A 576,716-nucleotide genomic window follows, 5' to 3' on the forward strand; every position below is an offset into this window, starting at 1 on the left:
GTACAGGCATTGGGTAAACATTCCTATTCCAAAAGGGAGGAGTTGGCCAAAGGAAAGGGGTAATAGGCCCATGCAGGTCTGGAACCCAGGAGGGCAGGCATTAAATCTTAAAGTTCCAACATAATCCTTGATTCCAAGTCCTGCATCCTGATGTGAAGGATAGGCTTCCAAGGCCTTGAGCAGCCTTGCCCACATGGCTTTGCAGGATGCAGCCCATGTGATTGCTCTCACAGGTTGGAGTTGAGTACTTGCATGTTTTCCAGGCAGAAGGTGCAAGCTGCCAGTGAATCTATCATTCTGGAATATGGAGGATGGTGGGTGATGTGGTTTGGCTCTGTGTCCCCACCCAAATCTCATCTTGAATTGTAATAATCCCCATGTGTCAAGGGCAGGCCTAGGTGAAGATAATTGAATCATGAGGGCAGATCCCCCCATACTGTTCTCGTGATAGTGAGTGAGTTCTCACCAGATCTGATAGTTTTCTAAGGGGCTTCCTCCTTCACTTGGTTTTCACTTCTCTCACCTGCCACCATGTAAGACGTGCCTGTTTCACTTCTGCCATGATTGTAAGTTTCCTGAGGACGCCCCAGCCATGTTGAACTGTGAGTCAATTAAACCTCTTTCCTTTATAAATTACCCATTTTCAGGTATGTCTTTATTAGCAGTGTGAGAACAGACTAATACAGTGGGCCCCCACCAACAGCTCCACGAGGCAGTGCCCTGGTGGGGACACTGTGGTGGGGACTGGAATCCACATCTCCCCTAGGCATTGCCTTAGTAGAGTTTCTCTCTAGGGGCTCCACCCCTGTGGCAGGCTTCTGCCTGGACACCCAGGCTTTTCCACATATCTGGAATCTAGGAGGAAACCATCAAGCCTTCTTCACACTTGCATTCTGAGCACCTGCAGAATTAACACCACATGGAAACTGCCAAGACTTATGGATTATACCCTCTAGAACTTCAGCACAAGTTGTACCTGGGCCCCTTTGAGCCAAGGCTGGAGCCAGAACAGCCAGGATGTGGGGAGCAGTGTTCCACAGAGCAGTGATGTCCTGGATCTGGCCCCTGAAACTATTATTTCCTCCTAAGCCTCTGAGCCTGTGATGGGAGGGGCTTCCTAGAAGATCCCTGAAATGCCTCTGAGGCCTTTTTCCCATTGTCTTGGCTATTAGCACTTGGCTCCCATTTAGTCATGCTAATCTTTCTAGCAAGTGGTTATTCTGCAGCCTGCTTGTGTTTCTCTCCTGAAAGTGTTTTTCTTTCTCTGCCACATGGCAAGGCTACAAATTTTCCAAACTTTTACAGTGTGCTTCCCTTTTAAATGTAAGTTCCAACTTTAAGTCATTTCTTTGCTCCTGCATCTGGTTGTGGGTGATTAGAAGCAGCCAGGGCACATCTTGAATGCTTTGTTGCTTAGAAATTTCTTCTGCCAGATATTCTAGGTCATCATTCTTTTTTTTTTTTTTTTTTGAGATGGAGTTTCACTCTTGTTGCCCAGGCTGGAGTGCAATGGTGTGATCTTGGCTCACCACAACCTCTGCCTCCTCACTTCAAGTGATTCTCCTGCCTCAGCTTCCCGAGTAGCTGGGATTATAGGCATGTGCCACCATGCCCGGCTAATTTTGTATTTTTAGTAGAGACGGGGTTTCTCCATGTTGGTCAGGCTGGTCTTGAACTCCCAACCTCAGGTTATCTGCCTGCCTTGACCTCCCAAAGTGCTGGGATTACAGGCATGAGCCACCATGCTCAGCCAGTCATCACTCTTAAGTTCAAACTCCCACAGACCCCTAGGGCATGAACACAATAAAGCCAAGCTCTTTGTTAGGGCATAACATGGGTAACCTGTACTGCAGTTCCCAACAGTTTCCTCATTTCCATCTGAGACCTGATCAGCCTGGACTTTACTGTCAATATCTCTATCAGCATTTTGGTCACAACCATTTCACCAGCCTTGAAGCAGTTCCAAACCTTCTCTCATCTTCCTGTCTTCTTCTGAGCCCTCCAAACTCTTCCAACCTCTGCCTGTGACCCAGTTCCAAAGCCATTTCTACATCTTCAAATATCTTTATAGCTACACCCCACTCATCAGTACCAATTTTCTGTATCAGTCCACTTTCGCATTACTATAAAGGTATACCAGAGACTGGGCAATTTATAAAGAACAGAGGTTTAACTGGCTCACGGTTCTGCTGACTATACAAGTGTAGCACCAACATCTACTCAGCTTCTGGTGAGGGCTTCAGGAACTTTTGGTTATGGCAGAAGGCAAAGTGGGAGCAGGCACATCACATGGTGACAGTGGAAGCAGTAGCTTATCTATTTACTTTTTAAAACTTCTTCACTTGGCTGAGCAAGGTGTAATCCCAGCACTTTGGGATGCTGAGGTGGGAAGACTGCTTGAGCCCAGGAGTTCAAGACCAGCCTTGGGCAACACAATGAGATCCTATCCCTAATTAAAGAAAAAAAATTAATAAAAAAAAGAAAACCCCTCCACTAGACTGACAGGAAGGATCTATGTGTCTCATGATCCCATCCTCAAAGCCTAGCATGGTACCATTATAGTTATTCAGTGAGTACAGAAAGGGTGAATTAATCTTAGCTCCACTACTAATTAGTTATTTGCAAGTAGCTACTAAGCTCAATTTCAGAAACTGTAAAATAGGGTTAAAAATTGGAGCAAATATGCAGACTGAGTACATACACTAGCCTCCCTTTCCTGCCCTAAATCCTGAAAAAGACCAAAAAATTAAATTAAATTAAATTAAATTAAATTAAATTGGAGCAATAACCAGGAAACTTAACTGACATAATATATTTAAAGTTCCTGGCACTCTAGAAGTATTATGCAAAATTGGTAACAATAGATAACACTGGGAAGGGGGATCACAGGCTGGGGGCCATGTGTGGAAGAGTCTAACTTTAGCATCCTTCATAACCCTTGGACACGTATGGGCTTCTAAAGAAAACTACATAAATTAAAAAAGAAAGCTGTGCCCAATACACACTGGGCATTTAACAAAGGTGAGTTTTCTTCGTCGGTAACAAGCCCAATACAACTGGTTACCACCAACACCAGGACTGAAACACAGGACTCCAAGTCTTTGCAGTCTTTCTATGGAGCAGTGATTGTTTTAGATAAAATGACAGCCCAAGGTGCCATTGCAAGCTGCAGCTGCAATCGGTGCAGTAGGCCCAGAGTTTTTGTTCTTAATTTCATTTCATTTGGAGCTAAGAGGACTAATTTGATGATTTTCAATCTCTTCTCCCCTGTCCTGATTTTAAAAGCCTTTCTTTTTTTTTTTCTTTTCTTTTTTTAGGCATGTGAAGTAACATTATAATTTAAATCTAATTTAATTTGGGAAACGATGATTCTTAAAAGAGAAAGTAAAGCATGTGAATAAACTTTGAAGTGTTCACCTTAGTTTGGGACCAAACTGCCTGGATCTTTGTGAAAATCGGTTTTGTATGTCAAGGAGGAGTTTAAGGCCTTTCCGATCACCTGTGTTCCCCTTTTCTGCGCAGCCATGTATCACGTGGAGTTGCTCCTAACCACACCTCATGTGCCCCTGAGCCCTATTTCCTAATTTCTTCTGGGCTGGACTTCCCATTCTCCACCAGCAGCTCCAGTATCCCAAACTTTCTAGTCCTGCTGATCCTCCCAGCAATGGGGTGGAAACTGGAGGGCAGTGTCTGGTCTGTTTTCCAAGAAACGTATGAATTCTATTATCTTTACAAATATAACATGATAAAATATTTTTTTCAATGTTTTTTATTTATCTTTTTATAAAATGAAACTCCTATGATCGATTAAGGAAGGCAGTTATGGCTGGGTGGTTCATGGGGTTTTTTGGAGTTTCTTTGGTTAGTTTTGCTTTCTTTTTTGTCTTTTTAACCGTAAGCTGTTTAAGTTGAAGCATTCTCAGATGTTTGGGGGGAAACATCCTCTTAAAATGGGCCCTTGTGCTTGCCTTCTGGGGAGGCGGTCCTGAGCAGGTGAATCATAAGGCATTTGTGCATATGTTATACGCAGACTGCACCCACCCCTTCCCCCCAGCCTTTGCCTCTTGGGTTGTTGTGCTGCTTTCCCCTTACTTTGCTACATTTCTATAGTTAAGTTGGTTTTACTTGAATGATTCATGTTTAGGGGGAAAATGAAAATCTCCCTTAAAATTGGTTTCAACTCCTGCAAATAAAATAAACGAAGTGGCAGATGTAACAACAACAACAAAAAAAGACAGCCCAGGCAAGCAGCACCTTCAGCTGACTCCTTCCGTACTCTGTATTTGTCATCTGTGTACCTGTGATGAAAGGTGATTTGCTGGGCTGATGACAGCAGTCATCAGTCATATTTGTATTATAGAATGGACAAGTTTGCCATATACTAGCAAGAATAAGCATATGATTCCCCTTGGTATGTATGAAATGTGCCCTACATTAAAAAATGAACACTGTACAAACAATATGCAAGTGTTATGAACGTTGCCTGTCTCAGAATGGCAGGCTGGCTCAATGCAGAGATTCTGGGTTTTGGAGAAAAATTCTACAAATCTTGCTTTTAAATCCCAGTTCAGTCTTTACTAATTTGGTAACCTTAGGTAAGTTACTCAACCTCTCTAAGCCTTATTATTATTATTATTATTTTCAGATTCAACATGGTTGTAATAATATTATGGCAAAATTGTTTGGGAAGATTAAATGAGACCACGTATGTGAAGCATGTAGCAAATAGTAAGCACTAAGAAATAACAACTACTGTGATTCTTTGACTTTCAAAAAGCAGCTTTTCTTGACTTTACTCTTGAAACCAAAAAAAAAAGGAGTATCAGACACATCCTGATTGGCAAATGGATTTTTTCCATCTATGAAATAACAAGTAGGATCAGTTCTCCTTTGACCATAGAGGCAAAAAATCAGTTTAAGAAATTTTAGTTTTGACTATTGCTTACCAGAATGACCACTGCATTTCTGAGACTGCAAGGCTGTTGATTCTGTTTTGTTGTGAGACTGGCCACAGGCCCACACAGTCTAGGCCTACTCGAATATCTGCCTGAGTTGCCTTTCCTGAAGTCAGATCTGCCAGGAAGGTATCAGTTGTGGGGATTCTTTCTTTGGCACATAAAATTGGGGTTAAAGATGTAGAAAATGTTAACATTTACTATGGAGTTAATTCCTTGCTTATCTTGTTACTCTCCACCCCACATACAGCCCACCCTAAGTCCAAATCTCCACGTCTTACTCTACAGAAAGAAGGCTGAATATAAAGTCTCCTACCAAAATAGATACTGAATGTACATGTCTTCTCATTATGGAGATTTTAGTCACTCTGAGGTTTCTCTCTTGAGAGTCGCCAGGATGTGAGCTGAAATGAGTCAATATAAGGCCTTGTGTTTGGGAGTCTCTGGTGTTGTAGAGGAGTGTGTCATAAAGTGGGAGCCTGGATTTCAGAGTCCATCTGGAGCACACATGTTGTTTACATCTATAACGACATAAAAGGTGATGAACAACCCAAAAGGGTTTTGCCAACAAACAGAAATATTTACCACACAACAGTTATGACGGCCAAAATATTAAAACCCAGTTAGAAATTAAATGAACACGTTTACAAAGCTATTCTCAGGCACATTACTTTATCTTAGAGTTCTTAGATTTGGGATTCTGGCACAGAAAATCTAATTTTTCAGAAAAAAAGTATTACATTAAGAATATCTCCTCCCCACCCTCATTTTGGTTTGGATGTTTATACCCTCCAAGTCTCATGTTGAAATGTGACCTCCAGTGTTGGAGGTGGGCCTCTTGGGAGGTGTTTGCGTCATGGGGGTGGATCCTTCATAAGAGGGTTGGTGCTGTCCTCGACATAATGAGTGAGTTCTCACTCTGTGAGTTCACAAGAGATCTGGTTGTTTAAAACAAGCCTAGCAATTCCTCACTGTCTCTTTTGCTCCCTCTTTGCTATGTGACACATCAGCTCCCCTTCACCTTCTGCCATGATTGGAAGCTTCCTGAGTCCCCATCAGAAGCAGATGCTGGTGCATGCTTCTCATCCAGCCTGTGGAACCATGAGCCAAAATAAACCTCTTTACCTTATAAATCACCAAGCTTGAGTATTCCTTTATAGCAACACAAGAATGGACTGATAAACCTCTGAGATGGGCTTTCCTTCTGTCACCAAGGCTGGAGTGCAGTGGCATGATCATGGCTCATTGCAGCCTTGAACTTCTGAGCTCAAGCAATCCTCCCACCTCAGCCTCCCAAAATGCTGAGATCACAGGCATGAGCCACCGTGCTTGGCCAAGAATATCTTTTTAAAAATGCTGATTAAAGATGGCTGGTTGAACAAATGTGTTTACCCCCAAACCTCTATTAAATTAAAAATAAAAGGATTTTAACAAATTAAAAGGGGGAGAAAATAATGACAGCAACAAAATTTTAAGAGCTAAAAAATAGGATACTTTGCATATCACGTAACAAACTAAGAAGGCTAAATTCTAAATCAGCACAGGGGAAACCAAGAAGCAAGCCATTTCCCAGGGTAGGCTACCCCAAAAGCCTCCCTCCCAAATGCAGTTTAGTGACTGCTGCAGAAGATATAACAGAGGGTCTCTAAGCCAGAGCTAGGACACTAGGCACGATAAAGAGTGGGAATATTATGCTGAAAGCAGACAGATTTGAAAAAAGGTTTATATAATGAAGCACTATTCTCAGTCCAAATTCAACCTCCAGAACAGAGGCAGCCAGCATAAGGAACCATTCTAGGAAGGAGAGGAGACATTTACCTTCTAGAAAACTTGCTCAGACCAAGAAAAAAGACCTAAAGACAAGGACATCCCCCTCCCATAGAAATGGCCCAGACTGATCATTCTAAAGACAAAAGGTAACAAGCTTCATCCATGGCACAGAGGTGCCCATTAGCTCTAAAATACAAGTGAAGGGCCAGAATTATCAGACATCTGAAAAAAGCCTCTACCAAAGAAGAGAGAGACAGAACACACAAAAGTTAAAAACAACAACAACAACAACAACAAACAACGAAAAACAAAACAAAACAAAAACTAGAGAGGAAACAAAGTCTTGAGAATATGCAGGGAAATAAAAGCTTTTAAAAAAGCTAATAATATCTTCAGAGAAGTAAAAAGATGTTATAAGAATAGGATGAAATAAAAAGAACAAAAAATAACTCTTAGAAATTTGAAATATAATAATGGAATTTTAAAACTTAGTTTATATGATAAAGTTGAGAAACTAGGAAAATAAAGCTAAAAGACAAAGAAAAGGACAATAGGAAAGAAAAAACAATCAGAGGATCAGTCTACAAGGTACAATATTTCAATAAACAGGAGTTCCAGAAAGAAAGAGAACAGAAAAATTGATGGGGAGGAGCTCATAATAAATCAATAATTCAAGATTTCAAAAACCAAAGGATGTGAGCTGCCAGATTGATAGCGCCCTCAAAATACCTAGACAATGGATGAAAATAGACCATTGCGAAATGTCAGACCCTTAGAAATAGGAGAAAATCCAACAAGCTTTCAGAGGGAAAAAGCAGGTATCAAGACCAAGAATTCAAACGTCAGAAAACAATATGAGATAGTAATCATGAACTTGTAGTTGTACAAGAGACAAGATGCCATTTTCAGTTTCTACAAAATAAAGTGAAACAGTAGGTAGAACTTTAAAATAACACTTAGGGGGAGAAACCCTGATTCCAAAACATATATCTGTTGGACAGGAAATTGAAAGCAAATGCTCAGTGTTTTGGAGTTGGATTGCAAAATAGATTATAGCAGGGATTTCTTCTTAATCCTTATATATCAACAAAACCACAGTAAGAATAGCTAACCTGGACAACTAATCATTAAGCACTGCAAACATATATTAGCTTGTGCACTCCTCATGACAATTCCAACTGGCAAAAATAGTTATCATAATTTTCAAAATGAAGTTATGCTAATTAAGTAATTTTCTCAAAGTTTCATATAGTTGGGTAAGAGGAGGAGCTAGAATTCAAACTCTAAAATCTGTTTATTTAACTACTATGCCACACAGCCCTGAAAAATAATGTTGCAGTGCGGTGGCTCATTTCTGTAATCCCAGCACTGTGGGAGGCCAAGGCGGGTGGATTGCTTGAGTCCAGGAGTTTGAGACCAGCCTGGGCAATATTTGAAACTCCGTCTCTACAAAAAATACAAAAGTTAGCCAGGTGTGGTGGCATGTGCCTGTAGTCCCAGCTACTCAGGATAAGGGGCTGAGGCAGGAGGATTGCTTGTGCCTGGGAGGTGGAGGCTGCAGTGAGCTGAGATCACACAATATACCACTGCAGTCAAGCCTGGGTGACAGAGAGAGACTCTGTCTCAAAAGAAAAAATAGAAAAAGAATGTTCACATGTAAATTTTTCGTGCACATTCTATAATGTTCACATTTAAATATTTGTAAACCTTAATATTTCTACTAAAACTGACTTCTTTTATTTTTTGAGACAGAATTTCACTCCTGTTGCCCAGGCTGGAGTGCAATGGCGTGATCTCGGCTCACCACAACCTCCGTCTCCTGGGTTCAAGAGATTCTCCTGCCTCAGCCTCCCGAGTAGCTGGGATTATAGGCATGCACCACCACGCCCGGCCAATTTTGTATTTTTAGTAGAGACAGGGTTTCTCCATGTTGATCAGGCTGGTCCCGAACTCCTGACCTCAGGTGATCCACCCGCCTCAGCCTCCCAAAGTGCTGAGATTACAGGAGGTTGGCCACCATGCCCGGCCAACACTGACTTCTTAGAGATAGCAGAAAAAGGTGTATCAGAACTCTATTTTATATCCTTATATTTTGAGCAAGAGGGAACAAGGAGAAAGAAGGGAGATCATCTTAATATTATTATAAAGTAAAACACTATTTTATGAACTTTTTAGAATAGAATATCTTGCTGAGCTGGCAGGACTTCTAGGAAACCTTTTAAGAAAAGGAAGGTCTCAATGATACATATACAAAACAAAGCAGCAATATTTCAGTTTTAGCTGGCCTACCACTCAATTGCTCCGTGGTATTAGTGCCAAAACTACAATAAGGTTTTGCGCAAGACTTTTATAAGTTGGTGTGACAGCCATTTTTATTTACACAAGCCACCCCCCAACCCCAATACTGAATTTTCCATATTAATGTGTTTCCATTGTTCTCAGATGGGCCTACAGTAACTTTAGCCCTCTTCCAGATGTTTCCTGACATCAGCATCCAAGATGTGCTGGCCAGCTGTCTTTAAAATTGCGGGAACTCTGTGTTGTGTGCATTAGTTATGCAAATGGAAAAGCAAGGACAAGGAGCCAATGTAGAGGATAAAAAAGAACTAGGGGAGGGATTGGCCAGGCTTCACTAGCACATGCAGTGTAGGGAGAAAGCCAAGACAGCAAGCTGTCTTTGATCAAAACCCCCAGCAAACTTCACCACCGCTCCCCATGCAGATGGGTTAGTGTCCTCAGTTTCCAGGCCAGGCCTGGGTTTTTGGAAGCTTCCTCAGTCTGTTTTGGTGACTTAATAGGGACACATTGAATATTCACAGATTTATCAACTATCTAACCAGTTTCTCCTTTGCTTCCCTTTGTCAACTAAGAAATATCTTCACGAACCGGAGAACAATTCCCCAAAGTGTAGTCCTCATTAAATTAATAGATGTTTTATGAAAAAAAAGGCAGGGCAGTCACATGAGTTTAGGAAAACCTAGGTTTAACAAAATTAAGCAATTCCCTTTCCCAGAAGACTCTGAGGGCCTCTGATATATTCATGTGCACTGTGAATATCAGAGGGAATCATTTCTCAGAGGACTCAGAGCCTACCTAAGGAAATGCTGCACTAGAGGCAATGTAGGTTCTCAGCTCCAGTCACCCTTTCAGGAGGCAAACTGACTGCCAATTGAATATGTTTGCATGTCCCCAAACATATGTGTCTCTTACTGAACTTGCAATAGTCTCTACCGCCTGCTCAGGCTCCAGCTTCCCCTTTCTGGGGAAATGGTCATACCAATTGGCATGGCCAACAGTATGCTATGGCCATACCAATACTGTTCTCCTAAACTAGAATTATGGTAATGGTCCTCTGCCTGATTCCTTTGTCCTAACCAGTGCCCTCTCTCGTCTAATCAATCCTGCAGTAAAGGGCTACTGCTTTGTCTTCCTAGCCTCAGGCCTGTACCCCAGCTCATGACTGGACATTTCTACTTGGTGCACTGTAGAACACCGTACCTGGACATGTAAGTGACTGAGTTCACGTCTTCCTCACTCAACAGGCATTTTTCCCCAAACTCTCTATTTCTCTCAATAACGCAGACTCACTATGGTCTCAATATGACTGACAACATTTTTCTTCTTGTTGGTTTTTGTTTGTTTTGTTGGTTGGTTGGTTTTGTTTGCTTGTTGGCTTTTTAATTGTGGTAAAATATACCTAATATAACATTTATTATCTTAACCATTTTGAAGTGTACAGTTCAGTAGTACTAAGTACATTCACATTGTTGTACAACCAATCTTCAGATCTCTTTTCATCTTGCAAAACTGAAACTCTATGCCCATTAAACAACTCCCCATCTCCCCTCAACCCCCACTGCTGCCCTGCTTCTGGTAGCCACCATTCTACTTTCTCTTTCTATGAATTTGACCACTCTAGGTATCTCATATAAGTGGAACATACAGTATTTGTCTTTTTGTGACTGACTTACTTCACTTAATATGTCCTCAAGGTTCATCAATATTATAGTGTGTGTCAGAACTTTTTTCCTTTTTAAGGCAGAATAATATTCTAGCATATGCTATATTTTGTTTATCCATTTGTCTGTTGATGGACACTTAGGTTGATTTCATATCTTGACTATTGTGAATACTGCTTCAGTGAACATGAAGGTGCAGATATCTTTATGAGATCCTGATTTCAATTCTTTTGGAAATATACCCAGAAGAAGGATTTCTGTATTATACTGTAGTTCTATTTTTAATTTGTTGAAGAATCTCCATACTGTTTTCCATAGCTGTAGTACCATTTTACATTCTCACCAACATCATACTAGTGTTCCAGTTTCTTCACAACCTCACCAATACTTATCTTTTTATTTGGTTTTATTTATATTTATAATTATATTTTATTTTTCTTGAGACAGGTTCTCGCTCCGCTGCCCACTGCAACCTCTGCCTCCCAGGCTCAAGCGATCCTCCCACCCCAGCCTCCTGAGTACTGGGACTATGGGCACGTGCCACCATGCCCGGATAATTTTTGTATTTTTTGTAGAGAGGGGGCTTTGCCATGTTGCCCAGGCTGGCCTCAAATTCCTGGGCTCAAGCAGTCTGCCTGCCTCGACTTCCCAAAGTGCTGGGATTACAGGTGTGGGCCATCATGTCTGGCCTTTTTTTTTTTTTAAAACAATAACCATCCTAATTGGTGTAACGTGTTAACTCATTGTGGTTTTGATTTGTATTAATATCTCCCTGTTGATTAGTAATTTTGGGTATCTTTTTATATACTTTGTTGGCTATTTGTATGTCTTCTTTAGAGAAATGTATGTTCAAATTATTTGCCCATTTTTAAATAAGGTTGTTTTGTGGTTGCTGTTATTATTTTACAAGGAACAGAGAACCATCCATGCTAGGTTAAGTAAAGGATTTTTCTTTGCTATAACAGCTGCATTTTTTGTTTGTTGTTTTTTTGGAAGGATACACAGTGGACTCACTCAAAGAACTAAGGACTCGGCCAGGAGCGGTGGCTCACGCCCGTAATCCCAGCATTTTGGGAGGCTGAGGTGGGTGGATCACCTAAGGTTAGGAGTTTGAGACCAGCCTGATCAACTTGGTGAAACCCTGTCTCTACTAAAAATACAAAATTAGCCGGGTGTGGTAGAACATGCCTGTAATCCCAGCTACTCGAGAGGCTGAGGTGGGAGAACTGCTTGAACCTGGCAGGCGGAGGTTGCAGTGAGCTGAGATCACGCCATTGCACTCCAGCCTGGGCAACAAGAGCGAAACTCTATCTCAAAAAAGAAAAGAAAAGAAAAGAACTAAGGGCAGTTGGGCCTTCGGGAGACCAGACCTGAGAAAGTTTAGGAACGGAATGAGGCTGGCTGCTCCCTCAGAGGTCACAAGCCCTTCCAATTAGTTTTGTCATGGTGCATCTGCCCTATTTTTTTTCTCTTCTTCCCTCTGCTGATTCTCTTCACATAAGACTCCCAGTGGCCATCAAGGCCCCAACTGTACTGGACCTCTCAGTTGTAGTTCACACCATCATGTGGCAGCTTATTCCCATGTTTTCAGAACAAATTCCTCAGAGTGAAAAAATCTGACCAGTTCAGGTCATCTTTCTAGCTGGGCTATATAAGCATTGTATTGTTTTGGGTCCGGTGTTCACCCAGGTCCAACAAGACTTGGAGAAGGGCTTTCAGGCCTACACAGTACAGAGCATGACCCTTTAGGACAGGCAGGGAGACATCATTGCAGTTAAGGGCTCTAGGTTGTGAACCACACTGCCTAGGATCAAATTCTGGTTTGCTATTTACCAGTTTTGTGATCTAAGGCAGATAACATCTGTTCTTTGGTTTTCTCATGTGTAAAATAAGTTTAATTATACTACTTATAGGATTATTGTGAAATTAGATAAATTGATACCTACAAAACACTTATAAAACATTATCATTATCCCCGCCTCCCCCCTACTTTTTTTTTTTTTTTTTTTTTTTGAGATTGAGTCTCGCTCTGTCGCCCAGGCTAGAATGCAGTGGCGTGATCTTGGCACACTACAACCTCTGCCTCCCAGGTTCAAGTGATTCTCTTGCCTCAGTCTCCTGAGTAGCTAGGATTACAGGCGCATGCCACCAGGCCTGGCTAATTTTTGAAATTTTATTAGAGACGGGGTTTCACCTGTTGGTCAGGCTGGTCTGGAACTCCTGACCTCAAGTGATCCACCCACCTCAGCCTCCCAACGTGCTGGGATTACAGGCATGAGCCACTGCACCTGGCACGTTATCCCCTTTTAACAAAGGAAGAAATTGAAGCATAAAGAAGTTAAGTAACTTGTCCAAGTTCACATATGTAGTAAAGAGCAGAGCCAGCATATAAAGCCAGGTCACAGCCAAAATCTGCTCTCATAACCACTGTGCCAAACTGATTTACTCCCCAGTTTAGGAAGCTTTCAGTGATAAACTCCACCCAAATTGATTATATATTCATTCATGGGCACAGTTAGGAAAGAAGACGGGAAGGGGTGAAGAAGAGACAGAAGCGTAGGGTCTTACACACTTGCTAAAAAAAAAAAAGGAGGCTGGATGTGGTTGCTTGTGCCTGTAATCCCAGCAGGTTGGGAGGCCAAGGTGGCTTGAGCCCAGAAGTTCAGGACCAGCCTGCACACCACAGCGAGATCTTGTCTCTACAAAAGTAAAATTTTAAAAAATTATTAAGTTGAATTTAAAAAGGAAAATTCAGGATCTTGATATAATAGTCAAAAGTATATGAAATCAGTAGTAAAATAATAAATAATTCTACTATTATTATTAACACAACTTGTCAGAAGTGATACAAACCAAGTAGATGCATTTGTTTTGTGAGGTACTAGGGGTACTAGAGCTTACTTTATTTTATAAAGAACAATCTAGCCAGCTTCTGGGCATATACAACCTGATCACTAGTTTCTCCATTTGGCAGACTTCTTCCCTTAGCCTCAGCAGCTGAACTTGCATCCAGATCACACCACTGTCCCTGCTTTTGCCCAGGTCACCAAAGGCCAACTTTAATAATCACTTCTGGTTTTCATCTCACCTATTTTATCAGCAGATTCAATTGCCCAATCTCTCTTTCTTAAAACATTTTCTTCTCTTGGCTTCTGTGCATCACATTTTCCTGCCACATTTTCAAATGGCTCAGACCTATCAGCCAGGTCTTAGCTCAAGCTCTCTTTAGAAAGCCTTCTCTGACCACCCAATCTAAAGATGCTCCCTGGTTACTCTCTGTCATATTTACTTTATTTTCCTTAATATTTAGCATTCTCTGAAATCATCTTTTTTATTTATTGTTACTTACCTCTAGTTATCTGCCTTCCCAACCAATGTTAACTTCTTGAAATCAAAGACTGGCTGTTTCACTTATTATTGTATTCTACAAGTTTCTGACATGTAGTAAGGACTCAGTTTGTATTTCTTGATTGTATAAATGTCAAATGAAGTTTAAGTAATGGAAACAAAGAAAAGTGAAGAAAGGCAAAATTTTAATTTTACATTTTAAAATTTAAAATTGGTAATGTGTATCTGTAGTCCAACCTACTTCTGAGGCTGAGGTGGGAGGATTGAGGCCAGGAGTTCGAGGCTGTAGTACACTATGACCACACCTGTGAATAGCCACTGTACCCCAGCCTGGGCAACAAAGAAAGACCCTATCCTTGCTATAAAATAAAATTTTATTTTAAGTATCTTTGCTATAAAATAAAATTATTGGGAACTAAAGGGAGGGAAGGGGTAAGAGAAAACACAAAAAATTATCGTTTCTCTAAATCAGATTTTTTCTATAGCTGTGGCTCTCTCATGATCAGCCTACGATTTACCCAACATTCTCTTGTTCCTGAATTCTTCTTAGACAATTCCTGTGTTGTTATATATTGATCACACTTTTTCACTAACCTGGATGTTTTTAGTTGCTGACAAAAACTTATATCAAGAGGAAAAGTAAGTGTGACCTGCAAAATTAGGGTTGTGTAACCCATCTGCTTATTATTGAACCTTATGAATAGGAATTTTGAGGATTAGACATTAGTTAGTCTCAGGCCAAAACCAGGAGCTAATTCCTATGGAATAGTAACAATCCAAGCTTTCACACTACTCTAAACCACAACTGAAGTGCAAAGTAATTTATTGCTAAATATTACTCATTTTACTACTAACAAGGGTGGAAAGTATTTTGGAACCAATTACACTTCAGGACAATATAAATGATATCTCATTTAATCCTCAAAATAACTGCAAGATATAGATATTATGACATTTGCAAAAGTGGAAACTGAGACTCAGTCAGTTACAACATTTGCTCAAGGGCATGCTGTAAATTAAGTAAGGTAAGGATGTGTCTGATGCTCAAGGCTACACTTTTTCTCTCCACCCACACTGTCTCCCAAACATTTGGTTTCACATCTGCTGCATATGAGAGTGACTATCCTGGTTAGCAGGGAATGTAGGTGGAGAGAAAAGGTAATACTCAGAAAAGAAAAGGGTCTAAAACATATGATTTGCAGGTGAAGGTGGGGTTTGAGGAACTGAAGTCCAGAATATATTTTTCCATGCACTCAGTATTCATTTAAAAATATATTTAAGTTAAAATATTTGACTTTAAAAAAACATTTTCACACTTAAACCATTAGAAATTCAGGATTGTCTATGCCAATTCTGAAAAAAATAAAACCATGAATTCTCTTCCATAATAATGTACATCTTGAATTTTTATTTTATATTAGTTTTATTTTTTATTTTTTTGAGACAGAGTCTTGCTCTGCTGCCCAGGCTGGAGTGCAGTGGCACAATCTCAGCTCACTGCAACCTCTGCCTCCTGGGTTCAAGCGATTCTCCTGCCTCAGCCTCCCAAGTAGCTGGGATTACAGGTACCTGCCACCACGCCCGACTAATTTTTGTATTTTTAGTAGAGACAGAGTTTCGCCATGTTGGCCAGGCTGGTCTCGAACTCCTGACCTCAGGTGCTCCACCCGCCTCCACCTCCCAAAGTGCTGGAATTACAGGCATGAGCCACAGCGCCCGTCCTACGTCTTGAATTTTTAAATCTGTTTATTTAACTTCTCTGAGGCAGTTATAAGGATCACAGTGATAGCAGCAGCAGAGGGGCATGGGCAGTAATGGAGGGAGCGGCTGTGGGAGTGACAGTGGCAGCGGTGTGACCCCTGTGGCCCGCATCCCTGAGGCAGCGGACTTCAACTTTGTTGTCCAACCCTTGTGCAGTTGGGTGGGACTTGATCCCAGGCCCAGAGCCTCTGCTGCTCTGGACCCTGGCCCCACGTTGCTGCTTTTGCTGGCCACCACTGCGGGGAGGCTGCGGGGAGGAGGTGACAGTCTCTGGAGCCTGCCCTGGGAGCCCCCCAGATCCCACCGCTCTGGCAGCCGCCGTGATGGGGCCAGGCCGAGTTGCCTACTGGCAGAAGAGCAGTGCGGTCAGACATGAAGGGGTGGGCAGAGAGGGGACCCAAGGCGGAGCTGGGCCTGGGGCGGTGTCACCTTCATGAAGTCAGCGGGAGCCGGGAGCAGGCAGCAGCCTGGACCTTTCAGGTGCGGCTGCAGCCACCCAAGACACCGCTGTGGACATGGACCCCTGCCTCCCTGTGCTCTTAGGGGCTGGGAGCAGGCAGGAGCCCCGCCCTCCTGGACACAGCTGCAGACGCCGAGCTGCAACTGCAGAACCAGGCATCTCTGAACTCTCAGGGGCCCAGGAAGGCCACCCTTGCCCCGGTAGGCTCAGAGGTGTCTGCTCCCAGTGTCTAGCCTCTCCCCACTCCCAGCGCCCCCTCGGATCTCAGAGCAAGGATGGGGCCAAGCCCGGGCGCTGTTGCAGCCTGGCTGGGTGTGCGCAGGCTCAGGGCACCGCTGAGACACCTGGCCCCTGTCATCTCTGCCCTCTCTGGACTTTGGGAACTAATGAACATGGGAGGGAGACCAGGGGGTGCTGAGGACAGCCTGGCGCTGGCCTGCAGGTGCCCCTTGGCAAGAACAGCCTGGGCACCATGAACAGCAGCAGGAAGCAGATAGACTCCTGGGCAGAATGGGGTGGGTCCCCAGGAAACTCCTACCTTCAAGCCAAGGGGGGCCTGAAGCCTGGGGGCCGGGCTGCCAGTCCCACGGACCAGAGTGGGAACGTGTGGTGCTTTTCCCTGGGCCCATCCACGGCGACCCATGGACCAATCAGCACACACTTCCTACCCTCTGAGGCCCATTAAAAACCCCCAGAGTCAGTCAGACTCAGAAGAGAGGATGGAGAGAGGACAGGGAGACAAGGTGATGACCAGCTGCAGAGAGGAGCCGAGGAGATGGTGGGAGGACTAGCTGCAGAGAGGAGCTACCCTCTCTGCTGACAGCTGAAAACTCGTCGGGACACCCTGGCTATGGAAAGGAGCTGCCCACTGCAGGTCTCCTCTGAGCTATTCTGTTTCTCAATAAAGCTCCTCTTCGCCTTGCTCACCCTCCACTTGTCTGTGTACCCCATTCTTCTTGAAGGCAGAACAAGAACTCGGGACCCACCAAATGGCAAGGCTAAAAGAGTGACACAAACAGGGCTGAAACATGCCCCTTGCTCACCATGTTGTGGGTGAAGAGGAGAGAACACCTGAGGCCCTTCAGGGAGCCCAGACCTGGGAGCTCCCCAAGCCAGGGCTGTGACTCCCTCTTTGGGGGCCTGGAGTTGCAGGCATCTCCAAGCTTCTGGGCGTCAAGCTTCTGGGCGTCACTGCATTTTCCGGTGCCAGCTGGGGAAATTGCTTGCAGTGTGCCTGGTCCAGCATAGCCTCACAGAGCGCTGGCACCCGTGCCAGCACTCGCAACTGCCTGCCCCCTGGCAGCAGCCAGCGTGTTTGTGCACAGTGGCCAGATCCCACGCTCGCTTACACATCCCTTGCTGCTCCACACCTGACTCAGTCTCCCTTAGAGGCGTGTGATCAAGGGCCAGTAGCATGAGCTGAGCACAGCCTGCCAGGCCGAGTGGGCGGAACAAGCCCAGAGGGCCTGAGAAAACTTGGGCAAAGGCACCACCAGCCAAAGAGATTTCCGGCCAGAAAAGCGACATCCCAATCCCAAAGATCCCAGAACAACAGTACTTCATGCATATACCTCACATAGAGCTGGGAGACAAGTACAACTTAGTACATGTGGATAAAGTGCTCTGCAGATATTAATTTCTCTTTCTATTACTTATGCTAATCACAAAAATAGTAAAAATATGAATAGCAAAGAGTGGTGGGGATCTCAGAGGGGACTACAACATATTTAACTGGATAAAAAGTCTTGTTTGGTTTGGTTTGGGGTGGGGGTTAACTAGGGAGCCTCATCAACATTTATGGCATTGTCTTCCTAAGAAAATTGGTCTCAGGTTTGCCTACAATGAAAACATTGACAAAACATTGAACATGAATTCTCTATTCAGTGAATAGAGAATTTACTATTCAGGGCTATTTGTTTTGAATTCAGAAATTGTTCTGCGCCTGGCGTGGTGGCTCATGCCTGTAATCCCAGCACTTTGGGAGGCCAAGACGGGTGGATCACTTGAGGGCAGGAGTTTGTGACCAGCCTGGCCAACATGGTAAAACCCTGTCTCTACTAAAAATTCAAAAATTAGCCAGGCATGGTGGCATACAGCTGTAATCCCAGCTACTCGGAAGGCTGAGGCAGGAGAATTGCTGGAACCTGGAAGGCAGAGGGTGCAGTGAGCCGAGATCACACCACTGCACTACAGCCTGGGTGACAAAGGGAGACTCCATCTCAAAAAAAAATAATAAAATAAAATAAAGAAATTGTTCTGATGCTCTGTGGCCTACTTACCTTTTCAACTAAATCTACCCATACTTGATACTTGTCAAAGCCACAGAAAGATAAAAACAATCCTACAAAATTTAAAAACTACTCTGAATATACTGTGATTGAGGGATGGCCCAAAGGAAAATAAAAATATTCTCATCTGGTATTAGGGAAAAAAAAATTATATTTTGACATTTTCTCTTAGAATCATTTACTTATTGATTGTTGAGACCTGTTTTTTTAATAGTAAACAAACAAAAAGTCATATTTTATTTTTTAAATTTAATTTCTAGATTTCTTAATACTCATATTATTTCATAAGTGGATGGATGGCTACTTGGGTGGCTCTAAATGTGTAGTTTAGGATATGTCCAGAAGAATTAATAAGTTTAGAAAATAAAAATTTTTATAAAGAAAGATCTACAGAGAAATCATAAGAAAAAAAATGTGGGCATACAGTCACAAGAATCAAAAATTATGGGCCAAGCATAGCGGCTCATACCTCTAATCCTTGCACTTTGGGAAGCTGAGGTGGGCGGGTTACTTGAGCCCAGAGTTCGAGACCAGACTGGGCAACATAGGGTGAACCCTGTCTCTATAAAAAATAAAAAACTTAGGTGGCACATGCCTGTAGTCCCAGCTACCTGGGGGGCTGACGTGGGAGGATTGCTTGAGCTGGGGAGGTTGAGGCTGCAGCGAGCTGAGATTGTGCGACTCCCCAGTGGATGACAGACTGGCCTTCTCTGGTTAACATTTCTCCTAAAGGTAATTCTACTTTGCAGTTATATGGTGCTTCTTTCCCCTTCAAAAGCAGTTTCACTTCTGTTATCTCACTTTATAAGCTTCGAAGGCTAAAGTAATGAATACAATTTTAGGCTATCTTCAGCCTAAAAACAATGAAAAGTTAGCAAAAAACAAACAAACAAAAAAGATTATGAACTAATGGTTTACAAAGACTATTTTCAAGGACAATTCTTTTGATTGTGCAGATTGATAAAGGAAGCAGGTCTCCTGAGTAATCATTACCTTCCGTCTCTGGTGGGTGTGTTGAACCACACCATCAGGAAAGCCACTAATTATCAGGAAGAGCAAAGCTGAACTGTTCCCCTAAGCTTCTTCAAGGTGCCAGAGCAAATCCAGAGGAGAAAATCCTGCAGTGGAGGGAAAAAGGATTTGTGTCTCTGAGAAAGTGAGATTTAAGATGTATGCCCTCTGGTGCCCAAGAAGTGAAGGACAAGGGTGATGATCCAACATAAGCAATTTGTGAATATGAAATATGTTGAAAGACTTTGAAAATTTCCTGATTAGGTGTAGGGTGGGTATAGTGAAGAAGGATTTTCTTGGCTTAAGATATAGACATAAAAATTCATACATTTGGAAGGTCTCTCTTGTGGAAATTCAGGAACAAGACTATGGTAGCTTGTTAGTATTCACATGTTTTCTACTACTCACAAGTAGTAAATACTTGTGAGTATTCATTCATGTTTTTCTCCTAGATTTTATATCACCATTAATAAAACAGGTATTATTATTATTCTAATTTTAGAAAAAAATAGAAATGATCATATCATCAAGGCTGATTTATACTGAAAAATAAGTGAACAAGGGAAATTATACAAAATTATATCCCTAAACAAATAGATTATAAAATTGCTTACTCTTTTATAATAACTCAATGACATTACTAAGTTACCAGACCCCAGAGACTATTTTTTAAAGTCTATGTGACTATTAGAAAATTAAAGGGCCTTCCATAGTGTCCCATCTTCTCATTGTGACCTTACGTTCTTTTTTTCCCCATAATCACCACATCAAACTTGGAATTTTGTATCTCAAAGAAGCAGGATTGTTTTCTCAAGGAAGCAGATTAAGAAAAAAACTGAGGAAGAAAAGGAAACAGATAGTAGAAAGCAGGAGATCGTTACCAACCACTTATTCAGCCACATGATGCCACGAGGGCCACTAGTCTCTGTTCACACAGGATCAACAGCTCACAGGGTCCTCTGCTATCTCACTTTGGTTCTTTTCATTTTAATTTTTTACCCCAAGTTTATTATGGTAAAATATATGTAACAAAATTTACTATCTTAATCATTTTTAAGTGCACAGCTGAGTGGCATTCATATGGTTGTGCAAACATCACCAGCATCCATCTCCAGATCTCTTTTCATCTTGCAAAATTGAAACTCTATGCCCGTTAAACAACAACTCATTGCTCCCTTCCTGCTACCCCTGGCAACCATCATTCTACTTTCTGTCTCTATGATTTTGACTACTTTAAGTACTTCATAAAAGTGGGATCATATAGTATTTGTTGTTTTGTGACTGGCTTATTTCACTTAGCCTAATGTCCTCAAGGTTCATCCATGTTGTAGCATGCATCAGAATTTTCTTTCTTCTTCTTCATTTTTTTTTTTCTTGTGGCAGGGTCTCATTCTGTTGCCCAGGCTGGAGTGCAGCGGTATGATCTTGGTTCAGTGCAACATCTGCCTCCCAGGTTCAAGCGGTTCTCCTGCCTCAGCCTCCTGAGGAGCTGGGATTACAGGTGCTTGTCACCACGCCTGGCTAATTTTTGTATTTTTGGTAGAGATGGGGTTTCACTATGTTGGCCAGGCTGGTCTTGAACTCCTGACCTCAAGTGATCTGCCTGCCTTGGCCTCCCATAGGGCTGGGATTACAGATGTGAGGCACCATGACTGGCCTGAATTTTCTTCCTTTTTAAGGCTGAATAATATTCTTTTTCTTTTTTTTTTTTTCTTTTTTGAGACCGAGTCTCACTCTGTTGCCCAGGCTGGGGTGCAGTGGCATGATCTCGGGGCTCACTGCAACCTCTGCCTCCCGAGTTCAAGTGATTCTTGGGCCTCAGCCTCCTGAGTAGCTGGGACTACAGGCGTCAGCCACCAAGCCCAGCTAATTTTTTTATTTTTAGTAGAGACAGGGTTTCACCATGTTGGTCAGGCTGATCTTGAACTCCTGACCTCAGGTGATCCACCTGCCTCGGCTTCCCAAAGTGCTGGGATTACAGGCGTGGCCACTGTGCCCAGCCTTAAGGCTGAACAAAATTCTATTGTAAGTATATATCACATTTTGCTTTTTCATTCATCTGTCAATGGCCTCTTGGGTTGCTTCAATGGTTTAGCTATTGTAACTAATGCTGTATGAACACGAGCATACAAATATCTTTGATACTTTGCTTTTAATTCTTCTGGGTATGGCATTGCTGGATCATATGGTAAATCTATTTTTAATTTTTTGAGAAACCACCATACTGCTTTCCACAGTGGTTATACCATTCTGTATCCCCCAAACAGGCACAAAGATTCTATTTTCTCCACATACCCTGCAAACACATTTTATTTTCTATTGCTTTGATAGTAGCCATCCTAAGGGTGTCCAGGTGGCTCTCACTATAGTTTTGACTTGCATTTCCATAATGATTAGTAAGGCTGAGCATCTTTGCATGTGCTGATTGGCCATTTGTATATCTTCTTGGAGAAGTATCAAATATCTATTCAAGTCCTTCACCCGTTTTTGAATTGAGCTGTTTGTATTTTTGTTGTTGAGTTTTAGGAGTTCTCCATATATTCTGGATACTAATCCCTTATCAGATATATGACGTGTAAATATATTCTCAAATTCTGTAGGCTGTCTTTCTATTCTGTTGATAGTGTCTTTTGATATAAAATTTTTAAATTTTCATGAAGTCCAATTTGTCTATTTTTTTCTTTTGTTGCCTGTGCCTTTGGTGTCATCACACAAAATCACTGCCTAATCCCATGTTGTGAAGTTTTTGCCTTATGTTTTCTTCTAAGAGTTTTATAGATTTAGGGCTTACATTTAGGCCATGGATCTACTTTGAGCTAAATTGTGCATATGGTATTAGGTAAAGGTAAAAGTTCATTATTTTGCATGTAAATATCTAGTTTTCTCAGCACCATTTGTTGAAAAGACTGTCCTTTTCTTATTGAATAATCATGGTTCCCTTGCCAAAAATCATTTGACCATATATTTGAAGATTTATTTCTGGATTCTCTATTGTATTCATTGGTCTTTATGTGTGGTCTTTATGCCACTACCACACTGTCTTAATTACTATTACCTATTATAAATTTTTAAATCAGTAAGTGTGAGTCCTCCAGCTTTGTTCTTCTCTTTTAGGATTATTTTGACTATTTAGAGTTCCTTGAAATTTCATATGAATATTAAGATTTGTTTTCCTATTTTTGCAAAAAAAAAAAACCTCCTTGTTTGATAGGAACCGCACTAAATCTGTAAATCACTTTGGGTAGTGTTGAAATCTTAACAATATTAAGTCTTCCAATCCATGAACATGAAATAGCTCTCCATTTATTTATGTCTTCTTTAATTTCTCTCAGATATATTTTGTACTTTACAGTACATAGATTTTTTACATCCTTGGTAAAGTTAATTCCTAGGTACTTTATTATTTTTGATGCTATTATAAATGGAATTGTTTTCTTAATTTTTTTCAGATTGTTTATTGTTTGTGTATATAAATGCAACTGATTTTTGTGTGTTGACTTTGCATCCTGCTATTTTGCTGAATTTATTAATTGTAACTTTTTTGTGTGTGAAATCTTCAGGGTTTTCTACATATAAGATCATGTCATCTGCAAACAGGGATATTTTACCTCTTTTTTTCCATTTTAGATGCCTTTCATTTCTTTCTCTTGTCTCATTGCTGTGTCTAGCATTTCCAATGCTATACGGTGAAAGTGGAAATTTTTTCTTGTTTCTGATCTTAGAGAAAAAGCTTTCAGTCTTTCACCATTAAGTATGATGTTTGCTGTGGGTTATTCACAGACAGCTTTTGTTATGTTGAGTTAGTTTCCTTCTATTCAGAGTTTACTGAGCATTTTTACCATGAAAGGATGTTGAATTTTGTCAAATGCTTTTTCTGCACCACTTGGGATGATCATGTGGCTTTCTCCCTTCATTCTGTTAATGTGGTGTATTACATTGATCAGTTTTCATAGATTGAATCATCCTTGCATTCCAGGAATAAACCTCACTTAGCCATAGCGTATAATCTTTTAAATATGCTGTTGCACTCAGTTTACTCATATTTTGTTCAGAATATTTTTGCATCAGTGTTCATAAGGGATATTGGTCTATTAGTTTTCTTTTCTTGTAGAGTCTTTGTCTGGCTTTGGTATCAGGGTAATGCTGGCCTAATAGACTGGGTTAGGGTGTAATCTCTTCTCTTCAATTTTTTTGGAAAAGTTTGAGAAGGATTGGTGTTAGTTCTTTAAATGTTTGGTATAATTCACTGGTAAAACCATCAGATCCAGGGCTTTTCTTTTCTTTTAAGAGATGGGGTTTCTTATGTTGCCCAGGCTGGTCTTGAACTCCTGGGCTCAAATGATCCTGTCACTGCAGCTTCCTAAGTAGGTGAGACTACAGTTGCATGCCACTGTGCAGGGCTTTTATTTCATGGGATATTTTAAATCACTGTCTTTTATAAGAGATTCAACTTTCTTGTTAGCTACAGGTTTATTCAGATTTTCTATTTCTTTGTGGCTTAGTCTTGATAGGTTGTGTGTTTTTAGAAATTTGTCTATTTCATCTAGGTTATCCAATTTGTTGAAGTACAATTGCTCTCTTAAAATCCTTTTTATTTCTGTAGATTTGGTAATAATGTCCCCACTTTAATTTCTGATTTTAATAATTTGAGTCTTCTTTTTCTTTAGTCCTTTTAGCTAAAGGCTTGTCAATTTTGTTGATCTTTTGGAAGAACCATCTTTGGATTTCTCTATTATTCTTCTATTATTTTCCTCTATTATTCTTCTATTCTCTATTTCATTTATCTCTGCTCTAATCTTTATTATTTTCTTCCTCCTACTAGCTTTGGGTTTAGTTTCTTTTACCTTTTCTAGTTTCTTAAGTTTTAAGTTTAGGTTGTTGATTTAAGACATTTATTGTTTTTTAATGTAAGCTATTTAATGTAAATTTTGAATTTATTATAAATATTCCCCTTAGCATTACTTTCTCTGTGTTCCATAAGTTTGGGTATCACGTGTGTTCATTTTCATTTGTCTCTAGGTACATTGTAATTTCCATTATGATTTCTTTTATTAATTTGTTATTTAAGAGTGTGTTGGTTAATTTCCAGAAATCAGTGAATTTTCCAAATCCTTAGGGAGTTTTTGATCATCATTTCTTCAAATATTCTCTCTTCCCCTTTCTCTCTCTGTTCACCTTCTGGAATTCCCTCAAGGCATATGTTGATCTGCTTGATGGTACCCTACAGGTCCCTTAGGCTCTGTTCACGTTCCTCCAATCTTTTTTCTGTTCCTCAGACTTGATAATTTTCATTGTCCTATCAAGTTTGCTGATTCTTCTGCTTGCTCAAATTTGCCTTTGAATTTCTTAAAATTTTCACTTCAACTACTGTAATCTTCAGCTCCAGAATTTATTTTTGCTTTCTTTTTAGGTTTTCTATTTCTTTATTGATATTTCCATTTTCTTCACATATTGTTTTATTGACTTTCACCACATCCTCCTTTAGTTCTTTTAGCATCTTTAAGACAGTTGTTTGAAAGTCCTTGTCTATTACAACCATTTTTAGGTCTCTTTTAGGGACAATTTCTTGTTAGTTTTTTTTCCCCCTTTAACCAAGCCATACATTTCCATTTCTTTGCATGCCTTGTGAATTTTTTATTGGAAATTGGATATTTGAATCTAATAATGTGGTAACTCTGAAAATCAGTGTCCTTTCTTTTGGTTTGCTGGTTTTCTTTTCTTTTTTTCTTTTTCTTTTTTTTTTTTTTTTTTTTTTTTTGAGACAGAGTTTCGCTCTTGTTGCCCAAGCTGGAGTTCAATGGCACGATCTCGGCTCACCACAACCTCTGCCTCCCAGGTTCAAGTGATTCTCCTGCCTCAGCCTCCCAGGTAGCTGGGATTACAGGCATGTGCCACCACACCTGACTAATTTTGTATTTTTAGTAGAGACGGGGTTTCTCCGTGTTGGTCAGGCTGGTCTTAAACTCCCGACCTCAGGTGATCTGCCTGCCTCAGCCTCCCAAAGTGCTGGGATTACAGGTGTGAGCCACCTCACCCAGCCGGTTTGCTGGTTTTCTGTTTTTGTTGTTGTTGTTGTAGGCTGTCTTTGTGGTGTGGATCAGCCAGAAGTATAAAGTTAAGATCCTTTCATATATTTTTTGAGCCTTTGCCTTTCCCTAGGTATACATGATGATTTTCTAACTCCAATCACATACATGTGGTTCATTTTTAATGCTCTAGTCTTCAATATCTAGTTCCTAAAAGGGGGAAAAAATGTAGGAAGGGAAAAAGGTGTTTGCCCTTTATAGTCCCTGAGAGTCATTTCATCCAGAGATGGAGGGACTCGCAACAATGGGGTAAGGTGCAACAACAAAACCTGCTGCTTCTTTGCACCTCTGTGATGAGAAGCAGCAATCAGCAATGAGAGCATAGATCCTAAATATTTGGAGGACAGGGTCCTTTTCAGCTACCCTAGCTCCCACAGGCTGTGTACAGGTTGCTCCAGGAGCATGTGCACAGCTGCCTGACATGTGGCTGAAGGGTGGTTAGCTGCTACTGTGATTACAGCTGAAATTGATGAAAATTAACCACAATTATTGCTCAAGCCCTGGAAGTTATATGCCTTCAACAGACTCCACAGTTCCAAAATACTTACATTAGACAGATTCTACTGGTAAAAGTATTATCTAGGTGGGAAGATAGGTTCCTCTTTTTCCTCCTCTGCCATCTTCTAGGAATTCTCTCTGGGGCTCCTTATTTTCAAAAACTTTTTATAGTGAAAAATTTCAAACCTAAACAAAAGTAAAGAGAATGATATAATGAATCCCTGTGCACTCATCACACAGCTTCAACAATTACCAACTACCTGCTTCTTCACCTGAATTTCAGCCTGTAATTTCTTGCCCATCTCTTTCCTGACAATGCGTGGCTTCAAATGATGTGATTTTCTGCCTTCTCTCCAGCTCCAAGAATCAATGTGATCCCCCCTAATATTTGACTAAATTAACAGGCTCTCTTTTTAATATTCCTAACTTGAATAATTTTTATACCGTCCACCCTACCCCCCAGACTCCTTAAAAAGAAAAAAAAAGGCAGTTTTTAATCCTTTCCAATGGTTTGAGAATCTGATGAAAGCCATGGACCATAACCCTAGAAAAAAAGGTGCACACACCATTTTATATGTGATTTCAGGAGGTTCATGGACACCTTGAAACCTTCTAAAGACCCTATGTTAAGAACCCCTTCTAAAAGGTAGATTCTCCCTTTTCCTAGGCCATACCTGGTCCTTGTAGCCATGTTTCTCTTTCACATTTACATAGAAATGTAAGACTGGGAGAGCATCCAGTTCCATCACTTTTTTGTTCTTCTGTTGAGGCAACCAGACATGAAGGGCAATTTTATTTGTTTTTGTTCTTTTCATGAAGGCATTTTGAATTAATTGTCCAATTAATTCCAATTCCACATGAAGGAAACATGCCTGTTCCAAATCCTGGAGAGTCAGCAACAGAATCAGAGGTCCTGCCAACATTTTTCATACTAATCTCATGCTACCTCTGAATATTTTTCTGCTCCTTTGAAATGAATTAATGCTAACTCCAAAATATTCTGAAAACCCACTCTAAAAATACCTGCTTCAGCACATTTTCTTCTTTCTCCTCTCTTCTCTTTACTCACACAGCATTGCATTTACATGAAATGCAAGGAAGAAAAGTACTAAGGGAGTCAAAAGACAAATTGGAATGAAGTGGACAATTAATTTAAAACATCCTTTAACAAGTATATTTTAAACTACAAAGGTGTTCATGATTCCTTGACAGGGTTCAATTTAGGTTTTGCTCTGCTACTTGCTCATTCATGGAAAATCTCTGGGATGCACCCATCAACTAGCATAGAAGGTTGGTTGAGTACTCTAGCACTGTTCCCTGCAATATTCTCCCCAGTTCTTCTAATGCTGAACCTCAGCTCTGGCTCTACATCACAATCACCTGTGAAGCTTTTAAAGTTGAGAAAAGAGACGGGCTCAGGTGAGCCCAATTCAGGTTTACTTACTTTGGGTCCAGGCTCTAGGTGTGCAGGCCAGGCTCTGGGTGTGCAAGCCAGGGATGAGAACCCTGGTCTAATGCTATATGCAAGGAATTAATATTGTTAGTAATGGTGGAGGCCTGGGAGAATACTAAAATTGTTTTATAGCTTATAGCTCAGCAAGAAAGATATATTTAGTCTTTAAAAAAACCAGGAAAATTTCAGAAGGAAAATTTTGAAGGAATTTTACATGTAAACCACTGTGGGGTAATATTTTTAAAATGCTATTTTTCTCTACCATTTAATTCCTAATGTGGCATAAACTTTTCGGCTCAGTTGGGATATGCTGACACATTATATGTAAACACATTTGTATCTTATTTATTTGTATTATATAATAATAAATAAACTTTTTTAATGTATAGAAGAGTACAAAGTAAAAAGTAAAAATCTTGGCCACCCTCCCTGGCCCCATCTCAGAGGAAACCCTATTAAGAATTTCTTATGTATCCTTCTAGAAACTGGCTACCCACATCAAAAGTATATATATAATGTTAATATGTATTTATTACATTTATTTATTAGCTCAGGACTCAAAGGGGCTTGGAAATTATCATGACAGTAGATTTCTTTTACTTTCATCCTACCTATGGTGCAACAGGAAGTCTAGACTTTTACTAGGTTTCCCTCACAAGTAACTTTAGGACTCCTCGAGAACATTTAACTTTCCCACAGGATCATGATGGTTAGCTCCCAGGGGCGAGCCTCCAAGCAAATAACCTCCTGCAACCTCAGGACTGGCTTCTCAGCATATCAGAAGGTTCAGGCCTGATCCTGAACCCTCTCTGCCTAACTCCCATGGCAGGGTCCAGTTCTCCTTCCTCTTACAGGTGGCACCTGAGCCTGTTTTTCTTTTCTTTTTTTTTTTTTGAGATGGAGTTTCACTCTGGTTGCCCAGGCTGGAGTGCAATGGCGTGATCTCAGCTCACTGCAACCTCTGCCTCTCAGGTTCAAGCGATTCTCCTGTCTCAGCCTCCCGAGTAGCTGGAATTATAGGTATGTGCCACCAAGCCCAGCTAACATTGTATTTTTAGTAGAGATGGGGTTTTTCCATGTTGGTCAGGCTGGTCTCGAACTCCTGACCTCAGGTGATCCTCCTGCCTCAGCCTCCCAAAGTGCTGGGATTAGAGGCATAAGCAACTGTGCCCGGCCAGGGTTCTTCAGGTTTTTTGTATTAAAATAAATTTTTTTGAGACAGGAGTCTTGCTATGTTGCCCAGGCTAGAGTGCAGTGGCTTTTCTCAGGCCTGATCATAGATCACAACAATCTTGAACTCTTGGGTTCAAGTATTGCTCCTGCTTCAGCCTCTTGAGTAGCAAAAGGATTACTCTGATGTAACGGTATTTGCATGCCATGGCATGCACTTCTGGGTTCTTCAGTTTTAGAATAAAGGTCTCCTTATTCTGTGGTTGTAAGGGCCTCCCATGGCCCAGTATGGGTCATATCCAGCCAAATCCAGGCCAGCTCTCTAAAGTTTAAGGTGATAATCTGGCCTGCACACCTTTCCTGGGGTCTTCAGACTTGCTCTTATTCTCCTATAAACAATCCCTTAATTAACAGCAGATATCACATGCACCTAAGAACAAGTGAAATTGTACTGGGATAGTGCAGCCTAACCACAAGGGAACTGTAATCTGAAAAAATGCAAGTCTTTTACCACAGTGACCATTTTCATATTACCAGTCAGAATAAGATTGCTCTTCAACTAAACCAGCTCCATCTCAGAAATGATGCCTGAGATTTGACTCATAATTACATAGAAGTGGGGCACAGAGCAAAGTGGGTGGGGATTTTGAGGCAACAATATTTGACACTAGTTGATTATCATTGAAACTAAGTGATGTGTACCTGAGAGTTCATTATATTATTCTATGTAGTTTTGTATAAGTTTGAGATATTCTATAGTTAAAAACAAAACAACATCTCTGCAAAGGCTTTACTCTTTGGCCGGGCACAGTAGCTCATGCCTGTAATCCCAGTGCTTTGGAAGGCCCAGGTGGGGGGATCACTTGAGACCAGGAGTTCGACACCAGCCTGGGCAGCATAGCAAGCACTCATCTCTACAAAAAGTTAAAAAATTAGCCAGGCATGGTGGCACATGCCTGTAGTCCTAGCTTCTCGGGAGGCTGTGGTGGGAGGATCACTTGAGCCATGAGTTTGAGGCTACAGTGAGACATGATCACACCACTGTACTCTAGCCTGGGCAACACAGCATGACCCTGTCTAAAAAAATAAAAAGGCTTTATCCTTGATGTTTGCATCACTAAAAGATTCCTCTTTGTGGTTTTCTGGAATAAAGGAACTTACAGCCCTGTGGGTGAATTTAGTCTCTACTCTTGTAACAAGCTTCTTTCCTTCCTCCACATGTGATAACTGAGATTTTTAGGGCCAATATTTACTCAAAGTTCACATTCTAGCTACTGAGTTCTTCCTCACAAGCACTCGCTTCAAGGGAACTTCTCATAATCAGCCCTGGGATTACGGCAACCTAAAGGTCTTGTTCTCCTTTCAATGTTTGCCATCTTGCGTTTCTAGATGGTAAATTAAATTCTGCCTATGCTATTTTATGCCTGTTTTTTCTTTTTTAAAAATGATTTTACTAGTACAATTGGAGGAAAAGGAGTCTGGTGAGGGTGGCTTGGAGAATAACTGTTTGGTCACCAGGACGGGATAGCACCTCTGGTTCTAGTGAGATTTATGGAAGGGGCTTTGTTCTGGAATGTGGTACTCAGCTTTATTAACTCAGAAACTTAAATGTTAGCACACACAGACACAATGGGACTCTAAGGGCTGATGAATGCCAATTAATTAACTTGCAATGGGAAACATAACGTAGCAAGCCTCAAATCCAAGTTTGCTGGTTAGCACATTTTCTGTCTATGGGAAACTTAAGAAGCCAAATTATAACCAGAAGGGTAGTTGGTGACAGCCAGTTCTAGAACAGTGAGTTTTCAACTAGGGAGGGTTGCCCTTCTCTGGGGGATAGGCAGAAGGAAGGGGCCTTTTTTTTTTTTTTGAAACAGAGTCTTGCTCTGTCGCCCAGGCTGGAGTGCAGTGGTGCGATCTCGGCTCACTGCAACCTCTGCCTTCCAGGTTTAAGAGATTCTCCTGCCTCAGCCTCCTGAGTAGCTGGGACTACAGGCGCATGCCACACCAGCACACTTGGCTAATTTTTGTGTTTTTAGTAGAGATGGGGTTTCACCATGTTGGTCAGGCTCGTCTCGAACCCCTGACCTCATGATCTGCCCACCTCAGCCTCCCAAAATGCTGGAATTACAGGTGTGAGCCACCGCACCCAGCCTGGAAGGGGATTTTAGGGGAGTGTGTGTGTGTGTGGTATTTTTCTTTTAGCATATATAATTAGAAAAGGCATATCCAATGTTATAATTCAACAATATTTGGGGGGGAAATTTAAAACTCTTGCGTTCATAACAAAAATTGTAAAAAATAAACCTCAACAAAATGTTCCTGGCTGGTGACTCAGCTGGGGCAGGGGGCAGGGTGGGAATCTACAAATCAAACTCTCTCTGGAGAATCTAAGATTTTTCATTTTTCAAAATGAAGCAAGAAAACATTGTTTACTGAGGCACTAAACAAAAGCCGTACGTGGGGCAACTTAAGTTTGCAGGATCCAAATCAATTTTCCGTTCTCAAGTTCTTCTCACTAAACAGTGTTATCATTAATCTAATCATGCTTAGTTTTTTAGTAGTCATTAACTGTGGGAATTGATGTAGAAATCTGGGTTACTTATAAAGTATGTACTTTATAGTACTGTACTATGTACTATAAAGTAGTGCTACAGTTTTGTGACCAAATTCTCAGCCAGCCAAAACCACTGTATGGGTAAAGCAGACATTGATGGTCTCAGCATTGATTTATCTCCCTTCCTCCTTTCTAAAAGATCCCACTTTCATTTGGGGATTGCTGTGTTTCCTGGGAAGAGGACTCTACTCCTACTATATTCCAACCTCTTAAATGCAGCAATTGGTTGGTAACCTAAACCAGTCCAATCAAAGTGAATCTGAAAGACTTTTCTTATGATGTTAATGACAAAGACGGGCTCATTTTCCTGGTGCCTTTAGTAGCCACCTATGGCCACAAGAAGAGTCTAAATTAGGAGAAAGAAAACGAAGACAGGAAAGCAAAGCAGAGAGATACTGGGGCATTGGGGCCATCTCTAGGCCACTGGATCATGTTTGCCTGAACCAATACTACCTCTGGACTTGACAGTTATTTGTACCAACAAACTCTTTTTTAATTGTTCCAGCCATTTTTAGTTGTAATTGAAAGCACGTGGGTGGATCAGGGTTCTGCTGAATCTGGACTGTTTGATTTTCTTGTTCTTCGACCGGCTTGAATATCAGTCATTGAAGCAAGTCATAGAGAAATGGCTGTAGTAAAACTGTCATGTTCTTAATTTTTGCTGTACATCAGAATCACGTGGAGAGCTTTAACAGATGCCAGGCCAGTTAAACCAGAATCTATAAAGTTGGGACTCAGGAATCAGAATTTTAAAAAATTCTCAAGTAATTCCAGTGAGCAGCCTCGGCTGAGAACCACTGGTCTAAGTATCTTGTTCTGTCCATTCAGTGGGGTCTGCAGACAACATGTCCTAAATATGTCTTTCCATTAAAGAAAAAAAAAAAAAGCTGACATGTAACTTGTGAGGTTAATGCAAACCATACTGATGTGATAGAAAAGCAAAATGTGTGCAAATTTTGTACTCTATTCCATATTATAATCCTTTCTCTCTCGCTCCCTTTCACCCTTCAACATTTTATAGAAACTTACCATGTACCAGACACAGTGACAGATCTGGAATACAGAGGAAAACAAGAAAAACGCAGTTGTTATAGTCCACAAAAAATAGAAAATTAACCTAGTAATTACAGCAAAATCTAATGCACCTATGATAAGGCAGCATGGAGCACTATGTGCACAGAGCACGGACTCCTAACCTCCTGGAGCAAAGGAAGTTTAAGCTGAAACCAGAAGAATGCATGAGTTAACTTGGTAGATGATGGAGGAAGGTCCAGATGGCAGAAGCTTTGAGTTCAATGTCACAGAAGTGAGGGAACTAAAAGAACATAGTAGGGGAGGGGAGAATACTAGAGAAATGAGGCTGCACCTCACCAACATGGTAAAACCCCATCTCTACTAAAAATATAAAAATTAGCTGGGCGTGGTGGTGGGTGCCTGTAATCCCAGCTACTCAGGAGACTGAGACAGGAGAATTGCTTGAACCCAAGAGGCAGAGGTTGCAGTGAGCCGAGATCGTGATCGTGCCATTGCACTCCAGCCTGGGGGACAAAGCAAGATTCCATCTCAAAAAAAAAAAAAAAGAAGAAGAAATGAGGCTGGAGATAAAGTCAGGAGCCAGATTATGAAAGACTTTATAGGTCATATTAGAAGTTTGGATCTGAGGTCATTCTGACACCAAAGCTTACAGTCTTCCCATAACTCCATACCGCTTCCTCACTGGCACCACCCCAATCCTGCCCTCAAAGCAGGGGTGTAATCTGTATGGTCTTTCCAGTGCAAGGAGTACACAGCATGTCATCTGGGCCTTACAACAAATCTGTGAGGGATGAGAGGGTGGCATTTGATCCCTACTGTATAATCTTAGCTGATATCACCTTGGAAAAGTTTGTCTTTTGAACCAGTAAAAAAAAAAAAAAAAAAAAAAAGAAGTTTGGATCTTATCAAAAAGGCAATGTAAATCAATTGAAGAGTTTTCAGCATTCAAAGAATGTGATTTCTATGTTTGGAAGACAATTGTGACTCGGGGCAAGGAATGGGAATGCATTGTGGGGTATGGGGGGTTTGACAAGAGAAAATCAGGGAGACCAGTTAACTGCAGGCAGATACACTAGCTCTGGCAAGAGATAATGGTGGACCAATGAGCATGGGGGCAATGGATAGAAGTGAACGAATTCAAGATGTATTTAGGAAGGTAGATTTGATAGGACTTGGTAATTGACCAGCTGTGGTTAAGAAGCCACAGAGAAGCCAAGAGTGACACATGTCTCTGGTTTGAGCGAGTGTTTGGATGGTGATGCCATTTCATGAATAGAAAACACTGGAAGAAGAGTAAGTTTGTAAGAGAGGATGAATTTTATTTTGAGTATGAAGTACCTGTTAGACATCAAGTGTAGACATGTGGTAGGTACGTGTGTCTCAAAGGAGAGCAATATGGGCTAAACATCTATAGTTGATAGTTATCAGCAAACTGATGTTAATTAAAGCCTAGGGAATAAACCAAATTACCCAGTAAAATGTGTGGAGAAAAATGGCTTAGGATAAAGCTCTGGGGAACACTTATAACTAAGAGGAGCATAGAAAAGAGTCCTGCAAAAAGAGTAATAATGCAGTGCTAGAGATGTAGCATGCAAAACAGAAGAGTGACAAAAAAGAAAATAAGAAAACAAAGGATGGAGATAGGTATATTAAAATGAGGATTGAAAAGTATGCATTAGATTTAGCAACACGGAAGTTCCTGGAAATGTTATCAAGATGGGTTTGGGAAGGCAGGTAAATTTTTTCAAGGAGTTACTGAAATGGAGACGAGAAAGGGTGTATGGTAACTGAACAGGGATGTGGGTCAAGAGATATTGAGATGAAATAGACTTGAAAATGCTTACTTTCTAACATAAGATATCAGGAAGATGAATAAGAAAAAGTCACAAAAGTGTCAGAAAAGAATGGGATCCAGAAATGTGAAGAATGCCTCTTCTACTGGAATGGGAAGAGGAAGAGGACTATTAGTGCAGGGAACAGGGAGAATTGTATATTTGGTGGTCAGAAGAAGGGAGACAATTCCTGTCTGGTCACCTCTCTTTGTTCTGTAAAGAAGGGAGGAGTCAATCTACCAAGAATGAGAGGGGGTGCCGGGTGGATTGGAGGTTTAAGAGGAGTGGAGAAGTTTTGGAATAGCTGTTGAAAATGGGAGACAGCTAACTAGGGAAACAGTAAGACAGCCAGTCAGTGTTAAGGGTTTAATTGAGATTGATGACAACGAATGTATAAACTTGATCATCTGTGTGGTTTTGCTCATGTTCTCCTGTGGAGCTCAGTAGCCCATGCACAGAGTATATTGTACGTACTATCCACTCATCACTCTTATTTACTCATTCGCTTGTTCATTAATTTAACTACTCTGTGCCAGGTACTATTCTAGGCACTGTTTCATTTGATGATTAATATTTTATCTTCTTTTTCTTTGATACAGGGTCTCACTCTGTCACCCAGGCTGGAATGCAGTGGCACAATCACTGCTTACTGCAGTCTCAACCTCCTGGGCTCAAGAGATCCTCCACCTCAGCCTGCCAAGTAGCTGGTACTACAGGCACATGCCACCACACCTGGCTAATTTTTGATTTTTTGTAGAGATGGGGGCTCACTGTTGCCCAGGCTGGTCTCCAACTCCTGGCCTCAAACAATCCTCCTGCCTCGGCCTCCCAAAGCACTGGGATTACAGGCATGAGCCCTCATGCCCAACTTTTTTAAAAAATCATATTTCTACAAGCAGACCACAATATATTAATACTGAAAGAATTACAGTGAAACCACCAGATTATTGAGTTTTACAGAGACAAGAATTTACAGGTATGATAAAGTACAGAAAGCAAATAATAGGACATTAAAAGAAAAATGCTCTTTAAAGTTGTATATTTTGAATCTTGTCTCCCTAATCACACTGTGAGATCTTAACTATGAGTTTGTTGCAGCCAATGTATGTTTATCCTAAAAAAAAAAAGCCTAACTTGTAGATACGTGACAATTTGTGGAGCTGTTTTACAAAAATTCCATTTTGTATAATAAAGTATGCAATTTTGCAAAATTAATGTAATCGTATTGTTACACTCTACACCATTTAGGGTTAGACCCTAAAACTGTAACCTAAGCAGAGAATGATTTTTTTGGAAATGCATTAGGTACTCTGCAGAATCAAGGGACAGACCTAAGACCTGGTCCATAAAGGACAGGAACAGGAGCAGATTCATGAGGCTATGTATCAGGCCATCAAACATCTGGCCAGGCCACTAAAATGAATTTGTGTCAACCATTCTCTTTAAGTCTGAGGGTTTCAGAGTTCCAGGAGAGACTTACAGCCTCAGTGTGGATAGCAGAGAGCATGGTCCCATGTCTGACAGTCCCATCTAACTACAGCCAATTGGGAAGAGCATATTTCACACATGTAAATTGGGGTATAATCAAAACAGCAAAATGATCAGTAAAAATAGCACCTTCTTGATGCCCTTAGTGACAACTAATGTCTCCTCTCTTATAAATGCAGAGCTCCTTATTTGTTGTAGCTCTTCATCTGCCTAACACACTCTAACTGAACTGATGATGTTTATGTACCTTTCCATTTCCTCCAGTAGCTTATAAGCTTTGGAAGGCAGTGGCTGAAGCAGCTTCATAATCTGGGGAGCAGTGTCCTAAAGATCTCCCAATGTGGCTATTTCAAAATTTGTTTAGAATATTCTGAGGCATGAACTTATGGAAAAGCAAATGCCCTTTTCTCTATTCCACTATAGACAAAGAAATTTTTAATAGTTTTTACCTTTCTAATTTGAAAAACACAAGATGACTATAGGAAGACATAAATACTCAGTTGCTTTCCTATCTTTTCTAAATCTGCCAAATGCCCACAACATCTCTCACTTTAGTAGAAAATCTATTAAGTTAAAATTTAAAAGGATACACAGTTGTCCCTTGGTATCCACAGGGGATTGGTCCTAAGACTCCTGAGGATACAAAAATCTGTGGATGTTCAAGTCCCTTACATAAAATGGTGTAGTACAGAAAGTCCCCAACTTTTGATTGTTCAACTTGCGATTTTTTGACTTTAGGATGGTGATACACGCATTCAATATGCTCTTTATGACGGGACCACATCTGGATAAACCCATCGTAAACAGAAAATATCGAAAGGTAAATCCATCATAAGACAAGGAGCATCATGTTTGCATATAACCTATGCACATCCTTCCCTATACTTGAAGTCATTTCTAGACTACTTGTAATACCTAATGTAAATGACATGTAAATAATTGTTATACATTTTAAATTTTTTTGTACTATTCTTATTGTTATATTATTTTTATATTTCTGAATACCTTTGATCTGTGGTTGATCGAATACATAGATGTGAAACCTGAGATATGGGGACTGACTGTAATACTGGTCCAATTTTCTTTAGAGCTGATTTTAGCTAAGTCTCTTCGATAGTTCATCTAACTTCCTAGCTGGTATAACTTTTGAATAAGGCTAAAAATAAAACACAATCCACTGGAAAATAACTCTCCTAATAACTGGCTAAGAAGAAATTGCTCTCAGACTCTTCCAACTTGTATCTGGGAAGATTTTTTTTTTTTTTTTTTAATGGAGTTTTGCTCTTGCTGCCCAGGCTGGAGTGCAATGGCGTGATCTCGGCTCACTGCAATCTCCGCCTCCTGGGTTCAAACAATTCTCCTGCCTCAGCTTCCTGAGTAGCTGGGATTACAGGCGCCCACCACCATGCCTGGCTAATTTTTTGTATCTTCAGTAGGGACAGGGTTTCACTATTTGGCCAGGCTGGTCTTGAACTCCTGGCCTCAAGTGATCCGCCTGCCTCGGCCTTCCTAAGTGCTGGGATTAGAAGTGTGAGCCACCATTCTGGGAAGATAATTCTAAAAAGCCATAATTATAGAAAATATGTTACTAAATCAGTTAGAAGTTCTTTTATGAACATAAAATACACTGCAACGGATTATAATCCACAGTAAGACCAAGAATAAGGCTTGTTAAAATACTGTGAAAAGGAGTATCCATAGAATGGAATATTATTCAGTCATAAAGGGCATGAAATACTGATACATGCTAGAACATGGATGAACCTTGAAAACATTATGTTAAGTGAAAGAAGCCAGACACAAAAGGCCATATATTATATAATTCCACTTATATGAAATATCCAGAATAGGCAAATCTACAGAAAGTATAGATTAGTGGTTGCTAGAAGAAGGGAAAATGAAGAGTGATTGCTAATAATTACAGGTTTCTTTTGGGTATGATAAAAATGTTCTGTAATCAGATAGTGGTAATGGTTACACAATTTTGTGAACATCCTAAAGCCACTGAATTGTACATTTTGAAAGGGTAAATTTTATGTGAATTTTATCTCAATAAAAAATAAATTTTAAAAAGAAAGGGAGGAGGCTTAATGAGAGGTTTGGCATGAAAATAAATTGTTTTAAGGGCCCAAGAAAGGCATGGAATTTAGTATTTATCCCTTGGTAAAAACAAAGAGTAGATGAAACAAGCATAGAAAAGAATACCCAATAATTATATTCTTGAAAGCCTAAACATAAAAAAAGGTTTTAATTACATTGCTCATACCAAGAGATAAATAATTTTTGCCTTTTTGAAAAGTACATGGGGACTTGCTCATTTTTTCCCCCCAAATACTAAAAAAAAAAAAATGCCTGCAGCTTTTCTTAAGCTCTTCTTTTAGTCTATGAATTGTGCCAAGTCTCAGCTGCAAATCAAGCCATTTTATTATGGTGCAGCACTTAAACTCACTTGAGCTTTGTAAGAATTTTTTATTTATTTGGAATGAAAGAATATGGTTTTCAGACCATGCCAGGAAATCATATCCTAACCATCTATACTTGCTCCAATGAAACTCAGACTTCCCTGGATTTTCTTTTCCTCATTCTCTGAATTTTAATCTGTGTGCTTTTAGTCTTTGAGTTAACTGAGAAGCCTTTTCGTTCTGTGAACTAAGCACATTCCTTCAAAACCACAGGCATCCACTTCTCATTGGACTTATGACAATCACAACATTGGCACACAGGTAAAAAAATAACTTGATTTGCTTTTCCCATCACACCTCTGGTTACCTCAGGGGACCCCACTTCAATGGAAAAAGAGTAAGGATAATTTCTGTCAAAGTATTCCTCAGTATTCTATAATTTCACCTTTCCTCTGCACACTTCCACAGCTGTAGCCATTGAATCATGTTAGATTTCTGCCTTCCAGAAGAAGGCAGAGTTTCAAGGAAAAGCAATTCTAGTAGACACCAGACCAGAGGAACTTCCCTTCTTCAGAATAACTCCCTCAGGAGATTCCTTTCTGCAGCCTAATAAGCTTATGGATTAAACTATTTTAGAGGATGGAACAGCCTAAGAGCATTCTAAATTCTGAGACTAGAACTTTATCCTTTGTTCAACACACAATATGGGTCACTCTAAGCACCTACTATTTAACAAAACTGAATCTGTACCATGTAAAAAAGCCAGAAAAGGTTTCAAAATGTGCTTTGTTATCAATATAATGCCATGCATAAGTGGGTAGTTTATAGCTTAGTGTAACAGAGCAGAGTAAAAAAAAGTTAAAAAGTTAAAAGGCCTCATATGGTTGGTGAGATAAGGCACAAATCTTTTTTGTGTTATTTCCCTTTTTGGCTGCTGGGCAGACTCTTCTGCAACAGAGGATATGATAACTGCAAGAGAAGAAAATGAAAAGTGTAGTCTTTGCAACTAAAAAATGTCAACTTAGGCTCAAGCACAATAAAAAAACACAGTCTCTCACTCTGGTGGTCATATAATCAGTAATATTTCTAATGATAACAAACATAATTTACATTATAATTATAAAAAGGAGTTCATCTTATTCAAAAGTTGCTTGGGTTTAGAATGGCAACAACTCAAGTAAAAGCCCAGTTTTAGAGTATATTAACATAGATATTTGTATTATTGATACTGCCTTTTAACCCATTAAGGATATAAAATTACTTTTTCTATATTCGCCCATTATGGTATGTCAAAACTTTTGGACTCATGGCTGTTGTGCATACTTAAGTTATAGATGGAGTTCCTGGGTAGAGAGGAGCTGTAAAAATCTAGAACAAAGAGCCATTACTACTCTGTGATCAAATCATTAAATACACATTTTAGTGCCATATAGTATTTTTTCTCATCTTTATATAATTTTTTGAAAGCTGAAAAATAATGGGCTTATTCTGCTTTTATAATTCAAACATTACTTTCAAAATTTATAAAGCTTACTGAACTAATCACATTAATGGTGGAGTTAGGTTCATTTGTTCTAAGAAAAGTATTTGAGTTTGAATATAACAGTCATGATGGTTTTAAAAGTGAACATATTTAAGTTAGAGGCAATGTAGTATCATAACATTTCCACCAAAATATTTTCTCCTGTTGGTGGAAGAAAGATGTGAGAGTAATCTATGATTATGGAAACTCTGGAAAAGAAGGTACTTAATCAAATTCATATAAGTACAGAGAAGACTGAGTAAGTTATAGCAGGAGGACTTTAATATAGCAGCTGACAGAACTTCCTGACCATAAGGGATGTGAAAAACTTCAAAGAAATACTGTTTCCATTTGAGATGAAAAACAACACAAACAATTCTCCATTTAGAAGTAATATTACCTAGAAAAGGAGAAATGGCTTAATGTCTTAAGATTCCCATGTTTCTTTCACTAACATGGAGAAAAAAATGACAGAAAAAGGAAACTCTAGAGCACTCTATATATAAAACCCTCGGCCTGTTTACCTGAGTCCTTTGGGGACTGAGTAGTTTTGAACAGCTGAGTTTTCTGGTAAACTATTAAGTTTGGATAAAAATATCTACTAAAAATATATTTAAATTCCCTGATCTTTTTTCTTTCCCTTAATATTTTTTCCTAAATGTTATGAAAGTTATTCAAACTTACTATAGAAATTAAAAAAGAAAAGAAACAGCCATAATTCCGCCACCCAGAAACAACCAGTTGGCATTTTTTCCCCAGTTTCTTTAACAGAGTATACAGGACATAATTCAAGGCTGTAAAATAATGAGATCCTCAGTCTACAAAACTATTTCAATAATGGTAAACATTTATTGAGTTCTTTGTAAAGCCTGGTACTATGTTAAACATTCTATATACATGGTCTCATATAGTCCTTACGAGTCAATGTGGTAGGTAATCCTATATTCCTATTTTAGAGATGAACAAAAAAAAAAGGCTTTGAGAATTTATCAAGGACCCATAATAATCCACAGAACCTAAATTCAAATCCTTTTGTCCAACTCCAAAGACTTATCTCTTAACCTCTTCATAAGATTAAAACGCTGAAGGGGCACATACTGTTATGAATTTTAATGGCTCCTACACATGCATCCTTTATATATACCCTTCATGATTTTTCAAACCATGTCAGATTCTCATTTTTCAATTCTCAAGATACAGCATCTTCTTATAGCATCTTCACCACCTTTCCCGTTTACTGTCTTAAATGTGCCCAATCTCGGAAACATCAATAACAAAACAAGCTTGTTGACATTTTGTGAAACATTTAAGGAGACTTCCAAGGAATGTAACATATGTAGACTTTGTGACACATATATTGGCATGTGGTCACAGCTCTGTTCTGAGATGAGATGTTACTATTTTGGCTTTGAGACATGAAGGATATGACATTTAAGTCTAAACATGCACCAGCCAATCGTGAAAAGTCAGCATACTCATAATCCAAAAAGCTTCAGTAGAAATTTAGATAGTTATAGAAGGTGCATTACTCAGAGTCAAGAAACCTGGGTCATACTGGAGAGAACAGTGACTACCTCTAAAGAAAATTATGTTCATATACAAGCTACAACAAATATCAAATGTTATATAAAACAAACAATGCAGGGGAATCCACAAGGATGTGGAATGTTTGAGCAAAAAAAGGAAGAGGCTTATTCAATGGCTTGTACTAAAAGATAAGCCCCAGATTCTAAAAGAAGGTAGGCAAACTGCTCCCAACTCACCCTGGTCTCAAAAGGTGAAGAAGGTAGAACATCACAGAAGGAATAATGGAGTACAGTGAAAGGAGGCCAAGGCAGGTTGATAAAAATTAAAAAAGGATTAGCACATGCTTTCTTGTTTTAATTGGGGTAAGAACAGTGGACAAAGAGTTGGAGACAGGTTGTTCTGAGGAGACAAAGGGCTATTGTTTCAGTCTTGGCTGGGGTCAGCCATGTTTATCTTCCATCGAATGTGGACAAATAAAAACCCTTACAGAGGTATTTTTTATCATATAAGTTTTGCAGGCATGTTGCTTTTAAACCCAATGACATATGCTACCATTTCACGTAATAAAGTTTCTTTTTGTTTGTGAGGTTGTATATGAGAGCTTCATTAATCAAGTTGCCACTATAATTAAAAATTATTTCTGATTATAGTTTGCTGACATCTAATAATATAGTTGTTTTACAATGGCAGAATATATACCTACAGGAAAAGGGTGGCCCAGATGCCTGCAGGGACCAATGGGTAACCATCTCAAGTATGTTTTTCTTCCACTGGCCTATTCCCTGCTAGGCTCTCTTCTCTAAAGAGATTGCAACATGGTATTACTCTGATATGAAAATCCCTAATTCTTACGAAGCAAAGTATTGACAAAGTCTAGAGTGCAGTTTAGAGTTTGATTGCTTCTACAGCCCTTTCTAGATTATTCCATGAAGACTCTCAGGATAAGGTCTTGGATACATAGTTAAGACTGAACCCTCATTTCCACCCTTCCATACAATTCTTCTCCCTAAGCTGACCTCTGTATCTCTGCACTCTCTCAGGCTGACCTGACAAATCAGCACCTGAGTTTTTCAGACCAAAAGCTTTTGGTTCCCTACTAAAAAATAAAACAAAACATAAATCAAGTTTGTAAGGGAGAAGGGATAGTTGCCTATAATGTAATAAACATGGCCTTCCTTCCCTCATCATAGTTTATTCAAATTATAAAAAGTGACTATAATTTGTATCCAGGACAATCAAGAATTGATTATATTTCTCTGCATCCATTATTTATAAATGTAAATGACAGTGTGTCTCCTAGATGCTTTGGGTATGGTGGAAGAATTAGTCCTTGATAAAATACGATATATGACCACACAAATTTGAGTACTATTTAAGCCAATTAATTAACCATGATCACTCAAATTTAGGCAATATGATAAATACTTATCATCTTCACATACAAAGAAAAATGAATAAACTGCCTATAACAATATAGCATTAAAAATCCTATTGATGTTCAATATTCTGTGGCTATTAACATTGTGGGGTGTTTTTAAAAGTCAAAAATACTGAACTGTTTAGAAAATTCTGCATAGTAGTAGTATTACATTGTGAATTTTATTTTCAAATTTGATCAATAAAGAGGAAAATAATAAAATTAAGCAGTCAAAAGAAGTAGCAAAAACAAGATAGTCATTCATATATACAGAACATATAGATTCATTTCTAGTTGATTCAATCCTATTTATGTATTTAAAATACAAAATAATGGCCATCTGGCTAGTTCCAACGGTAGAGCATGAGACTCTTAAAATACAAAATACATCTTAATGTGTCAAGAAGACCACAGTTAGCACCAGGAAAGGAACTTTACTTTAGCTTCTGATTACTTTTTTATTTTTATTTTTACTTTATTATTATTATTATTTTTGAGATGGAGTCTCACTCTGTCACCCAGGCTGGAGTGCAGTGGCACAATCTCAGCTCACTGCAACCTCCACCTCCCAGGTTCAAGTGATTCTCCTGCCTCAGCCTCCTGAGTAGCTGGGACTCTGACAGATGCGTGCCACCACACCTGGCTAATTTTTTATATTTTTAGTAGAGATGGGGTTTCACCATGTTAGCCAGGAAGGTCTCAATCTCCTGACCTCATGATTTGCCCACCTCGGCCTCCCAAAGTGCTGGGATTACTGGCATGAGCCACTGCACCCAGCTTAGCTTCTGATTACGACCTCAGTATCGTGGAATAGATACTGAGGAATACTATGTATTTATTGTCATGAATTAATAAAAAATTAATTTTGAAAAGTAATTGCTGTATATCATCAATTCATAAGTGATTCAAATGAATTAAAACCTTAAAACTGGTACTACTTGATGTTGCGAACAACTCTCCTACAGTGGTTTGTCTTCATCTCTTCCAATGCTTGTTCCAGTTGTTGAACCAAATGGAGCAGGGTGGCTGGGTCTGTCTGTAGAACTTTGGTGTTGTGATCTCCATTTTGATTAAGGTGTAGCTTTATAGTCACTGCTGGTTTAATCTGTTGCCTGAGACTTCTACTTGCAAGCTTGATTTTAAATGAAATAAGAGCACAGTAACTACTTAATAACCATGCTGAATACATAATATTTATAATTATCTTAAACCATACACAAAAATTAAGTTTCAGATGAATTACAGACTTCAAAATGAAAAGTAAACTTTAAAACCTTTGAAAAGAAAATAATGAGAATATATACCAATTTTATGGTATAGAAGATTTCTTAAACATGATATAAAAGGCTCAAACCATAAAGACAAAACTGGTAAATTTAACTACATTAAAACTCAATTTTCTTCAAAGGATACCTAAAGATGGTGAAAAAACATGTCATAAACCGAGAGAAGGGATTTTGCAACAGACATATAACCAAAAAAAGATTAGTATCCAGAATGTGTGAACTCCTCTGATTTAATAAGAAAAAACCTCAAAACCCAATATAAAAATATACAGAAGGTCTAAATAAGCATTTTACAGAAGACAAATGAATATAGAAAAATATGTTCAACTTTATTAAACATCAGGATAATAGCCAGTAAAACTACATGAAATACCATTTTACAAATATCAGACTAGCAAAAATTAAAAACCTGTTCATACCAAGCATTGCAAGTGGCAGTAATGGGAACTCTCACCCACTCCTGGTAAGGGATGAGAAAATCACTTTGGAAAACAATGTGCATTACCAGCAACTCCACCCCCAGGCATATACCTTAACCTCTTACATATATACATTTATTCATGATAGTATGTTTCCAAGAACCAAAAATTAGAAATACCTCAAATATTCATTAACAGAATAGATAAACCAAGAATAATCACACAATGAATTGCTTACTAAATGGCAGAGAAAAGAAATGAACTACAGCAACATGGGTTATCATAGAAGAAATGAAAATGTTGAAAAAAAGCAAGTCACAGAATATGTTCAAGTTTAAAAAATATACAGTTTGGTGACAAAATTTATGTTTAAAAAAAACTATAAAGAAAAGATTAGGGGCTAGGCGCGGTGGCTCACGCCTGTAATCTCAGCACTTTGGGGGGCTGAGGTGGGTGGATCACAAGGTCAGGAGCTTGAGACCAGCCCGGCCAACATAGTGAAACCCTGTCTCTACTAAAAATACAAAAATTAGCTGGCATGGTGGCATGCGCCTGTAGTCCCAGCTACTTGGGAGGCTGAGGCAGGAGAATTGCTTGAACCTGGGAGGGAGAGGTTGTGGTGAGCCGAGATCGTGCCATTGCACTCCAGCCTGGGCAACAGAGTGAGACTCTATCTCAAAAAAAAAAAAAAGAAAAAGAAAAAGAAAAAAGATTGACAGAAAATTCAGGATAATGGTTTCCTTCAGGTGGCTGGGAGATGGTTACAATTGGGTACAGGTTCTTCAAAAGTACTGGTTTTATTTGTTAAGCTTGGTGGTGGGTGTACTGGTATTTGTTTTATCATTATTCTTTAAACTGGGTATCTATAACCTTTCATTTGTATAATATATTCCAAAATTTAAAAAATAATACTGACATATTTTTAAAAGAAGAAAACACAAAACTATAAACAATGACCAACTTCAAGGTCCTTTCAATCTTTAGATTCTCCATTAAAAGGAACCAGGACTATCCAAAGCAATAGCTGACTTGAAGTCTAGGAGAGAAACTGTACAAGATGAGCCTGAAACATCTTGTTACAGGAGAAAGCAAAAAAGTTATCAAAAATAGTGGAGTCATGTCAAGAAGACTAGATTCCAACTTGAAGGGATTTTCAAGTGAGTAACAAATCTAAACCTGAGATTTCAGGATTAATTTAATTCTGTAAAATAGAATATTCTGACTAATAACTTCTTCCAAATAATTATAGGTAACCTGGGCTTCCAAAAGAACCCAAGATGCTGATCCAAGGCTGAAATTTAATGTCCCCAACTAATCTGCAAACAATAAGTCAATCCCTTTGGGTGAGCTGGTCCCCAAACATAAAATAGGTACTTGCAGGCTAAAGTACCAGTTTAAGATCATCTCTGAAGTACAAATAATTATAGATGACACATATGCAAATTATATATATATTAATTGAAAACAGTACTTATTTATTCAATTATGCTCTGTTTATATTTGTTTTTCCTCTACACTGACAGAGAGAGACTGCACCAACAGACAGGAACTGAGTGTATTTGCTGTGTAATTAAGCCATGACTTTTTTGTTGAAAGACTTAAAGCCACTATCCTCCAATTTTTAGACAACGTATCTAAATTAAATACCTATACAAATATCTATACTATTCGTTAACAGTTCTAGAAAAGAGATTACATAATATCCCTAACAAACATCTAGTAAGACATTTTTCTCAGAAAGAAGTTGAATGACAGTACTACAGGACAAAGAACAGTAGCCCACAAAGTTCTTGATATGGACTTATTTTTTATTGGGGATGAGATTCTGTCCTCCTCCCTGTAAATATAACAACAATAAAAGCAACTTTAAAATAAAATGTCTTATGTCAATGCAAATTAGAAAAAAGAAAAAGAAAAAAATGTTTACTCTGAAGGGCCATATCTCAAGGCACTGAAAAGGGTATTCTGGCAAAAAACATCAAGTAGGAAACAGGATACATAAATTATGTTTCATGTAGCTACAGTTCCTAAAAGAATTCAGTTCTCTATTTAGCCTCAGAGCAAACAATATGTGGGCAAGACAGGAAAAGAATGCTTTGAAGTAGTTGTAAAGGGACCAGTCCTAAAAGGAACATCCTCCTGCATCAGTCTGATGGTGGTACATTCAGTTACTAATGCTATTAACAAGGACATCAATTGTGTTGGCAATTTATTAAGTCTGGGGAAATGTTCCTACTAGACACTAAGCTATGATGATTAATTTGATTCCCATAAACAACTGCATAATAATTAGGTGGTAATTGTCCATCACTACCAGTCTCCATGAGACAAGTCACTTACTTAAACATGAAAGGCGCCGTATGTAGTTACAAGTTTCCTAGCCATTTAGCTAGTCTTATCTGATATGCATTTCTCTATGAGCAGAAGAATCCACTCCAGTTAAAATCCTATGCAATGGTTTCAACAAATAAGCTGAGGAACTCAATGAGCTCTGAGTAGCTTTTCTAGCCCTTAAATGCACTTCTCCATAAGTGGCAACATTCATTCAGTATACCCTCAACCTTAAACTGTACTAGTCCTAGCAATAGCGCAGTGATTCAAACTCACTTCAGTGGGTAAATGAGCTCTCTTGAGTTTAATTTTAGAAAATTCAACTTCTTAACTTTCAAAAATGTCTTCATAATGGACAAACTCAAAGCAAATCAATAAAGCTAAAAAAAGAACTGTTAAAGCCTACTGGACCCCAAAAGTCAGGGGACATTCGCACACAAGAGAGACGTAAAGATCTGCAAGATAAATTACCGCTGAGCCACATACATGACCATCCCCACATCTCCACCGGGTTATTATTAAAGGACCTAAGTATAAAGGCTTATCCACAGTCATTTCCCCCACGAACCCTACAAGACTTGCTGCTTATGATGTCCCCCAGAGCATGAACTGTGTTTTGTTCTTTGCTGTATCTACAGCACCTGGCACATGTTAGGGGTACAAGAAATATATGATAAATAATTTAAGAAGTCACTTAACTCCCCCTGCCACCCACTCTTTCTATTCAGCACTGATTCATGCCTATTATATGCCAGGTATTGTGCTGGGCACATGGTAATGAACAAGACACAATACTTGCCCTCCTGGAGCCTACAGTCTGGTTTATACCATCTCCTGTGTTCATGCCTATTAAAACACTCATCACACTTGATTATAATTGCTGATTTCTAATTAAATTTTATTTTTTGCTCTCCCTCTTACTGTAAGACTGTGAGGACTTAAAGGCAGCACTGCTATGTCCACAAGGCCTAGCATGCACTAGACATTCAATAAATGGTTTGATAACTGAATAGACATAGAAACAAGGATGGATTAATGGGACATAAGAAATTATCTCTTTTATTGTTTATCTGCATGTACCTGAAGATGCTCATGACAATGGAATATTCTCTATGCCAGCCACTCTATCCCAAATGTAAAATTTGAAGATATAGTAAGACAGGTACATCTTTCTTCTGTCCAAATCCTAAGCCTTTTGTCTTAACTCTTACTCTCCTGATGATCCCTTTATTCTTAAATGTTGCTCTTACTTTCAGTGACATTGTGTTGTGTTAGTGGTTGTTTTTCCTAAAACCACTCTTACTCTAATTACTGGCTTTTATTTCTATTAGCCATGACCAACCAATGAGATTCAGTTCAGATGTCAGAGAAATCATTCTCATTTGTGAATTGAACTAATCTGGCATCCAAGTGTTAGGCCCACATCCTCACCTACCGTGGAGATTGCAACTTAAATAAGCTGTCATCACCTTAAATTCAATCTATCTTGAACTGATTAATGCCATGAGGGAGCGTGGCTCTAGTGCTGCCTGACTTCTAATTTTTCAAAAATTGCTAAAAATTATAATTTTGGTGTGAAATTTCCTACTTTTTTTTTTCAAACCATAGAAGGGAAGTGGTCAGACTGTGGATACCTTTTTAAGAAACTGACCTGCAGATGGACTAGATGAAGGGCAAGGAGAGGAGTCAAGGAAGAGGCCAAAAATACTTAGCCTGTGTGATTCAAAGAATGTACGTACCATCTGAGACGGGAGAGGCTATGGTAGGAGTAGTTTCAGTAGGGAGGGGGTGTATTAGTCCTTTCTCACACTGCTATGAAGAAATAACCGAGACTGGGTAATTTATAAAGAAAAGGCCGGGTGCGGTGGCTTACGCCTGTAATCACAGCACTTTGGGAGGCCAAGGCAGGCAGATCACAAGATCAGGAGATCGAGACCATTCTGGCTAACAGGGTGAAACCCTGTCTCTACTAAAAATACAAAAAAAGAATATTAGCCAGGTGTGCTGGCACACGCCTGTAATCCCAGCTACTCGGGAGGCTGAGGCAGGAGAATGGCATGACCCTGGGAGGCGGAGCTTGCAGTGAGCTGAGATTGCACCACTGCACTCCAGCCTGGCTACACAGCGAGACTCTGTCTCAAAAAATAAAAAAAAAAAGAAAGAAAAGAAGTGTAATTGTCTCACAGTTCCACATGGCTGGGGAGGCTTCAGGAAACTTAGAATCATGACAGAAGGCACCTCTTCACAGGGCGGCAGGAGAGAGAATGAATGCCAGATGAAGGAGGAAGCCCCTTATAAAACTATCAGATCTTGTGAGAACTCACTATCACAAGAACAGCATGGGGAAAACTGCTCCTATGACTCAATTATCTCCACCTGGTCCCACCCTTGACAAGAGGGATTATTACAATTCAAGATGAGATTTGGGTGGGGACATAGAACCAAACCGTATCAGTGGGTAAGAAAGGTGGGATTCAGTTTGGAACATATTGCCTTTGAATGCTTATCAAATTACCAAAGTGGAGATGTCAAATAGGCTTCCACTGTATGATTCTGAAGTTTAGAGGACAGCTCTAGGCTAAAGATATAAATTTGGGAATCCCAAGAATATGGGGATTATTTAAGACTTCAAATTGGATGAAACCAGCTTGAGAATGTAAGTGGAGAAGCTATGAAGACTCAGAACTGACCTTTGGGGCATCCCAATGTTTAAAGGGCAATTAGATAGAATCAGCAAAGGAGATTGAGAAAGAGGAGCCTGTGAAGTTGAATGAGAATCACAGGAAGTTATTTCCCAGAAGGCAACTAAAGAAAGTATTTCAAGTAGGAAGGCATGACTGTGACAAATGCTGTTAATAAACAGAATGGCATAAAAACTAAAAAGCCATGACCTTGAGTAAGTTACAAGAGTAGAGTGAAGATTATAAAGTCTGATTAGGAAGAGTTTAAGAGATGACGGGAAGAGAGAATATACAAACAGAGAGACAACTCTTTCAAGAAGTCTTAGTATAGGCTGGGCTTGCTGGCTCATGCCTGTAATCCCAGCACTTGGGGAGGCTGAGGCAGGTGGATCACTTCAGGTCAGGAGTTCGAGACCAGCCTGGCCAACGTGGTGAAACCCTGTCTCTACTAAAAATACAAAAATTAGCCAGGCATGGTGGCACATGCCTGGAATCCCACTGTAATCCCAATTACTCAGGAGGCTGAGGCAAGAGAATCACTTGAACCCGGGAGGCGGAGCTTGCAGTGAGCTGAGATCGCGCCACTGCACTCCAGTCTGGGCGACTGAGCAAGACTCCATCTCAAAAAAAAAAAAAAAAAAGGCTTAGTATAGAAAGGAGCAAAATAATGGAGCAGCAGTAGGAGGAGTACATGGAGTCAAGACTAGGTTTCTGACTGTGCACAGAAGGGAATAATCGATTCAGTAGAGGCAAACAAAGTATGATGCAGGTAAGAGAGGGAATAATTGCTAGAATTATGTCCTCATGGGGGAAAATGGGGATGGATTGAGGTATACAAGGGAAAAGGCTGCCTGTAGATAAGAGCATGGGTACTTCATCAAGAGGAACAGGAGAGAAGACAAGTGGAGCAAGTGGGTCCTCATACAGGCTGAAAGATGTGGTGACAGGTACATGTGGGAGTTCTTTCTGATTGCTTCTCTTTTCTTAGTCAAGCTGGAAGCAAGGTCAACACCTAAGCATGTGGAGCATAGAGGAGATGTTGAGGCTTTGAAGAAAGAGAATATATAAGACATGCATGGTCCCTGCTATCCCAGTGTTTACAGTTTAGTAAAACAAAAAACCAAAAAACCAGCTACATATAAGTGAGATGACTTGCCAAAAGAGGAAGCACAGGTGCCATGAAAAGTAAACACAAATGCCACCAAAATTTAACTGTGTCTAGTGGCAGGAGGCATTTCTCCCAAAGGGAGACATCATTTAGAACACAGATCAGCAAACCCTTTCTATAAAGAACCAGATAATATTTTAGGCTTTACAGACCATACAGTTTCTGGCACAACTACTCAACTCTGCCCTTGTACTTTGAAAGCAGCCATAAATAATACATAACAAAGGAGCGTGATTGTGTCCCAATAAAACTTTATTTACAGAAATAGGTAGCAAGCCAGATTTGGCCCACAGGCCATAGTTTGTTGAGCCCTGATTTAAACAGAGACTTACAAGGATAAGAAAGAGTAGAGTCAAGAGGTAGCAGCAAAGCAGAAAACGCATTTCACATAGAGGAAATATAATGTGTAAAGGCCTGATGCTCTTCATATTTTGAATTCCCACTTTCATTCTCTGCCCAAGGGTGCTAGACTAACTTTCCTACATGATTGTTTTTTAATGTTACTGTCTCTCTCTCTTTTTTTTTTTTTTTTTTTTTGAGACGAAGTCTCCCTCTGTTGCCCAGGCTGGAGTGCAGTGGCACAATCTCGGCTCACTGCAACCTCGACCTCCCGGGTTCAAGCGATTCTCCTGCCTCAGCCTCCCAAGTAGCTGGGACTACAGGCATATGCCACCATGCCCAGCTAATTTTTGTATTTTTGGTAAAGACAGGTTGGCTAGGCCGGTCTCGAACTCCTGACCTCAAGCTATCCGCCCGCCTTGGCCTCTCAAAGTGCTGAGCCACCGTGCATGGCCTTAATGTTACTCCCCCATCCAAATATCTACAAGGGCTTCCTATTATCTGCTATTTCAGGTCTAAACCCCTCTAACCAAATTTCTATAACCTATCTGGACATTACCTCCATTTGAATCAGAAGAAGCCACTACAACAGTGGTTTCCAAACTGTATTGCACATTAGAATTACCTGGGTGAAAAGAAGCTTTAAAAAATCCTGATGCTCAGGCCGAACTCTATACCAATAAATCAGAATCTCTGGGTATAACACACAAACATCAGAATTTCTGTAAAGCTCCCCAGGTTATTCCAACATGAAGTCAAATTTGAGAACAAGTGCACTATAATACATATTCATATGCTCATTTCCATATCCATGTGGGCTTTTACAACATATTCTGCCTTCTCTACTAAGAATATTTACCCTAATTTTCTGTATTCATTCATCCTTCTGAAATTTCATTTCCTTTTGCTGGAAGCTTTCTTGGATCACGCCAGCACATACACACAACTACACGTGTTGTTGTTGTTGCTGCTGTTGTTGTTTTAAACAGTTGTCATCTTCATTTATATAATTATATTCTTTATTCTCCATCAAGAACCTTATTTTATAACTACCTTTAATTACTAGTTATTTTGAGAATGCCTAATATCCCTAACCAAGGTGATACGATCTTTTCCAGCTGAGAAAGTATCTTACACTTCTTTTGTGTCTCAAAGCATTTAGCACAGCTCTAATCAGCAAATAGATGGCATTCAATACACATCTACTAACTCATCTCTCTCTGCTTAATAAAGGACTATAAGCAATGGTCTGAATACACCCTTTTGTTTATGTGACTTTAAAATCAACTGAAAGATGAATCTCACAAAAATAATATTGTGAGAGAAGCCAGGTACAAAAGAATATTTACTGAGTCATTCCATATATACAAAGTTAAAAGACAGGTAAATGTAATTAGCGTTAAAAGTCAGGATGCTGGTTACCTTTAGAAAGGAGTGTAGGGGCAGTAATTAGGAGGCAAGGAGGATGCTTCTGGGGTGTGAGTCACAGTTAAATGCACCATGTGATAATTCATTGAGCGGTACATTGACCTGTGCACTTTTCTACATCTGTTAAATTTAAACAGAAAAGTTTTTAAACATCTAGGCACCAACCTAAAAAATCTATATAACCATCTCCTTTTCCAAAATAACCAATTTCTTACAAACTTTGCAAATTAAACTGATTTGAACACACTGAAAATAAAAGAAAATGAATTATTTGTGAAATGGCTTAAAAATGAACATTAAAAAAACAAAGTTTCAAACCGGATCTTAGTTAAGGTGGTAAAGAATACAATAAACAGGACACAAACCTAAAATAATTCTTATATTCTATGTTAAGTTAATTTTAAAAATGCTATACCTGTACATCTAGTCGCCATTCAAGGTTATGATAACTGGGAAGGCTTGGTGCCAATTCACTCAGAATCGTTCTGATCTCTTTTCTGTTGTCCAGATAAAGCTGAAGCAACAATTTGTTTAATTCTTCAGAGAATCCCAGAACAAAAACAGAGTCTTGGAAATCCAGTTCAGAAATCTAAGTGAATTGAGTTTAAAAGAACATCAAAATTTATCTTTGTCTAGCTAAAATACTTGAAATACACAAAAGAATGTGATATCCTCTAATTTATTCTGTCTAGTAAAAGAAACAGCATTCCTTAAAGATAACCACTGACCACCATTCCAAAATCTGTGTTACCAATACATAAAAGTACTTTACTAAAGTATAAAATGGAAAAAATTGTTAAGATGCCCAGTTTCCCTTCCTATCCTTCATCAAGCCAGATACTGCTGATACGCAAACAAAATACTAATACAGTCTCCCTCCTCTTACGTATCCTCTTAGGATACATATATGGTTTAACAACATGCAGAATTAGAGATACTTCTATACTAGCTATTTATACTAGCAAGAGGTATTCATATCGGCAGATGATATGATTTTTATTTTTTAGGTATGTCTTCAAGAAATCAATTATAAACCATTAACAACATTATTAAAACACACAGGTACCTGCCAGGACTATGATGTAGAGTACACCAGACCGTTCTTAAGAATCCAGGCAACACAAAACAGTCCAGAAAAACCCTTACCATGAGCTTTGAGCTCTCAGTGAGGAGATACGTTAATCCTTCCACACCATGCTGGACAGTGTCACTACTCACATTGAGTTTTCCTGAGAAAGAAAAGTGAAAACGAGCAAATAAATTACTACTGTAGTATTTATCTTGTTCATATTTGTATTTAAAAATAAACACTATTCATTATTACATGTTTTCAAACACTGCATGAAAAATAGTAAGTTGGCCAGAGGCTCCTGCTCCTTCTCATTCCACTCCCAGCCAAATGCCTTTGGTATTTCCTACCACGTAACCTTAACAAAACGCAGAACTGTGGAGACTAGTATCAGGTGCGTAGCCCTTCTCTTGAATACGTAGCTCCTTCAAGTCTGGCAGAAGAGGAACTCGACAGGGATTGACTTAATCCCAGAGACTGCCTCTTACCCAGGGGGAAAACAACACTTTTTTTTAGCAAAAGCGGATATCTGAACAACTAATAATGATAACCAAATACTTGCAATTTACAGTTGACCCAGCTATTCCACAGACTTTGGTATATTTATACAAAACACTTTTCAGTATTTCTGAAAGTAAGGTGGTATTATGTACATTTTACCATGAGAAAACTGATTTAATAGAAGCTTTAACAATCTCACAGCTACTTAAGGGACGGGCAGGATTTGCACCCTGACTGAAGAGCTCTGCTGGTTTTATTCTACTACAATCGGAACAAGACCCTAGGACTCGCAATAATCCCTTTCTCTCCCGGGAGACAGGGAATGGCTCGCAACCGCCCTAGAAGCCTGCGGAGCCGTCCCCTTTCCCTTCTTACTGGCGGCGCCTTCGTAGATTTTTGGGTTTGCGCCGCGTCTCAGGAATTCCACAGCAATCCGCCCAAACTCGGCGACCACTGCAATGAAAGTCAGAAGGCTGTTCAGTGCCAGGCGCTGCCTTTGACCTCCTCCCCAGCCCACAGAACACCGCCCCCACGCCCGCTGACCTGCGCTGTCCACTTGAGGCAGGAAGGACAGGTGTTCCTTATGCTCCTCGGACAATTCCAGCAGCATCTTCACTGTCCTACGATTTCACCCGGCAGCACCGACCCCGCCTTCGCCACTTCCGGCGCCCGTGTCCCGGCGCCTAGAGACTCCGGCGTCGCAGCGTCCGGAGATTTGGGTTCCGGCCTACGAACTAACGCCTTACACTCGGACGTTCCCTGCAGCGCAGGCTGAGGTCAGAACTTTGAAATCATCCCGCAAAGATGTAGTGAGCGCCTGCTGGGTGCAAGGTGCTAGGCTCTGTGGGAGATGAAAAGGTGTTTCAAATCCGACACGCCCCCTCGTGGAGCATACATTAATAATATCAATAGTTCACATTTGGCAAGCACTAACCGTGTCAGGAAGTGTTCTTACATTTATTAAATGCATTTGGAGTTCAGAAGAACCCTATGAGGTAGGTTCCATTATAATTTCCATTAGAGATAAGGAAACTGATAGACAAGTCCAGCAACTGACACTTTTATAAAGCTAATAGTTTCCACAGAGCTTCTATGTTATCTTAAATGTATCTCAGTTAATATCCTCAACAAACATGGCTTTGTTTTTACAGATAAGACACAAAGCTCCAGAGATTATGTGACAAAGCCTGTGACAGAGCTAGATGGAGAGTGTTGGATCCCTCACTTACCTGCTGCAAAGCCCATCCTTCTACATAACAGCCTGAAAGCTGAAAGCTTCTGACAAGTTTTATGAGTGATTATAAATTAGGATAAAGATAATGATGACAATGACCAATGCTTACAGGATTCAGAGCAATGTTTTTGTTTGTTTTGTTTTGTTTTGTTTTTTACATGGAGTCTCACTCTGTCGCCCAGGCTGGAGTGCAGTGGCGCGATCTCGGCTCACTGCAACCTCTGCCTCCCGGGTTCAAGCGATTCTCCTGCCTCAGCCTCCCGAGTAGCTGGTATTACAAGCGCCCACCACCATGCCTGGCTAATGTTTGTATTTTTAGTAGAGACGGGTTTTCACCATGTTGGCCAGGCTGGTCTTGAACTCCTGACCTCAAGTCATCCAGCCAACTTGGCCTCCCAAAGTGCTGGGATTACAGGCGTGAACCACCATACCTGGCCCAGAACAATGTCTTTTAAAAAGTATTTAGGGCCTGTGATAATTTAGTTCCTTTTCCAACTCTCTTCTCACCTGCTGTGGTTCAAATATCAGAGATTATAAAGTTGCTAATTAATAGGAATATGATTCTTCAAATCTCAACCCCTTGAAAATGGAGGGCGTGGAGGAAGAGAGGGGAAGGGAAGAAGACTCTTCATATCTGTCTTTTCTATCTAAGGCTTGAGACAACTCTATATTCTGAGTGTCCCAGACAGACTAAAAATTGAAAGAGTTTTTCAATTCACTTCTCTGTGTCTACTTTGTCCTTCACATCTGACTGAAATTGTTTCTTCCACTGGGGCACAGAAAGACAGGTCCTTGAACTTATTAGTTAGTTCTTGAAGTAGCATTTGCAGAGAGAACACAACTTTTACTTAGACTGTGAATTGCAGATTAGCAAAAATTGCATTATTTCCTGAAGTTGCCTTTATTCACACATTATTGAGAAAACATCCATTATTAAAGAATAATTTTCAGAAAAGGTAAAATCATGATTCTTCTACAAGTGTACAATGAACACATGTCAAAAAATGTATTGAACTAGTTAATTAATGAGAGAATTACAGCATTCTGTAATTAATGAGAGATTACAGTAAAAACCAGTTTCAACTGATTCAAAAGAGGTATTCAAGAACTGTACATATACAGGGAGTAGGAATGCTGAAATGAATTTGCAAATAGACACAATATTATGCCAATACGAAATGGCCTTTCTTGTCTGTAATCTTAGGGAATGAAGTGAGGACAGGCGAGGTGAAGGTGAGACTAGGGAGTAGCACAATAGGCTGTCTAAAGAAGGTGGTCAAGGAACCAAGTTAGGCCAGGTGTGGTGGCTGATGCCTGTAAACCCAGCACTTTGGAAGGCCAAGGCGGGAGGATCACTTGAGGCCAGAAATTCAAGTCTAGCCTGACCAACATGGTGAAACCTCATCTCTACTAAAAATACAAAAATTAGCAAAGCTTGGTGGCATGTACCTGTGGTCCCAGCTACTTGGTAGCCCAAGGCATGAAAATTGCTTGAACCTGCGAGGCAGAGGTTGCAGTGAGCAAGATTTGAGTCACTGCACTCCAGCCTGGGTGACAGAGTCAGACACTGTCAAAAAAAAAAAAAAGAAAGAAAGAAACCAAGTTATATCCAAGAAAAACCAGCCTGGGAGTTAAAACACCCCAGGATAATTTATAGAGTGACTTCTGTTGCCATAAGTGATATAATTGTTTAGAAAAAATTACCTGAGTGAAAATTCAAAACTCTAGATTCCAGATCTGGCTCTGACACTACCTGTATGACTTCTAATAAGTTGTTTTTATGTTATAACCATAGCCTCTTCGTCTGTAAAACTGGTATTTTAATACTGCCCTCCTGTGCCATGCAGGGCTGTTATGATGCTCAGATGAACTAATAAATTCACATTAAAAATTGATTTTGATGATCAAATGAAACAATAAATTAGAATTAAGCAAACAGCAGCATTTACATTTTATAGGAGCAGATTTTATGCTCCTATAAATTCACAAATAATCATCTTAAAAGCCATTCATTTAATTTAACAAACTTTATTAAGCAATTCCTTAAAGGTTCAAAGATAGGCTATGCTTTGGCAATTTGTAGATGAATAAAACAATGTCCTTGCCCTCTAGGAGGTGTCAGAAAAGTGAGGGAGAAAGATAATGAAGTAATTTCCATACAGTGTGATGAGTAGCAATACTTGGAGAATGAACAAAATGACAAGGAAGCATAGAGAATGTACATTAACTCTAATTTAAAAGAATCAGGCTGAGAATAAATGTCCCAGCATATCCTGTGCATGTTAATACTAATGCTCTACAATTAGATTTACATTATAAATATATACAGTCTTAATGTCACTTCATGCTATCTTACTTCCAGGGTGAATGTGAACAAATAATAAATACTCAGTATTTTTTTCAATTGATGCTGGTAGAGAACAAGGCTTCATATCAATCATCCCCTCACATTCTCTCTGCATCTTTCTATCCCCCTCCAGCTCATACGTCTTTCTTTTCTCTTATATTTTCCCATTTTTTTTCTCCTTCTTAGGTATTCTAGCCCAGAATCCTTGCACAGGATATTTCCTTAGCTGTGTTTCAATGACACATAAAATATTATCACCCCCTTCAAGGAATTACAGCTCAATTCACTACACTGTCAAGAGGACAATAACGTGGTGACAAGCCTCACTCACACCAGCCACCTTCTCATGACTCTAAAGCTGGCACCAAATGCATGAATTAGCTCCTGACATTTTAAAAAATTATTTTAATTCATTAAAAAATGTATTATAAATGCAAACAGAAAAGGGTACAGATTTTTTAAATACTCATTGTTGAATCTTCTCAAATTAAACACACCTATTACTCCAGAACAAGAAATAGAATGTTACAACACCTCAGAATTTCTGCTGTGCCTCCTGCCAGTCACTATCATCTCTTGTTTTCTCTATAGTGAACTAATACCTATACACATGCTGCCTTACAACATCCCTGTAGAATCATCTATGTGTGTGAATGCGTGTGTGAGTGTCTGCACGTGCATGTGTGTGTGTGTTTGTATTAACCTTTGTGCCCCAACCCAGCAATATCTAATTGGGAACTCAAAGGCATTTTTTAGAATGAGCCTTAGATTTTAGGCGCCTCTGACTGTTTTACCAAAATCTATCTTATAATCATCTTAGTAAATTGCCTCTAAAATATAAAATATTTAGAAAAAAACTTTAACAGAAGATTTGCAAGACCTATACACTAAAATTTACAAAACTTTGCTGAGAGGAATTAAGACTTGAATAAATGGAGATATATACCACCGATACAGAAATATATGTCATGGATTATAAGATTTAATATTATTAAAATGTCAGTTGTGCCCTATCAGAATAATCCCAACAGGGTTTGTTTTTGTTTTTGTTTTTTGTTTTTGTTTTTTTTTTAGCAGTTGCAAGATTTAGTAGAGTGAAAACAGAGCTCCCATACAAAGGGAGGGGACCCAAAGAGGGTAGCCATTGCCAGCTCAAATGCCTGGGTTTATATCCTGATCATTGTCCCTCCCGTTGTGCTCTCAGGCAATAGATGATTGGCTATTTCTTTACCTCCTGTTTTTGCCTAATTAGTATTTTAGTGAGCTCTCTTTACTATCTGACTGGTCAGGTGTGAGCTAAATTGTAAGCCCCGTGTTTAAAGGTGGAAGCAGTCACCTTCCCAGCTAGGCTTAGGGATTTGTAGTTGGCCTAGGAAATCCAGCTAGTCCTGTCTCTTAGTCCCCCCTCTCAACAGGAAAACTCAAGTGCTGTTGGGGAGGTTGGCCAACGACCGCTCTAACTGCTTCCTGCTGAATTGGGGCATAGTAGGGGTTGTGCAGTTGAGATTTCCTTGGGAGGGGTGCCTTTGATGTCATTAACATCGGAGCACAGGCTAGCAGGCCAGTCCAGGGGTCTGCGGTAGATTTTAGTCATGGACTGCATCTGGGGCTCCATTTGAAGAATGATTTGTAGGTTTACAGCTTCAATTCTGGAAGAGACAAACTTAACAGGGAGGTTAAAGATACAGGGATTGAAATGTGTGGACTGCAGTGCACGGGATTATTTCTTTGGCACACTTCACAGGCCCTGACTATCTGCTTGATAGTTTTGAAAAGGCCTGGTCCCATAAATAATGATTTGGCCACCTGATGGGTGCTATCAATGCCTAAGTGAAAGGTTTGGTGAAGGGTTTTAAGTAATTTCCGTTGGCTAGCTGCAGGCTAAAGTATTTTCCCTTCGGTGGCTAGCCATCCTGAGGGGAGGAAACTATGTGCTCTTGAGGTTCCCCATTCTATTTCTCCTGCTGAGTACTGGGGCTTGGTTTCCTGGAGGGTATTACCCCATACTAGGGGTCCTTCTATAAGCATTTTTAGTGGAGGGTCCTGCCTTGCAGCTCTTTTGGCTTCAATATCCGCTTGGTGGTTCCCTTCTGTTTCCCTTTCCTTTTCTTTCTGATGACCCCGGCAGTGTAAGACTGTCACCTCTTTAGGTTTCTGTACAGCCAATGTTAATCTGTTAATGGCTTCCTGATGTTTGATAGGTGTTGCCTCAGAAGTTAGGAATTCCCTTTCTCTCCATATTGCTGCATGGGCATGGAGGACGAGGCAAGCATACTTAAGAGTCTGTATATATATTTACCCTTTTTTCTTCTCCTAATTCTAGTGCCCGAGTGAGGGCTATTAGTTCTGCCAGCTGAGCACTAGTTCCCAGAGTGAGGGGATTACTTTCAAGTATTCCATTATCACTGACCACTGCATACCCCACTTTTCAAAGTCCTTTTTCTACAAAGGAACTTCCATCAGTATACAAGTTGAGGTCGGGATCTGCCAAGGGAACCTCTAAAAGGTCCCCTTGAGCGGCATAGGTTTGAGCAATTACTTGTTGACAGTTATATTCTATCTTTTCTTCATTGTCTGGAAGAAATGTGGCTGGGTTAAGAGTTGCACAAGTGTGCAGTCACAGCACTGGCCTTTCAAGTAATAGAGCCCGATATTTAAGCAAACAGTTGTCTGACAGCCACAAGTCTCCTTTAGCAGTGAATATACTGTTCACAACATGAGATGTCCACACAGTAAGATCTCTTCCCTGTATTATTTTAACTGCTTCAGATACTAAGACTGCTACTGCCACCACTACCTGTAAACAATGAGGCCAACCCTTTGCCAGTGCATCAATTTCCTTACTCAGGTATGCCACAGGTTGCAAGCTTGTCCCTCGTACCTGTGTAAGGACTCCTAGAGCTATTCCTGTTTTTTCTGTGACATATAAAGAAAAGTCTTGCCCCGTTGGCAAGCTTAACATTGGTGATTGGGTTAGGGCCTTCTTTAGTGCCTGGAAAGCCACTTCTGCTTCAGGTGTCCATCTTACTAAACGGGTATTGGCTTTCTGAGTTTCCTTAATTAGTGTATATAACGGTCTGGCTATTTCGCCATACCTGGGAATCCATATTCGGCAGAAACCTGTTATGCCAAGGAACCCTCTTAGTTGCTTTAGGGTTTTGGGATGAGGATAAGCCAGTATAGTCTGGATATGTTCCTTGCTGAGGGCCCTGGTACCTTTGGATAATTTTAGCCCTAAGTATTTAACCTGCTGTGAGCAGAGCTGAGCCTTTGGTTTGGAAATCTTGTAGCCACAGGTAGCGAGGAAATTTAAGAGTGCTTGGGTGGCTTGATGGCACAAGGTTTCTGAATGGGCGGCTAAAAGTAAATCATCCATGTACTGAAGGACAAGAGTGTCCAGGTATGAGAATTGGCTCAAGTCTTGGGCTAACTCAACAGGCTTTTAAAATAGAGAATGACAAGTTTATTTTAAATTTTATATGGAAATGCAAAGGACTAAAAATAGCCAAAACAAACTTGAAAAACAATAACAAAGTTGGAGGATACATATTACCTGATTTCAAGGCTAATTAAGACATAGTAATTAAGACAGTGTAGTATTAGTATAAGGACAAGTAAATAAATCAATGGAACAAAATAGAAAGTCTGGAAATAGATCTGTACCTATATTGCCAATTGATTTTCAGCAGAGATGCTAAGCAGAGATTCAGCAGAGATTTTCAGCACAGATGCTAAGGTAATTCAGTGAGGAAAAGGAAAGTCTTTTCAAAAATTAATCCCAACCCTTACCACACATCACTCACACAAATTTGAGATAGATTATAAACCTAACATAAAATTATTGAACTTCTAGAAGAAAATATAAGAGAATATCTTCATTACATTTGAGTAGGCAGAGTTCTTTTTTTTAAGATAAGAGTCTCACTCTGTTGCCCAGGCTGGAGTGTAGGGGCACTATCTTGGGTCACTGCAACCTCTGCCTCCTGGTTCCAAGCGGTTCTCCTGCCTCAGCCTCCTGAGAAGCTGGGATTACAGGCATGCGCCACCATGCCTGGCTAATTTTGTATTTTTAGTAGAGACAGGTTTTCATCATGTTGGCAGGCTGGTATCAAACTCCTGACCTCAAGTGATCTGCTCACTTCAGCCTTCCAAAGTGCTGGGATTACAGGCATAAGCTACCACATCAGGCCAGGCAGAGTTCTTACAGAGGAAATAAAAAGCATGAACCATAAAAGAAAAAAATGATAACTTCTACTTCATCAAAGTTAAAACATTTTTGTTTATCAAAAAACATTATTAATATAATGAAAAGGTGATCCCACAGACTGGGAAAAATATGCACCATATATCTATATCTATATATATCTGATGAAGAACTTGTATCATAAATACAAAAACTCCAACAAGCCAATAATTAAAAGATAACCCAATTTTTTAAATAGGCAGAAATTTGCATTGATACTTCACAAAAGATACACAAATGGCCAATAAACACATGAAAAGGCATCCAGCATTATAGTCATCAGGAAAATGCAAATTAAACCACAATGATAGGCCATTTCAAACCCCCTAGAATGACTTAAAGGTAAAAAACACTGATGACACCAAGTGTGTGAAGCCACCAGAACTCTTGTACATTGCTAGTCAAAGTGTTAAAAATCATAAAGCCACTTTGGAGAACTCTTAGGTAGTTTCTCATAATGTTAAATGTACATTCACCCTATTATCCAACAATTCTACTCCTAGATACTTACCCAAAAGAAACGAAAGCATGTCCAGAAAAATACTTTTTACAATAATGTTCATAGAGCTTTTTTCATAATATGTCAAAACTGGAGGCAACCCAAACATCCATACAGTCCATACACCATGCATTATGGTGCATCCATATAATCGAATACTATTTAGTAATAAAAAGGAATGTATGGCTGGGTATGGTGGCTCATGCCTGTAATTCCAGCACTTTGGGAGGCCAAGGGAGGTGGATCAGTTGAGGTCAGGAGTTCGAGACCAGCCTGGCCAACATGGTAAAACCCTGTCTCTACTAAAAATACAAAAATTAGTTGGGTGTGGTGACATATGCTTGTAATCCCAGCTACTCAGGGTGTGGGGACACACCCTTGTAATCCCACCTACTCAGGAGGCTGAGGCCAGAGAATTGCTTAAACCTGGGAGGTGGAGGTTACAGTGAGCTGAGATCGTGTTGCTGCACTCCAGCCTGGATGACAGAGTAACACTCTGTCTCAAAAAAAAAAAAAAGAAAAGAAAAGAAAAAAAGAAAAAAAGGAATGTATTACTGATATGTGCAGTAATGCAAATGATTCTTAAAACATTAGGTTGAGCAAAATAACCCAGACACAAAAGTGAACAACTGCATGATACCAGTGATTTGAAAATCTCATCTATGGAGCTAGAAATCAGAATAGCGGTTACCTAAAGAAGTTGGGATTGACTTAGGAGCTTGAAGCAACTTCCTGGGGTAACAAAAATGTTCTGTGTTTTGACTGGGATATTTTTCAAACCCATTGAATCTTACATTTAAGATTCATGCAATTCACTGCATGTAAATTTTAACTCAATTTAAAAAATTAATTGGAAGCAATGTTTTAGCAGAAGTTCAAAAGATGTCTGAGATCAGCTTTAGACCTGGATGGTATTTGTTAACTTTCTTAAGAACTTTCCTTAAATAGAATTTAAAAATTTTATTTATTTTTAAATATGTTCTACATTCATATGGCTTAAAAAACCAAAACACATTTTTTTAGGGAAAAAAAAGAAAAACAAACAAAGAAACTGTAAAAATTTTCACTTCCTTGTTTTCCATTGTCTCAGCTCCCCTACCCTGTGGACAACTACTATTCTAAGTTTCTTCTGAATTCTTCCTCATATTCTTTATGCAAAAATAGCACTAAAATTTCACTTAGTGTGATGAAGTCCGAGAAAACATGGTGTTAAATATCATATTAAAAGTTATGTGGCATTATAACTGTTACTAGAGATGATAACATTAGAAGTGTTATTAGAAATGTTAACATTAGAACTGGACATTCTGTTTGATCAGGTCTTTGTCCAAACTGAGGTTGTCATGACTTTTCAAAGCACAATTTCTAGAGAGTTTTCACATGCTGTCAGACCTCCTCGGGTAGTCAAGTTAGAAATGCTCTTTTTGGCCAGGACTCTTGCTATTTCTAACTGCTGAAGCCATCGTTTCTCTTTAAAGGCACTGCAAGAAAACAAGATATAATTTGTAAGGAGGACTGATCTTGTCTGCATACATAGCTGAAAAAGGATGGAAATCTTCAGGTTGATTTTGTAGCTAAGGCTAGTTTGTCTTGTCACATAGGTAGATGTGAAATAGAAACAGTAATCTTTCTAAAACAAGTTCCCTGTGATGCAGTGGGAATGATATTTTCTCAAGGCAATACTAAAAACTTAGAATCCACAACTAGAAACAGAAAGCCACTCAATATCATGTAGAATTCTCTGGGTTGAAACTTTTTCTCTCTCCTCTCTAGATATTCCTATACATCACATATTCCCTGGCCTCTTCTCTTTTCTCCACTTTCTACCCCTACGAACACACATGAGGATTTTTTAATTGAAAAGATATTAGGTATTTTGATAGTCTTTAACTAAAATGCGAAGGAACTTAATGTTTTATGATAGTTATTCTCTGGCTATATACTAATAAAGACTTGCAAATTTGAATACTATTACTCTTTGTAGGATGCAAATGTGATTTAATACAGAGGTGTTTTACATCCCCTTAAATGTTGGGGTCCTCCAAGATTCTATCTTTGGTTCTCCTCTCTTTCTACACCCTCATCCTAGGAGTCCTCATTTACTCACTGTTTCAATTCTTTTATCCATGACTCTTTGACCTTTCTCAAAAGTGGCATATCTCCAATTAACAAATAAAAATATTTATCCCATAGACACTTCTAATTTAACATATCTTTATCTTCTTCCTAAACTTGTCCCACTTCTGTTTCCTTGTTCTAACACTTCGATTTTGCTATCCTCACCATCTCCAAAGCTAGAAACGAAACTAAAGTCCTTCTTTCTCTATTTCCACACCCAGTCAGTGACCAAATTTTGTAGATTATTCCCCAGAAATATCTCTCGTATTTGGCCTTTTCTCTTTTCCCTAACTACTGTTGTTCTAGTCCAGGTCTTTATTTTCTCTTATTTCTCTTTTTGCAGCTTCCTAACTTTACTATAGTCTTTCCACATCTTTCCAACGAGTCTTCCATACATCTCTATCACATTTGTCTTCAAAAACAAACAAAAACTGATTATGTAACTTACTTCATGAAAAAGAACTTCTATGAGCTTCCCACCTACCTTCTACCCCATGGAAGGGGGAATAAGAAGCAAACTCTTCATTTGGTCACACAAGATGCTTCTTAGTGTAGATGCGGTCTACTTTGCCAGTCTTATCTCCAGCCAGTTCTTCCCTATTGTCTAGGATGACTTTTGCAAATCCACGTACCTTCCTGAAAATTCAATTTCTTGCTTGCTCTTTCACAAAACAGTGGCTTTGACCATGTTACTAGCTCTGCCTGGATCCTTTACCTCACCTCTGCCCATGTTGTCTGGCAAAGTCTGGTATTTCTAAAAGGCTTTCACTCAGTCTATTAGGAGTAACCCTGTATAAAAGTACCATAGTGTTTCCAACATTTGAACCAGGTCCATGTCTGCCTGATTCAACTTCTTTGTTCTAGATTAACTTCTTGCTTTACCTCAATGGCTGTGTCTTTCTGTGCCCTCTAAACTGAGTTAACCCATCCATGCAGCCCATAAAATTAGGTGTTAAGTCTTAAAGAAATCATTCAGGCACTTTCAGCCTTTCCCTGTATCCCACCAGACTTAGTTTGAAGTCCTCTCCTGTTCTGATGCATATCCTTGCTCTTCCTAGGCTCAGAGCCTATCCTGATTTTCTCCCTGGCATTTGAAACCTGGCTTTTCTGCATTCATTCAAAAACTGTTTACCTTAAGAAAAAGATGCGTATTGAGCACTTACTCTATGGCAAGCACTATTCTATGTGCTGGAGATACAAAAGGTGATTAAAACATACAAGATATGCCTTTTTAAATAAAGAATAAAAACAAAGAGCTCTACTTGTATCCAGAGTACAAGAGCACATCAAAGCTCATAACATTTGAGATTATCATCTATTCTCAGTCCGCTCAAACTCTCAGCCTTCTGGATCAATCCCTTACATTTGAATCATTATTTAACTGGACTCCCAGGTCACATAAACCTCTCTGGAATTGGACAATGAGCAATAAGGAAGGCTATTTTCTAGACACACCTTACAGATATTCTTTGACCTGTGTAAAGCCTATACTGACTTCTAGGCTGAGGAATGAGACTCTATGTGACCTTCTGGCCTCAGTGACTGTCTACACCAGCCACATTTACTCACCAACCCAAACCCACATTAGCGCTTGATCTGTGTTAACTGCATAATGCCATCTTGGAGTCAACCCTGAGAGGTTTAGTTTTATGAATCTAAAGGTAGGAGTTCCTGAATGACATGTGGTCCAACAAGTACTTTCACATGATGCCAGATGACTTGTCTGCTTTGGGAGACTCCCCTTTCTGTAAAACAGGAACATCTGATGGTCACTTTACCCACCTGATCCCTGGGTCAGCATCATGAAGGATTACATTAGGTTCTTCCCCATTTCCTGGCTATGACACTAGCTTGGTGATGGTGCATGTAGCCATCAAGATAGTGTCCATCCATTCCTCATGTTTGTGTCTTTGTGGTACAAGAGCTGCACTGGTCATTTAGAGGGGTGCTCAGACCACCTGACTGCCTGCCTTGACTGTCTACTTCAGGTAGATGTAAGTGCTTTTGTGACTTCTATGAGGAACTTGAACTCGATCAAGAAGACTGCAGGGTCATGAGATTGTAGATCTCTCCTTCCTTTCCACAGCCCACCAACAAAGGAAGGTGGAACAGATCCTGGGAAAGATTCAGTGGAAAGGGGGCAGAAATGGATGGGAAGTGGAGGGTGTGAATACAGGAAAGAGAAAAATATTGGGAAAAGAGAAATGGAAAGAGGATTTGCTAGGAGTAACACTGCCAGAGTAAATGTGCAGTCAGACTGACCACCCCTCCCCCTATGGGTCTCCCTTCTGGATTAATCCCTTCCTTCCTTTCCCTTCCTTCCTTTCCCTTCCTTCCTTCCCTCCCTCCCTCCCTCTCTCCCTTCCTTCCATCCTTCCTTTCTTCCTTCCTTCCCTCCCCTTCCTTCCTTTCCCTTCCTTCCTTCCCTCCCTCCCTCCCTTCCCTCCTTCCTCCCTCCCTCCCTCCTTTCCTCCCTTCCTCTCTTTCCTTCCTCTTTCTTTCTTTCCTTCCTTCCTTCCTTCTTTCTTTTTCTTTCCTTCCTTCCTTCTTTCTTCCTCTCTCTCTCTCTTTCCTTCCTTCCTTATTTTCTTTCCTTCTTTCCTCTCTCTCTCTCCTTCACAGAGTAACACTTTCACAAAATGTTTTCTCTAGAAATTTCTTTCTTGACCTTGAAATTGCCACTCATTAATAATTCCAATCCTTATGAAATGTAGCTACAAAAAAAAAAGCACACTGGTAGTCTCTTTTAAAAAGTGTTTTGAAATGTTTACTAAAGCTAAACATAAATTTATCCTATGACCCGGCAATTCTATTCCTTGGTATAGAGTCAAGAGAAGTGAACACAGATGTCCACCAAAACTCATATGCAAGAACAATCATGCATTTTTATTCAAAGTAGCCCCTAAATTAGAAACAATTTAAATGTCCATCAATAGGAAAATAGATACATAAATTAGGATATGGAATACTGCATACAAATGGAATACTACATAGAAATAAGAACAATCAATACATGCAAAAACACTGATGAATCTTATAGGCAATGTGTTGAACAAAAAAAGCAAAATATCAAAGGTATATGCCATATGTGCCCTTTATATGAAGTTCAAGAACAGGCTAAAGTAATCTTCGGTGATAGAGATGAGAATAATAGTTACATCCGGGAAGGATCATGACTGGCAAGGGGCATGAAGGAAATTTTGGGGGGTGCTGGAAATAGTTTGCATCTGATCTGAGTAGTGCTTGTATGAAAACATAAAAATTCAACAAGCCATATATGTGAGATTAGTGGTCCTTATGGATTTTACTATATATTTCATAACTCATTTCCTCCCCAAGAAAGCACTGTATACAACAACAGACACTGTCAGCTTTTCTCATCTAAAACCACACACACACACACACACACACCTTAAAAACAGATGCTTTTTCATGCACATTTCCATTCTGCTGGGCACAGCACTGGGCTATAGTAAACACTTACTGAATGTTTGAAAAATAAACTCATTTTTAGCATGTATCTGTTGATAAAACAAATCAATATTTCCTTTCTTGTTTACAGCCTTATTTTAAGATGGACTATGTAGTTTTTTCAATTAATAATTTTCCTAGTATATTTCTAGAATTTTTGGTGATCTCTTTTTATACATTCTAGTCAGAGATATCTCACAAATTACAAAGATTGAGACTATTAAGCTATTAAGTGTCTTCCTCTATTGTCAACCTCACTCTGTTGGATATTGAATTTTGTGTTTTACAGCCCAAATTACTCTCACCACAAGGTGGCAACAACCTAACTGAAATAAAGTTGAGCTGAGCTAAAGACCAGTACAGAAAAGCAAGTAAAACAATCTAGCCTTGTTTTTTCTTTACTTCTCATTATATTGAGTAAAGGGAAAAGTCGCTTGTAAATCTATATTTCTAACTGTAAAATTTGCATCAAATAATACCTCATAAGTAATGGATGGGATCTGAGCTGTAATCAGAGAGTTGTGTACCTTAAACATCTAATTCCGATACACTTTCTTATCTCTTTAGATGTGCTAAGGATTACCTTTTAACTCACTGTAAATATTAATGTCAATTCTAGCACCCTGTCCAATACAGATCTCACCCCATATGTGTATCTTGCCTAGTAAGTCAATTCAAGTCTTTAATCATTCAATTTGTCATTAATGTGTTCCTTTCTTTCCTCCCATTTTCATTACCATTTAGTTTTCTATGACACTTTTGATGTCTCCCTCCCATATTTCAGTTTTCTCTCTTTCCCCTCTAATTACAATTAATGTTTTATTAGCTTTAGAAGAACAAGAGGAAGAGAAAGAAGTGGAAGAGGAGGAAGAAGAAGAAGCATTAGCAGGCTAGGCACAGTGGTTCATGCCTGTAATCCCAGCGCTTTGGGAGGCCAAGGTGGGAGGATCGCTTGAGCCCAGGAGTTTGAGACCAACCTGGGCAACATGGTGAGTCCTCATCTCTACAGAAAAAAAAAAAAATCAGTCAGATATAGTGGCATGTGCCTGTAGTCCCAGCTACTTGGCAGGCTGAGATGGGAGAATTGCTTGAGCCTAGGAATTCAAGAATGCAATGAGCTGTGATAGCACCACTGCACTCCAGCCTGGGCAACAGAACGAGACCCTGTCTCAAACAAAAAGAAAAAAGAAAAGCAGCAGCAGCAGCAGCAGTAAGGGACCTTGAGAATTGATACAATTCTTTCTACTGTGTTTCTTTCCCTCCTGAAAGTTTGAGGAGTAAAGTACTGCACAGATTGGATTGGCCAATAATATTAATTCATTGTGTCCTAGTCATGAGGCTAAGATGAGGTCCTTGAAGCTGAGTATTGATGCACTGGAACAACTTGTAATACTTTCAGTGGCATAGTAGGGCATTATGGACCATTCCTTATCCTGGACCTGCCTTATAAAAGGTTTGCTGTTTGTATGTTTAAGGGGAGAACATTACCTTGCCACAGCTAAGCAGTAGATTGCGTTCTCCCTTGGAGTCTTCCCACTGTGCTCTAAGAAAGATGAGAAGGAGGACTTCAGTAAAAAGTCAGCACTGGGTGTTGCATAGAAAAACGATGGATGTGAATATCCCACTCTTGAAACTGGAGGGAGGGGGACTTGGGGAAGATATGTGTTTTTTATGAGCTTTTCTTTTTTCCTAGCTGTGGCAGTAATTTTTTTCTGATTTTGTTGTTGATGTTTTTGTAATTCAGAGAATGTACTTGCATTCACCAGTGGATGAAATTTGAGGGCTTGTTTTCTTGTGTCCGGCTGTGAAATTGCCAAAGGATTGACAGGTTTGCTGCTTGCAGTTTGTTTGCTGAGAGATGGTAGCTTGAGCACGATGCTTTGTGAGTCGCTGTTCCCAGCCTTATGCCAGCTCTTGGAGGTCATTTTTGGTTTGGTGAAACCATCCACCATCACAGTGTCTCCAACTTTTGCCCCAAAGACCCTTGCTCCACAAAACTGGCTTTTATGAAGACTGTGACTCTGAGCTCTGAGGATCCATTGTTTTATTTTAATATAAATCCTCATTGGGACTGAAAATTTTGGAAAAGAAACTGTGGACCACATTTTACTGAGCAAATATAATACACAGTCTTTATGCTTGTGTTTGAACACAATGGTCAGGGGAGTTTGTCCTGCTGCATTTTTGCATTCCAGGCACAGCACACTGCAGTTGACAAAGGCCTTCAGAATCAACAGTTGGCCTGCTTCTGCGGCTGCATGAATGGGGCATTTAGAGACATCTGCATGAAGGGCTTCATGGCACCACGCTCGATAGGGGTGAACACCGACTGCCTCGTGGGGCCGCGCACCCTGCTTCAGGGCCCATTCAGTGAGTTCAATGTACCCACAAAAAGCAGCAATGTACAGGGCTACTCTTTTCTGATACCTAAATGAGTGAAACAAGTGGAGAGGGGGTGTTTAGAAAATCAGCAAACAGACAAATGTAGTTACACTAAATGCTCATGAAATATTCTAGTTGAATGTTTATTTCTTCTTAACTTTTACCTTAAAATATTTTTAGAAAAGGCATATAGTGACATACAGGTTAAACTGCACAAGTCCTGCTTATACACATTATCCTACTATGCACGTGTAAATAGTTTCCTTGAAGTGGTCATCTTTCTTATAAAAATTAAATCCTCAGGAAAAATATCATGCATGGGGAAATACAAGGAGCTTTTAAGTCTGACCATGTACATTCTCTGAGCTATTAGATTTTATTTAAAGATGAAGTCAAGTACAGATGGTCAAGCACATGAACACTAGAGTTAAATTGTTACAATTCAATACCCAGTTCTGCCCTTGCTATTTGTGTGACATGGGGCAGGTTTTCTTCCTCCATCCCCCCTCCCCAGACAGAGTCTTGCTCTGTTGCTCAGGCTGGAGTGCAGTGATGCAATCTTGGCTCACTGCAACCTCCACCTCCCGAGTTGAAGCAATTCTCCTGCCTCAGCCTCCTCAGTAGTTGGGATTACAGGCGCGAGCCACCACACCTGGCTAATTTTTGTATTTTTTGTAGAAACAGGAGTTTCACTACGTTGGCTAGGCTGGTGTCGAACTCCTGACCTCAAGTGATCTGCCCACCTTGGCCTCCCAAAGTAATGGGATTACAGGTGTAAACCACTGCGCCCAGCCAACATGGGGCAGGTTTTCTGATCTTAGTTTCCTCATGTGTAAAATAAGATTAAAAAGTGTCCGCCTCATCAAATTGTTACAAGCATAAAATGAGGTAATAAATATAACACAGTGTCTGCCGTAAAGTATTAAATAAATATACACTATTAAAAGTAACAAAGCAACACAGCTATTTCTTTGGATGCAGAACATGGAAAAAGAAATATCACTACCCCACAATAGAAATTAGTGTAAAATATTAGAATATTTTATAAAATTGTAAAAGCTGCTCTTCTAATCCATCACTTCACAGAGCCTCAGACCTCCTGGTGTTTTGGCTTCTGCAAAACATGATTAAATCACCCACGAGGGGGCACTTTTCTAAAGTACTATTAAACCTACAGATTAGTGCAATTTATGTATTTGAGAAGCTGATGGCTGTATTAACACATTAAAATGACCGCCTGCCTCTCTGAACCAACCCTCCTCCTGCCCCAGCTATACCCGTTACACTTTATGTATGGCAAAAGTGTGAATGCTGGTAATAAATGCAGTTTGAAAAATTACATGTGAGCTTAGGAAGACGTGGCCAATGTTTTCAGCCAATTAACAAGTGTTTTCTTAAAGAATAACTGAATGTGAAATTGGCAAGATACAGACGTCCTTTGACTTATTATAGGGTTACGTCTTGATAAAAACCATCACACGCTGAAAGTATCATGAGTCTAAAATGCATTTAATACACCTAATCTACTGAACATCAAATCTTAGTCTAGCCTACCTTAATTAGCATACAGTTGGGCAAAATCATCTAACACAAAGCCTATATTATAATGTACTGTTGAATATATCCTATAATTTATTGAATGCTGTACTGAAAATGAAAAAGAATGGTTTTATGGGCACTGGAAGTTTGGTTTCTACTGAATTAATATCACTTTTACACCATTGTAAGTTGAAAAATCTAAGTTGAACCATCGCAAGTTGTGGACTGTCTGTATTTATTCTGATAGTCTTTAAAAATGTTGCTGAAAGTCTCATATCTAAACCAAATCGAAGTCACCCATTTAATCACCATTTAATGACCTTTGGACAACATGAGTTTGAGCTGTCAGGGTTCAGTTTGGGGATTTTCTTCCACCTCTGCCACACCTGAGACAGCAAGACAAACCCCTTCTCCTCTTTCTCCCACTCAGCCTTATTCAACCTGAAGATTGAAGACCTTTATAATGATCCACATCCACTTAATGACTAGGAAACATATTTTCTTTTCCTTATGATTTTCTTAATATTTTCTTTTCTGTAGCTTACTTTATTGTAAGAATATGGTATATAATACATATACACAAGGTGTTAATTGACTGTGTTATCAGTAAGGCTTCCGGTCAATGGTAGGCTATTAGTATCTAAGTTTTGGGGAAATCAAAAGTTATATGGGAATTTTCAACTGTGTGGGGAGTTGGCATCCCTAACCCCTGCATTGTTCAAAGGTTAATTGTAGTTAGTATTTCCTGAGGAAAGTCTACCTGAATTGCAAGACTATCAGTCCTGGTGGCATCCCTGCTGTTCTGTTCCAACAAATATGTCAATAATAATATTTGGTTGAGACATACTAAGTGGAACTGGCATAGAGCAGCACCCCAGCTGTAGAGTGAGTGAATTGCAGGCTCAAGGTATGATGGAAGTTTAGTAAAAATCACAGCACTTGCTAAGTTAATTTAAAATTAATTTCTCATACTTGAGTACTGGTCCTTCTTTTGATAAGTAGCGTTGGACTTTAAGTTTTTGTCCAAGGAGACAACGCATCAGAAATTCCTTCCATCCATCCCAGACGTCCAAGCGAAGTGTTGTGCCTGTGGATCAAGAGAGGTGGTTTATGGTTCCAGTCCAGCAGTGTGGTTTGACAATCCATAAAACTTCTAATGATAGCTTTCCCCAAACAGAGGCTTAGCTAGATGCAAAATGAAAAATAACCTTGGAACAAGGAGACAGGGATGGTATTTTTAGCATAGGCCATTATTGGCTTGGAAAAGCTGTTTGGCATCTGTGTATTACCATTTTCTCATCTGCTCAATGATGGCGTATAGCACTGAAATATTTTTTTGCAGCTACCTTAAAACAGTCTTGTGGAGATTGACTCAATGCTGCTGTATATATTACCATGTAAACTGAAGCCGTTATATTGGAAGAGGAAACTAAGGAACCTGTGGCAGGACAAACAGTCTTCTGGGGCCTTTAGCTTATGAGTGGGCTGTGAGGGAGTGGAAAGATGCTCACCAGCTAATTTGCTTGTTCTATCCTTTATGAAACAGGAGCTGTTCTCCGTTACAAACATTAAAGTAATTCACTGCTGCTGGAGAACTTATCACTTGCTCCTCCAAAGTCTACCCTTTCTGTGATACCACATTCCTTTTATTCTTCAGGCTGGTGTTTCCCAGGGATCTTTCCTCAGCCTTCCGCTCTTCTCAATTTACGCAAGTTCCCCTGGGGATTAAACCCAGCCTTCTCCCTATGTGACCCAACCTAGCTCACTTACCTCTCTTCACTCTGCTTCATTCATTTATTATGGCCACCTTGACCTTTCACCTGTCCTCACACCAAGTCTACTCCCATCTCAGGACCTAACGACTTACAGTTTTTTGATTGAAAGGATCTTCATCAGATTTTCACAGGACTGTGTCCTTTTTATTCAGTTTTCACTTCAACCATAGCTAAAGCAATCTCTGCCATCACTACCTCCTCACCTTCATTACTTTGTATCCCATGACTTTATTTTAACCTCTTTATTGCCCCTGTCATCAGTATTTGAAATCATTTTATTTGCTTGAAGATTTTTTTTTCATGCTCCCATTAAGAAGAAAAATCCTTCACGACTTGCCGTATAGCCTGACACTTGGTAGGTGCTCACTAAATACTTGATGGCTGATTAATTGTCAATCTTAGTGGCGATGATAGCTTCATTGACCACCCAGGTGTCACTCATTCCCAAGTCCCAATCTCCAGCCCAGCCTCTGCTCCAGCTCCAGACTCCCCCTGCTGGCGATATTACCAAAGGAGGGATTGCACTACAACCCCATCATTCTAAAAGACCACTCATTATCTTTCACCCAACCTGCTTTTTCTCCTGCATTTTTTTTTCTCAGTGAGTGGTACATCTATTTTGCTACCTAAGCCATATATTAGAGAGTTTTCCTCCATCCTTCCTTTTTTTTTTTTTTTTTTTGAGATGGAGTCTTTCTCTGTCACCCAGGCTGGGGTGCAGTGGCACAATCTTGGCTCGCTGCAACCTCTGCCTCCCAGGCTCAAGTGATTCTCCTGCCTCACCCTCTCAAGTAGCTGGATTACAGGCCACCATGCTCAGCTAAATTTTTTTGTATGTTTAGTAGAGAAGGGGTTTCACCATGTTGGTCAGGCTAGTCTCGAACTCCTAACTTCAAACGATCCACCCGCCTTGGCCTCCCACAGTGCTGGGATTACAGGTATGAGCCATTGCGCCCGGCATCCTTCTCATTTTTTCATGTCCTACATCTAAACGGTTGCTTAGGCCTGACAGGTTTACCTGATCAATATTGAAGAACTCTGTTTCCTTGCCTCCATCTCAACCAGTCCTGCCCTATTTCAGGCCTAGGTAATCTTTCACCTAAATCTACTTTGAGAAGCTCCCAGCAGCCTTCCCTTTTTTATTCAGGTCTCTGCTCAATGTTGTCTTCTTTTCTGACCAGCTATCTAAATAGCCTCCCATCAGTTTACTGCATCATTCTTTATTCCATTATCCTGCCTTCTTTTACTTCGTAGCTCTTAACCTCTGCTTAAAATGAGATATTTTTCTGTTTGCTTGATGGTGTTTGCCTCCTCCACTGAGATCCAAGCTTCAGGAGGGTGGGGACACTGCCACTGTGCCTGCTTTCCACAGTGGTCCCTGGCTTATGGTGGACACTCAGTAAGTATTTGTTGAATGAAGTTCTGCTGGACTCCCAAACTTCTTCTGGCCATGCTCTGCCCTCCTAACCGAGCAGGTTGGCCTGCACTTCCCTGTGCACACCAGGCTGTTTCTGGCCTTGGTGGTGTCTAAACTGTGCTTATCTTTGTTGGCTGAGATTTCAGAACACCAGTAATCTTAGAATCACAGAAAGGTGAAGATAGATCTTAAAAGACCAGCCCACTCAGCAGCCCCCTTTTATAGACTAGGAAGCTGAGGTTCAGAGATACATGAATTGCCTGAGGCTTCTCAGCCAGCTGGGAATTTCCAGAATTCCCTGGAATGTGTCTTTAGGATTCTTTCTAATTCCTAGAGAGTCTCCCCCTTTCAGTTGCCTTTCTCTTTCTTTCCTTTCTGCTTCCCCTCTCTTTTCCTTCTTGCCTCCTCTCTACACGAACACGACAAAGGATATCTCCCTGCCAGTCCCTCCCTTATTGGACATTCTATGTTATAACCTGTAATCTTGAAATGGGGCTCTTCCTCTGTTACTCCTTACTCTGGTTTGGATTTCTTGACCTTGGACTTGCTATTCTTTGTGAGTTGATTCCTATTTGCATACTTGTTTACTCACAGGCCTGACCTGCGTTACTACCCTCATCCCCCTCACCTGCCTCGATCCTCATAACTCGGGCCTCAGCTAGGAGAGTTTACTCTCCTTGCTGGAGAATTCTGGAATTATTCTGTAGACATAAAGTAGTGGTCCTGCAGCTATTCTGTAGAAATACCTTGATAAACATTTTCCAAAATATGGACCATACTTGCTACACTAGATTAATTTTCTCTAAAGCTTCTTGCTGTACTTAAACTTTCTCATAAAATGTTTAATTCTCATGCACTGGAAACAAAGGACTTTAAACACTGCTCCAAGTGCATTTATTTTATCTCCTGCTGAAATGATCTATGTTTTTAGTTTATTGTGAAAATCACTCCCAAATGAGCAGTAGAAAGCTTTAGCCTGGCCCCATACCGCAGCCTCCTTAGTCCTCCACAGCTGAGGCTACACAGTCTCCATTTGAAGGACCAGCCAGCCCCAGGTCCAGAGAACAACCTTAATTCCCGTAGGAGGGAATTTATTAAGATTTAGGCCAGGGTCCCAGTGCAGTGGCTCACACCTGTATTCCCAGCACTTTGGGTGGGAGGATTGCTTGAGGCCAGGAGTTTACCAGCCTGAGCAACACAGCGAGACCCCATCTCTACAAAAACTGAAAAAGATGTAGGTCAGTAACTCAGAGGGTTGGTAGCAAGTCAGTGTTCCTCTTCATCCTGGTCAGATATTCTAGTCACTTCTGTTCCTCCTGAGCAAGTCCCCACTTTGTGCCCTATATTGTGAATCCCAATATTCTACCCCACTTTTTGGGTTTAAGACTAAGATTTCATTTCTGAATTTCCTACTCTAAATCCTAATCTCTGAGGTTAGATTTCTGTCACATGTTGTCAGAGCCTCGATGTCAACATCAGCTTATCTAGTTTCCTGCCTCTTTTGTCATTCATTCATTCATTCATTCACTACCTTGGTGCTGTGGTTCACTCACAAAGTCCCTGATGGATCTCCCTGAGGGTCACCCTCTGCCTTCCTCGGCCTTACCAACTGACAGCTGCAGACTGACCTGCCTATTCCAGGCCTTCCACCAGAAGGACTTATTTGAGGCTAAGCTTCCCCTGCTGGATGTCTATAGATGGGATTTTCCTGGCCTACCTGTTCTCCGGATGATTGCCTATCCTCAGAGTCTCAGCTCTCTCTAGCCCTCCTGCCTACTGCTGAATGAGACCTGATTCTGAAAACTACAGAGAGGACTGTACGATTTAAATCTCCTTAACATTGGTGGGGCACCTCCATCAGGCCCTGTATTTTGTTTCATTTTAATTCCCTGCCTAGTAGCAAATATTACGGGTGTTATAACCATCAATTCAGTTCCTTGCAATGAAACAGTCCTGATAATGCTCAGCTTTTGAATATCCAGAGAATTTCTAAGCAAGTCAGCCAGCACTGTTTATTAGATTATCCTTTCACCCCTGTTGCTTTGTAATGCCCTCTTTGTCAGATATTAAATTCCTTCATAAGCCTAGGAATTCTTTTGGGAAATAGAAATTTACTTGAAAAACGCTATATTGCTCCAGAAAATACAACTAAAACCTATTACTGAAGAGAGAGGAAAACTAATAAGCTTTAGGGCCCCTCACTACCTTCTATAGAGCCTTCTAATTTTCTTGTCTTAGTTTTGGATTTTTAAAAAGAGGGCCCACAAAATTGTATTAACTTTACAAAACCTGGATCTGTCCATTCTGTGCTTGCAAACGTATCTACTATGCCTAGGCCACACAGGACAGCAGATGGGAGCAACAGTGCCTATTTAGGCAATTATCTTCAACCTTGCCACATGTGGCCCCTGACTCCCAAGTTTCTGGATTCCTCGTTCATACCCCAGGAGTCAACATATGCCTATCTGATTTGGACTTTTTCTTCCTGAATATGGAAATTGTTTCTCTGGTTTGAGCTTCCTGTGGTGGAAGAAACAAAATAAAACATTGGTTAGAACTTAAAGGCCATCAATAAAAGCATACTGGTTTGGCAGTATAAATTGTTGGAAAGAACCCAGTCCTGGGTGTATGATTATCATTTATTAGCAGTGTAACCTTGATCAGATCACTTAACTTCTCTGAACTTCAGTTTTCTCATCAATAAAAGGAATTAAAATAGCACCATAGGTCTCCATGAGCCTAAAGGTTAGTAAAAGGACCCTGGAGCCAGCTCAGATTTCAGGATCTGAGCTGACACAACCCTGCTCCTGGAATGGTTTCTCAGGTGCAATGTGCCCAGGCAGCCATGAATATATCCTATGAGGTGTTTATAGTGAAGAGTATCAATTGGTATCATCTGTAAAGAAAGGCATTAATTCATTCACTCATTTGTTTAGGTACTCCTTGTTTCAGAAAGGATGAATGCCAGTTTATGAATGTATGTGAAATAAAAACAGAATAACAAGCAGATAAGCATGTGGATCAGAAAGAGGAAAGCAAAAGCCAGGGCAGTGATTTCAGAGCTAGAAGCAGGTCTAAAATGAACATCTGGTACCATATAGGTTGACGTAAGACTAGGTGTGTGTGTGCGTGTGTGTGTGTGTGCATGTATATGTATGTATTGGACCTGTGTGATATGTCACTAAGCCTCAAGTCACAAAATCACACATATTAAGATATACTTATCATGATAGATTTATGATAAGTTAGTCATTAGATATTCTACCACCAGAATTCCCTTATCCCTTCATTACTCATCTTCTTCTTAATCCCTAAAATCTTTCTTTCTCCATCTCCTTTATTAAAGCTGCTCTCTCTAAGCCCACCAAAGACCTTTAAAGCAAATCCAAAGCTTTTTTATCTCAGAATTGTCTTTGGACTTTTACCAGCATCTTGAAAACAGTCTCATCATCTGTTACAATACAAAGTTCCAGTTCTCCTCCTGACTCTGACAGCTTTCCATGTCTCATTTTTTGACTCTTCCGTGTGCTTGCCTTGACCTCAGCCTGTCCTGAGTGCCAGCCATTGGCCCTTAAGACGTTCCTCTCTATATTTACTCTCTGAGGAATGTACCCCTCATAGGGCTTGGTCTCCACCTACATGGGCAGGATCAGTATCTGCTAACCCAAACCATCACTCAAGCACTAGCACCATGTTTGCAGTAAAGGGAAATTAGCAGTTGTACTTACAGCTTTGCCACTAACTGACCAGCTGAGTAACTTTTTTTAAAAAAAGTACTCTCTGAGTTTCCTCATATCTAAAGCTTAAAACCCAGAAAATAGCTCCTTTCCTCAATTTCCCCACCACTGTCCTAGTGTGAGAGCTTTGATTCTTTTCTCTACTTAAATGTGATCTAGGGCCAGGTGCAGTAGCTCACTCCTGTAATCCCAGCACTTTGGGAGGCCAAGGTGGGTGGATCACTTGAGGTCAGGAGTTTGAGACCAGCCTGGCCAACATGGTGAAACCCTGTCTCTATAAAAAATACACACACACACACACACACACAAATTAGCCAGGCATGGTGGGATGCACCTGTAGTCCCAGCTACTCAGGAGGCTGAGGTGAGAGAATCACTCAAATCCAGGAGGCAGCGGTTGCAGTAAGCTGAGGTTGTGCCACTGCACTCCAGCCTGGGTGATGGAGTGAGACCCTGTCTCAAAAAAAAAAAGTGATCTAGCATGATGTTCTGTCCTGTTCTGCCTTCTGTGTTTCACAGATTTGTCTCTTCCACTGCGAATGGACCTAATTAATACTGGGATTATCAAACATGCCAGTTAGTGTATCACCCTGCCTGCAGGCTTTCCTCACTCCTTTCTATATTTCATATTGCTTGCTACCAGATTAAACCTCTCTTAAAACACTCCTGTTCTAGGCCGGGTGTGGTGGCTCACACCTGTAATCCCAGCACTTTGGGAGGCCAAGGCGGGCAGATCAGAAGGTCAGGAGATGGAGACCATCCTGGCCAACAGGGTGAAACCCCGTCTCTACTAAAATACAAAACATTAGCTGGGAGTGGTGGCGCGTGCCTGTAGTCCCAGCTACTCAGGAGGCTGAGGCAGGGGAATCGCTTGAACCTGGGAGGCGGAGGTTGCAGTAAGCTGAGATCGTGCCACTGCACTCTAACCTGGCAACAGGCAAGACTGCGACTCAAAAACAAACAACAACAACAAAAAAACAAAAAACACTCTTGTTCCAGAAGGTGCATGGCTCTAGCTGCAGCCACAGCAAGGCTGAGCTCTGTTCCCTCACCTTAAGACCCTCCTTCTTCTGCCCTTGGCTGTGTTTCCCAGTGCTCTCAGCAAGGTTCCTCCACTCTGCAGAACAGTCTCCTGCTTTCTGTCCCTCCCTGGAATGTCTTCCCTTCCTCCTCTCAGATGATCCATGGTTCCCACATCTTTGTGTGCTCCAGCCCCACTTTCTCCAGAATGCCTTCCCTACATGCCTTCAGCCTGCATTGAGCTGACTTACTGGATTTTAACTGAGTGTGTATTTATGTCTCATTTCTATCACTTTACTGTAAACACCCAGAGTGCAGAGGCAGCTTTGCAAATGTTTGTATGAGCTAGTATGTACAGTGATTAATTGAGCTACTTAAATCTTTGATTTTCAACCTGGACATGACTGCTTCTCCAAACTCTTCTGATTTTCCACTGCCTGTGGAAAAGGGGCCAAGGTTCAACTCCTGATAGCAGCAGGGATGATTCATTGGTTAGAAAGAGAGGTCCTGTAAGAGAAGCTGATCAAGGACTCTTTTTACCTTCTAGCTTTAAAAAAGGTGAGCTGGCTGCTTAAGGAATACTAGTTATGCTTTAGGTAAAGGTATGAAGCATATGAAGCAGGCCAAATGGCCCTTCCTCCCTTCCCTTTGAGGTTCTTCTTTCCTTGCCTCTCCTCTGATGCTCTGTGTCCTCATGGTGGCCAAAACAGCCTACTCAGGTCATGCTTAGACCCTTAACCTTATATCTGAACACCCTCATTTCCTAAAGTTCCTACTCCCAGAGGGTCGTTTTAAGGAGTAGGTATGTTGTCCTTGACACATGCTGAGCAAGTCATTTAATCATTAAGATGATTTGCTTTTTTTCAAGTCTGTAAAAGTTGGGGTTGGGTCAATTCAAATTATCTTCCAGCTTAAAACGTCACATTATAATCTGAACAGTATAAGCCTAAAGAATAGTCAACCAGAGTTTATCCTAGTTTTGTTTCATCCTCTGGTACTTCATTAAATAACTAAATTATCAGTTGGTTGGGGACAAATGCCACTGTGTGCCCTTCCTTATGTGAGCCCCCATCATGTTCTAGGCAGGGTTCAGCCTCCAGCAAGCATGCAGAGCAGGTATGTGCACTATAGCAAAGTACTCTGAGGAGAAATTGTAGAACTTCACTTCCCCTGATCAAAAACAAGGAAAAAAATTATGTCAAAGTTTTGAGAGCCTTAATTTAAAATAACAGGAAAGAATAATGCTAAGCAAATACTACAGTCAGGAGAAGTATCAATAAATGCAAATTTAGCAGTTATATAAAGCAAAACTACTTAACTAAGGATACCTACAAAGCCCTATGTATATGTTGGGAGAACTCAAATTTCATTGCAATGTTACAACACAATGTTACCTAAGGTTGTGCTGGTTGTCAGCAAGGATTCATTTACTTCAAGTAATTTCTATAAGGTTCTAACCATTTTTTAAAAGTGTGAAATGCTTCATGAACTTGTGTGTCATCGTCAGGTAGGGGCCATGTTAATCATCTCTGTATCGTCAAATCATTTTTTAGTATGCTTAAAACAAATCTGACAGCCTTTTTTGTTTGTCTTATTGATGTTTGGCTACTGCAGACATGACCTGGAAGTACAGATTTTTTTTTTTTTTTTTCGAGACAGGGTCTTGCTATCACCCAGGCTGGAGTGCAGTGGTGTGATCATAGCTCACTGTAGCCTTAACCTCTTGGTCCAAGTGATCCTCCTACCTCAGCCTCCCAAGCAGCTGGGCACCACCACATCCTGCTATTGTTTTTGTTTTTTGTTTTTTGTACAGATGAGCATCTCACTATGTTGCCTAGGCTGGTCTTGAACTACTGAGCTTAAGTGATCCCCCCTCTCTTGGCCTCCAAAAGTGCTAGCATTAGAGGTATGAATCACTAGTCACTATGCCCAGCCAAGGTATAGTATTTAGAGAGAGGTTGTAATTTCTATAACGGATAAACACTATTCCACTAACGCAGATTTTCAGCCAGTATAGCATTGGCGTCACATTGTTAAAAAGATTATTTTAATATAATCAGCAACATTTTAAGATGAAATTGCCCAAAGCAGGGTTCAGAATAGCATGTATCATATGCTACTTTGCATTAAAAACGGGAAAAAGAATATGTACTTGAACTTGCATTTATACATGCTTGAAGTACATTTTGAAAGAGAAGAGATGAAGTGGCCTGAGTTTTGCTCTTCCACCTTGAGGATATTAATGAATCTGCTTTGAGAACAAGACTTGACAGGGCTATGAGACCCTCCTTATTTCTTAGTCTGTAGACCCAGACCCAAGAATGAAATGTTGATAATTCATATCCATACTGAACTTACAGAGGTTTCCATTTAGAAATAATGCCTCCATTTGTTCAGATTTAATTTGGAAATGGTTTTGATTGTAAATCTTCAAAACAATAATGGTTGCCTGTGAGGAGGGAACTAAGTGCTTGTAGGGCCAGGAGAGGGAGGGCAACTTACCGCTACACATCCTTTTCACTTCTGATATTTAAACTATGTAAATGTGTTAACTGTTTTAAAGTGAATATGTAAATAAAGTTAACAGATAGTATATGAAAATCTAGATTTCTATTTTCTCTTGAAAAGCTGCAAAATCTGGTATCAAAGGACCCTAGTGCCAAATGGTAGCTGATACCAAATATACTGGGCAGTACCAATATCAGTCTGGTAGTCCTTGAGGGTGTTGCAATCATACATCTCCAGGCCCCTTGGGGTTCGGAGACAGTAGACACTCACGGGGAGGCCACATCTCAGAGTTACCAGTGTTCTCAGATCAGACACTGTTTTATCAAGAAGGGAAATGCTCTCCATTACTGGCATTGTGTCTTGAGTTACAGCATTGAACACGTATAGAGTAGGCTTGTCTTCTTCCTAAAGGGAAAGAAAAGGAGGGAACTTATTGTCTGGAGGTTCAGATGAGGGCCAAGCATTTCAGGGGGTAGCTTTGAGCACCTCTAGCTCCACGACATGGGTGTTAATGTGAAAGCAATAGTCAGTTGAGTTCTCTGCCTTCTGGTCTGAGTCTAGCTCTTATGTCCTGAGATATTAACAGGTCCCCCTGTTTGAGTGAAGTGAAAAAGACTTGGCAAGGCTTTGAGACCCTTTGACTTCTTAGTCTACAGACCCAGATGCATAAGAGTGTTGATAATTTATATCCATCCTGTGCTTATGGAGGTGTTAGTTTAGAAAACATTCCTCTGTTGTGCAGTACTTTAATTTGGAATACTGTGGATTTGAAATCTTCAGTCAATTATTATTATTTTTTTTCTGAGAGGTTATTCCTGGCAAGTGGAACTGAGTTGAGAGTGGGAGGGAATGTTTGCTTATCATTTTGTGCTTTTCATTGTCTGTATGGTTTGACTTTTTTAAAAGCCAAATATGTTTACTTTTATTATTTATCTTTCTTGTCTGTCTTCCTTTTTTTTTTTTTTTTTTTTTTTTGTCTCACTATGATGCCCAGGCTGGTCTCAAACTCCTGGGCTCAAGCGATCTTCCTACCTTGGCCTCCTATAGTGTTGGGATTACAGGCGCGAGCCACTGCACCTGGCCTACTTTTACTGTTTAAAAAGGGAAATACCAAACATAGGTTTAGAAAAGTTTCTTTTGTTTCTTTCATTTTGTAATCTAAGTAGGAAAGCAAGTAGAATTGAGATATCTGAAGCAGAGTTAAGATGGAAAGTTTGGGGAAAATATTAATCCTTCTGTTAACAACAGTTTAAGCCAAACCAAAACTCAAAATACAGCGAATAGGAAAAATGGGAAGCAAGTGGGGAGGAAAAGGTTATTATCATTTCCACTTTTCTCATGAAAAATGAAACTGACTTTACTTCCTCTTTAGCAGATTCAGGACAATAATATTTTTCTGCAACGGCCTGTTGTTGGGTTGGCAGATGTCAGTGCGTGGCACCGTCACGGAATGCCCATGAATGCGGGACTCTCTCAGAACCTGGTGGTTCTTCAGGGGGCTCCAACCTGTCAATGCTGTCTTGCCCCTCCTTTGTTTCCTTCCTCTATTTCTTCCATCAGAATCCCTCTCTGGTTCCTCCAGGGCCCCCCCAATCCTGCAGACTTATAATAAATTAAATGCTCCTCTCCCACGTAACACATTGCAGTAATATGGTCAACATGCGGACCTTTTTCAAAAAGCCTTTGAGGAGTGATGTTACTGATGAAATTTAAGGCTGCAATACTTTGATCTAGGGCCCATTTCAGTGACTGAAGTGATTAGGAACAGTTTCAGTCCCTCTGTGGCTGTGCATGAAGCCAGATCAGCAAGCTGAGCTGCCCACTGAGCCTAAAGTGCTTGGAACAATTTTTCATGATAGTTTCTCATAAACCCATGCAATACAAATTTAAAGGACATAGGATTGACTCTTTCACTTTTGCCATGCCGTGCTTTCCTATGGTTCCATAAGGGAAGTATCTGTTCAAGCTAATGTAGATAATATTTATGGGCAGGCAGAAATTCCTATGAAAACTGAATAAAAAGATAGTGGGAAAGAGAGAAAAATTATATTTTATGTAATAGCTCTTTTTTATTTCTTTAAAAATTCCTAATTTATATTTAGAATTAAATGCAAATAACAAATTAAATGCAAACAAATGACAAAATAAATCCAAATAGAATAACATGCAAACAAAATAACAGAGTCCCAAGTCACTCTTTAAAAAAAAATTTTTTTTTTAGAGTCTAGGGCTCACTATGTTGCCCAGGCTGGTCTTGAACTTCTGGGCTCAAGCAGTCTCCCACCTCCTGAGTAGCTGGGGAAAGAATTCTCCTCCATTCCCAGCTCTCAAGTCACTCTTAAGTTAACTAGGTATGTGAGGTTAGATAAGTTAAAAAGAAGCTTCTCAGAATATGAATAATCGTATACTTATATCTATAAAGATAAGCATGTATAACTTAGTATACATATAACTGACTCTGGAACAAGTAATAAGGGAGAACTGCAAAATATCTGGCAATTTTTTTGAGATAGGGTCTCACTCTGTTGCACTATCAGAGCTCACAGTAACCTCAAACTCCTCGACTCAAGCAATCCTCCCACCTCAGCCTCCCAAGTACAGGCACTCACCACCAAACCCAGCTACATTTTAAATTCTTATTTGTAGAGACAGGGCCTAGCTATGTTGTCCAGGCTGGTCTGGACCCCCTGGCCTCAAGCAATCCATCCACCTCAGCCTCCCAAAGTATTGGGATTACAGGAGTGAGCTTCTGTGCCCAGCTGATCTGACAATCTTTAGATGAAAATAAAAAGTGCAAGGAAGAAAATATTACTAATTATTAATGAAGCCAGGTTCTGAAGTCTCAAGAAAATTAACACCTGCCGAGTCTGTTCATTTTTTTTTTTTAAGCGCTCAGGAACTTTTTATCACATAAATAAATAATAAATGTTGAATGACATCCCAGGCCTTTTTAATCAATAATGTATCTGGATAATAGTTCTCATTGCACTTTTTAACTCTACGTACTCACCTTTGTATAAACCTTGTTTTTATGGGAAAACCCATTTTGAGTTCTAGTGAGGCACATTAGTTGTCGATATTTTCTAATTTGGTTGTATGACGAGGGAGTAGGTAGATGCCAATTAATAGCAACTTGCTAATCCACCTTATCCACATAACAGAAGGCATCTCTACCTCTCTGTCTATATGATACTCCTCCCCAAGTATTCTGAATCAGAGAAGGCTGGTCAGTCACAACCAAGGAAGTCAGACGCTATTAAATAATACCACACACAAATCATTGTTGGACATGTACAAAATTAGACTTTTTCCTTTATAAACAAACTGAGATGCAAACAAACCAACCCAAGAGATATACACAAAGTATCTTACTTTTCAATAAAAACAAATACGTTCTATCTCATGAGAATAATTCCATGCTTACCTTCAAAAAACAAATGCAAACTTACTGTAAATTCATACATGTACTTTAACAATAAGAAAGGAAAAGCTAAACAGAACTGACCGAAAGAAAACAAGTTAATGAAAGTTTTGAATGTACTGCTGTATTTTTTCTCAAGTTCTGCTTTTTTATATTTTGCTGTTTTGGAGTTACAGCCCTAAGTAAGCAGAAGCTTGCTGAACTATTCCAGAGTGAACAAAAGGGGAAGTAATATTTGTTTTTGTTGAACCAAATGAATTCCAGTGAGATGTCTCCATAAACTTCTCCTCTTGTGTGGTAGTCATTCTGGAGAGATTATCCGTGGAGTCTTGGACACTGAACTGGAACACCTTTCTTCACCAGATTCTTTTCATACCTTTTGTTATGACTCATCTTAGAAAAGAGGGCCATTTTTAAGAAACATGCTTTCATGTGTAAATTTTAAAGAAACATATTTATACATGTTTTTGTGTATAAAAATGCATAAATGTAAAACCACATATATTGGATTTTGGTGTTTATACATTAACAGTACCTCTCGAAAGCTAAAATGTTTATCATTTTGAATCAAATTTAGACTTGTCAAGATAGTACAAACTTCTCTAACTTATCTGATAGACATCTACTCAATGGTACTACAGTTAACTCAATCTCTCAGCATAAAACAGCTTTTCACAACATTCCAGGGATGTCAGGAGGGATTAACTATGTTTTGACCCCAGCACTTGGTTGGTACAAGTCTGGTTATAGAAGGAGGCAGGGAAACCAGAAGGAGTCCTAGGGAGGCTGAGCCCATTTCACACTCTGAAAAGCACAACCTGCTGGATAGTTGCCCCCTTTGCAGTAGAGCATGGACATGTGACAGGGTGCTCCCAATCAGACCTACCTATCCACCCCAACTTTGAATTACGAGCCAATAAGGCAGAGAAGCAACAGACACAGGAAAGTCTCTAGGCAATGGCATTTCTGAAGTTGCCGGCCTGGCAGCAGGGCTGGCAGCATGTCCAGGGCCTGTTTTGAGGGCTCAGTGTTGCCTGCAGTGGTGACCTTCCCAGATTAGTTCTGGGGCGTGCTTTAGATGTTGTTTCTGGCTGCATAATCTCTAAGACTGATTCTCCAATCTTCCGAAAACTACTCAATAGCTTTTCAATACTTATTTTCTGCTTAAATTATCTAGACTTTGTTTCTGCTGCTTCCAACTAAGAACCATGATGTTGGTCAGGGGAAAAGCCAAGAATACTGGGGAGTGCTTTGCCCTAAGAGTAGAGAAAAGTGGGATATGCCACAGTAAGGGAGAGAATGGATCCCTGAAATGCATCTCAGTACCTTGCTATGAATTGCAGACAATTATATACCATCTTGTTAATTTCCATACTTTACCTCTCAAACCTTTATCAATTCATTTATTTAATACCTATTTATGTACAGCCTACTATATATCTTATCTAGTACTATTCTAAGCACTGGGTGAAAACAGTGGACAAAACTTAAGCAATCGTTTCCATGATAACACAGGTTAAAATGAAGGGGGCAAAAGTGATAGTGCCTCTGCATGTTGTACAAAAACATACACTTTTGCAGTGCCTCATGCTATGGTTTATAGGAACACAGTGAACCGCAACAGCATCAGCAATAAATCGTCAGGACTGGCTCCTGTATTAATAGAAATTGGAGGTATATACCATAGAAAATATTGATTATGGCTTCCGTAAGAGTTCTTTTCCAAAGAAGGAAAAGTTAATACAATGTTCTTTATTATTATTATTATTTATTACACTTTAAGTTCTAGGGTACATGTGCACAACGTGCAGGTTCGTTACATATGTATACATGTGCCATGTTGGTGTGCTGCACCCATTAACTCGTCATTTACATTAGGTATATCTCCTAATGCTGTCCTTCCCCCTTCCCCCCACCCCACGACAGGCCGCAGTGTGTGATGTTCCCCACCCTGTGTCCAAGTGTTCTCATTGTTCAGTTCCTACCTATGAGTGAGAACATGTGGTGTTTGGTTTTCTATCCTTGCCATAGTTTGCTGAGAATGATGGTTTCCAGCTTCATCCATGTCCCTACAAAGGACATGAACTCATCATTTTTTATGGCTGCATAGTATTCCATGGTGTATATGTGCCACATTTCCTTAATCCAGTCTATCATTGTTGGACATTTGGGTTGGTTCCAAGTCTTTGCTATTGTGAATAGTGCCACAATAAACATACGTGTGCATGTGTCTTTATAGCAGCATGATTGATAATCCTTTGTGTATATACCCAGTAAAAAGATGGCTGGGTCAAATGGTATTTCCAGTTCTAGATCCTTGAGGAATCGCCATACTGTCTTCCACAATGACTGAACTAGTTTACAGTCCCACCAACAGTGTAAAAGTGTTCCTATTTCTCCACATCCTCTCCAGCACCTGTTGTTTCCTGACTTTTTAATGATCACCGTTCTAACTGGTGTGAGATGGTATCTCATTGTGATTTTGATTTGCATTTCTCTGATGGCCAGTGATGATGAACTTTTATTTATTTATTTATTTTTTGAGACAGAATCTCGCTTTTTCGCCCAGGCCAGAGTGCAGTGGTGCTATCTCAGCTCACTGCAAGCTCCACCTCCCGAGTTCACACCATTCTTCTGCCTCAGCCTCCCCAGTAGCTGGGACTACAGGCACCCGCCAACGCGCCTGGATGATTTTTTGTATTTTTAGTAGAAACGGGGTTTCACTGTGTTAGCCAGGATGGTCTCGAGCTCCTGACCTCATGATCCACCCACCTCGACCTCCCAAAGTGCTGGGATTACAGGCGTGAGCCACCGCTCCCAGCCTGATGAGCATTTTTTCATGTGTCTTTTGGCTGCATAAATGTCTTCTTTTGAGAAGCATCTGTTCATGTCCTTTGCCCACTTTTTGATGGGGTTGTTTGATTTTTTCTTGCAAATTTGTTTAAGTTCTTTGTAGATTCTGGATATTAGCCATTTGTCAGATGGGTAGATTGTAAAAATTTTCTCCAATTCTGTAGGTTGCCTCTTCACTCTGATGGTAGTTTCTTTCGCTGTGCAGAAACTCTTTAGTTTAATTAGATCCCATTTATCAATTTTGGCTTTTGTTGCCATTGCTTTTGGTGTTTTAGTCATGAAGTCCTTGCCCATGCCTATGTCCCAAATGGTATTGCCTAGGTTTTCTTCTAGTGTTTTTATGGTTTTAGGTCTAACATTTAAGTCTTTAATCCATCTTGAATTAATTTTTGTATAAGGTGTAAGGAAGTTTCAACTTTCTACTTTGGCTAGCCAGTTTTCCCAGCACCATTTATTAAATAGGGAATGCTTTCCCCATTTCTTGTTTTTGTCAGGTTTGTCAAAGATCAGATGGTTGTCAATGTGTGATATTATTTCTGAGGGCTCTGTGTTGTTCCATTGGTCTATATATCTGTTTTTGTACCAGTACCATGCTGTTTTGGTTACTTTAGCCTTGTAGTATAGTTTGAAGTCAGGTAGCATGATGCCTCCAGCTTTGTTCTTTTGACTTAGGATCATCTTGGCAATGTGGGCTCTTTTTTGGTTCCATATGAACTTTAAACTAGTTTTTTCCAATTCTGTGAAGAAAGTCACTGGTAGCTTGATGGGGATGGCATTGAATCTATAAATTACCTTGGGCAGTATGGCCATTTTCACAATATTGATTCTTCCTATCCATGAGCATGGAATGTTCTTCCATTTGTTTGTGTCCTCTTTTATTTCGTTGAGCAGTGGTTTGTAGTTCTCCTTGAAGAGGTCCTTCACATCCCTTGTAAGTTGGATTCCTAGGTATTTTATTCTCTTTGTAGCAATTGTGAATGGGAATTCACTCATGATTTGGCTCTCTGTCTGTTATAGGTGTATACGAATACTCGTGATTTTTGCACATTGATTTTGTATCCTGAGACTTTGCTGAAGTTGCTTATTAGCTTAAGGAGATTTTGGGCTGAGACAATGGGGTTTTCTAAATATACAATCATGTCATCTGCAAACAGGGACAATTTGACTTCCTCTTTTCCTAATTGAATACCCTTTATTTCTTTCTCTTGCCTGATTGCCCTGGCCAGAACTTCCAACACTATGTTGAATAGGAGTGGTGAGAATACAATGTTCTTTTCCCACTATTCTTGTATTACCCTTATTTCCATTTCTTTTCCAAATGCGTCTATATTACCATTAAAAGAAAAGCATAATATACAGGGAAGCTGGAAAAAGCATTGTCTAAAGAATGTATTTAACAGTAGATAATCTCTGTATTTATCCAGTGTCTTTCTCTGTTTTTCACACAAGCAGAAACTTGTAAGCACACAAAAATATGAGCACAATAAAGAAGCCAACTATTTTGGATTTATTTCATGAGACATAATATCTACTTGTATCTTTTTAGAAAGAAAAACCACTTACTTGCCAAGTTTTTGAACTTTACAAAAGTTTTGGGTTCACATTATGATATTTCTAAGTTGTACCAAAATTTAGAGATGCTAAAGAGACACACTTCAGGGATTCATTCCCTCCCTTACTGTGGCATCTTCCATCTCTCTCAAGGCAAACTAACTTTCACAAAGTAACATGATTAAACACAGTTAAGTAGGGAAGGTACTACTTAAATGTGTATATATTTAATTATTCAGTAAAGCAACTAACATGACTTGGAAATCAGCCTTGGTAACCTGAGATAGATCAAGCATGATAGAGCTGATATGACTGCATTCTTTGAGGCCTGGGATATTCTCTAAATGTGATTCTACTGGACAGCATGAAGAGTACAGTTAGTAAAATTTTAGGGAACTTGAGAGTTTTTAACTAAACTTTGTGTGTTGTCCAGTCCTGTGACTTCTGCCCTGGCTCTCTTGAATAAACTCCTCTTTTTTTTTTTTTGAGACAGGGTCTCAGTCTCTTGCACAGGCTGGGTTCAATTGATCCTCCCGCCTCCGCCTCACAAGTAGCTGGGATTATAGGTGTGCACCACCACACCCGAAAAATTTTTAAAATATTTTTGTAGAGATGGGGTCTCACCATCTTGCTCAGGTTGGTTTCACTGAATAACCTCTTTTACCCCTATTTTTTATTTATAGAATTAGCAGTTTAAAACTTCAGGTAAAAGAGTTCAGCGTGAAGCTTGCATCACTGTGATATATGATGCTTTATTGGCAGAATTTAGGAAATGTTTTTGTAAGTAAAACTGTGAACATAGGTTGCATCTGGGGAGGGAAACTGGGGGCCAGAGAAGGGAGAGTTTTTTCTTTTTCTTTTCTTTTCTTTTTCTTTTTTTGAGACAGAGTCTCACTCTATCACCTAGGCTGGAGTACAGTGGGGTGATCTCGGCTCACTGTAACCTCCACCTCCAGGGTTCAAGTGATTCTTTTCCTCAGCCTCCTGAGTAGATGGGATTACAGGTGTGCCCACCACACCCAGCTAATTTTTGTATTTTTATTAGAGATGGGGTTTCACCATGTTGGCCAGACTGGTCTTGAACTCCCAACCTCAGGTGATCCTCCCACCTCAGCCTCCTAAAGTGCTGGGTTACAGGTGTGAGCCACCACACCTGGCTAGGAGACTTTTTTACTGTGTATCTTTTTGTTCCTTTTGAATTGAGAACCATGTGAACATACTACCTAGTCAAAAATAAATTTTAAAATGTTATATAATAAAAATAAAATCAGTCCTTAGTTAAATAAAAGTATCCTATCCATACTGTTAAAAACCTTGTCTACATCCCTGAAAAGCCGTCAGATTCTTCCAGTCAGCTCAAATGTTAGTATTGAACTTACACTACCATCTCTAAGCAAGCAAACAATAAAAAGTCTTGAACCTTATGATTGGCATCACAGACTTCTGGGAAATTTTAGAGAGTTGATCCTGTACGGCACCAAAAACCTAGTATGGAAATATATTTAAATAGGTAAAGAGAAGACATTAAGAAGTGGCTGGAATTTGGTCTGCTTTGAAATGTAATGTTATACTTCCATTTTCTGAGTAAAAGAGGCAGAAAATAAAACATTAAAAACGTATGTAAATATGGTCTTTTGTTTACATAAATGCGATGATTCAATGATCATTATTCTGTGACTTGTCTTTCCTACTTAATAATAAATATTGAAGAATATTCTTTTTTTTTTTTTTTTCCGAGATGGGGTCTCACTCTGCTGCCCAGGCTGGAGTGCAGTGGCTCGAGCTCAGCTCACTGCAACCTCGCCCTCCTGGGTTCAAGTGATTCTCCTGCCTCAGCCTAATGAGTAGCTGGGACTACAGGCTCATGCCATCACGCGCAGCTAATTTTTGTGTTTTTAGTAGAGATGGGGTTTCACCACGTTGGCCAGGATGGTCTCTATCTCCTGACCTCATGATCTTCCCACCCAGGCATGAGCCACCGCACCCAGCCCAGAGTATTCCTTTTAAACATCCATTTAGTCAAGTACTAACATATATTAAAAGAAAGAGTTAACTTTGACTACCATAATTTTTAAAAATGTTAAATATGAGAAACTTGGTGCCCCATTTAGCGGAGAATGTATACTTTCCTAAGTTTCCTAAAGTTCATATTTTTATATACGGTAAAGCACTAACACAGGATAATACTTCTACCCTAGAGCAGCAGCATTTAAATTCTTTGGACCATCCGTTCCTTAAAAAAATTGTTGACCATAAAGGATCTTAGACTCAGAAAATCTCCAGGCACATTAATTTTGTTTATATTACAACTTTAGGGTTTTTTAAGGTTCTTAAAGCCCAACCGTGCATCTTAAGCACCATTGATTAAGGAACCTCTATAAATGAAAAAATATCTTTATTGCCTGTACACCTAATTGGAATGGCTACTTTGGCTGGATTTGGATGTAGAAAATTCCCTTTCATTCTTATTGTTACTGAGAATTTCTTCTCCTTCCTCATTCCACTGCCAGTAATCACTGTGGCCCCACCAAAGTGATCTAATGCTCTTCTTCCCACATCAAAATTCCAGATCTGCCCCTTGGCTTGGTTTTCATATCGGTTCTGAGATGACAGGACTGGGCAGGCAATAAAGGGTGTGGGGAGGCAAGAGGAAGAAGAGTAAAGAGGGGGCAACTTTATCCCTTCTCCATGTCTTACTTCCCCTTACAGCACAAAGCATGCGTAAGACCTGTTATACAAATGGAAGTGAGGAGAAGGCAAAAAGAGACAATTTCTTTTTAAGTTATGGAATTACTTTGGTTGACTTATCCCCAACTTTATTCAAAATGAGATAGATATGTTAGACGAATATTATCCTGACCATCATACCTTAACAAAGCATTTGAGAGTTGAACAGAAAGATATTCCAACATCAGCAAGACTCCAACTGTCCTTTAGAGCAGCTCCAGCATACATTAACTCCAGATACCGCCTGCCTTGTTTGTCTTCAGAGAGAGGAATGTGGAAATAATCCTTAAAAATCAATAGCATATTATGAAAACAGTACATCCTTACGTTACTAGACCAGAAATGTACTCTCTTTCCCTTTACATTTTTTTCCTCTGGGCATTATAATTGTTTGGGACAAAGGGAAGAAGTATTAAATAGGGGTTCTTAACTTAGAGAACTTCCAAAACATTTATGGGTAGAATTTAGATGGGAAGAAACTACATCTTTATTTTATTAACTCTAAATGAAATTGAGATTTTCTTTCAACTATACATGTAGGCAGCAAATTAAAGTAGGAGTAGTCGTTGTACCTGTGACTGACACCAATAGAAGTCACAGATGTTTTCATATCACATTACAGTTGTTGCAAGTATTTCAAAATATTATTTCTACTGATCTGTATTTTGAAAATAATAGTTATTAGATGAGCTGCTAGAACTTGTTAGTTAATGTGTTAATTAGGAAGTCCACATGTCACTATAACATACATTTGCTTTTTAATATTGGAAAATGTATTTCAATATAACAAATTTCATTTCTATCATATCTGTTTTATTTTATGCATTTAAAGACATTCTGAGAAGCAGTCTATAGACATCACCAGACTTCCAAAGGGGTTAATAAAACATACAGGTTAAGATCCCTTGTGTTACAAGATTTAGATTTCAGTCATCATAATAATCTACTGAATATCATGTAACTATGGTTCAGTAAATGCCGCTTAGCAAATAGGAATGACCATCTCCAAGTTAAATATTTGATGATCAGAAACTAAATATTTTGCTTAATTTTTTATTTTAGAGTGAACATTTATATGAAATTTATAAGGAAGATACTATACCCAAGTTATTTCTTATTCTGGCTCTGTGATCCTAGGTAAGATAGTCAACCTCTCAGAGCTTCAGTTTTTCCTGAATGCAAAATGAAGCCATAGCTCACAAGTTCTCTAAAGTCCTCTCTGCTTCCAAAATCTTCGGTTCTTTGTAGTTGTTTGCTCACCAAATAAGACATTTATCTGATGACTGGCATGTCCCACGTATATAGCCTGAAGTTGGTGTCTTGCTTTGGTCCTTTTATGAAGAATTGCAATAATATTATCTGGCCTATGCACAACCCACACATTCCCTAAAAAGAAGTCAGACTTTTTTTTTTCTTGATAATTGACTGGCTCTTTTTGCTTTCTTATCCAACACTACCAGAGTTACTATCTTCTTATAAATCTATTGTGTAAGCAAATAATAGTATTTTCAAATAGTTTTCGTTCCCTGTTTGCTGAAAATGTACCCAATAGCATCTCTACCCTTTGTACATTTTTAAATGCACTGCATTGTTAAAATTAATGTACATTTTGGTGGTTTGGGAACGAAGTACATACCTTTATCATCAGCTTGACAACCTCCACAGTTTCATCTGCTGAAACATCAAACGGTTCAAAAGATCCTTCAAAGGCGATGAAAATCCTCATTGTACAATTACCTTTTCAAACAAAAAATATCCAACTTTTTCAAAGATTCTCCTGGATGGCTAGAAAAATTCCCGTTCACAATTAAGGACAAAAATGATAGCCAGAGGCAGCTGTCACTGTCTAGCCTCAAAGGTAAGTTGTAGAATGTGAAGAGCCTAGTCCCACAGTGCCACAGTATCAGGCACACAGACACCAGCTACTTTGGAGGAAATATTTATCTGCGGAAGGCAGTAGTCAATAGCCACCTTATTCCTATATTACGGAAACCAGCAAACTTGACAATGGTTGAGGCAAGTATGGACAAGCTTCAAGCATGTGATACAAAAATGCTACTCATAAATTACACTTTTGTGATGTGGTCCCCATCAACTGACTCCTGAATTCTTATTTACATAAGTACAGCTGATTGAAGAACCCTTAGAAATAGATATTTAATTGGGATGCACTAGCACAGGGTGAAGCAAAACAAGAGTTGATTTTATTGAATGTGATAATCCTGAAAGTTCTCTGTAAATAACTCTTGAGCTGAAACATTCTGGTTTCCATAACAACTTTGTGTACTTGTTCTCTGGCAGTATTTATAATCCTGCCACAGGGTACAGAACAATACCCACTTGCACCAGGGAGATGAATGTGTAGGCAAATCATTCTGTGGCTTTCTTTTCTGATTTCTGTGTCATAGAATCTGCTGAGTAGCAACACAATATAGTTGGTATTTTCTTTAATCCTTGCCTTTATGTTATTTAGAACAATTTCCCATTGTTATCTCCTTCAACCCCCACTTAGTGTTGGTGGAAAATATTTCAAACCCGCTCAATAAGCGAGCAAATAAGCTGAACATGGTGGCACATGCCTGCTGTCCCACCTACTCAGGAGGCTGAGATGGGAGGATAGTTTGAGCCCAGAAGTTTGGGGGTGTAATACGCTGTGATTGCACCTGCGAATAGCCACTGCTTTGCAGCCCAGGGAACATAGCAAGAATCTGTCTCTTCAATATAATAGAAGAAAATACTCCATTTATAAAAGGAAAGATAATGTATTAAGAATAAACTTGGCTGGGTGCGGTGGCTCACGCCTGTAATCCCAGCACTTTGGGAGGCCAAGTTGGGCAGATCACTTGAGGTCAGGAGTTCGAGACCAGCCTGGCCAACATGGTGAAACCTTGTCTCTACTAAAAATACAAAAATTAGCCAGGTGTGGTGGCACATGCCTGTAATCCCAGCTACTCTGGTGGCTGAGGCACAAGAATCACTTGAACCCTGGAGGCAGAGGTTGCAGTGAGCTGAGATCACACCACTGCCCTCCAGCCTGGGCAACAGAGTGAGACTCTGTCTCAAAAAAAAAAAAGAAAAAAAGAAAGAAAGAGAAAGAAAGAAAGAAAGATCTTAACAAGAAATGTGTAAGAGCCGTATAACATAAACATAAAATACAATCAATAAACATAAAAAAGGGCTGAACAAGTGGCAGGTATATCATAACCTTGGATGGAAGGTTCAAAATTATTTAAAGTCATCAATTCTTCCTAAATTTATCTATAAATTAATATTATCTCAATAAAAATACAAGCAAGATTTTTTTTTTGTTTATGTAAGCAAGATGGTTCTAAAATTCATGTAGAGAAAACAGGCAAGGATAGCTGGAAAAACTCTGGAAAAGAAGAGTAATGAGGGGGCAGTCACCTACTAGATGTTAGAATTTAATATAAGGCTACAGTAATTAAAACAGGATGGTACAGGCACATGAAGAGTCAGAAAAATCAATGTAAAAATAGAAAGCATAGAAATGGATTCAAATACATAAAAGAATTTAGTGTATGGTAAAAGTGACATCTAACTAATCAGTGGAGGTGGAGTGGGAAAATAAGATAAATTATTAATAGTGTTGGATTAACCAGGTAGTCACCTGAAAAAAACACTGGAGCCTTACTTTTTACCTTACAGCAGGAGAAATTAAAAATGACTCTAAAACGAGTTTAAAAATTTAAATGGGAAAAATTGAATCATGAAAACTTTAGTCTTCTTACATTTCACGAGATTTTTCAATCATCTTGAGTAATAAGACCTTTCTAACTGTGACAAAAATTCCTAAAGCTGTAAAAGAAAACATTGATCAATTCAACTTTTTAAAAAAAAAAATCTACATGGAAAAGTAATTTGATATAAAGCCAGGGATAAATAAAGTTAGAAAAATATCTGCAGCTGGGCATGGTGGCTCACACCTGTAATCCCAGCACTTTGGGAGGCTGAGGTGGGCGGATCACAAAGTCAAGAGATAGAGACAATCCTGGCCAACATGGTGAAACCCTGTCTCTACTAAAAATGACAAAAATTAGCCGGGCGTGGTGGCGGGCGCCTGTAGTCCCAGCTACTTGGGAGGCTGAGGCAGGAGAATCACTTAAACCCGGGAGGTGGAGGTTGCAGTGAGCCGAGATCGCACCACTGCACTCCAGCCTGGTGACACAGCGAGACTCTGTGTCAAACAAAAAAAAAAGAAAAAAGAAAAAGAAAAATACCTGCAATTCTTGGTAGAGATAAAAGGTGCGTTTAATATATAAAGAGCACCCACAAACATTTTAAGGACATGATGCCATTTTTTACCGGGAAATTGGAAAAGATGCAAAAGTTTGATTACACATTCTTGCTGAGTTTGTTCCAATGATACTTTGCCATAGGGAATGTGATTTGGTACAACCCTGTATAAAGGAAAATTTGGAAATATATATTAAAATTACTAATGCACATATTCTTTGACCCAACGATTTAATTTCTAGAACTTTATTTTTACAAATATTTATATGCTTATTTGCAAAATGATATAGGTGTAACATTATTCATTGCAGAGTTGTTTGTAATAGCAAAAGATTAGAAACACCTTTCATGTCCATCAATAGGGAACTGATTAAACAAATTATTTTTCATTCATACAAGACTATACAGCTATTGAAAAGAACAAAGAAGTTTTTTCTGTACCACTATTTAAAAATCTTTAAGGTATATCATTTTGTGAAAAAAGCAAGGTATAAAATACAGTGTGCAGTACATTGCCATTTGTGGAAAAAAAGGGAAAAATCGTATCTATATCTATAGATATGGATATAAATCTGTTTTGTGCATATACCTCAAAATCTCTGGAAATACATTCAGAAAACTGGAAAATTTGGTGCCTGTGGAGAGGAGACTTAAGCGTCAAGGGTGAGGACAATATTTTTCATCGCATTATATTTTTCTTTTAAATAGATTTTATTTTTATTTTTATTTTATTTTTTAGAGTAGTGTTAGGTTCACAGCAAAATTGGGTGGAAAGTACAGAGAGTTCCCATATGCTCCCTCCCTCCACATATGACAGTATTCTTCACTATCAAAATCCTGAACCAGAATGGTTCATTTTTTTACAAATGGTGAACATAGATTGATACATCATTATCACCCAAAGTCTGTAGTTTACACTAGGGTGTTGTACAGCACTCTTGGTGCTGTATATTTTATGGGCTTTGACAAATGCATAATGACCTGTATCCACCATTATAGTATCAGAGAGGGTAGTTTCACTGCCCTAAAAATCCTCTGTGTTCTGTTTATTCATCCCCCATTTCCTTCACCTGTCCCCCAATCCTGGCAATGAAGAACATCTTGGTTGCTTCCAAGTTTTGGAAATTATAAATAAAACTGGCATAAATATCTGTATACAGGTTTTTGTTTGGATATAAGTTTTCAACTCCTTTGAAGAAACACCAAGGATCATGACTGGGGGATCATACGGTAAGAGTATGTTTAGTTTTGTAAGAAACTGCCAAACTGTCTTCTGGAGTGACTGTACCATTTTGCATTCCCACCAGTAATGAATGAGAGTTCAGTTCCTGTTTCTCCACATCCTCACCAGGGCTTAATACAGTTTTTGTTATTATCTTTTTATTCTTTTTAAATTTTGAACCATGTGAATGCATTAAATGAAATAAAATGAAAAAAAAATAAAGAGTCCAACTTGCAGCCCTTCCAAGAAGCCTTCTTGATGTCACCAGGGAAGTTGACTTGTTTTCTCTATTCCCCTGCTGCATCATACGTTCTTTAACTACAGGATCTTTTATACTGCATCAATTTATTGTGTCAGTGACAGCCTCCTCCACTAGACTGTGAGCTTCCTGATGGTGGGGCAGTGTCTTATTCTCCTTTGTATCCCCAGTGGCCTAGCCCAGAGCCTCACAATGAATGAATGGACAAGCTAGATTAATATCATTAAAAATTGCCTTGTAACAATAAAATGACAGGTAGACTTGAAAAACTCATAGCAGTTTAGAGACAGCTTAAAATGATAAGGATTACACTTGATTCTCTCAGTCGCAATTTAGGAACAGATTTCCTTAGCATCTAGAGGAAAAAATAAACTTTTTGAGTTATTTTTCTTTTTCCAAGAGTGGTAAAACTAAGTTAGTTAGCCTACTGGGGACCTCCTACATGCAATGGAACATGCTAGGTCTTTGGAAGATTTGGTCCTAGATGTGATCTTAAGGGATTTGCTATGAGTAGGAAAGATGACAGATGTCCAAAACACCTGGACCAGGGACTGTATTATAGGATGAAGTATAAGAAAGGTGTGAATAAAATAGAAGGTATGGAGGTGAAGACACATTTGATCTGAGATAAGATATATTGTTAATTCATTTATTCATTCAATACATGCACACTGTAGGAAAGTTGTGGTATCCTTCTTCATCCATCATAAGGGTCATGGCCAACACTCCTATAACAAAAGACAGATTAATAAGAGAAAAGCATAGCAAATGTATTTAATCAAAGTTTTAGTGACATGGGGAACTTCAGAAATGAAGATTCAAAGACCCAGGGAAAACTGACCATTTTAATGCTTAGATTTGATGAAGAATGAACAGCCATGTAGAAATGAAATTGGACAAAGGGGTATAATCTAATGGTAATTGACTGAGGGGGAAAACTCAGCAAGGCCTGCCTGTTCATAGTCTTCTTGGCCTGTCTGTCTAGCACCCCTTCCTCCCAGGTGTAGGACAGGACCCCTCTGGAATGAGGGTCTTTAAGGGAGAAAGGAGAGAGTCGCCTTTCTAGATTTTTTAGCTTACATTAGAGATGAGGAGTTCTAGTTTTTATGTCCTGCCTTGGAGAAGAGGAATTCTGGTTTCTTTGACTCCCTTCAGGGGAGGAGGAAGTGTGGGAAACCAGAGGGCAGGAGAAGGTCGAGAGAGACTTTGCTTCTGAGGCTGCTTCTGAGGCCTTCAGGTTTCTTTAGTTCAAAGTACTCAGTACGCCAAAGTGACATACTTTTGAGTATCATTTTCTAAGCTGAACAGCACTGAGCCCCTAATATGTGTCAGGCACTGTTCTGTGCTGAATTATTGCAGTGAACAAGACATGGAGCTTCCAGTGTAGTGTGTATATGTGTGTATGTGTCTTTGGGGTGGAGAGGAGAGTAAGACTAGGTAGGGAATCGGGGGAGGGCAAATACAATAATTAAGTAACTGATAAATAAGGAGGCTCTGTTTAAAGAGAATGGTCAAATAGTAGGGCTAAACATGGAAAAAGTAAATAATACAAAATAAATGTAATGAATTAGGAAAGGAATTGCTTACTGGGAATAACAGTAGGAAATAATTAGATTAAATGCAGGGAAAACAAATAAATAGCAAGATGACACATAACAAGAGAGAAAGAGAAGGAAAAATAGTGTTACAAGAAGATCTGGATGCACATGAAAAGAAACAGCCATGCCACAACCAGTGACTAATATTTTAGTCCACTGTCCTCTTCTACATTTCAAAAATGGAAATCAGTTTCTTGATTCTTATATCTGAGTTTAAAGCGTAGCATTCTACCTATTATAGTTTAACTCTTTAGGTTCCTTTAAAAAGCTTTGTCAAATTGTCCTTGTTTGCAGATGACATGATTGTATATTTAGAAAACCCCATCGTCTCAGACCAAAATCTCCTTAAGCTGATAAGCAACTTCAGCAAAGTCTCAGGATACAAAATCAATGTGCAAAAATCACAAGCATTCCTATACACCAATAATAGATGAACAGCCAAATCATGAGGAAGCTCCCATTCACAACTGCTACAAAGAGAATAAAATACCTAGGAATACCACTTACAAGGGATGTGAAGGAACTCTTCAAGGAGAACTACAAACCACTGTTCAAGGAAATAAGAGCGGATGCAAACAAATGGAAAAACATTCCATGATCATGGATAGGAAGAATCAATATCATGAAAATGGCCATACTGCCCAAAGTAATTTATAGATTCAATGCTATTCCCATCAAGTTTCCATTGACTTTCTTCACAGAATTAGAAAAAACTACTTTAAATTTCATATGGAACCAAAAAAGAGCCAGTATAGCCAAGACAATCCTAAGCAAAAAGAACAAAGCTGGAGGCATCACACTACCTGACTTCAAACTATACTACAAGGCTGCAGTAACCAAAACAGCATGGTACTGGTACCAAAACAGATATATAGACCAATGGAACAGAACAGAGGCCTTAGAAATAACACATCTACAACCATCTGATCTTTGACAAATCTGACAAAAACAAGCAATGAGCGAAAGGATTCCCTATTTAATAAACGGTGTTGGGAAAACTGTCTAGCCATATGTGGAAAACTGAAACTGGACCCCTTCCTTACACCTTATACAAAAATTAACTCAAGATGGATTAAAGACTTAAACGTAGCACCTAAAATCATAAAAACACTAGAAGAAAACCTAGGCAATACCATTCAGGACATAGACATGGGCAAAGACTTTATGACTAAAACACCAAAAGCAATGGCAACAAAAGCCAAAATTGACAAATGGGATCTAATTAAACCAAAGAACTTCTGCACAGCAAAAGAAAATATCATCAGAGTGAACAGGCAACCTACAGAATGGGAGAAAATTTTTGCAATCTATCCATCTGACGAAGGGCTAATATCCAGAATCTACAAGGAACTTAAACAAATTTACAAGAAAAAAACAAACAACCCCATCACAAAGTGGGCAAAGGATATGAACAGACACTTCTCAAAAGAAGACATTTATGTGGCCAACAAACATATGAAAAAAAGCTCATCACTGATGATTAGAGAAATGCAAATCAAAACCACAATAAGATACCATCTCATGACAGTTAGAATGGTGATCATTAAAAAGTCAGGAAGCAGCAGATGCTGGAGAGGATGTGAAGAAATAGGAACGCTTTTATACTGTTGGTGGGAGTGTAAATTAGTTCAACCATTGTGGAAGACAGTGTGGCAATTTTTCAAGGATCTAGAACCAGAAATACCATTTGACCCAGCAATTCCATTACTGGGTATATACCAAAAGGGTTATAAATCATTCTACTATAAAGACACATGCACACGTATGTTTATTGCAGCACTATTCACAATAGCAAGACTTGGAACCAACCCAAATGCCCATCAATGATAGACTGGATTAAGAAAATGTGGCACATATACACCATGGAATACAATGCAGCCATAAAAAAGGATAAGTTCATGTCCTTTGCAGGGAAATGGATGAAGCTGGAAACCATCATTCTCAGCAAACTAACACAGGAACAGAAAACCAAACACTGCATGTTCTCACTCATAAGTGGGAGTTGAACAATGAGAACACATGCACACAGGGAGGGGAACATTAGGAGATAGCTGGGGGAGGGATAGCACTAGGAGAAATACCTAATGCAGATGATGGGTTGATGGGTGCAGCAAACCACCATGGCACGTGTATACCTATGTAACAAACCTGAACATTCTGCACATGTATCCCAGAACTTAAAGTATATATATATATATATATATACATATATATATATATATATAAAGCTTTGAAATAATTACATGCTTATATTGATTTTAAAATATTTTCTGATTTATGACATATTGATACATGGCATACATGTTATTGATATGTACAGAATAACAAGAAGAATTTTATGTTACATGGTAAATAGTATTGTAAATCAATGCTGAATGATTGGTGGTCCTTTATGATACTATTTACCTTAGAAGTATCTGCTTTGGTATTAAAATGTCAATGCTAATGTGTTGAGAAAGAATTGATAGTATCTATTTTTAATATCTAACTATGCTTTTATTATTGTGACTTTTAAAATTTGTCATTGAGTTTTGTTCTTTCTTTCCATCTAAGAAAGCATAAATATGCATTTGAATCATCTGGTGATCCTTTTTATGTGTTGTTTCTCACTGAGAAGTTCTAGAGTGGGACCTGGGATTTTCAATTTAATAAACTCCCTGGACCATACTTTGTTTTTTTGTTTGTTTGTTTTTGTTGTTGTTTTTTGAGATGAAGTCTCGCTCTGTCGCACAGGCTGGAGTACAGTGGGACCATCTCAGCTTACTGCAACCTCCACCTCCTGGGTTCAAACAATTCTCCTGCCTCAGCCTCCCAAGTAGCTGGGAACGCAGATGCACACCACCATGCCTGGCTAATTTCTGTATTTTTAGTAGAGACGGAGTTTTGCCATGTTGGCCAGGCCGGTCTTGAATTCCTGACCTCAAGTGATCCGCCTGCTTTGGCTTCCCGAAGTGCTGGGGTTACAGGCTTGAGCCACCGTGCCAGGCCTCCCTGGACCGTACTTTGAGTAGCAAGGAACTAGAAGTTATATGGAGCTTTTAAAAAAAAGTAATTGTAAAGAGAAAGAATTTTTGTCCCAGCTGCCTCCCAATTTAATACAAAGAAAAGCAAAACAATATTGTCCTTTAAAATTCACCTAAAAATAGTTTCACAAAACAGTGGTTTTAATCTTGCATTATTTGGTTATTACTATTATTTGATATATCTAGTGTCTTTAATTGGATCATCTAAACACATGGCAAATGCAATTGAACAGTTCCCTCATGTCTTTATTTTCGGAAGTGAAAAAACTAGGGGCAGATGCATCTCATTAAATTGCTAAGATCAATAAAGACTTAACTATAACCAAGATGGAAGCTGGGATAATTTCCAGACATTAGAGCTCATCACTAGATGCAAAGACTCTTTCAAGGAAGTGAAATTGTGCAATTGATAGCCAGAATAAACTCATGCTTGATATAGGAAATAACAAGCAGTAAACAGGAAAGAAATCTACAATTAGGAAAATAAGCAGTATTTAGGAAAATAGCAGTTATAAAACAGTTTATTGTCAACTAAAATCAAACAAACAGTAGGCTAATTGAAGTACTATGTACCACTGTGTTAGTTGGAATGTTTTATATCAATACAGGACTTGTAAATTAAATTATAACTTTAACCACAGTCCCATTTAGTAGAATGAAACACATCATGCTTAGCAGTCTCCTTTCTGCTATCACATCCCCTATCTTGTGTTTAAATTGTAGAGAAAGCTCTTAAATATTCATCGAAGCCCCACAGATAAGGACGGTGCCTTCTCCGATCTTCTGTGTTCTCATTTTTGTTTAGTATTCCCCATTCTGTGGATTTTCCTTCTCTGCCTTAAGAATGTGTTTGGTCATGCAGTCTGCAGATGAGTGTTGGAGTCAGGGGTGAGAATTGATCAAATATGAGGTGGCAATAGCTGACAATTAAATCTTTGATGTCTTTCTTTTTTCTGGATCCAAACAAAAGAATTAACGTAGGCATTTCAGATACCATTGTAAGGGTTCCATGTGGAAAAAACTGTGAGGCAGGAGCCAAGGATTCTCAAAACCTGCTTGACGTATGCTAAAGGCTAGCTTTAAATATATTTTATTTAGTATAGTAGTTTTATTTGAAAGGTGCAAAGGAGGCTGCCTGTAAATGATCAAGCAGTCCTCCTACCTCAGCCTCTCAAAGCGATGGGATTACAGGCATGAGACACTGCGCTTAATCCCAGTGTACAGATCTTTTATTACCTCCTTGGTTAAATTCTTTTCTAAATATTTTATTCTTTTTGATACTATAATAAATTGAATTATTTTTAAATTTTTTTCTTGGATAGTTTATTGTTAATGTATACAAATCCTACAAAACGTTTAAATGTTCATGTTGTATTCTGCAACTTTACTGAATTCATTTATTAGTTCTAACAGTTTCTTGATGTAGTTTTTAGAGTTTTCTATATGTAAGATCATATCATCTGCAAACAAAGACAATTTTACTTTTCCCTTCCAATTTGTATGTCTTAGATTTCATTTTGTTGCCTAGTTATTCTGACTAGGACTTCCAGTATTATATATTGAAAATAATTGGTGAGAGTGGGTGCATTAGTCGGTTTACGTGCTGCTGATAAAGACATACCTGAGACTGGGAAGAAAAAGAGCTTTAATTGGACTTACAGTTCCGTATGGCTGGGTAGGCCTCAGAATCATGGAGGGAGGCAAAAGACACTTCTTACATGGCAGTGGCAAGAGAAAAATGGGAAAGATGCAAAAGCAGAAATCCCTGATAAAACCATCAGATTTCACGAGACTTATTTACTATCATGAGAGCAGTATGGGGGAAACTGCCCCCATTATTCAAATTGTCTCCCACCGGGTCCCTCCCACAACATGTGGCAATTATGGGAGTACACTTCAAGATGAGATTTGGGTGGGGACACAGAGCCAAACTGTATCAGTGGGCATCCTTGTCTTGTTCTTGTTTTAGAGGAAAAGCTTTCGGTTTTTCACCCTTGAGTTTGATGTTGCTGTGGGCTGGCCATATATGATCTTTATATTGTATTGAGGTATATTACTTCTATACCTAATTTGTCGAGAGTGGATTTTTTAATCATAAAAGGATATTGAATTTTGTTAAATGCTTTTTTCTGTATCAATTGGGATGATCATATGATTTTTGTCCTTCATTCTTTTTTTATTCTATTTTTTTTATGGTTTTCTTTTTTATTTTATTATTATTATCCTTTAAGTTTTAGGGTACATGTGCACATCGTGCAGGTTTGTTACATATGTATACATGTGCCATGTTAGTGTGCTGCACCCATTAACTCGTCATTTAGCATTAGGTATATCTCCTAATGCTATCCCTCCCCCCTCCCCCCACCCCACAATAGTCCCCGGTGTGTGATGTTCCCCTTCCTGTCTCCATGTGTTCTCATTGTTCAATTCCCACCTATGAGTGAGAACATGTGGTATTTGGTTTTTTGTCCTTGCGATAGTTTGCTGAGATTGATGGTTTCCAGCTTCATCGATGTCCCTACAAAGGACATGATCTCATCCTTTTTTATGGCTGCATAGTATTCCATGGTGTATATGTGCCACATTTTCTTAATCCAGTCTATCAATGTTGGACATTTGGGTTGGTTCCAAGTCTTTGCTATTGTGAATAGTGCCGCAATAAACATATGTGTGCATGTGTCTTTATAGCAGCATGATTTATAATCTTTTGGGTATATACCCAGTAATGGGATGGCTGGGTCAAATGGTATTTCTAGATCTAGATCCCTGAGGAATTGCCACACTGACTTCCACAATGGTTGAACTAGTTTACAGTCCCACCAACAGTGTAAAAGTGTTCCTATTTCTCCACATCCTCTCCAGCACCTGTTGTTTCCTGACTTTTTAATGATCGCCATTCTAACTGGTGTGAAATGGTATCTCACTGTGGTTTTGATTTGCATTTCTCTGACGGCCAGTGATGGTGAGCATTTTTTCATGTGTTTTTTGGCTGCATAAATGTCTTCTTTTGAGAAGTGTCTGTTCATATCCTTTGCCCACTTTGCGATGGGGTTTTTTGTTTTTTTCTTGTAAATTTGTTTGAGTTCATTGTAGATTCTGGATATTAGCCCTTTGTCAGATGAGTAGATTGCAAAAATTTTCTCCCATTCTGTAGGTTGCCTGTCACTCTGATGGTGGTTTCTTTTGCTGTGCAGAAGCTCTTTAGTTTAATTAGATTCCATTTGTCAATTTTGGCTCTTGTTGCCATTGCTTTTGGTGTTTTAGACATGAAGTCCTTGCCCATGCCTATGTCCTGAATGGTATTGCCTAGGTTTTCTTCTAGGGTTTTTATGGTTTTAGGTCTAACATGTAAGTCTTTAATCCATCTTGAATTAATTTTTGTGTAAGGTGTAAGGAAGGGATCCAGTTTCGGCTTTCTACACTTGGCTAGCCAGTTTTCCCAACACCATTTATTAAATAGGGAATCCTTTCCCCATTGCTTGTTTTTGTCAGGTTTGCCAAAGATCAGACAGTTGTAGATATGCAGCATTATTTCTGAGGGCTCTGTTCTGTTCCATTGGTCTATATCTCTGTTTTGGTACCAGTACCATGCTGTTTTGGTTACTCTGGCCAGGGCAATCAGGCAGGAGAAGGAAATAAAGGGCATTCAATTAGGAAAAGAGGAAGTCAAATTGTCCCTATTTGCAGATGACATGATTGTATATCTAGAAAACTCCATCGTCTCAGCCCAAAATCTCCTTAAGCTGATAAGCAACTTCAGCAAAGTCTCAGGATACAAAATCAATGTGCAAAAATCACAAGCATTCTTATACACCAATAACAGACAAACAGAGAGCCAAATCATGAGTGAACTCCCATTCACAATTGCTTCAAAGAGAATAAAATACCTAGGAATCCAACTTACAAGGGATGTGAAGGACCTCTTCAAGGAGAACTACAAACCACTGCTCAACGAAATAAAAGAGGACACAAACAAATGGAAGAACTTTCCATGCTCATGGGTAGGAAGAATCAACATCGTGAAAATGGCCATACTGCCCAAGGTAATTTATAGATTCAATGCCATCCCCATCAAGCTACCAATGACTTTCTTCACAGAATTGGAAAAAACTAGTTTAAAGTTCATATGGAACCAAAAAAGAGCCTGCATTGCCAAGTTAATCCTAAGCCAAAAGAACAAAGCTAGAGGCATCACGCTACCTGCCTTCATTCTTTTAATGTAGTGTGTCACATTTATTGATTTGCATATATTGAATCATCCTTGCATCTCTGGGATAAATCCCACTTGATTGTAGTGTATGGTTCTTTTAATATGCTGTTGAATTTGGTTTGCTAGTATTTTGTTGAGGATTTTTGCATCCATGTTAGTCAGGAATATTGTTCTGTAATTTTCTTTTCTTGTAATGTCTTTCTCTGGCTTTGATATCAAGGTGAGACTGGCCTCATAAAATAAGTTTGGAAGTATTCCCTGCCTTTCTGTTTTTTGGAAAAGTTTGAGAAGGATTGATATTTATTCTTCTTTAAATGTCCGGTAGAATTCACCAGTGAAGTCAGGTCCTCGGCTTTTCTTTGATGGGATTTTTTTCTTATTTGTGCAAATGTATAGGGTACGTGAGCTATTTTATTACATGTATGTAATGTGCAGTGATGAAGTCAGGGTATTCAGGGTGTCTGTCACCAAAGTATGATACATTTTTGTTAAGTATAGTCATCCTACTCTGCAATCAAACATTGAATTTATTTCTTCTATCTTACCATATGTTTGTACTCTTTAACCCACTTCTCTTTAACCTCCTCCTTTCCTACTCTACTTATCCTTCCCAGTCTCTTTGATCTGGTTTTACACTCTCCCTCCATGTGTCCAGATATTTCACCTCCTTCATATAAGTGAGAACTTGCGATATTTGTTCTTCTGTGCCTGGCTTATTTCACTTAAGATAATGACTTCCTGTTTCATCCACTTTGTTACAAATGATATGATTTCATTCTTTTGAATGGCTGAATAGTATTCCACTGTGTATACATATTTTCTTTATCCATTCATCCATTGTTGGGCACTTAGGTTGATTCCATATCTTTGGTATTGTGAATACTGTTACAATAAACATACAAGTTCAGGTATCCCTTTGTTATAATGATATATTTTCCTTTGGGTCGATACTCAGCAGTGAAATTGCTGGGTCAAACATTCAGTTTTTTTGAGAAATCTCCATACTGTTTTCTATAGGGGCTATACAAGTTTACATTCTCACCAAGAGTATATAAGAGTTCCCTCTTCTCCACATGCCCACTAACAATTGTTATTTTTTGTCTTTTTAACAATTGCCATTCTGACTGAGGTAAGATGATATCTCATTGTGGTTTTGATTTTCATTTCCCTGATGATTAGTGGTGTTGAGCATTTTTTTCATAAACCTTTTGGCTATTTTTATGTCTTCTTTTGAGAAGTATCTATTTGTGTCTCTTGCTCACTGTTTAACGGAGTTATTTGTTTCTTTCTTTTTTTCCTATTGAGTTCCTTGTATATTCTGGATATTAGTCCCCTGTTGGACAGTTTGCAAATACTTTCTCCCATTCAACAGGTTGTCTCTTCATTCTGTTGATTATTTCTTTTGCTGTGCAGTGGCTTTCTAGTTTAATTAAGTCATGAGAGATTTATGATTACTGATTCAATCTCCTTCCTCATTATTGGTCTGTTTAGATTTTCTGTTTCTTCATGATTCAGTCTTGGTAGGTTGTATATTTCTAGGAATTTATGCATTTCTTCTAGGTTATACAATTTGTTGACTTATAATTGTTCATAGTATTCTATTAGGCTGCTTTGTATTTCTGTGGTATCAATTATAATCTCTTCTCTTTCATGTCTGATTTTATCTTTTTTTTTTTCTTAGTCTAGCTAAGGTTTGTCAATTTTGTTATTTTTTCAGAAAAAAAATCTGAGTTTCATTGATCTTTTCTATTGCTTTTCTAGTGTCTATTTGATTTATTTTTGTTCTGATCTTTGTTATTTCTTTCTTTTTAATAACATTCGGCTTTGTTCTTTTTCTAGTTCCTTGAGGTATAATGTTAGGTTGTTTATTTGAGATCTTTATGTTTTCTTTATGTAGGTGTTTATCACTATAAAATTTACTTTTATATTTTATTTTGCTGCATTCCATGTGTTTTAGTATGTTGTTTCCATTTTTCGTTATCTTAAGATGTCTCCTTTTTTTCCTTTTGATTGATTTTTTTGACCCATTGCTTGTTCAGGAGTATGTTGTTTAATTTCCACAAGTTTTCCTCCTCATTGATTTCTAGTTTCGTGCCATTGTGTCAAGAAAAGATACTTGGTATGATTTCAATCCGTGGCCTAACATGATCAATTGTGGAGAATGTTCCATGTGTACTTAAGAAGAATGTATATTCTGTTGCTGTTGGATAAAATGTTCTATATATGTGTGTTAGGTCCAGTTGGCCCAAAGTGTAGTCCAAATCTACTATTTCCTTATTGATTTTTGGTCTGGATGATCTATCCATTGTTGAAAGTGGGGTATTGAAGTCTCCTCTTGTTGTTCTATTACTGTTTCTCGCCTGGGAACATATATTTACAATTCTTATAGCTTCTTTTTTTTTTTTTTTTTTTTTTTTTGAGACAAAGTCTCTGTTTCCCAGGCTGGAGAGCAGTGGTACAATCTCAGCTCACTGCAACCTCCACCTCCCGGGTTCAAGCAGTTCTCCTGCCTTAGCCTCCTGAGTAGCTGGGACTACAGATGCACACTACCTCACCGGGCTAATTTTTGTATTTTTGGTAGAGACGGGGTTTCACCATGTTGGTCAGGCTCATCTCAAACTGCTGACCTCAAGTGATCTGCCCACCTCGGCCTCCCAAAGTGCTTGGATTACAGGCGTGAGCCACCGCGCCCGGCCTCTTACAGCCTCTTAATGAATTGACTTTTTTTTTTTTAAACATTATATAATGCTTATTTGTTTCTTTTTACGGCTTTTCACTTAAAGTTTATTTTGTGTGATACAAGAGTAGCAATCCCTACTCTTTTTCTGTTTTTTATTTGCATGGAATATCTTTTTCCATCTCCACACTTTAAGCCTGTGTATGTCCCTAAAGCTGATGTGAGTTTATTATAGGGAGCATGTAACTGGGTCTCTGTTTTTTTTAAAATCCATTCAGCTACTCTATGTCTTGATTGGAGAATTAAATCCATTTCCCATTCAGAGTAATTATTGATAGGTAAGGACTTACTATTGCCATTTTGATAATTGTTTTCGGCTATGGGTCTCATGGACGGTGTTCCACATGGCTGGGAGAGACATGAGCTCACTCACTAAGCTCCCACTTTTCCTGTGGGAGAAATCGCTGGCCAGGGGAGGTCTCTCTTGGCACTGAGCTCTGCCACCTAGTGGAGGCAGTGATGCAGGAAAAGCAAAACTATTCTTAGCCACTTCAATTTATCTGTTATGAAAATTTTCATTTTTTATTTTATTTTTGAGACAGAGTCTTGCTGTGTCCCCCAGGCTGGAGTGCAGTGGTACTATCTTGGCCCACTGAAACCTCTGCCTCCTGGGTTCAAGCGATTCTCCTGCCTCAGCCTCCTGAACAGCTGGGATTACAGGTGTGCGTCACTACACCCAGTTAATTTTTTTGTGTTTTTAGTAGAGACAGGGTTTCACCATGTTGGCCAGTCTGGTCTCAAACTCCTGGCCTCAGAAAACTCCAACAGTTTGCTGGAACTTCTCCACTGGACTCCTGGACTTCCACAAATGTACTCTCATCTGGAGGTAGTTTTCAAAATGGATGCTTCTGCAGGGCAATGACAGTAAAGAGCTCCTATTTCACCATCTTGCTGATGTCACTTATTCCATCTCATTTTGAATTTGCCATTTAAAATACCTTTTATTTGCTTCTTCCCATTTCTCCTTTTCTGCTTTATATTGCATATTGTTTTCTTTATTCCTTTATTCCCTTTTTTATGTCTACTGGTTTGGAAATCATACTCAATATCTTTGGTCTCCATACTTTTTTTTGCATCTCTTTTTTCTGGCTTCGATTTTCATTTTTCTGAAGATATTCTTTACAAGTTCTGTTAGTAGAAGTCTGTTAGTGGTAAAAGCTGATTTTCCCTAAAAATGTCTTTATTTTGCCCTCACTCTTAAATGACAGCTTAACTAGGCATATAATTCTAAATTGACAGTTGTAACTATTTTATTTTAGCATTTGAAGATATTATTTAACTCACTTTTAGTTTCTTTTGTAGCTACTAAGAAGTCTGGGCCGGGTGCGGTGGCTCAGGCCTGTAATCCCAGCACTTTGGGAGGCTGAGGCAGGAGGATCACGAGGTCAGGAGATCGAGACCATCCTGGCTAACATGGTGAAACCCCGTCTCTACTAAAAATACAAAAAATTAGCCGGGCATGGTGGCGGGTGCCTGTAGTCCCAGCTACTCGGGAGGCTGAGGCAGGAGAATGGCATGAAGCCGGGAGGCGGAGCTTGCAGTGAGCCGAGATCGCACCACCGCACTCCAGCCTGGGCGACAGAGCAAGACTCCGTCTCGGGAAAAAAAAAAACAACTCAGCTATCAGCTGTCACTCCTTTGTAAGTATTTTATCTTTTTTTGTTTGTTTAAAACCTTTTATTTTTCTTTGATCCTCTTTAAATTTTATTACAATGTGCCTAAACATGAATTTATTTTGTGTTTCTTTAGGGTATATTCCTTGGATTGAATTGCTATGTCATAGAAAATTTTCTTTTTTACCCTTCCTAGACAATTTCAAATTGTTTGCTAATGTGATTATATCAGTTCACACCCCAATGACTTCTTCCATCTTTATATTGCATTATGTCATATGACTTTTTGCATGCTTATTTTGTAATTCCTTTGTTAGCAAACAGAGGAAAACTGGTTCTCAGTGTGCAAAGGAAAAGTTGAATTTGCATGTTGGTCATCTCAGATATACAGAGAAGTAACTCATCCCACATAAAACAATGACTAGATCATTTTTAAGGCATTGAACATTAAGCACACCTCTTTTTGCCTGATCTTTCTCAACTCCTTGAAAATAAATTGGTTAAACTTTGTTGAAAAACCCTCTGACTGATATGTATCGCCTTAGGTTCTGAACTTTTCACTTTTTATCTTACTTAATGAACCCATTCATTAATTTGGAACTTGGCAAAGAAATGAGAATCTTTTAGAATCTTTGGCTAAAAGTTCCCTGATGCTATTTGTAGAAATTCTGTTTGGTACTTTTCAAAATTGCTTATTTCATACATATATAAATTCTTTATGGATCTTATTCTTTCTTTTAATAGTAATAATTTTATTTTGTTTTCAAAATGAAAATACCTTTTTTCTGATTCTAAAATTACCTTTTTTTCTGTTTCTAAATATGATAATATATAGAATTGTTTAAGGTTTCTGATTAATCTCTGTGCTTAAGGAGACAGCCTGCATTCTTTCTGGTATTTAGGGAGAACTATTTCTAAGCCATTTCAGACAATTACATAATTGGGTATCTGTCTTTTTTTTTTGTTGTTGCCTTACAATATTTTGGAAGCAGGAGATTCTACAATTACTTTTACATGCTATCTGTTTGTACTTTTTAGGAAGGTTTAAAAAAAAAAACCTGTTAGATACAACACCCTAAAAGCACATTTTGATTTTTAAAAAGATAATTAGTGGTATATTAGTATCATGTGCCATATTAACCCTTCATGTTCTTGAAAATTGTAATTATGATATCTGTCAATCTTACTGTCTAATCTGCTTTAGAAAAATTAATACATTTTTCCAATTTTTTTTTTCCAATTTACCTTTTTCAGCACAGGTTGGGGGAGTAAATGTTTTTGCAGAGTGTAGCCTAAATGCAGTACAAATGACACATTACCTTGTTCATAGCTGAGAGAACTATACCTATTGTTATCTGAAGAGCAGGTTGAAACCAGAAGTAAAATATTCTGTACTCAAGGTGCCTTTAAGGAATAAGCAAAGCTCTTTGGCTGAGCGTGGTGACTCATGCCTGTAATCCTAGCACTTTGGGAGACTGAGGCAAGAGGATCCTTTGAGGCCAGGAGTTTGAGACCTGCCTGGGCAACATAGCCAGACTCTAAGGCTAAAAAAAATAAAAAAATTAGCCGGGCCTGGTGGCACATGCCTGTAATCCTAGCTACTCCAGAGGTTGAGGTGGGAGGATTACTTGAGCCCAGGAGTTCTGGGCTGCAGTGAGACATGATCTCACCACTGCACTCCAGCCTGGGCAACAGAGTGAGACCTTGTCTCTAAAATAAATAAAAATAAAACAAAACCCAAAGCTCCTCTCTGTGGACTTAATTTTTTTTTTTTTTTTTTGGAGACGGAATCTTGCTCTGTTGCCTATGCCGGAGTGCAGTGGTGGGATCTCAGCTCACTGTAACCTCTGCCTCCCATGTTCAAGCGATTCTCCTGCCTCAGCTTCCCAAGTAGCTGGGATTACAGGTGTGCACCGCAATGCCCGGGTAATTTTGTATTTTTAGTAGAGGCGAGGTTTCACCATGTTGGCCAGAGTGGTCTTGAACTCCTGACCTCAAGTGATCCGCCTGACTTGGCCTCCCAAAGTGCCGGGATTACAGGCATGGGCCACCGCACCCGGCCTAAAAAAATTTATTTTGATGTTACGCAAGAAATCTGATTTAATATACCAATTTGGGATAATTTAATGAAAAAAAATGCTTATAGAGATATTATAAATGTGTTTATACTAATTAGTCTTCTTAGTAATATTCCCAATGCTGACTTTTATTTATGACTTTCTTAAAGGCAGAATTGTGATTTAAGTATTGAATGTCTTCGCAACCAATGAAAAGTTAAGACTACATAGAATACTCATAGGATACACAGAAGAGGAAAGTACCTTTGATAGCTTTTATTTAATTTTTTAAAATTTGATCTTAAATTTCTTGTATTTGAATTTTATTTGAGTAGGTAATATTTACAAGGTTCAAAATTCAAAGGCACAAAAGGATACACAATAAGGAAAGAGTCTTTTCCCCATGGCTGTGTCCCACCTACTCAGGGCTCTCCAAGCAATCAAAATTACAAGTTACATCCAACGGTATTCTACTAATACTCTGTGTGATAGCCTCCTCGCCACCATTTTTAAAAGATGATGTTGAAGGAGTTGAAGCCTGTAAAGGCCTTATTAAGGGTGCCTTATTATTTGAAGCAGAAGTAGTGCCTGATTCTATGTCTCCTGACATTTCTTTCAGGACTCTGTAATATTTGCCTAAGTCACACTGCTTTTGTAAGGTGGCGAGTTGGCAATGATTAATCAATGTGGATGGTACAATCCGGTAATTTAAGTTTCGACTGGTTTAAGATTGAGACAACCAGAAAGGAAGGCTTATCAGAAGGGCGGCAGGGGAGGAGATTTTTGGTTCATCAAAAGGAGGCAAGGGTTTTAAAAGGCTGACCTAGGGCCTGAATCACATGGTTTGACTTTTGCTAAGCCCCGGGGATGGCGCGTGTCAGGCCCAGAGTGCTGATGCCAGCGCGGATCCGAGCCAGGCCTCAGGGGACTGGCGTTCAGACCTCGGGCCGCTCGCATCTCTAACAATTTGAGCCCTACTTTAAGGTGTGGCCACGGTCCCCACCCACTCTGATCTCAGACTGGGCACGGTACGGAAGGCGGGCGGATGAGGTCTCGCCCTCGCCTCTTTAGTAGGTCGGGTGAGTGTAGTGTGCAGGGAAGAGACGCGTCAGCGCCAGGGCCAGGCCCGCCCGGGGGCAGCCCGGCAGCCGGATCTTGGGCTACTCTGTCCCAACAGCCGGAGCGGATCAGACCGACCGGCCCTGCCCGCTCGGTCCCGCGCCCTCCAGACCCTACGGTCTCCGTTTCTAGGGGCACATGGTTAGCGGCAGGCGCCCACAGCCAATCCACTTTGCCAGCCTGCCCCTTCCTCTGCCAAGAGCAGCTTCTTCAGCCGCGCTCCAGTTCCGCAGACGACTGCCCCACCCTGCTCTTCCCTTCCAGGGAAGACGGATCACGCGGCCAAGAACGAGACTCGCAAACTGGGCATTTCTCCGAGCCGGGCTAGAGCAAGTATCTAGACTCCGCGTGAGAGTGGGAAAGAGCCTTAACAGGCAACCATGTTGCCCAGTGGGTTTTCTGTGCCTTTGGGTGCGGACCAATGAGGCGCGTGGGGCGGGACTTCCGCTTCGCTTAGGTGTTGTCGTCCCTGCTAGTACTCCGGGCTGTGGGGGTCGGTGCGGATATTCAGTCATGAAGTCAGGGTAGGGACTTCTCCCGCAGCGACGCGGCTGGCAAGACTGTTTGTGTTGCGGGGGCCGGACTTCAAGGTAAGACCCTGTCCGGCTTCGCGGCAGCCGGGCAGCGCGTTATCGAGCGGCCCAGAGAACATACCCCGCTTGTTGGCCCTCGAGCTCGGAGTCGGCCCTGCTGCTGAGGTCTTTGCTGCTCCTCTAGAGCTGGGCGAGAAGTGAATTAGGCTTTTTGCAAAAGGAATAAAATAGCCTTGCCCTCGGGGGACCGAGTCTCCCCTGCACTCTCATTCCGCGAGTTTGTGTGTGTACAAAGTTGAGTTACCGGTTTTGCTTCTCTCATTCCCTTCTTGAGGCTGCAAGAGCCTGTCTGGAAAACATGTTTGGAAGGCTTTTCTTGGTCAAGCACCTGCCGCAACGTCCTCGGGCAAATCGCTTGACTTTAGTTGAGGGGGCTGTTTTGTCTCTGAATAGAAGGAGGGCAGTCACTTCCTCTCTTTTACCCCCACCCCCTTTTTCTTTCCCTGGAAGCTCAGATTGCAGGTTTGGGACTTAACCCCTGCTAGGGCCAGATACTACGGTCAGTCAGCAGCTCTGCCTGTATGCTTGACTTGACTTGACTTGCACTTATTAAAGAACTTTGTCCCAGAAAGAGAGTGGGCAGACATCGAAGCCAAACAGCAGTATCCCGGAAGCACTCATGCAACTTTGGTGGCGGCCACTCAGTTTTCTCTGCCAGTGTCTGGTAAATTCCTCTATTTTGTCCTAATCTGACAATAGTAAATAGTAAATTTCCAAAACTGTCGTTTCATCATCAGTTTCAGCACCGTGGGCAGCTGCTCGGGTCCTCTCTTGTTGCCCCAAACCTGCCCGGCTATTACTGTTCGTCAGTGATGCAGCAGGAACAGTGAAAACTGATGCATTCCTTTCAACAATGATGTGTTGTTCTCCAAGGAGAACATCTGCAGTTTTTGATACAATATAAATAAGTAAGGTGGCTGTGCCTCCAAAGAGTTCATGTGGAGACACAGATCAATTCAAGATTTAAGGTAGGGCTTTCAAGAGTTTATTCTATTTAAGCACAGTTTTTAAATGGGTGGACATTAGCTCCATCTCGAAGTAACAAAACTGGACAGTGGTAGCAATTAAAAAGAACTTTAAACAGGAGGTAAGAAGTGTAGTGCAGTGCTGTAGTGCAGGGCCCATAAGGATTCATTAATAGATTTTAGAATCAATTTAGTACATTGACATAAGCATTAAAAAGAAAGAAAAAAATACCAGAGGACATTGTATGGAATAAAAGTAAATATTATGGCAAGAAGCTTTTGTTTCAGTTTTTAACAGTATGTGTGTGTCAAGAGGAAGATGGAAATGTAAAGTGTATTATGGATTATGGCAAAAACAAATGTTTCAAAATACTAGATTCCAAATTTGGGAGTCAAGCTGGGTTCAGCTCTGCCATTTACTAATTCTGTGACATTTTCCGTAAATAAGAAATGAGTTGTTATGAGGATTAAATGAAACAAAATTTGTCTATTACATAATTTTTTTTTGTTTTGTTGGAAACTGTTGGAGAGAAGCACAGTTATTTTTCTCTATGTAGGGAATGAGAACTGTTTTATTAGTTTTTTTTTTTTAAACCTCTGCCTTTGTTTGAAGCTAGGCAGCTTGACATCTTGTCTCTATGTGTAATGCAAATCATAGACAGAATCTTGGTTTGAGAGGTATAATACTGAAGGGTTTGGGATAAGTTCTCATCTATGCTTGTATAAAGCTAATTTTCTCAATAATTTTGGAGGGGCATAAATTGTTGCTAGCATTCAGCTTTCTTCCCTTGATATTTTTCTGCATTCCAGAATAACGTAGATTTATCAGAACTTTTACAGGCACTAACTTTAGCTAAGTGAGGGTAGGACTGAGGGTATGACTAAAGGGATAGATTTATGTCTTTGAGTTAAGTTGGCTAGGAAGGCATTTTATGCCTTATAGTTCTTGCCATAAGAGATGTATGAAATGAAATAGTTTGGTCAACTATCATGGTATGTTTTGCTTACTTCATGTAGGTGTGACCTAAAAATGGTTGGCATTTAAATAACAATATTTTTAAATCTGGGAATTGATGTTTAGCAGGAGGCAAATGAGTTTCAGTCAAAACAGTGTTTTGCACCATTTGTCATGTTTACCATATGGCATTGCATATGATAGTTTCACATGACATAAAAAGGGGAAGAAAGTTGGTAAGCATTGTTACTTTTCCCAAAAGAGGAAACAAAATTAGAAGCGAATTCCTTTTAATAAAGCATACTGGTGAGTCATTGTTCAAAAATGTATGTATTCTATAGATATTTATTGAGCATATATAAAAGTAAAATATTAAACTTTTATGAATCTTTTACATTACACAAAAGTTGATTTGGGAACAACACAGCATATGATTGGTATTGTCAAAGTTTATATAGCGTAGTATATCAACAACAACAAAACAGTAATGTAGCTAATATTGATTGGTTAATATGAGCCAAATACAATTCTAAGTGCTTTATAATATCTCAGGTGGTTCTTACAGTCATTGATGTGGTAGATAGTAAATTGTTTCCTTTTTATTTTTTTTTGGGACAGGGTCTTGCTCTGTTGCCCAGGCTGGAGCAATTATGGCTCACTGCACCCTCGACCTCCCATGCTCAAGGGATCCTCCTATCTTAGCCCGACAAGTAGCTGGGACTACAGTCATAAACCCCCATGCCTGGCTAATTAAATTTTTTTTTTTTTTTGTAGAGACAAGGTCTCATTATGTTGCTCAGTCTGGTATGAAACTTTAGGGTTCAAGTCATCCACCTGCTTCAGCCTTCCAAAATGCTGGGATTACAGGTGTGATACATCATGCCTGTCTTATCCCCATTTTCTAAGTGGGAAGTGGGGGAATTAAGGCATCACAGATACATAACTTGTGAGTTCACACAAGTAGCTGGTGGAGTAGCTGGAATTTGAGGACAGGTATTCTGACTACAGAACGTCTGTCTCTTTTGTGTCTTATTTCATTAAAAAATATGGAATGCTGTGGGGCTACTGTGGATTCTTACTTGCTGGTGACCTTGGGGAAGCTCCTCCTCAATTTCCTTAACTCCTTCCTTACTTGTTTTTGTGGGGATTCAGATAATTTGTGAAGCAATCAGATGGAGTATATGTTTAGTAAATTATATGCCTTAGCCTTTTTTTTTTTTTTTTTCATTGAGGATGAGGTCATTTGAAAGATTGTTAGCAGTTGAAGGAGGGTGGGAAAAAAAAAGTTCCACATAAGGACACTGCCCAAGCAAAGGTATAGAGATAGGAAAAGCAGAATACATTTGGTAAAGATATATGTTTAAGGACCAGACTGGTAAAGATAGATGGATACAGATTATGGAGATTCTTAAATGTCAGACTAAAGATTTTATATATGATTTTTAGTTAAGAAGAAACTCTCTTTATGGATAATAATTTGTGAACAGGTCCAATGGAAGAGTGGAAGCCTAGAAGTAGGAATACCATGCAATTTAATTATAGTAGTTGAGGCAAGAAGTGATGATCATGGTGAAGGTATAGATTTGAAAGATGTTGACATTATAATGACATTGACACTGGGAACTGACCAGAGTATAGGCCTAGGACAAATTTTTGGGAGGATAGTGATGTTATTAACAGAAATAAGGATATTATCATGAAGAGCAGGTTTTGGTGGAAGGAGATTTAGGAGGAGAGAGGATGATAGGGAGTTTACTTTTGGAGCTGAGGAGTTGTTCAGACATTTGGAAATGTAGAATGAAAACTGGAAGCTCTGTGTATTCTATGAAAAGGGAAGAGAACAAATGCTTATCTTGTAAGGAAATGACCTAAAAGTAACCACTCCTCTGTGGGTCAGAGTTTCACAAGAGGGATGTGACTCCTTAAATTACTCACAAGTACAGATTTCTCAATGAAGATGCACCCATTATTTTTCCCTTTAGTGTATTTTGATTCGTGTCCTGGGAGATCAGGAGGTAAGGTAGTGGGGAGGAAAAACTTTTAGACCTAGTAAGGCTCCCATTTATTCAAAAAATAGCTAGGGATTTTTTGAGGCTAGGGATAAATCGGAGGCTAGGGATTCTCACCGTAAGAATTTTGAGAGTCTGATTTTTGTGTGGTGCCAGGCATTTATAAACATATGTTGAATGTTGAATTGTTGAACATTTGAACATCTCCAGATTTGTTATTTTTATTATCCCGTCTTTGTTACCTTGAATTGGTTAATAGCAAAACCTTTAGAATCAGAGACTCTGTGTGCTTGTTATGGGGGGCAACAATGAAAGTCAGGGTGCAGCTGATGAGATTGTATTTTACTTATAGCCAGGATTGTGGAAGAAGAGACTCAAAGGATAAGAGGCTTACCATTTTTTCCATTCTGTAAAACCATGTTGATGACAATACCAATTCTGAGAGTTGTTTTGAAATACTGAGTTAATATATGAAAAGGGTCTGGTACATGATAGATAGTAATTGAGATGTTTTTGTTACCAGTATTATTATCTTCACAAGTGGGGGGCAAACACAGAGATCCCAGAACCTATTATAAGAAAAAAAGGAAAACATCTGGAGACCCTTTGTACTTGAAAAAGGGCTCAGGACTAAGTCCTAGAAGGACTGTAGGTTTCCTTTCTTGGAAGGTTTTCTAGGGTTTGGTACAATTGGGTAGAGCATGATGTTGAATTAAGTAGTAAAATATATCCATCTCAACTATTTTCAGTTTCCTTTCAAGTTCTCAGTAAACCAACAGAAAAATGTTATTGAGCATGAGAAGAAGGTTTACATGTCTTGTCATACCATTTTTGGAAACATTACTTGGATCCTACTACTTAGGGGTTTTTCTGTAGCATTTATTCACTCAAATATTTGTTGAGTACCTTCTATGTCAGGCACTGTTCTAAAGAGAAAAATCCTTGCCCGCATGGAGCTTATCTGCTAATGGGAGAAATAAGGTGCATTTTCATAATAGACGGTAATTAGATTTTTCTCGTACTATGTATTTGTACCTATTTAAGCAGATGGTAATAATGAATACTATAACAGATTGTAACTAATTTTGCAGAGCATTTGAAGGAAGGGACCATGTCTTTCTTATTCGCATTTGTCTCTCCCTTTTCCCCTTCCTCCCAGTGGAATGGCTTAGATGTGTTTAATGCTTAACAAACGTAGGTACTCATCAAATGTTTATTACAGGGAGAAGGTGTTAAGGCAGAGGCTAGATCTTAAAGATTAAAGGAGTCAGTTAAATGTGGCATGTATTAAGGACCCATGTACCCCCTAGATTGAGGGTGAGAAGAAGAGAATCCAGCTGGGCGCAGTGGCTCATGTCTGTAATCCCAGCACTTTGGGAAGCTGAGGTGGGCAGATCACTTGAGGCCAGAGTTCGAGGCCAGCCTTGGCAACATGGTAAAACCCCATTTGTACTAAAATACAGAAATTAGCCAGATGTGGTGGCGTGCTCATGTAATCCCAGTTACTTGAGAGGCTGAGGCAGGAGAATTGCTTGTACTTGGGAGGCGGAGGTTGCAGTGAGCCAAGATTGTGGCACTGTACTCCAGCCTGGGTGACAGAGCGCGACTCTGTCTCAAAAAAATAAAGTAAGATAAAAATAAAAATAAAAAGAGAATCCCCTGGCTTATCTATGAGGTTGGAATAGGAATAAAGTTATATTGTAGCTGAAAGCATCAACATTATGGTAGTCTGGGTGTCACCCAACATTCCCACTAATTAGCTGGGTGACTTTGCATAAATATCTTAACCTCTCAGTTCATTTCCTCACCTGTAAATGAAGTAGTTGGAATTGTCCAGTTAAAATCTGTTTTTACGACTTCTTGTAAAATATCTCTTGCACTAATATTTCACTTCACTAATGTAGATAATATAGAGCCAAGCATGAGCTTCCATTGAATAAGCATCAAGCTAAATATATACTCTTAGTTAATAAACTAATGTTTAAGAAAAGATGTCTACAAAATTTGTTGATGCTATTTACCGGTAAGATTACATTGTAATTTTTTAAAATAGAGCAAAATATTACCTAATATATAGTTTCCCCCTTTGCCATTATGTAAAGGAAAAATAAGCCATAGTATTTTAGACCTTAATAATGGATCATAATAGTTACTCACTTTCATACTTTAATTTATACAACAGTCACTTGCCTCTGATATTGTGCTAGATGCTAGGTATTGTATACATAATTAGAAAATGTATAGCTCCTAACTTTAAGGAGCTTAAGGAATAATGGGAGTGACAGACCATTTAGTTGTGTTGAATTTTGGTGGCATAGAGAAGCATATAATGAGAGTCTGGGAGAAGAGAAAGTGTTCATGGTTACAGAGAAAAAAGACTGGAGGAATGGCATACAGAGACGAGCCAGTTTATGAAGAACTTCGTGCTAAACCACAGTTTAGTTCTGAACTGTATTCTGAAAACTGCTTAATCTGTTAAGGAATTTTATGCAGGCAGTAACATAATCAGGCATTTTTATATCTACCTTTATATTCCTCTTAAGAGAAGGTGTTCCCTGAGGAAGGTATTTGTTATTTCTAGTTGTTTCAATGATGTAGATCTTCCTGAGGAAATCAGTCTTTTTAACTTTGAAATAAAGTCTGAGGAACATTGTCAATTTTGTGGTTATAGAGTTAATAATTATTAAATATTAATAATTATGAAATATTCAGGCATTAAAACATTTAAATGTTTATTGCCACATTAACGTAAACTGAAAAGAAAACTGAAATTTTGGGATGTTTTGCGCTTTGATGTTAGAGAGCTCTTGGCCAGCTACAAGAATTTGGCTTTGAATCATTTTTAAGGAGTTAGAAATACGTTGACCTTGAATTGATTGAAAGTGAATGTAGTTCAGGCTCAGTTTCTTTCTTTCTTTTTTTTTTTTTGTTTTTTTAAAGAGACCGTCTTTTTCTGTCACCTGGATTGGTCTCAAACTCCTGGCCCCAAGCAATCCTCCCTCCTCAGCTTCCCAAAGTGCTGGGATTACAGGCATGAGTCACCACTCCCTGCCCGGGCTCTGTTTCTAATGATAGAAATATCCAGGTAAACTTTATAGAGGGAATGAATTTCCACTGGGAAATAATCCTAGTGAGGAGCTGGTGATAAATGAATATTTCTGAATGAAGTCATGAGGGAGAAACATCTACTTTATTTAGATGTGAAACACCTCATTAAATGTTGAAGAATACTTTATTTGCATACTTACTATGCTTGTCATTTACTCTTTTGACCCTCAAAGAGGAAGAGCTGCTTATAATTTCCACATTTATCCAACATGGATTATAAATGTTAATTGCTTTTTTTGGAAAAAAAATTGAGGTAAAAATTCACGTAATTAACCATTTTAAAGCAATAGTTCAGTGGCATTTAGTACCTTTGCAGTGTTGTGCAACCATCACTTCTGTCTAGTTTCAAAACATTTTTATCACTTTAAAGTAAAATCTCATACCTATTAAGCAGTCATTCCCTGATGCCCCTAGCTCATGGCAACCAAATCTGTTTTCTGTTTTTATGGATTTACTTATTCTGGATATTTTATATAAATTGAATTTTCAATATTTGAATTTTTATCCCTGGCTTCTTTCACTTAGCAAAATGTTTTCAAGGTTTACCCACATGTAGCATATATCAGTACTTCTTTCCTTTTCATAGCAGAAGAATATTCCTTTCCATGTATATATATCAGTTTGTTTATCCATTTATCCATCGATGGATATTTGGGTTGTTTCCAACTTTTAGTTATTATGAATATGTTGCTGTGAATATTTGTGCCCAAGGATTTATTTGAGAACCTGTTTTCACTTTTTCGGGTATATACCAAGAATGGAATGCTGGGTCTTATGGTAATTTTGTTTAGCTTTTTGAGGACCTGCCAAACTGCTTTCCACAGTAGCTAAACCATTTTACATTCCCACTGGCAATGTGTGAGGGTTCCAATTTCCCTACATCCTTGCCTACACTTATTTTCTGTTTTTAAGAAATTATAATTGCCATCCTTATGGGTATGAAGTGGTATCTCACTGTGGTTTTGATTTGCGTTTCCCAGATAACTAATGATTTTAAGCATCTTTTCATGTGCTTGTTGGCCATGTGTGTATCTGCTTTAGAGAAATGTCTATTTACGTTCTTTGCCCTTTTAAAAAACTACATTGTTTGTGTTTTTGTATTGAGTTGTGTTTTTATATACTCCAGATACTAGACTGTTCATTATCAAATATATAATGTGCAAATGTTTTCTTCCATTCTGTGGATTTTTTTTTCAATTTTTTGATAATGTCCTTTGATAGTAAATATTTTGAATTTTGATGAAGTCCATTTTATTTATTTGACCCATGCTTTTGGTGTCATATCAAGAATCCATTTCCAAATCCCAGGCCATGAAGATTTACCCTATGTTTTCTTCCAAGAGTTTTATAATTTTACTCCTTATATTTAGGTCACTGATTCATTTTGTGTTAATTGTTGTATATGGTATAAATTCCAACTTCATTGTCTTGCATGTGAATAGTTGTCCCAGCACCACTTGTTGAAGACACTGTTCTTCCATTGAATGGTCTTTGGCATCTTTAAAATCAATTGGCTATAGATGTATCAGTTTATTTTTGGATGCTCAATTCTACTCCTTTGGTCTATATATCTATCACTATGCCAGTGCCATGTTGTTTTGATTACTGTAGCTTTGTGGTAAGGTTTTGAAATTGGGAAATGTGAGTTCTCCAGCTTTGTTCTTCTTTTTAGAAATTGTTTGGCCTGTTTAGGGCCCCTTGCAATTCCATATGAATTTGAGAATCAGCTTTTCCATTTCTGCATAAAAGGCCATAGAAATTTTGATAGGTAATATATTGAATCTGTAGATTGCTTTGGGTAGTATTGCCATCTTAATAATGTTAAGTCTTTGAGTACCTGCATGTGTTTTTGATATCCTTCAGCATTGTTTTTGTGTTTTATAGTTTTCGGTGTACAAGTCTCTCACCTCCTTTGTTATATTTATTCCTGGGTATTGTATTCATTTGGATACTATTATACATGGAAGTTTTTCTTAATTTAATTTTTGGGTAGTTCATTGCTGGTATGTAGAAACACAATGGATTTTGTGTGTAACATTTATTGCCTTTAACAGTCATTTACTTTCTTTTTTCCATGTGCAAGCTGAATCACGTGGGTAAATAAGAAAGTGGAAAGTGGAACACTAAAGAACTTGATCTGTAAGATGTCTGATTTCCCTGAATGTGAAAACTATGAAATATGTTTTTAGCATGGTGTTGAACTATTATCTTACTATACTTGGGCTATTCCATTTCTGGTATCACATTACATATATTTGGTCATTATTAAAGAAGGTAGATCATTTCATTTTCTTTAGGTTTGGAGAGAAGTGTCAATACGTAATTCATTTTCAAAGTTACAATTATTTTGCAACTTAATTTTGATGTTACACAGAAAGCCTCAGGGATAAACCATATTTATCGCAGAGTCTGGTACAGAGATCCATGAATAATAAAGATAAAATTAGAACAGAAGCTAATTTGAATATGTAAATTACCATTAATATACATTAGTTTTTCTGTTTTTTCTTGAAGTTTTCAAATAGCCTTAAAATTTCATTATGAATAGAAATGTGAACAATTTCAACCTCATAAGTAATTAAAGAAATGCAAATTTATGCAATACTTGGATGATTTGGGAAGGGCAATATTTCATGACACAGACTTTTAATTGAATCCTAGCTTCATTATTTAAGAGGTAAGTATTACTGGGCAAGTAACTGAACACTTAAAACACTTAAAAATAAGAGGAAATATTTATAAAGTGCTTGCTGTGTGTTAGGCACTGTTTTAAGCACTTTATGCTGTTGATCTAAGTTTTTATTCCTATATTTATGGAAAGACAGTGGAACCTACTATAGAGTTGTGAGGATTAAAATAAATAATGTATATTAAGGACTTAGCCAGATATGTAGTAAGCATTTGATAAATATTAGCTATTTTTGTCATTTATAATTTCACCTAACACCAACAAAAGACCAAAAAAGGAGAATCGATACAATGAAATGCACATTTATTTGGAAATATAAATAGGAATGTTCTTTTCTGGAAAGCAATTGGGCAATATGTATGAAGTCTTAAAATGTTTCTTTGGTGTAGTGATTCCATGTCAAGGAATCTATCCCAAGAAGATAATCAGAAGTATGGAAAGATTTATATTCATTGGAAAATTATTTATAATAGTAAGAGTTCAATTCAATGTTGTACAGCAAGAAAATAGACAAAGTCATGTGTCAGCCATATAAAGCAGTACAAAGTAGCTGTTAACATAGTGGTTATGAAGAGTTTGAACAACAAGGGAAAATCTTTGTTATAATTTCAAGTAAAAAAGCATACAAATCATAATACAATATGATACAAGTGATTACTTTGAACTTTGGAAGACATTATATTATTAAAATAAAATAACATGTTAAAATTTTGAAGTAGCTACGGAGTTAAAGTTGTAAAAACAGTACAAAGACCTTTATGTTTTTTGTTATTTGAGAGAAAGTTGTTTCTCTGATGCTGTATATTCCTATAAACAACAATATTCTCTTCAAAGAAATGGCTGATTTCAGGGCTGGGGCAGGAAAAGTACAAGACAGGACTGGAAAATCTTGTGCCAGAAAACAAGGAGGTGCTCAAGAATGTTGGGAACATATCAAAAAGACACAAAAGCTAGCTTGAATAAGCCTCCACTGGCCAAACAATTGGACATCAAAATGATAATACAATAGCAGATTATAACCCATTGAATAAAACAGTAATCTGTGATTCCACACTGATATAAATAAGTAAATGAATAAATTAGAATGTTGCCAAGAAATGTGATAATTACCGTAGTAGGCAGAATAATGACTGCCCAAAGATGTCCATATCATAATACTTGGAATCTGTGAATATGTTACCTTGTATGAGAAAAGGAACTTTGCAGATGTGATTAAGGACCTCGGGTTGGGAAGATTACCTGTGTGGGCCCAGTGTAATCACAAGTGTCCTTAAAAATGGAAGAGGGAGGCAGAAGAGGAGTTTGGAATAATGTGCTATAAGAAGGAATTAATCTGCCATTGCTGGCTTTGAAGATGGAAGAAGAGGCTACAAGCCAAGGATGTTGGCAGCCTCTAGAAGCTGATAAGTATAACAATCAAATTGTTGTATAATGTAAAACATTTTCATTTAAAAACATAGATGAATAATATCCTAGACTAGAAAAAATATGTTTTTTTTTGTGAAAGGAAATGACCTCTGTCCTAGTTTTCCTTTGGGGCTTTTTTTTTTTTTAAAGATATACACACAAATATAGTTAGGTAGATTGATAAACAGACACATACAGGATTATATGAGTATGTCTAGTTAATGTCCATTTGTAAGTATGTCTGTATCAAAAGCTCCAAAAGAACTAGGTCAGAGGTCATCCTCTTTTTTTTTTTTTTTTAATTTAACTTATTTTAAGTTCAGGAGTACATGTGCGGGTTTGTTATATAGGTAAACTTGTGTCATGGGAGTTTGCTGACTAGATTATTTCATCACCCACGTATTAAGCCTAGTACCTGTTATTTTTCCTGATTTTTTTTTTTTTTTAAGATACAAAGTCTTTCCGTGTTGCTCAGGCTGGAGTGCACTGGCGATCATAGCTCACTGCAGCCTCAAATCCTGGGCTCAAGCAATCCTTCTGCCTTAGCCTTCTCAGTAGCTGGGACTATAGGTGCATGCCACCACACCTGGCTAATTTTTGTATTTTTTGTAGAGACAGAGTCTAGCTATGTTGCCCAGGCTCCAGCAACCCTTTTTTTTTTTTTTTTTTTTTTTTTAAGGCTTAGTCTTGCTCTGTTGCCCAGGCTGGAGTGCAGTGGCACATTCTCTGCTCACTGTAACCTCTGCCTCCCGGGCTCAAGTGATTCAGCCTCCTAAGTAGCCGGGATTACAGGCACCACCACGCCTGGCTAATTTTTGTATTTTTAGTAGAGACAGGGTTTCACCATGTTGTCCAGGCTGGTCTCAAACTCCTGACCTCAGGTGATCCGCCTACCTCGGCCTCCCGGAGTGTTGGGATTACAGGTATGAGCCACCATGCCCTGCCTCCAGCAACCCTCTTGACACAGATGTTGTACATTCCAGGCCTGGTGCCTGCAGCTGTGCCCTGACTGCCTCTGCTTACCTACCCATCAGCACCCCAGTGGGCTGTTTATTGTTTGCCGGGCAACCTTGGACCAGCTCTGGTCTGGTCAACCCAGTGAGATTCTCTGTTACCTGGTGTGCTGCAACCACACCTACTCCAGTGAAAACTGAATTTCAGCTTCAGGCTCTCTTCCAAGTTTGTCCCTTTGTAATGTCTCCCTCAGTGTTACTCTCTTATAGTTTAATAATTCCTTTTCTCTAAAAAATTAAAAACAGCTTTACTGACTTATAATTCACATACAATAAATACATAAAAGTGTATACTTTGATAAGTTCTGATATATTTATATAATCATGAAACCACCTATATAATGAAGTTAATGAACATATTCATCACTCTTAGAAGTTTCCTGATCCCCTTTTGGAATCCCTCTCTCCTGCCCCTCCCTACCCCTTTGTATCTTTATATTTACTGTCCTATCATAGCTTAATAATCATTTATATTGAATACCTTTTGTTTAACTTACTGAATAGTTTCTCCTGTTTGAATCTCTACTGGTACACAATTGGTGTCTGGAGTGGCTCCAGCAGATAGATCTGAAATTCTGAGATTTTGGCATTTGGGTGGTTATGCCTTTGGGCCTGAGCACAGTGCTGAGCTCCTTGTCAGAGGGAAATGGAAGGCTGGTAATCCATGGCATCACAATTAATTAAGCTATCACCTGTGGTTGATTATAATGTGTTGCTAATGAATGCAGATGCCTCAGAGCCCAAGTGGCTGCTACATTTGACCTTTATGGCAATAATAACTGTAAGGACTATAGTGTAGGATAGAGTCTTTTGAGTATAATTAAAGGCTTACAGACAGAAAATGACTGCTCAGATTTGTTAACTCTGCTCAAGATCTGCCCTTTCTCTTTTTTGATTATATATTTTACTTCAAATCATTTCATCTCCTCCAAATTATGAATAAACTTGTGAATTAAAAGACTTGTTGCTTGCTCATTTAAGAAATATTTTGCTGTGTAAAAGTAATGCACACTTAGAAAACTTGAGCAAGTAGAACAGATTTCTCTTAATATTTTCGTGTATTTTCTTCTAGTCTCCTGTATATATTATGCAAAATGAAATAGTCTAGGGAGTTTTAGTTTTTTATTATGAAACATGCAGATAAATATAAAGAAGAATAAAAACAACAGAGTCCCACCATCCAGAGCTTACATGATTCAGCAAATTAATTTATTATTTCATAGTATTTATGTTTCGTTTTGAGATAGGGTCTTGCTCTGTCACCCAGGCTGGAGTGCAGAGGTACGATCTTGTCTCACTGCAACTTCTGCTTCCTGGCCTCAAACGATCCTCATGCCTCAGCCTCCTGAGTAGCTGGGACTACTTGTGCATGCCACTATGCCTAGCTAATTTTTGTATTTTTTGTAGAGACAGAGTTTTGCCATCTTGGCCAGGGTGGTCTTGAACTCCTGGGCTCAAGCAGTCCACTTACCTTAGCTTCCCAGAGTGCTGGGATTACAGGCATTAGCCACCATGCCTAGCCATATTTATATATTTTTAAATATTAACGTACAGTTGGCCCTCTGTATCCATGGCTCTGTATCTGTGGATTCAACCAGTATTCAAAATATTCAGGAAAAAAAATGGATGGTCGCATCTGTACTGAACATGTTAAACAATATGGTATAACAACTATTTACATAGCATTTACACTGTATTCAGTATTACAACTAATCTAGAGATGATTTAAAGTATATAGAAGGAGGTGCGTAGGTTATATGCAAATAGTATACCATCTGTGGTAAGGAACTTGACCATCCATAGATTTTAGTATGAGCGGGCAGTCCTGGCACCAGTCTCTCACAGATACCGAGGATGACTGTATATATAAACTATATATAAACTTTTAACATTTTTAATGTTACGGTCTTAAATTTTTTTTTGAGCATAGAGGCTCTGCAGAAGATATCAAGAGAGGCTATGTAGGCATTCAGTCTATAAATATTAATATTAAACACCTAATACATTATAGGCACTCTTTAGGTACTTGTGATACATCCATAAAATAAAGATTCCTGTCTTTGAGGAGCATATATTTTTGTGGCAAAGCTGAACACTAAACAATAAACATAACAAGTATTATAGTGTGATAGAAAGTCATATTATAATAAAAAAAGGAAAGATGATTATAAGAAGAGTGAGGCATGATAGGTGCATAGGCAGGCTGCAAACACTTGTCAAGGGAGAGTGTGGTGTCCAGAAAAGACCAAGAACAGGGCTGTGGGTGATGTTTTAAATAAACAGTTGTTATAGGCTGAGTGTGGTGGCTCATGCCTGTTATCCTAGCATTTTGGGAGGCCAAGGTGGGAGGATCGCTTGAGGCCAAGAGTTCAAGACCAGCCTGGGCAGCAAGGCAAGACCCTATCTCTCTATTTTGTTTTTTTTTTTTTTTAAAGAAACGGTTGTTATAATCAATGGGAATGGTGTAACTTGATCTGGTGCTCCACCATTAACGTGGTAAGCCATGTTAAGTTTCATGTTTAACACCTGAACTAAGTGTGAGTCATTGGACTTCTCAGCTTTTTGTTCAGAAATTGCAAAAATTAAAGGAGGAATTAGGATGAGGGAACTGGTTCGTTTAGTCAGTCAGTTAGACTCTAGCACTTAAACATAGAAATTGAATCCCCTAAAATAGGGAAAATGGAATGACAGTGCAAGTTACTATTTTCCTGTGTTGTTTTTGTTTTATTTTACAATGTTGTTTTGATGATTAGAAGGAAAAACATTCATGTCAGATGCTTAACACAGTGCCTAGCACAAAATTAAGTTTTCTATCAATGTTGGCTACAGTGATGGTGACATTTATGTGAGGAATCATGAAAATAAAACATTCTGGTTTGGGAGATAGATGACATTAATACCTTCAAGTACACTGTGCATGATATTTGATATTTTGATAATCAAGAAAACTAGAATTTCCTACCATCTTTCCCTAGTGTTTAATATTCTGCTATTCATGAAAGCAATTTCATTGTCAATTGTCTTTTTCTTGTTTGCTGTGTGGCTTATTGCTAGGGTTGGCAGCCTATGGTACTGGTGACAACAGTGGTATTTGAAAGAATTATGAAGTCTGTTTTTCTTAGCACTCCTATCACTCTCTCTCTCTCTTTTTTTTTCTTCTCTAGTTTGAACCTCTACCCACTGCCTATTGACTTGCAAGAAGTTTATGAATAATGACTTGGTATGCCACTTGCCAATCTTTGGTTCAAAACAGTGCTTTCCAAATTTGACTTAATTATATGGATTCAATAGGGAACTTTTTTAAAAGTCAAATTATAGGTTTTCTGTCTGCATCTCAAGGGGAGGGGCCTGGGAACATTTATTTTTGTCACAGGCGCTAAGAGATTTGTGATATACTGAACTAAAAATGTATTTTCCATTTATAAGAATCACCTGGAGTACATGTTAATACTGTGAATAGTATAGATGACCGGATCACATCTCATATATACTGAGTGAGAAACTATAACTTTGGGATTGAGAACAATTGGTATGAAGGCCCTGAGATTGGAAAGAATTTGATATTTTGGAAAAACCTATTTCTTTTTGAGATGGAGTCTTGTTTTGTCACCCAGGCTGGTGTGCAGTGGCTATCTTGGCTCACTGCAACCTCTTCCTCCCAGGTTCAAGCGATTCTCCTGCCTCAGCCTCCCAAGTAGCTGGGATTACAGACGTGAGCCACCAGGCTCAGCTAATTTTTGTATTTTTAGTAGAGACAGAGTTTTATCATGTTGGCCAGGCTTGTCTCGAACTCCTGACCTCGGGCGATCCTCCTGCCTCGGCCTCCCAAAGTGTTGGGATTACAGGTGTGAGCCACTGCGCCTGGCTGGAAAAACCTGTTTTTTCTTAATCTATTAAAAGTAAAAAATTGATCATTTTGTTTCATTTGTTGAAAAATAAAATTGTAAAACATTTATTGCATAGGTGAAAAAATTTTGCTTTGGTTGATTGTGGTAGTTAAAAATCTTAGATTATGCTTGCTTTTACTTTGGAAGGCTTTATGTTAGAGGAATTTGCTGGGCAAACTTCTGCTTTCTTGCAAAAAATATTGGACATCTTATTTTTGCTTAAAAAGAGAAGCCCTATTATTGTTGTTTTTGTTTTGTTTTGGTTTCTGATGTAACACTTTTGCTTATGACAACTTCTGATCCAGTGTTTTTAAAAGCATTAAAAAACTATGGGGATTTAAATATAGTATGTGATATGGTTTGGCTGTGTTCCCACCCAAATCACATTTCAAATTGTAGCTCCTATAAACCCCGTGTGTTGTGGGAGGGACCTGGTGGGAGGTAATTGAATCATGGGGGTGGTTTTTTCTGTGCTGTTCTCGTGATAGTGAGTAAGTCTCATGTGAACTGATGGTTTTATAAAAGGGAAGTTCTCCTGCACATGCTCTCTTGCTTGCTGCCATGTAAGACATGCCCTTGCTTCTCCTTTGCCTTCTGCCATGATTCTGAGGCCTCTCCAGCCATGTAGAGCTGTCAGTCCATTAGACCTCTTTTTCTTTATAAATTACCCAGTCTTGAGTATTTCATCATAGCAGTATGAAAATGGACTAACATAGTAAATTGGTACCAGTGGAGTGGGTACTGCTATTAAGATACCAGAAAACTTACGTTTAAAAGGGAAGTGACTTTGGAACTGGATAACAGGCAGAGGTTGGAACAGTTTGGAGGGCTCAGAAGAAGACAGGAAAATGTGGGAAAATGTGGAGCTTCCTAAAGACTTGTTGAATGTTTTGACCAAAATGCTGATAGTCATATGGACAATGAAGTTCAGGCTGAAGTGGTCTCAGAAGGAGATGAGGAACTTATTGGGAACTGGTGAAAAGGTGATTCTTGATATGCTTTAGCAAACAGACTAGTGGCATTTTGTCCCTGCCCTAGAGATTTGTGGAACTTTTAACTTGAGAGAGATGATTTAGGGTATCTGGCGGAAGAAATTTCTAAGCAGTAAACTGTTCAAGAGGTGATTTGAGTACTCTTAAAAGCATTCAGTTTTATTCATTCACAAAAATACGGTTTGGAATTGGAACTTATGTTTAAGGGAAGCAGAGCATAAAAGTTCAGAAAACTTGCAGCCTGATGATGCAATAGAAAAGAAAAACCCATTTTCTGAGGAGAAATTCAAGCCAGCTGTAGAAATTTGCTTAAGTAACGAGGAGCCAAATGTTAATTGCCAAGAAAATAGGGAAAATGTCTCCAGGGCATGTCAGAGGTCGTCATGGCAGCCCCTCCCATCACAGGCCCAGAGGCCTACGAGGAAAAAATGGTTTGCTGGGCTGGGCCCAGGGCCTTGCTGTTTTGTGAAGTCTTGGGACTTGGTGTCCTGCGTCCTAGCTGTGGCTAAAAGGGACCAAGGTACAGTTTGGGTCCCGGCTTCAGAGGGTGCAAACCCCAAGCATTGACAGCTTTCACATGGTGTTGAGCTGCAAGGTGCACAGAAGTCCAGAACTGAGGTTTGGGAATCTTCATTTAGAATTCAGAGAATGTATGGAAATGCCTGGATGTCCAGACAGAAGTTTGCTGTGGGGGTGAAGCCCTCAGGGAGAACCTTTGCTAGGGCAGTGTGGAAGGGAAACACAGTGTTGGAGCCCCCACACAGAGTCCCTACTGGGGACTGCCTAGTGGAGCTGTGAGAAGCAGGCCACTGTTCTCCAGACTCCAGAATGGTAGATCCACCAACGGCTTGCACCACATGCCTGGAAAAGCTTTACACACTCAATGCCAGCCCATGAAAGCAACCAGGAAGGGAGCTGTACCCTGCAAAGCTACAGGAGCAGATCTGCCCAAGTCTGCGAGAGCCCACCTCTTCCTCAGCATGAGCTGGATATGAGACATGGAGTCAAAGGAGATCATTTTGGAGCTTTAAGATTTGATTGCTCTGCTGTAAAATTTCAGTCTGCATGGACCCTGTACCCCCCTTGTTTCTGCCAGTTTCTCCCATTTGGAATGGGTGTATTTAACCAATGCCTGTCCCCTCATTGTATCTAGGAAATAATTAACTTGCTTTTGATTTTACAGGCTCATAGGCGGAATGGACTTACCTTGTTTCAGATGAGACTTTGGACTGTGGACTTTTGAGTTAATGCTGAAATGAGTTAAGACTTTGGGGGACTGTTGGGAAGGCATGATTGGTTTTGAAATATGAGGACATGAGATTTGGGAGGGTCCAGGGGCAGGTATTTCTTCATAGCAGTATGAAAATGGACTAATACAGTATGTGTTAGAAATTCTAGTTGCCAGAATTCCTGGAAATCTTGATGCTTTTTAAGGAACACTAGGAAGTTATTGATATATTTAGGTGGTGTGTGAGCTGAGAACACTATTTTGGAGGAAATTTTATAGTGCCATATATATGTTATAAACATATGTGACCATAATCACATTTGTAGGAAAAATAACCTATTAAATGATGTGTGACTGGCTATTATAAATTTTCCACTAAAATAATTAATTGTTCACTGATTTTTTTCTGTTAGTGCTTGGTACAGTATATATTCTTCTGATGCTTATTGTAGTATAAGGTACATTTCTTGAAAAAAACAAATTGAAATTACTCTGCCTATTCTGTTTGCAAATTAGGAAAAGATAACAATTCTTTTAGTAGTGGAATATTTTGGTCCAGTTCTTGAGATGCCAGTGAAGGTCAAGAATGTAGCTTCAGAACCAGTGGAATCTGAGCTTACTTGGTGGATTTCTTATGGAGATGGTTGGCTGTTTCATGAGTGTTATTTGGCAGTGAAGCAGTTGGTATCACACTGTTGACTCATCTTCAGAATTAAAATTTATTTGGAAGTGAATTTCCTGAAAGTAATACTGGTCTTAAAAATTCATTGTCACAGATTTAAATGTGAAGTTAGGATTTACTGTGATGCTTGGGAAATTTTCAAATTTTTCAGTGACCAGCATTAGACAAGTAACTGTCATTTATCCTCTAAAACCATACAGATAATCATGTGTACCAGCCAGTTTGCTCATTTTCTCAAAAAAGAGGCCAAGAGAAAACTCAGCCAAACCAACAATTGGTTTTAAAAAAAAATCTATGAAATTAACAAATCTTTCATTATAGTGATTAAAGAAAACAAGAGAGGAGACTCAACTAAAATCAGAAATGAAAGAGGGGACATAACTACCAATTTTATAGAAATAAAAAGGATTTGTAAAAGTACTATAAACAATTTTATGCCAAGAAATTGGATAACCTAGATGAAATGGATGAATACCTGGAAAGACACAACCTCCCAACACTGAATCATGAAAAAATAGAAAGCTTGCACAGACCTATGGGAGATTGAAGCAATAATCAAAAACATTCCAAGAAAGAAAAGCCTGGGATCAGATGGCTTCATTGGTGAATTCTACCAAATATTTAAGGAAGAATCAACATCAATTTTTCTCAAACTCTTCCCAAAAAACTGATAAAGAGGGAACACCTCCTAACTCATTCTAAGGGGCCAAAATTACCCTGGTACCAAAGTCAGATTAGGATACTAAAAAAAGAAAGAAAAGAAAACTACATAACTTATCTTTCTCTCTCTCTCTCTTTTTGTTTTTGTTTTTTGAGATGGAGCCTCGCTCTGTTGCCTAGGCTGGAGTGCAATGGTGTGATCTTGGCTTACTGCAACCTCTGCCTCCCAGGTTTAAGAGATTCTCCTGCCTCAGCCTCCCGAGTAGCTGGGATTACAGGTGCCTGTCACCACACCCAGCTAATTTTTGTATTTTTAGTAGAGGCAGGGTTTCACCATTTTGGCCAGGCAGGCCATTATCTCTTATGACTGCTGATGTAAAAATCCTCAACAAAATGCTAGCAAACTGAATTCAGCAGCATGTTAAAAGCATTATACACATGACCAAGTTGGACTTATTCTTGGAATGCAAGGATGGTTCTACATGTGAAAAGTGTTATAATCAATGTAATGTACCACATTAAGAGAATAAAAACACATAATCACTTCAATAGATGCAGAAAAAGCATTTCACAGAATTTAACACTCTTTCATGATAAAACACCCAACAAACTGAAAATAGAAGGAGACTACCTCAGAATAAAGGCCATGTGTAAAAAACCGACAACTAATATAATTGGTCGTAAAAGACTGAAAGCTTTTCCTCTAAGATCAGGAACAAGACAAGGATTCCTGCCTTTGCCATTTCTATTTATCTTGGCACCAGAAGTCCTAGCCAGAGCAATTAGGCAAGAAAGACAAATGAAAGGCATCGAAATTAGAAAGGAATAAGTAAAATTACCATTGTAAGCAGATGATATGACCTTACATGTAGACAATCTAAGATTCTACAAAAGAAAAAATATCTGATAGAACTATTAATAATAAATGAATTCAGCAAAGTTGCAGGATACAAAATCACACACAAAAATCAGTTGCATTCCTATAAAGTAACAGCGAACTATCCAAAAAGGAAATTAAGAAAACAATTCCATTTACAATATCAACAAAAATAAAATAGTAATAAATTAAACCAAGGAGTTGGAAGAATTGTACACTGAAAATTGTAAGACTTTGCTGAAATAAAGAGGACATAAATAAATGAATAGACATTCCATGTTTATGGATTGATAGACTTAATACTGTTAAGATGTCAGTACTACCCAAAGAAATCTATGGATTCAATGTAATATTATCAAAATTGCAATAACCTTCTTGCAAAAATAGGAAAATCTATCCTAAACCATATATGGAATCTCAAGGGACCCCAAATAGCCAAAACAAAGTTGTAGGTCATATACTTCCTGATTTCAAAACTTAACTACAAAATTACAGTAATTAAAATAGTGTGGTACTGGTGTAAAGATAGACATATAGAGCAATGGAATAGAATAAAGAGCTCAGGAATAAAGCCTCACATACATGCTCAAATAACTTTTGACAGAAGTCCTCCTATGGTTTGGAAATGGTTTGTCTGGCCCCACCAAGTCTCATATTGATATTTGATCCCCAGTATTGGAGGTAGGGTCTGATGGGAGCTATTTGGATTATGGGGGTAGATCCCTCATGAATGGCTTGATGCCGTTCTCATGGGAATGACTGAAATTTCACTCTTACTTCTTTTGAGAACTGGTGATTGAAAAGAGCTTGGCACTTTCTTCCCTCTCTCTCACTTGCTGCTCTTGCTGTGTGATGGGCTCCCTTTTGCCTTCTGCCATGAATGGAAGCAGCTTGAGGTCCTCACCAGATATAGATGTTGGCGCCATCCTTCTTGTACAGCTTACAGAACTGTGGGCCAAATAAACCTCTTTTCTTTATAAATTACCCAGCTTCAGATATTCCTTTATAGCAACACAAATGGACTAAGGTGTCAAGATCATTTGATGGAGAAAGGCATTGTACACAGTCTCTTCTACAAATGGTGTTGGGAAAACTGAATATCTGTATGCAAAAGAATGAATTTGACCTTTACCTTATACCATATGCAACAGTTAACTCAAAATGGATCAGAGATCTAAACATAAGAGCTACTATGTAAAACTCTTAGAGGAAAACATAAAGAAAGCTTCACAACATTGGAGTTGTCAATAATTTCTTGGGCAGGACACCAAAAGCACAGGCAAGAAAAGAAAAAAGTAGATGTTTGACTTCATGAAAATTAAAACTTTTTGTGCATTGAAGGACAGTACCAACAGGGTGAAAAAAATGAGAGAAAATACTTTTCAATCATATATTTTATAAGGAATTGCTGTCTAGAATATATAGAGAATTTAAAAATTTTTTTTTTATTTCCATAGGTTTTTGGGGAACAGGTGGTATTTGGTTACATGAGTAAGTTCTTTAGTGGTGATTTGTGAGATTTTGGTGCATCCATCACCTGAGCAGTATACACCTTCACCCCTCTCCTACCCTTTCCCCCGAGTCCCTAAAGTCCATTGTATCATTCTTATGCCGTTGCATTCTCGTAGCTTAGCTCCCACTAACGAGTGAGAACATACGATGTTTGGTTTTCCATTCCTGAGTTACTTCACTTGAAATAATAGTTTCCAGTTCTATCTAGGTTGCTGCAGATGCCATTAATTAATTCATTTTTATGGCTGCGTAGTATTCCATTGTGTGTGTGTGTGTGTGTGTGTGTGTGTACCACAATTTCTTTATCCAGTAGTTGATTGATGGGCATTTGGGCTGGTTCCATATTTTTGCAATTGTGAATTGTGTTGTTATAAACGTGTGTGCAAATATCTTTTTTTAATGACTTTTCTCCTGGGTTGGGATTGCTGGATCCCCAGTAGTGGGATTGCTGGATCCCCAGTACTGGGATTGCTGGATCAAATGGTAGTTCTACTTTTGGTTCTTTAAGGAATCTCCACATTGTTTTCCATAGTGGTTGTACTAGTTTACATTCCTGCCAGCAGTGTAGAAGTGTTCCCTTTCACCACATCTATGCCAACCTCCATTTTTTAAAATTTTTTTGATAATGGCCATTCTTGCAGGAGTAAGGTGTTATTGCATAGTGGTTTTGATTTGCATTTCTCTGATCACTAGTGATGTTGAGCATTTTTAATTTTGTTTGTTGGCTATTTGTGTATCTTCTTTTGAGAATTGCCTATTCATGTCCTTAGCCCACTTTTTGATGGGATTGTTAACTCAGTGGCAAAAAACCAAGCAACCCAATTAAAAAATGAACATAGGAGCTGAATAGACATTTTTCCAAAGAAGACATACAAATGGCCAAAAAGTACATGAAAAGATGCTCAACATCACTAATCATTGGGGAAGTGCAAGTCAAGACCACAATGAGATACCACTTTACATGTATTTTAGTATGGCTATATGTGTATTATATATATATATAGTATATATATGTCTATCATAAAATAGATTTAAAGTGGTATCTCATTCTGGTCTTGAAGGAAAACAACATAAAATAGCAAATGTTGGCAAGGATGTGAAGAAATAGTAACTGTGCATTATTTGTGGGAAAGTAAAATGGTGCAACCACTTTGGAAAATGGTATGGCAGTTCTTTAAAAAAAAAAATCAAACGTAGAATTACCATATGATACAGCAATACTTCTGGGTATATGCCACAAATAATTTAAAGCAGGAACTCAGTTATTTTTTTCACAATAGCTAAAAGATCTAAGCAACCCAAGTGTCAGTTGAGAGATGAATGGATCAGTAACATGGGGTATGTACATATAATGGAATATTACTCAGCCTGCTAAGGAAGGAAATTTTCACATGTGGTACAACACTTCAAGATATCATGCTAAGTGAAATAAGCTAGTCACAAAAGGACAGATATTGTATGATTCCACTTATATTAGGTACTTAGAGTAGTTGAATTCATAGAAACAGAAAATAAAATTGTGCTTGCCAATGGCCAGGGGATGGGGCATGGGTAATTAATGTGTACCAGGTTTCAGTTTGGGAAGATGAGAAAATTCTAGGGATGGATTGTGGTAATATTTGCACAACAATGTGAATATAGTTAATGTTACTGAACTGTATACTTTAAAATTTTTTATATGGTAAATTTTATGTCTATATGCCACATTAAGAAAAGAGGCTGAAGGCCTTCTGAAAAGATCACTGAAGAGTTAAAATAATTTTTCATGCATTTAGTAAACTTTTTATTATATAAATTCTCAAACATATAGAAAAGCAGAGAAATAGTATAATGAATCTCAATGTAATCTTCACCTAGATTTATAGTGTGTTTTTTCCTGAAGTGCTTTAAATGACAGATATCATGACATTTCTTTCCTAAGTATTTTACTATAATAGATAGCTCCCCAAATAAGGACTTTTTCATACAGCTATTGTATTAGTCCTTTTTCACACTGCTGATAAAGACACCTGAGACTGGGCAATTTTCAAAAGAAAGAGGTTTAATGGACTTACAGTTCCACGTCACTGGGGAGGCCTCACAATCATGGCAGAGGGTGAAAGGCACGTCTCACATGGCGGCAGACAAGAGAAGAGAGCTTGTGCAGGGCAACTCTCCTTTATAAATCCATCAGATCTCATGAGACTTATTCATTATCATGAGAATAACATGGGGAAGACCTGCCTCCATGATTGAATTACCTCCTGCCGGGTCCCTCCCACAACACGTGGGAATTCAAGATGAGATTTGGGTGAGGACACAGCCAAACCATGTCATTCTGCCCTGGCCCCTCCCAAATCTCATGTCCTCATATTTCAAAACCAATCATGCCTTCCAAAAGTCCCCCAAAGTCTTAATTCATTTCAGCATTAACTCAAAAGTCCACATTCCAATGTCTCATCTGAGACAAGGCAAGTTCCTTCTGCCTATGTGCCTGTAAAATCAAAAGCCAATCAGTCACTTTCTAGATACAATGGGGGTACAGGCATTGTGTAAATACAGCTGTTCCAAGTGGGAGAAATTGGCCAAATCAAAAGGGCTACAGGCCCCATGCAAGTCCAGAATCCAGCGGGGCAGTCAAATCTTAAAGCTCCAAAATGATCTCCTTTGACTCCTTGTCTCACATCCAGGTCACGCTGATGCAAGAGGTAGGTTCCTATGGTCTTGGGCAGCTCCTCTCCAGTGGCTTTACAGTGTACAGCCTTCCTCTTGGCTGCTTTCATGGGCTGGCGTTGAGTGTCTACGGCTTTTCCAGGTGCACGGTGCAAGTTGTTGGTGGATCTACTATTCTGGCATCTGGTGGACAGTGGTCCTCTTCTCACAGCTCCACCAGGTGGTGCCTCAGTAGGGACTCTGTGTGGGGGCTCCAACCCCATATTTCTCTTCCACACTGCCCTAGCAAAGGTTCTCCATGAGGGCTCTGCCCCTGCAGCAAACTTTTGCCTGGGGATCCAGGCATTTCCATACAGATTCTGTAATCTAGGCAGAGGTTCCCAAGCCTCAATTCTTGACTTTTGTGCACCTGCAGGCTCAATACCACGTGGAAACTGCCAAGGCTTGGGGCTTGCATCCTCTGAAGCCAGGGCCCGAACTGTACCTCGGTCCTGTTTAGCCACGGCTGGGATGCAGGGCACCAAGTCCCAAGACTTCACAAAGCAGCAAGGCCTTGGGCCCAGCCCAGCAACCATTTTTTCCTCCTAGGCCTCTGGGCCTGTGATGGGAGAGGCTGCCATGACGACCTCTGACATGCCCTGGAGACATTTTCCCTATTTTCTTGGCAATTAACATTTGGCTCCTCGTTACTTAAGCAAATTTCTACAGCTGGCTTGAATTTCTCCTCAGAAAATGGGTTTTTCTTTTCTATTGCATCATCAGGCTGCAAGTTTTCTGAACTTTTATGCTCTGCTTCCCTTAAACATAAGTTCCAATTCCAAACCGTATTTTTGTGAATGAATAAAACTGAATGCTTTTAAGAGTACTCAAATCACCTCTTGAACAGTTTACTGCTTAGAAATTTCTTCCGCCAGATACCCTAAATCATCTCTCTCAAGTTAAAAGTTCCACAAATCTCTAGGGCAGGGACAAAATGCCACTAGTCTGTTTGCTAAAGCATATCAAGAATCACCTTTTCACCAGTTCCCAATAAGTTCCTCATCTCCTTCTGAGACCACTTCAGCCTGAACTTCATTGTCCATATGACTATCAGCATTTTGGTCAAAACATTCAACAAGTCTTTAGGAAGCTCCACATTTTCCCACATTTTCCTGTCTTCTTCTGAGCCCTCCAAACTGTTCCAACCTCTGCCTGTTATCCAGTTCCAAAGTTGCTTCCACATTTTCAGGTATCTTTTCAGCAGCGCCCCACTCTACTGATACCAATTTACTGAATTAGTCCATTTTCATGTTGTTGTTAAAGACATACCTTAAACTGGGCAATTTACAAAAGAAAGAGGTTTAATGGACTTATAGTTCCATGTGGCTGGGGAAGCCTCACAATCATGGTGGAGGGTGAAAGGCACATCTCACTTGTTGGCAGAGAAGAGAAGAGCTTGTTCAGGGAAACTCCTATTTATAAACCTATCAGGTCTTGTGAGACTTACTCACTCTCATGAGAATAGCGTGGGAAAGACCTGCCCCCATGATTCAATTAACCTCCCACGAGGTTTCTCCCACAACACCTGGGAATTCAAGATGTGATTTGGTTGGGGACGCAGCCAAACCCATACCAGCCATAATACTATCATCATAGCTAAGGATTTTTTTAAAGGATATCTAATATCTGGGCCATATTTCCGTTGTCTCCATTATTTCGAAAATGTATTTTTATTGTTGGTTTAATGGAACTGTATGTTGCATTTGTCTTTACTGTTTCTCATCTCTTTTGATGTGTAACAATTTCATGCCATTTCCTCATTCTATCCTCTTGTACTGTCTCTGTTTATTGTGTTGAATTTTGTAGAAATTGGGGCATTACCCTCAAGCAAGACACCCATCTTGTGGTATTTTATTTATTTTTTTTCATTCCAGAAAATTCTTGTAAACTTGAAGTGAGAGCTAAAGGCTTGTTAGAACTGGTTTAAAACAGTTTTGCAAGAATACATCTTAAGTGTTATAATACAGACTGAACAGAAAGTAAAATTAGAATTTGACAGTTGGAAAAATCTTTAGAGTCACGAAGCTGATTTCAGTTAAAATGTCTGTTAATAACTAGTAGAATTATGTCAAATGGTAGGCCAAATTAGATGTGATCAAGGATCGTGGTAGTGTACACATCTCTAGAAGCCTTTTTGGTAGTTCTCAAGAGTTTCTTATATATTCTCTACTTTGAACTTTCTTCCTTTGAAGAAGTGTGACTTTTTTTATTATAGGCATACTCAAAATGAATACAGAGTTATATTCTGTCTTTGGTAATATGAGTGGGAGGAGGAGGGGCACAAGGAGGAGGAAAAGGATGAAGGGTAGATGTTTGTTATCAGCAAGATTTTACTAGATTTTTTTCTGTGTTCTCTGCTTCCCAGAATGGTTCTAAAATATCCTCAAGATGGATGTATTCTATTTGCTGGGGGATAAGAGTCTCGACAAACAGTACTTTATTGTGGTCCATGCAGAGACTCCAACAGTTGAATAAGTTCAAGCATGAGAGGCCAGTAAGAATTGTAATGGGGAAGAAAGATACCACACTCACTGTCCACCTGCGTGGTCAGGGGTTCTGATTGGCATCCACACTCTCAATAACTGATGGGCTATTACCTGGTACCAGGTTCACTAGCTTGGTAGGAGGTAGGAGGATAGAGACTGGGAGCACAACATATCAACATAAAATGCATCTTCATTGAGAAGCCTTATGTTCATTCAGATAAACCTTTCATACCTACCAAAGAGTACACTGGATTGTAACCAGTGAGATAAATATATGGATGTGTATCACCTCAGCATACAAAAGTGTGACGTATGAAAGGAACCACTTCTTTTAATAGTCCGTGAGTAGCTCCAGCTTCCCTCAAGCATCATGCTTTCTTTCAAGAAACAGACACTGCAGGGAATCAGAGACTTTTTTTGTTTATGTTTTTGTAATAAGCTTTTTTAGTTAACTTACAGTCTTTTCAGTTTAAATACTTTTCACCAATCAGGAGTCATTCTTACCATAAATAATATTGCCTAGTAATACAGCTGACAGCCTGCATTTATTTTAATCCAGTTGATTAAGTGCTAGAAGAAGATATCAGAGAATTTAAGCTTGCTAACCTTTTTCCTCAGGAGGCTTCCTGGAAAAGGGCAGATTTAAGTGAAAACAAAACAAAACAAAACCCAGCAGCAACAACAAAAAACCTATGTGCTTATTTGAGAACATGTTAATAAGTGTGGATCTTTTTCGCAGAAACTTTGTGTAGTTGAACATACACAAAATTTTGCATACAATTTAATAAGATTTGTAGTTTTCTCCCAAGTTCTCTTTTGAAGATAGAAGAGAGTGTATTTTAGTTCCTGGGTAACATGTGAATGAAGATATAACGCCAGCAAGGTGATTGCTGGAAACAGTGAGCTGATTGATCAGAGCAAGGGTGAGTGGTAGAGTATGAGGAAGTAAAATTGTTTAGGTTGAGCAGATTCTTTTTTTTATTTTTATTTTTTGAGACAGAGTCTTGCTCTGTTGCTCAGGCTGGAGTGCAGTGGTATGACCTCGGCTCACTGCAACCTCTGCCTCCCGGGTTCAAGTGATTCTTGTGCCTCAGCCTCCTGAGTAGCTGGGATTGCAGCTACTCAGCTACAAAAATTACCGTGCCTGGCTAATTTTTGTATTTTTAGTAGAGACGGGGTTTCCCCATGTTGGCCAGGCTAGTCTGGAACTCCAGACCTCAGGTGATCCACCTGCCTCGGCCTCCCAAAGTGTTAGGATTACAGGTGTGAGCTGCTACGCTCGGCCTGGGCAGATTCTTAAATGTGAAAATTTTAGACCCTCTTGCGCCTTCTCCAACATTTACTTCTGTTGACCAATGCCTTACTTCCCCCCACATTCATTTTAAAGTTCTTTTCTCTCTTGACTTTTGTGAAATCAGTCTCTCTCTCTTTTCTCTTTTTCCACCTGTCTTTGAAACTTAGATATCCCTCAGAGTTTTTTAGTCCTCTTTTCTTTTTGATTTTCACTTTTACATTAAGAGCACTTCAATTATTCCTATCTGCTGATGATTCCTAAGTCTCTTTTTGCCTTGTGTGGAGCTCGAGATCTTTATTTATTGTTGCCTGTGTACATGTCCACCAGACTGTTCCACAAATACTAAGTTCAGAAATTCTCAAATTGTACTTACTTTCTCACTGTGGTCTTCCTTCTGTGTTTCCTGTTTCATCTGTTGGCATCCCTGTCCAAAGTCCTTTCTTTCTATATTCCATTGCTATGTTAAGCCCTGCTGTGCATAATTGTATTTATTCTACAGAGTTGTCTTATAGGTCCTATGGTCCTTCTTTTAGAGATAAAGCAATTTTTGTAGTTTAAATATTTACCTCCAGATTACACTATTAGTATGAGACAGTGCTGGGATATAAACCTATATGTATAAATTCCATATTTTTTACTGCAATTATTATAATGCCAGCCACTTCTATCACTTTAATCTAAAAAATATTAAGGGTTTACCTATAGGTGTAATTAAAGGAATATTTATTGCAGTGTTTTTCTAAAAAGAAAAATTCCAACAGTAAGAATTTCTGTTCAGCCCATTAAAGAATATTCATAAGGAATGCCTTATGGCCATTTATACATCATATTTTTGACCAGTAGTTTTTATTTTGTATAAACAAATTACGTATGGAAACCCAATGTGTGAAATAGATTAAGAAAAAATAATGCTTGAAAGGGAGGGACGCTCCACAGTATTTCATGGACAGCTATCTGCAGTGGTTTTTGAGGAGAGTTAGGAAAATATTCATAATACCTTAAGTGAAAAAAATACAATTAGTAAAACAGTATGCACAGTGTGCCCCCAATTTTGCTAAAAATGTATTTGAATGTGCAGTTCGCCCTCCGTATCCATGGGTTCTACATCCATGGATTCAATCGACTGCAGAGTGAAAATATTTGGGGAAAAAAGTGTCTATACTGAACATGTACAGACTATTTTTCTTGTCATTATTCTTGAAACAATACAGCATAACCACTATTTACATAGCATTTACATTGCATTAGATATAAGCAATCTAGAGATGTTTTAAAGTATTTGGGTGGACATGTGTAGATTATATACAAATACTACATGATTTTACATAAGGAACTTAAGCATCCTCAGATTCTGGTATCCGCAGGGAGTCCTGGAACTGATCCCCCATGGATACCAAAGGACAACTCTATACATTGCTGAAAGACTAGGAAGTTATACATCAAAGTATGAACACTAGTTGTTCCTTAATTTGAGGATTATTTATAATTTTCATTTTCCCCACATTTTCCACAATGAGCAAGAATTAGTTTCGTAAATAGAGGCTATAAAGCAAAACTCCTGAAAATTATTTTTAAAAGGCAATAAATGCAAAAAACCCTCAAAACATGCCACATGTCATTGAATACACACAATATACACACATACACTGTCATATACAAAGTAAAAGAAAACTGGTGACTGTTGCTCCATGAGCATTGGCTTTTGAAGCCCTTGAATACATGTGTAGGCAAGAAGCTGTACTTTACTCTTCGAACATCAACCTTGGATGGATATTGATGCTGTTTTCAGTAGGGGTTTAGAATGTGGACTTCGGAAACTGACTGTTAGGTTTGAATCCTGGCTCTGCTATTATTTGTTGTTTTATCTTGGGCAAGTTGCTTAACAGTTCTTAAGTCTTCCCCATTTGTGAAATGATACCTACCTTACAGGGAGGTTAGGATTAAGTGAGTTAACTCAATAACATGCTTACAGCAATGCCTGGCACTTAGTAAGAGATCAGTATTAGTTGTTTTGGTTATTATTCCAATCTTTTATTTTCCCTCCAAACTCTGTCTCCCTTTCCCTCCCCCAAAGTTAGCTGGAAATTTAGATGGAAAGTCATAGTTTTTATTCAGATTCAGTTTCCCAAAGAGGTCACTGGTCAATTAGGTACATACTTCTTCTTCCTACTAAAATTTAATAACAACTGTACCTTATTTTGTAAATATTTGTATGCTTTTATGGTATGATTTCTAACCAGAAATTGTCCACATTCAGTGATTCACTAGGAGCATTTACAAGACTCAGCACATGGTTGTACTTATGGCTGTGATTTATTACAGCAAAAGGATACAAAACAAAATGAGTGAGAAGAAAAGGCACATGGGGTAAAGTCCAGAGTAAATCAGTGTAAGCGTCTAAGGGTCCTTTCCCAGTGGAGTTACATGGGATGCGTCTAATTCCTCAAGCAAGTTGTGACAACACATGTAAAATGTTTACCAGGGAAGCTTATTAGAGACTCAGTGCCCAGGGTTTATATTAGGGGTTGTTAATATGGACACTCTCTGTCTAGCATGTACCAAAATTCTAGATCCTAGAAGGAAAACAGGTATTCAGCACAAACCACATTGTTTGTAAAGTGTAGGCACACTGAGCTGTTCTTACTAGGAAATAGTGGGAACTGTCCTGAAATCTAAATTTCCAGATGCCAGCGAGGGGCCAACCTTGCAAGCAGACCTTTCTAGGGATAGCAATCTCAGGCCTGCTGTGTTAACTCTTTTCTGTACCATGGTATGTTATGAAATGTATTTTACTTAAGAAACGAATGTCAACAAATCTAGACATTTAAAAAAAGCTTTATTGAGATACAATTCTCACATTATAAAATTCAACCAATTAAAGTGTACAATGCCGTGATTTTTAGTATATTTATAGAGTTGTGCAACCATCACCAGAGTCTAATTTTAGAACATTTTCACCATCTCCCCTCCAAAACCCTTACTCATTAGCAGTCATTTCTCATTCCCACCTTTCCCCTCCCTCAAGCTTTCTCCCCACGCCCTGCCAATCCCTAGGCAACCACTAATTTACTTTTTGTCGTTAAGGAACAAATCTATACTTTAGCATGTTTTCATTTTTATTTCATCTCTGATATTAGTGGCTTTGTAAATGGTACCTTAAAAATTATTCACAGGCATTTTACTTCCAGTGTGTGAGTCAGAGATTCAGAGTTTGAGTCTGTATGGCAGCTTCTATATCTAGAGCACTTATCCAAACTAATCATCATCAAAACGGATATTACATGAGTTTGGGATATTTAATGAAATAATTCATTATAAAAGCCCTTGTTTTTGTAATGTTCGTTCTCACTTGTTTAAGAGTATATAATACAATTGATTGAGGCTTACCAATGAGAATTTTTATATTTATGGGTTGACATTTAGTCTTTTCACGGTATCTTTTTGCTAAAAGAGAGAAAGGGACTCATAGTGAACAGGATGAAGTTGGGAGAGGTAGTTATGCTGTTGCCATTCAGATGTAGAGAGGGGAAAAAAGCGTAGATTGTTAGGAGGTAATGGACAAAAAGTATTCCTTTATTATAAGTGGCTGTTAATTTTTTGGCATTCTCTGATGTTGGTACAATATACAATAGCAAATGAAAAGTAAATTTACATGTGAATTTATATTGAACGAGAAGTAAAAATTTTTTAAGTTGTAGAAAATTTTCAATTTTAAAGCAAAGATGCTTGTGTGTATGTTTTTAACCATTATTTTGGTTGAAATCTAGTTTCTCTGAAATTTGGGTTAGTAAGACAAGCTGTACTATAAACTCAGCACTATGGGAGGATGTTTGTTTTGTGATTAAAACAGAACTTTGTCATCATGAGTTATATAGGTATCGACTAAACATGGGTGTTTACCTAAATGTCCAAATCTGTGTAAGTTCTTATGCTTTTGAAATAAAAGCTTTACTTTTAATGTTAATACATGTTTATAATTAAAAGGGATATTTTTGGACATTGGGAATTAATATATCAAATGATCTATTCCCTGGGACAAAGCACCAGCTCTCAGTTACTCATATCCTTGTCTTCCAGGTGATTTTACAACGAGATGCTGCTCTCCATAGGGATGCTCATGCTGTCAGCCACACAAGTCTACACCATCTTGACTGTCCAGCTCTTTGCATTCTTAAACCTACTGCCTGTAGAAGCAGACATTTTAGCAGTAAGTACAGTAAAATTTATTCATGTCTAGAAACATCCCTTAAAGAAAAGCTTAAAAAAAGCCCGGAATGATATTTATAAGACATTGTTATAAGACATTTTTATCTAAAAACATACCCCAACACATATACACAGTTACTTGACATTGGGGTACCTTATTCATTTGTTTATTTATTTTTTGAGACGGAGTTTCATTCTCGTTGCCCAGGCTGGAGTACATTGTTGCGGTCCTGGCTCACTGAAACCTCCACCTCCCGGGTTCAAGCAGTTCTCCTGCCTCACCCTCCTGAGTAGCTGGAATTACAGGCGTGTGCCACCATGCCCGACTAATTTTTTTGTATTTTTAATAGAGACAGGGTTTCACCATGTTGGCCAGGCTGGTCTTGAACTCCTGAACCTAAGGTGATCTTCCCGCCTTGGCCTCCCAAAGTATTGGGATTACAGGTGTGAGCCACCACGCCCAGCCCTTTATTCATTTTTTATTGCTTCATATCTAATGTAAGATCTCATGAACAATCAGTACCTGATAAATAATGTTGCTCATGAGGGTATGTGTGCACATGTGGGTGCTTTGCACACATACCTACCTGCTGTGTACTTACATAGAATTTTACTGTTTTTCTTGGTACCTAGTACATCTCTTAATGACTGTAAGATCTCAGTAGTATCTCTATTGATAATAATATTTAAGAAATTCTATAAGATGTTCATAGAAAATTTCAACCCAAGATTAGCATTAATGAATCAGAAGAGAAGCACAGTGGTCCTATCTTTGATGGTGGATAGAAGAGTTTTTAGAGAAGAAGAGTGCTGCTCAAAACCTTAGCATAGCCTCTCTTAGCTACTATCTTACTTTCCTCCACACTGGGGAGTATACAGATGGTCTCCAGCTTAAGATAAGGCTTGACTAGTGAGCTTTCGACTTTATGATGGTATGAAAGTGATATGCATTCAGTACGCACCTCAACTTATGATGAGATTATGTTCCAACAACCCCATCATAAGTTGAAAATATCATAAGTAGAATTTGACTTATGAAACATTTTTGACTTAGATATTTTCAGTTTATGATGAATTTATCCAGATGTAGCCCCATTGTAAGTTGAGGATATATATTTTCTATTTCTCTTTTTCTGTGAAGGTAGAAAAAGAACATACATGCCTATACTCTAGGTCTGTGCTAAGGATTTGGTTTTACTTTCTGGGTGCAACTGATTTGCTTAATGATATCAGGTGAGAAATAAAAGGGCAAGAATTGTTGCTGACCAAAGCTTGATGTGGTCCCCAGCTGTGCTTCTGCACATTGCAGCAATTCTGGAAGATTCTGAGATCACTGTAGCACTTGAGAGAGCCAGGCTGGTTTCCATACCATAGCTTTTGAAGGCAGAGGATGCTAGTAATCCATACGAGATTTCTCACCCCCTGTTGTCCTCTGTAGTAGGGAACTGGTTGATTAGGTTTGTTTTGGGGAATAGTCTTGGTCTTTTTGAGGTGGAATGGAAATAGAGGCTTTAAAGACTGAGTCCATTGCTATCCAAATCTCCCTTCTAAATTGGTCCCTAAAATCCTTAGAATATTCTTGGCATGACTTTTGAAATGAGTTAGAGGATTTATGGACTGATCAGGGAATAAACTTCTCCTTGTCTCCTTTCTCTCCTTTGATTTCTTCCATTTTGTGTCTCTCTTTTTCCCTCTCTGTTGTTTTTAATACTTTTTGCCTTCTTTCTTTCATTTATACCCAAGATGGATTGCTATTCTGTGGTCGAGCTCCCTGATGGGTTAAATGATTTTCAGTGTTGTGCTCTGGGAACTTAAGCAGATATATAACCTTGATCAAATTACTCAGCTGCTATAAGTGCCACAGTTTCTTTATTTCTTTATGTAAACTGGAGTGTTGTGGTGGTGATTAAATAAGATAAACTGCTTAGAATAGTATCTGACACATAGTAAATGTTTTATATATGGTTTTAATCTTCATTATAATTATCATTCTGATTATACTTCATTCAGCCCCTTGAGAAGATACGAAACTACCTGAGCTGTATTTTCTAATGTAGAGACAAAAAAAAAAATGTTAGGTATGGAAGAATGGTCAATCCTTTTTGCCAGCAGCGTTCCCTGTGCTTTACACAGGTACTTGTGGAATGTATGTTGATGTCCTGTAGTGAAGGAACTGTAAGATGGGAGCTGCTTAAATCTGGTCTCTATGCTGTCCATAAGGATAGAAGGCTGACACGAATGCAAAGATGGCTGGAGGGGAGTGGCTTGTGAAGGCATATAACTGGTAAAACAGGGAACTAAAAATTGAGACAGAGGAACTGGATGTGTGACAATCATTCAAAGGAAGTGAGTTAAGAGGTAGAAAATAAGAGCACTTCCTTTTAATGCAATAAGAGCATCCCTGAAATCTGAGTTTGCAGTAATACAGATATAAATAAATTAGACATCTAGTTCCAGTCAACTAGGTTGATTCTAGTTCCATTTGCACAGGGCTTGGGATGCTGCTTTTGAAAAATTAAGTTTTAGTTATGCTATTTGTAATGCCAGATGCCTTTGATTTTTTGGTTGGTTGGTTGGTTGTTTTGTTTTGTGTTTTTTTTTTGTTTTTTGTTTTTTGTTTTTGGCAGTTGAATTCAATTCACAGACAACAGTGTTTGTCCAAGTAGTTGTTGAGTTCTAAGAGGCTATGGAGATGCTACTGTAGCATCTAGGCTATAGCTGACTAGACTAGCTGACTAGTCAGACAGACCTCTAGGCCATGAGTACTTGGAAGGCAGGACCGTGTCTTACTAAACTTTATTCCTGGTGCCTGGTGTCAGTTACACAGGAATTCAATAAACGTTTGAAGTAATTAAAAGCCTTCTCTTAGAGATTTTGTACCATCACATTTTCTTTTAATAGCATCTGTTCCTTAGTACTTTTAGATTACTGTTTTTATCTCTTATCATTTTTCTTTTACCCAAAAAGAAACGTAATACTATTAATTATGTAGGCTTATACTAGAAACATGGAATTTTAGAATTACACTTAAGAGATAACTACATCAGTGCTGTATATTCTGAGGCTCAGAGTCCACAAGTGACATGTTAGTTTTGAGTAGTGCCCATGATTTTACTGAGAAGTAACATCCATCTTATATGAGAGTCAAACAACCCGTGTAGCTTGATGCCCAATCTGCCTTTTGATTCTTTTGTCTGGATTTGTCAGAGAGAATTGGTTGCTGGGTAGTGATTATGAGGGCCAGTGTGCTGTGTAGCAAAGAAACACCCAATGGGTGGTGGTGTGAATGGACTGGATTATATAGCATGGGTAGTCCAGGCTCCAGAAATGGATTTATAATCAGAGTTGAAATCCAGCTCTACCACTCTATTTGCATGACCTTGGGCAGATTACTTAACATTTCTTAAGTCACAGTTAACTTTGTAAAAGTGAGAGTTTGTGAAGGACAGTGCAGGGTAGTGGGTTAAGGGCTGGGGCTCTGTGGCCAGACTGCCTCGGTTAGAATCCTGGTTCTTCTAATTTACCAGAGCTTGTTATTTTCAACATTCTGTTGTCAATCTGTAAAATGAGGATGATAGTAATAGTGGCCTACTTTGTAGAGTTGTTGTTAGGATTAAATAAATTATTACCTGTAAAGTGCTTAGCATGATGTCTGTACATAATGAGTGCTCAGTAATTGTTAGATATTTATTACTTTCTAAATTAAATTAAACCTTTTGTTAAGGAAGCTGTCAAGAAAAATAATTGGTTAAGGAAAAGACCTTTTCAAAATAAGTGGACTCAAACTTATGTGGTGATCACTAAGAATGGGATTCTAGTGAGGAGTAACTATTTTCTACTTCAGATTTTTTTTTTTTTTTTGAAATGGAGTCTTGCTGTGTTGCCCAAGCTGTTGTGCAGTGGCGCAATCTCGGCTCCCTGCAACATCTGTCTCCTGGATTCAAGCGACTCTCCTGCCTCAGCCTTGCAAGTAGCTGGGATTACAGGCATTTGCCATCAGGCCTGGCTAATTTTTGTATTTTTAGTAGAGATGGGGTTTCAACATGTTGGCCTGGCTGGTCTTGAACTCCTGACCTCAGGTGATCTGCCCACCTCGGCCTCCCAAAGTGCTAGGATTACAGGTGTGAGCCACTGCATCCGGCCTACTACTTCAGATTTTTAAACAGTGAACATGCTTTAATTTTATGAGCATCGCTCCCCTCCCTCCTTATACCAAAAACGTAAAGTACCTTTGTTAGTCTTGTTCACTGTAGGAACATTTTTTGTTTTAAACAATATGATTTTAAGAGACAATATGAAACAGTCCTTATTTTGCTGTTAAGGAAAGACAAAGCAGTTTCAAAAAGGGTTTCATTCAGTAACAAAACTTATTCCACATCTCAGTGTTACAAGTACTGTAGTTCAAGCTAGATATTTTATTTCTATAATTTTAGCTATAATAGTGAAACTCTTAAGTAATAGGAAGAGATAAAAGAATACTTTAGTATAGTTTGTAGATTCCCCATTTCCTAATTTCAAAAGTACATTAAAAAATACTGCTTACACACATTTGTATTTTGTCCTCATTCTATTTCCATTGATCTAGATAAGTTACTTTATTTTACAGTGTCATCTTTGGCTGGGAGGAATTAAATGTTTTTCTCAAGTTCAACATTAACCTGATCATAGGTGAATTAAATCAATTAAACAAACGTGTTTTAATTAAGAGATTAAACGATAGATTGTGATAATGGGTTTAAAAGCATTTTGTAACTCTGAAGTACTTTGTAAACTATGGAGTACTCTTCAAATATGAATTATTGTTGCAATGGGAAATCACGCTGAAGCAATTACCACATATACTTGATGGCCTCCAAGTACACTGCTAGGATGATTATCCCAGCAATGACAGAATGAATAGGTTTAGTGACTGCATTTAGATGCTTGAATCACACAGTTTCCTGAGCTAATTACAAGCATACAGTGAGAGGCAAAGGTATAAGATGGACATGCTAAGACACTCAAGATAGGGTTCTGGTGGGATGCAAGAACCACACTACCTGAATCCTGAGTCACTTGTTGTAGTTTGTCCAGTCTTCCTGTATGCTGCATCAACTTTTCCTGCTGACAGTGTGGTATGGTTACCAGGACCTGAGTTGACGGTGAGCCAAGGAGACTTGACAGATGAAAGGTGTCTAGATCCAACATTTGCTTGCTCTACTGGAGAGATGCAAGGCAACTGGTCACAGCTGTAATTGGCTGTTAAACTGTGGAGTTGCTTATCTGCATGCCTCTGGCAGATGACATAAGAGGCTAGGATAGCGTTAACCAATGGGTGTTTGATTCAGGGATGATGTAGCTAATCAATCTGGATGTGTGACTTAATCCATGCTTTGTGAATACTTAAGGTTTACTTGATCCTTCCATCTTTTCTTATCTATATATAACACTCTTGCTTTCTTCCTTTTTGTCTATCTTCAAACCATCCTTTGTATCTATATGCAAAACAAATGTGTTCTTTTTCTTTGTATTTATGTCCTACAGGTTGTGAACACTTCCCTTAATTTCTAGTACATCATTTTCACTTGTGTTTCAAAAGTTACTTGTTTACTATCTATGCTGAGTTTCATCCATTTCCCTTGTTTCTCTTGCTCTCTGTATAGCAAATTGAACATTATTAAATGATACAGCAAACTCATCTCACAATTATTATCATTACTGTTATCTTCTAAAAGCACAAAGAACTTTTGTTTTGATAAAGGACTAATAAATATTGTAGCTTTGGAATCTATATCTGTGTGGAAGGGGGAAAATTGTTAAAGAGTTTGAATACCTCCAGCTTTTTCCGTGTATGTATTTCATTGAATTTGGTCTTTTCAGTGTTCAACCCTGGATAAAAATGTTCAGCTTATACAAAATTGACATGCCTTAAAAATATGATATGATGCTGCTTCTTTCCAAAAAGAAAGTCATTTTTCATAGCTAGAGCCAGAAATGCTGTAAATTTCTTCCAGTAAATCAGACCTTTATAATACAGAGAAATTAAAATGGAACACTCCTCCTGGAAGATGATCTGTCTGGAAAATTCCTTGCTAGGAAATTGTCTATGGGAAAAACTCAGAAAACAGTAGGCTGAATTAGTGTTGCTGCTCGATAATATTTGAAATCATAATCCAATTTAAGCAGTTGTATATGTTGTAAATTGTATATATTCCTTCTATTTTAGTGGATGTACATTTACAAATTCAGTTTTATTTTGATAAGCTGTGATAGTAATCAGAATTGTCAAAATAATAATTATACATAATTAAATAAGTCTTTGTTTTTAATGTTATATATAAATTGGTCTTAACTTGAATATTTAAAATTTTATTTTTAGTATAACTTTGAAAATGCATCTCAGACATTTGATGACCTCCCTGCAAGATTTGGTTATAGACTTCCAGCTGAAGGTTTAAAGGTAAGACAGTTGGTAATACATTGTAAAGACACAAGGTATTTAATAAGGTGATTTTTATTGTTTATTATTTAAAGAATGAAATCATTTCTTACTATTTATTATTATAAAACCTATATATAGTCATTTGTAAAGGGTAAGATTATTCAAAAGATATCAGAAAGAAAGTGAAAATCACCTAGGATTGTATTATTCTGAACTAGCTGTGTTTAACATTTTGGTATATCACATTTCAGACCTGTTTTTTTAGGATATGTGCTATGCGTGTGTTTGTAGATGTATGTATGTGTGTGTACATATATATATGTACACACACATTTACATATATATGTAAATGCTTTCATATACAGTAAATCTATATTTAACACTAATAGAAACATGCTATTTGGTTACCTGCCTTTTTCTTTTAATTGTATGTTTTGATCATGTTTTTTCATGCTGATAGGTAAGGATTTACATTATTAATTGTAACAGCTGCATGGTTTTGCAATATCATGAAATAGTATGGATTTTGAACATTGCTTTAGTTTTTCATAGTGGATATTTAGGTTGTCTAGTTTTTACTATTACAGTGCTACAATGGATGTTTTTGTCTTTGTGTATTCATCCATTTATCTCCATAGGATACATTTCCAAATGTAGAATTGCTTTATGGCATGAATGTTTAAAATTTTGTTCTGTATTTTCAGTTCTTCCTCCAAAAAGTTTGGAACGATTTAGAATTCCATCAATAACATCTGAGACTGTCCTTTTCCCTATACCCTCTTAAATACTAGATATTATCAAACTTTTGCTAATTTGATTTTAAAAAATCTAATGAACTTAAACATATTTTTTGCTGTGTGTGAGAGAGAGAGAGAGGGGGAGAGAGAGAGAGAGAGAGAGAGAGAGAGAGAGAAAATGGACTATTAATGCTCTTTGCCCAATTTGAAAAGAAAGTGTCCTTGTGCTTTGTAAGAGTTCTTTATATATTGGAAGTATCAATTTATTGTTTGCCATATATGCTTCAGATTATCCGTTCTTCAGTTTTTCGTTTATCTTTTAATTTTTTTTAAGATTTCAAAAGTTTTGTTTAAGTAGTTAAAAATTCTTCTTTTTCCTCTACCTCTGGGGGTTAGAAAGTCCTTTCTCATTCCAAGATAATATTAGTTTTTTGTTATATGAATTCATGAAGTTGTGTGGATATGTACCACAGAATGTTTTCAGTTTATTCTAATTTTCTTAAAATTTCTCTCTTTTTTTTTTTTTTTTTTTTTTTAAGGTAGGGTTTCACTCTGTTGCCCAGACTGGAGCGCAGTGGCACAATCTTGGCTCACTGCAACGTCCGCCTTCTGGGCTCAAGTGATCCTCCCACCTCAACCTCCTGAGTGGCTGAGACTAAGTGGGCACCACCATGCCCGGCTAGTTTTTGTATTTTTATGTAGAGATGGGGTTTCGCCATGTTGCCCAGGCTGGTCTTGAACTCCTGAGCTCAAGTGATCTGCCCACCTTAGCCTCCCAAAGTACTGGTATTTCAGGCATGAGCCACCGTGCCTAGCCAGAATTTCTTAGTAAGATACCACAAACCTATTATTCTTTTTTTTTTTTTTAATTTATTTTTTTATTGATAATTCTTGGGTGTTTCTCACAGAGGGGGATTTGGCAGGGTCATGGGACAATAGTGGAGGGAAGGTCAGCAGATAAACAAGTGAACAAAGGTCTCTGGTTTTCCTAGGCAGAGGACCCTGCGGCCTTCCGCAGTGTTTGTGTCCCTGGTTACTTGAGATTAGGGAGTGGTGATGACTCTTAACGAGCATGCTGCCTTCAAGCATCTGTTTAACAAAGCACATCTTGCACCGCCCTTAATCCATTTAACCCTGAGTGGACACAGCACATGTTTCAGAGAGCACAGGGTTGGGGGTAAGGTCACAGATCAACAGGATCCCAAGGCAGAAGAATTTTTCTTAGTACAGAACAAAATGAAAAGTCTCCTATGTCTACTTCTTTCTACACAGACACGGCAACCATCCGATTTCTCAATCTTTTCCCCACCTTTCCCGCCTTTCTATTCCACAAAGCCGCCATTGTCATCCTGGCCCGTTCTCAATGAGCTGTTGGGCACACCTCCCAGACGGGGTGGTGGCTGGGCAGAGGGGCTCCTCACTTCCCAGTAGGGGCGGCCGGGCAGAGGCGCCCCTCACCTCCCGGACGGGGCGGCTGGCCGGGCAGGGGGCTGACCCCCCCACCTCCCTCCTGGACGGGGCGGCTGGCCGGGCAGAGGGGCTCTTCACTTCCCAGTAGGGGCGGCCGGGCAGAGGCGCCCCTCACCTCCCGGACGGGGTGGCTGGCCGGGCGGGGGGCTGACCCCCCCACCTCCCTCCCGGACGGGGTGGCTGGCCGGGCAGAGGGGCTCCTCACTACCCAGTAGGGGCAGCCGGGCAGAGGCGCCCCTCACCTCCCGGACGGGGCGGCTGGCCGGGCGGGGGGCTGACCCCCCCACCTCCCTCCCGGACAGGGCAGCTGGCCGGGCGGGGGGCTGACCCCCCCACCTCCCTACCGGACGGGGCGGCTGGCCGGGCGGGGGGCTGACCCCCCCACCTCCCTCCCGGACGGGGTGGCTGGCCGGGCAGAGGGGCTCCTCACTACCCAGTAGGGGCGGCCGGGCAGAGGCGCCTCTCACCTCCCGGACGGGGCGGCTGGCAGGGTTGGGGGCTGACCACCCCCACCTCCCTCCCGGACGGGGCGGCTGGCCGGGCAGGGGGCTGACCCCCCCACCTCCCTCCCGGACGGGGTGGCTGCCGGGCGGAGACGCTCCTCACTTCCCAGATGGGGTGGCTGCCGGGCGGAGAGGCTCCTCACTTCTCAGACGGGGTGGCTGCCGGGCGGAGGGGCTCCTCACTTCTCAGACGGGGTGGTTGCCAGGCAGAGGGTCTCCTCACTTCTCAGACGGGGCGGCCAGGCAGAGACGCTCCTCACCTCCCAGACGGGGTCGCGGCCGGGCAGAGGCGCTCCTCACATCCCAGATGGGGCGGCGGGGCAGAGGCGCTCCCCACATCTCAGACGATGGGCGGCCGGGCAGAGACGCTCCTCACTTCCTAGATGTGATGGCGGCCGGGAAGAGGCGCTCCTCACTTCCTAGATGGGATGGTGGCCGGGCGGAGACGCTCCTCACTTTCCAGACTGGGCAGCCAGGCAGAGGGGCTCCTCACATCCCAGACGATGGGCGGCCAGGCAGAGACACTCCTCACTTCCCAGACGGGGTGGCGGCCGGGCAGAGGCGGCAATCTCGGCACTTTGGGAGGCCAAGGCAGGCGACTGGGAGGTGGAGGTTGTAGCGAGCCGGGATCACGCCACTGCACTCCAGCCTGGGCACCATTGAGCACTGAGTGAACGAGACTCCGTTTGCAATCCCGGCACCTCGGGAGGCCGAGGCTGGCAGATCACTCGCGGTTAGGGGCTGGAGACCGGCCCGGCCAACACAGCGAAACCCCGTCTCCACCAAAACCAGTCAGGCGTGGCGGCGCGTGCCTCTCGGCAGGCTGAGGCAGGAGAATCAGGCAGGGAGGTTGCAGTGAGCCAAGATGGCAGCAGTACAGTCCAGCTTCGGGTCTGCATGAGAGGGAGACCATGGAAAGAGAGGGACACCGTGGGGAGAGGGAGAGGGAGAGCAAACCTATTATTCTTAATTAGGATGGCTAGACACCTCTGGGAGGGGCATTGAACTTTTAATTATTAAAAAAAAATTCATAGCATTGTATGACTATTTCTCATAAAAATATTTCAACCGAAAAGTAATATACATAAGAAAAAGGAAACACCTTCTTTTATTCTTTCCTTACCTATATGTAGCAGTCACACTTCCCTCTTCAGAGTTAAATATTATCAGTGATTTTACAGGCCTTCAGATCCTTTTCTGAACATGTAATGCTTTTTCATTCTTTTTTGTTCATAAACTTATGAACATGTATAGTTCATAAATGGTTATCATTTGTATATATGAAAAGTTTCTTAATTCTTACAATGGAATCCGCTCTAGCTAGTTTTACCCAGAAAGGGATTTATAAAGGGATAAAGATGTTCAGAGTATCATAGCCTGGACAGGCAGTTTCTAAACTGTTACAGGAATAAAACCCAGAATCACCTTGCAGGACTGGCTTTATAGATGAGTGGTGCAGCCAATGGACCCTCACACCACATTATTTTTTCCCTCATCAGGAAGCCTTTGTGGTTTTACCTCACAACATTTGGCCTCTTCTGCCACCCAAGCTAATCAAAGAGATACCCTTTTTCAGACTGTTTCCTTACATGTCTACTTCCAAATCCAACACTTGGATTTTTCTGAGTGATAGACTTTTGGCCACATAGTTACTTGCTACATATTTTGGTGAAATACCTAGCTATGAGGAAGGCTGGGAAATACAATGTAGGGTTTTTGTTGTTGTTGTTATTTTTGTTGTTTTAGCCTACTTTGGGAAGGTGGAATGCGTAGTGGGTTCAGAAAATTTGGAGCACCGTGAGTGACAGATGTCTACTGCAATAATTACCCTGCAAGGCTGGGCTGGGTGCAGTGGCTCACATCTGCAGTCCCAGCACTTTGGGAGGCCAAGGTGGGTAGATCACTTCAGGTCAAGAGACCAGCCTGAGCAACATGGTGAAACCCTGTCTCTACCAAAAAATATAAAAAGTAGCTGGGCATGGTGGCGCAAGCCTGTGGTCTCAGCTACTTGGGAAGCTGAGGTGGGAGAATCGCTTGAACCCAGGAAGGTGAGGTTGCAGTGAGCTGAGATCAAGCCATTGCACTCCAGCCTGGGCGACAGAGTGAGACCTTGTCTCAAAAATAAAAATAAATAAATAACTACTCTGCAGTTTGATTCCCCTACTTCTTCTGTTTTAGAGCTCTTTCCACAGCAGCATCTATAAATCTAGTATGTTCCTGTTAAGCACTTCATGGTATTCTGTAATATGAATGATCATAGTTTATTAGTAATTTCCTCTTAAAAAATACATATATATGTATTTTTACATTTATGCATTAAAAAATACATATGTATCTTTACATTTATATATTAAAATACATATATACGTATATATGTGTGCATATATACGTGTATATATGTGTGCATATATACGTGTATATATGTGTGCATATATACGTGTATATATGTGTGCATATATACGTGTATATATGTGTGCATATATACGTGTATATATGTGTGCATATATACGTGTATATATGTGTGCATATATATGTGTGTGTATATATATATGTATTTTTTTCCCCCAAAGTTGTTATTTCTCTAGGATAGAGGTCTGGAAGTAGAATTGATGAAACCAATGGGTGTGTACATCTAAAAGTTTCATAGATACTGCCAAATTACCTTTGCAAAGGCTGTGCTAATTTATTCCCATTAACACTGTAGGAGAATACTTATCTCCCTATACTCTTGCCAACACTGGATATTATCAGTCTTTCTAACTCTTGCCAATCTGATGGGCAAAAGTATTATCTTGTTTTAATTTGCATTTCTCTGATTACTAATGATGATCTGGCAACCTTTCTTTCATTCTATCATAAGGAGTCAGACTATTCCTTCTCACTGAAGAGCTTTTCTACTGAATAAGCTTATTTTAAAGAGCTCCATTAATTCTCGATAAGCATAATCTTACTGGTGCTCCTCAATTACTATGCTACTATAAATTTGGTTTACATTTAAAAGATATGTTGACGAATTTGTTTATTCACTGCCTGACCAAAAAAAAAAAAATGGTGTTAGATATCTGTCTGCTTTTTGCACTTGACAATATAGGGCAAGAAGAGAAGTGAAATATTCTAACAAAATTATTGGATTATTATGGGTAGCTTTTATACTTGCGTGACTGGTTTTGCCATTGCCCAGAATCAGAATTTAAAATGCCAGCCATGCAAAGATTTACATTTGTTTACAAGGACTTGACAATAATGAAGTGAGGTAGCTCACTATAGTATTATGTCTGTAAAACCAATTAAATAAATACGTTAAAATATAACTAATTTAAAGATATAATATGGTTATTAGGAGACTTAGCTGAAAAATACTTTTTTTTTTTTTTTTTGAGACAGAGTCTCGCCCTATTGCCCAGTCTGGAGTGCAGTGGCATGATCATAGCTCACTGAAACCACCAACTGCTGGGCTCAAGCCATCCTCCCACCTCAGGCTCCTGTGTAGCTAGTACTATGGGAGTGTGCTACTGTGCCCGGCTAATTTTTAAATTTTTTTAGGAATGGAATCTTGCTACATTTCCCAGGCTGGTTGCGAACCCCTGGCTTCAAGCAATCCTCCTGCTTCAGCCTCCTAAAGTGATGGGATTGTAGGCATGCGCTACTGCACCTGGCCAAAATATCTTACTTTTTTTTTTGAGACGGAGTCTCACTCTGTCGCCCAGGCTGGAGTGCAGTGGCGCGATCCCGGCTCACTGCAAGCTCCGGCCTCCTGGCTTCACGCCATTCTCCTGCCTCAGCCTCCCGAGTAGCTGGGACTACAGGCGCCCGCCACTACGCACGGCTAATTTTTTTGTATTTTTAGTAGAGATGGGGTTTCACCGTGTTAGCTAGAATGCTCTCAATCTTCTGACTTCATGATCCACCCACCTTGGCCTCCCAAAGTGCTGGGATACAGGCGTGAGCCACCATGCCCGGCCCAAAATATCTTACTTTTAAACTCTGCCCAGAAAGTTTAGGTGAGATAGTTTTTGTAGGTCTAATTTATGTTCTGTATTTTGTAGCTTTTATAACATCCCTGGATTCCATCAGAATCATTTATAAGACATCAGATATTTATAGTATAACATATCAGTTGAAATTCTGTTTACATTCTATTTATATATGCCCCAATATTAGGTTAATTGTATTTAAAGCCTTTTTCTGTCCTCTCCTGTATCTTAAAAAATACTATTATTCAAGTATAAGAAAATGAGAAAGCCAAGGAATTTTGACCTATTTGAACTTTAATGCAAAAATGTAAATCTTTTCATGGATTAAAATATGGCACATCAGTGTTACAGAAGTTTTAAAAGAAAGATTTTATTTTTGTATCTAGATAAGTCCTGTGTTTGTAGTTTTACTTTTAATTGGCTGTTTAGGAAGTTACCTTTTCCAGACAACCTTTTTAGACCTTGTAACCTTTGAGTACCATTAGTAATTAGTTTACAGTTCTTTTGAACAGTATATTTATATGTTTTGGCAAAATTCAGAACTATACAACTGTTCTTTTTGGAAAACATGTTTTGTCTTTGAAAAGATAAATAATGTTACTTAGCAGTATAAATATACTTTCCTACGTCCTCAAAAAATTGGTAAATATTACCTTTCCCCATCCCCTTCCCCCACTCTATGCTTAGGAGGCCAAGAATTATTATAGTATAATGTAACATATGACTCTATTTTTACTTTTTTCAAATGGATAACCAAGTATTAAAGAATCATTATTGAGTAGTTACTATGGTTTGGATATGGTTTTTTTGTCCCCACCAAATCACATGTTGAAATTTGATCCCCATTGTGGGGGTGTTGGAAGGTGGGGCCCAGTGGGAGGTGTTTGGGTCATGGGGGCAGATCCCTCATGAATTGCTTGATGCCATTCTCTCTCCGGCTAGATGGAATTAGTTCCGACGGAATAGATTAGTTCCCTCAAGAGTGGGTTGTTATAAAGCCAGGATACCGCTTAGGTTTGGTCCCTCTTCACATATGCCCACTTCTCCTTTGGCCTTCTCCATCATGTTTTGATGCAGCCCTCACCAGAAGCTGAGCAGGTGCCAGTGCCATGCTTCTTAAACAGCCTGCACAACCATGAGCTAAATAAAACTCCTTCCTTTATAAATAACCTGCCTGAGGTGTGCTGTTATAGAAACACAAAATAGACCAAGACAGTAGTCAAGACTTTACATGTAGATTTGTAATGCTAGCAAGCAAGGTCTCTTGCTATACTTTTTATTATCAGTATAATTGGAATAATTTAGTTACACATTGAGGGCCAGTCTCAGGAGAATCAAGCTTCTCCAGATTTCTTGTTTCTATATTTTTAGGAAGTGCCTTGATAGGTGGAGGAGATAATGATTGTTAAAAAATTGAAAACAAGATTTATCTCTGATAAGGAAGCTTTGATCAGTAAGCCAAGTGTCAGATTACCTGAGTATAATTATCAATGGCAAATCTCATTTTCAGCAACACAACTTTTGGGCTAGATTTGACATGATCCACATATACTGTGTTTTGTAACCTGGTAGTCAGGGTATATTCTTTATGTTGAAGAGGAAGAAGATAGAAGAGATGAAGATCATGGGATGCGGATTTGTCCTAGACTATGCTGTTCCTACTATCCAGAACAAAGTTGCAAATAAGCAGTTGTTCTTATATGATGTATAATTTATTTCCCCTCATCATTATTCATTAAATTAGTGCCTTATATCATCACCAATTAATTTTCCACAAACTAGGCTTGTTCTTTGAAAGTTAATTTACCAGTTAATTTCAAAATTCTTATTACAGGAAATGATTTTGTTTAATATAAAGTCTTGAGATTAGAAGAGAGTTTTTTTTCCCTGGTGAAGGAAAATGCAAACATTGCAAAGAAATGTGGTTGTTTGGATGTTTTATTTGTGTTACGTCCTTTGCCTGCTTTCTTTGCAGGAAAGAAGCTCAGTGCCACTTAGTGTATTTTTCCTCTCAGAACACTTACACAGTTTTGTGATGTGAAGAAAGCCCTGGTTAAGGCTCAATGTGCTGGACTTCCTCACCCTTATGTTACAGTATCACCCTCAGTTTATAAACTAAAACAAAGGTCAGAGTTCCTTTTTCAAAGGATAAATAAAGAAATAGCATTGTCAAAATAAAGAGTCAAACCATCTGGTTATACATGAAATAAGAATTCTAAGATCTAAGGACATTTTCACATGCACATAGTTAGATGGTATAAAAAGAATACTTTTGAAGTGAATTTTGAGCTTCTAAAATAAACCCTTTCCTCTTAATTTCAAAAAGTAATGGTTGCTTATTCATTTATTAAATGAAGCAGGAATATAGCATTTCATTTGATTTAGAAAATAATTGTTTCATCATGGCAAATTATCACTTAGAGAAGAGGGGAGATAAAGACACACACACACACAGAGGAAGTCAAAGGAGGCTCAGGTTTTTGATTTCATAAATCAACACACTCCCTTCATTTTCTCATTGCATTACTGGGCATCTTTTTTGTTCACTTAGTAGTTTTTATTAGATTTTCTTACTGGCTTTCTCAGTTCAATATAGCTAATTTTTTATTCTTCTGCTCATGAAAAAATATTTTTCTCATTAGAAGAGTGATACATGCTCACCATTAAAATTAAGATGATATAGATATGAAAAAGAATATGGCTCATGGAGTAGAATTGGTATAATTAAAATGACCATACTGCCTAAAGCAGTCTACAGATTCAGTGAAATTTCTTTCAAAATATCAATGTCATTTTTCACAGAAATAGAAAAAACTATCTTAAAATTTATATGGAACCAGAAAAGACCTCAAATAACCAAATAAATCCTGAACAAAAAGAACAAAGCTGGAGACATCACACTACCTGACATCAAAATATATTACAGGCAACCAGGTGTGGTGGCTCACACCTGTAATCCCAGCACTTGGGGAGCCCGAGGCGGGTGGAGCATTTGAGGTCAGGAGTTCGAGACCAGCCTGACCAACATGGTGAAACCCCATCTCTACTAAAAATACAAAATTAGCCAGGCATGGTGGTGGGCACCTGTAGTCCCAGCTACTCAAGAGGCTGAGGCAGGAGAATCATTGAACGGAGATGCAGGTTGCAGTGAGCTGAGATCATGCCACTGCACCCCAGCCTGGGCAACAGAGAGAGACTCCATCTACAAAAAAAAAAAAATATATATATATATATATATAATATATATATAAATATATATATATAAAATGTGTATAATGTATTTATACATAATATATACACACATATATACATATTATGCACACACATACATATAACAAGGCTGTAAAAACCAAAACAGTATGGTACTGATATAAAAACAGGCACATAGACCAATGCTACAGAGTAGAGGATCCAGAAGTAAATTCACATATTTATGGCCAAATGATTACTGACAAAGGTGCCAAGAACATACACTGGGGAAAGGGCAGTCTCTTCAATAAAGAATGCTGGGAAAATTGGATATCCATATGCAGAATAATGAAACTGAACCCTCATCTCTGACCATATACAAAAATCAACTCAAGATGGATTAAAGAATTAAAGCCCCAAAACTATAAAACTGTTGGAAGAAAACATACGGAAAACACTTCAGGGCATTGATCTAGGCAAAGATTTTACAGCTAAAATCACAAAAGCACAGACAACAAAAAGAAAAATAGACAAATGATGCTATATTGAACTAAAAAGCTTTTGCACAGCAAAGGAGTCAACAGAGTGAAGAGACAACCTGTTGAATGGGAGAAGATATTTGCAAACTCTCCATGTGACAGAGGACTAATATCCAGAATATATAAGGAATTTGAACATCTCAGCAGCAAAAAGACAGTCTGATTTAAAAAAGGGTAAATGATCTAAACAGATATTTTTCAAAAGAAGACATACAAATGGCCAACGGGCATATGAAAAAAATGTTTAACATCACTAATCATCAGGGAAATGTAAATCAAAACCACAGCGAGATAGCATCTTAATCCAGTTAGGATGACTATTATTAAAATGACAAAAAAAAGACAGATTTTGGCAAGGATTCAGAGAAGAGGGAACTCATACACTGTTGGTGGGAATGTAAATTAGTACAACTATTGTGGAAAACAATATGGAGATTTAAAAAAAAAAACTAAAAAGGGGGTGGGGGAGAACTAAATATAGCACTACCATAGGACCCAGCAGTCCCACCACTGGGTATTTATCCAAAGGAAAAGAAGTGTATCAAAGGGATACCTGCACTTGCATGTTTATTATGTCACTATTCACAATAGCCAAGATGTGGAATCAACCTACTGTCCATGAATAGATGAATGGATTAAAAAAGTGTATATATGGAATGTAATACTATTTGGCTGTAAAAAAGAATGAAACCATGTCATTTGTCACAACATGAATGGAATTAGAGATTATTATGTCAAGTGGAATTACACAGGCAGAGAAAGAACAAATATCCAATGTTCTCACTCATTTGTAGGAGCTAAAAAAGTTGATCTTATGGAGGTTGAGAGTAGATTGATAGATACCAGAGGGTGAGAAAAAGATGTGGTTGAGAGGGGGAGATGAAGAAAGGTTGGTCAGTGGGTACAAACATGCAGTTAGATAGAAGGTATAAGTTCTAATGTTTGATAACAGAGTAGGGTGACTATAGTTAGCAATAATGTATTAAGTATATTTTGAAGTTGCTGGAAGACAGAACTTGAAATGTTCTCAACACATAGAAATGATAAATACTCAAGGTAATAGGTTCCTCAAGTGTCCTGACTTGATCATTACACATTTTATGCACGTAACAAATTATCACACGCACCCCATAAATATATAAAATATTAAATGCCAATAAAGTTTTAAAAGAATATGAAAATCATACATAATTCTACAATTAAAGATTATAATGGTAGACGTTTGGGTACAACTGTGTGAACTTATGTAGACACATTCATGCCTTCATTTTATGCACTTATGTGTTATTTTGCAACTTAAAAAAATTGGCAATATGTTGGATGGCATATCCAATATCATGGATATCTTCCCATATAAAAATCTATACATTCATATCATTATTCAAAATTATACGATTTATTATAGTACTTAAATTACACCATAATGTAACCAATCCCTTGTGTCATTGGACATTTAGATTGCTTTCACTTTTTAAAAATTGAAATATTTCAAGCATAGACTAGAGTATGAGAATAACAGAGCATCCTGTATATCTGCTACCTAGAGGTTAATATTTTACTATTTTTTTGAAAGAAGAAATAAAATATTACAGATACTACTGAAACATCCTTTTTATCCTACCATATTCTGTTCCCTTACCTCGCTCCTTATAGATGATCATTATCCTGAAACTTATGTGTATCTTTCCTATTTATGTTATAAAACATACATATATATATTTTTTCTACCATATATACATCTATAAACGTTGTGCTTCCATTTAAATTTTCTTTGCTGTGGTTTTAAAACTTGCTTTTCCATCTAACACTGTATTTGAAATTTTTGTTATTACATATTCCTAATTCATTTTAACTGTTGCATACTGCATTTTATGAATATGCCACAATTTATTTTTTCATTCATTTGCTGGTAGATGCCAGTTTTTTACTTTCTTTTTTAGTGAACATCTTTTAAATATGTCTCTTTGTATACATTATAACTAGATGCCAATTCACACTCATCAAATTAGTAAAAGTAGGAGTCTAACAATATCCACAACTGGCAAGGATGTGAAACCAGGTACTTTTATATACTGCTGATATAAAAGAATGTCCAGCCACTTTGATGAGTTTAGTAATATCTCCCTTCTTCTGTAAGTGATAAGTAATAAAATAATTCATTATATTTTACATTTGATATATTCCCTGTTTCATGAAATAAATGAATGAGTAATCTTCACCTTTGAAATTAACAGAATAACTAATGGCAATGACAGTACCCTTATTAAGGTATTGTAATTCTTCTCCCTACTTTTGTTTGCCTGCACTATCCCTTCTTGCCAGTTGCCATTCTCTTTGAATTCTGAATACTGAAATAATTCCTCTAGTTAGGATCTGACCATGTCCATCATTATGATCCCTTTAATCAGATTGATAAGCAAATTGTATCAACTTTAATTAACCAGGTTGTGTTCAACTATAAACTGAGTTATAATGACAAATTGCAAATGGCAAGTGCTGTGGTAAGTAATGAATGAGTGAGGGTCTTTTTTGTTGTGGTTGTGTTTGTTATGTTTTGGAAAACAGTATGTTTTATGTTTCATTACCAAAGAATTCCTCTTAGTCTTGATTCTTTTTTTTATTTTTTTAAGATGGAGACTCGCTCTGTCATGCAGGCTGGAGTGCAATGGTGCAATCTCAGCTCACTGCAAGCTACGCCTCCTGGGTTCAAGCAATTGTCATGCCTCAGCTTCCTGTGTAGCTGGGATTACAGGCATGTACCACCACACCTGGCTAATTTTTGTATTTTTAGTAGAGACAGGGTTTCACCATATTGGCTAGGCTAGTCTTGAACTCCTGACCTCAGGTGATCTGCCTGCCTCGGCCTCCCAAAGTACTGGGATTACAGGTGTGAGCCACCACACCCGGGCTACATTTGTTCATAATACTAAAGGAGAATTTTTCTGATGCCTGTTAAGTTTTCATGGATTTACTTTTTGTATTTGTTTCTGAACTCTTGCTGTCAAATATTTTGTTAAGAATTCTGTAGTTATTACATTTAACCTCTTTATGTTTTTACAGGATTTGTCAAATACTATAGAATATGAATTATGCATAAATATTCATTACTGGGTTGTACTGATTATATGGCAATTGTAGAGGACATGGATTGCTAGTGTAAGCACAATCCACTTGGAATTCTTGTTTTTAGAGAAATTATTTTGTTGCATGTAGCTGGAATGGCAATGTTTGATTGGAATTTTTTTTTTTTTTTTTAGAATGATGATGTGATTGTAGTATTAGTATGAATGTAACTACCATAGTTTGGATATTTGATCCTTATGTTGAAATCTGATCCCTAGTGTTGGAGGTAAGGCACAATGGGAGGATGTTTGGGTCAGGGAAGTGGATCCCTCATGAATGGCTTGGTGACTTCTGCTGTAATGAATGAATTCTCACTCTTAGTTCCTGTACGAGCTAGTTGTTCAAGAGTCTGGCCCCTCTCTTCTCCTCTCTCATCATGTGATCTCTTCTCACGCAGGCTCCCCTTCACCTTCCACTATGCATGAGTGGAAGCAGGCCATCAGAAACAGATGCTGGTGCCATGCCTTTTGTGTGTGTGTGTATGTGTGCTTTCTTGTATAGCCTGCAGAACTATGAGCCAAATAAACCTCTTTACAAATTACCCAGCCTCAGGTATTCCTTTATAGCAGTATAAACGCACCAAGACAGTAACGTATCAATTAAAAGGCATTGTCCTCCAGAGCACACATTCATTTTGTTTTCTAAAATGTCAAGGTATCATATCCATTGAGTGAACACACATTATCTGTGTGTACCAAATGAGAGGCACACACCAGATGACCTTTTCTTCACAGAGCTGGAATATCATAAAATCAAAATCCTGACAAATCAGTACTGTGTTAAGTAAAAGAAAACTGAAGGTTATAGTCATTAAATGTTTGCCAATTATGCTATTGTTATTAAGAACTAAATTTGATAAAGACAAAAAGAATGTCAACTGGATCTTTTATGATTTCCCTTTGCTTAAATCTCTCCATATCAGCTCAAATAAAAAAGAAATTATTGATCATATTTCCTAGCTTTATTCTGGACACTATGATTTGTTGCCATCCCTCCCTCCTTTTTTCTTTTAATGTCGAGGTCACTAGCAAACTATTTATGTCTGCAGATTAATTTGAAGTAGTAAACTTTGGGAGAAGATATTTATTAATTTATATGTAAATGAAATTTTATTTGCAATCAGGTTATTCTGATGATATAAAGAAAGGTATAGTGGATGTTTAATAAGATATATTGTATTTAGATGAGACAACCAAAATTCCAAAACCAAGAGAAGAAAAATTAGGCATTTGGAGTATATTTCTCCTTAACCAGTGTGATCTAAGAAATAAAAAAAAAATAAAAACAAGCATCTCCATAAAAGTGTCTTTTCTGGCTGTCTGCACAAGTGGTACTTATCAATGGTTACAGTAGACTGGAGCCTGTGCAAAGGGGCTAACCCTTTCAACACATTCATGAAACTTCTTTCTAGATGTTTTGGTGATATATATATATATGTATGTATGTATAAAACAGACATTATATTTGTTGTAATAATCATCACCATTAATAGTAAAAGCAGGAATATTTAAGATATAACCTCAAAAGCTGTCTTGTTCATTGACCAGCCCTATACCCTCCTGTTTCGTTTTTTTGAGAGAGAGAGTCTCACTCTGTTTCCCAAGATGAAGTGCAGTGGTGTGATCATGGCTCACTGCAGCCTTCCACTCCTGGCCTCAAGCAATCCTCCTACTTTAGCCTCCCAAGTAGTTGGGACTACAGGCATGCACCACCACAGCCAGCTAATTTTTGTATTTTTTGTATTTTTGTAATTTTGTATTTTTCTGTATACAAAAAAATTGGAATAGATGAACTTTCTTTCTGTCTACTAATTTTGGGTTGCATTTGGTGTTGTTTTTCTAGTTCCTTGAGGTTAATTGTTAGGTGGTTTATTTGAAATCTTTATGCTTTTTTGATATAAGCGTTTGTTACAGGAAAGGGGTCCCAGTCTAGACCCCAAGAGAGAGTTCTTGGATCTCGTGCAAGAAAGAATTCAGGGTGAGTCTATAGAGTAAAGTGAAAGCAAGTTTATTAGGAAAATAAGGGAATAAAAAAATGGCTACCCCATAGACAGAGCAGCCCAGAGGGCTCCTGGTTGGCCATTTTTATGATTATTTCTTGATGATATGCTAAACAAGGGGTGGGATTATTTCTGCCTTCCGTTTTTAGACCATATAGGATAATTTCCTGACGTCATGACATCTGTAAACTGTCATGGCACTGGTAGTGTTACAGGAAAGGGATCCTGATCCAGACCCCAAGAGAGGGTCGTTGGATCTCACACAAGAAAGAATTCAGGACAAGTCTGCAGTGCAAAGTGAAAGCAAGTTTATTAAGAAAGTAAAGGAATAAAAGAATGACTACTCCATAGACAGAACAGCCTGGAGGGCTGCTGGTTGCCCATTTTTATGATTATTTCTTGATGATATGCTAAACAAGGGGTAGATTATTTATGCCTCCCCTTTTTAGACCATATAGGTAACTTCCTAAAGTTGCCGTGGCATTTGTAAAGTGTCATGGCGCTGGTGGGAGTGTAGCAGTGAGGAAGACCAGAGGTCACTCACGTCACCATCTTGGTTTTGGTGGATTTTAGCTGACTTCTTTATTGTAACCTATTTTATCAGCAAGGTCTTTATGACCTGTGTCTAGTGCTGACCTCTTATCTCATTCTGTGACTTAGAATGCTTTAACCATCTGGGAGTGCAGCCTAGTAGGTCTCAGTCTCATTTTACCCAGCTCCTATTCAAGATGGAGTTGATCTGGTTCAGACACCTCTGACACGTTTATTACTATAAACTTCCCTCTTAATACTGCTTTTGCTGTATCCCATATATTTTAGTATGTAGTAGTTTCATTTTCATTTGTTTCAGGAAATTTTACATTTCTTTTCTTAATTTCTTTATTCACCCATTGGTTATTCAGGAACATTTTGTTTACTTGCCATGTATTTGTGAAGTTTCCAAGGTTCTTCTTGTTATTGTAGTCTATTGTGGCCAGAAAAGATAGTGGTATGATTGCTACTTTTTGAATTTTTCAGACTTGTTTTGTGGCCTAAGATATGGTATATTCTGAAAATGTTCCATGTGCTGATAAAAATAATGTCTTTTCTATAACTGTTGGGTGAGATGTTCTGTAAATGTCAGGACTTTTCGGTTATTGATTCTTTGTTGATTTTCTGTCTGGATGATCTGTACATTTCTGAAAGTGGTATGCTAAAGTTCCCTACTATTATTGTATTGTGGTCTCTCTCTCCCTTTGGATCTGTTTATGTTTGCTGCATATACTGGGCTGCCCCATATTGGGTGCATAAATAGTTATAATTGTTATATCGTCTTGCAGAATTGACCCCTTTATCATATATAGTGACCTTCCTTGTCTCTTTTTTTTTTCTTTTTTTGAGACAGAGTCTTGCTCTGTCACCCAGGCTGGAGTGCAGTGGCCCTACCTTGGCTCACTGCAAGCTCCGCCTCCCGGGTTCACACCATTCTCCTGCCTCAGCCTCCCTAGTAGCTGGGACTACAGGCGCCCACCACCACGCCCGGCTAATTTTTTTGTATTTTTAGTAGAGATGGGGTTTCACGTGTTAGCCAGGATGGTGTTGATCTCTTGACCTTGTGATCCACCTGCCTCGGCCTCCCAAAGTGCTGGGATTATAGGCATGAGCGACCGCACCCGGCCTCTTGTCTCTTTTTACACTGTTTGATGATTTGTAGTCTGTTTTATCTGATATAAGTATAGCTACTACTGGAATTTCATTTTTCACTCTTCACTTTTGGACTATGTGTATCTTTATAGGTGAAGTGGTTTTTTTGTAAGCAGCATTGTATTGGGTCTTGTTTCTTTATCCATCCAGCCATTCTGTGCCTTTTAATTGGAGAATGGATTCCATTTACATTTAGTGTTATTGATGAGTTAGGACTTTTACTGCCATTTTGTTGATTGTTTTTTGTATTGTAATTTTTCTCTTCCTTTCTTACTGTCTTCCTTTGTGGTTATTTTCTCTGATAGTACTTTTTAATTCATTGCTTTTTATTTTTAGTGAATCTGTTACAGGTTTTTGCATTGTCATTACTATGAGGCTTACAAAGCCATCTTATAACAAGTAATTTAAAGGGTGACATTTTAAGTGACATAGAAAAGAATAGAAACAAAGGAAAATGAAAAAAAATCTTCTACACTCTAACTGTATCCCTCACATTTTGGCTTTTAGTTGTCTCAGTTCACATATTTTTATATTACCTATCTCTTACTATGTTGCTGTAGCTATAATTTTTTTTGTTTTTCTTTTTTTAAACAATTGTTTTAAATAGATTTGTCTTCTGGACATAGCTAGAGTTATGGGTGGATTGCACACCACAATTATGGTGTGAGTATTCTGGGTTTGTCTATGTACTTAATTGTACCAGTGCGTTTTAGACCTTCAACTATTTTTTTTTTAATTTTAGCACATTAGTCTTTTTTCTTTCAGATTAAATAATTTTCCTTAGCATTTCTTGTAAGACAGGCCTGGTGGTGGTAAACTCTCTCAACTTTTGTTTATCTGGGAAAAACTTTGTTTCTTATTATTTGAAGGATAACTTTACTGGATTTGGTATTCTTGGATGATAGGTTTCCTTTCTTCCTCCCTGCCTCCCTCCCTTCCCTTTTTCCTTTCTGCTCCTCTTTATTCCGATCCTCTCCACTCCTCTCCTCCCCTCCCCTTTCCTCCCAACCCTTCTCCTTCCCTCTCCTTTCCCTTTCTGTTCTTTCCTTTCTTTCTCTCTCTCTCTCTTTCTCTTGTTATTCCACTCCCTCCTGGCTTGTATTGTTTTTCAATGAAAAGTCTGTTGCCAGATAAATTGGAACTCCTTTGTATATCATTTCCTTCTTTTTTCTTGCTGCATTTAGGATCCTCTCTTTGTCCTTGACCTTTGAGAGTTTGATTAGTGTATGTCTTGGGGTAGTCTTATTTGGGTCAAATCTGTTTGTTCTCTGACCTTCCTGTAGCTGGTTATTTGTATCTTTCTCAAGTTTTGGAAAGTTTTTTATTATTTTTTTGAATAAGCTTTCTATACCTTACTTTTGCTCAGCTCCCTCTTGAACACAATAATTCTTAGAGTTAGTCTTTTGAGGTAATTTTCTTTATCTTGTAGGAGATCTTTATTGCTTTTCACTCTTTTCTTTTTTCTCTTCTGTGTACTTAAAAATAGGCTGTCTTTGACTTGGCTGATTCTTTCTTCTCCTTGATCCATTCTGATGTTGAGAGCCTTTAATGAATTTTTCAGGTCAGCAGATGTATTTCTCAGTTCCAAAATTTGTTTGATTTAAACAAAATTATTTCAATTTTCTGGTTAAAATTTTCTGATAAATTTCTGAATTTCTTTTCTGTGTTATCTTGGAGATCACTGAGTTTCCTTAAAACTACTATTTTGAATTCTTGGTTAAAAAGTTCACATATTGCCATCTTGTTAGGGTTGCTTGTTGGTTTCTTGCTTTGTCCATTTGGGGTTCATGGTTCCCTGCTTGCTCTTGTTTCTTGTGGATGTATGTCAGTGTCTTTGCATTGAAAGATTAGTTATTTATTCTGTTCTTCTCTGTCTGGCTTGTTTTGGTTTCTATTGGATGTATTTGGTTAGAGATTATTTACTGCTAGGTTACTGCCTCCTTTTTGGCTATAGGTGATGCCTTAAGCTTAGGTTCACCTTGGCTCTAGTAAATTATCAAAGTGCTGCCCTTCCCAAAGGGGCAGGTCCCAACGGGGATATCTTGGCACTGTGGGAAGGCTGACTATGGAGGTTCATGCCCAGTGGACCTGTGGGACAAACCTACTGTATGGTGCTACTGAATAGCTACTGTGATTTGGCATCTCCTTTGGTAGAGTTACAAAGGAGGGCTCTCCTTTCCAGGGCTAGGGATTGTAGTCCTGCTTCCCCTCTTAGTCTCTATCTACCTCATGGATATTTCTCCCTTCAGGTACTTGTGATGCTTTCTGTGGGTTAAGGAAGGGACAAATCTCCTCCTAGGGAACCCAAGATAGTGGGCAATCTGGTTCCACTTTGGTCTTACTTTTCCAGTGTAGAAACAGTGAGTTGGAGGGAAATTTTCCTTGCAGTTGGTGCTGGGCAAAATGGGGGGAGGGGCATAGTAGATGTGGAAGTCTGATTCTCTGTCCGCTGGGAGTTTTTTTTTACTTCTCTGTGGCCCTGGGAATGATCTCTCCTTATATTTGAGTTCTAGCTTATTTCTGGCCGTAATCTCATTGCTGTACATTTGTTTTTCTTTTTCTATGGGGGGAGTCAAACCAGCTTGCTTCTGCATCATCATTTTGGAGCTGGAAGCCAACCTATATGACTTGAGTTTAATTGCTGTAATAATCATGTTGAAAAATATTTCCTACACTATATGATTTAGCATTGGAGCAAAAACTTAGTGTTTGCAGAAAGGCACTCAGAGCAGGATGCAAATTTAACAAGAATAAAGCAAATATTCATCATTGGAAGGATGACCACAGTTGTACTTCATTGCAAAACAAAAACTGAGTGCTTTATGGGATTAAGAAGAGGAGCTATTATATGAGCAAATGAAAGAGTGATACATTTTATACCCAAGATATGTACAAACACTTTCCATATCACAAGCTGAGCAATATAATTTCAGGGAGGAGAAATTGCCAAATCCTGTGGAATAGATGATTGGTGTGACCAGTTCAGGACCATACAGAACTGTTGTTAAGGCATTGTCTCATAGCTTTAATTGCCTCCTTCCTTTATAAATGAAATCAGTGAATTTGATCATCTTTTTATGTGTTTATTCACTTTTTACAAAAGATAGACATTTGATTTTTCTGTTTTAATCTGTTACCAGATTTTTTTTTTTTTTTTTTTTCCGAGACGGAGTTTCGCTCTATCGCCCAGGCTGGAGTGCAGTGGCAGAATCTTGACTCACTGCAACCTCCACCTCCTGGGTTCAAGCCATCCTCCTGCCTCAGCCTCCCAAGTAGCTGGGACTACAGGTGTGTGCCACCATGCTCGGCTAATTTTTGTATTTTTAGTAGAGATGGGGTTTTGCCATGTTGGCCAGGCTGGTCTTGAACTCCTGACTTCAGGTGATCCATCTGCCTCAGCCTCCCAAAGTGCTGGGATTGCAAGTGTGAGTCACTGTGACCAGCCTGTTACTACATTTTCTTATGTCAAACCATCCTGCATTCCTGGGAAAGCAACTCGCTGTTTACTTTTTAAATTCATGGTTATCTCGTGGACGTCTTTTCAGTTTAGTGTATACAGGTCTTCCTTATTTTTTTAAATGGCTGCATTATTTTCCTATTCTATAAATATACTATAATTGTTTAAATAGTTACCTTGTGGATATGCATGATTTCCAGTTTTTGCTATTAAAAATAATGTACCAATGACTGTCTTTCTACATACACCTTACATACTCAGGCTAGCATTTCTGCAGAATAAATTTCTAGAAATTTATTTATTATGTGCATTTCATTGTCTGCTAACATGAAAGAAAGTTAATTTTTAAGACATATTTGCTTGGTTTGAAAATGTCAAATATTGTTAGAAAATATACCAGTGGTTGTCTTTGGGGTGATTGGCTTATGCCTGAGTTTGCTTATTATTTTTTTAACTTCAATACAAAAGATAGAACTTATTTTAGAAAACTAAATGCTTGTGAAAGCAAATGCTGCTTTAGAAGTTCCGTGATTGTGAGCAATTTTACATGCCCAATGATACATCTAGCATAATGCAAAACACATGACAAATTGAAAAGATATTTGTAGAAGTAAGTTGATTGATTTACTGAGTGAAACAGAGAGATAATTTTTACCAATTCTTTTTCAGGGTTTTTTGATTAACTCAAAACCAGAGAATGCCTGTGAACCCATAGTGCCTCCACCAGTAAAAGACAATTCATCTGGCACTTTCATCGTGTTAATTAGAAGACTTGATTGTAATTTTGATATAAAGGTATGATTATCTTTTTTCATTTTTTGTTTCCTATTTGTTCAGTTAGCTAATTTAAATCATTTACATCCTCCCTTGTTTCAGAAAACATTTAAAATTTAAAATCCAGTAAGATTGAAAATAAACTGGATTCATAGAATAGAAATAACGTTTACTGGTTCTAAGAATTTTCAGGCATTTGTTGGACATCTTGAACTGTGGTTTAACAGTGGAATGTTACTTGATCTCATCTAGGAATGAAAACTTAACTTCAGCCTTTAGTTTTATGCTTTTACCCTTCCAGTATCAATCTCAAACCTACATCTATACCTGTGTCTACATTGTCATTGAGGTTTCTCTTTTGTAATAAGTTAAATCTGCCCCTGTGTAAAGTTTTTTCTCTCTGACATGGGTTAAGCTAGCATTTCAGATAGTAAAACAAGGTTTACCCACCTCCGTCACCATATATCACCAGTGCTGCTCTAGGTGTATGGTTTTTTAAAGTCTGTTTTGGGATTGGCATTGGCAAAGGAGCCACATTGAGGCCTATGTAAAATAAACCTTGATGTAACTGTTACTGGACTACCTCAGAGCTGAGTGTCATATAGTGTCTTGCATGTATCTCCCAGAATAGGACATGGGCTATTATTTCATGTCACTTGGTCTTAGATAATTTGTCCGTTCAGCAAGAAAAACCGCCCTATCATGCTGTGCATGAATTTTCTCCGCAATTTTGATTGCATGGAAGAAATGATACCTCCATAGTAAACTTATGAGAGGAATAAAATAATATAAAGGGATTTGAAAATGTATAGTACTGTATAAATGATAGTTATTGTTACTACTTTATGTTAGTTCCAAATATAGACTCTCAATTGCCTTTAAATGGGAATAAATTAGAGCTTGAAGTCAAAGTAGTAGACTTCCTGCTCCTCAGAGTTGTTTATGATAGTTTAAATTTAACTGTTTTATCCAGAACTAAACTATAATAATTACAGGTTGCTTCAGTTAACATTAAATGTTATTGTAATGTTTCATTAATTTCTTGCTGCTAAGAAATTAAAAGTAAACTAATTCTATTGATCCCAAGGTTTACTACACTATTATGCTATGTAATTTCTGGACTTGGTACAGTCTGATAATTAGAAACTAGAATACTTTTTTGCTGTTGTTATAACTTTCCTTTATAGGCAGGGATGGCAGATGGTACACTTTGAAAATTAGGGAAATACTGTTATTGAATATCTGTTTTTGAAGATGAAACCACAGCTCAGGAATGAATACAGTAGGCTTGTTAGCCTTCTTTTCCCTTTAGTGGATCCTCATCATGAGTCTGAGTACTTCTAAAGGAGTTTAATGATTTAGTCATTACTCCAGCTCATCTCTTTTCACTGCTTGCCTTGAATTTTATGTTGCAGCCATACTGCCTACCTGAACTCTCTCAACTGGCTGTGCCATGCTGATCATACATTTGTGCCTTTACATGTACTATTTTCTCTGTCCAAGATCTCTGTCTCCAATGATCTTTACCACCCATTTATCTGTCTCATCGGTTATGTGCTAGCTGAGGATGTTACCTCCTCAGGGAGCCTTACTTTTCTTTCTACTTCCTCTGTTGCAGTGCAGACCATTCCAGCTCAATGTGCCACCCTTCCACTTTGTAAATCCTTCATTGCTTTTTATCACGTTGTTACTTTTTATTGAATATATATATCTCACTTATTTGTGAATTGATGGTGTTTAGAATTCATGTTTTAGTCATATTTATGTATCCAATTTGTATTATAGTATGTGGTAATCAATAAAGACTTATTAAATGAAGCTATGTAATAGCCTTTTGCTTATGTGTCTAATATATTCTTGAAAAACATGTACATATGAAAAACATGGAAGAAGTTTTCAGTTGAGCCATTCTAATGTTAGACAGGGAAATGTTAAAAAAATTCTCATTGTACTTTACCATGTAGGCACAGTTTTTATGAATAAGGGTCTAGTCTGTTGTACATGTTCTTTAACTTGGTTATTTTTTCCTCCACAAATATACAGTGGAGTATATTCTGGCCATTTAAGGCTAAAGATTCCTTACTTATATCATTCCTAATGATTTCTGTCTTTGTCAGAGTTGTATAAATTTCTGGAACATCAGTTTATAGGGGAGACACAATGATTATAATCAAGGTCTGGAAACAGACTGTATACATTTCAATCTCATCTTTATTATTTACTAGCAGTATGATCTTGGACAAGTTATTTTACCTCTGTGTGCCTCAATTTCCTTATCTGTAAAATAATAATTATAATGTTCCCTATATGATAGGATTGTTGGGAGGATCAAATGAACTAATCAATGTTAAATGCCTACCAAACAGCACCTTGCACACAGGAAGGAGGCAGTGGGTCTTAGCTGTTGATGTTTTATGCTTTTTACCATTAGAATTAAATAGAATAAGGGTAAAGATGGCAAAATTCCTGACTTTTCAGAAATTAAATTGTCTGGTAAGTCACATGTGATATAGCAACTCAGTGTCAGCTGATGTAAAATTTCTGACTTGGCTTATAAAGACAGTTTAGTCATGCCATTGTGGAAAGTATGTTTCATAAATTTGTAATAGTAAGAATTATGGATCACCTATCAAGGTAGTGTGACTGGGTAAGGATAAAGTCATTATGGGTACTGGAAAAACAACTGGAATCGCACCCTAAAGAAGATTTCCTTTCTAGAGTGGTTACTGATGGATAAGCTGTTAGCCTTATTAGCTGTAATTTTCATATCAGAAATCTCTGACTGCATTTAATGAGCTTCCAAAATGGTTATATACAGTTTTATATTGTGTGTTGTGGAATTCAGTCATCAGTGTTAATATATATCTCTTATAGATAATCAATAGTGGTTCATTCATGTATATCCACAATTTTGTATGATGCATTGACTTAAGATAGTTAGAAAAATGATATATTTCCTTATTTATTACATAGCTTACTAGGACTGAGTACTGAGGAAAACTTAATTCAACTCCATACATAATACTACAATTGATGGTAGTGCAGGGTTATATTTTGGCATGCCTCTTATCCAAAGTGACATACAAATTATCTCAGACAAAGGAGAATTGGCTCTATCTTTTAAAATTTTCCTTGGAGAAAGGAACTCTTTGTTGTAGACCACAAAGAGAAAAGAAACAAGGAATAAAAATTTATCGAGTTATTCCAGATGATTAATGTTGGTGAGTATTTCAGGATTTTTACAACTCTTTTAGTTTTGTTTTAAACAGATTAAAGAAACCTACACTTTTCTTACTTCTTTAAAAGGAAATGAATAAGTGGAATGTATGTTATAATTTTTAAAATGGCATATTTTCTTCATACAAACCATCCCAAGTGATTTGTGACTCAAAGATAGCCACGAAGGCAGCAGAAATGCAATTAACAATTCCTGGAGGAAAGGGAATTGCTTTCCAAATAAAGAGAGCCATTGTTTTAATTTTTTATCTTCTGTTGAGAGAAGCACATATGAACCTTTTAATCTGTCTTACCTTGAGGAGATGCAGCAAAACCCATGCTCAGAATGAATGTTTGAATATGTAGAATATCCGAAAAGCCAGTAAGAAGAACTATTGATTACATGTCAGGTACTTATTCTAAAAGTAATCACTTACACTGTTTTACAAAAACTGTATCCTCTGAAAAATACAGCTCTTTAGAGGAAAAGCGAAACAGTGCTATTTTGTCTTTGTATGATGCTGTTCTTTACTGTGACAAAATATAATTGTTTGGAAATGTTAGTTTTTGGTGAGCATTTGAGATTAAAAAACATTGTTGGCACTTTGGCAAATAAATTAAGGCTGTATTAAATCTTTTAATTAGAAAATTGACTTTGAAGCATTTTGAGGGAGATATTTCTCAAAAGGCTTGAATTGGCATCCCAGTGAGAAATACGACTTTAAAAAAAAAATCTGTAAAAATACCTAGTAATTGAAAGGCCATTAAAGTAATCACTTAACATTGAACTTTCAGAGCTATACAATTTTCTGTGTATATAACTGAATAAAGACAAGTTATAAAAAAATCTGTCCATTGTCATTTCCGTACCAGATGCTTTCATTACTTGGGTATAATGGTAAGTCACCAATTCCTTTGAGTAGCCAATTTACTGTATTTTAGCTGGACTTTAGGAAAGGCTGGTAAACAGAAATGGTGCAACATATGCACTTTATTCAGCAGCAGTGTGTGCTGAATCTTATTCTATCTTATGTGTGAATGAGTATTTTTGAAAAATGCAGCTGCAAAGCCATCTAGGCCAGTTACCAAGACTGAAAGGACTTAGATATTATTCTCCCTTCCCACACCCCCTTTTTTGTGGGCATGAATGGAGGTACATTTGGATTGTAGATGATAAGGAATATGTTGGGTCTCTTCAGAGCTATTTTCTGCTGTAATGTGGCTTTTATAAAACTTAACTGGGATATAGATACAAAACTTAACTGGGATACTTTACCTGACTTCTGCCTCTCTCTCAAGTCTCATCTCTACTTTGCCACTCCTCCCACCTCGTAAGAATTTACAAGTCCCCATATGTGCTGAGCAGTCTCTCCCACTCTGTCTTAGTTTCTATCATGTCCTCCATCTGGCATGTCCTCCTTCTACTTGTCTGTCTGGCCAATCTGACTTTATTTTAAATCTGAGATAAACTGTGTCCTGTCTGAAACCTTTCCTGATTTTCTTCAAGGTAGAAGTCATCATATCTTTTTTTTTTTTTTTTTTTTTTTTTTTTGAGATGGAGTTTTGCTCTTGTTGCCCAGGCTGGAGTGCAGTAGCACGGTCTTGGCTCACTGCAACCTCTGCCTCCCGGGTTCAAGCAATTTTCTTGCCTCAGCCTCCTGAGTAGCTGGGATTACAGGTGTGTGCCACCATGCCCAACTAATTTTTTGTGTTTTTAGTAGAGATGGGATTTCATCATGTTGGCCAGGCTAGTCTTGAACTCCTGGCCTCAGGTGATCCACCCGCCTCGGCCTCTCAAAGTGCAGGGATTACAGGCGTGAGCCACCACACCCGGCCCGTATCTTTTATATACTATTTAATCCCACATCAGTCTCTGTTTCTCTCTGTGAGAGAAAAAAATCATGTTTTAGATTCTGTAGTGCTAGTGCCTAATGCATTATATGGCATTGGTAGATGAATAATAAATATTTGCAAAGTGATTTACTTTAAAAACCTTAAGGGCTTATAATAAAATGTGAATAGATTAGAGCCTAAACAGTATCACTGGAACTTTCCATTTGCTTCATGTTCATTTCACTTAATGCTTTTGGCATTATTTCTAAGCCTAGATATTTATTTATCCCACAGATATTTTTCTCTAGTTCTCAATGTTTATAGAATTTTTTTAAATTACCATAAACATTTTTGGGATTATTTGATCATATCATAATAACTCTTTTTCTTTCTGTCTTTTTTTTTTTTTTTTTTTTTGGTGATTTTTTTGTTATCTCAGAAAGTAGCCCTCTAGTTTTCCTTTCTAGACTTACCTTTCATTACATTATCCCCTTTCAGGCCTTCAGGCAAACACATTACTTGTCCCCAGAACATACTCTGCACTACTATTTCAGTAGTAGTAAGCGAGTAGATACGACCTTAAGTAGAAATTAAACTCTGCAAATTACCTGAAAGTCATTTAATATCATTTAATTTTTCATAATGTATATATTTCTATAAAGTGATGTATAACATTTGTTATTAATCTACTTCAGAATCATGTTTAAAAGATTCCACTAAAGGAGCATATTCAAGGATATTCGATGGATGGAAACAGTTCTATCCATATATAGTGCAATCAAACAGCTTTGTGCTGCTAATTCATTCATTCATTTGTTCATTCATTCATTTCTTCCACCCTTTAATTGGTAAATATACTTGCATTTTCATGATTAGGTTTCTTTATACACAAATTTATTCAATATTAAAATAACAAAGCAAATTCCCTTCTTTTACCAGGAAGGTAATCTTTCATGAAAGAAAAAAGCTGAAAAATATTAATTTACATGTGCTTCATTCTAATCTGATGAAGCAGTGTAATGCCAGTAACTTTATTTATGTATCTATTCCCCAAACATTCTTTTGCTTCAGAATTTTTACATAGGTATCCTTTAATCACAGACATCAGAATGCTAGACCATATACTTTTCAAGAGACTTACTGCTTTATTTTGGACTCAAGCAATAAAATGTATTAAAATCAAGATATTCAGATTACTCAGATATACTATAAATGAACGATGTCTAGGTAAGGAGGAAAGATGGGATCGAAAGAAAGAGAGAAAGATAGTTTTTATCACTGAACTATAATATTAATGAGAGTTAAAATGTCATAAGAGCCTGATACTCTCTTCTGAGGAGTAGCTCTTCTCAACATGGCCTGCAGTAGTCCTAAAATAATGTGCAGGAAAGAACAATGTTGAAATGGAATGTAATATTGGCAGGATTGCTTGCTATAATTCTGGATCTTATTTCAATAATTGATTATTCGATACTGCAAAGTTCCCAGGAATTTTTATCCAATAGATAAAATTAATGATTTACATTCACAATCTGAATCCTCAGATCTATTGCTTCATTCTCATCTGCATTGTTTTGATCACTTGAGAAAGAGATTCTACTTCTTAATTTCTTCTTATTTCTTTGGACTCAAAAAGATGATCATAGCTAGGTTTTGAGAATTATCTCTATTCTCTATGTCTCTCATTAATTTATTTCATTTTCTTCCCTTATAGAATAAGTACTTTTTCTCCTCTATTAGACATCTGGGTGGGGAGAAAGGGTATTTTGTGTCCAGGCTGATGGTTAATTTACTGTTCCTTTGTGGCTATGCTGAAGGAAGAGAAAATCAGTTCTCCAGAGAACTTTTCCATTTTGCACTTGGAAAGATTTAGAAGCAGAGTTAGAGTGTGTTTTCTTTAGGGAATCTTTAGAAGGTAGACATTAAAGTGAAGGTCTAGTTGTGTCACATTTCTAGAACTGCAAAAACCCAATTTATAACTAGATAGTTTGAAGAGGCCAGGCTCCAGAACCATCCAGTATCTGTATTATGTTGTTTTCTTTTTCGTTTTGACTTTTCACCTTTTTGTGTTTTGAAAGATGGAAGACACAGTAAAAGTATCCATAATGTGTATATGTGCAATTTAAATAATAGTAAAATGAATTTCTGTGTACTCAATACTTAGTTTAACAGAGACCTGTTACTTTCTAATGTATCACTTTAATCAGACTTCATTAAAGACCTTGTTATCAGGTAATTTTTTTTTTTTTTTTTTTTTTTTGAGACAGGGTCTTATACTGTTGCCTGGGCTGGAGTGCAGTGGCATGAACATGGCTCACTGCAGCCTTGACCTCCTGGGCTCAGGCGATCCTTCCACCTCAGCCTCCCAAGAAGCTAGGACTATATGCACGCTCCACCATGCCTGGCTAATTTGTTTTGTTTTGTTGAGAGGGGGTCTTGTTATGTTGCTCAGACTGGTCTCAAACTCCTGGGCTCAAGTGATCCTTTTACCTTGGCCTTCCAAAGTGCTGAGATTACAGATGTGAACCATTGCATCTGGCCTGGTAATTCTTTATCTTCAAGATTTTATTCCATCTACAGATTATATTAAATGAGCTGATCTTCATAATGCGAAAGCTCTATATTTGCACTAATTTTACATTGATTTCAAATGTTTTAAATAAAGTGATGTTAAGTATACCATAAAGTGACTGCTCATTAAAGTTACTCATTTTTTATCTTGTGTTTATAATAGCTTGCAATGGGAAAGTCTCTTTGTAAGGCCAGAACAAATTCTAGCAATACTGTGTATTTTCTAATTCTTTCTTTTTGCTACATTATACTGTTTTCATTACCTCTAGCCTGATCCTAACCTAAAAAACCCATGGATATGTCTTTTCTAATTTCAGATTCTTGGGAGTAGAGCTTATGTTTTATGCAGTTCTGTGTACTGAGCTTTTAGTACAGTGCCTACAATACCAGAAACAATTAACAGGCAGTAATGGAGGAGTATACTCAGAGATCTGTCGCTGGGTGGCGCTGAACATCAAAATTCTTACTGTAATTGCTCCATCACAGTTACTTTTCAAGTGCAATGGAAGTTCCTGTGTTACTTGTGAAATTCCTAGTAAGCTGATTTTAAGTACAGAAAGTTATCCTCTTGTTGCACAGAAAGTTATTCTAAAGCCTTTATTTTCAGTGGTGGGTGGGCTGAAATGGGGCCTCTGCTATGTTAGGATGAGAAATCATTAAGATTTGATTGGAATATGAATCCTATCAGTGTCTAAAAAATATGAACTTAGATCAGATCCTTTATATTAAATATCTACTTTAATATACATAGGTAACTAGAGAATATTTATGAATAGCTTTTTTAGATTTAAATTGCAATTCTGACAAATATTTAGGCAGCTTTTAACTAGTATAGTTTATTTTAACTGGTGTGGTTCATTACAAAGTAAAGATTTTTTTAAAGCAGTTTTAACTTAAGCATAACTTACAAGTTTTAACTTATAGCAAGCATAACTACACATAAAGGTTATTCAGATTTTCTTAATGTCACTGGGAAAAAAAGACGAATGTAATTTAACTTTTAAATTAATTTTAATTTTATGTTATTCATTTTATTATCTTTAGTACTAATCATGTTCCAGCTACAGTATTAAGCTTCATAATACTGGAAATAGCCACATTCAAAGACCTATAAGCTAATGACTTTGATTTTTTGATGGGATGTTGCAGAACATGATTGTTGCAACATGGAACAATCATGTTGAAAGGCATCAGTCTTTTTTCTGATTGCCAACAACCTATGGAATATTAAAAACTATCTATATGAGTGAGTTTCAAACTTTTTTGACTGCAACCCACCCACAGTAAGAAGTTTATTTTTACTTGTTCCCTAGTTTGTATACAGCACACAGTCTGACAATAAAATTTCATGGAATAGTACTTACCTATACTACCTATACGATAATAACTTGATATATGAAATTTCTTTTTATTAAAAAATAAAATTCACTTGGGTTCACTAAATGACTTTACTGCCTGGTAATGGATCATGACCTATAGTTTGAAAAATGCAGATTTAGGCCAATCTTTTCTGTGTAGCAGTGAAAACTGGCAGGGACACTAAGAAGTATGCTTTTTGCCTAAGCACTTCTAAGTTCAAAAATTGCTTTTTATTTGTAATTTTAGTAGTAAATTATGTCTCCCAGTATTTAAAATTGCTTGTCCATATGCCATAGATTGACTTTAAAATGATGCCATTGGAAAAAATAACAAAAGATCTTTGTTTTTTTTTGAGATGGAGTCTTGCTCTGTTGCCCAGGCTGGAATACAGTGGCTTGCTCGCAGCTCACTGCAACCTCCACCTTCCAGGTTCAAATGATTCTCCTGCCCTAGCCTCCTGAGTAGCTGATATTACAGGCACCCGCCACCACGCCTGGCTAATTTTCATATTTTTAGTAGAGATGGGGTTTCACCACGTTGTCCAGGCTGGCCTCGAACCCCTGACCTCAAGTGATCCACCCACCTCGGCCTTCCAAAGTGTTGGGATTACAGGTGTGAGCTACTGCACCCGGCCAACATAAGATCTTTAATAATTTAAGTTCCAAGCGTTTTGGCTTCTGTTTTTTGGTATACTGTACTTGAAACAAGTAAGAATGGCTTTTTGTATAACACAAGATTTTACTAGCCCTACCAAAAATGTTTTCTAATGAAATAAATAAATTCAGCTTACCTCTAAGCTTAACATGTACGGTGGTAATATGCCACTTAGCAAAAGGTCAACTTTCCCAGAACATAGCCTCAGAGAAGAGAAGGAAACATGCCTTTGTACCACCATTATGAATGTTGCTAAGCTTCAGCGTTAAAACCATGTACTTTTCCTGGCAGTTTTTCTCAGAATTCTTATGCACTTAATTTTTTTTAAAGAATAGAATTCTTCTCGGGTTTAGTTCTTTTTTTTTCTCTGCCACAGAGAAGGATATACGGATGGAGGAAGTCCAGAATAACTATTAGTAGAGTACCAGTGGTAAGCACAGAGAGAGGAAGTAACATATGACACTTAACATTAAGGAGAAAAACTATAGTCTGTTGAAGCATGTTCATGATGATCCCGAGTAACTGGAAAAGGTCAAGTCACATTTGGTGAAAAGGTGGGGAAAATGCAACATATCACAAAAATTTTTATCCAAAATGACTAAAGTAAAATTTCCTGTGTGCTTTCGTGGAGGGTGGGTGGGGGAGGGGGTGGGAAGGAACTAACCAACAGATACGAGGAAATTTTATTTTTTTGACTTATATATTGCTGGATAGGGCTGGATAATCAGTTACCTTAGTTGCAGTTTACTTTAAACAGCTATTTATATGAGAGATATTTTTCTAGGCTTGAGATATACATAAACAAAAAAGATTGTTCTTAAGGAACATTAAAGCCTGGTACTTAAAATGCTCTAAATGTTATTTTGTCAGATCTCTGTTTTTCAAGGTGAAAACAGGCTTAGTTTTCTAGTAATTAATGTTTATACCAAGAAGCATGAAAACAGATCTTTTGTTAATTTTTAAAGTAATACTCTGAAACATGAATTTTCACAAATTTTGCTTACTAGTATTGTGCTATGCACTTATCTTTACTAAGTGCAGGATGATTTTGTTTTTATTTTCAATTTGAGACCATGATGAAATTAGTCCATATTTATATCATGTTTTTAATGAGCCCTGGTAGTTGAAAATTAATCTATTTAAAGTTAAGTATGTGAAGCTGGCCTGATTAAAATGTATCAGGTTGTCACAGTACTCAGCTGGATATTTAAAAAATAATGCCCTCAAGACAAAAGCTTGTGGTTCATGTTATAACAAAGATGAAAATACAGGTATACTTCTGAAGTTAATCCATTGTTAGTAACTACCAAGTGTTTTTTCTTAAACAGTTTTAAAATAAGCCCCATATTTTATGTCTTATACATTCTCTGTCTGTACAACAGCAGCATTCTCCTACATGTAGTTACCACACTTAAGAAATTTAATATTGATAAATATTATCTAATAATATAAACTACATGTTTAAATTTCCTAATTGTGTCCAAAATATCTCTTATAGTTGTTTTCTTTTTAACCATTTCAGGATCCAATCATGAATCCCAGACTAAACATATTCAGCTTAGTTGTCATGTCTCCTTTAATCTACAACAGCTCTTGATTCTTTTTTTCCTACTTTGTGCATTTCTGTGTTTCAGTTTAATAATTTCTATTCCTTTGTCTTCACATTTGCTGATCCTTTATTCTACAATGTCTATAATCTTTTAAGCCCACCTAGTGAACTTTTCATATTGTATCTCTTTTATCTAGAAGTTTCACTTGGATCTTTAAAATGTGTGTGTGTGTGTGTGTGTGTGTGTATGTATCATCCATTTCTCTGAGCCTTATGTTTATATTCTCCTTCAAATCCTTGAACGTAATTTATAATTTTATGTCTTTATATTACATGTAAATGTATTCTTATAATAATAAATTATAATTTATAGCTGTTTTAAAATCCTTGTCTGCTATTCATAATTCCATATCCATGTAATTTCTGGGTCTGTTTCTGTTGAATGGTTTTTCTCATGGTTATGGGTCACATTTTCTTGCTTCTTGGCGTGTCTACCATTTTTTTTTTTCAACTTTCATTTTTTAAGTTCTGGGGTACATGTACAGGATGTGCAGGTTTGGTACATAGGTAAACGTGTGCCATGGTGGTTTGCTGCACAGATCAACCCATCACCCAATAATTAAGCCCAGCATCCATTAGCTATTCTTCTGATGCTCTCTCTCCCCCGACCCTCCCTGAGAAGTACCAGTGTATGTTCTCCACCCTGTGTCCATGTGTTCTCATTGTTTAGCTCCCACTTATAAGTGAGAACACGTGGTGTTTGGTTTTCTGTTTCTGTGTTAGTTTGCCAAGGATAATGGCATCCAGCTCCATTCATGTCCCTGCAAAGGACATGATCTCGTTCCTTTTTATGGCTGCATAGTATTCCATGGTGTATATGTACCACATTTGCTTTATCTAGTCTATGATTGATGGACATTTGGGTCAATTCCGTATCTTTGTTGTGAATAGTGCATGTCTAGTAACTTTTGATTAGATGTTGGACATAGTGTTGTATTGTCATATGTCTTGGTCTTTAAAGACCTTTTAATTTTGTTGTGGCTGGCAGTAAGTTACTTGCAGATGAGCTTGGTTATTTTCAGGCTTGTTTTTAAAGTTTGTTAAGTTGATGAAGAGTTGCCTTTACTGTAGCACTACTATTTTAGCTGTACTAATAAGGTATAACCCTTCTAGGGTGTCCTCTGAATTATCTAGTATTCAAGGAAGTCTCCTCTCTCTGGCTGGTCAGAGCTTGAACTCTTCCTGACCCTGTTTGAATTCTGGAAATTGTTAATCTTTTTTCCAGTAATTGTTTTTTTTTCCCTAGTGAGCTTGTTTGTCCAGGCTTATAAGGTCTCACTGTATGCATGCATATGCCATTCTTATATTTAGCCAAAGACCTAAAGGGAACCCATCTACATTTTTTTTTAGTTTTTTATTTAAAATTTTTGTGGGTACATAGTAGGTGTATGTATTTATAGGATACATGACATTTTTTGATACAAACATGTAATGTATAATAATCACATCATAGAAAATGGAGTATCTATGACCTCGAGCATTTATCCTTTGTGTTACATACAATTCAGTTTTACTTTTTAGTTCCTTTAGAATGTACAATTAAATTATTAACTATAGTAATCCTGTTGTGCTATCAAGTACTAGGTCTTACTTATTCTGTGTGTGTGTGTGTGGTTTTTTTTTGTACCCATTAACCATCCCCATCTCCCCCCACTACACTACTCTCTTATCTCCATGAGTTCAATTGTTTTGATTTTTAGATCCCACAAATAAGTGAGAACATGTGATGTTTGTCTTTCTGTGCCTGGCTCATTTCACTTAACATAGTGGCTTTCAGTTTCATTCATGTTGCAAATGACAGGATCTCATTTTTTCTAATGGCTGAATAGTACTCCATTGTGTCTAAGTACCACATTTTCTTTATTCATTCACCTGTGGATGGACACTTAGGTTGTTTCCAAGTCTTGGCTATTGTGAACAGTGCTGCAACAAACATGGGAGCTTGGGTATCTCTTTCATATAGTGATTTTCTTTCTTTGGGGAATATACCCAGCACTGAGGTTGCTGGATCATATGGCAGCTCTATTTTTAGTTTTTTTGAGGAATCTCCAAGCCGTTCTCCATAGTGATTGTGCTAATTTACATTCCTACCAACCGTGTACAGGGTTCCCTTTTCTCCACATACTCTCCAGCATTTCTTGTTGCCTGTTTTTTTTGGATAAAAGCATTTCAACTGGGGTGAGATGATATCTCATTGTAGTTTTGACTTGCATTTCTCTGATGATCAGTGATGTTGAGCACATTTTTATTTGCCTATTTCCCATTTCTATGTCTTCTTTTGAGAAATGTCTATTCAAATCTTTTGCCCATTTATTAATTGGATTATCAGACTTTTTTCCTATAGCATTGTTTGAACTCCTTATATATTCTGGTTATTGATTCCTTTTCAGATGGGTAGTTTGCAGATATTTTCTCCTAGTCTGTAGGTTGTCTCTTTACTTTGTTGATTGTTTCCTTTGCTGCGTGCAAGGCTTTTATCTTGATGTGAGTCCATTTGTCCCTTTTGCTTTGGTTGCCTGTGCTTATGGGGTATTACTCAAGAAATTTTTGCCCAGACAAATGTCCTGGAGATTTTCCCCAATGTTTTCTTGTAGTAATTTCATAATTTGAGATGTTAAATTTAAGTATTTCATCCATTTTGGTTTGATATTTTTATATGGCAAGAAATAGGGGTCTAGTTTCATTCCTCTGGATATGTACCTCCAGTTTTCTCAGCGCCTTTCATTGAAGAGACTGTCTTTTCCCCAGTGTATGTTCTTGACATTATTGTCAAAAATGAGTTCACTGTAGGTGTGTGGATTTGTTTCTGTGTTTTCTATTCTGTTCCATTGTTCTGTGTATCTTTTTATGCCAGCATCATGCTGTTTTGGTTACTATAGCTGTGTAGTATAATTTGAAGTCAGGTAATGTGATTCCTTCAGTTTTGTTCTTTTTGCTGAGGATACCTTTGTCTCTTCTTGGTCTTTTGTGGTTTCATATAAATTTTACAATTGTTTTTCTCTATTTCTGTGAAGAATGTCATTGGTTTTGATAGAGATTGCATTGAATCTGTAGATTGCTTTGGGTAGTGTGGGCATTTTAACAATATTGATTCTTCCAATCTATGAACATGGATTTTTTTCTCTTAATTTTATTTTGGATTCTTCATTGCTAGTGTATAGAGAAACAGTGGATTTATGTATATTGATCTTGTATCCTGTCACATTGCTAAACTGGTTTATTAGTTTTAGTAGTTTATTTGTGGATTCTTTCATATGATTGATTGATTGATTGATCGAGATATCATTTGCACATACATATAGTTTTACTTCTTCTTTTCCAATCTGGAAGCATTTTATTTCAATTTCTTGCCTAATTTTCCTGGCTAGAACTGCCTGTACAATACTAAATAGAAGGGCCAAGAGTGGAATTCTTGTCTTTCTGATCCTAGAGAGAAGGCATTAAGTCTTTTAACCTGAAGTATGATGTTAGCTGTGATTTCTCATAGATGCTCTTTATCAGGTTGAGTTCACTTCTATTTCTGTTCGTTGAGTACTTTTATCATGAAAGGATATGATTTTTTCAAATGTATAGTGTTAGTAGTATCCAAATAAGTTTTGGTATGTTTTGTTTTTGCTTTCATTCATCTCAAAGTATTGTAAAATTTCCTTTGTGATTTTTTGACCCATTGATTAGGAGTGTGTTATTTAATTTTGAAATATTTGTGAATTTCCCAAATTTCCTTCTGATGTTAATCTTTAATTTCATTCCACTATGATTGGAGAATATACTTTGTGTGATTTCAGTACTTTTAAAGTTATCCAGGGACGTCGAAGAGGACAGGAGAGACAGACTTGAATCGCTGACACCACCCTTCTTCATTCCCCGCCCGCTTCCCGGCAGCAACCACGCAATGCAGAGTCTGTGCACTAGGGGTAGCGAGAGCACAGTGACTAGAGGACTTTACATGGAACTCAGTGCTGCCCTGTCACACAGTTCAACAATGATAGTTGGAGACTGCAATGCCCCAATTTCAATAATGAATAGAACAGCTAGTCAGAAAATCAGTAAGGAAACACAAGACTTGAGCAACAGTATAAATCATCTAGACCAAACAGATATCTATAGAATGTTCCATCCAACAACAGATGTTGATCTCCAGGGCTCAGGTGATCCTCCCACCTCAGCCTCCTGAGTAGCTGGGACTACAGGCGTGTGCCATCACACCCAGCTTATTTTTAAATTTTTTGTAGAGATGGGGTCTCTTTACATTGCCAGGCTGGTCTTCAATTCCTGGAATCAAACAATCCTACTGTCTCAGCCTCCCAAAGTGCTGGGATTACAGGCATGAGCCACCATGCCCTGTCTTCTAGAAGTCTTTTTGCAGATTCATTTAAGTAGATGATTATGTGAACTGCAGATAAAGACTGTTTTAGTTTTTCATTTCTTCATCCATATGCACTTTTACACACTCTCTCTTCTCTCCTCTCCCTTTGCCCTACTCCCACCACCTTATTGCATTGGCTAAGAGCTTCAGTACAATGTTGAATAGAAGCAGTAAGAGTGAATATCTTCATTTTGTTGCTGTTACTAAGGAGAAAGCATTCAGTCTTTTACCAGCAAATAGAATGTTAATTGTAAGAGTTTTGTAAGTAACACTATTAACAGAAGATATTTTAAAATAATATGAAGCCAAGTTCATACTTGAACATGAAAGTTGATTGGGAGCAAAAAGAAAAGAAAGACGCTTTAAAGCTACTGAAGACATCATGAGTAAATTGGAATTCAAGAAAATTTAGTCATTCTCTTCCTAGTGAGTAAGCACTTAAAATACACCTTGAGAGAGGTGTATTTTTATATTTATTCCTAAACCATGGTAGATGAATTTTCCCAGTATTTATTACTTTTTTCTACTTCTATTCTTATTAGTTTACTTGTTTTAGTAATAAAATTATGACTTGTCACTGAAATTTTCCTCTACCTCACATATATTTTTATTCTGCATGCATTACTCTGTTTGACATATTTCAGTATATCCTCTTTTAACTTCCCAATTAAAATAAATGATCTATTTGTACTTATAAAAATGTTGAAATAGTGAACTAAAATTTATGTTATTAAAATTAGAAGAGAGTAGATTTGTAAAAGCTACTATTTATCATCAGATATCTTTTGCCCATTATCTGAAGACAGATGTTCTCAGAAACACTGGGCATTTGCAGGAAATGAATGTATGCTGTTGCTGGAATATCCTCTGTCTGTCTGAAGTAGTCCTGCTTTTGGGCTTGCCTTTTCTCTGTTCTTCAAACATTATAAATTACTCTTCGTGCAAAACAGCACTATAATTCAGATAAAAGTTTTAGAACTTGAAATGCAGATTTGTATTTCAAGTAAATAATGTTCTAGTTCTAAGTATGTATCATTTTACATGAATATCCAGACTCCTGTCTAATATAATAACTGGATTCTTTTCAAGGTTATTGTTCACCAGGGAAAGTCACCTCTCTTACATTTTTACCATTCTTGCAGGTGTGTAGCCTGGACATATACACATGTCTGCTTATTTGCAACATCTCTTCCCAGAGAAACAATGAAGTACACTTAACTTCGTTCATATATAGAAGTTAAAGAGGATTGAAGATTATAGGAAATGTAACAATGTGAATAGATTGCATTTTATTAGAAGTTTGTTTTAAACAACGAGGTAGCCAGATTTGTCTTTTTTTGAGATGGAGTCTTGCTCTGTCACCCAGGCCGAAGTCCAGTGGCGCGATCTCAGCTCATTGCAACCTCTGCCTCCTGGGTTCAAGCGATTCTCCTGCCTCACCCTCCCGAGTAGCTGGGACTACAGGTGTGTGCCACCACGCCCAGCCAATTTTTGTACTTTTAGTAGAGATGGGGTTTCACCATGTTGGCCAGGATGGTCTTTATCTCTTGACCTCATGATCCCCCCGACTCAGCCTCCCAAAGTGCTGGGATTACAGGCGTGAGCCACTGCACCTGGCCCCAGATATTTATTGAATGAATAGATTAATGTGCTGAAAATCTGAATTTGAGTGTGCGTGTGTGTGTGTGTGTGTGTGTGTCGGAGTCTCGCTCTGTTGCCCAGGCTGTAGTGCAGTGGCGTGATCTCGGCTCACTGCAACCTCCACCTCCTGGGTTCAAACGATTCTCCTGCCTCAACCTCCCAAGTAACTAGGACTACAGGCGTGTGCCACCATGCCCAGCTAATTTTTGTATTTTTAGTAGAGACGGGGTTTCACCTTGTTGGCCAGGATGGTCTTTATCTCTTGACCTCGTGATCTGCCCGACTCAGCCTCCCAAAGTGCTGGGATTAAAGGCGTGAGCCACTGCACCTGGCCCCAAATATTTATTGAATGAATAAATAGATTAACTTGCTGAAAATCTGACAATTTTTTTTTTTTTTTTTTTTTTTTTTTGAGATGGAGTCTCGCTCTGTCGCCCAGGCTGGAGTGTAGTGGTACGATCTCGGCTCACTGCAACCTCTGACTTCCGGGTTCAAGCAATTCTCCTGCCTCAACCTCCTGAGTAGCTAGGACTACAGGCGTGCACCACTGTGCCCAGCTGATTTTTGTATTTTTAGTAGAGATGGGATTTCACCATGTTGGCCAGACTAGTCCCGAATTTCTTGGCCAGACTGGTCTCGAACTCCTGACCTCGTGATCTGCCCGCCTCAGCCTCCCAAAGTCCTGGGATTACAGGCATGAGCTATCGCGCCCGGCCTGAACATTTTTGTCTTAAGTTCTAACCTGTTGTGTTCTACCTACCTAGGAAAACTTGCTACCTCTCAAATTTAGTATGTTTAAAGCCAGTCTCTGCTACTTTCCTATCAAAACAAAGTTTCTCAGCTTTCCTATTTTGGCCAAAGGCATTCTCCAAGTTCCCTAAGTTCAAAAATTGGTTATGAAGTGTAAGAGATAGTATTCTTTCACGTCATTGCTGTCATCCTGCATTGTCATAAAAGCTTCTAAATCTTCAGTCTCTCCTTTCCAAGTCAATGTAATCATTACCAGATTGTTCCAAAGCAGTGTTTTAGCCATGTCAACCCCTTATTCAAGTGCCTACTGTGAACTCTTGACTGAGGAGACCACAAGTCTACTTTTCTAAAGAGCCTGCAGGGTACTGCACAGTCTGTCCTTTTTTTTCTCTCTCTTCTCACTTCTGACTGTCCAACAATAAACACTAGTAGCAATGGCAATAAACATAACTCTTAGTATGTGCCAGGTAATGTTTAAGCACTGTTTTAAGTGTTTTTCATATATTAAATTATTTAATCCTCAGATTAAACAATAATAAATGTGTATATTGTAATACTAGTAATGTAGACATTAAATCACTTGCATGTCTAATAGAAGTAGGATTTGAGCCCAGGTAGTCTAGTTCCCAGGGTCTGTACTTTTAACTAATCTGCCATTCTGCCTTTCAGTAACACTCTTCTTTAAGTCAAGTCACTATGTTTTTTGTTTTGTTTTGTTTTAAATGTGTCTTTTAACATACCATTTGCCCTGTTGTAGCTCTCTTCTTCCCATATGAAAAAATATCCCCACCTTTTCCCACTGTTAACCAGAATTTCCTGTTTTTATTGAGGTGTAATTCAAGTCTTATAAAATCTGTCATAGGTATTTCATCCCACAGCCTTTTTCCCTCTAAGTTTCTATCAGCTCTTCCCACAATATTTTAACACATTTCTTCTTGGCTTGTGTTGTTTTGTTTATAGGTTTTATTTTGCCCACAAGATTTTAAGATTAATGTTATCTGCATCTTGATGCTTTCTCAGTTCAATTCCTCTTTCTAGACATTTGTAAAATGTTACATAAGGTTAATGATCCTGATCCATTGGGCAACCCCATGCTTCTCTATCTAACCTGACAAAGCAGTGTTTAAATCTCAGCTCTGCCTAAGTGTGACCTTAGGGTAGTTACACTTACCCATCTTTCCTCATTTCTAAACTATAGAAAAGAATATCTACATTGTGGAGTTGTATTGAATATTAGAGATAACATGTATAAAGCACTAGCACACAGAGGTTTCTTTTTAAAAGGTCTCTATTCATGATCATCTCAAAAGCATAATCATCTCTATTATAAGGCATGTTTTATTAGTGTCAGTATTATAAATTTGTTCAGGCTAGAAATAAGATGAATTATTGTGTTGTTCCCAGGGTTCCTTTTAGAACCTATCTTATTGAAGACTTTTCTATTAGCAGTCTGCTATCTTCTGACAGACTGGCTATTTATAATAACAAGCCAACAGTTCCATTATTTCTTTAAACCTCTTGGTTAGGTGCCACCTGGTCTATATAATTTAGTTGCATGTAATTTGTTTATTGGATGTAAAATACTCAGTGCATTTACCACAATTTGGGCTAATAGCTCTGATCAGTCTCCATAAAAAGGCAGATTGCCAATACAATTTAGAAGGCTTTATAATGTAGTTTTCAGTTTTGGTGGCTGTTTTGGATTTAGATTTGTTCACTGTGCATGCTTTGTTTCATGAATCTTTAAGTTCTTTGCTTCCATCTGACACCATGTGTTTGAGGTTGCATTTTATGAATGGGAAACTTTGCAAATGCTTACTAAATGATCTAACATTTATTTCTGCCTCATGTGTTCTTAAAAATACCAGCTGCTGCTTAGTTGAAAATGTAATTTAATTTGACTGACACATGAGTTTTATAGTTCATAAACATGGATGTATTTTCCTTGTTTGTATTCATAAGCCTGTTAGTCCATATGTTAATGTGTTCTTTGATTTAATTTCATTTCTTTATTTTAAAAATCAATAAAAACAACAACAAAAACCTTGGGAAAGCCTTCATACTTGCTACATTTTTGAAAACATGCATCTATTTTTTGGAGATCACACTTATGCCTGCAGAATTTCTTCCCATTTTAGTGGTTTCCTAAGGTTTCTATTTTAGGAGTTTTATTATTATGTTAACAGAGAACAGCTTTTGATATTGATATAATTTTGTAGTGTATTTATAGAAACAAGTGCATTTTGGATGTGTGAAAGACATATTTCTCCTAAGTTGCTTGGTACAGTTTTAAAAGCCTAATGGCTAGATTTAGTTAAACATGGTGGACTGTTATAAATCCATTCATGTATATAGATGATTCTTAATAATTTGAGAGTGAGAAAGCCTCTTGAAAGATTATTACTTTGTCTCTTCTCTCCAGAAAAGTTTATATGTAGACAACCGCAGATTTAAGGACCCCCTGGAGACCTGTTGGGGAATTGGGATAGTACAGGGGTCCCCAAGCCCCCAGCCGTGGTCCCGTACCTGTTAGGAAATGGGCCGCATGGCAGGAGGTGAGCGGTGGGCCGGCAAGCATTACTGCCTGAACTCTGCCTCCTGTCAGATCAGTGGTGCATTAGATTCTCGTAGGAGCGTGAACCCTATTGTGAACTGTGCATGCAAGGGACCTAGGTTGCACACTTCTTACGAGAATCTAACTAATGCTTGATGATCTGAGGTGGAACAGTTTCATTCTGAAACTATTCCCCCGGTGGAAAAGTTGTCTTCCACAAAAGTAGTGCCTGGTACCAAAAAGGTTGGGGACCCCTGGGATATGACATGTATATTTGTAAGTATAAGACACTATATAAGATCTTGAAGAAAAATATAAATAGATTAATATAAATACTCTAAGCAGGGAGCAATTAATATAGGTACATGTGGCATAGGGGTACAGGACAGGGCAAGCTTCATGGAGATGATGGAATTTGAAGTACTGATAGGCATTCAGAAGACAAAGCCAGTTCTACACAGGGTCAAGAAAGCAACTGACCTGTTTGGCTACCCATGAGTACTGAAATTTCCTTAAGGATAATGACTTTCTGATTGATCCTGAAGTTCCACATTGTGCCTGGTATGGATACAGTTATCTTACTCATTATGTAAGCTCAGCAAACTACTTGCTGAATTCAGCCACAGTTTTTACTCGTTGTGCTTTCTGAGACCACTTTTCTCTGTGTTCTAACATGTTGCATGTTTGCCTTCACACACATTTTTATTCAGGGAAAAAAGTTAAATTATGTAATTTCAATGACTATGTGCTTTGGTTGGCTTTAAAAAGAAATTTAAAACTTAAGTTTTGTATTAGCAGGAAACAGCTTTTGATATTGGTCTATTATATTTCTTAAATTGTGTCTTTGGCAACAGTTACTTTTTGGGTGTGGAAAGAAACATTTCTCCTCAGTTCCTTGGTTAGCTTTTAGGGAAAAGTTAAAATGGTCATGAAAGCATCAGATAAACTAATAGTAACCCCAACTGAGTATACTTTTGCTTAAATAAAAGCCAAGTGAAGTCTGTACTGCCATGGTAATATAATGCAGAAATAATAAGTTAATGTATGTAACAAATAATCAAAGTTTATAGACTACATTCTTAAGAGATTATTTTTTTCCTCCCTTTGGAAAGTAGTGATATCTAAGGGGAAGAGGGTGTGGGGGACTGGCATTTTCTCAACATTCATAGTTGGATAACAAAATCCACCTAAAAATAAAACATGTACTCATATGCAAAAATGCTAAACTTACTTTTTTGATTATTGACCTTTCTTTGCACAACTCTAAAACATACTTGTCACAGTTTTGTTGACTGGTGATTTCTTGCCATTCCTACAGTAGAGCAGTAAGTCCTGTGCCAACAAACAATTTATATTATTTTAATTAGTTTTTTAAAAAATCACTTTCTGCCTGATTTTATCTCCTGTGTTTATAATGTTATAATATGAGCTATTAATTTAAGCACATTTAAAAAGTACGTTTGATTGATTCAAGTAATATTTAATACTGGCCTACCCTGTGTCAGGCTATTTCATAGGTGCTATGGAGGCTATAAGATAAACAAAGTATTAATTTCTTGGGGCAGTCATATCTCCTACAGATTTAGTTTTTTTTAGTAATAGGATAATATTATTCTGATTTATCCACACTGTTGTCTCTTTCAGAAATCTAACTTGAATTGGTGGGATAGTTTTAGAGAAGTCAAGAATAATGTAGAAGAGAATTTTTCTCTGTGCCAAGTCAACTGACCTGACTGGGATTGAATATGTAGACCTCATTTCTCTTACCTAGCTTTCAGATCCAGTCTGAATAATTGCACATCCTTTTTACATTTGGGAACTTGACTCTTTGGGCTTTCCCTGGCCCTTTGGAACATGACTCAGGTTTTATTTTTATTGAATTATAGCAGAGTGTTGAATCATTATAATGCTGATAACTAAAACAGAACTAATATTAGACTTGGAAATTCTTCTAAAAAATTAATATGCCTGTTTCTTAAAAACACTTAACACTCAAACACTCTGAGACATACCATTGTGGAATGCTCATAAGGTAATGTATTTCAAGAGTTTCTTACTATCATTAGTATCCAGAACTATATATACTCAAAAGTATTTCAAGTATTCAAAACTATGTATATATATGTTTGCCCTCCTAATTTTTATTTTATTCAACCAATATGCAAATAATGATCTATCTGATCCTTCATTTTTGCTAATAGTCTAAAGGTCATACAATAAGTAGTTTAGGTCTGGGTTTATTTTTACTTATAACAGAATATTATTTTTAAAGTGAGACGTAATAACATGTTTTGACACTTTCCAGATCTTTCATGTAAAAAAATTCTGCCACACATCCAACTATATTCTTATGGTACAAAGGTTACTATTTTGGAGGCTAGCTTTAGGAAAGATCAAATAGCTAGATAGAACCAGAGTAAGCAACTTCAGCCTGCAGGTATTTTTAAGTTTTTAAAAAGCTTTGTAAAGGAATTTTACAGAATATTTTGGATGATCAAGCTAGTGATATGAATTGGTTTTATCTGACTCATTTCTGTGTGTTAGGCATGGTATTAAGCATTTTTAAAATATTATTTTACATATGACAAGAATATTGTCATTCTCATTTCAGAGGTTAGGAAACTGAGGGTTACAAAAGAAGTAATTTGCTCAAGTTCATCCCACTAATTCATGGCAGAGGTGGGAATTAGAATGCTCAAGGTCTGGTAACTCCTAAGCCTGATTACAGCAAGTTTCTACCTCTTTAGAGCAAAACAGATTAATGCTTTGAGTCCTTTTAATGTTTTAGCTTGTATCCTCATCTTTTATTTACTTCAGTAAGTTTTTATAATCAATTGTAAAACATCTATATGTCTCAAGAGCATACCTGAGATTTATTTCTATGTATGTTCATAATCTAGTCCTAGGTATATAGTATAGACTTGCTGATTTATAGAGTTGAGGGACACTGTGACAAACCACTGTCTTCCTTATAACATGATTTTTTTTTTTTTGCTTTGCAGGTTTTAAATGCACAGAGAGCAGGATACAAGGCAGCCATAGTTCACAATGTTGATTCTGATGACCTCATTAGCATGGGATCCAACGACAGTAAGTACAGGTATCACTTTTCTTCTCTCCTGTTTGACAGATCATTTGTAACTAAAAATTAACAGGATTTTCCTTCTCTCATTTTCTTTTTAAAAAGCAAAATTTCTTCTCTGTCAGATAATCCCTCATTCTTAACTCTGGATGATTTTATTCATAGTAGAGATGAAAATGACTTTCTTTTCTGAACAGTTTTTTTTTAAACATATATGTTTTATTTATTGATATTTTGTTAAAAACCAAAATGGGGGAAACAGCTTTAATAGGGATAAACATGCTGAGTTAAGAATGCCATAGAGGGTGTTTTGTAATTTATTTAGAGATTCACAGCATTATTTTAGGGTATGCACATATACTAAGTAGCTGCTATAATCTGCTGGAATTCCAAAGCCACATACTTGTGCTTCCTTATACCAGTTGGTTATTAGCCCTTCGTCATACATTGGTATGTTCATAGTTTTTCATTTCAGATGGGAATGTCTTTCTTTACTCTCTACTAATTATTAGCTTGTAGGGAAAAACGAGCCAATTTTAGTGGCATAACTGGCTGTAATAAGACACTGACTTTTAAGCTGTATGCCTCACTTAATGTAGTTTCTATTACTCAGGGCACTATGGGGTTTTATCAAAACCTTTCTAATTGATACTAAGATGATTTACTGTCAACACTCATGATTAGAATTTATTTTATTCTTTTGAGTGCATAACCATAATATATTTTGTTATTAAATCCTATTGATTCATATTTTCAGGGTAGAGCAAAGTATAGACATAAAGCTATAGACTGATAGAAAACACTGGAATGTATTTAGGAGTTTAAATAACTGCATCCTGAAAAGGAAATATTTTATATTCCTTAACCAAAAAGTCTTCTTTTAGCCTATGACAGTGTTTTCTGTTGTTTTTGTTTTTGCCCTTCTTCTTTTTTTTTTTTTTTTTTGAGATGGAGTTTCACTCTTGTTGCCCGGGCTGGAGTGCAATGGTGCGATCTTGGCTCACCGCAACCTCTGCCTCCTGGGTTCAAGCGATTCTCCTGCCTCAGCCTCCTGAGTAGCTGGGATGACAGGCACCTGCCACCACGCCTGGCTAATTTTGTATTTTAAGTAGAGATGGAGTTTCTCCATGTTGGTCAGGTTGGTCTTGAACTCCCGACCTCAGGTGATCCGCCCACCTCAGCCTCCCAAAGTGCTGGGATTACATTCGTGGGCCACCGCGCCTGGGCATTTTTGTCCTTCTTAACCCTAATAGAGTGAGGCAAAATTATAATATGTAAAAAGTAAAATTTATTAATACATTTCTTAGTTAATTTCTTTATATTTTAAATTATTATTTTAACCTCCTAGCTAATTAAATCTTCATGACTGTAGAATCCATTAAGTACCCATAAGAAGTTTTAGCATTTCAGGAATAGTTTGACAGCTACTACATGGGAATTACAGGACTTACTTAAGTGAGTTTACTTATCAAATAAACTGGTAATGTTAGTACTGCCAATTTGACACATTTTACTTCTCCTTTAACTATTTCCCTCTTAAAAAAAATTATCCCAGTTGATACATCCCATGGTCAGTAACTTTTGTGATCTGTATACATTTACTGGCAAAATGGAAAGCATGCGTAGTCTGGAAATGGATAGGCCTGAATTCGAAATCAAATCCTACTTGTATCAGTTGTATAACTTTGAGCAAGTTACTTACTCTTTGTGTGTTTTGCTAAAGGCCCAAGCCCAGGATTTAGCAAACCTTCAGGACCTTCTCAAGGGCTGAATACGTTTTGGATTGAACAAATTGATTATTATTTGTAAACTATTTACTCTTTTGACATGTTTTCAGTAAAAATTTTGCAGGCTGAAATTGTCAGTTCCCTTTATCACTTATTTTTTCTTTGTAATACTGTAAAACCTTTTTGTGATAATCATGTCAGCTCCTAAAGAAAATATGTTCAATATTAAAAGTAGCACACAACCATATAAGCCTGCTGTTGCCATGGAAATGTTTCAACTGAGTTGTTATTCAAAGACTGCTCAGAATTTTGGTTCTTGACTTTGTTGCTTAGATTATTTTCTATGATATTTTGCTCCATCTTTGCGCATGTGTTTAAACGTTTTATATGTACAGAGACAAATGTTGTAAAGATCTTTACCATTTTCATCTTTGCTATTACTTGGTAGAGGTAAGAAAAGCATAGATTTATCAGAAGAGGCTTGTATCTGTCCCTCTTTTCAAGGCCTTTCCTAGGAATACTGGTATCTTATACCAAGCAGAGATACTAACGCCTGGAAACAAAAGGAAGTTGTAAAAGCCCCTTCCTGTTGACACTTCACGTAAGGAATATACCAATTTTTATTTCAGCCAGGAACAGAATGGATTAATTCAGTGAGCCAATAACATTCTTTATCTTTAGGAGACAGCAGAAAGTGGTAGGAAGGACACCAACTTCAGAACCAGGAAATATGTGTTTATTCTAAGCCAGGCTAGTTGTTATGTGAACCAGATACCTGCGCCCTCAGGAAAGTTACTTAATCTTTATAAGCACATTATTTTCATCTATAATAGTGTGAATAATTTTAATAATTATTTGACCTGACAAATTTGTGAAAACCTTATGAGAGAAGGTATATGAGAAAACCCATGCAATGGCAGAGTGAGAGGATCCTAGATAAGGAGTCAGAAGCCTCCAGTTTGAGTCCAGACTGTGCAAATATCTAACTGTATAACCAGGTCAAGTTGTTAATATCTCTGGGTCATTTTTTTTTTCCTTTTTTTCTTTGATTTCTTTCTTCAACAAATGCATTTTGACAGCCTACTCTGCACTGTTTTAGGCACTGTGACTATAGCAAGTAATGATGCAGTCAGAGGCTCTGCCTTCATATCTTTCATTGAGGTAGTAGAGTGCAGTACTTAAGAGAGTACTTTCGGGGTACTGCTTGTTAGGGTTTGAATCCCAGCTTTACCACCTAGTAACTGTATGACCTTGGGTATATTACCTAATATCTACATGCTTCAGTTTTTCTGATCTGTGAAATTAGGATAATAATAGTACCTAAGTTATTTAGTTGCTATGAAGATTGAATGAATTAAGGCCTGTTAAGCGTCTAGAAGACTTCCTGGTTCTTAGCAATCATTTAATGATTGTTCAGATATTATTATTGTGATTATTATCATTTTATTGCATTCTAGAGTAGGAGAGAAGAAATGAACACATAATCAAATAGATGTGCTATAATGTCAAGTAGTGATAAATGCTATGAAGAAAAATATCAGCATAAGGGGATATAGAATGACAGAGATGAAAGGAAGGCAGCTATTTTAGATAGGGTGGTCAGAGAAAGCTTCTGTGAGGCATTGCAATTTGAGCACCGATCTAAAGTTAGAGGCTGAGTCATGCAGATTTCTGAAGGAGGGTATTCCAAGGAGACGGAACAACAAGTACAACAATTCAAAGATAAATCATGCTTGGTGTTTCCAAAGTGTGGCATAAAGCCACAATGGCTAGAGTGGTGAACAAGGGAGGGAGTGGGGGGATAAGGTTAGAGAAGGAGCCAGGGGTCAAATATGATGGGCCTTGTCAGCCATGATAAGGACTTTGGAATTTATTCTAAATAAGTTTTAGGCTGGGCGCAGTGGCTCAGGCCTGTAATCCTAGCACTTTGGGAGGCCAAGGCGGGAGGATTGCCTGAGCTTAGGAGTTCAAGACCAACCTTGGCAACATTGTGAAACCCCATCTCTACTAAATATATAAAAAATTAGCCAGGTGTGGTGGCGTGCATGCCTGTAGTCCCAGCTACTCAAGAGGCTGAACCACAAGAATCACTTGAACCTGGGAGGCGGAGGGTGCAGTGAGCCGAGATCGTGCCACTGCACTCCAGCCTGGGCAACAGAGCAAGACTCCGTCTCCAAATGATTGAATGAATGAATGAATAAATTAAAAAAAATAAGTTTTAAACAGCTGTGTAAGGCAATATGACATATTTCATAAAAGGAGCACTTTGCTGTTCTTTGGAGAGAACACTGAAGGTGAAAGGTGAGCAAAAGTGCCAACAGAGAGAACATTTAGAAAGCTGCTGCAGCAGCCAGGCAAGAGTAATGGTGGTTTGGAGTATTAGTAGTTAAAGTCATGAGAAGTGGTAGGAATATGGCTATATTTTGAAGCTGACAGGATTTGGTATAGGGAGTAAGGGAAAGGGAGGAGTCAAGGATGATTCCAAGATGTTTAGTCTGACAAACTAAGTGAATGGCTATGCTGTTTACAGAGATGAGAAATAGAGTTGATCGACTGAGAGAAAAGAGACATTCAGAGTTCAGTTGAGAAACTTTGTTTGAAACATGTATTAGGCAATCAAATGGAGATATTGAATGGACAATTGGATATACGAATCTGGAGAGTTTGGGGCTGGATCATTCAAATTGTAATCTATCTTTGTCGATATGTACTTCACAGAGTTGTTTTACAGCTCAAAATAGAGTGTTTTAAAAGTATTTTGTGAAGTAAAACATATTTAGTTTTGTTTTCAGTAGATAATGTTGCCATTTTCAAGATGGCTACTCATATTTGCTTACAATATTTTCTCCCTTTTTCTTAATCATTTTATTAAAGGAGCTTTCTACATCTCTTTAGATGTCATAATTCAAAGAAGCTAGGTTACTTCCAATATTATTAGCCAGTAGTTACAAACCAAAAGTTATTCCTTGAGTTTGTCATAGTATCTTCATGAAAGAAGAAAGCATCATACAATTCCAAGTTTTAAGTATCAAATAAAATAAGCTTTAAACTCATATGTGGTAGAGAAAATATCTTAGCAAAATAGAAAATATCTCCCAAATATAAAAAAAAATATAGTCCTATAACAATACCTCTGCATCTATTTAAAAAAATGCAATAATGCCTGTAGCCCCAGCTACTTGGGAGGCTGAGACAGGAGGGGCACTTGAGCCCAGGAGTTACAGGCTGTAGTACACAATGGTGCCATCTGTGAATAGCCACTGCACTGCATCCTGAGCAACATAGCGAGACTCTGTCTCTAAAAAAATAAAAATAAAAATAAATGATGAGGTAGATCTGTATTTATTGACATAACAGGATATCTGAGCTGTATCATTGTGTAGAAAAAAAGCTTACACTTTAAAAATTATATGATCCCATTGATATAAAAAATAAAATTTTATTGATCACGTTGATATAAAAATAGTGATTAAATATTTCTTGACTAATATTTTTTGTTTCTGCCCTCTTTGGGGCTTACGTGTTTTTTTCTGGTGTGTATGTGTGCGCGTGTGTGCGTGTGTGTGTGTGTGTGAGAGAGAGAGAATGTGTGAGAGTTGAACGTTTATATTTGCATAAAACAATCTAGAAGTGAAAAAAACTTACTCTACCAAGGATATCAAGATTTTAAACCTTGTCTTTATAAGGATGAAAACAATAACAGCAAAATAGATCAGTAATTTGTAAGTTTAGGGGGTAGGGGTTGACTGTATGAGGGAATTTTGGTGGGTGATGGAACATTCTATATCCAACTGTAGTTGTGGTTATAATTGTATGTATTTGTCACAACTTACAGAACTGCTTATTACTTTAAATAAAACATTTGTCCTTGGATGGGAAAGATTATGGTTTTGTTTTGTTTTCTTTTTCTTTACTTGCCTCCTCCCCTTTTAAATGCATAATGAATATGCATTGTTTTTAAAATGCAGAACAAAGTTATTTTGAAAACTATAAAAAGAAAACAAATGGGCCTTCTCTAAAGCCAAATGTGTTAAACTAACTGACAGCTAATAATGAGGCTGCTTTTTCTATTAGCAACATTAAGAGGATTGTTTTTCTTTCTATTCCTGAGTAATGGGTAATTTTGACGAAATTCTTTTTGGGTGGCATTTGATTTTGGTTTTGAATATGGGTAGAAGAGTCAAATATCTTAAGATACCAATCAAACACAAAACTTTGCCATGAGCGCCAGGCTTACAAGGAAATAGAAACCAGCTTTCCTACCCTATTCCCTTTCTCAACCCCTGTCAGCCTTTCAGTCTGGAAAGCCAGAGATGTGTGGTATTACTTTTTAGATTGTTGTGAAGTTGTCTTTTCTTATATTCTCTGGCTTATACGTCTCCTGGAAATGGGTATGTAAAAGAAGCTTTTTCTCTTTTTCATTTAGGAATTAAGTTATGTGTGGGAAGAAAACCTAAAATTTCTTCATCTTTCTTCTCTAATAAGTTATGTCTAGAGAGGAAGAAATCAAATGGAAATATTAAAAATAAAAATTACATCTCAATCTTATAGACTATTGAGAGAATTCAGGTAATGTGTATATGCAAAATGTTAGCTTTGTTACTGTAAATGTTATGTTTCTCAACCATTTTGATGATGAATAAAATCTGCAATCTGGAAAATCAAGCAATAGACAATTAAAGTTGATTGTAATTGTTTCCAGTTGCATTTGCTGCTATTATGAAGAAAGTTAAGTTGATTATACACTAAATATGGGCTTTTAAGAATAATTTCATTATTCTTTTATACAGTTGAGGTACTAAAGAAAATTGACATTCCATCTGTCTTTATTGGTGAATCATCAGCTAATTCTCTGAAAGATGAATTCACATATGAAAAAGGGTAAGTAATGGATATAAAAAATCATGTTGCTTAAAATTCTTCTTTATATTAAGGTAGAATTATATAATATTGTAATCAAGATTATGTTTCAGAATGAACTCTGTAGTGCTAAATTATCCCTTTTTAAATCATTATGCTTTTAAGACGTAGTATTTTAAAGTATTTTACTACTTTTTCTTTGTATGATTATGTTGAAAATATATTCATGCTAGTGAGAGTAAGTCACCCTTGTTGCTAAAAAGATAACTTTTCATTTTGAAGTTTAATCAAACTACTGGTATTTTAAAACAATGCAATTTATGTTTATATGACATTTTCTATTACGAAATGTTTGTATATTACTAAAAAGATATTTTATATATTATAAACACAGAATCCAAAACATTGTGTTAAGTGACTAACATTTACAAAGGCAAAAAGTCAGTTTTCAAGTTTTAGAAGCTTGATTTGAATGAGAACTTTTATATGAAACGCTTCTCCCCTACCCCCACAAAATAATCTCATTACAAAGATAACATACAGACTGAAATTAACTTAAGGCACAGCTGTCTCAGCTAATATAGAAAACAGAGAGAAAACGGTACAATGAACACTTCAGAACTTCTTCCATGACACACAGATCCCCAAAACGTAGTTGACCAGAACAGACTTTGGTCTAAGAGGAACAACAACAAAAATAATAATAAAAGCAGCTAATATTTATTGAGCATTTAGCAAAGCTGGGCACTCATGAAAGCAAGACTTCTACATTTTGTTATCCATTTAATCCTCACAACAACCCTCTAGTGGTTGTTATTATTATCACCTATTATCTACATTTGCCAGAAGAGGTAACTGGCACAATGAAATCCAATTCTAATTATTTAGGGGGAAAAGAAATCCACGAATATTTCTGTTTGAAAATGCATAAAAAGAAGAGGGCAAGGTTTTCTGTTTACTGTTATTGTTAGTTCCCCACTACAGTGTTGATATTTAAAATACTGTTCACATATTATATGCTCAGAACATTTTTTTTTAAGTTAAGGAATGTAATTTTGGAAGTTGTATCAAAAAACAGTTATGCAAAGTGGTGTTTTGTCAGCCGTGTTTGCTTGGTTAAAAGAGAGGAGAGTTAGTACTTGCTTTTACCTCAATATTGCTCCCTCGTTTAGAATACTTCTATATATTTTAATATGTATTTTAAAGAGTATTTTTTGTTTTTAATTATAAAACCATACTTTTTTAAATTAAGAAGTAATATATAGATACTAGCAAAATATGGAAAAATTGAAATATAAAATATTTAAAGTGAAAGTCTCTATGTGACACTATTGTTTACCAACTACTGTTTTTTAAAAAGCCCTTTGTTTTTCCCCATATTTGATTATTCACCTTAATTAGTGATCACATGCTCATAAAACGGAACCATACGGTGCCTAATAATTTGTAACTTGCTTTATTTACTTAATGTTTTGACCCTTTCCAGGTGAATACAAGTTTACAAACTCTCTTATCCCACCTCTTGGCTACAGATATATTGTGGCATTGAAAAATGTTTGAATTTTAAAAAGTTAAATAACATTCCAAATAGAATTTGAGGCAACACCCCATAATCAAACAAATTAATGTATCTGCAATAAATATATGGCTATTTTTTCATGTCAGTTCACTTCAAGTTGACTGTCAAATGAATTGCAAACATTATTTTTTAAAGCTTTTTAGGTTTTAGAATTGGTCATAAGGAATTGTAGACCCGTACATAAAGATCTACTCTATCTATCTATCTATATATCTGTCTATCTCTCTATCTGTGTCTGTCTGTCTGTCTGTCTATCTATCTACCTACCTACCTACCTATACCTATCATCTATCTATTTATCTGTCTGTCTATTTAGTATCTATCTACCACCTACTTTACCCTCAAGCCCCCTCTCTTTCAGTGGGCAGAACTAGGAAATATATATGGCTTTTAAAGATACAATAAATCATGAGTGTATACTGTTGCTTCCAATTTAAATACAAAGGTCTAGAATTTTTACTTTATTGATCTTAAATGGGTATTTTATTTTTCTATGCTGAAAGACACCAACATAATAATATATTGTCTTTTCTAAATGTAAAGTATGTACACAACAGACTCAGAAGAAGAATATCAATGCTATTACCAACATTTCTTAAAAAACAGTTCTTTCTCTGCTTAGAGTATGTCATAATAGATAAGATAAAGCTAAATTATTATCATTATTATTATTATTTTTGAGACAGGCTGTTACTCTGTTGCCCAGGCTGGAGTGCAGTGGCATGGTCTCAACTCACTGCAACCTCTGCCTCCTGATCTCAAGCGATCCTCCTACCTTAGCCTCCCCAGCAGCTGGGGGCTACAGGCGAATTCTTTTTTTAAAAGAAAGTGAAATAGTCTGTGTGCTGGTGTTATAAATTGAAAACACAGGTTTATTTGATTCATTTGCTTTCAGAGTTTGTAGATTGCTCCCCTTACCCCCAACTGTGATTTTAAAAATTATATATAAACTCTAAGTCAAAATCAGTGAAACAATGTATATTCAGAGAAGTTCAGATTCTAAGTATCATCCATCTTGTCCATCTTGTTCCTCTCCTTACCTTATAAGTAACAATTAAAAAAAGATTTTAATTTATTCTTTAGTTCATTAAATTTAAAAATATGTAGGAAAATATATATCTCCTCTCCCCTATCTTCTACCCTTAGTGCATAAACAATATTCCCCATCCTGCTTTTGACTTGATCGTTTATCCTTGAGTAGATAGAGATATTCTTCATTCTTTTGTACAGCTGCATAGAACTCTTATTTTGTGGATGTTCCAGTTTAATCAGCCAGTCCCCTGTTGATCAGCATTTGAATCGGTTACGTTATTTTGTAATTATAAATACTGCTGTAATGCATAACCTTATGCCTAAGTGTTTTCATGTTTTTGCCAGTATACTTTTGGAATAGGTTTCTAGAAGTGGGATTGCTAGTTCAGAGGTTTAATGTGTATGTATTTTTGCTAGATATTGTCAATTCCCATCCGTAAGGGTCATGCCAACAGTTTATGAGGGTGTCTCCTTTATTGTACCCTCACCAACAAAGTTGTTGTCAGATTTTCTTATTTTTACTAATCAGATAGGTGAGAAATGGTATTCTATTATAGTTTTCATGTGTATTTCTCTTATTACAAGCACATTTAAGCATTTTTTTCTTATGCTTAAGCGCTACTTATATTTTATCTTTTATGAGCTGTTTATCTCTAGGCCAGTTTTTTGTATTAGATTATTGGTCATTTTCTTCCCTATTTTTAGAAGTTCTGTATTTTATTAGTTATGTTGGTCCTTTATTTTTTAATATTACAATTTTTTTTGTATTTTGAAATTTTTATTTCACTATGATGTTGGTTTTTTTTAATGTAAACAAAAATCAAATATCTCTTCCCTTGGGCTGTTGGTCTTGAGTCTTAATAAAGTTTTCCCTACTCCTGTGTTATAGAGGAATTCACCCACATTTATACTTGTATGGTTTTGTTTTTAACATTAAATCTTTTGTTCATTTGTAATTTATCCTATATATAGCTTGAAGAATGGATCCAATCATATCTTTTTCCAAATAGCCATCAGTTATTCCAATGGGGGTTTTTTTTGTCCTTCCCAATGAAATTTTTAAAACAATTTTATTAAGATATATCTCACATACCATAAGGTTTACCCATTTAAGGTGTAAAATTCAGTGATTTGAGTATATTTATAGAATTCTGCAATCATCATCACATTCTAATTTTAGAACTTTTTCAATATTCCAAGTAGAAACCCCGTACACATTTGCAGTCACTTCCTATTCCCCAGTCCTTCTTCGTCCACTCCAGCCCCAGGCAATCACTAATCTACTTTCTGTCTTTATGGATTTGTCTATTCTGGTTATTTCACATGAATGGAATCATATAATATTTTATGATTTTTTTTCATTTAGTGTAATGTTTTCAAGATTCATCATATTGTAACATGTATTGGTACTTTATTCTTTTTATTGCTGAATAGCTTTCCATTGTATGGATATACCATGTTTTGTTTATCTATTCATCAGTTGATGGATGGACATTTAGCTTGTTTCCACAACTTGGCTATTGTGAATAATGCTTTTTTCACTGTTTGTGTACAAATTTTTACATGTGCATATGTTTTTATTTCTCTTTGGTATATACCTAGAATGGAATTGTTGCATTATGTGGTAACTCTATGTTTAACACTTTGAGGAACTGCCAGACTTTTTCCCAAAGTGCCTTCACCAATTTATATTCACACCAGCAATGTATGAGGGTTCCAGTTTTTCCTTCCAAAGGAATTTAATAATCAACTGGTCTAGCTTCAGAAAAACCTGATAAGATTTTTATTGAGATTACATTATATTCATAAATTAATTTAGGAAGAATTGACATTTTTAGGATAAGTCTCCTTATTCAAGAGTGTGGTATGTCCTTTCATTTGTTCAATTCTGCCTTTTTTTTTTTTTTTTTTTTTAATTTAGAAAGGGTCTCACTCCAGTTGCGCAGGCTGGAGTGCAGTGGTGCCAGCTCACTGCAGCCTTGATCTCCGAGGCTCAGGTGATCCTCCCACTGCAGCCTCCTGAGTAGCTAGGACCACAGGCATGCACCACCTTGCCCAGCTAATTTTTTGTATTTTTAGTAGAGCTGGGGTTTTGCCATGTTGCCAAGGCTGGTCTTGAACTCCTGGACTCAAGCAATCTGCCCGCCTCAGCTCCACAAAGTGTTGGGATTACAGGTGTGAGTGAGCAGCCAATTCTGTTTTTATGTATTCAGCTTTGTTTAGTTTTTTTAGCCCAAAATCTATGTGAGATAAACATTTCTTGTTAAATTTATGCCAAGGTATTTTATTGTTTGCTATCATAAGTGGAGTCTCCTCTTTCATTACATCTACTAACTGGTTTTTATTTGTACAGCTGAAAGCTCATTTTTGAGTGTGGATATAATAACCTGCAATTTGACTAAATTCTCTTACTGTTGGTGGCAGTTTTTTCATATAAATAGAAATAGTTTTATCTTTTCCTTTCCAATTCTTATGCTTCTAATTGCTTTCCCTTATCTAATTGCATTGGTAATAACTTTAACACCATGTTAAATAGTAGTAGAGATAGGCATCTTTCCCTTGTTATTCCCTTTAGTAAGAAAGCTTCTCGTTTCTTTAAGTAAGATTCTGGTTTTTCATCATATTAATGAAGTATTCATCAATTATTGTTTTATTGTACTTTATTCTTTTTAGCTACTGTTCACTCTTTTAACTACTTTTAAAAAGGATGGTATATTCTGGATTTAACAATAGTCCATTGTTTAGATATATCCTAATTTACTTAGCCAGTAAGCCACCGACTATAAGCATGACCTCTGGAATAAGAGCTGTATGGATTCAAATCCTGGCTTCCATCACTTGTTAGCTGTGTGATCTTCAACAAAAAATTTATTATCTCTGGGCCGTAGCCTCTCTCCTCATTAAAATGTGAACAATAATAGAACCTACAGCATATAGCATTGCTGGAAGGATTAAACACATTAATAAAATTCTTAGAAGAATACCTGGGACATAGTAAATGCTTCATAAATGTTAATGCTTACCTTCCAATTCTTGTCTATTACAGAAAGTGCTATAATGATATCCTTGACCATATACTATGTGCAATTGCACAAATGTTTCTTTAGCAAAAGCACCTAAAAGTGGAATTTTTTTGATTAAGGAGAAACAGTTTTAAATTTCAGTAAACAATTGTCATATTGCCCTTTAAAAAGCAGTTATGTTTCCACCAACATTTTAGGAAAGCCAATGTTTTCCCCTACTCTTGCCAGAAATACATATTATCAGTCTTTTTATGACCTCCCAATCTGACAAGAAGAAAATGAGTTGGTCCGATTAGCATTTCTTTATTCACAGGGAATAGTTTTATAAACTGTTTGGTGTCCTTTGTCAATTTTGGTCTTTTAAAAACTTAAATTCTAGAAGCATTTGTAACTTTTATTAGGGAAGGCAAATTATTGGATAACATACAACTTTTACAGGTTGTGGGCAGAGACAAAGCTTGTTTTTGATCAGAGTGAGTAGTGCAGTTCACTGGAGGGATTGCTGGGGTGTGGCCTTTGGGAGGGTATTTAATCTTCATGGACAATTTCTCTTGAAAATGAAGAGTTAGAACAAAGAATATTGAGGTTCCTTTAGGATTTCTATATTCTCTCTGATGGTTAGGGATTCTATTTTTTCACATTTAATCCCTAGCACCAGGCCCATTGACTATATCACAGTAGATATTTAGTAAATTCTAATGAAATTAAACTGCTTTTATGTTACCTCAGAATTCCTCAAGAAGACAGAGCAGTGCACTGGCAGTAAATGGGGACACAGGGCTGAGCACAGAGCCTGTTTATTAAGTGATGTAAGATGTTTAATGAGGCAGCTGTGAGCTTTGTCTGAAAGGAGCAAGTTCAAGGAAGTAGTCAGATGAAATAGTGGGGATATCCAGCAGTTGGGCTGAATACAGGTTATTGCCTGGAAAGCTGATCTATAGGACAGAAGGCTCTGCTGTGTGGCTGTAAATCCACTGAGGCTCAGTAGTTTGATTGGTGGGGGCTGGATGTCAGAAAAGAACAGACAAGACTTCATGTGTCAACAGAAGGATGGGGAAATTAGACAGGTTATTATTATCAAGCTTAAGCCTAGGCAGCTGGTTTGAAATTAGCCTGGGAAGTCACACAAAGGAAAATAAGACCCTATTTTCTGGGTTGCTTAGGACTCTGCTTCAGTGATCAAATCTTAGCTGCAGAGCTCATAAGATGTGCTGTATTTAGGCATGGACATGGAGGCAGTGTGGTAGGATAATTACCTGTTTAAATACCTTCTTCCTCAAATACAGATTAATCTGGGACTAGGGCAAGGATGAATCTGCAAGTTCAGCTGTGGGAGACCTGGGCTGACAGAAGAAATAGAAATGGAGCCAGAGGACTGAAATTCCATTGTAGTTCTGTTGTAGTTCCCTGTATCATCACTATCACCACATCCACTGTTAGCAATTTGGTTAAGAAAAAAACAGTATCTTGAGTGTACATTGAGCTTTTGATTCAAGATGCTCAAAACCTTTTTTTTTTTTTTTTTTTGAGACAAAGCCTCACTATGTCACCCAGGCTGGAGTGCAGTGGTGCGATCTCAGCTCACTGCAACCTCCGCCTCCCGGGTTCAAGCTAAGTTTCCAGCCTTAGCCCCTGGGGTAGCTGGGACTACAGGTGCTGGCCACCATGCCTGGTTAATTTTTTTTTTTTTTTTTTTTTGTATTTTTAGTAGAGATGGGGTTTTGCCATGTTGGCCAGGCTGGTCTCAAACTCCTGTGGCCTCACGTGATCCACCCACCGTGGCCTCCCAAAGTGCTGGGATTACAGGCAAGATGCTCAAAATCTTTTATCAATTGTTGACCCTTTAAAATCCCCACAATATATCTTGATGGTAAACTAAAATGGTATTTAGTTTATAATGGAAAGCATTAATAGGATATGTAGAATATTAGATTTAGAACCCGGGCGTATGAATCTTAGCATAATGCTTCCTGGGAAATTCTGAAATTGATTCCATTTCTGCCGTTACAAACACACACGAAGTTCCTAGTTCACTGGGACTTCCTGATTTGTTCTTTTAGCTTGCTTCTTCTCACCTAGAAGCTCTGTTTATTTCTGAGCAACCCTGGGGCTTGTCTCATAGGACAGGATTTATTTATCTCATCAAGGCTGAATGTGCCTTAGGAAGTCATAAACATAAAAAGAGAAGAAAAAAAAAAAACAGAATATGAGAGTTGTAAGCCTTCCTACTGCTGAGATACTAAGTTACAATGGGTTGAATTTAGGATATGCAATAGTCTGGCTTCTAAACCCTGATAGTGTTTATTTATAGCAGGTTAGTGGCTGTGGGGTAGGGAGGTTATAGAGGATTAGCGTCTCATGGAAAGGCTCTTATACTTAAAAGTGGTACCACTGGCTCAGGGCAGTTTCAGAGGGTATGTGCCGGGAACAGGGATATTAATTGCGGAGCTGGCTGGCCTCGTGCTGGAAGAGATGGTATCAAATAGAGCAGCTTAGGCCCTGCTGCTGCTGATTTTCTTTTTTACACTGATGATATATTAGTTACTTTAGTATTTTGTGCAAAGCTATACAAATGTGTGTGAAATCCTTTGTCATCCCCCATTCTGCTGGAAAGTGAAGTAAAAAGCTACTTGTATTCTAGCAATCGTAGCAATTTTTGGAAAGTTTAAATTATTGGGGTAAATTCCTGGTATTTTTTGTTTGTTGAAGCTTGATAGAGCCCCTTGTGTGTGTGTATAAGAAATAATAGCATGAAGATTTAAAAATAGTCTCGGAAAAAAATAAGTTGCATACATGTTATTTGTCTTAAGTGCTATGGTGTCCTAAGCACCTCTGTATGAGGAAAGGAGTAAATCTGTTATTTTCCTTTATACTGAGAACGATTGTTTTGCATTGAACCTTTCGGTTATGAAATACCTGGCTTCACTACTTAAAAAATTAACTAGCAGTGGATAACAGAGTAGCTTTGCTGGCACCGTACTAGTCTAGTAGCACAGTGGACCCAATGGATTCATCTGTCATATCTGTCATATTACTGAACATTATACAAACTCTTCCCTAAACTAAGGGTATTTTTAATGCAGAGCTTTGATGCCATGTAAAATTTCCTCATGTAACACAAATGATGTGCTTATTCTGATTACAGTTTTATTTCATGGGTCCCTGTCAATTTTTGTAATGATAATGTCACAGTAATAACATGGTTAATGATAAATGAGAATTAAGGCATGTAGCATTTCCTATTACCCACCTTACAACATACACATTTCTGTAGTTTTTTTCAGTCCAGTGGTGGAGAAGGTGGGGGATATACAGGAAGCCATAACTCTTATGAATTATTTGACCAGTTTTTCATTCCATATCTCATAGATAATTGTAGAGTATAGGACCTGTATCCATTGTACCTGATACAACAGATACATGTAAAGCGGATAGGGAGGAAACAGTATAATTTTTATCAATACTGACGCTAGAGTTTTTCCATAGGAAGAACTTATGAACAGTAATTTGATTGAGGTGGAGGTTCTTTTTGGTACCCAAGGTACTACCATGATTTTACATATAAAATATAACTTTTGCCCCAGCTACTAAATTCAATAAACAACATCTCTAGACCTGCCGTGGTGGCTCACGCCTGTAATCCCAGCACTTTGGGAGGCCAAGGCAGGCGAATCACCTGAGGTCAAGAATTCAAGACCACCCTGGCCAACATGGCAAAACCCTCTCTACTAATAAAAATACAAAAATTAGCAGGGTATGGTGGCAGGCACCTGTAATCCCAGCTACTCAGGAGGCTGAGGTAGGAGAATCACTTGAACCCCGGAGGTGGAGGTTGCAGTGAGCTGAGATTGCACCACTGTACTCCAGCCTGGGCAACAGAACAAGGCTCCATCTCAAAAAAATAAAGTAAAATAAAATAAATAAATAAATAACATATCTCCAGGATAGACACAGTAAGAATTGATTGGCTAGTTTTCTTTACCCAGTTTAATCATATAGGCATGCTATTAGGAAAAATATGTAAAATAGACTTAAAGATGTAGAAAGCATTCCTTAAATTATTGAAAGTCATATTTTAGAAAATGAAATGTATGTAGTGGATTTAATTGTAATGTCTATATGTCTGTTTTTAAAAATATTTTTTCCTGTTTTTAATTAACATCAGAATTTAACAACTCTTCATTTCTCAATTATTGATTTTTGTTTTCTTCTAGGGGCCACCTTATCTTAGTTCCAGAATTTAGTCTTCCTTTGGAATACTACCTAATTCCCTTCCTTATCATAGTGGGCATCTGTCTCATCTTGATAGTCATTTTCATGGTAGGTACATTAACTTTTAATAATTTTTAAAAAATAGTATGGATGAATCTAAAAACATTGTATTGAGTGAGAGAATTTAAACAATGTGTACATAAAAGAGTACATATTATATAAATTCATTTATGTGAAGTTCTAGAAAAAACAAAGATAATGTGAATAGGAAAAAGTAAGAATGGTGATTTCCTCCGCCGGGGGGGGTTAGAGAGAAGTGATCGATTTACTGAAAAGAGTATAAGGGAACTTTTGGGGGATGACAGTCGTGTTCTGTATCTTGTTAGAGATGTGGGGTGCAAAAATGCATGGCATTTGTCTGGATTCACAAAATTAATTGTGTTGTACATTTCATTATATGTAAATTTTACCTCAAAATGAATTGCAAAAAAAATTTACTAAACCTAGTAATGACATGCATGCCAAAGTATTTTAGGGAAAGTACACTGATATCTGCAACTTACTTTAAAATACAATGTAAAAAAATAAGAGGAAAAAGTAAGATGTATTGATGGGTAAATAGGGTTGTGACAAAAAGCACAGTAAAATGTTAATTATAGAATCCAGGTGGATATATGGGTATTTATTATAAAATTCAACTCTTCTGTATGTTTGAAATTTTTTATATTAAAGTATGAAAAAAATAATGTGAGAGCTTAAGGTTAAGGGGGAATGACATATTATTTCTCCATAACGGTGGTTATCAAAATATGGTTACAAGACTATTAGTAGGTCTGCAAGCTCAAAATTATTATGTAATAATATTAAGGTAGTATTTCCTTTGGTCACTCTCATTCTCTTAGAGGTGTACAGTAAAAATTTCTAGAGGCTACATGATGTGCAATATCAAAATATTTGAAAACAGAAGCAGTTTGAAAATCCCTCTGTATTCTATTTGGACAGATATTAAAATAGATTTGCAAAGATATAAAACAGTCCCACTCTTCTTGCCAACTTCTTTGTCATAAAGAATACATATTTTCATATTCAGTACATTTATTATTGTATTGAATTCATAGATTAGTTTAAAGATTAAATGCTATCTTTAAAATGTTCAGTCTTCCTATGATGCTATGGTATTTTTAAATTTACTTATTTAGGTCTTTCCATCAGTTAAATAATTTTTTTCCTATAAATGTTTTGCATGTCTTTTTTTAGACTTATTACACATATAGTAAGTTTTTCTTGCTACCAAAAAAAGGATTTTTGAAATTATATTTTTTAATTGGTTATTCTTATAATTGAGTATTAGAGTATTGCTTTTTATTAAACATTTAATTTTGGAATAATGTTAAGATTTACAGAAAGTTTGCAAAGAAGAGAATTCCTGTTCATCCGTCATCTACTTTCCCGCATTGTTAACATTTTACATTGCCAGGAGATTTTTGTCAAAACTAAGAAACTGACATTGGTACATTACTGTTAACTAAACTCCACATTTTGGATTTTACCAGGTTTTTCATTAATGTACTCTTTCTGTTCCAGGATCAAATCCAGGATACCACATTGTATTTCATTATCCTGTCTTCCCTCTGGTCTATGACAATTTTGCTGTTCTTGTTTTTCATGGCCTTGATAATTTTGAGTACTAGCCAGGTATCCTGTAGAATGTCTCTCAACCTGATTTTTTTCTCATGATTAGACAAGGCTACAGGTTTTTCAAAAGAGTATCACAGACGTGAAGTGCCCTTCTCATCACATCATATTTGAGGGTATATGGTATCTGTAGAACATCACTGATGATGCTAACGTTCATCCCTTGGTTAAGGTAGTGTTTGCTGAATTTCTCCACTTATAAAGTTAATATTTTTTCCTTTTTCTACTCTTTTCTTTCTTTAGAAGTGAGGCACTAAGTATAGCCCACCCTTAAGGTGGGAAGGGGAGGGCATATCTGCATTATTTGAAATTCTTCTACAAGGAAGATTTTTCTCTTCTCAGCATTTATTTATTCAACCACTTTCATTAGTATACACTCATGTATATTTATTTTACACTTAGGTTATAATCCAGTAATATTCATACATTATTTTTGTTTTTTGATTGTTTTTAAATTGTTTAACTTTGGCTCTTGTCATGCTGGATCTTGTGTTCCTTTGATTCAACGCTATCCCTTTTTTTTATTATTAAGCACTTCTTGACTACTATCTTGTACTATAAGATGCTTCAGGTTCATCTTATATTTTTTATATTTTTCTTGTCCCAGCCCTAGCATCAGACCTTTTCCCAGGGAGTCATGTTTTTTTTAATTAGAGAGCTATATTTAGAAAGCAAGGTTTGGTCAGGGGGCATTATAGATTTTTATATATTAATCATGTAATCATGTCATTAATCATGTAATCATGTAACAAATTCCATTATGGTAATTTGTTTGTTGATTCCCTTGGGGTTTCAGCATAGAAGCAAGAAAGTAGAGAGTAAGTTAGAAAACCAAAAAACAAACAAACAAAAATACCCTTGGAAAACCAGGAGTACAAGTAAATAACCTTATACAGATAAAGAATATAGACTAAAAACTTAAAATAAACATTATTAAATGGTGAAATGCTAGAAGCCTTCCCTTGAAACTCAAGAACAGCGGGGCCGGGTGCGGTGGCTCACACCTGTAATCCCAGCACTTTGGGAGGCCAAGGCGGGTGGATCACCTGAGGTCAGGAGTTCAAGATCAGCCTGGCCAACATGGTGAAACCCCGTCTCTACTAAAAATACAAAATTTAGCTGGGTGTGGTGGCAGGCGTCTATAATCCCAGCTACTCGGGAGGCTGAGGCAGGAGAATCATTTGCACCCAGGAGGCAGAGGTTGCAGTGAGCCAAGATCACACCATTGCACTCCAGCCTGGGCAACAAGATCGAAACTCCATCTCAAAAAAAAAAAGTCAAGAACAGGAAATGGATGTCTATTGTTGTACCTCCTTTAACATTGTGCTATATTTTTTGGGAAAATAAAGGGGAAAAAGCAGTATAAGTCGTGGACATAAATCAGATTTTTATTTGCTTGACTTTTTTAAATGGGTACTGGATTATATGTTTTTTATCTGTTGTAATAATAATTGGTTTTTCTCTCTTTTATCATGTTTGTGTTGGGTTACATTAATATGCTTTGTAAATTTTGAAATTCCTTATATTCTGGGGATAAATCCTGTTTATGATGTATAAATTTTGTCCTTACATCTCTGGATTATTCAGATTTCTAATATAGATTAATTTTTTATACTTGGATATCGATGTAAAAATTCTAGAATATTAGCAATCTGAATATTCAGGTAAAAGAAAACTTTGGTTTTATGGGGCCACCTTGACATCAAAACTAGACAATCCCTTGAGCACTGTTGGTAGGAAGGTAGAATGGAACAACCACTAAAGAATACAGTATGGCAACTCCTCAAAAAATAAAACATGGATCTGGTAATTCCACTTCTGGGTATATACCAAAAAGAATTCAAAGCAAAGACTCGAATAGATATTTGTACACCATGTTTATAGCAATATTATTTGCAATAGCCAATGATGAAAGCAACGCAAGTGTACATTGACGGATGAATGGATAAACAAGATGTGGAATATGCATACAATGGAATATTATTCAGTGTTATTAAGGAAGGAAATTCTGACACATGCTACCACATAGATGAAACTTGACTTTATGCTACGTGAAATAAGCCAGTCACAAAAGGACAAATACTGATTCTACTTATACGAGGTACCTGGAGTAGCCAAATTCATAGAGACAGAAACTAGAATGGTGGTTGCCAGGGACTGAGGGGACTGAGGAACGGGGAGTTATTGTTTAATGGATACAGAGTTTCAGCTTAATAAGATGAAGGCTGTGAATGGATGGTAGTGATGGTAGCACAACTGTATGAATGTACTTAAGCCATCGAACTGTACACTTAAACGTGGTTGAGATAGTAAGGTTTATGTTGTGTATATTTTACTGTAATTTTAAAATTAACTAGGCAATCAAAATTATAGCCTCATAAAACTAAGCTTTCTCTTACTTTCTAAAATAGTTTTTTTTTTTTTAAAGAAAATTGGGGTTATCTGTTACTTGACATTTTTGTAGAGGATGCCTATAAAATCATCCATGTCTAGTGACCTTCTCATAGTTATATAGACATTCAGATGGTTTTCCAGTTCCTACTAAAGTGTATTTCTAAGAAATTTCCTGTTTTCAAGTGTAGTGGAATAAAGTGATTTATAATATTCGTATACTCAAATAACAATTTAAAGAGAATTTCTACTATTTGTGGAATAAGTTATCTTTATTCATATCCATCTGTGCCTTTCACAATGTTGTCAGAAATTATTGCCTTATTAGTCTTTCAAAGAAGTAGGCTTTCATTCAATAAATATTTATTCTGTACCTATGGTGAACTAGGCACCGTTCAAGGGTCTGCAGATTCATCAGTAAACAAAATCGGTAAAAATCCCTGATGTTAAGTAGCTTACATTTTAGTAGAACTTAATGCTAAATTCTTTACTTTCTTTATTTTTATCATGAATTTTTGTTCTTATCATTTTCTTTCTTCTACCTTGTCTGGTTGTATATCTGGTTGTTGATTCCCTTGGGGTTTCAGCATAGAAGCAAGAAAGTAGAGAGTAAGTTAGAAAACCAAAAAACAAACAAACAAAAATACCCTTGGAAAACCAGGAGTACAAGTAAATAACCTTATACAGATAAAGAATATAGACTAAAAACTTAAAATAAACATTATTAAATGGTGAAATGCTAGAAGCCTTCCCTTGAAACTCAAGAACAGCGGGTTGTATGGCTTTTCTTTTTCTAGTTTATTCAGCCAAATGCTTATTTTTTTCTTTCTAGTATATGCATTTAGGTTATAAATTTTTCTACAACAATAACTTTAGCTGAAACCCACAACTTTTGATAAGGAAAATTCTTATTTTCATTTGACTTAAATTTAAAAGTTTTTCATTTTAATATAGGATGTTTCTTTATCACTCTTAATGTTTCAATCCATATGAAGGGGGAACTCTAGTTACTATGACTCTTAGCCCTTCTCTGCCCATTTGCTCTTTCCACCTTAGAGGAGATAAAGTGTCTTATCTGACACTTTAGGAAGGGCAAATTGGGCACACTTGGTTCAGCTCCACCATCTTTGTTTTGTTATTAACCTGACTTTGGGACATAGATGTTCATTCAGCTCCTCCAGGGTTAGGGCTGGTTCTGCAATTCTGCGGCAGGGTGAAGGGAAGGCCTACTTCATTCCAAAGTTGTCTTTGTCTATATCTAAGTGGCTAAGGCAACCTAATTCTATTGCTCAATAAAAAATTCTGTTTCTTGCACTGCACAGGGGTCATGCTAATCTTCTCTGTATCATTCCAATTTTAGTATATGTGTTGCTGAAACGAGTACAGAAAGTTCTGTTTCTGTCTCCAGTGAGAAACACTTCCTCCTTCTGGCCAGTTCATGGTCTTATTTCTCAAGTTATTTAGAATCCAGGTGGCAAAGGGGCGCATGCTGATTATAACACCCCCTCAGAAACGTAGATATTCATTATGATTTGTTCTGTGACTTATGAATTACTTCAGTACAGTTTTACATTTCCAAAATATGTATTTTTTTCTATTGATTTCTAATTCAGTTGTGTTGAGGTAAGAAAACATTGTATGTTATGGATTCTTTGGTTATTTTCAAAAACCTCCTTTGTGGCATGGTTTTCTGATTAAATTTTGTAAACATTCCATGTGTGTGAAAAGCTGTGAAGTGCAGTTCTATGTCCATTAGTTCGAACTTGTGAATTTGTTTTGTCTAGTCTTTTAACAGCTTTATTGAGACATAATTAATGTAACTTAAAATTAACTCATTTAAAGTACACAATTCAATAATTTTAAGTATCTTCACAGAATTATGCAACCATCACCACAATCGTTAATAATTTTCTGCGTTCTTTTTCTATTTTCTGAAGCAGTGCTAAGAATAGAACAATATTATGAGCCACATTTTATTGTAATTTTAAATTTTCTGGTAGCCAAATTTAAAAGGTTAAAAAAAGGAAACAGATGAGATTAATTTTAATACTATATTTATTTAACTCAATAAATCTAAAATATATAACAACATTCAGTTAATACAAATATATGATATTTTTATATTCTTTTTGTATAGTGTCTTTGTAATCTGGTGTCTATTTTATACTTACAGCACATCCCAGTTCAGACTATCTATGTTTCAAGTGCTCAGTAGTCACATGTACTTGGTGGCTACCATATTGGACAGCACAGGTCTATAGTCTTCTAAATTTTTTGTGTGCTTAAGCTATAAGTTGCTGAGCTTGTGAATGTATGTATTTCACTATTTTGTTTCTAGATGAGGTGTTGTTTTTATTGTTGTCATGACTCTCCTAATGATGCTTTTTGCCTTAAATTCTATTTTGCTTGATATTCTAGCTTTTCTTTTGCTTAATATTTTCATGGTAGATCTTTATCCCTTTATTTTATTTTGTATGTTAATTTGGTTATTTTATGCAGGGTCTTGCTCTATCACCCAGGGGGGAGTGCAGTGGCACAATCATAGCTCACTATAACCTCAAGTGATCCTCCCACCTCAGCCTCCCAAGTAGCTGGGACTAGAGGCGCACATCACCATGCCCAGCTAATTGTTTTTTTTTTTTTTTTTTTGTAGAGATGGGGCCTCTCTGTGTTGCTTAGGCTAGTCTCAAACTCCTGGGCTCAAGCAGTCCTTCAGCCTTGGCCTCCCAAAGCACTGGAATTACAGGTGTGAGCCACTGCACCTGGTCCTATCCCTTTATTTTTTACTTTTATTTTTGTCCTAATGTATCATTCAGTTTTAATCTTGTGTCTTGTAAATAGCATATGATCGGAATTTTTTTCTTATACAATGTGATACACTCCTTTTGAAAACGGTGAATTTAATCCATTTAACATATATTGTGATCACACATGTATTTGGATTAATTTCTGTTGTTTACTTTTTATTCTGTATTTTCTTCTGTGTAAATTTGCAATAATAACTTTTACTTTCTTTTTCCTATTGATATGAAAATTTGCATTATATTGCTGTTCTTTTAGTGGTTACCATTAAACTTTAAAAAAATTTATGGAGGTATGATTTGACATAATAAATTACACATATTTAAATTGTACACTTTGGTAAGTTTTGACGTAGGTTTATAAGCATATATATCACTTATGCATATGTATATCACATATATCATCCATATGTAACAGATATGTATGTATATACCTGCGAAACCACCACCACCACAATCAAGATAATGAAATATTAACCACCCTAAAAAGTTTGGCAATGCCTTCCTTCTACCCCTTCCAACTTTTCCTTCATCCTCCCCTCCCTACCCTTCTCCATGCCCAGACAACTACAAATCTGATTTTAGTCACTATAGATTACTTTGCATTTTCTACAGCTTTATATAAATGGAATCATAAAGTCTGTACTCTTTTGTGTCTGTCTTCTTTCTGTCACCGTAATTATTTTGAGATTTGTATATGTTATTGAGTGCATGGATTGTTCATTCCTTTTTATTGCTGAGATATATTCCATTGTGTGAATATACCATGATTTGTTTACCCATTTACCTATTGATCAACATTTGGGTTGTTTCTAGTTTTTGGCTATTACAAATAAAGCTGACATGGACATTTGTTGTATGGAAATATGCTTTCATTTCTATTGGGTAAGTATATCTAGGAGCAGGACAGTTGGGTCACAGGATAAATGTGTGTTTAGATTCATAAGAAATTGCCAAGCTCTTTTCCAAAGTGGTTGTACCATTTTACAATCCCACCAGAAAGTGTATGAGAGTGCCAGTCCCTCCACTTCCGTGCCAACGCTTGGTATAGTCAGTCTTTTACATTTTAGTCACCCTAATAGGTATATTGTATTATAGTATTTATGATTTGAATTTTTGTTTTCCTATTGACTACTAGTAGACATTGCACATCTCTTCAAGAGCTTATTTGCTGTTTGTCTTGTATGGTGAAGTATCTTCAAATATTTTGTCCATTTTCTGTTGGGTAACTTGTTTTCTTATTATTGAGTTTTGAGAGGTTTTTATATATATTCTGGATACAAATCCCTTATCTTGTATACAATTTGCAAATATTTTATTTCAGTCTGTGGCTCATCTGTATTTTTCATTTTTAAATTTTATTTATGTATTCATTTACTTATTTATATTTTGGAGACAGGCCCTCACTCTGTTGTGCAGGCTGGAGTACAGTGGCACAAACATGAGTCACTGCAGCCTTGACATCCTGGGCTCAAATGATTCTCACACTTCAGCCACCCAAGTAGCTGGAACTACAGGCACACGGCAATGCGCCAGGCTAATTTTTTTCTTTTTAGAGATGGGGTCTCACTATGTTGCCCAGGCTGGTCTTGATTTCCTGGCCTCAAACAGTCCTCCCACTTCAGTTGTCTTTTATTTTTTTAACAGTGCCTTTTTAACAGTGCCTTTTAAGCAGAGAAGTTCTTAACTTTGACATAGTCAAATTTTTCCTTTACAGAGGGTGTTTTTGGTATTTGGTTTTTGGCCCTGTGTACTTTCTTTTTATTCTTGCAAGCATAGCAATTTATAGTTTAAAATATTTTGTACATTTTATCCGGCATTTCTGAATATTTGTAGTGAAGGTGTTCTGCATTATTTCTGCCTGTTATTCTGCAGTAACTAATAAGTGTATGTTTGAAATTTTTATCAGTTTGTAATATATAGGAATATCAACCTTCCCATTCTTTTTTTTTACCCATTGGAGTCTTTATAAAATCTATAGTTTACCATTTGTATTTTTGCAAGCAAACAGTTATATGATTTTTATAATGTCTCCGTAGGTAATTCAAAGATAATCAAGATCAATTAATAAAAAATTCAAGGGGTAATTCATGGGTTAACTAATCACTAATGTAATTTAATGCTTTAATTAACAGTACTATTGCAATTAGAATTTAAATGAATTGAATTGATTTGCAGTAGCTATCCAGAAACTTAAAAGATATTTGTTATTTTAATGGTCACTTTCTCTTTGCACATTTAATATCTGACTCCTTTTTTTACTCTTTTATTTTTAGATCACAAAATTTGTCCAGGATAGACATAGAGCTAGAAGAAACAGACTTCGTAAAGATCAACTTAAGAAACTTCCTGTACATAAATTCAAGAAAGGTAAGTATTTGTTTTCTAAATAATTATCCTTAGTTTATTTAAGACTGCAGGGTGACTATACTCTTTAAAAAAATTTTTTTTATTATTATTATACTTAAAGTTCTAGGGTACATGTGCACAACGTGCAGGTTTGTTACATAGGTATACATGTGCCATGTTGGTTTGCTGCACCCATCAACTCGTCATTTACATTAGGTATTTCTCCTAATGCTATCCCTCCCCCAGCCCTCCACCCCCCAACAGGCCCTGTTGTGTGATGTTCCCCTCCCTGTGTCCATGTGTTCTCATTGTTCACCTTCCACTTATGAGTGAGAACACGCAGTGTTTGGTTTTCTGTCCTTGTGATATTTTGCTGAGAATGATGGTTTCTAGCTTCATCCATGTCCCTGCAAAGGACACGACCTCATCTTTTTTTCTGGCTGCATAGTATTCCATGGTGTATATGTGCCACATTTTCTTTATCCAGTCTATTATTGATGGACATTTGGGTTGGTTCCAAGTCTTTGCTCTTGTGAATAGTGCCACAATACACATATGTGTGCATGTGTCTTTATAGTAGCATGATTTATAATCATTTGGGTATATACCCTGTAATGGGATTGCTGGATCAAATGGTATTTCTAGTTCTAGATCCCTGAGGAATCGCCACACTGTCTTCCACAATGGTTGAACTAATTTACATACCCACCAACAGTGTAAAAGTGTTCCTATTTCTCCACATCCTCTCCAGCATCTGTTGTTTCCTGACTTGTTTTTTTTTTCTTTTGAGACGGAGTCTCACTCTGTCACCCAGGCTGGAGTGCAGTGGTGCGATCTTGGCTCACTGCAGCCTCCGCCCCCCAGGTTCAAGCGATTCTCCTGCCTCAGCCTCCCGAGTAGCTGGGATTACAGATGCCTGCCACTGCACCCAGCTAATTTTTGTATTCTTAGTAGAGACGGGGTTTCACCATCTTGGCCAGGCTGGTCTTGGACTCCTGACCTTGTGATCCATCCACCTCGGCCTCCCAGAGTGCTGGGACTACAGGTGTGAGCCACTGTGCCTGGCCTGTTTCCTGACTTTTTAAGACTATACTCTTATACTACCTTCTGTGTCCCTACCATAAACTATGCCTAACGCTAAGTAGACTTTCAGTTAAGAATGAATGAATAAATAAATGAATGAATGAATGTGAGAGATGATGTTTTGCTGTGATGACCTGGTGAAAGCAGGAGAAGGATGCACAGTCTGCAGAGAATTTAAAAACAATAATTAAACTAACCAAAATGCTTGTAAATATTGTCACCATGTGCCATTAGTTCTAAACAATGTCAGTAGATAAAATATTTTTCTGTACCAGGTGAACTACTCTCACTTACCTTCCTCCTATTCTGTCTCCCACAATATAACACTGTATAGTGTTGTATTAACTAAACACATAGGTAGGTAGCTGTTATATATCATCACTTATATATATCATCTTAATTTTCATACTTCTATGAACTGTATACTCTTATTATTTTCCCTTTATAGATGAGGAAAAATCGGGTCAGGGACATTAGGAATTTTAATATCACATAGCCAGTATTGACAGAACTAGAGGAGAGGTGTGACTATAATACCATAGCCAATGTAAGTTTCCCCTATAGTATAGTTTCTCTGTGATTTAGTGACCTTTTAGTGCAGATACCTACTTGATAAATCCTTTTGGCTGGCACTTCCCAGACTTCATTTTCATATACCAGTAAAAATATTCTGTTTTTTAATTCAGCAGTGAAAAAGTGTAGGGAGTGGAGGGAGAAAATAGAGAAAAAGGCAATAAAACATAGTTCTGCCACATTTTTATTTTTCAAATAATAAAATGTTTTATAAACCTGCCATTTACCATTAACATTAAAAAATAGAACACTTAACAAAAAAAAGTAGGAAAAAGAACATCATGTTAAAATAAAGAAATGAATAGACATTTCTAAAAATGCACTGCATTTTACATTTACATTATTATTATACAGTGATTTACATTATCATTATATAGTGTGGATTAGTTAATAGTTTTTTTTGTTTTGTTTTTAAGAGATGGGGTCTCACTGTGTTGCTCAGGCTGAGCTTGAACTCCTGAGCTCAAGTGATCATCCCACCTCAGCTTCTCATGTAGCTAAGACTATAGGCATGTGCCACTGGGCCCAGCTTGGATTAAAGATTTCCACATAGACCAGAACTAGTTTGAAGATTAGGCATTACTTTTTTAGGCTTCATTTTGTGTGTTTAAAAATATGTTTAAAATGGCCAGGCACGGTGGCTCACACCTGTAATCCCAGCACTTAGGGAGGCCAAGGCAGACAGATCACTAGGTCAGGAGATCGAGACCATCCTGGCCAACATGGTGAAACCCCGTCTCTACTAAAATACAAAAAAATTAGCCGGGTGTGGTGGTGCGTGCCTGTAGTACCAGCTACTCGGGAGGCTGAGGCAGGGGAATCACTTGAACCCGGGAGGCAGAGGTTGCAGTGAGCCGAGATCACATGACTGCAATCCAGCCTGGTGGCAGAGCAAGACTCCATCTCAAAAAAAAAAAAAAAAAAAAGAAAAGTTTAAAAAATGGTGATACTGTCCTGGGTTTAAAGGGAAAACATGTCATTGGCTTTTCCTCTGAGTAAGATGGGTAGCTATAGTAGGATTTTGAACAGAGGAGAGAGAGAATGTCTCAGTTAACTGTTAAAAGGATCCTTCTGCTGACATTAAGAATAGGTTATTAGATGGCAAAGGGTATAAACAGAGAGAACAGACAGGAAAGTTACTGTAGTAATTCAGGTGTGATATAAATGTGGCTTGGGGTGATATCAGTGGAGGAGAAGAAATCTTTAAATACTGGCTGTATCTGGAGATGGAATACACAGAATTTACTGATGGACTAGATATTGGAAGAGGAGACAAGGATGACTCCAGATTTTTTGGTCTGAACAACAAAATGGATGGTCTATTTAAGGACAGTCCTTAAATAGAAATAAGGATGGTTAATGTATGAGAGAGCAGGTTTTAGGAGGGAAATTGGAAGATTGGTATTGAACATATGGAATTTCAGATGTCTATTAGATGTTAGAAGTTTAAGAGAGAGGTCTGAACTGGAAATACCAGCATGAAAATGTATTTATATCATTAGACTGGATGAGATTACCAAGAGAGTGAGTACAAAGAGAGAGAATACCAAAGACACTGTGGGGCATTCCATCATTCAGTAGAAGAGGAATCAGAAGTGGCAGCAGTGGAGACTGAGAAGGTGTGACCAATTACATAGGAAGAAAATCAGAAGAGTGTGATTTACCAGAAACCCAGTGATGCAAATCTATCAGGGAGCAAGGAATGATAACCTGTGTCAGTGCTGCTGAACATAAGTAAGATGAGAGCTCAGTATTGACCACTAGAGACTATTGATGATCTTGATGAGCAGTTGACAGAGTGGTCAGGCCAAAAATCTGATTGTAGTTGATTTAAGAGAGAATGGTGGAAAGAGAGGAATTAGAGATAGTTTTTGTAAGAAGTTTAACTAAAAAAGGGAGCAAAGAAATGGGGTCATAGCTGCTGGGGGAAGTTGAGTCAAGAAATAACAGCATGTTTGTTTGCTAAAGGAAATTGATGATGTAGGTGACAGATGGGAGAGTCCCTGTAATGTTCTTGAGAAGGCAAGAGGAGATTGGATATCTTGCACAAAAAGGTGAACTGGCCTTAGGTAGTATCATAGAGACTTGAGCTAAGGGAAAGTAGAATATGTGGGTGAAAAATCACAGTAGGTGGGTATTTGTAGTGGTGAGTCTGTGGAAATGTTCTTTGCTTTCATTTCTCTCAGGTAGGAAATCACCAACTGAGGGTGAGGACAGAGAGGAGGTATTGGAGCTTTTAAGAACAGAGGTATAAAATACTATTATTCCAGGAGAGTAGGAGGAGGAATGGACTAGGGAAATATAATATGGTTGCTTGGCAGCCTGAACCCATTTTGAATCCATCAGCATAACTGTTTTTCTCTATGGAGTGGTGTTTATCATCACTTTTTTCAAAATGTGAAGTATAACATTTATACAGAAGAGTATGTAGAATACATATTTCTAGAATCATCCAGTTCAAGAGATAGAACATTACTGCCACCCCAGGAGCTGTTATGTTCCCTTCTAGATAAATAATCCTTTCTTGTCCTCTGGAGGTAATCACTATCCTGGCTTATGATAATTTCACTGCCTTTCTCAAGTTGTACCACATACGAATGCATACCTAAACAGTTGGCTTAATTTTGCCTATTTTTGAATTGTATTTTTCTTACCTCTGATTAATTTTTTAATGAAATTTATACACTTAGTTGCATTTAGGTATAGTTCATTTACTTTCATTCTGTCTTTTAAAGATTTTACTTACCCACTTTACTGTTAATTGACATTCTTTTTTTTCAGTTTAGGGCTATTATAAATCATACTTTTGAGAATATACTTGTACATATATCCTGGTGCATATGTCCATGAATTTCTTTAGCATATATACCTAGAAGTAGATTAATTTGATCATAGTATATAGCTATTTTCAATTTTATTGGATAATGCAAAATCACTTCCAAAGTGATTGATGGTACCAATTTCTACTCTCACCAACAGTCTATAGGAGTTCCTGTTGTTCTATGTATTTATCCAATACTTTGTACTGATGGACTTTTAAATTTTAGCATTCTGGTGGGTTTATAACTCATTGTTGTTTTACTTTTTATTTCCCTTCTTGCAATGAGGTTAAATATCTGTTCACATTATTTGCCAGTTGGATTTTCACTTTCACGAAGTACCTTTCATGATATATGCCCATGTGTCTGTTTCATATATGGGAGGAATTCTTTATATGTTCCTACAAGCCTCCAGAGGGAGGCGTAGTGTATGGCAATTTAGTTCTTCAATAATTCTTGTGTTTTAACTGTCTTTTTCTAGTTTATGGACCAGAATTCTTGCCTTTCATGGTAGTATTCTTCTATTTTTGTTTTGTTTAGTTTTGTCTTGATTTGTTTTTTTGAGGCGGAGTCTCGCTCTGTCCCCTAGGCTGGAGTGAAGTGGCGTGATCTCAGCTCACTGCAAGCTCCGCCTCCCGAGTTCACACTATTCTCTTGCCTCATCCTGCCGAGTAGCTGGGACTACAGGCGCCCGCCACCATGCCTGGCTCGTTTTTGTATTTTTAGTAGAGATGGGGTTTCACCATGTTAGCCAGGATGATCTCGATCTCCTGACCTCATGATCTGCCCACCTTGGCCTCCCAAAGTCCTGGGATTACAGGCGTGAGCTACCATGCCCAGCCTCTTCTGTGTTTTTAGAGTACGTTTTCTATCCCAAGATCATACAGATGTTATTTTATATTACCTTCTGAAAGCTTTATATTTTTGTCTTTTGTGTTTAATCCACATGAATTGATTGTGTAAAACTGGAGTCCAATTTAAGTTTTTTTTCCAGTTTGATATTTTATATAAGGGTATCCAGTTGTTCCAGAGCTAATTATTGAAAATACACTGTTCTGCAGTGTCACCTCTGATGTAAATTAAGGTCCAGATATGTGTGGGTTTGTTTCTGGATTTCTCTTGGTTTTATTGTTTAACCGTGTATCAGTATCACACTGTTTCAATTACAGTAGGTTCATGGTAAGACCTGATAGAGCTAGTCTTCCCACTTTGTTTTTTTTCAATAGTGTTTACCTATGTTTAACACTTTGCCTTTCCACTTAAAGGTAAAAATCGAATTGTCAAGGCCACCCCACCTCCAAATATATGCACAAGTGATTGTATTTTTATTGTAGCAGAATACACATAGCATAAAATTTACCATTTTAATCATTTTAAAGTATCTTCATATTGTTATGCAACCATCACCACCATCCATCTCCAGACTTCTTTATCTTCCCAAACTGAAACTCTTTACCTGTTAAACAGTAACTCCCCATTTCCACTTCCCCCCAGCCACTGGCATCCACCATTCTACTTACTGTCTCTGAATTTGACTACTGTAGGTACCTCACGTAAGTGGAATTACCTGATATTTGTCCTGTTTCTGACTTATTTCACTTCCCATAATGTTTTCAAGGATTATCCATGTTGTAGCATATATCAGAATGTCTTTACTTTCTCTGGCTGAATAATAGTCTGTTGTGTATTTTTACCACATTTTGATTATTCATTCATCTATTAGCGAATACGAGTTGGTTACACCTTTTGGCTATTGTAAATAATACTGCAATGAACATTGATAAAAAAGTATCTGTTTAAGTCCATGGATTCAATTATTTTGGGTATATACCAAGGAGTGATATTGTTTAACTTTATGAGGAACCTGGATACTGTCTTCCACAGTTACTGTACCATTTTACATTCCCAGCAGCAATGCTCAAGGGTTCATATTTCTCCACATCCTTGTCAATACTTGTATTCTGTTGTTTTGTTTTAATATAGCTATCCTAATGGGTATGAAGTGGTACCTTAATGTGGTTTTATTTGCATTTCCCTACTGACTAATGATGTTGAGCATCTTTTCTTGTGCTTATTGTCCACTGGGATATTTCCTTTGGCAAATTATCTGTTCAAGTACTTTGCTTATTTTCAATTGGGTGGTTTATCATTTTGTTCTTGAGTTATAGGAGTTCTTTGTATATTCTAGATAACATGATTTGCAAATATTTTTTCCCATTCTGTCAGTTATCACTTTCTTGATAATATCCTTTTATGTACAGAAGTTTCAAATTTTGATGTAGTCCAATTTACCTTTTTTTCTTTTTTTGCTTATGATATGAAGCATAAGCAAAAAACTTTTTTTTTTTTTTTGCTTGTGAAGGAAATTAAAGAAGACCTCAATAAATGGAAAAGCATCCCACATTCATGGATTGGAAGACTTAATATTGTTAAGATATCAAGACTACCCAAAGCAGTCTACAAATTCAGCACAATTCCTATCAAAATTCCAAGAACTTTTTTTGCAGAAATGAAAAGTTTAAAAATTTTGATTAAGTCCAGTTTTTACCTTATGTCATATCTAAGAATACATTGTCAAATCTAAGGTCATAAAGATTTATCCTATGTTTTCTTCAAAGTTTTATGGTTTTAGCTTATATTTAGGTCTTTTATCAATTTAGAGTTGATTTTCATATATAGTAAATATGAGGTAGGGCTCCCAGCTTATTTTTTTGTATGTGGAAATCCAGTTATCCCAGCACCATTTGTTGAAGAGACTGTTTTCTCATTGAATATCTTGGCACTCTCATCAAAAATAAGTTGGCCATAGATGTATGGTTTTATTTATGGACTCTCAGGTACATTCCTTTGGTCTATATGATTATCCTTATGCCAGTCCCACACTATTTTGATTACTCTAGTTTTGTAGTAAATTTTGAAACTGAGAATTGTGAGTCTTCCATATTTGTTGTTGTTCTTCAGTATTTTAGCTATTCAGGGTCCTTTGCAATTCCATAATAACTTGAGAATAATTTGAGGATAGAACTTTCTATTTTTGCAAAAAAGTTATGGAATTTTGATAGGGATTGTGCTAAATTTGTAGGTTGCTTTGGGTAGTCTTGACATCTTAACAATATTAAGTCTTCCAATCCATGAATATGGGATGCTTTTCCATTTATTGAGGTCTTCTTTAATTTCCTTCAGCAATGCCATGTAATTTTCAGTCTATAAGTCTTTCATCTCCTTAGATTTATTTCTAGGCATTTTATTGTTTTAGATACTATTATAAATAGAATTCCTTTCTAAATTTCTTTTATGGATTGTTCATTGCTGGTGTGGAGAAACACAACTGATTTTTATGCATTGATCTTATAACCTACAACTTTGATGGATTTGTATATAGCTCTGGTAGCTTTCTTGTGGATTCTTGGGGATTTCCTATATAGCAGATTGTATTAGCCTGTTCTCACACTACTATAAGAAATACCCAAGACTGGGTAATTTATAAAGGAAAGGTTTTAATTGACTCACAGTTCCACATTGCTGGAGAAGCCTCAGGAAACTTCTAATCACGGTGGAAGGCAAAGGAGAAGCAGACATCTTCTTCATAGGGCATCAGGACAGAGTAAGTGCAAGCAGGGGAAATGCCAGATGCTTATAAAACCATCAGATCTCATGAGACTCACTATCATGAGAACAGCGTGGGGGAAACTGCCCCCATGATCCAATTACCTCCACCTGGTCCTGCCCCTGACACGTGGGGATTATGTGTATTATAATTCACAATGAGATTTTGGGTGGAGACACAGCCAAACCATATCACAGATCATGTCATCTGTGAATAGGTGTAGTTTTACTTCTTTCTTTCCAACATGGATTTATTTCATTTTCTTGTGTAACTGCTTATAGAACTTACAGTACAATATTGAATAACAGTGGTGAAAGTGGCCATTCTACTTTCTTTCTGATTTTAAGGCAAAAACTTGCAGTACTTCACCAGTGAGTATTTTAGCTGTGAGTTGTTGTTGTTGTTTTTAATAAATGCCCTTTATCAAGTTGATGAAGTCCCCTACTATATAGGTTCATTTTTTTGGCATGTTGAAATCTACTTGTTCCAGCATTATTTGTTGAAAAGACTGTCCTTTCTCCCTTGAATCACCTTTGCTCCACTGTTAGAGAGCAGTTGACTATATTTGTGTGAGTCTTTTTCTGGAATCTCTGTTCTGTCCCATTTATCTATTCTTTCACCAGTACCACACCGCCTTGATTACTGTACTTTTGTTTTGTTTTGTCTTGAAATGGAGTCTTGCTCTGTCGCCCAGGCTGGAGTGCAGTGGCGCAATCTTGGCTCACTGCAACCTCCGCCTCCCAGGTTCAAGCAATTCTTCTGCCTCAGCCTCCCATGTAGCTGGAAGTACAGGCATGTGCCACCATGCCTGTCTAATTTTTTTTGTATTTTTAGTAGAGACAGGGTTTCACCATGTTGGCTAGGCTGGTCTTGAACTCCTGACCTCAAGTGATCTGACTGCCTCGGCCTCCCAAAGTGCTGGGATTACAGGCGTGAGCCACTGCACCAGCTGATTACTTTATAGTAAGTCTTAACACTGGGTAGTGTCAGTTCATTGACTTTGTTACTTCAGTATGGTGTTGGCTGTTTTGGTGTTTTGCCATTCCGTATATACTTGTGAACTAGTTTGTTGGTATCCAAAAAAATAAATTGCTGAGATTTTGATTGGGATTGCATTGAATTTATAAATCAAGTTGGGCATCCCACTTGGTCATGGTGTATAATTTTTTATATACGGATATTCAATTTTCTAATATTTTGTTTAGGATTTATCATCTATGTTCATGGTAGTTACTAGTCAGTAGTTTTCCTTTCTTGTGATGTCTTTGCCTAGTTGTGAGATTTGGATAATAACTGGCTTCACAGAATGAGTTATGATATACCCTCTGCTGTTTTCTGGAAGAAATTGTAAAGAATTCAGGTAATTTCTTTCCTGAGCGTTTGGTAGAATTCACCAGTGAACCTATCTGGATATGGTGCCTGCTGTTTTGGAAGGTTATTATTTATCGGTTCAGGTTCTTTAATAGACCTAGGCCTATTCAGATTGTACATTTCTTTTTGTGTGGCTTTTGGCAGATTGTGCCTTTCTGAGTAATTGGTACATTTCATCTGTTACCAGATTTGTAGGCATAGAATTGTTTAGTATTCCTTTATTATTGTTTTTATATTCATAGGATTAATAGTGATGACTCCTTTTCTAAAATTTTTGATATTAATAATTTGTATCTTTTGTCTCTTTTTCTTGGTTCACCTAGCTAGATATCGATTTCATTTATCTTTTCAAAGAACAATATTTTGGTTTTGTTGATTTTCTGTATTGATTTTCTGGTGTTTTTTTGGTTGTGTGTGTGTGTTTTTGTTTTTTTGGTTTTTTTTCTGGGGGGACAAGGTCTCACTCTGTCATCCAGGCTGGAGTGCAGTGGCACAACCATGGCTGACTGCAGCCTCGACTTCCCAGGCTCAACCAACCCTTCCACCTCAGCCTTCCAAGTAACTGGAACTACAGGTGTGCACCACTGTGACCGGCTAATTTTTTTATTTTTATTTTTTTAGAGACAGGGTCTCACTATGTTGCCAGGTCTGAACTGCTGGCCTCAAGTGATCCTCCCACTTTGGCCTCCCAAAGTGCTGGGATTACAGGCATGAGCCACCACACCGAGCCTGATTTTCTGCTTTTACTTGCATTGATTTGTTCAATTTTTATTTCTTTTTTTCTGCTACTTTGAATTTAATTTGCTCTGTTTCTAGTTTCCTAAAGGTAAAGCTTAGATTATTGATTTTAGCTCTTTTTTCTTTTCTAACATATATATATTCAGTGCTATAAATTTCCCTGTACTGCTTTCATTGCATTTTACAATTTTTTATTGATATATAATAGTTGTACATATTTATGGGGTACATGTTATATTTTGATACATGCATACAATATGTAAGGATCAAATTAGGATAATTGGGATATTTATCACCCCAAGCAATGATCATTTTTGTGTGTGTGTTGGGAATAATTCAAAGCTTCTCATCTAGCTATTTGAAATACATAACTTTATTGTTAACTATAGTTGCCGTACCATACTATCAAAAACTAGAACTTATTCCTTCTAACTGTTTTTGTAGCCAGTAGCCAGCCTCCCTTCACTGCTCCCTTCCACCCTTCCCAGCATCTGGTAACCACCAGTTTGCTCTCTACCTCCATGAGATCAGTTTTCTTAGTTCCCACATATAAGTGAGAACATGGGATATTTGTCTTTCTGGGTTTGGCTTATGTCACTTAGTATCATGTCCTCTAGTTCCATCCATGTTGCTGCAAATAACAGGGTTTTTTTAATGGCTGAATAGTATTCCATTGTGTATATATGCCACATTTTCTTTATCCAGTCATCCATTGATAGACACTTAGGTTGATTCCATATCTTGGCTATTGTGAATAGTGCTGCAGTAAACATGGGAGTGCAGATATCTCTTCAATATACTGATTTTCCTTTCTTTTGGACACATATCCAGCAATGGGATTGCTGGATCATATGGTGGTTTCATTTTTACTTTTTTGAGGAACCTCAATACTGTTTTCCTTAGTAGCCATACTAATTTATATTCCCACCAGCAGTGTACGAGTGGTCCCCTTTCTCCCGCCACATCACATGTTCCTCTTGCGTTGTACAATACAATCATCTCTTCCCAGTAGTATCCAAAGTCTTAACTCATTCCAGCATCAACTCAAAAATCCAAAGTCTAAAGTCTTATCTGAGACTCAAGACACATTTCTTTCCACCTATTAGCCCGTAAAATCAAAAACAAATTCTTAACTTCCAAGATACAATAGTGGTGCAGGTATTAGGTAAACATTCCCATTCCAAAAGGGAGGAATTGGCCAAAAGAAAGGGAAATAGGCCCCACACAAATCTGAAACCTAGCAGGGCAGACATTAAACTTTAAAGCTCCAACATAATCTTTGACTCTGTGTCCTGCATCCAAGGCACACTGGTGCAAGGGGTGGGCTCCCAATGCCTTGGGAAGCTCCATCCCTGTGGCTCTCACAGGTTGGAGTCTGGTGTCTGTGCCTTTTCAATGCTGAGGGTGCAAGCTGCTGGTGGCTCTACCCTTCTTGGGTCTGGAGGGTAGCAGTCCTGTTCCCATAGCTTCACTAGACTGCCCTGGTAGGGAGTCTGTGTTGGGGATCCAACCTTACATTTCCCCTCAATACTGCACTAGCAGAGTTTCTGTGTGGGGGCTATGTCCTGGGACAGACTTCTGCCTGGGACCCAGGCTTTCTAATACATCCTCTGAAATCTAGGTTGGAACCTGGCAAGCCTTCTTTCCTTTTGAATGCTGCACACCTACAGCCTTAATACCACATGGAAACCAGCAAGGATTACAGCTTGTGCTCTCAGAGCAGTGCCCCAAACTGTACCAGGGGCCCTTTTGAGCTGAGGCTGGAGCAGCCAGGATGCAGGGAGCAGCCTCTTAAGATGGTGCAGGGCAGAGGCTCCGCAGGCCTGACGCACTAAACCATTCTTTCCTCCTAGGCCTCTGGGCTTGTGATGGGAGGAGCTGCCTTTTGAGGCTTTTTTTTTTTTTAATTGTCTTGGATATTAGCACTTGGCTCTCTTTTAGTAATGCTAATCTATCTAGCAAGTGGTTGGTTCACAGCCTACTTGTATTCTTTTGAATGCTGCACACTTACAGCCTTAATACCACATGGAAGCCACCAAGGATTACAGCTTGCGCTCTCCAGAGTAGCTATTGTAAATGAGATTACTTTCTTATTTTTCAGATTGTTTGCTGTTGGCATATACAAATGATACTGATTTTTGTATGTTGATTTTATATCCTGCAACTGTACTGAATTTGCTATATTAGTTCTAACAGTTTCTTTTCTTTCTTCTTCTTTTTTTTTTTTGAGATGGAGTCTAGCTTTGTCACCCAGGCTGGAGTGCAGTGGTGTGATCTCGGCTCACTGTAACCTCTGCCTGCCAGGTTCAAGCAATTCTCCTGCCTCAGCCTCCCAAGTAGCTGGGACTATAGGTACCCACGACCACGCCTGGCTAATTTTTGTATTCTTAGTAGAGACGGGGTTTCACCATGTTGGACAGGCTGGTCTCGAACTCCTGACCTCAAGTGATCCACCCGCCTCAGCCTCCCAAAGTGTTAGGATTACAGGTGTGAGCCACCATGCCCAGCCTCTAACAGTTTCTTGATGGAGTTTTCTTTGGTTTTTAAAATATACAATCATGTCATCTGTGAACAAGGTTAATTTGACTTCTTCCTTTCCAGTTTGGTAGTTTTCAGCAGTGAAGCCATCCAGTCCTGGGCTTTTCTTTGATGGGAGACTTTTAATTACTGTTTCAGTTTCATTACTTGCTATTGGTCTGTTCAGGCTTTTTCTTTCTTTATGGTTCAGTCTTGACAGGTGTACATGTCTATGAATTTGCCCATTTTTTCTAGGTTATCTAATTTGTTGGCATATAATTATTCATAAAATCTCTGATGATCATTATATTCTAGGGTATTGATTGTAATTTTTTTCATTTATACTTTGAGTGTTTTTTTTTTGTTAGTCTAGCAAAAGGTATGTGGACTTTATCTTTTCAAAAAACAATTTTTTCTTTCAGTTATCTTTTGTATTTTTCAGTCTGAATTTTATTTCTGCTCTGATCTGTATTATTTCTTTCTACTAATTTTAGATTTTGTTTATTCTTGTTTTTCTAGTTCCTTGAGGTGGATTGTTCAGTTGTTTATATGAAGTTTTTCTCCTTTTTGATGGAGGATTATTGCTATGAACTTCCTACTTAGTATTGCTTTTGCTTGTCCCATAGATTTTGATATGCTGTGTTTCCATTTTCATTTGCTCAAAAAAATTTTTAGATTTCCTTTTTAATTTCTTTATTGACCCATTTTTAATTTAGGAGCATGTTGTTTAATTTTCACATATTTATAGTTTTCCATGTTCCTTTTTTTTTTTTTTTTCCTGAGGCAGTGTCTCACTCTTTGGCCCAAGGCTGGAGTGCAGTTGCACAATCTCAGCTCAGTGCAGTATCCACCTCCCAAGTAGCTGGGAGTACAGGCATGCACTACTACACCCAGCTAATTTTTTTGTAGAGATGAGGTTTTACCATGTTGCCCAAGGCTGGTCTCAAACTCCTAGACTCAAGTGATCTGCCTGCCTCAGCCTCCCAGATTGCTGGGATTACAGGCATGAGCCACCACACCTGGCCCAAAGTTCCCCTTTAAAAAAGAATAAAAATCTAGTTTTATTCTGCTGTGGTCAGAAAAGATACTTGATACAATTTTGACTTTTTTGAGTTTGCTGAGACTTGTTTTTTCTCCTAACGTGATCTGTCCTGGGGAATGTTCCATGTGCTGATGAGAAGAATGTATATTCCACAGAGCTGGATGAAGTGTTCTGTAAATATCAGTTATCATTATATAGTGATTTTTTTGGTCTCTTTTTATAGTGTTTGTTGTTTATTTTATCTGATATAAATATAGCTATTCTTGCTCTTTTTTGTTTTCCAATTGCATGGAATATCTTTTTCCACCCCTTTACTTTCAGTCTATGTGTCTTTATAGGTAAAGTGAGTTTCTTATCGGCAGCAGATCATTGGGTTCTGTTTTTCTATTCATTTAATCACTCTATGTCTTTTAATTAGAACATTTAGTTCATTTACATTGTTATTATTGATAGGTAAGAACTTCCCTCCTGTCATTTTGTTGTGTGTTTTCTGGTTGTTTTATAACTCCTCTTTTACTTTCTTTTCTTTCTTTCTCTTTCACCTTTCTTTATGATTGTGCAAATTTCTCTGGTAGTATGTTTTAATTCCTTGCTGTTTATTTTTAGTGTTACCTATTATAGGTGTTTTGCTTTGTGGTTACTATGAGGCTTACAAAAAACATCTTATAAGTTATTCTGAATATATGAGAACTCAATGTTGATCACAAAGAAAACGACAAAAAACTTTACATCGTAATTTCATCCCCGACACACATTTTGACCTCTTGTTGACACAATTTACATCTTTTTATATTGCCTGACTTTTAACAGATTGTTGTAGTTTTTACTTTGGTAGATTTAGTCTTCATACTAGAGATACCACAGTTACAGTATTAGAGTATTCTAAATTTGTCTGTATATTTTTACCAATGACTTTTATAACTTCAGATATTTTCTTGTTGCATGTTAGTGTCCTTTTGTTCCAGATTGAAGAACTACCTTTGACATTTTTTATAAGATGAATTCCTTCAGCTTTCGTTTGTCTTCAGAAGTCATTATCTCTCATTTATGGTTGAAGGATAGCTTTGCTGGGGACACTGTTCTCAGTTGGCAGTTTTTTTTTTTCCTTTAGCTTTTTAATATGTCATCCCACTCCATTCAGGCATGTATGGTTTCTACTAGATGTCCATTAACAGATGAATTAGAGCTCTTTATATGTTATGCTTCTTTTTTTTCTGCTTTTATGCTGCTCTTTTTGTTTTTGACCTTTGAGAATTTGATTATTGTATGCCTTGGGATAGTCTTATTGGAGTTTAATCTGTTTGGTAATCTTTGACCTTCCTATGCCTGGATATTTATCTTTCTATAGATCTGGAAAGTTTTCTGTTATTATTTCTTTGAATAAGCTCTGTACCCCTTGCTCTTTCTTAACTATGTCTTGAAGGCCAATGACTCTTAAATTTGCTCTTTTTAGGCTATTTTCTAGATCTTATATGTGTTCTTCCTTTTTACTCTCCTATGTCTCCTCTCTTTATATATTTTCAAATTGTCTTTGAGCTCACTGATTCTTTCTTCTGCTTGATTAGTTCTGTCAAAACCCTCTCATGCATTTTCAGTTCAGCCAATGTATTTCACAGTTCCAAGATTTCTATTTTTTTAATTTTTTAATCTGTTTGTTAAATTTTTCTGGTAAGTTTCTAAAGTGTTTTACTCTGCTATCTTGGAGTTCCCCAGGTTTCTCCAAAATTGCTATTTTGAATTCTTGATCAGAGAACTTACACATCTTCATCTCAGGTTGGTAGGGTGTCACTGGCTCCTTGCTTTGTAAATTTGGGAAGGTCGTGGTTCCCTGTTTGATGTTGTTTCTTACAGATGTACATTTATGTCTTCACATTGATTTGTTATTTATTCTAGTTTTTGCTATCTGCCTTTGCTTGGTCTTTCAGGTGTCGTTTGTTGCATTCTCTTAGACTTAGATCACTGCCTTCTTTTCAGCACTAGATGGCACCCTAAGCCCAGGTTTGCCTGGCTTTCACAAACGTTCGGCGCACTGACCATGTTGGGTTAGGGGATGTTCCAAAGGGGATACCCTGGCTGGGGTTGGCGGGGAAGGGAATTAGCTAGGAGTTTGTGCGCAGAGGACCCGTGGAATGTGCCTCCTACTGCTGCTGATCCATTGTCCCTCTGATTTGGCATCTCCTTTGGCTGAGATGAAGAGCAGCCCCAAGTTTCCTTTGCTGGAGTTGCTAGCCCTACTTCCACGTTTGTCCATAGCTGTCTTCAGATTTTCTCCCAACAGGCACTAGCAATGCTTCCTGTGGGTTGAGGCAGGAACAGCTTTCCTGCATAGTAACCCTAGACGGTAGGGAAACTGGCTGTCTACCTTAGTCTCAGTTTCTCCAGGATAGGAACCATAAGTCTTGGGAGACTTTTTTATCCAGTGCCTAATAACTTAAGGGAGGGGCATCATGGATAGAGAAGTCGAGGGGCATCATGGATAGAAAAGTCCATTCTCTCTTCTCATAATTTTTCACTTTTTTTTGACACCAAGGATTGTCACAGCCTCAGTTTTGAGTTCTGGAATATTGATGGTGATAATGTTGTCACTGTATAGTTGTTTTTCATTTTCTGTACGGGAAAATCAACTCAGATTGCTTCTACTCTGCCATTTTGGTAACATCACTGCATTTTACAAATTTTGATATGTTGTATTTTTATTTTCACTTAGCTCAAAATATTTTAAAATTTCTCTTGAGATATCTTCTTTGACCTACTTGTTACTCAGAAGTGTGTTTTTTAATCTTCACATGTTTGGGAATTTTCCAGCTATCTGTATTTATATATTATTATATATTTCTAGTTTAACTCCATTGTGCTCTGCATGGTAATATTGTAAGACTTATTTTTAAAAAATAAAGTATACTTTATGTCCCAGAATGTGGTCTCTCCGTGGATGAATGTTCCATGTGAGCTGGAAAGGAATGTATATTCTATTTCTTGTTGGATGATGAAGTAGTGTGTATATCAATTAAATCCAGTTGACTGGTGCTGCTGTTGAGTTCAACTGTGTCCTTACTGATTTTCTGCCTGCTGGATCTGTCCATTTCAGATAGAGGGGTGTTGATGTCTCCAACTATAATAGCAGATTCATCTGTTTCTCCTTGCAGTTCTATCAGTTTTTGCCTTATGTATTTTGGCACTCTGTTATTAGGTACATACACATTAAATATTGTTATATATATAGTTATGTATATATATAATTTAAAAAATTTTTTTATTTATTTATTTTGAGACAGAGTCTCGCTCTGTTGCCCAGGCTGGAGTGCAGTGGTGCGATCTCAGCTCACTGCAGCCTCTGCCTCCCAGGTTCAAGCAATTCTCCTCCTTCAGCCTCCCAAGTAGCTGGGACTATAGGTGCAGACCACCATGCCCGGCTAATTTTTGTATTTTTTAGTAGAGATGGGGTTTCACTATGTTGGGCCAGGCTGGTCTCGAACTCCTGACCTCAAGTGATCCACCAGCTCCAAAAGTCCTGGAATTACAGGCATGAGCCACCGTGCCTGGCCATATTGTTGTTATTATTTTTTTTTTTTTGGAGAATTGATCCCTTTATTATTATGTAATGCCTCTCTATCTGTGATGATTTTTCTTGCACTGATGTCTGCTCTGTCTGAAAATATGCTTACTCTCACATTTTTTGGATTAGGGTTAGCATGATATTTTTGTCAATCTCTTTACTTTTAATCTATGTGTCTTAATTTTTTTTTACTTTATTAAAATACTGAGTTTTATTTTACATGTATATTTTTGCCTCCCCACCATTTCCATGTCTGACCACCACTACTACTATGTCCTATCATAACATTCCATACATACTTAAAACCAAGCAAAGGGTGGAGTTCCATCTTTAAAAACTAAACAGGCATTTTGGACAACACATTCTTGGCAATAGAGCCTGGACAACATTTATCAAACACAGTAGGGAAAGTTCTCACTGCATTATAAAAAGGACAGCCAGATATCAACTGTTACAGAAATGAAATAAAATGGAAAATTTTTAACAAATTGTTTAAACTATTTTCCTAAAGAGACTTCCTCCACTGCCAGAGATTTTGAATAACCTCCTGGTCAGTCATCCGGAAGCACTCCTCACATAATTGATGAACTGCTTGCATTTTAATGTCTTCTACAGAACTAGGTCCTTTTCGTGTTTTAGGAGTTTTTTCCTGTTTTTTGAAAGATTCTTGTCCTTTTGATCTTGGTGTTGATGGTTTTCAGTCTTTTCCATTCTGACTTGACTTCTGTGCATTTTTGGCTGGAGTATCTCGTATGGATTTCCTCACTGGTGCTTTTTATCCAGTTTCCTCATCATCAAAATCATCATCATCGTCATTTTCATCATCATCTTCCGCATCAGCAGCAAGTTTTACTTTTTTCTGTGGAACTTTTCTACCACCTCCGGGGGCAGATCGCTTTCCAGATAAACTTGAGTTTCACATACTCCTCTTCTTCATCTTCTGACTCTGCATCTTCCTCCACAGCTACTGAGTGCTGTCCACTAATATGCACTGGCTCTGAAGCACACTTCAACCGTAAGATCACCAGTGGTGTTATTTCAAGGCCCCCAGAAACCACTGGCTGTACAGACATTTTCAAAGTTGCCAGTGTTACTTTAATCGGACTGCCTTCATAATTCATTGCCTCTGCTTCAACAATATGCAATTTATCCTTTGCACCAGTCCCTGAAATGACCGTTCTTAAAGATAACTGGTGCTCATTTTCATCATTATTCACCTTAAAGTGATCATCTTTGTCGGCCTTTTGTTGACAACTGAAAAGATAGTTCTGGGGCCTCAGAGGGCTCATGTCCATGTCCATCAAATCTTCCATGGGGTGGTGACACGCACTTAGGTGGGAGAGAAGGTGGACAGAGATAAACGACTGCTGCTCCAGAGAACAGCCGCGCAGGATGGAATCACACCAGGGTATGTGTCTTCATATTTAAAGTGGGTTTCTTTTCAACAAAATATAGCTGGTCTTATTTTTTTTATCTGATCCATTCTGACAATCTTTTGATTAGCATATTTAGGACATAGATATTTAAAGTGATTATGAATGTAGTTGGGTTAATATCTATTATATTTATCATTGTTCTGTATTTGTTGCCCCTGTTTCTGTTTTTCTCTTTCAATCTTTTTTCATCATTTGTGGTTTTAATTAAGTATTTCATAATGATTCCACTTTCCTTTCTTAGCATATTAATGTTATTTATATGTGTGTATGTATTTTCTTTTTTAGTGGTTGCCCTAGAGTTTGCATTGTACATTTACAACTAATCCAATGTGACTTTCAAATAACACTATACTTCTTTGTGGGTAGTGCAAGTTCCCAATAATAACAAAATATTCCTAATTTCTACCCTCCATCCCTTATATCATTGCTGTTATTCATTTCACTTATATATGTTATACATTAATAGCATACATAATTGAATATATTATTGCTGTTACTATTTTGAACAAACTGCTATTTGTTTGTTCACAAGTAAAATCAAGTAAGAATAAGAAAAGTAGAAGTTTTTATTTTACTTTTACTTATTTCTCTCCAGGATGTTTACTTTCTTTATGTAGATCTAAGATTCTGACCTATATCATTTTTCTTCTCTTTAAAGAACTTATTTTAACATTTCTCACAAGTCAGTTCTGTGGGCAAAAATTACCTCAAATTGTGTTTATGAAAGTTTTTATTTTTTCTTCACCTTTTTTGCTTGCATTTTTTATTGTAAAAAAACACATAACAATAAATTTACAATCTTAACCATTTTTAAGTGTACAGTTCAATAGTGTTAAGTATATTTACATTATTGTGCAACCAATCTCTAGAATTTTTTCATCTTATAACACTAAGACTCTGTACCCACTAAACACTAATAATTCCCTCTTTCTCTTCTCTCCAGCCCTTGCTAACCACATTTCTGCTGTTTCTTTTCTACAATTTGACTACTTTAGATACTTCATATGAGTGGACTGATACAGTATTTGTCCTTTTGCAACTGGCATATTTTGCTTAGCATAATGCCCTCACGGTTCACCTATGTTGTGGCATGTGACAGAATATTCTTTTATTTTTAAAGATTTCATAATACTACATTTTATGTATATACCATTTTCCTTTTCCATTCGTTGTCAATAGACATTTGGATTGTTTCCACTCTACCCCTTGTCTATTATAAATAATGCTTCCATGAACATGGGTGAAAATTTATCTTTAAGATCCTGCTTTGAATTCTTTTTGGATATATATCCAGAAGTGGGATTGCTGAATCATATTCTAATTGTCTTTTTAATTTTAGGAGTATCTCCTTACTGCTTGCTCTCTGTACTACCTGCACCATTTTACATTCCCATCACCAGTGCACAAGGGCTCTCCACATGCTCAACTTACATTCTGCTCTTTTGTTAGTGGCCATTCTAGTGAGTATGAGTCGATATCTCATTGTTTTGATTTGCATTTCCCTGATGATTAGTGATGATGAGCATCTTTTCAAGTATTTATTGGCTATTCGTATATCTTCTTTGGAGAATTTTCTATCCAAGTCATTTTCTCATTTTTAAATTAGGTTTTTTGTTTTTTTTTTTTTTAACTGTTGAGTTGTAGAAGTTCCTTATATAGTCTGGATATTAACCCCAAATCAGATACATGTGTTGCAGTTATTTTTGCCCAGTCCATAAGCTGCCCCTTCACTCTGTCAATCATGTCTGTTTATGCACAAAAGTTTCTCGTAGTCCCATTTGTCTATTTTTTTCTTTTGTTGCCTGTGCTTATGGTGTCACTTCCAAGACATAATTCTCAAATCCAATATCCTGAAGTTTTTCCCCTATATTTTTTTCTAGGAGTTTAATAGTTTTAGGCCTTACATTTAGGTCTTTAATCCCTTTTGAGTTAATTTTATGTAAGGTGTAAGTTAAGGTCCAGCTTAATATTTATTTATTTATTTATTTAGGCATGTGGATATCCCAATTTTCCCAGTACCATTTGTTAAGGAGACTGTCCTTTATTCACTGTGTCATCTTGGCATCCTTGTCAAAAGTCATTTGGCCATATATACAAGGGTTTATTCCTAGGCTCTAAATTCTGTTCCATTGGTGTATATATATCTGTCTTTATTCTAGTACCATACCATCTTAATTACTGTTGCTGTGTAGAATGTTTTGAAATCAGGGAGTATGAGTCTTCCAATTTTGTTCTTTTCAAGATTGTTTTGGCTATTCATAGTCCCTTGAGAATTTTACGATGCTTTTTTCTGTTTCTGCAAAAAATGTCATTGGTATTTTGATAAGAATTACATTGAATCTGTAGATCACTGTGGGTAGCATGGACAGTTTGACAATGTTAAGTCTTTCAATCTATGAGCCTGGAATATCTTTCCATTTATTTCTATCTTCTTTGATTTCTTGTGGCAGTGTTTAGTTTGTAGTGTAGAAACCTTTTAATAAGCTCAAGCTTATTCCAAAGTATTTATCCTTTTTGTTGCTATAGTAAATGGAATTGTTTTCTTAATTTCCTGTTTTGTTTTTTTTTACAGGTTCTTTGGTTGAAGGATAATTTCCTTTGTGAATTGATTGTTAGTGTATAGAAATGCAATTTTTGAATTTTGATTTTTCATCCTGTAAGTTTGCTGAATTTGCTAATTTTAACAGTTTGTATGGAATATGTCATCTGTGAAGGGAATTAATTTTACTGATTTTCCAATCTATATGTTTTCTATTTCATTTTCTTGTCTAATTGCTCTGGATAGACCTCCTAGTACTGTGTTGAATAGTAGTGGTGAGTGTGGGCATCCTTGCCTTATTCCTGCTCTTAGAGGGAAAGTTTCAGTCTTCTTTTGTTGACTATGATGTTAAATGTAGCCATCTCATATATGACTTTTATTATGCTGGGATAGTTTTTTTCTATTCCTAGTTTATTGAGTATTTGTGTCATGAGATTGTTGAATTTTGTCTGCATCAATTGAAATGATCACCTGGTTTTGTCCTTCATCTTGTTAATGTGGTGTATTAAATAGATTTATTTTCATATGTTAAACCATCCTTTCATTCCACGAATAAGTCCCACTGGTCATGGTGTATAATCCTTTTAATGTACTGTTGAATTCAGTTTACTAGTATTTTGTTGAGGATTTTCACATCAGTATACTTAAGGGATATTTGCCTGCAGTTTTCTTTTTTTGTATCTGTCTCTCATTTTGGTGTTAAGGTAATTCTGACCTCATAGAATGAGTTTGGAAGTGTTGCAGTTCTTTTTTTTTTTTTTTTTTTTAAGACTTTATTTTTTAGAGCAGTTTTAGGTTCACAGCAAAATTGAGTAGAATGTACTGAGATATCCCAATATCCCCTGCCCTCACACAGGCAAAGCCTTACCAATTATCAACATCCTGCACTAGAGTGGTCCATCTGTTGCAACTGATGAATGTACATGAACATATCATTATCCTCCAAAGCCTATAGTTTACATTAGGGTTTACTCTTGGTGTTGTATGCCTCCCCTATTATCAACATCCTGCACCAGAGTGGTACATCTGTTGCAACTGATGAACCTACATGGACACATCGTTATCCTCCAAAGCCCATAGTTTACCTTAGTGTTTATTCTTGGTGTTGTACATTCTATGGGTTTAGACAAATTTATAGTGACATGTGTCCATCATTATAGTATCACATGGAGTAGGTTCACTGCCTTAGCAATCCTCTGTGTTCTGCCTGTTTATCTCTCCCTTCCCCCATCCCCTAGCAACCACTGACCTTACTGTTTCCACAGTCACTTTTTCAAGGATGTCATGTAGTTGGAATCATATAGTATATTGCCTCTTCAGGCTAGCATACTGTGTTCTTTTGTCTTTTTTTTTATATATATACTTTAAGTTCTAGGGTACATGCACACAACGTGCAGGTTTGTTACATATGTATACATGTGCCATGTTGGTGTGCTGCACCCATTAACTTGTTATTTAGCATTAGGTATATCTCCTAATGCTATCCCTCCCCCTCCCCCAACCCCACGACATGCCCCGGTGTGTGATGTTCCCCTTCCTACGTCCCAGTGTTCTCATCATTCAGTTCCCACCTATGAGTGAGAAGATGCGGTGTTTGGTTTTTTGTCCTTGTGATAGTTTGCTGAGAATGATGGTTTCCAGCTTCATCCGTGTCCCTACAAAGGACATGAACTTATCCTTTTTTATGGCTGCATAGTATTCCATGGTGTATATGTGCCACATTTTCTTAATCCAGTCTATCATTGATGGACATTTGGGTTGGCTCCAAGTCTTTGCTATTGTGAATAGTGCCTCAATAAACATACATGTACATGTGTCTTTATAGCAGCATTATTTATAATCCTTTAGCTATATACCCAGTAATGGGATTGCTGGGTCAAATGGTATTTCTAGTTCTAGATCCTTGAGGAATCACCACACTGTCTTCCACAATGGTTGAACTAGTTTACAGTCCCACCAACAGTGTAAAAGTGTTCCTATTTCTCCACATCCTCTCCAGCACCTGTTGTTTCCTGACTTTTTAATGATCGCCATTCTAACTGGTGTGAGTTGGTATCTCATTGTGGTTTTGATTTGCATTTCTCTGATGGCCAGTGATGATGAGCATTTTTTCATGTGTCTGTTGGCTGCATCAATGTCTTCTTTTGAAAAGTGTCTGTTCATATCCTTCGCCCACTTTTTGATGGGGTTGTTTTTTTTCTTGTAAATTTGTTGGAGTTCTTTGTGGATTCTGGATATTAGCCCTTTGTCAGATGGGTAGATTGCAATAATTTTCTCCCATTCTCTAGGTTGCCTGTTCACTCTGATGGTAGTTTCTTTTGCTGTGCAGAAGCTCTTTTGTTTAGTTAGATCCCATTTGTCAATTTTGGCTTTTGTTGCCATTGCTTTTGGTGTTTTAGACATGAAGTCCTTGCCCATGCCTATGTCCTGAATGGTATTGCCTAGGTTTTCTTCTAGGGTTTTTATGGTTTTAGGTCTAACATGTAAGTCTTTAATCCATCTTGAATTAATTTTTGTATAAGGTATAAGGAAGGGATCCAGTTTCAGCTTTCCACATATGGCTAGCCAGTTTTCCCAGCACCATTTATTAAATAGGGAATCCTTTCCTCATTTCTTGTTTTTGTCAGGTTTGTCAAAGATCAGATGGTTGTAGATGTGTGATATTATTTCTGAGGGCTCTGTTCTGTTCCATTGGTCTATATCTCTGTCTTGGTAGCAGTACCATGCTGTTTTGGTTACTGTAGCCTTGTAGTATAGTTTGAAGTCAGGTAGTGTAATGCCTCCAGCTTTGTTCTTTTGGCTTAGGATTGTCTGGCAGTGCGGGCTCTTTTTTGAGCCTTGGTCATTGCTAGCACAGCAGTCTGAGATCGAACTGCAAGGCGGCAGCAAGGCTGGGGGGTGGGGGGTGCCCACCATTGCTGAGGCTTGTGTAGGTACACAAAGTGGTTGGGAAGCTTGAACTGGGTGGAGCCCACCACAGCTCAAGGAGGCCTGCCTGCCTCTGTAGTCTCCACCTCTGGGGGCAGGGTATAGCCAAACAAAAGGCAGCAGAAATCTCTGCAGACTTAAATGTCCCTGTCTGACAGCTTTGAAGAGAGTAGTGGTTCTCCCAGCACGCAGCTTGAGATCTGAGAACAGACAGACTGCCTCCTTAAGTGGGCCCCTGACCCCCGAGTAGCCTAACTGGGAGGCACCCCCCAGTAGGGGCAGACTGACACCCCACACGGCCAGGTACCCCTCTGAGATGAAGCTTCCGGAGGAACGATCTGGCAGCACCATTTGCTGTTCAGCCATATTCGCTGTTCTGCAGCCTCCGCTGCTCATACCCAGGCAAAAAGGGTCTGGAGTGGACCTCCAGCAAACTCCAACAGACCTGCAGCTGAGGGTCCTGACTGTTAGAAGGAAAATTATCAAACAAAAAGGACATCCACACCAAAACCCCATCTGTACTTCACCATCATCAAAGACCAAAGGTAGATAAAACCACAAAGATGGGGAAAAAACAGAGCAGAAAAGCTGAAAATTCTAAAAATCAGAGCGCCTCTCCCCCTCCAAAGGAATGCAGCTCCTCACCAGCAACGGAACAAAGCTGGATGGAGAATGACTTTGACAAGTTGAGAGAAGAAGGCTTCAGACGATCAAATTTCTCCGAGCTAAAGGAGGAAGTTCGAACCCATCCCAAAGAATCTAAAAACCTTGAGAAAAGATTAGACAAATGGCTAACTAGAATAACCAGTGTAGCGAAGTCCTTAAATGACCTGATGGAGCTGAAAACCATGGCATGAGAACTACATGACGGATGCACAAGCTTCAGTAGCCAATTCAATCAACTGGAAGAAAGGGTATCAGTGATTGCAGTTCTTTCAAAGAGTTTCTGTTTTGATTCTTTCAAAGAGTTTGAGAAGGATTAGTGTTAGTTCTTATTTAAATATTTGTGGACTTCTCCAGTGAGGACTTCTCCAGTGAATCTATCTGGTCCTGGCCTTTTTTGTTGGGAGGCTTTTAATTACTATTTCAATTCTTTACTAGTTATAGGTATGTTCACATAGATTTCTTATTTCTTCATGATTTAGTACTGGTAGGCTGTATGTTTCTAGGAATTTATCCATTTCTTCTAGATTATCTGGTTTGGTTGTAATTTAATACTAGCCTCATAATTCTTTTTATTTCTATGACATCAGTTGAATGTCTTCTCTTTTATTTCTAATTTTAGCTATTTCAGTCTTCTCTCCATTTTAGTTATTGCAGCTAAAGATTTGCTAATTTTGTTCATCTTCTCAGAATACCAACTGTTGGTTTTGTTGTATTTTTTCTATCTTTTTTCCCATTTGTTTCATTTGTCTCTGCTGTAAGCTAGTTGTGGATTTAGCTTATTTTTCGTTATTCCTTTAAGTGTCAGGTTAAGTTGTTGATTTGAGGTCTTTCTTCCTTTTTAATAAGACTTTCCTCTTAATACTGTTTTTGTTGCATTCCATCAGTTTTGGTATGCTGTGTTTTCATTTTCATTTATCTCCAGATATTTTCTAAATTCCCTTGTGATTTCTTATTTGACCCATTGGTTGTTAAAAACTGCATTAATTCCTATACATTTGTGGATTTGCCTGTTTTTTGTTTTTTTTGCTATTGATTTGTAGTTTCATTGTGCTGAGGTTGGAGAATATATTTGTATGACTTCAATCTTCTTACATTTAAGGCTTTTTTCGTGGTCTAATATGTAGTCTGTCTTGGAGAATATTACATGTGCGTTTGAGAATGTGTATCCCCTGTTGTTGGGTGGAGTGTTCTGTATATGTTTGTTAGTTCCAATTGGTCTAAAGAGTTATTCAAGTCATCTGTGTCTTCTGTTTGATCTTCTGTCTGGTTGTTCTATTCTTACTGAAAGTGGGGTATTGAAGTCACCTGTTAGTATTGTGTTGCTGCTCATTTCTTCTTTCAGTTCTTTTTTTTTTTAAAGGCGGAGTTTCGCTCTTTTGCCCAAGCTTGAGTGAAGTGGTGCAATCTTGGCTCACTGCAACCTCCTCCCGCTGGGCTTAAGTGATTCTTCTGCCTCAATCTCCTGAATAGCTGGGATTATAGGCGCCTGCCACTACACCCAGGTACTTTTTTGTATTTTTAGTTGAGATGAGGTTTCACTATATTGGCCAGACTGGTCTCCTGACCTCTGGTGATCCGACCGCCTGGGCCTCCCAAAGTGCTGGAATTACAGGCGTGAGCCACCGCACCTGGCCATCTTCCTTCAGTTCTGTCAATGTTGCTTCACGTATTTGACTGCTTTGATGTTAGATGTGTATATATTTATTGTTATATCTTTTTGGTGAATTTACCATTATGTCATTATATAATGCCCCCGTTTTTCTCTTATGATAGTTTTTTTTCTTAAAGTCTATTCTGTTTGATATATGTATGGCCGCTCCTGCTCCCCAGTTTCTCATTTGCATAGGATATCTTTTCCACCTTTTCACTTTTAGCCCATGTGTGCTTTTTGTTTGTTTGTTTGAGAAGGAGTCTTGCTCTGTCACCCAGGCAGGAGTGCAGTGGCGCGATCTCGGCTCACTGCAACCTCCACCTCCTGGGTTCAAGCAATTCTCCTGCCTCAGCCTCCCGAGTAGCTGGGATTACAGGCACACGCCACCATGTCCAGCTAATTTTTTGTATTTTTAGTAGAGACGGGGTTTCACCATGCTGGCCAGGCTGGTCTCGAACTCCTAACCTCATGATCTGCCCACCTCGGCCTCCCAAAGTGCTGGCATTACAGGTGTGAGCCACCGTGCCTGGTCCCCACGTGTTTTTCGATATAAAATGATTTTCTTGTAAGCACTTTATTGTTGGATCTCATATTTTTTAGCCATTCAATCAATGTCTTGGTATGTTTGATCTTTTTACATTTAAAATAATTACTGACAGGAAGGGACTTAGTATTACTTTTGTTCATTGTTTTTTGTCTGTCTTACCACTTTGTCTTTCCTCTCACTGTGTTTTTTGTTGATTTTTTCTAGTGACGTTTTGATTCCCTTATTTCCCTTTGTATATATTCTACAGATATCTTCCTTATGGTTACCCTTGCAATTCCATAAAACATCTTAAAAGTTCTAACAATCTGTTTTAAACTGACCTTTTAAATATTTCAAACTGACAAATTAACTTCAATCACATATAAAAACCATGCTCCTTGTCTCTCTGCCTCCCATTTTATGTTATTGATGACTCAAATTGCCTGTTTTTACATTGCTTATCATTTAATGTAATTATTACTTTTTATGCTTTTAGAAAAATTCTGGGCCACGTGCAGTGACTCATGGCTGTAATCGCAGCACTTTGGAAGGCCAAGGTGGGCGGATCACTTGAGTTCAGTTTGAGACCAGCCTGGGCAAAATGGTGAAACCTCATCTCTACAAAAAAACACAAAAATTAGCCAGGCATGGTGGCAAGTGCCTGTGATCCCAACTACTTGGGGGACTGAGGCAAGAGGATGGCTTGAGCCTGGGAGGCGAAGGTTGCCGAGAGTCGAGATCATGCCACTGCACTCCAGCCTGGGTGACAGAGCCAGACCCTGTCTAGAAAAAAAAAAAAATTATATACCAGATTTATAAGTGATTTACTCACCTACATTACAATAATACAGGATTCTATATTTGTCTATATATTTAACTTTACCTGGGACTTATGTTTTTATTAATACATGGATTTATGTTCCTGTTTATCAGCTTTTCACTTACTTGTAGGTGCTCTTTTAGAATTTCCTGTAGAATAAGTCTAGTGGTGATAAACTCCCTCAATTTTTATCTGAGAAAGTCTTAATTTCTGTTTTTGTTTGTTTTGAAAGGGCACTTTTGCTAAACATAGCATTCTTGATTGGCACCGCTTTTCTTTCGAATACATCATCCCACTTCCTAGCCTGCAGGGTTTCTGCTAAGTCTGCTGAGAATCTAATATGAGCTCCTTTGTATGTACTGGGTTGCTTTTTTTTTTTTTGCTGCTTTCAAGATCTCTGTCACTAGACAGTTTAATTATAATATGATGATATGTCTCAGTGTAGATCCCTTAGATCCCTTTAGATTTATTCTGGTTGGAATTATCTGAGATTCTTGAATTTGTATATCCATTTCTCTCAGACTTGGGAAGTTTCCAACCATTATTTCTTCACATAGGTCCTCTACCGCTTTCTTTCTTCTCCTTCTGAGGTTCCCATAATGCATGTTTTCTTCTATTTGATGCTATCTCAGAAGTCCCTCAGATTCTCTTCATTTTCCTTCATTCTTTTTTTTTTTTCTTCTCTTCATTTCTTCTCTTTTTCTTCTTTTTTTGGGGATTTATCCTGCTTAGTGTTCTCTTAACTTCCTGGATCTGTGGTGGGGTGTCTGAAACTAATTTCAGGAAATCCCTAGTCATTATAACTTTATTTATTGCTTCTATTCTTTTCTCTTTTAATTTTCTTGATGTTTCCATTATGCATATGCTACATTTTCTGTAGTTGTTCCATATTCTTGCATATTATTCCATTTTTTCCGTCTTTTTTCTCTTTGCTTTTCAGTTTTGTAAGTTTCTAGTGACATGTCCTTAAGCTCAAAGATACTTTGCTCAAGATGTGTCCAGTATACTAATGAGCTAATCAAATGCATTCTTCATTTTTGTTAGTGTTTTTGATCTCTAGCACTTCTTTTTAATTCTTTCTCAGAATTTCCATCTCTTTGCCTACATTAACCAACCATTGTTGCATGTTGCCTAATTTTTCCACTAGCACCCTCAGAATATTAACGGTGGTTGTTTTAAATTCCTGATCCGATAATTCCAACATTCCTGCCATATCTGAGTCTGTTTGTGATGCCTGCTCTGTCTCTTCAAGCTGTGTTTTTGCCTTTTAGTATGCTTTGTAATTTTTTATTGAAAGCTGGACATGATATACTGGGTGAAAAGAATTGCAGTAAATAGGCCGTTAGTCATGTTAGTAGTGAGGTACAGGGAAGGGGAAGCATTCTATAGTTTTATAATTATATCTGAACCTTTTTTTAAAATTAGGACAGAGCAAAGCTCTCACTCTGGTACCTAAGCTGGAATGCAGTGGCATAATCTTGACTCACTGCAGCCTCTACCTCCTGAGTTCAAGCCATCCTCCTGCCTCAGCCTCCCGAATAGCTGGGACTACTGGCACACACCACCATGCTCAGCTAATTTTTTTTTTTTTGGTAGAAATGGGGTCTTTCTATGTTGCCCAGGCTGGTCTTCAACATCTGGAATCAAGCACTCCTCCCACCCCAGCCTCCCAAAGTGCTGGGATTACAGATGTGAGCCACCACACTTGGCCTGTCTCAGTCTTTAAGTGAGCCTGTGGCCCAAGGGTCTGAACTTCACAAGTGCCCGTCACTTCTTTTCCCAGAATTAGGTGGGACAAGATGGCTGGCGGGAGCTGGAGTTGGGTATCTTCTGTTCCATGTAGGTTAGAGCTGATGGGAGTTGGGTATTTTTGCCCTTTCCCCAGGTCAGTTAGATTCTAAAACCACAGTAGATTATGATCTGGTAAAATAGTTTTTCTTGGGGAAAGGCCTTGTTCAGAACATAATGCTTCTCCCGACCACCCCCAATACCTGAGGGGATTTTTCCTGGTAGAGCTTCAGGAGGTAAAACTCAAAAAAGCACTGGGTCCCCTGGAAGTGTTTTAACTCTCAGACTTGTCCACACTGAGTCTCTGGCAATTTATCACAGTTCAGGCTTGGCTACCAGTACTGGTTCTTATGGTGGTTTTCTACTCAGGGTTTCTGCTAAGTTGTGACTCTTTGTATTTGCTGTCTGTCAGAAAAGGGAATGTTTCTCAGCTCTTCTAAAGGAATACTTTTCAGAAGGCCCACAAAGCAGTGAAATAACTGAGGATGCAAGTTGGGTGAGGAATTACTACCATGGCTATGGTTCCTAAGAAATCAGTGCATTCATGAGTTATTTGAAAAGGAACTGTTTTATTACCTCATGTCCAGAGATAAAGATCCTAAGGTCTGTACTGTAATAGCTTTGACTGAAGGAAACTGAGAGAGTTGGTGCTATAGGTTGATTTGTATCATGGCACTCTTTTATCATTTGCCTGTAGCTGTATTTGCTTAGGAGAACCATGCTTCAGTCCACCCCTGCCTCTTTCTACTTTAGTCGGGGTTGTTTGTACCAAATGGGTTATTTAGAATTAAGTTGGATTGGGATGGGCATTGCACCAAATCAAAATTTGATAATTTCACATTTTAGGTCTTATAAGCATGTAACACATACTATTATGTAGTATGAAAGCAAACTGTGTACTTTGCATACATGAATTCAGTTAGTTTTCAGAGCAGCCTAATTAGGAAAAACTGTCATGTCTACTTTATGGATAAGGAATATGAGACTTAGAAAGGTCAAGTAAATTACCTGAGGATACACGAGCAGCTAAAGGGAAGTGGCAGGGCTGCAATTCAACCTCCTGACTCCAAACACTAGTAAATACTACCCTACTCTTTTCAGTCACTACCATTTCATGGCTTTCATTCTTCCCATTCTCCTTCTCTTGTCATTCCCTCCACCCTACTCCTACTTTTCCTTCTCCTCTTCAACTCACTATGTCAAAGAGAAAAGGAAAGACCATTTTTGAGACAAACTAATTTGCTGAAAGTTCAAGTCTACTAGCAGTATATAATACTCATCATATTCTACATTAACAAGGTAAAATATCCATTTATATTTCTGCTTTAAAACCTGGCATGCCCTTTGTTCACATTTCTGTTAGGATCATTACTATTTTATTATTGATTTGTATGCACTATTTAGAAGGAAATTTTATGTATTACTTCCTGTAGTCACCTTTGCCACTCAGAGCCACAACAAATATTAGACTAATCTAATCAACAAGCAGAAGTCATCTAGAAGCAATTGGGCTTTATGCAAAAATAATGTAGGCCCACTGCCCCAAGCGTAACTGAAACGGACAGGTTTTTTATTTAATTTCCTTTATATGTAGGAAAAGAAAAATTTTAGATTAGGATGTACATAAATTTGAGTTTGTTGAAGTTGGCTCTGGAAGGGTGTTGTACACCCTCATTTCCTAGTGGCCTGAAAAAGAATAATAAAAGAAGAATAATGAACCTTCTGTACTTAGTAAAAGGAAATGCTTTTTTTTTTTTTTTGAGATGGAGTTTCGCTCTTGTCGCCCAGGCTGGCGTGCAATGGTGTGATCTTGGCTCATCACAACCTCTGCCTCCCGGGTTCAAGCGATTCTCCTGCCTCAGCCTCCTGAGTAGCTGGGATTACAGGCATGCGTTACAACGCCCAGCTAATTTTGTATTTTTAGTAGAGACAGAGTTTCTCCATGTCAATCAGGCTATTCTTGAACTCCCGACCTCAGGTGATCCGCCTGCCTCGACCTCCCAAAGTGCTGGGATTACAGGCATGAGCCACCATGCCTGGCCTAGGAAATGCTTTTTAAGTACTTGAGGTCTGGCACAATATTTACCATTCCAAAACTCCCATTACCTTTGGTTTTTCTCCTCAGGATGATAAATCTTCATTCAGAAAGGCTTTGGGTACAGTTGTAGTTTATCTGCATAGATAATATCAACCAAGTTAGACCCAATAAAGAGTAATATATAGAATGACTATTTAAAATACTACAGGGAAAAGTTGGATTTTTTTTTTTTTAAGCTAGATTACCCAAAGTTAAATTTGGCCAAAGCGGATATCAATTCCTAGACTTGGGTTTTAACTTAAATGGATTTATTTATGGCCTCTAAGACAATCATTTTATTCTCACTGCATTCATGAAATAATTCACTAACACATTTCTCCCAAAGAGTTGCTAATGCAATGCTCTTTCCCTCAGTGGAGTCATCTGATTGTTTTAGCGCAGGCACTATCATCTCACCATCAGAATATATAAGAAATGTTTGACCTTTAATTAAAGTTGCAGAATATTATCTGCTATTGTGTAGCATTCTAGAAATGTTTATAAAAATATGAAACCATGGGAGATGGGAATAAAAAATGGTCTTCTTCCCTTCTTTGTGTTAAATATCTGAAGAAAAAAGTGTTCTGGCTTATGAATTGGAAACATTTTCATCCCTAGTAAATACATAGCTGCTTAAGTATATTTCTTAACACTGTGAATCGAAGGGGAATATTTAAATGTGGCCAAAAATTCTACATACATAACCTAGGAGGCAATATAATACAACATAACAGCTAAGACTGTGCAAAGGCTTTAGAGCCCAACAGACCTGGGCTGGAATTCTGGATCCCCCATTTATTGGCTGTGTGACCTTGTGCAAGTTTCTTAACCTTGCCAAGCACCCATTCATGTGTAAATGTACCTAATAGTACTTAATTCACAAGGTGTGTGGTGGGAGGGATTTAAATCAGTTTATGAAAAATGCCTACAATAGTGCTTGGCACATAGAACTCAACAAGTGGTAGCAATTATTATTATAAAAGCAAAACAACCTCTTAAATAAAAATCATAAAATATTAGTGTCATCAAAATTCAGTTATTAAACATATTTTATGATTAAAAAGAAGACTGCCAAAATCGTGAAGCAGTTGGAAAATAAAAACATTACACTTGAAATTTCAATAACAGTAAGTTTGAGCTAGTTGTATGTTTGTTTTAGAATTTTTTGGTTATCATGAGATTTGACATCTTAAGTAAAAGGTCTGTTTGTTATACCATGTTCTGGTGTACTCTAGTGGTTTTGACAAGGTATATACACACAGATGTTAGAAAAAAAAAAACCCTTTGGTTGTTGCAATTTTCTCCTTATTGCATCTAATTGAAAACATAGAGGAAAGTGTAGAACACATCTGTGGGTACTTTTCATACCAGTGATAGTACCATGGAAGCCATGGAAGTCTTTAAGAGAACTCCTATAGGCTTAGAATGTAGTGAAAATGTTAGGGGACTCTATAACGTTTGTATTACCACCCTTACCCTTACTCCTTACCCACCCACCTGCAAAAAAACAAAAAAGAAAAAAAGAAACTATCATAGTAATCAGCTGCTTCACTGTGCTAAAACGTATTTCTGTTTTGGAAATATTTGCCAATGAACCAAAAAGAATTTGGCATTTGGAAATATCTTCCATTGGCATAGCTTGTAATACAATTCACAGAAACTTTTAAAAACAACTTGAATATAGTATCTGTAAACTTTCCTATTTACCACACTTTGGGGACAGGATCTTAAATCTTCCTATCTTATTCATCTTCACTTTTGAAGTTCTTTCAGAAATGTTCATGCTGATTAATAGTTAAATGATTTAAGTATTAACTTACCCATTTCTAGCATATATAATATAGTAGTAGCCTTTTAGTTGTTTTCTTGCTTCTGAAGCAGCCAGCATCCTTACACATTTTTTCATTACTCGTTATTGTCCTCAAAAATTGCTCTTCAAGCAAAATGTGGTTTCCTGTATTTCCTGTGTCATTCAATTAATGCATTTCTCCAAGTCTAACCATAAGAACTAGATACCACACACTGTTTCCTAACAGATGGAAAATCCTTATGTTTTCACTTAACATCCCTCTATTAAGCAGCTCTCTCTGGGAGCTGTCTCCCTTGCCCCATTAGTATGTTAAAGCAGCCAGATCCCTGAAATATAAATGATAAAAGCGGATTTCATATCTGACATTTTAAGTTACCAGGCATTTTTCCTTTATGGCTTAATCATTGAGATTTTTGAAGATTATATGTACAGGAGGGGAAAGATTTTTATTTGAGAGACTGGAAAAAAGCAACATAGCATTTTAGTAGATTGCATAAAAATGGAGCAATAGTTAATTTTTATAATTTTTTTAAATTTTATAATTTTTTACTTATAAAATTTTACTCTAGCTATTAAAGACTTCTTTTTTTATAACTACATTTTAACAGCTTTTAATCTAACCTTAATAATAAATATTAGTTCCTTTGCCCAGGGCTTGGAAATAATCAGAAAGAGTTCTCAGGCAAATCTGGCTTTTTAAAATATTTTATCCTGTTGTATTTTGTTGAGATTTCTTGGGAACTGGTACAGGGAAAAGAAGAATAAAAAATAAGATTCATTTATTTCTTATTTGCTAGAAAAAAAGCTGCTATTCATACCAAACACACTTTTGGACTACAGGGCAATTAAAAAGAATTCAATACTAAGAAAAAAAAGCTGCTATTGTTTTCTTCACTGGCAGAAGCAGCGAGTAAGTGGCAACTCATGACTCTAATGAGGCATCATCCCTAGGCAGATTATTTATAATGCATATGTAAAGTCAGTATCACTAGTGAAATCTATATGTATTTAACCCTGAATCTTCAATCTCTTTTATCTTTTACTTTGAGGAAACCTATTCTTGGTTTACTTGATACCCGAACTAGTTTGGTATAGAATTGAACAATTAACTTCTACATCAATTTGTCTGCACTGTGACTATTTTAACTAGCTCAGTTTCAAGCCTTGTTTAAAAATGGTAATTCCTCTTTCTAAATTTAATTTTATGTCCAAATGTTTTTGTTACAGCCTGGCCAAATTCAGGTCCCCATCTAACTTACTATCATATTTATTCAAAGACTGAAAGAAGGCCACAAGGATGAAGCATGAATGAAGGGTGGATTGGTATGAGATGAGACAGGATGTGGGGGTAGAGGGATCAAATCATATATAGCTATATGAAGGCCATAATAAGGAGGTCAAATTTTATTCTCAGGGAAGCCATTTAAATTAGAATGGCATGATGTGATATTTCATTTTTAAAAGATCACTCTAAGTGCTAAAAACTACATGGGGCAGGACTAGATGGGAGACCAGAGAGGAGGCTCTTAGCATAATCTAGAAGATTAGACCAGAGTAATCAAAGTGATGGAGAGAAGGGGAAAGATTCAGGACATGTTTTGCAGATAAAAGGTTCCAGGATCTGGTGACAGATTGTATGAAGGCTCTAAGCAAAAGAAGCATCAAAGATAGGCCTAGGCCTGATATTTAGTTCATGCCACTGCCTTGGCTTTGTGTGAGTCTTGTTATGAAGGGCCAATACTTTTCTGTATCTGATGAGCCAAAGTTTTGGGCTTGAAATGGGGAAAAATCATGGATGAACAAGTTTAAAGAGGAGACAATCTAAGTTCTGTCCAGCTACATGTTTTAACATTCCCAGATTGATGAGATTTACTTTAAAAGTACCTTCATGAAATTTTTCTGAAACTTTATTCTACAGCAGTGCCAAAAACATTCCAGACAAAAGTGTGTCTTATTGTTTCATATAACAGACATGAATCTGATTTCTTCCACAACTTCTGACATCTTATCCACTAGTGAATTAGCAAAGTTTTGTTAGCCTGCAGGGGTTTCTATGAGGGTTTCTCACCCTCAGCACTACTGACATTTAGATGGGGTACTTTGGTTTAGGGGGCTGTTCAGTACATTATAGGATGTTTAGCACCATCTCTGGTCCACAAGATGCCAGCCGCAACTCTCAGTTATGAAAACCAAAAATGTTTCCAGATATCACCAAATGTCCTTTGGGAGCAAAATCATCCCCAGTTTAGAACCCAACTCATGGTGCTAATAGTAACAAAACTAACACTTATAAAGCACTTGTTATAGCCCTTTTATCTTATACTACCAGAGCCAGTAGGTAATGTTTAAAATCTTATAAATCATAAAAATAGATAAATGCCTTTAATTTCTATTTTAAATGTAACTGTAAATCCACTCAACAATTGATGTTGGACCACAGCCTTTTGAGTATGAATCCACTGGCTGGATTTCCAAATTGCCATGGTACATGAAGCATTTTCTACCATTTTTAGTTTCAAGTATTTTAGTGGGGGAAAAACTGGATTCTGCTTTCATCCTTGCTTTCTACATTTGTCCAGTCTTTTAGTTTTTTTACCCATACCCAATTTAACCACTTTTTGACTGGGGATGGGTTGAGGGGAGCAACTAGCTTTTTTTTTTAAGTATTTCTAATGCATTCAACCTAGCTTTCAAATAAAACCAGAAGTCTTTTACACTTACAGTTTATGGACTGCTGAATATTTCACTAAATTACATAATTACCCTAAGTAAAACAAACAGGTTCAATGACCACTGCCACTAGCCTTTTGTAAGCATGCAGCTGATCATCTGTTGGGACAAAAGCATAAGGTTGGTTAGAGAATAGCCTCCTAGCCAGTCTTCTACCATGTGATAAGTGAGTATGCCTATCGGCTAGTTTTACTAGGTAAAAATTGGTTAAGAAGTATTGTATGTGCGAAACACCATGTAAATTACTCTACTTGCATTATCTCTTTTAATCTTCACAACAACCCTAATACATAATTATGTTAATGTTTGTGTTTTGCCTTTGAGAAAACAAACATAAAGATAAGTGTTTTACATAAAGTTACATAGCTAATAAAAGGACCAGGATGGGAACCTCAGGCATTCTAATATGTGCTTTACCATTTCATCACAAGTCCAAGGCCATAAAGGTTAATTTTCTACAGAGCACTAAGCTCCAGTTTGGTCCATGATCACAAACTGTACCTTGGAATCTTGACCTGTCATCTTCAAACTAAGTGCTATGGCAATAAAATATGGGATATTAATATAAATCTACTACTTGGAACAATTCAAAGGATTGATAAGAAAGCTCAGTGACTCCAAATCATCAAGTCTATACATTTAAAGATAACCCAAATATACCTGTATTAGTTTCCTATTTATTTGATAACAAATCACCAAAAGCTTAATGCCCTAAAACAACAAAAATATATTATCTATAGGTTAGAAGTTTGACACAGGTCTCACAGGGCCAAAACCAAGGTGTCAGCAGGACTGTGTTCCTTTCTGGAGGTTCCAGGGAAGAATCCATTTCCTTACCTTTTCTGGCTTCTGAAGGGCACTCAATTCCTTGACTTGTGACCCTTCTTCCCCCTATCTTCAAAGCCAGTAGTTGCATCTCCCTGACCATTCATCTGTAGCCACATCGCCCCCTGACTCTGAATTTTCCTGCTTCCTTCTTCTACTTTTCAAAACCCTTGTGATCACATTGAGCTCACATGGATAATACAGGCTGATCTCCCTACCTCAATAAAATGAGCCTTAGAGCCTTGGCACAGCTTTGAGCCACAGTCAGTTCCTGTTCAGCTACATTAACTGTTTTGTTTTTAGTAGGCGTTTTCAAAAGGTGATGTGACTCAAAGGTTGATTTGTATGAGAAATCAGTCATGATTGAATTGCATAACTATCTGTCCTCAAAGTCCATGTAAATAGATCTATGTAATTATAATTAAAAACAATAATTGCAGATATATCAGAGGTCCTTTAGTCTTCTAATAGTTGAGTCTAGTAAGTCTCACCAAATTCCACACACAAGATTCTAACACATGTACATATGCATTTGTTACAGAATGTAATTTAGATACTATAGTAACCAAATTCAAGGTAATGGACAAAACTTAGTAATTTTCATTAAAGCTTTCTATTTCGGGCTTCTCCTGAATGTGCATTTTAAATGACTAGGACATTAAAGGGATTGTTTCAGAAGAACTATCAGCACCTTTTTTATGTGTCATGTTCATCCAGACTATCCATCCAGATAATTGCTTTATTTCTGATATGTCTTCCAAGGTTGTTACCCCGTGTGGGATAGGCAATGAATTTAACTGTCTTTTGTCCCTAAAAGTTTTATAAGTTTTTATCTAACATATTCATGTAGTGGAAAAAAACTCACAAAAGTGCTTTCAAGCACTCACAGTGGTGTCTAAGCCACTATTAATTGAAAAAGCTGCTGTATTTAAAAAAACTGCTAGTTCCTGTGAACCAAGATCATGCCACTGCACTCCAGCCTGGGCCAAAAGTGCGAGACTCCGTCTCCAAAAACAAACAAACAAACAAACAAAAACTGCTAGTTCCTTTAAAAACTTAAAAAACTACACTGGAACTCCAAAAAGAGCTATGAATTAATAAATTTCTATGATTATAAAACTGATAAATTCCACAGTAAGACAATTAAAGTGGCAATATTAATAGTATACCCTTTATTGAATACCTATGTGTCTGGCCCTTTGCTCATTTCATCCTTATAACCTGCAAGGTAAGTTAATCTTTTTACTGATAAAGAACTGGATGGCAAAGGCTAAGCAACTTGCCAAGCACCACAGAATTTGGTAAATGCTGGAGATTTGAAGTCCAGTGTGACTCATTTCAATTCTGTTTTTATTTGCTAATATAGTTAAACATTTGAGTATATTCTCATGTTTCCATTTTTATTTAAAAAATGACTCAGAGTTTGAACATTTTAGTAGTGAAATTTTGTTCTCTGGCATTAAATATTTCAAAACTAGCATTTGGTTAGGTAGAACACTGATGTAATTATGAGTCTTACTAAAATATTTTGCAAAGATAATCAAGGTAAACAAATTTGTCATCAATTTTTAACTAGTTTAGGTGAAATGTTAATTACTTAAATTGAAACTTCAGGTCCTAGGACTTAGATAAGCAGATCCTTGAGTCCGATGCAAAAGGCATCATTCAAAGATAAATACATCAAAAGGCAGTAACTGAGGACTAACTTGAAAAGTTTGAAAGGTGAAAAAATAGTTCTCTACATATTTTCTGTTTTCAGGAGATGAGTATGATGTATGTGCCATTTGTTTGGATGAGTATGAAGATGGAGACAAACTCAGAATCCTTCCCTGTTCCCATGGTATGAGTAATTACATACTGCTTTGAATTTACATATAGTAATTTATATTTAGGTTCCATATTCCAGGGGAAGAGATGGAAAATAGTTATTAGCACACCAGAAGCCAGGCCCTGTACTAATTAGTGGTCTCATTCAAGGATGGAGGTGTATTTATAAAAATTTATAAACTTTCAGGCCGGGCATGGTGGCTCAGGCCTGTGATCCCAGCACTTTGGGAGGCCGAGGCAGGCAGATCATGAGGTCAGGAGATCGAGACCATCCTGGCTAACACAGTGAAACCCCGTCTCTACTAAAAATACAAAAAATTAGCTGGGCGTGGTGGCGGGCGCCTGTAGTCCCCAGCTACTAGGGAGGCTGAGGCAGGACAATGGTGTGAACCCAGGAGGCAGAGGTTACAGTGAGCTGAGATCGTGCCACTGCACTCCAGCCTGGGTGACAGAGCAAGACTCCATCTCCAAAAAAATAAAAATAAAAATAAAAAATAAACTTTCTTCCCGTCCCTACATGATACATACAGAACACTGAATAAATATGTCAAGAGATTAAATATAAAAGTATCAACCGCAGCATACTAACTAAAGATGTATATTTTGCTTCAACAGCTTATCACTGCAAGTGTGTAGACCCTTGGCTAACTAAAACCAAAAAAACCTGTCCAGTGTGCAAGCAAAAAGTTGTTCCTTCTCAAGGCGATTCAGACTCTGACACAGACAGTAGTCAAGAAGAAAATGAAGTGACAGAACATACCCCTTTACTGAGACCTTTAGCTTCTGTCAGTGCCCAGTCATTTGGGGCTTTATCGGAATCCCGCTCACATCAGAACATGACAGAATCTTCAGACTATGAGGAAGACGACAATGAAGATACTGACAGTAGTGATGCAGAAAATGAAATTAATGAACATGATGTCGTGGTCCAGTTGCAGCCTAATGGTGAACGGGATTACAACATAGCAAATACTGTTTGACTTTCAGAAGATGATTGGTTTATTTCCCTTTAAAATGTTTAGGTATATACTGTAATTTGATTTTTTGCTCCCTTCAAAGATTTCTGTAGAAATAACTTATTTTTTAGTATTCTACAGTTTAATCAAATTACTGAAACAGGACTTTTGATCTGGTATTTATCTGCAAGAATATACTTCATTCACTAATAATAGACTGGTGCTGTAACTCAAGCATCAATTCAGCTCTTCTTTTGGAATGAAAGTATAGCCAAAACATAAAAAAAAAAAAAAAATCCTCAGTATAGCTTGCAATTAAGACCTAGATCACAGTATTTAAGTGTTTTGCGTTTTATACATGAGGTCAGTGCTACAGCCACCTAGCATGAACTAACCCAGCTTCCACCTCCATAAAGTTACCTAGAGTTGTTGAGTTGGAATATGTTCTGGCATTTACCTGACCTGCCAATCATTAGGGAGAGGCAACAAGGTAATTCAGCCTTTCCTCCTATCAGCACAAAGAAACTCAAAGCTGTTTTTTCCCTTTCTGTTCCAAAGCAGTCTTATCCTGACAGGAGCGGTCTATACTAGTGCAGATTTCAACACTTTTTTTTAACGTTTTAATTACTATAGTGTTATGTAGAGATCTGATTGAGCAGCTAATGTTTCTGAACTTTACTTACTAATTTTCAGTGTCCTTAAGGGTTCTGTAGTGTTATCAAAGCAAAAAGAAAATGCTGCATAAAAATACCAAACTTCAGCAACTGTTAATACTCAGATCATATACCTCTTAATAAATAGCATCTTATGCTAATTAGCCCTGCTAAACTATGTACAGAGGAAACTGTTCAAGTATTGGATTTGAAAGTGACTTACGTTTAACAGAACTAATGATGTATTGAAACACTGTATTATGAAAAGCTAAATTATACATCATTGTAACTATGTAGAAAGTGTAGACTAATGTATAATCAAAATGCTAAGGATTTTTATATGGCCTTGTATGAGGGGAGTTTGAATGTTAATAAACATGTTTTCCACTTTAAGATCCAGTAAATGTCTGTTCTACTGTAGTATTACTTACCGTATTAGCCTTATTTTTATATATCCTATAAAGTGATAATGACTGAGGTCAGAGAAATCACATCACCTTAGGACTTTATACAAGGTAACTGACCATTCACATGCAGTTAGGTAATATCCCAAAAAGTTTAGACTGCTGCCAAAATTATTCCAAAAATAAACAGTGTACATTTTGGTACCCTGTTGTAAATTATGGTATATCGAGGGAAAATTTCACTTTCCAAATTGCCTTTTAAAAAATAATGTTCATAATCAGGAAAAAAATAAATAGGTATTTCTACTTTGGAAAATAAATGGTTGAATTCAACATCAGCTATCTGATACCTCATCCCTCTTCCCCTTTTTTATAAAAAATTAAAGAACCACAGGCCTGAGAAACAGGACATCAAAGGTTACCACGGTAGTTAAGCAGAGTTTGGAATTTGACATAATTGTATGGCCCTAACCTTTTTAAACCTGCTTGGTCATTTGCATAATTTTCATTTAACCTAAGTGAGGGTGTGAGGACAAAACACTGAGCTCAGTATCTGGCACATCAATGCGCAATAAGTAATAGCCTTCAAAACAATTATTAAATAAAAACAAACCTAAAACAATATTTTAAAATAGGAAAAGGGAAAAAAGTAAAAAGTCACGGTAATGGTTAAGTATGTATTAGATGTTATATTCCCTCAGTCTTTAATCCAAAGTTTAGAATAAGGACCTGGTCCCTTTATGTTACGAGTTTTATGGAAAAAAATTTTTTTTTTTGAAATTCCAAATAATTACTTTAACTGTAAAAAAAATCTACGAAGTGTCTTATTTAGCAGCACTGGCTAGGGCTGTTACTAGGTTCTGTGAATGTTCACTTGAAATGTTCTGTAATTTCATGGTATAGCTTTTCAAACAGGACAGTAGGTACAATTAAAATCCAATTTCTATTTAAAAAACATTTAAAACCTTCTTGATTACAAAAGTAATATTAACACTAGAAATCAAAATATAGTCACCTGGAAACTTTCACTCCAGAGATAAATTTATCTTAATATATTGCCTTCACAAATACATGTATATTAATACTGTATGTATGTGCACTGTCATGTGACATGTTTATATCCTTATATTATTAACATTCATTGGTAAGCATTCTTATGTCATTCTTCAATGACTATTTTGTCCTATGGACTTAAAATCATTTATTCAAACCATACCCCTTAAAAAGCTGAACTTTGTAGATATTTTCCAAGTTTGGATGTCATAAGTAATGCAGCATGATGGACATTCTGGTATACAAATTTGTATAGCTTCATTTCCATATGCTAAATTCCTAGAACTAAGTACAAAGCAAAGTACGCATGTATATATTTCCCTAAGTATTTTTCTAATGAAATTGTGGGTAGAAAGCCAATGAATAGTTTCATTATATACTATTTTAGTGATACACTCACCCTTTACCACCTTCTCTACCCCCAACCTCCTCTCTGAACACACACATACACACTGCCCCCTCACCTACTTACAGATTAATTGTTTCAGAATTTTGGTCACTGCCTTCTATAATTGGTTACCCTAATAGTTCTTTACATGTAAAGTGTGAATGTGTATTATTGTAAAATCTCAAATCATCACAACTCAACCACCAAATTTTCATTTGCCCCGTCTTTTGGCCTTAACAGGTCAAGAAACTGATACCAGGTTTTTATTATAGTTTTACAATTTCTAGGTTATGTCCAACTACCAAAATAGCCCCAAATCCTTTATCTCCCATATTTGTACATCCCTGTGTATGTACAACCATATTCACAACCAGTGCCTGACAACTAGTCAAAGAAAAAAAAACTTTCATTATGCATAGTATATTTTAAGACAGGTTAATTCCTATTCCCTAACCCATTGTTTCTCAAAAGGTAGCATATACACCACTTAAAATGAATCAGACTGACTCAGTGATTGTTTCTGAAAAGGGATTCCTGGGCTTATGGACTCTCCATCTCCAGAGTGGAACCCCAGAGTCCATAGTCTGCCTTACAACCAGCTCCCCAGTTTTACTGAGACCCCCTGACTTTTGAGCACCCCTGGCTCTAAGCGTCCGCTTGACAGTTGTTGGTAATAATGATTTATGTAAATAGCCCTAAATTTACATATTTATCAAACTTCAATATATATCAGGGATTTTATGGCCTCTGGATTTAAACCTATTACATAGCCATGGTCAACATGTCACTACAAAGCCAAAAAATGCAAAAGCATCCCAATTATCTTATATGCTGCCTAAGGAATGTCTTCTGCTCTTATGTGGGAGGGCCCCAGCTGGCTGACTTCAGCCTGCCAACACAGCTTCCAAATCTAAAGTCATATGACATTTCAACACAGAAAAATCCACAATAGTGCAGAAACCCTTCTTGGTACTCCCTTTACTGTTTATTAGATTTCACATCTAGAAACCAGCAAGAAGAGGAAAATACTTATTTTCTAGCAGATAAGTCAGTTGCTTCTCACATACTCGTGAAGATGAGCCTGAAATGACTAAAAGCTATGTGTAACAGATCAAAGCCCATTAAAAAGAAATTCCCAGGCACTAATTTTATCTGTAATATTACTTGAAGTAGGCCATCACCTAATATTGCTAAAGTTTTATGCTTGCAGCAGACTTTGGCCTATTCTGTGTATTCCCACTTTGTCAAAAATCAACTTTTAACAGTTTATATAAACAATGTATATAAACAACAGGAGCCTAGAGTATTTGGTTGGAATAAATTTATTTCATCTGTCTGTAAACAAGGTGTTTAATAGTTACGGCATTTTTTTAAATGCATATTAAATCAGATGAGTTAGACTGTATCCCAGATGTAACAAAGTGCAGGGAAAGAAATGGACAAATCAGCAACGAGATTTGTTTTTAAATCTGTACATTATCCACAAGGCCCAAACAATAGAAGCAAATACTAGAATGTCCCTAAAGTAGTGCCATTCGAAAGAAACCCTTAATAGGTCAGTTAAAATCCATCTCACAATAGCAACAGTTCATTTTAACAATAGTATGGCACAGAATACATATGAAAAAAATTCATCACAAGACAGCCAAGTCCACAATAATGCAACTTCATATAAAAACTCAAGCTGCAAATAAAAATTGGTCCTATGAAGAACAAACTGGACACACTCCAGATGGTTATGTTGGGATACCTAATGTCCATAATGGCAGCCTTTTACAATTTTACTAAAGAGTAGAGCTGGTGTGCAAAGAAAAAGGAAGAAAAATCTGAGCTATTGCAATGATGGAATGTCCCTGGGGATTCAATCAGTATGGTTACTGTAAGGTCATGGGAGGAAGTGCTTTTTGCTCTTGTTTTGCCATTGCACTCTTCATATGTCCTGTAGACACTATGAATAAAGGTTTGTCTCTACTCAAGTGCAACAACAATACTAAAAGCAAACTACTGCAGCTCTCAATAGCTCATTAACAAAAGGGATTTTAATTGGTTAAAAAAAACAGGCACTGCATAAAAAAAGATGGAAGCAAACCAAATGCCTATGTGCGAAGGGAGGGGGGGGCGGGAAAAAGAGAAGAGTGAAGGAATGATGCATGCACTTTTTCCTCCCAACCATGCGCTACAAAAGGAAGACTAAATGAGCCAAGTAAATGCTCAAAGTGCTGAAAAGACACTGATCAGAGATTGTACAACTGGCACCTTGCTTAATATTAACTTATTTTAGTAATCAATATCCCATTAATTGCTAAGACAAAGTGATGCCCAACTTGGCATGCCCCCTCCCCCCAATTTCAAGGTATCATGCAAATCATTATTGTGCTGCAATTATGTTGCCAGATAAGGGTTGGTTACATACAGTGGTTAACATACAAATGATCCATTGGGCAAACAGGAATCATGACATTAGAAAATAGGTAAAGAAAAATTAGCTACCATCTATAGTTTGGTAGCATTGTGACCATAATTAGGGTTGTTGATGAAGACAGTTGCTAGGTAGATGGGGAGAGGCTGCTTACACATCAGACCTCCTCAGGTATAAAGCGAGTTCATATGCTTTCTTGTTAAGTGTGCCTCCGTGGACACCTTCCTTTCCCATGACTATAACCAATGCTGGAGTACACAAGGAAACAAAACAAAAGTGAACAGAATTATTTTGGGGGGGGAGGGCAGAAAGAAAGACACCTTTCCCCACCAACAGAGGGATACAAAGGAGACACAGGTTCATACCCCATCACCCTGCATTGCTAATAAAATTTCCAGAATTAAGACTTAAGCTTACAGCTAGGAAAGTTTAAGAGCAATTTTCCCCTAATACTTAACAGTCTGCCTAGCAGCTAGAACCCAGAGTCTCTCAAGTATTTTGCCATTGAGTATGCCTTCTTATTCAATCCGCCTCCATGGACCCCTTCTTTTCCCATTACAAAGACCAAGACTGAAAGAGAAAGAAGAAAAGTGTTTCAAAAGAAGTGTTAATCAAGAAAGTCACATAAGTTTTAGCAGACAGAACCCGGATTAATAAGTTAACATTAAGTTAGTTTTCCATGAACTGCCAAGCACTGAAGTCAAGTAGGTTTCCAAAAAGAACTTTCAAACTAGTAATATACTAAACAGAAAATAGTAAACTTGACTGCATCTTGGAAGCCAATCAATGCAAGCAAAAGTTCTATACAACTATCTTTACACTAGCTACAGAAAAAAAAAAGTGATCATTTGTCTTCTATTTTAGGGCAAAAAAATTCTGGCTGATGTCAAGTACATGTTATTACTTGCCCCCAAAATATAAACTTAATAAACATGGGGAGTTACTTACTTACAAACTCTCCCCAAATTTTAACATGCTTGATAAGTTTAAACTATTAAGTTTTACCAGTGAGGCTAAATGTATCTATTATTTCCAGAGGAAAATGAAGATCAAATTTTAAGTAGCATACTCAGTATCATTCAGAAAAGGCCAAATTAAATTATTTAAGGTGTTTGCTTACTGATAACTTCACCGTAGTAGCCTTGTTTTTAATTGCGTCTAAAAAAATAGGTTTACGATTTCTAATTGCTCTTCTATGATGCAATTCAAAGGTGTATAACCCAAAACATATGTATATGTCAAATTTTATATTCACTACCACTAGATGTCAGTAGTGCTGTATCGTATAAAATATTCTGGTTTTTTGTCTTGTGTTTGACGCTTCTTTTCAGCGTATAGTGCAGCTAAGGTTTAAAGAGATTTGTCACTATTTCAAAGTCATCTAATTTTCTTATAAATACTTATAAACATCAACTCACACCAGAATACGAGTAACTTTTAGGATAATCACAGGGAGCTGGTAGAGCCATAGCATTAATTATAACTCACAGCAGCTTCAACTCCCCTCACATGGTAGAGCTGTTATTAAAATTAGATGTGCCAAGTCAGCTATGTGAGGCTACAGAAGCACTCTCTATTTACAAAATATTCGTATGCGTTAACACATTAAAATGTATTTGTAAATCAATTAGATGTCATAATAAAACTCAATTTCAAAAGTTTATTTTGAAAAAGTAGGGAGACTTCTTTAGTGCAATTAAGAGTTTCTATAATGCTGACAACAGTCTGGAGACACCTGAATTTCTGGACCAAGTATACAAACTAAATGTAATTTCCTACTTTTCAAATCTAAGTCTCAGACACAATCTTTGAAAATATTTCAGTGAATGGACAACTTACTCCAAAATCCTCATCTAATTATCTTTTCCCCAGCAAAGTTCCTAACTGAAAAATGAACGGATGTTAATTTTTCCTTCTTTATGCTGAGTAGTGAAATGGTTAGAATACAAGCAAGAAAAAAAAGAAAAGAGATCCAAAAGTCAAACACACACCAAAAGGGACTAAAATAACCAAGTGATTCGAACAATTTAACAATCTGAAACACCACAGGATTATGATTTGACATGTCAAGCAGTTTAAGAGACTTTTAAGTTTAATAAAGCTGAAAGTGAGTTCATACGAATATTCTATCTTAGAAACAAAATCAGGATCTAAGAGGCCAGGTTGTAGATGCTGTAGAGTAGGTAAAACTAAAGCAGTGCTTCTCCATACTGCTGGGCAGTTCACAAAAACCACCTTAATAGCCATTATGGACTAACTTTTATTCAAAATGTTAAAAGAAACTGCTTAATAAGTTGTAATGTGGCATGCAACTTTAACCAAAAGAATGCCTTACTCACCTCTACCAGCTCTGCCGACAGCCACATTGTATGTTGGCTCCCCACCTTGACTCTTTGTCCGGATGTCCATTGTGCAGTCACCATCGACGTATAGACTATCTCTGATCACTGAGCACTTCTTCGCGCCAAGAGTCAAACCGTTGGTAAAGAAACCTTCCCGGTCTTTTCCTACAATCATATCTATTTCTATTGGCTGCCCCCCACCAAAAAGAAAAAAAAAACAAACACACATTAAGTTGTAGTTAATTCCTTTTAGGGCTTGATGTAACAGGAAAGGCTGTATGCTAGGCTTATACTACCACTGCCAGATAGCCACATTTCACTAATGTAAAACCAAGATACAGTCTTTTCTAAATAATTACTTAATCCTATATAATCACATATTTTACATGAGTTGATTTGACTTCAGTTAATGGTGTCGTCTCTTAACCAAGACCAGCCTATACAAAGAAACTGTAAAGAGTTGACAGTTGACACTAGACAAAGTGCAAACTTAAAGAGTTATTTATAAACTGTATTAAGTCAGCTGGTGCCTGAAAGTGTTCACGTAATGGTAAAAATTCAGCTATCAACTCTGAACAAAGCTGGTCTATCATATTCAGTCCCATTACAGTAAATCATGTTTCATCAAATTTAAAGTTGCTTCAAAGTCTCCCAAAATAAAGCCTGTTCTTTGATGTGTTCACTTCTCTGCTTAGAATAACTAGAAATATACGTGATGAGATGGACTTCAACCCCTGGACATCAGTGCTTTTCCAAATTCATATTTCCCTCCTATTTTTCTAGCCACGACTCCCATTTCTTTCCAACTTCCCTTCCCCTCCCATCTCAGTAATCAGTTTTCTTTCTGGGCAAACGCAAAGTGGATTCTGTCTACAGCACTGCGGTAGGCAATAGTAAAACAGAAAAAATGGAGGGAGATTGGGAAAGAAACTGAGGTAGCCACCAGAACCGGAAAGGAGAAAACGTGCATTCTAACATTCCATGAATAAGAAGGAAGGCGTCGCCCCCATCAGAACTGCAGAGTCATAGCAGGCCCCAGCCATTTCCAAGCACACTCCCGCAATCTTCCTAGTCAGACAGCGGGAACTCACACACAAAGACAAGAGGACTGCAGGAAAAAAGTTGATGACCAGATGCCAATTCCCTACAAGAATTGTAGTCCACTGCGGGTATACGAGACCTTAAAGTACTACTATCAAGGACTGAGTTCTAAAGTTAGACTTTAAACCATGTTAAGTGGTAAAAGAATAATTAGCACCCTTAATAGGGGACCTGAATTTTGGTGTTTAATGGAAAGGGAGCGTGGTGCTAAGAAATAAAGAGAATGGTCTCGTATTTAATACAATTATCATAATTTTAGAAACAGCCTTGGGCAGAAACAGGCAAAACAATAAGCTGGAGGTTTTGTGGCAAATATTCGCCAAACATATTGCAACCAACTCAAAACCATCAAGTCTCAAGAAAATCAGGCAATGTGAAGCATAAAACTGCATTAGTTCCTTTACTGCCACCACTAAAGAGGGAGGGACTTAGAGAAGTGAAGTGTGCTCCTGGTCTTCGCAGATAATTGAAAGCCCCCGAAAAGCACCCCTTTTTTGAGCTATGTTGCATAACTGGGGATAACCGTATATCGATGAATCTCCATATGAGGAGAGAAATCAATGGCAGTTCGCCATCTTGGAGAATTTAAAAAAAAAAAAAAAACCTATAGAGCTAGAGCTGAAGTCGAGATTCACGAATCCACCTACGCGGTCGGCGTACATCTCTTGCAAGCCCCAGAGGCCTGGACATCGGTAAACCTACGCAAAGTCGCTTCGAGAATCCCGGGGGCCGGGCCGGGGCCGCCGCCTCCCACAGCCGGAGGCGCGCTGTCCGCGGAGCAAGAGCCGGCCAGAGAGCCTAGGGACCTCCACCCGGGGCCCGCGCGCCCCAGCCCGGATCCCCGACCCCCGCTTCCACCCCAGGACGTGCATAGCAAACCTCAGGGCTTCAAGAGAACCTAGGGGAACCGCACTAGGAGGAAAAAAGGAACCCCTCCCCTTGCCCTGGCCGGTGCGTGCCCCCTCCCCCAACCCGGGAACCTGGATCGACGCTGGGAACGCCCGGCCAGGGCCAGCGAGGAGTCCGGCCGCCGCCCCCAGCCTGTCAGCGCAGCCCCGGGTGAGGGGGCGTCCCCGGGGCTCGGCCTCCCCGCCCTCCCGGCAGCCGCATCCTCGGCGCCCGCTGCCTAGCACACCTGCGGGCTCGGCCCTCAGTGTTCCAGCCCCGCGCTGCGGTGCCCCCGCGGCCGGCCAACCCCGCTCCGGTGCAGGGACCAGGGTACCGGCCGCCACTGGTCCTCACCGTAATGCTCTGAAAGACGCCCCCGGCCGTGGCTGCCCAGACGTATTTGGCGTCGCAGTAGCCGACAATGGCGGCCTCCTGGCAGCAGCCATCGCACATCAGGTTATCCACGTAGCTCTGCCAACCGGCCATCTTCGAGCCCTTCGCACTGCAGCGCGGACGGCGAGGAGCAGCAGGCGCAGCGGCGGCGGCGGCGGTAGCGGGCGGCGGCGGCGGCGCGGGGGGAGGCGGGGCGGGGGCGGGGAGGAGGCGGCTCTGCGCAGGCACCGACCGCCCCCCTCCCCGAGGAGCTGCGGAGGGAGGACGCGGGTTCAGCGATGAGGGACGAACCTCAGAGCGCGCTCAGCCGCCCGGCCGCCCGCAGCCGCGGGGCTGACAAACCAGCGGCGGGAGGCTGCGAAGCGGCTGTGCCTGTGGCGGCTGCTCCTTACCGCAGCGCCCTCCGTTTTCCGCGGACACGGCTGGGCGTGCGCGCGCGCGTGCGTGCGATCCTTCCGCGGCGCCCGGGCACGGAGGGTCCCGGGAAGGGCGGGGGGAGACTGAGGCGGGGGCGCGGAGGGATACCGCCCCGGGACAATCACGGCCGCCACGTGCGGGAGGCGCCGGCCGGGCGCGGTGGCGTTGCGGTGGAGGGCCGAGCTTCCGACCTCGGGCCGGCGGAGAGGGTGGACCCCGCGTCGCTCTCGGCACCCCAGGAACAGCGGCGGCACGGACGCCTTGGAGCCCCGCGGCCGGGCCGCGATGTGCTTTTCTCCTGTGTCCGCTGCCCGGGATGCGGAATCTTGAGCCTCGGTGTCGGGTTACAGAGTTGTCCTGGTGACGGGATGCGGAGCGTTTCCTCCTCTTTGTGGTGGGGGCGGCTGGTGGCAGGGGCAGCTGGTGGCAGGGTTGCCCACGCTAATCTCCGAGTCTCTAAGGGCACCGTCTTTCCTGGATCCCTCTTGCGCCTCGTCCATAAAGGCAGACCCGCGGGCGCGCGCCGGCAACCTGAAATCAGAGCAGGCGTCCGTGGCGCTCAGGAACCTTGCTGAGCTTCGCCGATCTTTCATTGTTGCTTCATTTGGGTACCAAGGGCCTCTCATTCTGTGGATTCTTTGCCTGGAGGAGCCCCCTTAATGTTGCTAATCACGTGTGGTTAAATTGCTCGTGAATTCCGAACAAAACAAATAGCGACCTGTGTTACACTGTTTCTTGGTAACTGGGAAAGTTACTGGTGGCTTGAAGTATACGCAGAAAATACAAAGATTAAAAACTAGGGAAGAGTTCACTGAATGAACACCGTAACATTTCTGCTCTGCAGGGTAAAATAATTTCGGGACCCAGGTCTGGGAAAGATTTGTATTAACAAGGTAAACGGTGGGTAGAGTGCCTGAGAAGCTATTCGTATCGTCTTTGGTAGCCTCTGGGCACTAGGACTAGACATGGAATTAGGGGTCCCCCAACAATGACTTCAATTTTAGGTTAACAGAAACCATCTGCCACTTAAGGGAAAGAAAGCACCAAAATGTAGATAAGTTGATGTTCACCCTTAAAGTTATCGTGTAAGGTCATGATTTGTAGGAGGATTAAGGAATGTATCTCTGGAAAGGGCAAGAACGTTGCTTTTAAAAGTCTAATTGGTTCTGAAGTTTTATATTTTTTCTGCTGATTGCTTTAAAATGTTCAGCTACTAGAGAGAAAAAAAGTACAGTAAAAGAAACCCCCAAGTCAGAGACCTATCAGACTGAGAATATGTATTTTCTCATGTTCTAAAGATACAGAATACCTGTGTGGTGTAAAATGTGAGCCAAAAATTGTTTCATTTTTGTAAGTGTGCCTCCCACCTGATTTAATTACACTTAATTGTTCTTGTTTATGACTCTGCCTTTTATGGTGATGTTGATCATTTTAGTCCTTCGATCATAGCACTGTATCATCTTAAAAGTTAATAATAGATTACTTGTAACACAGGCTATGTGAGAATTCATCAAGCTGTATGTACATTTATTGTGCTCTTCATTGTATGTATAATTCAATAAATTGAAACAGTAAACAAAAAGGTAATTATAGAAAAAATACAGTGATAACTTGAAGTATGTTGAATTTTTATTAATTTACTCTGAAGGTTTTAAGATATAATTTCTAGACGTTACTATCTTATTGTTATAGCACAGAGTTGGAAATAACTACATTCTTTTCCTATTCTTTTATTGTTGGCTTTAAACAGTGAAAGAATTTGACCAACAATATTTTCTAATTCAAATCTCAAAAGATTCTAAAACACATTTCTTGGGTAAAATATTCACAAAAATTTAGAATTCTTGACATTTTTCTATATTTTTCAAAATATAATTCATTTTAAATTACTGCTTACTTTTCCAACATGATGTTATTTTTCTAGAATTGCAAACAGTAAAATTTAAACAACTATGAAAAAAATTCTGTATAATAGATTAAATTTTACAGTTTCAATTTTTAGGTTATATATTCAAAGAGAGTCCATGTGCTGTCTTGGTTTTCAGTACTGTAATAAAGTAACCTGTGCTTTTTTGTTTGTTTATTGAGACTCCGTCACCAGGGCTGGAGTGCAGTGGCATGATCTCGGCTCACTGCAACCTCTGCTTCCTGGGTTCAAGCAATTCTCCTGCCTCAGCCTCCCAAAAGTAGCTGGGATTACAGACACCCGCCACTACGCCCAGCTAATTTTTTGTATTTTTTGTAGAGACGGGGTTTCACCATGTTGGCCAGGCTGGTCTCAAACTCCTGACCTCGTTATTCGCCTGCCTCGGCCTCCCAAAGTGCTGGGATTACAGGCATGAGCCACCATGCCCGGCCACCTGTGCTTGTTTTCTTTAGAACCAGCTTCCTTGCATGCTGCTTTATTTTCCATTTGTGTACAGTGATCTCTTCCTATTTCATCTAAGTGTTGCTTATACGTTTCAGAAAGTATAAATAGAGGTGGAATACTGAGCTTTAGTAATAACAATATTGGTTCACTTAAGTCCAAAGGAGTATCAGTGTGAGAAAAAGAATTGCCAATTTGTATCTTCCTCTACTTTTCTGAGAGTAAGTAATCCCTAGGATAATAATTGTAATATCTGGGCAGAAGTTTAGAAAAGTTGTGGCTGTGTTGTTGATACAAATAGCCAGAATAATGTAGCCATTAACAATCAGTAGCATATTTAAGTTTGGAGTGCATTATTATGCATTCTTTCCAGAATTATTTTACTCTTATTGAGTAAAGCAGAAACTGTGTAGTAAGCCACATTTAATGTGTAAGTCAAGTGGTGTCTGAACCACTTGAGTCCATGTAAAAATCATTTGAAATTTTAGCAAAACACAACAAATTATCTTTAAAATGTACACAACCTGATAATCATTGGGGGCAGGATCTAAAACTATACACAGTAATTACCCCCAAATTTAGTAAAACCATAATTAACCATCGGTTATTTAAAAATTTCACCGCATAGTTCATTTCTGAAAACAGTATATGAATTATAAAATCAATATCACAGCAATAAAGTTTAGAAAATGGAGAAAAATCCTTAATCCCACAAGCTAATACAAATATCTTTTGAATGTATTCACTATTTATGATTTTTACAGTAAAGAACAAGGAGAACTTATAATTCTGCATTTGGCCATTTTACCCTGAAATTCTATGAATTTTTGCTTTTTATATTTTGAGGCTATTAGGAAAATGGAAATTTAAATTGTTATATTTTTCCTTTCTGATGAATTTATTCTTTATTATTTAGTAGTTGCCCTCTTGATCACCAATACTGCTTTTTGTCTTAAAATTTTTGTCAAATATTAAGGTAACATCCCAGCTCTCTTTTTATTGGTGTTTACCTTATATATCTTTTCGCTCCCCACCTCTCTTTCAACCTTTCTCTGTCCTTTTTATTTTGTGTCTCATAAACTTCACGCAGCTGGATTTTGTTTTTTTATCCAATATGGCAGTATAACCTTTAATTGGCAAGTTTATTCCATTTACATTCATTGTAATTATTGACATACATTTGGACTTGTTTGAACTAATTTTATTAGTCTCTTTTTTTTCCGATGCTTCTTTTTTCTTCCTTGCCTTTAAAAAAAATGTCGGGCATGTGCGTTTTATTCTTCCTTTTTTTTTTTTCAAATTTATGCTACCAATTTTTCTTAGTGTTACCCTTAAATTTTTGCCTTGCATATTTAATACAATAAAGTTTTAAGTTAAATATCTTAAACACTACCCCTAGACAATCCAAAAACCTTAGAATGTTTTAAGTCTGGACACCTCTCTCCAGACTCTTACACAGATGTTTATGTATGTGTGTATATATATGTACTTACATGTTTGTATTTTATTTACTTACTATTCCTTTTCATATCTCAGATCATTCTATGATCATTTTTCTTTCTAAAGTACATCTTTTAGAAGTTCCTTTAATAGCAGTCTGTTGGTGAGAAACTATGTTTATCTGAAAATATATTTATATCACTTTCATCCTCTGACAATGGGTTGGATCTACAATGCAAAATGGACACTTTGAAGATGTTATTCCATTTCATTTTGGTTTTTGTCACTGCTGTTGTATCATATGGATGATTTGTCTCTTTTCCTCTGGCTACTTTGGAACCTTTTTGTGTTTGCTCTTCTACAGTTTAACTATGATGTGTCTACATTTGGGTTTCTTTTATTCTACTTAGGAAAATAGATTTATATTTATCATCACTTCTGTAAAATTCTCAATCACTATCTCTTCAATTAATTCCTTTTTCTCAGTTCTCTTTACTGTCTTAGAGTTCAGAATACATATGTTTCTGTTTCCTCTTCTGTTCTCCGTATCTCTTAACTTCTTTCATCTTTTTCATCTTCTTACTACTCTCTGTGCTCTATTCTGGGTAATTTCCTCAGATGTGTATTCCATATCACTGTTCAGCTATGTTTCATCTGTTGATAAACCCATACATTGAGACTTTTTTAATTTCTAAAAGTCTATTTTTCATTTTAGAAGTTCCATTTTATTGTTATGTGTATCTTCCCAGTTATTCCTGATACTCTTGTATTCCTTCCCGATCTTTGTGGTTCCATACTTCATTTCTTTAAATGTTTCTTACCTACTTATTCTGTACTCTGTATCTGTATCTCAGTAGTCAGTATTAAACGAGGCTTTTAAAATCTTTTGTTTTTGCCCAATGAAACCATTCCAATACATAAACAAGTTGTATGTTGTTTTTCATCTACCTCACCCATAGTGGCTTGCCTCCTTGTATGCTTGGTGATCTTAAAGATTGTGAATGATATTTCATTGATCTTAATATGTAGGAAATTTAATGGCCTAAAGTGTGGAGACTTTTCTTCAAAAACAGTTTGTATCTGCTTCTACTATATGTCCAGGGTGCTAGCAACCTGGGGGCACTTTAACCCTTTCTGTGGTGCCCCCTAAAGGCAGGAGTATCTGATTCAGCTCCTCACATAGCTGCCATTGGCATCTGCACTCAGACTAGCCCCATTTTTCCTGGTTACATACAGACTTCAGCTCTGCTTTCTGCTCAAGATTTGTTTCCCGTTATTTGGCAGGAAAAGGGTATTTTGAAGATTTCTCTAATAATTTCTGTATGAGGATTTCAGTTTCTCCACATATGCACCAACAGTTGATATTGTGTGTCTTTTTAATTTTAAACATTTTGCTAGTTGTATTATGGTATTTAATTATGGCTTTAATGTGCATATTTCCAATGACAAAGGTGAGCATCTTTTTCTTGTTAGTCATTTAGATACTTTTTTGTGAAGTGCTTGTGCAAATCTTTTGCTACATATTTTTCATTGTTAATGACTGTGCAGTAGTCCATCAAGTGGCTGTATCATAAGTTATCATTTCTTATTGAAATATCAGGTAAGTTGAGAAACAATAACCAAAAGAAAACTTCTTTATGATCTGTGTGGTGGTGAACTTTGAATTGTGTGGAAATGGATGAAATACATTCTTTTAAATGTCTGATGGCAAGATTTAAAATATGAAGTGTGGCACTTAATTCAGTTAATCAAATGTGATAGACATTGCTGGTTTGCCTATCCAGTATGTACTCTTCTTCCTTGCTAACAGAATCTTGAATTTGCTTGAGATAATAGTAAATAATTTAAAATACCTCCATAAATGCCCTTCCAGCTAGGGTGGTCATCTAGTCCATTGGCCAATAAACTAGATCAAAAGCTACTTCATGGAAAGCTATTTTTTCCTTGATACCTATATCTTTCTGTAAAGAACTGCTCAGCTGGCATAAGCTTTCTACTTTTAACCTGTCTTTTCTCTTGTCCAGATTGTGATTCAGTGTCAAAGTGGGGCAGTCATTCGTAAGTGCTGAGCATTGTGGAGCAGGAGGGGAAAGGGGCCTGTTCTCTCAAGGACCTTCACTATCCATACATTTCCTACCCCCAGACTCTTGTTAGATTGGGTAAATAAACTCCTTACTTGGTTAAAGTACTGGAATCAGCCTGTGTTAAGTGCAACCAGACCCTGCTCTAACCAGAATATCCATTTTGCTATCCCACCTCAGGTCTCTAAGCATTCTAGTTTATCCAGTTTTGCTTTTCCATAATGAGTTAAGCTCTTGAGGAAATGCTTTACATCTATTGCATCCCTATTGTAATAATGTCTGAATTAGCCATATCATAGAAAATTGCTCTACTGTTTGTTTTTTTTTTTTTTTGGCAATAATACATTAAATAGTGCCCTAGAGGCTTCAACGATTTCGTGTACCTCCCTAAATATCACATTAGCTGACAGAAAATTCCTTATGAGTTATGACTCATTTTTTCTGATTTGATGCAGAAAAGAGAATTCTGGAAGCACATGTAGAGCATTTCATTCCAAGTTATACGTGAACTTGAGAGATGTTTTTTGTAGAATTCCAAGGGTAAAGGCACAAAGCCTACAAAAACATTGGCCATCTTGTTATCTGATATGAGAGAAATGCAGGCAGTCCATCAAAACACCCCCCAAAGAGATTACATGTCTAATTTTTCTTCATCTCAGTCCCAGAGGACAAATAATAAAATTTAATTAAGTAGCTGTTTCCCCCAAAAAAGTATTAAATGAGGCTTTTAAAATCTTTTATTTTTACCCAATGAAACTCAGATATCACTTCTGGGAAAAATTCTTTCTGGGTTCACAAACATACTGACAGAGAACTAAAAGGAAAGTGTAAATTGAGCAATGGCTGTGTTCCATTTACAAGCATTTTAAAAGTGAATGTCAAATATATAGATGTCTAAATCATTTGATTTTCAAAGAATGTAAACTTCACCACCACCAGCTACAGCACCCGCATTCTTATTGAGAAATTTATATTAGGTAGCTAATTATGCACATAATAAGACTGTCAAAGATCATGTTGACACCTTATCCCACTTTACCATTTCAGGCTGATCCAAACTCATAATATGAATAGATGGACATTGACCAAAGAGACCAGCAGCAGAACAAAAGCATAAACAAACATGAGAGTAGGCTAATTTTACCAACCTGAGGTCAAAAGTAAGTATTTTTAGAAGTAAGTGAGTAACTAGATGAAGTAGATGATGAAGGTAGTATGCAGGACTGTTAATAACTGAAATTCCAAATAGAATCCAGGGAGGTTAAAGTGAAACACTTTCAATACGATGCCTTTATGTTGCAGAGGTTAGACTCACTTGATGACTTACGTGGCTCTGTTTTAAAGACCTCTTGAACAAAATATTTAATTGGAACAATTTATTTGCTATCAGTTCTTTTAGTGGATAGTAGATATTCCTGGTAATATTTACATTTTTCAAGTCATATAACAAGTATTGAGCTCTTGCTCTTGTTACATATAACAAGTATTACATATAACAAGTATTGTAGCTCTTGTTACAGGTAACAAGTGTTGCAGCTCTTGCTACCGCTGTACTTGTTGGTATGTATTAAGGGTAACATTTGTTAAAAAGGCCCTTGCCCTCTGATTTAAAGTCAGGCAGGAAAGTAATGCATGCAAAGCACGTGAGCAATGTGGTCTGGCTGTAGAGTATGTGAGAGGCAAACAAGGATATGAACTAATTATATTACCATTAGATCACAAAATCAGGTGGTAAACACTCTAGAAGGGCAGAGATGGTGAAAATTAATGGAGGCTGGAGTTATAAGAAACTAATAAAACAATGTTTCATAGAAAAGACCCAAGTACTGTTAGACCTTAAGGAATGGGTAGAACTGAAGTTTGGTTTTCAAAATCATAGAGACAGCATAAGCCACTGATTCCCCCTTCCACTAGAAAAAGCAGCCCACAGAATGAGAGAAGATATTTGCGACACATACATCTGACAAAGTACTTCATATGGTTTGGCTCTGTGTCCCCACCCAAATCTCATGTTGAATTGTAATCCTCACATGTCAGGGGCAGGGCCTTGTGGAAGATGACTGAATCATGGGGTGGACTCCCTGCCTTGCTTTTCTTGTGATAGAGTTCTCATGAGATCTGGTCGTTTGAAAGCGTGTACCACTTCCCTCTTCGCTCGCTCACTCCCTCCCGCTCCACCATGTGAAGATTGTGCCTGCTTCTCCTTCACCTTCTGCCATGATTGTAAATTTCCTGAGGCCTCCCCAGCCATGCCTCCTGTACAGAGACTGTGGAACGGTGAGTCAATTTAACCTCTTTTCTTTATGAACTACTGAGTGTCAGGTAGTTCTTTATAGCAGTGTGAGAACAGACTAATACAGTACTCATTCAAAATATGTAAATAAACTATAGGACAACAGAAAAAGGGTGACAATTTGTAAGAAAAGTGGGCAAAGGCTTGAATGGAAAATCTACAAAAGAGATTACAGGCCAATAACCACAGGAGAAGATGTTCAACTGCATTATTCACCAGGAAAAAGCAAATTATCTTTTGCACCATCTTATACCCATTAGGATGGCTATTATAATAAAAAAAAAACAGAAAATACTAAGTGTTGGTAAGGATGTGGAGAAACTGGAATCCTTGTGCACTCTTGGTGGGAACGTAAAATGGTACAACCAATATAGAAAATAGTAAGGTAGTTCCTCAAAAAATTAAAAATACAATTGCCATATGATCCAGAAGTTTCATTTCTGGGTATAAAAACAAAAGAAGTGAAAGTAATAACTCAAACAGATGTGGCACACCCATGTTCATAGCAGCATTATTTCCAATAGCCAAAAGGTAGAAGTAACCCAAGTGTCCATGACAGATGGATAAACAAGTGGTGGTATATACATACAATGGAATGTTATTTAGCCTTAAAAAGGAAGAAAATTCTGACACATGCTAAGACACGGATAAATCTTGAGGACATTATGCTTAGTGAAATAAGTCAGTCGCTAAGCGACAAATATTGTATGATTCCACTTATATGAGATACTTAGATCAGTTAAAATCATAGAGATAGTAAATAGAATGGAGGTACCAGGCCTGGAGGGAGGAGGAAGTGAATTATTGTTTAATGGGTACAGAGTTTCAGTTTAAGAAGATGAAAAGAGTTCTATATGTGGACGATGGTAATGGTAGCACAATAATGTGAATAGAATTCATTCTACTGATCTGTACACTTTAAAATTGTTAAGATAGTAAGTTTTGTTATGTGTATTTTACCACAATTGAAGTTTAACCACAATGCAATATCACTATTTGCCTATTAGAATGGCAAAAATGAAAAAGAGAGAAAATACCATGTGTTACCAATCAGAACAACACATACACTGACTGCTATTAGAAGCGTAAAATAGTACAATAATTTTGGATGATGCTTGCAGTGTCTACTATAACTGAACATACACAAACCTAAGACTTCACAGTTCCACTCCTAGATATATATCCAAGTAAAAATGCTTCCATGTCTTCCCTAAAAGACTGCAAGAATGTTCACAGCACAATTCATAGTAACTCCAAACTGGAAACACCCAAATGCCTATCAAAAATAGGATGGATAATAAATGTTATATTCATGCAATGGAATATTATACAGCAGTGAGAATAAACATAATGGTAACTATTTTCAACATATGAATGAAACTCACAAACATACAGTTAAAAAATGCCAGATAAAGTGTATCCTTTGGGTAGATTATTTGAAGGGTGCCCTGGAGTAGTGTTATAGTACTGTTTCTTGATCTCAGGGCTATTTATATGGATGTGTTAACTCTGTGGAAATTCATCAAGCTATATACCTATAACTGGTGCAATTTTCTGTATTTTTGTCATAATTAAAATGAGAAATTTTGAAATCCCAACAGTTATGTGTGTGTGCATGTGTGTGTGTCTGTATGAGAGACAGTGAGTGAGAGAGAGAGACAGAGAGAGAGAAAAAATTGGCAAACTGTTAATAAAATTCATACATAAATGCAAAGGACCAAGAATAACCAAGAAAATGTTTCTTGAAGAACAACAGAATTGGAGGACATTCACTATTGGCTATCAAGTCTACAGTATATGTAATATTGGCACAAGGATAAACATATAGGTCAGTAGGCCAGAATAGAGACTCCAGAAATAGATCTATGTATGGTCAATCACTTTTTCAAATAGATGTCAAGGTAATGGGAGAAGATAATTTTTTCAAAAAATAGTGCTGGAATAACTGGACATCTGTGCAAAAAAATGAACCTCTACCCTTACATCTCACTCTCTGCAAAAAATGAAAGGGGATCCTAACCTAAATTTAAGAGCTAAAATTATAATATTTCTAGAAGAAAATGAAGTCTTTGTGACCTTGAATTAGGCAAACAATTCTTAATTAGGACACAGAAAAGCATGAATCACAAAAGAAAAAAATGATAAATTGGACCTTATCAAAAAGTTTGTAATTTCTTTCTTTATACTACAAACTCATACACTGATAATGGGAATGTAAAATATGGTACAGCCTTTTGGAAAACAACTTGGCAGTTTCTTAAAATTTTAAACACAAACCCACCATATGACTGAGCTATTGTACTCTTAAGTATTTATCATGGAACTTTAAATCACATGTTTACACAAACACTTGGACAAAAATAGTTTTAGCAGCTTTATTTGTAATAACCCCAAACTGGTAAAAAACTAAATGTCCATCAGCAGAGGTATGGATTAGAAAATTGTGATGTATTCATATAATGGAATATTATTCAACAATAAAAAATAACACATCTGATACATCCAACAACAGTGAGTCATGTTTAATGAAAGAAGCCAGACCACTCCCCACCACAAAAGAGCACTTACTGATAAAGCTGACCTTAGAAGCTTTGAAATGCAATATTTTGACTTGATACTACAAGGCAGACAAAACTGTACACAAACACTACACTCTGGTTGGTAAATCTGTTTGTTTCTCATAGGAGCTTGGTTAGCAATTCTGAAACTCTTTTACATGTTGTGTTTTCTAAGGCTGCTGTAACAAACTACCACAGACTTGGTGGCATAAAGCAGGAGAAATTTAATCTTTCATAGTTCTGAAAACCGGAAGTCCAAAATCAAGGTGTCAGAGCTGCGGTATCTCTGAAGTCTCTAGGGGAGAATCCTTCTTTGTGTCTTCCAGCTCCTGGTGACTTCAGGTGTTCGTTGACTTGTGGCTGCTTCACTACAGTCTCTGCCTCTGTCTTTACCTGGTCTTCTCCTCTTGCCTCTATGTTTCTCTTCTCTGCGTGTCTCTTATAAGGATACTTGTCATTGGATTTAGGGCCCACTGGGATAATCTAATGTAAATGAATCTTAAGATCCTTGATTATGTCTGTGAAGACCCCTTTTCTAAATAAGGTTACATTCACAGCTTCCAGTGGTTAAGACATAGGCATATATTTTTGAGGATCACCAATCAACCTAATACACATGTATATAAAATGAATAAGTGCTTTGCAAACACTGTCACTGCCCAGAGCCCCTGACACCAGCCATAGTTGACCCCACCATGCTCTTTGACATCACTGTCAGTGGTGAGTCCTTGGGCCACATTTCCTTAGATCCATTTGCAGACAAAGCTATTAATACAAAGACAGCAGAAAATTTTCATGCTCTGAGCACTGGAGAGAAAGAATTTGGTTATTAAGAGTTCTTGCTTTCACAGTATTATTCCAGGATTTATGTGTCTGGGTGGTGATTTCACATGCCATAATGGCACTGGTGGAAAGTCCATCTATGCGGAGAAATTTGATGATGAGAGCGTCATCCTGAAGTATACAGGTTCTGGCATCTTGTCCATGGCAAATGCTGTACTCAACACAAATGGTTCCCATTTTTTCATCTGCACTGCAAAGACTGAGTGATTGGTAGGCAAGCATGTGGTCTTCGGCAAGGTGAAAGTGGGCACTAATAAGGTGGAAGCCATGGAATGCTTTGGGTCCAGGAATGGCAAGACCAGCAAGAAGATCATTGCTGACTGTGGAAAACGCTAATAAATTTGAATCGTGTTTTATGTTAACCACAAGAGAATTGCTTCTGTAGCTCAGGAGAGCACCCCTCCAACCCATTTGCTCACAGTATCCTATAATCTTTGTGCTATCTCTGCTATTCTTTAGGTTCTATATTTTCCTTATTCCCTTCCATGTCTAGCTGGATTACACAGTTACATTTATGATCATGAAATAAAAACTAAATAACAAAAAATAAAAAATAAAAATTGAATAAGAAAATATATTGTAAATAATGAGAGCCAGGTTTCTCACTGACGTGAGAAAGAAGTTACAAATAAGCAAGAGTGAAAGGTTAGAATGACCTCTGTGGTGCTGGATTAGAGTCACATTTATCAGCATGAATTTATATTAATATGTATACAGATATATGAGCATAAATACAGGTATTGTAGATACATGCGTTAGTATACGTACATATATCTCCTACCTCTGTTCACTAACAGAAGCTGAAGCAATGACACTCAAGTAGTAACAAGTAGACATACTACTTAGATCTTTATTTCTAAATACCTTTTTTTTGTTTGTTTGTTTGAGATGGAGTCTCACTCTGTCACCCAGGCTGTAGTGCAGTGGCATGATCTTGGGTCACTGCAACCTCTGCCTCCCAGGTTCAAGCAATTCTGCCTCAGCCTCCCGAGTAGCTGGGATTACAGCCACGCACCACCATGCCCAGCTAACTTTTGTATTTTTAGTAGAGATGGGGTTTCACCATGTTGGCCAGGGTCTCAAACTTGTGACTTCAGGTGATACACCCGCTTCGGCCTCCCAAATCTAAATACCTTTTTCCAACAAACAGAACCAGTGCTCCTTAAAGAAATACTTGTTTCTAGATCTAGAGCAGAGTAAATACAATATGAGCCTGGAGCATCTTACAGTGCCAGAAAGGAAGTGTCCAGAAAAAAACTCTATAGAGATGGAAATTAGATTAGTGAATGCCTATGGCTGAGATTGAGAATGGGAAAATGACTGCAAATGAAGATAGGCTTCCTTTCGGGATGGTGGAAGTATTCTACAATTAGCTTGTCCTATTAGTTTTACAACTCTGTAAATATACTAAAATTCATATTGATATCATGTACCTCCTGATGTGATGAGTATGAAAGTTGAATATGTGCATACACGTCAATAAATTTTATGGTATATAAATTATACCTCAACAAAGCTGATTAAGAAGAAAGTGCTCTATAAAACAAACAAACAAAAAGGCCAGGCACAGTGGCTCACACCTGTAATCCCAGCACTTTGGGAGGCCGAGGCGGGGGGATCACGATGTCAGGAGATCAAGACCATCCTGGCTAACACGGTGAAACCCCCATCTCTACCAAAAATACAAAAAATTAGCCAGGTGTGGTGGCACACACCTGTAGTCCCAGCTACTTGGGAGGCTGAGGCAAGAGAATCGCTTGAACCTGGGAGGCGGAGGTTGCAGTGAGCCAAGATCGCGCCACTGCACTCCAGCCTGGGAAACAAAGCGAGCTTCCATCTCAAAAAAAAAAAGAAAGAAAGAAAAAAAAAAAGGATGGTGTATATTGAAGACACACAAGAACCAACTGAAAGTGCTACCAATGGCCAAAGTTGGAACAATTTGAGCAACAAATTAAGTAATGGTATACTGGATTAAAGCCCCAAAATAGAATCTTCGTGATATTCATGACTCCATAGTGACATACATACATACATAAATGGGTAAGAAGGGACAAATCTTCCTTACAGAAGAATTGTAAGTACTAAATATAGAAGGAATGAGAGAAATAGAAAATCACCATTAGAACACCACAGTAATAGCTACTATGAGCAAGATCCACTGATGAATGCTAAAATTAGTGAGTGAAACTTTTAGGATGAGTGAGATATTTGCATAACCTCAAAGTATTTCCTTCTAAATATTTATTAATTACTGTGGTCATTTAACATAAGCCTATAAAGTCTTTCATATACCCTCCTCCAGAGGTAGAGTTTAACTCCTTTTCCCTTGAGTGTAGGCTGGACTTAGTGACTTGCTGCTAATGAACAGAATATGAAAAGGGAAAAATAGCAAGAGAAGAGTGGCAAGCATGACCCTAAGTGGGTCAAAGTTAGCATCAACAATAATAAGTCATGTTGATATAATGTGCCTGCTGATATGTGATAAATATGTATCTTTGGGGTTTATTCGTTTGTTTGTTTGTTTTGAGACACAGTCTTGTTCTGTTGCCCAGACTGGAATCCAGTGGCGTGATCTCAGCTCACTGCAACTTCTGCCTCCTAGGTTCAAGCAATTCTCATGCCTCAGCCTCCTGAGTAGCTGGGACTACAGGCACTCGCCACCACGCCTGGCTAATTTTTTTTTTGTATATTTAGTAGAGACAGGGTTTCACCATGTTGCCCAGGCTAGTCTTGAGCTCCTATGATGTGATATATATCAAATCTCCCAAAGCTGATCGTACCCATACCCTAGGACCTATTCATTCCAACCATAGGTATACATGCAACAAAAACGTGTTCACATTTTTTGCACCAAAAAACCTTTAAAGGAGGCTGAAAAACAGCATTATTTATAATAGCCCAATAAGTAATACCTAGCTCAAAAGACTATTTTGAGGACTATATAATATATATATAAAATATACAAAGTAGGACCACAGGCTCTGGTACAATAGACAATAAAAAGCTGTCATCATCATCATCATCATCATTATAATAAACAAGGGGGGCTGGGTGAGGTGCCTCACACGTGTAATCCCAGCACTTTGGGAGGCCAAGGATCACCTGAGGTCAGGAGTTCAAGACTAGATTGGCCAACATGGTGAAGCCCCATCTCTACTAAAAATAAAAAATTACCTAGGTGTGGTGGCAGACGCCTGTAATCCCAGCTACTTGGGAGGCTGAGGCATGAGAATCGCTTGAACCTGGGAGGCAGAGGTGGCAGTGAGCTGAGATTATGCCACTGTACTCCAGCCTGGGGGATAGAGCAAGACTCTGTCTCCAAAAATACAAGGAGAACCTTCCTTTTAACTCTGGGCCATTCTTTGTTGCACATGCCTCCAAAGCAGCTCAGCTTGGGTAAATCTCACAAAGTCCCACTTGACTGTGTCTGCTTTTAGCCTCTCCAAACAGGTTCAAAATCAGCCAAAAAAGAAGACATGCCATCCTATCTCTATTCATCAGCTCAACACAAAAGATCCCATTTGTGTGTGTGGCCAAAACTGCCCTTCTCCCTGCTCCCCTAAGTGAAGTAAGGATGTGAAGAAGCCATGGATTGGGTAGGAAGCTTTGAAAATGGCATCTTCCAAGGTTAACTAATTAGAAGATATTTTGCTTGTCATGTCACTCAAGCTCAAGCAGAAGATAGGCTCTAGTCATTATGTGGTGATATAAGCATAAAAATAGAATAAGTTTAAATTGAAACAAGTGGTGTTTATGAAGGGTTATGAGCTTCTAACTAATGAGTTAACAAAAAGTATAGAATAATTGGATTGTTAATTAGCACCAGGGGTCAGTTGCATCACCAAATAAAAAAGAGGTCCATTCATGTATTCCAAAACGATAAATTTCCTAAATGTCCTACAGAGGTTTGCTAAGCACACAGACTGAGGTAATGAAACTCTGGTGGTTCCAGCAAAGGCAATAAAGTACCAATAAGAACATATATGTTGTTTAAAACCCTAATATGACAGATCAATCTACCCCAATATAGGGTAATGTATTATATCATCTTGACCAAGTGAGACTTTAAAATACATTATTTCAGAAAACAAACACCAAGTTCTGGGGGCAAACTAAAATCTAGAGAAAGGAGTTGACTTTAAAAAGTTTAAGCAACCTAACAACAAAGTTTAATAATAAGAAAGAGAGGCTATTGTCTTAGGCTTAAGTCACTTTAGAAGAAAAAACTGAATTTTGTGTAATCCCAGCACTTTGGGAGGCTGAGGTGGGAGAATCACGAGGTCAGGAGTTTGAGACCAGCCTGGCCAACATGGTGAAACCCCGTCTCTACTAAAAATACAAAAAATTAGCTGGATGTAGTGGTGGGTGCCTGTAATCCCAGCTACTCAGGAGGCTGAGGCAGAAGAATCACTTGAACCTGGGAGGCGGAGGTTGCAGTGAGCCGAGATCATGCCACTGCACTCCAGCCTGGGCGAGAGAGTGAGACTCCATCTAAAAAAAAAAAAGAAAAAAAATCCAGGACCCCAGGGAATTTGGGGTTGAGTAAAAATTACTACCCAGAAGGTATCCAACTAATAGTACTGAAACATTAGGAAGAAATCAAAATATGTTTATCTCTAATCCTAGAAAGGTATAAAAACAACTTTAAGGAAGAAATAAATTCACCACATGGTACTTGATGTTTGGAATAGCTTAAGGTTAAATGTTGTAATAAGTTTTGTTGTTTTATCTACAAAATGCATTTTGTGTATTTTGTATTTTAGGGTGTTGAAATGTTCAAAAGAATCAGACATACTAAATTTGCAATTGCTGTTTAAAGGAATTTAATCAAATTTTGTATCAATACCTAAATGCTCACTCCACTGACATTAAGGTTCATATAATTGTGAGTGTTCCTCTCTATGCAAAAACTCTCTCAGATATTAAAGGCTAATCTACATGCCAGCAAACTCAGTCTCTGCAGAGAGAAGGACCGTGACTCAAAATGCACCCTGTGTGCTGGGAAGATTTCTGTCTTAGTGTGCTTGGGCTGCTATATCAAGTACCACAGACTGGGGGATTTAAACAACAGAAATTTACTTGCTCACAATTATAGCAGCTAGAAGTCTGACATCAAGGTGTCGACAAGATTACTTTCTTCTGAAGTTTTTCTCCTTGGCTTGTAGATGGCCATCTTCTCTCTGTAGTAATACATGGTTTTTCCTCTGTGCCTATCTGTCTCCTAATGTGCTCCTCTTGTAAGGACACCTGTTATATTGGATTAGGGCCCACCCATATGAGCTCATTTTACCTTAGTTACCTCTTTACAGGCCCTGGCTCTATAGTCACATCTTTAAGGTACTGGATGGGTGTTAGGATTTCAACATACGTGTGAATTTTGGGGAGCACAATTCAGCTCATAATGATTTCCAAGAACCAAGAGACTGAGGGCTCAAACATGGTGGGCAGAAGAACCCAGCCTTGGAAAGGATCTGCGATGGAAACTCTGGGGGTATAGAAAAGGAATTGAATGATATGAGGAGCAGAAATCAGAGAGGAGGGTGTATTCTGAGGAAGCGAGAGAGGAGCCCCAAGGGTTGTGGTACAGAGGCCCCTGTCTGCACATTGGTCATCATAATCTCAATGCCCAGATTGTACTCAAGAACAATTCAATCAGAATGTCTGGGGGTGAAACCTGGGCATCAGTAACTTTTAAAGCTCCCCAAGTGATTCCAACTGTGCAGCCAAGGTTGAAAACCTAAAGGTTTGATCACAAGCCCTTCAGCTCCAGTACCCTACACAAAGAAAGTTAGACTAGAGGATGGAACTTTCTGACCTCTTGCTCTGCAAAAGGTGGGGATGAATGGCCCCCACAGCCACACCATAGTAAATGGCAGGTGTCTTGATCATCTTCACTCTGACCCAGAGGGTCGTCTGAAAGAGCCTCTGGTTGTAATGACTCCTACTAAGGAATACTAAATCTGACATTCCTGTCTCCCTTGACTCTAGGCACTTTACCCCTGATCTTGAGCTTCAGGGTTTTTCCATAGCTGTGTCCAACCCCCACCCACACTCTCCCCACCCTCTATCCCCAAAAAGAAAGAAAAAGAGGAAGTGGGAAAGTGTGTTTAATATATTTGCAGATGTACATATTCACAAATATGTTGGGAATGTTTGAGCCATGTTAATTGGGTGAATACTTTGACCCAATCCTTCAGGAATATTGAATCATGGGAATACTGTACTTAGAACAACACAATATTACCATGGGCCTCTCTGCCCTGCGCAAATATTAGTCTTTAACTGGAATGACCAAAAACAGATGTTTCATATCTAGAATGTTTTCTCACAGAGAGTTTCAATAGAAATATTTTAGCCCCTCAGATACATCCAAATAAAATATTTGGTCTTGAAACATTCTATTTTAAAAGTCAGTGAGTTGTGGCTTCATTATAGCAGAAGAAGCATGAATCAGAGACCTGTTTTCATTTGTCACCTTCAGGATAAGCAAGAGTGAACAGTGAAAAGTGATAAAATTCTGAACTCTTGTGATTCGGAGATGATTTTTTTAAAAACATGCATCCCTCATGTAATGAACCTGAGAAATGCCAGTGACATTTGCTATAAAACATGCATGGTGCCTCCTTTCATGCTTATTTGCATTATAAAACCAGAAGTGACTTTTGATTAGAAAAAATTGTCCCTGGGATATACTAAAACCATTGCATGTAGCCAAATTTTAGTCACACCTTCAAAGAAACATGTATCACTTTTAAAAAGACCTAATATGGCCAAAATGTTAGTATTATTGATATGGCATATTCAAAATAAACTACAGGAAAAAAACATGGAAAGTAAAAATATTATACAACAATGCCTCTCAAATTTTAATTTGCATAAGAACCACCTGGGGGATCTTGCTAATTCTGATTCTGGGAGGGCCCAATATTCTGCATTTCTAACAAGCTCCCAGGGAATGCTGTTGCTGCCAGTCTCTGGCAAAGGCTCTGAAAGCTTGATTTCTTCCGTATTAATTATGCCCACTCTAAAGGTAAAGCCTTGGTTCTTCGCTAACATTTTCATCAGCTTTGAACAGTCCTGACAGTTACAACTTTATATTACCAACCCTCTTTTTTTTTTCCCAAACTCCTGCGGGATCTCTTCTTGAACAAATTTCCCCTTACCATCACTGTTTTACTTGATTATATGGCCTATAAGGACAAAAACTGCATAAGGTTTATGAACTCTCATTATTAATGAGCAAACAGACTTCTCCCCAGTGTAGGATTGAAAGTCTACTAGTAAGGAAATGTTTAGCAATGATCACCACATCACCTCCTGTAATGGTAATGGCAACTCCTGCTGACTACTTACTACTATTTGTCAGACATAATGGTGATTTATTTAAGTCATCTTAATTAAATGTTAAAATAAATCAATGAAGTATTTATTTTATTTAGCAAACACTTATATAATGCTTTCTACATACAGGCATTATTTTGAGTGCTTTACAAATATTCACTCAATTAATCCACATAAATCATATAAGGTGTTACTCATCTTACAGATAAGAAAGTTAAGGCATGGAGAAGGTGAGTACTTGCCTAAAGTTATTTAGTTAGGAGATGGTTTGACTGAACCTACGTAGTTTGGCACTTAATCATCTTCCTAAACAGAGGAAGGAGCGGGTCGCTCTGTCGCTCAGGCTGGAGTGCAGTGGCACTATCTCGGCTCACTGCAAGCTCCGCCTCCCGGGTTCACGTCATTCTCCTGCCACAGCCTCCCGAGTAGCTGGGACTACAGGCACCCGCCACCACGCTTGGCTAATTTTTTGTATTTTTAGTAGAGACGGGGTTTCACCATGTTAGCCAGGATGGTCTCAATCTCCTGACCTCGTGATCCGCCCGCCTCGGCCTCCCAAAGTGCTGGGATTACACGCATGAGCCACCGCGCCCGGCCAATAATCACATTTCTAACAGATCACCTAAGAACACTGGAATTCAACAAAGAAATGACAGTAGACACCTAAGACAAAGGAGAGGGGAGTGAGGTAGTCAGCTCAGGGATGACAGGATCAGTTGGGAGTCTGCAGAGGCTCCTCAATGTGGGGAAAGAGTAAGTGACTCCCAGTGATCTACATTCTCACTGCAGACTCTCCCAATCCTAGCCATGGGAGAGCCCCTCAACTCATGAGGGCCCTGAGACTAACATAGGGATCTGCCTGGAGACTGCATAACAGGATTGCTTCAGAGAGGGGTCCCACAGATGCCTGGAGTCCTAAGCAGCTACAGCAAAGTGCCATTTTGAGAGTCCAGCTCCCACCAGCCTGCATCCTGCCCTGGGGCTCAGTAGCCCTTTCATCTCCATATCCATAGAGCCCCACTGACATACCTTGCATGCAGCCAGGTGCTGCTGCTAGTTGCTGCCACCAGGGCTGAAGTGCAAACTATTGGGAGCAACCCTGCCACTCCCAGTAGCATGGCTGCTTTGAAAGCACCCTGAGGACAGGCTATCCTCCTTAAATCTGCCACCAAGGGCCCAAGTTTGTATGCCCCCCTGCCACACATTTAAGACTGCAGCCACTGAAAGCAACCCTGCTCTTCACAGGAGCAGAGTTGCAGCATAGCCGCAGCTTCCCCCTACTTGAGCATTTCAGCCAGAGGCCTGGTGATCATCTCACCCCTGCCTACCACAGCTAGCACCTGCATGCATCTCTAAGGGGCCTGAGGACAGGTCTACATGGCCCAGCTCGTATCCACCAGTGCCCAGGCACGCCATTCAGGAACCTGGGGATCTCCCTTCCCCGTCTACCACCATTGGCATGTGAGGACTCCTCTTGGAGGCCAGAGAACAGACCACCCAACCTGCTGCTAGTATCATAGCTGGCACTCACCCATGTGTATCACCTTCAGGCCTGGGGACTGGCTCACCCAGCCTATCACAGCCACCGTCAACATCACTTGGGAACCAGAGAATTGTCCCACTACTGCTACTGTCATTGGCCACACTACACCCACTGCCTAGAGGCCCAAGGACCCACCCACCTGCCTGACCCACCACTGCCACTACTGGCTCCCAAGTAAGCAGCCTGGAGGCCCAAGAATTGGCTCACCTGTACCTGCTAAAAACAATGCCAGTATATACTTCCCTGGGAGCGAAGGACAGGCATGCTTGGCATGCTGCCGCCACCATTGGGACCCAATGGCTGGCCCACCTGATGTCCCTGTCTCCAACAAAACTTCACCACTCCCTCCGTTAATGATTACACCCTAAGCCACTGAGGGAATTACAGACACTCTTGACACTGTTTATAGGCAAAGAAATCAAAAAGAGACTACACTATTGCATACACCCTAATTCAAAGTCAAAGTACCCTACCAACCAATGCGACAGGGACATCATCAGGAAAAAGTCCTCTGCTATGAAAGCAAATTCAAAGAATTGGAAGAAGTGACCATTATACCAGATGCACAGATATCAACATGAGAACACAGGAAACATGAAAAGGCAAGGAAATATGACACCTCCAGAGGAACACAATAATTCTCCAGCAACAGATTCCAATGAAAAAGAAATTTATGAAATCTCAGAAAAATAATTCAAAATGGTTCAAAATAATATTTAAAAAGCTCAGTGAGACATAAGAGAACTCAGAAAAACAATACAAAGAAATCAGAAAATTCAGGACATAAATGAGAAATTTACTAAAGACATAGATATCATAAAAAGAACCAAACATAAATTTAGTAATGCAAGAATTTATTGAATAAAATACAAAATACATATGAAAGCTTTAACAATAGATTAGACCAAACAGAAGAAATTATTTCAGAACTTGAAAAAGGTTTTTTGTTTGTTTGTTTGTTTGTTTTTGAGATGGAGTTTTGCTCTTGTTGCCCAGGCTGAAGTGCAATGGTGTGATCTCGGCTCACTGCAACCTCTAACTCCCGGGTTCAAGTCATTCTCCTGTCTCAGCCTCCCAAGTAGCTGGGATTACAGGCACATGCCACCACGCCCAGCTAATTTTTGTATTTTTAGTAGAGACAGGGTTTCATCATATTGGTCAGGCTGGTCTCGAACTCCTAACCTCAGGTGATACAACCACCTTGGCCTCCCAAAGTGCTGGGATTACAGGCGTGAGCCACCATGCCCAGCCAAAAAAGGGTCTTTTAAAATCACCTAGTCAGACAAAAATAAAGAAAAAAGAATGAACAAAGCCTATGTGACATATGGAACACCATAAGGCAACCAAATTATTTGGATTTTTGATGTCCCACAAGGTGAAGAGAAAATAAAAGGGATAGTAAACCTACTTAATGAAATTTAGCTAAAAACTTCCCAAATCTAGCAAGAAATTTAGATACCTAGACACAGAAAGCTCAGAGATTTCCAAACAGATAAAATTCAAAAAGGTCTTCTCCACAGCACATTATAGTCAAACTGTCAAAAGTCAAGGATGAAGAGAGAATTGTAAAAATAGCAGGAGAAAAGTATATAGTTACTTATGAGGGAAGCCTCATCAGACCAATGGCAGATTTCTTAGCAGAAACTTTATAGCTCAGGAGAGAATGAGATTATATATTCAAAATTCTGAAAGGAAAAAAAAATTGTCGGCCAAAGATATTATACCCGGCAAAGTTATCCTTCATAAGTGAAGGAGAAATAAAGTCTTTCCTATAGAAGCAAAAGCTAAAGGAAGTCTTCACCATTAGACTGGTCCTACAAGAAATACTTGACCAGATGTGGTGGTGCATACCAATAGTCATAACTACCAGGGAGGCTGAGCCAAGAGGATCACTTGTGCCCAGGAGTTCAAGGCCAGCCTGGGCAACATAGCAAGACACTTATCTCTTAAAAAACAAAAACAGAAAGAAAATTTTAAAAGAAAGAAAAAGAAATGCGTAAGGAAATCCCACATGTGGAAGCAAAAGATGATATCTATCCTCATTAAAACATACAAAAGTATAAAATGCACTGGAGAGCAAACACATAAATAAGTAAGAAAAAGAATTCAAATGTTCTTACTACACAAAACCACCAAACCACAATGATAAATAGTAAGAGAGAGCGAAAAGAACAAAGGATATACACAACAACCAGAAATCAATTAATAAAATGACAGGAATAGCCCTCACATAGCAATAAAAAGTTTGAATGTAAGTGAATTAAACTGTCCATTTAAAAGATATAGAGTGGCTGAATGAATTAAAAAACATGACTCAACTACATGCCACCAAGAAACTCATCTCTCCTGTAAAGACACATATAGACTGAAAATAAAGGGATAGAAAAAGATATCCCATGCAAACAGAAACCAAAAATAAGCAGGAATAGCTATAGTTATCTCAGACAAAACAGACTTTAAAGTGAAAAACAGTAAAAAGAGACAAAGAAGGTCATTATATAATGATGAGATCAACTCAGCAAGAGGATATAATTATACTAAACATATATGCACCCAGTACCAGAACACCCAGACAGATAGCAAATATTAGATCTAAAGGGAGAGATAAACTCCAACACAATAATAGTTGGGGACTTCAACATCCCATTCTCAGTATTAGACAGATCATCTAGACAGAAAATTAACAAAGAAACATTGAGTTTAAGCTGCACATTAGACCAGATGGACCAAACAGACAGAGAACACTTCATCCAACAGCTATAGAATACACATTCTTCTCATCAACACATGGAATATTCTCCAGGATAAGCCATATATTAGGACACAAAACAAGTCTCAACAGATTTTTAAAAATTGTAATCATATCAAGTATCTTCTCAGACCACAATGGAATAAAACTAGAAATCAGTAAGAAGAGGAACTTTGGAAACTGTACAATTATATGGAAATTTAAAAACATGCTCCTAAATGACCACTGGGTCAAGGAAGAAATTAGGAAGAAGTTCAAAAAAATTGAAACAAATGAAAATCAAAGCACAATATGCCAAAACCTATGGGATAAAACCAAAGCAGTGATAAGAATGAATTTTATAACAATAAATCTGACATCAAAAAAGTCGAAGGATCCCCAGTAAGTTCTAATAATTCACCTTAAGAAACTAGAAGAGCAAGAAAAGAAGGAAAGAAATAATAAAGATCAGAGCAGAACTAAATGAAATAGACTACAAAACCATACAAAGGATCAACACACTGAAAAGTCTGTTTTTTGAAAGGATAAACAAAATCAACAAACCACTAGTTAGACTAAGAAAAAAAAAAGACACAAATAGAATCAGAAATGAAAAAGGAGACATTACGACTGTTGTCACAGAAATGCATAAGATAATCAGAGATTGCTATGAACAACCATACACTAACAAACTAGGTAATTGTGAGGAAATAGATGAATTCATGGACACATATGACCTATCAAGACTGAATCATAAAGAGAGAAACTGAACAGACCAATTACAAGTAATGAGATTGATTCAGTATCAAAAGTCTCCCCACAAAGGAAAGTCCAGGACTGGATATCTTCACTGCCAAATTTTGCCATAATTACAAGGAAGAACTAACACCTCAAACAATTCCAAAAATTGAAGAGGAAGGACTTCTCCATAGCTTATTCTATGAAGCTGGCATTGCCCTGATATCAAAACCAGACAAGTTTGCAATAAAAAAGAAAATTACAGACCAATATCCTTGATGAATTTAAATGCAAAATTCCTCAACAAATATGACCCCCAAAAATCCAGCAGTACACCATGATCAAGTGGTATTTATCTCATGGATACAAGTACAGTTCAACATACACACATCAACAGAATAAAGGACAAAAACTATGTGATCATCTCAATAAAAGCAGAAAAAGCATTTGATAAAATTTAACATCTCTTCATGATAAAAAAAGAAAAACCTCCTCAAATTGGGTATAGAAGGAACATACCTCAAAATAATAAAGGCCAAATATGACAGGTAACACCATACTAAATGGAAAATTGAAGGCCTTTAGATCTGGAACAAGACAAGGGTGACCACTTTCACCACTCCTATTGAACATAGTACTGGAAGTCCTAGACAGAACAATCAGGCATGAAAAAGAAATAAAAGGCATCCAACTTGGAAAAGTGGAAGTCAAACTGCTCCTCTTTTCGGATGACATGATCTTATATCTAGAAAAGCCGAAAGCCTCCACCAAAAAACTCTTAGATCTGATGAATAAATTTGGTAATACTGCAGGATACAAAATCGACATACAAAAATTAGTAGCATTAATATACAACAATATCGAGCCAGCTGAAAAAGAAATAAAAAAGTGATCCCATTTATAATAGCTATAAAATAATGAAATATGTGGGAATAAATTTAACTAAGGAAGTGAAAGACCTCTATAATGGAAACTAGTGAACTACGATGAAATAAATTAAAGAGGACACAAACAAATGGACAGACATCATATGCTCATGAATTGGAAGAATTAATATCATTAAAATGGCCATGCTGCCCAAAGCAATCTACAGGTTCCATGCAATTCTTATGAAAATACCAATGCTATTTTCAGAAATAGAAAAAACAATCCTAAAATTCATATGGAACCAAAAAAGAACCCAAAAAACCAAAGCAATCCTAAGCAAAAAGAACAAATCTGGAGGCATCATTATAAGGCTATAGTAACAAAAATAACATGGTATTGGTGACACATAGACCAATGGAACATAATAAGAAATCTAGAAATTAATTTATGTATTTACAGCCAACTGATTTTCAACAAAGATGCCAAGAACAGACATTGGAGAAGGAACATCTTCTTCAATCATAGTGCTTGGATATCTATATGCAAATAATGAAACTGGACCCCTATCTCTCACCATAGATGAAAAATAAACTTGAAATGGATTAAACACTTAAAATATAAGACCTGCAACTATAAAACTACTAACAGATAATATAGGGGAAACACTTCAGGACACTGGTTTAGGCAAGATTTTATGAGTAAGACTTCAAAAGCATAAGCAATGAAAACAACAAATAGACAAATGGAACTTAACTAAACTAAAAAGCTTCTGCAGAGAAAAAATAACAGAGTGATCAGACAACCTTCAGAAAAAGAGAAAATATTTGGAAACTATGCATGCAACAGGAGACTGATATTCAGAATTTACAAAGAACTCAAACAACTCATCAATAACAAGAAAAACCCCAAATAATCTCATTAAATAGTGGGCAAAGGATATTAACAGATATTTTTCAAAATAAGACATACAAATGGCCAAGAGGCATATACAAAATGCTCAACATCACTAATCATCAGGGAAATTAAAACCATGATGAGCTATCATCTTGTACCAGTCAGAATGGCTATTATTAAAAAGACAAAAAATAACAGATGACAAGGATATAGAGAAAAGGGAATGCCAGTCACTGTTGGTGGGAATTTAAATTAGTACAACCTCTTTGGAAAACTGTATGGAAATGTATCAAAGAACTAAAAATAGAACAGCCATTTGATCCAGCAATTCCACTACTGGGTATCTACCCAAAAGAAAATAAATCATTGTATCAAAAAGATACCTACACTTGCATGTTTATCACAGCACAAAATTACAATCACTATAGCATAGATGTGGAATCACTTAAGTGTCCATCAATGGATGAATGGATAAAGAAAATGTGGTATATATACACAATGGAATACTATACAGCCATAAAAAAGAAATCATGTCTTTTTTAGCAACATGGATAGAACTGGAGGCCATTGTCTTAAGTGAAATAAGTCAGACACAGAAAGACAAATACTGCATGTTCTCACTTACAAATGGAAGCTAAATAATGTATATACGTGGACTGAGAGACAATGGAACCTGGGAAGGGTGGAAGAGTGTGAGAGGGTAGATGATGAGAATTTACTTAACAGGTACAATATACATTATTTGGGTGACGGATACACTAAAAGCCCTGACTTCACCACTTCACAATATATCCATGTAACAATATTGCACTTGTATTTCTTAAATGTATAAAAACAAACAAATAATAAATGAGATATATGTTTGTTAGCTTACTCTTTTCTGTCTGTGGAAAAAGTATCATTAAGTATCTTCCCACTGCCATCTGTCTAATTCTGCCATCTGCCATCTGCCACTCTAAGTCAGGGTCTCCTAAAGAGACCAAACAGCTGTGGAAGGCCTTCATCAAAGGCTTGGTGAAACAACCAACGGGAGTCTGAGGAGCCACTGTGAGCAATGGGAAACACTCACAGAATGTGTGGTAACGAGAGATCCAAACACCTAGCGCTCCAGGAGCTTTGGGTTTGTCACCTATGCCAATTTAGAGGAGGGGAATGCAGCCATGAATCAAGGCCACACAAAGTAGATGGAAGAGTTGTGGAAACAAAGGGAGTTGTCTCAAGCGAAGATTCCCAAAGACTAGGTGCCCACTTAACTGTGAGAAAGATATTTGTTGGTGCTATTAAAGGAGACATTGAAGAGCATCACCTAAGAGATTATTTTGAACAGAATAGGAAAATTTAAATGATTGAAATCATGGCTGTCTGAGGCAGTGGCAAGAAAAAGGGCTTTGCTTTTGTAACCTTTGACAACCGTGACTCTGTGGATAAGACTGTCATTCAGAAACACCATACTGTGAATGGATATAATGGGGAAGTAAGGAAAGCGCTTTTAAAGCAAGAGATGGCTTCACGAAGCCAAAGAGGTCACAGTGGTTTTGGAAACTTTGGTAGTAGCTGTGAAGGTGGTTTTGGTGGAAATGACAATTTTGGTCATGGAGGAAACTTTAATGGTTGTGTAGGCTTTAGTGGCAGCTGTGGTGGTGGTGGATATGGTGGCAGTGGGCATAGTTATAATGAATGCTGTAATGTTGGTGCTTATGGAGGAGGAAGCCCTGGTTACTCTGGAGGAGGAAGCAGAGGCTACAGAAGTGGTGAACAGGGTTATGGAAACCAGGGCAGTGGCTATGGCAGGATTGGCACCTATGACTGCTATAACAATGGAGGAGGCAGAGGCAGCATTAGTGCTAGCAGTGGAAGCAATTTTGGAGGTGGCAGAAGCTACAATGATTTTGGCAATTACAACTGTCAGTCTTCAAATTTTGAATCCATGAAGGGAGAAAACTTTGGAGGCAGAAGTTCTGGTTCCTATGGTGGTGGAGGCCAATACTTTGCCAAACCATAAAACCAAGGCAGCTATGGTGGTTCCAGTAGCAGCAATAGCTACAGCAGTAGCAGAAGATTTTAGTTACTGCCAGGAAACAAAGCTTAGCAGTAGAGGAAAGCTAGAGAAGTGATAAGGAAGCTATAGGTTACAAGAGATTTGTGAACTGGGCCAAGCACAGTGGTGGCAGGGCCTAGCTACCACACACACAAAAAAAGGGACATGTTTTAGACAATACTCATCTGTATTAGAAAAAAACTTGAGGACTGTAGTTGTGACTAATTGTATAACAGCTTAATGTTTCTGTTCTGTGGAAAGTGTAAAGCATCCCAACAAAAGGGGTTTAATGTAGATTTTTTCCACTCATGCTGTTGATTGCCAGATGTAATAGTCTGTCTGAACATGATGCTGAATAAATATGTCTTTTTTAAAAAGTGAATGGTGCTGGGAAAACTGGATATCCATATGCAAAAGAATGTTCCCCTATTTCTCACCATACACAAAAATCAACTCAAAATATGTTAAAGACGCAAGTGTAAGTCCCAAAACTATAAAGCTACTAGCAGAAAATATAGGGGAATCACTTCAGGACATTGGTCTAGGGAAATATTTTATGCCTAAGACCCCAAAAGCACAAGTATCAAAAACAAAAACAAAAACAGACAAGTGGAACTTGATTAAACTAAAAAGTTTCTGCACAGCAAAAGAAACAATCAATAAAGAGAAAATCTCTTGAATGGGAGAAAATATTTGCAAACTATTCATTCAGTCAGAGACTAATATCCAGAATATACAAGGAACTCAAACAACTCAACAATAAACCAAACAATCCCATTAAAAAGTGGGCAAAAGACATGAATAGATATTTTTAAAAATAAGACACAGAAAAGGTCAACAGGTATATGAAAAAATACTCAATATTCCTAATCATCAAGGAAATGCAAATTAAAATCACAATGAGATATCATCTTACCCCAGTTAAATAGGCTGTTATTAAAAAGACAGAAAATAACAGATGCTGGTGAGGATATGGAGAAAAGGGAATTCTTATGCACTGTTGATAGGAATAAAAACTAGTACAACCACTATGAAAAACAGTATGGAGATTTATCAGAAAAACTAAAAATAGAACTATAATATGATCCAGCAATCCCACTACTGGGTATTTATCCAAAGGAAAAGAAATCAGTGTATCAGAAAGATACCTGTACCGTCATGTTTACAGCAGAACTATTCACAATAGTCAATATATGGAATATATGGAATCAACCTAAGTGTCTCTCAACAGGTGAATGGATAAAGAAAGTGTGCTATATTTACATAATGGAATGCTATTTGGCCATAAAAATAATAAACACATGTTATTTGCAGCAACATGGATAGAACTGGAGGTTACTATGTTAAGTGAAATTAAGCTTGGCACAGAAAAACAAATATCACATAATCACATGTTCTCACTCATCTATGAGAGCTACAGAAGTTGATCTCATGGAGATTGAGAGTTGAATGATAGTTACGAGAAGCTGGGAAGGGTGTTGGGGGTTGGAAGAATGAATAGAGTTTGGTCAGTGAGTAAAAACATGCAGTTAGATGAAGAAATAAGTTCTAATGTTTGATAACAGAGTAGGGTGATTATAGTTAACAACAATATATTGTATCTTTCAAAACAGCTAGAGGAAAGGACTTGAAATATTCCCAACACATAAAAATGATAAATACTTGAGGTGATAGGTACCCTAAATACCCTGACTTGATCATTACACATTCTGTGCACGTAACAAAATATCACATGTACCCCATAAATGTGTACAGGTATTACGTATCAATTAAAAATAAAGTGGCAAGTTAATTTTTGACTAGGCTGTTTCCTAGAGAAAATAACTAATTTTGATAATGATAGACCACACTATGGTCTGAATTTTGGGTTTGCCCTCCTGGCGGCCTACTGAACAACTGACAAATTATGTGAGTTATATAAAGTATTAATTGCTTCAAAAATAAGATTTCAACTAGGAAAAAGAAGGATTAACGCTATTTGATAAAAATATTTTTCTTTCCAAAATCTGACAGATTATGACATGTGATATTTTATTTTGATGAACAGTGTATAAAACTATGATGGTTCAGACTAGATTTTTAAGTACAAATGTTTCATATTCATGACTATATTTCGCTGTTTGTGTTCCATTACATTATCAATAATGAGGTCAGTTTGGGGAATCAGTAAGGATGTAAAACTAGAGAAAAACTTTTCAGAAGAATTTTGAAAATGTTTAAGAAGCATTGGTAATTTTTAATTTGTTTCTTCTCCAGTTGTTGTAGAAACCAGAATAACTACATGACAAAATGCAGGGTTTCATTTTACCTTCTTCTTTCTGGCTTTTTATTGTGATATTCTGTGGTTCAGAATTTTTTTAAATAGGCAAGAGTTCACATGTATACTGCATTTTAATAAAACAGGGAGAGTCCAAAATTGACTGTAGAAATTCTTTGTTTCAAGGGCTACCTGCAACCTACTCTCCTAAAGTAAGATTTTTCCTGGTTTCTTGGGTCCCTAATGTATTAAAAGTGCCCTATCTAGGGCAGTCTCTCTAGGTGATAGCTAACATTCCACAATTCTGAAAAGGGCCAAGAAGGTCTTCTCTAAAAGATACAAGCCTGAGATTTACAACCTTTTGTCCTATCTCTCCTCTCACAAACACCTCACTGCACATTTGGCATGCATAGAAAGCTCATGACCACAGACTGTTATTTCCAGATACAGAAATAATTAGAAATAAATTAGAAATAATTCTAGTTCTAGAGTATTTTATTTAGTATAGATAATTACAAGATTAGAGAGTCACATTACATAATTATTTTTGACATGGGCTAAAAGCTTTGTCTTTTTCAAGCTCTGCCAGTTTTATGGCCCCTTTACCTTGATGCAAGCCTCAAATATGACTGGTTGCTCTTGTTTTAACTAAGCATTAGCTCAATTTCAGGCTCTGTCCTGTAGGACCCATTTAGAGCCTGGAAATGGCAGTGCTCTTTTCACTTTGGGCTCCCAGTGAGCTCCATGGGCTTTAGGTCAAACCTGGTCTTGCAGACACCTTGATCCATTGTCCCTGAGCTTTGATTGTCCAGAAATGCTTTGGATCCTCCTCTGAGAACACTGGCTGATGCTGTGACACAATATCTACACCAAGTTTAAATAAATTGTTTGTCAATATGTGAAATGTTATTGATAAAATTGTACCAGTTCTAAAAAGCCCAGTAAGCAAGCCCCTTTTTGTGGAATTATGACCACCTGAAGAATGTGTGACATTGTCACATTCTCTAGCCTTTCAGCAAGCCCGGAGTTTGTGCATTCTAGATAATGTAATCCAGCTGACTTCTGTATGTGAATTATGAACATTAATACCTAATTACTATTTTTCTCTTTATGTCTTATCTAATGAAGAGTAATAAGGAAGATGAATTAGTAATTCTAGTTCATCTCTGTCTCATGGAGACTGACTATAAGTCAATCTCATAGTCAATCATAGGGTAGGGTGGGTGGGGAATCTCCACTCACAAAATACATGAGAGGTTGAGCTATAGAGTAAAGCCTAAAGTCAGCAAATGAGACCCACCCTGGGGTACATTCCTTGTCAATGGAAGTGTCTGATGACAGGGAGAGGTTACAGGAAGAAATGCCAAAGAAAGCTGTTTCTTCAGGTCTGTGCTGAGTCCAGTCTCAGACTATTAATGAGACATGGAAATTACTAAGTGATTTCCATATAAGCAAATTACTTGCTTATATGGAAAGCAAGATAATAAGTAGAACACAGGTTCCAAAAGTTTGGGTTGGCTATTATATTAAGACATTATGCTAAATGAGTTATGCTAAATGAAATATGCTAAATGAGTTTACCTTTGAACTTAGCTGGCACCATTTTGTCCTTGGCTAAGGTTGACCCTACAACATGGAAGGAGATCTGAGCGGTACCGTGATGATCTCAGTGGCTTTAGTGTCTACCAGTAACCATACTGCACAATTTTAGCATAATCATTGTCATCATGATCATCATCATCATTACTACTACTATTCAGAAGAGATGAGATATAGTAGAGTCACATAATATCACATAATATGTGCATATTGTGAGTCCAGTTCAACTACCTTCATGGAAATAAAACACTGTAAACATATTTGGCATGTGTATTCTTTATTATATTCTGTCCATCCTGCACACATAGCAAGAAGTTGTAAGTCCAAAGCCATGAATACTGTGTTTGATTCTTTTTAAGAGAAGATTGGATTATACGTAATCTTCTTATTACAGATTGATTTTAGAGTCTATGTTCTGGGTAAGACATGATTCTACTCTATAGTATAGATTCCTGTTAAGCAAATAAAATGTATTCTGTTTGTATTTTGTTTATCTTCACACATGGATTTATTATATTCATTTACTATAATAGTTATAAAAATAAGTTCTAAAGCAATATCCTAATTAATTATTCATTCTTCACGATTTATACTTATTCCTTGGAGGCAGAAGGGGTCCACTCTTCTTTCTGCCGTGAGGTGTTGGGAACCTGGGAGAACTCAGGACAGTGTGATGTTCACCTTGGTTGAGGAAAGGTGCCCAGTACAGTCAACAGGGATACCACACACTTGGTTTCCCTTATCACAAAAGTATTTTTCTTGGCTTCTAAACTTAATTTTATAAAAAAAAAAAAACCACATATAGAATGGGAAATGTGTTAAATAGTGAGAGTGGGTGAAATTTTTATTAGGTTTTCTAAAAAGAGACTGGAAAAGTTAGTACAAAAGGAACTAGCTGACTAGACAGAATAAACATGAATAGCATAGAGGGGAGAGGTCATGAAAAACACTGAAGACTTTGAAAAAGTTGCATGAATGTCCAGAAAGAGCCTCATCAATAGAATCTTTCATTGTGGAGATGAATTGCTAGGCAGGAATTACAGTCTTTCTCAGCCAGGTTGATGAATGGCATCATCTCAAATTATACAGCCCGTGAGACTGATTACCTTAGAGAGCCTAGACATGTACTGTTAGGAGCTGTGTCAGGGTCAACCCCCCACCACCAACTGGCAATTACACTGAAGCTTACATCCAAATTTACCTATAAACCTGTCAGAAATATATGTTTTGCAAAAATATATTTAAGAAGACAGGCATAAGATATATTGAATCAAAATATTGTTTCTACTTCTTTGGAAGACATAGAAGCCTTTAAAAAGATCTGCTTTATCTGCATTGCTCAGGTGATAGATACTCTCATCCATGTTAAGATAAAGCTTGATTGTTACAAGATGTATCTAGAGTCATGAGTCATAGGAACAGAGTCTGTCAGAGATTAGATCATATCTGTTACTCTTGGGAAAATGTGGAAGTTCTGCTTCTTTTAAAGAAATATAGGTTTTTCCTGCCTCACTGGTCAGCCTTTCCCAGTGCAGGGACACACACTCACGCTATTTGTACTGTGCCTTTCTCTCTAGAATAAGAACCAAAAACCTTTAACTCTGCAGAAAAATGATATTTAAACTATTCAGAGAAAACTAATGTGAGCAATATAATAAGATGATTGTCTCTGAGCAAAGTTATACTCCAGGAATATGACTGGGAAATTGTAAGCTGAAAACATTTACCTATTTTGCTTCTGTAGCCCCAAGAAGATGAACTAAAACAACAGTGAAATGCTATGAATCATTAAGAAGACATGGGAAATGAAAATAACCATTATCCTGCCAGTTTATTGAACCTAGAAATATCATGTGTTATTCTGGTCATTGCATTCAAAGAAATCAAATCATAGCAGGCTTGAAGAAGAGCAGGGGGGACTTCCATATACAGAAAGCACAGACCCTCCATTTCCCCTGAAAAAAGGCCTAGAGGGGGATAAGATTAAAATACATATAGCAGAGAAAGCTGTGACTAGATAAACACAAACTCACCAGGAGTAAGTCTCATGGGAAGTTTGAAAGTTGCAAATTTAAGACAAATAAAAGGAAGAATTACTTTGCACAGTAGTTAGTAAGTGCAATGTACTGAATATTTGTATTCCTATAAAATTTATATGTTGAAGCTTAGATCCTCAGTGTGACGGTATTTGGAGATGGGGCCTTTGAGAGATAACTAGGTCATGAAGATGGAGCTCTCATGATGGGGTTGGTGCCCTTATAAAAGACAGGGGAGAGCTTGCTCCCTCTTTCTCCACCAGGACACAGCCCCTCACCAAACACTGGGTCTGCCAATGCCTGGATTTTGTATCTCCCAAAATTCTGCCTGCACAATTTTTGAGAAATTTCTGTTGTTAGAGTCACCCAGTCCATGGCATAGCAGCCCAAACAGACTAAGATAGTAAGTTTCATGCAGTCTTTTCTCAGAGGGGAAGTACTAGTGACAAACATCCTTAATGCCAAGAAAGGCTTGAGTCATTATGATAACATAGCTCAGGGCATAAACTTTGACATTAGATGGTCTTGGGTTTGAATCCCAGGTAGGCCATTTGCTGAGAGTGACTTTGGGCAAGTTAGGTAATCTCCTTGGAACTTCATTTTTCTAACCTATAAAATAGAGATGTTGACATTATCTACCTCATTAGGTTGTGAAGATTAAATGAGATAATGAATGGAAACATCTAACATGGGGCCCAGTACATAGTAAAAGATCAACACAGGTGAACTAGCAATATGATTTATGCATTATTCATGGATAAGAGTTCCTGTAATGGGGCTGGGTGCGGTGGCTCATGCCTGTAATCCCAGCACTTTGGGAGGCTGAGGCGGGAGGATCACCTGAGGTCAGGAGTTTGAGACTAGGCTGGCCAAAATGGTGAAACCTCATCTCTACTAAAAATACAAAAAATTAGCTGGGAATACCACTATTCCCAGCTACGCAGGAGGCTGAGGCAGGAGAAATGCTTGAACCCAGGAGGTGGAGGTTGCAGTGAGCTGAGATTGTGCACTGTACTCCAGCCTGGGTGACAGGAGCAAGACTCCATCTGAAAGAAAAAAAAAAAAGAGTTCCCATAATGGGATTACTAAAAGAAACTTGGTGCTTCAGATCTTGTTCAGGAATTTCTGTGCTCCAAGACAGGGGTCAAGTGTTTTCTGTAAAGAGCCAGGTAGTAAATATTTCAGGCTTAGTGGGCCATATTATCTCTGTTGCAAATACTCAACTTTGCTGTTTGGCATGAAAGCTGCCATAATCCATAAATAAATTGACATAGTTATGTTCCAAATTAAACTTTATTTATGTATGCTGGAATCTGAATTTCACATAATTTTTTATGTCACTAAATATTATTCTTCCATTGGAATTTGAATTTTATATAATTTTCATGTTACTAAATATTATTTTTCTTTAGGCTTTTTTTTCCAACCATTGAAAAAATGTAGAAACCATTTTATCTCCTGGTCTAATCAAAAACAGGTGGTGGGCCAGATTTGGCTCACAGGTTGTAGTTTGCCTACTGCTGCTCTAAGATAATAACTCAGTTAACTTAGTTCTGACAATATTAAGAGCCATTTTCAAACTCTCTAGTGTGCCACTCCATCCTTGCTTGAGGACACACACAGTCTACTGCTAAATGCGCCACTTGGCATCTCTGTGTTAGGTTAAAGGGAACTCAAAATGTATTTTGAAAAGCATAGGATTTTCAGGATTCCATCTTAGATTCTCACCATTGTAGACCTGTAGAACAGTGGGGAAAAGCAAATTAGGGCCACATCAACAAAAAATACTATAATAAATTTTCTCTTGTTGATATGTTCTGAAAATAACAAATATGAAATATTGTAGAAGCCATTGCCAATCTTATGTCTTTCTATTTGTGACTCAGTGGATCATAAGACTAGATATTCAATTAATCAACAGCTGAAAAATATTATGATAATAAGGCCCAAGATTCTGAAGGTAGTTTTCTAAACATCTTTTAGAATAGTCTTTCTAATGACATCTGCAGTGATGTTTGTAGTCAAAGACAAAATTTATTCTTGATATTTCTGTCAGTGTGCTTAAATTAACTTTATTTTAAATTTGAAAACTATAATCTTGTATTAGTGTTGTGGTGACTTATATGTGGGAAATGAAGCTTCACATCAATGCTTCACATCAATGCGCCCATCCTTCAAAGTGAATTGGAGATCCAGACATCATGGCTGAGAACAGGGAGCTCAGGGCAGTGTGAACAGATAGAAGGAAGCACAGTAAATGATTTCCTCATACCTCCATCGCTCTTCTATGTCATGTTCTTACCCCTAAAGTTAACTTTTTTATAACATTCATCCATCCACCCATCCATCAACAGATACTTAATGGGCATATCTTAACAGGCACAGTAGGTACAACAACTAAGATCCACACTATTTTCAGAGGTCTGTGAAAATGTTTTAATTTCTTTTAAAATTAGAAGAAAAAATAACTTTTAGGTTGAAGAAAATGTTTTCATACTAATATTATTTGTCTTTACAGCAATGCAGTGACAAAATATAATTTCAAATATTTTTAATGAAGGAAGAAGCCCAGGGAAGTAAAAGTGCTAAGGGCCCTTGAAATTCATAATATGTATTGAAGGAACATACCTCAAAATAATAAAGAGCCATCTATGACAGACCCACAGCCAACATCATACTCAATGGGCAAAAGCTGGAAGCATTCCCCCTGAAAACTGGCACAAGACAAGGAAGTCCTCTCCCACCACTCCTGCTTAAACACAGTACTAAATATAGTCCTGGTCAGAGCAATCAAGCAAGAGAAAGAAATAAAGGGCATCCAAATACGAAGAAAGGTAGTCAAACTATCCTTGTTTGCAGGTGAAATAATTCTACATGGAGAAAAACCACACAATCTCAACTCAAAAAGCTCCTTCAGCTGATAAACAACTTCGGCAAAGTTTCAGGATACAAAATCAATGTACAAAAATCACTAGCATTCCTATACACCAAACAACAGCCAAGCTGAGAGCCAAATCAGGAACATAATCCCTTTCACAATTGCCACAAAAAGAATAAAATACCTAGGAATACAGCTAACCAGAGAAGTGAAAGTTCTCTAAAATGAGATTTACAAAACACTTGCCAAAGAAATCAGAGATGACACAAACAAATGGAAAAACAGTCCATGCTCATGGATAAAAAGAATCAATATCATTAAAATGGCCACACAGCCCAAAGCAATTTACAGATTCAATGCTATTTCTATCAAACTACCAATGACATTCTTCACAGAACTAGAAAAAAAAATTTTTTTAATTCATATGGAACCAAAAAAAGAGCTCGAATAGCCAAGGCAATTCTAAGCAAAAAGAACAAAGCTGGAGGCATCACACTACCCAACTTCAAAATATACTACAGGGCTACAGTAACCAAAACACCATGGTACTAATACAAGAAAAAACACATAGACTAATGGAACAGAATAGAAAATCCAGAAATAAGGTCTCACACCTACAACCACCTGATCTTTGACAAATTTGACAAAAGCAAGCAATGGGGAAAGGATTCCTTCTTATTCAATAAATGATGCTGGGATAACTGGCTAGCCATATGTAGAAGACTGAAACTGGACTCCTTCCTTATACCATATACAAAAATCAACTCAAGATGGATTAAAGACTTAAATGTAAAACCCAAAACTATAAAAACTGTGGAAGACAAGCTAGGCAATACCATTCAAGATATAGGAACTGGAAAATATTTCATAATGAAGATGCTGAAAGCAATTGCAACAAAAGCAAAAATTGACAAATGGGCTTTAACTGAACTTAAGAGCTTCCGCAGAGCAAAAGAAACTATCATTAGAATACACAGACAACCTACAGAATGGGAGAAAATATTTGCAAACTATGCATCTGACAAAGGGTCTAATAATACCCAGCATCTATAAGGAATTTAAACAAATTGACCAGAAAAAAACAAACAGCCTCATTAAAAAGTGGGCAAGGGACACGAACAGACACTCTTCAAAAGAAGATACATATGTGGCTCGGATGGTTAATACTGAGTGTAAACTTGATTGGATTGAAGGATGCAAAGTATTGATCCTGGCTGTGTCTGTAAGCGTGTTGCCAAGGAGATTAACAATGGAGTCAGTGGGCTGGGAAAGGCAGATTCACCCTTAATCTTCGTAGGCACCATCTAGTCAGCGGCCAGTTCAGCTAGAATATAAAGCAGGCAGAAAAACGTGAAAAGGTCAGACTGGCTTAGCCTCCCAGCCTACATCTTTCTCCCATGCTGGATGCTTCCTTCCCTTGAACATCAGACTTCAAGTTCTTCAGCTTTGAGACTTGGACTGGCTTCCTTGCTCCTCAGCTTGCAGGTGGCCTATTGTGGGACCTTGTGATCGTGTGAATTTAATACTCCTTAATAAACTCCCCTTTATATTTATCTATCTATCCTACTAGTTCTGTTCCTCTAGAGAACCCTGATTAATACAGTGGCCAAGAAGCATATGAAAAAAAGCTTAATAGCACTATCATTAGAGAAGTGCAATTAGAGAAACCACAATGAGGTACCATCTCACACCAGTCAGAATGGCTATTATTAAAAAGTCAAAAAATAACAGATGCTGGCAAGGTTGTGGAGAAAAGGGAATGCTTATACACTGCTGGTGGGAGTGTAAATTAGTTCAACCATTGTGGAAAGCAGTGTAGCAATTCCTCAAAGAGCTAAAAGCAGAATTACCATTCACTTCAACAATCCCATTACATATACCCAAAGGAATATAAATCATTGTGTCATAAAGAGACACACACGCATATGTTCATTGCAGTGCTATTAGAAATAGCAAAGACAAAGAATCAATCTACATGTCCATCAATGACAGACTGGATAAAGAAAATGTACATATACACCATGAAATATCATGCAGCCATAAAAAAGAATGAGATCACGTCTTTTGCAGGAACATGGATGGGGCTGGAAGCTATTATCCTTAGCTAACTAACACAGAAACAGAAAAACAAATACCACATGTTCTCACTTGTAAGTGGGAGCTAAATGATGAGAACACAAGGACACAAAGAGGGGAATAACACACACTGGGGCCTACTTGAGGGTGGAGGGTGGGAGGAGGGAGAGGATCAGAGAAAAAACTATTGGGTACTAGGCTTAGTACCTGGGGGACTAAATAATCTGTACAACAAACCCCTGTGACATGAGTTCACCTACATAACAAACCTACACATATACCTCTGAACCTAAAATAAAACTTAAAAGTTTTTAATAATACTTTAAAAAAAGAAGAAGAAGGCCGGGCGTGGTAGCTCACGCCTGTAATCCCAGCACTTTGGGAGGCCAAGGCACGCAGATCACGAGGTCAGGAGTTCCAGACCAGCCTGGCCAATATGGTGAAACCCTGTCTCTAGTAAAAAATACAAAAATTAGCCGGGCATGGTGGCACACGCCTATAGTCCCAGCTACTCGGGAGGCTGATGCAGGAGAATCACTAGAACCCGGGAGGTGGAGGTTGCAGTGAGCCAAGATCGCGCCACTGCACTCCAGCCTGGATGATAGAGTGAGACTCCATCTCAAAAAAAAATAAATAAATAAATAAAAGAAATAAATTCATAAAGTGACCCTGCCTCTTACTTAAGTCTCAACTCTCTGCCACGAGCTGCAAAGGGAATCAAGAAAACATAAGTTACAATCTCTTATCCTTTCCCAGCCTTTCTCTTTGGTTTTAGTTCCTGTGTGTTGCCTACAAGGCAAAATTGAGAGAAGGTGTCCTGGACCTTGGCCCTGAAGTAGCAGCAACTCACCACTATCTCAGTTCCAGATAAACATACATATTTATTTGTAAATATAGTTAAATGTCCCCCCAGAACTGAACTTCATGGTCACCTTCAGCAAGAGGGTCTGCCAGCAAACTGATGTGCAAAGCAAATGATGTGCATGCAGTCTCAGCAGATCTCCTCATGGAGCAGCACCTTGGAATCATCAGGAAGTGATGGAACCCACTCTAAAACTGCAGAACCAATCTTTGTTAAGAATGTCTGACCCAGAGTTGGGTGAATGGATATCGAGTCACACTTGCACGGGGACTTTGAGACAGCTTTAGATTGAGACTATCCACTCCCTCGTCAGCTTATAGGCTAAATACAGTTTGTTTGTTTTTTATTAAAAAATTTTTATTTGAGCCTCCATAAAGATAAGTTTTTTTCAGGAAATGTGAATCCATTTCAGAAAAGAAAAGGAAGTCAGGGGCACACATCATGGGGTAGGTAGTGTAAGGAGTGTAAGGAGTGCCAGTGGGTTCCTGAGTCTCACCACTCAGACTGCTGTTCCTCTGACACTGTGTGGTCATCCAGCAACACCGTCTGGCAACACCATTGTCTGCTGTAGTGATGAAAGACTCTGACAGCGGGGCTTCCTGATACCAAGGGACTGTACTGTGGCCTAGTCCTAGACCAGACCTTGTCCCCATCTCTGGTGGCTAGAGACCCCAGAAAAGCTGGACTAGTGTGCATTTTAGAAGCAGCAGCATCACCATGTCATGGCTTATAGAAGCATCTTTTTGAGTGGGTATTTTTTTTTTTTTTTTTTTAACCAGGGTTCAGAGTCTTACTCCTCAGAGTCACTGTGAATGGGTCAGTTTTCTCAGCCAATTGGAGGAACTGAGGCTTCATGAGGGCTTCGCAACCAGGGAGTCTCCGAGAGAGCTGTTGATAGCAACCCAAAGGCAGGATGAGAAATAGGTTCCAGTAGAGAATTACAGTAAATAAAATAAAGTTCACTGTCATCCCGCCATGGTAGACTGCCACATTTTCCAATGTGGTAAGGAAGGTTACCACTGGAATCAGCTATTTATGTATGCAGGTTATTAAGAAGGATGTTAGCAACCTTTTAATAGTACATTTGATGGAAATTGGGATTGCTTTTAATTTCTTCCAGGAGGTCCATACTTTTATAAGTTAGCAGTATCTTTCTGCAGTGTTGTTTATGTAATCTTAGAATTCAGTAGTGCATTTAGGGGCCTCCTTCTCCATGTTTCTGTTTAGGAGTCAGAGGACTCGGGCTTGGGTTTTCTTGCTGATGGTTTCCAGGAAAGATGTTGATGCGGTTTTATGCCAGTCCCCACTCAGAAGATCTGACAGGTCAATGGGTGTTGCAGGTACAATGTCAGGAGCCCCATAACCAGAGTCCTCACGAGACAGGTCTATCACTACCCGGTAGATACCTTTCAGGAAAGCTGGGATGGTGGAGTCAGCCTCAGAATGAGCTTTATAGCCTTCTGGTCTAAATAGTATATGGGATCACATTCTCTGTTACAGGCAATAGGTGATGCCCATCCTTCCTCAACTGGGAGCTTGCCTTTTTTCATAAACATAACCTCAACTATGGAGATCATATCCCAGGTGGCTGGCAACTTGACATCAAATATAAACTTTATCAAGCATTCCTGGAGGGTTGGCAGATGAACACAACTGGAAATACTTCCAGTAAATCTCACTGTCATGTCTAGATGGAATGCAATGATTACCTCCTTTTTTTCCCCCACTTAAAACAGACACCAGACAGAACTGCCTTGACTGTCTTTACCATCTTTTCATTGTGTTTTTCCTCCCTCAACCATATTCATTTTTATCCATACAGACGATAATAGTGTTGGGATCCACTGGGAATTGGGCCACTGTGGTATTTCAATTGATAAGGGTTTAGAAACCACAAGTAGGAATTATTTGCTTTCAGAAACTACCGAAACTGTGGGCCAGATGGGAGAAGGGAACCTTGAGTTATGAAGGTGACAGGCCTCAGGTGGGGAAATGATTGGGTTTGCCAAGTCAGCATTGTGAACTCAAAATTCGCGGGTCCTTTGTTTTTGTGACAGAGTTGCTTTAGCTATGGAAAGACTTTTTTTTTTAACCAAAGTGGGATTTCTAGGTAGAGTTCATAGCTACCTAGCAAAGGGAATAGAGAAATGGTCCATGTGTGCTTTCAGACACAAGAGGCGGCTGAGGCATCCACTCAGCACAATGGAGAGCTCTGGAGAAGCAGAGTTGAGGCTTGTTCAGGAAAACCTCATGACCAAGAGATACCAAACAACCTTATATTTGGCCACAAACTAAAGGGCTGCCTGAGCTCTTACTTCCGTGAAACTAATTAAAAAATAAGAAGAGCATGGGGTGATCATGGAGGTCATCAGAGAACACCAGGAAAGCAACAGGGAGCAGCTGATGAGCCAGAAGTGGTGAACAGCTTGGCTGTGGAGGAGAGACTGAGCAGCCTTTCTTGCCCAGCCCAGGATCCTACCAGATCCTTTCCAGGACTTTGGTCACAGACAATATCCCTTAGTTTGCTTCCAACATGACTGGGTTGCTCACAGATAGAATCTCCCAGGTGGCTGGCCCTGTGGCCCCCAGGGACAAATCCCCTGATGTCTAGGAAACTGCAGTTCATGAGAAACTGGCTTGAATCTTGGTGGGTGGAGATCACCTCTTTGTTTCAGTTTTGGCAAATAATGACATCTGATATGAAACCGTACTCTGAGGGTGGCAGAAAACTCAGTAAATATCCTACCTCCTAACCCTGGAAGAAGAAATAGACTTCATTAGGGGGTGGGGTAGAAAGAGAGCGTTAGATTAAATTTAGCTGTAGATTTGTTTCCCTGCCATCTAATTTTAAACTTCCCAACTCCTAGATTTTTCTAGAAGGTACTTTACAAACTAGTTCTTGGCCTATTAGTGGGTTCTGAAATCAATTTAGTGGGGCATGACCAATAATTTTCTTTTGTTTTAAATTTATTATTATTAAAGATATCAAATATATAAAATATTGGAATAGTATAACAAACTCCCACGTGCCTATCACCCAGTTTGATATGATCAACTCATGACCAATCTTGTTTCACTAGTCGTCTGTCTCAAAGATTTTGAAGCAAGCTCCAGACCTCACATCATTTCATCAGTAAATATTTTGGTATGTATCACTAAAAGATGATTAGTACCATTTTGAAATGACATACAGAGAATAGAAAATATCAGAGTGAAGGTTAAGTAATATTAACCTTTTGCTTCAGATGTGTGTGTGTACACATATGTGCACTTGGCTGAGATGTGAAATGTATTTCTTACAGTGAGTCGCAAAAGAAAAGTGTGAAAGCCACTTTTCTAGGAGAAAGTCTAGAGGACTTGGTCCTCACCAGCAACCTCAGTAGTGCCCTCTACCCCACCCCCACAAGGCCTATGTCAGAGCAGAACCTGGCTGAATCCAATAGGAGAAAAGGATTGGGGGAAGTACGCTGGGGTGTCTGGAAGGTGACCCAGAGAGTATGATGTCCTCATTTCAGAGAACAGAAAAGTTTTCCCTAGAGAGAATTTGTGACTGGGTGAAAAAGAAACAGAATAATATAACAAATGTTTGCAACCTCCCCCTTTCTTTCTAAGGAGGTCTTACAGCCTGGCTTTGTGTTGCTGCTTGGAATAAAAAATGAATTGAAGGAGACCTAGAAAGCTAATTGGGTCTCCTTAGTGAAGAGCTGAGCAGAAGTGGGGAGGGGAGAGGGAAATAGCCAACGCTGGAGGAGTTTAGCGGGAGAGTTAGCAAAGAAAGGGTGGGGAAAGGAGCCAGGAGAGATTTCTGAGTGGCTGCCCTGGAAACAGGCATGGATGGCTAGAGAGGGATTTTAGAGTAATTTGCTATGAGTCATGCAGTGTATCTCACTTTAGGCCTGTTCTTAAAACCTAGTAGAATGTTAACATCCTTTTCAGTGCCCTTTGGATGTTTCCAGTCAGCCACCCATATGAAGAGGAGGCTCAGATTGTGTGGGTCAGAGTGAAATGGGGCAGGCAAGTTAGGAGGCTTGAAATTTCAGCAATTCAGTGAGAGGATGGTGGCTTGGACCAGGATAGAAATGCTGAAGCTGAAGAGGAGTGGGTGGATTCAGGATATGTTTTGAAGGTAGAGTCAATAGGACTGCCTACTGGGTTGGATGTGGGGGGAATGGGGAGAAAGAAAATAAGGATAACTTATCTATTTTAGAAATAGAATTGGTGAAGAGGCCATTTATGGGGGTAGGGAAGAATGTGAGAGGGGGTAGGTTGCAGGTGAAACATCTGGCGTTCTATTTGGGTCATGCTAAGTTTGAGATAGATCAGATATCTAAGCTGAGGGGCCAAGTAGAAGGCTGAATATATAAAAGTCTGTGGTTCTGCAGATAGATCAAGGCTGGAGACATGGGTTCCAGGACCATCAGCCCAAAGATGGTAAGCTGGGATCCTGGTTGAGATCATCTGGAGCATGTTTGCTTTCTGATGAAAGTGATAGAGAAGTCATTGTTAAGGGGATGGGATCCAGAGCTCAAGTGGACGGGGAATCTCTGGAGACACTTCATCCAGAGAAAAGAAAAGGTGGAGAATTTTACATAGATGCTGGTAGGTTAGGAGTCTACATTCTAGGTTGATGAAGGAGTTCCTTTCTGATTATTTCTAAAGTCTCAATGAAAAATGAGAAAAGTCACCAGCTTAGAGTGAGCACAGGGGAACAGGTATTAGAAGTTGAAATGATCAATCAACCAATTTTTCAATGCCTTTCCAAAAGACTGTCAACCCCATAAAAGTAGTAGGGGTTGGGCCTGTCTTATTCATTCTTGTTCCTAGTGCCTTGCAAGTTGCTGCACATAAAGTGTTCAATAAACAATTGCTGAATGAAAGAGTCAGTGATTGAATGAAAGTTAGACACCTCTGGTAGTTATTTATTCCATATAACCATCTACTCCTGAACTTTGTGGCTTAAAACAACCATTTATGATTACCTCTCACCATTCTGTGGCCTTGATGAGCTCAGAGATGTAGTTCTTACTTAGGGTTCCTCATATGATTCCAGTCAAATAACTGGGGTTGGCTTACAGCTTCTTTACTAATGTGTCTGATGCCTGTGATGTCTGAGACATTTGGGTACTGGTGGGGCATCTCTGTCTCCATATGGTTTCTTCTTTTTTTTTTTTTTCACTCTGTTGCCAGGCTGGAGTGCAGTGGTGCAATCTTGGCTCACTACAACCTCCGCCCCCCAGGTTCAAAGCGGTTCTCCTGCCTCAGCCTCCCGAGTAGCTGGGACTACAGGCACGTGCCACCACGCCCAGCTAATTTTTGTATTTTTAGTAGAGATGGGGTTTCACCATGTTGGCCAGGATGGTCTCTTTCTCTTGACCTCATGATCCGCCCACCTCGGCCTCCCAAAGTGCTGGGATTACAGGCGTGAGCCACCGCACCCGGACATGGTTTCTTCTTGTTTGCTGGCTTGGTCTTCCTTACAGCATAGTGGTCTCAGGGTCGTTGGATTTCTTCCATAATGGCTGGCTTTCTTCAGGGATTGCTTCTCCCACAATTTGTGTTCCAAGGGACCCTGGTGGACTCTGCAAGGCTTCTTAAATCCTAGCCTTAGAAGTGTCACAGCATCACTATTTCTGTTGGTTAAAACAGTCACACATTAGCCCAGATTCAAGGGGGTGAAGGGATAGAATTCACTAACAGGAGAAGAAATTGAGGCAGCATTCTTGGAGACAAGCTACAACATTCATGCAAATGTGTCATGCAGACCTGGAATTTAGATGAAAGAATAGAACTAGAGACCAAAAATAGAAATCACAGACAGAGATAAGAGAGGTGGATTCACAAGAATGGACTGGACCCTTCAAAGGAGAAATGGTAAAAAGCCTGAGCCTTGGAGGACATTCCCCCACCAGCAACCAAAGGCAAAGGAGAGAGAAGAGGGAGGACAGGGGAGGGAGAGATAAAAAGGAGGTGGGAGGACCAAGGTAAAGGAGGTGAGGAGACAGAGCTGGGGGAAAAGAGAGAGAGAGAGAATACTAGATTTAGAGTCTAACTTTAGCTTATGGAATAAATAAGAACCCAAATTATCTGAAGAGTAAAATCAAATTCTCAAATCTGTTTTTAGAGACTACTCAGCCTAATTGATAAAATTAATTGCAGTTGCTACTTTAACCCTCAACGGAGCAGAAGCTTAAAATTTGCTGTTTAGATTTCAGTTTCTAGTTACACCTGAGGTTGTTCCAGCTTGGTTAGGTTCAAGCCGGTGAAAGGCAGGCTGGTACTAATGATTCTTGTAAAGATTGCCATTCACATACCCTGCTGTATGCTTGATTGAGTTTCATGAAGCCTTCAAAAAGTAGTGATTTGGTTATGCTCTGAGTTTGAAAAAGGACCATTATTATACCAGATTTAAAATTGGATTTGGGTTAGCTCAGTTATCTGACTCATCACTAATTTTCTTTGACAATTAAGTCAATTCTTGGGTATACCTTGTATCCGAGTCTCAGTTTTCATTGAGAAATAAGATTTTATCTTTGCAAAGTTAGAAAAGGGAAAAGATAAAGCAGCAGGTCCTGTCAAAAGGAAAGGTGAATTCAATGTCAAATGGTGGGACTGTGAAATTAGAGAGCCAGAGGCTCTAATGAGGAGGAGTTCAAAGGACAGAGAACAAAGGGGTGAAGAAAATGACGGAAGGAAGAGGAAGTCAAATTGGCCTAGCTGAGCTGGTATGTTTTCTCGATTTCTTGACCTCGTGTACCGCCCGCCCTGGTCTCCCAAAGTGCTGGGATTACAGGCGTGAGCCACTGCGCCTTGATGTGTTTTCTCTTAGAAACCTTTTGAGGATCTAGCAGTACTCTACTTTGCACAAAAAAAGAAATACTTCAATTAATCATTTTATTTAAGGTAGAGTCATACAATGTACGTGATTTTTTAAAAAATGATAGCCTAGTTAAAATGTAGCTAGAATCCTTTATATCAGCTGGTGTCTGTAAATATGCTCACATTCTTACACAGACGCTTCATGACTTCTGCTCCAAGCTCAGAGTTAAGACGAGCGAGAAGCTTGATTTGTCCCTAAGTCTTGAACTGTTTGTAATAAGCAATTACTCCTACTTTAAGTTAAATTTCCCATGTTGAGCCAGCCTAGAATGTTGATGCTGGAAGGTACTTCCCGGCTCATTCATCTCTACCCCTCATTTAGCAGATGAGAACACACCATTCAGCAGATGAGAACAAAGGCATCAGAATCCAAATGATAAGCCTATTCATTTTATTTTAAAGACTGTGAATTTCACAAGAGATTTTTTAGATGAAATTGTATAGATGCCTTCAAAAAATCATTAATAGAATATTATTCCCTCTCATATCATCCGAATAAACTCATCATTGCCATAAATGTTTTGAATAAAGCCACAACAAAATATGAGCTGTCCTTTGAACCTCACTTTCAACGTCTTCAAAGCTACTCTTCTGGGCTTTGCAAACTCCTTGGCAAAATTAGTCTTTTAAGTCTGAATAGAAAATATCTTCACAGTGAAACTGTATTAGTTAGGGTAACCTCACTGCTGTTAATGAATAAAACTCTTAATCAATAGCCTTGTAAGATACTTGTAAGTAGCAGTGACATGGAAGAAAACCTCTCAGGAAGAATACTATGTCTTTCACACACGGGCCATTCTTCCTGTTACATAAACACTGTGGTCCTTGTTGCTGTTTACCTTTTTTGGGATTAGAAGGGCAAAAGTAAGATAGATGTCCTTCTGGGATGTGCACTGGCTCCCAAGCTAAGCCTTTCACTATGGTGCCATGAATTTATGTAACCTTGGGTCAAGGCCTGCTGTCAGGCAAAAATTAAGCTTTATCAGGTCACTCAAAGTTGATGGACAGCAAAGCACTGATTTGTTTCAACTGATTAATGAAGGACCAATTGTCTAAACCAGAATCCTAGACTCAGGATAGCTCAGGGATTATGACCACGGGCTTTGGACTCAGAACTATGTCCTTATCTTCACTCTGCCATGTGGAGCAATGTGATCTTGGACAACTGACCTAATCTTGCTGAGCCTCAGTTTCCTCATCTAGAAAACGGAGATACTACGTACCTCAGAGAATAACTGCAAAGACTAAATTAGATTGTAAAGTGTTTAGTGGCTGTCAGGTGCAAAGTAAACACTGATGTTGCTATTATGATTCTGAAAGTGGTTGTTTTATTGGGAGACATTCTTTGAAATGCCTGAAAGATTCATGTATAATGTGCAGGATCAGGACATAAACCTGAAGTTGCTCAGTGAAGATGAAATCTGATCAAGGCCACAGACAGGGGCAATAGATTAGCAGTACCTCCTCAGAGAGAGAATCTTTCTAGGGCTGAATTCCTGTTTGTCTGAGTCAGTGTCTCACTCCTTTGCATGTGCCTGCTCTATCATAGATATTCAATAAATATTTTCACACTGACTGAGCATGCTGGACAACAATGTATACTTTTTGCTCACTGGGTTTTCTTTTTCTATGCTTCATTCTCACGATCTCATGATAAAATTGATTCAGTTTTTATTCACTAAATTCAATCAATTTCAAATCTGCTTCCCAGAAATTAAACTTAGGTGACCTTGATTGCAGTCCTGGGTATTCTAAAACATTCTCATTCTTTTTTTTATTTTTTAGATGGGGTCTCACTCTCATCCGGGCTGGAGTAGAATGGCGTGATCTCGGCTCACTGCAATGTCTGTCTCCCAGGTTCGAGCGATTCTTGTGCCTCAGCCTTCTGAGTAGCTGGAATTACAAACATGCACCACCATAACCGGCTAATTTTTGTATTTTTAGTAGAGATGGGGCTTCACCATGTTGACCAGGCTGGTCTCAAACCCCTGACCTCAAGTGATTCATCTGCTTTGGCCTCCGAAAGTGCTGGGATTACAGGCGTGAGCCACCATGCCTGGCCACGTTCTCATTCGTAATTGCACTTAAAAAATTTGCAACTCATAGGCTGGCGGTGGCTCACACCTGTAATCCCAGTACTTTGGGAGGCCAAGGTGGGTGGATCACGAGGTCAGGAGATGGAGACCACCCTGGCTAATATGGTGAAACCCCATCTCCACTAAAAATACAAAAAATTAGCCAGGCGTGGTGGCGGGCACCTGTAGTCCCAGCTACTCGGGAGGCTGAGGCAGGAGAATGGCATGAACCTGGGAGACGGAGCTTGCAGTGAGCCGAGATCGTGCCACTGCACTCCAGCCTGGGCCACAGAGCGAGACTCTGTCTCAAAAAAAAAAAAAAATTACAACTCATAAATACTTACACAAAGACATATGACTTAAATGTAAAACCTAAAACTATAAAAAACCTAGAAGAAAACCTAGGAAATACCATTCTGGACACAGGCCCTGGAAAGAGTTCGTGATAAAGACTCCAGAAGCAATTGCAACAAACAAAAAAATTGATAAGTGGGACCTAATTAAACCAAGAGCATCTGCACAGCAAAAGAAACTATCAACAGAGTAAACAGACAACCTACAGAATGGGAGAAAATATTTGCAAACTATGCAGCTGACAAAGGTCTAATATCCAGAATCTGTAAGGAACTTAAGCAAATCAATAAGCAAAAAATAAATAACCCCATTAAAAAATGGGCAAAGGACATGAACAGATACTCTCAAAAGAACACATACACATGGGCAAGCATGTGAAAAAATTCTCAACATCACTAATCATTAGAGAAATACAAATCAAAGCCACAATAAGACACCATCTCACACCAGTCATAATGGCAATTAATAAAAAGTCAAAAAATAACATGCTGGCAAGGTTGCAGAGAAAAGGGAACACTTAGACACTGCTGGTGGGAGTGTAAATTAGTTCAGCCACTGTGGAAAGCAATCTGGAGATTTCTCAAAGAACTTAAAACAGAACTACCACTTGACCCAGCAATCCCATTATTGGGTATGTACCCAACGGAATATAAATTGTTCTACCATAAAGACACATGCACACGTATGTTCATCACAGCACTATTCACAATAGCAAAGATATGGAATCAGCCCAAACCAGGATTAAGATGGCGAATAGGAGGCAGGACTAGCTTGCAGCTCCTGCTTATATGGAGAGAGCAGCATGTGGAGACTCACATCATGAGCTTTTTTGCTACAATTCTTGTAGCACAGGAACATACCAGGAAAGCCGAGGGAATCCACAGACAGTTTGAAGCAACTGGATCACTGCTGCAGGCTCCCTGAGATGCTGAAAAACTGAGTCGACTTGCTTTCTCAGGCACATACCAGGAAAGCCGAGAGAATCCACAGACAGTTTGAAGGAACTGGATCACTGCTGCAGGCTCCCTGAGATGCTGAAAAACTGTGAGTTAACTTGCTTTCTCAGCAGGGAGGCTCATGGTCTGGGGCAAGTTCTCAGCCCTGGTCATGGGCTGCCTAGAAATAGACTTGGTGCTGTTGCAGGGCCTCGGTGGGAGTGAGACCAGCCTTTAGGACTGTGGGCTGAGTGGGAGTGAAGTGAGGCCTGTGACTGCCAGCTTTCCCCCACTTCCCTGGCAACCTGTATGACTCAGCAGAAGCAGCCATAATCCTCCAGGGAATATAGCTCCCTTGGACTGGGAGCCACACACCCATTCCCCACAGCAGCTGCAGCAAACTCCGCCCAAGGAGAGGCTCAGTTCAGACACACCTATCCCTATCCCCACTAGGTGGTCTTTCTCTACCTGCCCTGGTAGCGGAAGATAAAGGTCATAATCTCTTGGGAGGTCTATGGCCCTGCCCACTGCCTGAGAAACCTGAATACTTAACCAGGTCTCCCTAGGGTAAATTTGCATCCTCCTTACAGGGCCGCAGCTGATAAACTCTTGAAAGTGGCACCTCCTGCCTGGAGGTTAACCAACACAAAACCAGTGCACTAAACAAAAACACAACCAAAGATCCTCACAGAGTCCACTTCACTCTCCTGCTACCTCCACTGGAGCAGGTGCTGGTATCCATGCCTGCAAGGCCTGAAAACGGATCACATCACAGGACTCTTTGCAGACACTCCTCAGTACCAGCCCAGAGCCTGGTAGCTCTGCTGGGTGGTAAGACCCAGAAAAGCAAAAACAACCATTACAGTTCAGCTCTCAGGAAGCCACATTCCTATGGGAAGGGGGAGAACACCACATCAAGGGAGCACCCCATGGGACAAAAGAATCTGAAGAGCAGCCCTTGAATCCCAGGTCTTCCCTCTGACATAGTCTACCCAAATGCGAAGGAACCAGAAACACACTTCTGGTAGTATGACAAAACACAGTTCTTTAACACGCCCAAAAGATCATACCAGCTCACCAGCAATGGATCCAAACCAAGACAGAATCTCTGAATTGCCAAAAAAAGAATTCAGAATTAAGCTAATACAGGAGGCACCAGAGAAAGGTAAAATCCAACTTAAAGAAATGAAAAACATGATACAGGATATGAAAGGAAAATTCTTCAGTGAAACAGATAGCATAAATAAAAAACAATCGCAACTTATGCAAATCAAGGACACATTTAGAGAAATGCAAAGTGCACTGGAAAGTCTCCGCAATACAATCGAACAAGCAGAAGAAACAACTCCAGAGCTTGGAGACAAGGCTTTTGAATTAACACAATCCATCAAAGACAAAGAGAAAGGAATTTTTTAAAATAAACAAAGCCTCCAAGAAGTTTGGGACTATGTTAAACGTTTCAAATAATTGGTGAGTAATTGGTGTTCCAGAGGAAGAAGAGAAATCTAAAAGTCTGGAAAACATATTTGAGCTAATAATCGATGAAAATTTCCCTGGCTTTGCTAGAGATCTAGACATCCAAATACAAGAAGCTCAAAGAACACCTGGGAAATTCATCACAAAAAGAACACCCTCTAGGCACATAATCATCAGGTTATCTAAAGTCAAGACAAAGGAAAGAATCTTAAGAGTTGTGAGGCAAAAGCATCAGGTAACCTGCAAAGGAAAACTTAACAGATTAGCAGCAGATTTCTCAGCAGAAACCCTATGAGCTAGAAGGGATTGGGGACTTATTTTTTAGCCTCCTTAAACAAAACAATTATCAGCCAAGAATTTTGTATCCAGCAAAACTGAGCTTCATAAATGAAGGAAAGATACAGTCTTTTCCAAACAAACAAATGCCGAGAGAATCTGCCACTACCAAGACAGCACTACAAGAACTGCTAAAAGGAGCTCTAAATCTTGAAGCAAATCCTTGAAATACACCAAAACAGAACCTCCTTGGAGCATAAATCTCACAGGACCTATATAACAATAACACAATGAAAAAAGCCAAGGTATTCAGGCAATAAATGCACAATGAATAGAATAGTAACTCACATCTCAGCACTAACATTCAATGTAAATGTCCTAAATGCTCCACTTAAAAGATACAGAATAGTAGAATGAATAAGAATTCACCAGCCAAGTTTCTGTGTCTTCAGGAGACTCACCTAACACATAAGGACTCATATAAACACACATAAGGACTCATATAAACTTAAGGTAAAGGGGTGGAAAAAGATATTCCACGCAAATGGACACCAAAAGCAAGCGGGAATAGCTATTCTTATATCAGACAAAACAAACTTTAAAGCAACAACAGTTTAAAAAGACAAAGTGGGACATTATATAATGATAAAAGGACTAGCCCAACAGGAGAATATCACAATTCTAAATATATATGCACTTAACACTGGAGCTCCCAAATTTATAAAGCAATTACTATGACCTAATAAATGAGATAGATGGTAACACAATAATAATGGGGGACTATACTCCACTGACAGCACTAGACAGGTCATCAAGACAGAAAGTCAACAAAGAAACAGTGAACCTAAATCTAAATGTACCCTACGACAAATGGACTTAACAGATATTTACAGAACAGTCTACCAAGCAACTGAAGAATATACTTTTTTTTTTTTTTTTGAGACAGAGTCTCCTTCTGTCACCAGGTTGGAGTGCAATGGCATGATCTTGGCTCCGGCTCACTGCTGCAACCTCCACCTCTTGGGTTCAAGCAATTCTCCTGCCTCAGCCTCCCAAGTAGCTGGGATTACAGGTGCCTGCCACCACACCCGGCTAATTTTTATTTTTTATTTTTTTGTATTTTTAGTAGAGATGGGGTTCCAATCGCTTCTTGGCCTTTTGGCTAAGATCAAGTGAAGATGGGTTTTCGACATGTTGGCCAGGATGGTCTTGAACTCCTGAACTCAGGTGATCCACCTGCCTTGGCCTTCCAAAGTGCTGGGATTATAGGTGTGAGCCACTGTGCCTGGCCCTAGAATATACATTCTATTCATCAGCACATGGATCATTCTCCAAGAGAGATCATATGATAGGCCAACACACAAGTCTCAGTAAATTTAAGAAAACTGAAATTATATCAAGTACTCTCTCAGACCACAGTGGAATAAAATTGGAAAACAACTTCAAAAGGAACTCTCAAAACCATGCAAATATGTGGAAATTAAATAACTTGCTCCTGAACGTTGGGTCAACAATGAAATCAGGATGGAAATTAAAAAATTCTTTGAACTGAATGATAATAGTGACATAACCTATCAAAACCTCTGGGATACAGCAAAAGCATTGCTAAGAGGAAAGTTCATTAAATGCCCACACCAAAAAGACTGAAAGAGCACAAATAAATAATCTAAGGTCAGACCTCATGGAACTGGAGAAACAAGAATAATTCAAACCCAAATCCAGCAGAAGGAAAGAAAGAACTAAGATCAGAGCAGAACTAAATAAAATTGGGAAAAAATACAAAAGATAAATGAAACAAAAAGCTGGTTCTTTGAAAAGATAAATAAAATTGATAGACCATTAGTGAGATTAACCAAGAAAAGAAGAGAGACAATCCAAATAAGCTCAATTAGAAACGAAATGGGAGATATTAGTACTGATAGCACAGAAATACAAAAGATTATTCAAGGCTATCATGAACACCTTTATGCACATAAACTAGAAAACCTAGAGGGGATAGATAAATTCCTGGAAATATACAATCCCCTTGATTAAACCAGGAAAATATAGAATGTCTGAACAGACCAATAACAAGCAGCAAGATTGAAAGGGTAATAAAAAACTGCCAACAAAAAATGTCCAGGACCAGAGAGATTCAAAGCTGAATTCTATCAGATATTCAAAGAATTGGTACCAAACCTATTGACACTATTACAAAAGATAGAGAAAAGAGACTCCTCCCTAAATCATTCTATGAAGGCAGTATCACCCTAATATTAAAATGAAGGAAGGACGTAACAAAAAAGAAAACTACAGACCAATATCCCAGATGAACATAGATGCAAAAATCCTCAACAAAATGCTAGTGAACCAAATCCAACAGCATATCAAAAAGATAATCCACCATGATCAAACGGGTTTTATACTAGGGATGCAGGGATGGTTTAACATGTGTAAGTCAATAAATGTGATACACCACTTAAACAGAATTAAAAACAAAAATCACTTGATCATCTCAATATATGCAGAAAAAACATTTGACAAAATCCAGTACCCATTATGATTAAAAACCTCAGCAAAATTGACATCAAGGGACATACCTTAACATAGTAAAATCCATCTATCACAAACCCACAGTCAATATTATACCAAATGGGGAAAAGTTGAAAGCATTCCCCCTGAGAACTAGAACAAGACAAGGATGCCCACTTTCACCACTTCTGTTCAACATAGTATTGGAAGTCCTAGCCAGAGAAATCAGACAAGAGAAAGAAATAAAAGGCATCCACATCAGTAAAGAGAATTGCTGTTTGCTGATGATATGATTGTATACCTAAAAAACTCTAAAGACTCATCCAAAAAAAAGTTTCTAGAACTGGTAAATGAGTTCAGCAAAGTTTCAGGATACAAATTTAATGTACATAAGTCAGTAGCTCTACTATACACCAACAGTGACCAAGATGAGAATCAAATCAAGAACTCAGCACCTTTCACAATAGCTGCAAAAAAACAAAATACTTAGGGATATACCTAACCAAGGACATGAAGGACCTCTACAAGGAAAACTACAAAACACTGCTGAAAGAAATCATAGATGATACAAGCAAATAGAAACACATCCCATGTTCATGGATGGGTAGAATCAATACTGTGAAAATGACGATACTGCCAAAAGCAATGCACAAATTCAATGCAATTCCCATCAATATACCATGATCATTCTTCTCAGAATTAGAAAAAAAAAGTCTTAAAATTCATATGGAACCAAAAAAGAGCCCACATAGCAAAAGCAGGACTAAGAAAAAAGAACAAATCTGGAGGCATCACATTACCTAACTTCAAACTATACTATAAGGCCATAGTCACCAAAACAGCATGGTATTGGTATAAAAATAGGCACATAGACCAATGGAACAGAATAGAGAACCGAGAAATAAACTCTAATACAGCCAACTAATCTTTGACAAAGCAAACAAAAACATAAAGTGGGGAAAGGACACCCTGTTCAACAAATGGTGCTGGGATAATTGGCAAGCCACATGCAGAAGAATGAAACTGGATCCTCATCTCTCACCTTATAAAAAAAATCAACTTGAGATGGATCAAAGACTTAAATCTAAGACCTGAAACCATAAAGATTCTAGAAGATAACATTGGAAAAACCCTTCTAGACATTGGCTTAGGCAAAGACTTCATGACTAAGAACTCAAAAGTAAATGCAACAAAAACAAAAATAAATAGATGGGATTTAATTAAACTAAAAAGCTTCTACACAGAAATAATCAGCAGAGTTAACAGACAACCCACAGAGTGGGAGAAAATCTTCACAATCTATACATCCAACAAAGAACTAATATCCAGAATCTACAAAGAATTCAAACAAATCAGCAAGAAAAAACAAACAATCCCATCAAAAAGTGGGCTAAGGACATGAACAGACAATTCTCAAAATAAGATGTACAAACGGCCCACAAGCATATGGAAAAATGCTCAACATCACTAATTATCAGGGAAATGCAAATCAAAACCACAATTCCATACCATCTCACTCCTGCAAGAATGGCCATAATGAAAAAATTAAAAAAAATAGATGTTGGCATGGATATGGTGAAAACAGAACACTTCTACACTGCTGGTGGGAATATAAACTAGTACAACCACTATGGAAAACAGTGTGGAGATTCCTTAAAGAACTAAAAGTAGATCTAGTGTTTGATCCAGCAATCCTATTACTAGGTACCTACCCAGAGGAAAATAAGTCATTATGCGGAAAAGATACTTGCACAGTGATATATATCACATGTATCTATATATATCTATATATATATATACACACACACACACACATATATATATACACACACACACCATGGAATACTACTCAGCCATAAAAAGGAATGAAATAATGGCATTCACAGCAACCTGGGTGGAATTGGAGACTATTATTTTAAGTGAAGTAACTCAGGAATGAAAAACCAAACATTGTTATGTTCTCACTCACATGTGGGAGCTAAGCTATGACGAAGTAAAGGTATAAGAATAATACATTGGACTTTGGAGGCTCAGGGAAAGGGTGGGGGGTGGCAAGGGATAAAAGACTACACATTGAGTACAGCATACACTGCTTGGGTGATGGGTGCACCAAAATCCCAGAAATTACCACTAAAGAGCTTATTCATGTAACCAAACACCACCTGCTCCCCCAAAACCTATTGAAATAAAAAAATTTTTTAAATGTAAAGCAAAAATTAAAAAATAAATTAATAAAACAACTCCTTCCCCCCACCAAAAAAAGACATGGAATCAACCTAGATGCCCATCAACAGTGGGCTAGATAAAGAAAATGTGGTACATATACATCCTGGAATACTATGCAGCCATAATAAAGAATGAGATCATGTTCTTTGTAGCAACATGGATGGAGCTGAAGGCCATTATCCTAAGAATATTAATGCAGGAATCCAAAAATCAAATACTGCATGTTCTCATTTATAAGTGGGAGTTAAATGTTAAGTACACATGTACACAAAGGAGACAACAAAAGATTCTGGAGCCGCTTGCGGGTGAAGGGTGGGAGGAGAGTGAGGATTGAAAAACTACCTATCAAGTGCTGTACTCATTACCTTTACCTGGGTGACAAAATTCTTTGTGTATCAAATCCCCACAACATGTAATTTACCCATGTAACAAACCTGCACATGTATCCCTGAACCTAAAGTAAAAGTTGGGAAGGAAAAAAAGATATATGCATACAAATAAATATTCATGTAATAACAAAAACTAAACCAAAACATGAAGTTTACGAGAGTTATTCACATTGGAAATATAAATTTGGGTGTCATCAGCATACAGATGGTGTTTAAAGCCAAGAGACTTGCGGAGATCACTAAGGGAGTAAGTGCACATAGAGCAGGAAAGGGCTTGGAGGACTGGGGGTTGGGGGGAAGGTGTCTAAATTTAGAGATCAGAGAGAGGATTAAAGAAAAAAACTGCAGAGGAGACTGAGAAGGAGTAGTTGGAGGTGGGAGGAAAACCAGATGTGTGTGGTGTCAGGAGTGAGCCACTGTGACAACAAGAGATTTGCCATAGGATTTACCACTGTGGGAGCTTTGCTGAAGTTGCCTGTGATAAAGTTAACTGGGATAAAGGAAAACCTCACTAGAGTAGATTTAAGTGAGAATGGTGGGGAAGACTTGGAAACAGGATGCAAAGAGAAGAAAAAGTTATATACACACATACACACGAGCATGCATTTGTACACGCGCAGAGGAGCTCTGGAAGGAAATGAGCTAAACTCAATGAAAACTCTCTTTGAGGAAGGAGCAGCTGGGAGCAGGGGGCGATGGGGAGTTAGAGAGGGTGCAGAAATGGAAACTTTACATTCTTACCTCGTATAACTCTTTCCAAAGTAATTTATTTTTAGAAAGATATTATTTCAATAATAAAAGTATTCTATTTAAAAGCCAAAGAAAACCTTATAATCACATATTTACAATCATTTGGTTGCTTAATTTTATCCATTATGTGTGGACTGTATTATTTTCAGCCTCAAGTAAAACATTATTCTTCCTATTTCCGGGTGCTTGGGGAAGTAGCACCTCATGGTCAGGATTCATGCCACTTATACCAGACCTTTCGCAGCATCTAGCACTTCCCCCTGAAAAGCAGTTCTAATGTATTCACATTATAAAGTACAGAAAATTAAATTAAAACTACTTTATTTGAAAAATTTGCAGTGCTTCTAAGATGACTAGAGACACCTTTGCCTTAATGTGTTGGAGAATGATAGAAGAAGTCAATGCCTAACAACTTCTCACTTACCACAATGACAGCGCAGCTGATAAGCTAATGCCATCTCCTCTTTAGGCATAGAGGAATATTGTTCATGTGTTGCCCAAGCTAACTATAGCAGACTCTCTAGAAGTGAGACCCAGGCATATGAATGTTTTCATACAAGCTCCCAATTCTAATGTGACCTCAGGTTTGAGAACCACTGGGGTAGACAATTATAATTCTGCCTAAATTCACACAAGGGCTATATGATTACTTTATTTTTCTAGCAGTAGAGTTAACTGCCTGTTAATTTATATACATGAAGGCACATGGAGGTAGGATGCCCTGAGCCAACAGAAGCTAGAAACTAAGTCTTCTGCCTAGGTTAGAAGTCCCCATTGTGTTTTTAAGGCCAACTATGATTCACTTCTCTTAAGCCTGAGATTGCCTGAGAGGGGATCCACGCAGCCGTTGAGGAATGAGGTTGGGCAATGCTGCTGGTGTTAGTCCTGCTGAGAGTCCTGCAATGGGGGCATCAACAGGGGGGACCATAACCACTGTAAGTGGCATAGTTTTTACATCCTAACTGACTGTGTTTTCCCATTATTGAACTACCTCCCATCTTCCCTCACCCTCTTAATAAGCTCTCATTTAACTACGTCATTATGATAAGCAAGCCCTATTGTGTCCCCACCCAAATCAGGTCCTCTGCATTACTACATATACATTGTGGAAATAAAAGACACGTATTGGAGGAGGTAGCAATAAGGAGTAAGACATGTCATTTGTCCTCACAGGTGGATGTTTACATACATTTCTAAGCACCTGCATTTTCCAAGTCCAGGCTTTGGGCTCAGGACTAAAGCCAGCAGCATCTGCAGAAATTTCGTATTTTAGGCCTCTCCCCAGAATGAGTGAATCGTCATGTTACAGTAGGTGGCTAGTCAGGCATGCTCAGGGCAGGAGAGGACTCCCCCACCCCCAACCAGGAATGTCAGGCAACCATCAGGTGATGGTCAGGCGGTTGTTAACTGTCTTTCCAAAATAATAATTGGTCAGTTGCAGCTAGTGCCAGGGAAAGGCAGTCTCCCGATAAGATAGAAAATGCCTGAAACTGGTAATCAGCAGCTTCCCAATAAGACCTCAGGAGTTGGGCAAGTGAGCTCAAGCATGAGCATTAAGAAGCAAAATGGTAGAGTTTAAATGGTATATGACCTTCTAGGGACATTCGACTGGTAAGGGGAGAACGCCTCAAGAGAGCATGCGTACAACTCCACTAAACACACCACTCATGTTCCCCTCCCAAACGCTAGCAGGCCACTGCCTATGTGGACAGCCCACCCCACGGGAAGAATCACGGAAGTAATGCAAGACCCTGGAAGTCAGAGGTCAAAGCATGCATTTGATCTCTCAAGTCGCCTGTTTGGCCCTCTTCCTTTCATTCCTGCCCTAAAGCTTTTTAAATTATTAATAACTTTGATTCCTGCTCTAAAACTTGCCTCAGTCTCTCCTTTTGCCTTACGCCTCCTCAAATTCTTTCTTCTTAGGAGGGAAGAATTGAGGTTGCTGCAGACCCATATGGATTCGCTGGTGGTAACACTCAGTTGATTTGGATGCACATTAAAATGTGAGAAACACTGAACCAGCACACAAAGATGACTGTGAGAGAGTTCCACCTGCACGGAGTGCATGGCTTCTGGCAAATACTTTTTTTTACAAAAAGTAAAAACATGGATCTCAGAAAAATGTATAGTGAGTGTGTGTCAAAGATTTATTTAATTCACTAATGAGGGGACCAGCAAAATGGCAAAGCTGGAGCAAAGGAGAATAGGAGGAAACTGATAAATGTAGTCAATAGGAAAAAAGAAAATGCTGGAATACAGTGTCAAAGTTAGGTACAAAACAGGTTAATGTCCTTTCTTCAGGACCCTAAACCTTTGGGTTTATTCTTTTTGATTGGAAGAAAATAGTTTGCCTCTTTCCTGGATAAAAATCATTTGTAATTTATCAATCTTCTACAAATATCTAACTTTCCAGAATCTAGCCTCTAGTTAACAAAAAATAGTAAGTCAAAGTTACTTTCCCTTTAGGTCTGTGTTAAATGATGCTTGAACATGATGACAAAAACTATGATTATCTCCAGTTTTGTGTAATTTTTCCTAACAACTCAAAGAGGAGACAGATCTAGAAATAAATAATTGCAACAAAATTGCACAGGTAATGATAAAAACAGTTAACATTTTTGGAGTGCTAGGCACTGTTCTAAGTGTTTCCATGAATTGGCTCTTTTAATCACTGTCAAAACCCTATGAGGCAAGGGCTATTCTTATCCCCATTTTACAGAGGAGGAAATTGAGGCACAATGAGGTAATCGTTTACAGGCTGATGGTGGCCTTGGATGCACTCCCATTTCCCATTTCTAATTAAAATTTGAATCGGGTGATGAGATGTAATATGACAATTTGGTCTGTGGGCTGCCTGGAAACCCTAAGATGGTTTGTGTAGAATGCCTGCTGCATTTTGCAATTGGGGCTGCTCCTCCTGGTGCTCAGACCTCATGTGTCAGCTCATTACACCATCATTCCCAATCTTAGGGCTGGAGCAGTTAAGTTAGTGTGTCTAGCAGAGACAAGGGGAGGGAGACTGGTGTATACGCTGTAATTCAGTGGGATGGATGTGTCAGTGCTCTTTGTGAAAAAACAGAATTTCATAAAAATCTGGCATTTTCTGGAAGTCTGGGTACTTAATTAGAGGGCTATATGGCTTGATTTGGTGTTTGGAATCCACTTTAGCAAGATGAGTTGCTTTTTTCTAATTAAATAAATCCACAATCTAATCCTCTAAAAATACGTTCGTAGGGCCGGGCGCAGTGGCTCACGCCTGTAATCCCAGCACTTTGGGAGGCGGAGGAGGGCAGATCAACTGACGTCAGGAGTTTGAGACCTGCTTGGCCAATGTGGTGAAACCCCGTCTCTACTAAAAATACAAAAATTAGCCCGGCGTGGTGGCAGGTGCCTGTAATCCCAGCTACTCGGGAGGCTGAGGCAGGAGAATCGCTTGAACCCAGGAGGCGGAGGTTGCAGTGAGCTGAGATCATGCCATTGCACTCTAGCCTGGGCGACAAGAACAAAACTCTGTCTCAAAAAAAAAATGTTCATAGACGGTGGAAGGACTGCTCCAGCCTGCAAATCCCAGGGTAGGTGCTACTTTCCTGTCCCTGCTGTTCTACCTTATAGCTGGCACACAATGAAGTTGGAGATAGGACTTGATGAGCCTAATTGTTCTCCTCAGCCTCCTTTTGTTTTGTCACAATGAGCTGCACGTGCAGAATTGTTTTTATATGTAATTGCTCCCATGAGGGGGTAATTGCACCCAAAAGTGGCTGGCTGCACCAATGGCAGGAGCAATTAGTAATAAAAATGCAAATAATTGCAGTCATACAAATTGCAGTCTTAAAATAGGGACACCCAGTAGAAGCTTGGTGAAGGATTTGGCCTGCTCTTTGTCCCATTGAAAGTGTATTTGTAATTCGAAATCAATATTATAATCTCTGGGCCTTCCTTGAGTTTCCATGCTTTTATGAGCCTCTTTAAAACGGTATATATTATGGGACCAGTAAAAAATCAGACTAATTCCAAATGTCAGCTCATTTAAGAACTAGAAAATGGAGTGACTTAGAGTCAAAATTATATTTTGGAAAAAAAAAACCCCACCGACAATTGAATAAATGAATTTTTATCATAACTGTGAATTTGATCTCCACACATCAAACCTGGGGGCAACAGGTCACAGAAGTAGTAATAAAGTGATTTTTTATTACTCAGCATCTAGGCACAATTTCAGCAACTCTAGCTACACATCTTTCCTGCTACCCCTGCCCCTCAACCAAGTTATTCCCAAAGAATCCAGGGAGATGGCAGCCTTGGTGAAGCCTGAGCATAACCTGTCTCCACAGCTTTGTACATGCCTCCTGTGATTTCCCACCTTCCCCACTCAGATAGCACTGGGTTGTGCTGGGTGGCTTTGGTGCTCTGCTGCTCTGGATGGCAATGTTGAGCTGACAGGTTGCCCCCTATAAAATGGGGATAAAATACTATTTTCTATTTGTGTTGTGCTCTGTAACATGGGCCATAGGGGATGGCATCTTTCTGCTTTTACAGCCTCACAGAGGTGTTAGTGAAACACCTCTTCTTTGATTTTGTATCTCAACCTCCCTCCCCCACTCTAGGTAGAGAACTGCGGGAAGAAGGTACAGGGGAAAGCTAAGGGTGGGGGCAGCAAGAAGGGGGATCCACAGGCAGTGTGAGCCCTGCACTCCTCATCATACTCAAAATCACCCCTTCACTCACATTTGTGCACACACAGGAATCCTTTCTTCTTTTAGGAGTTTTCTCCCATACATTTCTTGGACACTCATGCAAATGAACATCCCAATGGGCTCCTTTTATTGGTCCACAGTGTTCCAGAGGTACCTGGACACGCCTGAATTTTACTGGTAAGACAGCCCCAGCTATCCTTGAGACCCCAGCTATAACGGTACTTGGTTGACAAAGAAACATTGCCCTAAGGAACACAGGAAGGGAAAGCAACATTTTAGCGCAAAGTATTTTACAGCACAGAAATAGCAAGCTCCTATTGATTACTGGTCCATAGGGACCAATGTCACCAACAGAATGAAGAAAATAAACTCTGGTGATGTGTGTATTATTTAGCATTCTTATATTGGCAAAGTCTTTTCCTCAGGGAAGAAGTTTGTTACATGGATCAATGCCAACTCAACCAGAAGAATGTGGAAGAAATGTAGGAATACATAAGGCACTTTTCTCCTCTAGAAATGCCACGACTTTCTTTTGCTTGCAGGGTAGTGGTAGACCTTGCAATGCTTTGTGGCCATCCCCAGGGGATAGGGGTAAGCTCATTTGTTGACAAGAAACAATTTAGAGAAAACATTGGGCCACCTGTGGGCAGAATCTATTTAAAAACCAAAGGCTGGCCCAGCAGTGGAGATCTCATGGCTGCTGCTCTACGCGTGAGCTGTTAGTTGATTTAATAATAGCCTCCTCCACCTAGCGCTGGGACGAAATGTCACCTTCCATTTATTCCCACTGTTTGTAGCATCTGGGATGCCACTCCATCATCCAGCCAATATAATTCTTCCTTCCTTTATTGCTGTAGACAGCTCTCATTCAAAAGAGTTATGTAGCAGATAAAAGAAAAGGCAGTAAGTGGTCAAAAATGACTAAGAGGGAGGGGTTATAATGTATTTTTGCTGAGACTGAGGAAGTATAAAGAAAAATAGAATTGTGCAAGAATAAGAGGGCTATTCAGATATGGTGATATCAGATGAAATATGGTTGGGTCAACTATTCGGTTTGGGTAACCAGAGAAGGGAAGATCATTTTGAGCCGCTAGTAAATCTCCTTAAGAAGAAGCGACTGTCCATGTGTCCCAGGCCTAAAAGAAACTATGACTGTTTATGGAAGGAATTCTCTGTGTACAGGCTGCAGGCAGATTCTGTTCTTCTGCCTCGATGAACCGGTGTGTGGTCAGTGAACTCTGTGTGACAACGGCTTGCATATGGAAAACTGCCCATCTGCTGGACTTTCACGTGTTGCAGGGAAGCTGCAGCCTCCCTGTTTGCCTATGCTAAAATTAATTTAAGCTAGGGATAAATGCTTTAATTGCTCACTAAAGCTTCAAGTTCAAATATCATTGGGAAACACAGTGCATTAGTGAAAAAAATCACATTAAAATGTAAATGATTGACATGTAAGCCTAAATCAGAAAGAGGCTGTGAGAGGGGAGTGACAAAGCAGAAATATAATCTGTTGAGAGCTCTGGGTAGATTCATGCAGAGATGTTGGAGTGTGAGAGCATAGTTTCTAAATGGCATGAAGAAGGTGGAGCTCTGGGTCAGCAGAAGGAGGGAGAGCGGTGTTTCATAGTGTCATGGATGTCCACTGATTTCACCTGATTGGTATTCTTTCCCCTTCGTCAGGTAACAGCATGCTCTTTTTTCTTTTTGGGCACTATGCTTCTCACGCTGCGTGTGGTCCTGGAAAAACTAAGTTCCCCCATGACCTTCTTCCATGACCTTCACAGAGGGGATCTCTGTGGCCCAGTCTGACCAACCGGCAGTCTCCATCATCTGGAACACTGGCCTTCCCTATGGCATGCTCTATGGACACTGGGAGAGAGGAGATGTCTATTTCACTCTGGGATTTCTAGTTGTAGGGATTGGGTAAGCCTGGAGTTGTTGGAAGCAATTTTCCCCAGTAGTATGAGAGAAACTGCCTGTAGAACCAAGCCATCACACAGAGAAAAGCAGAGCCAAGGGGTGGGGAGACAAACACACTCAAGAGTTCTGATGGCGTCACCAAAGGCCCCAGATCGAGTCATGCCTGAAGGGAGAACACCCTAGTTACACGAGCCTCAATAGAGCCCCTTTCGGCTTGAGAAAGTTTCAGTTGGATTTTTGTCATGTGAAACCCAATGCAAGGGAATTAGAGAATAAAAAAAGTCAAAGGATTTTAATAAGAGTAGATACAAACGCTGTGTTTACACTCCATTTTTCAAAGGCCCGACACAGAAAAATGCAAACTGTTTGTGTTTCTTTGAATGTGATTTTGCTCTGAGATGGAAACGTGGGTTTTGGCTTTACCTGAGCAAGTTATTTATTCATTTTGTTTCCTCCTTTATAATATAAGAATAGTAGCAGTGCCTGCCTCCAGTAGGTTAATACATGCAGAGCTCTTAGAACAGTGCCCAGCACATAGTAAATGCTCTATACATATTCTCCACTCTAGTAGTCTCCTTGCATTTCCTTTCTTTCCTCTGTTAATTTTCCCCCATCCGAAGTCAGCATCAAAAAAAGGCAGAGCCAGGTGTATATGCTGTTGTCCCAGCTACTTGAGAGGCTGAGGGGGGAGGATTGCTTGAGTCCAAGAGTGAACCCAGGAGCTCAAGGTCAGTGTGGGCAACATAGTGGGACCCTGTGTCAAGAAAAAGAAGAAAGAGAAGAAAGAAAGAGAGAGAGAGAGAGAGAAAGGAAGGAAGGAAGGAAGGAAGGAAGAGAAAGAAAGAAAGAAGAAAGGAAGGAAGGAGGGAGGGAGGGAGGGAGGGGAGAGAGAGAGAAAGAAAGAAGAAAGAAAGAAAGAAAGAAAGAAGAAAGAAAGGAAGGAGGGAGGGAGGGAGGAAGGGAGGGAGGGGAGAGAGAGAGAGAGAAAGAAAGAGAAAGAAAGAAAGAAAGAAAGAGAAAGAAAAGAAAAAGAAAAGGAAGAAGAAAAGAAAAAAGAAAAGAAAAGAGGAAAACTAGTCTGGTAAATACCAGGCAGAACTTGCTTTGAAGGTTGGGGGCTGGGAAATAACTGAGGTGGTGAAGGCAGAGCCTCTTCAGTGAATGGGGATAAAAGAGAATCTGTCAAGAACACACATTTGTTAACAAAGTTGAGTTCGTCAAATATAGACTGAACACAAATTAATCAGTTTGTTCACATTAGCCTTTAATATCTTCTTAACTAGTGAAAATTTAATGCTGGTACATATTTTCTGGTATACGATTTTAAAGACAATTTGTAAAGCTGTAGGGAATTCATTCAACCAAATCACCTGTGGAACAGTGAGCAGAATGATCTTAAAATAATATAGAATATTAGATAATACAAAAAATTATAGGGGTGTAGCTTGGTTATTGATATGGTTTGGCTGTGTCCCCACCCAAATCTCATCTTGAATTGTAGCTTCCACAATTCCCATGTGTTGTGGGAGGGACCCAGTAGTGGGAGACAATTGAATCATGGGGCTGGTTTTCCCCATACTGTTCTCATGGTAGTGAATAAGTCTCATGAGATCTGATGGTTTTATAAGGGGAAACTCTTTTTGCTTGGCTCTCATTCTCTCATCTGTCTCAATATAAGATGTGCCTTTCATCTTCCATCATGATTATGAGGCCTCCCCAGCTGAGGCAGGAGAACAAGGTATGGAGGCAGGGAACCTAAGGCCATTTCACACCGACTTCCGAGAACTAAATTGAAAGGAAAACCCTAACTTCCCAAGCCTAAGTAACAAAAGGACCAGAGACTACTCCCTTTACAAACCCCCACATTTTCTGCAAGGCAGATTGGAAATTGAATGTCTGCAACCAGTCAGACGATTGCAGGCAGAGTCTTCGTTTGTGTAAAAGTGCAACTTTGTAACTTTGCCTTAACCTCTGATTGGTTGTTTTTTGCAGCCTATCAGATGTTTGCACAGGAGTGTAACCTTTGTAACTTCGCTGCAGCCTCTGATTGCAGGCCGCCACTTCATTTACATGAGGTGACCACCAAGTGGCCAATGGGAAACCTGCAGAGGGTATTTGGACCTGAGAAGATTCTGTATCCAGGCCCTTGAGCCCCTATGCTCCGGCCACTCCCACACTGGGGAGTGTACTTTCATTTTCAGTAAATCCCTTCATTCCTTCCTTGTTTTGCTGGTGCGTTTTGTCCAATTCTTTGTTCAAGATGCCAAGAACCTGGACACCCTCCACCGGTGACACAGCCATGTGGAACTGTAAGCCCATTAAACCTCTTTTTCTTTATAAATTACCCAGTCTTGGGTATGTCTTTATCAGCAGCATGAAAATGAACGATTACAGTTATACGCTAACTCAGAGTTGAAGATACTTGGTTACAGAATATTTGACATTAAAAAAAAAAACAGAGACCTTTTTGTGCATGACTCCTTCCAATGCCCTTGGGGGATATAAATTTATGTGTTCTTATGTTTATATATTTTTATAAGATTTGCAAAAGTAAATATTTTTGTATTCTTTTTTTTTTAAAAGAGACTCTAATATTGTAAGAACTCCAGGCCCCATAAAACCTGGAATCACTTTCTGTCAAAGGACTTAACACTATTATGATAGATTTCCTAGTGTATTGATAAGAAAAAATCAACCAAAATTTGGAAATAAGGCCAAGAGAGAAACCACGACCTTTTAATATCAGTCAAGGAGTTGTTCAAGAAACCCATCAATGAGTATTTAATTATCTAGGGAAATGTATCTTTGTTTGATTCCTTTTTAATTAATGTTTACAGGTCTCAGACTTTGTGAAATTACATGCTAACTTGCAGACATTTTTGTCTGGTGGAGATGCAAATGATTTCTGTCTGAGAGAAAAGGTAACCTAAAAGATTATAGTTATATTGCCCTGTAAGACATTAACAACTTTTGTATCTAATCTAGTAATCTCATTCTCTCTTTATTTTTTGTTGCCAAGGAACACCCAGTTCCTCCAATATTCTTTGCACCAGAGTTACCATCTTACAAATTCCCTCCTTAATGAATTAAATAACATATTTGACATGTGTTCATTCTAAATTTGTACAGGAGTTATGTCTTTAACTTTCTGAAAACTGTACTTTGACAGTATGTTAAACTCTCTAAAGAAAATCATTCTATTTATAATTTATTATGACATACGCAAGTATATGTCACCCATCTTTATATGTTTACTTACAGTCAGGATTCGAACTTGGCTTGAGCTGCTCTCACCACAAAACCTCATAATCTCTTTCATTTTATGGCCTGGTGGGCTGGCACAGAGCCCCAACTTGAAACCATGCATGTAACCTTTCTGAGCCTCAATTTTCTCATCTGTGAAATGTGGGTTGCTGTTAACATTACGAGATGAGGTCTTTAAGGCTCTGACATAACACCTCACATATTTTCCCTCAACAATTGTTGACGTCTTTCTTGTCTCAGCCAGTATGCTTTCAGTTACTCAAGGCAGCTCAGGTGTCTCCCAGAACCCAAGGTAGAAATTGAGAAGATTAGACCCACAGCTGTGCTTTCTTGGCAAGTAAACAGTTGCAGCTAAAAACACCTAGACCCGGGAGCCCATTTCTCTTTCTGTTTTTGGCTTACACGACTCTTTCAGCCCCAAGACTCACCCAGAAGCAGAAGATGGCTTCCCTCCTTGGGGCTTCCCTCCTGAACCCATTTTGTTCTCAGACAGCTGAAACTTCACTGTCTTATTAAACATTTTTTTTAAAACCATTGATTGAGTCCTTTTTAATCATGTATAGTCTGTCTTTCCACCTTCTCATTTTTAATCTTGAAGGCAAAAGATGTTTCCATTTTAGTTCTCTAGTTCCTTCAGATAACTCCCCCCTCCCCCCAAAAACTAGCAGTGTGGTCAGCATTATTTACATGGTCTGTATTCTTGGCAAGACTCTATGGGATGAAGGATGTATGGGCAAACAGGACATGAAGCTGAGTAGCTGGAATGGCTAGAGTGGGATACTATTTTAGCTATATTTGTGGATTCCAGCAGAGGAACTCAAGGACCCTGGATTCTGGACCAGTGTTTGCTCCATTCTGCCTTCATAATCCACTCCTGGACCTCCCCTTCATGTGTTTGCACCTTTCATTGTCCAAACTCCGTCACTATTTCTGGTTCCCTAAAGGCCACGTTTTAATTTCTTCCATCTTCAGAGATACATACACACATCCCTTTCTCCTTCATTTATTTACTCTTTTGAAACTGATGCCCAAGAAAGTCATTACAAAGTTTAGGGGAGGCAACTGGATTAGACTTGTCATAAAAAGAGCACTCTGGGCTCTCAGGAATTCTCTTTCAGTCAAGATGGAGGAACCAGGACCAGATTTACCCTCATGCCTATACAGCTAGAAAACCAAACAAAATATATGAAACAATGGCCTTCACATATTACATAAGATGTGCTGCAGGATTGTGATATATGATAGAAGGGAAACAATTGAGGTGAGCTCTGTAATGTCCCCAGGTTTCTGTCTGCAGGCTCTTTCTAAGCTGCAGCACAAGGAAGAGGAACCCAACTTGGCCCAACCATCATGCCAAAGTGAGGAGACAGAGATCAGAGTTTGGGGAGCCAAGGCAGCATAGTACCAGAGACAGAGAGAGAAAGGGAGAGAGAGAGAGAGACAGAGAGAGAGAGAGAGAACCAACAAGAGTGCCCTAGAGAGATGTAGAGGAATATCCTCAAGTTTTTGGCTGAGTACAGATCTGTATATGCATGAGAAGCAGCAAAAAAAGCCACTAAAATGGTGGGGCAGAAGAATTCCTAGACTTGAAAATAGCTTGTATTTCACCATCCAGAGTTAAAAGACCTTGTAATACACAGGAAATTGAATAGATTCCTCAGAAGGGTATTATTTTAGTAGTAGGGCTAAATTAGCCCTAAAGACCCCTCTGAACTCACTCTAACAGAGTTGGAAAGCAAGCCTCAAAAGTCAAAATCATTCCATGTAACTTATCTGTGTATCAAAAAATCCAACACTATTCAAAGGAATATAACAAAATCCAGCAATTAATAATGTAAATTTTGCAATATCTGGCATGCAGTTAAGACAAAGAATATTACTAGGAGTAAAGGACTTAGTAATAAAGGTGTCAATTCGCCGAGAAGACATAAGAATCACAAATGTGTATGTACTTAACACAGAGCTTCAAAACATATAACGCAAAAATGGTAAGACTGAAATCAGATATACACAGATCCACAATAACATTTGGAATCATCAACATTCCTCTCTCAGTAGTTGACAGAACAATATAGAGACACAAAAGCCTATATATGAATATTCATAGCAGCACTATTGCTAATAGACCAAAAGTGGAATCAAGCCAAATGTCCATCAGCCGATGAATGGGTAAACAAAATGCAGTATTGTAAATAAAGCCACCATAAGCATTGACTCAGTGAATACTGAACCATTGCACCTAGGCAAAATATACAGTTATGCTCCTGTGAGCCTCTGGTCACAATATTTTTGTCAACCAATCAATAAATAATTTTTCTTTGCCTTTGTTTCTGTTTTAAAGACACCTTATTTAATATATATTGTTGATTCATTAACATCTAACTCACAGCCAACAGCACTATAATTCATGCCTCAATAAAGCTTATTTAAAACACGTATTTTTGCTGTAAGGCATATCACAGACTTCTTGTGCTGACCAACACAAGATAGCACTTCAGCACTACACTTGGTGGGGAGCATTTAAATAGCAAATTCACCAACAAAAAGCAAAAAAAAAAAAAAAAAAAAAAAAGCAAAAAAAAATAAGTGCTATGGCTTGGATATTTGACTCCTTCAAACTTCATGTTGAAATAGGATCCCCAATATTGCAGATAGGGCCTCATGGGAGGTATTTGGATTATGGGGATGGATCCCTCATGAATGGCTTGGTACCATCTTTGTGGTAATGAGTGAGTTCTTGCTCTATTGGTTCCTGCAAGAGCTGGTTGTTAAATAGAACCTAGCACCGTTTCCCTCTCTTGCTTCCTCTCTCACCATGTGATCTCTGCACATGCTGGCTCCCTTCGGCCTTCTGCCATGAGTGGAAGCAGCCTGAAGCCCTCACTGGAAGCAGATGCTGGTGCAATGCTTCCTGTACAGCCTGAGAAACATGATCCAAATAAATCTCTTTTCTTTATAAGTTACCCAGCCTCAGGTATTCCTTTATAGCAACACTAGGTGGACCAGGACACATGGCAATAAACAGACCACAAAAAGGACACTTGTTTATAGTATGACAGCTAAAACAAGACAGCTGGGTATCACTTTGTTCGACCTCAACTGGGAATATGCACATTGGGTAAATCCAATTTTTTGTTGTTCTGTTCATGTCCACAAATGACTGTGAAAACACTATGAGTGTTTATTTTTGGGATTACAAATAAATTTTACCAAGTAGGTGAATTCACAAATATGGAATCTTTGAATGACGATGATTGACTATATATACATATGAAATATTATTAGGCTGTAAAAAGGAATGAAGTTCTGACAATTGCCACAACACAGATGAACCTTGAAAATATTATGCTAAGCCAAAGAAGCCAGACACAAAAGGACACACATTGCATGATTTCATTAGTATGAAATGTCCAGAATTGGCAAAGCCATAGAAATAGAAAGTAGATTAGATATTTCTATTTCTAATCTATTTTTATAACTCCAGAAAGAAATTTCACACTGTTTAGCAGTCACAATTGGAGCAAATGGGGAGTGACTGCTAAACAATATGAAATTTCTTTTTGGAATTATAAAAATGTTCTGGAATTAGATAATGGTGATGAGTTATGCAATGTGAATATACTAATAATCCACTGGATTGTACACATTAAATGAGTGGATTGTATGATATTAAATTATATTTAATAAAAATAAAAAAATAAAAAATGTAAAAAGAAAGCATATAGAAGGCTTGAATAACATAATCAACAAACTTGACTTAATTGATATTTATAGCACATTCCACTCAACAACAAAATACACATTCTTGTCACATGTACATGGAACATTCACTAATATAGATAATATTCTGGGCCACAAAACAAGCCTTTAAAAATGTAAAAGTATTGAAATCATACAATATATGTTCTTTGTCCATAACTCAATTAAACTAGAACTCAGTAGTAGAAAGATATCTGAAAATCTCCCAATATTTGGAAATTAAATAACATAGTGCTAAATAAGTCATGAGTCAAATAGAAATTCATAAGATAAATTAGAAAATATTGTTAGTTTAATGAAATAAAAACACAGCATCAGCTAAAATAATGCTTAGAGAGAAATTTATAGAATTAAAGACTAATATTAGGAAAGAAGAAATGCCTCTAAACTTTCAGCTTAAGAAACTAGAAAAAAAGAGTAAATCAAATCCAAAGCAAGCAGAAAGAAGACATTATATGAAAAGAGCAGAAATCAATGAAATTTAAAATAGAAAAGCAATAGAGAAAATCAATGAAACAAAAATTAGTTCTTTTAAAAAAATCAATAAAATTTGACAATCCTCCAGCAAGCCTGAAAAAGAAAAAAGAAAGAAGAAACAAATCACAAATATCAAGGATGTAACAGGAGATATCACTATGTACCCTGCAGACACCAAAAGGATAATAAGGGAATACTATGAAAAGAAAAAAGAAAGAAGAAACAAATCACAAATATCAAGGATGTAACAGGAGATACCACTACATACCCTGCAGACACCAAAAGGATAAGGGAATACTATGAAAAACTCTACACACCTAAGTTTGACAACTTAAATGAAATAGAGCAATACCTTGAAAAGCACAAACTACCACAGCTTGTCCAATGTGAAATAGATAATTTGAATAGTGTTAACAATTAAACAAATTGAGTTCATGATTACAAACCACCTAACAAAGAATACTCCAGCCCTAATTGTCTATTCTGCTGAATTCTATCAAACACTAAAGAAAGAAGACTAATTCTATGTAGTGTATTCCAGAAAATAAAAGAGGAGAAGATACTCCCCAACTCATTTTTTAATATGAGTATTATCATGATACCAAAGCCGGTTAAAGACATTACAAGAAAGGAAAACTACAGATCAATATTCCTACAGACCAATTTTCCTACATGCAAACATCTTCAACAAAATGCTAGCAAATGAAATCCAGTGGTATAAAAAGATAATATATTATGACCATTATAAAAGAAATGCAAGGCTGGTTCAATGTTTAAAAATCAATGTAATTTACCATATCAACAGATGAGGGGAAAAAAAGCATAAGATCATTTCAACAAATGCAGCAAAAACATTTGACAAAAATCAACAGAGGCTCATAATACAAACTGTCAGCAAACTAGAAATAGAAGGGAAAGTCATCAACTCAATAAAGGCCATCTTAGTTCTTTTGACCTAATTGATATTTACAGAATGTTCCACCCAACAGCAGAATATGCATTCTTATCAAGTGCACTTGGAGCATTTACTACAACTACCTACATACCTACAGCTACCATCATTCTTAATGGCGAAAGACTGAATACTTTCCTTCTAAGATAAGGTATAAGGCAAGGCTGTCTGCTCTCACCACCTCTATTCAATGTTGTACTACAGACCCTAGCTAGTGCAATCAGGCAAGAAAAAGAAATTACATGCATACACATTGGAAAGAAAGAAATAAAACTGTCTCTATTCATAGATGTCATGATTGTCTACATAAAAAATGCCAATGCACCTATAAAAAAAGTGACTCAAACTAAAAAGTGAATTAGCACCTGTGCAAGATACATGTCAAAATGAAAAAATCAATTCCATTTCTATATGCTATGAATACATAATTAGAAATTAAAATGAAAATATTATTTACATTAGCATTAAAAAATCATGACACTTATAAGTTATATAACAAAATACATGAAAGATCTGTATGCTGAAAACTCAAAACATTGAGAAAAATCACTGTACACATTTGTCAAAACTCATAGATCATACATATAAAATTGGTGAGCTTTATTATATATAAATTATATCTCAATAAATCTGATTTTAAAAGACAGAAGGAGAGAGGCCCTCTGGTTGGCACAAAGAGGATGGGTTGGTGAGGGTGATCAAGACTAAAGGCCTAGATGTTAATTATTTAGAGACAAAAGCTAGAATATTCAAAAAGAAATTTGAATGAGAAATGAGAGGAAAGCACAAGAAGACCAAAAAAGGGAAAAAACAGAAGCACAGAAACAGATGAGCTTCCTGAGCGCAGATTTGTGTCCTAAGATAACTTGGAGACAAGGCACAGATTGGCATGACAGACACTCCCTGGGTACACAGGCCCCTGTTCCTTCTTCTGCCCTACTTTGGTCTCACTTGAATGTTGCACCAAGCAGCTCAAGCTAATTCCAAGGTAGGCTCGTGCTAATACCACTGCTTCGGTTTGCCACACGCATTTTTAGTACTCCCTGAAGATTGTTTCTACTGTTGGTAGAATTTGGTAGAATTCTAAGTTACCTTCTGAGGCTGGAATGCCCAGAGGCCACTTGTTTACTCTCTTGGTTGGTGAGCCCATATTCCTGCTGGGCACTCACCCAGTGGCCATTTCTTATGTTCACATAATTCCACCTTGGTAAGGTGGTCCCATGCAATATAGGGAACGTATATTCTTTATCTGAAATTTACATTTAACCGGTTTTTCTGTATTTTTACTTGCTAAATTTGACAACCTTATACCTGAGGGCTTTCCCCCAAGATTCTGCCTCTGCCTATTGTCCCTCCTAAGTAATCCCTGAGACACTGTTTACCCTGAATCTTATCACCTAGGGTTAATAGTGGAAATATGTTTATCCATCAAGAAACAAAAACAGCCTGCCCAACAACTGGAAGAGAGGGATTGTCCTCTCAAGATTCAGGCTAGCCAAAAGAATGGAAGTATCTTTTTCTTAAACAGCTATTTCCTCAACCACAGGTAATAAAAAACTGCTTTGTCCTGTCTCCTCACCATGGAGCAAAGGGGTATTTCCTTTTGCATGTTTAGATATAAAGATTAAGTTCTTGCCTTAAACTAGTAGCAATAAGTTAAAGATGTAACCAATATAACCTAAGATTGTTTTACTTCTTTTTCAAGTTATTTTACCTACATTTTGTATGGAAAGGTCTTAAGGAACCTATTTTTTTCCCCAGTGTGTCAGAGTTTACATTGAAAGTAATTTCATACTAAAGGAAAACAACGTGAATCATGGCATTTGGTACAAGGATTAAGAATTCTTTATTGTCTGCATAGTGCTCTAAAATGTCTTATGAATAAGCTGATATTTTCGATCTTCAGCTGAATCAGCTTTATTATTTGAAATCTGTGATCTTATACTTGTAATGTATTTTGAGCACATTTTTCATCCTCATTAATAATGAAAATGAGATTGTTAATGAAGCTAAATGACATGGCTGGGGTTACAGTAAGTTGATTGTTACAGAGTTCCTGAGTCAGAAATTCTTGCTCCCTTTTCTCTCCGTGCAAATGGTGATGAGAAATCTATCTATAATCTGATATATTATAATTATAATCCATCTTACAATCTATCTATAAGATAATTATCTTTTATATTCTGGTTCTCCATTTTTTTCTGTTATGATCCACAAATTAAGAACATATGACTTAAATATTTAAGAATTGGATAGAAGTATTCATCCATAAATTTTTCTCCCCCAAAAAGCCACAATCCATAGCCCCAAACCACATGAGTAATGCCTATATGTGTAAATATGATTCTTGTGTATTAAATACATATATGTATATATCATGTTAAGATACACACAGTTGGCATATATTATATACTGCCAGGTGGGTACATGTGATTGGAGGAAAAGACTGTTGTCTCTCTGCACTCCATTTTCCTTTGCCCCACTCTATCACTTAGGCATGCAACCTCTTTGCTTCAAGTTATTATAGCAGAAAAAAAGGCTATGCCTTTTAAAAGCATAGGTGCTGAGGGGCTCAGGGCATAAAGAAGACCTAATGAGAAGGAGACAGTCTTCCCTTTGACCCTTAATTCCTCCAAAGGTTCACAGGTTAGTGGCATAGGGAAAGGAAGACAATTAGAGGGGAGGCAAAGGGAGGTTAGCTAAACTCTGGCGTGACCTGAGAAACGGTCCCACATTGCTGCTCCCTCCCCTAGGCTAAAACCCTGGGAAGGAGGTAAGGAGCAGGGTAAGAAAAATACCAAGTAAAAGGAGAGGATCTGAGCGTGGTGAGCGTCTACTCTCTTGTCCCTCTACCCAACCTCAAAGGGGTGGCAGCCAGAACCAGGGCCCCCTGGAATCTTCATGTGCATTCTGGAGCAGCAGGGTTCAGGGCCCCAGGCAACCTCATGGAGCTGCTTGTGCCCTGGGCTGCAGCTCTGAGAGCGTTGAACCCTTGGAGCCTTGCTGCCTCTGTGTGTGAACAATCAAAGACCAGACAGCAATAAGGATGCCTCAGTCTTCACCAACTTGGACAGATCATGACCCAGACCAGACAACCCCTTCCACCCACTGCCTGGGCACACAGCTCTTCTCCGGCAACTTAGAAGGGAGGAGAAACCCTCCTTGACTGAGATTGTTTCCTCATAAGATGTGTTAAAGTTTGTTCTCATGAGACTAAATAAAGTGATATATTTTATACCACTAAGTTTGTGGTGTGAAATACCCTATACACACACATATATACATATACACAATGTCCATATATATAATTTTTATTTATACCTTATATATAATTTTTACCTATACCTATAATTTTTTATTTATACCTATGTGGTATATATTTTATATCTTTTAGTTATGTGCATCCTCTATTTTATGTTTCTGGTTTGTTTTAGGGAATTTGCTTGGGAAGTGGACAATAAGAAGGGTAGGCTTTTCTTTGCTATCTGTGATGGGGACTTGAAAGGGTACACAAAAAACTTAGTATTTTAGTGGTTAAGATAAGGAAAATGAAAAGAAATTGTGTGGGTGTGTGTGGTACATATATGTGCATAGATGGACACGTAGATACATAGGTAGGTAGATAGATATGGAGCTGCCATCTCTCTGCCTACAGCAGTTTTCCTGATGCAGAAAAACCAGAGTGCCACGAAAGCCTCCACATAAACTTGAATAACATTATCTCCTGGGTTCTCCAGTCCTCGTCACCAGTCTTAGCTATGTGGTTCATCTCGTGGCCTCTTGTGCTCTCACAAAAGATGGGTAGAATTCCTGCTTTAATTCTGGTGCTGGATTGTGCTTTTTAAAATAATTAGATGGTGAATGGGGAACACGTTGACTTAATTTGGCCCAGCAAGACTTTTTCTCTATTAATGAGGGCAGCATGAATAAATGAAAGACCCTTTCTGCAATAACCTGTCAAAGACTCTTTTTCAGATAAAGCATTGGTCGTAGGTTTTTATTTTCAGGAAGAAGGAAAAGAATTACATTTATTTATAAAATAATGAAAGAAAAAAGAGAAAGGTTTTTGGTGTCTCTTCATGAATCACTTAAACAAAGAAACAGAAAAAGAGAGGGATTAGTGAATAGCAACCCAGATGGAGAATTTGCTTATGGGAGGGGCAAAATGGTGCAGTGGCTGAAGCAAAGATCCTGGAGACAGGGGCCTGGGCTCAGATCCCAGCTGTGTCTCTCACTAGCTGGTGTTTAGCTTCTGTGCCTCAGTTATCCCACCTGAAAAGTGGGATTAAAACAGTTATCTATCTGATGGAATTGTTGTGAGAATTAAATGGTAATCTGTAAAGAACCTAGATTAGTAAACACTATGTGTGTTGCTTGTCATTGTTATTTATTTTAAAAGTGTAGTAGTCCGTTCTCTCATTGCTTTGAAGAACTACCTGAGACTAGGTAGTTTATAAAGGTAAGAGGTTTAATTGACTCACAATTCCACAGGTTGTAAAAGAAGCATGGCTGTTAGGCCTCAGGAAACTTACAATCATGGCGGAAGCTGAAGGGGAAGCAGACACAAGCATAGCCGGAGAAAGAGGGAGAAAGTGAAATGGGAGGCTCTACACACTTTTAAACGACCAGATCTCCTGAAAACTCTATCATGAGACAGCACTAAGGGAATGGTGGTAAACCATTGGAAACCATCCCCATAATCCAATCACCTCCCATCACACCCCACCTCCAACGCTGGGGATTACAACTCAACATGAGATTTGGGTAGGAGTACAGAGCCAAACCATATCAAAAAGTGTAATGCGCTGAGGGTAACCACCAGTTTACCCTTCTCCATATATGACAGAATTAGAGGAAATAACCTAGAAAGCAATGTAAAGGACTTAGGTTAGAAATAAGAAAGAACTGGAAAGTTGTTTTTTAAGTTCTGGAATGGTCTACCCAAGAAGTTATAAGTGCTTAAAAAACAAAGCAGGAGAGTTAGTTACTCATTTGACCAGAATAGTTGGGGTGCAAATCTGTTATACTAGAGCCATTTCAGAATAAGCACCTACCTTCTTGACCTGATGGCTTAGAATTTCACTCAGTTCTCACACTGGGTGACTTTAAATTATCTACGTCACTGTTGACCATGGTGGATAATTGTCATTTTCCTAAATGTACATTTGCTCTGGTGGTCAACTACTGCATATTAAATCCCTAGAGAAAAGGCGTGCACTACAGTCAGAGTTGCTTGAACATTTAAGATGATAAAGATTGAGCAAACCCAGTGACTCACCTTCGCCGCGCTAACTCCTCGCTAGCTCTCCCCCTCAATCCGCGCTCACACCCTCCTCAAGATGGCGGCGGCGGCGGCGGGGGACTCCGACTCTTGAGACGCGGATGCATTCTCCGTGGAAGACCCAGTGCAGAAGGTGTGGGGCGGCGGCACTGCTGGCGGGGAGCGCTGGGAAGGCGAGGACTAAGACGAGGGCGTCAACGGTAACTGGGATGACGATCAAGACTTAAAAAAAGAAGAAGCAGAAGTAAAACCAGAGGTAAAAAGTTCAGAAAAGAAAAAAACAGCAGAGAAGATAAAAGAGAAAGAACGGCAACAGAAAAAAAGGCAAGAAGAAATTAAAAAGAGGTTAAAAGAACCTGAAGAACCTAAAGTGCTAACACCAGAAGAACAATTAGCAGATAAACTGGGGCTAAATAAATTACAGGAAGAGTCAGACCTCGAATTAGCAAAGGAAACTTTTGGTGTTAATAATACAGTTTATGGAATAGATGCTATGAACCCATCTTCAAGAGATGATTTTACAGAGTTTGGAAAGTTACTAAAAGATAAAATTACACAAAATGAAAAGTCACTATATGATGTCTTTTTTTTTTTTTTGGAAATCTTAGTTCGAGATGTGTGTATTTCATTGGAAATTGATAACTTGAAAAAGATTACCAATTCACTGACTGTACTTCGCCGTAAAAACAGAAGCAAGAAAAACCAAAAAGAAGAAGAAAGGTGTGGTTCCTGGAGAGGGATAAAAGCCACCATGAAAGATGATCTGGCAGATTATGGTGGTTATGATGGAGGTATATGTACAAGACTATGAAGACTTCATGTGACATTTTATCTTTTCCTGGTGTCTTTTTTTTTTTTTTTTTTTTTTGAGACGGAGTCTCGCTCTGTCTCCCAGGCTGGAGTGCAGTGGCGTGATCTCGGCTCACTGCAACCTCCGCCTCCCGGGTTCAAGCAATTCTCTGCCTCAGCCTCCCGTCCTGGTGTCATCTTTGTGTTGCCCACAATCCCTTGAACATGTAGTACAACTTCCTTTCCTTTCAGTTCTGCCAAATGCTACAATTAGAAGTGCAGTAGTATCTTTTGTGCTGGTTATTTAACCCCTCAACACTTAGGTGCTAATGTGCAAATGAGGGAACTTGGATCTTGCTGCCAAGGGGTTAAAATTGGGAACCTCAGTGGCTACTAAATCATAGTTCAAAACGAACCTAATAATGTTGTCATTGTTGCTGTCTGATTTCATAGCAGCAGTCACTGAATTGGAAATAAAAGGTTGCAACATGACAAAAAAAATTGTGTAGTATTTACCAGCACCATTCAGTAGTACAGTCTTAACCATACCTCCTTGAACTACTTCATAACTTGTCAAGAAAACCAGCTTGCAGCAAGGGCATGTGATGTGCACCTAGTATTAAAATTGCTTTGTCTTAAAATTGAACGTAAGGATATTAAAAATACATTGTTAAGAAGACTGCTTATCTCAGAGTGAAGATACTGTGGCTGATATCTTCACTCTATAGTTTTTATATCAAACTATAGCACTAGTTTGATATAAAATTAAAATGGCCAAAACCCTCCAACTTTGAAGCTAAAGGAGGTAAACCTCTCCATTATTGCATTACATGTTGTGGAATCTCTTGAGTGCAGGCTGTCTAGTAATTTATCAGGCTATTTCTACTGATGAAGTGCTTCAGACTGGGGAGGGAAACTCTTTACCTGTTTTTAATCTGCCTGATTTAAGTGTCTGAGAAACAAATCTTTGTTCTCTTAGGCCACAATGGAACAACTTTACCAGGATTTTGGCATTTCCTTTCCTTTATAAAACGTGCTCAGCACATTGCACCAGTTAACTGCAGTTTGGTAAATTGTTATGTTAACAATTATGACATCTGCAATGTTTTATAAAGCAACTAATTTAATAAAATCACTATTGTGAGGACTAAAAAAAGATGATAATGATTTACAAACAGCGTTTTAACACTTGTTTTAACTGTTCAGAATAACCTACTATGCAAGTTGATGCTATCAAACAAAATAGAAAGTTTCTTAAAGTTTTCCCAGACTCAGTTGTATGACTTGATACATGCTCTTTAGTTGCTTGAAAAAAGGTCAAGACACAATACAGAATGATTAAAATAAACTTTAAAAACTAGGTTCCTGGGACCATATGTGAGCTGCTAGTATTTTGCCACCAGGAACCAAAAACTGTCTATGGCCAGCTGATCTTTTGGCCATTACTAATCCAAAAGATACTTCGACATAAGCAGAATAAAGGATTTTACATAATGGTGCCTGATTAATTTTACAGGTAACTCTTGCCTAAAGATCAATATAGACACTTGCAAACAAGACTAGACAATCTGTAAGAGAGTCATATTTGACTGCAGTATTGTCATCATAGGAAGAGTAATAGTGCTTTTGGTCTATATTACAGTCAGAGTTGAAAGGACCTTAACAATGATCAAGGGTAACCCTTTCCCCTCATTTTTCAGATGGCAAAACTGAGAGATTTCAACAGTTTAAAATCTTTATTTAAAGCCCAACAGCTTGCTAGTAGCAGAGCTGGGATAGGAATTCAGATCCCCTGCCTAGACCTTCAACTTCATCTCGTCCCATCTCTCTCTCACCGCCCCAGACACCCTTGTCCTCATTCAGTTCTCCTGACCAGCCAGGCTTGATCCCACCTCAGGCTTGGGCACTTGTTTCCTCTACCTGGCCCCCTCTCTACTCCTACGGCTTCTCCTGGCAAGTATTACCTCAATTATGATCCTTTATAGAGGTTCTTTCTAAAATCCAGCAATCACTGTCTATCATATCACTGTTTAATTTTCTTCTCAACATTTATGGATATCTGAAATTAGCATCTTTATTAACTATTATTTCTCTATTATTTTCCTGCCATTCACAGGTAACCTTCAGGATAGCTGGGGCTTTACCTGTCTTGTTCTCTGCTGTATTTTCTGCTTCTAGAATGATGTCTGGTACAGTGTAGGTGCTCCGTGAATACTGTTAAATGCATAAAGGAAGAAAAAGAGAGCTTTTAAGAGTTGCTCTGTTTATCTGTATCTTCTGATTATCCTGTACTTCCATCGTAATGTAGCACATTAATACTAACTACTATTTATTGAGGATGTGCTATATTTTCAAATGTTATGTTAGGCCTTTTACAAATCTTACCTCATTGTCTTCACAACAACCCTAGGTGGAAGGCATAATTACCCCTGTTTTACTGATGCAAAAGTTGAGGCTGAGAGAATTTAAGTGGCTCAAGCATCTGGCAAAGCCACATCCAGATCCGTACTTTTCCAACTTGAAAGTAATCATGGCTAAGATTTGCAACCTCCTGTGTTTATTATATCTGTTCCCAGGTGTTCAATATCAGGGCAATATCAGTAAAAACAATTATAGAACACTTATCAGATTGTAAGCGCTCAGAATGGGTTTAATTTCACATTAATAATGAAGCAGTCAGTTGGAAGTACAAAGATGCTCATAATTGCATTGATCTGTGAATGTTCAAGAGAGCTTGGCATCCTCACCTGTTTAGGGTTTGATTTATTGGTTGTCTCTGCTAGGGCTCATGACAGGAGAGGGGACCTAGAGTGTTCTGTGAAAAGAAAGCTGTTGGCTGTGGGCTGAGAGCTCAGGAGGGGCCAATGTCAAGTTTGGGGTTCAGCCTGCCCTTGTGCAGGAGGCCTCCACCTGAAGGAGATGGGGTTGGGGTTTCTTCATTCAGGCAGTGAATCAGGATCTTAAGAAGAATTGTAAACAGGACCCATAGCCCTCATCTTGTTCTCTGTGCTGATATGAATGACTAACTGCCCTCAGCTCCCCAATCTGTAAATGTGGAGTGCTATGTAAATGCTGACTGACAACCATGTTGGAAAATGGTTTCGTGTCATTTGGGGCTGGCAGCCTTTTGTGGCAGGCTATTTTCAAGGCTACTGTAACTTTCTGCCTTGATTCTTACATCTTCACTATTATGGGAGAAGGGAGGTGGGACACCAGAAGAAGGTCAAACAGCTGTTCACTACAAGTCTGAGGATATTTCTAGTCTACCCAGAGAGCACCAGACAGAGAAGGTTCAGGAGTGGGGTCACTGGTCTAGTCGGATGATTCTAATCCTGGCCCTGGTCACAGGCATTAGGCACAGGCCTAATGTCCTCCATGGACATTGTCTCCTGCCTCCTGTCCCAATGCCTCAGTCCTTTAAAATGCGTTCCTGCCACCCTTCCTGCTAGCCTATCCCCTGGAGTTCTATCACAAGAGCCCACTTTCATGACTGGAGCTTGCACTTTGTAGACTGCTGGGGCATCCCTGAGCAGTGGGTTGCATGTGAAAAAAATAAAACTGGATTTTAAAATATGTTAATGGCAAAAGGAAAGACTACTACTTGGACATTAGATGTAAAGTGGAAGGGGTGAAATGTTTTTCTTTAGCAGGCTACCTGGCAGCTTCAGGATAGCAATATGGGGGAAGAAAGTAGACCATGAGGTTTTAATGAGATGTTGTGGCTTTTATGAGGGAAAACAGAAAAGGCCTGGGAGGAAAGCAGGATATGCTCACTGAGGCTGGGGGTTCACCTAAGAGGAGTGTGTAGGATTGGAAAAGACAGGGGGCTGGTTTAGGGAATTTCAGCTGCCAGAATCCTGGGGTGCCAGGAGAGAGCGTGTGTCTTTCAAAGTCAAGGGACAGTCATGGAGCTCAGATGGGAAAGGACTCAGCTGTTTTAACGTAGATTTCCAGTGATCAGGGCTGGGAAGGATTGGCAGATTTTAAGGCTGGTAAGCAGAGCACCTGCACCTTGAATGACAAATCAGTCATGTGGCTCAAAGAAGCAGCACAAACAAAGCAAGCTGTTCCTAGGGCTGGCTGAGCCATTACCAAGGTCAGAGGGAGCCTTAACTGTGAGCATGGCACACTGAGCTCTGTTGTGGCAAACGACGGAAGTCACGGTGAAGTGGTGTCCAGGCTAGGGCGTGCCATGTACACACAGGCGTGGGGGATAGGGAAAAAAGCAGAGGTTCCTAAATCCAGATGCCTACAGGAAAGAAAGGGAGTCTACATAAGCCTCCAGAGGAGCTTGAACAATAAATCAGATCTTTTAAGGCTACTGTAACTTTCTGCCTTGATTCCAGAGGAGCTTGAACAGTAAATCAGATCTTTGCCATACTTTGGGCTGATTCCCATTCTACACTGGTTAGAGCTAACCTCTGATTGGGCTGCCTAAAGAGAAAAGCGAACAGCTAGCTTGATTGAAGAAGCCCTTAATATAATAGTGGAGATAATGTTTCTCATCAATGTTTCGCTTCATCATAGGGCTGGAGCTAGAAGCAGGCAGCTAACTAACTGGAAGGGATCAAAGGGGGTTGGTTCAGAACAGACTGGGATGGTTTGCGTTTATGCCAAGTTGTCAGAGTAACTGAGGCTGTGGACCCATTACCCACCCAACCACTCCTGTACTCAAGATTGCCAATGCTGGGGCTTTGTTACAGGGGAAAAGCCCATGGGAAAAATAAAAGGAGAGAACTAGATACTATTCACCTTAAACCTAAATTCCAACCCCAATGCACTGGCAATCAAGGCAGTAGTCTGAGATCAATGACCTGTACTGGGTCTACAAGAAGCAGATGTTTAGAAGGCAAGGCATCTGTCGGGAGACACAAAGATGGGGCTCCATCTTAAGGGTCATGGCAAGGAAAAAGTCAAGAATTCAGAAGTTAAGTCAGTATAATGCTTGTGACCAGGCGTATTCTATTTAGCATGGAGTTGGTCTCAAGATGGGGAAGGAATGGGTCTACGCATGGTTTGGGTGGGGTTTATTCTATCCTCATAACAGGAGTGAGCCCTGTTGACTTAATCTAGTGATTGGTTTATGGGTGCATAAGCCAATCTGAGATGATGAGAAACAACATGCTGGCTAGGGCTTCTAGGAAAGAAATTTTTCCTTTTCCGTTTGATAAGCCTCTTTTCCTCTGGGCAGTGGAGTGTGAATGTGTGAGGTGCACAGTGGCTGTAGTCACGGGGTGGAGGGCATGGGGCAGGGTGGGCTGCAGCCCCACATCACGTGGAGCTGAGGATGGATCCTTTGTTGTGGCAAGGAGGAGGGAGGACTTTAGTGAATTATCTGAGCTGCTGGATCAAACCCGACTTAATGTACCAATTACCCCTGTGTTTCAGATACTGGAACCAATACGTATTATTATTACTATTACTATTACTTCAGCCAATTTTAATGGTATTTTCTCTTTCTGTTTCTTCAACACAGAGTTTTACCTGCTGTTTTTTCAACACAGAGTCTTAGGATGAAGGGAGCAAAGCCTAAAGGAGGAGTAATAATGGGATACAAAAGCCTCTGAGTTCAGGAATCAGGCTTTTAGAAAATAACTCCTCCTGGCTTTTCTGGGGATGGTGGTTTGGAATGTTACCTGAGCGCAGTCCTCCTGGATTGGGGGCTTCTTTTTGGAAGCAGCAGCCCCTACCACAAACTGAACACAGGGCAGTGCAAGGCCAGTAAAGATGTTCAGAAGGTAAATGGTGAGAATGTTGTCACCTTGGGTTGATTTTTGTTCAGGGCTTTCCTAAAAGGGTAGATGTGTCAGAATTTCTTGTGCTCTGCTAATCGTTTTACTGATCTCATCTCTGAGGTTAGAGAAAACTCGCAAAATTGGCCCTTCCAGATTGTTCTCTAACTTCTGAGAAAGTAAGACAGCCCCAAATACCACAAGCTGGCAGAGCGTGGGTGGTGCTGGGAGAAGGCGCAGAAGTGTTCCTGGTAGACGGCCCCCATGGGACCTTTCAAAGGGAATGTGCTCCTGGGGCCCGGAAGTCACTGTCAGCCTCAGCCTCACAGTCCACAGAGGGGGAACCCAGGCTTGAAGCTGCTCTTATGAAGCATTCTGTTTGGGGCCCAAAAAGCACATACTCATCCCAGTGAAAAATCACCTGCAAAAAAAAAAAAAAAAAAGCTGTACAAATAGGCGGTCCCTTTCAGCGGCCTGACCTCAAGAGCAGAGAAACTCCCCAGTACTGTCTTGCCTCTTCCATTGGCTTGTATTCTCTCTAATGTGAACATGCTGGTGCTGGGTGATCTATGAGCAAGCACCCTAAATTAAATCATCTCTTAGTATAAATTATTTTATCAACCCTCTGCTGGGAGCAAGGTTGGCATTTTGGAGAGAGGAGAAAGAGCATGAACATATTGATCAGACTGGCTGGGGAAGAGACCAGGAGGAGAGAACAGACAGTTGTTAAGCAGCTGCTGTGTGTTGGGTCGGGCTTCTTCACGGACTCTTCATATACGTGTCTAATTTAGTGTTTCCCAAAGAGAGTGCTGATAAAACTAGTCTTGCAAGAGACAAGTCTCCAAACTTTTTTGCTCACTTACCTCACAAAAGAATTTTGAGGAGTCACATACCCTTTTACACATTTTTAAGTTAACATCTGAGATTTTTCGTTACAAGTCTAAAGATTCCTTTTTTAATCATAGGAGTGGCAAAGATCAAATATTTGATAACTTGGAATCAGGTGGGGGTAGATCACAATTGACATAAATACTTCATAATATGACTTGATAAAATGTTTTAACTAGCTTGTTGAATAAGAGGACCAAATCTAAAATAAATGATGTAGAATTTTTACCCAAGGGTTTTCCTTAATGTATCTTAAAAAATTTGGTAGTCTCAGAAAACTTTCCAGTTATAGGCTAAAGAATATGTGTTTCTGAATTCAGAGCATATCAGCAGGCCCCAAACACATCATTAATGCAAAACTTCAGGCTTAACAAAAATCTGTGTAAGACAGTGGGCCCTAGGGACTTCACGATTTATCATTAAAGAAGTGGGAAATCCAGAGTAATCAGATCTCTGTGCAGGTCCCCATGGTAAGACTTGGGATAAGGGTGGAGCCAGACTCTCTCTTGTAAGCGGGAGAAGACCACAGTATTGGGAAGGCAGGCTGATTCTTCGGTGGGTCAGTTTTATGAAACAAATCCATGTGGAATTAAGATCTGGAAACTGGTTCATTTTACTCTATCTGTATCTCTTAGAAGTCTTTGTGTATCCCTGAAGCACATGCATGTATGTATGAAGACAACTCTTGTACATTCTTCATGACAGTAGGGTTCCAAGTTTACATTAATTTGGGAAATGCATACCAGGTTCCCTGACTGGCTTCTTAAAGACTCTGAGAGGGTCCGGATGTGGTGGCTCACCCCTCTGTAATCCCAGCACTTTGGGAGACCAAAGTGGGAGGACTACTTGAATATGTGTCACAAACCAGTACCAGGAATTTGAAACCAGCCTGGGCAACATAGCAAGATCCTGTCTCCATAAAAAATAAAAATAAAAAAAATTAGCTGGGCTTAGTGGTACATACCTGCAGTCCCAGCTACTCAGTGGGAGGCAGGAGGATTGCTTGAGCCTAGAGGTCAAGGTCAAGGCTATGATCTTGTGACTGCACTTCAGCCTGTGTGACAGAGCAAGACCCTGTCTCAAAAAAAAACAAAAAACAAAAAATGAGAGAGCCTGTAGTAAAAGCACACATCCTTGTTTAACTTAGAGTTTTCCAAGTGTACTTATTTATTTCTGTTTTACATCTATTAGAATTATCATAAAATCTTTTGGAATATTATTATCAGGATTCTATGGATAAAGAAATTGAGATTAAGTCACTAGCTCTAAGTCAGGGAGCTACAAACTCTGTAAAATGTCAGGTGAAAAATGTTTTAATCTTTGACAGCTGTGTGGTCTCTCTTGTGGCTACTTGACTCTACCGCTGGAGCGCAAAAGCAGTCATAGACGATACCTCAGTGAGTAAGCATGGCTGTGTTCCAATAAAACTTTTCTTTATAAAATCAGGTGGCAGGCTGGATTTGGCTCTCAGGCCTTAGTTTGACAACCCCTACTCTAGGCCATGTATCTTAAGGGATTTGAACCCAGGCCTGATGACTTTATAGTGTTAACCCTGTCTCTATGTCACTCCGATGAGGTGCCATGGAGGGTCCCAAAAGGGGAGGCTGGGGCCCAGGAGGCAAATCTCATCTTCATGAGCCTTTCTCCAAGGCTGGCTTCTTCCAGTTTGGCTGGTTCTAAGGGCAACTAGGGTCTCTTCCTCAGCGTCAGAGTTTGCCTGCCACCAACCCCACTCATCTTTAATAATAAATTAATATAGATCTCAAAGCCCAAAGAGTAAACATCCCCTAGCAGGCCTCAGTGGCAAAGTACAAAGTAAAGTACACCAGTAATTTTTTTAGCATGAATCAACAGCTCAGCAGTTCTGGGCTCAATTGGGCCCACAAGGAGTACTTTCTCTTGTCATTTAATAGGCTTGGCCTTGAGTCAACAGCTTCTGAATAGTGCTGTTAATTAGATTGGCTATTTCTATTTCGGTTGTTCAAAGTTTTCAGAATGCTAAAAAATATTCGTAAACCTTTGTCTGCTGCCAAGGTAAAGATATTTACCTGGGAAAGGAGTGCCATATGTAACCTGCCCTGATTTGAACTCACCCTCCCTTATACGACTGTCCTTGGGAAAAGCCTAAGAGAGTTCATTTTTTAACAGATTCCAGTGGTGGTCATTATTTCTTGACCAGAGATTGCTCCCTGGAGGCAGAAGTCACTGGGAGGCAGCTACAAAGTGCTGCAGAGGGTTCAGTAATCCCTAATCATGGAGACCAGTTACAAAGGCCTTCATTAAATTATTAACCTCTGCAACAACAGAAAGAACTATTTTCATTTTTATAAGAATGGTAGGCAAGGGTCAGGTCATAAAAGCCTAGAGATGTCATGCTAAGGAAGTCAGATTGGATACTGCAGAGAACTGTTAAAGAAGGGGAGTGACACTGAAATATGCATTAAGAAAGTCCATCAAGCAACAGGATAAATGAGAAGGAGGGCAGAAGGTCTTTACAACAGTCTGGGAGAGAGATGTTGGGGTCCTGGTTTTAGGCTGTGACTATGGGAGAACCCACAGAGGGTAGGTTCAAAAGAGAGGAGTCAACAATAACCCATATTGCTACATAAATCATAGGTTGAAATGAACATTTCAGAGTAAAATGCCAAAACTAAACAAGGCTTTCCTTGGAAGGAGTGGGAAAGATTGAGAATCATGATGAAATGCAGCATTAAGCTAAAAGCAGTGACACCTCAGGGGTAGGAAGGATGATGATTGTAGTTCGGGGGACTTTAGTCCTCACTCCACTCTTGGTATAGAAAATCGAGGTTTTCCCAATATTGTGAAAGTTACCATGTAAATGCAGCTTCCAGCCTCCTTCTCTATTTCCAAACATATGCGTACCTTAAACCCCTCCATTATAGAAATTCTGGATCTTCTCTTACCACTAACCATCATATAAGATGCTGCATGTTTTTGCAACAAGCATGTGCTCTTCGAAATAATCTCTATTTCAAAGCCAAGATCAGTGACCCCGGTTTCTTTGCTTAACTATAAATTAAACAATCCTTCTGTTTTATAATTATTACTGCAAACATGGATAATATCCAGATGGGCTACCTCTTGAAACAAAGAACAAAAAATGGCTTTCTCAATGTAGGGTGTCAACTGCAAAGAAACAACCCCATAGAGAAGCACTCATGCTTTAGCTACGACAAACTGTTTCCAAATCAGAGGCTGAGACAACCATCTTAAATATAGAAATCTCTGCACCAGCAGTGTCCTTTCTGCCCTCTCAAAGCCTGCCAGGACTTGGAGGCTGTGTCATAGATCAGTGCCACCCACAACCAAAGGGCTGAGGACTTCTGGTAATTGTTGAAGCTTCTCCGATTGTTTCCAAGGCATATCAGGTCTTGGAGCGACAAGTGAGATTCCCTTTGAATCATCTCCCCTTTCACTCCGGCCAGTTCAGAAGTTGCCAACCGGCTGCTGCCTCATCTCCCTGTGGCAGCCACCTGACACCACTTTGGGCTTTATGCCTGTACCACTGGAACTCAGTGGCAAAATCAGATCCAACTCAGCGTTATCATGGGCACTGCAGAAGTGGCCTGTTCTCAGGTTTTAGATGTTCCTTTGTGTTTGGCATTCCTTCCTCCTGGCTGTGTCACTGACCTGCTCTCTGAGCCGGCCTGTATCTTCTAACCTATTCATTGAATACCTACCACAACAAACTAGACTCTCTGTGGGGGCTCTAAGATGCACAGGGCATGGTTCCTACCCTCAGGGACTTGAAAAACCAGCTGGAGAGAGAGAGGAATATGCACAGCAATATTAAGCAGCAACAACATTCTCTTAAAGGCACACATTTTTTTTTCAATGTTCTCTGGTCTCTCCACATGTCTGTGTGGATATGAGTGCCAAATCAGAGGTATGATGTGAAAAAATGGTATTTATCTGTGGAGGTTACAGATCATTGCTTGTGAGGTTTATGGGAAAAGCGTGGACAAATTTGGATAGTGTATACATGGCTGGGTGTATCAGGAATACAAAACCCCCACAGGCTGGGACAGAATACCTTTCACTACCCAGATTCATTTCATTCATATAAATTTTACCTGAGGTTAGTTTTTAATTTTTTGGGTAGCTAGACTGTGGGATCATGAAAGGAATTTCCAGGAAACTAGGTAAATGTAGGTGAGATATGAAACAAATGTTTTACTTCAGTGTAAACCTAAACAATAGAGTCCTAATAAACTCTGTTTTTAGGTTTTTGTCCCTCCCCTGCAAGGTAGCAAAGGAGTGAAACCAGGAAAAGGATGAGTGGAACCCCCACGGCATCTTCCAGGCCTCTGGTTTTTCTTCATCCACTGATCTCTCCACAGAGAAGAAATTATATTTAAGGTCCCAGTGAAACTTGACCCTAACTAAAGCATTCTGTTCAGAAGTTTCAACCCCTAAGGGAGAAAAAGCTGTTCCAAAGGGCCGATCTTACTTTTTGTTGGAAGCTTCTGAGCTCTGTCTGTCCAAAGAACATTCTGCTGTTGAGTCACAACAGACGGTTAGTTAGGACTGCTTGGTTTTTTAGGAAACAGGCATTGTACAAAGTGTAAGGATCTCTCTGGCAGTTGGGATTTCTGCTTTCAGTTTGCTAACACTGAGTTCCTCTCTGTCGCGATCAAAAAAGTCGAGCCCTTCTGTGACTCCAAGCACCACTGAGTATTTTTTCACAGGCCTGTATGTGGCTTGGAGGAGAGAAAGCTGCTAGGAGACAGGTCTGGGCCAAACTGCAAGGCTGATTAGCAGGAAAACAGACTCTATCCTTATACATACTGACGAGTGAATTGAAATTTCTCGGCTCATTTACTCCAGTAATTTGGACTGGGGCTGGATCATTGCCCTTGGTGGTCTTTAAATTTTTCCTCTGTCCTTGTGTGATTTGTTGTATAGCAGTGGACTACAGCATAGGGCTTCGGAATCAGACAGACATGAATTCCAACCCTAAATCTCTTTGCCTACTTTGGGAGGGATTCTTAATTTCTGTAAGCCTCAGTTTCTTCATCTATAAAATGGGAATAATAACAGCACCTAGGGTTACTGTGAGGATTAATCCCAGTAAAGTATATGAATGCCTAGCCCATTGCCTAATCCACCATGGGTGCTCAATAGTTTATTTTCCTCCCTGGTTCTAGCTTTGCCGCTTAATAGCTGTGAGACTTTTAACAAGTCATTTCAATGTTCCTGGTCATGATTTTCCTCATCTTTAAATTGGGTAGGAGGAGAACACACCAGTAATACCTGCTCACTGGGATGTTCTGAACTGTGCCTGGACAAATATGCTTGTGGCCGTGGGCAACTATCCCAGTGAGACCTGCCTGATGGCTTCATGGCGAGCTTCACAGTTGTTTTCCCTGTTGGATGGTAGAGTGTCAGCTGTATGTCTGAGAGGTCAGGGAGGGTCTCTTCCCAGAGTTGGGACAAGCCTGTAGGTGTACTCCTGGTAAATGGACATCTTGAATCCAAATTGTAAATATTTTATTTCCTTGGGGAGTCTTTCATTTGTCTCTTTTTCCTCTGCCACTGCTGCTATTTTAATTATTTTAATCCAGGCTCTTCTCATCCCAGATATGAACAGCAGCAGTAAAACTGATCTTTTTGCTTTCTGCCTTCAGATGAGTCTTTCAAAGATTCCAATTACCTTTAGTCATTTTATTGCTCAAAAGCTCAACAGCCCCATCATTTCCTGGATAAACTGAAGACCCCTCAGCCTGGTATTTAAGACCCTCTAATCTGGCCCACTTTATCTTACTTCCTACTATACGCCTCACAAACTCCCCACTCATCCACTCGTGTTTCCTCACAGTTTTTCAATGACGATGTGCATATTCTCAAATGCCAGCCCTTGTTCATTTTCTTCTTCCTGCCTGGAATGCATGGCCCCTCAGCCCATCCTAAGTATAACCTCACTTTTGCCATGTGGTCTTTTTAGTCATTGCAACTCACTGCAACTTGGTTTGGGTAACAAATGCCTGGGTTTGTGAGTTCAAGGATGGTCCCAATAAGTCAAGCAGGAAGGAGAAGCAGGTTGGATGGGAAAGACAGTACATCTTGGAGATGTTGAATTTGTGGCAATGGCATTTTTGTTGTTCCTTCTTTCAAAATCACATGGATTTCAGTTAGAGAAATGTTGTTCAGGGGAAATGTTTCTTAGTTAGAAAAAAATACATACACGTAGTTTTTTAAAAATTTTGTTTGTAAAGAAGACTAGAAAGAAAGATATCAAGAAAAAGTAAAAATTACCTCTATTTCCAACACCTCGAAATTGCTACGGATATTTTAATGTGTGTCTTTCTTGGCCTTAAAAAGATATTTTTAATTTTTTTTTTTTAAAATTATGCCATATATACTCTTTAGTACATTATATTCAACACTATATTGTGAATTTTATTTACATCAATAAATCCTGACTAAATAATAATTTTTAATATCTGTTTAAGGCTACACTATAATGTATTTAATCAGTCTTGTATTGGTGAAACTTAGCTTATGTCCAGTTTTCAGTTCCTCAATATGTGACATTATTTTTTTATACCTGAGTTCAAAAAACGATATTGACCTTTAGAGACAAAATTTGCAGGTGTTCATTGTAAAAACAAAAAATAGAGTGAGAAGCAAAAATAAAATAAATAAAATAAAAATAACTCACAATTCCATTACCCAAAGATAAACTCAGCTAGATTTTGATGGCACTCCATCCCTAAGTTGACAGAACGTTTATTGTAAAATTCTGATAATTTCCTTCTATTTTCCTCTTTGCCCAAATGGCTGAAATTTTATCAGGGTACTCATGTAGTAAAAACCTACTGATGTATTCACATTTTACACATTACTACTATTTTTCTTTCAGAGCTTATTTATTGGGTATTCAGCAAAATCAAGATGAATTCTGACATGATATATTACAAATGCCAAGAAGGAAAACCATGATTCTACTGCTCCATGTCTTGTCATTAAAAAATATTTTTTAGCTTTATGCTCCTTACTTGGAAAAATGATATGATGCCACAGTGCTGTGTCACCTTCCTCTTGATACACAGAGTTCATCATGCTGGGATCATGTGTTGGGAACTTCCTAGTCACCCACATCATCGGCTTTTTGAGGAAACAATAGTCCTCTCTGGATTATTCCATCTCTTTATCACCCTCCTTCTTTGCCTCTCCATTACCTAATACTGTGCCTGATGAGCACCCCAAATGCAGAGAGCCCCTCCCACTCTTTCTAGATTTTGTTCTTTATAGGGTAGTGTCTGATCTACAGTAGCAGCTTAATGTATGAAGTTTTAAATCAAATTATCCATTGGAATAACAAGAATAGAATGATGGAAAGAAACATGAACACATTGTAACTTTTCATGGGGCCTTTCTTTCATCAAAACAAAACAAATTATATTATGTTTTATAACCACATTGGTATAACAATGAATATAATCCAGGCTAGGTTTATTATTACATACTCATTTTTATTATATTCCTTTTGCTTCTGATTTTAAAAGAAATAAAACCTTTTCATGGGCCCTAGGCATTGTGCCTGATGGGTAAAGTACCCATCTGTACTTCGAAAGCTAAGGGCAAAGAGATGCAATTCTTGGAGGAAATTCTTCATTTAGAATTGGCCAGGGCTTTTTATGTTTGCATTATTGATTGAGAGCTTACTACAGTCCAAGCAGTCTTCTTATGTGTATTATCTCATGTAATTATCACACCAATCTCTGTGTTAATTGCTATTATTATTCCACATTTTACAGTAAAGGTAATTAAGGTATAGAGAGATGACCCAATGTGCTCACAGTCATACAGTTAGTATTTGGTGGAACTGGGATTTCATTCATTGCACAAATTTTCTTGAGCATCTGCTATGTGCCAGGCACTGTCCTGGACACTGGGGAAGTGAGCAAAACAAAGCACCTGCCCTTGTGTATCGCCATCCTTGGTCTGATTTCAAAGCTTGTGCTCTTAACTCTTGTGCTACTTGTCAAATTTTCAGACTTCTCGTATACTGTGGGCTGAAGTTTTATAAGTACAGGTTGAGTAGCCCTTATTCAAAATGCTTGGAACCAGAAGTGTTTCAGATTTCAAATTTTTTTGGATTTGGGAATACTTGCATATACATAATGAGATATCTTGGGGATAGGACCCAAACCTAAAAATAAAATTTATTTCTATTTTATACACAACTTATGCACATAGCATGAAGGTAATTTTATACAATATTTTAAATAATTTTGTGACTGAAAAATTGTGCAAAGTTGTGACTGTGTTTGACTGCAACTCGTCATGTGAGGTCAAGTGTGAATTTTCCACTTGTGGTGTCATGTCAGTTCCCAAAAAGTTTTGGGTTTTGGAGCATTTCACGTTTTGAATTTTCAGATTAGGGATGTTCAACCTGTAGTGAGAAGGTGTATTTCTTACAGATGGACAAATTCCTGACCAGAATTTTATCCATCTCTCGCTGCCTCTTGTATCTGAAAAAAATATATTTATTGTTAGAAAAGAATAGAGGTTCATAGTCCAAAAAACAAGGAAGAAGAGGGAGAAAAGTAAGAGAAAAAGAAGAAGAAGGAGGAGGAGGAAGAGGAGGAGGAGGAGGCGGAAGGAAGGAAGAAAGAAAGAACAAAAGAAAGGAAGCAACGGAGTAGGAAAAATATATAGAGAAGTGAAAATTACCTTTATTCCTTTCCTTTTTTTTTCCCCCCCAGGTTCTAGGCTTAAATTACCTGTATTTCTGATATCCCAAAATTACTGGTCATATTTTGATGTACATCCCTTCTGGCCTTTTTAATTTTTTAAGAGGGAAAGTATGTTATGTATACTCTTTTATATATTATATTCAACAAGATATTGTGAATGTCTTCCACATGCCATAGCTACATATTCTCTTGGACTCAGAGGATTTCCCATCTGCAATCTCTTTTTCTTTGCTTACTCTGCCCTGCCTTGGCAGAGGCTGGCATTCCTTTTGCTCCCCCATTGCCATCTTGGTTTTTCCATTGCTTTCTGACTTACTGATGCTGCTAGAGAGCTGCATCAATTCACATCTGGTCTGGTCTTTACTCGTACCTAAGACGCTCCATGGCTCCCAGTTATCCTGAGAGGATAACACCCGTAATCCTCAGCCCAGTTTATCAGGTCCGTTCTCATCCAGGTACTGCTTGCGTCCATCCTCACCTCATATTCCTTCTCTTTTCTCCTCTTTGTCCACTGTGTCCCCTTGTGAGTTAACTGCACTTCATTCCTTAGTCAACAAACATCAACTGGGCACCTATGATGTGCCCTGCTCTGTGAGTATATCAGGATTTAAAGAAGAATAAGATCCAGTCCCTGATCTTTAGAAGTCCACAGTCTGGAGTGGAAACAGAAGAGCAGAGGGATGATCGAGCATCCTGTGGGCAGGACTGAAATAGACAAAAGCACCAGGCACCACGGGAACACAACTGTGGCCACACCTCACCTGAAGGGAGAAGGGGCTGGTCACTGACGGCAGGTGAGTGATCCCAAAGGCTTCTCATGGGAGGCAGTCCCCTGACGTTTGTTCTATGGGATGAGGAGAGTGAGTCTAGAGAACAAGTGGGGGGAGGTGGATTGATGAGGCAGAGTTGTGGCAGCAAGTGCAGAAGGCTGGGCCTGAGGCCAGTGGGCAGGGCTATGGGGACCATGCTGTGGAGTCCACCTTTACCCTGAAGCTTATGAGGAAACAGTGAAGGGGTTTCAGCAGGGGTGTGAGAATGACTGCAAAGCTGGTGTAGTAAGAGAGGCAAGAAATCCAGAGGGCGGCAGAGGTGGAAAGGAGTGGGCAGGTTGGAAGATGGTGAGGAAGTAGCATGGACAGGACTTGGTGTCCAGGTGGATGTTGGGGGTAAAGGAGAAGGAGGGTTCAAGGATCATGCCTCGGCTGCTGGAACACCCTATGATCTCTTCCCTCTGCTGGCTTCTTGTTGCTTCTGACTGAACCCTTTCCACTTTTCTACTCAAATAATTGCTTGTTATTCCATACTCAGTTTGAGCATCACTTCTCCCTGGAAAGCTTCTCTGACTGTCAGGATTCCAGAGGAAAGGCATGGCACATTATCACTGGGTAACTGAGGAGCACTGTTAAAGGGACGAGTTATAAAGGTGAGAGCAGGGTTTAAGGAAACAAACGATGGCACTGAACCTGATGGCTAGTAGTCCTGTGACCATCTGAGAGGCTGGAAAGCACCAGGGGAGAGAAGGTTACTAGGACACAGAGAAAGAGTCGGAGGAGAGGGCTGCTTGACCAGAGCTGCGTCCTTCAGTAGGGGATACAGCCAGTCTACAATGATCCTGAAAGAAGGGATTCCAGAGAGTGAACACTTCAGCCTTCTTTTCCTTCCTCTGGCTCATCTTTGCTGTAGCTCCCCATTGGCCAAATCCAACTAGAAGCAGCAGGTACAGGAGCCCATTGAGGCAGTCCCTGCAATCAGCCCCCAGGGCACAAAGCAGCATGGAGCGTGGGCCTGGAGAGGAAAGTGGGAGACACCCACAATCCTTTCCCCGACCAACCCTAACCCCAGTCTAGATCAGCAGCTTCTCCTGTTAGGGCCTCCTATACCCTGTAATTCTCGCTGTCAAGCATTGCTCTATCTGCCCCCCTCCACCTAGGCTGTGAGCTACTTGAGGGGGTTCTGCCACATCTTAGCCATCTTTGTATCCTTGATACCTAACACAGAGCTTGGCACTTGGTTAAGGCTCCATAAATGTTGAATAAAAATCCTCCTTTCAAATGCAAATTTCACATAGAACGTAAACTTCTTAATCTATTGTCAGCTGGTGCCTCAGGGTGGTTTATGGTAAGAAAGAACAAGTTTCTGCATTATAGGCTTGAAGTTAAAAGGCCCCCAGAGGACATGTACTCACTGGTTTTATTATCTTTTTTTATTGATCAGTGTGTCATCAGTCAACAAGTACGCAGCAGCTTTCTGTACAAGGAACCGGAATTCCTACCAGAAATTAACACGTGCTAGGGAGTCATTTTCCTTTTGTAACAAAAGTAATGCGAAGTAATTGAAAGCAATGACATTATTTCATCCAAATAGTATAGGATGGATCAAGTAGAAAGATGTGTTGGGAAATTAAATTTACTAGGTAAACACAGCCACAGAGAGCTCACAGCTGTTTACAGCTCAGTTGTATTTATGGGATGACATAGCCTAGCCATCAGGCATACTCGGGATGACTGGGCTGTACATTCTGGCAGTCTGTCCCATCTGTTCCAGCTTCTTCATTTTCACAGCCATCCCAGGCCACCTCCTCTTTCAACCTGCCCTACACTGAGGAAGTGAGGAAGATTGTTCTGGCAGCAATTTTCATCACATCATATTATTCTCTAGCCTTATGTTCAAACTCTTTTGACAAGTAGCTCCCACTTCACTCTTAGTAATCTAACATGTCCCCTTGTAATTGCTTCTCAATCATGCATCTATAGCTCCTCTCATTGCTTATTATTAAAGGGAAGACATCTGTCTTCACATTGCTTTGAATTCTCACCATTCCCATACCTAGTAGGCACTGAAGGGGGATTTCTGATTAATAATCCACTTAGATATACCTACCCCATACATGTCACCATGGTAACTCTACACCTTGCTAAAAGTTGATGGCATAGTGTGTAATGACTTGGCTTCTTCCCCATTCAGCCACTAATCCTGTAGATGGATTATTTTGTTCCTACCCCCACAAAGCCTGGAGAGCTCTGTAGCCCATGAAAAAATCAGAAGAGTTGCCAGCCTGCTACCTGATTCCTCTCTGCCTCCAAACACAATGCAAAACAAGCTCCAGTTTCCATGCTGAACATAAATAGAGATTGTTCTTCAACTTCAGAAATGTCCTTAGCCGAGAATGTACAAGCTTAGCAGTTACAGGAATTTTCTCTCTCCATCTTACAGGGCAATGGCTGAGGTCTTGGGAACTCTTTCAGGAAGCCCACTGGGGAGTGAACCTTCATTTGTCCTGATTGCCCTGTGTTACAGAGGGAGTGAATGTCCCCCCAACCAGTAGCTAGAAACCAGGGCCAAACCCATGAAAACTCATGGATTCATTCCATGCCTCCTTCTCTGATATCCTACTGCCAGGCACAGCCACCATTTTGCACAAATCTGGGTGAATGGTGCCCCTGAGGCTGGAAACTATGGTGGGCCTGGTGCTGAGCTTCATCTTGAGCCTAGTGAAGATGATGCTACGCTTCTTGAGAGGCACTCGGCCATTTACCCTGTGCTGTGTCCCAGGAAGCCGACTGGTATGGGCTGCATTGAGTCTTTTGCCCTCCAACTTCCTATTGGATAATGGGGACCTGTGACAAGAGGTTGGAAAATGAGAAGGAGGAGAGTGACCAGTGAACCTGCCTCCCTGCCAGTTTGCTGTGGGTTTGTTACTAGCAGCTGTTGCCCACCAGACAGTCCTCTCAGAGTTCAGGCAAACACTCTGATGACCCTGGTGTTACTAGCCCCAGAGTATTGCCCTATCCCCTATTGCCCTCATCTTTCTAAATGATTCCTTTATTAAACTCCTTTGACTCAGTTTGAGTGTGCCATAATCTCTTTTTTGCAGTAACTCTGACCATACAGTGGTAAATAAGATAAAGCCTTGGCCTCCTTGGAGCTTAGGTTAGTGTGGAACAAAGAAAGACAACAAATGTGTTTGCAAATACAATCTATGTAATTTCAGATAGTGACAAAAGCTTTAAAAAAAGAAAGCACACCAGGGTAATGGAATGGCTGGAGAGGGTCTAGGGAGGAGAGCTACTTTTTTTCAAGTAGCCAGGAAAGGCCTTTCTGAAGAGGTGACATCTGACCTGGCACAATGACAGTGAGAATGAGACAGCCACACCAGCATGTAGAGAACAATCTAGAGGGGGGAACACTGATGCAAACAGCCCCCAACAGGAAACAATTGGAACAGAATGGAACCTACAGGACAAGGGGAGAGTGGCAGGAGCTGAGGTCAGGAAGGAAGGGCATAAAGGAGTTTAGATTTGATCATTAGGACACTGAGAACTTATTGTAGGATTTGGGCAGGGAGTTGTGATGGTCACTATCCTAACAGAAATTAGATGATGAAACAATCCAAGGGTTTAACTGAAGACAATGCAATGAGAGGATTATTTACTTAAATGTGGGCAGGATTAGGAAACTAATAAAGGGTGGTGAAGCATCCAGGAACTAGCAACAGAGAGAAGCTCTTATCATGGGGTGAGGGTCCAGGTGCGGATGGGTGACATGGCACGCCTGGACTTCTGAGGACAATGGAGCACACAGCGATCTGAACATTTGACACAAATTACAGAGGCTGGAAAGAAAGAATTTCACATCTTCCAATCAATACCCTTAGTCCAAATATTTGTCAGCAAACTCTAACTGTTTTCATAAACTTTAAAGCCTTCAGGGCTCAGTCAGGAACCTGTGAGGAATTCAGGCGAAAACCAATAATGAGCAGGGGGGCGGTGGTGAAAGGGTGAGGCTGGCCTTACTGAAGGGCATTCAGATGGAAGCATTACACAGTCCTGAATTCAGGAGAGCTGTCTGGTTCCTGGAGCCAAACTGCAGCTTCAGAGATGATTTATTCAGCAAGTTTCCCAGCTTGCAAAACTTTCCAAAGTCCCCTTATTGCTGTACAATCGTTGCTGTTTGGGGGCCAGTAAAGCCCATCAGGGGCTTATCTGGGGTTAACAAAGGCGTCGCTGACTTGCACCTCTTTACTCTAAGGGGCATCATTTAGGTGACTCTTCCAAGTTGGCAAAAATAGATGCCTTCCATACCATTGGTCTTAAATTTAGAGAGTGCAGAGTCCTTATTAAGACTAAATTGTAAGGAAAGAAAACACTTGTGGGGTTACTGAGGGCAAGTAATTACACATAGTCTTTTTTTATTCCTCTTCTGTTTTCTGTCTCCTAGTAAGATACATGTAAAAACAACAACAAAAATGAAGACAGGCATTGCTCTCTTAAGACACCTCGGCTGCCCCTCACTGGCGTTCATCTTATCCTGTGGTTTCCAAGTGTTTTTAGCAGCAGAACTCTTTTTCCAGACAAAATCTGCCATGGAGCTTTAATGGATAACACAGGCAAAATCCAAGTGGCCATTTCCCAGACACCTCCACAGACCCTGATTCCAATCATCTCCAGCAGGACTGTCCTGAATGTGTGTATGTAAGTGAGGTTTATTGCGGTATGATTTTCATACAGTAAAATTCAATACAACAAAACTGTAATAACCGTCTTGTAATAACTCCACAATCAAGACACAGAACAGCTCCATCACCCGCTAAATTCCTTTGCACCCCTTTCTAGCAAATCCCCTCCCCTCATCCCCATCCCTGATCTGATTTCTGTCTCTATAGCTTTACCTTTCCCAGAATATCATATAAACGGAGTCATGCAGTGTGTAATCTCTCGTGCCTGGCTTCTTTCACTTAGCCTGATGCTTTTGAGGTTCATTTGTGCTTTTGCATACATCAGTATTTTGTTTCTTTTTATTACAGAGTAGTCTATTGTTCTTGTGGTATTTTTCAATGTCGTCCTTCAGCTTCCAATTTCTTTTCTGTATAAACTGTAAAGCTGCCCATTCAAATAATTTTCTTTTTTCCTTGAAATGCTAAGATTGAAGCCCTGATAACACCATTGCAGAGGCACAAGTGGGAAAGAGAGTGCGTGACCTGAGAGGTGTCCTTGCTGTGCCATGCTGCTGCATCAGAGCCACTCACAGAGCTGGCTCCCGAGCCTCCAAGTGCCTCGTCTCTTCCCAGGACTAGAAGTCCTAGGAATTGTCTAATCAAAGGAAGGAAGTACTGCTTGGATTCCCTTTTTATTGTATTTTCAATTATAATTAAGAGAAAAATTTTTAAACCAGGAAAAGAATATGAGGGAATGTGTTTGTTCAGAAATATACCTAGGCCGCTAAAAGTCTTCCAAGGGCAAAGATGTGCCTAAAATACAATTTCCATACAAAAACTTAAACCAAAAATCTCAGCTTTGTCCACTGCACGTGTGACCACACAGTTGTAACAATCTTTTGGATTCTCAATTCTGCCATCTCATAAGTAGCTTTTATCCCCCTCTCAAAGGCCATACCACTTGTGGATGCTCTCATGTCTAAAGAATCTACCAGAGCAGTCAAGGGCACTTTCCTTCCTCCTCCCCAGCTCCACTCTTACAGTACTCCAGGAGACTGAGGCATCTCATTCTCTGCTCCCTTTAAAATATTTTTGTTCTGGGTTTTATTTCTTTAATTCGTCATGTTTTAAAGATGCTTTAACATTTATGAACTACCCCCAGACACTTTCTTGAAATAGATGGAGTGTCATTGATAAAATAAATGTTATGAGAATTAAGCGCTGTATTTCTTATCATTTTGAGTCCCCCTAATATTTCGCTTGTGCTGAAAATAATGGCTCCTCCCTGTCCTGTCTGCTTTGAGCTGAGCTAGATCCATGCAGTTTGTCATTGCTCCTGAAAGTGAGTTTGACTTCTTGAGACAGAAAGGAGGGAGATAGGAAAGTCATCATTTAAAAGAGAGCGTGTGACCCTAGAGGCATTTATTAGGTCATTTAGGCCAACACATTTTGAGTCATTCTTCTCTGCAGACCTGTGCAGTACCCTGAGGCTACAAAAAACAGTTGCTGCAGCTGACAGCAAGGTGGGGTAGACTGTAACACAATGAAATACAAAGTGCCCGCATGGAGGTAGAAGGTGTTGTGCAAAGAAAGGGGAGCCCACCTCCTCCTGGGCTATGGAGAAGGAAACTTCATGGACAAGATGATTCCTGTGATGAGTATTGAAGAGTGCATGGGAATGTTCTTGGTGGAAAAAAGGAGCTAGAGCCCCCTGTGCAGAGAAAGTGACTTGTGTAAAAACGCAATAGACTTGAGAAAGACAGGGACAAAGAGAAACAGAGAGTTTGGTGGAAAAGCAAACGCTGTCGTGAAGTGGAAACTGTGTGTGGAGAGTGAGGTGGTGGGGGGATCCTCAGGGTGGGATCACTGAGCCATGGGTGTTCTGCTCCAGTTTGGACCGTAGTCTACGGCCAATGAGGGTGAGCAAAGAACTTTGGGTGGAGGAGGGTCAGTGTGCATTCTGAAAAATCCCTCTGGCATCTGTGGCAGGGGGATGGAGGGTCCTGCCAGGGTCCAGGTGAAAGAGGATGTGTCAGCAGCACAATGGAGAAAAGGGAATCCATCCCAGAGACATGTGGGATGCAGAATTGATAGAGTCCGGGAGAAAGGTGAAAGGAAAGAGGGTGCAAATTACTTCATTTCACTCCTGCAATAACACTGTGACTTAGGGGTCATTATGTCCATTTTACAGTTGAGGAAACTGAGATTAAAGAGGTGAAGAAACTTATGTGAGTTTACACAGCTAATGAAACAGAAACTGTATCACAGTATTGAGGTGCTGCCCTCAGGAATTGCTCAAGCATGTGAGATCGTGAGAAAGAAACACATTTAATGAATTATGGAAAACTACCTTTAAAAACCCCAAAAACAAGCTTTGGGAAAAGTTTCCTTGAGTCCTTGGAGAGCAGTGTTTGGGCAATATGCTACCAGGGACATAAGTGGAATGAGCAGATCTTAAAAGAGCTTGCCCTGAAGATCAAGGGTTTCTCCTCAATCATCCTCTTTCACTTTGTCCTTCTGCAACTGGGGAAGAGAGATTTGTATAATAACACATTTGCATCTGAGAGCATTTCAGCAAAGCATGCTTCCAGCTGCCTTTTCTGACACAGGCCCATCTCCCACCCTCATTTTATTGCTTTGGGGTAAATGGCCTCCTCCCCACTCCCGACTGCTTTCGAGATAAGAGAAGGCAGTGAGGGATTTATCCTTTTACCCATAATATTGTGGCTGTAATTTAAAGCTGCCATAATTCATGTTTAGAACTGTGACTACAATATCATGGAAAAAGCCGTCATTCAGACCCCAAATGAAGAAATGTGGAGTCCTGTTTCTTCCAGCTGTAAATTGCCTCAAAACCAGCAGACAGCAGCTGGCGTAACCAGACAATGGAAACTAAGGTTTGGAAAGTTATCCATGACGAATTGCTTTTTCTTTCCTCCCTTTTTCCCACATCTTCACTAACATCAAAACAGTTTTTCTGCTGGAAGGTGATGAGAACTAGATAATTGATCCTTACTGAGTTAGTACATGCCAAATTTGGGAAGTGTCCTGAAACATTTTTAGAGCCGGATTAAATTTGTAGATAACACAGCTTAGTCGAGTTGGGATGGGTTACTTAGACTAGTTCTGTGGTGACAGCAGTTACAAGTCTTCCAGGAACCATGGCGTCTATTTTTCCAGTGCTCCTAGAGTGAGGTATGGCAAATCAGTAATTTCTCCCACCCTGTTCTGACCCATGATTCCCACCCATGGGCAGGGGTAATAGCCTATCCTGTAGTTTAAGCTCAGCACCCTAATCATCCTCCAGGGAGCTAACGGAGGAGATCGTGAATCCCCTGAGACCTGCTTCCCATATGTCATACCATGCTCAGCTCCGTCTACCGGGTGCCCTCACGCATGGCTGTGAGCACCTTCTATGCATCAAGAATATTTTAGGTACTTTATTCTCACTGTATTATCTAACTTAACCTTATCACAGACTTGCAAGTTAGATATTATTACTATTCTCATTTTACAGTTGAGGAAATTAAGACATCGAGTGCCTCAATGAATAAGGAGAAGTACAATTGTCACCCCGGTCAAGGTACCGCTTTTGCCTCTGTGATTCACAATGCTTTTAGCCCTCTCTTCAAAAAAGCAGGACAAAAATATTATAATTATTATTGAATGTGTAAATTCACGAACTAATTATTACCTAAGTATTTCTGGAGTATCATTTACTTCTAGAAGTTAATAATTTCCTATTCTTGTGCTTGTGTCTTCAGATTTGTGAGTTCAGGCTCTGGGATTAGATGGCTTGGGTTTAATCCCAGCTCTGCCACTTTTTACTGGTGTGACTCTGTTCAAGTAACCTAACCTCTCTGTGTCTATTTAGAATGAAAATTGTAAATAGCATCCACTTCATAGGATTGTTTTCATTTTTAAAGAAGATAAATGGATGTAAAGTACCCAATCCAAGGTGTGGTGTATAATTTGTGTGGTTGCCTGTTACTGTGGTGACGTGACCCCGAATGAGCCATGCCTTCCAGTATTTAAGTCCTTATGTAGTTCCCTCTCCCATTGACTCTGGACTTGGCTGAGCAGCTTGCTTTGGCCATTGAGATTCTAGCAAATGGTATGGAAGCAGAGTCTTAATAAGTGCTTGCAAATAGGGGTTTATCCTCCTTGCACACTTGCTCTTAGAGTCCTGAGCCACCACATAGAGAGATTACGTTGTCCTATTGGAGAGACCACCTGGAGAGAGAAAGATAGAAATGCCCAACAAAACCCAAGCTCTTTTATCCAGGCCAACTGAGGCACCAGACAGCTATCTTGGACATTCCAGTCTCAGCAGACACCATTTGGAGCAGAAGAACCTCCCAGCTGAGCCCAGTCAATCCATAAAACCCTAAGAAATAATAAAATATTGTCTTAAGCAACTAAATTTTGTGGCCTGTTACATAGCAATAGATAACTGAGATAGACTGCATTTAATAAAGGTTAACTATTTTTAAGTTATCATCGTTATCCAGTGACTCTATTTCCTCCAAAATAATTAACATGAAGACACGAAAAACTTTCTTAAAAACTCACTCAAAAAAAGTGCTGTCTTCCTACTATTTGCAGAGCAACAATGACTTGTCTCCCATGTATATAAAATAGTATCCCCCCAAAATATGCCTTCATAGCAATTTTGAACTCTTAGATCTGCAAAGCAGACAAATTTAAATTTCTCATCATGTTTGGATTATTATTGCTTATTTTGTGACTATAAAATTTCTCTATTTTTAAAAATCTTTGAAAATGCATGGGGGAATTAGTGCATTTGTGCAGAACCAGACTTTATTTTTCATCTACTTACTGACACTTCTTGAGAGAAAGTTAAAAAGTACTCAACACTACATCAAAACCACAGACTCTCGAGGATAAAAGGGCCTTTGAAAGGTCAACCAGTCTGCTGTACTCTAGGTAGACTTTTCATCTTAGCTTCCCTGAGAGCTGGCAACGCTCCTGTTTCTAAAGTTCTGCAAGCAATGTTCCCTGGGTTAGCAGCCACAAAGCCCTTCATGCATGGCATTGGTGTTTCCAGGGGAAAGCATGGGGCAGTGTGTTAATTTTGTGTCCCTCTTGAGTCTGCCACATTATAGACTGCTGTAGTTTAGGGTCACGTTTGCAGCCATGAAGAGTGCCATTTGGTAGAAAGTCATTCATTTTTTTGCTTGCATTACACACAGCTTCTATTGGGCATATGTGAGTAAAAACAAAATTGTAAGGTAGGGAAGGTTTACCTGTCCTCCCCACCCTTCTCTTTTGGCTAGCACCTGCAGGCTTTCATCTCAAAGACTGGCTTGTCTTCAGTTGTTTACAGGACAAGTGAGTTTTAGCCTTGTATTACCTCTCCTTCTACATTGACTTTTTTTTTCATGTCAGATGGGCAAAGTGCCAACCTGTAGGAAGAAGGTTTGAGGGAGGCACATCTCACACATAAGTGTGATACCACATCATCATGCTCATGAATTGCAAAAGGATCTATACTGACATATTAGGCTGAATATCTCTCTCTGTCTCTCTCTCTGTCTCTCTCTCTTTCTCTCTGTGTGTGTGTGTGTGTGTGTGTGTGTAATATATATAAAACTATAAATCATCCAGTTGTAGAGGTAAAGGCCTTATGCCCTGTTAATCTAATTGTAAAATCAGAGAGGCAGGAAGTAGAGTCTATTCCAACTCCCCCACCCTTTTCTGCCCTAATCATTTTAAGATATGAACGGGGGTGGGAGCAGGAGTCAGGAAGGGGACCAGGAAAAAGCATTTGGCTTGGAGACAAACATTTACAAAGGATCTCAAATTTAGGCTTTTAACGTTGCTTCCAAATGAGGTTATAAATACAGTCATAACACAGATACTTCTCATTCAGCTCTAAACTCAAGTCCCATGATTGAACCATCCTACCTCTAGGGTGCTATAAGTTAATTATATAGAAAAAACCTTAACTTCTATATTACCTGTAAATACCACAGTTATATGCCATTGCATTTTTTGAATTAAAGGGTATAATTTGTTAAATGTAAACATTAATGATATTCCACAATTTTGTGATCCTGTTTTTACAATTCCTTGAAATAATAATAGCTAAACATTTATGGAGTGCTTTTCATATGTTAGGCCTTTCACAGAAAACGTCACAATGACTCAGTAAAAGTAGGAACTATTATCACTCCATTTCACAGCTGAGGAAACTGAGGCACAGGCATGTGGGGAAATGTGCCCAAGGTTCACAGGTGATGAAGCCATGGATCTGGGATTTGAGCCCAAGCAATGTGGCTCCAGAGCAAACATGTGCAACACCCAAATCTGTTTCTTAGTTTCAAAAGTCTCATGTGGAGAGCCCCTTGTGATCTCCAAGAGGTGCTGGATGGATGGAGAACGATGTCAGAAAGGAAAGGCCAGGTGTCCCGTGAGGCTGCTGAAATACAAACTGCTGGAGCAGGGCTGGATGAAATGGCCTTTTCTGGAATCTTCCAGATGCATGTCTGTCTTCCCAGCTGTTTCCCCACCTTATTTCCTCGCTAATCTCCTGCTCCGTCTTCTCTCTCTCATCCCCAGCTTTGCCTTCACCTCTTTCCACAAGATTCCAGCATGTGGGGGCCTCAGCCCCTTCTCAGTGTTTTCTCTCTAGCCGGGCCTGGGCCTCATCCTCAGCTCCAGTCTCCGCCTCGAAATTTCTCCTGCCTCAGGCTCTGGGTCACTCCTTCTGGGCCAGAGGTCTGGGGAGCAGAGCATGGGAGTGAAGAGGAACCTGTGAGCCGGAAGGAGGAAGGCAACCCAGGAGGCCTGGTCTGTACTGCCGGGGACTGGTAACCAGCAGAGTGTGGGAGAGATGTGTGCTCTACATCACCGGTGGTGTCATGGAAACCTGCTGACACCGCAGTTCATACTTCTGTGCAGTGAGATGGAGATGATGTTATTCACTTGAATGCCAGCCAGGCTGGGCCACACAGGCAGGCCTGGTCACGGCTGTTTGAATCATTAGGCCCCACAGACATAGGGGACATGAGCTTTGTAATGGCCCAAAAAATGTTTGAGATCTGAAAATATATATATAGATTACAACAACAGAAAAGTAAATCATAAAATAAAGATAAATGCCTAATTAAATGTCTGCAAACTGTAACACCATATCATCTAGTCAGCCACAAGTCAACTCATGTAAATAATATTTAATGTGGAATGTGGGTGGATTTCTGTGTGAGTTAATATGCTTGCAATGATCTGAAACTGATATTGATGCACAGGGGCTGCTCCCTTGGAGGAAGCTGGTTGTGGGGGCAGGATTACATATGTTAGAGGATTTGGATAGAGGGGAAGGCCATGGGTAGGCACCAGGGACCCTTACAAAGGGCAAAGTGAGACAAAGGGGGCGGTATCCAAGATACCCACATGTTCCCCAAAGTGAACCCCTCCTCAGGGCCCTGCAAATCTTTCGTAAAATTCCAAAAATCCCAGTTGGTTCAATTGAGTTTCTTGCAGAAGCCATCAAAGGGAGTAGGTGGGAGACTGAGGAGGAAGGTTTGCCTCTCTCAGTATCTCTACAACAGAAACTGCCTCTGTCTACTTCTGCCTGAATGTCCAGTACCTTGTAGTTCAAGCAGCCTCGCTCTCAACGCAAGAACCTCTTAATGGGTGTTCTGCTTTCATTTCTGCTTCTGTTCAATCTTCTCTCCACAAAACAGAAACACTGACCTCTTAAAAATCAGCAATCAGATCCCTTAGGACTCCCACTTAGAAGAAACGTCCACCTCCTTCTTCTGGTTACAAAGCCCTGTGTGATCTGGCCCCTTCCGGCTGCTCATCCCCCATAGCCACCCTTTCTCTCCTGAGTGCAACTAATCTCAGCCACTCAGGCCTCCCTTGTCTTTGAAATGTGCGCAGCTCAGCCTGGCCTCAAAGCTTTGGCCCTGGTGGTTCCCTTTGCCAGGAACCCCTCCTCCAGATTTACAGGCTGCCAAGCTGGCCATCCAGGCCTCAGCCAGCAGCCACCTTCAAGGGAAGACTTCCCTAACCCCCAAGGGGAAATTCACTACATCTCAGGACCTCACAGGACCCTGTTTCACTTTCTTCATCAAACTTTTCACTATCTGAAAATCTCTTTTCTTGCATTGAATTCCTCCCTTTCGTTTGTTTGCCTCTCACCCACTGGAATTTAAATTCTGCCACAACAGGAACTTGCCTGTGTTTTGCACCATTGTGTTGTTGTTATTGCCTATAATAATGCCTGGGATGTAGTAGGAGGTCAGTAAGTACTTGTTGAAAGAATGAGCTAAAAAAATGAATAAATAGGGCTGAACTGACATGGCCCACAGGAGTGCAGAAATCATGGGGATACCTTGAGGTCCTGAGGTTGGGGATAAACTAATTTTTACCTAATCTGCAAGTAGTCTCCAAGTAACATCTGGTTTACATGTGTATTTAATTATACCCTATCTTGTTTCAGAAAAATTTGTCATTTTCAACGATACATATACTGCAACAATTTATTTTTAAATAGTGAATATGGGGAGGAAATAAGCATTGAAAAAACAAGATGAAATGGGGAAAAGATTAGTAATTAAACTAATATCACAAAGTTCTTTTTACCTTGCCAGAAGTGGATTGCAAATTGAACATGGAACTTCTTAATAACCAGTGATAGCTTATCTATACCAAAGTCCTTAAAAAAGAGAAGATAGAAAATGCAAAATTTTCCTTATAGAATTTTTACCTGTTGGCCATGAAACATAACAACTATGTATAAAATGAGAAGTGTTCTCAATTAATGTTACTAATCTTAGTTATAGTACTAAATTTGGTTTGCCATCAATTAATATTTATCGAACATGTGCACTCAAAGAGTTTACACATTCCAACAAACTTATGTGTCTTCTTCACATCCTGCTCAAGTCACTGGCAGGATTCAGACCAATTCAAAACATTTCCAAGGAGCACAACCTGCAGCAAGTAGAGTTGGCAGCTCCCTTGGGTGACGCGTGTCTGACTTAGCTTACTTCTAATTGGCAGAAAATTCTTACTTGAGTTAACGTACAGGCTCCTTAATATTACTGAGGCTCATTTTCTTCATGCTGCCTTCTCAGCCCTCTTCTCTAGAATAAAGCCCCTCCATTGGTTTAATTTTTTCCAAAATTTATATGTTTCCCCAAACTTTGGTCTCTTTGTTTCTGTCTTTGGAGTTTTTCATGTTCTCTCTTTCACACACATGCACACACACACATTTTTGAAAGATAGTCTAATAGCACAGTGTTGAAAGTATAAGCCATGAAATACTGACCGAGTTGCTTTGCATTTTTGTGCCTCTGTTCTTTGTTGCAATTGGGGGTGATAATTTCACCTACCTTTCAGGGTGGCTGTGAGGATTAAATGCATTTGTATATGTAAAGTGCTTAGAATATAGCCTGGTGCGTGGCAAGCACTATGTGAGCATTAGTGATGATTATGATTACATGCCATTCCCCTTTGAAATGGCCCTCCCCCCTACTTTCCAGAAACTGTGCCCCTTGGCAGAAACTGTGTTTATTCTTGCTGTCTCCAATCTCCACATCTCTGAACATGCCTGGAATTTCCTTCCACCCTTCTTTGTCTGAAGAACTCCTACTCATCCTTCACAACTAATCTTAGATGTCTCCCCCTGCAGAAAGCCTTTCTTGGCCGGGCACAGTGGCTCACGCCTGTAATCCCAGCACTTTGGGAGGCCAAGGCAGGCAGATCACGAGGTCAGGAGATCGAAACCATCCTGGCTAACACGGTGAAACCCCGTCTCTACTAAAAATACAAAAAATTTGCCGGGTGTGGTGGCAGGTGCCTGTAGTCCCAGCTACTCAGGAGGCTGAGGCAGGAGAATGGCATGAACCCAGGAGGCGGAGTTGGCAGTGAGCTGAGACCACGCCACTGCACTCCAGCCTGGGTGACAGAGCGAGACTCCGTCTCAAAAAAAAAAAAAAAAGAGCCTTTCTTAATTGACACTGCCTCCCCTGGGCTCTCCTAGCAGCCGGTGCGTACTTCTAGATCACAGGACTCAGAACACTGTGAGGTGTTATCTGTTTGCTTGTCTGTCTCCGCAAAGGACTGTTGGGACAAGAGCCAGGACATATTGGTTGCTATATAGTGGTTGCTCTGTTCAATGCTGGTTGAACTAAAATGAGTACAGAACTGATTCCGTGGGGGAGAAAAAGCAACCAACAAAATGACGGCATCACATTCTCATATATATCATACTTAAACCATCCAGTATCATGCTTGCTTTTCTGGCTGGGACTAAAAGAAACTACTTATTTTTATTCTTTGTCATTTAAACAAATTGAGATTTAACTCATCGTTGCAGATGAAGCCTTATTTCTCTTGCAAAATAAAAACCATTTCAGGGAAGTGGTATAAAGTGTTGGACAGAACCCTTTACTGGTCACTGGATTTGAGCCCCACTACTGCCCCTCCTAGTTGTGAGATTTGGTGCAAATTAGTGAATCTTCCTGGACTTCAGTTTTCTCATCTGTAAAATGGGTATTGTGGTACCTGCCTTGTCTCCCTCTCACATTTCTTGTGAAGATCAGATGTAATGGTAGATGTGAACGTGCTTTTACAATACTAGATCACACCTCTGTAGATGTGAGATAATGTATTATTTGGAAAGAAATCTTGGAGTTAGACACCTATTCCAATAAGGGGTAGGGAACTATTCTAGCTGCAAGATTAACTGTAGATATTAGTCCTTTTGAATCAAGATTCAACTGTAAAGCAATTTATATTCATTAGATGTTAAGAGATGTCCCAATATATTTCACATAAATGGCACTGTTTTGAGAGGCAGGGTGTGTCTCTGCAGGCTTGTTCGGTGTTCCTAGGGAAGAGGATAACTATGTAACTTCATCAAGGGGATGTGGGGGCAGGGCTGGACAGTAGAGGCAAATGCCAGGGTGCACACTCCAAACACAGGGCTGTGCCAATTATGACTATTTTTACACGACCACTGAACTCTGAAAACTTACCATATAACAATTTGTCAGCTAGAAGATGTCTACATGCTAGTCCTTTAATTTTTCTTTGCTGCTTTCTAATTTTACTGTGATGATAACAAAATGAAACCACAGCACTTCCATCAGAAATCAGAGCATGTCCGTGAATAACTAACAGACTGCATACAGTTTTCCCAGTGAATTCTCAAAGCCAAACGTGGGTTGGCTTTTGTATATAAATTGCCAGTGCGCCTTTTCCATTCTGGTGGGAGCTCTCTGAAGGGAACATTACAGCTGTGATGAATAACAGTCCCTCTAAAGAAGCTGGCGTGAAGCACGCATTTCATCCCACTGAATGGAACACTGCGCCTGCCGCCAAATGTTGCTGGGTCTCCCACAATTAAATAAATATATACATATGTCGCTTGGCTTTGTTTCCAAGTCTTAGGCTCTATAGAAACCAAGCACTTTATTACTATTAATAATACTATGGTTATAATAGATGCAGAGCCAAGGAATGGTACTTTGTCCTTAGTGGTATTGATGAAAGTTCCCATTGTTCATTACTTATTTCTTACAACAACCTTTAACCCCTTGTTTACCACTATAATAAATGACAGTATTTTTCCAATATACGTTATCTCTATGTAGCCAATATTTTGATCAATTAATCTATAAAAATGATAACATCTATCTCAGAGACCAGGATAATCATAGTTAACATTTATTATGTGCCAAGCATTTTTCTAATTATTGTTATACCCATTTTGCAGGAGAGGAAACTGAGGTTCAGGGAGATTACATTACTTCTCTAACATGGCATAGCTGGAATTTGAACCCAGACCACTATGTTCTAATGCTTCTCCATGTAAGTAAAACCCCAAACCACTGTACAATGAATTCTCTTTGCCTTTTACTGCCAGTGACAGAATCACAACTATTCCTGTGTATAGAAAGGTTTTTTTTTTAGAGACATAACAGTTGTTAGTGGCTCTCAGTAATGATTGTCAAGATACTTTGTTTTTGAAATGCCACTTAAAAAACCCAAGATATTATTTAGACCCAAACAAGAGACTATGGAGTAAATATCTAGTTTTCTGTTTCATTAAAAAATTCTATTATCTGTAATTCTTGAAGATAACATCACCTGCCCTTTGGACAATTTCTATCAATTTTAATTTGTCTTGTTACTCTCCACTCTCCCTACCCTCCCACTCACCTGAAGGCTGTTATGGAAACTGCCGTTCAATGGCCTGGCTCCCTGCCACCTCACCCCCAGCTGTAGTGAGCCTATTGCCTATGGGATTGGATCCAAATTCATCATGTCAAAGCCCTCATTAATGTGGTTTCATCTTACTTATCCATTCTTATTTCCTTCCATTTGTCCACATCTACCCTGACTTTCAACCTAGAGCAACTCCTTTCTGCCCTTCGGATATGCCCTGCTTACTCCTTCTGATTCCACACCTTTGATCATGCAGTCCCCACTCTGCGAAGTACTCAACTCCAACATATAAAGACCCTTCAAGACCCATTTCTTCCTTGAAGCCAACTATTTTAGTACACCCTCATCTTGCTTTCCCCTAACTTTCTTCCTATTTCAAATATAGCTATTAACAGTTAGTTGAGCTATCAATTATTCTTTAAGGCATTGCTAAACAGGTGACATTTGGGACCCCAAATATATTGTCACCTCCTTAAGGACAGGGCCCACCTTAAGTGTTCTCTTATATCCTCCAGAATATCCAGCACAATGCGGAGGAAACATTAGGTACTCAATATATACTCACTGGGTAATGAAGATTGGAAATAGTCAAACTTGCATTTAAAAATCTTAGGTTTTTAATTTATAGCACACTGATTAATTTTATAATTTTATTTAAGTAATACTCTAAAACAATCTGAATGTACAACAGTAAGTGTTATTTAAGGAATAATACATCCATACAATGGAAATAATATGTAGCTATTTTAAAAAGTGTTCTTTAGTTTAATGAGATCCCATTTGTCAATTGTGGCTTCTGTTGCCATTGCTTTTTGTGTTTTAGACATGAACTCCTTGCCCATGCCTATGTCCTGAAAGGTAACGCCTAGGTTTTCTTCTAGGGTTTTTATGGTTTTAGGTCTAACGTTTAAGTCTTTAATCCATCTTGAATTAATTTTTGTATAAGGTGTAAGGAAGGGATCCAGTTTCAGCTTTCTACATATGGCTAGCCAGTGTTCCCAGCACCATTTATTCAATAGGGAATCCTTTCCCCATTGCTTGTTTTTCTCAGGTTTGTAAAAGATCAGATAGTTGTAGATATGTGGCGTTATTTCTGAGGGCTCTGTTCTGTTCCATTGATCTATATCTCTGTTTTGGTACCAGTACCATGCTGTTTTGGTTACTGTAGCCTTGTAGTATAGTTTGAAGTCAGGTAGCGTGATGCCTCCAGCTTTGTTCTTTTGGCTTAGGATTGACTTGGCGATGCGGGCTCTTTTTTGGTTCCATATGAACTTTAAAGTAGTTTTTTCCAATTCTGTGAAGAAAGTCATTGGTAGCTTGATGGGGATGGCATTGAATCTATAAATTACCTTGGGCAGTATGGCCATTTTCACGATATTGATTCTTCCTACCCATGAGCATGGAATGTTCTTCCATTTGTTTGTATCCTCTTTTATTTCGTTGAGCAGTGGTTTGTAGTTCTCCTTGAAGAGGTCCTTCACGTCCCTTGTAAGTTGGATTCCTAAGTATTTTGTTCTCTTTGAAGCAATTGTGAATGGGAGTTCACTCATGATTTGGCTCTCTGTTTGTCTGTTATTGGTGTATAAGAATGCTTGTGATTTTTGTACATTGATTTTGTATCCTAAGACTTTGCTGAAGTTGCAGATCTAATTAAACTAAAGAGCTTCTGCACAGCAAAAGAAACTACCATCAGAGTGAACAGGCAACCTACAAAATGGGAGAAAATTTTCACAACTTACTCAGCTGACAAAGGGCTAATATCCAGAATCTACAATGAACTCAAACAAATTTACAAGAAAAAAACAAACAACCCCATCAAAAAGTGGGCAAAGGATATGAATAAGACACTTCTCAAAAGAAGACATTTATGCAGCCAAAAGACAATGAAAAAATGCTCATCATCACTGGCCATCAGAGAAATGCAAATCAAAACCACAATAAGATACCATCTCACACCAGTTAGAATGGCAATCATTAAAAAGTCAGGAAACAACAGGTGCTGGAGAGGATGTGGAGAAATAGGAACACTTTTACACTGTTGGTGGGACTGTAAACTAGCTCAACCATTGTGGAAGTCAGTGTGGCGATTCCTCAGGGATCTAGAACTAGAAATACCATTTGACCCAGCCATCCCATTACTGGGTATATACCCAAAGGACTATAAATCATGCTGGTATAAAGACACATGCACACGTATGTTTATTGCGGCACTATTCACAATAGCAAAGACTTGGAACCAACCCAAATGTCCAACAATGATAGACTGGATTAAGAAAACGTGGCACATATACACCACGGAATACTATGCAGCCATAAAAAATGATGAGTTCATGTCCTTTGTAGGGACATGGATGAAATTGGAAAACATCATTCTCAGTAAACTATCGCAAGGACAAAAAAACCAAACACCACATGTTCTCACTCACAGTTGGGAATTGAACAATGAGAACACATGGATACAGGAAGGGGAACATCACACTCTGGGGACTGTTGTGGGGTGAGGGGAGGGGGGAGGGATAGCATTAGGAGATATACCTAATGCTAAATGACGAGTTAATGGGTGTAGCACATCAGCATGGCACATGTATACATATGTAACTAACCTGCACATTGTGCACATGTATCCTAAAACTTAAAGTATAATAATAATAAAAAAAAAATAAAAAATAAAAAGTGTTCTTTCAGAAATATTATGATGTCAAATGCTTTGTGATACATTGGTAAATTTTTAAAATGTTACAAAAACCATGTTCAGAATATTCTCAATTTGGAAATGAAAACTCCAATATTAACCAATATTAAAAAGTGCTAACCATAAAGGAAAAGACTAATAATTCACACTTTGAAAAAAGCATATACCTTTAACAGAGTATGGGGCAAGCCTGACAGAGGACTCAAATCCAGAAGATATACAAGAATTCTTACAAATCAATAAGAAAAAGGGGACAGTAACTTTTAAAAGATGGGCAAAAGGCTTGAACAGGCATAAACAAGATGTCCAAGTGGTCAATAAACAAATGAAAATGTGCCCAACACCATTAGTTATCAGAAAAATGCAAATAAAAACCATAATGAGATACCAGTACACACCAACTGGATGGCAAGGATAAAAACAGAACAAAAAACAAAAAACTGAAAATATCAAGTGTTGGCAAGGATAGGGAGCAACTTTCCGGGACTTCTATTACCATTCTTTTATGAAGAATCCCTTGTTTCTTCTATTCAATGACTTTGTATTTCTTAGTTTATCTTCTATTTTTGCTGGTATCTGTATACTTTGATGCTTTCCTAAGAAAGAATGGATAAGACTTAAATTTTTGAGTACTCTTGGAATTTTTATGGTATTTATCCATTATCTTCTCTTTTGTTTTTGTTTTTGAGACAGAGTCTCACTCTGTTGTCCAGGCTGGGGTGCAGTGGCATGATCTCGGCTCACTGCAACCTCCACCTCCCAGGTTCAAGCAATTCTCCTGCCTCAGCCTCCCAAGTAGCTGGGACTACAGGTGTGTGGCATCATGCCCAGCTAATTTTTATATTTTTAGTAGAGATGGGGTTTCTCCATGTTGGCTAGGCTGGTCTTGAACTCCTGACTTCAAGTGATCCGCCCACCTCAGCCTCCCAAAGTGCTGGGATTACAGGCATGAGCCACCATTGTGCTGGGCCCCCATTGTCTTCTACTGTCTAGTGTTGCTGCTGAGAAAGCTGAAGCCCATTTTGAAATAATCACCAAAAGCTTTATGATCTTTTCTTGTCCCTGGTGTTCTAGAATTTTTAAATGATCAGCCTTAGTTTGGGTCTTTGTTCTTTTTCCCACTGTGATGGACTTTCCAGGATCCATCCCTTTCCATGTGAAACTCACATCCTCAATTTCTGAAAAATGTCTACAATTTCCTCCATCTCAGCCCCACACATCCCTCATTTTCCCTTTCTGGATTACAGGTGACCGTTGGACCTCCTGGGTTATTAATTTTCTTTCTCTCTTTTATTTCATTTCTTGGCTTCTTTTTATTCTACTTATAGTAGATTTTCTTAACTTTATCATTCTACCCTTGACATTTTCATCTCATTTTTAGTGATAATAATCACTGAGATTTTTATTTTGGCTATCATAGTTTAAATTTCTATGAGCTTTTCCTTATTATTGGAATGTATCTTTTTTCCTAGGCTTGATTTGGTTAGTGAATACAAACAACTTCTCTTTTCTCCCATAGAAAATAAATTATAATTGTTCCAATATTTTCTTCTTCTCACTTCGTTATCTCATTCATATACATTCCCATAGTCTGCATATTTGTTTTGGTGTCACTTTCTTGTATATTGGAGGATTTTTCTATTGTTGGTGATCCTTGGCCTCTGTTCATATTTTAGAGGGAGGGATTAAAATGTGTAAAAGTATATATACTGCACGTATCACCCGGTGAGCCTCTCTGTTGAATTATCAAGAAGAAAAAATGGCAAATTTTATTTTTAAAAATGTCGTGCAATGATTTCCAAATAAAAAAGTAACCTGTTCAATACCAAAGATTCATGAATAATAAAAATTTTGGTCATGAATAAGTGGGTAGATGCAGAAGTAAATTATTGAATTCTAGAATCCAGTTTAACTCTACACAGTAGAGAAAAAGTTGAAGTGGTAGATCCTCAGTAAGGCAGCTCCATGGTTTATTTAAAAAGTATAATAGCTCTCTTCATTCTGAGCAGGTAAACAGAGCTCTTTTTAAAGTGATTGTGGAGAAAATGAATCTGACGGAATATTTAAAAACTCATTGGTGCCTGTTGGAAAACCTTGAAAGATATTATAATTTGAAGACAAATTTGTTAGTATAGTGTACACTTCCTCACAATTTCCTTCTTTTCTTTAACAATCTTATAAAAATTTGCACTTAAAAGCACCTTGGCTGCTGAAGAGTTCTGTGGGTTGTTGGATTATTTTCCTTTCACCTCATGGTTTCACTTCACCTAGTAATTAAAACTGTAGAAAACCAAAAAGAGGCAAATAAGAATAATATTCCTCAAGGTTGCTTTTCCTGTCATTAGCAGAAAGTCGTCAAAGTATAACGTTTTTAAAAGTTTTTCAGAAGATATTGAATTCATTGAGACATTCAAGAGAAATGAAACTTGTAAACACCATCAAAGCCTCATGAATTCCTTTTACATATTTGCCATTAACTCATTTTGTCATAGCAGCCTCATTAAATCATCATCTTTGTTTTTTGCCTCTTTTCCTTTTCTCTTATTATAACTTACAGGTCACCCCAATACATAAGCACAGCTTTGGTCATTGTTTGCTGGCTCTCCTGTCTGATATATTTGGGGGAAGGAAGTCACAAATAGTGACTGCTGGCTTCACACAGGTGCTTGCAGAAGGGATCACTGATTAATGAGAGTCTCATATTGAAGGGGATTACTTGGCTGGGTTTTTTACAGCTTGATTCTCTGCCCAATGAGTAATGGCAGAAAGTATTCACTTGCCTAACGATGATTCCTTGTATATTATATCAGAAAGCAGCTAAGGATTGTAACTTAACTTGTAAGATATAATTTGAGATTTTTAAATGGAGAAAGTGCAGCCAGAAGACAAACTGACGTGGCATGGGGAATTAAGTACCGCCGAGGACAAAGTCATCCTGGCTAATATGGTGCAGTGGTGCTTGCTCTTAGCTGCATATCACATTAGAATCATTTGGGGAACTTCTAAGCAAGCACCCATAGGTGGGCTCTGTTCCAGTTCAATGGAAACTGGATCCCTGGGAGGGGGCCTGAGAATTAGCGTATTGCAAAGTTCCCCAGGTGATTCTGATGCACTGTGAGGGTTAAGAATTGCTGATACAGGACAAGATACATTATGCAGGAATAGGAATAATTAAGCTCCCTCTGTCTCCCCAGCTCTATATAAGACACATCATGGGAGAATATGCAAAGACATAGAAGGCATGGCTCTCACAGGACTTTGTAATCTATATCAGAGGCAAGATAAGCACAGAAGAATAGCTGAGAGCAGCATAAGGCAATATCTAATCATGCGGACATTATACCTACAGGGATTCTGGGGAGGAAAGACCATGGTGGGTGAGGATGGTTTAGAGGCTTCACAGGGAAAGTGTTGACTTAGGGCTTTGTGGGGAGTAGGAAGGGGGCATTCACTGCAGGTGAGACAGAAAGCAAAGGAAAGAGTGTGCTGGGGCGGTGGGGAAGAGCTAGTGGACTGTCCTGGGGCTGTGGTTTAGGTTTGGTTTACTCTATTCTCATTATCAGCCTCCACTGAGCACTTTACATCAATCTTTACTGGAACTCCTCTGTGATGTGTCATTACAGATGAAGAAACTGGGCCTTCAAGGCTTAAGTAACTTGCTCAGTGTCTAGTTCCCTTTTCTGTCAGAAAATCCAGGTGAGGGTCATCAAGCTGACCTGGTCCCAAGGGGGAAGGTCGGAAAACTCATTATCTGCAGTTGTAACACCAGTGGGCTGGAGCATTTGCAGGGGCAAAGTGGAGAAGCAGCAGCAAACTGGCCTCTAATGGGAGAGAACCTGAAGCCCTCGTCAGGATCCCAGGTGAGGATCAAGAGACTCAGATAAGCTGGGGCCACCAGACCTGGGGCAGGTCAGGAGTTATTCAGACCCAACACTGGAGATGGAAGTCCTGCCTACTGTCAGGCTCTTCCATGCTCCTGGAGGCAGGCTTGCGTGTGAAGCAGAAAGTTCTGACATGGCCTCCTGGATGCCACAAATATCTTATAACCTCAAAAAAAATAGCATTCTTTTCTTCCTGTTTTCTATTATTATGTAAAAATATCATATACCATTAAGCAACGTGCACCTCAGCCTGCCTCACACATTCCTGACCCTTTGAGCTATAAAGAGACATTTATGGCACCTGGGGTAAACAGCAGGAGATGTTCTTCTCCAAATCAATTTTATAATTCATGATAGGGCTCACAGATGGGCATTATTAACAGTGCACACCATCTGGCAGCTTCCCACTTTAAATCATTACTCTTGCTAAATAGATGTTAAGCTTTCAAAATCATTATTTACAATTTTTGTGTCGTCTAAGTTTCATGCCTTAGCTACAAGCCTTTTCCAATGTTTGGCTTCTGTTCTTCTCCTACTCCAGTCAGAGATTGGGTACAGCTCAGGCATGGGGTAAGGGCGGATGTTGCACGGATACCGGTATGAAAACAACTGAGTTTAATGGCTTACTTCTCAGGGTCATGAAATAACGTTAAAGTTTTAATGTTTATGGCATTCAAGAGGCCATGCCCAAACAGTATAAACATTTTATGTGATATTATGAGTCCCCTAAGGTACCCAGGAGAGACAGGAGTCTGGTAGAATCAAAGCAAGCAAGTGGTATAGATGCAATTTGAATTCAGTCTGTGTGATACTAAAAAATTTCTTTCCACCATATTATGACCTGGCTACCTAGACACTATGTGCACTGCAAAGAGGCATCAGCTATGGTTCTTGTCTTCCAGGAGTTTTCAGTTTAGCTGTACTGACAGGCCAAAATATGAGAAGATAAATAACAACTCATGATTGGCATCAGACTGAAGCCAAACAAGATGAAGGCACATTAAGTGCTGAAGAAAACCAATTCTCCAGTGACTCTCTTTGAAACTTACTGTTCTAGACTATACGAGATTGAATCTGCATTTCCACTATTTAGTTTTTATTATTTATATTTTTCAAACAGGTATTACAAGCACATGGCAAAATATTTATTGTATTTTTTTAGAGACAGGATCTTGCTCTGTCACCCAGGCTGGAGTGTAGTGGCATGATCATAGCTCATGCAGCGTCGAACTCCTGGCCTCAAACAATCCTCCTGACTCAGCCTCTGGAGTAGCCAGGACTGCAGGTGTGTGCCACCATCCCAGGATTTTTTGTTTTGTTTTTTTGTTTTTAGTGTTAGGGTCTTTTTATGTTGCCCAGGCTGGTCTTGACTCTTTGCCTCAAGCAATCCTCCCATCTCAGCCTCCTAAAGTGCTGGGGTTACAGATGTGAGCCACCACACCTGGTTTCAAAATGTTTAAATGATGCAAAAGGATAGACAGCAAATAATGTTTCCCACCTCTATCGCCCAGGATCCTAGCAGAAAACCAAATTTACCTCCAGAAGCTTCAAATTTAGAGGCTTTACTGAAGGGACTGCTTACAGAGGTGTAGGGTTAAGGGGAAAAAAACAAGAGATGTGGAGGCCCCAGAGACTGACAACAGCCTGAGGAAGGAAAGAGCGTTAGTGGAGCCCAGTGAGAGTCGGAGCCTTGGAGGACCTAGCTGTGGACAGACACAGCTATTGTGAGACACGGCACCAAAGCGGGGAGGGAGCGTGGAAGGAATAGCTCGTCTTTCTCACTCTCAGATCTTTTGCTGGTGCATCCCATTGGTCAAACCCAAGAGGAAGTCAACCACCAAGGAAAAAGCGTGATGGAGGCTTTGGAGGACACTCTGGACAGGGCAGAGAGGAGGGCAGGAATGTGATCTTGGGTGGTGTTGGGTTGGGGCAGACCCACAGAACAACCAACATAGCACTACCCTATCCCTCAGTCCCCTGAGGCAACAATTCCAGCAGACTCTTGAACAACATGGTTTGAACTTTGTGGATCCACTTATATGTGGATTTTTTTTCACCCAAACTAAGCGCATCAAAAATACAGCATTTGTGGGATTAGAAATCTGAGTGTGTACAAGGCTGGCTTTTGGTATGGTAGGGTTCCACAGGTCCAACTGTGGGACTTGAAGAGTGTGTGGATTTGAGTATACATGTGGGGTCCTCGAATCAATCCCTTACATATACTGAGAGAGAACTATATTAGCATTTTCTTTGTAACCATCCAGAAATAGTCAATGCATGTACAAGCTACAATGTCTATGCCAACCCACTTTCTATACAAATAGTAGGAAACTCTTCCCCGACTATCCCCCACCCCTGCCCCACCCACTCTTGCTTTTTATCACTCAACAGTCATATTTCTTGGATTTGGGCCCATTCTAGCATCCACAGAACTACTTTGTTGGATACCAAGGGTTCTGAAAGCATGGTCTCTGAATGGACAGCATCAGCATAACGTGGGATCTTGTTAGAAAGGCAAAGAATTAGAAACTTGGTGGATGAGGCTCAACAATTCATGCTTTAACAAGCTCTCTGGGTCCTTCTGATGCATATCCAGATCCAGAGTTCTAAACTTTGTGAATGAGGCTGGGGTCCCGCCTGATCAAGCCTGCTGGCCATTACGTGTTGATGTACCCAAGCAATCAGTGGACAGAGGTCCACATTATCAGGCCATGTCTTTCCACTGAAGCTACTGGGTAATAAAAACAAAAAGCATTAAGTATTGATTCTGTATCTGATATCAGTTCTCAGTGCAAACCTGGAAACAGCATGGAAAGGAAAGACTCACTCCCTTCCTCGTGGTACATACAATTTTCTCTCTGTCTTTTCACATTGTTAGTTCTTTAGATGCAGACACTGTGTTTTAATAGGTTTGGTTGGGTGTGTGAAGCAATACAAGCTAAATATAATCATGAAGATGCACAATCACCACATGCTTAGGGTTGGCATCTGCTTGGAACCCACAACTATGAGACTCGCTACCCGCCCTGGTTCCTAAGGTCACTGACTCCCTCAGGAGGGCCCTGCCAGGCACTGCTTAGCCATCGTTTACTGTGGCTCAAACACGTACAGCATATACAGCAATGGCCTACACAGAAATGGACATCTTGTCCTCACAAAGATTACAAAACAGCCTGAAGCTTTGCAGGCACCTGCTGGTTTGTGATCCTAGGACCATCTATGTGCCTTGGTTTCCCCATCTGTAAAATGGCAGTGACAGAAAAGGCAGAGCTTGCTCAACTCTGGGGACATATTCAGGTAGAATGATGCAATGTGACTAGCATCCCCTGAAGGCTGAGGGTTGAATGAAAGATGAAACCTGAAACCTTTCACCTGGTGCCTGGTCTGTACTGGCCTGAACCACCCAGCTGTGTGACAGTCAGCTGCTCAGGAAAGTGCAGGGTGAGTCAGTCGGAAGTTGAGTCCAGGCTCCTTTCTTTCTTACAACTTTGTGACTCCCGCAAGCTCATTCCCCTAGAGGCATCACTTTCATGTATTGTCTGGAGCAGTTCCTGGTACATTATTGGCATGTAATAAATATTTGTTGAAATAATGAATGTGCACTTATGGATCTCAGTTTCTTACTTTACATAATGGGGACAATGATGTACCTCATGGGAATGAATTAGGATTAATTGAGAAAACAGTTTAAAGAGACCTGATACACATATGCAGATAATTGAAATTGGTCCCCTTCCTTACACCAGATACAAAAATTAACTCAGGATGGATTAAAGACTTAAATTTAAAACCCCAAATCAAAAAATCAAAGTGCCATGTTGCTACTGATGAAAGCTGGCTCAGAGGACATGGCTTAAGCATGTGAACACGTGGGTCCTAACACTCCACTCAATTTAAGACCCTGCACAGATTCTTTGGACATACTGGACCACTTCAGGCCTTCCCTGCAAGGGCCATTTCCATAAGCTTATGTGTGAAGTTGCAGAGTCAGCCTCCCTCTGTAGCTGAGAGGACCAGACAGAGCTGAGTATTTTCAGGCCCTTCTCCCAAATGCAGCATTCAGTTAAGTTGGCTCCCCCAGGGATGAGAGTGTGAAGGGACATAAAGATGCTCCTGGAAGAAAATGCTAAGGGAACCCTCCCCAAATGAAGCGGTTAATCAACCCCTTCGATGGAAAACTAAGGGGACATGGGAAGGATATGTCCCCTCTGCTAATATTTCTTACCTTGGACCTGTGTGCTTTATGCTTTTCTGTAAGATTGGAATACTTTATCAAGTGCCAGTGAAAAAGAATTTTATTTCCTTCTTTTTATTTCTTTTGATTGATCTTAGATATGAAAATTTTTATTGGGAAAGACTGTATATATATTTGGCTACTATAGCGGGCATATTAATTACCTATTGTGCCATAATCAATAATCCCATACTGCAGTAACTTAAAACAGCAATAAATATTTATTATTTCACATAGTTTCTGCAAGTCAAGAATTCAGGCCAGGCACGGTTGCTCATGCCTATAATTCCAGCACTTTGGGAAGCTGAGGCGGGTGGATCACAAGGTCAGGAGATCGAGGCCATCCTGGCCAACATGGCGAAACCCTGTCTCTACTAAAAATGCAAAAATTAGCTGGGCATGGTGGTGGGTGTCTGTATTCTGAGCTACTCAGGAGGCTGAGGCAGGATAATTGCCTGAACCCAGGAAGCAGAGGTTGCAGTGAGCCAAGATCACGCCACTGCACTCCAGCCTGGGTGACAGAGCGAGACTCCATCTCAAAAAAAAAAATTCAAGAGTGGTTTAGCTGGGTGGTTCTGCTGAAGTCACATAGCAAGTGGTGGAGCTGGAATTTGATCTCAGATCCATTAAATAAAGTTTAACTTCTCAAACAGTTCAAATCAGTACTTCCCAACTAATGCCTTTCCAAATCACCTGAAGAATCTAATTCAAATGCAGTCTGTTTCAGCAGGGTTTGGGTCAGGTGAGGTTCTGCATAGCTAACAATACCCCAATTATGCTATGCTGCTGCCAAGGGACCTCACAAGGAGGTAGTACAAGCCACTGCTAGTGGCTATACAAAAGAGTGAAGCCTTCTAAGTACAGTACCTGGCACAATGAATTGTCAAGCAAATGGCAAATCTTCTCTGCAGAGGGGAACTGAGACCCAGTACCCACAATCCATTCTGGAGTCTCCTAATAATCCTGAAGAGGGAAGCCCAGAGGAAATCATCTGGTGAGCTTATCTCATTCTTCTAAAAAAGCGATGAGGATTGGTTTGAGGAGAGCTGCAGTGGGAGGCTGAGGGTCAAAGCCACACTATTTCTGGAGGCTTCGTCCTTTTTCCTGGGATCAGACTCTACTTTTGTGCCATCATCCACCTTTGGGGAGGTCCATGAAGGTCATCTGCTTTTGGGGGTGCATTTGGGACCAGGCAGGAAGCTGCACTTCCCAACTTACCCAAACACAGCTTCTCAACGGGGGCTTCCAAGTTGGGGGAAGGGCTGTGCATGAAGCAGTCTGTGTGTGGGTGTTGGGGAGCTGAAGGGACATCCCCAGCTGGGCCAGGGAGCTCTGGTCTCTCCTTGTTTGTCTCCTACAACTGTGGCAACAACACAAAGCCTCTCAGTATGTGCATATTGCTTTGTAGTATCTCTTAGAGAGACAAGATAATGACTATTTTTCTTAGCTTATCCACGAAGTTAACATATAATGCATTAATTGCATTTAGGAGCATTTATTCAACCAAGTGTAACTAGTAATTTCAAAAAATGCCCAATAATACTGATGTTACAGCACACTTGGAGTGCTTTGCTCCAGAAATACCAAGCATTTCCTCCGTTTGGCACCGGGGAGAATCCTGGCACTTTGCTTCAGAAACAAATCTCTTTAATTCCTGCGGACTCTGCATCAAGCCTGCATTGCTCTTTGTTTTTTCCAAGGCTAGGACCTGGGCTGTTTCCCTTCTTTCATCTTCAGATCACTTTAGCCACCCACCAATGTGATTTCTGAAAGCACTGTGTGAAAATTTGAGAATCATGTTGTGTAAACCAGTCTCTGTTTCACGGTAAACCTCTCTTCCCTCCACCCTCACAAAGCCCAGAGCCAGGGACAGAAAGGAATGGGAAAGTGGATTTGCCTTCCCCAGGACTTCCCAGCCAGGGCACAGGAAGATAACAATGCTACCTCCCAGCATCTCCTAATCTCTCTAGAAATGAAAATGCTCTATCCCCTTCGCACTGCAAGGAAGAGGTGTGAGGCTCTCAATCCACACAGCTGGATATCAAAATCTTAAATGTTTTAAGAAAACAAGATGAGTAAGGTTAGAGAAGTGAGTCAGAAATGCCAAGTAGCAGATGTGAAAATGTGAGGAAACCACAGCCTCAGTGAACTAAAGGCTTTACAGCAGAAGATGCCAAAAGTTTTTGATTGTCACATGTATGTTTGTCCATGTATCTCTGTGCTGTGGCTTGAATGTTTACGTCCACTCCAAAATTTACGTGGAAATTTAATCCCCAATGCAACAGTATTAAGAGGTAGGGCCTTTAGGAGGTGATTAGTCTATGAGGGCTCCTCCCTCACCAATGGCATTAGCACCTTATAAAAGCATTAAAGGAAAATAGCTAGGCCCTTTGTGCTCTTGTGCCCTTCCACTATGAGAGGACACAGTGTTCGTCTTCTCTGGAAGAGACAGCATTTAAGGCACCATCTTCGAAGTAAAGGCTGGGCCCTCACCAGACACTGAACCTGCTGGCATTTGGATTTTGAACTTCCCAGCCTCCATAACTGTAAGTAATACATTTACACTGTTTATAAATTACCCAGTCTGTGGAATTTTGTTATAGTAACAGGACTGAACTAAGACCCCCTCATATATTAATATATACATCTTAAAAATTATGTAATGGGAAATATAAAGAATAGGAGTTAAAGTCACCCTCGGTGGAAGTTCCACTATTTTTTCTCTATACCCTAATGCCTCCTCTCATGTTATCTCTGCAGTGCCTGCATCCCACTGTGGAGACTCCTGTTGCATTAATAATTAGGGCTGGGCAGACAGAGCTAAGCCTGAGGCTGGGTTGCTACTTTCTTACCCATATAACCTCGGGGAAATGACCTTTCTGAGACTTCTATTGAAGAGTCTGTAAAAGCAGATAATGATAGTACTACTTCCAGGATTGTGGTGAGAATTCAGTGAGATATTGCATGGAAAGCATTTAGCACAATCCTGGTCCATGATAAATGTTTGATATTTGTTAGTAATAATTATTCAATGACTTGACGCTCCCAGTAAAGAAAAATTACCAAAACTTCAGAAATAAGGCAAGAGGATGAATAACTGTGTGCCTTTCAATGTCATAGCAGAGAGCTGTCCAATAGGCCTACCCAAGGTCATGTGACACTGTAGGGTAGGAACTTTGTCTGGCACAATTGGCTATTGATTTGCATCCAGTTCCCCTAAAGTTAGATATTAACTAACTAAGTTGCACATGATTTGGTCTACTAGAGGATGCAAATAGTTTTTGTTGAGTAGAACAGATAACCATAGGGGTTACGGTTATATTGCTTTTGTTTTTGCTTTGTTTCATATCTACTTTAGGAACTTGGTGGTGTCAACATCTTGTCTCTTACTAAGTATGTATTCATCTTGTGTATCCTCTTTTGAACCAGCTTTATCATCCTGCTGGTTCCCTCATTAATTAGGTAAATAATCTCTGACTTATATGCATTATATACTGAGTAAAGGAGCTGTATTCGTATTATCATAGTTACATGATCTCCTTTATTTCAACTTCCCCACCAAGCTCTTGGCTACCAGGTGCCTCAACCTACCCTGAAATACCTCCAAGGAAGATAATTTCCAAACTTATATCCACATCCTACCTTCCTTTTAAGGCAAGTTAGCATCTTATTTTAACTGTTTAATTCAAGAAGTATTTGCTGAAAAAAATAAAATATTAACTCTAATTGCTTTTAAGTGGTAGGATTTGGGATGATTTTTTTCCCATTTTCTATTTTACTATTGTCCACATTTTCTATATTAATGATGTACAGTACTTGTAATGAAAAGAGAAAAAAATGTAACTTCTAAAAAAGTGAGGACCTATTATATGCATGTCAACAGGTAGGACCCAGGAGAGAACACAATGGTGAATAATCCACTCTTCCTGACTTTGACAGTACAAAAGTGTAAAGCTATAAAACAGGACAGAATATAAGTACAGATTGGAAAATAACATATTGTGTCTGTGGGGAAAAGGCTGAGGAGAGGATGGAAGGGAAGGAATTGTCTTGGAGGGGTAGCATCTGATAATCCCATTAATAGCTACTAGCTAGTATTTAATGTATATTTGTTACATGCCAAGCACCCTCCTAATTCCTTCACATGCACCTCATTTAACTTTCTTCTTTTTTTGTTATTGTGTTAAAAGGATGTTGTATAAGATTTACTGTCTTAAGCATTTTTAATTGCATGGCGTAATAGTGTTAAGTATATTCACATTGTTGTGAAATGGATGTCCAGAACTTTTTCATCTTTCAAATTTGACACTCTATACCCATTAAACAACAACTCCCCTTCTCATCTCCCCTCAGCCCCTGGTAACTACCATTTTACTGTGTTTCTATGAATTTGGCTACTTTAGATACCAGAGATCAGTGGAGTCCTACTGTATTTTTGTGTGTGAGTGACTGGCTTATTTCACTTAGCATAGTGTCTTCAAGGTTCATCCATGTTGTAGAGTGCAAAAGGATTTCCTTTCTTTTTAAGGCTGAATAATATTCCATTGTTTGTATATACCACATTTTGTTAATCCATTTATACATCGATGAATGGAATACATGGGTTACTTTCACTTTTTGGCCTTTGTGAATAATGCTGCTATGAACATGGTGTGCAAATACCTCTTCAAGATACTGCTGTCAATTATTTTGGGTATATATCCAGTAATGAGGTTGCTGGATCATATGGTAGTTCTATTTTTAAATTGTTGACAATCTCCATACTGTTTTCCATAGTGATTGTACATTTCACATTTCCACCAACAGTGCCCAAGCAATCCAGTTTCTCCACAGCCTCACCAACACTTGTTATTTTCTGCTTTTTGACACCAGCCATGCAAATGAGTGTAAAGTGATATCTCATTGTGGTTTTGATTTGCATTTTTCTGATAATCAGTGATGCTGAGCATCTTTTCATATATTAGCCATTTGAATATCATATCATATTTAGAAAACCATCTATTCAGGTCTTTTGCCCATTTTCTGAGAGTTATTTGATTATTTTGTTGTTGAGTTATAGAAGTTCTTTATAAATTCTATATATTAATCCCTCATCAGATATATGATTTGCTAATATTTTCTACCATTCTGTAGGTTACCTACAGAATCTACAGTGATTGTGTCCTTTGATGCACAGAAATTTTTAAGTTTGACATAGTTCTATTTGCCTAATTTTTGCTTTTGTAGCCTATACTTCTGTTGTATCCAAGAAATCATTTTTCATATCCAAGAAATCATTGCCAAGTTCAATGTCATGAATATTTTCCCCTGTTTTCTTCTGGTAATTTTACAATTTTAGGTCTTACATTTATGTTTTTAATCCATTTTGAGTTAATTTTCTGTACGTGGTATAAGGTAAGGGCCCAACTTTATTTTTCGCATGCAGATATCCAGTTTTTCCCACACCATTTGTTGAAGAGATTTTTTTTTCTTCCTCATTGAGGGGTCTTGGCATCCTTGTTGAAAATTACTTGGCCATATACATGAGAGTTTGTTTCTGAGCTACTATTCTATTCTATTGGTCCATTTGTGTTATGCCAGTGCCACATTGTTTTGATTACTGAAGCTTTGTAATGTTTTGAAATCAGGACTTGGAAGTTCTCCAACTTTGTTATTTTTCAAAATTGTTTTGGTTATTGAGGTTCCCTTGAGATTCCATATAAATTTTAGGGCAAATTTTTCTATTTCTGCAAAAAATGCCATTGGGATTTTGATAGGGATTCTATTGAATCTATAGATAACTTTGGGTAGTGTGACATCTTAGCAATATTAAGTCCTCCAATCCATGAACATAGGATATCTTTTCATTTATTTGTATCTTCCTTAATTTATTTCAGTACTGATTTATAGTTTTCAGTGCACAAGTCTTTCACCTCCTTATTTATGTTTATTTCTAAGTATTTTGTTCTTTTTAATGTTACTAGAAATGAAATTGTTTTCTTAATTTTTTTGGTTTATTGTTAATGTATAGAAATGCAGCTGATTTCTGTATGTTGATTTTGTATCCTGCAACTTTTGCTGAATTAGTGTACTAGTTTCAATAAGGCTTTATTTATTTATTTATTTATTTGGTGTATATGGTATCTTTAGGACATTGTACAGATAACATTATGTCATCTGCAAACAGAGATCATTTTACTTCTTCCTTTCTCATTTGCCTTTTATTTCTTTTTCTTGTCTGATTGCTCAGGCTTTAATTCTCTTCATTTTATGGATTAGGAAACTGAAGCTTTGAGAAGTTAATTAGCTTGCCTGAGGTAATCAGCTAAGCAGCAAAGTTAGAATAAAAACATGACTTTTGAACTCTACAGCTAGGAATTTAATCCCAATAGTGTTGAGTAGGGCTTTACCTGGTTGAGATGGGAAGGGTGGGGGCATTTGGGCAGATGGATTCTGACTTGTTTAATATGATCTGCTATATCTTTTAGAGATTGCCACATTCCAATCAATAAACTCAGAGATGCTGAAGCAAAACTATGCTGAGTATAATTTTCTTCTTTTGTTTGTTTGTTTTGAGATACGGTCTCACTCTGTAACCCAGGCTGGAGTGGCATGATCTAGGCTCACTGCAGCTTGGACCTCCTGGGCTCAAGCAATCTTTTCACCTCAGCCTCCTGAGTAGCTGGGACTACATCATCACACCCAGCTATTTTTTTTTTTTTTTTTTTTTTTTGGTAGAGATGAGGTCTCACTACTTTGTGCAGGCTGGTCTTGAAGTCCTGGGCTCAAGCAATCCTCCTGCCTTGGTTTCTGAAAATGCTGAGATTACAAGTGTGAGCCACCATTCCCAATCTTTTTTGTTTGTTTGTTTGTTTGTTTTTTAGTGTTTTGGAAGACAATTTTTGTTCTAGGGTCAGTTCAAACAGCAGACTTAAATGGAATAAATTTGTACTGGCAACGAACATACTGTTAAAGTTGCCTTTGTGAATATACCCTTGATAGTCATTTGTATTCTTATAGTTTTTTTTTCTTTACACATATACTCAAACTTTTAGAGCTGAAAGAGATCTTAGAGAGGAAACAAAAGGGTAAAAAGGAGAACTTAAGTAATCCATTCCTCCCTTCCTTCCTTTTGTAGAAGTAGTACATGCTACCTAACTGTTTATAAAGCAACATAATTTAAAGAAGGAATTGCCTCCTGTTTGATGTCTGTTTCATCTTCACCATCTTCCTGTGGGTAAAACCACATTTAAAATTTGATGGGTCTCCATCTAGACTTAATTTCTATGCTTAGACATATACCACACACACACATACACACACACACACACACACACACACACACACACACATACACACAGTTGTGATATTATTTTTGTCCTCTTTTTTTTAACAAAATAACAAAAAAATGGTATCATACTATACCCAGGGGTCTGCAACTTGCCTTTTGTCCACTCTGAAAAAGCACAAATTCTATGTGTCTTGATTGAATTTCATTTATTGAAAAGATATCCCTAGACTCAACTAACATCTTCAGACACCATTTGCCCTGTAATGACTGAAACTCCATGGCAACATATAGTATCGCCAGTTACCAAAAAACAAATATTAACACCTCACTGCTGCAGATATTTAAAACCTTCATTTCCCAAGATTCCCATTTTTTGTGTTGTATGTGCATACTTAACTCCCAATGGAATCAACAGGAAAGTTGTCTTGTTTTCATTGTGGTTCAGGGCCATCCCCTAGTATGGTTTTTGGTGGAGGACTTAGGCCAAGAAAAGAGTAAAGCCTTAGTGAGAACCAAGTTCATTCATGCTCTAAAAGAAAAGTGCCTACCATTTGCCCAGGCCTTATCTCCTGATCCTCTCTTTGAAGGAGCTGTTCTTTTAAAATCATTAATCTCTAAAATGATACTCTCCCTGTTATGGCACTCACCCTATCACCAATTTACATCATGGAAAAAATCAAGTCTTAAATATTTCACAATTACAATAATACCAGGCACATTGTTAAACATTTTTATGAATTATCTAATGCAGTCCTCTGAACCATGTGTATAATATGTAATGTTACACAGCATTGTATATTCTCCTTATTTTACAGGTGAGGGAACTGAGACTTATGGAGCTTTTGTATCTAACCCACATCATAAAGCTTGTGAGGAAGCCAGAGTTTGAAGCCAAACAGCCTTGCTCTTATATTTTAAGTGACCCTAAAAATGAATTCCCAGGAGCTGTATTATCATGATGGGGATGTGGATGTTTAGGTGGCTGGGATTTCCTTCTATCTGGTTTCTTCAGAAAGGCATATTCCGTTGTTTGGAAGTCAGTTGGTTTTGAAACAAGAACAAACCCCTTGATAGCCATATGGAGATTTGCTATTCTGCCTACACTTTAAATTAACCTTATTGATGGATTTCCTGCCAAGCTTAGTTTCATTTATTATGCATGTTCCTTTTGGTAGGTGGAAGGAAAAAATGTGAGAATTATCCTCTAAATAAAGCAATATATAAGCCAGGCTTATAAATTTTCTGAAGTTTATTTTTATTTGCCAAGTGTTCTGTACTTTTCTGGGGGTAAGTGCGTTTATTAAGTAAAAAAGTATAGTGATATCTTGAAATAAGGATATTTTAGTAGTACACAACCGTGAGTGGATCTATTTTCTCTTTCATTCATCCTTGTCAGCTGAGGCCATTCCCAGCCAGCAGCTAGGGGTGAAGTGGTATCAAGATGGGTGAGCTGGTTTATTGTTTCTTTCTGAGTTAAAGAAATTTCAGCCTGAAATCCTATTCCTTTTGGATTCTAAAATGTGGCAACATATGAATGTATTAGAATAGTTGTCCTAAGACTTACTATAGGGCTGCAAGTCAGGAGCAGGCTTCCCTGTATGTGATGTGGAAAATGAACGCTCTGGAGTATTCTCATCTTGGGATAAAAAAATATGAATCAGAGAAGGGGAAGTAAGATAAAATGTCTTCATTTAATCTTTTCTGACATTACCGAAGGTGGCCAGATGACAATGCTGTGTGTATGGTATAGCCTTGGCATTCGATGATGGGGAAAGAAGTTCAGGTCAGTGGTACTCATAAATAGCTATTTTGTAATTGTCCTATCTAAATGAAGCTGGACTTGGGAAAGGTGAGAAGTTCCCAAAACAATTCACAGCCCAGTGGTTGCTGTAAATCACTTGGAGCTCTGGATATTTCTGTCTGACTGGGAAGAATAATGACCCAGCTGATCAGTTACATATGTGGATTTGTTCAGAGAATTTCTGATGGAATCTGTGATTCTAAACCCTGTCAGGTCCCACGCTCCCTTTTATAACAAATATTTGAACACCCCTTTTAGTATACTGGAATGAAATTTATATATGACACATTTAAAAATAAATATAACATCCTGTTATAACAGGAGAACAAAATAGAGAGTCATTTTTAATAAGATATGTATCTCAATTTGCAAATGCCGAGACAAGACTACTGTTAAAAGATAATTTTTTAAAAAAAGATAAAATCATGACTCTCACCCAGATATAAAAATGAGCATATGTTGTATATTTTAATTAACTCAAAATGAGGAACCAGGCAAATGTTATAACCTGTTTAAGAGACTAACCACATAGTGGACACATTTATAGATCAGGAATATTGAAATGAATGTACAAATGAAGGCAAAACTAACTTCTTTAATAGTAGGGTAGAGAGGTCAATTGAACATTTACCAAATAGGTCAGAATTTGCATGTCTACAGACAAAAATTAATTTGCATTGTTCTCAGTTATCTATATTTTACCAAGTTGTAGCATAGTCTCCATGTAATTAGAACCAGATAACCTGGAGGTGTGTAGGTAGATGGTGCACAGTTCTCCATTGCAGCACACTCTATATTATCCCTAATGAAACTGTCAGACATTTGCAACTATAGGTAAAAACATGCTGAATGAGGCATCTATACAGGCAGACTGACTCAGTTGGCTGGATTGTCAGCCAGAATACCTTAAACAGTGATGGCTTCAGCTAGTTTCTGAACTTGGAACCAGCTCTTAGTAAATTTCTGAACAAAGAAAGTATACTCTTTCCTCACTTTACACCATGCCTGAACTCCTAGAAAATTCAGTGCTTTTTAAGACTGTTTGAAAACACTTTGTATGCATAATGGGGTTGGATTTTAGTTAAGATAATTATAAGTATGTTTTTCAGATAATTAATATAATAATTATAAACATACAAATATCTGGCAGGATGTCCAAAAGTTGTGGGGCATGCAGCAAATCCTTTATTTTGCAGGGACTCTACCATCTTAGTCCTACCCACCAAATGCAAGTGGTGTCCTTCCAAGCACTGTGACCACCAAAAAAACTCTGACAAGTTAATACACTCCCTAGGGATGGATAGTGCCCACATGGAGAAGCACTGTCATTGCTGAAATATGTTTGGGACCCATAGCTTTATTCCCACTTCCAACAAAACCGTCTGCTCAGCCGGGCAACTGTGGAGAAAGACAGAGAGCCTTCTTGATCAGGGCTGTGCCAAAAAAAAAATTCTTAATTAAAAAAATTGACCCATCCTTTCTGAATTCCTCTCTTCCAAGTTTAACTCTTCAACACGGTGAAAGACAAAGGAGGCCCCTCACTGAAAGTAACTCCCAGCCTACCCACCCCCAATCTATTTGACTGGAGTTTGCTTCTGCTTTTCTGAAGAGTTCTTGCCATTAAGACCTGTGGTATAGAGGCTGATGCAGACAGAAAATAGCACAGTCAAATAACCAAAGGGGACAGGCTGTTCACAAACTAAGTGAAGTGGTGGGACCATGTGTACCTGCCACGACCTGAGGGACAGCTGCCAATCAAACTCAACCTCATGTTGCCAGATCTTCTGATTTATTTCCAAGAGAAACTGGAAATCTGAAATATTTATATGTAATTATTCAGGTCTTAGATGTTAGCTGATATGTGTGTGTATACATATGTGTGGGTATAGATGGATAGATACATGCATCATGCATACATACTGTTCTTCATACTTAGACCTATGAATAAAAGAAACAATACCTTAGGTACAGACGAGGTCCCTCCTTTGAATCAGAATGAACACTGTGAGGTAGGTGTTATTTAGCCCCATTGCAGAGATGAAGGAATAGGAGTGTAGAGAAATTAAGCAACTTGCCTAAAGTCACACAGTCAGTAGCAAGACTGGAATTTTAATCAGGCCTGTTTTGCTTCCTGATACCACATTGCTGCCCAGTCTATGAAGAGAACGCACCATCTATTAAAAGACCACAGGACATTGTTTTATTCATTTTTTAATGACTCAAAGGCAAAAAATTCAAGCTACGAGCAATGTTTGCTGAAAGCAGCATTTATTTAAGTAAAGTTAACTTTTCTTAGAGCTTCTTGATCTGGCCCTGCCAGGAGCCTACAGGGCTTTTTGGAGAAGGAAGAGTGGATGGGTTTTGATAGTGTTTGCAGTGAGCTGGATGAGTCATTTGCTGTGTTAGCCTGCCATCCATCAAAGCTGGTGATAAGAATGAATCCCTGGGGGTTGCTTGTGAAAAATGTTAAAAGCTTTAATTGAAAGGATCTCCAACTGAGGCCACAAGTAACTTTCTCATTGTGAATTCCTGTCTTGCCCCCAAATGCCCTGGGGCCCCACCAAATGGCAGGCCCAGGTCATTCTGATGTGCTTAAGCCATAAGCCTCTGGCAGGGCTTTGATGATGCTAGGCCTGGAGTCCTGTGCCACCCCCAACAGGGAGGGACACACTGTGAGAAATGTCATCTGTCAGGGTCTGCAAATTAAACCAGCCTTATGGAAAGTGGGGAAGTTTAATGTTTAAAATGTCCTGATTGAAATGCTCACATGATGAAAAAGATGGGCTTGGTCACCTGAAAGGGCATGTGTTGTACTAAGGCAGCAGGCACGGCACCTGAAGCTTCTCATTCGCTTCATGAGGTTCATAATGAACTTTTAGCCCTTTCCTTTCCTTTGTTTGTGCATCTGTCTATCCATTTGCTGCCCCAACTCAGTTCATGGTGTGAGCCAGGCTGACATTCTATTCAAATCAGCAGGCATTTCTCCTTCTAGAGTGGATGTGCTACTGGGAAGCTGTCATAAGCTTCCCCAGGCTGCTTAAGGGGAGAGTAGAGAAAAAGCAGTTAAGAATTCCTGTGTTAGAGCTCTCATCTAGAAGCTTTTCAAACAAGCAAACATCCCACCCCTTTAAAAAATGTTTTTATTACACCCATGATACATGCTCAATAAAGACAAAGTAGGGAGAAGAAAGACAAAAACAAAATAAAAAGCCTTGATCCCACTTCTTGAGAAATATGTGTGTGTTCAGGGTAAGCTGCAGGAGAAGGCAGCAGTGTCAGTGAAATGTCCTCTGAATCTAAAAAGAAGTTAGGCAAGAACTGGCCCCCACATTCACTACTCTCTTCCTACAGAGTCTGGAAGAAGATGATCATGCAGTTCCCTAATCTCTCTGTGGATAAAATTTCTTTTGTTGATAGATAAGACTGGGAAAACAATTATTACTGGTATTTGGAATAATATAGTAAAAAGTTTAACAATTACCCACCAATATGTACTCTGAGCTTAAAATCCAAAGCAATTTAGGAACATTCTCTATGTATATTGCAAATCATATACCATTATGTGAGCCCTTGGGATGCTTAGGAGGGGAGGCAGAGAATACAAATGTGGAAATGAAATGCAGGGCAGCACAAATTGTGTAAATGAAATCTAGACTGTTTCTGGGAACATAATTTCATGAATAAAGATGATCTAGCATCTCTGAACTATGTATTTTAAGATTAATATTTCTCAATAATACTTGTCAAAGTGAGTGGCAGTAGAATCCATAATAAGTACTTTATTGAATTATATTTAGTTTAAATATAAATGTAAAAAGGCACCATGAATTCTCATGTCAAATTATGTCACCCAAAAGTTAATTAGTTGTACCATGGTACAAAAAAAGAATTATTTTTAATTTGGCAAAATACAGGTTTGTGTTTCTAACAATTCAGTCAAAGACTTTTTTAAAATTAATACAATTTATTTTTAAACCAGTTTTAGGTTCATAGAAAAATTGAGCAGAAAGTACAGAGAGTTGCCATATCCCCCTGTCCCACAACCTCCTCTACTAATAACATCCCCTACCACAGTGGTACATTCATTACAATCAATGAACCTACACTGATGCATCATTAGCACCCAAAGCTCATAGTTTACATTAGGATTCACTCTTGGTGTTATGTTTCTATGGGTTTTGTTAAATGTATGATGATGTTTATCAGTGTCTACTGCTGTAGTATCATTCAGAATCATTTCATTGCCCTAAAAATCTTCCATTGCCCTCCCTCCTCAACCCTGGCAACCACTGATCTTTTAACTGTCCCCATAGTTTTGCCTTTTCTGGAATGTCATATAGTTGGAATTATATAGTATGTAGCCTTTTCAGATTGGTTTCTTTCACTTAGTAGCGTGCATTTAAGTTGCCTCAATGTTTCATGGCTTGATAACTTGATAACTTATTTAGCTCTGAATAATATTTCTTGATAAGGATATACCACAGTTTATATCCATTCACCTACTAAAAACATTTTGGTTATTTTCAATTTTTGGCAATTATGAACAAAGCTGCTATAAACATCCATGTGCTGGTTTTTGTGTGGAGTTGCCAATTCCGTTGGATAAACACTGAGGAGTGTGATTGTTGGATCTTTAGGTAAGAATATGTGTAGTTTTGTAAGAAACTGCCAAGCTGTCTTCCAATATTTGCGTTCCTACCAGCAATAAATGTTGTCCTGTTGTTCCACATCCTTACCAGCATTTGGAGTTGTCAGTGTTTTGTATTTTGGCCATTCTAATATTTGTTTTAATTTGTAACTCTCTTATGAAATATGATGAACATCTTTATATATGTTCACTTTCCATATATATATGGAACAGACTATTTACATATATATCTATCTTCTTTGATTAGGGGTCTGTTCAGGTTTTTATCCACTTTTTAATAAGGTTGTTATTTTTCTATTGTTGAGTTTGAAGAGTTCTTCGTATATTTCATATAACAGTCCTTTATTATATATTTCTTATTTTCTAATATATGTGTCCAATTCAATAAATTTTCCTTTAAGCACTGCTTTTGCTGCATATTACACATTTTGATGTTTTATTTTAATTTTCATTTAGCTCAAAATGTTTTAAAATTTCTCTTAAGATTTCTTCTTTGACCCATATATTATTTGGAAGTATGTTGTTTAATCCCCAAGTACATTGGATTTCAGACATCTTTCTGTTATTGATTTTAGTTTAATTCCATTGTGATCTGAGAATAGAAGTTGTATGATTTCTCATTTTTAAAATTTGTTAGGGTGTGTTCTATGTCCCACAGAAGTACTGTCATTCCCCTCATAATGACGTTTCAGTCAACAAAGGACCACGTGTATGACAGTGGTCCCATCAGATTATAATGGAGCTGAAAAATTCCTATCACTTAGTGATGTTGTAATATCACAGCATAACACATTACTTTTCTATGTTTAGGTATGTTTAGACACACAAATACTTATCATTGTCTTACAGTTGCCTACAGTGTTCTGTACAGTAACATGCTCTATGGATTTGTAGCCCAGGAGCAATAGGCTACACCATTATAACATAGGGGCATAGTAGGCTGTACCATCTATGTTTGCATAAGTATACTCTATGATGTTTGCACAATGATGAAATTGCCTGACGATGCATTTCTCAGAACATATTCCCATTGTTAAGTGATGCATGACTGTAGTCTATAGATGTCAATTATATCCCATTGATTGATGGTGATGTTGAGTTCAACTATACCCTTACTAATTTTCTGCCTGCTGGATTTGTCCACTTCTGATAGATGGGTGTTAAGGTTTCCAACTACAATAGCAGACTCATCTATTTCTCTTGCATTTCTACCAGTTTTTGCCTCAGGTATTTGACATTTGGCTGTTAGACACATACACATTAAAGATCGTTATGTCTTTGTGATGTATTGATCCTTTTATCATTATGCAGTGCCCCTTTTTATCCCTAATATCTTTCGTTGCTCTGAAGCCTGCTCCTTCTGAAGTTAATATAGCAACTCCTCCTTCTTTTGATTAGTGTTAGCCTGGTTTATCTTTCTCTATTTACTTCTAATCTACATGTTTCTTTGTATTTTAAGTGGGTTTCTTATAGGCAACATGAAGTTGGGTCCTTTTTTCTATCCACTCTGAGGATCTTTGTCTTTTAATTAGTGTAGGTAGACCATTGACATTTAAAGTGATTATATCTACCATATTTATTACCATTTTCTATTAATTTATCTTGTTCTTTGTTTCTATTTTTATCTTCCTCTCTTTTCTACCTCTTATGGCTTTAATTGAGCATTTTATATAATTCTATTTTCCCCTTCTTAGCATATACATTATACTTTTATCAAATAACATTGTACCAATTCATGGATAGTGTGAATAACTATTTTTGTTTGTTTTTGAGAAAGGGTCTCGTTCTGTCACCCAGGCTGGAGTTCAGTGGTGCAACCATGGCTCACTACAACCTCCACCAACCTCCCAGGCTCAATCAATCCTCCTGCCTCAGCCTCCTAAGTACCTGGGACTGCAGGCATGCATCACCATGCCTGGCTAATTTTTGAATTTTAATATCTTATAATAACAAAATACTTGTAATTCCTCCCTCCTGCCTCTTGTATCACAGCTGTCTTTTTTTTTTTTTGAGATGGAGTCTTGCTCTGTCGCCCAGGCTGGAGTGCAGTGGTGCAATCTCAGCTCACTGCAAGCTCCGCCTCCCGGGTTCACGCCATTCTCCTGCCTCACCCTCCCGAGTAGCTGGGACTACAGGTGCCCACCACCACACCCGGCTAATTTTTTGTATTTTTAGTAGAGATGGGGTTTCACCATGTTAGCCAGGATGGTCTCGATCTCCTGACCTCGTGATCCGCCCGCCTCGGCTTCCCAAAGTGCTGGGATTACAGGCGTGAGCCACCGTGCCCGACCCACTGCTGTCATTTTACTTATATATTGGCATATAGTTGAACACATTGTTGCTGTTATTATTTTGAACTGACTGTTAGATCAATTAAAAATAAGAAAAATAGGCTGGACAAGTTGGCTCACGCCTGTAATCCCAGCATTTGGGAGGCCGAGGCAGGCGGAACACGAGGTCAAAAGATGGAGACCATCCTGGCCAACATGGTGAAACCCTGTCTCTACTAAAAATACAAAAAAAAATTAGCTGGGCATGGTGGCGAACGCCTGTAGTCTCAGCTACTCAGGAGGCTGAGGCAGGAGAATCGCTTCAATCCAGGAGGCGGAGGTTGCAGTGAGCCGAGATCGCGCCAGGGCACCCCAGCCTGGTGACAGAGCGAGACTCCATCTCAAAAAAAAAAAGGAAGAAGAAGAAAAAAAGAATAAGAAAAATAAAATGTTTGTTTGTTTTCCTTTCACTTAATTTTTCTCTGAAGTTCTTTTCTTCACGTAGGTCCAAGTTTCTGACTTATATTATTTTCCTTCTCTCCGAAGAACTTATTTTTAACATTTCTTGCAAGACATGTCTGCTGACAACAGATTCCCCTAGTTTTTGTTTCTCTGAGAGAGCCTTTATTTCTCTTTCACTTTTAAAAGATAATTTTGCAGGGTAAAGAATTCTAGTTTGGCAGTTTTTTCTCTCAACACTCAACAATTTATTTTACTCTTGCGTGCCTGGTTTCTGAGGAAACGTTGGATATAATTCTTATTTTTGCTTCTCTGTAGGTAAGGCGCAGCTGATCCCTGAACAATATGGGTTTGAACTGCATGGGTCCACTTATACACAAATTTTTTTCAATAAATATATTGGACAATTTTTTGGAGGTTTGCAACAATTTGAAGAAACTTGCAGATGAATTATGTAGCCTAGAAATATTTTTAAAATTAAGAAAAAGTTAGGCATGGTATGAATGCATAAAATATATGTAGATACTAGTATATTTTGTCATGTATTACTATAAAATATACATAAATTATAAAAAATTAAAATTTATCAAAACTTACATAGACTGTACACGGTGTCATTTTTAGTCAAGAGAAATGTCAGCAAACGAAAAGATGCAGTATTAAATTATAACTACATACAATTAATTGTAGCACATCCTATACTACTGTAATAATTTCATTGCCATTCCCTGTTGCTGTCATGGTGAGCACAAGTGCTGCGTGTGTCCACTTAAAACATCGTGTGATGCTAATCATCTCTACGTGAGCAGTTTACCTCTCCAGTAAATTGTGTATCACAGTAAAAAGTGATCGTTTGTGGTTCTCACATGTTTTTCATTTTGTTGAGTACATACCGTAAATCTTGAATAATACCATGGGACCCATACAAAGTGCCACTAGTGATACTGGAAGTATCCCCAAGAAGCACAGAGAGGTCATGACATTACAAAACAGTTGAATCGCTTGATATAAGATTGAGGTCTGCAGCTGTGTTTGCCCACTGCTTCAGACAGATAATTCATCTTATAAACAGATAACATAAACTTATGGTATTAATAAATACAGTACAATAATGTACTGTAAATGTATATTAAATGTGTTTTCTCTATCTTACGGTGTTCTTAATAACATTTTATTTTCTCTAGCTTATTTGTAAGAATACAGTATATAATATATACCACATACAAAATTCATGTTAATCAACTGTTTATGTTATCAGTAAGGCTTCCAGTCAATAGTAGGCTATTTCAAATCCATGTTCATTAACCCAGAAATCATACCAAAAACAATGTCATCAATATCATACCCTGTCCCTATCATCTAGAGGAGAAATAAACTCCCCTTTCTCTGAAAATAAAAATCTAATCTGCTGAAAATTAAATGATAGGTTTTGTACCATAGGGGTAGTATCAAGGGGTGAAACATACATTGACATATCAGTCAATACACCTGTCCCCCTGCATTGTAATTATTTGCTGATTGCCTGTCTTTCCTGTGAGACTGTCAGCTTCTGAAGGACAGAGACAAGGCTTGTTTGAGAACTCTCTGGCACACAGTAGGCGTTTCAATATATACATGTTGAATGTATCATTGCTTCATCAGATGTGTTAAGTGTGAACCAACCTCACCAAGTTATTAAGCACCTACTTGGGATAAGGCTGCAGGTTGGATACTTTGGATATATAAAGATGAGTAAAGTTTGTTCTCTGCCTTCAAAGGCAATCATTATAGCAGGATGTCCTTGTCAAGTTACTATCCCCTTGACCACCCCCTTCCCTTCACAGGTGGGAAGTCCCTAGAGGCTATAACTTCTAGCATTTTTTGACCTGAAGGCATTGTTTAGCTTTAGAGCAGCTCAGTGCCTTATAGGTGGATTGTAAGTGCCAGAGACTTAGTCTCCAGAACAACTCACCACCGATGAAGGTGGCAGTTCCTTGCTCTTCAGTAGGACACTGAGCATGTTCCACTCGGACTCAGAGCATTCCCAATGGTGCTGAGCCCTCTTTGCTCATAGCAGTAATCTGCTCATTAAAGCACTCTTTTTTTGGCTTTTTCTCCATTCTTGGTCTCACTTCCTACTCCCTCACAGTGTTTCCTGGGATCTCCTCCTGAGTAAATTCTCATACCCAAATCCTTTACTCAGGGCCTGCTTTTAGGAGCATCATTAGAACTGAGCAGGATAAGACAGGCCAAGAGAATGCAGAGGAGGAGGGGATTAATTCTAGCTGGAGAAGACTTGGCATTATTTGAATTGGGTTTGGGTGGGTGCAGTGAATGCAAAGGAGAGATACTTCAGGCACAGAGGAGCTGAAGCACACAGAGTGCTCAAGGAAATGTAAGCAATTAGGTCTGGAAGGAATGTGGGTAGGGGGGCATCTCAGACTCTCCTGGAAGGTACTCCAGAGCCCCGTGCATCCCAGCAAGGAGCCAGGTTTCTCCTGCTCCTTTCATCCTAAACTTCAGCTCAAGTTACTCACCCTTCTTATACTGGGACTCTGAAATGTCCACATAGTCTCCTTTTGGTAGGAAAATCTAAATACAGAAAAGGACACGGCTACTGCATGTAATCTGTGAGAGCAGCCGTAAGAAATCACTGACCAACCCACTATCTTTTTTAAGCACAGTTCTTTCTTTCTGTCTCTAGATTTTAATTCACATTTTCTGAGTTCCCATGACATACTCTGCGTTAGTATTTTGCTATTTCTAAGAGCTTATAGTCTAAATACAGTCTCCACAACTCAATCTAGACAAGAAACTTCCTTGCCTTCTGTTAGAGGCTAATCTTTAATTTTTTAAAAAAGGAATAGTGTGTCAGAAGATCAAAGAAAATGACCCAAGTTTACTCTACATTGGAGTCCACTCTATTACCCACAAGCAAGTACAATGTGTACGTATAATCTCACTCATTCTCTCTCCCCTTGTCCTGAAAATCATTTCCCTCTCATGAACTGTTCTGACAAGTCATTTCATCTCCAGTACTGACTCAATTATACACTCTCGCCATGATCAACAACTGCTAAATTGGTTGTAAACCCCAGAATGGGAGCTGAAAAACCAAAAACTAGAGGTGTGGCAGGAGGACAGGAGTGGAATAATTTGGTCATTTTCCCAGCAGAGGAAAGTTGGTTTAGGAAAGACAAAATGAGTACTTCTGGAATAGGTATACAATATTGGAAAATAACAGAGAAATTAAAGAAGTTATTAAAGTTCACAAGAGGATTTGGTGAGAGAACACTACTCATTTCAGCTCAGCATGAGCCAGTTTGCATTATTATGTTTTGCTCTATACTTAGTCTTGGAGAAAGCCACAAATTACAATGGTTAAATAAAGCTTTAGAAAATGGAAAATAGCAACATTGCAAGTACAGAACGCTACTGGGGTAGAGCACCCTCCAAAGTGGGGTGACTGTAGTGAACTTCTAAAATCCCTCCCTCGTTCTCCCACCCCCAGGAATTTCAGCCATGTCCTTTATAAATCCCCATTACTGTAATATTGTTTGTGTAATAAATACAGCTTTGTTTAGTTTTTAAACTCGGAATTTCTACCAAAGGCTGGGAGAGAAAGAAAGCTGCTGGGGTACCTGCAGGTTGAGTATTTTGGGAAGAGATTAATTTGAGACATACCTGGATCCAGAAGGGAATGATGATGATAACATTTATCGAGCTCTTTGTATGTCTGAGACATACTCTATAGATGTATTATGTGTTAACTAACGTAGCCTCATAACAACCTTATGAGATAGTACTGTTCCTATCCCATTTTATATATGAGGAGACTGGAGCACACAAAGGCTAAATAATTGGCCCAAGGTCACATGGCTGGTGAGTGGCAGAACCAGGATTTAGTCTGACTCCAGAGCCTGTCTTCTTAATGACCATACTGTAATGCCTCAGAGACATAAATATTTGTGTCCTCCAAATTCATATGTTGAAACCCCATCCCTCAATGTGATAGTATTTGAAGACGTAGCCTTTGGTAGATAGGTTTAGATGAGACCACAAAGGCAGATTCTCCATGATAGGATTAGTGCCCTAATAAAAAGGGGAAGAAACCAGAGCACACTCCCTACCCCCACCATATGAGGACAACCATCTGCAAACAGGGAAGAGGGCCCTCACCAGAAACTGAATCTGTCTGCACCTCGATCTTAGGCTTCCAGCCACCAGAACTGTGAGAAATAAATATCTGTTGTATGAACTACCCACTCTATGGTATTCTGTTACAGTAGCCTGAGCAGATTGAGACAGACCACCAAGCTGTTATTATACAATTAAGCTTTTACTCAGGAATTCTAGGAAGAGGTATTTTAGCTCAGATCCAGGAATTTATTTCGGGTGCTTCTCTGCTACTTTGCTTCCTGCAGGATGGGGCTGAGTCACAGAGCCCACTGGGCCCAATGGTGATGGAGAATAGATTCAAGCCCAGGAGCCACACTTCCATGGGAAACTGAGTAAACTGAAGCTTGGTAAATTTGAGATCATCGGTGGGCCAGCCTATTTGGGTAGAGTGTGCTCCAAAGTGAAACAGCAGTTATGAGCTAGACTTGCAGCAATTTGAATCTGGATGGGAGTGTTGAATGAGGAGGAGGGATGAGCCAGTGGTACTAAGAAGACCCCTCTCACCTCATTCCCAGAGAGGTGGTACACATCAAGATCTATGCTACATATAAGGAGATGTATATTGAAGTGGCTCAGCATGTCCCTCTCAGATTTTCAGAGTCCCAGTCCCAACTGGGTTTAACTCCAACTCAGTTTTTTTTAGGTTGAGTGCATATTTAGTGGCATAAATGCAGCACAACTTACTCAACTCTTTTTCATTGAAAGACATTCACTTTGTTACCAAATTTTTGCCCAAAGAACAATGCTATCATAATATCTCAATGCACATATGTTCTTAAGTATGGATAATTTTACTTCTAGGGAATAGATTCCAAGAAGTGGGGTTTTTAGGAGAAAGAATATTTTTAATTTGTAAGGTATTTTCAGGTTTGCTTTCTAAATAGGTTCTAGCAAATCACTCTCCATGGCTACTGTAGGGGCATAGTTGCCTTTCTTCTTGCAGCATCCTTTCCAAGTTTAGGGCATTCTTCTCAAGGAGATGCCAGAGACTCACTTTACCAACATTCCTTGCAGCTTGAGTGTGGACATGTGACCTAGGTCCTGCTATTCAGACACCACAAAACTTCACTGTAATGAGGCAAAGACACAGGCCTGCACAGAATCCAACCTGGTGAGCGGACTGGAAATACTTCCAGCTTTCAGACACAGCAGTGGCAGTCATCCCTTGTTCTGGAAACTCTGCTGCTCTAAGACAGGGATATCTTGTCAACACTGTCAACACCTCAGCATTAAGAATTAATTGAACTTCTTTTATATGCATTTGCTTCTATCTATCCCATTGCCTCTACCTGAGTTGTGGGCCACCATGACCTCTTGCTGAGACAGCAGTAACAAACTTCCAACTGGTCTCACAGTCTCTAGAATCCATTCTCCACCTTGCAGCCTAAATGGTTTTCTAAAATTCAAATCTCGTCATGCCAGCCCCCTGCTTTTAAAACCTTTCATTTTTTTCCCTTTGCCTCCATCCTCCTTAGGCTGACCCTCAAAATCCCCCAAGAGGTGACCTTTGCTGTCTTCCCCGGGCACATCTCTTTCCTCCCTTCACATTCTACTGTCTGGTCATACGGCATATTTTTTCAGTTCCTGGATTGTTCCATGCTCTTTCTCACCCGTGCTTTTGCAAACACTGTCCTAGCCTCTACTTTTTCTCCTTCTCCTTTGCTTGCCTAAATTCTTTTTTCTGATTGTCAGCTAAGAGGTTACTTCTCTGACTATACAATACTAAATTAGGTTTCTCTTTGCTAGGTTACCAGAGTGCTCCACAGTACCCCATAGTTCTATTTATTTTTGTTTTCCACTAAGCTGCTTGAAGGCAGGGATGATGCCTGTTTTCTTCCTTGTTGCACATTCCATATCTAGAGTACTACCTCATGCATAGAAGGTAATACATAAATATTTGATAAATTAATAAATAGATAAAACAGATACTATTGTCACCAATTTACTCACAGGGAAATTGAGGTTTTGTTAGTCCTGGATCTGAAACTAGAACACAGAACTTCTGATTCCTGATATAGTTTCAACTATTCCTCATTGCCACCTTCAAATATAGTTCAACACTCTCATAGGCTTAATAAACACTATTATGATGGGCAACTACTCTGCAAGGCAGGTTTCTCAAGCTTTGCTGTTTGCTGTGTCGGGCTGCCAGTGTGTTGGAAGGTATTTGACATCATTCCTGACCTCTATCCAGTAGATGCTAATAGTAACTTCCTCACTCCAGTTGTCTTCAGACATTGCAAAATGTCCCCTGAGGGGCAAAATAGCCTCCCAATAAGAATGAGTACTCTAAGGATACCAGGCACCATTTAATACATCTCTGTAACTTTGGGTTGAGAATATAAGTTTCAGCACAGACATATTCCAGGTGGAAAGATGAAAGACAAGGACATATCTAAATATTGACTTTGAGTCTTATAAATACAGGTCTTAACCTCACTGATCCTCAGTTTTCTGATTTGCAAAACAGAGATAATAACACCCAAAATTGTGCGAAGGATTAGAGAGAATGTATATAAAGTACTCAGTAAGTTTGTTGATGAAAAAAAAGTCAAACTCTTTAAAATATTTAAAGAGATTTATTCTGAGCCAAATATGAGTGACCATGGCCCAGGGCACATATTTTGGGATGGTGCCCTGGGCCATGGTCATTCATATTTGGCTCAGAATAAATCTCTTTAAATATTTTACAGAGTTAGGCTTTTTTGATCAACATTAATAGGCAGACATAACCAAAAATAAAAATCTAAGGCTCCCAACAGACTGAATGGACCTCCTTCTTGGCCAAGGGAGTCCCAAAGAAACCTGAAAAGCTAGTTCAGGCCATGAGGGGAAGGGTGGTATGTTATAACCCCCTCCCTTTAGAGTTTAGGCAAAACTGACTGGCATTAACATTAAAATGGAGATCATAAGACTGACAACACAGACTCTCTGTGGCAATACAAAACCAAATTCCCACCTGACTCAGGTATAGCATCACATGGCACATAGCAGACCCTGAAGGAAATCAAAAGTATTTTACCCCAAAATATATTTCATTCACATATTTTGAAACGGTCCTCAAAGCTGTCTCTTGAGAGAGAAATTTGCATTCTGTAGAGAATCTCCTTCCCTTTCTAGGTCTTTTCCTGATCCAGGAGAGATTTGCCTGAGAGTCTGATACTTTTAAGGTTTGAAAAGAGACGTTTACCATCTACTCTCTCTGAAGCCTGCTGTTCAAAGGCTTCATCTACATAGCAAGAACATTGGCTTCCACAACCCCCTTTCCCTCTTATCTTAACTTAAGCATTTCTTTCTGCTGACTTCAACCATTTAGGCAAAGCTGAACTCTTTCAACTAATTGCCAATCAGAAAATCTTTGAATCCACCAATGACCTGTAAGTACCACCTTCCCTCTCCACCTTTGAGATGTCCCACTTTTCCAGGCTGAACCAGTGTATACCTTATAGGTATTGATTTATTGATTTATGTCTTCACCTGTAACTTCAGTCTCCCTAAAATGTATAAAACCAAGCTGTAACCCAATCACCTTGGAAACATGGTCTCAAGACCTCCTGGGACTATGCCCACCCTGGGTCATGGTCACTCAGATTCGGTTCAGAATAAGCCTCTTTAAATATTTTAGAGTTTGGCTTTTTGTTTGTTTGTTTGTTTTTGTTTTGGTCAACAAGTTACATTATCTAAACAACTGCTTTCTTCTGGCCAATAACTAGTGGGTTAACTCACCAAAGCATGCATAAAGAGGAAACACAACCGAAGAGAGGGACTGGATATTGGATATTCCGGGTGAAATGGTATGGGTTGTATGACAGAAGGCTTTGGCATTCTAGGAGACATAGAAAAAAAAAAGCCCCATATTCAGTAATAAAAACAAGTATTACTATTTGAACTGACAAGCTTTTGGGCATGCAATCTCTGATTTATTCTCTCCTAATTTCATGGTTTTATGAAGAAAAGGGCAAAGTCATGCTTAATGATCAGTTGCTATTTTTTAAGTAGGATTACACACTCAAAGTTGGGGATGGGGGATATTTCAAGATCTATCAAAAATGGGAGCAGGTGAATTGGCAATTGCTCACGCTCCCTCTCCATTATGAATTTTAATGCAATTTTCATTTAGTGATTGACATACTGTATTTGTGCTCAAGATTACTTCAATTTTCTTCCTTCCTTTCTTTCCTTCCTTCCTTCCATCTTTCTTTCCTTTCCTTTCTTTCTTTCTTTCTTTCCTTCCTTCCTTCCTTCCTTCCTTCCTTTCTTCTTTCTATTGATGGAGTCTCTCTCTGTTATCCAGGCTGGAGTGCAGTGGCGTGATCTCCACTCACTGCAACCTCCACCTCCCAGGTTCAAGCAATTCTCATGCCTCAGCCACTCGAGCAGCTGTTATTACAGGCACATGCTACCATACCTGGCTAATTTTTGGATTTTTAGTAGAGACGGGGTTTCACCATGTTGCCCAGGTTGGTCTCGAACTCCTAGCCTCAAGTTATCCGCCCACCTCGGCCTCCCAAAGTGCTGGGACTACAGGTGTGAACCACCGCACCCAGCCCAATTATGTCAATTTTCAATAGCAAGTCTAAAAAAATATTTTTCTTCTAAGCATCTACCATCTTTACTGACTTGCTACATTGACATAACAATGATGTTCCAGAAAAATGCTTCCTAGGGAATTCCACATGGTATAGCTTGTGGGTTCAAAGGATTAAACTAAAAGGACAATGGCATCTCCTAGCTAGGAGTACAATTTACCAGTACTGAATCCTCTGGCTCCATAGAGCTTCTGCTTCTTCTTCTTTTCCTTCTTTTCCTCCCTCCCTTTCTCCTTTTCTCCTCTCTCCTTTCCCTACGTGGGACTTTAGAACTGCTTTCTCTCCTTCAACCCTAGAGAGATACTCCAACATGCAAGCTTTGCCACAGACCTAGGTCCTCTTACTTAGGTTTAAAGAGATCTACCTCCTGAACCCTCAATCTGAAAATGTAGGGCAAAAAATATTAACCAAAAGACTTAAAATGTCCACTATTAATAGTAGCCCAAACCTGAAAACATCCCAGTGTTCATCACGGTAGAACGACTAAATTTTAGTAAAGTCACACAGCAGAATATTATATAGCAATAACAAGGACCAAACTGTGATGTCATGCAAACCCTGGATAAATCCACTGTTAACTAAAGAAGGAAGATGCAAGAGTGCATCTGGTACTCAACAATGAAGTTAAAAAGTAGCAAAACTAATCTCTGCCATTAGAAGTCAGCCTAGAGAAAGTCAGCATGGTGACAGCCTTTGTGTCAAGGGGTGGTGTGAGGAGGGTTTCTGGGTACTGATCATGTTGCTTCTTGCTCTGGGTGCTGGTTACAATGTGAATTTTCACTTTGAGAAAATTCACCAAGCTATTCACTTTTGATTTGTGCATTTTTTCATATGTAGGGTATACTTCAATCAAAAGTTCATTTAAAAAACAAAACAAGGCTGGGCACAGTGGCTCATGCCTGTAATACCAACACTTTGGGAGGCCAATGTGGGTGAATCACCTGAGGTCAGGGGTTCGAGACCAGCCTGGCCAACATGGCAAAACCCCGTCTCTACTAAAAAACTACAAAAAATTAGCCCGGCATGGTGGTGGGCGCCTGTAATCCCAGCGACTTGGGAGGCTGAGGCAGGAGAATTGCTTGAACCCGGGAGGCGGAGGTTGCAGTGAGCCTAGATTGTGACACTGCACTCCAGTCTGGGCAACAGAGAGAGATTCCATCTCAAAACACACACACACACACACACACACACACACACACACACAAAACAAAACAACAACAACAACAAAACAACAAAACCAAAATTTCCCTAAACTCTTTCATTTCTTCGAAAATTCTCCTTTTTTCACATTAGGCTTCTCTCTCATAGGAAGATACGGTCTCATAACAAAATTGCTATACGCTTTAATAACACTTTTCAGGAACTAGAAGAAGAGCTAAAAGATTTGAGTTTTAGGTTTCATTTAATTTTCTATTAATTTCTGTGAACTATGTATTAAACGCAGACTGCTACTGCTTAACTGAGTGTTTATGTTCCTCCAAAATTCCTGTTTGGAAATCCTAACTCCCAAGGTGATGGTATTAGGAGGTAGGCTCTTTGGGAGGTGATTAGGTCACAAAGGTGGGGCACTCATGGATGGGATTAGTGCCCTTATGAAAGAGTCTGGAGTGATCCTCGCCTCTTCAGCCATGAGAGGTTACAGGGAGAAGATAGCTGCCTGTGAGGAAGCTGCTCTCATCAGACACCGAAACTGCCTGTGCCTTGACTTTACACTCCCCAGCGTCCAGAGCTATGAGAAATAAATTTCTGTTCTTTATAAGACACTTGGTTTATGGTATATTGTTTTAAAAGCCTAAATGAGCTAATATATTGCAGGAGACCACAGGGAGGGAGTCTGGTGCATCTACTCCATTTCCTTCCTTCTCCATATGCAGGGGAACTGAGGCCTAGAGAAATTAAGTGGCTTGCTCAGGGCCACATGTTCTTCTTTTTTTTTTTTTTAATTATACTTTAAGTTCTAGGGTACATGTGCACAACGTGCAGGTTTGTTAGCTAGGTATACATATGCCATGTTGGTTTGCTGTACCCGTTAACTCATCATTTACATTAGGTATTTCTCCTAATGCTATCCCTCCCCCTCCCCCCACCCCATGACAGGCCCCAGTGTGTGATGTTCCCCACCCTGTGTCCAAGTGTTCTCATTGTTCAATTCCACCTATGAGTGAGAACATGCAGTGTTTGGTTTTCTGTCCTTGTGATAGTTTGCTCAGAATGATGGTTTCCAGCTTCATCCATGTCCCTGCAAAGGACATGAACTTATCCTTTTTTATGGCTTGCATAGTATTCCATGGTGTATATGTGCCACATTTTCTTAATCCAGTCTATCACTGTTGGACATTTGGGTTGGTTTCAAGTCTTTGCTATTGTGAATAGTGCCGCAATAAATATACATGTACCTGTGTCTTTATAGTAACATGATTTATAATCCTTTGGGTATATACCCAGTAATGGGATGACTGGGTCAAATGGTATTTCTAGTTCTAGATCCTTGAGGAATTGCCACCTGTTTTCCACAATGGTTGAACTAGTTTACACTCCCACCAACAGTGTAAAAGCATTCCTATTTCTCCACATCCTCTCCAGCACGTGTTGTTTCCTGACTTTTTAATGATCGCCATTCTAACCACAGTGGTATCTCACTGTGGTTTTGATTTGCATTTCTCTGATGACCAGTGATGATGAGCATTTTTTCATGTGTCTGTTGGCTGCATAAATGTCTTCTTTTGAGAAGTGTCTTATTCATATCCTTTGCCCACTTTTTGATGGGGTTGTTTGTTTTTTTCTTAAAAATTTGTTTAAGTTCTTTGTAGATTCTGGATAATAGCCCATTGTCAGATGGGTAGATTGCAAAAATTTTTTCCCATTTTGTAGGTTGCCTGTTCACTCTGATGGTCATTTCTTTTGCTGGGGGCACATGTTCTTTAGTAATAAAATTGCTGTTAAAGAAATACATCTCAAAATGAAAGTGGTAACGGCAGTTTGTGTCCCAAAAGGTCACATGATTTCTCCTATTTAAAAATAAAGATAATGCTGGGAGGGAGAAGGGACTGGGTCAATCATTACATAAATACAGAATTTTAACTTATTTATTCAATTTATATAAAAGACAATGCTCTCATTTGGTTATTGTGACCTCTAAACAAATTTCCCTTCTAATCGGCACTTACAAGACGGTTTCTCCTTGGGACTTGGCCCCTAAATCTCGATGGTTTGAAACAGCAAAGGTGTATAATTGTGCCATTGTCCATCAAGGGCCAGCAGGAGCTTTGCTCCACTGCTTTATGTCTTCTCTCTGGGACTCAGGCTGAAGAAGCTGCTCTCTAGACCTGGCAGGTTGTCACGGCAGTGGGAAAAGAGAATATGGCCATGTACACACTGGCTTTTAAACCTGCCTGGAAGTGACACACATCACTTCCATGTACATCTCTCTGTCAGAGCGAGTCCTATGACCACTCCTAACCTCCTGTAGGCAGAGAGGTGCAATCCTACCATGTGTATGGAGTATTTTGGAACAGCCCTAATGACAATCTCAAGAAGGAACTGAAACTGTCCCCCATGGAGTCCCATATTTCCTCATGAGTTCTATCATTATTCACTGTGACCTACACTTTTTAAAAGACATGATGGAGCAAAGATTATCTCTGCAGAAAGTAAAGCAGAGACATAAAAGCCAGGATTGGCAGGTGTAAATAAAGCTCTTTCAACTATAATTGAAAGGATTTTTATGAAAGGCACAAAGTGGTTTCATCTGCCTTTCTGCAAATAGCATAGTGGGTTGAATGATCAATATTCCTTTAAAGTGCCCAGGAACTGTTTCAGTTTTGACCAAAGGCAACTAAATAAATGAATTGTCCTTCTGGGCTTTTATATTGAACCCTTTAAATGAAGGCAGTTTACATGGCTGCAAACAATACATGTCCCGTGTGGTCACTGTAAGCATTAAATATCAATCAGAAGAGAGTGCTTTTAAATAGGGAGGGAAAAAATCCATTTGTTGGGGCTATAATCTCTAATGTTAAATTTAAAAAAAAAAGAGTTTGACAGGTAATAATTTGTTTTGCATGACTTTCTCCCTTTATTTTCTCTGCACGCAGGTCTAACCATAAAATCATCAATACTGAGAAATTAAAAGGGGAACATGTCAGGCCTCACTCTTTCTGTACTGGCTTTCAAGAGTATTGTCCTTGGTAAGTAGCAAAGAAAAAAAAATCAAATTAAGACATACATTTAAATGGTCACTGGTCAAAAAGCAAGCCTGGAATAAAAGTAGCAGTCTATTGAAACATATACACAACTTGACTAGTTAGCAAGCACCAATGCTTGTTCTCACACTTGAAATGATGCCAGGCTCAGATGCTTGCTTTATCATTTGAAATAAGGTTATACAATACATCCTTCTCCCTCGGTGGTATAAATATTGTTGATACTGTATAGTCATATTATTTGTTAGCTCAAAATCCAAGTGTTTGGGCATCATGGCATAGGATCTTACATAAAGTTATTACAGTTGCATTAAGGAATACGAATTACTTAAATTATGAATTATCTTTCTGTTTACACTTTAATTCTTTAAGCAAAATTTCTAGGTGAAGCTTTTTTTTCAGTATGGAATATAAAAGTAAAATTCAGACATGATTCTGGAATATTAAAGTTTCTATGTTAATGGCTTGTAATAATGATATAAATTTTGAGGATCATACCAAGGATGTGGGCTCCTGCAATAGGGTCCAGATAGGACAAGCAGTCAGGAGCAGATGGTGGTTTAGTGAGGGTAGGCAAAGGTTGTACCAGGGGATGGTGTGAGGAGTGGTGGTGGTCAGTAGGGCAAGGGGAGGAGAAAAAATGTGAGTCAAGGTCTTGGGGGCTGGAGCAGAGGTAGTCCAGATACATGAATTCACTCCAGGAGAAAAATTACTCTGACACCCTCTAAAGGACCTTTATCCTTCCAAAATAAGATTTACTTGCTTGTTATGATCCCCAGTAGGACTTCTCTGTTAGAGAACCACATCGATTTATGGCACATTTAGTCCTCCTTGAACTGGATGTCAACCTCATTCCCTTAAGAGCTGTCTAGTTAGAGACAAAGTCTCGTCTTCTGGCCTGACTTGGGCTTCCAATGGAGATCTCTGTGCTTACATTCATTACCTCAGTGTCTGGGCTTGGCACATGTTGGTGCTTGATAAGCATTCATTGAATTAAAAATGTGAGCAGGATGGGAAAATATGGCAAATGATGGTCACATATTCTCTTCTATTCATCTACAACAAATTGTTCATTCTTTGTCCAGCATCAGAGCCATTTTAGGAACCTGCTTAGCAAATCAGGCACCTTTCAGAATTGCAGAATTTTCATTCTATCCTTGCCGGGATTACTTCCATGTTGTGAGCCTTCCTTGGCATTTCACCCTTCGCTCTTACATAGAAACTCAAAGTACCTTTGTTAACATTCATTTATGCTACAAGGTAGTTGGATTAAAAATGTCAACACTCCCATGACACAGAAAGAAGACCAAAGCTACCAGTAAAATTTCACGTGGAGGAAATATGGAAGTAGATTAGCAACCCCGTTAGTACTGTGGTATTGTTGCATTGATCGTACTATTGAATAGTGAAGAGCGAGGTACCTTATTTTATAAATGCCATAAGCAACATAAAATCACCCATGTACAAATATAAGACCTTTCACATGAATTTGATGGTGATTATATGTTGAAACCATAATAACTCTAGATCTCAGTGACTGTACTTATCTTCAAACACTTAGCTAAATCTGGAACAGATGAATATCTGAAGTTTGAAGCTGTACGCCCCAGGTTAATATTTTTATATCAACAAGAATATAAGAAAATGTACATTAACTTTTAAAAATAGCTTTTAAATATTCTAAGCTTTAGTGCACTTTTTTTTCCAAAGCCCGCATAAGAGATATCATAATCTAACATTAACATCTTGCATTTTTAACTGTCCTTGTAAATTTATTATAAGAACACTACTTGGAAAACAGTATTTTCAAAAGGTATTGTATTTACTAAAATAATGCCTTTGCCCCTTTGGTCTCTGAACAGCAGTGCACATCTTTGTATTCTTCTTAACTGGACTGATAGTAGTAGATACATAAGACAAGTTATACTTTTTGAGATTGTAACCAAACGCAAGCTCGGCTGATCACTGCTTGTAAAGCCAAATGAACGAGGATGAGATGCAGTAAAAGGAAAGTGACTTTATTCCAAAAGCCAGAGGTTGGGGAAATGGCCAGGCTCATTCCTTACAAGAAACATTTCAAACTTTAGGCTGGGGAGAGGGGCTTAAAAGAGGAACTTGGAGAGGGAGGCATGCGGGCATGGTGCTGGGTGTAAGGTCTGTATGCCTTGTTCTGGTGGCCGTCTTGAGTCATGGTCCACCTGGAGCGTGTGCTGGTGTCATCTCAGCAGTGGCTGGGCTGTAGACTAATTACCTTGAGATCATCTCTGGAATTTCACAGCTAGCTCTCCATGCCTGGTTTGTCACAGGATTACCCCTGAAACTTTGTAACAAGCATGTAGTTAGATAAATGTGCATGGTGTAAGAGTGTATGGTGGGAGAGGGAGAGATGTGAAGTGTTGAAGTACACTTTAAGGCTATATTTTAAGACTAAGAAGGAAAAAAAGAGGTTTCTGCAATTTACTTCAAGGATACATCTTGAGACTAGGGAGAAAAGAGAAAAAGGGGAAAAAAAGTTTGAAAAATGTGTTTCAAAGCTAAACTACTCAGTTACAAGATGGAGACAGCCCAGCAATGGGACCAAACTAAATTCCTGTTCATTTGCATTTCAGAATGATTTCTCAGAGGTCTCAACAATGGTTCTCACGTTGGCTATACATTAGAATAGCCTGTGAAGCTTTTAAAAAATGCTAACACACAGACCCCATGGGAAACCATCTATGGTCTTTGGAGGGTGGAACCCAGACATTTGCTTTGTTAAAACTCCCATGTGGTTCTAATCCAGTCTAGGATGAGAACCCACCAGACTACAACCCACAGCAACTGAGTAGCAGGTGATGTCTCTTAAACAACTAACCTTCTTTATTTAGGAGTTCCAAATATCTGTTAGCCAGGAACTAACAGTGTAGTGATGTTTCTCAAACTTCTCATTTTCCTATGACCTTCATAATTTTTGCCACATTTATGTATTGTGTTCTATTCTTTAACATTTTTTTCTAAATTAACTCATATTGTAAAACTGAAATACAAGTAATAAAAAATAAAATTTCTTTTTACAACTGTGAATAGGAAATTAATATCATTTGCCATCAAGAGAAAGCAACTGAAAAAACAACAAAAAACCCAAACGCCCCTCCCATTATTAAAATCCACTTGAATTGCCCACTGTTTCTTGCCCAAAGGCATCCAACAAGAGGCCTACTCTCTTTTTGTTGACAAGACAATGGAGAGATTCTTGTTTTTAACCACCCAACACTCATTCCACTTGCCAAGGGCCCAAGCCTAAGGCTTCAGGCTACTGTTGGTCATTGAAACTGTCCAGGAAAGGCCATGTGAATTGATTCGTGCTGATGAAACACGAAGAGGAAGTTTTCTGGAATTTTTGGGAAAAGGTTTTTTTGTCTTTTGAGAATAGAATGCATCTTTTCCTCTGGATGTTAACTGGGGCCAATGTTGAGTATGAGTGCAAGGCCTGGAGCTGCCACAGCCAATTGGAAAAGTTACTTCTAGCCCAAGAGTGAGGCCAATATTTTGAAGGCTCCAGAGCCAGTTGACATGACCAGCCTGAGCACCCCCTCCACCCTCTAGGCTATTTCATTTATTTAGGGCATTTTTAGTTGGGTTTTCTGTTGTTAGCAACCAATCACATCCTAATACAGGGAGAGCAGCAAGCATTCAAAGACATAATAGCACCTAACAGAGACTTTCTCTTTGACATACTTAGGAGGATGGAAAGAGAACTGGAAAGGAAGTAATATCCTTATTGATTCAAGGTCATTTAATGCCGTGTCTTTCTATCAAATGAAATCATTTTGTGGGCATACCTCTCCTACTTAGGAAATATTTGTCTTAGGTTGGGAGAGATGATGGCTTCACAGAAACAATGCTGCAGTAGGCTATGAGGGACTTATGTTTGCTTCTTGGTAACTTTCCTTAACAAGAAACTCCAAAGGCATCTTTGAAAGTGAGGGCTGGGGATGGGGGGAATAAATTATTCAAACAGTGTCTGTGCCTCTGGAATTAAGCACGAAGCTGTCTGAGCATATTTCATATCCTTTGGAACTCAAACTATGGCCAATGAACTAGTGTCCATGGTGTCACCTTGGAGCTTATTGAAATGTAGAGTCTCAGGCCCCTGACCTAGACCTACAGAATCAGAATCTGCTTATTAACAAGATGCCCCTTTAATTTGTATATACATTAAATTTTGAGAGGCACTGTTCTAGGATGCATGTCACCAGCTGAGTGCTGCTTAGACCATAAACAACTGTTGTGTGCAGAGCTTGGCCTCAGAGAGACCTGCTTCAACCCATGAATACCAGCTGTGTGCTCCCAGCCCGAGACTGTCTGCTTTGTTTCCCTTCAGTTTCCTCTACAAATGATAGGTCATCTGCACAAAAGAACCAGTTTCCAAGAATTCCTTGGGGTTTACTTAATACTAGTATATCTCAGTCCATCGCGAACATCCTCATCTTGTAGTTGTAGAAGTCATAGACACTGGGCCAGATGAAAACCTTTGGGCTTCTTTTCTTTGTTATTAAATTTTCTATATCCTATATTCTATATATATAAATTCATTCATTAACTCAAACATGGATTAAACTCCTTTGTGTCCCATGTAAACCACATCTTTTCAGATATTTTATCAAAGTTATTATGATGATTAGCAATTCCCTGAGATCTTTTATATTCAGTACTTTCTGGGCTGCCCTGAAGAAATGTTCAATCAGGAGCTCTCCTGACTCTATGAAGCTTTAGAAATTCATTTTTTCTTACTATTACAGTTAATAGTCATGTAAGTTACATACCACTAGCCAGCTAATGGTTAGGTGAATGCAAGCAAAATAAATAAATAAAGACAAAATCAGAGCTCCTTCCCGCTAGCTGGGTTCTCTGTGCTTCACTTTGTACTTGCTCTTCAGGAATGATCTATATAGGACCTCAAGGACTTTGAATCTAATGTTCTACATCTGTAGAATGGAGATGGTGGTTCCAAAGGCTCTGAATATGAGGGAAAGTCCCCAGCACTTGCCCAGCATGCAGAGATGCTCAGTGAGGTGAGTGCCTGGCAGTGATGGAAGCAGGGATTTACGGCATATAAACGGGAGATGAGGTCAAATCCACTTTCTCACCAAAGGGAAACATATCCTTGACTAATGACAGCAAAGGGAGAATTGGAGGGAAGTAACCGAGGTTTAAATGTGGATAGTTTCTGGGAAGGGGCATAGGGCCCACTGCTCTGGGGAAAAGGGGCTTTGTGTCACTTGAGCCCTTGGGTTGGAGTTAGGAGTGCAAGCAGTTTACGGGGTGAGATAAGTGTCAGGGGAGGGCACCTGTGATAGACAAGAGGGGAAGGTTGAGCAGAGAGAGCCTACAACTGCAATCCTAATCTGACTGTCTGCGCACTCCTGGGAACTCTGGAGCCAAGAAAGCCTCTTAGAGGAGTTCTGTGTTGGGCAGAAATAGCAACACCTGAGGATCCCCGCTGTGCTCAATTGTTGGCTGGGCCCTGCCTGGGAAGAGTGTGGCCTCAGCTCAAAAGCTGAGGGAGAACCGGAAGAGACACACAGCTGGGGCCTGTCAGCTAATGACATTCTTGCATCTGAATAGCAAGTCACTTTCTTAAAGGGAGAGGCAAGCTATACACCTCCATGACTGGCACAACCTGAGGGAATGAAAATCCTTCAGATAAATTTACAAGGATCCTACAGCAGAAGATACCATTCCCTGGCTTCCCAGGAGAAGCCTGGAGGGGAGCAAGCATTGTGGAAAATCCGTGCGCCTGAATGTCAGAGTAGCGATAGCTGTGGAGATACTGAAGCAGATGAACCTGTGGCTAGCTTCACAGCATCCTACACTCCCTGGTTGGGTCAAGGGAAACAGCTGAGAGCTGTGCTCCCAGGAGGGGGACAGCAGTGCAGCTAAGGTCAGCAGGCTAGAGAAGCCTTTGGGCTGGGCCAGGAGAAGGCAGACTGTGTAGACTGGATTGCCCATGACTGGCAGAAATGGATGAAACAGGAATGGACTGATGCCCAAGAACTGGTGGAACTGGGTACACCTCAGGGGGAGTTAGCAAGGCCAGCAGGTAACTTTGGACCAGATTTGTACCCATCTGAGGGCTTCACCTGGGAAAGCTACAGGGAGGAGCAAGAATCCTAAATTGATGGAGCAATTACCAAGAACAAACAGAATTTTAAACCAGAGGAACTAATTTATCTTGAACTGATGAGATTAAGTTTTCTGCTAATGAGGAGAAACAGGGAAGTAGGAGCTAGTTAAATTCAGTTACCGAAAGGAAAGAAATTTACAAACTGCATTTCCCAGTTACGTAGCCTATTAAATTTCATCTCTGTTAAACAGAAAATGATATCTTTTGATATAATCATTTCATTTTTTGGAATCTAGTTTTATAAGTGGAAAAAAACTTTGCAAAAAGATTTATTTCCATAATATTTATAATTGTGAAATGAAATAAATGCCCAGCAAGAGGGTGTTAGATAAGTTATAGTACATCCACTTAATGACATATTAGACTACTAACAATGATATTGTCATTAAAATGCAATAGTATATAAGCATTTTTTAAATTAAAGTAGGGGAACAAGCAGAAAGAAATATTGTACACTGTTTCTCAAACCTTTTGACCACACCACACCCAGGGTAAATGGTTGTTTTTGCATCTTGACCCAGGATACCCATACATATTTTATTACCGAAACAAAGGTTGCATGAGACAATGCTTGCCTACCCTGGGGACAGTACATTTTAGCATTTTAGATGCTCTTCCAATTTGTCTTTTTCCATGCTAGTTAGACCCACCACATAGGTTTCATGACCACAGATGGGCCATGACCCCTCATGGATTGAGCATGATCCCAGCGACGGAAAAGAACAATGACAAGAGTAACATCTAGAAAACGTGCTTGGAGAGAATGTGCCAAAATATCAACAGGACTGGAACTCTAGGGGATTCATTCACATTTTTCCATTTGTCTCTCAGAAACATATATGACTTTGTATAATGGAAATACTATTACCATGCTAATTTTTAAATTGTTTCTAAGGCTTCTCTTTTCCAGGCTAGGTAATCCCAGGTCCTTGTTATCTGATAAATTCACATCTACCCCTGATAAACTTCTGAGATTAGAGGCAGCAGCCGGAGCTGCAGGCAACCTGTGCTCCCGAGCTACACAGTGCAGCTTTAGCACCTCCTGACTCACTGCCCCCCACGTGGCCACTGCTGAATTATGTGCATTTTAATGAGGAGATTGATGTCACTTTCTCTTCTTCCTCCCTCTCCAACACAATTTTATTGAGTGCCTGTTATGTTCCAGACACTATTCTAAAAGCTAGGTGTAAAATGAGATTTTAAAAAATGTGTTTCAGTTTTTTCTATGATGAGTATGTATTTATTTCACAATCAGACAATAAAAATACATGTTGTTTTAAAAGCCTATCTTAAGACGTGGTTCCTGCCTTCAAGATGCCCGTAACCTAGGAAAGAAGTCACCTAAACAAATATGTCAGTATGAGACTTACTTTCAGTCCCTTACGCACCTCCTACTCTGGCCAGAAAGTGGCTCCTCAAAATGCCTTTTAATTGATAGGGGCCAAGACGTTGCTCTATTCATTTGCAGGACACCATGAAAATCATCTAACACCTACCTCTGACCCAGCTCTTACTTTTCTATTCCAATCTACTGTGCAGGAAGAGGGAAGGGGGAGAGAGAGGGGAGGGAAGGGGGAGAAGACAAAGAGGGACAAAGAGAGATGGAATGGCATCTAGTCCAGCACTAGATCTAGGACAGATCAGGTCTGTGCCTTGTCCATAGACCAAGCTTGTCCAACCTGCGGCCCACAGGCCACATGGGGCCCAGGATGGCTTTGAATGTGGCCCAACACAAATTTATCAACTTTCATAAAATATTATGAGATCTTTTGAATGCAGTCCAACACAAATTTATAAACTTTCTTAAAGCATTATGAGGGTTTTTTGTGATTTTATTATTTTTTGTAGCTCATCAGCTATCGTTAGTGTATTTTATGTGTGGTCCAAGACAATTCTACTTCTTCCAATGTGGCCCAGGAAAGCCAAAAGATTGGACAACCCTGTCATATACATTTGACTGAAGTTAGTGTTGGGGGCATCCTGAGGTGTTCAGAGCACCTTTTAGCTCTACACCTTTCTGGGTTTGAGTGGTACAACACAAGACTGTTTGGTCCATCAGAGTTTATTTCTCTAATTTCCCAAATGTGTCATGGATGGCCTGGCCTGTGACCTCCAGGGAAGTGAGAAGCAGGCTCTATATTTGTCTGGCATCAATGCCTGCAGCCAGATCTTTCTGATTATTTTCAGGTTTTCTCAGTTAGTGAATAACGTTCTAATGGTAGCTTCTTCAGTACATTAACTTCTAATTCTGGTATTTCCCCAAAGACGTTCAAACAATTAGGCAGACAGCCAGCTGCGTAAATCACTAAAGAAAACTGCATAATACTCATGTCTGTGTGTCAGTGGCTACTACTCCTGGTGAGTGACTGATTTATCACCATCGGGTTGAAGCAAGTTGTCTATTTGCTTTCCAATCATGGGTGGCTTGTCAAATTTTAATATAATGCCAGGGGTTAATACAGTCAGTCAAGGTTATTTTAACTCAGCAATTCCTGGACCTCTTGAACTCATGTCACCTCTGCTGTAATAAGAAAAATGTCCCCTCACTATATTTTAATAATCTCTTGAACACAGTTGTGGAGGATTCTGACACTCTTAGCCATACTGGACTTCCCAGCTTGTTTTCACTTCAGAATGTGTGTACATTACAGGACATATGGGTTTTTTGTTTTGTTTTGTGATATGGTTTTGCTGTGTCCCCACCCAAATCTCATCTTGAATTGCAGCTGCCATAATTCCCATATGTCACAGGAGCGACCCTGTGGGAAGTAATTGAATCATGGTGGGGAGGGGGCTCCCATGCTGTTCTTGTGACAATGAATAAGTGTCATGAAATCTGATGGTTTTATAAAGGGGAGTTGCCCTACACAAGTTCTCTCTTGCCTGCAGCCATGTAAGACGTGCCTTTCTCCTCCTTTGCCTTCTACCATGATTGTGAGTCCTCGTCAGCCATGTGGAACTGTGAGTCCATTAAACCTCTTTTTCTTTATAAATTACCCAGTCTCAGGTATGTCTTTATTAGCAGTGTGAGAACTGACTAATACACAGAGTCTTGATCTGTTGCCTGGGCTGAAGTGCAGCTCACTGCAGCCTCAAACTCCTGGGCTCAAGCATATCCTCCTGCCTCAGCCTCCCGAGTAGTTGGGACTACAGGCACATGCCACCATGCCCAGCTGATTTTTTTGGAAACGGGGATTTTGCTTTGTTGCCCAGGCTGGCCTTGAACTCCTGGCTTCAAGCAATCCTCCCACTTTTGTCTCCCAAACTGTTGGGATTACAGGAGTGAGCCACCACACCTGGTCCATGTACTCTTCTGATACTTGCTTCTGATACTTACTGCACAGGTTAACCAGAGGTGTCTCAGAGTGTTTAGGATACATGTTTCAGAATTCTGGGAAACCTGGTGCAAAACATTTCTCTCCTGTGCCTATTTTGTTTGCACCTCATGATAAATGTTCCTTTGGCAGTTTTATAAACAGATTGCTAAAATATCACCTTTCGTAAGTGTGACAAGCTTGCTGGAGAGGACTGCTGGGAGTTGGGTGGGCCAGGCGCAGTGAGTATCTGCCTTGGCCTGAGCTGGTGATTTGACAACATGCAGGTCATTTGTTTGCAGAGTTGGCCCAGCTCGGAAAATTTTGAGATGCCATCCTTCATGCAGACATGAAAATGACATGGCTGATCCTCTGAAAGCCAAACATGCTGTTTCTGTATGAATTTTAATCTTCAAGAATGCCTCTTGGACCAACTTGTGAACAGCATGAAAGACAGTGCCTCACAGAATGTAAGAGGGTCTTAGACCTGGGAAGCCAGCTGGTCCGTAGTGGAAGCCTGCCCACCTGCCTGCCCCTAATCAGGTCTCTCTTAGGAGAAACAAGCTCTAGCTCAGTGAATGAAGCAAACACAGATAAAACTGGGTATTTACCAACCAAAACAACCAGTCTACAGAGCAACAATGAATTAGGTCATCTTGATAATGCATTCATAATCTCTAGAAACCTAATGTATTGTAAGGCAAAGGAGTATGTTATTTGAATTCATGTTCAATTAATGTAGAAATTAGTTGTAACTGGGTTCAGGCCTATCCATGCCACAGAGCACATGGAGTTCATTCTGTTTTACACATCATCACACCATCAATGGAATTCCATGTAAATTCCAGAGATTCCCAAAAGGCTCATAAACACATCTTAGTTGCTACATGAGGCATGTTGGATATCCAGAAAATAAAGTCTTAATTTGTAAAGTGAGGAAAAATACTAGATGCGTTGGGAAAGGAAAATGCCCAAGACTTCATAGCTAATGGGAGTTGGTCCTTCAGGCAGAAAGCCTGTTTCCATTCACTGGCCCCAAAGTCCTATGTCCAGCAGGCTACAGAATGTTCTCAGCTGAGTGGTGCAATTCCTGTTGCCAAACAAACTTGCTTTGCATTTGAATGGTTTGGGTAAACCAATTTGTGACCTTTTGAAGCTCACAGATTATAGTCACACCTTTTGCTTCCCTTTGAAAGGAATGACTTAATATGGCCAATACAGTAGCCACTGACCATATTAAGCACTTGAAATGTAGCTGGTTCCAATTGGCATGCACTGGAAGAGTATAGCATATGCTGTATTTCAAAGACTTAACACACACACACAATGTCAGATAGCTCCAAGATTTTTTAGAATTGATTTCATGTTGAAATGATAATGCTTTGAATATAGTGAATTAAGTATATTGTTAAAATTAATTTCACCTGTTAAAATTAATTTCATATTATTAAAATTAATTTCTCTGAGGATAAAGACAGGGTGGGAGACAATGGAAGTGCATGCATTAGAAAAGATCCCAGCACTGTAGGAACACTTGGACCAGATTCATTCTTTCAGTAGATCCGCATATATTTTATGTGTGGTTACTAGTTGCTAAAGATTTAATGATGAACAAGGCATACATAGCAGGAGAGTTGGTGAGCATGTCATCTACAGTGGCAGTCACACATCTTCACTCATATTCTCTCCTCAGGCCATTCCTTTCAAGCTTCTCTGGATACCATCACTCTATGAGGCTGCTTGGTCAAGGTCACCAATAACCTCTGTGTTGGCAGATGCAATGGCCACCTCTCTGTTTATATCCTATTTCACTCTTACAGTATGTAGTTGAACTCCTTCAAACACTTTTCTTTCTAGGCCTCCAAAATACTGCACTCACCTGATTTTCTGCCTCTCTCCCCAACAGCTCCTTCTCAGTCTCCTTTGCTGATATCTCCTTCTTTGCTTGATGTTTATATGCTGAGCCTGCACTTTCTTCCTGCCACTATCTGTACAGATTGTCTGGGTAATCACATTTGATCCTGTGACTCTAAATAGAATCTATGCCCCTTCTTTCCGGAACTCCAAATTCATTGTATCCAACTGTCTACTCCCAACATCTCCAATTAAAATATCTAAAAGGCATCTTAAAATCAACATGACCAAAAAAAATTTGGTTGTTCTTTCCAAACCTGTTTTATTCTTAGCTTTCTCCATTTTGACAAATGCCAGATACAACTACCCCAGTTGCTGAAGTCAAAAATGGAGAAGGGAGGACTTCTGGTTTCAAGATTGCTGAGTAAAGCAAAGCCCTTTCTGCCTTTCTTCTTTCAAAAACTACCCCCTAAATTACTAGAATAGAACAAAACAAAGGAATGCGAACCTCCATTTTAAATAAAACCAGAAGTCCTTGGTGATTTTGAACCATCAAGTATAAAGATAGAAAGCAGATGAAGAGGTGGGAAGAGGCTTAGCAGAGTGGATGCAAGTGAAACCTAAGCACCTGTAGAGAGATAGACCAAGGAAGAGCAAGCTGGGTGACCACATTAGACCCTGAAGAAGCTCCAGAATGGGAGGCATACATTATCACTAAAGGCAGAAGTAGAACACAGGGTTGCAAACATTGCAATTGAAGATCTGTATAAGCAGTAGTTGGACCTCCCCCTACTATCTCAACTAGACTATCCCTCTGGTAACCTCACAGTAGACAAAAGTTAGAGTCCCTGGAGAGATTGAACTAGAAGGGTACTGTATTTAGGAACCAAGGCACAGAATTAGAAGAAAATTGAGTCGGCTAACTGAAAAGTACAACCACAGAAACTCCCAATCACCAGCTCCAGAAGTCAAAGGAAACTTGTAGACCATATCCAGGCAGGAGATCGGAGGATCCTTTCTGGAGAAACTGAACTGTCACAGAGAAATTACCCAGAAACTGACAGATGAAGGTCTCTGTGAGAAAGCAAGATGGCCACACAGTTGCCCTACACTAAAGCCCACCCACCAACAAGTTCCACCCAAACACACATGATGGCTTAAGCTGAATTATGATATCCAAGGATGATCAGCCTTTAAGAAAAGTCTCTGGTATAGAAGAGAGAGATCAAAATTAAACAGAAAGCCAAAACTTAGAGGAAAAAGAGATGATGCAAAAAAGCCCCAAGACTTTAGATGCAGAAAGATAGAATTTAAAAATGGTAAAGAGAAAATTATATTAATATATAAACTTCTTACTAATTATATAGGAAGTATTTTCAGAACTGAAAGACCTAAGTTTCCAGATTGAAAGGGTCTCAGAAATGCACGAGAAAAGATATGTATCAAGGCACATCATCATAAAATTTAAGATCTCCAAAGCTAAATCAAGGAGTTCAAAATATTTCAGAGAAAAGGCATGTCACATAAGGGTTAGAAATCAGAATGGCAGCAAATTTCTCAACCTCAACATTTAAAATAAGATATAATTAAAGCAATGAGTTCATGTGAAGAAAAGAGAACCCTTCTACACTGTTAATGTAAATTAGTACAGCCATTATGGAAAACTTTATGGAGGGTCCTCAAAAAACTAAATATAGAATTACCATGTGATCCAGCAATTCCACTTAATGCATGAAATGATATTTACCCAAAATATTTGAAATCAGTTTGTCAAAGAGATGTCTGTATTCTCATGTTCATTATGGCACTATTCATAATCGCCAAGTTATGGAATCAATCTGTGTCCCTCAACAGATAAATGAATAAAGAAAATATGGTTTATATGTACAATGGAACATTATTTAGCCTTTAAAAAGAAGGGAATTCTCTCATTTGTGACAACATGGATGAACTGGACAACATTATCCTGAGTGAAATAAGCCAGGCACAGAAAGATCTCAGTTATATGTGGAATCTAAGACAGAAACAGTCAAACTCATAGAAGCAAAGGGTAGCATGGTGGTTACAGAGGCTAGAGGGTGGGAGGAATAAAGGGATCATGGTCAAAGGATACAAAATCTAAGACAGAAGGAATGAGGTTTTATTTTGTGACCTGTTGCACATCATGGTGAATATAGTTAATAATAGTGTATTGTACATTTCAAAATTGCTAAGAGTAAATTTCAAATGTTCTTAACAGGAAAAATAATAAGTGAGGTAATGGATATGTTGATTAGCTTGACAATTATTCCACATCATATTCATAAATCATAACATTACTTTGTACCCCATAATGTATACAATTATAAATTGTTGATTTATAATAAAATAAAAATATTATATTCAGAAGTGTTTTATAGAGCTAGTAGAGGTATGAGAAGACCTAGCCAGTGAGTCAAAAAAAGAGGCAATTAATAACTCTAGCTAAAACAAACACTTGGAAAAGAAAATTGTATATGTGAATATAATTGAGATTACCTATATCTAGTATGTAGGGAAAAAAGAATGAGTCCAAGAAAAATAGTATCCCAGTTATAGAAATGTCTAAAATCATTATACTTGATTCCAAGATAGTAAAAATAATATAAGGTTAGATCCCTCTACTGTGTTCTTTTCCATATTTACTTTCCTTCATGTTTATGAGCTTCAGGTATGAGTAACTAGGCATAATGTGGTGTCACTTGCTAAGACAGACAGCATGAAAAAGAAGCAAATATAGAGGATTGGGAAGCACTGGTTTGTGTCTTAATTTTGGATATGTTGCGTTTGAGGTGGTTGTTAGACATTGGGCAGGCAGGGGTATATTGGCTATATGGATCTGGAGCTCAGAAGGAAGGACTAGACTGGGGACATCTAACTGGGAAGGGTTGTAAAGGCATCAGTGACAGTGCTAAAGTTACCTAGAGAGGAAATGTAGTGTGAGAAGAGGGTCTGGAAACAATTCTTGAGGAATGATGAAACATTAGGGAGAGAGAAGGGGAAAGCATCTGGCAAAGGAGATTGGAAATGAGAAGACAGACAGGTAGAAAGAAAAGTCAGAGAGTGTAGCTCATGGAAACCAGGAGAAGCCTTCCTGACCCATAAGCCACTTCCTAACATAAATTTAGATTCCTCTATTATCCTTCTTTTCACGCTGTACTTTCCCTCATGTACTAAGATGAAATGAGTATTTACGTAGTTGATTGATTCATTTGTTCATTGAACAGTGCCAGAACTGTTCTAGGATGCAGATACAGGAGGTACAAGTCAGACAAGGCCTTTGTTTTCATGAAGTTTATCTTCTAGTTGGGGTTAACAGTTGGGGATATTAAGGAAGGAAGTGGAGGAAGGACATGGTTAGTGTGTCAAATTCTTCCAATAAGTCAATGACAATGAGGACCGAAGAATGTCTACTAAATTAAACCACACAGAGCTTACTGGACACATTAGCGTGGTAGAGACAGAAATGAGATCAGAAAGTCCTAAGGAACAAATGATGAACCAGTTGAGAAAGGAAATATAGACACATCTCATGGGGAGATTGAGCAAGAAGGGTGAGAAGAGAATAGTGATGGAGGAGATACAGGGAAAAATCCAGTTTAAGATCAGAATGGTCAGAACGTGTTTAACAGATGATGATAAGGACCCAGCTACTAGAATGAGATTGAAAAGGTAGGAGAAAATAAGGGTAGATAACAAGCAGCATAAAGTTTCTTAGAAGATGTTTGGAGAGAGGGACCAGAGCACATATGGGGACCTTTGCCTTTGATGGCAGAAAGGACACTTTATCCATCATAGCAGGGTGGCAGGGATTTGCAGAGAATGATGAATTTTAAGTAGCAATTACAGGAAGCGTGCTTTAAGATCTAAAACATATGCATTCTTTATTCCCTACCATTGACTGGGGACATTCATTTATTAAGAGGAGCAATAGAGGAAGAAGGTGAGGGACAATAGATGAGAGGGGCTTGTGAGGTCAAAAAAGAGTTGAAACAGGAGTATCCAAGCAAAAACACTGTAAAGAGAGAAGGCTGAGGACCAAAGAAAGGATACTTGAATTCATGAATTTAAAGATCTGTGGGCAGGAATGGGTGAGATGGAGTATAGGGGAAGGTTATCGGGAATGAAGAAACTCAGAATGTTCATGGCCAATGAATCAGATGGCCATCTAGTGTGATTCTGGTGTTGCCTAGGAGGATGGCAGGAGATGGAGTAGAGAAAAAGGCGGGGCTACAGTCCTCACAGCCTTTTGCCGACTGGTCTCTGTCAGGTCCTGGGGTCTGGGTCCAGCCCATGCTGAAGTCCAAGGGGAGTGGGTGGATGAGCGGAAAGAACACTCGGTGGGGGCATAGGCAGGTGAATATGGTTTTATTCAGCAGCAGCTCTCTTAGCAGCTTATTCACATTGTCCACCTTTATCTCAGCTGTTTGCTCTGGCACTGCGGCTCCTACAGCCTCCATGCCTGCAGCTGCATGGCCAGCTCTCCCTTGCCTTCAGGGTCAGCAGCTTAACTCTTTCTCTTTTTGGGCACCAGCGCACTGAGCTGTGTGGCTTCCTTCTGTCCGTCTGCAAGACAGACAGCTTTGGCTCTCTCTCTCCCTTTCTCTGGGCGCCAGCATGCCCACCATGTTAAGCCATATTGAACCTAGCCGAGCCCCAAGAGTCCCTGTACAGCGTTAGCAGGGAAATTTTACCTTTGTGACTTAAAGCAAAGTATGAGCTTACACAAAGAGGTTATATAACAAGCGGAGGTGTGCGCCTGCTTGCCAAAGTTGCTGAGTCATGCAGGCCCGGATATTCACCTTGGCCTATTCCTTGACCAAAGCACATCCGTGTACCTTACAGCTTCGCTCATGGGACCCACCGAGGGGACTAAAAGTGGGAGAGGATGGATTCATCAACAAAAATCTGGCCCTAAAGTCAGAAGAAAGGGTGTGCTGGGAGGCAAACCCCAAATGTTGACCGTGGTCCCAGTAGATGCACTATTTGGGACCAGCCTGCCTCATAAGATCAGCCCTGGAATTGGGGCCAGGGATTTCTGTTGTTCCCTTCCACCTTTAAGCTCCACACTTTATAGTTAACATGGCACTTCACAGTTTACTTTAAAGCCAGAGGCCTGGGTGTTGTGTCAATAGTGGCATCCGTCTTCAGACAAAAGCCACATGTCCCAAGCAGTGTTTGGGGCAGGTCAGGCTTATGTTCCCTTAAGCTGCAGGTGGAGGAACACTGCCCTTTTATTTAGAGAAGTACTTCTCAAAAGTGCTTCAGCATATGCCAGCATCACCTAGAGGGCTTGTTAAAACGCAGATTGCTAGGTCCCAGCCCCAGAATTTCTGATTCAGAGGGGCTGGTGTCGGGTCAGAGAATTTGCATTTCTAACAAGTTTCTAGGTTATGGCAATGCTGCTGGTCTGGGGACTGCACTTTGAGGACCACTGATTTAGGCCACTGGTTCTCAATTCTGGCAGCACACTGGAATCACCTGGGGGGTTTTAAAACCCCCTTGGTCTGGGGTAAGGCCTGAATATCAGGAATCTTCAAAGCTTTCCTGGTGATTATAAAATACAATGAGAGTTGAGAGACTCTGATTTAGAGTATGAGCCCTGCTTGAGAAAAGCACATGGGACAATTGATTTCTTTCTCCCTTCAAGCGGCAGTGGATATTTACTTAATCTGTTTAGACATTCAGTTTCCAAGAGAGAGTTCATTATGTATGTTACATCTACTATATCTCTGATATATTTCCTTATTTGACTTCGTGGGCTTTTTTCCCAGATCATCATAGACTGTGCTTTCCAATCCAGAGGGAAATTGTGGCATTTGTTTATCTGAAACGACCCATTTAGATGGATTTGCAATTTAAAGGGAGATTTGGAAATGTGGCATATTTCATTTCATTAATGGAAGTGACATACATGGCTCATTAAGCCCCACCAGTAAGTTTCTACTTGAAAAACTTTATAACTTCCTGGTCAGCCTTGGGGGACTTTGCATACTCAAAAAACACATTTCAATTTGTAGGCGTTTATATTTTGGAATTCACAGTACTTGCTTCTAGGTTGTCTGCATTAGCAAGCTAGCAGCAACCAGGACTAAAGTGCTACACAGTGCCTTTTGCACTCAGGAAGTCATCGTTTATTTGTTATTTCTTGGTTGATTTATACTTAGCTAATTATTGCTCTACTCTTGGCCAGTTATAGTTTCTTCTGTAGGGTCCATGATTCTGGAAGTTTGTAGTTGTGGCCAAGTTATAATGAATTCCTTTCGGCATTCCTATAACCAAATTACATTAATCAAACTTAAAGAACTCTCCCCAGATTCTGCAACATTAAAAAAAAAAAAAAACCAACAACAATAGCAACTAAAGACATTGTGACATAATCAAACCTATTCGTGGTACTGTTTAAGGGTATGAATATTGGAGTCTGAATACCAGGTTACAATTCCTATATAAAGCACTTTACTTTTCAGGCAAATTACATAATTTCTCTGAGTTTTAATTTCTTCACCTGTAAACTGGGCATTTTAAATCACCTGGCTTAACTACCTCACAGGTTGTATCAAAAAACACGAAGTGTGTGTTTTCTTTCTGTAAACTGTTAAATAAAATACAAATGTTATTTCTACCATAGTGCTTGCAGAAAGTAAATTTCCAGAAAATAGACTTTTAGGGATAATTGAGGCTTCACCACAAATATTTTTTATTTTAATTAGAATGGAAACAAACATACTTTTCTTCTGTGTTCAACAATCCTGGGACCAAACCAAATAACTTACTTACTTGCTCCAGGAAATTCTTGTTCCCAGAGGCTGACTGAGAACCAATTAAATGGCTGACTTACCAAGACTAACATCTTGTTCATTAGTACTCACTTCTATACCCTCTCCTCACTGTGCCCAACAACCCAAAGATATTGTGTTATAAACTGCCCAATCCTAGTTTCCTGCCTTGCAAGACTTGCCACAAAAGCCATCCATCCCAGGCACTAAAATACTATAAATATCCTCTCCTGACTTTCCCCTTTTGAGACACAACCAAGGCTTTGTCAAGGTGGTGTTTTCTCTTTCCTCAATAGGATAAAAAGCTTAGCTTTGCTTGATCAACAGGTTTTTCTGGTAGTTTTTTGGGAAACAAACATAATCCTGTGAAAAATCTTCCCTAAATGTAGTATTCCAACTTTCTTTCTTCCACAGCAGGATGGCCTGGTAGAACATACTATTCAGTGCCCTGGGTGATCATTTAAAATATGAATTTTTCATCCAAATGTGTAGTCCACTAAAGTTCCAATAATTTCAAACCTCTGAATGATTGAGTCCTAGTTGAGAGTGGAATGAAGTAGTCCCCAAAGCTGCTGCCTCAGAATTTGGGGCCCAATAATAGGGCAATTCAACTTCCATGGGAGCTTCTGGTGCCCAGCCAAGAGCTGAGGTCTTCTGGCTTAACGTTTGTTAATTACGGTATAGTTGAGGTTCTCAGACTTCAGTGTGTATAAAATCATTGGAGAAGCTTATTTGTAATGTAGATTTCAGAACCCCATCCCCAGAGATTCTAATTCATAGACACAGAATATAGGGCCCCAGAATCCATATCTTAAGTCTATAGTCTTTTACAGACCATATTTTGAGAAATATTGAATGATTATAGGGGAAGTAAGACCCTCGTGGATGCAGGAAACTGGTTATGATGAAAATCTTTAGATAATATCTAGTAATGAGGCACAATATCCTGAAATAATACTGTTTATTCTGGGCTTTAGTTTCCTCATTTGCAAAACAGAATTGCGAAGATTTATTAACCACAAGAGTCAAAGTATATTTGGGTTCATGAGCTGCCCGATTCTCCTTGCTTGATGCTCTGCAAATAAAAACCCTCCTTTCTCTTGCTGCAAACCTCACTGTGGATGTTTGGTCTTACTGTTCCAGGCAAGTGGACCCCAGTTTGGTTCAGTGACACCCGGGGCCAGGGAATAGGCTTCTGCTATGCTGTTGATCTGTCATCCTCAGGATGTGGCTTCCACTTTCTAGTTTAAGACTCATGCAGCCACCACTTCTGCATTCCAGGCATCAGGAAGAAGAAGGGAGAGCAAAAGACAGGAATCTTCTCCATAAGGCACTTCCCAGAAGTTGCACATGTCACTTCTACTCACATCTCATTGGCAGAATTAAGTCACGTGATTATACCTAACTAAAACAGAGGCTGGGAAATGCGGTCCTTGTTCAGAGCAGCCAAGTGTCTGGCTAACATTCAGCAAAGGAAAGCGTATCTATTATTAAGGAGAGGGGAGAGAACCAATTATTGGTTTCTGCTCCATGGACGTTGTATAAAGGGCCTTAGCGATCATGTTGGAATAGTTTGTATTTAATTCATCTAGGAATTTGGAGACAATAAATTGTTTTGAGGCAAAAATGTGACATTATTTTAGGAATATAATCCATCTTTCAGTGATCTGTAGGAGGGACTAAAAGAAGGAAAACTTGAAGCAGGAAGGCCAACTCCGTGATGGCAACAGGTAAAGCAAGAGGTAATGTGGACGGAATTTAGCAGCAGCAGTAAGAATAGAAAGGAGACACTCAACTGAAAAAATGGAACCAAAAAATTTGGTAACTGAATTTACTGTGTGGATGAACAATGAAATGAGAATGTCAAACTTCAATCGTGACTGCCCAGAATGGAAAAGCACAAGCTCAAATGTCTACAGAGGCCCTGTAGATAAGTAATTGGGCAAGATGGGCTCCCATATCACCCAATAGGAAGGCAGGGGGCCTTCCTGGTGCTTAGCAATAGAAAAGCTGCTCAGGCCCCTGGAGACACCACTGCTCAGACTTTGAATACCACTGGGGCCGTCTTGGGGGGCAGGGGCAGGGAGATAGGAGTCTCTTTTGAGACTCCTACAGCAGGAGAAATGAAACATTTATCAATATCTCCCACTTAAAAATCTCAAACTACCCTATTAAATGAGTATAAAATACTTATGTAACCACTTCCACCCTAAGCCTCCAAGATGGATAAGGATTATAAAATAGTCAGCATTTCTACATGCCCTAACAATATCTAAGAGCTAACATTTATGTAATGTTTTGTTGTTTTTATTTTTTTTAAATTCATTTATTTACTCATTCTCTTAAATGGGATTCCCATTTTACATGTGAGAAAACTGAGAAATAGTCATGTTAACTAACAGTCATATTGCTGGAAGGGGTAAAGCTGAGATCCTAACTCGGGCCTTTCTGCCTCATCATCCCAAGGTCTCCCACCTCTGTTACATGAATGAGCAGAAAGCGATCACTTCTGGATTGTGTGGATGTGCATGCATGCTGTCAGTTTTGTTGATCACAAAGAGCTAAGAATGCCCTGAGTAATCTGGAAAACACAATTGTTATGTCACTTCCAGAAAAACTGCTTCCGTGTGGATTGGTAGTCAGTGTTCCTGTAATATGAGAGTTTTCTCTTCACTTGGGACATTGAGACCTAGTGATGTTTCTGGCTTTCTGAAATCTCTTGCACATATTCTCTTGGTTGGTGTGGCAACTGCTTCTGTTGCTGCTACTGACGTACGCAGGCCTTTCATGTTGCTCACTGAACTTACTGAGACTTCTAGGTTGGCTCATGACCCAGATGCATTCCTTAAACTCTTCCCACCTGAACTCATAAACACACAAACCCTGCTTTGAGCCTCCTTCAGAGAATAAAATCTCTGTTAACCTGGAATAAAATATATCTAGTAAATAAAGAATAATGTATTACCGTTGTTGATGACATAAGGAATTTTGAAACAGCCCAAACATCTCATCATAGGGTTTTATGTGCCCTACTTATGTATCATCATAAGCTTATAATGAAAGAGCTACTCACTGAAACGTTATTTATTTATTCATTAAAAAATGGTAAATGAGCAGTCAAGAAATTGAATGTGGCTGTGGTTTTTATCACATTAAAAAAAAAAAGAAAATGGCAGGAAGGAAATATACCAACATTTTAACATTGGTTACATAGCCTGTAGCACATTTAAACAGAAAGAAGTCTTGTCAAAGGAACATTTTGTGAGAACTGCAAATCAACAGAACACCAGCATCTCAGCTGTTAGATTTGGTTCAGATATTGATCAATAATAATAACAAGAGGGGTTCTTTACTTAAGACTTCATGAAGAGAATAGAAATTTGAAGAGAATGACTAAACCCATGCTTTAAAGCAAGAATTATATGCAGTCTTACAAGAGAGTTGAAAGCATGATGAAGAATCAAGTCCTGGAGTCAGACTACTAATTGCAAGGCTTTAGGAAAGTTACTTAACCTCTATGTGCTTCTATTTCCTTTTTTTAAAAAAAACGGCACGGTGAAACCCCGTCTCTACTAAAAATACAAAAAATTAGCCGGGCGTGGTGGCGGGTGCATGTAGTCCCAGCTACTCGGGAGGCTGAAGCAGGAGAATGGCTTGAACTGGGAGGCAGAGCTTGCAGTGAGCTGAGATCGTGCCACTGCACTCCAGCCTGGGCGACAGAACGAGACTCTGTCTCAAAAAAAAAAAAAAAAAATGGTGTTGTTGAGGATGAAATAAAACTACCTGGCAAACAATAAGCACTCGATAAAAGTTACTAGAAGCATTCTGACATTGATTCTCTTTGTTTTCTTGCTAAGAAAATGTTGATAAGCATTAGCCACATGTAGCAAAAGAATGACTGTGTCCAGTGTTTGGAAACATATTTGGCACCTCCTTCTGCTTGCTTAGGAAAAGCTCCCTGAGTGATGTAGCTCTCAGTTCTTTCTTTGATCTGGGAGCTTTGTAGTCTGTCCTTTGGGTGGAAAATTAACCCCATATATGGGATCCAAAATGAAGTTAATTTCCACAAGTGGGAGGAAAAACAGACGCCATGACATTTCCTACGTAATGCCGTCACTCGGTCTCCTTTCCACTCTGCAGCACACTGGGGTGGCACAGCTCCAATATGCAGCCTGCGTTATGTTAGAGGCTTGACTAGAGGGTAGGATGGAAGGGCCGCACGTGAGCCAGCTGCAGGAGGAGTAAAGTGTCAGGAGGAAAGGGACAGAGTAGGAAAGGGACAGAACAGTCACGCTCTGCCCCAAATTCACTTTGTGACGTTGGGCAAGTGGACTCACTCTGACCCTTGGTTCCTCCCCAGGCAAAATGAGGGGCAGAACTGAGTAAATTCCTCCCAACACTAACATCTATGATTCTATTTTCCCCTCCCAGTGACCACTTCCTCTCAAAGTACAGCTGACTCACGACCGCAGGCAGCTTAAGATGTGCTCCAAGCCCTTTCTCATCAGTAAAGCCTGACTAATATCAGCCTGAATTTAAGGCTGTTTAGCAATTGTCCTGCCTGCAGTTGGGGGTGAAGGAGGTGAGCTCCCCATCTGTGCAGGCTGGAGGCTCTGCATTTACCCACTGTGATCATTGCCATGGTCTATTGCTGCCTCGTCTTTAAACACTGTTTACTCTGCCTTTCCTCTCTCCCAGCATTCTTCTGAATTGGGCTGGATGATTTCTCCTTTTCCTTTTCAGAAATTTAGTTTACCTTTAGCTTTAGCTTGGAGCTTTGGTGATGAAAGAAAAGAGATCGTATTTCCTCTAGTCAGAGCTGTATTTTCAGGGCACAGCTGCCTGGACCCACTAGAAATATAACAAGAGTACATATGAGGTCATGGTCAAATCCCATCCGGCTCCCTCCTAATAGGAGAAGAACGCAATGAGAGTTTAGTCTCCAGAAAGTCAAGCTTAGCCAGGCTTGTGGGCTGGATGCTGGGTGCTGGTGTCATAGTAGATCAGTTGAAGGGAGGGTGTTTTTCTAGGTTCTGGATGGAGCTCCAATCTTTTCTCTAATTCTAAATTCTCATGACTGCCTAAGGGCTAGGAGAGGCCTTAATCTTTGATTCATGGAATGTTGGAACCAGAAGGTCTCCAAGAGCTGTCGTGTTGTGACACTGAAGCACTGTTTATTGATTCCCTGGAAAGCCCTAACAAATATGACTGGTGCAGAATGCACTTTGGAAGGCCATCTAGTCGAATTAGGAGTCTTGTAATTCCATGTTCATGTCACCTGTGCGTGTGACCAGTGTACATATATGCACAGATTTGCGCATGAAGCAGGTGACTGGGGAACGAATGACCTATTTGCCAAAGCATTTGGAATATTCACTCCAAGACAGCAATTAGCAATAAATCCAGGTCTTTGAGCTGGTAATAATATCTACATGTATACAGTATTGATTGAGCTCTTATGATATGCTAGGCATTATCCTGCAGGCTTCATAAAGATTGTATTATTTAATGTTCACTATGATCTTATCAGATTGGGGCTGCTATTCTTCACACTTAATGAATGGGGAAACAAGGCTGAGAAAATTTAAGTAAAATTTAAATTTTCCGAACTCACAAAGCTGCTCATGGTAAAAACAAAATTTAAACCAAAGTAGTCCATCTGCAGAGCTGTGCATCTATCAAAAAAACTATACTGCTCCCCTACATGTGGTCTCTGTCCCAATGACATGGTGAATACTTTTCATTTTGCAATGAATTTCACTTAGTGTAGGTTAAGAACCAGGATTTTGGAGATTTAATACTGCCTAGATTCAATCTCAGTTCTGTCATCTGTTGTTAGAATCTTGGCCAAGACGATTAACCTCTGTGCCTTAGTTTCCTCGTCTATAAAATGGGGATAATAATAGTATCACTCTCATAAAGTTGTGATGATTAAATGAGAAAACATAAGCAAAGGTCTTAGAACATAGTAATGCTAGCCATTCTTATCTTTTTATCTATTATTAGTAACAAACATGTATTGATTACCTACTGTATTTCAGGTATTAGGTTCTTAGACGTAGGCAGAGGAGAGGGACAGGATATTATGGTTAATAAAAAAAAAGATGTTATAGAGAGGGAAAGATATATTTTAAACCAATCATGATATAAAGTGTTATAATCCATAGTGGATCACTAAGAAAGGATTGACAGGCAGAGACAAAGTTGCAAAGGGAGGTTTGGGACGAGACTTGAAAGGATACAGAAACTGCAAGTGCTAAAGGGTTGGGACTTCATCCTGTGTAGGCAATGTAGGTAACCAAGGAGCTGAGGTGTTTTTAAAATAGTGGTTGGTGGCACAATCATTTAAGGGTTTTACTAACCACTGTCTGAACCCTATTCAGTTAAAGGTGAGTATTAGAAAAAGTTCCAAGAGAACAGAAATGGTCCTTATAAAAACAGTTTTGCCAGATTTTTAAAAATTCTGTTTGCAAGCTGATCTGTAGATTTTATATAACATTAAAATATTCTCTGTACCAAAAAAGGACTTCAAATCATTTTATATCCTGATCCCATATGCATTGTGCAAATGACTCTCATTGACTTAATACATTTGGCATCCTCTAGCATGTATAAAACATGCTTTATAAATAGTAACATAGCCCATGCTGCCAGGGCCTCCTCTTGACTCAGGCAAAGATGACAGTGTATTCTCTTAAGAATATGAGATAATGCATGAGGCAGTTCTTGCAATATGTATGCCAGAGAAGGTTTGAGCTGGGGCATAATCTCTAGGGAATGGGAATAATTTTAAAAGTCAAAGCTATGGTTGGCTGGTTTTTACAGCAATAAACCCAACCTGTTCCACCAGTTCCATTCTGCATGGTTGATTAAGTGACCAGCATGACCAGCCAGTCATTCTCTGCTGTGTATGCCCAGCTCAAACACAGAGAGCTAAATGAAGTGGAAAAAACCCACATTAATAAAGGAAGAGCTGAGGATGTGCAAGGATTTAGCACAAAATGTTCATCACAGTGTTAATTAAAATAGTAAGGATGCCCAACATTTGGTAAAGTGTTTGACTATTATAGTACATCTGTAAGACTCACTACTTCGCAGTTATTGAAAAGGATGATCTATAAAAGAATATAATAACACAAAGGAATTATACCACAGTAAATGATGATTTTAAAAAGAAAGCTTCTAATACTGTATGCACAATAAAATCTTATTTTTGTAAAAGAAAAAAGATTCATGTTTTAATAGCTATTATCTTTAGAGGTTGAGATTATTGGGGACTTTTGTTGTATTCTTTTGCTTATGTATACTATTTAATTTTTCTATAGTGAAGATCTATTAATTTTATATCAAAAGTTAAAAAAAAAATCTTCCCCTCTCTTCCTGCGTGTTGCCTACAGAGGGAAAGCCATCTCCTTCTTGACACCATGGCTACCCTTAGACCCCTCGTGAAGCCCAAGATCATCTAAGATGGACCAAGAAGTTTATCCTTCACCAGTCAGACTGACATATCAAAATTAGATGTACGCATATAGCAGCAACCCAGAGGCATTGACAACAGGGTGGGGAGAAAAATCAAAGGCGAGACCTTGATCCCCAACATTGGTTGTGGGAGCAAAAAGAAGCAAAACACATGCTCCCCAGTGGCTTCCAAAAATTCCTGTTCCACGATGTCAAAGAGCTGGAAGTGCTGCTGATGTGCAACAAATCTTACTGTGCTGAGATTGCTCAACATGCTTCTCCAAGAACGGTTAAAGCCACTGTGGAGAGAGTAACCCGACAGCCCACCAGAGTCACTAGTCCCAATGCCAGGCTGCACAGCAAGAAAAATTAATAGACAGCTCATGTGCACATTTTATTTGTGTTAAATAAAACCATAAAAACTCTGTCATCTGGCATCCTCCCCCTTAAAAACATACAAAAAATACAAAAACAAAAACCAAGAAAATCTAAATAAAAGAATAAAATATTTGTGGGTGCTTTATACATGTTGCTCATTTAGTTCTCACACCAGTCCTATGAGATGGTGTGGCAAAAACCATCAGTGTTCTCCCAAATCCATGTGTTTCATGGCATTTCCAGACTCCTTTGCAGTCAGATTGGTCATATAAAAGACTTCCGACAGATGAAATATAGACATGAGTTATGCACCCCCTTCCAGCCTGGCCTTACAATAGCCTACAGTGATTTTTGCTCTCTCTCTCCTTCTCTTCTTCATCACACTGAAAGCAAATAACTCCAACTCGTGTCCCAATTAAAGGAGCTCAAATGTTCAGAGAGCTGCCCAGGAAAACCACCTATCTTCACCCACTTTGTGCTCCCTCTCTTCCTGTCATGTGAGGATACAACAAAAAGTTGGCAGTCTGCACCCTTGAAGGGGGCCCACACTTGGACCCAGGTATGCGGGCACTCATCTCAGACTTACAGCCTCCTGAACTGTGAGAAATATATTTCTGTTGTTTGTAAGCTACCCCACGTAAGAATGTTTTATAGCACCCCAAACTGTCTAAGGCAGTGCATTTACAAGATTGATATTCACAGTCATTATTGGTATAATTGCATCAACATCTAACATATTTGTGATGTTTCCTATTTGTTGCCCTTGATTTTTCTTTTTATTTTTGTCTTTCACACTTTTTCTGCCTTTTATGGTTTTAATGAGCATTTTGTCTCCTTTATCAGCATATCATTTGTAGTTCTTTTTTTTTTTACTTTTATTTATGGTTGTCCTAGAGTTTGCAGTAGACATTTATAACAAATCCAAGTCTACTTTTAAATTACACTATACTTCTGTAGTGCAAGTACCTTATAGTAACAAAATATTTGTAATTCCTGTCTTACATTCCTTTTATCATGTTGTTGTTCATTTCACTTATACATAAGCATGTATATATGAATACATTGTTTGTGTTATTATTTTGAACAAGCTGTTAGAACAATTAAGAAAAAATAAAGAGTTGAAGAAAGATATAACATACTAACATTAATTAAGAGAAAGCAAGAATAGCTATATATTAATTTCAGACAGAATAGACTACAGATCAAGGAAAGTTATCAGGGATAAAGAGAGGAATTACGTACTGATAAAAGGGTTGAGTCTCCAAGACAGGGCAATCCTCAATGAGTATGTGCCTAACAACAGGGAATTGAAATATGTGAGAAAAAGCTAATAGAACCGTGCAGGAGGATTATGGCAGGATGGCACTGTAGAAAGCACCAGGAATGTGTCTTCTCACCTAAACACCAATGGCACTAGCAGAATCTGGCTAATGTAATGGTTTTGGAACTCAGGAGTCTATTGAAGACTTAAAATTTTCAGGGGAAGGCTTGGATAGTAAATGCTGGTTAATTTCAATCAATTTCTGCTGTTAGCACAGTAGCAGTTACCCATCCCCCATCCCTCAGCTCTGGGACAAGTAGCTGTGCACATGTTCCTGGAACAGCCTGCAAACAACTTGCAGAAGCCAGGTTGGGTGAAAAGGATTCTGTTCTCAAATATCCTGGATTGGTACCCTTCTGATCTCAGAGATGCAGATGAAGAAGAAGCCATTGTTGTTGCATTTCCAAGCATTGTTGCAAGTCCCTTCCCCCTTGGCTGATGTGACTTCCAGCAGAATGTAGTATACCACATTAACAAAATGAAGAAAAGGTCACATGATCATTTCAATTGATGCAGAAAAAGCACTTGACAAAATTCAACACCCTTTCATGATAAAAACATTCCACAATGTAGGAATAGGAGGAAAAATTACCTCAACATATGAAAGTCATATGTGAAAAATTCACAAGGCACATCATACTCAATGATGAAAGACTTAAAGCTTCTCCTCTAAGATCAGGAATAAGGGAAGTATACCCACGTTTATCATTCTATTCAACAGCATACTGGAAATTCAGCAAGAGCAATTAGGCAAGAAAAAAAAAATAAAAGGCATCCAAACTGGAAAGGAAGAAGTAAAATTATCTCTGACACAGATGATATAATCTTATATGTAGAAAGCCCTAAAGATTTCTTAAAAACACTGTTAGAACTAATAACTGAGTTCAGCAAAGTAACAAACAAAACTCAATTGCATTTCAATACACTAATAATGAACAATCTGTAAAGGAAATGGACAGATCCAACAGGCAGAAAATCAGCAAGGACTAGTCCAACTCAACAACAGTATCAATCAAATGGATATAAGGGCCTCTGTAGACTACATCATCCAACAACAACGCAGTACACAAACTTCTCAAGCTCACGTGGAATATTTTCTAAGAGAGACCACATTTTGGGGCATAAAACATGCTTTAATAAAAATGAAAGAATATAAATTGTACAATGTCTTCTCATAACACAATAGAATTAAACTAGAAATCTATAACAGAAAGATAGCTAGAAAATACTGAAATACTTCGAGATTAAACAACATACTTCTAAATAACACATGGGTCAAGGAAGAAATCACAAGAGAAATTTTAAAATACTTTGAAGTAAATGAAAATGAAAACACAACTCATCAAGATTTGTGGGATGCAACAAAAGCAGTGCTTAGAGGAAAATTTATAGCATTGAAGGCATATATTGAAAAAGAAGAAAGAACTAAAATAAATAATCTAAACTTCCACTTTAGGGAACTAGAAAAAGAAGAACAATAGAAATCCAAAGTAAGCAGAAAAGAAATAATAAAAATTAGAGCAGCAATCAATTAAATGGAAAAGAAGAAATCAAGTGAGAAAATCAACAAAACTGAAAGCTTGTTTTTTGAGAAGATGAACAAAATTGAGACATCTCTAGCCATATTAGCAAATAAAAAAAGAGAGATAATACAAATTACTAATACAAAAAATGAAAGAGTGAATATTATTATAGTTCCCATGGACGTTAAAAGGACAATAAAGAAGTACTATGAGAACAACTCTATGCCTATAAATTTGATAACCTAGATTAAATGTACCAACTCATTGATAGACTCAAGTGGCCAAAATACACACACAAGAAGGAACAGACAACCTGAATAGACATATATATATATATATATATATATATATGTGTGTGTGTGTGTGTATAGATGTTTATATGTATACATGTATCTATACATACATATACAATATATGTGTGTCTATATATATGTATACATATATATTTAAAATTTGAATCAATAATTAATAACCTTCCAGGCCAGGTGCAGTGGCTCACACCTGTGATACCAGCACTTTGGGAGGCCGAGGCAGGCAGATCACCTGAGGCCAGGAGTTGGAGACCAACCTGGGCAACATGGTGAAACACTGTTCTAAAAATACAAAAATTAGCAGCGAGTGGTGGCACATGCCTGTAATTCCAGCTACTTGGGAGGCTGAGGCATGAGAATCGCTTGAACCCAGGAGGCAGAGGTTGCAGTGAGCCGAGATGGCACCACTGTACTCCAGCCTGAGCAAAAGAGAAAGACTCTGTTTCAAATAATAATAATGATAATTATTATTGTTATTATTAACCTTCCAAAACAGAAAGAAACAGGTCCATATGGGTTCACTGGTAAATTCTACCAAAAATTTATGGAATAAATTATACCAATTCTACAATATTTTCCAGAAAATAGAAGCAGAGGGACTACTTCCCACCTTATTCTATGAGGCCAGCATTATCCTAATACCAAAACCAGACAAAGACATTACAGAAAAACGAAACTACAGAACAGTATTTCTCATGAACATAGATACAAAAATCCTCAATAATATATTAGCAAATAGAATCCAATAACAAGAATTATACGCCACAACCAAGAAGTATTTATTCCAAGTGTGCAAGCCTGGTTCAACATTTGAAAATCAATTAATGTAATCTACCACATCAACAACTAAAGAAGAAAAATCACACAAGCATACAAATTGATGCAGGTAAAGCATTTGACAAAATCCAGCACTCACTTATAAAAACTCTCACTAATCTAGAAATAGAAGAGAACTTCCTCAACTTAATATAGAATATCTACAAAAACCCACAGTAAACATCATATTTAATGTTGGGAAACAAGGATTCCTGCTAAGATCAAGAACAAGGTAAGAATATACCCTTTCACCTCTCCTTTTCAACATTATACTTGAAGTCCTAGCTAATACAATAAGATAAGAGAAGACAACAAAAGGTATGAAGACTAGGAAGAAAGAAAGAAAACAGTCTTTGTTTACAGATTATGTAATTCGCTATCTAGAAAATTTAGAGGATCAACAAAAAAGTCTCCTGGAACTAAAAAATGAGCATAGCAGTTTTGCTGAATACAATGTTAATAGACAAACGTCAATAGTTTTTCTATATACTAACAATGAACAAGTGAAATTTGAAGCTAAAACATACTACCATTTATGTTAGCACCCCCCAAAATGAAATACTTAGTTATAAATCTAATAAAATATGTGAAAAACTTATATGAGAAAAACTGCAAAGCTCTGATGAAAGAATTCAAGGGGTAAATAAGTAAATGTAGAAATATTTCATGTTCATGGATAGGAAAACTGAATATTGTAAAAATGTTGATGTCAGTTCTTTCCAACTTGATCTATAGATTCAGCACAGTTGAAATAAAAATCCCAGCAAGTTATTTTGTGGATATTGACAAACTAATTCTAAAATTTACATAGAGAAGCAAAAGATTCCAAATAGCCAATTCAACATTGAAGGAAAAAAACAATCAGAGAAATGATGCTGTCTTTAATACTTATTGTAAAGCTACAGTGATCAAGACAATGTGGTATTAGCAAAGAATAGACAAACAGATCAATGAAACAAAATGGAGAACTCAGAGATAGACCCACATAAATGTAGTCAACTGATCTTTGACAAAGGAGCAAAGGCAATACAATGGAGAAAAGATAGTCTTTTCAGCAAATGGTGTTGAAATAATTGGACATCTACATGCAAAAAATCTAGACAAAGACTTTATGCTCTTATAAAAATTAGCAGAAAATGGATTATAGACCTAAATATAAAATGCAAAAATAAAAAACTCCTAGAAGATAATGTAGGTGAAAATCTAGATGAATTTGGATATGGTAATGACTTTGCAACACCAAAGGCAAAATTCATGAAATAAAGAATTTGATAAGCTGGACATTATTAACATTTGAAACTTCTGCTCTATGAAAGACAATTCAAGAAAATGAGAAGATAAGCCTTAAACTAGGAGAATATACTTGCAAAAGACAGATAAAAGACTATCATCCAAAATATAAAAGAACTCTTAAAACTCAACGTAAGAACTCAAACAACCCAATTACAAAATGGGTCAAAGACCTTAACAGACATGTCACCAAAGAAGATATACAGATGCCAAATAAGCATATGGCAAAATGCTATGTACATCATATATCATTAGAAAAATACAAATTAAAACAATAATTAAACACTAACTATGCACCTATTAGAATGGCCAAAGTCCAGACAATTGATAACACCAAATGCTGGCAAGGATGTGGAGCCACAGGAACTCTCATTCATTGCTCCTGGGAATGCAAAATGGCACAGCCACATTAGAAGACAGTTTAGCAGTTTCTTACAAAACTAAACATACTCTTACCATATGATCCAGCAATCATGCTGCTTGGTATCTACCCAAAGGAAATGAAAATTTATATCCACTCAAGAACCTGTACATGGATATTTACAGCAGCTTTATTCATAATTGCCAAAACGTGGAAGCAACCAAGATGTCCTTCAGTACGTGAAAGGATAAACTGTCATAAACTGTGGTACATCCAAATTATGGAATATTATTCAGTGCTAAAAGGATATGAGCCATGAAAAAACATGAAGGAAACTTAAATGTACATTATTAAGTGAAAAAAGTCAATCCAAAAAGGCTATATACTGTAGATTTCCAGCTATAAGACATTCTGGAAAAGGCAAAACTATGGAGACAGTAAAAAGATCAGTGGTTGCTAGTGGTTAGGGAGGAGGGGGAGATAAACATGTGGAGCACAGAGGATATTTAGGGCAGTGAAACTGCTCCGTATGATACTATAGTGGTGGGTATATGTCATTATACATTTGTCCAAACACATAGAATGTACTACAGCAAAAATGAATTATATTGTAAACTATGGACTCTGGGCGATAATGATGTGTTAATGTAGGTTTACCAATTGTAACAAAGGTACGATTCTGGTGAGATGTTGAAAATTGGGAAGGCTGTGCATGTTCAGGGCAGGAGTTGTTAGGAAACCTGTACCTTCTACTAAATTTTGCTTTGAACCTAAAGCTACTCTAAAAAAAATTTATTAAAAAGAGATAATCCTTCACTATGTTAAGCCATCAAGACTTCAAGCTGTTTGTTTCAGCAGCATAGCCTATCCTACCTTAACTAATATAGGTTTATATTATTGTTATCTCATTTTACAGGTGATGTAACTAAGGTTCAGAGTGTCTTAGTCAGTTTTGTATTGCTGTAGTAGAATATCACAGGCTGGGTAATTTATAAAGGAAATAACTTTATTTCTCACAATTTTGGAAGTTGAAAAGTCCAAGATCAAGGTACTGGCATCTGGTGAGGGCCTTCTTGCTGCATCATCCCATGGCAAAATGAAAGAGGGCGAGACAGGGCAAGAGAGAAAGAGAGAAAGCAAGAATGAACTCACTTTTATAACAAACTCACTCTCATGATAACAAACCCACTCCTTAGATAACGACATTAATCCATTCATGAGCATAGAGCCTTCATGACCTCATCACCTCTTAAAGGTCCCACTTCCCAACACTGTTGCATTGGAGGTTAAATTTCCAACACATGAACTTTAGGAGACACATTCAAGCCATATCAGAGAAAAAGCAACTTTTCTAAAATTGCAGAACTATATACAGGGTAAAATTGGAACTAACCCAATGCCTGTTCCACTCTAAAGCCATAGACTCTACAACTGCCTATAGAGAGTTATACTTTATTTCCCAGGATGTGAATGCTTTCAACATATGGTGATTTTTAGAGTGATTGTTAGCTATACCCACGGGCTGATGGGGGTGTATATAAAAGCTTGAGGTACATAAAAATCATTTGAAGTGCTGGTTTTTAAAATGCCAGTTCCGGGACCCCATTCTCATAGATTATGATTCAGTAGCTCAGGGAAAGGAACATGGAATCTGCATTAAACAAATACTAAAGAACAAACCTGTGCCCACAGATTTATAAGGTAGTTAACCTCAGTGATAGACAAGAGCCATCTTTCTGGCTTTTTTGCCCATGACCTCATCTGATGTTTGGGGACATTCTCCCTTCTTTTGTATCTTACACTACCACCCACCACAGAAGCTGAAAAATAACAATCACACGTGTTCCCAGATCTCAGGCGAATGACCTAGGCTTAGCCTCTCAGACACACCTGCCCCACACTTGGAACCAAAGTTAGTGAAGGAAAGAAGTAGACCTGAGAGGAGCCCTGTGATAATCTTGTGACTCAGTGGGCCAAGCGACAGTGCTGGTAGAATCCTTCCCAGAGAAGTCCTGGGATGAGGTTTTAGGATCATTCTGGACATAGATCGCCCCAAACCCAGTTCTTCTGCTTTCTTGCCATTTCTGTGAGCTACTCAAAACCCTTTTCACAGTTCAGCTTAAATCCACCAGAGTGGATGGTGTGCTGTTGCTTACTATTAAGAACTCTGACTGTGAATTGAAATTGCAGCCAAGAGTGTTTGGATATTTCATTCACACCTTGAATACATGCAACCCCCCCACCCCCAACTCTCTTTCCCCAAGACTATAATGATACTTCCTTCATCTTATTCTACCTTTTCCCTGGCCCTCTCAATTATTTTGTAGACAAACCTCAGGAGACCCTCTCTGGCAAAGGCCGAATTCTCACATGGTGGGGCTCTAAAATGATTAGTGTTGAACGGGCAAAGACAGAATCCACTTGAAAGAGCTTGGAGAGGAAATCTGAGAATGTGCATATGTATATAAATTTTTTGTCACATATTCTAAAAGTGAATGAGGCCACCTCCCCCATTCTTCTGCTGCTTCACACTGCCTTATAGCTAGAAGTAGAATGGATTTTGCACAGGGAAATCCAGAGTCTCCATATAGCCTTGTTGTGCTGCTTATGAGAGCAGGATGAGCAGACGATTGGAGCACTCACAACCCAAACACTTGCACTCTAGAAAAGCATAAGGTGTAGAAACCCCAGGACACATTCCCGGTTGTGTAAGAAATACTTTCCTTTGTTTTTCTTTGACAACTGAATTCATATTTTAGCTTTCATCCTGCCTGGTGGCAGAAACTTAATCTCAGTCAATTCAGAGTTCCCTTTTCTCCCTGAGTTTGTGGCTAAGTTCCAGGAGGCTTATGTCACAGCTTTGGGAAAGGACATCTGGCTCTTGGTAATCATCTATGAGGCTGGCATCTGCTAAGATTCACAGCATTTTCTCTCCTCTTCAGTCCATAGGTGTGCTGTTATCCATCCCCATTTCTGACATCTGGGCCTCCCCAAGTGTGGCTCTTTTTTATTCTCTCAGCCTACTTTTTTGTCTACTTTTCCATGTATCTCCCCTCTCCGCTTGTGAGTATGTGGGACTTCTACGAGGCTGCTTTAGGCCCCTCATCTGAGACACCCCATAGAACCATCTTTACTGGTCACCCCTGTGTCCTGCTAGTGCAGGATCAACCAGGGAGGCTTACCACCCCCCAGGTTCTACATGGAAAGCAAGAATAGATGCCCTGTGCACGTGGATTCCTCAAACCTAGTTGGGATTCTGTCACTCCTCCTTCCACCCCCAGGGAAGGCAGGGAAGGGGTGAGAGGGGGAGAGTGAGGGAGGTGGGAGAATGATAGGGGGACCTCTTCATGGGCCCAGCTTTTTATACTTCCCTCCAGTCCTCTTCTGCCATTAATTCAGGAAATATGTAGAGCTAGTTTGGAGGGTGGATAAAACTGACTCTGAGCCATTATGTGTTCTTTGAAATCTTTTGTCCTATGTCCTGTGCTCTTTCTGGTCCCTGCTGTGGCTTAGGCGTTTAGACCTAAAAAAGCTTCTCTCCCTCTCTGCTGTGTAGTTCCTACCCTGAGACAAAGTACACCACACTCCCCACAAGCTGGAGTGGGAGGAAGAGCCGCAGGAAAATCCTGGGCTAGGGTGGGCACCCAGTGGTTATCTTAAAACATTATTTCACAACAGGGGTCCAATATGAAATGTACTGCTGAGAGTTTTTTTTTTTTTTTTTGCTTTTTATAAATTTCCAAGAACGTCATGCTCCTCCTACCCAGTCTTCCCAGCTAAACAGTCATTAGATTATAAGACAGGCATTCAGAAGGGTTAATGGAATTGATCCTTTTGATAATGTCTATTTACTAAAAGAACAGAGATTGTCTTATTTTTATGTACTCTATATATGTAACTTTTATGTACATTTGAGATTAATTGCTATGAAATGAAGTACACCATTTTCCTCTTCTTGACTTTCATATAAATGACATCATGGAGTATGTACTTTATTGTGTCTGGGTTCTTTTGCTAAGCTTAATATTTGTGAGATTCACTTATGTCATTCTGTATATTTTTCATTACTGTGTAGTATTCCATTGTATAAATAGGCTAGGGTTTATTTACCTATTCTTCTGTTGGTGGACATTTGGATTGTTCCCAATTTTTGGTTATTATGAAAAAAGCTGCTATGAACATTCTTGTACATGTCTTCTAGTAGACACAGGCTTCATTTCTCTTGGATATACACTTAAGAGTGGGATTGCTGGGTCAAAAGATAGTTATGTGTTTAGCATTGCTATATAATGCCAAACAGCTTTCCAGGACTTGTAGGGATTTATACTGTCACCATCAATATGAGAGTTTCAGTTTCTTGACATCTTAACCAATAATTCGTATCATCAGTCTTTAAATTTAGCCATTCTGATGAGTATATAGTGTTATTCATTGTGGTTTTAATTTCCATTTCCGTTATGAGTAATAATGCTGAGTACTTTTCCATATGTTTATTAGACAATTAGGTATTTGAATATCCTCCTTTGCCATGTGTCTGTTCATGTCTTTTGACTTTTCTTGTTTCTTCATTTTTAGAGACAGGATCTTACTCTGTTGCCCAGGCTGGAGTGCAGTAGAGCAGTCATAGCTCACTACAGCCTAAAACTCCTGGGCTCAAGTGATCCTCCTTCCTCTGACTCCCAAGTAGCTAGAACTACAGGTGCTTGTGTGCCACCACACCAACTAATTTCTTTGCTCATTTATTATTTAGGTGTCTTTTTTCTTATTGATTTATAGGAATTCTTTATACATTCTGGATGTAAGTCTTCTGTTGGATATATGCATTGCAAATATTTTCTCCCAGGCTATGGCTTGCATTTTCACTCCTTTAATGGTGTCTGACTTTTGATGAGTAGAAGTTCTTAATTTCAGTGATGTCCAATTAATTAACGTTTTACAGTTAGTGCTTTTTGTGTCCTATTTAATCTCTGCTTAATCCAAGTTCATGAAGATATTATTCTGTGTTTCTTCTAGAAGCTTTATTTTTTCATCCTTCACATGTAATTTTTACTATCAATCTCAAAATAATATTTGTGTCTGATGTAGAAGGCAAAGTTCTTTTTTCTATATGGATATACAATTGCTATAAAACCATTACTGAAAAGATTCTACTTTTGCCTTTGTGTTGTTATTGCATATCAAGTAACTGTATGTATGTGGGTATATTTCTAGGCTTTCTAGTTTATTTTGTTGATGTATTTGCCTGTCCTCAGGCCAGTACCACACTGTATGAATCACTGTGGCTTTATAGCAAATCTTGAAATTTGGTTGTGTAAATCCTTCAACTTTGTGTTTTTCTTCAGGGTTGTCTTGATTATTCTAGGCCATTTGCATTTCCATGAAAATATTATGAATTTCCACAAAAAAATCTACTAGAATTTGATTGGAATTTCATTGAAACTGTAGGTCAATTTGGGAAGAATTGACATCTTAACACTATTGAATATCTAATTGAATTTAGCAAGGTTACTGGATAAATCTATGTATATTCCACTATGTTGTCTAATTAAAAACAGTGTCACTTCTTCATTTCCAACCTTTATATATATTTTTTTCTTGCCTTAATGAACTGGTTATTTCCTCCAACATAATGCTTAATACTAGTGATGATAGTGGGCATTCTTGTCTTATTTCTGGCCTTGGGGGTAAGGAGATCACTATTTTACCATTTATGTAATGTTAACCTTAAGAATTTTATAGGTACTCTTGATCAGATTAAGGAAGTTCCCATCTTATCCTAGTTTACTAAGAGATTTTATCATGCATAACTTGAATTTTGTCAAATTCTTTTTCTGCATATATTGAGGTGATATTATGATTTTTCTCTTTTATTTTGTTAATTTGGTGAATTACTTTGATCAATTATTGAATAATAATCAGTTTTATAGTTTCGTAAAGCTTCACTTGGTCAATGTATAATCTTGTTTCTTTATCAATAGATTCAATTTATTAATGTTATCTTGTTTGGGATTGTAATGTCTTTGCTCTTAAAACATAGTGGCCTATAATAGTCCTTTCTTAGAATGTCCTTGGCAGTTTTTGATATTAGAATTATGCTGGCCTCATAAAACCCCCAAATTTGGAATTGTTTCCTCATTCTTCTTGAAAAGTATATTAATTTTCCCTTAAGTATTCAGAAAAATTTATCAACAAAGCCATCCGAACATACAGTTTTGCTCTGTTTTCTGGGGTGGGGCAGGCTTTTAATTACAGATTTGGTTTTTAAAATCAATATAGGATTACTTATTTTTCCTATTTCCTCTTGCGTCAGTTTAAATAATTTACATTTCTCAAGGAATTTGTTCATTTCAACAATGTTGTAAAATTTTTTGGCATTTTGTTTTTAAAATTTAGGATCTGTAGTTATACTTCTTTTAAAGTTCCTGACATAGGTAATTTGTGATTTTTTTCCTTCTTAATTTTATAGTCAGAATTTATCAATTTTATTGCTCTTTCCAATAAAACAATTTTTTGTGTTATTCATATTTTGTTTCTACCTCCATTTCTATTTCATTGATTTCTCCTTTTTTCTTTATTTCCAGTCTTTTTGTTTTTTGGTTTGTTTCATTTGTATTTCTTTTTCTTGCTTCTTGAGATGGAAACCCGGTCTGGGTTGTATACCATGATGGTACACAAAATAGTACAAGGAGTTGATTTTATATTATACTGAATCACATACTAAGAAATTTATTCTTTTAAATTATCTTTCAGTCCTTCTAATTAAATCAAGAAGAGTTTCCACTTGAAAGTTTTAACAGTTCTCTAATTCTTGCCTATCTTGCTATTTTTCTTGTTTAAACAGAGAACAGGCCCAGGTTCAGAGCTTTTATCAAGCCCCAGGATGGAGCTAAAAGTTAACAACATTGTTTGGTTTGCATGGCACTAATTTTCAAGTTAGTTTCTGTTTATGGCAAATACTCCTGGTTTTCTACCCATGGGAATGATATAAGATCTCTTTTTAAAATATATGTATCTAAGTAAAAGACAAATTCGTTTAAAGAAAACTATTAATATGTTGAGGCAAGTACAGTGAAAGGATACTTGAATGACTGCATTTGGAACATGCAATTCAATACTATTGCAAGGTGTTTGTTATTATCTTCCAAAAAGCTTCTATTCCAGATTATAGTATTCCAGTGCCTTCTCTGCCTTTGATACAGAAACCATTGGCCCCTCAGGGAGACAAACCTTTATTTGGTTTTAAAATCATATCTTTTTCCTTGGGCATTTCTTCAGGTGTAGAGCACACAACTGAAACCAGCAATGAGAGCTGTTTAAAGTTTTTTTGTAGTATTCGTTTTTCCTTAGGGCTTTTATTTTTTTATTTTTATTTTTATTTTATTTATTTATTTATTTATTTATTTATTTTTTGAGTCGGAGTTTCACTCTTGTTGCCCAGGCCGGAGTGCAATGGCATGATCTCTGCTCACTGCAACCTCCGCCTCCCAGGTTTAAGCAATTCTCCTGCCTCAGCCTCCCGAGTAGCTGGGATTACAGGCATGTGCCACCACGCCTGGCTAATTTTATATTTTTAGTAGAGACGGGGTTTCTCCATGTTGGTCAGGCTGGTATCGAACTCCTGACCTCAGGTGATCCACCCACCTTGGCCTCCCAAAGTGCTGGGATTACAGGCGTGAGCCACTGCACCTGGCCCTTTTCTCCCTTTTTTTAAATTGAGATGGGCGGGGTCTCACTATGTTACAAATATTGTAAGATGTTAATTGTAGAATCTAGGTGGTAGATATATCTGTGCTCACTGTAAATTTCTTTCAACTTCTATATATGATTGAAAATTTTTATAACAAGAGATTGGGAAAAAATCTAACCCATTTTGTGTTTTCCAAAGGAAGCATGTAGAAAATAGGACTTTTCAGATCTGCATGCAGTGGTGGTGAAATGGTCTATTTGGGTCCCTAAACAGCGTCCAGCACATCATGAAGGTTCATTGATTGCTGCTGTGTTGCATGTTTGTAAACTCACAGTTGTCTGACTCACCACCTGTGATTCTACCTGGGAGGCTGGCAAGGCAGATGTTACCACCACCATTGTTCTCTCTTTTCTTTTAAGATTAAAACCATTTTATTTTGTCTCTAATACATTTCTCCCCAAGTTGATAGATGCAGCAGTAACCAATAGTAAAATAGTCATGCATACAATTCATCTTCTTACAGAGAATCATGACTTTACAAACACAGACTTACAATCTATCGGGAAAGAAGAAGGCTGTTTTTAGAGAGCAAGCCCCTTGTAAACCTGACTTTGTTATAAAGTACTGTTCTTTTTATATAATGTTAAATTTGATGTGCTTAAATTTTATTAAACATTTTTATATCTGGGTTTTTTGTTTTGTTTTGTTTGAGACAGAGCCTTGCTCTATCACCCAGGCTGGAGTGCAATGGCATGATCATGACTGACTGCAGCCTAGGACTGCAGCCTAGAGAACTTCTGAGCTCAAGTGATTCTCCTGCCTCAGCCTCCTAAATAACTAGGACTACAGGTGTACATCACCACACCCAGCTCATTTTTTAAAAATTTGTTTTGTAGAGACAAGGTCTTACTATGTTGCCCAGGCTGGTCTCAAACTCCTAGGCTCAAATGATCCTTCTCCTTCAGCTTCCCAAAGTCCTGGTATTACAGACATAAGCCTCTGAGCCTGGCCCATTGTTCTCTTTTTGTAAATAAAGAAACTAAGCCTCTGAACTAAGTAATGATGGCCTTGGGGGATGCACCAGGCCTCTGATTCCCTTTTTGCTGAGTGCTGCTCTGAGTTATCAGGGTGAAAACTATCTGATAAGGAATCTGTTTAGCCAAGGTATTGGTGATTCAAAAGTGTTAAATATGCTTCTCCCAAGGGTTTTTGTATTTTTTAAAAAGATCAGTAGAGCAATAACTAAGCCAGTGAAATAACTAAACCTTTAACTGTGTAATTTCAGTCATAGTCAATGGAGACTGTTGGGACAGGGTGGGCAGAAGATGGGAAAGGAGAGGGCAAATGGCCAGTTGCTAATCACACCCTGTAAGGAATGAGCTTCTCCATTCACATGCAAAGCTAGCATTGTCAAAAAAAAAACCCATCAGCTGAGGATTTTTTTGTATTGTGGTAAATCCTTTAAATTGCAAGCACAAGTTATTAATTTTATTTACATTTTAAAATGTATATTTATGACAGAAAATCCACCTTTAAATTAATGGTATTGATATCCATTAGGTCTGATGCAGATTTCCAAATTTTATTTATCAGTAAATAATATAGCATCAGCTTTTTGAGAACAGATACAGAAGATGAAGTGCCCATATTTATTAAATGAAAGTAAATTATCATTCTAAAAGCAAGGTTTGAGCAACGTTCTCGCTGGTTTGGTTTTGCAGATATTTATGGACTCTAAGTGGGAATTGAGGTCTTATAAGCAAAACAGGAAAAGTCAATTGACCTGAGCTTCCATAACTTTTTTAACTCAGGCTTGTTGTCACAACACTACTGACAGTACGAAGGGTGCACTCTGTTGCAACGTCAGATGAAGTGTTCATTTAATTAGAAATTAAAATTAGAGCATTAAAAGTTTGAAATTTTTCTGATGTTTCACAGCCTATTTTTAATAACCCAATATTCTAGCATACTCAAAAAATCTGGGTGAGATTACTTTAAATATAGATACATCACCAAGACCTGAGAGAGCATATAATGAGGTGTAGGGTTTCCCAACAAGGAGAAGGGGAAGCATGAACCCCCAGATAGGGCAGAGAACTACTGCTTGGATAGAAGGCAGTGCATGCAGGCTTTCTTAAGATATACTCTGCACCCCTCTACCTCTACAAGACTTTTACCAGCTTTGAGATATAATTCACATATAAAATTCACCCACTTTAAGTGTACAATTCAGTGGCTTTTAATATTTATAGAGGTGTGCAGCCATCACTACAATCTAATTTCAGAACATTCTCATCATCTCCAAAAAAACCTTGTACCCATTAGCAGTCACTCCCCTTTCCACCTCCCTTGAGCCACTGGCAACAATTAATTTCCTTTCTGTCTCCATAGATTTGCCTATTCTGGGTGTTTCATATAAATTGAATCACACAACACCTGGATGTTTATGACTGGCTTCTTTCACTTAGCGTAACGTTTTCAGGATTCATCCATGGTGTGGCGTGTGTGAGTAATTCATTCCTTTTTATTGCTGAAAAATATTCTCTGGTATGGATAACCCACAGTTTTATCCATTCATCAGTTTGTGGACATTTGGGCTATTCCCACTTTTGGGCTATTATGAATTAATGCAGCCATAAGTATTTGTGTACAGGTTTATTCATAAACATAGGCTTTCATTACTCCTAAGTATATACGTAGGAGTAGAACTGCTGGGTCATATGATAACTCTATGTTTAACATTCTGAGGAACTGGCAGGCTGTTTTCCAAAGTGGCTGCACTATTTTACATTATGATCAGCAATGTATGGAAATCCAAGTAATGCTGACTTTAAACCTCAGAGATCTTCACTAGCAAGACTGGAAAAGATGGCTTGGACCCAGAAGATTGTGAGTCCAGAAATCCCCAATTGCCAACTGCTGCCGTATAAGACCTGTAGATTCTCGATATTCAAAGTGTGGATCTTGAATTCATAGCATCTCCATCACCTGGAACCTTGTTAAAAATGCAGAATCTTAGGCCCCATCCAAGATCTACTAAATCAAAATAATTTTGGTAAGAATTACAATGATCCATATGCAAATAGCTTGAGAATTACTGCCATAGAAAGCTTAAAGTAGATTTTAAAACTGCACTGCAGAAGGCCTCCCTGGGTACCTGTGCCAGATGGAGCTGATGAGTGCTAAAGATTGGCTCATGGAAAAACAGTCATGCAGGCAAATTTATCTCCAGTGTCTCCAAGCTAACCCCCTCAATTCTAATTCTTTCCTTTTATATTTTGGATCCCCCTTTTGCCTTTTTCTTTTTTATAACCAGTACCTTTTTGTCTTACCCCTCTCCCATAGCACAACATGATCTGTGCAACACTCCATCACACCACAGGGAACAATAACATCTGTGGTGTCCACAATTTATATTTTTTGTGCAATTAAAAAATGAGAAGACCTAAGCCCTTTGGAGAAAACTGAATAGCCTGGGATGCCCGGGGCTTTTTCCAGGTCCTGAAATGAGACCAGAGATTACCTTTATTATTTATATCCTCTATCCTGCATAGTGCTGAAAATAATTGAAGAATTGAAACGACGATAGGAAAAAATATGAAAAAGCCACCAGGGGTAGGTTTTGTGTACCAAATCCATGCCATATTGCTAGAAACAGGTTGCAAATTTGGCTGTAGCAGCCAACAAGATCAGAAAAATACTATGAATTATGTATTCAGTGTCTATAAGATAAAAACCAATCAGCTGCTCAAGAGTTGTGCAGCCATTCCTGGTGTGGAGGTTAAAGAGAATTTTTCTCTTCAATCCTCAAATTTTCAGGTAGGAACAGACAGATCCAATCACATGAAACCTCAGTGAGTTGACATCCTCTTAAGAAAACCAAGTACTCTAACGTGAGCACCTTGGGTCAGCATAAGCGTGAACCAAAAAGAGTATCTCAGGCAGTGCCTGGCATCAGGACCACTCTAACATACCCACATGTAGGTAACTGAGGCCCCATATAAATAAAAAGTGCTGTGTAAGTGACCACCAGGATACTGCTAGTCTAGTGAGCTAATCTTTTTTCTTTTTTTCAACTATTTCTCTCCTAAAAATAAAAAAAGAAAAAAGAAAACAAAAACCTTAAGATCCAGACAACTGGGCCAAAAGATGTGTTCTCTTTTACCTAATAGGGAAACTTGCCTTTGCTTTCTTAGCTTAAATCATCTGAGAACGTTGGGAGTGACAGGGACCTTGGAGATCATCTAGGTTATTCTCCACATGTCACCAAGCCAGAAAGCTCTGGAAATTGGCTGCCTCCATGGGACAGTCATCGCAGACTTTGCCAAAGCAAAAGTGCTGATGTCACTCATCATACTAGCAGTTGGCTGCCAAGTGATTAAGATAAAAGGGCCCAAGCTAGTGAAAGCTTGTGGGGGTAAGGAAGGAGGGCACAATGTGACTTACATGCAAGAAGAGTTTGTATAATGGAAAGAGTACTGGGCTTTTATTGACTATGTGACCTTGGGCATTAATCTCCTTGGATTTTCCTCACCTACAATAAATAATCTAAGCAGTTAACACTTACTGTGTTCTTAGTACTTCACATGAACTGTTCATGTTGAAACTTCACAATAATCTATCAGCCAGGGCCTACTATTTTCTCCATTTACAGATGAGAAAACTGAGGCACAACGAGGTTAAGTTACTTGCCCAAGGCCACTCAATCAAATTCAGGCAGTCCAACTTCAGAGTCTGAGCTTTGTCAACTGAGAGGGTCAAAGAGATGAATGCTAAAGACCCTTTGCACCTCTGCTATTAATTTTTCCCTCCTGTTAAATTGGGATAATAATAAAGTTGTTGCCAAGATTATGAGATAATGCAGGTTAAGTCCTTAGCGCAGTGCCTGAAGCATAAGTGCTCAGTAAATGTCAGCTATTACTATTGTTCATACTTGTACTCTTGCCATTAACATTTTATGGAACAAATCACTTCTGTCATCTCAACAGCTGCCTGAGTGCACAGTTATTCCAACTGAACTGATTAATAAATTCAAACAACGAGTCAATTTAATCATAAAATCAAGCAAGCCTGAATTGATGCTGGAGTGAATTGCCTAGTTAGTCTTAAGCGGTGCTGTCTGATAGAACTTTCTGTGATCATGAAAATGCTCTATATGTGTGCTGTCCCATACAGTAGCCAGTAGCTGCACGCGCCTCCTGAGCACTTGAAATGTGACTTGTGTGCCTGAGGCACTGAAAATTTAACATATTTAATTTTACTTAATTTACATTTTTATTTTAGTCACCTCATGTGTCTAGTGGCTGCCATGTTGGTCAGTTCAGGCAAAGCCTAGCTGGCAGCCAGAAACCCTTGGTGAGGGGATGCCAAGGTGTCAGGCACAAGAAGGAAATCCAGGAACTCTCTGGCCACAACTGTTTTGTTAACAGATGTCTTAAAGAATCACAAATATTCTAATGCTGGGGGTTCCCTCCCCCTGGTATGTGGGAATGTATATTTTGGGGGAGAGGGCAGGAAAGAAGACAATTCCACTTTCCTCACCAGGATGCCCCCAGTGAATTCTCAGTAGATTTTAATTCCTTATTGTTGTTAAAAATCATTTTGGGCATTTGGTTTTCTCTTCTTGTGTTACTTTGCTGAGAATGATGGTTTCCAGTTTCATCCATGTCCCTGCAAAGGACATAAACTCATCCTTTTTTATGGGTGCATAGTATTCCATGTATACCTATGTAACAAACCTGCACATTGTGCACATGTACCCCAGAACTTAAAGTATGATAATAAAAAAAATGATTTTGGGGAGAAGATAGTTTATACCTATGCAATGTGACAGCACCATGACATCACATCTTTCAAATGCTCGATTTTAGTATGTGCAGAAACTAAAATGTGATTTTAAGTCACATTGTAGCTTGAGTGTTTAATTAGGTAAAAGATTACCAAAATGGATGATTAAAGAATCTTGGATTTGGAGTTTATTTCATAAATGTGTCCATTACAAATTGTCATCTTAAGGAGCCACCCATATATCCTCAGAACACAGGTATGACATTGTGCCTTGCCTTTTGGAATGACTGACTTTGGATCAAGAGAGAAGGGGCAGCCAGAAAGGTGGTAGCAATGTTGATTCTAGCTCTCACTCTGGTCCTCCAAGGATCCTGGTTTTTTGTTTTGTTTTGTTTTTTTTAAAAAAAAAGAAAGAAAGAAAGAAAAAATTTCCTGATGATAGGAGGACATCAGTGAGCACCTTGGGTTCTAAGCATGTGACTACTCTCCTAGTACAAATTATTAGACCCGGTATCATATTCTGGTTCTAAATATTTTCAGCAATGAAGGAAGACCCCCCCCTCCTCTGCCAACTGCCCCCGCACCACCAGCATTGGTTGGATGAATAATTCAATGGCTGCCAAAATTTGCAGAAAACAAAACTGAAACCTAATGAGGCTTGCTTGTGTTAAACCAATGTTTAAATGATAGTAATTAAGAGAGTTTTCATATAGAAAAGGCTTTGTTTAGATTGAAACGTTAAAAGCCACCACCAGAAACACGAGGGTCTCATGCATAAAGGATTCTCTTTTTGCTGTCTCAAGATCACACCAGCCAGTGTTGATCGGTGAATGCTAGCACAGTGCCCTGCCCTGGCGTTTGCTCTATGCCACCACTGCCCTGTGGAATTCACCACAAAGAGTGCCTTGCACCAGGGCTATAGCCTCTCAGGCTGTCTGCAGACAGACACCAGGCCATCTGCCCTCTCGCCTTCCACCCAAACACAGCTGCTGGGCTCCATCCCAGCTTCAGCCATCTGGAGGAGGAACAAAGGCTCCCCTCTCCTCACCCTCCTCCTGGCTGCCGAGGGGGACTGGGGAATCTTGGCATATTCAGCCTCAGTGAAGAAAGGAAAATGGAAGAAGCAGTAAGATCTAGCTACTAGTGGCAGGCAGTTCTTCCTCTCTGGTTGACAGAGTCACTGACACCCTTCATTCATTCCCCAAACATGGGTTGAGTGTCAAGTCCTGGACCAGGCTCAGGGGACTTCAGAATGAGACACAGCCCTTGGCCTCCAGAGGCTCACACTCTGGTCAGGGCAATGAATGTGTGAACAGCCAAGTCTACTGGAAAGGGATGCTCAACCCAGATGGAGGGAGTCAGAGCAGTTGTCCCACAGGAGGTGATATCAGGCCTAACATCTGAAAACAAGTCTGCACTATGTGCCAGAAAATCAAATGGGGAAAGGCTGGCCCATGTGGTGAGGTGAGAAGTAGGAACAGGAGGTGATGAAGAGAGCCAGATTCTAGAGGACATTGATGCCCAGCAGAAAACAAGTGGTAGGTAGTGCAAGGCTATGAGCGCAGGAGGCAGATCAGTGATTCCAGAACATTCTTCAGGTGATACAGAAGAGAAGGGCTTTGAGGCAATAAGATCAATTAAGAGTGTCACAGTAATCCAGAGGAGAAACACTGGTAGCTGAAAAAAGCTATGGTACAGACAAAGAGATGAATTTGAAAGAGAAATCTTTACTAAAACTCTTAGCTGTAAACTCTCCAGGCCAATTTGCAAATAATTTTGACGCTCTCAGTAAGCCCTGCAAAGGACAAGCTCAAAACTACTCTTCAGTATGTCTGGACCCTCTTCTCAAACAGGAAAAAGTTTGACTGTAGGAATAGCTGTTGTCTGAATGGCCCCAAGAGCCACTGAGCAGCTACAGATGGGGTAACATGGCACTTAAGGCTACTCTCAAAAAGGATATGTGCAAGAGGTATCTGATTCTCTGAAATGGCCCAAATCCCAACTTACAGCATTTGCCTATGATACTCATTCCACTTGGGTCCTCAAAGCCATCAGGAGAGACTTCCTTCCAAAGACAGGTTGTTCAGCTCGTTGCAGTCAGCTCTTTGCTTTTGGCCTGACTAGGAGAAATGCCAGGGCAGTGAAGAGCAGCCTCAAGGGTCAAGAAGAATGTCAGCCACGACATTTTCCCTCCTCTCCTCTCCACAGGGGCAGATGCTGCCCACAGGCTCTGCATGCCAGAGGCCACTGGACTGCTAGTTTCTTTCTTCAATCAAAGGGAAAGAAGGCTGCTGTTGTTTGAATGTCTCTGTCTCCTCCAAAATTCATATAGAAACTTAATCCCCCAAAGCCATAGTATTAAGAGGTGGAGCATTTAGGAAGAGATTAGATCATGAGGACTCCTCAGTTGTTAATGGAATTAAGGTCTTTATGAAAGGAGGCTTCACACAGTGTTCAGCCCTTTTTGCCTTTCCATCCCTTCTGCCCTGTGAGGACACAGTGTTCATTCCCTCCAGAGGAAGTGGCATCAAGACACCATCTTAGAAGCAGAGACCAGACTCTCTGCAGACGTGGAACCTGCTGGCATTTGATTCTGGACTTCCAGCCTTCAAAACCATGGGAAATAAATATCTGCTGTTTATGAATTATCCAGTCTTGGGTATTTTGTTATAGCAGCAGGAACAAACTAAGGCAAACACAAAGGCCCCTTTTCTGTTCCAAAGCCCTTCATTCCTGGCCTTCTTACAGTGCCTGGAGCATGTATTTTCAAGAGCCCTCATGAAGAATCAGGAGCCAAAAAGCAGGGATGGAAACTGGCTCCTCTTGCAAAGGCAGGACCAAATGTTAGTGACAGTCTGATTTAAGATAGAAGAGGAAATGAAAGATGCCCCAGATCCATCCCTTAGATCCATGTCATGGACTCTACACTGCCTATTGGAGATAGGCTCTGGGGCCTCACTTGAAATCTGAGTTTCTAATTATAAAAAAATGCTTTCAAAGCATTTTTCTATTTTCCTCTTTGCAGATTTGGCCATTTTTGAAACATGAGATGTGAAGAACTATAGTAGGTTGTAGATCTGGCAGCTAGATTAAAACATTCTTTAAGTCACTGAAAACACAAACCATTTTATTCTTTATTTTTTGGTGATTAATCAATTTCCATTCTGATGGATTACTTTTTACTATAGCCACATAAAATTTTAAAACTACAACTGCTAAAAATAACCATGGGTAGATTTTCTTTTCCTTTTATTTAGCTTCTCAGGCCCTTGCATCATTGCTGCTTCTTCTAAGGACGGTTTTTGTGTTTGGTAGATTTTTAAAATAAATGCTTTTCTGTTGCTTTAATTCTTGTGTTTTAAAATAGCTTTTGTTTTTAATGTTACCCTAAATTACGCACTATACAAACAATACAGATAAGCTTGTTAATTAAGCTGATTCATAATTCCTTACATAAGGAAAACACATTGGCAGTTTAGAAGACATGATAAATTAATAGTATAACCTTCAAAATGATTTCTGAAGGGTCCAAGGATTACCACTTAGTGCATTCTTTAAGAAAAACATATTTCTATATTCAAGGGAGCAAAAGAGAGTATTTTTTGAATGTTAAATCTGTTCCTAAAATTCATGCTGCTTTTCATCCTCAATACATTGGTTTCAAGGACACTGAGCTTTGTAAATTCCCTTCACTTTACTGGGCCTCAGTGTTCTCATCTGCGAGAGGAAGCAGAAGAAAATGACATATAAGATCTTAGAAGTTTTAATGTTCTATAGTTTCCTCGTCTAAAATGCTGTTTCATTCTGTGTAATATAATCCACACTCTTTGTTCCTATTTCGGTTCCTACGTGCCAAATGCCTGCACTCCTCAACATCCTTCCAAGCCCCTTGCTGTGGGGCTCTCTGTTACTGTGGTCCTTGAATCACACCCTTTCAGTCAGAGAGCTCTCAGCATAGTTTGCTGTCTAAGAACTCACATACTTTGGTTGGATGGACCAGCAGGACAAGTCACATGACTTCCCTTCACTTGTCTAGAAATTGCTCAGTCTAAAGATTTCTCAGCATTTCTTTCACTTCATTTATTCCAGATCCTTCAAATCCCACTTTGTTCTCATGTTCAGAATTTCAGCAGATGGTCTTCTCAAAGGAAAAATATGTTGTGATGTTCAACTCCCCTCCCTTATCCCTCACTTACCTATCCTTGAAATATTTTCCACATCCTACCCTCTTCTAAGCTTTTACATATATTTTCTCTTTTGAAGTACATTGACCCAATTTCTTATTCTTTCCTGCTTGAAATATAAATTCATCATTTCCTGGATTAAGGACTTAAACCTAAGACCTGAAGCTATAAAAATTCTAGAAGATAACATTGGAAAAACCCTTCTAGACATTGGCTTAAGCAAGGATTTCATGACCAAGAACCCAAAAGCAAGAACCCAAGAACAAAGATAAATAGCTGGGACCTAATTAAAGTAAAGAGCTTTTGCACGGCAAAAGGAATAGTCAGCAGAGTAAATAGACAACCCACAGTGGGAGAAAATCTTCACAATCTATACATCTGACAAAGGATTAATATCCAGAATCTACAACAAACTCAACCAAATCAGTAAGGAAAAAAAACAAACAAACAATCCCTTAGCCCTTAGTTGGCTAAGGACATGAATTGACAATTCTCAAAAGAAGATATACAAATGGCCAACAAAGAAATGAAAAAATGCTCAGCATCACTAATGATCAGGGAAATGCGAATCAAAACCATAATGCAATATCGCCTTACTCCTGCAAGAATGGCCATAATCAAAAAATCAAAAAACAGTAGATGTTGGCGTGGATGTGGTGAACAGGGAACACTTCTACACTGCTGGTGGGAATTTAAACTAGTATAGCCACTATGGAAAACAGTGGAGATTCCTTAAAGAACTAAAAGCAGAACTACCATTTGATCCCACAATCCTGCTATTGGTTATCTACCTAGAGGAAAAGAAGTCAGTATTTGAAAAAGATACTTGGACACGCATGTTTATAGCAGCACAATTCACAATTGCAAAATCATGGAACCAACCCAAATGCCCATCAATCAATGAGTGGATAAAGAAACTGTGATATATATATATGATGGAATACTATGTAGCCATAAAGAGGAATGAATTAACAGCATTTGCATTGACTTGGATGAGATTGGAGACTATTATTCTAAGTGATGTAACTCAGGAATGGAAAACCAAACATCATATGTTCTCACTGATATGTGGGAGCTAAGCTATTAGGATGCAAAGGCATAAGAATTATACAACGGACCTTGGGGACTTGAGGGGAAGAGTGGGAGGGGGGCGAGGGATAAAAGACTACAAATATGGTGCAGTGTATACATGGGTTATGGATGCACCAAAATCTCACAAATCACCACTAAAGAACTTACTTATGTAACCAAACACCACCTGTACCCCAGTAATTTATGGGAAAAAAACATACAGTTAGTGTTTCAGAAGTTATAAGTTCTAATGTTGGGTAGCAGAATAGGGCAAAATAAATAACTAATTAATTCATCATTCCCAAGACAAACTCTGCAGGCAACACCATTCTGTACCTTGACAAATGCTGAGGTTTTAATCACAATAGTCTTCATTTTCCATTAAAAAAATAACAAAAAATGTTTTAGGAATTCCAAAATGTAGTTTCCTAGGACCAAAACATAGAAGCCCCAAATCAGGGTATTTTCAAGGAAGAGGAGTCCTTTGAGATGATTCAATGAAGTATCTCCATCTTACAGATGAGAAACTGACAGTCCAGAACTGTGAGGCTCAAATTCATGTCCCAAGTCATGGCAGAGTCAAAACCGGAAGCAGAGATAGCTGCCTGCCAGATCATAGTCATCTCTACCTCAGTTTCTTCTACTGTCAAGTGAAGAACTATAATGTGCAAAATGTAAGGCAACTGTAAAGTGAAGTACCCAGCTCACAAGAGTTTTGTGAAAAAAAAATGAGCTAATATGTGTAAGTTCTTAGAACAGTGCTCAGCACAGAGTTAATGTTCCATAAATGTTCATTCCGCTTAGCAAATGTATTGAAACTCTGTAGTATAGGAAAAGGATGTCCTATATTCTCATTGTGTGGATTTTGTCAAAACCATTGTATTTCTTTATTCTCTGACATTCCTGTTAGAAACCTGGAGGATAGGATTTGATCCAAAATAACTGTGATATTGGTAAATAAGTTCTCCAACATAAAATATAATGATAATAACTTAGAAATAAAAATAAAAGTGTCCCGGCATTAAAATGTGTTTGATAAGGCAGATGGCATTACCAAGGCCATAGGAAAATCTTTCATAATATGCTCTTTTTCTTCTTTGCCATATTTATCAACTTTCAGTTTTATAATTTTATTCCAAAAATACATACCAAGTTTTAAAATATTTCCCTCTAGTTTCATTCCTCAGTATTTTTCTGTTTCTTCTTTCCCATCATTATCCTCAGTTGAAAAACAGATTCAGGGCCTTCTAGAGTTAGAATATGGCCACATATTTGAAAGCACTAGCTTGTCTTTTCTATAACCCAACAATACTATTTGTTCATCAAATATGTAACTCTCTTTTTAGTTATATGATTTGTTCCCTTATCCCTCTGATATTTTCATTCTTAAGAGGAGTAGACGGGATAGTGGTGAGAAATCTTCAAGGAAGAATGGCTTAAAATGAGAAGACTTTAAAACATCTGTGTGTCAATACGCCTACGATGTAATGTTCATGGGAAATAAACAGCAAGGGCAGAGAGAGGTGAAAATACCTAAGTAATCAGCAAAGTGGTTAAAAATGTGGTATACATTTAGAATTCCCTTTCAAATTTGTGAGAATATTTTTAAAATGTGCAGCTATTTTACATGTGCATAATGGATACAGATGCCCTTAAGAACAACAGAACTTTGGATAAGTTTGGGTCTTATTGAAGTAATGCGCTGTACACGTATGTTTATTTTCCAGTTGATCATATAACCTGGGCATTTCTTCTGAACTTAGGAAAATGGAGAAAGCATTATGAATGTTATTCTTCCTTTTCTAAGAGGAGGTGTATGGAAGAGGGTAGGACAGTGTTTGAGAAAGGAAGTTTAACAGCATAGACAGACTGGATCAGGAGACTCCCTGCCAGTAAGGAAGAGCTGTGGGAGTTGGATGTCCACTGTGGCCAAAGCTTTGGGCCCTGACCTTTCACACCATGATCTTGTTCAGGCCTCACAGCAACCCTGCAAGGTAGTACCATGATTCACATTTCCAGATGAGGACACTGAGGGTCAGAGAACTTAAGCAAGCTATCCGAGATCATTCAGCTAGTCAAAGATACTCAGTGAAACGGGAAAGGTATAAAGAAAAAGGAAGAAGTATTGCCCAGGGTTAGCTGGTGGGGTGTGGGGGCAATTGTCCTTGACTCATAGTCAAGCTTGTTTGGGGTGAGGCAAGGGGCAGCTAAGGAACCAGGAGAGAGGCTGGTAGCTGAGATGGCACAAAGGAGTGATGGCTTTCCTACTGCTGCCTTAGCTCATAGAGGACAGGCAATTTCAAAAGCATGAAGGAGGTAGAGGTGGGGAAAACATAAAAATATATAGCATTTTTTATGATGTCTGATAGAGTACTCTGGCTATAATGAGGGTGACCATCCAGTGGTTTTCTGGGGGTCACTATCAGTAGATGAGCTAGAAGACTACAGGGATCCTTACAGTTCTCTTCTTGTGATCTTTGCTTTCTCAATGAGTCACTCATTCACTGCTAGGATGTGAGTTTGCTATTAATCTTGTACAAGCTGAGCTAAGCAACATGAATCATTCATTTAGACCAGATGAGCACCATCTTGCTAGAGAGGCAAAAGCCTGGCAGTGCATGATGGAGAAAAATAAGAGCTATAGTCCCACCCCCAAAATGGGAAGTTTCTTAGGAAGTAGGGAGACAGAGAATGCATGCAGACACATAGTCATCCAAACACATGAACACGTATACACCCACAGACACACCCACAGACACACACACACACACACACACACACACACGTACTTCTAGCACGAACATTTTAGCAGGAGCTAGGAGACACAATTTTTATTTTGGTTCTTATTCCAGGTTGGGTTCCTTGGGAAGCACTCTCTAAGATAAAAGTTAGTGTGTAAGAAGTTTATTGAGTAGTGCTCTTGCGATCAACCCTGGGTGGGGGTTAGGGAGGAAAGCACAGGGAGAAGTCAAGCCACAAAGCAGGCCCACTGACTGCCTGATAGCCTCAGCCAACCCCACAGGGAGCTTGGGAGACAAAAAGGCCAATAAAGGTGTCCCTCATTAAGTCAAAATGTTGGGCCTTTATACTCTCAATCAGTTGTTGTATATGGGCTGCCCCAGGAAGCGCCTGATTCTGGGTGAGGCTACTCTCTGCAGCTGAGGCAAACCCTAACGAGGCTGACAGTTGAAAGTTGTCTGCCAACTGCCCTCCCAGTGGCAGAGCAATGATCTTTCTGCTTTAAGAGAGATCTGAGGGGCCTATCACTGAGGCCACCATGGATAGAATCCTACCTAACAAGTATGTACTTGTCTCTCTGAGTTTCAACTTTATCCCCTACAAAAGGCCTGGTTGGATTGGATAATCTCTAGGATTTCATTTACCTCTAAAACTCTAAATTTTAGAAATCAAACTAAATTTTTATAGCCTGACTTCTACTTTGTCTTTAGCAAATGTAGAAAATAATCCCATATTTCATATATATATATAATTAAAATGGTATATACATGCATACATATAGCTGGAAAATCTTGTTCCTTTAGTCACACCAGGAGTTTGGCCAGAAAGCAAAAGCAAGAGGAAAAAAAAGTGGGAATGATTAGATAAGAATTCCATTCTTGGGGATCTCTAAAGAGCTACGAAGGTGGTCAATGTGTGTCTCTAGACTATAGAATATAAAAATAAGGTTGTTGTCTTAAGCTTTTAGATGTTCCACACTCTTCACCTAATAGTGATAATTCTCTCTCTCTCTGTCTCAAATTATGATGATTTGGTCCAACTGTAGGAACATTAAGGGAAAAAAAAGTCCCCTTCTCATTTCTTCCTTTACCAGCCAGCCCACAGGATCTTCCACCTCCTCCCCAGCTAGATTTTTCGAGGCTCATGTGGGCATCTGCAGCGTGGAAACCAGATGGCAGTTTTCTTGAATCTGCTTGTTCTACTTTAAAAGCTTCTTTACAAAAAGCTCCCCAGAAGAGTATGTTGCAGGTAGGATCAGCATGAGAAAACAGCAGAATCAGGTCATCTGAGAATGAGGGATTCCCAAATACTAAGTAGATATGAAGGATAGCTAAGAGGCAAAACTCAGTGTGGGGACTTGAAAGAGTCTCTCACTGGGTAAAACAAGCAATATGGTGAAAAGTATCCTGGAAATAGATCTCAGGTTTTTATCTGAGTTGTAGAAATGGTCACCTGTTTGCAGGTAAGAACTGATTGGTAGGGGAACATTTTGATGTCTAGCAGAGCTATTTGCTAAAGACTTTGGGAACATATCTTTGTTTCATGGTGAGAATCTCAGGATAAACCAATTCAGTTACTGGTTTTTGGTTGGTGAGAGAAGAAGGCTAGGGCAGGATGGATACTGGAGGGAAAAAGAGATATTATAGGATTCTGGGGTGAGGAAAGACAAAGTGGTCCATTGGTTTTCAAATGTCAGTCTGCAGGCTGGAAACAAGCTGGCTGCTTCAGAATCTCTTGGGGTGGTAGTTAAAAATAAAGATTTCTAAAACCCAACCTCAGAAATCTTGATATAGCCACAAATTCTCCTACTTGATTCTGATACCCAGTTAGGTTTAGTAACTACAGGAGTAGTTAGAATGTAAAACTTAGAAAATTGGAATTCATCCATTATTCAAATATATGGTTATTAAGCATATTCTATGGAAAAGTGGCTCAGTTAAGTTCTGTGGGATTTATAAATATGTATAAGAAGACTGCCTCAAATCCCTTTGAACATGAACAGAGAACTAGATAGGTAGGCAGATAGGCGGCAGACAGACAGAGATGTTCTCAAACACCAGTTTAGTTCAGTGGAATGGAGAGAAAAGAATGCAACTATGATGCCTGAGGAAAATAAGCAGATGTTTTAAACCCAGTAAGGAAAGGAGAGAGAGACAGCTTGGCAGATTTCCCAGCAATAGTTCTCAGTTCAGATGTCCAAAGGTTAGAGAAGACAAACATTAAATCAACCTTCTAAGTTTGTAGAAAAAATTCAATTAAAGCATGTAGTAGTACTTACCATAGTGTGTGGTAATGTCAATAAATGGTAGACATTGATCACTGTAGGAGATTTAAGAGGCTATGGCTAGTACCTTTTTCAAAAATATTTTTATCTCCCTCCCTATCACGGTGCCTATAATTCCATATCATGAATGATTTTTGAAGTCTTTTCCAATTTCAAGTATTTTATTAAAGAAACAATTTTGAAAGGCTCATACCTTAAGCTTTTAGTGGTTAATCTAGAAAAACAGGGGACAGTGGCCAGATGAGAGAGCAGAAGTCAGAAAGGAGATAAGATGGTGTCAGAGGCTAACTTTCTTATATCCGATACCATTCTGTGAAGCCGCCCTCGTAAAAGTGGGGCAGCAGGCCACGGCTGGTTGTATGGCCCATGTGACCATTCAGACCCCTGTCCCTTCCACCTAGCGGTTTCTTCCTCACAGTGGCTGGAAGATGGGGAAAGTGACTAAGGAGACGGTACATCTGCTTCTGTCTTTTTTTTTTTTTTTTTTTTTTTGAGACCGAGTCTCCCTCTGTCGCCCAGGCTGGACGGCAGTGGCGCGATCTCAGCTCACTACAACCTCCGCCCAGTGGGTTTAAGTGATTCTTCCGCCTCCTGGGTTCAAGCGATTCTTCCGCCTCCTGGGTTCAAGCGATTCTTCCGCCTCCTGGGTTCAAGCGATTCTTCCGCCTCCTGGGTTCAAGCGATTCTTCCGCCTCCTGGGTTCAAGCGATTCTTCCGCCTCAGCCTCCCGAGTAGCTGGGACTACAGGCATGCGCCACCATGCCCGGCTAATTTTTGTATTTTTTGTAGAGACGGGGTTTCGCCATGTTGGCCAGGCTGCTCTCAAACTCCTGGCCTCAGATGATCTGCCCGCCTCGGCCTTCCAAGGTGCTGGGATTACAGGCGCGAGCCACCGTGTCCATCCACATCTGCTTCATAACCCTGTGGGTTTTTACAGAACTCTTCTGCTCATATTCCGTTGGTAAGAATCAGTCACATCGCCCAACTAGCCATAAGTGGGTATATGGATAGGGTAGGCTGGGAAATGTAGCCCCTGGCTGAGCAGGGGGAATCAGGATTCTTTTGAGCCCTGAGGACTCCTGAGACTGCGACAGTGCATTCATGAAGAGGCGTCAGAAACAGAGAGACAGAGTCTTGGCCAAGGACAGAAAGACTAGAGTCAAAAACAGGTCAATGTATAGATGCGCCCCCCTACAAATAAATGAACTTTTTCAGGGATAAGAAAGGTGTTAAGTGGGGTGCAAGTCTGAGAGAAAGGAAAACATTTGGGCGGCTTATACGGGATGGAGAGAGGCCTCATGCTTAAAACAATAAAAAATGATGCTAGAAAAAGGTAAGAAGTCCGACGACGTGAGACTAATCTCCAGATGAAAATTTGCTTTCAGGGGTGTGACAAACATAGCTGTTTGACTGCAAAAACCCATGTTCTTCCTAGCCAGTCAGGGGCTACATTTCCCAACCTCATCAACCTTTACGCATATATGGGCCAATTAATTGGTTCGCCCAATAAAATGTGAGCAGAAGAGCTTTGTAAATGGCCAAGTGGGTAAGAAGCAGATGTATTTCCCACAGTCTCTTTCCCTAACTGCCCGCTACTGAGAGGACGAAGAGGAAGAGGAACCACAAGGTGGAAGGGGCCTGGGCCTCTGAACGTTCACATGGAAGGCCATACAATGTGTCTTGGACTCTGATGTGAATAGAAAATAAACCTTATTAAATCTCTGAGATTATAGGTGTATCTGTTTCAGCAGCTAGTTTTACTTAACACATGTGAAAGGCCAGAGGAGGCTTATGGGGAGCAAAGGAAATTCAAGAATCTAAATGATGACTCTTTTCAACTCCTCCCACCTATGAATACAGATCTCAGGCTAATAAATACAGACACCCCACCTACGTCTTAGGCAATCATCAAGGCAAGGTTAAAGAAAGTTTCCCTGTCTCTCGCCACTTCTACACTTAGCCTTAGGCTCCATACTTTTAGTGGTTTATTTATCTACCTCAAGGTCTCCATCTGTCATCTTTTAAATCACTTTTATTCTAGCTAAAAATGTTGGAGGATAGGAAGGACACTGGGTATTTATTCTAACTATTTTGGGGGACAGAAAGGTAAAGTAACATAATCAGATAAACTGGTGAACATCTTAGTTGTAAAGAAAAGGGGGCGCTATTATAAGAAAACACTGTTCTATCTCTGAACTTTAGGTTTTCTAAGGGAGACTGCTCTGTAGTTTGGCTAGTACATTGATGGGTTTTAGATGGGCAAACCTGGGCTCAGAGAAGGATCTAGGAAGAGTTGAATTGAGTTATTCAGCATAAAAGTATGAAAAGAGTTGAAAAAAGGAAAAGAGATGAAAAGAGAGAGGTGACAGCAAGACTGTGAGATGCCAGAGGGGTCCACGGGATGGGGCATTATGGATGGTCTCAGTGATGGGGATGGAGACGAGACTGTTAAATCCAGGAAACATGAATGTTGAGCGTTAGACTGTCTGGTCACCTCTATGTAGCTCCAGCTGTCTACCCAAATTTTCAGTGGAGGGTTTCACATCAAAGACACCTTCTATGGGAGGTTTTTCAGGGGCACCTAAGGAAGGGCTACAGTTCCACAGACAAGTTGACAAACTGTGGAATGCAGACAGCATATACAGGCAGGAGAAGACCCATAAACAAAATGGATCCAGATGGAGCTTGGAATCACAGGACCATTCACTCCACAAACATTGAGCACCCAATATGTGCCTAGGACTATTCCAGGGCATGAGGACCATGCCTGGAACTAGATAGACAAAGTCCATGGGAACTCACAATCTAATGGAGTGACAGACAATAAATAACTGAACAGATAAATAGATGAGAAAAATAAAGCAGAGGATATGGTGATGAATGGAGGCTCTGCTTGAGAATGAATGGTTGCCTTGCAGAGGCAACACTGAAGCTGAGACTATTCTCATTAGGAATTTACTATCAGCTTTGTGGGGGTGGAGGTGTAGGTTGGTCAGGAGCAGAGTGACCCCAGTACATGTGGATTACAGACCAATCATTTACTCATTTCTCCTGCTAATTCTCTTCCTTTTCCCTACGATGATGTAATGTTATTTTTTCAGTAAACAATAAAAAATGTATTGAGTCCTTCTTTGTATGCTAGGGGGAGATATTTGCTACTCAGAAGGTTATAATCAAGGTTATAATCGCTGAAGTGGGAGTTCATGGATTCCGCTTCCCTCCGGTCTCTAAGGAAAAGGCAGTGAACTGTAGGTTCGAAATCATTTGATCTCACGCTTGCCTAGAAGCAGAAGAATGAAGCTGACTAGAACACCCCTTAAGCTTCTTAGCTGTCCTGAGGGAAAGGAGCACTGCACCCTCCCCCAGAGTAAAGACATCGCGAATTAATTCCTGGGTGGTGGACGGCGACGTCCTTGTCCTGCGGGAAGTGCAAGGGCACCCGCTCAGGGTTGTGAGAAACTGCGGGGCCCACGCTGCTGGCGAGAGTCAAGAAGGAACGAAAAGAAGGAGCTCCATCTAGCGTTGTTACGAAACAAGACCAGCGGCATCCTGAACAGTTAGCTCCTTTCTGAAGGGCGAGTACCAAATGGAAAACGCACCTTATCTTCCGCCTAAAAATTTTACCGAAAAAGCCAGAGCCGCTGGGCTGTGGGAATTTAGCGCACAGTACAAGCCTGACATCACCTTTGTCTGGGAATGAACCCAGGAACGGAAAGAAGACTAAATTATCTTAAGGTCTTGCTTATCAGTAACTACACATGAAATGTTTCCTCCTAGGACAGGAGCGCAGACTTCTTTGTTGTTATAAAATCATGATCTGGGGACTTGACAACGTCCAGAGCAATCTGGGGAGGCCCATAAATGGGATCCTGTACATTATGACTTTGGGGACATTTGTGCAAGTATTTGTAATTGATGGGTCATAGGGTTCACATACCTTCAACTTCAGTAAACAATGACTAACTGCTTTCCAAGGGAAATATAACAGTTTACACTCTCATCAAGACTATGAGGGTTCCCTTTGCTCCTTATCATCTGCAAAAGTTAGTATTGTCAGCCAGTTTCATTTTTGTCATTCTGATGGGTGGGGTCAGGATACTTCATGGTGTTTTAGTTGGCATTTTCTTAGTTACTAGTGAAGTCAAGCACTTCCCATATATTTCTTGGCTATGTAGATATCCTCTTTTGAGAATTACTTATTCAAGTCTGTTGGCCAATTTCCCAAGGTCTGCCTTTTTCTTAGTTATTTGTACTTATTCTTTATATATTCTGGTTAAGAGGCCTTTATTAGTTACATATGTTGAGATATATTCCTTCAGTCAAGGCTTGTTTTTCATTTGCTTAATTGGTGTCTCTTTAGGAACAGAGGTTCTTAATTTTTATGAAACTTAATTTATAACTCTTATGATTTTTGTTTTGTATCTTATTTAAAAAATATTTCCCTACCCTGAGGGAAGACATTGTCCTATATTACCTCTCAAATCTTTATTGTTTTGCCTTTTGCATTTAGGCCTAGTCTCCTGGAATTGACATTTTATTAGACAGAAGGTAGTGGCCAAGTTTTATTTTTCCTATTTGGGTTTCCAATTGTCCCAGGTTTATTTGTTGGAAAGACACTCCTCTTCCCACTGTTCTACAGTACCACCCTTGTCATAAATCATGTTCATTTGTGTGTGAGTTTGAGAATGATCTACTCTGTTCCATTGTTCTACCTTGCCTGAATATAAAACTATCCAAGTAACCTATAGATTCAATGCAATCCCTATCAAGATTCCAATGTCATTTTTCATAGAAATAGAAAAAAATACTAAACTTCATATGGAACCACAAAAACCTGAATAGCGGAGGCAATTATGAGCAAAAAGAACAAAGCTGGAGGCACTACACTATCTGATTTCAAACCATACTAAAAAGCTACAATAACTAAAACAGCATGGTACTGGCAAAAAACTAGACACATAGACTAATGGAGCAGAATAGAGAGCCCAGAAATTATCTCACACATCTACGGTCAATTGATTTTTGGCAAAGGTGCCAAGAATTCACAATGGAGAAAGCCTAGTCTCTTCAATAAATGGTGTTTAGAAAACTGAATATCCACATGCAGAAGAATGAAATCGGACCCTTATCTCACACCATATACAAAAAGTCACCTCAAATGGATTAAAGACTTAAAAGTAAGACCAGAAACTGTAAAACTCCTAGAAAAAAACATAGGGGAAAACCTACATGACATTAATCTGGTCAATGAGTTTTTCATTTAACCCCAAAAGCATAGGCAACAATAGCAAAAATAGACAAATGGGATTGCATCAAACTAAAAAGCTCTGCACAGCAAAGGAAATAACCTACAGATTGAGAGAAAATATTTGCAAGCCATACATCTGATAAAAGGTTAATATCCAAAATATTTAAGAAACTTGGACAACTCCAGAGCAAGAAAAAAACAGTTAAAAAATTGGGAAACAACTTATATACATAACTCTCAAAAGAAAACATACAAATGGCTAACAGATACATGAAAAAATGTTCAACATTACTAAATCATTAGGGAAATACAAATTAAAACCTCAGATCCCACACCTGTCAGCATGGCTATTATAAAAAAGACAAAGGGTAAGTTGGCAAGGATGTGGAGAAAGGGGAACATTTGTACACTATTAGCGGGAATGTAAATTAGTACAGCCATTATTGAAAACTGTATGGAGGTTTCTCAAAAAACTAAAAATGGAATTACTGTATGACCCAGCAATGTCACCTATAGGTATTTACCCAAAAGATTTGTCAAAGAGATGTCTAGACTCCCATTTATTGTAGCACTATTATGTAGCACAAGTTATGGAGGCAACCTAAGTGTCCATCAACAGGTGAATGAATATAGAAAATGCGGTATATATAAATAATAGACTACTACTCAGCCTTTAAGAAGAAGAAAATTGTGGAATCTAAACAATCAAATTCATAGAAGCAGAGAGTAGAATGGTGGATGGGGGGGTGGGGCAAATGGGGAGATGATGGTCAAAGGAAACAAAACCTCAGTTAGATGAGAGGAGTAAGGTTTTTAAAATATCTATTGCACAGCATGGTGAATAGAATTAATAATAGTATACATAATTAATACTATTATTAATACTATTTATAATAGTATAAAAATAGTACATTTTTAAATTGCTAAACGTAAATTTCAAAAGTTCTCACCACAAAAAGTTTAAAGTATTTGAGGTGATGGATATGTTAATTAGCTTTATTTTTATTTTTTTCCACATTGTATTTATAAATCAAAACATCACTTGGTGCCCCATAAATACATACAATTAGAAACTATCAATTTATAATAAAATAAAAACATATCAAACTGTCCTAATTACTGGAACCAATACATCTTCATATCCTGGAGAGCAAGTCCTCTCATTTGTTTTTCAAGAGTATCTTGGCCATCCTTAAACTTTTGTATTTTCATATAAAATTTAGAATCACAGGTTTGCATTAAATCTGTAGACTACAGGAGAAAAATTATCATCTTTATAATATTAAGTATATGATATATGAATATCGCATGTCTTTCTATTTATATAAGTCTTTAATTTCTCTCAATAATGCTTCATGATTTTCACATAGGGGTCTTGGACATCTTTTGTCAGATTTATTTCTAGGTATTTTATATTTTATGCTTCTGTAAATATTTTTAATAGAATACTTTTAGAGCAATTTTACATTCATAGCAAAATTGAGTGGAAGGTGCAGAGATGTCCTACATACCCCTACTCCCTGCCCCCAACCTTCCCAACTATCAACATCCCCCACCAGAATGCTATTTTTTATAATTGATGAGCCTACATTGATATATCATTACAACCCAAAATCCATACATTAGGGTTCACTCTTGGTATTGTATATTCTAAGGGTTTTGACAATTGTATAATGACATGTATCCACTGTTATAGTATCATACAGAGTATTTTCACTTACTTAAAAACCTCTGTGCTCCACCTATTCACCACTCCTTCCCCTGTAATCCCTGGCAACCATTGATCCTTTTACTGTTGACATAATTTTGCCTTTTCCAGAATGTTCTACAGTTGGAATCATACAGATCAGCTTCTTTAACTTAACAATATGCATTTAAGATTCCTTCATGTCTTTTTATGGTTTAAGTCATTTCTGTTTAGCGCTGAATAATATTCCATCATCTGGATGTACCACAGTTTATCCATTAACTTACTGAAAGACATCTTGGTTGCTTCCAAGTTTTAGCAATTATGAATAAAGCTGCTATAAACATTTGTGTGCAGGTTTTTGTGTAGGCATAAGGTTTCAACTCCTTTGGGTAAATACCAAGGAATGCAATTGCTGGATCATATGGTAAGAGTATGTTTAGTTTTGTAAGAAGCGCCAAATTGTCTTCCAATGTGGCTGTACCATTCTGAATTACCACCAGCAATAAATGAAAATTCCTGTTGCTCCACATTCTCACCAGCATTTGGTGTTGTCAGTGTTTTGGATTTAGGCCATTCTAACTGCATGTGGTGGTATCTCATTGTTTTAATTTGTATTCTCTGTGACTTATGATGTTGAGCATCTTCTCATATGCTAGTTTGGCATCTGTATACCTTTGGTGAAATGTCTGTTCAAGTCTTTTGCCCATTTTTATTCAGGCTGTTTGTTTTCTTATTGTTGAATTTAAGAGTTATTCATGTATTTTGGATAACAACTTTTTCTCAGATTAGTCTTTAGCAAATGTTCTCTTCCAGTCTGTGGCTTGTCTTCTCATCTCTTGACAGTGTCTTTCTTTTGCAGAGCAGACATTTTTAATTTCAATGAGATCAAGCTTATCAATTATCTCTTTATGGATTGTGCCTTTGGTGTTATATGTAAAAAATCATTACTATGCCCAAGGTTATCTAGATATTTCCCTATGTTATCTTCTAGGAGGCTTATAGTTTTGCAGTTTACATTTAGGTCTGTGATCCATTTGGAGTTAATTTTTATGAAGGGTGAAAGGTCTGTGTCTAGATTTTTTTTTTGCCTGTGGATGTGCAAATTGTTCCAGCTCCATTTGTTAAAAAGACTATATTTTATCCATTTAATTTTTTGCTTCATTATTAGAGATCAGTTGACTATTTTTAAGTGAGCCTCTTTCTGGGCTCTCTATTCTATTACACCGATCTATTATTTCATTCTTTTACTGTTACTATACTGTCTTGATTACTGTAGCTTTACAGTAACTCAAATTGGGTAGTGTCAGTCTTCTGATTTTGTTTTTCTCCTTTAATATTGTGTTGGCTATTCTGAGTCTTTTCATATCCTTAAAATAATTGCTGGGATTGTGATTAATTTGCATTGAATCAATAATTCAAGTTGGGAAGTACTGACATCTTGACAATATTGAGTCTTCCCATCCATGAACATAGAATATCTTCCTTTTATATAGTTTTTCATTTCTTTCATCAGAGTTTTATAGTTTTCCTTATATAGATCTTGTAAATATTTTGTTAGATTTATACCTAACTATTTCCTTTTATTAGGTGCTAATGTAAATAATATTGTGTTCTGGTTTTCAAATTCCACTTGTTCATTTTTGGTATATAGGAAAGTGATTAACTTTTGTGTATTACCCTTGTATTCTGAAACTTTGCTATAATCACTTAATAGTTTCAGGAGTTTTTTATGGATTCTTTCAGATTTCCTACAGACACAATCATGTGATCTGTAAACAGAATTTTATTTCTTCCTTTCCAATCTGTATACCTTTTATTTATTTTCTTGTCTTATTGCCTTAGCTAAGATTTCTAGTATAATGTTGAGAAGTAATGGTGAGAGGAGACTCCTTGCTTGTTCTTGATTATAGCAGGAAAGCTTCTATTTTTTCTTAAGTATAATGTTAGTTGTAGGTTTTTTGCAGATGTTCTTTATCAAATTGAAAAGTGCCCCTCTATTTCTAGTTTGTTGAGAGTATCTATTATAAATGGGCATTTGATTTTTGTCAAATGCTTTCTTTGCATCTATTGATATGACAATGTGATTCTCCTTCTTTAGCCTGTTCATGTGATATAGTATGTCAGTTGATTTTTAAATGTTGAACTAGCCTTGTATACCTGGAACATTGTTGAATTTGTATTGATAATACTTTGAAGAGGATTTTTGCATCTGTGTTCATGAGAGATATTGATCTGTAGTTTTCATTTTTTGTAATGTCTTCGCCTGGTTTTGGTATTACGGTAATGCTGTAATACGGTAATGCTGGCCGCATAGAATGAGTTAGGAGTATTTTCTCTGTTCTGTCGTCTAGAAGAGATTGTAGAGAATTGTTATAATTTCTTTCTTAAATGTTTGGTAGAATTCACCAGTCAGCCCATGTGAACTTGGCCCTTTCTATTCTAAAAGGTTTTAATTATCTATTCAAGTTCTTTAATAGATATATGCTTATTCAGATTGTATATTTCTTTTTGTGTGAGTTTTGGCAGATTGTGTTTTTCAAGGAATTGGTGTATTTTACGTAGGTTATCAAATTTGCGGACATAGAATTCTTCATAGTATTCATTATCCTTTTAGTGTACAAGGGATCTGTAGTGCTGTTCCCTCTTTCATTTCTGATATTAGCAATTTTTTATCTTTTTTTCTTAGCCTGACTAGAGGCTCATTGATTTTATTGTCCTTCCATATAACAAGCCTTTGGTTTCTTTGATTTCATCTATTGACTTCCTGGTTTTAATCTAAATGATTTCTGATATAATTTTTATTATTTATTTTCTTCTGCTTACTTTGGATTAATTAGCTCTTCTTGTCCTAGTTTTCTAAGGTGGAAGCTTAGATTACTGATTTTAGAAATTTTTCTCTTCTAATACAATATACACATTAAATGCTATAAATTTCCCCCTAAGCACTTGTATTGGGCTGTGATCACATTGCTATAAAGAATTACCTGAGACTGAGTAATTTATAAAGAAAAGAGGTTTAACTGGCTCACAGTTCTGCAGGCTATACAGGAAGTAGGAGGCTGGCATCTGCTTGGCCTCTGGAGAGGCCTTGGAAAACTTACAATCATGGTGGAAGATAAAGGGGAAGCAGCCATGTCACATGGCCAGAGCAGGAGGAAGAGAGAGAGCAGTGGGGTAGATGCTAAACACTTTGACCAGATCTAATGAGAACTCACTCACTATCTATTGCAAGGACAATACCAAGAGGGATGATGCTAAACCATTTATGAGAAATCTGCCCCCGTGATCCAATCTCCTCCCACCAGGCCCCTCCTCCAATATTGGGGAAAACAACTGAACATGAGATTTGAGTGGGGACACAGATCCAAACCATGTCAGCACTGCTTTTGTTGCATTTCACACATTTTAAAGTTGTGTTTTCATTTTCATTTAGCCCAAAATATTTTAAAATTTCTTTTGAGATTTAATCTTTGATCCATGTGTTATTTGGAAGTGTGTGGTTTAATCTCCAAATACTTTGGAGTTGAACATTCTGTTATTGATTTTTCATTTAATTCCATGGTGGTATGAAAGCAGACATCACATGATTTCTATTCTTTTGATTATATTAAGGGGTGTTTTATGGCCCACAAATGTGGTCTATCTTGGTAAATATTCCATATGAGATTAAGAAGCAAGTATAATCTGCTGTTGTTTGATTAAGCAGTATATAGATGTCCATTTTATCCAGTTGATTGACAATGTTGTTGAGTTCAACTATGTCCTCACTGATTTTCCACCTGTTGGATCTGTTCATTTCTGATGGAGGAGTGTTAGAGTCTCTAACTATAATAGTGGATTCATCTATTTCCCCTTGCAGTTCTATTAGTTTTTTTGCCTTCAGTATGTGACATTTTATTGTTAGGCATATACACATTAAGGATTTTTATGTATTCTCATGGGAGAATTGACCCTTTCATCATTATATAATACACCTTTTTATCCCTAATAACTTTCCTTGCTCTGAAATCTGCTCTATCTGAAATTAATATAGCCACTTCCACTTTAATTAGTGTTAGCGTGATATATCTTTCTTCATCCATATATTTCTAATATATTTGTGTTTCTATACTTAAAGTAGATTTATTATAGACAACATATAGTTAGGTCTTTTTTTTGGATCCACTCTGTAATTGGTGCACTTAGACCATTGATATTCAAAGCAGTTGCTAATATCATTGGGTTAATATCTATCATATTTGTTACTGCTTTCTATTTGTGGCCCTTATTATTTGTTCTTGTTTTTGTCTTCTGCTCTTTGCATCCACTTTATGGTTTTAATTAATACATGTATACAATATTTACATTTAGTATTTATATAAGTATTATGTTATAAAAATATGAATGTTTTATATAATATAAATGTATTATATATATATTCTTTTCTTTTCTTTCTTAGCAAATGTACCTCTTTTTTAAAACTCTTTTTAGTGATTGCAATATACATTTACAATATACATTTACAACTAATCAAAGTCTACTTTCTAATAACACTGTACTACTTCACAGTTAATGCAAGTAAATTATAATAAAAATATATTCATAATTCCTTCTTCCTGTTCCTTGTATCATTTCTGTCATACATTCCACTTGTATATAAGCATATACATACACACAGAATACATTGTTGCTGGTATTATTTTGAACAAGAATATTATTTTGATCAATTTAACATTTTACAAATAAAGGTTTACGTTTTACTTTCATTCATTCCTTCTCTGATGCTCTTCCTTCCTTTATGTATATTCACATTCCTGACTTGTATCATTTTTTTTCTCTCTGAAGAACTTTCTTTAACATTCATAGGTCTACTAGCAACAAATTCCCTCAATTTTAGTTTGTCTGAGAAAGTTTTTATTTTTCCTTCACTTTTGAAGAATAATTTCACAAGGTACAGAATTATAGGTTGACGTGTTTTTCCCCTTAACACTTTAAATATTTCTCTTCGCTCTCTTGCTTGCATGGTTTCTGAGTAGAAGTCAAATGTAATTCTTATTGTTGCTCCTCTATAAGTAAGGTGTTTTTTTCTTCTTGCTTCTTTCAAGATTTCTTCTTAATCTTGGATTTTCTGCAGTTTGAATATGATATGCCCAGGTGTAGGGTTTTTGTTTGTTTGTTGTTTTGAAGGGAAGAGGGGGATTCATATTTATCTTGCTTGGTGGTTTCTGAGCTTCCTAGATCTGTGATTTGATGTCTGACACTAATCTGAAAAAATCCTCAGTCAATATTATTTCAAATATTGGTTTTTTTCTTTCTCTATTTCCTCTCCTTCTGGTATTCTTGTTATTCATAAGATACACCTTTTGTTGTTTTTCCACAGTTCTTGGACATTCTGGTTTTTTTTTTTTTTTTGGACCTTTTCTTTCTCTTTGCTTTTCATTTGGAAGTTTCTGAGATATTTCTAAGCTCAGAAATTCTTTCCTCAGCTGTGTTCAGTCTACTAATGAGCCCATCAAAGATATTCTTTGCTGTGTGTGTGAGACAGGGTCTCTCTCTGTCACCCAGGCTGGAGTGTAGTGGTGTGATAATAGCTCACTGCAGCCTCAACCTCCCCAAGCTCAAGTGATCCTGCCACCTCAACCTCCCGAGTAGCCTGGACCACAGGTGTGTACCACCACACCCAGCTAACTTTTGTATATTTTTGTAGAGAATGAGGTTTCATCATGTTGCCCAGGCTGGTCTCAAATTCCTGGGCTCAAGCAATCCACCCACCTCAGCCTCCAAAAGTGCTGGGATTATAGGCACGAGCCACCACACCCAGCCCCATGAAAGATATTCTTTGTTTCTGTTAGTGTTTGGTTCTCCAGCATTTTTCTTATACTTTCTTAGAAATTTCATCTCTCTGTTTACATTATTCATCTGTTTGTCTGTGTTATCTACTTTCCTATTAGAGCCCCTAGCATATTAATCACAGTTGTTTTAAATTCCTGGTCTGATAATTCCAACACCCTCTGAGTCTGTTTTTTATCCTTGCTCTGTCTCTTCCAATTGTGGGGGTTTTTCCCCCCTCTAGTATGTCTTGTAATTTTTTTCTTGATAGATAGACATGATATCATAGGTAAAAGGAACCTGGGGTTGGTTTCCATGGAAGTTTCTGCTTGTGGGTTTTTGCTCTGGTAAATTTTAATTTTCTGTATTTACCTAATTGTCTCTACAACTCTGAGGGCGGTGGCTTGCCCTGTGGCCTTACTTCTCTGACAGATATAAAAAGAGTTACTGACTTTTCAGTTTGTTCAATTTTTTAGCTGTTGTTAGGACAAGTGACTATTTCCAAGCTACTAGATGCCAATCTGGAAATTGGAAGTACAATTATTTTTAAAGGTAATTTAATAATGTTTTTTTCACTCAAAAATGTATTCATGTATATAGTTATTGTAATTGACAGACATACATGATTTTATCGCTGTTACTGTTTGTACCATTTTTTCCCTCATATAATCCTTTTTTTTTTTACTTCATTCAGATTGATTCTGTATTCTCAGTAATTTACCTAAGTTTTTTGCCATGCTTTTTTTTTTTTTTTTTTTTTTTTTTTGGCTAGGTGCCTGTGTATGTATTCCTGAGTATTTACTCTGCTTGGAATTCATTTGGATCCTTGATTCTGTGAATCAATATCTTTCATTAGTCTTGGATAATGCTCATTCATTATCTTTCCAAATATTACTTTACCTATTTTCTCTTTCTAACTCTTACTTATGTAAATGTGTGAAGCCATTCTTGCATTGCTATGAAGAAATACCTGAGGCTGGGTAATTTATAAAGAAAAGAGGTTTAATTGGCTCACAGTTCTGCAGGCTATACCAGCATGGCTCCAACATCTGCCTCTGGTGAAAGCCTCAGGAATCTTACAATTACGGCAGAAAGTGAAGGGGAGCAAGCATGTCACATGACGAGAGCAGGAGCGAGAGAGGAGGAAGGTGCCACACACTTTGAAACAATCAGATCTCCTGTGAACTCAGAGTGAGAACTCACTTATCACCAAGGGGATGGTGCTAAATCATTCATGAAGGAACCCCCGCTCCCATAATCCAATCACCTCCCACCAGGTCCCATCTCCAACACTGGGGATTACATTTGAACATGAAATTTGGAGAAAACAAACATTCAACAATATCAGTAAATTAGATCTTCTCTCTGTCTTATGTTTCTTATATTCATTTCTCTTTGCTCCATCCTTTTGTATCTCTGTACTTCATTTTGCATATTTTCTTCTTACCTGTTTCCAGTGCACTAATTTTTCTTCAGTTGTGAATAATTGGCTTGATTTTATTTATTATATTTTATTTTTATTTTTTTGCAGTCTCTTTTTATTATTATATATAATATATATTATTTTAATTTTATTTGTTATTTACTTTTTATTATTATATTATATTTTTATTTTTTTGTAGGGTCTCCCTATGTTTCCCAGGCTGGTCTCAAACTCCTGGCCTTAAGGGATCTTCCCACCTTGGCCTCCCAAAGTGCTGGGATTAAAGGCATGAGCCACTGTACCCAGCCCATTTTTGTATTTTTTTCATTCTAAAATTTCTATTTGTTTTTTTAGTTGGCTATACATTTTTTAACTTTTCAATTCCCTAACCATATTTTCATTTTGTTTTTCATCTTCTTGAACATAGGAACCATATTTATTTTATTTCTTTTTTTTTTAATTTTTTGAAACTGGGTCTCACTGTGTTGCCCAGGCTGGAGTGCAGTGGTGTGATCACAGCTCACTGCAGCCTTGACCTCCCAGGCTAAAGCAATCCTCTCACCTCAGCCTCCCTAGTAGCTGAGACTACAGGTGCACACTAACACAATGGGCTATTTTGTTGTTGTTGTTGTTAGTAGTGACAGGATCTCATTATGTCACCCAGGTTGATCTCAAACTCCTGGGTCAAGTGATCCTCCTACCTAGACCTCTCAAAGTGCTGGGATTACAGATGTGAGCCACCACGCCCAATCAGTATATTTATTTTAATGTTTGTATCTGATAACTCCAATATCTGGAGCTTCCAGAAGTCTCTTTCTATTGCCATTATTTTTACAGATTATGGTTTATGTTGTTCTACCTTCTTGTATGCCCAATTTTCTTTGTTTGTGTGCCAGACATTGCATTTGGAAAATTGTTTATTAAAATTATTTGAGGCCAAAGTGATATTATCTTTTTTTCAGAGAGCATTTTGGCTTGCTCTGCCAAGCATCTGAGTTCCTAGCAACACTGAACTATTTGTGTGAAGCCTGCAAGAGGTCTATGAGTGATACTTTATTTCAGGCTCACTCTTAGTTCCAAGGTATAGTCTTTTCGGTCCCAAATCAGAATGTGAATATTCACCCAGGCCCTGTCTTGACAGACCATTTACTCCAACTTTTAGCCCCTTGCTCCTCAAAGCTAACAAAAGTACTGCTCCACCTCCAGGCCTTTTACCTACATCTTTTAAATCAACAAAAATCCCAAGGCAAACACTTCTCCTTTCTGAATTTTCATTTTCTTTCCATTATTGAACTAATAGGCTCTCTGATGTAGTAAGGATAAATGCCCTAAAACAAATAATATACCTTAGGTATAAATGCCCTAAAACAAATAATATACCTTGGGTATAGCATATTAAATAAAAACATGGTTGATTTTTCCTCACCACTAATACAAAGTTTGATGCACTTGGAAATTACCACACTCCAGTATAGTGGGATTCCAAGAAGACCACTCCCGGTTTAATGAGACTGACTCTTATCTGGATGAGTTTTAAGGTCTCAGGGTCTACCAGTAGATCTGAATATACTCCCCTCCATGATCTACCCAGTATCACCCAATTTATATACCGGAACAAAAGTATTCAGGGTATTTTTCTCTTATATAGAAAGCATTTAGTTGGAGGTATGCCTACAGAAAATCTAGTTATAAGATATGGTCTGGTCTCCCTTGAATGGTCTTATCTTTCCTGCCTACTGACACTCGCAGCTGACGTAATGTTTATTTGAATGAGCAAAACACAGCTTACTATCAACAATTTTATTTGATACAGGAACCATTAATCTTTTATTAGATATAGAAGTAGATTTTCATGTGTTCTTTTGGTATTTATAACTAATGCACATGGGAGAACAAAAACAACAAATCAGGCAAGGGAGAGTTGGCTTTAAGTATATATATTTTGGGTATTATGCATATAAAGGAAAGTCAAAAATCTCAAGACCCCAAACTCATTATGCTAAAGAGAAAGTTAAGCCTGGAGACTGAGTCATGCAACATTGCCATCTTTTTCCAAATGCATAGCTGTTATTTTACAACCTTGTGTCAAAGCATTATACAGACCCCCACAGAAAGGCAAAATGCCGTAGGTCTAGACTGCCCTTACAAATTGTTATTTGCTGGCTTCAAAACCTTTCAAGATGTAATCATCCCATAAAATAAGGACATGTCAATTGTATAGATCTGCAATCTAAGTCTAGCTCCTAAAATTAAAGCCTATTAGATTTCACACTGATAATGCTTATCTTCTCAGGTACAAAACAAAGACAAGATGAATCATTCTTCTACCTACCCCCCTCTTCCTACATGCCTTTCCCCATTTAAGAAAATGTATAAACACTAAGCCTGCTGAAAACCTCTTCAGAGAAACAAAAGCCATAGAGGTCTTCTGTGTCTTGTGTTTTTCCCAGGCACACACTTAAGCTCTGGCTCAATAAATCTCAATTGACTAGGATTCATTTCAGTCACTCATTTTGGTGAATACACATAAGGTTTAGAAAATACAAATGCTCCTCAATTTATAATTGGGTTACATCCAGATAAATCCATTGTAAGTCAAGGAGCATACTGAATGTAAATCACTTTTGGACTATCATAAAGTCAAAAAGTGTAAGTTGAACCATCATTCACTATGAAAGAGTAAATTTGTATTATGTGCACTGATAAAAACGTAGGATTCTGAATCTGCTTGCTAATAACACTTTTTAAGGGAAAGTTGCATGCCTGGTAGCCCCATGGATTATGTTCCTATTTAGTGTACTCTCTGGATTTAAATTCATATTGATAAGAATTAATATGAAAGAGAAAGCATATACAATTTAAATTTTAAAACTCTGTGTTTTGAAATATACAAAACAACTCCTGGAACTAGCAAGTGAGTAGGGCAAGTCACAGGATACAAGATCAAAATGCAAGGGTCACTTGTATTTCTGTATACTTCAATGAATACCTAGAAATCAAAATTTAAAATACAATACCATTTATAATCACTGAAAAAATACTTAAATATAAATCTAATAAAATATGTACTAGACTTGTATGCTAAAAATGCAAAATGCTGGTGAAAGCAATTAAAAATTTAAGAATGGAAGGATGTACTATGTTCATGGATTGAAAGATCAACAAAGTAAAAATGTCAATTCTTTCTAAATTGAACGATAGTTTTTAAAAAAACTACATTTTGGACTACCTATTTTTTACAACTTGATGTCAGAGACCCTGAATTGAAATGAAGTATCTACACAGCTGCCTGGCAAAGGAGGGAGGAAAATCAAGAATTTGGCCTAGGACAAGAAGTATTGTGTGCAACCACTCCTGAAAGTGGTATTTTCTTCAAGGTATTTGGCGGGGGTGGTCAGCCAGACAAGTTTAAAGAGGAGGTGTTTGCAAGTAAAGAGTAGGAGGGGAGCCCCTGGGGCAATAAGAAAGTTTGAGGATAGCAAAGAAGAGATTTGGAAGTGAATAATATACTCAAAAGGCAAAGTGGGGGGGGGGAAGTGGGGAGTGGGGTACTATACATTGAAAAATTAAAGGATCCAAAGAGGCAGTACTCAATAAAATTATAGGGCATTTTAACTTCTTACCCACAAGACAGACATAGCTAGTCTCTGCTGTGGTGTTCGTAAATCACTGAATAGCATTTGTTGAGGTGAAAAATAGCTCCATTGAATCCAGAAATATTTGATAATGGGTACTTATTTTACCACATAAATCTTAATGGAAAAAATATCCTGTTTCAACCACGTAATTGCTGCCTAATTGTCTTGTCTCTTGTTACCAAGAAAACAGAATACAAATTGATTGTTTTTAAATTTCTATGGTGTTCTAACAATATTTGCATTACCCCCAAAGAAATATTTGGATAAAGACAAAAGTGGAAAAATCTTAGGTTTTGGCAACAGACAGGACCGTATTAGAATTACAGCCTCATCACTCACCAAAGTAAAGACTACCTCCCTGAACCTCAGTCTTTTCCAATGGAGACAATAAGAACTTCCAGTACTACTGTGGGGATTAAAAACTATATATGGAGAAGCTTTTAGCACAATGTTGGATACATTGTTTGCATGTAGTCATTGATAAATATTATTACATCATTATTATTTGGTGAATCTTCAGTATAACACTATTTATTATAAAATGTTATTTTGTATATTTTGGATCTTTCTGGGGACAATTAATCCAGAGGATACTAGTCACTGCTATATCAAAAAGACCCTGTATGAAGCAGGCTTACTTTTTTAAGGCTGTCTCCTGGAATGCATCCCAAGGATAGAGTTATAAGGAGGTCTTATTTATTTTGCAAAACAAATTACAAACCCCACGTAGTAATAAACTGTATTAAGATAAAATAGAAAAAGTGTACTACAGATACTTTTTTCTTTAAGATGCCCAAATATTGTTTATTCATAATATAATTATAAAATAATTAATAGATTTGCCCAGAATATTGCAGGAAGTCACAGCAAAAGTCATACATAGTTTCACTCCTCAGAAACCCAGATTTTTTTTTTCCCCTCTCAAATCCTCAAAACTCAGCAAAGTGCTCTGAATCACTGAGGTGTTTAATGAATTCACATTCCCAAATTTTTGTGGGATTAAATTGCATTGTTTTACTAGAAATCTTTGAGGTGAAAAGAAATGAATAAATTCCTCAAAAGAAATAATCATGGAGGTCCTTCACCACCAAGTTCAATATTATACTTTTAGGCATTCATCTGTTGATTATGTAGGGTCCCCTTTTTTAACTGAACCCCAAGTTACTCTCTCTGAAACTCTCCCTCACTCACTTTGTTATTAATACCCCTCAGATTCCCACGTGGTTCAGGAATCCAGTGAACCCTGGAACATTTGGCCATACTGAGTCTGCTTGTCATGTTCTAATGTGAATGGAAACATTTTATATTATAATCTTAAAAAGAGAACAGCAGGGAAAGTTTAGAAAGAACAAGTTCTCAGGGAAAGTCAGAGAAATCAAATTAGCTGGGAAGATTTGATTTTCACAAAAATATTGCCTTTACCCAGAGTTCTTCCTGAGGTCTGCTCTGTAAGTGAACTATGTCTGTGGAAGAAAAGCACAGTGGAATTTGACTACAGAAAAAGCCTGGTATTTTTAAGAGTTAAGAAAAGAAATCATAACTCCAGCTCTTTCCATAATCATAAATGGTGATTGCCCAGACCTATAAAACTTTACAATGGAAGAGACCTCAGAGATTATAAGATCCAGTCCCTTCATTTTACTGATAATGAAACTGAAGCCCAAAGGTATTACTGGATTTTCTCATGGTCATGCAGATCCAAGCTGAAGATGAAAACCCAGGACTCCTCATGGGAGGCTCCTGTGGGCCAGGTTCTTTATACCATCCTAGCCACCACCTTAGGTCACCATATATTTTCAAATATTTCTTTTCATAGTAATCTCCTCTTGTGTGTCCGGTAACCATTTTATCAGGGCTCTGGACATATTGCCCCAAAATATGACCAGAGGAGACCAGAATATGCCACCCCAAAATATACTTTTAAGATCTATTTTGAGCTAGTTATCCTGAGAGACACCAGACATGGGAGTAGCTCTGAAAAGCTGCCCTTTTGTAATAGAAATGTTTATCAATAAAGGAAACCTACATTAGCAAAAGTATCTGCATCAGAAAGAAGGCTGCTTTTAAAGACAACTTTTTTACCTGAGAAACTTCTTGTCTCTGTAACAAGACAATCTTTATTTACCATACATTTCCTCCATTCACCAGCCCCCCGATAACTTGTCTCCATCACCCCCAGATGCCCCCAGTCCTTATTCCTTTCCATAGCTCAGGATGCTATGCAAGCTTCAATCACCTGGCCCTTCTTTGAGTCTCATATTGTGTGGGACTCTTGTGCTTATGCATATAATTAAATATGTTTTTTTTTCTCCTGTTAATATGTCTTATGTTAATGCATAGCCTGGCCAAAGAACCTGAAAAGGTGAAGGGAGGCCATTTTTCCCTCCACTACAACCTCAAACTTAACGCAAGAGGACCTTCCTGGTTACGTTTGTCATTCCATTCCCAGTGCCTAGACCAGTGCCTGGCACTATGTAGACCATCTGTCTACCTGCAAGAATCATAGAGACTTGAATACAAGGTCTACTCTCAGAGGGAGAGCTGTCTATTATAGGCCTGTAGATCAAACTCTGTGAAAGTAACTTTGTAACCCATTGCCCCTGTGGTGGATTAACGATGGCCACAAATTCTTTGACAATACTCCCATCAGGAGTAGATCTAAGTTTCCTTGCTCCAGAACCTAGATAGGCCCTGTAACTGCTTTGGCCAATACAATACAGCAGAAGCAATGCAGTACCTAGTTCCAGGCCCAGGTGTGAGAAACTGGAAACTTCTACCCCTTTGGAACTCTTTCTCTCTGGGTACCCTGAGCTAGCAGGTAACATCTGACCAGCCTAAGACCGTCGTGCCAGAGAAGCCACGTGTAAGCACTCCAGTTGACAGAATCCACTGAGCCCTGTTTTGTAGGCTTCCCTGTCAAGGCACCATACATGTGAGTAAAGCTATCTCGGACCTTCCAGACCAGCCCATCCACCAGCTGAACACCACCCAGTGATCTCAGTCAATGACAGAGGGAGCAGAAGAATTGCCCACTGACATTGCCTGAATTCCTGACCCACCAAGCCAAGAGATATGGTGAAATGGTTGCTGCCTTAAGCTGTAAGTTTTGGAGTAATTTGTTATGTAGTTAACAGATAACCAGAATAGGCCCCAACAACAACAAAACAAAAACAAACAAACAAAAGTCTATGCCCTTATGGAAGGTCTCAATTAATAATGTGTTTGACTGTAAATAACAGAAAACCCTGTTTAGTGGCTTAACCAGATAACAGACCTCCAGAGCTGGGCAGCCTAGAATTGGTATAGCTTCCCCACGTTGCCCCCAGAGACTCAATCTCCTTCTGTCTTCCTGCCTGCATCCTCAGGGGATGACTACTCTGCCTGTAGCCAGGCAGCAGGGTTGAAGACAGTAAAAAGAGGCAAGGGCAAGACAGTACTTCTTTTGAAAAGTTTTTCTAGAGGTTTCAGTCAATTACTTTCCCTTACATTTCATTGGCAAGATTTGGGTAACAAGGGCCACCTCTAGCTGCAAAGGAGTCTGAGAAGACAGGTACTTTTAGCACAGCACATCGTCACCCACATGGTAACTGGGATTCTGTTAGAAAGGAAGAATGGCTATTACCTAAGCAATTAGTGTCTGCTGCAGGAATTCTTCCTGTCCTGGGACCTCAAACTGAGCAGTGGCTACTTGCTGCTTAGCTCCTGCTTGCTGAGTTCCTACAGAGAAATGGTTCAGAGCATAAATCTCACTGGAAGGGTAGGAAAGGGGGCTTATCTTGAAGTCGAATTTTCATGGAAAATGCACTGTCATTTGCTTACTTGTATGTTCACTGGGGATGGCTTAGGGAAGCCTATAGAAGTTCTTTTGGAGGGGAGCACCTCCTCTTCCCCCACCAAGTACCCCTTGAAGCTGACATTGTCTTCTTGGGCGGGGAAGCACCAACAGTCATAGTTACTCTAAGGCATAATTTGAAATTTGCTCTTCACAAATATAAAAGGCCTTAATAACTGGGTCAAAGCGTAACAATCATTGCTGTATGTCTTTGCATGACAAATGAACAAAGATGCAAAAATTTCAATAGCACCCATATATACAAAAACTCATTACAAAAATGGAGACTTGTCATGTTTGGAACAAGAATTAAAAAAAAAAAAAAAAAAACTCATCTGAAATCCAAATACCTCACAAGCACTTGAATGTGTAACATGGCCTAAATGTTAATGAAGCAATTCGGCTCACTCAGCAGGATGAGCACAAAAGAAACCCTTTTCAAGACACAGCTGTCAACAATTACACTTGGTGGGGTGAAGCTGGCTGATATTCAGCATCTTAAAACTCGTGGAAATGTGGAGTCTATTTGACCAAAAACCATTCCAGACTCCAGGGAAGACAGTAAACCCCTGTTTATTTGGCAGTCCAGAGAAAGGAGAATGGGATATTCTAGTTAGCCAGGCATCCCCACCCAGCTCAGAAATAAATAACAAGGTTTTTTTGTTTGTTTTATTTGTTTTTGTTTTTAAGATTCAAAGTGATACAGAAAGCACGTAAGGATGATATGGGAGCTAACCTACCCTTTCATTGATGCGGAGGTTTGGATGGCATGCGGACGGTCTGGCAGGGCCTCAACGATTTCCTAATTGTCAGGGAGAACTTTTTTTGAAATTTTAACTTTCTGGTTATCTATGTTTTTGTAAAGAGAAGTTCATTTTACTCTATTATGACTATTAAGCGAAGAGAGCCTCCATTCTGGCTGAGGAGTGCTCTTCAGAGAATTACTCCTCTTACCCCAGCACACGCCCACACGAAACTAGCAGACAGATTTGTACATAGTGGCTCTTTGTACCAGCCAGCATTAAGTCCTCACCAAAGTGAGGTAATCAGATTCTCCTTATTGGAAGGTTGAGGGGTCTGAATTCAGAGAAGCCCTACTATATATACCAGTTTCCTTGAGCAGAGAATATGTGAATTTGGGATGCAAAGTGACCATTTTTTACCTTGTGCAAAGAGAAGGAAAGAGTCAGATGGAGAAAAAGAAAAGTAGGAGGTGAGTGTGCTGAGTGAAGAACAGAAGAGAAACAACATAGCCTGAGAAGGAGACTTCCCAGAGTGGCCACCTGGGTTTCCAATAGCCTCTAGTTTCTAGTTCTTGCTTCCCATGAGGCATGACTGTACTTCTTGTCCTGTTTCCCTGGGGCTCCCATGTATCCTTCCTGTTTGACATAAACTGGTTTGAATGATTTGGCAACTGCTATCTGTTGTTTCTCCAATCTTTATTCTCCCCTTCTTCCTGACTAGTTGAAACCCAGTTTTATTCAGAGCAGGTAAAAAGACCACAAAATTGGAGGTCACTGGAATTTCCAAGAAGTTTCTTAAAGGGGGTAGACTAAGTTAGAAGGCATGCCGTTTTGCCCTTTCTCTTTCCTTCTCATTGTGTGGAAAGCAGGCATGATTGCTGGAGTTCCAGCAGCCACTTGTGATCATATGGCAACCATAAGGAGTGAAGCCAGTGCTAAGGATGATGGAGCAGAGGAACAAAAGGACCTAGGCCCCTGGCAACAAGGTAAAGCTTTCTTGTGAACCCAAGACTGTCACCTTCCATGTATTATGTTAAGTGCAGAAAAACAGACTTCTAATTTGCTGGGGTCACTAGGGTTTTGATTAGTAGCAGCCAGATGCAATTCTAAATGTCACCAATGGCTGTTAGTTCCTTGCTGCCAATCCTGAACACAGTTTCACATATCTTATTACAAATTCTACCAAATATTCCCATGGATGTTGTGAGCAGTGGCTGCATCATGTGCTATCCATATGAAACACTCTTCAAAGAACCAAAGGAAGATAATGCAGCTTCTTAGTTCAGTGCTGGTGGATGTGACCCAGGAGGCTTGTGATGGGTTAGTCCTCCTCCTTGTCCTCCTCATCCTTCTCCTCCTCCTCCTCCTCCCATTTTCTTTCTCTTTACAAGGATGGAGGGCAGATCCACATGACCAGTGGTATGCCAGGCCTAGATTAACTTCTTGAGTTATTGCCAACATCTAGAGAAACAACACTTTTCATCCTAAGGCTACTAAGCATAGTGTACTTATACAGGAAGTACAGATTACAAACTAATTTTGCTCCAATCCCCCACTTCACATTGAAAGACCTACCTTAAACTCAACTTCAAAATCTCAAGAAATGTCCCAACTGCCCTTCCTACTCTGAGACACCATCAGGCTCTGTCAAGGTAGCATTCTTTTTTGTTTTTGTTTGTTTGTTTGTTTTGAGACAGAGTCTCGCTCTGTTGCCCAGGCTGGAGTGCAGTGGCTCAATCTTGGCTCACTGCAACCTCCGCCTCCTGGGATCAAGTGATTCTCATGCCTCAGCCTCCCAAGCACCTGGAATTACAGGTGCATGCCACCATACCTGGCTGATTTTTACATTTTTAGTAGAGACAGGGTTACATCATATTGGCCAGGCTGGTTTCAATCTCATGGCCTCAAGCGATCCACCCACCTTAGCCTCCCAAAGTGCTGGAATTACAAGTGTGAGCCACCGTGCCTAGCCAAGGTAGCATTCTCTTTTACCATAGTAAGCAACAAACTCAAGCTTTATCAACAAGTTGTTTTGGGGATATTTTGGGAAGCAGCATTCAAAAAGATAAAGACTAAAAGGGAACAGGCAAAAATTAAATCCATTATTGAGTGACAACAATGTGACTTTTTCTGTAAAAGGCATTGACTTGGGTACAACTGGCAAAAATAATGTTAGATAACTATGAAATTGTTAATTTTCTTAAGTGCAATTATGGCATTTGAATGAATGCCCTCATTCCTCTTAGGGGAATTGTGCTTAAGCATTTAGGGGTGAAGTGTCACGTCTGCAACTTACTTTCAAATCAACAAGAAAAATATATATACATATTTTCAAGAATATAGAAAGAAAGAACTTGAATATGGCACATTTGCATACATAGGGAGAGAAGGAGAAGAGAGAGTGAACAAATAAGACATATATAGGGGGAAGGAGAGAGGCAATGCAAATATAGCAATATGTGAACAATTGTTGAAAACTAGGTGGAGGATATATGGTTTTTTACCATTTCACCTTTTCCTTATGTGTGAAAATATGGAGGTAATAAAACAGTTGAGGGAAAAAGAGGTTGAAGGGGAGAAAATAGCCTCATTCTCCACATGGAGATCAAGTAATTTTGTTATTTATCTTAGAGACAAAAAAGATTAACCTTTTCTCCAAATAGAGACTAAATAACTTTGTTATTTATTTATCTAGCCTTTTCTCATGAGTGGAGGCATTTCGAGTTAATCACCAAGCATACAAACTGTAATAATTTCAACCTTAACCAGAAGGATTTTTTTTTAATGACCCTTTTCAGGACTGTTATGTAGTTACACAAACTGTGTCCCATTGACATAGGCAACTTTGTGAAGATCACCCCAGGAGCTGACAAGAAGGATGACCAATGCATCCCAGTTTGCCCAGTGCTGGTCCCAGGTCCAGCACTGACAGTCCCGCCTCTACGGTTGGTCTCCCCCTGTGCACTGCAGAGGGCCCTGGCTGTGTTTTACAATGTTGAACAATGGTGCAAAATTTAGCCCCAAAAGTGACATCAATAGCAGGGACATTCCTCAGGAACCAAGACTTAGCCTTTATTGGACAAAAACTGAAGAAGTCTCCTCAAAGCCTCCAATATATGGAGAACAAAAGGCCAACACCAGGAGCCCCACTGGTGAAACTTATTGTTGATACTGCTGCCTTTCTGTGGTTCAAAGAGGAGTGTGTTCTCCTCTTAGTACTTATAAACAATTCCATCTTCCCTCATCCTTGCCTGCCTCCAACCCTGGGAATAATGTAAGAGACCTGGAGAAGTTAAGCCATTTGCCCAAGGTCCCAGAGCTTTTAAGGGCAGGGGCAGGATTTGAGACCAGGTTTGTCTGAGTTCCTACTTCTAATCACTTCATTCCCTTCCAGCTCATCACATTCATGAGCAATGAGTTCACCTTGCTAGTTTTACCCTCCCAAGGAGAGCCTGCATTTTTATAGGAATTTATAAAGACAGAAACCCCTATGGGACCCCAAGAAAGGAATGTGGCATTTCCAGCAGTACAGAGCCATGGGAACCTCCATGCCACTGTCAGATGGGCATCCCGCCCATGGCACAGTTCCTGTGACAGAGTGGTTGAGAGCCACACTTTACTGTGAGATGAACTTGGGTTTAGAAGCTGGCTTTGCCTCCAAAAGCAGGGACCTTGGACAAGACATTGAAACCTCCCTAAACCATAGTTTCCCCATGTGTAAAAGGGGGATAATAATAGTACCTATATCATAAGATTGTCGTGAATTTAAACCAAATAGATAATCCACTTAGAGTGGAGCCTGGACCACTGTAAGGGGATCTGTAGAAGAACACTCCTTCTAAGATGTCTGCAATACTGAGTGCAAACTGCGGGTTCCATTTTCTTCATAAGATACATGAACCCGCTTAATTTTCTTTATAAGTTAAACTAACACATTTAATGTACATACACCTTATTGAAGCCAAGTCTCACAGGGTTTAAACTGAGAGTGGGGTAATATTTTTAACATTCCAATATTTTTAAATTAGAGTTTTAAAATTCAGTCTTTGAGTCTTTTGAAAGAACTTAAGGGTGATCAAATATAATTCTGAATAATCTTTCTAGTATCCTGTTGTCTCTCCTCTCTGTTTTAATGAACCTTGGAGTCCCCCAGCCTTTCAGTAGCTCACCCCAAACCCTGCCCTCATCCCCAACCCAGCAGCTCTGAGTCATTCTCTCCCAGTGCAGATGTTGACCACCCCTTCTCTCCTCCCCTTCCCAGCCTCTTCCCCATTCCCTTCCCGCTCCTCCTCTTCCAGTTTCTTTAGCTCCATCCTGCATTGTCCATCCTCTGATTTTACAGGGAAAGGGTCTAAGAGTTAAATATATTTCTGAGAAACATACTGATGTATGTGGATGTGAAATAACATGACATTTGGGATCTGTTTTCAAACTTTGGAGAATAAAAGGGATAAATGAAATATATATCGCAAAATCTTGACAATTGTTGAACCTGTAGTGAGAAGTGTGATTTTTGTTTTTAACTATTCTCTATGCTTTTGTGGAAGTCAGAAAATTTTCACAATAAAAAAAATTAAGTCTTGGAATCAGTGTGGCAGAAAGACTCTCCACAAAGTGGGAGGTGAGAAAGGGAAGACGCAGGAGAGAAGCAAGCAGCTCGCTGGTTCAGTAGACGCTTAAGAAGCGGGGGGAGGAAGGACATTTGCTGCCATTTCAATATTAATCTATTTTGCCTGAAGGGGTCTGGAAAACCTCCCAAACTATAACCTGTGGTTGCCCCTGGTGAGTGAGTTTGGGTAAAAGGGAGAAGCTCTGACTTTTTACTTACTACACGAATGTAATAGTATTTATTAAAAAAAAAAAAAAAAGCAACTAAAAGAAAAGATTTGCACTGTATCATGAAGTCTATCTCCTGTAACTTCTACACACTTGGTCTAATCCATCATCAATCAAGAGCTCCTCAAATAACTGAAGATTATTATGGAACTCCATGTTGAATGAGGAGCATTTAACGGACACGTGAGGTCCAAGGACCTTGCTTTTAAATTCTACTTAATAACATATGCTTTGCATGTTGTACATGTTCAATAAATGCTTTAATGTAATCATTGCCCTTTTCAGGGGATATTTTTCTAGCTTGGTTGTTACCTTCTTAAAATGTGATTCTAAAAATTGGATAGAACTCTTTATATCAGTGGTTCTTAACTTGGGGTGGTGGGGGACGGGGGCGGTGATTTTGCCTCCCAGAGGACATTAGGTGATGTCTGGAGACATCCTTGATGGTCATGACTTGAATGGTGGGGAGGGTAAAGTCTCCTAGTGGACAGAGGCCAGGGATCCTAGAAGGTGCAGGACAGCCCCCACAACGAAGAATTATCTGCGAAGTGTCATTAGTACCAAGGGTTAGGAATTCTGCCTTATGTTCATCTCTGTCCACAGTCCAGTAAAACCATTGTATTTTAAGATCAGGACACTTTCTAAAATGCAGTCCATTTTGTTGCCCATTTTCATGATTCTATCACATTCTTGCTTCACATCACACTTGATGCTGAACACAACCTTCCCCCACAAGGAATGACCCTGGGCCTCCTCCACCACCCTACACATATAACATGGATTCTTTGAACCAAAATGAAAGCTTCCTTTCTTTCCTTAAATACCACCTTGATTTCATTCAGTGGGAATTATTTTCCACATGGGATATAAGTTTTTCCTTCATGCTTTGGAGCCATAAATAATTAGATAAGCAGTCTTACGGTACCGTGTTAAAACTGACAGAAAAGTATTGACTAGAAAAGGGCCAAAGTTATGTGTTTTGTGGCATATCAAAAATGACCCTCAGCAGATGGACACAGACATGAGTCACTCCGTTGCATGCACTGCAACCAGAATTGACAGGAAAACTGCCATTCAAGTGAGGGACCGTCTCACTGGTAATGGTATCTGCTGTAGATGGAATTGTGTCCCTCCAAAATTTCATATGTTGAAGCCCTAACCCCCAGTGTCATGGTATTTGGAGATGGGGCATTTGGGAGATAATTAGGTTTAGAAGAGGGCATGAGAGTGGGGCCCCCGTGATGAGATTAGTGCCCCTATAAGAGACTAATGGGCAGCATTTTAGAGAGTGTCCTGATCTTAGTGCCCACTAAGAGACCAAAGAACTTGCTTCCTCTGTCTTGCTGCCGTGTGAGGATACAGGAAGAAGGTGGTCATCTGCAAGTCAGGAAGGGAGCCCTCGCCAAGAACTAAATCTGCAGGTACCTTGATCTTGGACTTCCCAGTCCCCAGAACTGTGAGAAATAAATGTCCGTTGTTTAAGCCACCCTTTCTATGGTATTTTTTTAATAGTAGCTAAGCTGATTAAGACAGTAGTCTTTGGCACTCTGGAAACATTTTCCTATTTCTGCCATTTGTAGATCTAATAACCCTATGAAAATGTGCAACCTAAGATTTCTTCACAGGGCACTTCTCACTCGTTTAAATTTCAGGAAAGGTCCTCTCCATGGCTACCTTGTCTGTTTGTAGTATCTCATTGAATCCATGCTACTGTTGATACAAGACACACCATTATTTTGTATGCTATGAAAAAAAAAAGAGATGCTTCCCAATGTCGTAATATTAAGAGATGTACAAAAAAATCTCAGTTTTAAAGTTGTTGAAATTTTTTATGTGTATTTTGGAATTGAGGAACATAATGGCCCTGACTACAAGTTGTGGCTCTAGGAGGGAGATAGAAACAAATATTTTTAGATCATTGTATTTGTTCTAAAGCTGAATCTCCTAGTCCTACTCTAGTTCACATTTAGAGTTGCCCTTTCCTTGGTGGTGTGAATGGGGGCAGAGAGATCACTGTGATATCCCTATGTGTTGGGGGAAAGGACCATGAAAGTACTGCCCAGTAAAGTTTCAACACACTACTCATCTTGCTTTCTGGACAGACCAATGCTGTGAGAGTTGTCTGTGTCTGACTAGTGAATTTAATGAAATAGGGCCCTTCTCATTCCTGGCTTAAAGCAGAAGTGTTCTCTTGTAAGTAGCTACAAAAGAAAGAGTCTGGAAATAAGGGAGCAGAGGTGATTCATGATGAATGGGAACCAGCACGGAGCTCTTATATATTGTAAACCTCCCAGAACAATCCACACCAGAAACCGAGCTCAGAAGCTGCATTATCCCCCAGATTCTCTCAGGCAGGAACTCACACTCAGATCCAGAATCTAAATTAACAGAAGCTCAGAGGCTCTCTGTCCTGGAGGGAAGCACAGCTTGAGAATGAATTCATTCTGCTGCTACTGGGGAAGCAGTGAGGCTTCCTGCTCAGTTTTCTTCTGACACATAGTTAAAAACCAATTCATGATTCTGAGGCCCTATGTGCTGAGGAAGCCTCTGCATTTGCTGGTGAGCTGTTCTATTCTCAGCTTCCCTGCAGGGGCCTGTAGGAAGCAGGGATTCCCAGGAGGAAAACCCTCCCGAGGCTTTGCTGCAATTGGAGCCTCAGGAAGCAGGTTAATTTTTGAGCATTCTCCTTCTAGAGTCTCTCACAAAAGAATCTAGTTGGTGCTATTTTGAGAGGCCCAGGCTGGACCCAAGGATCTTTCTTCCCTGCTGTTCAGGCCCCCTCAGGTCGAGTGGGCAAGATCCCCCCACCTGCAGCAAGTGGGAGCATTCTCACTTCTGAGCCCTCATTTTGGGTGGCAGCGGCCTCTCGCTTTCTGAGAAGCACACTGCACCTCACCATTTTGCCCTCGAGGCAGCAGAAGAAATCAACATCATTAAAGCCTCACATCTTCTAAACCCCCAGCTTCACCTTGACACTAACGACACTGGCAGCTACAAAAATCCATGGTCAGGGGCTTCCTCCTGCTTCCAGAGCTCTGGTGTGCACACGCAATCTCACAGCTTTGCCTGCACACACGTCTCTGCTGGGAAGCTGCCCGTGGCACGAGGCAAGGGGACCCTCTGTGGTGGATTGTTCCTTTGCCATCACCACTTAGGGGTTTTTGTATCTTTCATTTCATTATAATATTGTCATCTTACCGAACAAGCCAAAAACCTGCAATAGAAGCATTTTAAATGTTTAACAACATCTCTCTTCTCAATGTAACAATCCCCAAAGATAAATCTAGGAGAGCATTCAAGGTGGGCAGGCAGGGAAGAAGGCACCGTGTCATAATAGCACTTGAATGTCACACTGCCGCTGGCCAGCAGCATCGATCGCTGGGGGTCATTTTGGAAATTTGGGGGAGAACTTTGAATTTTATCATGACAGGAAAGGGGGCTCCTGGCCTTTAGTGGATGGGCTCCTGTTCCAAACAAGAATTTTCCTGCATTGTGGATGATGTATGAATGTAACAATAGATGTTCATGTGAATGACAGGCCTTTATATGTACACAAAACCAACCTTGAGCACAAAATATTTTTTTGCAAGTTTTTAACTTTTTTGGAAATACAGCTAGCATGTAAATGCACAGAAGGTTATACTTTGTTTTATACAGAATTTTACCAGGGGGTGTTCACTATTTTGGAAAAATCACACAGCGAATTTGAGATCCTGAGACAGTCGGTTTGTGTACCTGTGACCTTCCCTGTTGTTCAATGTGCAACTACAAACATCTGACTCCTTCATGTCTTCTAGTGTGATTGTGCCTGGGCACTTACATGTTGAAATATATATTTATATATATATATATAAAATATATATATTTCAGAAACTACTTCCCTTTTACTTCTTATAATATAGTTAAGACACTACATTGGTATTTTAAAAGTATGTGTAGAAGTAGATTGAAGCAGAAATGCTCCCTTATAAGTAGCTACAAAAGAACAAGTCTGAAAATAAGGGAGCAGAGGTGATTCATGATGAATGGGAACCAGCACAGAGCTCAAATATATTGCAAACCTTCCAGAACAATCCACACCAGGAACTGAATTACCGATTAAGCAAACTTAATCTTGAATTTTATCTTGAGATAGAAAAGAGGTTATCCATTTTCTATTGTATAGAACAAATCACTGCACATTTAGTGGTTTAAAAACCACACAAATTCATTATCTCCAGTTCCTGGGGTCCAGCATCCAACACAGCTTTAGCTGTGTCCTCTGCTCAGGACTCACAAGGCTAAGTTAGTTAAGGTGTTCACTGGCTGTGTCTTCATCTGGAGATTAACTAGGAAAAGATCTTCTTCCAAGCTCACTCAGGTTATCAGCAACGTTTACTTCCCTATGGTTGTAGGACTGAGGGTCCTGACTCCTTACTGGCTGTCATCAGGGGCTGCTCTCAGGACTCACAAGGCTAAATTAGTTAAGGTGTTCACTGGCTGTGTCCTCATCTGGAGATTAACTAGGAAAAGATCTTCTTCCAAGCTCACTCAGGTTATCGGCAACGTTTACTTCCCTATGGTTGTAGGACTGAGGGTCCTGACTCCTTACTGGCTGTCATCAGGGGCTGCTCTCAGCATCTGGGAGCTGCCTGCCTGCATGTCCTTCCAGGGGGCTCCTTCTGTAGACACTCCCGCAACATGGCAGTTTGTTTTGTCCCAGCCAGATGAAAGCATCTAATACTTCACTTTCTTACAAAGGTCAGGCCCACTCAAGATCATGTCCTTTTTCATTAACTCACAGTCAATTGATTAGTAACCTAATCATGGGAGTGGTACCGTGGCTGTCATATTCATGTTCCTGCCTACACTCAAGGGGAGGGGATTAGGGGATTATACGGGGTGAGTACATGGGGTGGGGTCAGAATCTTAAGGGCCATTTTAGGATCCTGCCCACCATAAGCTGCAAACAAACATCTATTATCAACGGGGGCACTGAATCTCACAGAACTGAGGAACATTGCATGCTACCAAAGGAGTTTTTCACATACATTAATCTTACTTAAGCTACAAAGCCACCTCTTAAGGTAGGTAATTAATTTTTTATCTACCTTCCCCGAAGGCAGTGTGGATTACCACTTACGCAAACTTAAAAAATGCTTAGGGCACCAGCACAGCAGGAGCACCAAAAAAGAAAAAGAGAAAATCTGTTTCAATAAACTCATCTGGAATTTGCAAAATCTAAAGATTTAAGGGGAATAAAGCTATTATAATGCTAGAGTGTGTAGAAATTTTTGGTTTTAATATTTTAGCATTTTTAATTTTAAAAAATCTCCTCATTGCTTATCGCCTCTAAATTAATTCACCCCACCCTTCCATTTTACAGCTAATATTCATTTGGCAATTACTATGTACCTGGCATTATTTTAAGAATTTTACACAAAATAATCCAATCCTAACAAAAACCCAGTGGGGTAAGTTGTATTGTTCCCACTTTGCAGGTGAGGAAGACAAAGTGAGTGGGCTCAGTAACTCGCCCGAGTCACAGAGTCAAAGCAGGAGCTGGACCCAGATAGTCCAGAGCTCATGCTCGTACACACTTCACTTCGCTATCCTGAATAAAAAAACCAAGACTCCAGGAGGGCTGCAGCTTTGTCCAAGGTGTCATGACTTGCCCACAGCCACCCTCTTGGCAAATGACCCAGTAAACTCCACCTCCGGCTCCTCTACCTCCAGAGCCTGTGTCTGTATGTCTTCCTTTTGGAGCTTTCTTTCCTGTTATTCTTTATATTTCAACTTTTAAAATTATAGTCAAATATACACAACTTGAATTTTGGCCATTTTAACCATTTTAAGTGTCTATTCAGTGGTGTTAATTACATTCACAGTGTTGTGCAATCATTACCACTATCCATTTCCAAAAAATGTTTCATCAACACAAGCAGAAATGCTGTACCCATTAAGCAGTAATTATCCATTCCTACCTTCTTCAACCCCTGGTAACCACTAATCTACTTTCTGTCTCTATGAATTTGCCTGTTCTAGGTATTTCATATAAGTAGAATCATATTTGTCCTTTTGTGGCTGACTTATTTCACCTAGTATAATGTCTTCAAAGTTTACTCATATGGTAGCATCTAACAGAACTTTATTTGTTTTATGGCTGAATAATATTCCATTGTATGGTATATCACATTTTGTTTATCCATTTATCTGTTGATGGACACAGGTTGTTTCCTTCCACTTTTTGGCTATTGCAAATAATGCTGCAATGAACGTTGGCACACAAGTATCTGTTTGAGTCTGTCTTTTCTTTTCTTTTCTTTTCTTTTTCTTGCTTGCTTGCTTGCTTTGTTGCAAGACAGGGTCTTGCTCTGTCACCGGGGCTGGAGTGTAGTGGCCCTATCATATCTCACTGCAGCCTCAACCTCCTGGACTCTTAAGCAATTCTGCTACCTCAGCCTTCCGAGTAGCTAGGTCTTCAGGTGCACAACACCACGCTGTGCTAATTTTTTGTTTTTTAATTTTTTCGTAGAGATGAGGTCTTATTATGCTGCCCAGGCTGGTCGCAAACTCCTGGGCTCAAGAAATGCTCCTGCCTCAGACTTCCAAAGTGTTGGAATTACAGGCATGAGCCACTGTGCCCTGCCTGTTTGGGTTTCTATTTTCAATTCTTTGGGGTATATACCTAGACATGGAATTGCTGGGTTATATAAAAATTATTTTTCTTTCTTTCTTTCTTTCTTTTTTAATGAGAGTCTCCCTCTGTCGCCCAGGCTGGAGTACAGTGGCACGATCCCAACTCACCGCAACCTCTGCTTCCCAGGTTCAAGCCATTCTCGTGCCTCAGCTTCCCAAGTAGCTGGGATTAAAGGCATGCACCACATGCCTCGCTAATTTTTTTTGTATATTTAGTAGAGATTGGGTTTTGCCATGTTGGCCAGGCTGGCCTTGAACTCCTGGCTTCCCACAGTGGCTGTACCGCTTTACATTCCCACCAGCAATTACAAGAGTTCAGATTTCTCCACATCCTTGACAACATGTTATTCTTTGAATTACTGATAACAGCCATCTTAATGGATATGAAACACCATCTCATTGCAGTTTCCATTTACATTTTCTTCCTTTTTTTTTTTTTTTTTGAGATGGAGTCTCCCTCTGTTGCTCAGGCTAGAGTTGAATGGCTGGATCTTGGCTCACTGCAACTTCCACCTCCCAGGTCCAAGCAATTCTTCTGCCTCAGCCTCCCAAATAGGTGGGATTACAGGTGCCTGCTGCCATGTCCTGCTAATTTTTTTGTATTCTTAGTAGAGACAGGGTTTCACCACGTTGGCCAGGCTGGTCTCGAACTCCTGACCTCAAGTGATCCACCCGCTTTGGTCTCCCAAAATGCTGGGATTACAAGCATGAGCCTCTGCACCCGGCCTACAATTTCTTAATGACTAATGACGTTGAGCATCTTTTCATGTGCTTAATCGCCATTTGTATATCTTCTTTGGAGAAATGTCTATTCAAGTCCTTTTCTCATTTTTTGATTGGGTTGTTTATCTTTTTGTTGTTGAAATGCAGGAGTTCCATATCCTGGGGGTTCCTTGACTAGTAATTTCCAATCCCCAACCACACACCTGTCAGGAAGTCTTAAAGATCCAGGTGGAGACCAACAGTCCTTTTGTAGGAGCAAGGAGGCTGGATGCAGAAGATGGTGGTAGATGAGGAGGGAACGGAAAGGCATCTAACACTCACCTACCCCTGCCCTAAATCCAGGTACCCTCTTCCATTGAAGAAAAACCCACATTCTGCTTGTGGATGCTCATTACTCTTATCCACAGAAACTCTGTTAACCTACCCACCACAGGCATGGAGGCCACTGACCTTCATCCCCAACCACAGCTGCAGCAGAGTGGCAGGAATTCAAGGAAGGAGGAGCATGTGGTGTGGGAGAAGGAAGGGAAGAGGACCTGCACTAGGAGAGGATGTTTCCTCTCAGACAAGTTCCACGGGTGAGGAGGCAAAGCCTGCAAGGAAGAGACAGCTTATAGGAGAAATGACAGTGACGCGGGGAGTGGGAGATGGGAGGGGGAAGGAGGGAGGATGGGAGGGTTGGGTGAGAAAAAAATCAGGAAAGGGTGAGGGGGTGAACATCAGAAAGGGGCAGGCAGCTGTAGCCAGATCAGGGGAGAAAGGCTTCCTGGTGCCCCCATACTAAGGAGAGAGCTGCAGACCTCTATTTTAATGAGTCACAATCTCACTTAGCCCCAGGCCATCTCTCACACTCCCCCTCCCCTCTGGCTTGTGGTCAGCAATAAGCATTCTTCCTTCATTGTCTATTCATCAGGCTACAGATAGGAGGCTAAGAGGAGAACACAAACACTTATTTGTACCACAAAAAAAGGGGGAGCCAGGAGGCCTGACCCTAATTCTCAGCAGTTAGGGACACACCGCAATAGCAGTGACAGAGACAGGGCAAGTTTAGCGAGATCCATGCAACACCTGCCTTGTGGAGGGGAAGCAGGGCTGACAGTGGTGTGGTGTTGAGCTAAGTTTAGCTGCCTGTGTGATCTCTGCCAACACTCAGGGATGTGGGAGGGGCTTGGGGCAGGCCTCAACAAGCCTTTCCAGGGACCTCTTATTTCCTTAAATCCCACCAAAACTCAAGGACGGACTCCAACATCAACATAGTCACTGGCTTTTGAGCAGTCTTTTCCAAACAGCTGTTGTGCAATTTACCATGTGGCATTATAGACAGGCTACCCCACTGAGACTGAAAATGAAATCTTGGCCCAGATCCTCCAGCCTGCAGCACCCTGTGGTGAAAGGGGTGTCTCTGCCATCACAGAGAATGAAAATGGGCTACAGCCAGGCAGTGTGAGGGAGCTGGGGCCAGCAGACTGGCTCCCGACCATTCTGGTCACCTAACAGCCTTTTCTCTGATGGCAGTAAAACAGGAGCTTTTAAAGAAAAGAACCAGTGTTGATAAGAAAAAGCTTAGGTTTCTATAATGAAATCAGATGTCCTTTTAGTAAAAGAGCTTCGACGTGAAGATTAAGTTAAAGAAAATAAGCATAACCCTTATATCGATATAACCCTTATATCGATGTTCCCATTTATGCAGCCCCATGGGGATGACGCTGTGGTAATGTGACTAATTTTGTAGCTGCCTGGACAGGTGTGTAGAATAATAATAATGAGAATGATTCCTGTACTGTCTCGGGTTGACTACACAAGTCATTACCCCGTGAGGAACGGGTCCGTCACTCAGAAGACAGTGGGATGTGCTAAACTGGAGACTCTCAGGATGGAGAAACAGGGTTTCACTGCTGAAGAGAGGGTGGTGGTCAGGCTGGTGGGGAAGCACATGCCCATGAGGGAGGCAGTATTGGGAGGAGGCCCAGCAAGAGGCCACAGGAGGGAGGCCACAGACAGAGGCACAGTGTTTCTGCCCTGGCAATCCTGTGGGTTACCCAGGCACTAGCTGTCCTCTAGGAGGATTACAGTAGCCACAGGGTTCCAGGCAAGAGGCCAGAAGGAAAGAACCTCTGTGCATACAGATGGTGCCTGTTTTCTGCTGATTTCCCAGTGCCCAGCATGGAATCTGGCATAGTAGGCCTCAATGTAGACATGTTTAATGGAGGAGTGACTGAGCAAATATGAAGGAGATGCTAGCAAGAATCAAGCAATGATCCTCTCCTAGAGGGATGGGGAAACCAGCTCAGGATCCAGATACAGCCTCAGAGAAAGGGAACAAGTGCAGGTGTTTGGGGAGGTGGGGAGGTGGCTTCTGTGATGGCTAGCAGTGACGTCGCCTTCTTACATTCATGCCCTTGGGGAATCTCCTCCCTTTGAATATGGTCTGAACTTACTGGCCCGTTTGTAAGAAACGGAGTGTGAGAGAAGTAATGAGATATCACACAAAAGATTAAGTTACACATGTAGCAGCTTTCACCTTGGGGACTTTTTCTTCTCTCTTACTTGCTCACTCTGAGGGAAGCCAGCTGCCATGTGATAAGCTGCCCTATGGAAAGACTCCTGTGGGAAGAGACTAAGGGAAGGCTCCGGCCAAAGCCAGCCAGGGCCTGAGGTCCCCAGTCCAACAGCCCACAAGGAACTAAATCCTACCAACAGCCACAGGAGTGAGCCTAGAAGACAGTCCTCCCCCAATCAAGTCTTCAGATGAGACAGCAGCCCCACTGACCACAGCTTGACTGCAATCTCTTGAGAGGTCTTAAGCCAAAGACACCCAGCTGGGTCACACTTGATTCCTGACCCATAGAAACTATGAGATGGTAAATATCTGCTAATTTTGAGATGCTAAATTCTGGGGTAATATTTACACAGTAGGGGTTTATAAACAAATGAGAGGTATGAAGCTACAGCTGATTGAACATGGAAGCAGCCCACTCACAAAACGAATTTCATGCTGACTCACCAACGCACTAAGCCAGTGCTTCTGAAATTCTGCAGAATTCTCCACCTGCAAATATAGAGGAACACATAAGGATGGAAAGATGCAGGTTATTTCAACGTGAGAGCTTTAAAATCCACATGAGTGTCATTCCTTTCAAAGTGGTCACCTTGGCTGAGAGTACATTTATTCTAGTAACACTATTGTTCCAACCACAACTAGAACGACTCTTAGATATTCCAGTGTAAGTAGCAAAGAGGTCGTTGGCAACAATTCAATAGTAACAGATACTGTAAAACAGGAACGCTAAGACATCTTTCTTTTTTCTTTCTTTCTTTCTCTTTCTTTCTTTCTGTTTCTTTCTTCCCTCCTTCCTTCCTTCCTTCCTTTCTTTCTTTCTCTTTCTCTCTCTCTTTTCCTTTTTTTTTTTTTTTTGATGGAGTCTCACTCTGTTGCCCAGGCTGGAGTGCAGTGGCATGATCTCGGCTCACTGCAGCCTTCCACCCACTGGGTTCAAGCGATTCTCCTGCCTCAGCCTCCCGAGTAGCTGGGATTACAGGCACACACCACTAAATCCAGCTGATTTTTGTATTTGAAGAAGAGACAGGGTTTCACCATGTTGGCCAGGCTGCTCTCAAACTCCTGACCTCAAGTGATCCCCCTGCCTCAGCCTGCCAAAGAGCTGGGGTTACAGGCATAAGCCACCGCACCTGGCCTAAGACATCCACTTTCTGTAGCTGCGGCTAACCCCAGTGAGCTCCGAGAGAGTGTGGCCCCAGGTACAAAGTCAGCGGAGGGCATCTGATACCTATGGAGCTGTGGCTTCAGATCACCTTCTGCTCTACTCCCTGAGGAGCTAGTTGAGTGTGTGTGAGTGGAGAAGACTCCTTGGGCCCAAACTAGAAGAGAGTTTCCCAGCTATAGACTGTAGGCAGCAGTACACATGGGGTGTTCCAATAGGTTACTAGTGTACCCCCAATACCCTGATTTCCAAATTCGAAAGCCTGGGGCATTACATGCTGGAGTTGGTTGTTGCATACTGGTGAGTTAAAGGCAGTGAAGGAGGTGTCCCCCAACCCTCAACCTGAGCAGCTTCATAGCTGTAGAGTACAGTACTGCCTGTCTAGATCAGGGATCTAGGCAGTTGCCAGAGGAGTCTGGCACCAGGGACCCAAGGTGTGACCAACAAAGAATGAGGGGACAGAAAATGTCCAGGCTTCCTAATCTCTGTCTTGTATTCCTGGGATACTTCTGGCTATTTGCTGCAAGGCAAGCACTCTGATGGTACATGCTCTTTCTGCAAATTAGAGTCCCTTATTTTGAAATGCTTAACCTGAAAATATTCCATTGGATTCAAAATCCATTCCCTTATCACAGGAAATGTCAACATTCCCTTTGTCAATGAAACAAGAAGAAAAGTTGAATTCTCTTTTGTTACAATTTCAAATGTAACTTTTTGAATGGTTGTAAAACTGGTCTTAAAATTCGTATCCCCTTCCGATACAAAGTCAGTGATGGTGACTATCACAACTTTGAAGAACTTATCATTTAAGGGTCTTGAGGAATTGTTACAAATCGTTACAGTTTTACAGTTGTAAAACTTGTCTTAAAATTCATATCCCCTTCTGATACAAAGTCAGTGATGGTGACATACAAATTATGTCCATGGAAGCAAACTCAAGCTTCTCATTAAAAGTGTTAGAAGATTTTCTTTGGAAGTTTCATACAAATTCAATAGTCACCATTATATAGGAAAATATAATGAAATTTTTCTCCAACTCCCCTACAGATGCCTCCAAATATCTTTCAGTTCTAGCTTTTTACACAAATAGTGGCCTTTTCTATGTAATTATGATATGCAAAATGTTGGGAAGGAATGGGAAGGTATAAAAGTTTCACTTCCCCAGGCTGCCCCAGGCATCTCTAACCACATCAGCTGCCTGGGCCCAGGGTAGCTAAGAGGGCATCCAACAGGCAGCTGGGGCGTTCAACCTCTTCTCCCACCAAAAGGACAGCTCCAGCCCCTAACGCCAAGGCCATTTGCCGTTTGTCCCTCACTGCTTCTCCTGGCACCACAGCCTCCAATGGAGGTGGGGAGTCTTCATCCTCTGAGGGTGGATTAATTTCCAGAAGAGCTTTGCATCACTCACAGCTAAATTCATATGAATAAAACACATTTTAATATAGCTAATAACATTTGGAATCCCGAAGAGGCATGACATAAATTGATTTATTATTATTATTATTATTATTATTATTATTATTTTCCTAAATGGACTCTGGGGGCAAATTTCCTCAGCCAAATGCTTTGGGTTTGCTTATAATAGTCCTGTTGGTCCCCGTGGTTTGTAGGAAAAGTGTCAATTAGATTTATGAGAACTAAGATGCTTAATTAAAAACATTCTCATTGCTTTATAGCTGTGCCTCCTCAGATACACAAAACAAGTTCTCTCAATAGAGGCTTCCAAGAGGCAACTAAATCAGTTTTACTATTGTTTCTCATGAAGTTCTAACAATGAAGCTTATGGTTCATTAATGGCATCAGTCTCTTAAGGGATTATCTTCATAAGGGAGTAAAAATGGTATCTTAATGGTGTCAGCCAAGAGTCATCACAAAACATCGACATTCCCTGCTATTAATTCACTTCTATTCCATTTCAAGCTAAAGGTAGTGTGCTCAACCCTCAGCAGGCCTGCAAAATTCTTAACAGAAACAGTAAAGAAGGAACTATGGGGGCAGGGCCCCACCGCAAAGGCAAGGCTGGGAATGCGCTGCCCCTTCCCAGAACTCCAGGGAAACGTCAAGATTTTCCTACTTCTTTGCTCGCTCCTTGTTTGTTTTTTCCAGTTTGTTTAAAATATATGTTTATTCATTCTTAATTATGAAAAAAACATATGCTTGTTCCCCCCCAAATCGGAGCAGTGTAAAGTAAACGAGGAAAGTCCTCCACCCATTTATTTTTTAATATTAAAGTTAATTAAAATTTGGTCTCCCCTCTGTTTTACTCCATATTTCTGGTTTTCCTCATGCTCTCTGTCTGTCCTGCTCTCCGAAGCCTCCTGGTTGTGCACTCGGGCTCTCAGCCGAGATTTCTTTTGTGGGTTCAGTTGAGCCCCGGGGTCTCGGCGGCCGGCGGCTCCCCGCGGCACTGGCTCCCTCTTGTGGCTCTCTGCGGTCACTGCACACCCGCTGAACGGCAGTCTCTTCCAGCGGGCCCTGGCCTGGGGAGAGCAAATCCGGGACAGCGAGAGGGACAATCCTAACGCTGCCAGCAGTCAGTAAAGATTCTCCCTCTAACTCAGAAGCCGGCCCCAGGGAGCATTTCGGGTCTCCTCATACATGTTAGGGCTCCTCTGACCCCTGTCGTTCCTTAGATTTCTCAGGTGTTCCCTTGCGTGAGGATTTTCAAGAAGCATCAAGAGTGCAGCCTTCAGGGTCCAGGGAGCGGGGGCGAGAGGGACGGAGAAAGTGTGTGTGTGTGTGTGAGAGAGAGAGAGAGATGGGAGAGTGTGTCTGCGTATGTGTGTTAGAGAGAGAGATGGGGAGAGTGTGTGTGTGTACGCGAGAGAGATGGGAGAGTGTGTGTGTGTGTGAGAGAGATGGGGAGAGTGTGTGTGTGTGTACGAGAGAGATGGGAGAGTATGTGTGAGAGAGATATGGGAGAGTGCGTGTATGTGTGTGAGAGAGAGATGGGGAGAGTGTGTGTGAGACAGAGACAGAGAGATGGGGAGAGTGTGTGTGTGTGTATGAGACAGAGGGGAGACTGTGTGTGAGAGATGGGAGAGTGTGTGTGTGAGAGAGATGGGGAGAGTGCGTGTGTGAGTGTGTGTGAGAGATTGGGAGAGTGTGAGAACGAGATGGGGAGAGTGTGTGTGTGAGTGTGTGTGTGTGAGAGAGATGGGGATAGTGTGTGTGTGTGAGAAAGATGGGGAGAGTGTGTGTGTTGGGGACAGTGTGTGTGTGTCAGTATATGTGTGTGAGAAAGAGATGGGGAGAGTGTGTGAGAAAGAGATGGGGAGAGTGTGTGTGAGAGAGAGATGGGGAGACTGCGTGTGTGAGTGAGTGTGAGAGATGGGGAGAGTGTGTGTGTGTGAGAGAGAGATGGGGAGAGTGTGTGTGTGTGAGAGACAGATGGGGAGAGTGCGTGTGTGTGTGTGTGAGAGAGAGAGATGGGGAGAGTGCGTGTGTGTACAAGAGAGAGATGGAAGAGTGTGCATGACAGAGAGATGGGACAGTGTGTGTGAGAGAGAGAGATGGGGAGAGTGCGTGTGTGAGTGTGTATGTGTGTGTGAGAAAGAGATGGGGACAGTGTGTGTAAGACAGACACAGAGAGATGGGGAGAGTGTGTGTGTGAGAGAGAGAAAGAGATGGGGAATGTGTGTGTGATAGAGAGATGGGCAGAGTGACTATGTGTGTGAGTGTGTGTGAGAGACAGAGAATGTGTGAGACAGTGTGTGTGTGTAGTGTGTGTGTGCGTCTGTGTTGGTGTGTGTTGTGTGCAAGTGTACTTGGGAAGAGAGACAAGAAAGAAGAGTTGATAGCGGCTGCCTCACGGCTTCCCAAGTCCTCTGGGGGGATTTAAAAATTCATTTGCTTAACAAACAGACATGAAGCATCCAGAATACGCCAGCACTGGCGATGCCAGAATGAACCAGATATGCTCCTGCTACTAAGGTGCTCCTTTTATAATTAATGGAAGGAGAGCGTTTAGAAATGCTGGCCTAGGAAGCAGCGCTGAATGACAGAGTATCAGAAGCTCTGAGAATGAATTCCTCCACCGCCACCCAGTATGGTGACCTTTGAGCAGGACACTTCACCTTCCTGAGTCCAATTTTCTCATCTGTAAAATGAAGACAAAAATACTCACCCTCATCTGTCTTCACTGGGCTGTTAGGAGGGTCAGCTAGTCTGATACATGTGAAAGTGCTCTGAAAATCACATGCAAATGCAAACTGATGCTGTATTTTCAATATAATTTGAGGGATCCTACCAAAGAAAATCATACCTCAAAATGACTCTCTTACAGCGTGTGACTGCAGTTCTCACCCAAAGAGTCACTCGGTGAGGAATCTTCTTAACTGGGATAAGGCGTTGTTACCTGGAGAGCACAGTGTTAATCCACAGAAGGTAGTTTGCAGATTAAGCCCTCCATAGGCCACTCCTCCTGGGCAGGGGAGTCTCCTAGCTCTCCAGCTGAAACCCTGCTTCCTGAACATTGCGCTTGCCTAACAGCTCCAGCACCAAGATCGCACGGCCTCTACCCTGTCTCTCTTTCCCTAAGAGATTTTCCAAGCGCTGTGCCCATTTGGGCTGGGTGTGCTCTGGATTGTTTTTTTTTCACAGCTACTACCACTCGGCGGGGGGGGGGGGGGGGTTGGGTTCAGGGAAGATGATCCTTAGCTCACTCTAAGGATGATACAAGATTATCCTTGTATCTTGTATGGTGTACAAGATCGTAGTGGAGGCTGACAATGCCAGGTCCATATCTCCTTGGCACTCACCTCTGAATACCAATGGTTCCTTACGTGAACACATAATTTTTCTCTGCTGAGGGCTGTTTTGGGCTTCCAGCAAATTAATGCCCCCATGAGCAGCCCTTAAGCAATGACAGATGAGGTGCAGCTGGATAAATACACCAACTTCCTCATCCCTCAGGGCAGTGATTGACTCTGAGGAAGGCTGCCCAGTTCCCCAGTGGGTCTAAGCCCGGGTGCCCCACTTGCCTGAAAACATGCTGTTTATTGGCTTCTTATCTTACCTTCTCTGTCTCTACTAATGCTTCCTGGGTCCCCTTGCAAATAAACTACTTGCATTCAAATCCTTGCATTGTGATCTAATTGGAGATGATAACCCAGTCTCAGACAGCTGGGGCTAGAAGTGGTCCTGGGAAGCAGACCCTCGGGATGGGATTGTGGAATTGGATCATTTATCAGCCCAATGGTCACAAGACCCCATAGCTGGTGTTGAGTGGAGTTTTGAAAGATTCTGTAAGATTCTCATCATACACATTTTGCGGTTGAGTTCTGTAAGATCCTCATATGCAGTGAACTGAGATGGAGTCCTCTGGAAGGAGACACATCAGCTTATGCAATAGCTCTGGCACTTGAGCAATATGGTAGCAAAAGTCTGTAGAGATGGTTAGTTGTCTTTAGCTGTAATTGGAACCGCGAAAGAAGAAAATGACAGGTTCAGATCAGCCAACCATCAACTTAGAACATAGTGTGGATGCCAGAAGGCTTCCAGGGAAGCATTTTAAAAACCTTCATCTCCTGCAGCTGGAAGGCAGATCAGGAAAAAAAAACAGGTTCAGGCCCTCTTTTTCAGAGTGTTCTAGTAACAAAGGAAGTTGAATTCACAGCCCTGGTGTATCTCCTATGGGAAGTGAGGTCCCTGATAAGAAAGATATAGGGCCCTGATACCCAAGATGGGGAGCCTGGGGTGATGTTCCTGAGAACATGAACCCCCAGATTCCCAGGAACCACTGGACTGGCAGAAGTTAGCCCCTCTTAATTGCTAGAGGAGATGATTAGACAAAGACCTCCCCTGAGTCAGGTACCTTCCCAGACAATGTTTGCTGTCCTGAAGATCTGCTCCTGCCTCTCCCCTTTGCTGTAGATCAATTATGGTCAAGTCTCAGTAAGGTTCAGGCAGGGAAGCAGCATCCCTGCAAGGGAGGAAAGCCACAGGACCTGGGTAATAAATACTGGCAGGGACTGGGAGAACATGAATGGGAATGGATCTTGACAGTGTTGAGTCAGGGTTGGCAGGGACAGAAAATAAGGCTGGATAAGGAAGAGTTTAGTGACTGAGGATTAATATCCTGGTAAAAAGCAAAGAGAATTCTCCCTTTACTACAGTAATGAGGCGTCCACTAGTTAGGGAGGCATCAGTGTCCCTGAGAAGCTCTGCAGTGGTTCTTTTGCAGGAGATGCTGCCTTAGAATTGGGCTTCATAGTCAATGGGAATCATACCACGCTGGAATACCAAAGTCCAGGTGGAGGCACTGAACCATCAGAGGCAAGGTGGAAGTAATTGTCATAATGAGAAGCACAGCAGAAAGACAACCCTGAGCCTTGACCTGCGGGGACCCCTCGGGGTGGCTGATAGACCATGGTGTGTCTGCAGGTGAGATCACGGGCAGCCAGTGAGGGCCTGGCTTGACTTATGTCACTGAAAAGATCAAGAGCAAGTGGGCAGAAGGCTGGTGTCAGCTGCTATAATAAAAATCACAATCCCTCACCCAGTTTCTGCATGTGAGTCAGCTCTAAGATCCAGGACTCATTGATTGAAGGGGAGGCCGGCTCCCTTTGAGGAAGGATGCTGCAACAAACCACACCAAATATCTGTGGTAGCTCTTCCCCCAATCCTCCCCAGAGACTCCCTTAGCCATTTACCTGAGTAATTCTACACTGGAGAAAGGAGAACCCCTAGATCTTTCAAGGACTATTAGACATACGATCTGAGTGGACACGAATGACAGTTGACCCAAGCACCACCATGGCCCCCTGTTAGAGTGGAACATACAGAACCTTGTGATAAACGGCCCACATCAGTCTCAAAATGGGCCTCATGGGTCCATGGACCACACAGTGGTCATTCTCCCACTCCAAAAGTATGCTGGTAAACCAGCTCTCCAAAAAGAAAGAGGAAAAAAAAAAAAAGTAGGGGGAGAAAAAAGCCCTGATTTTCACATATAGCACTGGCCAATTTCAAGTCCCCAACATGAAGTCATTGCACCTGAAGTAGGAAAAAGCGGCTTTAGTCCCGAGTGTAGAAAGAGGATGGATCTATTAAACGACCAGCAGAACTCACTTGGGAGTTGGTCAGAAATGCAGAATCTCGGGCTCATCCCAGGGTATGAATCAGAACCTGCATTTTAACAAGATCCCAGGAAATTCATATGCACTTAAAAGATGAGAAGCCCCTGCTCCAGAACTATCCATAGATCCCCAAAGAGCCTCTATTTTTTTAGGTCTAAAGATTCTACAGCAGAGAGCATTTCTATTTTAAATGAATGAAGCTGTGACTTTCTCCAATTTAGTTATCACTATCCCCATCATTGTCGTCATCACTGACTGTCATCATTACCATCCCCGAGCAGGATCCATTAGATACCTACTTGTTTCATGGACCATTTTTTATATTAAAAAAAAAAAGCCCATAATAACCTGACAATGTCTTCCCCTAGCTGAGAGCATTTTGACAGATATTTTTTCGAAGTAATCAGAGTTCTTTTTTTTCTTTTTTTTTTTTTCTTGGCTGGTTTCATCCTTTGGCAGGGTTCTACAACTTATTTGCTTTCACTTAGTTTATATCACTGTCCCTGGCAATCTCCACTTTCCCCGACTCCGCAGTTCACTCTTCATCTACCCCAACGCAGCCAGCTCTTCCCTCCCGGCCCCTCCACCTTACTCGAAGGTTTCTGCTATTGTCAGAACAGCCAAAGACAACAATGCTTCAACTGGCAGGAAACAGTCTTCACCCTCTCAGGATTTCCTATTATGTGATGTGCAGCCTTTTCCAGAAACACAATTGCATCTAAAAAAAGAAACTGCCTGGATTTACCTTCATCTCAACACAATGAGTCCATGGCCACCGTAGCCTTGAACGAGGGCCAAACACTCCGAAGCGCAGAGACTCAGAATCAATGGAGGTGAAGGAAGCTGCTTCCCAAGGCTTCCAAGCAAGGGTAGGCAGCTGTTTGCTTATTCCCCATTCTTTTGTTATGTTGTTTGATTTTGCCAGTGAAGCTTGGGTAAGAGGAAGGAAAGAGGAAGAGAGGGGCCACGGACCAAGAGGAAGGAATGGAGGGGAAGGGGCTCAGGATGATCAGGAGGTGGGAGCCATAACTGTGGGGTGGAGGGGATGACTCTAGAGAAAAGGAAAAGTAGCAGGTGAGTTGTTGAATGAGGAAGGATGAACTGGAGAAGAAAGAAAGGAGAGCGGAGGTTTCACCATGATTTTTAGCTGTCTCTACATAGCTGGAATGATAGGGACCTCATAGCTGGGTCATGGTTTTCTGAAGGGGAGAATGAAGAGAGTTTCAATGTCAGTGCCAGGTCTGGCAGTTGTTTATTTCCTTCTTTACACCCCATCCCCCACCCCCACCCCCACCCCCAGTAGCATACCTACCTCTGGGAAGAGAAGTTCTCACCTCTATTCTCATTCCCTTCTCTGTGTAGGGAGAGTGCAGGAGAGTGGATGATGGAGGAGGTAAAAACAGTATCTTCAGAACTAGAGAGGATTTAGGTGTCTGTCCCAGTAATCTGAGACAAGAGAAAATAAAATGCAATTAAGTTGTGGGGAAGTAAATGCAGTTAAATAGTATTAGGCAACTGTTTCAGAAGAAATCCAGGCCTGAAAATAAAGACCTGGATTGGATACTGGAGGAAGTGATCCTGTAAGAGAGATGGGGAGTTTTCAATGGTGAAGCTAGCAGGAGACAATGTGAAGAACACTTCTAATGACCTGGAAATTCAGGAAAAAACAGAGAACTGGTGAGAATCCAGGAGGCATGTGAGTTTGATGTTACCTGAAGAGGAATCTGCGGAAGGCAGCATGTCCTTCTGGGCCTCCAACTCTCACAATTCAGAGGTGAGCAGCCTCAGGCTCTAACCCCAGCTCTTCATTCCTTGCTTCACCTCTCTAAGCCTTAGTTGGGTTCCCCATCTGTAAAACCCAGACAATAACACCCATCTCATAAGGTGTTTGCGAGGATTACAGGAGATGTAAATGAGAAGTTCCACTTCCCATACATTCTCTTCAGGGAATTTACGGGCAGAGTCAAGATTCAGGAGGTGGTAAGAAAATAGTTTCGACCTGAAGTTAGGCATTGGACCAGAGCGAAAAGGAGATGCCAAGAGGCCAGAAGTAGAGTTCAGATCAGACCTGGAATTAAAGATAAGGTGAATTTAAAAATTACTAAGACCCTAAGGATCTACACTAGGTAAGAAGAGGGAAAGTGGTGGCAGTGGGGTGGGAGCCAGGTTTTTGTGCACATTTTGCCTTGGGGCCTCACCAAAGAGGGGATGTGGGAAGTTTCTCCCACTAGAAGCCTTCCAACCTAATGTAGGAAGATGGATAGAATTAGATTATCACCATTTTGCAACCCCTAATGAATAATGAACCTAGCCACTGATCATTATGCCAATTGTTAATTTATTGCCTCTCAGCCCCACATCCACCCTTCAGTAACTGCTCTGGGGTAATGGAATGGACTCTTCAAGCATTTCCCCTTTACAGTGAGATCGATGTGAAGCTTTGTCGGTAGAGGGCGCTGGAGGGACACTGTAGGAGAAGGGGGGCTTTTCTTCCTGGTTCCAGGGTACTGACCTTTGTTTTTTGTTGCTCCAGCTGCATGGTCTGTCAACAGTGCGTGTGTGAGTTACCCAGTGGTGCTCTGCCCCAGCCACATACCCAGAATGTACAGTCCCTCAGTGACCTCAGAGCCCCAGACTCGGCCCAGTGAACCTCACCTCAGTCCTTGGGATGTGGATTAACATCTGCAGTGGAGTCTCAACTCTTCCTGGGCACTGCTTTCCAGCATCAGCTGGCCTGCACCCCAGGATGTTGTTTCCCTGGGCCCACCCAACATGAGCATTGCACACCAGACCCTCCACCCATTGCACACATGAGGCCTCACCTCCCAGACTTAACGCACCTGCACTCATTGGTTTCTTTCCTGCTGGCCTGGAGGCTGTGGACCGGCTCTGGCTGGACAGCCCAGTGAACTTAACTGCTATCTAGTAGGCCACACGCTTGCCTGCTCCAATAATGTTGGAATCGCAGCCTTGGGGAAGAGCCCACCCCTTCCAGTTTTGCTTTTCCTTGAGTACTCTCCCCTAGACATAGGGTACTCTTCAGAAGTCTCTTTATGTCTTCATAGGTACTCTCTTATCTTATGGTATTAGTTCATTCTCACACTGCTAATAAAGACATACCTGAGACTGGGTAATTTATAAATGAAAGAGGTTTAATTGACTCACAGTTCCGCATTGCTGGGGAGGCCTCAGGATGCTTACAATCACAGTGGAAGGCAAAAGAGAAGCAGGCACCTTCTTCATGGGGTGACAGTACAGAGTGAGTGCAAGCAGGGGAGATGCCAGACGCTTATAAAACCATCAGATCTCAAGATAACCTACTTACTATCACAAGAACAGCATGGGGGAAACCACCCCTATGATCCAATTACCTCCACTTGGTCACTGCCTTGACAAGTGGAGATTATGGGGATTACAATTCAAGACGAGATTTTGGGTGGGGACACAGCTAAATCGTATCACTTATCTTAATCGTTCTTTTTATGAAACTTCCAGTATTTGAATTAACAAATGGCTTCTGTTTCTTGAGTGGATCCACAACAACACAATCACGAATGGCTGCTAACTTCACAAAGAGACAGCCAGAACTATGTGGACTTGTTGGAAATGTACAACACAATCTTTCAAGTATTCTTGTCAAGACATCAGCCCTGAGTCTGATCAAGCCTTAGATCTAACTAAAAGTATGCAAGAAATACACAGGGCATGGAAACATGTTAAATGACACCATGAGTATAATCAGAAAGTCCAGCCTGTGGGAAACTCCATAGGGAAAATAACCAGAATTCTTCAACAAATGAGGGAAATAATCTATAAATTCAGAGACTTAAAAGGCACTAATTAAAATCTATGGACCTTGCTAAAGGCATCACACTACCTGAATTTAAAACATACTACAAAACCAAAACAGCATAGTACTGGCATGAAGACAGACACGCAGACCGCTGGAACAGAATAGAGAACCCAGGAATAAATTCACATATTTTCAGCTAACTGACTTTCAACAAGGCACCAAACATTTACTGGGGAAAGAACAACTGCTTCAATAAATGGTGCTGGGAAAACCGGAGATCCATATGCCAAAAAATGAAACTAGACCTCGATCTCTCAACAGACAAAATTCAAATCAAAATGGATTAAAGACTTAAATGTAAGACTTGAAACTATGAAACTGCTAGAAGAAAACACTGGGGAAACTCTACAGGACATTGTTCTGGCCAAAGATTTTCTTGGGTAAGATCTCAAAGCAGAAGCAACCAAAGCAAAAATAGACAAATGGGATTACATCAAGCTAAAAGCTTTTGCAGAGCAAGAAAACAACCAATGGAGTGAAGACACAACCTATAGAATGAGAGAAAATATTTGCAAACTATTCATTTGACAAGGGGTTAATAACCAGAATATATAAGGAGCTCAAACAACTTAATAGCAAAGATATATATATTATTTTAAAAATGAGTGAATCATCCGAATAGATACTTCTCAAAAAAAAAATACAAATGGCAAACAAGTATATGAAAAAAATGCTCAACATCACTAATCATCAGGAAAATGCAAATCAAAACCACAACGGGATATCGTTTCACTTCAGTTAAAATAGCTGTTATCAAAAAGATAACAGCTTTTTGATAACAGGAATACTGTTATGGAATACTATTCGGCCATAAAAAGAAAAAAATTCTGGCTGGGTGCAATGGCTCACACCTGTAATCCCAGCTACTCAGGAGGCCGAGGCAGGAGAATTGCTTGACCCTGGAGGCAAAGGTTGCAGTGAGCCAAGATTGTGCCACTGCACTCCAGTATGGGTGACAGAACAAGACTGTGTCTCAAAATAAATAAATAAATAAATAAAAGAATAAAATCCTGTCACTTGAAACAACATAGATGGAGCTGAAAGTCATTATGTTAAGTGAAATAAGCCAGTCAAGGAGCTAATCAGGTGGTTCTTATGGAGGTAGAGAGTAGAAAGATTATCAGAGGCTTGAAAGACTGGGGGAGCAGGGGATGAAGAGAGGTTGGTTAATGGGTGAAAAAAATACAGTTAGAAGGAATAAGTACTAGTTTTTGATATCACAGCAGGATGACTATAGTTAACAATCATTTATTGTATATTTCAAAATAACTAGAAGAGAAGATTTGCAATGTTCCCAACACAAAGAAGTGATAAATATTTGAGATGATGAATATTCTAAATAACCTGATTTGATCATTACACGTTATATGCCTGTATCAAAATGTCACATGTAGCCTATGAATATGTACTGTTGTTACATATCAATAACAAATGAATAAAACTTATGGTCCTTAGATCTTGATTCAAACAAATTTTTTAAAAAAGATTTATGAGGCAATGGAAAAAATGTAAACACTGGCTAAATATTTGGTGATATCAAGGCAATTATTTTTAAAAATGTAAGAGCTAATGGAGAAAATATGAACACTGAATATTTACATTAAGAGAGTTATCTTTCTAAGTGATGATAAGATTGTAGATATTTTTAAGAGTTTTAGTCTTTTACATTTACTTAGTGAAATATTAACAAATGAAATAATGTAATAGGGATTTGCTTCAAAATAATCCTTGCCTGGGATAGAAGTAGGTGGGAGAATATATTGGCCATGAGTAGATATATTGAAGCCAGATGGTGAATACATGGATTTTTTTTTAAACTTTGATGCTTTTACAAATTGACTAAAAAAAAAAAAAAAAAAAAAAAAGCAACCTAACTGAAAAATCAGCAAAGGGCATAAATAGGTGATTCAAAACACATGTGTAAAAGTGCTCAACCTAGCTAGCAATGAAAAAACAATGAAAGATCAGTAAGAATGTGGAGAAACAGGTATTCCCTCTGGTACTACCAAATTGACGGACAATTTTTTTTTTTTTTTGAGACGGAGTCTCACCGTGTCGTCCAGGCTGGAGTGCAGTGGTGCAATCTCAGCTCACTGCAAGCTCCGCCTCCCAAGTTCACACCATTCTCCTGCCTCAGCCTCCCGAGTAGCTTGGACTACAGGCGCCTGCCACCACGCCCAGCTAAGTTTTTGTATTTTTTAGTAGAGACGGGGTTTCACTGTGTTAGCCAGGATGGTCTTGATCTCCTGACCTTGTGATCCACCCACCTCGGCCTCCCAAAGTGCTGGGATTACAGGCGTGAGCCACCGCACCTGGCCATTGATGGACAATTTGACAAAAATTTTTCAAAAGGTAAAATTTGCATTTTCCTAAACCCAACAGTTTAGCTTCTAGATACCTATATTAGAGAAACTGTCAAATACGTAGACAAAAATATGAGCTTATTGCAGCATTTTTTAGAGTAGTGAAACTTTACAGGCAAACTAAATATCCATCAATGGAGGAGTGGGTCACAAAAAGAAGTAAACAAAACATGGTGTATTCACACAATGGATCTTTTGCAGCAGTTAAAAAGAAACTGTATGCGGGCCAACGTGGTAAAGAATCCAAGATATTGTTCGGTGGAAAAAGCATGTTGCAGAGTAATATGTTCTGTTTGATCCCTTTTCTGTAAAAATTAAACTAAAACATGTAGAATAAACCCCTCTAAAAATGAGATATTTGTAATATGTATACATAATTTTGTGTGTCTATACATATACCATACACTATGTAATTCTGCTTCATTTTTCATAAGAATATATTCATACTGCTTGTATAATTTTCTTTTACTTTGTGTTTACTGAATTTTGTAACAAATAAATCATTAGTAATCTGTCCAAGAACAGTTTCCAAAGCATGGCAGAAGGCCAGCTGTGATGAACTGAGGTCCCTACCTGACCTGACCAGCCTGGCCTTGTTAGTATACTGGTAACCAGACAAGATTTGAGATATAAAAGCCTCAAATATTTAAAAGGATTTTCTCAGAAGAAGGAGGGAGTGTTTCCTCAAATGCTTCTTGCCATCAGATTGTAGGGCCAGAAGGATTTTAGAGGCCAATTGGTCCAATTGCTGACTTTTAAGGAAGCTAAAGTTGAGGTCCAGAGAAGCTAGTTTTCCAAGGCCCCCAGACTATTTGGCATTTTTTTTTTAAAGGTCTCTTGGCCAGGCGTAGTGGCTCACACCTGTAATCCCAGCACTTTGGGAAGCCGAGGTGGGTGGATCATGAGGTCAGGAGATTGAGACCATCCTGGCCAACACGGTGAAACCCCGTCTCTACTAAAAATACAAAAAAAAAAAAAAAAAATTAGCTGGGCATGGTGGTGGGCGCCTGTAGTCCCAGCTACTCGGGAGGCTGAGGCAGGAGAATGGCGTGGACCCAGGAGGTGGAGCTTGCAGTGAGCCAAGATCGTGCCACTGCACTCCAGCCTGGGCGACAGAGCGAGACTCTGTCTCAAAAAAAAAAAAACAAAAACAAAAAATAAAAAATATAAAAGGTATCTTGCTAAATACCAAAAGGGACAGCCAGAAGAGTATGTCCGGGGACCTCTGAAAGTCTGAGAACTATGAAGAAGTAACTAGGGATTTATGTGTTCAAGACAAGCATCTACATGAGAATTCCTGCAAAGTTGCTGACAGTCATGTATGAGTGACAGGCATCAGCAATCATCCACCACCGGAATCAGGAAAATGAATCATCCCAGGCTTTGTTCTTTGTAGAACAGTGCATTTTCCTCTGGCCTCCCCTCTTCTATATCAGGGGATTGTTTCAACTGCAGTCACTGGGCTGAAGGACCCACTAAATTTGGCCTGATTCCTGTCTTGGCAGGCTGCCATGGCAAGGGTGATGGAGAAGTGTTTACAAGTGTCAGATCCCAGGAACATTTTCTTTGTTCCGTCTGACAAAGCCCAGAGTCAGATAGGCAGAGTGGTGAAAAGAGCTCTGGGCAAGCAGTCAGCCAGCCTGGGGTTTGGTCTTGGTTCCATCACGAACCCAGCTGTGTGAGCTTGAGCCAGTCATTTGAGGTTTTCTGAACATGCAAAGTAAATGGGCTAGCTGTGATTCCCTCAGCCCTTGTGTCTAGGGAAATTGTTTTGGAATGAAAGTAGCTTTTGGCCTGAGTACCCATTTTCAGAATATATTCTCTGAAGCAGAGTGAGAAAGAAGTGCAAGGTCATAGCTATGATTGGCATAGAACTGAGGCCAGATACTAACAAAGAAAAAAGTCGACACTGACATGCCATCTCCAGGGAGAACAAATAGATTCATCCTTGAAGCCAACTATTGTGGTGGCTGCCTGGAGTACTGTGTTGGAAAGGATTTGAGCTAAACCTAAGCTCAAAGGAGTTCTGTGATCCATTAATAATGTCTGCTACAGGTAAGGGAGCTAGAACAAGGTAAGAGTACACCAGATTTTTGCTACTCCTGCACCCAGTTACCACATTTAGGTTCCTATAGCCATGAACCCATGAATCTAATGCAAAGTAGGAAATTGCATGTGATGAAATCTCTATAAAGAAAATTTCAGGAAGCAGGCTTATTTAGGATATAATTAACAAGTAAGACAGCAGCAAATCGGGATGCCTGAATTCTGTTCTTTGGACCATCATTGGATAATAATCTTGGACAAACCAACAACATGTTGGCATCCCTACATTCTGGCTCTGTTATGGCCTGAGGCATGGTAAGGAAGGCACTGAAGGGTCTTTGCAAGTTGGGGTGGTATACGGACAAGCCCTGGTGATCCTGTAGCCACAGAAAGTGCTTCTCAGGGGCAGTTTGGTGCAGTTTGGTCTTATTTTAATTAATGCTGTAATTTTATGGGATTTTAAAAACATATAGTGAATTATATACTTTCCACTGTGACATGTTAAAAAGGGCAGCAAAAAGTAATCAAAAGAAAATTACCTATATTCTTATCATTCAGATCCAACATTTGACACCTTGTATTTCCTGGATACAAAGATAATTTGATGTAAATGTTTTCCTTCATAAGTAGTAAATGTACTTTTTTTCTCTCATGTTAGGAAAGTAAATCACAAACCAGAACTGGGATACATAAAAAATTCACAGAAATAATTATAATTTAATAAAATTAATTTATGACTACATGTCATTATTACTGAGTGGTGAGCCAGGGCCAGATTAAGGTAATGCTCTTCATGCCATCGTCACTTCTAAGTTTGCATATACAGTTGAGGCAAACCAGGGTCCTTTTTGAAATGACGTGCAAAAATGAGTAAGGACCAGAAACTAACAGTAAAGATACATAAACTGTTTTTAAAAAATTGGGTTTAACATTGCTACATCATCTATTCAATAAAATAAAATAAAAATCACTTGCAAATGCAAAGGCAAGTCATAGGATTCCTTTCAAAGGGCGAGGGATGGAGCAGTGTTGTATACTGTACTGGTTAAGCCTAGTGGCTCTGAAGTCAGACTGGCTGGAATCCTGGCTTCCTCAACTAATGAGGATAATAGTGCTACCAACCTCATAGGATGGTTGTGAGGAGTAATTGGATTAGCACGTCTTTGGACTGTGCCTAGCACATAGTAAGGACTCATTAAATCTTGCTATTAAGATGCACCCTTTTGGGCCAAACGTGATGAAGATCATTACTGTCTCATGGTCTTACCCTTTTCATCCCAGTGTGCCATTTTGACTTAAGTTAGATGAGTCTAACACAAATTCATTTATTTATGGTTCAGATGTTACAGGCGATCACTCACGAAAACCCTTTGTGGGAAGTCTTTGGGAGTGGAGAAATCTGAGGCTCCAGGACTTGAAAATCATTTGCCCAATATTATGGAGCTCACGAGTGGAGAGATCTGAATCTATCACATTCCTCCTTGCTCCCTCTGTTTTGTCCCTTTCTTCTCCTTTCTCAGCATCACTGAGGTGCACCCAATCTGCCTTTGCCCATGCTGTTCCTGGGGTGTCCCTTGCTCCCCACTGCTCATATAAACCCCTGTGTGGTATGAATGCAATAGGAAAGGAGAGAAGGGAGCAACCAGCACAGGCTGAAATCATGAAGAGATGAAAGGAGGTGTAAGCTGGACCTTGGAGGATGTGTGGGATGTAGGATTTGGCTAAGTGTAAAGTGGAGAAATTGGGCTTGGAGTTGAAGAGGGATGGGAAGAGTTGATGGATGCCAGCAGTGACCAAAATAGGCCGTTGATGTGTAGAAGGTGGGATGTTAACTTGGCTACACAAGTCTAGGTCTTATTATGGAAAAACAAATGATGTGCCTGCCCTCAAGGAATTATCTAACTGGGGACTTAGAAACAAACAAAAAAAATAATTTCTCTTTAATAATTCCTCATGCCCAGGCACAATACTGGGCACAGCATAGTTTCCAAAATTCAATACCAGACTGATTGGCTGCCATTCTTCTTAACTCAGTTGAGAGACTCCAAACCTTTCCATCTGCTGGCTCCTTCTTTGTATACTAAGGCCACATTTTCCATTTGCCTTCAAACAGTTTAACATTTTTGCTGCATTACTGAGGCCATTTTAATTTATCACTTTGTTTTAAAGCACTGCACCATCCAAAAATAGCACAAAATTACTCATTCTATTCAAGGGTAGATGGTACTGCAGCCTTATATGAGACATGTAATCTTTCACTGATTGGGCCAGTGTGAACACAGGCCTGGTTTTCAGAGTTCTAACAGTCCCGGATGGGAGGTGCTTGTTTTTTTGAAGCAAGTTTTAAGCTTTTTTGCCACCAGAGCCACTGAAGAATGCCTGACCAGCCACAGAGAGAAGCTATGCAGCTGGGTTCTGAATTCCTTCCTTGTCTAGAGATCCAGGCGGCTGAAATATTTCAGAAAGAGTTGACTTACCAAACTTTCTTTCTCCTGGTTTTCCATAATGTCATTTCATGTACCTATTTTTAAAATGTTTAGTTTTACGTTGGATTTTGTGTTTTAAGCCTATAAAAAACTTGATTTAGGATTTCACTGGAGCCTGGCAGAATAATTTAAAGGGAGAATTTCTTGAGAAATGGAAATCAGTACTGGTTTTTCCAAAAGTTTTGTTGAGATTATTTGTGATTGCTCTTATTTTTATAGTGAGTACAGCCCCTCCTTCCCCTTGCCTTCTGCCTCTCTTTTGTATGCATAAGACAGCCTCATTCTGGTGGCCTGTCTTGAAAATCACCATAATGGAATATATATGAGGATTAGGCACAGAAATGTCAGGCCTTATTAAATTTCAGTAGTCAAACTCGCTTTTGGTTTCCCATTACCTCTCTGGTCTCTGAGACTTTCCAGAGAGGAATAATTCTAATGGTCTCTGAGACTTTCCAGAGAGGAATAATTCTCCATGTCCCATAGGAATTGTACCCCCTCCCCCAGTTTTAGCAGAACCTTGCCTGTTGTCAGTCATTATTGGAAGACTATGATGTTTTCCACTTTCATTGACTTTTAAAAAATTCTCTTGCAAAGAAGACCTTTGGGTGATTCATGCAATCAAATTCTGTTAGGGAGGAGAAAGTCTAGCTGTCAGTGGTATTATTAAATGCCCCGTGTAAAACCATGGAATCTGGGCATTCATACCCCCTCTCCCCAAGGAGCTCAGTGAGCTTTGGATGCATTACTTTCCTTTATTCATCCTCACAAGGGAACTCGAAGAGGAAGAGGGGGGCCAGGCTTCTTTAAACAATCTTCCTAGCATTTGTAGCCGCTGTAGTATATGTGGTACAATAGTTCCCCCACCGTAATCCACAGTTTTGCTTTCTGTGGTTTCAGTTACCTGCAGGACAGTATTAAGATATTTTAAGAAACAGAGAGAGACCACATACACATAAATTTTATTAGAGTATATTGTTATAATCGTTCTATTTTATTTTTAGTTATTGCTGCCAATCTCTTACTGTGCCTAGTGTTTAAATTAAACTTTATCATAGGTATGTATAGGAAAATATATAGTCTGTATAAAGTTCTGTACTATCTGCAGTTTCAGGCATACCCCTGCAGATAATGGGGGCTTCTGTATATACATTGTTTTTCACTCTAGGTGCCTCCAACTAAGTAGAAGTGTGGAGACTCGACAAGGTTTAGAAGGAACCTAAAATAGCTATTAAAGGTAGAGCCACCAGATCAGCGCAGCTGTCAGGGTTTGAAGGCACCCCTGCTTTTGGAGCTGGCAAAGACCTGAGGAATCCACCGCAAGGAGAGAAAGAGGGGGCATGGACACACACAGGTGATTTAGGAGCCTGAGGATACACCTCACTCCCAGGCAAGCTCTCCCACCCTCTGCCGCCAAGGAGAGTGCTGGCACATCTCTCTGGCAGTCTTCCACCTGAAAGAGCTAATCTGCCAGTCATCGCACACTCATCTTCCTGTGGGCTGCCAGGAAGAATCTGGGTCAGTGGGAGTTTACAGCTGTAGGAGCAGCCAGACCAGGTCATGAACTATGGTTCATCTACTTTGCAGAAAAGATTTAATGAATCCTTTAAGGCTATGTTGCCTCTCCCAGGGGTATTTGCATTTATAAAAGAACCAATGAATAAAACCATTATTTTATATGGGAAATTGGCAAATCAAGTGGAGGAGGCATTTAAGGCCTAGTATATCCCTCACCTAGCCATAGATTATACCAGAAGTGTGGTCGATAACTACTGTACCTATTCAACATGCAGGGCATAGGAACAGCATGGAGACTGGCACGGAGGAGGGCTGAATTCTCAGAGGGCTGCCGCCAACTCAACAGTGAGGGGCTCAGACCCTTCACCTCTGTGGGTGTCAGTGTGCTTCTCTGTAGAATGAAGGGTAGGAAGAAGAACCAGTCCACACCACTCCTTCCACCACCTCCTTTCCTCATCCCTCTTCCTTCTCTTTCACTGTTGGGGCGGCTGTGTGGATATCAGAGTTCAGCTGTACAAGCCAGAGTGGGAAGTTTTGGCTGATTGCCAGTTTTCTTCAGAATTTCTCTACAGGTTGAGTTAGGGAGCAGCAAGCTGGTGGCAGGGTGGAACCAGTGTTTGTTGTGCTTTCCATAAAATGAGATCCATCTCTTCCAAGCCACCCTTTTCTCCAGTACTGACTAGCTGATCTCCAAGATACCTGATGGTCTAGTTTCAGGATTAGCCCTGTGGTCTGACCCGCTGGCTACTCCAGATGGACCTGTCTCCGGGCTCTTCTGTGTGCTTAGCCTTCCCTCTGGGCAGAAATGCACCAGGGAAAGGACATAACAAAACTGGTTTTATCAGAACAGCCTGCCTGAGAGAGATCAAGCAGGGCACAGGTAAAAATGTTAATAAAAATTAAAAATAGAACCTGCAGAACAGGTATTGCTCTTTTTCAGTTGGCAGAAGCCTGCTGCCAATATCAGAGTGATCCCTACCAATGTGATGAGTGTGGGGAAGGCCATAGAAAGGACCGGCGAATGCTGGCATTGATGTGTGTTATTTTAATATTTCTGAAATCCTGTTCTTAGTCTGCACACCTTGTCCGAGGCTCCGATGTTATCCAGGTGATTCATCATTTAATGCTGTTGGCTTCAACATGGATTTAATGGTAACTAAACCAAGTGCACACTATGTGAAGATCTATTCACTTGGAGGTCCTTCATTTCAGGTCACCAGGTATGCCCCTGGGCTCCTGCCGCAGCTGATCGGGTGCTAGGTGCTGAGGATACACGGTGAGTTCCTTCTCTCCCCTCAGGGGCCGGTGTCTGGATGGGTAACTTTAATATGATGTCGGATACAGAGAGGGCCAAAAGAGCATGAAGGAAGGCCCTTGACCTTCCAGGTGGTGAGCTGGAGACCTTGGGGAGATGGAGTGAGGTGCAATTTGCAGGAAGAAAGGAGTTACCCAGGTGAGCGGGAGGAAGGCAATGGCATTCCCAGTAGAGGGAGCTCTCTTTTTGTATATTGTGGACAGGAAGGAAGTGGGAGGTGGAAGGGGGGAAGAAGGTGGTCAGAAGGAAGAAAAGGAATTGCATTCTCTCCCTTTCCTACCCATCTGCACTCTTATTGCTGCAGAAATAGAGAGAGAAAATCCACATCTAGGGATGGTTTTTATCAGCTTAAAGGAGGTAGAATAAATTTGGATTACTGTTTCTAATAGCAACAAAACAAACAAATCAGAAAACCCAAGCTGCATGCAACCTGAATGTCTATCCATAGACATTGCTTAAACAAACCCAGTACATTCATATATATTATGGAATAATATGTAGTTTTTTTAAAAAAAATAAGATAGCTTTATATGTAGAGAGATATCCAAGAAATATTAGTAAATAAAAAAGCAAGTCATAGGAAAATATATATAGTGTATACGTTCCCATTTATGTAAAGAAATATATGCATCTTGCTTGCGGTCATGTATTTTTGTGCATCTATATACATGCACATATATAAACACATAGAAAAAAGGTCTGGAAAGATTCTTAACTTCTGGGGAGGGAAGTGGGATTGGAGGATGGCAAAGAAGGACTTTCACTTTCTGCTCAATTCGCTTCTATATTGTTTATATTTTTACCCGAGAATATATAACTGAGGTAATTTTTTTTTTTTTTTAGTCTGGGAGAAAGCAATTGGAAGAAATGCAAAGCTCTTCAAAGGAGGCCTATAAAGTCATCTTTGTTTTGTTCATTCTTCTCATGTTTCTGCATTCTGGGCATTCTCCTAAATTGGGGAGAAACCAAAATGCCCAGAAGTCAAATTCTGCAACTGTCATCATGCAAAATGTCAAATGAGAGAACCAAAGTATGCTGGATTCTATATTGTTAGGAAGGGATGGTTAATTTGATTGACTCTTGGGAGCTATTTTTCTAGCATTAAGTAATTCTAGGGAACCCTTCTGTGATCATCTCTGAGTAAATAAAGAAGTGAAATTGCAATTCAAATAATGAATCAACTTTAATGCTCTCATAGAGAATATAAGCCAAATTACAGTGTGAATTTAAATTGTAATATGTCAGAGGCACATTATCTCAATGGCAATATTTTCTAAAATGTCTCCTCTTTTTTTTTTTTTTTTTTTTGAGACGGAGTTTTGCTCTTGTCCGCCAGGCTGGAGTGCAATGGCTTGATCTTGGCTCACTGCAACCTCCACCCAGGTTCAAGTGATTCTCCTGCCTCAGCCTCCCAAGTAGCTGGGATTACAGGCATCAGCTGCCATGCCCAGCTAATTTTTGTATTTTTAGTAGAGATGAGGTTTCACCATATTGGCCAGGCTGGTCTCAAACTCCTGACCTCAGGTGATCTGCCTGCCTCGGCCTCCCACAGTGCTGGGATTACGGCTGTGAGCCACCACTCCCAGCCTAAAATGTCTCTTCTTACCCAGCTTCCACCTCCAAGCACACATGCCTCTCACACATCTGTGATTTTGTTATCTAGTACTGAGTCAACAACAAAGCAGAACATCTAGCACCAACAAATATTTAGATGATACACTGTGAAAGCAGCTCCCACTAACACCAGATAGGCTTAGGGGTCATTTTGCTCTTTAGCATCTCCCCTACCGAAGCCTGCAGAAAATTTCTAACCTTATCTGGTGCCGGTGGGAGCTGAGTTCAACCCCACTAGACAACAGAGTCCCAGATTGTATGTCCCAGATTCAACCTCTGGTTCATGTCAGATCTAGCAAGAGTTTGGGGCCACCTTAACTTTTCAACTTGCCAGGGATAGAAAATGTGGATGGCCTTTCCCACTGCTTATTTATGTGGGTCAGGTCGCTTCACCTGGGTAGGCTCCCATTTCCTCACATCCGCAGGGGTGCGCACTTTCTAGACCAGAGAATGTGTTTAAACCCCATGTGACCCTAGAGGAAAAAGCTCTAATAGTAAAGAAGATCCTCTGTTTGAAGAGAAGGGCAAGGCAGTCTCACACCAAAGAAAGCAATCCATATAAGACCCTTTTCTTCTGCCTCAGGAATTCTTTCTTTTCCTTTCCTTTTTTTTGGTGGGGGGTGGGGGTGGGGGACAGAGTCTCACTCTGTCTCCCAGGCTGGAGTGCAGTGGCACGATCTTAGCCCACTGCAACCTCTACCTCCTGCGTTCAAGGGATTCTCCTGCCTCAGCCTCCCAAGTAGCTGGGATTACAGGCACCACCATGCCCAGCTAATTTTTGTATTTTTATTTTTATTTTTTTTAGTGGAGACGGGGCTTTGCCATGTTGCCCAGGCCAGTCTCGAACTCCTGAGCTCAAGCAATCCACCCGCCTCGGCCACCCAAAGTGTTGGGATTACACTGTGCCCGGCTGCCTCAGGAATTCTCTAAGTGGAGAATTAGTGGTGGTAATATTACACCTGATAGCTCAGAGGTCTCTACATTCAAATTTGTCCAAGGTTTATTACTGGGGTCCCTGGACATAATCCAAAGGGTTCACAGACTAGTTGGACTGGGGGAGGAATCACTATTTCCACTAACCTCTCTCTGAAATTTAGCAAGTTTTCTATTTTAAATATGGTAACATCGCTTCTCGGCCTTTTAGCTAAGATCAAGTGGAGTATCTGTTCTTACCAGTTTAAATATGGTAACAAACTACAGTAGTCTTATTGGTACCTGTGGCTTAGTCACCAATAGAAATCAAGATAGTTTCATATAACATTATAGTTACCCCTGATATCTCAAAATATTTGCCCTGATCACTATTGCAAAATTATGGAAGTTACTTAACTTGCCATTAGATCTTTTTGTATAATGTTTAATAAATAATAACATATAAAAATCTTTATCATAGACTTTAAAAAATATTTTAATAACTGTATTTCAGTATGCCCAGATGCATTTTTAGCCCAATGTATTTTCTTTTTATAACCCAATTTATTTTCTTTTACTGTTTTATATAAAGATAGTATTCTGAGCGGGATGCATAAACCTCACCAGTCTGCCAAAGGAATCCATGTCCAATAAAGATTAAGAACCTCAGCTCTAAGTGAGGTTAGAATGGGGTTTGCAAATGTTGCTCAGGGTCTGTGTCAATGTCACTTTATTTAAACATTCCTGAGATTCAGCCTCCAGCTCACTGAGCTCCTCCTAACCAAATATGTGAAGGAAGAAGCTGCATCTGTATAAACATCATCCAGCTAAAGTGTCAGGTTTCCTTCTCTTCTTCACAGTTGTTTGAAGCCAACAGTTAAAGGCATTAGAAGGATCAAATATCCTGTGTGGCTGGAAGAAGAGAAAAGAACTTGGGAATTACAACCCAAGCATTTGGTTTAACTCTGCTACCCTGTTTTCTTTGTTTGAATTAAGCGCAACCAATAAGAGCTCAAAAAATGAAAGAATAAGTCATAAACCTGTAAGTTACTGGTTTAATTTTCTCAGTAGGGCATTAGGGCATCACCTAATAGCTGCTTAACAGCTTGATAATGAAGAGTCATGGCTTCTGATCAGTGCCTAGACATGGCGTGACGAATGCATTTTACTGTGATCTGATCCAGTTACCACTGTGTTGGGAAGGGCTCTGAGGCCATCTCCAGGTCTAAGAAGGGGAAAGGTGCTGTGGTAGATCACTGATGCCTGCTATGGTAAAGGGATGGAGCTGTCTGCATGCCCCATAATTACCCAGAGTCCAGCCCTAACTGGTGCCAATGGCCACCTTTACTTGAAACCCAGGTAGAAATATATTCCTGAACGTTCCTTCCATATCTCCCCTCTGTGCTGAATAGAAAGGGTAACCTCAGTTCCTGTAACTATTTTGCCAACTAACTGCATTATATTGATGAACAAGGAGCATGAAACACATGATATTGTATAAAACTGTCTGGGATGCAAAAACATTATAGCACAATTGATGAGAAAGAATTTACTAAAAAATTAATAAATTGATCAAAGAAATGGGATTCCTGTGCTTCTTCCTATTAGCATTACAAAGTTTGACCTCATGACTTCTGCTTGGAAATACTCAAACTCCCAAATCCAGTGCTTACTGACTCAGTTTACCTGGCTGTGTTTCTTTTGTAGGCTCTTATTGGCGGGAGGCAGTGGGAGGTGGTGTTAATGCTACCCTGAACATACAGAGGACTTTCTAAAACACTGTCTCCTGTGATGCCACCCAGCAGGCAGGAGAGTGTCCATTGTAATCATTATTTCTATTTTGCAGATGAAGAGACTGGGGCTCCAGGAATTGACTTTCCCAGAATCCCATTGTCACTTCAGGGCTCTCAAAATGTTGCCTTCCAGAATTCTGCTTGCTCGTATCAGGTTCTCCTAAAGAAAGGAAGCCATTAAACAAGAAAAGAAACCAACATTCCGTTATGGATTAAAAATATGCTGTCATTCACCTATTAGCTCTTCTACATTGGCCAGGATGGAGGCGACATTTCTGGTTTTCTTACCTTTCCTCTTGTTTTAGCAGAATTTGAGGAATCTGCTTAACCATTTGTACTTTGTTCTACTGCCAGTCCAAACAATTTCAATCAATGGATTCCCAAGCCAAGCTTCTAACTACAGCTCACCAGGCATCCTAGCTGGACTGATTTTGTTTTTGTTTTGAGAAATTATGAAATAGGCAAGTTGTCTTACATGTAAGTATTGACCATTTGGGAAAAGCTGTTATTTGCCTTCAGTTAAAATATGCAAGAAAAGGAGATGGATGGGTTTGGGGACTTGCCTTAAACTCAACTAATCAAGATGGTAATTCCTAAGTAATTCATGGTTCCTAGCGGTCTTCTTAATCAGTGGGTGGGATTCCTGGCCTCATATTTTGCCCCAGCTACTAGTCCAATTCTCTGATGTCTGTTCACCCACACCACAGCCCTGGACTCTGGCTGCAAGAGTAGAAACATTCTGTTGTTTCCTCTAATCTTGTACGTTCATTTGTGCATCAACTATGTGCCAGTCATCCTAAAGAAACTTACAGCCAAGTTAAAGACAGACAAGTTAAAGGGCAATTTTATATTAAAAAAGAGAACTCTATGGAGTGCATGTTTGTGAACCCTGGTCTTTGGAATTCAGGGGAAATTTTCTGGAGGAAGGGACATTTAAACTAAGACCTTAAAGAAGAGTAGGAGAAAGCAAGGGGAAGGAGTGAAAGAAGGCATTTGAGGCAGAAGAAAACTTGTGCAAAAGGTAAGTAGGCAAAAGAGTGAGTTCAAGTCTAGAGCAGAGAATGTAAGGGATGGTATAGAGGTGGGGAGAGGTGGGAAGAATATGGCTGGGAAGGTAAACAAGAGCCAAATCATAAACAACCTCACATGTGAACTAAGAATTTGGGGCCACATCCTGAGAGCAATAGGTAGTCACTTTACTATTAATTTGATCATGATTGCTTTGATTGCTCTTTGGAGAATGGAATTAAGAGGAGCAATATTGCAAGCAGGGAGGCCCACTTCAATCCAGGGGAAGCTTTCTGGAAGCCTGAAATATAATGGAGAGAGTAAAGATGGAGAAAAAAGAATTCCAGAATCACCAGGTCAGCATTCCAGTGTGGCAGGTAATTATTGCTAGGTCCTCTTCATTGGATTACCGTTTGATGTTTCTGGCTTTAAGCTGTTTCACTTACCCCTGAGTTGCAGGGACTAAGCATAAATGAGCTCCACTGTTAGAAAGAACAACGGTTGACTAAGCATGGAGAAGGGTTCATTTTAGGTCTCAAGTCCAGTTAACAAGTTCCAAGGTTTGTACATATGTTTCATTATAGACACCAATTATGATGATCAAGGCTGAGACAGATGTAGGAAGTTTATTTTAGGATGTGCAGGGAAGTAAGGAAGCAGAAGAAGCCATCTTAACAGTGGCCAAGCCAAGCTTCATAGAGCACTGAAATGTCCCTTAAGACATCACAGTAACCCCAGGGACTCAAGAGAAGTCTGGCAGCCAGCATTTCTCTGCCTCTGCTTTTGTGCCAACATCTCAACTACCAACTCCCTGGACACCTCATAGCTTCTACTGCATCATGGATTCTGCTTACCACCATGTGTGTGTGTGCTGTTCAGTTTTAGTCTCTACTGCCTCTATTGCTGTAGGAGGGTTTCCCCATACCTTGACACCCTGAGCCCCAACCCAAAGACCTGAAATTATCTTCCCTGATAGCTCAAGGCAGAAAACTCCTTGGGAGAATCGTTATTGGTTTTGTTTGGGTTATTCACCTATCCCTGCTCTAATCACTGAGGCCAGGAGGCTGAGGATACATGTGTAGCCAGCAATTTGGGGATCCCATCTCAACCACATGTCATGGGGAAGAGTTCTCCAAGAAAGTGGTGATCCACTAGCAACCTCTGGCAACTTTTCTGAGAAGAAAAAAATTGCCATTGGCAGGCATTTTTGGCTTCATGGCTTGTCCCGAAGGTAACATTCTTCTAAATATAGGTAACTATGTTAACAACTTCAAGTTTTAACTTTCTCTGCTGGAATATAAGTTTGTCAGGATGTTAGTTTTAAAAGAAATCTTACATCTATGGAACATTCATAAGACTTTGTGCAGAAAGGAATAAAACAAAGACAAATTATTACACGCTATCTTTTTCTCTATCAAGAGTCTTTTAGAAAAACAATGATACCAGATATATTCCTTTGGGTGCAAGCAACAGAAATCAACACTGGCAAACCTAAGCAAAGTAGAATGTACTGGGAGAATATTGAAGACATTAAACCAAGCATGGGACTCTTCTGAGCATGGAGCCCTGTATGATTGCACAGGTCCCAAACCCATGAAGCTATCCGTGAGGGAAGAAGACGGCTTTGACTGGAGAATAGCATACAGAAGGCTTTGGTGGGTTAATAAACTGGACAATGCTGCTACATAGGCATTTGCTTTCGGTTATTTGCAAATCTTTCATGTCACTTTTGCATTTTTCTTTAATTGAGTGATATTTCACAATTTTAAAAAAACTTAACTGTATCTTCTGTCCTTGTGTCAACCATACAATATTTAATATTCCAAGGAATCTGAGTGGCAAAGTTTAGGTCAAGTACCCTTGTCCTGGCTCTGCAGAGGATAATACTACTACTAATAACAACAAAAATGAGAAGGCAAACAAGAAGAGGATGAAGAAGAAGAACAAGTAGAAGAGCTAATATTAGCAGTTGCCACATGTTTTATGTGTTATTTCTAAATTAACTCATCAAATATACTCATAACAACCCTGTGAAACAGAAACTTTTCCCTTCAGCTTTTGAAGTGGGAAATGGGTAGTGTACTTGGACTTTTTGACTACTAAGAGCTCATGCCATGATAGGAGATCATGCTCTAACAGGAAGCAGGGTTTACTGGGATATAGAATGGATTGTGAGTAGCCATGAAATAACAAATGTCTACTACACAGAGGGTCAGAGGACTTTACTACAATCTAGTCCTTCTTCTTTTTTTTTTTTTTTTTTTGGAGACAGAGTCTTGCTTTGTTGCCCAGGCTAGAGTACAGTGCCGTGATCTCAGCTCACTGCAACCTCTGCCTCCTGGGTTCAAGTGATTCTCCTGCCTCAGCCTCCTGAGTAGCTGGGACTACAGGCGTGCACTACCACACCCACCTAATTTCTGTATTTTTGAATAGAGATGGGGTTTCGCCATGTTGGTCAGGCTGGTCTTGAACTCCTGACCTCAAGTGATCTACCCACCTCAGCTTCTGAAAGTGCTGAGATTACAGGGGTGAGCCACCATGCCCAGCCTATTCCTTCTTATATGTAATAATCATTTGTTGATTTCCAAAGTTTAATGCCCTAAGCTAGGTAATATATAGGAGAGACAAAATTAAACAAGACAGTGAACTCCCAGGTACTATGTCACTTAAGAAAAAAAGGGAAAAAAGGGACACCCCCTAAGGAAAGTTCACCTACAAAGAAACAATACATGAAGTGCTTAGTAACTGAAGAAGATGAGTCTAGGACATGTCCAGGGCCATCATGATCACATCACACATCACATTGTCAAGGTAGCTTCAGTCCCTGCAAAGATGGACTCAGAAGACTAAACTCACAGTAAGTCTGCCCTCAGATTTAACCTGGCCACAGCCATCATCACTTATTTGCCAAACTGGAACAGCTGAGGAGCACGACTACACACAGACATTAGATTCACAGATATGCAGGGCTGCCAAATGGGACTCATGAAGAGGCAGAAATCTGGAAATCCCATTAGCGACAGATGCAGCGCAGCATGCGTGTCTGGGGAGGCACTGGCCCCAGCCCTTGGGGAAAGGCAGATCCATCTTGGATCATGACAGCCACTCCAAACCAACCTGAGGCCAGCATGAGGGTGAGATGTGGCGCAAAGAAGGGGTGGATAAAGCCAGGCAGTTAGCAGCCATCTACTTGCCCCAGAGTAGGGCAAAGACTCCTTGGTTTCCAAGAGAAATGAGTTCAAGTCCTTGGAGGGCCTCTAATTTGATGTTTGAATGGGAACCAGAGTGCTCAAGTTTGAATCCTACCTCTACCACTTCACCTTGGGCAGGTTCCTTCACCTTTCTTTTTCTTCTCCGCAAAATAGATGTGACCCATTCTAGGATTGTTGTAATAATTAAATGGGAAAATACATATATACTGGCAATAGTAATTATTGTTAATTGTGTCCTATATAAAATGAAGAAGTTCAATGAAAGACTCTCTTTGTTTCTTTCTAATGCTAACATTCTGTGATTATCTTAAAAGTACCTGAGATGAGATATCCCTGGTTCATTCCTTTTGCTCTTAACAGCATCTAAACATTTATAATTTTGGATTTCTATACAGAACTAGCTGTTTGATTGAATGTGTGACCTGTGTGTCTATTTTCACTTCCGTTTTTATGCCTGTTAAAATCTCTGATGATATTCGTGCACTAGCTCAGGTAAAAGACAACTACTTTCATCTAACCACTTCAACATTTGTAATCAGTGTTAACTAGGGAGGGAAACTTGAAGATTTCACTTGCCTATTTTCACTCAGTCCTACCTTTCACAGAGAGCTCATTCAGGAAGGGATGAATTGAGGCTGAAAGGGGCACACATAAATGTGAATATAGTCACATGACAGGAGAATTCTAGATTTAGAAGTTCAACGTGGGGATTACACTTGCTGAAAATAATCTTAATGTATATTTTAGTGGTAAATTGTTAACATTCTTTCCATATTTCCTGACCTCAGCTATTCCCTTTACTCCGCTGTGGTTAAGGGTAAAATTCAGGAATGGATAACTTTCAGAGAACCAAGGAGACAGGATTTTGCCTGTGGTCAGGAAAAAAAAAAAAAAAAGAGAGAGAAAGAAAGAAATTTCAGTTGCTTCAAAGCTGGTTTGTGAGAGGTCAGGGGTGGGGAAGGCAGAGGGAGGAGGCCTCTCCAGGGGCCCAGCCGAGGCTCCAGCTCCCTTTTTGTTTTAATCTGGTTTGTGGTCCTGCTGGCCCAGGGAAAACACGGACTTGCACTAATGTAGCCCAGGAAAAATATTGGAAGGAAAAAAGCTTAGACACTTTGTATAAACTACAGAAAATAAAAGCAATAAACTGCACAAGCAGATGAGACTTTCCTGATGGAAGTACTGTGATTTCTCAAAGCCAATAAAAAAGTCCTCAAATACGTCCTCAAAGAAACTTGATTGTTTATTGTGGTGTCACATTTATGACCCACATAAGTAGCAGTCAACTAATATCTTTATAAAACTCTGATTTATAGGTACTTTGATTGGGCTTTTCTGCTTACTGGGACCCCAAATGTGACAGGACCACCTCCCTATCTGCGTGAGGAATTCTTGTTGTTATTGAGGACTGTGGATGTCCAGTAACCAAGATGGTTGCTGTTGATGACAGTTTTACATATTCCATTTTTCCGAGGGGCAAAAGTCACATGCATATGACTTAATTCTTGGTAGAAGCTCTTTCAATTTTCTTTATGGTGATAATCAGAGACAAAGAATTTCCTTTGGAAAAGATCTCTAATAAAATTATGAATAAATCACTTGGACTGATCCCAAATGGAGAAATCAATTTGATTTGTAGAAGCTAAGCCCTTTAGATTCTTCTGCAACATTTTGGTAAACTCATTTTTTAAAAACAGCAGCAAACCACAAGTTGGTCCTGTAAATCATGTAGATCACTAGATTTGGGAGACTAGAGGACTAGGAAAAAATGATGACAGTAATCCAGCAAATGTTTAATTTCTACCCCCACCCCCAAAAGGAACAACTACCCTTTCAGAGCCAAGTCCTGACTTCAGGGCTGCCCACAGTCTTGCTCTCTGAAAGCCCTGTAGAAAATTAGAGGGGTGGAAGGCAATCATTTAAAATAGATCACATTCAGTTTTATTAAAAAACCAAAACAGCTGGGGTATTGATTTGCAAGCTCTGTAATGCCATTGGTATGCCCAACCTGGCCAAGATATTAAAAAGATATTTAAGGAAATGTCACTAAGTGTCTCAGGCACAAGTTTTGGCATATTCAACCAGCATTGTGGTGCTGTGGGTAATTCGTCTTCCTTTATGTTTTGCTATGCAGCACAGGGGGAGGGGACATTTACAAAATGATTTACTGTGACACATCCATTATAATGAAAGCATGTGCCGCTTGCCAGCACTCCTGGCCCATCTTCTCCCTCCCAGATGCTCGGCCATATGTCCCATGCTTGGCGTGAGCGACAGTTGTGTTGATAGAGAAGGAGTCCTGGGATCTCGGCGTTTTTAACAGAAATCCCAGAAAGCTCTGAGGTTGCTGGCTCAGGTAAGAAAAGCAGCAGGAAAGGGCCCATTGTTTGGGACTAAGTGTTTTTAAAGATGCTTCAGTGGTATAACCACAGGATGGAGTGAGATTTACTGTCTCCTCAAGGCCAGGAGGATTGCTGAGAGAGGAGCTCAAGCTTCACTTGGGGAGCTTTCCACTGTTGCTGGCTTCCCAGCTCAAGTTCTCTTTCCTTCCTCACCCCTCCGCAAGATAACTGGCTGCTCTCTGCTCTATCTTCCAGCAACAGCCCATTCCTCAGTTACCAGGACCTTGCATCCAAATTCGAGCGGCACGCATTACTGCCGCTTCGTGAAAGCAGCTGCTACTTTGACCACGTGGATCTCCTGGCTCCCTAACTATTGCAACCCTAGCTTAATTGCCTCTGCTCCTGGAATAAAATCAGCACTTATTGAACACCTGCATATGGAAGACATCATGCTAGGCCCTGTGAAAGAAAGAAAGAAATTTGGCATACAGTTGGTTTTGCCTTGAAAAGTTTACCATCTAGTTGTGAATTAGTACTCCCATCTATGTCCTGGCAAACCTTGGACAAATTTCTTAACCTCTTTGCACCTTGATTTCTCCATCTGTAAAAGAGAGGATAATAGTATATAGGATTGATGTAAATCAATTAATATGTATAAAATGCTTAAACTAGTACATGACACATAATAATCACTCAGTAAATGTTAGCTAAATTTGGCCCCTAGTTGGAGGAAAGAAAGAGGGAAAAAAGAGGAATAAAATTAGATTTATGTGCTGTATCTTGTAATAAAATTTTATATATGTTCACTGAATTCTCACAATACCATGTAAGGTAGATATTACTGTTACTCTTTAATTTTTAGTAAATTGAGGCTCTGCTAGGTTAATACTTTGTCCAGGTGTTCAATGTTGACAAAGCTTACAGTCAAGGCCAAAACTACTTAGTGCCAAAGCCCATGATTTTGAAAAGACAAATAATTTAAAATTTAAATAATGTTTACAAGACACTAGAGGTTGTCTAGCAAAGGTCAATCTCTGATTGATTTCCCAATAAATTGCATGAGAAGACATTGCCTAAGAGTTCACTTCGATATGGAGCTGGCAACCGCAGGGAGCTCTTCCCACCACTAGACCTGAATGAAGCATCGAGGAGCCATTCTTGGAAGCCAGGGAGGGGAGTGGAATGGAAAGGGCTGCCTGGCAGGAGCTGTATCTCTGGGTAGAGGGACACAGCCAACCTGCAGGAACCAGCAGAGAAGGGGCCAGGAACATACTCTGATCTTACCTCCTCCTTCCTCTCTCCTGCCAGTACTCTTGGGTAAGCAAGCCCTTTGCTGCTGTCTAAATAGGTCATCCTCCCTGGGCAGAGAACAGGATGGAAAAGAGTAGAGAGAGGACCTGGGGGTGCAAATGTAAGATATCCAACACAGGAAGTTTGTTATAAGATTAGATAACTTACATGGCACTGTGTCTGCTACACAGAAGATACTGACCACCTGATGGTTACTATTATTTCTTATTATTTGTCCTGCTTTGGTTGGCTTGGTATTTATGTGTCCAGTTCAGATCCTCTGGCCTCACCGCAAACAAAAGAGTTTTCTAATCCCTGTAGTAGCATGAGAAGTGACTCACTAAAAAGTCAATTAAGTTTCTTGTCTACAATCTTTTGCCTCTATTTTTTTTAAAGGAAGCTTTCAAATGGGGTTGGGGGTGGGGAACTTGGAAATCATTTTTTTAAACACAAGCTTTGTGATTTGTCTTATTGGAAGTTCTTAACAGAGGAAAGGGGCCTGTTTGTTTAGATTGCTATGCAACAGGAGGCATTGAGTAAATGGTTTCCCAGTTTTTATTATTTTAAACTTCACCCAGAGAAAATTGATCCAAGTTTAAGAAAGAGAGGAGGAATGGAATATAGACTCTAATGTTTCCAAAATTCTAAATGGCACTGCAAATAATAGAACCCTAAAACAAACATTCACAAACAGAAAATTACCTTTGTATTTCTCACTTTCAAGGTAAAATCCGTAGAAAATATGTCTTCATCTATTCAAACAGAATTTTTTCCAGCTAATTTATACACTACATGCTAAATAATGACAGAAAGTTGAAAGTTTATCACTTTCTACCAAATATCAGCAAAAGGTTAAGTTGCTGTAGAATAATTACTTTTTATCTCCATTCTTCACCCACAACATGCAGAAAGCACAACTAGGCAGAAGCCATCATTGACCAAGAGGAAAGAGGGGCAGATGCCTCCTAAAATTCTTTCCCTATCTCAAACTCAGTCACCAGTTTTTACAAAAGCTTCACATTCCCCCATCGAGCTATTTTTCATTAGGCCAAGAGGTTTTGGGTTGATATTCATGTTGGTGCTGGCTCTATCAGGCTGGCAGGCTTAAGGCAGTTTCTGAATTTCCTGTTCAAGTTAGAGGGGAAAATGCACATGCGTCAAGTGCCCTGAACTTGGTGAAATCAGACATCTGGAAGCCAATGGTGGGGAAAGAGAGCAAAGGTTACAAGAAAAATAACACTCAGTAGCAACCAGCAAAACAAACTTTTGTCTGGAGCAACAAGAAGGCACAGCAAACACATCAGCCCATGTGGCACCAGCTCATCTTCTTAAAAACAGTGTCTTACTGCTTCTCCTAATGTCAGGAGTTCCAAAAACATAAAGAAGTAAACAAAAATAATTAAAATGCCTCTACCCGATAATTAAATGCCACTACCCTAACACTGTGATATATTTCCTTCTAGTTTTTTACACACACATATTCTATAGGTATATGTACATAAGTAAGATTGCAAAGAAATACGAAGGATATTTTAAAACTAAAAAACAGAATTATTTTATACTTGCAGTTTTATGCATTGTATTTTAAGTCTACATTATTTTTATACATTTCCTTATATCATTACATATTGTCAGAATGGCTATTTTTTAAATTAGCTACGTAATAGTTCATCCTACAGATGCAGCATAATTTGACCAAGCTCTTGTTGTTGGCATTCATGCTGTTTCCAATTTTTTTACTGTTATGAATAATATTTTGAAGAATATCTTTGTAATTCTGCCTGCAGAATAAATTCCTAGAAGCGAAATTACTGGGTAAAAAGCACTCACTTAAAACATAAAGCCCAATCTGCCATCTAGAAAAGTTATGTCAAGCCTTGGTCTTGTGAGTAGTTTAGGAAAATATCTATTTTACTACACCCTATCGATCCTGAGAATTACCACCTTTAAAACTCTTGGCCTATTTGAGAGGTGGAAATGGTGTCTTAATATTTAAAATTTTTATTTTTCTTACTTAATAATAGTCTGAACATGTACTGACCATGCCAAATCAGTTTTTGTCATCTTTGAAAACATTGAGTTCCTTTTGACTGGACTTTAAAGTGCCATTTCCCACAGAAAAGTCAACTTCCATGGACGTGTGAACACAGCCCTCTTAATATAAATATTACCAACTCCATATCAGTCTTAATTTTAATAATAACGCCAAACAATGGATTCTTTTCTGTCACGTTTTGCAATATAATCATGTCAGTTTTCAAAGGCTGGTACACCCTGGAATTACAAACACAGTCTGTGGCAAGAGATATTGGCAGCTCTCCAACCCAGAATGACAAGCAAGCATCCCTTCATTCTGAGCCCACAGGATGATGGTGCAGGGACAGGGGACCTAGTGACATGGGTATCCATTGGCAACCTGACACTCGTTGACCCCTCACATGTCAGAGTTCTAAAGCAGAACTTAAAGTTTCTCTGGATCTTCTGTTTGTCACACGACTTCCCCAGTCAAGTCTGAATGCCCAGGCCAGCCAGTGTCAATTTCAGTGTTGGTTCCAATGTTCCCAAATCTCCGCTCATAGAGCATTCTTCCTTCCTCTTTAGGTAAGCTTTCCTAGGTCTTAGGCAGGGATTTCTTAACTTTCTATGTGTTGCTTCACTGAACAAGGTAAAGTATTCTGTTCTCCTACTCACATAGAGTTCACAGAGTAAATATTTCTCAGAGATTTTCCTTCCTAATCACGCAGCATTTTTAAACACTTGGCATTGTGCTCCGTTCAAGTTGTCGAGCCCAGATTCAGGGAGAGCCCTGAGCTTTTGGTGTCAGAGTGAACAGGAGTACTGGGTGAATGAGGCGGCCTGGCAGGGACACCATAGGCCTGTTGGACCCTAAGAATACTGACAAGGCTGGAGAGAAAGACACAGAGGCAGCCTGCTCTTGGCAAGCCCAGGCAGGGTTCCCTTTGATGTGAAGTCTTGCTTGATATTGCTTTGTGTGTCTGCATTTGTCCTTGGCAGGCGGAAGGCAGTTCCTTTCCAACAATGAGGTGCCCTTGTGTATTGCTGCCATCCACCAAAACAGTGATGCGTGCAAGCAGCTCCCAGGGTGATGAGGTAGGCAGAGTGAGGTTGAGGCTGGTGAAGGGGGTGGGGAGGACACTCAAGGAAAACCCAAGTACCAAGGTGAAGATGTTAGCAAAGAAACTGTGACAGGCCTGAAACTCTGCACCAGGGCTCTCAAAACATTTCACTGATTTCACCTTGAAGTAGGAACAATTTGAGAGGGATACAGAGTAATTAGGAGCAAAATGTTGAAAGTGATTTCTTTTGATTGAAATACAAAGAGGTTTAGAAATGCTGCCTGCAATTGCCTCAAGTTAGTCTGGGTCAAATACTAGCCTGTGAATGTTAATCATTACAGTTGGGTCTGTGGACATCATTAGTGCTGTTCTCTAAATATTTCCAGTTCCCCTTCCTCTCAAACACAAGGTAGATTGTATGTAATTCCTGGTCTCTTTGGTCAGAACCGTGTGACTAGTTCTAGCCAATGAGCAGAAGTGATGTGGGTCTCTTCCTGGCTGGAATATTGAATTATTGATGCAAGACGCTCCAGAACTCTTCCTCTCTGGAATGAGGGTCACTGGTATGGGGACTCTATTATGTCAAAGTCCTCCTGCCAACCCACATGGGAGAAGTAACATAAGCAAGAAATCAACATTTTTGGTTTAAAGCCACTGAGATTTGACTGTTGTTCATTATAGCAGCATAACCTAGATTATTGTTAACTGCTGCAGGCCCCAAAGACTCCTTTCCTTATCCAATTGCACTCACAGAGATTAGATAGTGAAATGATCCTTGACTTCTTTGAGAAAGTACTCCTGCCTTATTTAAGCAAGGAGCTCTCACAGCCAGGGAATTTCTCCTAGGGAGTAGCACTGGAAGTCAACTGTCTATGGTTGATTCTCAGAACCTCGAGCTTTGGGAAGCCCAAGATGTTGTAGATAAGAGCCATAATAGGTCCCAAGAAAGAAGCCAGAAGATGCTCGTTGAGTCTTGCTTAGCCTAAAAGAAGCCATGAGAGAAATTCACCAACAGACTGCGTTAAGTGTCTATTTGCATATATTTCTGTGGTCAGAGGTTGTGGTCCCTAAGCAGCTTTTAATGTAAGAGTGGAAAAAGTGAAAAAAGAAGAATATGGTTAGAGAAAACTCAGACTCTAAAGGACCTAGAAAGAATACTGCCTAAAAATCAGAAGAAACACAGTTTGTACTGAACAGAAAATAATTTGCAGCCCTGGTAAGGCACAGAAGAACGGACATTGATTGGCGCTTCCTGTGAGGAGCGTGAGAGCTGCAATTAATCCGGAAATGCTTCAGGGAGGTGTTGTTTTAAAGAACGACTTGACATTTAGAGGGAAAGATAGAATGGTGGGTCAGAAGAAGGACAGGCAATACAGCCTGCAGCCCTTCCTGGAAAAGGACTCAGATACAGGTCAAGGTGGCTTTACAAATGGTTTTTTTGTTTGTTTGTTTGCTTGTTTTGAGGCACAGTCTCACTTTGTCACCCAGGCTGGAATGCAGTGGCATGATCTTGGCTCACTGCAGCCTCTGCCTCCTGGGTTTAAGCAATTCTCATGCCTCAGCCTCCCCAGTAGCTGGGACTACAGGTGGGCGTCACCACACCTAGCTAATTTTTGTATTTTTAGTAGAGATGGGGTTTCACCATGTTGGCCAGGCTGGTCTCGAACTCCTGGCCTCAAGTGATCTGCCTGTCTCGGCCTCCCAAAGTGCTGGGATTACAAGTGTGAGCCACTGTACCTGGCCAGATCAAACTTCTATAATGACCATTTGTAAGCCAGTCATGGTAACTGACACCTGTAATCCCAGTTCTTTGGGAGGCCAAGGTGGGTGGATCACTTGAGGCCAGGAGTTTGAGACCAGCCTAGCCAACATGGTGAAACCCCATCTTTACTGAAAATACAAACAATTAGCCAGGTGTGGTGGCAGGCACCTGTAATCCCAGCTATTCGGGAGGCTGAGGCAGGAGAATCACTTGAATCCGGGAGGCAGGGGTTGCAGTGAGCCAAGATCGCACCATTGCACTTCAGCCTAGGCAACAAGAGTGAAACTCTGTCTCAAAAAAAAAAAAAAAAAAAAAAGTTTGATCTGAGGGACTCAGTGGGGTGTTACATTTTCAGGTAAGTTGAGAAGAGAAAAGTCAGGTGGCCTGAGGTGGACTGATAAGAGAAAGAATTTTTAAAATAACTAATGTTGGCCGGGTATGGTGGCTCACACCTGTAATCCCAGCACTTTGGGAGGCTAAAGCAGGAGGATGGTTTGAGACTAGGAGTTGTAGATCAGCCTGGGCAACATAGCGAGAGTCCATCTCTAAAACAGTAATAATCATAAATGAGCCAGGTATGGTGTAACACATCTGCAGTCCTAGCTATTTGGGAGGCTGAAGCAAGCGAATTGCTTGAGCCTGGGATTTCAAGGCTGCCGTGAGCTATGATCACACCACTGCACTCCAGCCTGGACAACAGAGCAAGACCTCATCTCTAAAAATAAAAATAAAAAATAAAAGTAACTAATGTGAATAGAAGTAGTCCAGGAAAAATGCTTCAGGAAAGGACAACAGGCCAAAGTGACAAAATATGATATCAGCAGAAGCATTAATACCTGGAATGAGGGTGGCTTTGGGACCTGAAATGCCAAGAAAGAGAAAACTGCATGCTTCTGTATGAAGGAGGACTGGCTAGTTACAGTTATGTGACTGAGAGTGCTAACTGTCCTCCAATACCCATTCGCACCTTCTTCTTCAGGAGGGAACCCCCAGTTTTCCCCTAAGTACACAGCTGCTCAGAATAAAGATTGCATTTCTCAGTTTTCTCTTCAAATAGGTATGACCACAGGGAACAAAGGGACATAACAAAATTTCACATGTGACTTCCTTAAAGAGAGGGGGATATGTTCTTACTTTTCTTTCTCCCTTTCTCCTGGCCGGAATGTAGTATAAGAGAGTGAGCTAGAGCAGTCATCTTGGGCAATGAAGTGTAAGCGTGTGTCAAGAATAGCAGAACTGTAAGAGAGAAAGGGCCTGGATTCCTGATGGTCTTAGAGCCACTATCCCTGGACTACTTACTCCTGAACTTTTTTATGTGAGAAACAAAGAATGAAATGTTTACTTTAAAAAAAATTTTTTTTTCGAGACAGGATCTTGTTTTGTTGCCCAGGCTGGAGTGCAGTGGCATGATCATGGCTCACTGCAGCCTCGGTCTCCCAGGCTCAGATGATCCTCCCACCTCAGCCTTCCCAGTAGCTGGGACTACAGGCACATGCTACCATGTCTGGCTAATTTTTGTGGGGTTTGCTTGTTTGTTGTAGAGACAGGGTTTTGCAATGTTGCTCATTCTGGGAAATGTCTACTTAATTTAAGTTGCTTGTATGTTGAGTTTTCTATCTCTTACAGCTTAACCTCATCTTTACTGATTCAAGAAGTTATCCCCACTAGTAAAATTACAGATGCTTTTTATTTCCTTCTTTATAATTTTCTGTATTTCCTAAGTTTTCTACAATGAATATATATATATATTTGTAAATTGGCAAAAAAACAACGGTTTCTTTTTTTAGGTAAGTAAGGGAGAGGCTGGAAGACAAGGCCTGAATTGACTGAAAGGCACTTTGACGCCCTTTGTAGTATAAAAGAGCTTTGGACTTGAAGTATTTTTCTTCAGTCCCACATTGACTTGCCCTTGAATGGCTTTCACCTTCTGCCATGCAAGTTTCCTCATCTTTTGTTCCTGTAAAGATTTGGTGCAGGAAATAGAAAAGGGTTTAGGTATCTCGAGTAGAAGGGAATTTAATACAGGGAATGGGGTGCTGCAAAATTGTTGGAAGAGCTGTAGAAATGCATGTGAAGAGGTCCTATTAGACTTACAGATCATGCTGATGCTAGGTCATAAGGTTATAACCCTGAAGCTATGAACCAGAGGTCAGGAAATCATTGTCAACACGCATAGGTCAAGAAACTGCTGCCAGTTTCACAGTTGCTTCACATTCATGAAGCTGGTCACTATAGGGTGATTGTGAAGTCTGTCCACTACAAAATGCATTTCTGCCAGGGCTTACCACTGCCATAGAAATAAAAACGGGCTCCACCAGCATTTCACTTTCCAAATCTCATGGGAAGGATCTTATTTCCTGGACTTCACCTCAAACCCTGGCAGCAAGGGAGCCTGAGAAATGTAGTTGTTAGCCTTCCAGCCCCTATGACACAAGAGTGTGTAGAAGGGGGTAGATGTGAACAGTGAGTGCCAAAAGAGCATGTCTGGCTTATCTCTAAGCTGTCAGACATTCTCAATACCTTTTTTGATGGCTCTCCTGCTTATGTATTTTTCTATAGCCAATTAAAAACTATTGTTGTATAGTTATTATGTGCTAACACTGTGTTAGGCACTTCAGAATGTACAGAATGATAGCATGGTTTGGATCACCTGACACCTCATCCACTCAAAAAACTTATGTTTAATGTCTATCAGGTACTCAGAAAACCATCAATAGCTCCTCGTTATCTATCAAACAAAGTCCAAGGGCCTTAATTTAAACCTAACAGACTCTCCATGTTTTCATGACCTCAACTCATGTTTTAAACCTTATCTCTCATTTCTCTGCTTACTGAGCTCTTGTGGACCAGGAAAACTGGATGATTTTCTCTTCTTTATACATGAGCCTCTTTTCTGCCATCAGCACTTTAGTTACAATGTTTTTCCTCCCCAGAATGTCCTTCTTTCCATCTCCCTATGGTAAAGTACTGCTGGCCCCTTAATGTCCAGCTCAGATGTCACATCCACTGTGAAGCCTTTCCTGACGCAGGACAGCTGGAGATACTCTTTTCTTCCCAGAATCTTGGGAACTTGTTTTAATCTCCTGTGTGAGATTTAGAACGGTCTATCCTCAATTATGGTTTTTTTTTTTTTTTTTTTTTGTATAAACATTATTTCTTCCAAAGTAGACCCTGGTCCACAGAGGAAAAGAAATTATTTCTTATTTATTTTTGATCCCCCACATAGTGCCATGGTGCTTATTGAATGAATAAATGTAAAACCAGAGGACAGGCTTTGCTCTCAAATAATTTATAATCTAATAGCAAAAATATAAAAAGCACCAATCACTCTATGAATAGTATCTAAAATTCTTTGTCCAGAATTTCACACTTCCCAGATAACTGACATCCCAGTTCTTAATTCTTTAATTTTCTGTGAGAATAAATAAGCTTTTTTGTTATTGCCACATGTCAATCATCTTTCATTTCCTGTTATTCTTTCAATTAAGTGTAATTTGTGTCATGTAATTTTCCATTTGTTACTAAACCACCAATAAGATGAAAATGTCTCCTTATGTCTATAGCAATAAAAACAATTCTCAAAGTGTGTTTCTGTGTTTCTAATGTAAACCAACAATTAGTGCAAACGATGTAGCTTGAGTATAAATGATGAAGAACATATTCACAGATGTATTTAAAAATTTCACATAGGGAAACTCCATTCACCAACTCTCTTCATTTATTAACACCTCCAACTATAAAGCAAGTCATAAACCTTAGTTCTTTGTAAGCAAGCAAATACCTTAAACATAGAATTGGACATAAAAGCATTATAATTAAATTGTACCTTTTTCTTCCAAACATAGAATTACCCTTTATTAAAACAACAGTGTTTATAAATGTTCTGGTTTCCTTTCTCAGATATGTTTTCTATGCTCCTCCAGTTCAACTAGTACATAGCTTCTTCAAGGGAAGGCACATATGTTTCTTCCCTTGAGCTTGAGCTTTTAACCTCTAGTGTCTAGTCCATTACACCAAGTATTCTGGTCTTCAAGCAGTGAAAGTTTAAGTAATGCTTGATATTAGGTTGGTGCAAAAGTAATTGCGTTTTTTGGCCAATATTTTGATGTCAAATAATTAGTACTGAAAATAGAATGAAATAAGTTGTCATTGATTTCTTTGTTCAAAGTTGTCCCTCCAAATATTACCTAAGCAACTACTATTTGCTGTTCAATAAAAGGATTTTTTTTCTAAATATTTCTAAATTTAGACCCAAGTCTGTTATATAAAAGATAACATGATCAGGGGCTACAAAATGAGTAGGCTGATAGCCAGCAAACTACATAAATATGGGCTGTACATACCATCATAGAGATAAAGACAAACTCTAAGGGAAGATAGTGGAAAGAATAATTACCTCTTCTTGGGGCTCACCTCCACCCGTCTAACCACCAGTGATCATTTGTCTAACAGGCACATGTCTTGGTTATGCTTCTGAATTTTTATAAGGAGCGCTTAACCCTACTCTCTCCCTGGTTGGTTGTCAAAGCCTATGTATCTGTCCTTATCAACAATGCAGGCTTTTGTGCTCCAGGTAAGATTGTGTTAGAGATTACAGCCTTTAACTCCCTGTGGTCCCATTCTCATTCAATGTCCAGCTGTGAGAAATAATATTTATGGAAAGGTGGTTCAAGGGCATTGCTGTTCATACATGACTCTAGATAAGCTAAATGTTACCGTTGGATTAAACTAGATCATAACAAGGCTTTGTACTTGAATACGTTGTTTTGATTTCCCGTAGACCTGCCTTCTCCCAATTTGTGCCTTGGTCTAAGCCATCAGCCTACAGAGAGAACCATGAAACTCCATGATACATGATAGAACTCACTGCTATATTTACTGTATAGATTGACATTAGGGTATGGTCTGATGTATCACACAGTATCTTCATTTGATGACACCCAGGAATGAGGTTGCTCAATATCAGGAAAAACTGTTCATATCCTTTGTAAAAGATACTAACCTAATGCCATCCCCAAGACCCTCCTTTGCCCTCCTTGCTCTAAAAAGGCCAAAATGGCAGACACTAATTTAGCAGTCTCTCTTGTAGCCAGGGTGTTCATATGATCCAGTTCTGGCCATGAAACATAAAAGGAAGTCTACGAGGGGGCTTTTAAGGTGGCAATTGCTTCCTGATGAAAGCTACAGATGGAGAAGAGCTCTCTAGTCTTCTCCCTGCCTTGGTCATGGATATGATGCCACAAGTTAGCAGTTCACTTGAGACAATGAAGCTACAAGTATGACGGAAACCAACATCCTAAGGATAGCAGAGATGACAGATAGAAAAAACCCGCATCATTGATATGACTGAATTATCTCTGGGCTTCTTGCTATGTTAGAAAAAAATCCTAACAACACCTGTAAGCCACTCCTAGTTAGGTGTTCTGTTACTTGCAACCTAATGTATCCTAACCAATAATCTAACAACCAGATTAGTTTTTATTTTATGGATTGTTATTAGTCTTGCAATTAAGCCTACTTCATCTTAACTTTAGCCACCAGGAAGTTACAAGATTGTAACCTATGTCTACCATGACACTGTAAGTTCTGCTAGTTCAACTTCCTCAATCCTAAACATGGGTTAATGTTTATTTTCCTAAAATATTTATTTTGTTTTTTTGTATTATATGTACTTTTATATGTCAAAATTTTTCTAGAGGATGGCAAGGTGTAAATAAACTTATAAACAAACCCCCCAAAATTTAACTCCACTGGAGGATTGAGAAAGTAGTTGGTTTATTAAAGTTTCACAGGAGGATGACATCTGGGTCCCACTCTTTAGTTCAGTTCACGAATTCAAACCATTCCTAAGGTTTTAACTGAAGTGAATTTGTATGTAGTTTAAACAGTGGCCTATTAAAAATTATGCATCTATTAAATTCAGCACTTACTATAGGATCTTAAACTAGGGGGCACACAATTGAACTTGAGGAAATCTATAAACTCCATGACGTAAGCAAAATTTTTATTTTACACACAAATGTGTAGTTTCCTGGGTGAAGCTCTGAGGCTTTCATCAGATTCACAAAGAAGTCTATTATCCCAAAAAAGTTATGACCTACTGGGTTAAGTTACATTTGCCTTTTTTGAGTCCCTGTCTCCCAAATCACCATTTTATTCATCTGGGTTTTTGCTTTCTGTCAAGACCCTAAGGTCTATCAGAAGGCTGATGCCTGCATCATTCTGAGAGTGCACATTCAATAAATGTTAGTTGACTTGTATTGATATTTAATTATTTACAGTGCTTTTGGTGTCTTTTGGAATAGCAGTGTCTGGTTGATCATTTTAAAGGCTCTGAATCCTCAGTTGCATCCCAGTGGGCTTAGTGTGTTGTAAACACACAAATCAAAGTAGTGTGAGGGAGGAGAAAAATCATTACTTTCTAGGATAATGCATTTTTCATGAGAAACAGGTCATTACAGAACCAACCATTGCACCCATGTGTGCTCTCATTCTACCTCTTCATCTCTTCTCTCTTTTCAAATTATCTCACCTCCTCCCCCTTCCCTCACTGTGTTCCCCTTCCCTCACTGTGTTCCCCTTCCACTTTATTATCCTGTATTTGATTATTTTACCATCTCCTTCTTTAGTATATTTTAATGACTTCTACATAATATACATCTTTGAACTACTTTCCTGTGTCTTTGAACTACCTGACTCTCTGTTCCCTTTTTCCTTACGTGGCACCTGTCTCTTCTTCAGCTGCTGTACATGATACTGTCATGCTCCAAATTGATCCATTGCATATTTTCACAAATTTCAAATTCCTGACACATAAAAAGACAATATTCATACCCTGTTTTACCATGATATTTTGGTTCTCCCTGAAGATTTAATTTTATTGCAATTTTAATCTTTTTCCTATTCCCTTTCACAACTGAATATAGACCCAATAATTCACTTGTACCAATTTTCTAGTTATGCGAATTCTGTGGAAATTTCCACCCAGTTGATACATGTGAAGTGATCAATTCATCACATTTCATAGTTCAACTTTCTCTTCCCTGGTTAAAATTAAAAGTGGGTTTAAGTAAGCCAGAGATTTTTGAAGAAGATTTCTGTCATGAGAGGGATGACTCTATGGGGAAAAAGTCTCGGTGAAAATTTCACATGTCTGTTGAGAGTTGAGGTTTTTTGTTTTTTTTTAAATAGCAGCTTAGTTACAATTTTTACCAACATTTTATTACACGCAGAGAGTAAACATCTGGAAATCATCCTGGGTAATCAGTGTGAATTTTTGTGGTGAAATAGAGGCTTATATTATATGCTAGAGTTTAGTGATTATAGTCTTAATGATCTGTACATTATTCATAAAATGCTTTGTTTTAAATCTGTCTTTAAAAAATAATTCGAATTCAAGTTATTTGCGAAACAGGAATCCTGCCACTTTATTTTTTACTTTACATACATCTCCCTGGGACAGTCTGGTTGTTGGAGAAGGGAGTTTAGTATTGGTTTGTTTTTGGTGTGTTTGCTTTTCTTCTTTAACTCGTTATTTATGAAATTTAAGAAGCAGTACGGATCCTAAGTCAGGCAAGTAAGCTAGAAAACAATCAAACTCGAAAATTACCCAGGCATGAAATCCCCTTGAACTAAGTAATGCTTCCAACATTAAGTTCTCCATAAGCTTGAACTATAAATGATAACATTTCAAAAATACTTTTTAAAGGAAGATTCATATTAGGAAACTTGATCATCTAAAATTAGACAAACCTATCTTCTCTTACTATCCTAAAATAATAGCCTACACCCTTACCCAATATGATCTAAAAATAACAGATTGTATATCACCCCTAAAGTAACTTGGCTTGGGCCCAAGAACTAATACATACATGACACTCAGAATTGCATCCAAAAAAAGAAATGGCATTTTATTTCTTGTGAGTTCTCACAGCACAGTAAGCCTCCATGGCACTATAATCCTAATTAATGTTCATCTTCTTCACCGTGTTCAAGTGTGAAAAATGCAAAGCAGCAACACTCTTCACTGGAAATCAGGCTCCCAAGAGCCTGCAGTTTCAGAAGGTGGGTCTCAAACTCGATTTTAAGTCTTCCACTCTAATAGGGATTATGTGTCTTCATTCTGAAAGCTGATAACCTGAGGAATTAAAGAGCTGACACGGGAAAGGAAAACCAATGCAAGGAAAATGCTAATTTTTATGTTATTTTATTTTTTCACTTAATATGAAGGAGTCATATGGATATAGGCCAAATAATGCTAGAAGTAGAAGAATACTAGGAATTACAACAGTAAAGAGTGGGGTGAAGGCAAGGAGGAGATGAAGATGGAGAGAATAACAAAAAGAGAAAAACAGCAGCTCAAAGGGGAAAGGCAACAGGGCTGCATCCTGACTTTTGTGGGCTTCTTCCTCCACAAAAAAAAATTAAATTTCTATTTTACTACTGCATTGGAATGAAGATCAATACACTTATATTATGTATAAAAATATTTTCTTCAACCTGAAAGTTCATCTTTTTCTTCTGATTTTGAAAGAAATAAAAACATTTTTGTGTGCTCCTAAAAGTTCTGTGGGCCTAAGCACTGGGCCCACTGTGTCTAATGGTTAAGTCATCCCTGGCAGATAGAAAGAGAGGGAGGGAGGAGGAATGTTCTGCTTGGAAATGATGGGCGAATTAAAGCAAGCAAAAGAAAAATTAAATAAGCACATAGGTGGAAGTGTATTTTCATCATTAGATATAAATTATATATTAAATTATTTATAATCATGCCAGGTAACCTTTATTGAATACTATGTGCTAAACACATTACATTATCTCACTCATTCCACACAATAACCTTGAAATTAAGCAGAAGAAGATGTACCTTGATGCTTTAGGGCCTCTTGGGTCATAGGCTAGAATTCAGAATTGAATGCAATCACAAACGTAAGGTGCACAGAACTCCATTCTCAACCTACTTTTCCCAGGCAGTCTCTGTAACATCCCTGGCTTTAGCAGTCACCCATTGGCTGGTGACTACTAAATATATAGCTCCAGCTGTTTCTGTTAGGATATTTTCAATTGTCAATAACAAGACCCTTATCCAAATGATACAGGTGGCCAGTAAGCCATCAAGGCTAACCCCAGTATCCTTGGAATCACCCTATTTCACCTGCTCATCACTCCTTACTTGAATTATTGCAATACCACCCTACAAGGCCTCCTTACCTCAAGTCCCCTTTGACCCATGTCCCCATTGCTACCGGAAGTATGCTTCCAGTCGCCTAATGAGGGAAGAGAAAAGCATGTCACTATTTTATGTAACTTCCTGTAGTAGCTCCCTTTAGCTTCTGGATATGGTCCAAGTATGTTTTTATTCGGCAAATACTTATTGGGATCTCCATGTCAGATTTGGGTTTGGTGATATGGATGAAAGATGAACTAAATAGATGGGGTCCCTGCCTTCATGGGCATGTACATTCTAGGGGACTCTAGAGGGAGTGGATGAGAGTACCTAGAGTGAAGTCCTGATCCAGAGAACAGAGCCACTAACCTGTTTTTAAGGAAAATCAGTTTCATGAGCTTGGAGGGGAAGGAGCTGCTAAAGAATCAAATAGTGATGTTCCCAGTGCTCTTCAGTGTTCTCAGAATTCCTTGAACCTTATGAAATTGCTCACCATAGTGTCTTCATAACTGTTAATGTCCCAGCCTTTCCCCTGGGAAAGCTAAACTTTTTTTCCTAATGCCTAAAACTTCTGTGCACATTATTTCATTTCATTTTTCTGCTTATTTATACCCTGGCTTGGTCCTCCTCCAGCCCCCACAAGAAAATATCTGGGATTTGGGATTGCTTGACCCATAGTAGAGACTCAAAAATGACTGAACACCTTGACAAGTGGAAAAACTGAGACCCAGAAAAGTTAAATCTGTTGCCCAAGGCCAACCAAATAAATTTCCTCTGAAAGCCACATAAGGTTGGAAGGCTTATCATGAAAGGTAAGTTCCGCATCATAGGCAGTGTCTGACAACAGAGTAGATGCTATGGGTCATAGATCATCCTGAGGTCCTCGTGGCCCTGTTCAAGCTGTGATTCTGCAAAGCACAGAGCAGGTTGGCAATTTACAATCCCTTGCAGAACTTCCTAACTTTAAATAAATTTTACAGCAATTTTATCTAAGTTCAAAATTTTAAATATTTTAGAGAATTTTTGGATAATGCCTACAAATCTTTTAAAGAAGTTTAATAGGTTCTAGACAAATATACATTCTAATGAGAACCCAAAATTATATTTATCTATATAATATAATTTAGCCTTTTAGAAAATCAGTATGCTATAATAAAAGCATAATGCATTTTGTTCTTTTATTCATTGATTGATTTTTCTCTCACCTTAGACCTAGAAACACATTTTGTCCAGGAAAGCAGTTTCAAGTGAGTGAGTTACGTTGAATGCTCTGAAAGAATAATGCAACTTCTGGAAATCCCATGGTATCAGCCAAAGTTGTCAATGAATCAAAAATCAACTTTGAGGAATGTTTTGGTATGTAGATGCTTCTAATGAATATGCTGAAATCATGTGAAACAGCCCTCATCAGCATCAACAAATATTTGTTAGGCTTATCATGTGGATGGATTAATGAGGATATGAAAGTCTTAAGTGTCCAAAACTGACATTGCCTCAGGATGCCCTCTTGGGTTCTTAAGCCTAGTTTTTATTTAACTAGAGTCCTCAGCTTTTTATTGGACATTGTACCTTCAAATTATAATAAAATTAATCGTAAAAATATTATTATTCTTATTTTAATTGTGCAACCCAAATTTCTGGAATATACCTGGCATAGAGCAGGGTGAAATCATACTTAGAAAAAAACAAACCAAAACTTTGAAGACATTTTGGTAGGATTCATCCCTCCTGAAAATCTGTTGGTCTATTCCATGACATCTGCTGACCAGTGTTGCATATGTTCAATTCTACGGTTTAATCCGTTATTTTTTAACTTAACACTGAGCATTTTCCTGCCTCTCTAGAAAAGCCAGAGAGGAATCCAATCTTCTGCAAGCTCTAGAAATGCGTTAATATTTTTCTTATTTCACCTAGTCAAATATCTTTTTTCCCAGACAGGTTCTGCTTTGTGGAAATGAGCTGCAAAGACCTGCCAATTCAACTCTCGATGATAAACAAAGCCTACTTGTCTTAAAATTTTGTCAAGGCAGAATTTTACCTGTCAATTTCATTTCAAATTGTACAAATTGCCCTATGTTTGCAGAAAAAAACCCAGCTTGTTAACAGTAGGACCCAAATACTAAACTTACAAAGGTAGTCCAAGAGGAAGCACCCAAGACAAACAGAAACTTCCAAAACCTAACACAATGTGGACATGCACATCACACTCAGATCTTTGCCTTCACTAAAAAAAGTAAACAGTGTGATGACATCATTCACAGCCAATTAAAGCACAGCCCCATGGCAAAGGAAGTGCTGGGAGATCCTTCTGCAACTGAGCATGAGAGTGAACATGCAATATGTTTGATAAGCTGTCCTAGTACATGTCCAGGGGCTCTAAGCTGTATTTACAAAATAGCATTTGTTGCTGCTTCAAAAACAGCTGAGGGTGGCCAGCAATATATCACATTCCACAAGAGGAGCAATTGCGGTGATGGACACAGGATGACCAGGAACAACCTTTGTTCGTCGTTCCATCACATGGTTCAATAATAAATATTACTCATCCAGTGTACACATAGGATGTGGTGAGGCAAAACCCTCTCCCAGAGGTCAGAGTTCACTCCCTTTTCCAGGCAGATCCCTTAATCAAATTTATTGTCTTTACTTTGGGGAACCACAGTTTTCCCATCAAGTAGAAGGCAATCTTGGAACAGCAGATTGGGGCCTATTTATTATAGTCACTTTCAAGTTCTCCTTTTTTTCTTCTGAGTCCCAAACAGTTCATGGTCCCCTGGTCTTGATTAAACCAGTCTTGTATTTTGAAGTTTTGCTTTCTCTCTTACCTAGCCTCCCCTAAGTTCCAAATGATCTCACTTTGTAGTTTCATTGGCTAGAGATACCACAAAAGTCCGAAGTCACTGATAATGTACTTGGAGGCACAGGCCCATTTTATGAGATTCTATCGTTTTGGTTATTCATGAGAACACTGTCTTCTTTCAACACAGGGTTGTAGATCCATTACTAGGTGTTAGCAGAATTATAAAATAGTATTGTGCAATACACAATATAATCAATTTAACACAAAATATTGTATTATTTTAAAAACACAATATACTGTGGTTTTGACTTTTTTCTATAGAAAAATAAAATAGCCCCCTTTTTTTTTTTTAGAAATTCAAAGTATATAGAAAACATCACACTCTATGCCTTCGTATGCAGAAAAACCATAAAGAAAGAAAACTGGCCTGGCATGGTGGCTCATGCCTGTAATCCCTACACTTTGGGAGGCCGAGGTGGGCAGATCACCTGAGGTTGGGAGTTCAAGACCAGCCTGACCAACATGGAGAAACCCCGTCTCTACTAAAGACACAAAATTATCCAGGTGTGGTGGTGCATACCTGTAATCCCAGCTAGTTGAGAGACCGAGGCAGAAGAATCACTTGAACAGAGGTTGCCGCAAGCTGAGATTTTGCCATTGCACTCCAGCCTGGGCAGCAAGAGCAAAACTCCACCTCAAAAAAAAAAAAAAAAAAAAAAAAAAAAAGAACTGATAGAAAGAACTGGCACTCAAATGCCTACCTTTGACTTACCAAAAAAAAAAAAAAAAAACCAAACAGACAACATTTGACACAGAGTACATCCTCTGAACATCTTTACTAACTAGCAATAAACTTATTTTATAAATACTGCCTCACTGAGGACCAAGTCTGAGCCAACTTAGATACCTTCACTATGAATGATGCCTTTCTAAGAAGGACTACAAAGATCAGAGAAAGGCCAGTCCTCGTCTGGGTAGTCTGGTGTCTGAAGCAAGACTTTTTCTTAGTGCCTAACCCATGGCTCTAGTCAAGTACCTCACACTTGTTCTGATCCTCCTACTTGGAGGAAAATATTTATCATTAGAACTCACCGGACATCTGTATTCTTTTGATGATATGGTTTGGCTGTGTCCCCACCCAAATCTCATGTTGAATTCCCACGTGTTGTGGGAGGGACCTGAAGAGAAGTAATTGAATCATGGGGGCAGGTCTTTCCCGTGCTGTTCTTGTGATAGTGAATAAGTCTCATGAGATCTGATGGTTTTAAAAAGAGGAGCTCCCCTGCACAAGCTCTCTCTTGTCTGCTGCCTCCCAGGTAAGATGTGACTTGCTTCTCCTTGCCTTCTGCCATGATTGTGAGGCCTCCCCAGCCATGTGGAACTGTAAGTTCATTAATCCTTTTTTCCTATATTAATTACCCAGTCTTAGGTATGTCTTTATCATCAGCATGAAAATGGACTAATACACTTGATATATTTAAAATTCCTCCTCTTTCAATAAAAAGCTGTCTCAGGGACAATGGCACGTAATAAAGTCTACACCTACCACACTCCGAAACTCCAGGCTTCTTCTTGACCAGAAGTCACTCAACAGGCTGAGCAGTTTCAAAGATCAGTGAGGGTTGGGCATGGACAATTCCATTTTACCTCTACCTTAGTCCTCAAGCTAACTATCACTGTTTACTTAACTTTACTTGCCTACATCTCTCCAGTCTCTGGGACATCTTCCTACTTTACTGATATTCTTCTTTTCTCTGGAATGTAGAGATTGTATCTCAGACCCCCAACCATACATGCTATTACAGTCAGGACCAACAAGAAGATGTTACGATTCCCAAGTCCAACTCCCTCCCTTTGTGTTTTCCCCCACTAGGATAGCCGCTCTGAGGCCCTTGTAAATTTGCCCAGTGGATTTTTATTTCGGTCCTAAAGTTCAGAGTTTAATGGCGGGAAGTTAAGGAAGTGTGGGGCTTTTCTCAACCTTCAAACCCTATGGCCCCCAATAAAAAGGATTCCAGATAGCTTTCAATCTTTTCCATTTGTACTCTCAGTCCAAGAAGAGATTTTATCTGAGCACCATAAAAATCATGCCAAACAAGCCCTTCTCTGTTTTGGTCAGTTCAAATCAGTTAGTGATTTTTGCACTTTCTAATATTTTAAAAGACTGTTGAAAGAGTGTCCTAACTTTTCTTTTGACACTGTTAAGAGAGTTTTTTTGGAACAATTTCAGAAAAGATTCCAAGTTGGGGCTGGAGGAAAAGAGCCAAAGGCATAATATGGTTTGTATTTAAAGTTTCTCCATATCAGATGAGATTATTGTGTAGAAAGTTCCTTTTTCCTATGTATATTTCTAAGCTACATTTTGCCTGCTGAAATGTAGCCAGTGGAATTATTGAAGCCCCAAACTTCTTTCTGAAAAGTAGCAGGAAATGCACTTCTTAGAGAGAAATGACATTTCTGAAGTGGAAGAATTGGTGGAAATTAAGTTCCTCAGACGGAAATTTTTTCTCCCAAAGTTGGTGGCCCAGGCTCTGGTGAGCCCCAGGCCTAGCCTTTGGTAAATTTGAGAAATTGTCAAGCTGAGCTTGGGTGCAACCTCCTGCACATCCACACTGGCACACACAGCACTAAACACTTTAGGTCTTTGTCTGACCAATGCCAAGAAACCCCCAGAGAGTACCCTACTGGACTTCTCTCTTCTCTGTGAAAATGTCCTCTTAGGAGGTTATCCTATTGTGAATAGAGAAAATAGGGTCAAATTACAGAATGTTGAATGCCACTGGAGGCAACGATTTTTTTAAAAATCTTGAAAAATCATCCAGTAGGGTTATTTCCAGAACTGTTAATTTTTAATATTTTAGCTGAAAATCCCTTTCTTCAAAAAAAAAGTTTCAAAAAGGCATAAGGTATAAATAAGTGAACCAAGAGCTACTGGTTACAGCTCCTTTTCTTTCCAGAGGGAGAGCCTGGAAATCCCCAGATATTTAAAAAGCCATTACTGTAATCCAGTCCCTTCAATTCACAGATGACAAACTTGAGCCCAAAAGTGAATCAACTTGTCCAACATTAGCAAATGAAACAATGACAAAAGTCAAAAGCTCCTCAAGGGTATGTCTTTACTGTCACTGGAACTGACACAGGCCCTCAAAAGCCCTGTAATAAATGCTAATTACCTGAATTCAACAATTTATGCTATGGTGTTAATGACTGATACAATCTTTAAACATTACCCCTCTTAGGGGTGTTTGCTTTCATTTAAACAGGATTCAGTTCCTTAGATCAAAGAAGGAATAGCTAAGAGCAAATATGTAGATGTTGTCAATAGGCTTGTTGGTACAGGAGAAAATTGAGGGTAGTATAACAGAACCTCCAGAAATAGACTCTCTGTCATTTGACAATAATACACAATTACATAATTCAATTGTGTGCATGTTGGGTGAGGGACAGGAGAGGAAGGGGATAAAAGCAATATCTGTCATTTTCATAAAAGTACCTAAAATAAGAAAACCTAAACCAAATCATACTGACTGGTGCAGTATGCTGAAGTTTGAATGAGAACACATTGAGAGTTGATCCTGCATTAATTCCGGACGGAGCACGTCTGTTAGCTACTTCTGATGTCATCATGCGTGTGTGTAATTTATACTGCTCTGTGTCTTACCATGAGCAGAATGTTTTCTGTTTTAGGATGAGTATAAGTTTTATTTTAATTTAAAGTTTGCCTTGATAAAACAAAAATAGGGCTTTTAGGCCCTATCGAGTATGATAATAGGAGCTTTTAGGCTTTCAAAATGTATTTGTTTCTTCCTCTATTTCTTCTAGCCCATAAGATGAATACATCATGATTACAGAAATAAGTGGATTATTAAAGTAAATTTGTTTAGATTGGGTAATAGGTTCCATTAAATGGCACCAGGTATTATGCTGTGAGCCAATGTGTAAATGAAAAATAAAGAGTAATTCCATTTGTCAGAGATCTAAAAAGCTTGACACCCTGGAAAAAACAGCTACACCACCCATCACCACTATCAGCTTCATTGCTCAACCAGCCAGACCAGACACTTTCCCACAGTACGCCTCATGATTACATTATTATTATTATTTTGGAGGTTGGTTGATGATGACAGGAGAAAAAAAAAAAGGAACTCACATCAATTATGGTTTCACATTTACTGCAAAGGAAGAGGTTCTATTTTCCAATATGCTGCAAATCCCAACAGTCCAAAGTGACACTGTAACTGTCATTTTGACAGACACATGAGTCAAAATCACAAATATCTAATTTAAAACGCTATGGAGTTGCTTATTTTCCTGCAAGGCATAAATGTTGGCAACACATGAAACTGAATAATACTGAATTCATTAGGAATTCACAAGGGTGGTGAAAGTTTTCTATCTTGAAGTTAGGAGTGAAAAAACACCAAACCACTTTACATTCCGCATTCTGTCAAAACTATACTTGATGAGAAAATTGAGAGGAGATTCCAAAATATTTCCTTATCCAATTCTACCACCAAATGGCAAACATCTGATTTTGCCATCAATCAAATCATTGCCCTTTTCAGCCATTTTGGTGACTCCATCAAAGGATATTCAGCTCAACTGTTTGCGCATGTGCAATTGTGACTCAAGATGGTACGGAGGAAGAAATCCTGCTTTCTTACCTCTCAGAGACTATCATTAAGGATTACAATGTCTTTAAATTTGCCCAAAAGAGCAGAAATGATTAGAATACTCATGGAAGGTTCTCTAACAGTCAGAATTCTTGTGGAAAATAAAATAACAAAAGTTACCTGTTGTTGCCAAGTGTCAGCTTCCACATATGGCCTGGGCATCTACAGAAAGACCTCAGTCTTGCTCTCAGAACACCAGATTGTCTGCCTTGCATTGTGAAGATCTGCACGCTTATCACATAGTTCTAGCCTTTGTTGAGCTCTAGGTTTGTTGAGAAATCTTGTGGGCTACATTCAAGAATTGAGAGATACAGCTGCTCTATTTTGGAATACAGAGAAAGGACTAGGAATCATTCTTCAAAATATTTAATAACTAATACGGCACAGGCACAGACAAGTCAAGACTGACACTGGCACAAATAATAGGTATCACTGCATTGGAGCATACTTACTGAGTACCAATTATTTCACCCTTCAAAAATAACAATGAGATCACAACATAGGTATCAACATAGAAAGATGTCCAAGTTATAGCCAAGTGAGGAAACAAATTTGTGTAACACGAGGTATAACATGGTCCAATTTATAAATGTTTAGAGGAATCTGATGAGACTTACAGATTACCCCCACAGGATTCTGGCAAATAGGTATAGAACCTCAGGCAAAGAGATCTCCTGAGAGTCTTATTCCTGAGTTCTAGTCCTAAATCTACCATGTTGCTTAACCCTTACATGCCTCGGGTTCTATGAAATCAAGGAGCTAAACTAGAAAATCTTTACTCTATTCCAGTTCTCATTTGCTATGAGTATAAGAGCAATTCTTTCTTAGGTCACTTTTGTGAAAGAAAGGTTTAAAAAACCTACTTCAAAGATTATTGCAAGGCTTAAAAAGAGCAGGTTTGTGAATATGCATTGTAAACTGTGAATATAGTATAATAACAATAATAATCCATAGCTTGAAAAAGCTATGTACTACATAAATTGTAGCCTGTACTACAATTTATTCGTTGTTCATACTAGTTCTTCTTAACTTCAGCTCACTTGGGGATATTATGTACACAAATTCTTCATCAAAAAGCCCAGAGCCTTATGTTTAAGGTTACTTTAGGGGCTAAACCATATCAAATATCAGCCTCAGGGGTAAAAAAAAAAAAAATCTCTTGCAGCAAAGTTGACTTCATTAAACTTCTGAAAAGTGAATCCTATTTTCCCACTGATGACCTTGATAAAATCAGAATCACGTCTCCTAGAAAATATTTCAGTGGATTAGGTTGCAAACTCATTTTTCTATTTAAAGAATTATAGAAGTTAGCTAAATATCTTTGAGGGGTCTCTGTCAACTAAAATAGCCTGTGGTTCTGATTCTGTTTTAGGATTCAGTCCAGGAGTTACCATTTCTCAAACTGAGATGCCAGTGGGTGTGTCCCGCTCAGATTTTCATGGGGTCTTAGGAATGTGTCTCCCCTCTTGATGTCAATCTGGTAAAGCGGGGTTTACTCTGAATCTGTTTCTTTTTTAACTGTATGGCCACCAAGGACAGAAATAGAATTTGGACTGATGTCACTGAAGGAACAATTCAACGTAAAAAACTTTCTAACAACCAGAGCTCTCTAATAAAGAAGTAGCCAGTAATCAAAGGAACTGAGTTACTGTGGCAGGAGAAAAGAAACAGGGGAGCTCACTGCTTATTGGGGATAAGCATCCATTTTAGGATATTTTTGCTCATCTTTTATCTCTTCTAATTGTAGGCGCCCTGAGGACAGCTTTTTACATTTTGTTGCTTTCTGCATCTCTGGACATATTGTGGATGTTTAATAAGTATATTTTTAATGATTGAAGGAATAACACAGAAGGGAATCCTGCATTTATTGAGCAGGGCGTTGGAATGCAAAACTTTAAGATACTTTAACTGTGAAATTCTTGGAAGCATTCATCATCCTGTGGAAAGCTAAATTCAATGGTAAGTGTGCAATGTGTTAGTA

At 39.0% G+C, this 576,716-nt stretch overlaps 4 protein-coding genes, 3 long non-coding RNA genes, 3 other non-coding genes and 5 pseudogenes across 18 annotated transcripts; 7 read left to right on the forward strand and 8 right to left on the reverse strand.

The window, feature by feature from the left end:
* Positions 1–40,484: 40,484 nt before the first annotated feature.
* COMMD2 (COMM domain containing 2) lies at positions 40,485–54,663 on the reverse strand. The gene is made up of 5 exons (XM_003826477.6): positions 54,365–54,663; positions 54,197–54,274; positions 53,398–53,480; positions 52,667–52,840; positions 40,485–43,731 (listed from the first exon to the last, which is right to left on the reverse strand). Exons 1-5 carry the CDS (start codon positions 54,429–54,431, stop codon positions 43,534–43,536), a joined length of 600 nt encoding a protein of 199 aa, XP_003826525.1. The 5' UTR covers positions 54,432–54,663; the 3' UTR covers positions 40,485–43,533.
* Positions 54,664–63,018: 8,355 nt separating this feature from the next.
* On the reverse strand, positions 63,019–98,102 carry ANKUB1 (ankyrin repeat and ubiquitin domain containing 1). The gene is made up of 6 exons (XM_003826476.5): positions 94,299–98,102; positions 92,804–92,947; positions 82,299–82,515; positions 72,627–72,741; positions 69,222–70,160; positions 63,019–63,625 (listed from the first exon to the last, which is right to left on the reverse strand). The coding sequence occupies exons 1-6, from the start codon at positions 94,386–94,388 to the stop codon at positions 63,496–63,498; spliced, it is 1,635 nt and encodes a 544-aa protein (XP_003826524.2). The 5' UTR covers positions 94,389–98,102; the 3' UTR covers positions 63,019–63,495.
* On the reverse strand, positions 81,069–81,170 carry LOC112439410 (U6 spliceosomal RNA). The gene has a single exon (XR_003027698.1). It is a non-coding gene; the product is annotated as a U6 spliceosomal RNA (small nuclear RNA).
* A 13,150-nt stretch (positions 98,103–111,252) lies between the features above and the next one.
* RNF13 (ring finger protein 13) lies at positions 111,253–266,112 on the forward strand. Of its 7 annotated transcripts, none has more exons than XM_055110600.2 (11): positions 111,253–111,605; positions 147,880–148,009; positions 154,367–154,447; positions 175,773–175,898; positions 199,433–199,520; positions 206,030–206,120; positions 215,948–216,053; positions 222,685–222,777; positions 225,109–225,202; positions 264,043–264,123; positions 264,726–266,112. In XM_055110600.2, the coding sequence occupies exons 2-11, from the start codon at positions 147,896–147,898 to the stop codon at positions 265,088–265,090; spliced, it is 1,239 nt and encodes a 412-aa protein (XP_054966575.1). In that variant the 5' UTR covers positions 111,253–111,605; positions 147,880–147,895; the 3' UTR covers positions 265,091–266,112. The 7 variants fall into 7 exon arrangements, with proteins under 7 accessions (XP_054966575.1, XP_014199889.1, XP_054966574.1 ...); XM_055110599.1 differs by lacking the exon at positions 111,253–111,605 and adding an exon at positions 114,882–115,344; XM_014344403.4 differs by lacking the exon at positions 222,685–222,777 and having other exon boundaries at positions 111,259–111,605.
* Positions 221,308–221,415, reverse strand: LOC112439401 (U6 spliceosomal RNA). Its single transcript, XR_003027694.1, has one exon. It is a non-coding gene; the product is annotated as a U6 spliceosomal RNA (small nuclear RNA).
* Positions 240,025–243,890, reverse strand: LOC103782965 (nucleophosmin-like; annotated as a pseudogene).
* Positions 253,660–263,824, reverse strand: LOC129397458 (uncharacterized). The gene is made up of 2 exons (XR_008624910.2): positions 256,948–263,824; positions 253,660–256,527 (listed from the first exon to the last, which is right to left on the reverse strand). It is a non-coding gene; the product is annotated as an uncharacterized LOC129397458 (long non-coding RNA).
* A 2,758-nt stretch (positions 266,113–268,870) lies between the features above and the next one.
* PFN2 (profilin 2) lies at positions 268,871–275,413 on the reverse strand. Of its 2 annotated transcripts, none has more exons than XM_034957591.3 (3): positions 274,669–275,413; positions 272,323–272,515; positions 268,871–270,553 (listed from the first exon to the last, which is right to left on the reverse strand). In XM_034957591.3, exons 1-3 carry the CDS (start codon positions 274,798–274,800, stop codon positions 270,456–270,458), a joined length of 423 nt encoding a protein of 140 aa, XP_034813482.1. In that variant the 5' UTR covers positions 274,801–275,413; the 3' UTR covers positions 268,871–270,455. The 2 variants fall into 2 exon arrangements, with proteins under 2 accessions (XP_034813482.1, XP_034813483.1); XM_034957592.3 differs by having other exon boundaries at positions 268,871–270,231; positions 274,669–275,164.
* LOC100976066 (uncharacterized) lies at positions 274,986–302,279 on the forward strand (annotated as a pseudogene).
* LOC100975729 (heterogeneous nuclear ribonucleoprotein A1-like) lies at positions 301,677–302,883 on the forward strand (annotated as a pseudogene).
* Positions 302,884–352,571: 49,688 nt separating this feature from the next.
* On the forward strand, positions 352,572–353,603 carry LOC129397459 (eukaryotic translation initiation factor 3 subunit J-like; annotated as a pseudogene).
* A 26,145-nt stretch (positions 353,604–379,748) lies between these two features.
* On the reverse strand, positions 379,749–379,853 carry LOC112439499 (small nucleolar RNA U13). The gene has a single exon (XR_003027773.2). It is a non-coding gene; the product is annotated as a small nucleolar RNA U13 (small nucleolar RNA).
* An 18,342-nt stretch (positions 379,854–398,195) lies between these two features.
* On the forward strand, positions 398,196–453,772 carry LOC130541366 (uncharacterized). The gene is made up of 3 exons (XR_008955411.1): positions 398,196–398,350; positions 426,646–426,738; positions 452,282–453,772. It is a non-coding gene; the product is annotated as an uncharacterized LOC130541366 (long non-coding RNA).
* An 86,801-nt stretch (positions 453,773–540,573) lies between these two features.
* On the forward strand, positions 540,574–544,051 carry LOC130541368 (uncharacterized). 2 transcript variants are annotated; one of them, XR_008955413.1, is made up of 3 exons: positions 540,574–540,657; positions 540,990–541,053; positions 541,936–544,051. It is a non-coding gene; the product is annotated as an uncharacterized LOC130541368 (long non-coding RNA). The 2 variants fall into 2 exon arrangements; XR_008955414.1 differs by lacking the exon at positions 540,574–540,657 and adding an exon at positions 540,755–540,885.
* On the forward strand, positions 543,831–543,970 carry LOC112439527 (U2 spliceosomal RNA; annotated as a pseudogene).
* Positions 544,052–576,716: the final 32,665 nt, after the last annotated feature.

This window comes from Pan paniscus, chromosome 2, assembly GCF_029289425.2.
Source record: "Pan paniscus chromosome 2, NHGRI_mPanPan1-v2.0_pri, whole genome shotgun sequence".
Taxonomy (NCBI): domain Eukaryota; kingdom Metazoa; phylum Chordata; class Mammalia; order Primates; family Hominidae; genus Pan; species Pan paniscus.

Excerpts from the sequence above, each read along its gene's own strand:
- RNF13 (XM_055110600.2), top strand. The coding sequence starts at position 147,896 with ATGCTGCTCTCCATAGGGATGCTCATGCTGTCAGCCACACAAGTCTAC. Across the intron at positions 175,899-199,432 it reads ATTGTAATTTTGATATAAAG|GTTTTAAATGCACAGAGAGC; the intron begins GTATGATTATCT and ends TTTGCTTTGCAG. Across the intron at positions 216,054-222,684 it reads TCTTGATAGTCATTTTCATG|AGATGGGGCCTCTCTGTGTT; the intron begins GTAGGTACATTA and ends TTTTTTTTGTAG.
- COMMD2 (XM_003826477.6), bottom strand. The coding sequence starts at position 54,431 with ATGCTGCTGGAATTGTCCGAGGAGCATAAGGAACACCTGTCCTTCCTG. Across the intron at positions 54,275-54,364 it reads GCCTCAAGTGGACAGCGCAG|TGGTCGCCGAGTTTGGGCGG; the intron begins GTCAGCGGGCGT and ends CTTTCATTGCAG. Across the intron at positions 43,732-52,666 it reads AATGGCGACTAGATGTACAG|CTTGCAAGTAGAAGTCTCAG; the intron begins GTATAGCATTTT and ends TTTAAAATCAAG.
- ANKUB1 (XM_003826476.5), bottom strand. The coding sequence starts at position 94,388 with ATGAGGATTTTCATCGCCTTTGAAGGATCTTTTGAACCGTTTGATGTT. Across the intron at positions 82,516-92,803 it reads CTCTCAAATGCTTTGTTAAG|GAAGAAGACAAGCCTACTCT; the intron begins GTATGATGGTCA and ends CTTTCCCTTTAG. Across the intron at positions 70,161-72,626 it reads AAAGAAGGACCAGTACTCAA|GTATCAGAAAAGAGTAGCCC; the intron begins GTATGAGAAATT and ends TCACTCATTTAG.
- PFN2 (XM_034957591.3), bottom strand. The coding sequence starts at position 274,800 with ATGGCCGGTTGGCAGAGCTACGTGGATAACCTGATGTGCGATGGCTGC. Across the intron at positions 272,516-274,668 it reads GCGTCTTTCAGAGCATTACG|CCAATAGAAATAGATATGAT; the intron begins GTGAGGACCAGT and ends GGTGGGGGGCAG. Across the intron at positions 270,554-272,322 it reads TGTCGGCAGAGCTGGTAGAG|TCTTGGTCTTTGTAATGGGA; the intron begins GTGAGTAAGGCA and ends TTTCTCTTTCAG.